The 572,083-nt window shown below is 33.0% G+C and overlaps 29 protein-coding genes and 2 long non-coding RNA genes across 45 annotated transcripts in view; 19 read left to right on the top strand and 12 right to left on the bottom strand.

Moving 5' to 3' along the window:
• The first annotated feature begins 17,457 nt into the window (after positions 1 to 17,457).
• GATAe (endoderm-specific GATA factor) lies at positions 17,458 to 85,331 on the top strand. 3 transcript variants are annotated; one of them, XM_075289254.1, is made up of 7 exons: positions 17,458 to 17,664; positions 44,426 to 44,760; positions 75,011 to 75,495; positions 77,648 to 78,437; positions 80,489 to 80,966; positions 81,033 to 81,306; positions 84,842 to 85,331. In XM_075289254.1, the coding sequence occupies exons 3-7, from the start codon at positions 75,011 to 75,013 to the stop codon at positions 84,939 to 84,941; spliced, it is 2,127 nt and encodes a 708-aa protein (XP_075145369.1). In that variant the 5' UTR covers positions 17,458 to 17,664; positions 44,426 to 44,760; the 3' UTR covers positions 84,942 to 85,331. The 3 variants fall into 3 exon arrangements, with proteins under 3 accessions (XP_075145369.1, XP_075145367.1, XP_075145368.1); XM_075289252.1 differs by lacking the exons at positions 17,458 to 17,664; positions 44,426 to 44,760 and adding an exon at positions 50,413 to 50,949; XM_075289253.1 differs by lacking the exons at positions 17,458 to 17,664; positions 44,426 to 44,760 and adding an exon at positions 50,415 to 50,949 and having other exon boundaries at positions 80,504 to 80,966.
• LOC142221412 (uncharacterized) lies at positions 42,213 to 42,680 on the top strand. The gene has a single exon (XM_075291133.1). The coding sequence runs from the start codon at positions 42,213 to 42,215 to the stop codon at positions 42,678 to 42,680; it is 468 nt and encodes a 155-aa protein (XP_075147248.1).
• Positions 85,332 to 134,658: 49,327 nt separating the features above from the next.
• Positions 134,659 to 217,245, top strand: pnr (pannier). Of its 4 annotated transcripts, none has more exons than XM_075289249.1 (5): positions 134,659 to 134,971; positions 188,753 to 188,997; positions 214,054 to 214,719; positions 215,174 to 215,405; positions 215,473 to 217,245. In XM_075289249.1, the coding sequence occupies exons 2-5, from the start codon at positions 188,866 to 188,868 to the stop codon at positions 216,294 to 216,296; spliced, it is 1,854 nt and encodes a 617-aa protein (XP_075145364.1). In that variant the 5' UTR covers positions 134,659 to 134,971; positions 188,753 to 188,865; the 3' UTR covers positions 216,297 to 217,245. The 4 variants fall into 4 exon arrangements, with proteins under 4 accessions (XP_075145364.1, XP_075145363.1, XP_075145366.1 ...); XM_075289248.1 differs by having other exon boundaries at positions 134,661 to 134,971; positions 214,054 to 214,728; XM_075289251.1 differs by lacking the exon at positions 188,753 to 188,997 and having other exon boundaries at positions 134,662 to 134,971; positions 214,054 to 214,728.
• Positions 210,794 to 211,290, top strand: LOC142237505 (uncharacterized). The gene is made up of 2 exons (XR_012722501.1): positions 210,794 to 211,019; positions 211,077 to 211,290. It is a non-coding gene; the product is annotated as an uncharacterized LOC142237505 (long non-coding RNA).
• Positions 217,246 to 230,436: 13,191 nt separating the features above from the next.
• LOC142220230 (putative divalent cation/proton antiporter TMEM165) lies at positions 230,437 to 247,861 on the top strand. 2 transcript variants are annotated; one of them, XM_075289246.1, is made up of 6 exons: positions 230,437 to 230,509; positions 235,859 to 236,200; positions 238,385 to 238,822; positions 242,616 to 243,242; positions 246,831 to 247,013; positions 247,080 to 247,861. In XM_075289246.1, exons 2-6 carry the CDS (start codon positions 236,021 to 236,023, stop codon positions 247,257 to 247,259), a joined length of 1,608 nt encoding a protein of 535 aa, XP_075145361.1. In that variant the 5' UTR covers positions 230,437 to 230,509; positions 235,859 to 236,020; the 3' UTR covers positions 247,260 to 247,861. The 2 variants fall into 2 exon arrangements, with proteins under 2 accessions (XP_075145361.1, XP_075145362.1); XM_075289247.1 differs by lacking the exon at positions 242,616 to 243,242 and having other exon boundaries at positions 247,080 to 247,808.
• A 3,703-nt stretch (positions 247,862 to 251,564) lies between these two features.
• Positions 251,565 to 272,686, bottom strand: Spn88Ea (Serpin 88Ea). 2 transcript variants are annotated; one of them, XM_075289242.1, is made up of 3 exons: positions 272,489 to 272,686; positions 253,922 to 254,898; positions 251,565 to 252,189 (listed from the first exon to the last, which is right to left on the bottom strand). In XM_075289242.1, the coding sequence occupies exons 2-3, from the start codon at positions 254,894 to 254,896 to the stop codon at positions 251,896 to 251,898; spliced, it is 1,269 nt and encodes a 422-aa protein (XP_075145357.1). In that variant the 5' UTR covers positions 254,897 to 254,898; positions 272,489 to 272,686; the 3' UTR covers positions 251,565 to 251,895. The 2 variants fall into 2 exon arrangements, with proteins under 2 accessions (XP_075145357.1, XP_075145358.1); XM_075289243.1 differs by lacking the exon at positions 272,489 to 272,686 and adding an exon at positions 272,442 to 272,464.
• Positions 272,687 to 279,075: 6,389 nt separating this feature from the next.
• On the bottom strand, positions 279,076 to 306,673 carry LOC142220228 (uncharacterized). Its single transcript, XM_075289241.1, has 5 exons — positions 306,545 to 306,673; positions 285,266 to 285,624; positions 285,032 to 285,208; positions 284,819 to 284,933; positions 279,076 to 281,636 (listed from the first exon to the last, which is right to left on the bottom strand). The coding sequence occupies exons 2-5, from the start codon at positions 285,381 to 285,383 to the stop codon at positions 281,483 to 281,485; spliced, it is 564 nt and encodes a 187-aa protein (XP_075145356.1). The 5' UTR covers positions 285,384 to 285,624; positions 306,545 to 306,673; the 3' UTR covers positions 279,076 to 281,482.
• Positions 287,719 to 292,980, bottom strand: LOC142221393 (uncharacterized). The gene has a single exon (XM_075291115.1). It carries the CDS (start codon positions 292,978 to 292,980, stop codon positions 287,719 to 287,721), a length of 5,262 nt encoding a protein of 1,753 aa, XP_075147230.1.
• Positions 306,674 to 316,221: 9,548 nt separating the features above from the next.
• Nf1 (neurofibromin 1) lies at positions 316,222 to 355,542 on the top strand. 3 transcript variants are annotated; one of them, XM_075289240.1, is made up of 25 exons: positions 316,222 to 316,371; positions 316,958 to 317,164; positions 318,748 to 318,894; positions 318,960 to 319,486; positions 319,548 to 319,653; positions 321,158 to 321,624; positions 321,693 to 322,014; positions 322,074 to 322,626; positions 322,784 to 322,931; positions 322,997 to 323,476; positions 323,541 to 324,092; positions 324,152 to 324,286; positions 324,350 to 325,018; positions 325,076 to 325,302; positions 325,421 to 325,835; positions 329,364 to 329,555; positions 329,619 to 329,880; positions 329,944 to 331,767; positions 331,829 to 332,095; positions 332,156 to 332,422; positions 332,481 to 332,579; positions 336,707 to 336,796; positions 340,628 to 340,830; positions 340,906 to 341,261; positions 351,516 to 355,542. In XM_075289240.1, the coding sequence occupies exons 2-25, from the start codon at positions 317,105 to 317,107 to the stop codon at positions 351,521 to 351,523; spliced, it is 8,376 nt and encodes a 2,791-aa protein (XP_075145355.1). In that variant the 5' UTR covers positions 316,222 to 316,371; positions 316,958 to 317,104; the 3' UTR covers positions 351,524 to 355,542. The 3 variants fall into 3 exon arrangements, with proteins under 3 accessions (XP_075145355.1, XP_075145353.1, XP_075145354.1); XM_075289238.1 differs by lacking the exon at positions 351,516 to 355,542 and adding an exon at positions 341,667 to 348,060; XM_075289239.1 differs by lacking the exons at positions 336,707 to 336,796; positions 351,516 to 355,542 and adding an exon at positions 341,667 to 348,060.
• A 4,880-nt stretch (positions 355,543 to 360,422) lies between these two features.
• LOC142237503 (uncharacterized) lies at positions 360,423 to 501,491 on the bottom strand. Its single transcript, XR_012722500.1, has 3 exons — positions 501,338 to 501,491; positions 436,833 to 436,978; positions 360,423 to 361,042 (listed from the first exon to the last, which is right to left on the bottom strand). It is a non-coding gene; the product is annotated as an uncharacterized LOC142237503 (long non-coding RNA).
• E(spl)mdelta-HLH (Enhancer of split mdelta, helix-loop-helix) lies at positions 364,474 to 365,502 on the top strand. Its single transcript, XM_075308841.1, has one exon. The coding sequence runs from the start codon at positions 364,672 to 364,674 to the stop codon at positions 365,176 to 365,178; it is 507 nt and encodes a 168-aa protein (XP_075164956.1). The 5' UTR covers positions 364,474 to 364,671; the 3' UTR covers positions 365,179 to 365,502.
• Positions 369,285 to 370,355, top strand: E(spl)mgamma-HLH (Enhancer of split mgamma, helix-loop-helix). Its single transcript, XM_075308829.1, has one exon. The coding sequence runs from the start codon at positions 369,341 to 369,343 to the stop codon at positions 369,992 to 369,994; it is 654 nt and encodes a 217-aa protein (XP_075164944.1). The 5' UTR covers positions 369,285 to 369,340; the 3' UTR covers positions 369,995 to 370,355.
• On the bottom strand, positions 379,998 to 381,342 carry E(spl)mbeta-HLH (Enhancer of split mbeta, helix-loop-helix). Its single transcript, XM_075289237.1, has one exon. It carries the CDS (start codon positions 380,890 to 380,892, stop codon positions 380,260 to 380,262), a length of 633 nt encoding a protein of 210 aa, XP_075145352.1. The 5' UTR covers positions 380,893 to 381,342; the 3' UTR covers positions 379,998 to 380,259.
• E(spl)malpha-BFM (Enhancer of split malpha, Bearded family member) lies at positions 403,833 to 404,683 on the top strand. Its single transcript, XM_075308818.1, has one exon. The coding sequence runs from the start codon at positions 403,902 to 403,904 to the stop codon at positions 404,379 to 404,381; it is 480 nt and encodes a 159-aa protein (XP_075164933.1). The 5' UTR covers positions 403,833 to 403,901; the 3' UTR covers positions 404,382 to 404,683.
• Kaz-m1 (Kazal-type protease inhibitor m1) lies at positions 418,062 to 421,905 on the top strand. The gene is made up of 3 exons (XM_075289236.1): positions 418,062 to 418,391; positions 418,448 to 418,666; positions 421,750 to 421,905. Exons 1-3 carry the CDS (start codon positions 418,187 to 418,189, stop codon positions 421,782 to 421,784), a joined length of 459 nt encoding a protein of 152 aa, XP_075145351.1. The 5' UTR covers positions 418,062 to 418,186; the 3' UTR covers positions 421,785 to 421,905.
• On the bottom strand, positions 424,689 to 426,081 carry E(spl)m2-BFM (Enhancer of split m2, Bearded family member). The gene has a single exon (XM_075308806.1). The coding sequence runs from the start codon at positions 425,527 to 425,529 to the stop codon at positions 424,873 to 424,875; it is 657 nt and encodes a 218-aa protein (XP_075164921.1). The 5' UTR covers positions 425,530 to 426,081; the 3' UTR covers positions 424,689 to 424,872.
• Positions 441,058 to 442,415, top strand: E(spl)m3-HLH (Enhancer of split m3, helix-loop-helix). The gene has a single exon (XM_075289235.1). The coding sequence runs from the start codon at positions 441,398 to 441,400 to the stop codon at positions 442,097 to 442,099; it is 702 nt and encodes a 233-aa protein (XP_075145350.1). The 5' UTR covers positions 441,058 to 441,397; the 3' UTR covers positions 442,100 to 442,415.
• On the top strand, positions 448,745 to 449,567 carry LOC142237464 (enhancer of split m4 protein-like). The gene has a single exon (XM_075308796.1). It carries the CDS (start codon positions 448,787 to 448,789, stop codon positions 449,315 to 449,317), a length of 531 nt encoding a protein of 176 aa, XP_075164911.1. The 5' UTR covers positions 448,745 to 448,786; the 3' UTR covers positions 449,318 to 449,567.
• E(spl)m4-BFM (Enhancer of split m4, Bearded family member) lies at positions 451,479 to 452,191 on the bottom strand. Its single transcript, XM_075308784.1, has one exon. The coding sequence runs from the start codon at positions 452,141 to 452,143 to the stop codon at positions 451,670 to 451,672; it is 474 nt and encodes a 157-aa protein (XP_075164899.1). The 5' UTR covers positions 452,144 to 452,191; the 3' UTR covers positions 451,479 to 451,669.
• On the bottom strand, positions 467,979 to 468,928 carry LOC142237450 (enhancer of split m5 protein-like). Its single transcript, XM_075308773.1, has one exon. It carries the CDS (start codon positions 468,851 to 468,853, stop codon positions 468,293 to 468,295), a length of 561 nt encoding a protein of 186 aa, XP_075164888.1. The 5' UTR covers positions 468,854 to 468,928; the 3' UTR covers positions 467,979 to 468,292.
• LOC142237446 (enhancer of split m5 protein-like) lies at positions 472,584 to 473,343 on the top strand. The gene has a single exon (XM_075308768.1). The coding sequence runs from the start codon at positions 472,617 to 472,619 to the stop codon at positions 473,145 to 473,147; it is 531 nt and encodes a 176-aa protein (XP_075164883.1). The 5' UTR covers positions 472,584 to 472,616; the 3' UTR covers positions 473,148 to 473,343.
• Positions 476,039 to 476,764, top strand: LOC142237441 (enhancer of split m5 protein-like). Its single transcript, XM_075308756.1, has one exon. The coding sequence runs from the start codon at positions 476,071 to 476,073 to the stop codon at positions 476,587 to 476,589; it is 519 nt and encodes a 172-aa protein (XP_075164871.1). The 5' UTR covers positions 476,039 to 476,070; the 3' UTR covers positions 476,590 to 476,764.
• Positions 478,592 to 479,326, bottom strand: LOC142237432 (enhancer of split m8 protein-like). Its single transcript, XM_075308745.1, has one exon. It carries the CDS (start codon positions 479,291 to 479,293, stop codon positions 478,775 to 478,777), a length of 519 nt encoding a protein of 172 aa, XP_075164860.1. The 5' UTR covers positions 479,294 to 479,326; the 3' UTR covers positions 478,592 to 478,774.
• E(spl)m7-HLH (Enhancer of split m7, helix-loop-helix) lies at positions 494,831 to 495,832 on the top strand. The gene has a single exon (XM_075308734.1). It carries the CDS (start codon positions 494,902 to 494,904, stop codon positions 495,496 to 495,498), a length of 597 nt encoding a protein of 198 aa, XP_075164849.1. The 5' UTR covers positions 494,831 to 494,901; the 3' UTR covers positions 495,499 to 495,832.
• LOC142237414 (enhancer of split m8 protein-like) lies at positions 500,382 to 501,117 on the top strand. Its single transcript, XM_075308726.1, has one exon. It carries the CDS (start codon positions 500,406 to 500,408, stop codon positions 500,973 to 500,975), a length of 570 nt encoding a protein of 189 aa, XP_075164841.1. The 5' UTR covers positions 500,382 to 500,405; the 3' UTR covers positions 500,976 to 501,117.
• Positions 501,492 to 502,378: 887 nt separating the features above from the next.
• ana1 (anastral spindle 1) lies at positions 502,379 to 512,283 on the top strand. 2 transcript variants are annotated; one of them, XM_075289229.1, is made up of 7 exons: positions 502,379 to 502,562; positions 502,620 to 503,983; positions 504,934 to 505,057; positions 505,122 to 507,756; positions 508,378 to 508,982; positions 509,088 to 509,516; positions 511,636 to 512,283. In XM_075289229.1, exons 1-6 carry the CDS (start codon positions 502,434 to 502,436, stop codon positions 509,508 to 509,510), a joined length of 5,280 nt encoding a protein of 1,759 aa, XP_075145344.1. In that variant the 5' UTR covers positions 502,379 to 502,433; the 3' UTR covers positions 509,511 to 509,516; positions 511,636 to 512,283. The 2 variants fall into 2 exon arrangements, with proteins under 2 accessions (XP_075145344.1, XP_075145343.1); XM_075289228.1 differs by lacking the exon at positions 511,636 to 512,283 and having other exon boundaries at positions 509,088 to 511,521.
• On the bottom strand, positions 512,136 to 540,803 carry Cftr (CF transmembrane conductance regulator). 3 transcript variants are annotated; one of them, XM_075289230.1, is made up of 13 exons: positions 540,744 to 540,803; positions 540,313 to 540,508; positions 524,657 to 524,852; positions 524,462 to 524,593; positions 524,093 to 524,277; positions 518,413 to 518,657; positions 517,505 to 518,344; positions 516,722 to 517,441; positions 516,355 to 516,645; positions 515,711 to 516,296; positions 515,109 to 515,641; positions 514,870 to 515,030; positions 512,136 to 514,025 (listed from the first exon to the last, which is right to left on the bottom strand). In XM_075289230.1, exons 3-13 carry the CDS (start codon positions 524,839 to 524,841, stop codon positions 513,773 to 513,775), a joined length of 4,131 nt encoding a protein of 1,376 aa, XP_075145345.1. In that variant the 5' UTR covers positions 524,842 to 524,852; positions 540,313 to 540,508; positions 540,744 to 540,803; the 3' UTR covers positions 512,136 to 513,772. The 3 variants fall into 3 exon arrangements, with proteins under 3 accessions (XP_075145345.1, XP_075145346.1, XP_075145348.1); XM_075289231.1 differs by having other exon boundaries at positions 540,667 to 540,799; XM_075289233.1 differs by having other exon boundaries at positions 540,653 to 540,774.
• A 5,907-nt stretch (positions 540,804 to 546,710) lies between these two features.
• sad (Cytochrome P450 family protein sad) lies at positions 546,711 to 563,458 on the top strand. Its single transcript, XM_075289234.1, has 7 exons — positions 546,711 to 547,699; positions 559,476 to 559,685; positions 559,828 to 560,039; positions 562,175 to 562,521; positions 562,591 to 562,806; positions 562,878 to 563,093; positions 563,170 to 563,458. The coding sequence occupies exons 1-7, from the start codon at positions 547,437 to 547,439 to the stop codon at positions 563,284 to 563,286; spliced, it is 1,581 nt and encodes a 526-aa protein (XP_075145349.1). The 5' UTR covers positions 546,711 to 547,436; the 3' UTR covers positions 563,287 to 563,458.
• Positions 563,459 to 565,464: 2,006 nt separating this feature from the next.
• Positions 565,465 to 570,156, bottom strand: LOC142220218 (sphingomyelin phosphodiesterase 4). 3 transcript variants are annotated; one of them, XM_075289226.1, is made up of 10 exons: positions 569,999 to 570,156; positions 569,623 to 569,922; positions 569,031 to 569,558; positions 567,153 to 567,415; positions 566,924 to 567,083; positions 566,750 to 566,862; positions 566,366 to 566,681; positions 566,046 to 566,297; positions 565,872 to 565,980; positions 565,465 to 565,810 (listed from the first exon to the last, which is right to left on the bottom strand). In XM_075289226.1, the coding sequence occupies exons 1-10, from the start codon at positions 570,023 to 570,025 to the stop codon at positions 565,599 to 565,601; spliced, it is 2,280 nt and encodes a 759-aa protein (XP_075145341.1). In that variant the 5' UTR covers positions 570,026 to 570,156; the 3' UTR covers positions 565,465 to 565,598. The 3 variants fall into 3 exon arrangements, with proteins under 3 accessions (XP_075145341.1, XP_075145342.1, XP_075145340.1); XM_075289227.1 differs by having other exon boundaries at positions 565,465 to 565,792; XM_075289225.1 differs by having other exon boundaries at positions 565,465 to 565,792; positions 566,924 to 567,415.
• Positions 570,157 to 570,437: 281 nt separating this feature from the next.
• Dnali1 (Putative inner dynein arm light chain, axonemal Dnali1) lies at positions 570,438 to 571,636 on the top strand. The gene is made up of 3 exons (XM_075289224.1): positions 570,438 to 570,814; positions 570,873 to 571,128; positions 571,187 to 571,636. Exons 1-3 carry the CDS (start codon positions 570,578 to 570,580, stop codon positions 571,564 to 571,566), a joined length of 873 nt encoding a protein of 290 aa, XP_075145339.1. The 5' UTR covers positions 570,438 to 570,577; the 3' UTR covers positions 571,567 to 571,636.
• LOC142220216 (RNA helicase aquarius) overlaps positions 571,581 to 572,083 on the bottom strand; it is a 13,119-nt gene continuing 12,616 nt past the window's right edge. Inside the window, exon 8 of the mRNA XM_075289223.1 lies at positions 571,581 to 572,083. This exon is cut by the window's right edge and continues 4 nt beyond it. Coding sequence (XP_075145338.1) covers positions 571,641 to 572,083 — 443 coding nt within the window. The 3' untranslated portion in view covers positions 571,581 to 571,640.

Here is a 572,083-nt window from a genome sequence, read left to right as displayed (position 1 = left end):
TCTTTTTAGAGTTGGGACAGTAAAATGAAATAAGGAGGAAATAGTGAAAAATTACACACTAAAATATATAAAAACAAAGTTTAGTTCCTCCTTATTAATAAGTAGTCCACGAGGAGTTGACGGACACCTTCAAATATAAAAGCGGGCATTAAGTTCGAGTTTTGCAACTAAAACAATTTAAAAAGTTTATTTTCTTTAAAATGAATTATTAAAGAAAAATAAAAGGCATTTTAGAACTATGGTGTTAAATGCTAGTAAAAAACTGTCCACGCCTAAATAAATTTATGTTTATATTATAAAATTATTTATGTATGTTTATACTCGACTCCACGATCTTCTTTTGTTAGAGTTTTTGAATTACTTCCAACAGTTTTTGTTACAAAATTGTTATTTTTGCAATAAAAAAATAATATTTTATCCAAAAATCAGTCAATTTCGTTTATATCAAGCACTGTTACTGACTATAAATCTTTAATAACCCACATTTCGAAGTTTCATTATAAAAATTTAATATAGTATAAATATAAATGTGTAAATTTAAAAAAAAAAGTGTTCGATCGGAGTAGGGATTGAACCCACGACCCTTTGCATGCAAGGCAGACATGCTAACCACTGCTCCACGTGGCAAACAAATGTATGTTTCTGTTAAATAATGTTATGTTTGCACGGGCTCGTGGGCGCTGCAAACTATGCTATATAAATGTAACTTACAACGACAATTATCTACTGGTGACTATAACAGCTACGTAGCCCAGTGGATAGTGTGTTGGCTTACAAACTGTATGGCCCTCGGTTCGATTCTCCGTGCAGGCGAAAGGTAAAATTTAAAAAATTTATTAAAGTGAATAATTTCTTCAACATTATTTGTATTACAGAAAAGGTGCCAAGAACTAAAATATTTCGTGGAAGTGAAAATTACGAGTATGTTAGGGAATGAGCACAATCGTCTTTGGGAAAAATTCTTCCAAGCATATAATATTTTTGGGCTCAAAATGCTTCCAAACATATAATATGTTCACATAAAACAAACATATTAATGTTTCGGCAGTATGCAATAATATATGTGCTTCCTGCAAAATATGTTTGGAACATATGTTAAAGAAGCGATTTTTTTTAGGGTGTAGCACCTTTTTCTGTAATACAAACATTGTAGAAGAAATTATTCAATTTTATGATTTTTTTATTTTAATTTTACCTTTTGCCGGACGGGGATTCGAACAGCGGACCACACAGTTTGTAAGGATCAAAGAAGTAGCTGATCAATTGCCCAAGGAAAAATAAAATGTTAATTTTGTAATAACAAGCAACAACCACCAACTTAATTCAATATCGCTCCCTGTTAAATAGCGCTCCAAGCTACTAAACACATATATGTTTATAAGCTATTTCTAAATTAATATATGTTTGCATCCAAGCATATTATATTTACAAACATTTTATGTCCCAAACATAATATGTTCTAACATATTAACATATATGTCCCAAACATGTTATGCTAGTTTATGAACATTATATGCTTGCACTCAAAAATATTGTGTTTAAAAATTTGTGTTCCAAACATATAATGTTTATAGCCAAACATATGAAAAACAGCCTTTTTCATCCGTGTACTAATTCAAACTATCTATTTTTTTGCTGTGAAAAAAATTTTATTGATGTGCGGAAATAATCTAAATTTCTTAATACATTCACTTTTGCTCGCCATGTCCACCTCATACACTGAAAAAAATATTTACGTGATATTAAAGATTACGCAACCTAAATTTTAGAATGCAAAATTTACAAAATATTAAGGACAAATTTCTTTAAAAAAAAATTTTCTTCATTAAATCTAGGACACAAAGTTTGTAAATTAAAGTCCCATGTCTTTGAACTAAGGCTAATTTTCCTTAAAGTAAAGAAACACATTTTTGATTTAAAGAAATTGTCCTTAAACTAACTGAAATATTGAAACTTTAGATTTAAGATAAAACGCTTCAAATATAGGCTAAGATTCATTTTGAGGATTTAGCGTCTTTGGTTTAAAGGTTTTTTAGAATAAAGAAAACATTTTGTACTTTGAAGTATCCGTTATAAATTGGATTTTTGTACGTGAGTACCTTTATTAATAAACCACGAAAAGAGAATGAAAATTTGATAAAGGAGATCAGTATCCTAATTTTAATTTTATTGGTCCTAGATTTAATGCTGGATAGGTCGCTAAAGAATTTCTTTATTTTAAAGAAGTATCGGAATCAATACCAAAATCCTTAAGGGAAGGTCAAAATGTTTGGATCCAAGAAAATTTTTTTTTAGGGTACCTTCAAAATGAGTTGTAACAGGTTGGCTGATAAGTCCCCGTTCTGACACATAGATGGCATCGCTAGTATTAAATGCATATTATTTTTATATAGTAAGTCAATTAGTTTGTGAGATAGAGCGTCTTTTGTGAAGCAACGTTTGTTATTGGGAAAAAATGTGTTTTTATAAAATACTGTTTTCTGAAGGGAAAAAAAGTGGAAGCAATAATTTGGCTTGATAATGAGTTTCCGGACTCTGCCCCAGGGAAATCAACAATAATTGATTGGTATGCAAAATTCAAGCTTGGTGAAATGAGCAGGGAGGACGGTGAATGCAGTGGACACCCGAAAGAGGTGGTTACCGACGAAAACATCAAAAAAAAAATCCACTAAATTATTTTGAATGACCGTAAAATGAAGTTGATCGGGATAGCAGAGGCCTTAAAGATATCAAAGGAGCGTGTTGGTCATATCATTCATCAATATTTGGATATGCGGAAGCTCTGTGCAAAATGGGTGCCGCGCGAGCTCACATTTGACCAAAAACAACAACGTGTTGATGATTATGAGCGGTGTTTGCAGCTGTTAACTCGCAATGGATGAAACATGGCTCCATCGCTACACTCCTGAGTCCAATCGACAGTCGGCTGAGTGGACAGCGACCGGTGAACCGTCTCCGAAGCGTGGAAAGACTCAAAAGTCCGCTGGCAAAGTAATGGCCTCTGTTTTTTGGGATGCGCATGGAATAATTTTTATCGATTATCTTGAGAACGGAAAAACCATCAACAGTGACTATTATATGGCGTTATTGGAGCGTTTGAAGGTCGAAATCGCGGCAAAACGGCCCCATATGAAGAAGAAAAAAGTGTTTTTCCACCAAGACAACGCACCGTGCCACAAGTCATTGAGAACGATGGCAAAAATTCATGAATTGGGCTTCAAATTGCTTCCCCCACCCACCGTATTCTCCAGATCTGGCCCCCAGGGACTTTTTCTTGTTCTCAGACCTCAAAAGGATGCTCGCAGGTAAACAACTTGGCTGCAATGAAGAGGTGATCTCCGAAACTGAGGCCTATTTTGAAGCAAAACCGAAGGAGTACTACCAAAATGGTATCAAAAAATGGAAGGTCGTTATAATCGTTGTATCGATAATAAATAAAATGGATAATAAAAATTTTTACAAAAAAAAAGTGTTTTTCTTTGTTAGACCGGGGACTTATCAGCCAACCTGTTAAGCTGCACGTGTGCAATCTGCAAGTATTTTTGTCCATTCCCGTGTAATGGCTTTCTTCAGGGATATTATTTAGTCATTTCAAAAAGAAAACTATGCTCCTCTTTATTTCACAGCATACGAAAGGGTGCAAATGGGGCATTTGAACTAAAAACCGCCACAGAATTTTATTTCGGAGGCCCAAGCTCTGTTTTTAATTTTACTCAGTTTGGCTAAGATATTTTTCTACAATTGCAAAATCATTTTAGACTCGTTGTCCCCGAATCACACTGATTTCGACAATATATCCGACAAATACAGAAATTATGAAGATAATTTTCCTTAATATTGATCTACCATCCAATTTTAATACTCGTACTAGAATATTTCGAAGTAAATTTTCGTTCATAAATAGATGGTGACCGTACTCCCATTTCCATAACTCAAGCATTTGGAAGACGATCACCGGTCTCTTGATGTTAGGGTTCGAAATCTTGATGTTATTGCAGCTTGCAAGCTAGTTTGACCACATTTTTATTTTATTTTTTAGAATTTTTAAATTATTACTGATTTTCTACAACAGAGCCATTTTCTTTGGGGATTTTTGCGGATGAAAGCATCATAATTTGGGGACAGCCAGAAAATACTGGCAACACTGGTCAGAAAGCAGCTCTACTTTGCCCTGCTGAAACGTCCGATAGACAAGTCGAAGTCATCTTGCCCCACGAAAACGCCGGGTCCAATGTTGTTCAAGTCACCAAAACAGAACCCCAAAGAGATCAAATGGGAAGCTCTTCAGCATCTACCGTGTTCACCGGATCTTGCACCTTTTCCGATGGTGTTGCATTAAGTTCCTATTCCGATTTTTAGGCATTTGATTGTCATTATGTTGTGGATTTCCTTGAAATCGATGATTTACTCATTTGTTATTGCAGTTTTTTATTAATCATTAACATTAACGTTTGCCAAAGCTACCAGTATCATTATAACGATTTATCTGTATATACAGTTTCTCACGCTATGATAATAGGATTTTCATATTCGCATTTTTAGTTTTTTGTTTTTGTTTTCATTTTTATTAATAACTCATTATTGTTGATAGTATTACCTTTTATCAACTCTTTTTGGCCATCTTATCATCCACTATCTCTCTTAATCATCCATATATTAGTGATAGCATTTTTGTATTGTATTCGTCAAAACTATCTATGATAATGATGACAATCACAGATAGATGCAGGGAATTCCTTTCGATTTTTGTTTTTAATTTGTTATAGTTAAGACGTGAGGAATGATACCGATGATGATGATAGCAACTTGCATAATTGATAAAATTTTTACGTTGTTTTTTAGATTTCTAATCGGTCAATTGTATACAGACTCTATGGCGAAGGTTTTGATATCAATGTTTTGAATAAGATAGTGCCCATATCACCCATGATATTAAGAAAATCAGAGAGGGACATTTGTAACGATAAGATAGAGGAGAAAGCATTGAACCAAAAGAAACTTCATCGTTTTTTTTAGGTTAGTGTAGGTTATGTTGTGTGGAATATAGCATCGCAAATCACTGGCAAAATATTAAAAATATTATATTCAATGCAGATGAATTAGTGAAACATCATACGAAACATGTTACGATGTTCACCTGATATATCTTTCAAACTACAAATGACAGTTATATTGGATATATCGACAAATATTACAAGCTACAAAAAAAAATCATCTTCTTATAGCCAGTTTCTCATTGTCCGATTACTATTTAACCGAAGGGTAGACCACCGGTTACTAAAATTTGTTTGTGGGATTCTTCTTGGGTCGAATTCCTCAATTCGATCGTTGATCGGCGAGAGCCTTAAAGAAAAAGGAGGCTACACAGAAAAAAAATTTTTCCAAATAAAGTCTTAATTGCGTTTTAAAAAAATATTCAATTAAAAATTTAATAGATTCAACAAATTTTCTAATTGAAACAAAAACCAATCACAAAATTAATTTTTTAATTGATGCTATCATTTCTGTGATTGAAGCAATTTTTAATTGACTTTCAACTAATTTTTTAATTGATGTTATCATTTCTGTGATTGAAGCAATTTCCATTAAAAAATTAATTGGATCAATTAATTTCGTGAATGAATCAGAAAAACATTTTTTTTGTGTGCAGTGTCTTGTTTCTTATAGATGAGAATCCCAGCAAAAAAAGCATCGCCAAAAAAGTAATGAAAATGTTCTTTTTGGATCCGGAAGTGGTGCAAAATTGACGCAGAAGCGATGAATTTAACATGGGCTTGTCATAGGGCGGAAGTCCTCCATTCCAACAGCCGTTGCACTGACTTTGCATCACTTCTATAGGTGTGATCCGAATTCATTGTTTTGGATGTCAATTAAAAAATTCTGTGATATTTTGTCAAATAAATAATTTTTATAATTTTTTAAAATTTTTAATGGATTCTAACGCTTGTCGGAAATGTTTGAACTCAAATATTTTCAAAAATTCACAATTTTTTCAGATTGGATTTAGCATTTTTTTCGACAAAATTTAAGTGATTTGTACCATTTTATGAATTCTTACTCTGTTTTTTACCTATTTGAAACAAAAAAAGTTAAAATTTTCCATTAAAAGTATGAAAAAAATCAAGTTAAAAAAATTTGAATTACGGCCATTTTCATTTATCTCCGTTAGACTTTAACTCCCAGTTAACAGAAATTAAAATCGAAATATCTTCTCTCCGGTTAACTTTAACTGAAATTTTTTTAGCAGTTAAGTTCCCAACTGGCATATGGAATATATAGACAAGATGACGGACATGTCCATAGTACGGTTTAAAAGTTCGTTAGCTAACGTAACACTAACGAAGCTTCCAGAAAATGGGGGTTAAAATAACTTCCTTGGTAGTTAAAATAAATAACATCATTGGGATTGCATCTTCTGGAAGTGCTTTTAAATTTGTGCCTTTGGAAGAACTTCCAATTTTTTTGCGGGATGTTGGACAATGACATATGAAGTGTTACGAGTCTCCGTAACTTCCGGGTACAGACTCCACCTGTTATTGTTTTAATCTTTGAGGCCTATTCTTATCATATGTTTCCCAGTTATAATTCTCAATTAAAGGACTCAACTCCAGTCTGTTTGTCGCCATCAGAATTTCGCAATTCCTATGGTTTGGTCCTATATCAACTTAGTTTGCTCGCCATCTTCCAAAGGGATCTAAACTCCTCGCTATAGCTCATCATATTTGACATGAATTCTATAAAGGTATGAAGACAGTTGGGTGACAACGGGGCTGCCATGCCCGTCTTGCATACATAGGATCATGCGTTTAAGCCCAGTTTCTACACACTCAAAAAAAATCGCTTCTGTAACATATGCCCCAATATGCTTGAAATATTTTCAGGATTGGTCCAAACAAAATATTTTTTGTATTGTTCTAACACATTATGTTTCACCTAAGGCATACACCGGTAGAAAAATATTTTAATGAAATTTTCTTTGTGTATATATTTTTTTAAGCCGCCAATTGGTTACATCAATTCTATTACTTGCAGGATACTCTCTAGGTCTATCTTTCTAAATACATATATGTTTATAGCTTATTTCTAAATTAATATATGTTTGCATCCAAGCATATTATATATACAAACATTTTATGTCCCAAACATAACATGTTCTAACATATTAACATATATGTCCCAAACATTTTACGCTAGTTTATGAACATTATATGCTTGCACTTAAAAATATTGTGTTAAAAAATTTGAGTTCCAAACATATAGTTTTTATACCCAAACATATGAAAAACAGACTTTTTCGTCCGTGTGGGTGAACAAAAATTTACTTCTAAATACTCAAGTCATAAAATTGGTTGGTAGATCAATATGAGCTTAAATGGATTCTCCTGGACGGAGAATCGAACCGCGGACCATGCACTTTGTTAGCCAACACACTAACCACTGAGCTATGTACCTGTTATGGTCATCAATAGATGAATATCCATATAAGTTATATTTATATAGCATAGCTTGCGGCGCTCACGAACCGATTAAACAAACTTTATTTAACAGAAACAAACATTTAGTTGAGCACCGTGGAGCAGTGGTTGCTACGTCCGCCTTGCATGCCAAGGGTCGTGGGTTCGAGCCCTGCTTCGACCGAACTACAAAATTTTTTGTTATTATATTCCAGATATGTTCGAAAGATTCCGAAAAGATGTTCAACATTACATACTACTATATTAAATTTTTACTATGAACTGTAAAATGTATCTTATTAAAGACTTAAAGTCAGAAAAGAACAGTGCTTGATATAAACAAAATGGTTCAAAAATATTTTTTTTATTGAAAAAATAAAAATTTTGTAACCAACGAATTTTTTTGGTGATAAAAGTTTAAAATTTTCGAGGTAATTCAAAAAACACTAACAAAAGAAAAATGTTTTCGATACACGTTTTCCAAACGTTTTTTTCTTTGCGTGTAGAAATCATAATATGCTATTTTTTTAACAAGAAAATCAGAAGATCTGATGTATTTAACACACTTTTTTCTATGAGTGCTGATGTCACTTGAATTGAAAATTCGTTTCATTTGAATTGAATTCATTTAACTTGAGTTGAAAAAAACTTACATTTGAAGTGGGAAAGGTTTTAATTTGAAGGGAATATTTTATGTATTTATGTAGATCCACTAAATACCCCTTTAGCCATTTCATACCATCTTTAATTATATTATCAAAACTTTATTCACATCATTTTGAAGATAACAAAATAATTGAGAGGTGTTATGCAGATAAAATGGTTCATAGAACAAAAAAAAAAAAAAAACATTTCTGGATTTATGACCAACTCTAGTTACTCCTCTACACAATAACAAAAAATACAACAATAATAAATAATGAAACAACAGTCAAATGACACCATTGTTTATAACAAAATGGCTTAATAGTAATAAAAACTACAACAATAAAATGCCAACCAGTCAAATGTGTTATAATGGCCACTGTTCAAAGTAAAAAAAATTATGATGGAATGGTTGGGTTCATTGGATGACTTTGAGTGGTTGAATTGAGAAAATATGAATTTCAAGACGTAGTATGTTTTTTATGACGGCAAGAGAAATGAAAAATCCAAGATGACAATAATCATAGAGAAAAAATTATTTATTGTTTTAAGAAATTTGACAAGTCTACAAAGTTAGAGACTATTGAAGAAAATATTATAGAATTCATGTTTTTTTCTCTAAATAAAGAAATATCAAGCAAAAGTCCCATTTCAATCGCAAATAGATCCTTATCAAAATTTTGCCCCAAGTCGAACTAACTCTCTGGGAAAATATTGATGTTTGTCTGAAGTCTCGAATGAGAAAGCCTTCAAACAACATTTTGACCTCGGCCCAAAAAAGCGGCTTTAATGTGATCACATATATAAGAAGGTTTTATAAGTGCATATACATACACTTATGACGCTTATAGTCAAGTGGAATATTCCCATTGTATTAATACCATGAGACACCTCTCTTGGGTAGGCTTCCTTCCTCAACACAATTTACAATAAATAATCAATAGAGTTGTATTTACATGGGATCCCCATATTGTATTGGGCTCGATCAAGGCTTGTCCACCTATTTGTAGTCATGTAGAGTTACTCAAAGCCGCTTGAGAAGAATATCCGCAGACATATTGCTTTTCTGATTGCTTATTAAACAGAGTCATGCGGAGAAAAGTTTTAAGCAAATATAACGTCAGGAATTCTTTACAGCACACAATTCTTATCACAGTTTTTTTTTTGAATTTTTTTTAGTATTTTTTTTTTGTTTCTCATGTCTTTATATACTACAAATATTCATTGGCCCAGACGGAATGAGGGTTGAGTTGAATGCAAAGAGACATCAGTAAAACCAACGGATGACAACAGCAATTCAAAGTGGAAAAAATGTTGATAAATTGATATCAAACGGCAACAGAAATGTGAAAACAACAATGACAATATGGGGACATTTTAACACAAAACGAATGAAAAAAACAAAAATACCCAAATACTTGAGATCATAGACCAGTGATAGTGGCGATAGAGGGATAGCCATTTGCGCTCAGTAAGTAGATGAGAGTTGATGCAATTAAATTGATTTTTATTATTTTTTAAATTTTAGTTATGAACTTTGTTTTCATGATTTTAAATAGTTACTGTTCAATTGCGAAGATAATAATATACTTCAAGGAAGCAAATTCCTTTTGCGTCAGTCGTTTAGTTAAGTACTTATGGAACCACACGAGTAAGCCGGTCGGCCTAGTGTTAGACTTGGGGAGTTCGTTAAGTACTAAGATTCATAAACTGACGCAAAAGAATTTGCTTGTTTTAGTTCCACTGTTCAAATTTAAGCCGATCCATTTGACCCATTTGTAGATTTCCTTTAATTCAAGCTTTAACTCCCATTTTTTGGACCAACACCACGATGTTCAATGGTTAGCATGCCTGCCTTATACGCAAACAGTTGTACCTTCAACCCCAGTTTTCAGTAGAAAAATCAAAAAGTTTTTCAACGGTGATTTATCCCCTCTCAGTAAAAAGGGTGATACGGTCAAAATTTGGTCAAGGGAAAACGCATGTAAATCGGTGAAATCGTTTATTTAAAAAATCAAATTAAATTTCTTTTTCAAGTTCAATTAGTATAAAATTCAGGAAAAATATTCAGTTAGGCTTTCGCTTTTCCAAATCCGAATTGCCGGGCCTCACGCTTGACACCTGCCATCAGATTTTGTACAGCCACCTTGTCCACCTTCTTCGCCGCAGAAAGCCAGTTTGCCTTGAACTGCTGCTCGTCCTTACCAGTTTTTTTGGTCTTCTTTAGGTTCCGCTTGACAATAGTCCAGTATTTCTCAATTGGGCGGAGCTCTGGCGTGTTGGGAGGGTTCTTGTCCTTGGGAACCACCTGCACTTTGTTGGCGGCGTACCACTCCATGGCCTTTTTACCGTAATGGCAAGATGCCAAATCCGGCCAAAACAGTACGGAACAACCGTGTTTCTTCAGGAAAGGCAGCAGACGTTTATTCAAACACTCTTTCACGTAAATTTCTTGGTTGACAGTCCCGGAAGCTATGAAAATGTTGCTTTTCAAGCCACAGGTACAGATGGCTTGCCAAACCAGATATTTCTTTGCGAATTTTGACAGTTTTATGTGCTTGAAAATATCTGCTACCTTTCCCCTTCCTTTTGCCGTATAAAACTCCTGTCCCGGAAGCTGCTTGTAGTCGGCTTTGACGTAGGTTTCGTCGTCCATTACCACGCAGTCAAACTTCGTCAGCATCGTCGGGGATCGCGCTTTGGCCGTCGTATTTTGTTTATCATCGTGATTTGGAGTCACTACCTTCTTGTAAGTCGATAGTCCGGCTCGTTTTTTGGCTTGATGCACGGTAGTAGACGATACACCCAGCTTATTTGCGGCATCTCGGAGAGAGAGGTTAGGGTTTCGCTTGAAACTACCGCCAACTCTCTTTGTCGTCTCAGCGGCTTCCGGTTTTCGATTTCCCCCCGATCCAGACTTCCTGGCTGTCGATAAACGTTCCCCAAACACTTTAATTACATTTGTAACGGTTGATTTGGCAACTTTTAGCGATTTTGCCAGCTTTGCGTGCGAGTAGCTCGGATTTTCGCGATGCGCGAGCAAAATTTTGATACGCTGCTCTTCTTGCTTGGACGGCATTTTGACAACTGAAGAGTGAATTCCAAAATCAAAATAGGAGCAACATTCTACACACACACCTTCAAAATGAGTGGTGTTCAGGTTTTTTAAATGCAAAATTGAAGGAAATACGTCAAGTTTATATTGACCAAATTTTGACCGTATCACCCTTTACTGTTAACGTCTCTCGGAGGTTCCTTGTCGTAGCATAGAAGTGGGCAATGCGCTTTGATTAGGGAGATGTTCTCCATCTATGGTATAACAATTGACTAAGAAAGTCCATAATACTTCACTTTACTCAACCCATGTATTGTGTTTGACAATGTTACCAGTATCGTTATAACAATTAACTGTGTGGTATAAACACACATTATGTTCACTTTGAGGTGTTTGAGTTGCCTACTCCACCTTACTCTTAAACTCAAACTTTCTTTTTTAAATAAATTCAGACGCAAAAAATGTTGATACTTTGTAAACATTACAATGTGATGACAATATTGTAAATATTCTCCAATCCTATAAACCCCTTAAACTGGTAAAACATATCAGACCAGTTTTAAGCTTAGCCCTCACAAAAACGGATTGAGCCTTCTTGTGTCTATTGAGGTCGCAATTTTCCCGCGAAAAATTATTCCATATCTGTGAATAATGATATAGAGCATCTATTTTAGTAGCAGCCCTTCATCACTCATCAAGATCACTCAGATTTGATTGCGGGACACTTCTTGATCTCATCCAATTCAAATTTGGTACGTGATTTCAGTGTAAGCCTTCTAACAACTATGTGAAAATTCGTCCATTTAGGGTCGCCAAAAAGTAGTGAAAATTTTATCTTTTGATCCGGAAATGATGTAAAATTAACACAGAACCGATGAATTTAACGTGGGATTGTCATAGGTCGGATGTCTACCATTTCACAGCCGTTGCACTGAATTTGCATCACTTTTTAAGTTGTGATCCGAATTCACTCTTTGGGATGTGAATTAAAAAATTTCGAGATATTTTGCCAAATAAATAATTTTTATATTTTTTTATGACTTTTAATGCATTGTAACACTTTTCTGAAACGTTTTACCTCAAAGATTTTCAAAAATTTGTATTTTTTCTAGGATTTTTCGACAAAATTTAAATAATTTGCACCATTTTATTTTAACCTATTTGAAACAAAAAAATAAAATTTCCTATTAAAATATGAAAAACGCGAGTTATAAAAAATTGAATTAAAAGAACTTCCTGCCACTAATAGAAAAAATAAAGTTCCATAGTCGTGAATGGACGGCGACAAACGGAAACGGAAACGTTCACAAAAAAATCAAAACGAAATGTTCACAATTTCGTCCACGAGCGTTCAAGATTTCATGAACGGCATTCGTTTTTCTTTGGCCATGAAAAGTCTTAAAATAATCGTTAGACGTTATTATGGCAACTCCCTCGGTGGTGTAATGTGCTAAGGCGATTGTTAACGCGTATGGTGCAGAAAACACAGGTTCGAGTCACGGTAGCGGAAATCTTTTTTTTTAATTTTTTTCATAAATTCGTAACCATTACGTTCTCAGATCATGAACGCTGGTTGTTATCTTGACAACGTAGGGTGTTATTTTTTCGTTGTCAGATTGACCCCATCTGTTCTCAGTTTGACAACACATGTGTGTTGATTCATTTTCATGAACGGATCGTTTCGAAATGACCACGCCTTTCATGATTATACCCTTCACCACTACTGTGGTACAGGGAATAATAAGTTTGTGCATTTGTATGTAACGCCAAGAAATAATTGTCATAGACCCATCTTTTAGTATACCGATCGGCTTAGAATTAAATTCTGAGTCGATTTAGCGATGTCCGTCTGTCTGTCTGTCTGTCCGTCCGTCCGTCTGTCTGTATATGTAATTTGTGCACAAAGTACAGGTCGCAGTTTAAGTCCGATCGTCCTCAAATTTGACATAACGTCTTTCTTCGGGTAGAAGACAATCGTTATTGATTTTGGAAAACATCGGTTCAGATTTAGATATAGCTGCCATATATAGTTATCACCGATTTGATCATAATTCACGTATTTATGAACCGATGTTCTTCAAATTTTTTACATCTGAATATTTTGTCAGTCCCGTCAAAACTGCCAAATATCAGCTAAATCGGTTCAGATTTATATATACCTCCCATATATATTTTTCGTCCGATTTGGACTTATATGGCCCCAAAAGCGAGAGTTTTGCCCTGATTTGCTTCAAATTTTGCACAACGAGTACGTTTAATAGTATCGTTAATTGTGCCAAATTTAGTTGAAATCGGTTAAGATTTAGATATAGCTCCCCTATATATCTTTCGTCCGATTTTGACTTATATGGCTTCAAAAGCCAGAGTTTTGCACTGATTTGATTAAAATTTTGTACAAGGAGTACGTTTAATAGTATCGTTAATTGTGCCAAATTTAGTTGAAATCGGTTCAGATTTAGATATAGCTCCCATATATATCTTTCGACCGATTTGGACTTATATGGCCCCAAAAGCCAGAGTTTTGCCCTGATTTGCTTCAAATTTTGCACAACAAGTACGTTTAATAGTATCGTTAAGTGTGCTTAATTTGGTTAAAATCGGTTCCGATTTAAATATAGCTCCCATATATATCTTTCGTCCGATTTGGATTTATATGACCTCAAAAGCAAGAGGTTTGCCCTGAGTTGCTTGAAATTTTGCACAAGGAGTACGTTTTATAGTATTGTTAATTGTGCAAAATTTAGTTGAAGTCGGTTCTGATTTAGATATAGCTCCCATATATATCATTCGCCCGATTTGGACTAATATGCCCACAGAGGCAAAAGTGCTACTCTGATTTACGTGAAATTTTGCAGAGGAAGTAGAATTGAACTTGAAACTTTGCACAGGCAGTAGAATTAAGGTTCTGCATATGCGTGTTTATTTTGGTTGAAATCGGTTCAGATTTTGATATAGCTCCCATATATATCTTTCGCCCAATTTTCCGTCATATGACCACAGACGTCAAAGTTGTTATCCGATTTACGTGAAATTTTGCACAGGGAGTAGATTCAACATAATAACTATGCATGTAAAATTTGATTGCAATCGGTTCACATTTCTATATAGATTCCATATATATATTTTTCCTATTTAGGCAAAACTGGCCGAAATGCCTACATTTTCCTTATCAAATCGCCACTGCTAAGTCGAAAACTTATCAAAATGACTCAAATTTTCCTACTACTCTATTACACATCTATCGACCGATAAATCATAAATACACTTTTGCGAAGTTGCCTCAAAATTGGTTCATATTTAAATGTTTCCTATATTTTTTTACTAACATTGTGATCCACCTCAGCGCATTAGCCGACTTAAATGTAAAATCTATAAGTATTGCAGAACTCTGTACAGATCTGCTCAGATATACAGAATATATGTGTGTGGATTCATATAGCATCCAACACATTGGACGGATTTGATATGGTATCGAAAATGTGGACTTACAAAGTGGTGAAGGGTATAAAATAGTCGGCCCAGCCTCGGGTTTTGTTAATTTAACTAACGTACGCAAAAAAATCTAAGAGTAAAGGAAACTTTCTCCAAACATAATAATTCCATGAACTAATATAAAGTTAAATTGGCTTTAGTGAAATAGAGAGTTCACTTTTTTTGAGTGTAGATTGTTTAAATAGTATTTAATATTCTCTGGAGAGATTATTTATAATACCTTATTGCTTTTAATTTTTTTCTTTTTGAATAAATTAATCACAATAAGTAACTATCGTAAATCGAGGAATTATCACTTTATAAAAATTTCAACCTGGCAATACCGACGAGATTTGCACTGATGTTCTGGATAAAATATCGGCGTGCTGATGTTCTTTAGAGCTCATACAATTGTTATATACAGTACTAAAAAGAAACAGACCTATTCAAAATATAATTAGCAATTCTCCATTAAATTTTCATTGCTATCAATATCAATATTCATCTAAAAATTGTCTGCCTTTACAATAATTTTGTGGTGAATAACATTGAATTTCTCATATCCAAAACGAATGCGATCGTTAGAGAATGATATCCAAAACAGCTGAATTTCTAAAGATAAATCAGCTGTTTTTTTCCATTCCAGTGGAAAGAAAGCGTTCGTTTTGTGTATGGGTAAGAATTCATCCATCGTAGCAGAATAAACCACAATGTATTTCAAATTGAAATCAATTATGAGCCCTGTGTTCCAAAGTTTTTTATATTGGAAAGTATGATGATGTACGTAACATCACCCACAACTTCGAAATAGTGATGAAGAATTTTTTACATTTTTTTTGTTCACACAATCTAGTATTACCATTTAAGTATATATGCAAGTAATTATTAATTTATGTGTTAATTAAATTTCTAATATTTATTTTTAATATTTCTAATATTTTATATTTCTGATTTAATTTCATTGAGGTATGAAGTAATATCCACATATTTTTAAAAAGAAACGAAAATAGTATATTCCATCGATGTGAACTGATCTATCTCTAGATCGTTTTATTCATATAATTCAATTAAAGATCCTTTTTTTTATATTTCGTAATATGACAAACTTGCAACACTTGAATACTGAATAATGCTCAAAACTCCAATTACAAATTCAAACTGCGTTGAACGATTAGATACCCAGAGTGAGACCAAAGTTAAAAGTGAAATGGGACAGAACAGAAAAAGATTGGAATTCAAATTATTATCGCTTATTATCTGAGTTGTGGAAACATTATCAGTTCAAATAAACTGATACAGTGCAGCAACGACAATGGCCAGAGCAGGCCAGGCTGAATGCCAAGAGATATTCAGACCAGCTCGAATCCTATATGGAAACATTCCTACCTCAATGCAAGGCATGGAGTAACTTACGATAGTGGGGTGGACTGGTAGCGTGTGAAAGTGACAACAGTAAAGGCGAAGGCGACGAAAACGAAAATTGATAGCAAATCTTCATTATCTTATAAATATTGCTAAAAAGCGAAGATTAGATATTTTTATCTAGCTGGGTCAGTGGGTACCCTCTCCACCACCATATTGTATTTACACATTTTTGCCCGCCAAGAATTATCAAATAACAAATGATTACTACAGGAAGTTATGAATGACTTTGGTGTGGTGTCTTTTACATGCATGAGAATCGGGAGTACGAAAAAAAAACGTCATTGCTAAAGTAAATATTCAAGATTATGGGGAGTAAGTACCATCATAACCAATAGGTATCAGGCCCTCTCACGATGTCTAGAGTATAAGAAAGATATCATCACCTGGGACCCTGTTATCAGGTGTTTTGTTTTCATATTAGCTGCCCTTTTGGTTTTTTTCGAATTTAATTTAACTTTGGCAGTTCAGATAAAATGGCTTAAGATACCATTCGCTGCCACCATCACCAACACAACCCCAAAGGCAATTGCATTAATGTACTTCTGGGAATATGGGAAAAGAAACGAGTCAATGCCTTAAGAACAACGACTAACAAAAGTCGAAAATTATCTTTGGTATCTTCCTTCCTTGGAGTAGGTTAAGGAAGTGATATCAATATCAGCCCTGTGGGGGGCCCGGTATTGTTGGGGGCGAAATCTCTGAAATGATACGTTAACTTATCTTGTGCCACTATCTATTCTCAGATATCGGATATGTTGATATTTCACCCGGTGCCATGGCCACTGAATATGGAACGCTATAACGTTATTGGAACGATAGGGAAAATTAGTGTTGTTGATAGGAAATATCAGTTGGTTGGTACACACAGTTCGAATAACAGAAAACTACTCGATTTTTTAGTGAGGAAAAAATTCCCACATAAAGAGAATAATCAAGAAATTTCATATTTTCAGTTTTGAAAATTACGGTTGTCCCATACAATGCTCGGAATCGTTTCGCATACATGTTATTGTGCAATTTAAATAAAAAAACAAATAATAAATTTCTATATAAAGATATTTAATAATTAATATATGTTTATTTTTTGCTATTATCAATTTCCCCAAATCTTAAATGAAACTTAAAGAATTATTTCTGAAGTGTTTTCTACGAAAAGTGATGATGTCCAATGTCCAGTGTTCAGCGTTAAATGTTATTTGCCCTCCACTTTACTTGGCATATTTATAATTTGTTTTTTTTTTTTTTTTAATACAGAGTTTTATTTTTTCATTAAAATTTATCAAGTATCGACGATCTGTTAAGTTTTTTTTCATTGGTGCTGCAATTAAGAAATATATTTTATTATTTCGTTTTTTTTTCGCTTCCACCATTTTGTTGTGTGTTAATAATATTAAAGAGTTAATGTTAACCCATTGGGCGAAGTAATAGAAAATAATGTAAGAAATCTTAAGAAAATGGTTTATACAATGAATCTATTGGGTCTGCTTTCTTTTGATACTGGATAGACAACCTAAAAGAAGATAAACCATGTACTTCCCTGCATAAAGAGATTTATGTTATGCAGGGGAAGTACACAAATGTGGGGCCTCTCATCAGCTGTTTAACACAATCTCAGTAAGTATATATTTTAATTTTTTTATTTTAATTTATAAAATATTCACATAGTATTAAATAGTCTTTGATGTTGTTAATTTAGGGTAATATCAACTAAATATTTAATTGTAATTGTTTTTGTCATCCCAATAAAAAAGAGAGTTTGAATCCCCAACTTGGAGTAAAGGGTGATACGGTCAAAATTTGGTCAAGGGAAAACGCGTGTAAGTCGGTGAAATCGTTTATTTAAAAAATCAAATTAAATTTCTTTTTCAAGTTCAATTAGTATAAAATTCAGGAAAAAATATTCAGTTAGGCTTTCGCTTTTCCCAATCCGAATTGCCGGGCCTCACGCTTGACACCTGCCATCAGATTTTGTACAGCCACCTTGTCCACCTTCTTCGCCGCAGAAAGCCAGTTTGCCTTGAACTGCTGCTCGTCCTTAGCAGTTTTTTGGTCTTCTTTAAGTTCCGCTTGACAATAGCCCAGTATTTCTCAATTGGGCGGAGCTCTGGCGTGTTGGGAGGGTTCTTGTCCTTGGGAACCACCTGCACGTTGTTGGCGGCGTACCACTCCATGGCCTTTTTACCGTAATGGCAAGATGCCAAATCCGGCCAAAACAGTACGGAACAACCGTGTTTCTTCAGGAAAGGCAGCAGACGTTTATTCAAACACTCTTTCACGTAAATTTCTTGGTTGACAGTCCCGGAAGCTATGAAAATGCTGCTTTTCAAGCCACAGGTACAGATGGCTTCCCAAATCAGATATTTCTTTGCGAACTTTGACAGTTTTATGTGCTTGAAAATATCTGCTACCTTTCCCCTTCATTTTGCCGTATAAAACTCCTGTCCCGGAAGCTGCTTTTAGTCGGCTTTGACGTAGGTTTCGTCGCCCATTACCACGCAGTCAAACTTCGTCAGCATCGTCGTGTACAGCCTCCGGGATTTGGAGTCACTACCTTCTTGTAAGTCGATAGTCCGGCTCGTTTTTTGGCTCGATGCACGGTTGTAGACGATACACCCAGCTTATTTGCGGCATCTCGGAGAGAGAGGTTAGGGTTTCGCTTGAAACTACCGGCAACTCTCTTTTTCGTCTCAGCGGCTTCCGGTTTTCGATTTCCCCCCGATATAGACTTCCTGGCTGTCGACAAACGTTCCCCAAACACTTTAATTACATTTGTAACGGTTGATTTGGCAACTTTTAGCGATTTTGACAGCTTTGCGTGCGAGTAGCTCGGATTTTCGCGATGCGCGAGCAAAATTTTGATACGCAGCTCTTCTTGCTTGGAGAGCATTTTGACAACTGAAGAGTGAATTCCAAAATCAAAATAGGAGCAACATTCTACACACACACAACGTCAAAATGAGGGGTGTTCAGGTTTTTTAAATGCAAAATTGAAAGAAATACGTCAAGTTTATATTGACAAAATTTTGACCGTATCACCCTTTAGGTAGTCATAATGACGAAGGATAACGTTAGTGTACACAAAAAAAGGATGACTTTCCAGGGTTATTTAAAACATTAATTGAGTTTTACACTCAACATCAATTAAATTTTTAATTGAACCAATTAAAAAAACTAATTTAAATTTGATAATGAAATCAATTAATTTTTTAATCTGGTATTTTTTATGTCCAATTACAACTAAAGTCGGCTGATAAGTCCCCGGTCTGACGCATAGATGGCGTCGCTAATATTAAATGCTTATTATTTTTATATAGTACCAACCTTCAAATGATTCGTGTCAAAATTTGACGTCTGTAAGTTAATTAGTTTGTGAGATAGAGCGTCTTTTGTGAAGCAACTTTTGTTATTGTGAAAAAAATGAAAAAAAAGGAATTTCGTGTTTTGATAAAATACTGTTTTCAGAAGGGGAAAAATACGGTGGAAGCAAAAACTTGGCTTGATAATGAGTTTCCGGACTCTGCCCCAGGGAAATCAACAATAATTGATTGGTATGCAAGATTCAAGCGTGGTGAAATGAGCACGGAAGACGGTGAATGCAGTGGACACCCGAAAGAGGTGGTTACCGACGAAAACATCAAAAAAAATCCAAAAAATGATTTTGAATGACCGTAAAATGAAGTTGATCGAGATAGCAGAGGCCTTAAAGATATCAAAGGAACCTATTGGTCATATCATTCTTCAATATTTGGATATGCGGAAGCTCTGTGCAAAATGGGTGCTGAGTGGACAGCGGCCGGTGAACCGTCTCCGAAGCGTGGAAAGACTCAAAAGTCCGCTAGCAGAGTAATGGCCTCTGTTTTTTGGGATGCGCATGGAATAAATTTTATCGATTATTTTGAGAAGGGAAAAACCATCAACAGTGACTATTATATGGCGTTATTGGAGCGTTTGAAGGTCGAAATCGCGGCAAAACGGCCCCATATGAAGAAGAAAAAAGTGTTATTCCACCAAGACAACGCACCGTGCCACAAGTCATTGAGAACGATGGCAAAAATTCATGAATTGGGCTTCGAATTGCTTCTCCATCCAGCGTATTCTCCAGATCTGGCTCCCAGCGACTTTTTCTTCTCAGACCAAATTTGGCTGCAATGAAGAGGAAACTGAGGCCTATTTTGAGGCAAAACCGAAGGAGTACTACCAAAATGGTATCAAACAATTGGAAGGTCGTTATAATGGTTGTATCGCTCTTGAAGGGAACTATGTTGAATAATAAAAACGAATTTTGACAAAAAAAAAATGTGTGTTTCTTTGTTAGACCGGGGACTTATCAGCCAACCTGTTATAGTATTAACCATCATTTTTGTGATTGAAGACATTTCAATTAAAAAATTTATTGCATCAATTTCGTGTGTGTAGTCACACTTTAGGTGGGCGTATATACCATGACTACATAAATATACTCTGAGACCCTAAAGGGTTAATATAAAGCGTCAGTCATACACATAAATTTATTTTGTTCTTACCATGGCTACTTTATTGTCATAACACCACCAAACAAAAAAAAAAAACACACACACACACACAAAACCTATGGCCACGAAACAAGGGAAGGCACGTACAGCTATCGACAGTGTAAATTGATTGAAAAAAAAAAAAAAAAACAAAAGAACTGCCAACGTTTGTCATATGATTGACAGTTGTGTCGAAACACTTCGATTGTTGTAGCTGCTGTTGGTGTTCCCATTTCATTTCTTCATTATTTTACCAATCATTACTGATTGGTTTAGGCCATTTCGTTGTACGTTTATTTGAAGGTTCGAAATAAGTGTACCCATGGAGGAGGTGTATATGTTGGTAATACTTTTGTGGTATATACGATGCCTGTCTCATATAAATGGCGCAAGTCGTCTGGCACAGAGTTGCCATTACTGATCGAAAATCAAAGCGAGATCTTTATAAATCGATATAGCATTGATTGGAAACAGCACTCTTGCAGTATTTTAAGTTTAACTGCCTGATTATGAATCTTAAAATCGACACGAGACACTAACTAAATTAAATTAAGTTAAGATACATTGGCCCAATAACCTGACATGTGGTCATGAAATAACCCTTTAGGCTTTACTATCGGATACAAATTGCGATTAAAGAGCTATTCTGATATAAATGAGATGAAATTATCAGATCAAAGCATATATAGTGAAACCTATCGGAAAACATACGCCTCTCAAAAGTAGATAACTTTTGTGAGACGTTTGCTATATTATCACATTAAATAAAGTCCATATAAGTGGACACCCCCTGTTCTTCTGAGAGGTTTCTCTATAATGTGGTCATGAAATAACCCTTTTGGCTTTACTATCGGATACAAATTGTGATTAAAGGGTTATTCTGATATAAATGAGATGAAATTATCAGATCAAAGTATATATAGTGAAACCTATCGGAAAACATACGCCTCTCAAAAGAAGATAATTTTTGTGAGACGTTTGAATTAAGTCCACATAAGTGGACACCCCCTGTTCTTCTGAGAGGTTTCTATATAATGTGTGCTTGTCTGTAGCTAGAGGTAACCCTCAGATTCCAATTCCCGCAGAATATGTTAAACAGTTCCTGGTCGTGCTAATTTGCGTAAGATAGATTTGTGGTAGTCTATGATCAACCGAAGGGCTGTCCGTCTGTCATTCTATTTACTATTCTTAATATAAAGACAACAATTCTTCAACAAATTTGATATTCTTCTCCATCTAAACAACTAATATTCTATTAACATTTTTATACCACCCACAAAATAAAACAAATAAAAAGAAGACGCTTCACATATACACTAATCACTAATCCTTTGTAATCCAACTACCATAGTTGACTATCCGGTTGGTATTACCTTTGGCATAGCTAAAGCCAACGATATATTAGCTTTATGCCTAATGCTGATTACATAAATGCAAGTCATTTATTAACTTCATCTGATATGTCAGCATTAAGACAGACACCAGAAGCAACTTGGTAAATATTCCTTTTTATTCACTTCGAGCTTGCTATGTAGTTTTGGATGTGTTGGTATATCTTAAATACCTATAAAAACGACGGATATGTATGAATAGAAATAAATTTTGAAAAAAAAAATTGAAAAAAAAAACTAAACAGTTGCAATGGATCTGAAATTATATTCTTCATAGGTTCTTCAAGTATGCTCATTAATTTTTATTATTAGGAAGTTTAAGAACTACACTTGGACAATAGCGACTATTTCTTTATTTAAGAAAAATGATTCAACTGTTTTGCATAGAAATCTTACTAAGGATAGTTGATACAAAAATTATTCGTGAATAACAGTTTTATGTATAAATCGTTATAATGATACTGGTAGCTTGGCCAAACGAAAGGATGGAAATCCTGCGAAAGGTTGCAATATGTATTGACAAAAAAACAGTAAATCCTTGCAATTACCTATAGGCACATGATTGTATAAGAAAGCTAAAAACTTAAACGCAAAACTTCCTGTATTCTCTGATGTATTTGTACCGTAACCCAGCAAAAAACAAGTATATACGGCCGTAAGTTCGGCCAGGCCGAATCTTATGTACCCTCCACCATGGATGGCGTAGAAACTTCTACGAAAGACTGTCATTCACAAATTTCAACTCATTCGGATGAAATTTGCTCCTCCAAGAGGCTCCAAAACCAAATCTCGGGATCGGTTTATATGGGGGCTATAAATGATTATGGACTGATATGGACCACTTTTGGCATGTTTGTTAAATATCATATACTACCACCACGTACCAAATTTCAACCAGATCGGATGAATTTTGCTTCTCCAAAAGGCACCGGAGGTCAAATCTGGCGATCGGTTTATATGGGAGCTATATATAATTATGGACTGATAGGAACCTTCCTGCATGGTTGTTGGATACCATATACTAACATCACGTACCAAATTTCAACCGAATGGGAAGAATTTTGCTCTTCCAAGATGCTCCGGAGGTCAAATCTGGTGATCGGTTTATATGGGGGCTATATATAATTATGGACCGATATGGACCAATTATTGCATGGTCATTAGAGACCATATACTAACATCATGTACCAAATTTCAGCCGGATCGGATGATATTTGTTTCTTTTAGAGGCTCTGCAAGCCAAATCGGGGGATCGGTTTATATGTGGGCTATATATAATTATGGACCGATGTGAACCAATTTTTGCATGGTTGTTAGAGACCATATACTAACACCATGTACCAAATTTCAGCCGGATCGGATAAAATTTGCTTCTCTTAGAGGCTCTGCAAGCCAAATCGGAGGATCGGTTTATATGGGGGCTATATATAATTATGGACCGATATGAAACAATTTTTGCATGGTTGTTAGAGACCATATACTAACACCATGTACCAAATTTCAGCCGGATCGGATGAAATTTGCTTCTCTTAGAGGCCTCGCAAGCCAAATTTGGGGGTCCGTTTATATGGGGGCTATACGTAAAAGTGGACCGATATGGCCCATTTGCAATACCATCCGACCTACATCAATAACAACTACTTGTGCCAAGTTTCAAGTCGATAGCTTGTTTCGTTCGGAAGTTAGCGTGATTTCAACAGACGGACGGACGGATGGACATGCTCAGATCGACTCAGAATTTCACCACGACCCAGAATATATATACTTTATGGGGTCTTAGATCAATATTTCGATGTGTTACAAACGGAATGACAAAGTTAATATACCCCCCATCCTATGGTGGAGGGTATAAAAATGTGTCGTCAAAAAAGCAGTGAAGATGTTCTTTTTGGATCCGGAAGTGGGGCCAAATTGACGCAGAAGCGATGAATTTAACATGGGCTTGTCATAGAACGGATATCCACCATTTCAACAGCCGCTGCACTGAATTTGCATCATTTCTTAAGGTGTGAGGCGAATTCAGTGTTTTGGATGTGAAGTAAGAAATTTTGTGATATTTTAACAAATAAATAATTTTTAAAATTTTTTATGATTTTGAATGCATTATAACGCTTATCTGGAACTTTTGTGATCAAATATTTTCAAAAATTCGAAATTTTTCTATAAAGGATTTGGCATTTTTTCCGCCTAAATTTAAATAATTTGTACCATTTTATTAATTCCTAATCTGTTTTTAACCTATTTGAAACACAAAAAAAAATTTCCCATTAAAAATATGAAAAAAGCGAGTTATAAAGAAATTGACTCAAATGAACCTCCTGTGCAGTTAAAATAAAAAACATCGTTGGGAGAGCATTTTTGGAAGTTATTTTAAAGTTGTACCTGAGAAGAACTTCAAATTTTTTTGCTGGGAATGTGAAAGGCTTTTCGGACCTACAAAAAGGAGGTTTCTTTGCCATTGAGCCACACAGTATTGGGTACAGTGTTGTTAGTATTGATATTTTTATGTTAGGAGATATTTTTTCGTGGATGGGGACGAATTTTGGAAAATTTGAGAAGTTTTGTGGGAAATCTGTTCAGTATAAAAAAATCACGTTTAGAGTACTGGTTTATATGAAATTCTTTTTTTTACATTCTTAAACAAGGACTTAAAGTGAGCAAAGTATATAAAAAAAAATTCTTCCTATTTATTCCTTGGGTAAGAAATTTTTCAACTATTGTGAAATTATTTCATGAGGACTCGGGTCGAAATGTTCCCCCTTCATCTGCGTACATTACTAATAGGGGACAATATAGCTCATACACATAAAATAGACTTCATATCGGCCCAACAACTTCATATTGATCGATAATCCAATTTTATTTCTTGACTATTTAGAAGTAAATTTTGAACCATAAATAAACATGTTGACAAAACTCCCATTTTTCTCGACCGATTAGCATAAGATATAAATTCGATGACTTTATATCTAAAATTCATTCTGATGAGTGCTTGTTTCGGATATTTTGTGTTTTGAGATCTTGATCTTTTTGGAACCCCCTTTGCCACAGTTGGTAGAATTCTACCAAAAAAATGGTAGATTTTTACTGTTTGTTAGATTGGTAGAATTTTTCATGTTTTGGTAGATTTTGCAAATTATTCCTCATAAATTTTCCATACAAATAAAATTTTGAGAAAATTCTCTATAGAAATAAAATTTTGACAAAAATTTCTATAGAAATAAAATTTTGACAACATTTTCTATAGAAATAAAATTTTGACAAAATTTTCTATAGAAATAAAATTGTGACAAAAATTTCTTTAGAAATAAAATTTTGACAAAATTTCCTATAGAAATAAAATTTTGACAAAATTTTCTATAGAAAAAAAATTTTGAGAATATTTTCTATTGAAATAAATTTTCTATATAAATACAATTTTAAGGAAATTTTCTAAAGAAATAAAATTTTGACAAAATTTTCTATAGAAATAAAATTGTGACAAAAATTTCTATAGAAATAAATTTTTGACAAAATTTTCTATAGAAATAAAATTTTGACAAAAAATTCTATAGAAATAAAATTCAGAGAACATTTTCTATTGAAATAAGTTTTCTATATAAATGAAATTTTGAGAAAATTTTCTATAGAAATAAAATTTTGTAAATTAGATTTTGTGGTTTGGTATTTTTGTGGTAAAATTTTCTACAAATTGTGGTATATTATTTTGGGCTCGAGTTGCAATCGTGATTGGAACTCACAAACTGGCGTAACAAATATTTTATATTTTTTTTTGCAATTTTTTATTACTACGGATTTTTTTACAGCAGAGCCTATTTTGTTTTTATTTTTTCAAAAAATTGTCAAACATTTTTTGAGGATATTTGGGGGATATTTTAATTTAAATATATATATATATATATATATATATATATATATATATATATATATATATATATATATATATATATATATATATATATATATATATATATATATATATATATATATATATATATATATATATATATATATATATATATATATATATATATATATATATATATATATATATATATATATATATATATATATATATTTGTGTAACACTTCGTGTCATATAATGTTTATGTTACAAACTCGTTTTTATTGTATTCGACCTGTATTTGATTTTTCCAATTAATAAATTATTGATAAAAACGAACTCAAGGCTAACCTCCCATCCATATGGGAATACCAGAAAATATATTTCAGCGACATACTTGACATGGCAGGGAATATATTCCAAGTGAACTAGAATCTGTTAGTACCCTACGGGAAATGGATCAATCCCAGGACCGGTACAAGGTTAGTCCATGGTGTGTATGGACCAGTCACAGTTCTGGTCCAAACGTATGGAATGGACCGGTCACTTTAATATGGGTTTGTCATTGGATGGGAAAATTTACACTTTAGGACACGACTTGGACTCATCCCATAGGACTCGTCCTGGAACAACTTAGTAGGACTACCCCATTGACAATTGCTCTTGAAACCGTCTGGGACAAACTATTAGGGCCCTGTTTCCATCCGTATCGCATCAGAAAGGAATATGTTGAACAATAAATAATTCTGATAGTTGTATGAGTATAAAAATCAATAAATTACATGACAATTAAAAATTTTGATAAACTGGTGCACTAGTACCTGTCCTGTAATGGGTCCATTAGTGGCAATTTGCACTAATTTCCCGTAGGGTAAGTTTTCAGCCCGTAACCTCATGGTTCTGACACCCCAAGTCTTCATAAGCAAATGCTTGCATATCATAAATATGCCAAATTACAAAAAGAAAATGGAAATGTATAGGCCACACACTCATAACAGGTGCTGAAAGTATAGCAAAATACTCCCTTGATTGGAATCCTCAAGGCTCCAGACGATCTGGTCGGCCTAGAAATACGTGGAAATAAATGGCGATTTCTGGTAAATGACCTATGTTTTCAAGTGGAATGAATATAGGAAATAATCTCATGACTGCATTCACTCAAAAAAAAGTTTACTTGGATCCAAAGATTTTGACCTTCCTTTAAGGATTTTGGTATTGATTCCGAGCCAAAGATGCGGCTTCTTTAAAATAAAGGCATGTTTTAGGGACCTCCTTGGATTTAAATCTAGTATCGATAAAATTAAAATTGGATACAGATCTCATTCATCGAATTTTTATTCTCTGTTTGCGAGATATTAATAAAGGTATTCATGTACAAACAAATTGAAGTTTCAAAATCCAAATTATGCCAAGTACTTAAAAGTAAAAACTGTTTTCTTAATGCTAAAAAAACTTTGAACCAAAGATGCAAATCCTTAAAATAAGTCTTAGCCTATATTTGAAGCGTTTTTATCTTAAATTTAAAAATTCAATATGTCAGTTGAGTTTAAGACGATTTCTTTAAATTAAAAATGTTTTTCTTTATTTTAAGGAACATTTGCCTTACTTCAAAGATCTACAACTTCAACAGAGGGACGCAAAATTTCAAGATTTGTGTCCTAAATTTAATGAAACAAATTTTTGAAGCAAGGATTATAAACTTTCTTTTAATTAAAATGTCATTATTTGAAAGAATTTTGTCCTTAGCATTGCGTAAATTTCGAGTCCTAAAATTGTAGTTGCATAATCTTCCATATTAGGTCAATATTTTTTTCAGTGTTAGGGAACCCAAGTCCAAAATCAATATTTTTTTTGTAAAAAAGTCGAAATCGTAGTTTGTAATCTTCAAAAATTACTAATAGACTTATTTTTTGAAAATCTAGTTAAAATGGCTAATAAGCTTTCAAATTTTTTTTTGAAAATTAAATCGACTGGCCTAAATCGAAATTAGAGTGTGATGTACTATAGATATTTTTTTTGCGGTCATCCCGTCGTAGGTCTCAAAGTCAAAAATCTCCATTTCAATAATCGCAAAAGTAGAATTTTTAAAAAGTGCATCTTCCACTCTAAACCAACCTAGGTTAGGTTATGTTATGTGGCAGCCCGATGTATCAGGCTCACTTAGACTATTCAGTACATTGTGATACCACAGTGGTGAACTTCTCTCTTATCACTGAGTACTGCCCGATTCCATGTTAAGCTCAATGAAAAGGGGCCTCCTTTTTATAGCCGAGTCCGAACGGCGTTCCACATTCCAGTGAAACCACTTAGAGAAGCTTTGAAACCCTCAGAAATGTCACCAGCATTACTGAGGTGAGATAATCCGCCGCTGAAAAACTTTTTGGTGTTCGGTCGTAGGAGGAATCGAACCCACGACCTTGTGTATGCAAAGCGGGCATGCTAACCATTGCACCACGGTGGCTCCCTAAACCAACCTATGTCACCTTTCATCCATACCAACTATTCTGTGATAGAGTATTTTTATTTGAAACCATCATTCCAATAAAATAAACCCAATATTTTAAAAATATCTATAATTTGTATTAGAAAAAAAAAACGATTGAACTAATCAAACGCATGTACATCAATCACATATATACATAGGCAAAGTATGGTTAACCATCTCATACTCATAACCTACTAAGTTTCTCTGAACATTTCCGCAATCTCAAAAGCCTTTCAAAGTCTTCAGTCTAGCTTAGTGTTGTACCTCCAAGTCTTGCCTTGTGTTAAAGTAACCAGCAAGAGAAATGATTTATTGAAGCTGATGCATGTTTGCAATTACCATTATCTCAAATTGTATTCACGTGCATCTTATGGTGGAACTGCTGGTGCTGCTTGTATCAGTGGGTTCTTGTGCGGGAAATTAATTTACATTTTTCAGATTGTTTTAATAAATTTAATTCTTATGCATTTATACTTAGTAGTATACGCTACAGCATTTAGGCTTTTGTAAACATTTACAGACAAAGACAAATTATGTCTTGCAAGAATGTGAATAGAAAAATCTATGACTTTAGGAGTTTAATCATTGCGACTAAGGGTATTTGTGGATTTATTTTGAACCCAAATTTTAATAGAAAATACAATAATATGCACAGAAAAAAGAAAAAACTATAGGAAGAGAAATTTTAAAAGACTTGTATTCTATTTTATTTAGATATCCTAAATGCGTTATTAAAGTAATCGGAATTCACAGAGATTTTTTTTAATTTTTTACTACCATTTACGAAATTCGTCCTTCTCAAAAAGTAAACATAAACTAAAAGCAAAGTTGACAGTCACACAGATCTTTTTTATTATGTTGGTAGAAATGTACAAAACTTTTCTTTTTCAAATTTATACCCAGGTTTAGCTTGGAACTTTTTTTAAAATTGATTGAAATAAAATATTTTTTTTTTTTGCAAAAAAAAACCTAAGTTAATTCTAGCATTAGCTTAACAACGTACTTTTTACTTTAGCATACGAATTTTAAGATTTCATGTCCGTAAAATACGAATGCAAATTTTGCTTACACTCAAAAAAAATTTACTTGGATCCAAAGATTTTGACCTTCCTTTAAGGACTTTGGTATTGATTCCGAGCCAAAGATGCGGCTTCTTTAAAATAAAGACATGTTTTAGGCCTCCCTGGCTTTAAATCTAGGATCGATAAAATTAAAATTGGATACAGATCTCATTCATCGAATTTTTATTCTCTGTTTGCGATATAACATATTAATAAAGGTATTCATGTACAAACAAATTCCAGTTTCAAAATCCAAATTATGCCAAGTACTTCAAAGTAAAAACTGTTTTCTTAATGCTAAAATAACTTTAAACCAAATATGCAAATCCTTAATAAAAGACTTAGCCTATATTTGAAGCATTTTTATCTTTATCAGTTTTTATCAGTTGAGTTAAAGACGATTTCTTTAAAATAAAAATGTTTTTCTTTATTTTAAGGAACATTTGCCTTACTTCAAAGATCTACAACTTCAACAGAGGGACGGAAAATTTCAAGATTTGTGTCCTAAATTTAATGAAAAAAATTTTTGAAGCAAGGATTATAAACTTTCTTTTAATTAAAATGTCATTATTTTAAAGAATTTTGTCCTTAGCATTATGTAAATTTCGAGTCCTAAAATTTTAGTTGCATAATCTTCCATATTAGGTCAATATTTTTTTCAGTGTAGCGTAGAATACGCATTTCTCTAATATAAAGTTTTTTTTTCTTCGCCCAAAAGTCGATAAACTTATCAATGAAGTCGTGTTGTCCTAATAATTAGGTGGTTGGACTTAAAAATGGGTAACATTACATGAAAGAAAATTTTTTTGGGCTAAGGTCAACTTGACTTTAATTTTAATAATTCAGAAACATTCTTTAAAATTAATGAAATTGTCTTTAAATTTGTTGTCTTTTTGCATTAGCAAAAACTCGTTCAAAAATAGGTCACGTTTTTCAACACTTTATTTTAAAGACGTTTTTTACTTGAATTATAGCATAATTTCTATTGGAAGTCGAGCCTTAATTTGGAAAATAAAGTTGTCGTTAACTCGTTTTTAAAGGACTTTGATAGCATATGAAGAAAAAAGCTGAAAAAGCGAAAACTTAAAATTTGTTTCCTAGAGTCAAGTACACAAAACCCAAATTTAAAAGAGAATTGTGTCTTAAAAGTATCCTTAGTTGAATTCTCTGCTTCTTTGGCTCGGAATCAATACCAAAATTATTAAAGTAAGGACAAAATCTTTGGAACCGGACATGCATTTTTTTCAGTGCACAGAAAAAAAAAGTGATCTCTTTATGGGAAGAACGAACTACTTGTGCGAAAATTGAAATAAATTGTTTTCGTTTTTTTGAGATTTTCTTAATGCGTTGTTAATTGACGAAAATTTACAAACATTATTGAATTTTTGACTACCATATATTTCATCCTCCTCGTTAAAGCAGGAATTTATTACCATTTTATTTAAACACTCTATAGCTCACTCTTACTAATTTTGTACTAAAATTGTACGAAAAACTTCTTCTGCTTTAGTTAGCAATGAACTTATTTGTATGGCCACGATAAGTTCAGAAAATTATTGAGACATACACAGAAAAAAATTTCATGAAAATTTTTCCAATTATAGCCTTGAGTTTTAAAAAATATTCAATTAAAAATTTAATTGATTCAAAAATTTTTTTAATTGAAACAAAAATCTATCACAAGAATAGAAAGTATCAATTAAGTTATTAATTGTATCAATTATTTTTTTTTAATTCACTTTCAAGTATTTTTTTTAATTGATACTATTATTTCTGTGATTGAAGACATTTCAATTAAAAAATTAATTGGATCAGAAAAAAAATTTTTGTGTGTACTTGGAATAAAGAAAATTTCTTAAAAAAAATTAACAATAACACAAACAAACTAATTTATTTGCATTGAACATAAGTTAATTTTAGCATCAATTTAACAATTGAGTTCTTTCTGTGTACTACTGTAAGATGCAAGGTGAAGTCTATTTTTGCAATTAAAACTTCGGCGGCTTTACTTATAGAGGTAGTAATTTTTTCTTTATTTAATGCCCTCTTTCTTCGTGACAGTGACATCAAAAATTCAGCACACATTGTCCAGCAACCTGATTTGATTCCATTAGATTTCTGGCTAATCATAAAAGTAAGGGTATTTTGTGGTTAATTTGAACTTAATAAAATTTATTTAGAAGAATAAATAAAGATATTTGACTTTATAAATAAATTCACCTAATTTTTTGGTCAAAAGCAAAAAAAACAAAAAAAAAAACATTTATTATATTTAAAATTTTTTGGATTAAAACTTTTTCTTTTTAGTTTTTTTTTATGTTATCCTAATATCAATGCAGGTTTTATGTCCAAATTAATTATTCTACATATTATGACGATTTTTATACAAGCTTGTTGGACAAGAAAATATAGGGATTTGCTACTATAAAATTATTGACAAGAAAATGCCAGATACCATTTCAGAAAAGTCTAGCTATACGTTTCATTGCAGGCTATAGATCTGGCTAGGGGAGATGTATCATTTCGAGTCTTATATGCTATTTCCATATGGAAATTACATACTCAAATTATTTACCTAAATAAGAATATATCTCCCCTTTGTCGGGATGCTCTAAATTAACTCCATATAGATATATTTCTCCTTGCCATATTTACATTTTAATTTTATGGCAATTATATAATTAATTTTTTTCTATTTACCAGTAATGCAATTCGATAATTAATAGAACCTCAATATTAAATTTCGTTTTAACATTACCACCTATTGCATATGGTTGCACTTTGTATTAACCCTTAAATGCACACTGTACTTTTTTAGGATATAACCAGAAAAACAAAATTCTTACATCTTTAAATTTTACGAAATAAAGTTAGTTGCATTTTAAACACCATAAAGCAGTAAAGTTTTAAAAATATGTTTTTTCCGGAAATTCTGTAGAACTTCTGTTTAATCTGAAACCAAAATTGGAAATCAAATTTTGCCCTAAAATTCTAAAACCTACAAATTGGAGAATAATTAAAATTTAGCAGAGATAAAAGCAATGTTGGTAAAAAATCTGTGTAGTGTAAAAATATCTCTATTATCCACTAAAAACAAATTTTTTATTTGTACAAAAAAAAAAAAAAAAAATAGTTTAATGCGCACTAGATACAACCACTATTTTTTACAAAAAAAAAAAAATGAAAAAATGTGTTATGCAGCTTTTTTACCATTTTGCATATTATATATTTTTTTCGGAGGAATCGGCGTTCTTGTGCATTTAAGGGTTAATGCATCCATTCAATTTGAATTTATTACCAAATTGAATTAATGTTTGTATTCTATCAACCCATCAATATGGCCGCTACTGTCTGTTAAATGGCATAGCCCAAAATAATGGAACTTTTATAATAATGGCCTCTATAACATAGTTTATAAAATGGGAAAACTCCTCCCTTAAAATAGTCTGCAGACAGATTGAAAGTTGTTTACTTTCTATCAATAATTGTGGCAAACTGTAGATATCCACCCTCAAATAAATAAATAGGTATAAATTACGAAACTATAATGAATTTAGGTGGTGGTTGGTTTTTTTAAGCAACCCCATATGAAATATAGGGTAAAAGATGTGTCTTTGGATGGATTACAAACGCAAAAAAACGAATCTTTTTGTTTTCTAAAAAAAGTCATTAGTCGATTTTATAAATGTATAATTCCATGGAAGATATTTAATATAGGAAAGAACAGTCGTTGAGCAGAAGGAACCATAAAAAATATAAGAAATATTAAGCATTTTGAAAATTAATAAATCGTACAATTAGGTACAAAAATTGTTACCCAAAGGTATTAAAAATCCATTTACTAACATACGTACCCAACAGAAAATTTCAAGTTAGTTTGAAGGTTTTAGTATTAAATTAAACATATACTGAAACAAGTAAGGAAAGTCTAAAGTCGGGCCGGGCCGACTATATTATACCCTGCACCACTTTGTAGATCTAAATTTTCGATACCATATCACATCCGTCAAATGTGTTGAGGGATATATATATATAAAGTTTGTCCCAAATACATACATTTAAATATCCGTCGATCTGGACAGAATTTGATAGACTTCTACAAAATCTATAGATTTAAAATTTAAGTCGGCTAATGCACTAGGGCGGAACACAATGTTAGTAAAAAAATATGGGAAACATTTAAATCTGAAGCAATTTTAAGGAAACTTCGCAAAATTTTTTTTTATGATTTATCGCTCGATATATATGTATTAGAAGTTTAGGAAAATTAGAGTCATTTTTACAACTTTTCGACTAAGTAGTGACGATTTTACAAATGTTACTATTTTGACCATTTATGTCGAAATCAGAAAAACATATATATAGGAGCTATATCTAAATCTGAACCGATTTCAACCAAATTTGGTACACATAGCAACAATGCTAATTCTACTCCCTGTGCAAAATTTCAACTAAATCGGAGTTAAAAATTGGCCTCTGTGGTCATATGAGTGTAAATCGGGCGAAAGCTATATATTGGAAATATATCTAAATCTGAACCGATTTCAACCAAATTTGGCACACATAACTATAATGCTATTTCTACTCCCTGTGCAAAATTTCAATTAAATCGGAGCAAAAATTGGACTCTGTGGTCATATGAGTGTAAATCGGCCGAAAGCTATGTATTGGAGCTATATCTAAATCTGAACCGATTTCAACCAAATTTGGCACGCATAGCAACAATGCTAATTCTACTCCCTGTGCAAAATTTCAACTAAATCGGACCAAAAAATTGACCTCTGTGGTCATATGAGTGTAAATCGGCCGAAAGCTATATATTGGAGCTATATCTAAATCTGAACCGATTTCAACCAAATTTGGTACACATAGCAACAATGCTAATTCTACACCCTGTGCAAAATTTCAACTAAATCGGAGTTAAAAATTGGCCTCTGTGGTCATATGAGTGTAAATCGGGCGAAAGCTATATATGGGAGATATATCTAAATCCGAACCGATTTCAACCAAATTTGGCACACATAACTACAATGCTAATTCTACTCCCTGTGCAAAATTTCAATTAAATCGGAGCAAAAATTGGCCTCTGTGGTCATATGAGTTTAAATCGGCCGAAAGCTATATATTGGAGCTATATCTAAATCTGTCCCGATTTCAACCAAATTTGGCACGCATAGCTACAATGCTAATTCTACTCCCCGTGCAAAATTTCAACTAAATCGGAGCAAAAAATTGGCCTCTGTGGTCATATGAGTATAAATCGGCCGAAAGCTATATATTGGAGCTATATCTAAATCTGAACCGATTTCAACCAAATTTGGCACACATAGCTACAATGCTAATTCTACTCCCTGTGCAAAATTTCAACCAAATTGGGGTAAAACTCTTGCTTCTGGGACCGTATTAGTCCATATCGGGGGAAAGATATATATGGGAGCTATATCTAAATCTGAACCGATTTCAATAAAATTTGGCAAACTTGACTATAGTACTAATTATTCTTCTTGTGCAAAATTTTAAGTAAATTAGGGTAAAACTCTGGCTTCTGGGGCCATATAACTCAATATCGGGCGAAATGTATATGGGAGCTATATCTAACTCTGAAGCGATTTCTTCCAAAATCAATAGGGATCTATTCTGAGCAAAAACACATACTTGTGCCAAATTTGAAGTCGATTGGACTAAAACTGCGACCTAGACTTTGATTACAAAAATGTGTTCACGGACAGACGGACATCGCTATATCGACTCAAGAGCCCACCCTGAGCATTTTTGCCAAAGACACCATGTGTCTATGTCGTCTCCTTCTGGGTGTTGCAAAATGCCAATGTTTTCATTATCCAGTTTCGGTAATTGAATCCGGTTAATCGGTTAACCGGTGTCGGTTCTGGACACCATAATACTGATACTGATAAATGGGATAATAGTTACGTGGGTAGCCAGTATGAGAGATTCTGGGTGGCGCGGGCACCTCTTCCACCTGTTTTGTCGAAACAGGGATTGAACCCATGACCTTTTGTATGCAGGGCGGGCTTGTTAACTATTGTACCACTTTCTAATTTCATCTTAACCATACCTTCTAACCATTTACTGAAATACATCCTTATCAATTTAAGAATTTGTACCTCACTTAACACGTGTGCTTCATTCCAAATACATTTTAGGTAGTGACAGCGGAGAATTAAAGCGATCACAAAAAATAATATTTTTCAATGCTTAGTGATGAATTTATAACGTCATCTGATGACCTTATTCAGTTTCTACACACACAGAAAAATATAATACTTTGATCCGAAATGAACTGTATGACTTATAAAATTTCATTTTTTGATAAGATTCAATTTTTCCTTAAGGTGCACATCACAATGGACTGAATAGTCTAATGGTGTTTTCTTTTCTGAAAAAAGTGCTTTGCCTTCATTTTGTCTGTACAGAATGCGCATTTTTAAAATGTTACCAGAAACCTAGAAAAATGCTATCATTACAGCGGGCAGAAAATAATTCAAAGAAGGAAACAGGGCAATCGCAGCACTCTCGTTTGTTGGCAGTGCTGAAAATGCCCGTAATTTGCCTCTATGCGTGGCGCTATTTTCACAACAGAATTCGAAGCCTTTTCGCACTTTTGCCTGTTTTTTTAGAAAAGAACCTAAAGAGTACATTTTCCGGGCAAAATCCAAAAAAAGTGTGCATTTTTTACAAGAAAAGAAAACGCCATAAGTGAGCCTGAAACTTAATCGGGCTGCCACTTTAATTTTAAGGTGGACGAAGGAAAGGAATATTCTCACCTTCAGTATGTTTCAAGAGCATAATGTTATTTTCATGAGGAACATGGAACATTTTGGCCGCAAAAATATTATTTTCTTTGCAAACATATAAATGATTGTCGAAATCAGATACATAAATTCGGAGAAAATGCAATGATTGCCAGAAATATGTACCCCATGAAAAATTAAGATTATGCTCTTGAAACATCTTCGAGATCATCATTCTTCTTCTGGGTATGGAGACTAAGTTCGAGTTTAGCTGCAAAAATTGGATAAATAATTTCGGAGAAAATAATATGGTTGTTAAAAGCTTGTATCCCGTGAAAAATTAACACTATGTTCTTAAAACATATTTAAGATGATCATATTCCGTTTACTTTTAGCCTTTAAAATCAAAAACAAATGTAAAAAATTAAAATAAAAGTGTAACTGTTTGACAACTTTTTTTACAACTGGAAGGGGAATAATACAAAGCAATAATTAAAAACGAAAACATTAATTTCTTTAAATTACTTACAAAAGAAAATCAATATTGCAAACTCAATACCGCCTTTTAAAGAAAGTTCTTTAAACGCAAAGAAGAAATTAATTTTGCCTAAATATTTCAGGACAAAGAAAAAATATTTTTTTATGTGTACCTTCTAAATGGCTAAAGCTGAAGTGATTATACCATTGCATTTTAAGAGTGGAGTTTTTTTTATTTAATTCCATTTTGGTGTTTTGAGTACAATGTTGCTTGGTTTACCTCAAGTACTGGGAATTCAATATTGAAACTGATAAGGTGACGATTTATACGATGAATTGATGTGAAGTCATATATAATTTTCTGTGCTTTTCAAAAGGGGTGTACTTAAAGCAAATATTGAAATGAAAAGTTTTCACATAAATGGTTAAACGAGATCAATATCTAAAGCACTTGTATCATAGTCAAAAAAAAAAATAATAATAATAATAATAATAATAATAATAATAATAATAACAAAAATAAGCAATTGTGGGCAAAGTTAAACAGTGTATCAAATTTTCGTGTCGTTGAGTAAATCAGTTCTGTAGATTTTTTAAGTGGCAATTTTTTATATCTACCCTTATTCTCATCTATCAAATGTTTCAAATATTTCTGAAGTTCAAGAGAATGTTCATATGTGGATAAGTTTTTGTATACCCCCCACCATAGGATGGGGATATTAACTTTGTCATTCCGTTTGTAACACATCGAAATATTGCTCTAAGACCCCATAAAGTATATATATTCTGGGTCGTGGTGAAATTCTGAGTCGATCTGAGCATGTCCGTCCGTCCGTCTGTTGAACTCACGCTAACTTCCGAACGAAACAAGCTATCGACTTGAAACTTGGCACAAGTAGTTGTTATTGATGTAGGTCGGATGGTATTGCCAATGGGCCATATCGGTCCACTTTTACGTATAGCCCCCATATAAACGGACCCCCAAATTTGGCTTGCCGATCCTCTAAGAGAAGCAAATTTCATCCGATCCGGCTGAAATTTTGTACATGGTGTTAGTATATGGTCTCTAACAACCATGCAAAAATTAATCCCCATCGGACCATAACTATATATAGTCCCCATATAAAGCGATCCACCGATTTGGCTTGCGGAGCCTCTAAGAGAAGCAAATTTCATCCGATCCGGTTGAAATTTGGTACATGGTGTCAGCATATGATCTCTCACAACCATGCTAAAATTGGTCCACATCGGTCCATAATTATGTATAGCCCCCATATAAATCGATCCCCCGATTTGGCATGCGAAGCCTCTAAGAGAAGCAAATTTCATCCGATCCGGCTGAAATTTAGTACATGGTGTCTAATGACCATGCAAAAATTGGTCCACATCTGTCCATAATTATATATAGCCTCCATATAAACCGATCATCAGATTTGACCTCCGGAGCCTCTTGGAAGACCAAAATTCATCTGATTCAGTTGAAATTTGGTACGTGGTGTTAATATATGGCCTCAAACACCAATGCAAAAATTGGTCGAAATCGGTCCATAATTATATATAGCCCCCATATAAATAGATCCACAGATTTGACCTCCGGAGCCCCTTGGAAGTGCAAAATTCATCCGATTCGGTTGAATTTTGTACGTCATGTTAGCATATGGTATCTAACAACCATGCAGGAATTGGTTCATGTCAGTCCATAATTATATATAGCCCCCATATAAACCGATCCCCAGATTTGACCTCCTCTGCCTTTTGGTGAAGCAAAATTCATCCGATGTAGTTGAAATTTGATACGTGGTGGTAGTATATGATATTTAACAACCATGCCAAAAGTGGTCCACATAAATCCATAATCATATATAGCCTCCATATAAACCGATCCCTAGATTTGGTTATGGAGCCACTTGGAGGAGCAAATTTCATCCGAGTCAGTTGAAATTTGATACATTGTGCTAGTAACATATATAGCGGTTAACAACCATGCCTCACTAGGTCCATATCGGTCTATAGTTATGTATGGGCCTCAGATAAATCGATCCCCGATCACACAAAAATTGGTCCATATCAAGTTCATAATTGTATATAGCCCCCATATAAGCGACCTCCGTATTTCAATTCTGGCTCTATACGTACCGTGCAAAAGTCCGTATCGATTCGTAATTATTTGAAGACTTACCTATACATACCTTTTTTGTCTAATATATACCACGTATGGACTAACTCACAATTTAGAAAACGATGTTAAGAAGTTTTAAGATACCGCAACCCAATTAATTCGATTGTGGATGACAGTCTTTCGTAGAAGTTTCTACGCAATCCATGGTGGAGGGTACATAAGATTCGGCCTGGCCGAACTTACGACCGTATATAATTGTTTTAATTTAAGTTCAAATTTCTCCTCATTTCTTCCCAATGTAATATTACTTAACCCAATCTCTTTCTCCATCCCAATCTACCAATTAGATACAAAAAAATAATTCTTTTCTTCGAAATGAAATTTTTGACCATATGTTTGGAATAATCTAAATATGTTTGGCGTAATCATATCCCTTCTATGGCTACAGATAATTTCTCTTTTATTAGTAAAGTTGTCTCTTCAAAGGCAAATACATATTTGTTAATGGTATCCGTTGTCACGTTTGTTCCCAACGAACTTTGTTTAGCAAGAAAGAAATAACTTTAATATAAAGCTTAATATAAAATAATAAATACAGATATTATGTTAATTAAATATTTATATAACTCTTTTCTATAAGAAACAGTTATCATAGGTCTAGTACTTCGTTGACAATTAATTGATGAAACATAGTATCTACACTGAAAGAAGAGTTTTCTTTTCTGAGGAACGAAATTTTAGACAAATGACGCTAAACAATAAAACAGATTGCAGACCATTTTTACATCGTTTGCCATGAATTCGGGTTTATTTGTTCTTAATGAAAATACAAAGGGAAATTTCGTTTGTCTAAAATTTCGTTCCTTAGGAAAGTATTTTTACTTTAGGTGTATGTCATGGGATGACATACATGAATACTTTTAAGGCGTTGAAAGAAACAAAATTTTTTGGAAAACCGGTATCACAAACGTTGTTAATTTTTTTTAATTCTTTGAATTCCTTCTAAAAATTTAAAACTTTTATCACTAAAAATTTTTTTGTTACAAACTATTTATTTTTGCAATAAAAAAAATACTACGCAGGCGTTCTTCTTTTATTATAATTTTTTTGAATTTTTTTCGAAAAGTTCAAACTTTTATAATTTAAAAAAAATTTAACAACATTTTTATTGTTGCAATAAAAAAAATACTTTTTAATCTAAAATCACAGTTCACTTCGTTTATCTCAAGCACTGCTCTTCTCTGACTATATGTCTTAAATAAGATACGTTTTGAAGTTTCGTAGTAAAAATGTAATAAACACAAAAAAAATTCACGAAAAATTTTCCAATTAAAATCTTAATTGAGTTTTAAAAATATTCAATTAAAAATTTAATCGATTCAACAAATTAATCACAAAAATTGATTGATTAATTCTGTGATTGGAGACATTGCAATTAAAAATTAATTGCATCAATAAATTTCGTGATTGAAGACAAAAAATATTTTTTTGTGTGTAGTAGTATGTAATGGTGAATAACCTCTCGAAAAATTCTCTAAATTGCATTAGTTTCGTTTACAAAAGTTGTAAACGAACAAAAAGTTTTACACATCGTTTGTAAGAAAGGTAGCGACTAAAGTAGCTTGTTTCCTTTAAATAAAGTTCCTTTACATCGTAATGTGTGTACTCGACAAAGCCTATATATATGGGTTGCTGTGCGTTGTCTGTTGACGAGCTTATATGGCCCGCGGTTCGATTCTCAGTCTGGACGAAGGGTAAAATTTGAAAAATTCATAAAATAAAATATAAAAATGCTGACTAAGTGGAAGTGGGAAATATATGAGAGAAGATGCCATTGCCAGAAACTTAAAAAAAAATCGTTTGTTTTCTCATCCTGTAAAAGAAAGAAAGTTTTCATAAAAAGTCTATACTTTTTCTTCCAAAATTTTCTTCCAAATTAAATGGTAAATGATATTTGTTTCCTAAAATTTCGTTTGGGAGGAAAGTATTATTTATTTTTTTGTGTTTTTTATTTATTTAAAATTAAAAGGGAACGCATTAAATATTACATGGTTTAAATTCTCTGTAACTTTAAATGAAACCACTTTAGCAATTAATGATGACATGGTCTTAGGATAAAATATAACTTTGTTTCTCCACGAAAAATAAAACAAAAACTTGTCATGCGATTATTTGTAAAAGTAGTATATGTATTTGTAGAAATATCAATGTGTATGTTCATGGATACATATAAATCCAAATATGTGTACATCTATAAAATAGAATTGTTTACTAATTCCACTTTTATTTATTGAAGCCATTATAAAATCTAAACCAAACTAAACTGTACAGTGTACACTATGGGGTAGATGGAATCGAGCACATACAAAACAAAAAAAAACCCTTAACTAAACTTTAGATGCCATCAAGAATGTATTTTATGATGATAATTAAGAGTTATTGCACAATGGTTAAATAAACTCTAATAAACCAACAAATGAACGTCGTCACGGTGCTTAATTCAAAGAAACCTGTGATGAGATGTAGTTGCGGCAATTGCCTACTTAAGGGTATTACTCATTTCAAAAAAGGCATATTTAGATATGTATGCCCTTGAGGAAATTATAAGCGCTACAAAATCTAGGTGCTAAAAATGAGTTTCACAAATTCAGTTTTTGTTTCGATTTTAATATTGACAATTTAAAAAATTTTGTATAATTTTACATTTGTGTTTTATTAAGAATATAAAAAAAAATTATTTTTTTATTTGCATATTTGTTAAAAATTACTATAAATAAAAAGGAAGGTATTATTACTTTGCTCCCAGAGAAAGGCGACCTATCTCTATGCAAGAACTGGAGGGGAATTAGGGATGCCAGATTTTCAAGAGGCAAAAAGGGCACATTCATTTTATAAAACGAGCACATACGAAAAAAAGAGCACACTTTTTAAAATAAAATAAAAACATTTAATTCCATAATAATTCATTTAAACATAAAAAAGGTTCATAACATATAAATAAAATAAACCACTTTCAACTCAAGCTAATTTTCTTACAATACCTTGTAAGTAATTTTTTTTGTTAAAAAATTTTATTGAAAGAAGTTTGTTTACACCTCATTCACATTATACTTCCAAAATCCACTTTAGCTAGATTTCAACTGTCAGTTGCCTTATAAAAAATGAATTTCAAATCTACTTTTAGTAGATTTCGAGACTAATGTGAATGAGGTATTACATTTGAACAGAGTACAAAGTGAAGAAGCAACATCGGCGTGCTCTTCTTCGACTTTGATATATAAGTAAAACACTATTTAATTAGAAAATAACGGCGTAGGAAAATCTCGTAGTGTGCCAGTTACGTATGTTCAGTTTACTTTTACTATTTATTGAATCGCGTTAGAGTAATATTTGTTGTGATGCATACAAAGAGCAACCCAAGAGTACTTAACTAAAAATAGAGGACTTTTGCGTGCTCTTTTGACCTATCTTGTTTTAAGAGCACATTTTGTAAAAAAGAGCACATGTGCTCTTTAAAAGAACATGGTCAACAAAGTAATATCACATATCCTAAATAAGCGGCTATCAGACTTTGTGAATCCAAGCTGGAGAAACGAACAAGCTGGCTTTAGAACGCGTCGATCTTGCGTCGACTCTGTCAATACTATACGAATAATAGTCGAACAATCCGTTGAGTGTAAGAGAGTTCAAAAAAATAATCCGATTAATATGTTAGCTAGCCTGTACGACGGGGCAACTTGCCGAATACGACACGAACAACAACTTAGTGACCAAATAAAAGTTGAGGAAGACGTACGCCAAGGATGTGTCCTCTTACCACTCCTCTTCAACATACTTCTCGATGTAATAATGTCACGAGTATCTCAGAGTCATAGAGGAATAACCTGGGGACTACAAGGAAACCTCTGCGATCCCGACTACGCCGACGAAATTTGCCTTATTGCGAATAAGGGCATCGGATTCCAAGGAATGCTGAACGATCTAAATTAATATGCGGCGACTGCTGGAATGTCCATAAATATCCAAAAAGCAAAAGTCATGCGAATTAATGCGAGCAGCAACGATATAATTGTAGTAGAGGTGAAGCCAATTGAAAATGTAAAAATATTCTGCAACCTGGGAAGAATTATAACATTTGAAGGTGGTACCTCCGAAGATATAAAAAGTCGTCTCAAGCGCCCGAGCCGTATATTTTGGCCAAACACTATCACTAACGAAGACCTATGGCGTATCACCAAGCAGCAACCTGTATTATTGGAAATTCGAAGAAGAAAATGGATGTGGATCGGGTATACCTTGAGGAAGCCGCATGATGACATAACAAGAACAGTACTTGACTGGAATCCACAGGGAAGCCGAAGAAGAGGAAGACCAGCGAACACGTGGAAAAGATTAGTAGATGCCGAAGTACACGATGCGGGATACACATGGCGAGAACTAAAATACTTAGCTAATGACAGAACACAATGGAATGCATTTGTTACGGCCCTAACATATGTTCCTCCTAGGAATTTCAGGAAAATATATATATAAATAAAAACAAGTATATACGGCCGTAAGTTCGGCCAGGCCGAATCTTATGTACCCTCCACCATGGATTGCGTAGAAACTTCTACGAAAGACTGTCATCCACAATCGAATTACTTGGGTTGTGGTATCTTAAAACTTCTTATCATCGTTTTCTAAATTGTGAGTTAATCCATACGTGGTATACATTAGACAAAAAAGGTATGTGTAGGTACGTCTACAAATAATTACGAATCGATATGGACTTTTGCACGGTACGTAGAGAGCCAGAATTAAATATGGGGGTCGCTTATATGGGGGCTATATAGTATTATGAACTTGATATAGACCAATTTTTGTGAGATTGGGGATCGATTTATCTGAGGGCTATATATAACTATAGACCGATATGGATTTAGTTGTTAACGGCCATATACTAGCACAATGTACCAAATTTCAACTGACTCGGATGAAATTTGCTCCTCCAAAAGGCTCCAAAACCAAATCTCGGGATCGGTTTATATGGGGGCTATATATGATTATGGACTGATATGGACCACTTTTGGCATGGCTGTTAAGTATCATACATATACTAGCACCACGTACCAAATTTCAACCAGATTGGATGAAATTTGCTTCTCTTAGAGGCTCCGCAAGCCAAATAAGGGGAATGGTTTATATGGGGGCTATATATAATTATGGACCGATGTGGACCAATTTTTCCATGGGTGTTTCAGGCCATATATTAACACCACGTACCAAATTTCAACTGAATCAGATGAATTTTGGTCTTCCAAGAGGCTTCGGAGTTCAAATCTGGTGATCGGTTTATATGGGTGATCGGTCTAATTGGATATGATTAGATTTGAGCGGATACGAAAAATTGTGTGATCTTTTCATATCTAATTAATATTAAATTATTCGTTATTAAGGAAAAATCTATTACAATAATGAACATTTTCATTGTATCTATGAAATTGTTTCGTTGGCTCATGTTTTATGACAAATTTCATTATATTTACAATGAAATTTGATTTGCTGATATGTTAAAGCTTTTTCTAATAGTGTATTTCAAGTCGTTCTTCAAATATAAAAGAAATAATTATATTAGATGTAGGATGGGTGAATGGTTTCTTGTAGTTGAAGTTATTTAAAATTTTGGCATTTTTACTGATTGAGTTCTTAGAAAAAAATTCTTAAGAATAATCACATTTTTTTGTTTTTTTTAGGCTACCAACTATTATGAATGAAATTGTTTTGGAAAAACAAGATACGGAGGAAAGCTTTCATCAGATGAAATTTATGAAAAAAGCCTTCGATCAGTAAGCGACTGTCATTTGCTTGCAAACTGCTAGCTATTCGAATGAAGATATCTTTTCAAAAAAGATGTTAAACCGCATATACTTGAAATTTGTAATGGAAGTTCCTCTTACAAACAATCAATATATTTTTCAAATTGATCCTGGCTAGATTTTTGACGTGTTTGTGGTATACCAAACACAGATGACAAGGTTTTTGATGATATGGCCCATAACAAAAAACGAATATCAAACATGATGTGCAGGTAATATATGTTATAAATTAAGCTATTGTGGTTTTATGAATTGTTCTTTTTTATTTTTATTTACTGTAGTTTTAGAATGACATGCCCGCACAAATAAACACAATTTTTTTTTGTTTTGTTTTTGGTTTATGCGTTTTGTTTTACGCACACAAATATCGAGTGGAAACAGTTTTATTTAATGAAGTGTACGTACACCCGAGTAAAAATCTCTGTAAAGTCTAATATGGCTCTCCGAAACAAAAGCATCAATGAAGAAATAAACCAAAGAAGAAATGAATGTAGAGGAAGCAACTTGAAAATGTAATCAGATAGTTTACTTTTTCATATTTGGCACCCAAAGATGAAATACTTTCATCCGGGACGAAATTTTAGACAAATGAAATTCCCCTTTGTATAAAAATTCACCTTGCAATTTTTTTTAAAGCAAATGAAGCCGAATTTATAAAAATCATTATAACGATTGTCTTCCGTCGTTTTATGTACCTTTAAAGAAAAGTGTTTACTTTATTCGTTTGTAAAAAATTCCGTATATCAGAACCGAAAACTGTTCTTTTCGCCTTTAGCAAATGACGTCTTCGTTTAATATCAAGCGTCGATTTGCATCAAACTAAAACGGATTTATCGATTCTAGTTAGACATTGCAATGAGAATCACAAAAACGACTTTTCGCATTTTCGAAAACGAAATTTTAGGCCAAACGAAATTTTAGGCCAACGTAGGTTTCTTTTCTTAGTAAAGTTGTCTCTTTAAAGACAAATAAATCTTTGTTGTCTTGTTTGTCCCAAACGAACTTTGTTTAGCTGGAAAGAAAAATCTTTATCAACAAATTAAATCTAAGTTGGTGTAAAATTTCTTTTTCCCGAAAAGAAATTAATTTTTTGCAAAGTCTACTTTAAATTTTTTCAAAATTTGACTATCGACTAGTCGGATTTTCGATTTTTGCGGCTATTGAAAAGTCAACTTTTTATAGAATTTTTTAAAGAACTACATCAAATCACCCTTCAATTCAAATTTGTCTTTTTGACTTTTTCGTTAAAGTTCCAATAGACGAGTTTAAACACTATAAATAGCCGATTTGGCTCGATTTTCAAAAATGTCAAAAGTCGATTAGTTGATTTTGAAGGTTACAAAAATCGACATTGACTTTTGTATCCCTTATGCGCTTTACAGACTCTCAGTTATTCCGGACGGAATGTCGATGTTTGTAAAGAATCTTACAGTGTGTCGGATCGATACGACTAGTCGGCGATGACTAAATAATCGGTAAATGTGTTATCGATCCCATAAACATGCAGCAGTATCGATTATGTCTTGAGACTTAACTTATAATGTGCACAATATATGGGATATGTTCGACACGAGCACTATCGTTCGGAATAACTGATAGTCTGTAAAGCGCATGATCTCAACGACACATAGCATTTGTGCGAAACCTTCAATCAAAACGAAAGGATGAAACCTACGATGACGATAAATAATAAATCAAAATACAATTTTCTATAAAAAGGAAATGTGTGCTTCTTCTAGAGATTGTAATGAGAATAAAAATTCGCCCATTGCTCATTTACAATCATTATTTATTATGGTTGTTAATTTTTAATAAAGCAAAATAAAAAATATCGATTTTATTCAAAATTTAAAAAGTAAATTTTTCTTTTTTTTTCAAAATTGAAAATTCGATTTTTCGAATTGTGAAAACTTCAAAAATGTATTTTTTATGTTTATGGTTATTGATTTACTAACTCTACAACCCATTCCTTCAATTCAGATTCGACTTTTCACTAATATTCGATTAGTCGATTTCGCTTACTATAAAAAATCGTTTTTTTTTTAAATTTGGAGTAGTTTCCCATTGTTCAAAAATGAAAAGTCCATTTTTTGAATGTTAGAAAATTTAAAGAAGTCGTTTTACGACTTTTGAAAAGTTTACTTTTGGCATCTCGACTTTCAACTTTTTGGTAAATTTTCTGAGCTACATTACATTCCTTTAATTCAATTCACTTTCTATAAAAAAAGACAACTAGTCGATTTTGAAGAAATTGTTTATTCGATGAGCATTAGCGTAGCTAGACAATTTTCCTAGGGGGGGCTATAGCCCCCCTAGCTAAAAATTTATAGACTGAACTTATAGGTTCAATTAATGTTTTATATCATAAAATAGAATAAAAAAATAAATAAAAAAAAAAATATCCTCAATTATTTTAACTACACAGGAAGTTTTTTACTTCATTTTTTTCATATTTTAATGTGTAATTTTTTGTTTTCTTTTTTTTTTCAAATAGTTTAAAAAAAGATTAAGAATAAATAAATTGGCACAAATTATTCAAATTTTGCCATAAAACTGCTAAATCCATTATAGAAAAATCGATAATTTTGGAAATTATTAGAGGAAAAACGTTTCAAACAAGCGTCAGAATGCATTAAAAATCATAAAAACAATAAAAAAATATTTATTTGGGAAAATATCACAAAATTTTTTAATTCACATTCAAAACACTGAATTCGGATCTCACCTTAAGAAGTGATGCAAATTCATTGCAACGGCTGTTGAAACGGTGGACATTTGTCCTATGACAAGCTCATATTACATTCATTGCTTCTCCGCCAATTTTGCACCATTTCTAGACCCAAAAAGAACATTTTCACTACTTTTTTGGCGACGCTTTTTCGCAGCATTATTAAGATATTAATTTATGAAAGAATAGTTTTAATATCAATTACTATTTTTTTAATTAAATTGACTAAACTAAATCAATCAAAAGGTCGACCACAGCTTTATTTCATAAATATCTGACTTCAAACATTGCCATGGGCAACTGCTACCACAACCCAAGTAATTCGATTGTTCATGAAAGTCTTTAGCGGAACTTTGTGCGATTGTATATATGTACTTGTTTAATTGTTAAAAAAATTAAAAAAACTATTGATATTTATTGAAAAATGGAAAATCATAAATAGAGTTTCAAATTCTGGGGGGGTCTAAGCCCCCTCCCCAGAGGCCTTCCTACGCTTATGTCGATGAGTAGATATGAATGACTACCAAGAGTAGACTATGACTTTTTTGAAAAAAAAAGTCGATTAGTCGAAACTTTAACAATTTAGTAGTATCGATTTTTCAAAAAATTTTAGAAAATTTCGTCATTCGGATCATCTTTTCGATTTTCAAAAAAATCAGAAGTCGATAAGTCGACATTGATGATTGAAAAAAGTCGAATTTCGGCGTATGTATCGATTAACAGGTTGGCTTAAAAGTCCCCGGTCTAACAAAAAAAATACATTTTTTTGTCAAAATTCGTTTTTATTATTCAACATAGCTCCCTTCAAGAGCGATACAACGATTATAACGACCTTCCAATTTGTTGATACCATTTTGGTAGTACTCCTTCGGTTTTGCCTCAAAATAGGCCTCAGTTTCGACGATCACCTCTTCATTGCAGCCAAATTTTTTTTCCCTGCGAGCATTCTTTTGAGGTCTGAGAACAAGAAAAAGTCGCAGGGGCCAGATCTGGAGAATACGGTGGGTGGGGAAGCAATTCGAAGCCCAATTCATGAATGACTTGTGGCACGGTGCGTTGTCTTGGTGGAACAACACTTTTTTCTTCTTCATATGGGGCCGTTTTGCCGCGATTTCGACCTTCAAACGCTCCAATAACGCCATATAATAGTCACTGTTGATGGTTTTTCCCTTCTCAAGATAATCGATAAAATTATTCCATGCGCATCCCAAAAAAACAGAGGCCATCACTTTGCCAGCGGACTTTTGAGTCTTTCCACGCTTCGGAGACGGTTCGCCGGTCGCTGTCCACTCAGACGACTGTCGATTGGACTCAGGAGTGTAGTGATGGAGCCATGTTTTTCAGTCACATATCGACTGAAAAACTCGGGTGTATTGCGAGTTAACAGCTGCAAATACTGCTCAGAATCATCAACACGTTGTTCTTTTTGGTCAAATGTGAGCTGGAGCGGCACCCATTTTGCACAGAACTTCCGCATATCCAAATATTGATGAATGATATAACCAACACGTTCCTTTGATATCTTTAAGGCCTCTGCTATCTCGATCAACTTCATTTTACGGTCATTCAAAATCATTTTATGGATTTTTTTGATGTTTTCGTCGGTAATCACCTCTTTCGGGCGTCCACTGCGTTCACCGTCCTCCGTGCTCATTTCACCACGCTTGAATTTTGCATACCAATCAATTATTGTTGATTTCCATGGGGCAGAGTCCGGAAACTCATTATCAAGCCAAGTTTTTGCTTCCACCGCAGTTTTTCCCTTCAGAAAACAGTATTTTATCAAAACACGAAATTCCTTTTCGCGTCCATTTTTTTCACAATAACAAAAGTTGCTTCACAAAAGACGCTCTATCTCACAAACTAATTGACTTACAAACAAAAAAGTCGATGGGGGCATTGACTTCGACTCTTCTACTTTTTTTTTTTTGGCAAAAGGTCGTTTAGTTGAAAAATCAATTTTCGACTTTTTCATTGTGGGAACTGTCGTCGTTCGTCGTCATTCGGAACATCTTTTTGATTTTCAAAATATCAGAAGTCGATTAGTCGATATTGACGACTGAAAAAAGTCGAATTTCAGCGTTTGTATCGCTTAAATCTTTATTTGGGTCTTTGGTCACGAATTTAGTCCATTTAAAAGAGCATTCGTTGATTTTGGCCAACATCAAAGTTCGCTTAATCATTTTGACTAAAATTTAAAAAAGTCGATGGAGGCATTGACTTAGACTCTTCTACTTTTTTTTGGCAAAACGTCGTTTGAAATAGTTGAAATTGACTTTTCGACTATTTCATTTTGGGAACTGTAGTTAGACTGGTTACCAGAAACGGATAGATCTTATGAAAGTGACGACAGAACGAGCAAGTACATGTGCTATATCATGCATGGTGTGATGGATATTATTACTAAACATAATATTCGAGTGTACTGCGGCTATTTGACTAAAGTTGACATATAAAACAAATACACCAGCCTAAGGAGTTTATGAAATCAAACTGAACACGCATGCGCAATTTGTAGCACTGCGATAGTTATCAGTAACAATCCCTATAATCATATAAAATTAGATGGTGATGGTTAAGTGAGTATGTGTGCGGGTGTAGACATGTGTGAATATATACAAGCTAAAGGACAGACATATCATTTGCTTTGGACGCAATGAATTCCCGCAATACAATTCCCAATCGTTCTGTACCTTATCTCTTCAAAACAAAAAAACCGATAAGATAACACCGATATCACCACCAATACCATCAAATCATGGCTAAATTCATACAGACAGACACATGCACACACACACACCTTGATTGGATTGGTAGGTTTGTTTCCCTGCTCGTCATCGGTAAAGAATATCGGTTTACGTTTTGCCATTGTGGTGTTGGTGGAACACAATGTGTTACACTTTTGCTTACCCAAGGTGTACAATTCCGGTGTTGTGGTGCGAGGGGCGATGGTGGTAACATGGGTCGTTTGTCCGTCCATCGGTCCGCACACAGCTCTATTGGTATTGGTACTAAGCAAATAAATCATAATTCACACACATATGCCGATTCCGATTCCGGAGCTATGAATGTTTTTCTTCTTTTTTCCCGCTTTTTCCACAAATTGTTCAGGTTAACCGCAGGTCTCAGAGACATCATTTAACCAACTTTGTTGTTGTCACAATTGCTATATATGAGACACTCATACACGAGTCGTAGTGGGACCAATTTCTATCCGTGTTCTAAAGCTGGGTGCCAAGGTGTCGGTGTTAGTACCACAATTACCATCGTCGTCGACACCACCGCGAACTAGTTAGTGGTTAATGAGATCCTCCTCAGATCCGTGGTTTTTCTACAAAACCAAAAGAAATAAAATTAATGAAATATAGGTATACAAAAATACCCAATACCGATCGCGTTTCAATGAACGTATTGACGCTAATTGAAGGAATACGGATTCAAGTTTTGTTTTGTATTGAAAGTGTAACGCCAACCAAAGTGCAGTGATAAAGCAAAAATACATCAAAAAAATTAAATTTTACTTAATGAGATTAAAACATTATCACCATTGAGATTTATTTAATTGTTATAAGGAAATCATCGTTTGCTTATTCCGTTGGTGTAAATACTGAAACCTATGGTTTGTGAGAGCAGCAGTAGCAGTCTTCTAAGTTCATCCAATATGCAACTTAAGGTATATTCCATAGAAATCATCAAGACAAAAAGAAAACATACATAAAAGCCATTGTGCATTATCTCTCTCTCTCTTCAAGAGATAACTACAAGAAAGTGATAAAATAAGCTGGTGACATAAACAATTACAAAATATTGATATGGATATTATGAAAGCGTGAAAAAAAAACGAAATAGGAAAATGCAATATCCACATGCAAGTCATATCTAATTTGGAAAATATCAAATTATTATTTATTTTTAAGTTTAGATGAAGTAGTTCGATACTACTTCATTACCTGTTTTAAAATATTAATTTTTACAAAAATTAAAAATAATTATTTCCAATGTCCGAATCGACATTCTCTTTTCTTTAAGATCTTTAATTTTTTTGATATTTCAACTCGCTCCAAAATATTTTATTATTATTATTACTGGAAAATAAGGATTGCAAATGGGAACAAGAAGTTATCTTGTGGATTTTGCCCAATTTTTGGATGAATTGACTTTTCAAGTACCCTTCTAAAACAAAGAAAATATATCACCAAAATATTTCGAATTAAAAAGCTGGTTGAAATTGAAAACATTGTCAATTAAAAAAAAAAAACTAATCTATGTAGTTAACATTTTAATAAAAAAAGACAATTTAGAGTAGGATCGATCATTTTTAAATTTTTTTTTGTTATTTTTAATAAGAGTTTCGGAAACTCCGGAAAGTGGTCATTCACTGCCTTGTCAGGTAAAAAACACTTTGCTTGAAAATCAGATTAAATTAACAATATCTTCGAATCAATTTCTATTCTGTAATAAAAAAATCATTTGTTTAAAATATTTTTTTAATTAAAGGAAAGCTAATAATTTTTGTGTATACTGCATACATTTTTGATTGATTGGTTTTTCAAAATTTAATTTTGTGAATAAATCAGAAAATTTTTCATTTAATATTGTAGTTAAAATTCCCTCAAATTTTTAGATGAATTGACTTTTCAAGAACTCTTCTAAAACATGGAAAATATATCACCAAAATATTTCGAATTAAAAAGTAAGGTTGAAATTTAAAATATTGTCAATTAAATAACTAATCTATGTAATTAACATATTAATAAAAAAGTCAGTTTAGAATAGGATCGATCATTTTTAGATTTTTTTGTTATTTTTAATAAGAGTTTCGGAAAACTCCGGAAAATGGTCATTCACTGCTTTGTCAGGTAAAAAACTTTTTGCTTGAAAATCAGATCAAATTAACAATATTTTAGAATCAATTTCTATTCTGTAATAAAAAAATCATTCTGTTTAAAAAATTTTTTTAATTAAAGGAAAGTTAATAATTTTTGTGTATGCTGCTTATATTTTTGATTGATTGGCTTTTCAAAATTTAATTTTGTGAATAAATCAGAATTTTTTTCATTTAATATTGTAGTTAAAATTCCCTCAAATTTTTTGATGAATTGACTTTTCAAGAATCCTTCTAAAACACAGAAAATATATCACCAAAATATTTCAAATTAAAAAGTAAGGTTGAAATTGAAAATATTGTCAATTAAATAACTAATCTATGTAGTTAAAATTTTAATAAAAAAATTCAATTTAGAGTAGGATCGATCATTTTTAGATTTTTTGTTATTTTTAATAAGAGTTTCGGAAAACTCCGAAAAGTGGTCATTCATTGCCTTCTCAGGTAAAAAACTTTTTCCTAGAAAATCAGATTATATTAACAATATTTTAGAATCAATTTCTATTCTGTAATAAAAAAATCATTTGTTTAAAATATTTTTTTAATTAAAGGAAAGCTAATAATTTTTGTGTATGCTGCTTACACGCAGAGAAGAAACATGATTGCCACAATCATATTCGAAGAGCAAAATAATATGATAGCAGCTATTTTTGCGGCGACCATGTAACATTTTAACCTGCAACCATGTTGGCTCAGTGAACATGGTTCTAAGAAAAATACAATTGTCCTCATCTAAAATGTTATTATATTGATAAAAAGAATTTTGTTTCCATTAAAAGACAATGGTCACGATCTAAAATGTTATGTTATTCGTCAAAAATGTTTTTCTTCTAGTTAAAAGAACATGGTCACAACCTAAAATGTTTTGATTTTTATGAAAAAACTTTTTTCGTCGTCGAAAAAAGGACGCCACTTGAGAAAAGAAAACACAAAATCAACTTTATTTATTTGTTTTTATTTATTTATAAACTAATTCATTGTTTATTTGTATTTATAATGTCGTGCAAGCAAACTTCACATATTTTTACACACTCTAGTTTGGTTCAATTTCAACAATAAGTAATCATTCCATATTTACTTCGTGCCCATCAAATGTACAAACGCAGACATCATGTAACTGCAAATAAAAATAAATTATACCATATATCAAAAATGCAGAACAAAAACCAGGTATATTTTTTTCAATTACACTTTCCTTTTTGGTATTCACATAAAACCACGTGCCATTTCTGAATAAATAAATTAACACAAAACACAATAATTCCGTATTCTCCGTCCATTCCAAGAAACAATCAACACACGACTGACGCGCAAAATGAAAATCGTGTGTACCTGCTCAATGTTTTTATAAAATTCTTGTCGCTGCAAAAAAATTAAAAAATTAAATGGTCACGAAAACAATGTACATGGTCTTTATGGCCATGTAATGGTTGTAGACATGTCTATACGTAAACTATAAAAATATTTTTTTCTCTGCAAAAAAGTAAAAAAATTGGATGGTCAGATACATGATTTTCCTGACCATATAATGGTCTCAAATTCTATCATTTAAATAATAGAACATGTTTGCGGCATTTGAGAACCATTTAAATGTTTATTGCCAACATATATTTTTCTCCGCTCGAAAATTATTTTTACAAAGACAAAATACATGGTTTTCGCGACAATTACATACTCTAAATAAGCATTAAATGGATGCGGCAACCATGTCCAAGCATGTTTTTTCTGTGCGTGTATATTTTTGATTGATTGGTTTTTCAAAATTTAATTTTGTGAATAAATCAGAAAATTTTTTCAATTAACATTGTAGTTAAAATTCCCTCAAAGTGAGATTATGTTTTTGCAGTTTTTGATTTTATTTATTTTTCTGCTGGTTCTATCGACTAACGAAGTACACTATTTTAATAATTTCGAATTTATTAACAAGTATATATAGCCGTAAGTTCGGCGAGGCCGAATCTTATGTACCCTCCACCATGGATTGCGTAGAAACTTCTACGAAAGACTGTTATCCACAAATTTCAACTCACTCGGATGAATTTTGCTCTTCCAAGATGCTCCGGAGGTCAATTCTGGGGATCGGTTTATATGGGGCATAGATATAATTATGGACCGATATCGACCACTTTTTGCATGGGTGTTTGAGGATATATATTAACATCACGTACCAAATTTCAACTGAATCAGATGAATATTGGTCTTCCAAGAGGCTCCGGAGGTCAAATCTGGTGATCGGTTTATATAGGGGCTATATATAATTATGGACCGATATGGACCAATTTTTGCATGGTCATTAGATACCATATATTAACACCATGTACCAAATTTCAGCCGGATCGGAAAAATTTGCTTCTCTTAGAGGCTCCGCAAGCCAAATGGGGGATCGGTTTATATGGGGGCTATATATAATTATGGACCGATATGAAACAGTTTTTGCATGGTTGTTAGAGACCATATACTAACACCATGTACCAAATTTCAGCCGGATCGGATGAAATTTGCTTCTCTTAGAGGCCTCGCAAGCCAAATTTGGGCGTCCGTTTATATGGGGGCTATACGTAAAAGTGGACCGATATGGCCCATATGCGATACCTTCCGACCTACATCGATAACAACTACTTGTGCCAAGCTTCAAGTCGATAGCTTGTTTCGTTCGGAAGTTAGCGTGATTTCAACAGACGGACGGACGGGCGGACATGCTCAGATCGACTCAGAATTTCACCACGACCCAGAATATATTTATGGGGTCTTAGATCAATATTTCGATGTGTTACAAACGGAATGACAAAGTTAATATACCCCCCATCCTATGGTGGAGGGTATAAAAAAGTAGTTAATATTGCTCTAAAAGGGCAACATTTTACCAAAATTATGCATCTCTTGGACACCAATTTTTAATAAAATTTAACACAGTTTCGAAATACGAAATTTTAAACATATTCAATGAAAAGAATACTAAGAATAAAAATACTAATTATGCTTATTAATTTCTCTTCAACTTGGTTGAAATCATTTATATCACATCGCCGCTGGGAATATATTGAAGTTACACGCGAAAACAAGTTAACTGAATGCAAGGATTTTGGCCTTGCTGTGATTCCCAGCTATAAGGGCTGCTTCTTAAAGCGCAAAATCCTCAAAATATTTCAATAAAATTTAAGATTACTTCTTCGAAAATGTTATTTTTTATTTTAAGAGAAATTTTCGTGCTTCAAAGACATACGACTTTAATGGAGGTATGCAAATTTCAAAGATTCATATCTAAAAATTTGAAGAAAACAAAGATTATGAACTTTTTAAATTAAAATTTCTTCGTATTTTTTTGTACTTTATATTGTGTAAATTGCGTATCCTAAAATTTAATTTGCATAATTTGTCATATTTGGTCACAATTTTTTTTAAATGTACAATTTTCTAAAGAGAAACTAAATTTTATTTTGTGGTGGGTTTAATTTATTTTAATAGTATGAAATGTTATAAAATTACAAAAATAATAGGTTGGCTGATAAGTCCCCGGTCTAACAAACAAAAACACATTTTTTTTTGTCAAAATTCGTTTTTATTATTCATCATATTATTATTTCACCAATTAGAAAATTTTATCTAACTGCATTACAAACGGCGATATCACAAAACTAAGTAAATATTTTTCGACAAATTCAAGGAAATGTATTAGACATAATTAATTTAGTTTGAAGGAAAAAACTATGAAAAAAAATTAGTTAATTTAATTAACGTATACAAACAATTATTATAACCAAGGAAACTTTCTACTAAAATATAATAATTTCCATAAATTAAAAAAAAAAATTAAATTGACTTTAGTGCTCTAGAGGCTTCACTCTTTTTTGAGTGTATTTTTAAGAACCTATTGGGGTTGCGCAATAAAATTTACTTATTCTTTTTCAATAAAAAAAAAAAATTAGAAAAAAATTGAACATTGGAAAGTTGATTTTAAATTTATCGAAATAATTAATTAATGGAGTTTGGTAAAAAAAATCAATCAATCTAATAGTTGTGTCTATCGAAAAATTGGTTGTGGAGTATAGAAGAAATCAATTAGGCAAACTTTGTCAAAGTTTGGTAATCTGCAAATTGATATTACAGACTTTATAAGGACGGCTGTAACTGCCCTACGGAAATGGATTAACCCCAGGTCCAGTAGAGGATTAACTCATTCCAAAGTACAGAAACTGAATGACCAGCCTGTAGAAAAGTCCCCCTGAGGTTAATAATATAAGCTATTTTAAAAATTCTGATAAAGTGGATCATCGCCACAAATTCTGTGATAGGCCCGTCAGTGGCAATTTAACCAATTTACCGTCGGTGGTTGGAAAAATTTCATAATTGTGGTAAAAGCGTAATCCTACTATTCGAGCTGAAGTTTTTCAAAGTTTTTCTCTTATTTCTTTTCAATTTTATATTTTCCATCAAATTAAATAATCACTGTCGAATGTGAATATTGCCCAAATTTTGAAAAAAAGTCAAAATATTGGCTCTTGAAAGCTTCATAAATTCCAAGATCAATTTTTGTAAAATTTTAGAAAATAGTTTTGTTTTCAAAATGCCGTATTCCATTTATGAAAAGTAAACATTTTTATTTATAAATTCTGATTACAAGCACTTAAATATTTAAAATAACAAAACATGTACACAATATAAAGTACAAACTTCTTTCATAGAAATAAATTTTAATTGAGAGATACGATACCCGTTTGTCTTAAAATAAAATTTTCTCATTAAAACTAGAAAACCTTTCATAGAAATTTGAAAATCAATTTTTCGAAAATTTCTTAAAATTACTTTTTTAAATTAAAAGAAGTAATACGTAAAATTTCCTCAAAGCTAAAAATGCGGCTAATGTTTGTTTTGGACTCATCTTATAAAAATTTTGAATAAAATCAATTTCTTCATAGGGAAGTATTTTCTTTTAGTTTTTAATATAGACATAACGACACTCACATACCTAGAAATATATATAAGGATTATGTTTTTTTTTAATTTTCAACTATCAAAATTATTAAATTAACACTTGTGATCGTGCTCATTATTATTATTATTATTCCCACATAAGTAGGAGAATTAAAGTAACTTTGGGGTGAATTGTAGGAAAAAATCTTAAGAAAACAAAAATAAAAAAATAACTGTCTTAAATGAGTTAATGAGACCTTAACACGTCATAAAACTAATAAATTATAAACAAAGGACAGACAAAACGAACACATAAACCATAAAGAGGACCTAAAATAAAAATAATGTAGAGCCAAACAACGATCAAGTGAATATGAAAAAAGAAAAAAAAAACGAAATAAAATAATAAATTTACAATAAAATATCAAACAGAGTGGGTTTATAGGTCTTTAAAATGAAATAAAAATGACTGGAAATTCCCCATCCCCCATGATGTGAGTGAGTGAGGTAATAATACATGAATGAAGGCGACAATAGTGCCGGCGGCAGCAGCAGCAATTAGACAAAAAGAGTAAAAAAGAAATGGAACACAATCGATAAGAAATTAATACGATTTTAAAGTCATATAGACAGTAAAGGAATGGTAAAGGGCCAACCATTTGGTGGGACAGACGATTTTCGAAAGATTCACCTTTTTTCACTCTCATTGTTTGTGAGATAAAAAAAGAAAATATTTTCAACTGCTATTTAATTGAAGCCATTACTGGGAAAAAGTGTCATTTAAGTGCCACTGCCTTAAAATTCCATGTGGTAGAGAGAAAATTACAGGCGCGTGTCTAATGCCACTATCGCCGGAAAATGACAAAGCCCCAGATAAGAAGAATTTCCTAAACCATTGGCCATTACTTCCTTTTTTCCTTCATTGGGCAAGAGAATTTTGATGGTATCTTGGGCTTGAGCGAATGTGTGAATATTGGAAGAAAGATCAGTATTGGGTAATTTTTATTGGTTTTATATTCTAACACGAAAGTACACTGAAAAACATAAATCTAATATTGGGCAACTCCTTCCTACAAAATTAAATTTAAAATTTTTAGCGATAGATCCAAATCAATTTAATTATGTCTGCTCTTCGTAGATCATTTTAGAAAATATGACAGAGCATGAGGCTACAGGTGTGTATTGATTCCAAACCAAAGATCCGGCTTCATCAAAATGAAGACCCTTTTTAGGGAGTTATCTCTCTTTAAATCTAGGCTCTATAAAATTAAAATTAGGATAAGAAGTTAATTCACCGAGTTTTCATTCTCACGTAAATATAATTGTCAGTTTAATATCTAAACTATAACAGATACTTCAAAATAAAAAACGTTTTCTTAATTAAAAAAAAAAACTGTAAACAAACTTTAAACCAAAAATTCAAAATTTTTTAGAATAAAACTTAGCTATATTTGAAGTATTTTCAATTTTAATCCAAATACTCAATATCTCAGTAAATTTTAAATCAATATAATTTTTCTTAGGAAAAAATGCAAATCACAAATATTTTTCTTAGGAAAACCACTCTTACTTTAAAGACATACGATTCTTATGGAGGGACGGAAAATTCAAATTCAAAATTTGTGTACCAAACTAAATGAAAAAAATCTAAAGCAAAGGTTGTGAACCGTCTTTTAATTATTTTTTTTATTTTAATGATGCTTGTCCTTAGAGTTGCATGTCCCAAAATTTAGATTGCATTATCCTTCTTATTGTCATTATTTTTTCAGTGTAGAATAGAAAAGAAATTCACGAATGTTTTCTTATATTAGTCCCTCGCACGCTTGCCACTCGGGCCATTTTACCAAATATGTACCAAATTTAAAAATTTTTATTTTAAAAATTTTGCCAAAATTTTGTCAACATTTTATTTCTCTAGAAACTTTTGTGAACATTTTATTTCTATAGAAAATTTTTTCAAAATTTACTTCTATAAAATATTTTGTCAAAATTTACCTCTATAGAAAATTTTGTCAAAATTGTATTTCTATAGAAAATTTTGTCAAAAAAATTTTTCCTATAGAAAATTTTATCAAAATTTTATTTCTCTAGACAATTTTGTCAAAATTTTATTTCTTCAGAAATTTTGTCAAAATTTTATTACATTAGAAAATGTTGTCAAAATTTTATTTCTATTGAAAACTTTGGCAATTTTTTTTCTATAGAAAATTTTATCAAAACTTTTTTCTATAGAAAATTTTGTCAATTTTTTTCAATTGTCGATTTTGTTTAATTTTTTTTATAGAAAAATTTGTCAACATTTTTTTCTGTAGAAAATATTGTAAACATTTTATTACTCTAGTAAATTTTGTCAAAATTTTATTTTTATAGAAAACTTTGATGAAATTTTATTCCTATAGAAATTTTTGTCAGGTTTTTCCTCTGTAGAAAATTTTGTCAAAATGTTTTGCTATAGAAAATGTCGTCAATTTTTTTTTTTGACAAATTATAGAAAATTTAGTCACAATTGTTTATATAGAAAATTTAGTCAATTTTTTTTTTATATAAAATTTTGCAAAACATTTCATTTCTCTAAAAATTGTTGGCAAAATTTCATTTCTCTAAAAATTTTGTCAATTTTTTTTATAGAAAATTTTGTCAATTTTTTTCAATTGTCAATTTTGTTTAATTTTTTTATAGAAAAATTTGTCAACATTTTTTTTATAGAAAATTTTGTCAAAATTTTAGTTCTCTAGACAATTTTGTCAAAATTTTATTTCTTCAGAAATTTTGTCAAAATTTTATTACATTAGAAAATGTTGTCAAAATTTTATTTCTGTTGAAAACTTTGTCAATTTTTTTTTCTATATAAAATTTTGTCAAATTTTTGTCTATAGAAAATTTTTTCAATTGTCAATTTTGTTTAATTTTTTTATAGAAAAATTTGTCAAAATTTTTTTCTATAGAAAATTTTGTAAAAATTTTTGTCTATAGAAAATTTTGTACAAATTTTATTACTCTAGTAAATTTTGTCAAAATTTTATTTTTATAGAAAACTTTGATGAAATTTTATTCCTATAGAAATTTTTGTCAGGTTTTTTCTCTGTAGAAAATTTTGTCAAAATGTTTTGCTATAGAATATGTCGTCGATTTTTTTTGATAAATTATAGAAAATTTAGTTACAATTGTTTATATAGAAAATTTAGTCAAAAATTTTTTATAGAAAATTTAGTCAAAATTTTTTTATATAAAATTTTGTCAACATTTCATTTCTCTAAAAATTTTTGGCAAAATTTCATTTCTCTAAAAATTTTGTCAATTTTTTTCAATTGTCAATTTTGTTTAATTTTTAATTTTTTACTCTAGTAAATTTTGTCAAAATTTTATTTTTATGGAAAACTTGGACGAAATCTTATTCATATAGAAAATTTTGTCAGGTTTTTTCTTTTTGGAAAATTTTGTCAAAAAGTTTTGCTATAGAAAATGTCAATTTTTTTGATAAAATGTAGAAAATTTAGTCACAATTATTACAATTACAATATAGAAAATCTAGTCAAAATTTGTTTATATAAAATTTTTTCAACATTTCATTTCTCTAAAAATTTTTAGCAAAATTTCATTTCTCTAGAAAATTTTGTCAAAATTTTTTTCTATAGAAAATTTTGTCAATTTTTTTTTATAGAAAATTTTGTCAACATTATTTTCTATTGAACATTTTTCTATAAAAAATTTTGTCAAAATTTACCTCTATAAAAGATTTTGACAAAATTGTATTTCTATAGAAAATTTTGTTAAAAATTCTTTTTCTATAGGATATTTTGTCAAATTTTTTCTCTATAGAAAATTTTGTCAAAATTTTATTTCTCTAAAAAATGTTTCTATAAAAAATTTTGTCAATTTTTTTTTTATAGAAAGTTTTGTCAAAATTTTATTTCTCTAACAATTTTTGACAAACATTTTTTTATAGGAAATTTTGCAAAATATTGTTTCTCTAGATTTTTTTTTTCAATTTTTTAAAGATTTTTGTTACTTTAGAAAACTTTGACAAAATCTGATTTCTATAGAAAATTTTGTCAACATTTTATTTCTATAGAAAATTTTGTCAAAATTTCATATCTCTAAAAATTTTTGAAAATATTTTATTTCTCTAGAAAATTTTTATAAATTTTACTTTTCTAGAAAATTTTGTCACATTTTTATTTCTATAGAAAACTTCGAAAAAAAACAAAAACTTATTTCATTGGGTTTTATACTTATTTCTGTAGAAAATTTTATTAAAATTGTATTTTTTTTTTAAATTGAAGTATACCTTAGTCTGAGAGGAATATTTTGGAAAATCTACCAAATGATCGTGACAACTATGATTTTTGTATTGATTCTGAGCCAGAGTAGCGAAGAATTGAACTAGAAATTCATTTAAGACCCAATTCTCTTGTAAATTTGAATCAATAAGTATAGATTCTAGGAAACAAATTATAATTGATATGTTTTTCAGCTTTTTTCTTCATGTGCTATCAAAGTCAAAACATGTTAACCAAAACCCAATTAATAAATTTCCAAATTCAAACTCGTCTTCGAGTAGAAACTACTTGTTTCAAGTTCAAAAAATGTCTTTAAAATATACATCTCTTATTTTTGAACCCTTTTTGCTTTATTCAAGCCAAGTTGACCTTAGTCAAACAAAATTTTCTTGCATGTAAAGATAACCATTTTTAAGTCGTATCACTTAACTATAAGAAAAAAAAACAACTTCATTGAAAAGTGTATAGACTTTTGGACAATAAAAAATTTATATCAGAAATATGCGTCTTCAATGCTAAGCAAAATTTGTATTCGTATTTTAAAGACATGAAATTATTGGCCTCACGACAATAATTTTTTAGTGCAGGACAACTTTTGCTAAGCAATGCCCTCGGTAGAATTTTCATCAATATTTGCTTATATTAATAAAAAAAAATAATGCAAAACAAAATATAATTCAAAATGCTATAATATAATATATTTTCCAATATCAGATGATACAATTTTTACGATTCCCAATCTTTGTATCATTTCACATATCGCCGCACATCGCTGACTCATTCTGAAATCCATTGAGAGCAAAATATAAATTCAAAAGTACCATTATAAAAGTATAAATCAACAATAAAATCTATACTTAGTGGATGTCGAAAAAAAAAAAACAAAAAGCAAAAAACGCCAAGCATATAAAAACGCAAATCAATTTTACCATCAAGCCGACAATCACACTGATGCCAACTGAAATGGATAAAAGGTGAATAACGAGGGACAAAAGATACAAACTGGAAATACGCTGGCTACAAAAAAAAAACCCTAAACTAAAATAAAAGCTGAAAGATCCATTATCTTTACGAGCAGTTAAATAAGATCCTCATTGGTAAAGTGGCGTCAAAATTCCTTACAATTCTTGCACGCAAATGTGTAGATCTCCTTTGTGTGAGAATATAGGCAAGTTATACTAAACACAAGAAAAAAATTCATAAAGAGCATAGTTGAATGTGATGGCACTCAATTAAAAATGTGTCACATACCAACAACAACAACAATAGCAACTCGCCAGGTAAAGGACAATATATGAAAAACTTATGGCATATGGCCTTAGTATTTTAACAAAACTAAACAAAAAAGGAAGGAAGATGATGAAGAGAAATGGTAATGTTTGTTAACAAAAAAAAAACAATGTGTCGTCTAATTCCATTAGGAATGTGACCCATAACCCAATTGGTATAGACTCAATTTTCCGTCATCTTACTCTTTTTCATTCATTCATAAAAATTCTTCTAAAGGATCATTTTTAGAAATAGACCTAAATTACTTATCAATTTGACAATATTATCACCTTAACTAAAATGCATGCAATGCACTCTGAGGAATAGAAAGGATCGCTCTTATTTGAAGATAAAATGAGGTGATATGAAAAATTCTAAAAGATGTCCAAATAACAGGCTACCAGTGTGTTATTATGAATGAAGCTACACCGGGAGAATATATAGGGTAGCAAAATTAAAATACAGTGAAACCTCCCACACTCTGAATACTGGGCACCTCTCAAATGTGAACAGTTGTCTGGGGACGTATATTAACACATTAAAATTAACCTCCCAAATGCGAACAAAATTTTGGCGACCGTGAATGTCCACCTTTCAGAGGTTTCACTGTAGTTTCTCTTAATTCAAATAGCTCTGAATTGATCATTCGCCGATATGTAAACTGCCCGTATGTAATTTTCAGGTTGTTTGGCCTATTCTGGTACAATGGCTGTCTTCAGTGTATCCATACTGGCACATTTTGGAGTCCTTGTTTTGCTCCCTCTTCTCACTTCCACACGATTGATTTAATTCTTACCACTTTCTCTCCTGTAATACAAACAATGTAGAAGTAAAAATTCACTTATAAAAATTTTCAAAATTTTATCTTTTATTCGGACGAAGAATCATAATCGTACCACGGACAATACGTTTCGAAGGCCACTGAGCCTTATAATGGCTACATGACATTGGCAATATCTTTTCACTCACAACACACAAGTATCCTATAGTCATGAACGCAAGCAACGCATACTAGTTATGGACCAGATGATATGGCACACACAAGCAGATTCAAAGAAACTCCATTTAAAGAAAACAAACCATTTTAAACGTCAAATCCTCTCTTTCTTACAATCTAATCTAAAATAATTTTGTGTAGTACAAAAGTGGATATTAAGTTATTTTTGGAGAAATTAAAAACAAAAACTGTACGCGCTTTTCTGATTGGTTGATACCAGATTGCCAGAATTTTAGCACCAAAAACCGGCAGATTTTTCACGAAAAAAGTAAAAAAAAAAACAGAAAAAATTCTAAATATTTTTTGCACCAAAAGTCAATGCGGGAATTATTGTTATACCCTGCGCCACACTGTGGAATAGGGTATTATAAGTTAGTGCATATGTTTGCAACATCCAGAAGGAGACGAGATAGACACATGGTGTCTTTGGCAAAAATGCTCAGGGTGGGCTCCTGAGTCGATATAGCCATGTCCGTCTGTCTGTAAACACATTTGTGTGATCAAAGTCTAGGTAGCAGTTTTAGTCCAATCGACTTCAAATTTGGCACAAGTATGTACTTTGGCTCAGAATAGAACCCTATTGGTTTTGAAAGAAATCGGTTCAGATTTAGATATAGCTCCCATATATATATCTTTCGCCCGATATGGACTTATATGGCCACAGAAGCCAGAGTTTTACCCTAATTTGCTTAAAATTTTGCACAAGAAGAACAATTAGTACTATAGTCAAGTGCGCCAAATTTTCTTGAAATTGGTTCAGATTTAGATATAGCTCCCATATATATCGTTCGCCCGATATGGACTAATATGGTCCCAGAAGCCAGAGTTTTACCCTAATTTGCTTAAAATTCTGCACTAGGAGTACAATTAGTAGTGTAGTCAAGTGTGCCAAATTTTTTTGAAATCGGTTCAGATTTAGATATAGCTCCCATATATATCTTTCGCCCGATTTACACTCATATGACCACAGAGGCAAATTTTTTACTCCGATTTAGTTGAAATTTTGCACAGGGAGTATATTTAGCATTGTAGCTATGCGTGCCAATTTCCGTTCAGAATTAGATAAAGCTGCCATATATATGTTTTTCTGATTTCGACAAAAATGGTCAAAATACCAACATTTTCCTTGTAAAATGGCCATTGCTTAGTCGTAGAGTTGTGAAAATGACTCTAATTTTCCTAAACTTATAATACATATATATCGAGTGATAAATCATAAATGAACTTTTGCGCAGTTTTCTTAAAATTGCTTCAGATTTAAATGTTTACCATATTTTTTTTACTAACATTGTGTTCCACCCTAGTGTATTAGCCGACTTAAATTTTGAGTCTATAGATTTTGTAGAAGTCTATCAAATTCTGTCCAGATCGAGTGATATTTAAATGTATGTATTTGGGACAAACCTTTATATATAGCACCCAACACATTTGACGGATGTGATAGGGTAACGAAAATTTAGATCTACAAAGTGATGCAGGATATAATATAGTCGGCCCCGCCCGACTTTAGACTTTCCTTACTTGTCAATGTTTGCCGACGATGGTTGGTTCACACATAATGTACGATGAGACTTTGTTTGATAAATGTTTTCCCGATAAAAAAACGCAATTATTCTGACGCCAGGTTCGATGAGAATGCTTGAGAATGGTTACCAAAATGTCACAGCTGGTGGGTTCAAGTTCTTGAACGTGTGCTCGATTAAGTTAAGAAGATTATTTTAGAAGCTTATAAATTGCTTACATCGGAAAATTGTCATGTCAAGACCATAATCATTGAATCATTAACCGCATTCGTAAAAAGGCTGAAACGTTTTTATTTTTGGAAACGATTCCGGCTCATTTCCAACTTTTAAGAATTTCTTCCCTTCATGAAAACTGTTGGGATCTTAACCCGGCGTTGAATTCGAGACTTCGCTCCTCGAAACATTTAAGGAACCATCACTTTAAAGTTTTGCAATATTGTCAATATCGTTATTACAATTTACGAGTCAATACTCCCAAATATTATTCATTTTGAATAATATAATTTGACTCTACTGAGTCTAACTCAGTAGATGATGACAGTGATGGAGTGCGGCGAGAAGGCTCAACTCTAGTTTGTGGACTGTATCTAAGCACCGAAAGCCAACCACACCAGATAAATGATTTCCGATTTGTGGAAGACAGTGGGCATATCTTTTGAGTATTGAATCTCTCGAGGTATGAGATCAATCGAAACAAGTACCCAAGTGGATTAGTTCAAGTTAGAATATATTATTGCTGACGAAGTTCCTTACCAATTATGTTGATCCGGTTATATTGGTTATCAAAGTGACATTTAAGGTTAAAAATCTACCAAGAAATTTCGTTGTATCGATTTAGGACAATTTTTATTGATTTTGTTTGAAATTTGCTTTTATGTTCTAAGGCTAGACTAGGCATATATTTTACCAAAATTAGTGTTAAACAATTTTCCAGAACCATTTTCTAAATATCTGAATACCATTTTTGGAAAATAATCCTACCATGATGTTATATATCCAATATAAGGTTAAAATGTTAGCTAGTTTGGTTGTGGCGACGGATTATTTTTTGATTTCTGTCAAATATAAATAACCCAGTGTGATCATAGCATAAGACTATAGAGTTCATATCAGATATTTTCAAACTGTAACTTAGAAAGTACTCAAAAAAGACGTTACATTTTGATTCAAATAGAAAATTTTAAATATTCAAATATTGTGATAAGTATAAAGCTTTTTCTTTATACAAAGGTATTTGAGCTCGCTAATTCTAATTTTCATACTATGGCATTTCAACATTACCACGAATCTAAAAAAAGTAAAAATTATTTTAAATATAAATCAAGGATGCAAGATCCTCAATCTGCTATAGTGAAACTGTTTTGAATCAACGTTAGCTACTGGAACACCTACTATTTAAAATGCACTATTTCCCTCTTGCACTGATTACAAAAAACAGAAATTGTAAAAATAGTAGTCGCACCATGACATGACAAAAAAAGTGTATATTGAAAAGGAAAGTTTCCATGGATAAGATATAGGTTGTTATTATTTTGAATATGTTCTCCCAGATATGAATGTGTAGAGGGGGTGGTAGAACATTCATATCTGGGAGTGAAAGAGGAGAGTATGACTCTACATATATGTAGATAAAACCTTAACTCACGTGAGATAAGTTGAAAAATATCAAATCAGTAAAACAGAAATGATACAATACCAACGAATTCCTGTGCACGTTTTGCACTTTTTTTTGTTTAGTCTGGAGGCCACATACGTTGTGTGGTGGTAGGTTGGTTAGTGGTTCTTAAAGATACCAACTCAACTAACCAAGCAGACATTGTTATTATTTACAGATCGATAACCCTAGAGAAGATAAAGGCAGATAGATAGACAGATAATGGTGATAAACAATCACTGATGTTTACACGTAACTTGAGCATATATTTACAAATTCATTGTGGACAGTGGCTGGTCATCAGTTTAGATGACTGGTTAGCTGGCTACCAAATGAGCCACCTGAATATTTGCTATGTAATATTGAGAAATTAGCAATTTTTTCTTTATCATTTTGAAAATATGATCATCATTAAACACCGCATAATTGCTATTTGATGATATATAATCGATAAATATTTTTTCCAATGAAATGAAGGAAAAAATACCAATTATAAATTTGTAATACATTATTATAGCTTTTAACATTTCAACTGTTTTATTATTTGGGAAATTCCATATTTTTTGAAATATTTAGAATTATATTTGCCAACCAATTAATCATCCTTAGCCTATACAAAGAGTTTTGAAGCTTTCATTTTTTATATTTCCTACAGGAAGTGAGTCATTTTTCTTGATATTTGGAAATTTTGTTGTCACTACAGGTAAACGTAAACCAAGGCATTTGACGTTTATAGACCTACGGTATGGTCACATTGGACAAATAATTGACAGTAATAAAACAAAACAAAACAAAAAAGCTCGTCGCCAAACCAACAATCATGTTGGTCTCATATTGGATATACTACATATAATGTCATGGTAGAAGTTTTTTCTGAGAAAGAAGAAAAGGTTTTTTTTCAGAAATGCTCCTGGTAAAAAGTTTGACACTCATTTCAATATATTCAAATATTTGTCCAGTATAACAGTATTCTTGGTTTGCAAGGAAATATACATAAAGTGAAATTTCTATAACAGGTAAACAAATACCTTTAAAAGTTTTTGACGAACTTATTTTGACAAAGTTAAGTAAGGTTAGACGATGGCGGATCCCTTGGGTTATTTAATTTTTTACAAGTATTGCATACACTAATATAAACAAGTATATACGGTCGTAAGTTCGGCCAGGCCGAATCTTATGGATTGTGTAGAAACTTCTACTAAAAACGGTAATCCACAATTAAATTACTTGGGTTGCGAACGATGGCAAGGCATCACAAAACTTCTTAACATCATCTTCTAAATTGTACGTTCGTCCATGCGGAATATATAGTAGACAAAATAAAGGTCGATTAAATACGTATGTATTCAGTTCTTGACCGGTATTTATTTGGGGAGAAATAATTACGAACCGATAAGAACTTTTGTACGGTAATTATAGAGCCAGAATTGAAATATGGGGGTTCCCAGCAAAAAATGAAGCACTATTTCAGCAGGATTGTAAGGGAGAGAGGCAGTACCAACTGCTTACAAAACAACCGAATCTTCGCTGATTTTTGTAGCCGATGTCCCGATTTAGAGCAGCTTCTACATAGCGCTGATATAATTGCTCATTTTAATAGAAATATTGCTCAGAAGTGATGTATAATCTTAAGTTAACATTGTTGGCGCGAAGGAAAACAGCACTACCTTTCATGCATCTATACTGCATGAATTGGTTGCAATAACGTAAACGAATGATCGCAAGTTTGATTATTCGTTTACGTTATTGCCACTGATACAGTGTGGATGCACTGCCTACTTTATTGTATATGAAAAAGCGTAATTAACCTCCTACTGCTGAAGTATTTTTTGCTGGGTTGCTTTATATGGGGGATATATACAATTATGAACACGAGTCTACCAAAAATGGCAGATTTTTTACTGTTTGATAGATTGGTAGAATTCTTGATGTTTTGGAAGATTTTGCAAACATTCCTCTCCAACTATGAAATGCCTCATAATTTTTCTATAGAAATAACATTTTGACAAAAGTTTCTACAGAAATAAAATTCTGACAAAATTTTCTATAGAAATAAAATTTTGACAAAATTTTCTATAGAAATATACAATTTTTGGGGCCTATATATAATATAGGTCGATACGGACCAATTTTGGCATGGTTGCTATCGGCCATACACTAGCAAAATGTACCAAATTTCAACCGGATCGGATGAATTTCGCTCCTCCAAGAGGCTCCGGAGGTCAAATCTGGGGATCGGTTCATACACACAAAAAATTGTTTTCTGATTTAATCACGAAATTAATTGATCCAATTAATTTTTAATTGAAATGTCTTCAATCACGGAAATGATAGCATCAATTAAAAAGTTAATTGAAGGTCAATTTAAAAGTTAATTGATTCAATTAAAAAAATAATTGATACCATTATTTTTGTGAGTGATTTTTGTTTCAATTAAAAAAATTGTTGAATCAATTAAATTTTTAATTGAATATTAATCAATCAAAATTTTAATTGGAAAAATTTTCGTGATTTTTTTTGTGTGTATGGAGGTTATATATAATTATGGACCGATATGGGTCAATTCTGGCATGGTTTGTTAGAGATCATATACTAACACCACGTAGCAAATTTCAACCGAATCGGATGAAATTTGCTTCTCTTAGAGGCTCCGCAAGCCAAATCTGGGGATCGGTTTATATGAGGGCTATATACAATTATGAACCGATGTGGACCAGTTTGTGCATGGTAGTTAGAGACTATAGCAAGTACTTTACCATGTAGTACATGGTATAGTCTCTAATGCGGCGGATGACAAATCATTCAATTGAGTGCTCAAAAATGCAGGCATTGTCGTGGAGAAGAATGATCCATCTTCGGTGGTCGATTTTCTTTATTTCTTGGAGGATAACTGGCAAACATATGGTTGTATATCATTCAGAATTGACTGTTATACGTTGTTCCAAAAAAAAAAATGGCGTTCATTTGCTTCGTAGTGCTTCGTTTGCAATCAACCCATTTTCGATTTGGTTCATCTTGAAACAATCATACAGTCGGCTGCTATCTACTTTCTGGCTTATACGCGTAAATCCACGATTCATCACCTGTTACGTCAAAGACGTGCTTCGATACACCGCAATCGTATTTTTGGAATATTTCTTTGGATGCATCGACACGAGTCTTTTTTAAGCGATGGGCAACCAACGCGAACAGATTTTTTTAACCTTCAAATGTTCTTGCAATATTGAATGTATGCTTGTTGCACTAACGCCTAAGCTTGTATCAATCCCACAATAGATCTCATGACGATCTTGGTATATCAGTTGGTTCATAGCATCAATGGTTTCCGGAACAACACATGAGTACCTAAAAAACATACAGAAGACTCCAGAAGTCTAATCTGAGGATAGCTTCGATATGGCCCATTTGCAATACCAGCTGGCCTATATCAATGAAAAACTATTTGCGCCAAGTTTCAAGTCGACGGCTGGTTTCGTTCGGAAGTTAGTGTGATTTCCACAGATGGACGGAAAAACCTAGATCGACATAGAATTTCGAGCGCGACCAAGAATATTTTTAATTTTCTGAATTTGAAAACAATATTCCGATGTGTTGCAAACGGAATGACAAAATTAGTATATATATATATATATATATATATATATATATATATATATATATATATATATATATATATATATATATATATATATATATATATATATATATATATATATATATATATATATATATATATATATATATATATATATATATATATATATATATATATATATATATATATATATATATATATATATATATATATATATATATATATATATATATATATATATATATATATATATATATATATATATATAGTATGTTTGAAGATATAACCAAAATTGCTTTCGTTGTTATCAACCCGCCCGCAGAGAAGGAATATGATCACCACAACCATGTTCCAAGAGCAAAATGTTACTTTTTCATGGAAAACATGTAGCATGTTTGTCGAAACCATTTTCTTTTCTCGAAAGTTATGTATATGATTTCCGAAAGCATGTTATGTTTGACAAGAAAAGAATATTTTTGCGACAAAAATGCTACATAGTGGCTGTTAAAAAGTAACATGGTGCTCTTGAAACATGTTTGAGGTGATCATACTTCTTATCTGGGTGCGGCAAAAAATTCTTCCACAAATGTCCTCCCAAAGATGTTCTTTGTTTTGACTACACACACTGAAAAAACAGTGAACCCACCAGGAAAGAAAATTTTAGTTAATTGTTGAAAAATTTGATTAATTGTAGAAAATTTTAACTAAACAGTATTATAAACGCAGATGTCGCTCCGATTTCGCAAAAACAAGTAAAAAATTTTCGACAAATTTGAGAAGATTTATCAGACAAAATTATTATTTTTCACTTATTAAAGAAAATTTCGTAGTTTGAAGGAAAAAAATTGGAGTTCAAAATTGCAAAAATGTCTTTAGTGCCATACGAAGTTCATGATGGACGCATTATTGATAAAATTTACAAATATTAAGGAATTCTGAACTATTTTGTGGGAGACACGAATTTAGTTCATCTTTATACTTCAATTGTGTATAATTTTTTCTTCTGCTTTAGTTAAGTTAACTTACGTACGCAAAAAATTGTTAATGGCATGGAAACTTTCTTAAAACGTAATAATTCCATGAACTAAAAGAGAATAAAATCAGCTTTAGTGAAATATAGGGTTCACTTTTTTTTGAGTGCAGGAAGTTCTTTTAATTAAATTTTTTTATAAATCGCTTTTTCATATTTTAAACAGTAAATAATTTCAAACAGTAACAATTTTGGTCCAAAAAGAACATTTTCACTATTTTTTTGCGACGCTTGTTTTGTTTTTGTTTTTTTTTTGCTGGGAATATGTATAGTGGCAACCCGATATTTCAGACTCACTGAGACTATTCAGGCCATTGTAATACCACAGTGGTGCATTTGTCTCTTATCACTGAGTGCTGCCCGATTCTATGCTAAGTTCAATGACAAGGACCTCCTTTTTATAGCCGAGTCCGAAGCTTTGAAACACTCAGAAATGTCACCATAATTGCTGAGGTGGGATAATCCACCGCTGAAAAACTTTTTGGTGTTTGGTCGAAACTGGGTTTGAAACCCAGTGTATGCAAGGTGGACATGCTAATCAATGCACCAGGGGCTTCGTTGTTATTGTCCAATGCTGCTGAGGGACGCTACGAAAATAAAATTTTCTATAGAAAATAAAAATTCAGTTGTGAAGTTTATTGTCCGACAAAGGCGTTGTTGGCATGAAACTCAGACAAAAAAATTAAAAAGTCTCAGTAATTTTCAGCGTCTGATATTCTTTATTAAAATTTCCTTTTTTCCTACCCTGTTATCACCTTTATTTAGCACAACACAATGTCAATAATTTTGACAAATTAAAAAGAAATGCATTATGCTTACATACCGTATGTCAGTCTTTGTTACAATAACAAAAAATCAGAACATTGTTTGAGTACATGGAGAATATTGTCCGGATGAAAGAATGACAAGAATGGCATTGGAAAAAGCCATATAAACAATTAAAGCAAGACATAAGGAAGGATAAAAAAATGTCTCAATATTTCCCATGACTAAATTTGTTGGATTTTTACAGTGAATATTGAATATACGCTATTTATGTTATACTTACAGTCCTCAAACTATGAATAATTTTTTTTAATACCATAGAAAATATAATGATCTTATACTTTTGAATATCAAGCTCACGGTTCAAACCACAAACTGATGATGCTTAAATTTTTGATTTTCTCAATTTTTTCAGTGTTGTTGACGTAGGCGTTCTGGAGATGTCAAATAATATGCCTTAAGACAACTTGACTGACATACCGCATTATGACAATTTCCTCTTGTTTTGGAATAGTTTTTATTTTTTTGGTGTTTAACATTTTTGTTGACACTCTTGTATCAGAATGTTGACGTTAGCTTCATATGTAAAGTTTTGCCTTGTGGCGGCGGCTCTTCTTGTTTTGTTTTTTGGGAGTAGGGGAGCCAACCATCCTAGCCATAAATGAAGAACAACTTATGACATTTTGATTTTTATGTTAGTATAGTAGGTGCTATTGTTGTAATGATTGTTTGTAATACATTTTTAATGGTTGGTGTTTTTGTAAAAAAAAAAAACAAAAAATAAAATTCTTTGATGTTTTTCGGTAAGAAAAATAAAAATCACGTTGTGGAATTTTGACACTCTACTTGTTGCTTATACCAATGAATGAGAGATATGCTTTCTAAATTTTAAACGAAAGATGCAAAGTCCTCAAAGAATGTCATAGCCTATATTTGAAGCTTTTTTATCTTTAATCTAAATATGCAATTGACTGAGATAATTTAAAGATTATCTATATAACCTACAAATGTTTTTTTTTTTACCTAAAAAATTCTTCAAAAATCTTAGGTTAGGTTGGGTATAGTGGCAGCCCGCTATTTCAGTCTCACTTAGATCATTCAGTCCATTGTGATACCACAGTGGTGAACATACGATTTTAATGGCGAATTGATTAAATTTGTCATTGAACGAATCCAAATGACTCCAATGAACATTACCAGTAACCTATTGTAGAACTAGTTAAGAATTTTTCAATCACGAAATCACCGATGTTAATTAAGATATTAATTGAAAATTTAGCTTTTGAACTCGCCACTAGTTTTAATGAAAAAATCTTCCGGATTTCTCAAGAGTTGTAAGTGGTGGAAGCCAATTCACTCCCTCGCTCTTTACCAGTAACCTATTGTTGTACCAGTTAAGCATTTTTCAATTGTTATAATTGATAGTTTTGTAAAAAAGTATAAAATTAAATCTCCGTAAGAAAAGTAAAAATCACGTTGAGTAATTTGACAGTCTTCTAGTTGCTTAGATCACTGAACGAGATATGTGTTTTCTTTAATTTTAAACCAAAATCTGAATATCCAATTAACTTAGATATAGCATATTGTTGGAGTGAAGCAAATTTCCGAGAATAGTGTCTTAAATTCAAAAATTTTTAAGGCAATTAATTATTTTAATTATTTTAAAGGAAATTTGCTCTTAATATTATGAAATAGGCCTACGTTTTTCAATGCATCAGGTTTGAGGTATAATATGTTTGTTATTCTGTTTGTTCTACACCGAAATACCAACTTCCGAGGGTGAAATTGTAAAACAATCTACACTGAAAAAAACAGTGAAGAAAATTTTTGGTAAATTTTACAAAATTTAGATTATTTTTAGAAAATTTTAACTAAGCAGTGCTAATAAGCCTGACGTCTCGCCGATGTCACAAAAATAAGTCAATATTTTTCAACAAATTCAAGAAAATTTATTAGGCATAATTAATTTTTTTCACTTGTTAACGAAAATTTTGTAGTGTGAAGGAAAAAATTGGAATTCAAAATGGCAAGAATGTCTTTAGTGCCATACGAAGTTCAAGATGCGCGCATTTGTAGTAAAATTTAAAAATTTTAAGTAAATCTTGTAAATCTTTGTGCTTCATTTGTGTATAATATTCACCGTTTTTTAGTTCATTTAACTAACGTGCGAAAAAAATTATTAGAATAAAGAAAACTTTCTCCAAACGTTATAATTCCATGGACTAAAATAAAGTTAAATTGACTTTAGTGAAATAGAGAGTTCAATTTTTTTGATTGTAGTAATGTCCGTCTTTCGGACAGTCTATTTGTTAAGAAAGGTACATTTCTTTGGATCCAAGTAAATTTTTTTGAGTGAATATTCTAGTTTCGTGTGTGAACATTCATCTTTGATATTAGATAAGTCCACCTGCATTATCACCTACCACCCAACCTATCCTAATATAGGGTCACAAGTAAAACGCCATTGCCACATTTTCTCATTCGCCTACGTTTTTAGCACGTTTTTTTGTCACAACAAACAACTTTGTTATGGCAAACATTATTTGCACAGAGAAGAAGGTTTTAACGGAAATTTGTAATAACGTCAACTTATTGCAAGATATAGTTAGGCATACGTCCCAACACACAATATAACATACATAAGAAAAAAACTCTAAATATCCGCCTGTTAGACCGGAACTTGGAAAATGTTCATATTTATGACATAATGAGAGAGAGAGGCAACTTACACTCCAAAGTAAATAAGAGAAATCGTTTTTTAGTCATACCTAAAAGAATAATGACTCCATGAACTTTAGTCATTTTCATTTCATATTCCATTGTAGATGGAGCAAGCGCAACAGCAACAACAAATGCAACATCATCAGCAACAGCAACAACAACAGCAACAGCAACAGCATCAACAACTCCTAAGCAAAATAAAAACTGAGTCAAATGGCCAGGAGAATTTAAATCAGAATTCTGCAACTACTTTGGAAAAACCAAATCAAGTTGAGGCTCCACAACAAACGCAACCCCAACAATTAAATACGAATTCAAATCACAATCCACACCCACAGCATCAGTCTTCGGCATCAGTACAGCAACAACAGCAGCAGCCATTAACACCAAACTCTCAACAGCAACAGAATACCCCAACAATTATTCACACTCAGCAAACGCAACCACTTAATGCCGTTATACAGAATCAGAATCAAAGTCAGAGTAACCCGCAGCAACAACAACAAACCGTAGGACATTCAGTACCCGAAAGTTTTGTGACAATTCAACGACCAACACAGCGAAGGATTCTAACAACAAGTGGAGAACTGTAAGTATAAAGTTAGTGGCTTAATTTAATTACGGAATGTGTAACATACATAGAAAAAAATATTTTTTGTTTTGAGACACTAAACTAAATAATTTTAATTGAAACTTCTTCAATCACTGAAATGATAGTATCAATCACTAACCCCAATTAAAAAATTATTTGATGCTATCATTTTATGTGACTACTTTGATTAAAAAAAATTTAAATACATTAAATATTTGTCAAAATTTTATTTCTATAGAAAACTTTGTCAACATTTTATTTCAAAAAAAAAATTGTCAATATTTTATTTCTATAGAAAATTTTGTCAAAATTTTATTGTTATAGAAAATTTTGTTACAATTTTATTTCTATAGAAAACTTTGTCAAAATTTTATATCTATAGAAAATTTAGTCAAAATTTTATTTCTATAGAAAATTTAGTCAAAATTTTATTTCTATAGAAAATTTTGTCAAAATTTTATTTCTATAGAAAATTTGGTCAACATTTATTGTTTTAAAAAAGTTTGTTACAATTTTATTTCTATAGAAAATGTTGTCAAAATTTTATTTTTATAGAAAATTTTGTCAACATTTTATTTTTATAGAAAATTATGTCAAATTTTATTTTTATAGAAAATTTTGTCAAAATTTTATTTTTATAGAAAATTTTGTGGAAATTTTATTTTTATAGAAAATTATGTCAACATTTATTGTTATAGAAAAGTTTGTTACAATTTTATTTCTATAGAAAATTTTTGTCAAAATTTTATTTTTATAGAAAATTTTGTCAAGATTTTATTTTTATAGAAAATTTTGTCAAAATTTATTTTTATAGAAAATTTTGTCAAAGTTTTATTTTTATAGAAAATTGTGACAAAATTTTATTTTTATAGAAAATTTTGTCAAAATTTTATTTTTATAGAAAATTATGTCAAAATTTTATATCTATAGAAAATTTTGTCAAAATTTTATATCTATAGAAAATTTTGTCAAAATTTTATTTCCAAAAAAAAATGTCAATATTTTATTTCTATAGAATTGGTCAACATTTTATTGTTATAGAAAATTTTGTGAAAATTTTATTTCTATAGAAAATTTTGTCAATATTTTATTTCTATAGAAAATTTTTGTCAAAATTTGATTTCTATAAAAAATTTTGTCAACATTTTATTTCTATAGAAAATTTTATCAAAATTTTATTTCAATAGAAAATTTTGTCAACATTTTATTTCTATAGAAAATTTTGTAAAAATTTTATTTTTATAGAAAATTTCGTCAACATTTAATTTTTATAGAAAAGTTTGTCAAAATTTTATTTTTATAGAAAATTTTGTCAAAATTTTGTTTCTATAGAAAATTTTATCAACATTATATTTCTATAGAAAATTTTGTCAAAATTTTATGTTTATAGAAAACTTTGTTAAAATTTTATTTTTAAAGAAAATTTTGTCAAAATTTTATTTTTATAGAAAATTATGTCAAAATTTTACTTTTATAGAAAATTTTGTCAAAATTTTATTTTTATAGAAAATTTTGTCAAAATTTTATTTTTATGGAAAATTATGTCAAAATTTTATATCTATAGAAAATTATGTCAAAATTTTATATCTATAGAAAATTTAGTCAAAATTTTATATCTGTAGAAAATTTTGTCAAACTTTTATTTTTATAAAAAATTTTGTCAAAATTTTATTTTTATAGAAAATTTTGTCAAAATTTTATTTTTATAGAAAATTTTGTCAAAATTTTATTTTTATAGAAAATTTTGTCAAAATTTTATTTTTATAGAAAATTTTGTCAAAATTTTATTTTTATAGAAAATTTTGTCAAACTTTTATTTTGGTAGAATATTTTGTCAATTTTTTATTTTTATAGAAAGTTTTATAAAAATTTTATTTGTTTAGAAAATTTTGTCAAAATTTTATTTCTATAGAAAATTTTGTCTACATTTTATTTCTATAAAAAATTTTGTCAAAATTTTATTTCTATAAAAAATATTGTCAAAATGTTATTTCTATAGAAAATTTTGTCAAAATTTTATTTCTATACCAATGAATTCAACTAAGATTTTTGTTTGAATTTTTTTTGATTTTTTTGTGTGTTTTTATCAGCTCATTTTGTCAGCATTTCCTTTTTAATGATCACTATTTTTTGTCATCTTTTTCTATAGGGTCAGTGAACATCGTGATCCCGACCAACCTGAACCTATTAACGAATATCAGCGTTTACATTCACCCAGTGATTATGTTCAAATGGCACCACGTAACGAAGATCATCAACATCCACCTGGTACAACTATCTACACTTATGCCACCAATGAAAATGGTCAACAGATAATATGTGCCACGGGTTCACCATCGGGAGCCATTAAATTGGAGTCGATAGAAAAAGAGCATGTGGGCAGCGAAGCTGGTCAACAACATATGCAACATCATACCCAATGTCCAACACCAAATAGTAGTTATACCGAACCTCTAGTGGTCTCAACATCTGCATTGCATCATCAAAATCCCCATAATTTATCAAGTTCTGGCACGCATACCCTACCACATCCGGCGCATATAGGTTCGACCTTACGCTTTGAGGATGATCCTCGTTATAGTACAAATGCCCTCAGTGATAATGGTAATGGTCCGCCACCTTTGTACTATGATCCAAATGTAGGTGATGCCGGAGCGCCTGCAACCCATGGCAATGAGAGTAAAACTTTTACCGATTTGGGTAATGCTCATTATTTGAATTTCTCTTCTACATCCTCGTATCAATTGACTCAGAATAATACTGTATATAGTGTGACAACGGCACCCAATCAACTTATTTCGAATAAGGATCCAAATTTTAGTTTGATCCGTCAACCAATACAATATCAGCCGATGGGATTATATGACACTGTCAATACGGGGGTGCCAGAGCAAGCCCTCTGGTCAACATCTGGAGTTGAATATCCCAATATGGGTTTCGTAAGTATAATTTTTGATTCAACTTATTTGTCATAATTTCACTTTTAAAAATTGCAAAATTGCCTAATTCGCCATCCAAAATTTATGTCATTTTATTTTAAAACCATAAGTATCGATTACTATAGCAGCAGTTAGAGTTTTATGAAATATGTTTTTTTAGAAATTCCATTTTAATGTAAAGTATTGCCTTTAAAAGGAAATTAACCTGGATTTATAACAAATAATCCAACGATTGTCCCTAATATTTTTTAAAGAATTTTTTGCCTCAAAAGAAAACTTCCCTTGCCTAAAATTTCGTTCCTCAGAATAGAAAACTCTTCTTTCAGTCTATGTTTGAACCTCAATATTACCAGTAAAGCAAAAATTTTGCGACTTTTTCAAGGATTGTCATTGGAAGAAAACAATGGGCTCCATCGTGCATAACCAGTAACCTCTTGTTATACCGGTAAAGACTATTCCCTTCATCAAAATGATATATCACCGATTTTAATTAAAATATTAATTTAAAATATAGTTGTTCCCCCCACGATAACTTTTAATGCAGAAAACTTTCGAAATTTGGAGAAAACCAATTGACTCCTTCATGCATTACCAGTAATCTATTGTTGAACCAGTTGATAATTTCAATCATAAAAATGACATTTTAATTAAAATATTAATGTCAAATATATTTTTTCCACTCACGATAACTTTTAGTGCAAAAAAAGTGACGAATTTATCAAGAGTTGAAATTGGAGGAAACGAATTGACTCCTTTGTACATTACCAGTAACCTATTGTTGTACCAGTTAAGTATTTTTGAATCACGACTATTTTAATTAAAATATTAATTTCAAATATATTTGTTCCACTCACGATAACTTTTAATTAAGGTTAGGTTAGGTGGCAGCCCGATGTATCAGTCTCACTTAGACTATTCAGTCCATTGTGATACCACATTGGTGAACTTATCACTTAGTGTTGACCGATTCCATGTTAAAGCGACCTCCTTTTTATAGCCGAGTCCGAACGGCGTTCCACATTGCACTGAAACCACTTAGAGAAGCTTTGAAACCCTCAGAAATGTCACCAGCATTACCGAGGTGGGATAATCCACCGCTGAAAAACTTTTTGGTGTTCGGTCGAAGCTGGAATCGAACCCACGACCTTGTTTATGAAAGGCGGGCATGCTAACCATTGCACCACGGTGGCTCCCAACTTTTGATTAAAAAAAAAAAACTTTCGAATTTAGTTCAAATTGGGGGAAACCAATTGACTCCTACATGCATTACCAGTAATATATTGATTTTAATTAATATAATAATTTTAAATATAGTTGTCCCACTCACGATAGCTTTTAATGCAAAAAACTGGCGAATTTATCAGGGGTTGAAATTAGAGGAAATGAATCGACTCCTTTGCACTGTACCTGTAACCTATTGTTGTACCAGTTAAGTATTTTACAATCACAAAAATGATATCAATCTCCGATTTTAATTAGAATATTAATTTATAATGTAATGTTGTTACTCACGATTGTTTTTCATGAAAAAACTGGCAAATTTTTTAAGGGTTGCTACTGGAGGAAACCAATTGATTTTCTGGTGTATTACCAGTATCCTGTTACTGCGCCAGTTAAACATTTAGAGTTTAATTAAAAAATTTGGTGATATTTCTGTGTAAACACTTTCCTCGAACATCACATGAGATATAATGGTCAATTTATCAATAAATGAAAAGCGTACTCCTTTTTGGGGCCGAGTTTAAACTTTGTGACCGTAATATTGGGTCCCGCTTGTATTCCAATTTTACATGGTTGAATTAATGAAAATAATGTCAACATTACTAAGTATTTTAACCAATGCCTGAGTTAGGTTCTCACATCATCACCATTCTATTAATTAAAAATCGTCCATCCCATAACACTTATCAGCCTCTTTTGATTTTTTATTTCCATTTTTTGGCCCCTGCCGTTCACAACATCTCCCCACACTCTCCAAAATCTAATAATACCACACACCCACACAAAACAAACATCGAAACATTATGAATGTTAACAATTCTAATATCTAGAATTATCATCACCAGGTGGTTGAGGAATATAATCCCAGTAATATACCATCAGCATCATGGTCACCAGCAACATCAATTGGATATGATTCGGGTTTGCATCCTCCTCCATTTACCGAGGCCAAATGTGAACAATGCGGATCCGTGCTAGTGCGTAAAGGGAACGATATATTTTGTCCAAGTTGTAGTACACCCAATTACCGTCCAATGCGTATGGGTCCAAGGCAAACGAAACCCAAAGCAGCGGCAACCAATAATGCAAATAATCGACGAACTGGTGTCACTTGTGCCAATTGTTCGACAAATTCGACAACTCTATGGCGACGAAACAATGAAGGCAATCCGGTGTGTAATGCTTGTGGTCTATACTACAAACTGCACAATATGAATCGTCCTTTGTCGATGAAAAAAGAGGGAATACAGAAGAGAAAACGTAAGCCAAAGAATAATGGTGTTGGCCAAATGAGGCCTCCTTTGCCAAGTAAGAAGAGAAATTCAAAAGACTACTTGAATTTTGATTGATTGTGATTTTGTTTTCATTTTTTAGGTCTACCTCCAGGCGGTGGCTCTCTAATGATACCCAATGGAACTTTATATCCATCGCAGGTTTCCCCTATGGGTTTACCCTTAAATGCTCAAACATCTAGCCATAATGATCTGCAGGATATGACAACAGGAAGTCCACGTAATATATCGATTGTTAATCCAGAAATGACTTTAAATATGTCACGACCGCATGTCACATCCGATAGTCAGTCACCGTATAGTAATCCGCCTTCTCAGAGTCAGTCACCTCAGTTGCCGAGTGCTCAGAATTTCAAGTAAGTAAAAGGAGATAAAAACTCTTGCAGGGCATGTAACAGTTAAAGGACATTTGTCATTGAAATAGAACCAACGACATAATTTCGTAAATACAATGTAACTTTTCATGGTTGTAATGAACTTTCTAACCTACTAATGAAAATGTTCATTGCCGGCATGAAAATGTTACATTTTCCCAATCAATGATGATTTTCGCTAAATCTTTACGAAATTTTGCTTGTAAAATTTTACATTTTTAAATTGTCATTGAAATTGAGCCAATGCAACGATTTCCTAAATACAATGTAACTTTTCGTGGTTGTAGTGAACTATGTGTATTATTAATGAAGATTTTCATTGTCGATATGAAAATGTTTCATTTGAAAGATGGTCGTTGCAAAATCTTTTTGAAATGTTTATTGGGTGTAAGACTTTTACACTGTAAGCTAAAGTTTAACGAAAATTGTCATTGAAATTGAACAAAGGCAACGATTTCCAAAATTCAATATATCTTTTCTTTCTTGTAATGAACATTGGGTAATATTTATGTATACTTTCATTGACGACATGAAAATGTTCCACTCTTCCCATTGAAAAATGCTCTTTGCTAAATCTATATCAAATTTTGTGAAATTTTTCACAGTTTTTAAGAAAAATTTTCATACTTTAACATGACATTTAACCCTTTCACTACCGAATTAAACCTAACGTTAAAAACTTTCATTTTTCCTCTGTTTCTACTCGTACTAACAATATGTAGAAAAAATATTGAAATTTGGAAGGTCTACCTCAATTATTTATAAAGTTATATGTTTTTGTTTCGAAAACTTTATTCTTGAATTGTGACCAAATGGTCATACGAAACTAAAAGCTATTTGGCCTGTAATATCTGCTGAAGTGTTGGGCCATAGTTTTTATATGAATATCCATTTACTAGAGACGTACAATAGAAAAATTGTCTCAAAGTTGTGTATTTTTCGTTTATGAAAATACATTTTAGTGCCCAGCAATATGGAAAATATTTATATTTTATTTAGATAAGACTCTCTAATTTAAAATATCATCGAGAAATAAATCCAAACTAAGTGGGGAGTTAGAGTTTGGAGCTGTTTTCGAATGTCCTCTGTAGTGGACATCGGTAGTGAAAGGGTTAATGATGAAAGTTAATGAAAAAGATGGGAGCCACTGTGGTGCAATGGTTAGCATGCCCGCCTTGCATACACAAGGTCGTTGGTTCGATTCCTGCTTCGGCCGAACACCAATAAGTTTTTCAGCGGTGGATTATCCCACCTCAGTAATGCTGGTGACATTTCTGAGGGTTTCTAAGCTTCTCCAAGTGGTTTCACTGCAATGTGGAACGCCGTTCGGACTCGTCTATAAAAAGGAGGTCCCTTGTCATTGAGCTTAACATGGAATCGGACAGCACTCAGTGATAAGAGAGAAGTGCACCAATGTGGTATCACAATGGACTGAATAGTCTAAGTGAGCCTGATACATCGGGCTGCCACCTAACCTAACCTGACCTAACCTAACCTAATGAAGAAGATTTCGTAAAATTAACGAAGATAATTCTTTCCTTGTAAATCAATGTTAATAATTAAACGGATATCTCCTTAATTGGAGGCATTACCAAATGGACCGATAAAAATTTAATCCGATACACGTTTTTGTGAGCCTAAAATACCAGAATATTTACAATTTCCGGCAAATCGAATAAAAACTACGGTTTCTCGAAACCCAAGGTGTTAAATCGGGAGATCGTTCTTATGGGGGCTATACTAAAATATGGACCGATACTCACCGTTGTCGGCACACCTCTTTATGGCTCGAAAATACCTCTAGATTTCCAATTTCAGGCAAATAGGATAAAAACTTCGGATTTTAGAAGCCCAAGGAGTAAAATCGGGAAATCGGTCTATATGGGGGCTATACCAAAATATGGACCGATACTCACCATTTTCGGCACACCTCTTTATGGTCCTACAATACCTCTAGATTTCCAAGTTCAGGTAAATTGAATAAAAACTGCGGTTTCTATAAGCCCAAGACCCCAAATCGGGAGGTCGGTCTATATGGGGGCTATACCAAAATTTGGACCGATGCTCACCATTTTCGGCACACCTCTTTATGGTCCTAAAATACCTCTAGATTTCCAATTTCAGACAAAGTGGATAAAAACTACGGTTTCTATAAGCCCAAGACCCCAAATCGGGAGGTCGTTTTATATGGGGACCATACAAAAACATGGACCGATACTCACAATTTTTGGCACACGTATTTGTGGTCCTACAATACCTCTAGATTTCCAATTTCAGGTAAATTGAATAAAAACTGCGGTTTCATAAGCCCAAGAAGTGAAATCGGGAGATCGGTCTATATGGGGGCTATACCAAAATATGGACCGATACTCACAATTTTTGGCACACGTGTTTGTGGTCCTACAATACCTCTAGATTTCCAAGTTCAGGTAAATTGAATAAAAACTGCGGTTTCTATAAGCCCAAGAAATAAAATCGGGAGATCGGTCTATATGGGGGCTATACCAAAACATGGACCGATACTCGCAATTTTTGGCACACGTATTTGTGGTCCTACAATACCTCTAGATTTCAAATTTCAGGCAATTGGATAAAAACTACGATTTCTATAAGCCCAAGACCCCAAATCGGGAGGTCAGTTTATATGGGGACTATATCAAAACCTGTACCGATATAGCCCATCTTCGAACTTGACCAGTCTGCAGACAAAAGACGAGTTTGTGCAAAACTTCAGCACGATTGCTCCATTATTGAAGACTGTAGCGTGATTACAACAGACAGACAGCCAGACAGACGGGCATGGTTATATCGTCTTAGAATTTCTCCCTGATCAAGAATATATATACTTTATATAGTCGGAAATCGATATTTCCATGTGTTACAAACGGCATGACAAACTTATTATACCCCCATCACCATTCTATGGTGGTGCGTATAAAAATCGTGTTATATTTTTGGAACAACATAAACCAGGACAGCGTGGAAACGTTTATTGTCTTTGTATAAATAGGAAGAATTCGAAACTATCACTGAAGCCAACTAAAAACTTTATTGATCCAATTAAATATTTAATTAATTCAATACATTTATGTGATTGATTGAGTTTTGATTAAACACTAAATTGAAATTAATTATTTCAATTAAAAAGTTCAAATTCAATTAAAATTTTAATTGAAAAAATATTGGTAATAATTTTTCTGGGTTATATACAGTGCAACCCCTCGAAATTGGATACTCACGGTCACCTGAATTTTTTCCACATTTGGGAGGGATTAAGTTATCAGAGGTTTATTTTAATATTTTAATATAGCAATCATGTCACGGCAAATATCCACTTTTGAGAGGTCTTCGGTTTTCTGAGTGTCCCAGTTTGAGAGGTTTTCACTGTATATATTTTTTTTTATATCAGAAATATTACAAAATTAAATTAAAAACGTCTTTGACATCTATATAGTATAAGAATTAATTTATTATTTATTTATATTTATTATTTTTTTTATATTTATTATATTTCCAGAGTACCCTCCATTGATGTACCCCGAACAACACCGACTAATGAAATTCCTACCAGTGTTATAACACGTACTGGTCTACCAGAGCGATCAACAAATAATTAGGGTCTTATTTATGCTAATGCGTCCCAAAGAAATTGTAAATTAAAAAAAAAAAAAAAAAAAAAAACAAATATGTAAAATTAATATCCGGAATATTAATAAAAATAGTTAAGGCAGCTAGGTAATCCAAAGTAATACGTTTAATAATGAATATACCAAAACGAATTATTATGAAGGCAATTAAATATAAGCATATATATCACATTTATTTCTTATATGGCTTTTAGTAGGTAGATTGTAGCCTTCATTATAAAAGACATTTTAAGAATATTGTATATATAAAGAAACTTAATTTGCATTGGGGAATACATCTTGGTAAAAATATTCGTTATATTTATAATCACTATTGCGAACTTCCTAAAATTTTAAATATTGCTCACAAGAAAAAAACAATAGTTTAATTATTTTTTTTATATTGTAATCAATATAAAGCTCTCGGTTACTGAATGCGGTAAAGATGTGAATATAAACATTTACTCGGCAATTGAATGGAATTTATGACAATCGTATCCATGATTGCATACAGAGAGTTTAAAGCGAATCCTTTAATAGCACCAGAAAAACTTAAAAATATTTCATTTTCATGTTCATTTGACAAACGCCGTAATAATATTGTTAAAAAAATTGAAGTTCTGATTTAATAAAAAAAAACGCTTTTGTTTTAATTAAATATATCTTTGACTATATGCTTATCTATCCCTAATAAATTATGCGACTAAATATTTATTCGGCATTGAGAGTTAAGATTCTTAATTAATATATTAATTAGTATTAATTTCAAGAGACTACTTTACTATAATTTTTATATTCCAAATCTTACAAAACAAAACAATTACTTACATTGCAATGTCAAATTATTTTAAATAATTTGTTATTTGTAAACTATAACTTATAAATTATATTTAGATAAAATTTATATAGACAATAGAGAAAAATATCTTAAAATTTATATTTGTAAAAATAAAAATAAAAATACGAAAAAATAACGAATAACCTTGTCGATATCATGTACTACATTTGCGTAAAATGGTACTCTAAAAACAAAACTGGACTTGTAACAGGTTGGCTGATAAGAACCCGGTCTAACAAAGAAAAACACATTTTTTGTCAAAATTCGTTTTTATTATTCAACATAACAAGTTGGCTGATAAGTCCCCGGTCTGACACATAGATGGCGTTGCTAGTATTAAATACATACTAGCCTTCCTGGCACTCGAAAATCGAGTGCATTGTAAGCCTTTAACTGGTGGTATAAAGGTCCTAGATGATATGGAACTCTAGCGAATTCTATATCCACATATCATACAATTTACACACTTCGCTTTAGTTAGTTTTTAAAACAGTCTTCTGTAACTGATATTTTACATTGTTCTTCTATAGTGTGTGCAAGTAAAGTTAAATCGGAGTAGTGGTACACTATTTATACAAATGTAACCACACATTTTTAGAAAGTTTTATAAAATGTAGTGTTCCTTTATGTTACTCATTTGAGGTTGGTTCAAAGGTCGAGTTCATCCGCTTAAATTGAGAATAAATCTGTAAGAAGAGAAAGAAATTACAACTTTTTTGAAAAACATTATTATAACTTGGTGAGGAATGGTCCAAAGCATAATTTTAAAAATCCAGCGTGCAATAATATTAGGCTAACATAAAAACATGTAAAAAGTTTTTTTCTTTAAAATTGATTATTAAAGAAAAGTAACAGAGAAAAAAAGACTACTTTAGTGTGATAATGTGAACTTAATACCCACCTTTATTGAAAAATTATAAAAACAAACTTTTCGCATACTCTAAATTTTTATAAAATGGAATTTTTAAAGCCACATATTATGGATTTCAATTAAAGCAAAATAATTTATTGTTTCAAAATTTCTCAAGCGAAATACATGTAATAATAGTATTGCTAACTCCTTTAAAAATATGTACGGCTAACTGATCATTTCAGTACTAAAACAAAAAGCCGTCCATCTCACTCCCCCACCCACCTTATCTATTACAATCGTTTGTCTATACAAAAAAAAAAAAAAAAAAACATTATGTTTCCCCCATTGCTAAAACTCCCTCTCTTCCCTCTATCACTGCTCTCTCAAAATATTATTTCTATAGAAAATTTTGTTAAAATTTTATTTCTATAGTAAATATTGTAAAAAATTTTAGCTAAACTAACGCTAAATTTAGCTTATTTTTATTGGAAAAAAATATGTTTGTATATAGTTCAATTTTATTATTATTTTTCGAAATTTTCCAAATCCCAATGAAATTTTATTAAGTATGTGTCAAACATTTCATGAACTAAACGTGGGTATTAAGTTCAATGATCGTACACGTAAATTCAATGTGATCTAACGCAAAAGAAAATTTTCATACGATGCCCAAATATACTAACAATGAACTACAGTATGGTTAAAATGGTTATGAATTGTCGCCAATGATGTTGTTCTTTACTTTTTTCTTCTATGAGAGGGCGTAATTTCGGGAGTTGTAGTTATAAAGTACACCAGAGTATTAAATTTCCCTGGTTTTAACAACGCTTAGTGAAAATCTCAAAACATAAATTATAATTTATTTCAATTTTCGAACGGTGTAATGTATTTAGTTCGTTCTTGCTATAAAACAGTTTACTTTTTCTGCGAATGTACATAAACATTTCATACGAACATTTTATTCTCTTTTACAATTTCGTATGAAATTTGTAGTTATCCAAAATATACCCCCATTGTAACAACCATATATCCATATATGGCATCCCTATAGAAACAGGCTTAAAATTAAAATTAAAATGGTGTAATTTATTGTTTAAATTTTCTTGAATAAAATTAGTATAATATAACTTTTCAAAATTACTATTTCTAACGCCTTTAGAAATATATACGGTGTAATTTATTTAGTTCATTCTTACATAAACATTTCATACGTACATTTTATTCTCCTTTATACTGTTGTATGAAGTTTTAGTTATCAAAAATATACCCCCATTGTAACAAACATATATCCGTATATGGCATCCCTATATCAGCAGGCTTAAATAAATTTAAATTAAAATAATGTAATTTATGTTTCTAAATTTTCTTTAACAAACTAAGTACAAAATATTACTTTTCAAAATTACTATTGCTAAATATCACAATGGACTGAATAGTCTAAGTGAGCCTGAATCTTTAGAAATATATACGGCTAACAGATCACGTAAAATATAAAACCACACTCCCACACCCACCCTATCTATTATCATCTTACAATTCTATTATTCCCATTGCTTTAGCTCCCAATCAACTCTCACATTATCATTCTCAAGCTTACTCTCCCCCATGCCAACATAACAAAAGCCAACACACAATGTACACACACCCATCCACACGCTACAACAAACCAAACAACAACTCTCTCGCTCTCACTCTCAAACTACAACACAACAACGACAACAACGTCAATAATTTTAGAAAAATGCAATTTTCTCCATGAAAAATGCATCAATTTAAAAAATTAAGGCGATTCGCCATATCTACAGAAAATTACCTTTCATTTGATACCACATTTATCGCATAATACCCCCGCACACGCCCACAATATGTACCCAAAAAAAAGTGTAGCGTATTAATATATATATATATTATTTTTATATAGTACCAACCTTCAAATGATTCGTGTCAAAATTTGACGTCTGTAAGTCCATTAGTTTGTGAGATAGAGCGACTTTTGTGAAGCAACTTTTGTTATTGTGAAAAAAAACTGGAAAAAAGGATCTAGAGAATACGGTGGGTGGGGAAGCAATTCGAAGCCCAATTCATGAATTTTTGCCATCGTTCTCAATGACTTGTGGCACGGTGCGTTGTGCTGTGGAACCACACTTTTTTCTTCTTCATATTCTCCAATAACGCCATATAATAGTCACTGTTGATGGTTTTTCCCTTCTCAAGATAATCGATAAAAATTATTCCATGCGCATCCAAAAAAACAGAGGCCATTACTTTGCCAGCGGGCTTTTGAGTCTTTCCACGCTTCGGAGACGGTTCACCGGTCGCTGCCCACTCAGCCGACTGTCGATTGGACTCAGGATTGTAGTGATGGAGCCATGTTTCATCCATTGTCACATATCGACGGAAAAACTCGGGTGTATTACGAGTTAACAGCTGCAAACACCGCTCACAATCATCAACACGCTATTGTTTTTGGTCAAATGTGAGCTCGCGCGGAACCCATTTTGCACAGAGCTTCCGCATATCCAAATATTGAAGAATGATATGACCAACAGGTTCCTTTGATATCTTTAAGGCCTCTGCTATCTCATTCAAAATCATTTTATGGATTTTTTTGATGTTTTCGTCGGTAACCACCTCTTTCGGGCGTCCACTGCTTTCACCGTTCTCCGTGCTCATTTCACCACGCTTGAATTTTGCATACCAATGAATGATATGACCAACACATTCATATGATATCTTTAAGGCCTCTGCTATCTCGATCAACTTCATTTTACGGTCATTCAAAATCATTTTTTGGATTTTTTGATGTTTTCGTCGGTAACCACCTCTTTCGGGCATCCACTGCGTTCACCGTCCTCCGTGCTCATTTCACCACGCTTGAATTTTGCATACCAATCAATTATTGTTGATTTCCCTGGGGCAGAGTCCGGAAACTCATTATCAAGCCAAGTTGTTGCTTCCACCGTATTTTTTCCCTTCAGAAAACAGTATTTTATCAAAACACGAAATTCCTTTTTTCCATTTTTTTAACAATAACAAAAGTTGCTTCAGAAAAGACGCTCTATCTCACAAACTAATTGACTTACAGACGTCAAATTTTGACACGAATCATTTGAAGGTTGGTACTATATAAAAGTAATATGCATTTAATACTAGCGACGCCATCTATGTGTCAGACCGTAGACTTATCAGCCAACCTGTTACACAGAAAAAAAAAATTGATAAAGTTTTGCATTGATAATTAGAATTTCTTTATAGATTTTGTATTTGATAAAAAAGTTGGGATATCAATGGCGAAATGTACAAGTATTTTATCAATAATATTTGAACATAATTTCTTATAATAATGTTGAGATATTAACGGCTAAATGTACGAGGATTTTATTAATATTTGTTTTAAATATTTCTGATAAAAACAAACTTCCTTCTTTTGTCAAAATGTTATTTCTATAGAAAATTTTTACCAAATTTTATTTCTATAGAAAATTTTTCCAATTTTGATTTCTATAGAACATTTTCTTTAAATTTTATTTTTAGAGAAATTTTTGTCAACATTTTATTTCTATATACAATTTTTTAAAAATTTTATTTCTATAGAAAATTTTCTCCAAATTGTATTTCTATAGAAAATTATCTTTAAATTTTATTCCTACAGAAAATTTTCTCAAAATCTTACTTGTATAGAAAATTTTCTCGAAATTTTATTTCTAAAGAAAATTGTCTCAAAATTTTATTTCTAAAGAAGAATTTCTCCAAATTTTATTTCCAAAGAAAATTTTCTCCAAATTTTCTTTCTATAAAAATTTGTAAAGTACCTCTAACTTGGAGAGGAATATCTTGAAAAATCTACCAAAACATGAAGAATTCTACCAATCTATCAAAAATTACAACATGTACCCTTTTTGGTAGAATTCTACCAATATTGGCAACCGTGCTTATTGCCTTATTATTGCAACTTTTATTCTAATTCATTCCTTTGATATTGTGGCACTTTTTTTGTAAAATTTGATTGAAATCTGTTTAAAGTTTAAACGGTATATCTTTCCATCTATTTCGGTTGCTTAATAATCTATTTTGGGTATCGAATTTCCCTTGTCAATCCTGGATAGGCGAACACTTGTTTTTGTGTATTTCTAATGGGAAGTCCATAATTCGCAACGAATTATGTGTTTGTTATGTATCGGTTAGTATTTTCAATTCCACAGTTGGTACATAGTATGAAGATACAAATGTGTAGCCTAAAATAGTCGAGAATGCAAAAATAATATAAGTCAATGACGGAGCACATTCCTGGCCGCTGGCGATATTTCATTGTCAAGAATTTGGCAGGTAACTAAATTGAGCCAAATTAATTTTAATGACCCTTTTCGCCTCTGCTTATATCAAGTCACCAAACAGTAAATTGATAAACCAAGAGAAAGGCCCAAAGCATGAAAATATTTCAACAAAAGAAGGCTTATGACGAATTTTGGGTACTCTAATAAATTAGTTTGAAAAAAAAAATAAATAATACAAAACTAAAATTTAAACTAAAAACTAATATAAAAATTAAACTATATTAAAATAAAAATAAAAATTATTATTATTAATTAAACTTAAAATTAAAAATAAATTAAATTTATATACAAAAAATTAATGTTAAAATGGAAATAAAAACTTAAATAAAAAATAAAATTAAAACTGATATTCAAATTAAAATTAAAACAATAAAATAAACTATAAAGTCAAAATTAATACTGAAATAAAATCAAAGTCAAATTAAAAATAAAATTTAAGTTAAAATTAATATTAAAATGAAAATGAAAACTAAAATTAATGTTAAAATGGAAATAAAAACTTAAATTAAAAATAAAATAAAACTGATATTCAAATTAAAATTAAAACAATAAAATAAACTATAAAGTCAAAATTAATACTGAAATAAAATCAAAGTCAAAACTGATATTAAATGCTCATATATTTTATTTGAAATTAAAAATAAATTAAAATTAAATATAAAAAATTAAATTCAGAATTAAAAATAAACTTAAAACTAAAAATAAATTAACTTTAAATGAAAAATTAAAATTGAAATACAAATTAAAAATAAAATTAAAGATTAAATTAATATTAATATTAAAATGAAAACTATAAAAACTAAAATTAAAACTAAAATTGATATTGATATAAAAATTAAATTTAAAATTAAAAACAAAAATATAAAATAAACTATAAGGCAAAATTAATACTGACATTAAAACAAAGTCAAAACTGAAATTAAATGCTCATATATTTTATTTAAAATTAAAAATAAATTAAAATTAAATATAAAGTTAAAAGTGAATTTCAGAATTAAAATTAAACTTAATCTAAAGTTAAAAATAAATTAGATATAAATACAAAATTCAAATTAAAAATAAAATTTAAATTAATATTTAAATGAAAATTAAAGTTAAAATTAAAATTAAAATTAAAACTAAAATTAAAATTAAATTTAAAACAATAAAATAAACTATAAAGTAAAAATTAATACTGAAATAAAAGCAAAGTCAAAACTGATATTCTCATATATTTTATTTGAAATTAAAAATAAATTAAAATTAAATATAAAAAAATTTAAATTCAGAATTAAAAATAAATTTAAAACTAAAAATAAATTAAATTTAAATGAAAAATTAAAATGCAAATTAAAAATAAAATTTAGGTTTAAATTAATATTAATATTAAAATGAAAACTAAAATTAAAACGAAAATAAAAATGAAAATTTAAATTAAATTTAAAAAGAAAATTAATATAAAAACTAAAAATTAAAACTAAAATTGATATTGATATCAAAATTAAATTTAAAATTAAAAAAAAAAAAAAAAAAAAAAATATATATATATATATATATATATATATATATATATATATATATATATATATATATATATATATATATATATATATATATATATATATATATATATATATATATATATATATATATATATATATATATATATAAAATATTAAAATTTAAACTAAAATTAAATCAAAGTAAAAATTGATATTAAATTCTCATATAGTTTATGAGGTCCTGGGTTGTTAGGTTAGGTTAGGTGGCTGCCCGATGTATCAGGCACACTTAGACTAGTCAGTCCATTGTGATACCACAGTGGTGAACTAATGGGTTGTTACTTTTGTATTTTTTTCCTGTGTTACAAAATCTTTGCTAAACCTAATGTATCCTCGGAAGAATCTTGTGAAAAAAGGATTTTAGTTTTGCATCTTGTGAACCCTCTAAAACCAGGCTAAATAGCAATTTGGTGTCATCGCTTAAAAGCCTTTTTTCCCTTCCATCCATGTTCTCACTGAGCGCAGACCTCCTAATATACGGTCGCTTAAATCCAGATGACTTAAGGTAGATCTCATAACGCCACTTAAGAGCCCATCAGGGTAAGTGGACGACGAATGCCACCACAGCCACCAAAAAAGCATATAAAGCCAATAACAACAAAAGCCTTAAGTGACTATCCAAACAATGCTCTCGTTTTTGTTGGCCATGTCAAATTGGCATTACCACCAAAGCTTTGGCTTTAATGATCCGCTAAACACCACCACAACAAGGCATGCCATGACACACATCCCACATATGTATCCACAACCTCTCAATTGTCGAACTAAAATTTTAAGCACCCGCAATGTTATGTGTGACCATCGCCTACATGTTCGGACTTGGCCCTCATGAGTTGATGACTGCTTATAGCCACACTCATCCTGTATGCATTTCTCTCTCTTTTTTTTGTTTTTGAGATTTAAAATTTGTTTGTTTGGCGTACGCTCGATCAATTAGGCAAACTTGTTTTACGATCGTTTTTATTACCACAGGCCGTCGTTCGATTTTCAGAGGTGACGTGAAGAAGCGTTGTTTGTTATTCTTTTTATGTTGAGCCGCCGCTTAAGTCCTCGTTTGTTATATGGTGGGCCTGTCCGGATATTCTGTGGCTATGCGACTTAACCAAGTCGTTGTTGGATTGTGATTGTGATGTCGGCATTGGACAGACCTAATACTGATGGAATGTCATCTAAGCAAATGAAACTTGGAATGATTTTTTGTTTTTAAATCTACCGTTGCTCTGTGTCATTTTGACATTAAACACTCATGGCACAATGATTTGATATTGTCAACAATAAGTCTGACATAAGGCCGTATATACGAGTATAAACAAAGTAATGCTGACAAATGGATTTAGTTGTAAGAAAGCAATACAATTTTCAACTATTAAGAACAGGTTTGTATTAGAGTAGGTGTAATCCATACTTGGTCAATGTGGTCTGAACTTAAAATAAGAAAGAGCATATCAGAAGGGCATTTGCTAACTTTATTAAAACATTATCGAAAATTTCTTCTGTGTACTTTGAGTTCGCTTAAACCGTCCAAACGAAACATTAATATGGGGAGCCACCGTGGTGCAATGGTTAGCAAGCGCCCCTTCCATACACAGGGTCGTGGGTTCAAACCCAGTTTCGACACAACACCAAAAAGTTTTTCATCGGTGGATTATCCCACCTCAGTAATGATGGTGATATTCCTGAGTTTCAAAGCTTCTCTAAATAGTTTCACTGCAATCTGGAACTCCCTTCGGACTCGGCTATAAATAGGAAGTCCCTTGTCATTGAGCTTACCATAAAGCGGGCAGATCTCATTGCGTGCGGTATCACGATGAGCAGAATAGTGTAAGTGAGCCTAAAACAACCACCACGTTTACTACAGTCAGTATTGCCAGTATTTTTCTGGGTCTTGTCCCCAAATTATGATGTTTTCGTCCCCAAAAATCCCCAATTTAAATATAAATTCCTCACAAAAAAATTTTTTTTTTTTGAAAAAAAAAAATATAATGCAAAAGGCTATGCTGTAGAAAATCAGTAATAACTTAAAAATTAAAATTTTGTCAAATCCAGCAAGCTGCAATAAAATCAAGAGATTTTGAACCACAACATCAATAGAATGGTAATCGTCTTCTAAATGCTGGAGCTATGAATTCGGCCACCTTGTATTTATGAACGAAAACTTGCTTCTAAATATTCAAGAATTAAATTTGGGTGGTAGACACGTTGCCAAAGTCGATAGAATTCTATCAGAATTGGTAGATTTTTTATTGTTTGGTAGATTGGTAGGATTTTTCATGTTTTGGTAGATTTTGCAGAGACACTCCAACATTTTCTATAGAAATAAACTTTTGAGATTTTTATAGTAATAAAATTTTGACAACATTTTCTAAAGAAACAAAAGTTTGACAAAATTTTCTATAGGAATAAAATTTTGACAAATATTTCTATAGAAATAAAATTTTGACAAATTTTTCTATAGAAATATAATTTTGACAAAATTTTCTATAGAAATAAAATTTTGACAAAATTTTCTATAGAAATAAAATTTTGACAAAATTTCTGTAGAACTAAAATTTTGATAAAATTTTTTATAGAAATAAAATTTTGAGAAAATTTTCTATTGAACTAAAATTTTGATAAAATTTTCTATAGAACCAAAATTTTGACAAAATTTCTATAGTAATAAAATTTTGACAAAATTTTCTATAGAAATAAAATTTTGAAAAAATTTTCTATAGAAATAAAATGTTGAAAAAATTTTCGATAGAAATAAATTTTTGACAAAATTTTCTACAGAAATGACATTTTGACAAAATTTTCTATAGAAATAAAATTTTTACAAAATTTTCTATACGAATGAAATTTTTACAAACTTTTCTATAGAAATAAAATTTTGACAAAATTTTCTACAGAAAACAAATTTTGACAATATTTTCTATAGAAAGAAAATTTTGACAAAATTTCTATAGTAATAAAATTTTGACGAAATTTTCTATAGAAATAACATTTTGACAAAATTTCCTAAAGAAATAAAATTTTGACACAATTTTCGATAGAAATAAAATTTTGACAAAATTTTCTATAGAAATTAAATTTTAACAACATTTTCTATAGAAATAAAATTTTGACAAAATTCCTATAGAAATACATTTTACAGATCTCATTGCGTGCGGTATCACGATGAGCAGAATAGTGTAAGTGAGCCTAAAACAACCACCACGTTTACTACAGTCAGTATTGCCAGTATTTTTCTGGGTCTTGTCCCCAAATTATGATGTTTTCGTCCCCAAAAATCCCCAATTTAAATATAAATTCCTCACAAAAAAATTTTTTTTTTTTGAAAAAAAAAAATATAATGCAAAAGGCTATGCTGTAGAAAATCAGTAATAACTTAAAAATTAAAATTTTGTCAAATCCAGCAAGCTGCAATAAAATCAAGAGATTTTGAACCACAACATCAATAGAATGGTAATCGTCTTCTAAATGCTGGAGCTATGAATTCGGCCACCTTGTATTTATGAACGAAAACTTGCTTCTAAATATTCAAGAATTAAATTTGGGTGGTAGACACGTTGCCAAAGTCGATAGAATTCTATCAGAATTGGTAAATTTTTTATTGTTTGGTAGATTGGTAGGATTTTTCATGTTTTGGTAGATTTTGCAGAGGCACTCCAACATTTTCTATAGAAATAAACTTTTGAGATTTTTATAGTAATAAAATTTTGACAACATTTTCTAAAGAAACAAAAGTTTGACAAAATTTTCTATAGGAATAAAATTTTGACAAATATTTCTATAGAAATAAAATTTTGACAAATTTTTCTATAGAAATATAATTTTGACAAAATTTTCTATAGAAATAAAATTTTGACAAAATTTTCTATAGAAATAAAATTTTGACAAAATTTCTGTAGAACTAAAATTTTGATAAAATTTTTTATAGAAATAAAATTTTGAGAAAATTTTCTATTGAACTAAAATTTTGATAAAATTTTCTATAGAAACAAAATTTTGACAAAATTTCTATAGTAATAAAATTTTGACAAAATTTTCTATAGAAATAAAATTTTGAAAAAATTTTCTATAGAAATAAAATGTTGAAAAAATTTTCGATAGAAATAAATTTTTGACAAAATTTTCTACAGAAATGACATTTTGACAAAATTTTCTATAGAAATAAAATTTTTACAAAATTTTCTATACGAATGAAATTTTTACAAACTTTTCTATAGAAATAAAATTTTGACAAAATTTTATACAGAAAACAAATTTTGACAATATTTTCTATAGAAAGAAAATTTTGACAAAATTTCTATAGTAATAAAATTTTGACGAAATTTTCTATAGAAATAACACTTTTGACAAAATTTCCTAAAGAAATAAAATTTTGACACAATTTTCGATAGAAATAAAATTTTGACAAAATTTTCTATAGAAATTAAATTTTAACAACATTTTCTATAGAAATAAAATTTTGACAAAATTCCTATAGAAATACATTTTTCACAAAATTTTCAATAGAAATAATATTTTGATAAAATTTTTTTAGAAATAAAATTTTGACAAATATTTCTATAGAAGTACAATTTTGACAAATTTTTCTATAGAAATATAATTTCGACAAAATTTTCTATAGAAATAAAATTTTGACAAAATTTTCTATAGAAATACAATTTTGACAAAATTTTCGATAGAACTAAAATTTTGACAAAATTTTCTATAAAATAAAATTTTGACAAAATTGTTTATAGAAATAGAATTTTGACAAAATATTCTATAAAAATAAAATTTTGACAAAATTTTCTATAGAAATAAAATGTAGGCAAAATTTTCTAAAGAAACAAAATTTTCTATAGTAATAAAATTGTGACAAAATCTTCCATAGAAATAAAATTTTGACAAACTTCTCTATAGAAATAAAATGTTGATAAAATTTTGTATAGAAATAAAATTTTGACAAAATTTCTATAGAAATAAAATTTTGACAAAATTTTCTATAGAAATAAAATTTTGACAAAATTTTCTATAGAAATAAAATTTTGACAAAATTTTCTATAAAAATAAAATTTTGACAAAATTTTCTATAAAAATAAAATTTTGACAAAATTTTCTATAGAAAAAAATTTTGACAAAATGTTTTATAGAAATAAAATTTTGAGAAAATTTTCTATAGAAACAAAATTTTGACAAAGATTTCTATAGGAATAAAATTGTGACAAAATCTTCCATAGAAATAAAATTTTTACAAACTTTTCCATAGAAATAAAATGTTGATAAAATTTTCTATAGAAATGAAATTTTGACAACATTTTCTATAGAAATATAATTTTGACAAAATTTTTTTTAAAAATAAAATTTTGACAAAATTTTCTATAGAAAAAAAATTGACAAAATGTTTTATAGAAATATAATTTTGAAAAAAATTTCTATAGAAACAAAATATTGACAAAAAATTTTTATAGAAATAAAATTTTGAGAAAATTTTCTATTGAACTAAAACATTGACAAAATTTTCTATAGAAAAAACAATTTGACAAAATTTTCTTTATTTCGAAATTTTATTTCTATAAAAATTTTTCTATAGAAATGAAATTTTAAAAAAATTTCTATAGAAACAAAATTTTGACAAAATTTTCTATAGAAAAAAATGTTTGATAAAACTTTCTATAGAAATAAAATGTTGAGAAAATTTTCTATTGAACTAAAATTTTGACAAAATTTTCTATAGAAAAAAATGAGAAATTTTTTTATTAAATAAAATTTCGGCAAATTTTCCTCTTAGACATATTTTAGGTAACATTAAAAACCTCATAACATAATTGTACAAATTGCTGTACGGTAGGCATTGATCGATCTTTGCAGACTTTTTCTATGAGTTTATTAGTGGTGGCATAATGGTAATAAATATTTAATCAAAGTTGTCGCTTCTCATATCCCAAAAAATGTCATAGTAGCAAATTCATTGCATAATAATCTGCACATTCATAAAATTTAATCAAACATTAACACCACTTCACAATCAGTTTTCTTCTAATGCTTAAGCAATTGCTCATATTTGTATATGAAAGCAATTACTAGTTTGAAGAGAATATCCTCGCTTGCCCTAACCAATAACAACTTTGCAGTTTCGTTTCGTGTGTAACACCTTATAAACGCCATTATGGTATTCTAATGTGGTCAATGCTTCGTGAAGTGTAAATGGCACATGACTAAAAGAAATTTATATAAGTTTACTTGTCATTTCAGGAATCTACAGCTATACTTGTTTGTAGCAACGTAGTAAAGAGGCATGAAATGAAATGTGTGTTGGAATAAAATCATAAAGTAATAACTTACTTACCTAGAGAATAGAAACACACATAAGTTTCCAGGGTAATTATGATAAGAAAAGCCATTTTTATTCCTTCAATTTTCATTTCACTATGGCAACGTTAACCATAAATTTTGTTGCGAACCGGGAATTCTTAATGTCCAGTCACAGTGTGGAGACGACTCAAGTTTTGTTCGCAAAAACCATTCATTCAAAAATAATGTATCAAAGAGTCTTGGTTAATTATTTTGAGTTGCTAAAAGCCATGCCTGCGATTAGAATAAAAAATCGAGTTTGCGACTTTTGACGTTTTGAAGAGTAATCAACATAAAAAGTTGGTTCTTTTTCTAATTCGACATTAATTAAAAGACGAATAGTCGATTTTGATCATTGGTATAGATTTTTTTTTTGTAATTCGACTTTCTAAAATTTGGGAATACTTTTAAAATTTTGCGATTGTTGAAAGGCCGATATAACAATTTGAGGTTTTTTGAAGAGTTCTCTGAATAAATATATGCAAATAAAATTTCTATTTCAAGTCAAAGTCGAAGTTTCGATCGATTAGTCAATTTTGGTCATATTTAAAAGTCCACAAGAAAGAAATCGATCAATTGGTTACAAAATGTCAAGTTTTACAATTTTTTGCAAAAAGTCATTTAGGCAAAAGGCAATTAAAAAATTATTGAAAGTACCAATTAAAAAATGGCTGAAAAGTCCATATAAATCAATTGATTTTTTAATCAAGTATATTTTTTATTCCAAGTTAAATCCCTGATTGTTACTATAATTTTCGTGATTGAAGAAGGCTCAATTAAAAAATTAATTAGATTATTTTTTTTGGGAATTGGTTAATACATGTTGATTTTATAGCAGAAAATTTCCCAAATTTATTTTAAAACTTTTTAATTATAAGCACAGTTGCTACAGTTGGTAGAATTCTATCAAAAATGATCAATTTTTTACTGTTTGGTATATTAATAGAATTCTTGACGTTTTGGTAGATCATGCAAAATATTCCTCTTCACAAATTTTGTATAAAACTAAAATGCTAACATACTAATAAAAAATATAAAAATAATAATAAAATAATAAAATCTTGTCAAAATGTTCTGTCGAAAAAAAATTTTCACAAAATATTCTTTAGAAATAAAATTTGGATTAAATATTCTATGGAAATAAAATTTTGACAAAATATTGTATACAAGAATGAACTACCACGCACGAAAATTGAACAAAATTTTACTCCACATTCTGAGATTTCCACAAAGCCTTGTTAAAACCAGGAAATTTTAATGCCCTGTTGTACATTTAACTGCAGTTCACGAAATTACATCATCTCATAGAAGCAAAAATTAACTAAAAGTAAAGAAAAAAAATCGTTGGCGCCAAATCATGATCGTTTTAACCATACAGTAGTTCATTCTTACTATTTTTGGGAATCGTACGAAAATTTTCATTTGTTTTAGTTCATATTGAACCTACGTGTACGGTCATTGAACTTTATACTCACGTTTAGTTCATAAAATTTTTGAGACATAAAAATAATAAAATTGAACTACAAGCAAATAATTTTTTCCAATAAAAAGAAGTTAAATTTAGCGTTAGTTTAACTACGGAAATTTTTTTCTGTGTAGAAATAGAATTTTGACAAAATTTTCTGTCGAAATAAAATTTTGACAAAATATTCTTTAGAAATAAAATTTTGACAAAATATTCCATGGAAATAAAATTTTCACAAAATATTGTATAGAAATAGAATTTTGACAAAATTTTCTATAGAAATAAAATTTTGACAAAATTTTCTAAAGAAATAAAATTTTGATAAAATATTCTATTGAAATAAAATTTTGACAAAATATTCTATAGAAATAGAAATTTGACAAAATTCTCTATAGAAATAAAATTGTGACAAAATTTTCTATAGAAATTAAATTTTGATAAAAGATTCTATGGAAATAAAATTTTGACAAAATTTTCAATAGAAATAAAATTTTGACAAAATTTTCTATAGAAATAAAATTTTGACAAAATTTTCTATAGAAATAAAATTTTGACAAAATTTTCAATAGAAATAAAATTTTGACAAAATTTTCTATAGAAATAAAATTTTGATAAAATATTCTATGGAAATAAAGTGTTGACAACATTTTTTAAAGAAATAAAATTTTGAGAAAATTTTCTATAGAAATAACATTTTGACAAAATTTTCTATAAATTATAAATTAAATTTTGCAAAATAAGATTTTTTTCTTTGGTAGTTTTTTTTGGTAAAATTAACTCTAAATGTTTGTAGATTATTTTTGGTTCGAGTGGCAACCGTGGTTATAAGACTTTTATAGGTTTTCATATAGATATTTGAAGTTAGGAGCAAGTTGTGCCACACACTGAGTATTTATTATAAAATCCCCATGTCATCCATTTGCCATACCAGCACATCTTAATTGAATTCGTTTTAATTGATTACCACAGAATTTAAACATTTTTCTTCCAATCGAAAGTATAAAACAAAAAAAAAAAAATAATCCGACATTTAAATTAGTTGGTATCATAGGGAATTTTCTTTTTTTTTGTCTGTGATAATTTTTCTGTTTTCCCCGTCTCAAGAGGTTCAATGATCTTTACTCAGGTTGACATGTCCACAGCGTCCATTGAATTTTTTTTGTCATATCTCTTGAGTAGGCGCCACTTAAGCGTCTTTACAAAGATTATAACTTGGCAATGGCGGTGGTGGCAAAGCATCTTTTCTTAGCGTTCTTGGCTTACCTTGGGCTTGGGTTAATGCAACCACAACCCAACCAAGATAAAAGAGCGGGGAAAAACACACATAACTAGCACGATTTTAAACAAATCGAAAATTGACAAGAAAATGCGCTTTATAATCGTACATTAAAATAAAGTAAAAAAATAGCTGATAACATTTACTTGATAGAATATCTAACTAGATGTCGACCTACCGCCAATAGATTTGATCGTGAAATAAACATTTGGTTGTAGTGATTGTGGTCATTTTTTTTTTCTTAATCCAAAATGTTACGGTAGACTATTGTATGATGTCGGAAAGATAGTATTCTGAATTTATGTTCCATATTTAATGGAATTAAAATAAGTAAAATAGGAGTATGTGCTTAGGGGGACCGAACTCTTGAAACCCTCCATCACATATTAGAAAGCAAAGCAAGGATATATTTGATATAGGCATATGTAGTCGAATTTGCCTCCTGACGTAAAATGTTCTAGAACTTAGGGATACAAAATTAAAAAAGCAACTTTTTGTGAAAAAAACCGATATGTCGATATTTTATAATCATCAATATCGTTTAATAGACTGTTTTTTTTTTTAATAGAGTCAAATGGACAAATCGGCTTTTGATGTTGGTCAAATTTTTAAATGACTAAAATCGACTAATCGAACTTTAATAAATAAATCAAAAAGTCGAATTTGAATTGAAAGGATAATGTGTGCAGGCGGATTATTCATAGAAAAGTTGAAAGTGACGACGTCAAAAATATACTTTTCTATAATTGGAAACGGCGAAGGTTTCCTTTAGATTTTTAAAAAGTCGACTATTCCAATTTTAGAAAATACTGCAAAAGTCGTAAGTCGCCGTTTTTAAAATTAGAAAAATAAATGAAAAAGGGGGAAAAGTCGACAATGTGATACTCATGTCAATCTCTACTAGAAATATGGGGTAAACGCCAAGCAAACATATTTGCAAGTAGTTTTAAAGCTGTTGCAAGACGTTTTTTATTCAACTACACAGGAAGTTTTTTTGATTAATTTTTTTTATATCTCGGTATTTTTACATTTGTAATGGGTAAATTTAATTTTTATACCCTCCACCATAGGATGGGGGGTATATTAACTTTGTCATTCCGTTTGTAACATATCGAAATATTGATCTAAGACCCCATAAAGTATATATATTCTGGGTCGTGGTGAAATTCTGAGTCGATCTGAGCATGTCCGTCCGTCCGTCTGTTGAAATCACGCTAACGAACGAAACAAGCTATCGACTTGAAACTTGGCACAAGTAGTTGTTATTGATGTAGGTCGGATGGTATTGCAAATGGGCCATATCGGTCCACTTTTACGTATAGCCCCCATATAAACGGACCCCCAAATTTGGTTTGCGAGGCCTAAAAGAGAAGCAAATTTCATCCGATCCGGCTGAAATTTGGTACATGGTGTTAGTATATGGTCTCTAACAACCATGCAAAAATTGGTCCACATCGGTCCATAATAATATATAGCCCCCATATAAACCGATCCCCCGATTTGGCTTGCGGAGCCTCTAAGAGAAGCAAATTTCATCCAATCCGGCTGAAATTTGGTACATGGTGTTACTATAGGGTCTCTAACAACCATGCAAAAATTGGTCCGTATCGGTCCATAATTATATATAGCCCTCATATAAACCGATCCCCCGATTTGGCTTGCAGAGCCTCTAAGAGAAACAAATTTCATCCGATCGGGCTGAAATTTGGTACATGATGTTAGTATATGCTCTCTAACGACCACGCAAAAATTGGTCCATATCGGACCATAATTATATATAGCCCCCATATAAACCGATCACCAGATTTGAACTCCGGAGCCCCGTGGAAGACCAAAATTCATCTGATTCAGTTGAAATTTGGTACGTGATGTTAATATATTGCCTCAACCACCCATGCAAAAATTGGTCGATATCGGTCCATAATTATATATAGGCCTCATATAAACCGATCCCCAGATTTCACCTCCGGAGCACCTTGGAAGAGAAAAATTCTTCCCATTCGGTTGAAATTTGATACGTGATGTTAGTATATGGTATCCAACAACCATGCAGGAATGGTTCCTATCAATCCATAATTAGATATAGCTCCCATATAAACCGATCGCTAGATTTGACCTCCGGTGCCTTTTGGAGAAGCAAAATTCATCCGATCTGGTTGAAATTTGGTACGTGGTGTTAGTATATGATATTTAACAACCATGCCAAAAGTGGTCCATATCAGTCCATAATCATTTATAGCCCCCATATAAACCGATCCCGAGATTTTGTTTTGGAGCCTCTTGGAGGAGCAAATTTCATCCGAGTGAGTTGAAATTTGTGGATGACAGTCTTTCGTAGAAGTTTCTACGCAATCCATGGTGGAGGGTACAAAAGATTCGGCCTGGCCGAACTTACGGCCGTATATACTTGTTTTTAGAATAAAATGGTATAAATTATTTAAATTTAATTATTTAAAATGGTATAAATTATTGAAATTTAATTATTTAAAATGGTATAAATTATTTAAATTTTGTCGAAAAATGCTAAATCCATTCTAGAAAAATTTATTTTTGAAAATCTCCTATATTTTCAAACGTTTCAGGTAAATGTTAGAATGCATTAAAAAAATTATAAAAGTCATTTATTTCGCAAAATATCTCAAAATTATTTATTTCACATCCAATGCACTGAATTACGATCACATCTTAAGAAGTGATGCATATTCATTGGAACGGCTGTTGAAATGATGACCATCCGTCCTATGACTGGGTTTGTCATAAATTCATCGTTTTGCTTTAGCATCACTTCCGGATCCAAAAATAACATTATCACCACTTTTTTGGCGACGATTTTTTAATTGGGCGGTTGCTGTATCACCTTGTGATTTGTCAAAGGTAATGCAGGTTTCCAGCCAACGATGCGGATCAGCTTTAATAGGACAAAGTCAAAGCCATCCATGGGGGGCTCTCATGTACATAAACTCCTTCCCCGCCTTGCATAGAAAGGGCCATGGATTCAATCCCAGTTTCGAGCTAACACCAACAAGTTTTTCAGAAGTGGATTAATGCTGGTGACATTTCCGAGTATTTCAAAGCTTCTTTAAGTGGTTTCACCGCAAAGTGAAATGCCGCTCGAATTCGACTATAAATCGCAGGTTCTTTGTCATTGAGCAAAACATGGAACTTGACAGCACTCAGTGACTAGAGATAACTTCACCGCTGTGGTATCATAATGGACTGAATAGTCTAAGTGAGCCTGAAATAACAGACAGCACGATACCTAACCTCACATAAACTTCTTCTTGCTGTCTCTTAGATCGCTATCGCTATCATCGCTGTCAGTACATATGAATTTATGATAAATGATGCAACGATTGTCTCTAAAATTTTCCACTCATCAAAAAATAAAACTCTTCTTTTAACGTAGGTTCCCGATCATGATTCGTATTCTTTCCTGTTTTTTTTTTTTTGTTTTGGACATTCCATAGTATTTTCGACCACCTTCTAACCGTTGCACAGATCTATATCGCATGGCTTCTATATTATCTAAGTCCTAGCATAGCCATTTAATTTGTTTTACGCCCACGGTTGCCAGAGTTGGTAGAATTCTACACAGTAGATTTTTTTACTGTGTGGTAGATTGGTAGAAGGGAGCCACCGTGGTGCAATGGTTAGCATGCCCGCCTTGCATACACAAGGTCGTGGGTTCGATTCCTGCTTCGACCGAACACCAAAAAGTTTTTCGGCGGTGGATTATCCCACCTCAGTAATGCTGGTGACATTTCTGAGGGTTTCAAAGCTTCTCTAAGTGGTTTCACTGTAATGTGGAACGCCGTTCGGACTCGTCTATAAAAAGGAGGTCCCTTGTTCACCAATGTGGTATCACAATGGACTGAATAGTCTAACCTAACCTACACGCAAAAAAATAATTCTTTCCTCCCAAACGAAATTTTAGACAAACAAAGTTCGTTTCTCATTTGCTTTTCGCTGTAAGGAAGTGTATTTGGAAGAAAAGTATATACTTTTTGTGATAAACGTTTATTCTTTTCCAGGATGTAAAAACAATTTCATAAAGACAAAGTCGTGGGTTCGATCCCTGCTTCGACCAAAGTTTTTTTTTGTTTTTACATATATTCCAGATAGGTTCGGAAGATTCCGAAAAAATGTTCAACATTACATTGTAGTATATTAAATTTTGAACTGTAAAATGTGTCTTATTAAAGACCTAAAGTCAGAAAAGAACAGTGTTTGATATAAACGAAATGGAATGTGTTGTTGTTTCAAAAATAACTTTTTTTATTGGAAAAATAAAAATTTTGTAACAAACGATTTTTTTTGGTGATAAAAGTTTAAAATTTTCGAAGCAATTCAAAAAACTCTAGCAAAAGAAAAACGTTTTCGGTACACGTTTTCCAAACGTTTTTTTTTTCTTTGCGTGTAGATTGGTAGAATTCTTGATGTTTTGGTAGATTTTGCAAAACATTCCTTTCCAACTTAGAGGTCTTTTTCTGTAGAAATAACATTTTGAGAAAATTTTCTATATAAATAAAATATTTGGTAAATTTTCTTTAGAAATAAAATTTTGAAAAAATTTTCTATAGAAAAAAAATTTGGAGAAAATGTTGGTAAAATTAGAATTAAAATTTTTAAAAAATTTTCTATAGAATAAAACATTTTTAAAAAATTTTCTATAGAAATAAAATTTTGAGAAAATTTTCTATAGAAATAAAATTTTGAGAAAATTTTCTATAGAAATAAAATTTTGCGAAAATTTTCTATAAATTCAATATATTTAAAAATTTCGGAAAAACTGGTTTTGTCACAGTCGTACCACTTGAATAACGCAGAATGGTTAATTCCGAGTGGTACACAATCATTTGTTTGCAAGTTGTCTTACAAGTCCACGACAGTCGAGCACTCACACATAACTTAATAACAGTGGCAAAAGTACTTCGAAAATTGAATTAAACGTGTGAAAAAATGTATAGATCCAAATGGCGAATATTTTGAAAAAAAAAACAATAAAGCGAGTTTCGATGGTTAATGTTTGTTTTTATTTCTTAAACCCAACATATAAAAGACAACCATCCCAATCGCGTCCAAAGTCAAAAATTTAAATTGAAAAATACAAAATTATAATTCGAAATTAAGTAAAAATTATGCAATATATAGTGTGAGAGTATACGAGAGTCATTAGTCGTAGTGAAGATATGTGTATATAACACACTGAGGTCAAAAATATTATTTTGCTCATAGCAATAATAATTTTTGTATCCATTGTAACAGTGAAACCTCTGAAAGGTGGACACTCACGGTCGCCTAAATTTTGTCCACCTTTGAGAGGTGTCCAGATATGAGAGGTTAATTTTTTATGTGTTAATATAGCAGACGTCCCCAGACAATTGTCCATGTTTGGGAGGTTTCCGGGGTTCAGAGTGTCCAAGTTTGAGAGGTTTCACTGTATATTTATCTCGAAATGAAATCCTTTGGAAAAATCTCTTTGTGAGCTGTTGCTCAAAAGGATCCTTATAAAATTAATCACTTTCCCACTCCCATATATTTTGTTTTAATCTGTCAACTCTAGACATTTTTTTTTTGGGTTTCAAAATAATAAAATCAAAAATATTTTTATTTAATTCCCCTTTCATGAAAAGAATCCCATCTCCACCGCCATGCCGACATCTACTAGAAGCGCATCGAAACACCAGCATAAGAATCACATCTTTCGACTTCATTAGATATTCAACAGCAACAATAACTAAGCGAACGACCCAATCCCTTAAAAGGGAATTCCACAATGACCGAAACGTGAAACATGTTTTACCATACAGATTCAAATATCCCAGAAGATGGAATCCCAAAACGACAACAACAAACAAAACAAAAAAAAAACACTTATCATTTGCTTTTAATTCGATACTGAGAAAACTTCATGAAATTCTAGGAAAAAACTATAAAATTCCAAGAATCGAAACGTATGCACCAGTAACAACAACAGCAACAACATGAAGAAGAGGAAGACTATTACCGTCCTGTTAAAGGGGTATTCCCTTGCTTTGCCTTTGTTATCTTGCGTCTTAAGTCAGACAGGCGCATAGCAAAGCATTGCTGTGCAGCAGCCGCACATAGTCACCAACACCGATAGAGGTTGGAGGAATGAAATAAAGGTTGGCCCCAAGATACGCGCCAAACCAAAGAGAGATACGAAATTGATCCGTGTGTTGCATCTGTGTGTCTTCACCAATTCCATTATCTTTTCACATTTCTTCATTGTGGAGCTCTTGGACTTTGCTTTTATTTTTTTTAAGCTATTGGTTGACCCATCCTTAGATGCTGGATTATATGTTTCAGCAATGGTTGAGTTAAACTGCACTGTAGTCTGGAATGAAAATGGGTTGGGGACAAATAAGGTTACAATTTAGCCAGAGTAAGGTATTTGCAAAATTTTCTATAGAAATAAAATTTGGACAAAATTTTCTGTAGAAATAAAATTTGGACAAAATTTTCTATAGAAATAAAATTTTGACAAAAATTCCTAAAGAAATAAAATTTTGTTAAAATTTTCTATAGAAATAAAATTTGGACAAAATTTTCTATAGAAATAAAATTTGGACAAAATTTTCTATAGAAATAAAATTTTGACAAAAATTGCTAAAGAAATAAAATTTTGTCAAAATTTTCTATAGAAATAAAATTTGGACAAAATTTTGGTAATTTTTTTTTTGTAAAATTTTCTTCAAATTTTGGTCGATTTTTTTGGGCAGCCTTGACAGCAGTTCATTTTTAGTATTTTTGGGAATCGTACGAAAATGTTCTTTTGCTTAAGTTTAGATAGAACTTATGTATGCGTTCATTGAACTTTATACCCACGTTTCATTCATAAAATGTTTCAGGCATACTTAAAAGAGTAATATATCATTAATCTGTGTAGAAAATTTCGAAAAAAATAGTAAAGTTTAACTACCAGCAAATAATTTTTTTTTTTGAAAAAAAAAAATAAGTTAAATTTAGCGTTAGTTTAATTATGGATTTTTTTCTGTGTACATACATAGGGAAATGAATTCTATCAAAGTTGAAAAAAGAGTAAGGATTATTTTTCAGAGTCAGACTATCCTCACTCGTAATATTTCCAATACCAATGTCTGTGGTTTTTCTCAACTCTCAAGTATGAATATGTGTATCTCAAATGAACCGACACACATCTCACCTCATCATCAAAAGTGCATAATAAGATTGCAGCTGCAGGAGATGCGCTCACGGTTTGGCTTATCTAAATGAAAGAGTTCATGAGACGAAATAAATGTGAATGGCAATAGCAGGAGCGTAGAGAATTTGGAAGGGTAATATTGACTTTTTGCGGTAGAGCTGAAACTGACAGACTGTAACACTAAAACCTGACAGACGTGTAACGTACCCATAACAGGGTACGTTCAACGATAACAATCTTATTACTTATAGGCGTAATAGGTAGATGATATCATAATGGACAGACTTTTAAGTCTCAAAATAGGCATTCGATTGCCAGCCGTGCCAAAAATTAACTACCAAAATTAAAAACAAAAAAAATACCATATATCAATAAAATTTAAAAAATCTCAAAATTGTATTTCTATAGAAAATTTTGTCAGTATTTTATTTCTATTGAAAATTTTGTCAGTATTTTATTTCTATTGAAAATTTTATCAAAATTTTATTTCTATAGACAATTTTGTCACAATTTTATTTCTATAGGAAATTTTGTCAAAATTTTATTTCTATAGAAAATTTTGTCAAAATTTTATTTCTATAGAAAATTTTGTCAAAATTTTATTTCTATAGAAAATTTTGTCAAAATTTTATTTCTATAGAAAATTTTGTCAAAATTTTATTTCTATAGAAAACTTTGTCAAAATTTTATTTCTATAGAAAACTTTGTCAAAATCTTATTTCTATAGAAAATTTTGTCAAAATTTTATTTCTATAGAAAACTTTGTCAAAATTTTATTTATATCTTCTCAACATTTTACTTCTATAGAAAATTTTGTGAACATTTTTTATAGAAAATTGTGGCAAAATTTTTTATAGAAAATTGTGGCAAAATTTTATTTTTATAGAAAATTTTGTCAAAAGTTTTTTTTTTACAGAAAATGTTGTCAAAATTTTATTTCATAGAAAATTTTTCAATTTTTTTTAAAGAAACATTTTGTCAAACTTTTATTTCTATAGAAAATTTGTCAATATTTTATTTCTATTGAAAATTTTGTCAACATTTTATTTCTATTGAATAGTTTGTCAAAATTTTATTTCTATGAAAAATTTTGTCAAACTTTCATTTCTATAGAAAATTTTGTCAAACTTTCATTTCTATAGAAAATTTTGTCAGCATTTTATTTCTATTGAAAATTTTGTCACAATTTTATATGTATAGGAAATTTTGTCAAAATTTTATTTCTATAGAAAATTTTGTCAAAATTTTATTTCTATAGAAAATTTTGTCAAAATTTTATTTCTATAGAAAATCTTGTCAACATTTTATTTCTATAGAAAATCTAGTCAACATTTTACTTCTATAGAAATGTTTGTGATTTTTTTTTGTAGAAAATTGTGGCAAATTTTTATTTTTATAGAAAATTTTGTCAATTTTTTTTATAGAAAGTTTTGTCAAAATTTTATTTCTATGAAACATTTTGTCAAACTTTTATTTCTATAGAAAATTTTGACAATATTTTATTTCTATTGAAAATTTTGTCAAAATTTTATTTCTATGAAACGTATTGTCAAATTTTCATTTCTATAGAAAATTTTGTCATAATTTTATTTCTATTGAAAATTGTGTCAAAATTTTATTTCGATTGAAAATTGTGTCAAATTTTTATCACTATAGGAAATTTTGTCAACATTTTATTTCTATAGAAAATTTTGTCAAAATTTTATTTCTATAGAAAATGTTGTCAAAATTTTATTTCTACATTTTAATTCTATAGAAATGTTTGTGAAATTTTTTTTATAGAAGATTGTGGCAAATTTTTATTTTTACTTTACGATTTACTTTTACGATTACTTTTCTTTAATAATCCATTTTAAAGAATACAAACTTTGTGAAAATTTGCTTTGGGCTTTTCCCCATCAAGTTATAATAAAATTTGGAACAAATATTAATAATTTCATGCATTTTTCCTACTGATTTAGTTTTCACTTTAGCGATTTTAGCGGCTAAACTCGAACTTAATACCCACCTTTATAGAAAATTTTGTCAAAATTTTATTTCATACTAGCGTAACCCGGCCCGCTTCGCTGCGCCTTCTGAAGCGTATTTGGAGGAACATTTTGCGTTAACTTAGTCAACTATATCCTTCGTGCTGTAAACAAATTCGAAAAGATTTGAATTCTTTTAAACAAATCGGACTACTTGATTTTTCGTTTATAGGTACAAATACGGCGGGAGAGGGTGTACCTTCTTCTATATTTCTTGTGAATTTTAAGTGTGGTTTGTCAAGGAAAGGTATCCTTTTCCTCAACATATCTGAAAATTAAGCATTATATTATAATAACATACAAAGAATTACTGTTTCCCATCCAATAAATCGGAAAAGGCAAAAGTAGTAAAAAATTTTACCACATTAACATTTGCTAAAATGTTGGAAAATAATGCACCCTCTACGTTGGCTGCCAATTTCATGTAAATTTAAGTTCTTTACTAAAAAGAAGTCTGGCAGAAGCCTGTGCAAAAATCATAAAATTATGTACCTAGTTCCCATTTACGGACAACCCTCTACTTTCAACTTAAGAAAAAAAAAACGGACAAAAGGGAACCCTCTCTTTACTAATAAGAAGTCTGGAAGAAAGAAGCCTGTGCAAAAATCATAAAATTATATACCGAGTTCCCATTTACGGACAACCCTCCACTTTCAATTTAAGAGAAAAAACCGACAAAAGGGAACTCTCTCCCCACCTTCGCTCCACTCTGACCTGATATCGGACTATCACGTACCCTATATTAATTTCACAACTACTCAATGGGCCCTATAAATTCAATCGAAGTAAATCGACAAAGTTTATTTCAATTTTCCCCTTCTCCAACCAGATATCGAAAAATCATATACTAATTTAAAAATCATGTATAAATTTCATCACCTCCTCCCACGTTCCCTGTAAATTTCAAGTAGATCGGAGATGTTTAATTTTTGCTCTATTGTTTTAAAGGGACGTCACTTTCCCCGATACAATATCGACAAACACCGTAGTGAATAGCACCCCTTACCTTCCCTGAACATTCTTGAAACTTTCCTTCAAGTGTGGGGCAATGAAGGTTGCCTCTTCATTTATAACATTTTCCCCCGCTTCCTTTGTAAATTTCAAGAAAACTTAAATTTTTTCATATTTCATGTTAGCCTGATACCGAAACAGGCAATTGACGTCCAAATGCATTATATCTAATTATACAATTATTTTTCGAGCTTTATGGACAGATATAGATTAAGGAACATGGTTAATAGAGCCATTTTTTTGCAGTTTTAGAGGAGGACCTCCTCCCCGACCAAATGTCGAAAAGCGTATCTTTTGTAAACGTCCCAGAAAATGTCAAGCAAATTAAAAGCCTAAGGGGCGGCCTCTCTTCCGTCCAAAAATCACAAAATCAGGTATCAACTATTACGGTTGACAGAGGTTACGATCTCTCCCCAGTCGTCTGTAAATTTCAAGTAACTCGGTAAAGTTTAATTGTTTCTCTGTATGTACTTAAGAGAAGCGGATGTCTCCCTATGTCCTTTTATTTTTATTAAAAAATCAGGAACCTGATATAAATTTCATAACCTCACCCATTTTTCCGTAAAATTTCAGTCGGGGGAGTTTAGTTTTGTTTTCACTGTACTTTAAAAAAAGTCGGGCAAAGGGGTGGCCCCCCTCCCCGACCAAATATCGAAAAATAATTTTGTCTAGATGCCAACCCCAACATTCAATGAAAATTTCATGCAAATCGCATAATTTTGTTCCAAGTTTCAAGAAGTAAGGCAAGGGGGAGGTCCCCCTCCCCGTCCGCATTTGAAATCATCAGGTACCCCATATTAATTCCATAACCTCACCGCATGTTCTCTTTAAATCTCAGATAATTTAGAGAATTTTAGTTTTTTCACTGTACTTTAAAAAAAGTCGAACAAAGGGGAGGTCCCCCTCCGCCGCCAAATATCGAAATATAAAGTAGCGGATCTTTGTCTAGTTGCCAACCCCAACCTTCAATGAAAATTTCAAGCAAATCGGTCAACTTTGGTCAAATTTTCAAAAGGTCCGACAAAGGGAAGGTCCCCCTCCGCGACCAGGTGTCAAAAAATGAGGTACCCTATTTTCACCACATGAACGTCCCCTATGATCTCTGAAAGTTTCAAGTAAATCGGTTCAGCCGTTTCGGAGCCAAGTCGGTTCATACAAACAAACAAACAAATAAACAAACATAGATTGAATTTTATATATATAGATAAAATTTTTCAAAATTTTATTTCATAGAAAATTTTTCAAAATTTTATTTCTATGAAACATTTTGTCAAACTTTTATTTCTATAGAAAATTTTGACAATATTTTATTTCTATTGAAAATGTTGTCAAAATTTTATTTCTATGAAACATTTTGTCAAATTTTCATTTCTATAGAAAATTTTGTCATAATTTTATTTCTATTGAAAATTGTGTCAAAATTTTATTTCGATTGAAAATTTTGTAAAAATTTTATTTTTATAGAAAATTTTGTCAAAATTTTATTTCATAGAAAATTTTTCAAATTTTTATTTCATAGAAAAAATTTAATTTTTATAGATTATTTTTCAAAATTTTATTTTTATAGAAAATTTTGCCACAATTGTATCCAGCGACTGATGTCTGGTAATAGGTACTTTTAGTTCATGTTTTATAATAATGGAACCTATTACTTGTAGTTGTAATAGGTAAATTTATTTACTGCCCCTATATCCAGCCTAGCTTAGAATGTATGAAGATGCTGATGTTTTGGTATATCTACGACTAAGTGCTTTAAACATAAAATTTGTAACGTGAAGTACCTATTACGCATAGGTGTAATAGGTACTTTCACCTGTTACCCCTATAACCTAGCTCAGAATGTATATAACTATTGAATCCTGTCTATAAGTCTATTTTTTAAACGATAACTCTGGCAAAGATTGCCTGTTACGTGCAGGCGAAATAGGTACCACAAGGGTCTGGCTTTTCTTAGTGAACCTGAAATAAAACAATTACAACCTAAACATCCAAAGAACGTGTGGAGCTACTGGTATCCTAGTATACCTACGCCTATTTTTTACGCATCGTCTGCACAATATTGGTGTTTGTGGTTGGTTGCTCTCCTGAAATTCGTGATGTTGCAAACCAGGGATGATTATGTTGGACTGCCAATATCGTTGTTTGGTCCTTTCTTAAACTGTTGCACGGTAATGGCATACAACAAAATGGATGATGGGATTTTGTTACTTGGTCATCCAACAAAAACAACTACTGAAGGGAATTTTCAGTGATCAAAACAAAAACAAAAACTTGACTTAACTACAAAAGCAGGGTAAAAAGAAAAAAAAAAACAAGCCTTGAGAAATAAATGTGGCGCCCATAAAAACTTGAAAACGGTCCGGTGGGTCGGAGGAGGAGAGGTGGTGGGACCTGCATTTATCCAGAACATAGAAGATGGGGTATGATGACGATGGCTTATGTCGATGATGGAGATGAAGGTGATAATATTGTTGAGAACCCAAGAACAGATAGATAGACAGACAGACAGACAAAAGAAGGGACAGACGCCCAGTGATATTTTAAAAGTGTGTGTGTGTGTATGCAAAGAAATTTTCGTAATATATTGAAACCCATTGAATTGAATATAGGATTTGCCAGAATGAGTGTTGAAACCTAAAGACTGTTGTGGTGATTTGGAAGACGGCGCCTCTTACCATGTTACTACGCACTCAAAACACCAATGCCGGCAACACAAGAAGACTGCCGGCCATAGTTGATGCATCATCACCGTCCATCCATCTCTCTAAAAGTTCAGGCTTACTTTAACAGTTCTTTGGCATTATTTCAAGCCTTTTTGCCTCTACCATTAAAATGATGTAGTCTTTCCATTGCATTTGTTTTGATGCCATTCGCGATGCTGCCAACGGCTGAAATTTCCCAAACGATTTGCAAACGATCTTTCCATTGCATTTGTCTTGATGCCATTCGCGATGCTGCCAACGGCTGAAATTTCCCAAACGATTTGCAGTCGCTTCGTTTTCTTATCGCTTCTTTTTGAGGAGCGCTTTTTGCCATCGAATTTCTTGTTGCTTTTCCGTAATCGTTGCATTGATCATCAATCAAAAATTTGTTGGCACAAAAATATTCAAATTTATTTTGTTTCTGACAAGCCGCTTTTTTCTGTTTTGCATTGAGGCAAATAAATTTTAAGAAAAGGATTGTTTTTGATATCGATTTTGTGAAGTTTCCTTTTTTATTTCTTTTACCCTATGCTTGATTACAAATGGCGCCATTTTAATTTACAGTTTTTTTGGGGATGTTGTATGTGTTGCAAATGTATGCTGGGAGATAACAAATGATTTGTTAATGGTTGACATCTAAGCCGCTGTTGATAAGTCGTTAACAAATGTTTCTTCGACCATAATATCAAGGATGTGATGTTTTTAAGCCCAAAACAGGTGCCATTGGTTGAATTTGTATTTGTTAGCTAAGGGAAATAATTAAAGAGGAAATTAACATATATTTAATTAGCTTTACGATATATTAAAAATACAATTCGGATTTTTCAAAATACCAAAAAATAAGTTGTTTGAAATGAAAAACACAATCAATTAAAAAATTAATTGACACAATTAACTATTTAATTAAATTAACTACACAACTTATTTTTCAAATACCTCCTCAACTTTTTCAATTTAGCTCTTGTTAATGATGCAGAGAAGTAGTTTCCTATAGGACATGCCCGGCCAAAAGTAAGTGAAACCCGTTTGCATTATAAAAATAAATCCGAATATTTAATTCCCTTTTGGGGTTAATTTTTGGGATTTGACAATGGTGGCAACTCTATACGGCGCTATGAATATGGGCTCCATGAAAATTAGCCCCAAAACCGAAATGAAGTAACATAGGACCCAAAAAAATTATATGGTAAACAATAATAATAATTATTTATATATTTTGTTTTTTTTTTTTTTTTTGAAAGTAACTTCATTTAATTTTTGGCACCCGTTTGTTTTAGGGAATTAAACCTCAATATCCAATTTAATTTTTGGGATTGGGCTCATGGGTGCCACAATTGGAAGAATTCTACCAAAAGTGGTAGATTTTTTTACTGTTTGTTAGATTGGTAGAATTCTTGATGTTTTGGTAGATTTTGCAAAATTTCCTCCCCATCTAAGAGGTTTGTTAAGTACTTCCATCGAAATAAAATTTTGAAAAAGTTTTCCATAGAAATAAAATTTTGTCAAAATTTTCTATAGAAATAACGTTTTGACAACATTTTATATAGAAATAAAATTTTGAAAAATTTTTCTATAGAAATAAAGTTTTGACAAAATTTTCTATAGAAATAAAAGTTTGACAAAACTTTCTTTAGAAATAAAATTTTGACAAAATTTTCTTTAGAAATAAACGTTTGACAAAAATTTCTATAGAAATAAAATTTTAACAAAAATTTTTTTAGAAATAAAATTTTGTCAACATTTTCTTTTGAAATAAAATCTTGTCAAAATTTTCTATAGATATAAAATTTTGACAAAATTTTCTAAGGAAATAAAATTTTTACAAAATTTTCTATAGAAATAAAATTTAGACAAAATTTTCTATAGAAATAAAATGTTGACACAATTTTCTGTAGAAATAAAATTTTGACAAAAGTTTCTTTTGAAATAAAATCTTGTCAAAATTTTCTATAGATATAAAATTTTGACAAAATTTTCTAAAGAAATAAAATTTTGACAAAATTGTCTATAGAAATAAAATTTAGACAAAATTTTCTATAGAAATAAAATGTTGACACAATTTTCTGAGAAATAAAATTTTGACAAATTTATTTGGGCAAAGCCCTATAGACTGCAAAATGGTTGGATGGACGCACGTTTCGGAATTACCACATTCCTCATCAGCTTCCTCTACTTGCAGCAAAACTATCAACCAATTATCAGAATAAATTCAGGCAGTTCACTAAACCAAAAAGAGAGCCACACTTGAACCTTCCGAAAAAAGGTTTAAACGATAGCCGGCTTATGCCGAAATAAATTCGTCCAAACCTATCTCGTCTTTTGGGAGCCACCGTGGTGCAATGGTTAGCATGCCCGCCTTGCATACACAAGGTCGTGGGTTCGATTCCTGCTACGACCGAACACCAAAAAGTTTTTCAGCGGTGGATTATCCCACCTCAGTAATGCTGGTGACATTTCTGAGGGTTTCAAAGCTTCTCTAAGTGGTTTCACTGGAATGTGGAACGCCGTTCGGACTCGGCTATAAAAAGGAGGTCCCTTGTCATTGAGCTTAACATTGAATCGGGCAGCACTCAGTGATAAGAGAGAAGTGCACCACTGTGGTATCACAATGGACTGAATAGTCTAAGTGAGCCTGATACATCGGGCTGCCACATAACCTAACATAACCTAACCTATCTCGTCTTTTCCTATGCCACTGTCAAATCATCGATTTGAGTGCAGTTGGCTGGGTTTATTATAATCGATGATTTGACGGTGGCAAAGGAAAAGAGATATGTTTGTACGAATTTATTTCGGCATATGGCGGCTATCGTTTAAACCTTTTTTCGGAAGGTTCAAGTGTGGCTCACTTTTGGATTTAGTGAACTGCCTGAATTTATTCTGATAATTGGTTGATAGTTTTGCTGCACATAGAGGATGCTGATGAGGAATGTGGTAATTCCGAAACGTGCGTCCATCCAACCATCTCACAGTCTATAGGGCTTTGCCCAAATAAATTTGACAAACATTCTTTTCTTCTGTTGGTTAAGCTATACTTGTAGTTTAGTCAATGCATGGTTTTAAGCATAAATCAAAAACAACAACAATGATTAAAAGAGAAAAAACAACAATAACAAAACAAAACAAATGAAATAAAATTTTGACATAAGTTTCTATAGAAAAAAAAATTTTGACAAAATTTTCTATAGAATAAAATTTTGATAAAAATTTTTGAAGGAATAAAACTTGGACAAAATTTTCTTTAGGAATAAAATTTTGACTAAATTTTCTATAGAAATAAAATTTTCAACAGAAATCAAATTTTGACACAAATTTTCTACAGAAATAAAATTTTGTATAAAATAAAATTTTGACAAAATTTTCCATTGAAATAAAAATTTGACAAAATTTTCTATAGAAATAAAATTTTGACAAAATTTTCTATAGAAATCAAATTTGAACAAAATTGTGTATAGAAGTAAAATTTTGCAATATAAATTTTTTTGGCAACTGTGATTGTGCTTCATTTTCAAGTGGGGTCTTTTTCACTTTTTGGGAGCTTACAATGGTGGCAATTATACACACGTTTTTATTCCGAATAGCAGTGAATCGTAAAAGATGTTTTTAAGACTTTATCCTATGTCAATTGCTATTTCTATGGGATACGTACTCCATAACACATATTTAATGTTAATATCAAAACTGCATATTTTATCCAAAACTTCATATTTAGTTAGCTCTAACATAATTGAAGTTTGGGTTCGAGTTTCATTCTTTAGTAACATTTTGTTGGAGCGCATTTTCATGGGGCTCGTATTCATTATGAATTATCGCCCCACATTTGTGGCCTGGTTTCATTTAGGTTTTGCAACTCATTTTCCTATCGCCACTCTAGGCGCTATGAAAATGGGTTCTATGAAAATTAGCTCCAAAACCTAAATAAAGTCGGACACTAAAATATAATATGGGCAGTAATTTCATTTTATTTTTGCGGCCCATTTGAAAATAAAGCCCAATATTTAAAATGAAAACAAAATTCAAATTTCCTTTGTGGGATTGAACTTCGTTTTCAAGTGGGGCCTATTTTCGGAGCTTGGGATTTGGCAATGTTTTTTTTTATTCTGATTAGAATTGTATCGCCCAAGATTTGGTCTTTGTCTGACCGGCATTTGGCCGTTGTTAAAGACTTCCGCCTATGAACCGAATCCAAAGTGGGCTAACGCATGTTTTTCCATCAGTTAGGATTAATTTTCACACGATATTTCAAATAAAAGGAGAAAATTAGCTCTAATTTAGTTTTGGGGCCGATTTTCCTGCTTCAGTTACATTTTGTTGGGTCTCATTTTCATGGGACTCATATTCGTTATGAGCGATGACCTCATTTTCCTTGGACCCATTTTTATATAAAAAAATAAATGATCGCCAATAAATCATAGCGAATACTATTTGTCAATTAGAAAAAATACAAAATTGATTTTTTTGAATAGTCTCCTATTTCCACAGTACATCATCGCAATAACTAAAATACTATCCTGGCGGCAACATCTTGTGTTTTTTAATCTATATCCATTGTCCTACCGCCTTTATATTTTAGTTAAGGTGATAATGTTGTCACATTGATAAGTAAGATATTTTCATTCTAGATAAGTTTCCCGTATCCTTTTTTCCAAAATATGAATGAAATATCTCCTTTAAGCGGAAGATCATAGGTCCTTAGAAATGGGGATGAAATAAGGTTTAATCATTTCACCACGTGTCTCTATGAATATCCTTTTTATGAATGGGAATGGGCGTGCAGAGAAAAATCCATTATTGATGCAATGAAAAGAGCTAAAACGTTAGATAGTTAGTGAAATCTATTACTGGGCACTTACCATCATAAATTTAGAATGAGAATATAGATTGAAATCAATTTACCAAAAGTTTCTTTGGAAGGTGTGTGTAAGATGTGAAAATGCGACGGAGAAAATTTAAGTATAAAATGTATGTAAAAATTTAAATTTTCCTACTGGAATAGGTTCTCCGAATCATTCATAAACCAAAAGAAAAAATCGCCGAAATTAAATTTTAAACAAAACGAAAGTCTATATTATAAAGTATTTTCGTTAAGATCGAATAAGCTTGAATTTATAAAAATCAGTGTAATAATTGTCACTAATAGTTTTTATTAATTTTAAAAGAATATTTTTTACGTCGAAAGAAAACTTTGTTGAACTAAAATTTTATTCCCCAGAAATGAAAACTCTTCTTTCATTGTAGGTCTTGACAATTCTTACTGCATCGAATGGCGCTACAATTAAACCACAAAATTATTTCTATTTCTCCTAACTGACTTTGACAAAACAAAGAAAAGCCGTAATGCTAAAGATGTATTATTGTAATAAGTATGCTTGTTGTAACCGCAAGAAAAACCTTCATTTTAACCGCTAAATTCAAATGGAATATTATAACTAATCTTTATCGTAATTTTTCTATTTCAAGTTTGGCGCCGTTTTTCAAAGAATTTTAAACGCAAAATCGTTTACTATTTTTTATAGATGACTACGGCAGTATTGCAGAAAATTCCTGGCATAGGTATAATATTAACATTGTTATAGAATGCAGGATGATAAGAAGAGTCGAAGTTTCTTCATATACCTTTGTCCGTGTTCGTCTTCTTCTATGCTCTAATACTTCACAGAAAAAAATATCACCAAAATATTTCCAATTAAAAAGTTACTTGAAGTTGAATGTTTTTTCAATTAATAAATTAATTGATAATTAACTTTTTAATCAAGATAGAAACATTAAGTTAATTAAGTCAATGATTGAAAATTTTAAAATTTTTAATTAAAAAATTAATTGATACAATTAACGTTTTAATCAAATTCGGAAGACTAAGTCAGTTAAAAAAAGTGATGAACATTTCAGAAAGTAATTGAAAATAGTTAACTTTTTAAATAAAAAATTAATTGGGGTTTGCATTCAAAATCAATTTAAGTTTTAATTGAATCAATTAAAAAATTAATTGAAAATTGCTAATAACATCAATTAATTTTTTAATCAAGAATTTTTTCTATGCCCAATTAAAACTGTGATTGATACGATCATTTTCGTGATTGAAGACATTTCAATTAAAAAATTCATTGGATCAATTAATTTCGTGATTGAATCAGAAAAATTTTTTTTTGTGTGTTGTTATCCCCTCCACTATGGGCCGTATACTAACTTTGTCATTCCATTTGTAACACACCGAAATATTGGTGTCAGACTCCATAAAGTATATATATTTTGGGTCATGGTGAAATTCTGTGCCATACACATAACAATGGAATTATTGCGAGGCGAGTTCGGTGAACATTTTATTTCACTTTCTGGACTGGTCAATTGGACGCCTAGATCGTGTGTACTTGGATCCAAAGATTTTGACCTTCCCTCAAGGATTTTGAGATTCAATCCGAGCCAAAGATGCTGCTTCTTTCAAATAAAGAAAATTGTTCTATTTTCGAAGCAAATTTAATTTCATATGCCCTCTAATAAACGTGCAAAAATTTCATTTTTCGATTTCATTCGATACGGTTGAAATTTTGTACCCGATGTTAGTATAACAGGTTGGCTGATAAGTCCCCGGTCTGACACATAGATAACGTCGCTAGTATTAAATTATTTTTATATAGTACCAACCTTCAAATGATTCGTGTCAAAATTTGACGTCTGTAATTCAATTAGTTTGTGAGATAGAGCGTCTTTTGTGAAGCAACTTTTGTTATTGTGATAAAAATGGAAAAAAAGGAATTGCGTGTTTTGATAAAATACTGTTTTCTGAAGGGGAAAAATACGGTGGAAGCAAAAACTTGGCTTGATAATGAGTTTCCGGACTCTGCCCCAGTGAAATCAACAATAATTGATTGGTAAGCAAAATTCAAGCGTGGTGAAATGAGCACGGAGGACGGTGAAAGAGGTGGTTACCGACGAAAACATCAAAAAAATCCACAAAATGATTTTGAATGACCGTAAAATGAAGTTGATCGAGATAGCAGAGGCCTTAAAGTTATCAAAGGAACGTGTTGGTCATATCATTCATCAATATTTGGATATGCGGAAGCTCTGTGCAAAATGGGAGCTCACATTTGACCAAAAACAACAACGTGTTGATGATTCTGAGCGGTGTTTGCAGCTGTTAACTCGTAATACACCCGAGTTTTTCCGTCGATATGTGACAATGGATGAAACATGGCTCCATCACTACACTCCTGAGTCCAATCGACAGTCGGCTGAGTGGACAGCGACCGGTGAACCGTCTCCGAAGCGTGGAAAGACTCAAAAGTCCGTTGGCAATGTAATGGTCTCTGTTTTTTGGGAGGCGCATGGAATAATTTTTATCGATTATTTTCAGAAGGGAAAAACCAACAACAGTGACTATTATATGGCGTTATTGGAGCGTTTGAAGGTCGAAATCGCGGCAAAACGGCCCCATATGAAGAAGAAAAAAGACAACGCACCGTGCCACAAGTCATTGAGAACGATGGCAAAAATTCATGAATTGGGCTTCGAATTGCTTCCCCACCCACCGTATTCTCCAGATCTGGCCCCAGCGACTTTTTCTTGTTCTCAGACCTCAAAATGATGTTCACAGGGAAAAAATTTGGCTGCAATGAAGAGGTGATCGCCGAAACTGAAATCTATTTTGAGGAGTACTACCAAAATGGTATCAAAAAATTGGAAGGTCGTTATAATCGTTGTATCGCTCTTGAAGTGAACTATGTTGAATAATGAAAACGAATTTTGAAAAAAAATGTGCTTTTCTTTGTTAGACCGGGGACTTATCAGCCAACCAGTTACGAATAGAGGTGTGCACGTGAGTAATAGTTTACTCACGCTCACGCACACTCACGACAGAAAAATCATACTCACGCACGATATTTTTTGGTAGGACTCACGCACACTCACGAAAAGAAAATTTGTATTCACGCACACTCACGCACGAAAACGTCGTGACTCACAAAAAATACTGTGACTCACGAAAAATACCGTGAATCACGAAAAATATCGCGACTCACGAATAATTTTATAATTAATTTACCTTACCAAAGTGTCTGAAAACATGAGCATTATTAACATCGAGAGTGTTATTAAACTCTTAACATCTCAGGTGTCACTAGAATTGTAATTGAATTTAACTCTTAAGCGTTTTAGGTTGGTGAGCAGGAATATTGTCGTGAGTGTAATTCGTTACTCACGCACACTCACGAAGATATTTTTTCGTAACTCACGCTCACGCACGACATTTTTGTTTGTTAATCACACTCACGCACACTCACGCTGTTGTCATGAGCGTGACTCACGACTCACGAACATTTTCGTGAGTCACGACAATTTCTTGTCACGTGCACACCTCTAGTTACGAATATCGATTATTATACGCATATCGATTAGTAAACGCATATCGATTCATAATTACATATATACACAGAAAATAATTTTCGTAGTTAAACTAACGCTAAATTAAACTTTTTTTATTGCAAAAAAAATTATTTGTTTGTAGTTAAATTTTATTATTTTTTGCGAAATTTTCCACAGCCCAATGAAAATTTCTTTTTTTTAAGTATGTGTCAAACATTTTAAGAACTAAACGTGAGTATAAAGTACAGTGGTCGTACACATAAGTTCAATGTGAACTAAAGCAAATGAAAATTTTCGTACGATTCCCAAAAATAGTAAGAATGAACTACTGTATGGTTAAAATGGTCATGATTTGGTGCCAATGATTTTCTTCTTTAATTTTAGTTAATTTCTTCTTCTATGAGAGGATGTAATTTCGAGAACTGCAGTTAAAAAGTACAACGGGGCATTACATTTTCCTGGTTTTAACAACGCTTTGTGGAAATCTCAAAATGTGGAGTAAAATTTAGTTCAATTTTCGTAGTTATTGAGTTAGTTTATTCTTCCTATAAAACAGTTTACTTTTTTTCGGTGTATAAACCAGATTTCACACGATCCGATTGAAAGTTGGCCCTCGAATTATCATGCGAAAATTATTTCATAATTATTTACAGAATCCTCTATATAAAATTATCAAGAACTAAAGAGGTATCTAATCTGCCTCTTTTAGATAGTAGATTTTTATAATATTTGGTAAAATTCTTGATGTTTTGGTAGATTTTGCAAAATATTCCTGCCCAACTAAGAGGTGTTTCACAAATCTTCTCTAAAAATTAAATTTTGACAAAATTTCCACTAGAAATAAAATTTTGACAAAATTTTCTACCGAAATAAAATTTTGACAAAATATTCTACAGAAATAAAATTTTGACAAAATATTCTACAGAAATAAAATTTTGACAACATTTCATATAGAAGAAATTTTCCATATAATACAATTTTGATAAAAATGTCTATAGAAATAAAATGTTGACAAAATTTTCTATAGAAATAAAATTTTGACAAAATTTTCTATAGAAATAAAATTTTGACAAAATTTTCTATAGAACTAAAATTGTGACAAAATTTTCTATAGAAATAAAATTTTGACAACAATTTCTAAGGAATAAAATTTTGAAAAATTTTTCTGTAGAATAAAATTTTGATAAAAATTTTTATAAAAATAAAGTTATGACAAAATTTTCTATAAAAATAAAATTTTAACAAAACTTTCTATAGAAATAAAGTTTTGACAAAATTTTCTATAGAAATAAAATTTTGACAAAATTTTCTAAGGAATACAATTTTGATAAAAATAACATTTTGACAAAATTTCTTATAGAATTAAAATTGTGACAAAATTTTTTATAGAAATAAAATTTAACAAAATTTTCTAAAATTTTGACAAAATTTTCAATAGAAATAAAATTTTGACAAAATTTTCTATAGAAATAAAATTTTGACAAAGCTTTTTAAGGCACAAAATTTTAACAAAATTTTCTATAGAAATAAAATTTAACAAAATTTTCTAAAGAAATAAAATTTTTAAAAAATTTTTCCAAGGAATAAAATTTTTACAAAAATAAAATTTTGACAAAATTTTCTTAGGACTAAAATTGTGACAAAATTTTCTGCGGAAATAAAATTTAACAAACTTTTCTATAGAACTAAAATTTTTACAAAATTTGCTATAGAAATAAAATGTTGACAAAATTTTCTATAGAAATAAAAGTTTGACAAAATATTCTACAGAAATAAAATTTTGACAACATTTTCTATAGAAATAAAATTTTGAAAAAATTTTATAAGGAATAAAATTTTGATGAAAATACAATTTTGACAAAATTTTCTATAGAATTAAAATTGTGACAAATTTTGTATAGAAATAAAATTTAACAATATTTTCTAAAATTTTGACAAAATTTTCTATAGAAATAAAATTTTGATAAAATTTTCTAAGGAATAAAATTTGGACAAATTTTTCTATAGAAATAAAATTTTGACAAAATTTTCTATAGAAATAAAATTTTGACAACATTTTCTATAAAATAAAATTTTGACAAAAGTTTCTATAGAATAACATTTTGATAAAAAATTTTATAGAAATAAAATTATGACAAAATTTTCTATAGAAATAAAATTGTGACAAACTTTTCTATAGAAATAAAATTTAACAAACTTTTCTATAGAACTAAAATTTTCACAAAATTTTCTATAGAAATAAAATTTTTAAAAAATTTTTCTAAGGAATAAAATTTTGACAAAATTTTCTTAGAACTAAAATTGTGACAAAATTTTTTATGGAAATAAAATTTAACAAACTTTTCTATAGAACTAAAATTTTTACAAAATTTGCTATAGAAATAAAATGTTGGAATAATTTTCTATGAAATAAAATTTTGACAAAATTTGCTATCGAAATAAAATTTTGACAAACTTTTCTATAGAAATAAAATTTTGACAACATAGAAATAAAATTTTGACAAAATTTTCTAAGGAATAAAATTTTGATGAAAATACAATTTTGACAAAATTTTCTATAGAACTAAAATTGTGACAAAATTTTTTATAGAAATAAAATTTAAAAAAAAAAATCTAAAATTTTGACAAAATTTTGACAAAATTTTCTATAGAAATAAAATTTTGAAAAAATTTCCTCTAGAAACAAAATTTTGAAAAAATTTTCTATAGAAATAAAATTTTGACAAAATTTTCTATAGAAATAAAATTTTGACAAAATTTTGTAGGGAATTAAATTTTGACAAAATTTTCTAAGGAATAAAATTTTGATAAAAATAAAATTGTGACAAAAATTTTTATACAAATAAGATTTAACAAAATTTTCTAAAATTTTGACAAAATTTTCTATAAAAATAAACTTTTGACAAAATTTTCTAAGGAATAAAATTTTGAAATTTTTTTCTATCGAAATAAAATTTTGACAAAATTTTCTATAGAAATACAATTTTGACAAAATTTTTTAAGGCATAAAATTTTGACAAAATTTTCTATTGAAATGAAATTTTGACAAAAGTTTCTTAGAACTAAAATTATGACAAAATTTTCTATGGAAATAAAATTTAACAAACTTTTCTATAGAACTTAAATTTTTACAAAATTTGCTATAGAAATAAAATGTTGACAAAATTTTCTAAGGAATAAAATTTTGACAAAAATTTCTATAGAAATAAATTAAAAGCATACCTTGTTATCGGCAACTTTTTTTATAGAGTGCCCGAGGTTATCAAAGCGTTAGCCATCTATGGTTTCAGGCCACAGCTTAGAATACTTTATATGTGCGTCTCTATTGTTACTTCGACACAGAAAGAAAATCATTGACATAACGAAAAGTGTTCTCTAAGAAAATGAAATTTTTATTTATAGTATGAAATGTTGCATTATTAAATAATGCATTAAAATAGCACAAAATTACGCAGCATTTACGAGGTTGTATCGTTAACTCAAATTAAATGAAAAATTTATCTCCAAGATAAATTTTTTTTAATTTTTTGTGTTTTCTCTCGTATTTGTATCAGAGTAGCTTTGTTGTTAGGTTAGACTACTGCTCCCCTTACATTGCGCGCCGATTTTTTATACTAATTGAAATTTCCAAAACTAGACTGGATGTTCTAACATCTCCCTCACACACAACTGAAGCATTCCTTACTAAATTCCCCTTTGTACAAGCTTAGCACTCTTTGTGCTTCTAACAAATTCCCACCTTAATATCAATGCGTTAAAACCACCTTCTATAAAGTTCAAAGACCATTTCATAGGGTTTTGTGACAACCACCGGGCAAAACGAAACCAATAAATTAAAAATATTTTATCTAATGTTAAATTAAATGCATGATAGATAGTTTTTCGGTTACAGCAACGACCAACGTCTGGTGTAGACTTTTGCTGTCCCCGGAAACTAAATAAATTCAGCAACAACTAGAACATGTCTTCCACGCGAAGCACATTTTTTGCTGCTTCACGTAAAAAGAAAAATATCCCATCAGACCATATGCAAAGGATGAATATATGCCTGGAATCCAAGGAAATCTCCATTTGGTCGCAATAGTAACATTAGTCACCAAATCAACCAATCAAAAAAGCGCAGTGAAACTCCACCCTACGAAGTCAAGAGACAAAGAAGAAGAAAAATGTAACCCCAACAATAAGACAAACACGCCAGCAGGAATTAACAAATGTTGGTAAAAGAAACAAAAATATAAAAATGTGCCAGTTAAAAAAATTTTATACACACGCTCACACATTAACCACCATCGAAATTGCCTTGCAACATGAAACCAGTTTTCTGACCATTTTTTAGTTTTAGTACGATTTACCACAAGGAATCAAAGGAACCCAGAGTAGTAACACGAATACACTTGAAGAAAAGAAGTATAAAATTTTAGTGGTATCTAAGCGTTAACAAGTAATGTTACCAATTGAAATTACCAATTTTTGTTTCGTGTGAAAATATTTTTGTTTATTGGAAATGACAAAAATTTTTGAAAAATCTGAATTCCACAATTCATTCACGTTTGCTCCTCAATCTTATGCCCAGTTTTGACCGAACACCCCAAAGTTTTTCACCGGTGATTTATCCTTTCTCAATAATGTTGGTTACATGTCTGAGTATATTACACTGGAAAAAAATCTTCATTATAATAACGAAATTTGTCATTTGAGCCATCGAATTTTTTCCTAAAGTCCATGAAATTTTTCATCATTATAATGGATTTTTCATTTAATAACGAAACATGGCATACTATTAATGAACATTTTCATTTTCTTAATGAAATAATTTCATAATGTTAATGAAAAAAATTTGTTTCAAACTTTTCTGTTGTGGTTTCACCATAATGTGAAACGCTGTTCGGATTCGACTATAAGAAGGATATCCTTTGGAATTGAGCTAAACATGGAATCCGGCAACACCCACTGAAATAAGAAAGAATTTCACCACTGTGATATTACAATAGACTGAATAGTCTAAGTGAGATTGAAATAACGGCCTGCCATTATATCTAAACTACCTTAACTTATGCTCTGAGTCGGTAAAGAAATAAACTGAGAGCTGCACGAATAAAATAAATCGATATTTCGGCCACGTTAATATAGTTCGTAGAATTCTACCAAAAATGGTAGATTTTTTACTATTCACAAAAAAAAAAATTACGAAAATTTTCTTAATTGAGTTTTAAAAAATATTCAATTAAATAAAAATCAATCACACAAAGTAATAGTAGAAATAAATTTTTTATTGGATCAATTAATTTTTTAATTGGATCAATTAATTTTTAATTGACTGTCAATTAATTTTTTAATTGACACTATCATTTCTGTGATTGAAGACATTTCAAATAAAAAAATAATTGGATCAATTAATTTCGTGATTGAATCAGAAAATTTTTTTTTGTGTTTGGTGGATTGGTAGAGTTCTTGATGTTTTGGAAGATTTTTCAAAGTTTTCCTCTCCAGCTAAGATGACTTCAATTTTCTATACATAGAAATACAACTTTGACAAAATTTTATATGGAAATAAAATGTTGAAAATTAGTTTCTATCGAAATAAAGCGTTGACAAATTTTTCTCTAGAAATAAAATTATGAGAACATTTTCTATAAAATTTTAATAAAATTTTGAGAAAATTTTCTATAGAAATAAAATTTTGAGAAAATTTGAAAAATTTTTCTCTAGATATAAAATTATGAGAACATTTTCTATAAAAACAAAATTTTGCGAAAATTATGTATAGAAATAAAATTTTGGGACAATTTTATATAGAAAAAAAATTTGAGAAAATTTTCTATAGAAATACAAAATTGATCAAATTTTCTATTGAAATAAAAATTTGACCAAATTTCCTATAAAAAATAAAATATGAGAAAATTTTCTCTAGAAATAAAATTTTGAGAAAATTTCCTATAAGAATAAAATATGAGAAAATATTCTATAGAAAGAAAATTTTGAAAAAATTTTTCTATAGAAATAAAATTTTTCGAAAATTTTCTATAGAAATCTAATTTTGAGAAAAATTTTTAATGAAATAAAATGTTGACAAAATTTTTTATAGAAATAGAATTTTGACAAAATTCTCTGTAGAAATAAAAATTTGAAAAAATTTTATAAATAAATTACATTTTGAGAAAATTTTCTACAGAAATAAAAGTTTGCGAAAATTTTCTATAGATATAAAATGTTGACAAAATTTTCTGTAGAAAAACATTTCGACAAAAGAAATAAAATTTGGAAAAAATTTTATATAGAATGTTTTTCTATATAAAATTTTTTTACAAATTTGGTAGAATTTTCTTCAAATTTTGGTAGATTGAATTTGAGAAAATTATCTATAGAAATAAAATTTTGCGAAAATTTTCTATAGAAATAAAATTTTGACAAAATTTTCTGTAGAAAAACATTTTGACAAAAGAAATAAAATTTGGAAAAAATTTTATATAGACAAAAATTTTACAAATTTGGTAGAATTTGGGCAATGGGCCATAAAAAGCGCTAAATGGGCAAAATGCAACTGCTGTATTGACTGCCAAATATTTTTTTTTTTTGCTCCTAAATGAGGTTTATGTGACGGTGGCGAAATATTTATGTGGCTTTAGCGCCATGGGCTTCCACAATTTTGTACCGACAGTAATTCGCATTTGCCATAAAATAATAAATAAAGTTGGAGAGGACCCAGTTCGGTCACCCATGCTATTACTCTTGATAAAATAAGAGAGGTGGTGTGAGTTCAACAAAAACAACATTTTTATTTTCTAAAGTCAGTAATTTTCACTTCCGGTTGCACCGGAAGCAACCATAATTTAGAATATTTTAATTGAAACTTATCATAAAATTTGCAGAATTTTGTTTAAGCATTATCATTATGCACTGCTAATTGTTTGACGTTTGGAGAATAATTACATAAAAGAACGTAGTCACCTGTTTCAGAGATATCACTTTCATATTACATCATGCTATCGCCTAAGATGGAAAATTACTTCGAGTTGTCGTTCACAGGCTCAAATTCGTGTGCATATTTAAACACGACAATTTTGGGAAGTTACGAATTATTCAATTGAGAAATTCTTCTCGTCAGAGAACACGATGTTTTGAAATGTACCATGCCGGCTCAGCAATCCCTCTTCTCTTTCGAGACTAACCATATTTTGCTTTTGGGTAAGGCTTGCATTTCCCAATGGCATTGCAATGCTACTTGTATTATTCTAACGACTTACGGTGCGATACCCAAAAATGTTGTGGGTTTTGAGGTATTTGAACCAGTCAACAATAACATTTTTCCCAAAGATAACGCAATCACACTATTACGCTTCAGTTTAATCAGTAATAACTTTCTATTTAAATAAACTCAGATGAAAATGTTTTCGGTGTATTCTATAAAAATAACTATTTGCCAAGAAAATAATTATCACGTTTCTGTCGTTTTTAGTTTGAAATGTATGCCTTTGTGTAATTGATAACACTTCGTAAAAGCTACTCTATATTTAGAGACTCTATACTGGCAGAAAATTTTATAACAATGAAGCAATTTCATAAATATAACGAAATTTTTCGTTGACATAAATATTATTCTTTAAAATAATGAAACATTTCTTACTATTATAGGTCGAAAACCTTAATTGTTAGTACCTTTATTTTGTATTTATTTTCATAATTTATTATGATTTAAAAAAAAACTAATAATAATCATTTCTTACTATTAATGAACATTTCCATTGCATTAATGACAAATGTTCGTTATATTAATGAACAAATTCATTGGCTTCATTTTAATGAAATTTTCTTTCTCTGTGGATGAAATGAACAATACCATATTTTTTGTGTGTAATGGGAAAATCATATGACTTTAACTCAACGACAGATACTCACCTTTATGTGTGACGATCGGTTGCAAGATAAAGAAGGCAAATAAAATTGATACATACACACACACAGCGAGCCACTAACGCATATACATATACGAAAAATAAGGAATGGCTGCTGATACGCATATCAACTAAATTGTTGGGCCAGATGATGAGGATGGTGATGACGATGAAAACACCTTTTTCGTTAGTTTCATTGGCATATTTGGTGTATAATATGGTGGCATGCCACTTCATATTGTACGAATTTAAGGGCAGTGTAAATTCGAAATGGTGTCCATAAAGGACATTTCGAGTTGCTTACCACTTTTTTGTGGTTGTAGCTGCTTTAAAATAATTGTTTAAATTCAGCGCTATTCCCTGAATAATGACTGTAGGATATAACATTGAATTAAACAAATTAAATTGGACTAAAAGTAGAATCGGGCTGAACTTATTGAAAGGAATAAATTGAATTTGGTTTAATTATTTTACTTTAATTTAATTTAAACATAATTTGATTTAATTTACATAATTTTCATCATTTTATTTATAAATACTTAACATAAATAATTACTTATATATTTTAGTTTTATTTAGAATGTACTTAATTTAGTTTAAACGAATTTAGTTTGTTATTACCTAATTTCATTAATTTAACATATTCGTTTATAGATTTCAAATGGAATGTTTGAACTAGAGGTGTGTGAGTGAATCACGTGAACCACGAACAAAATTCCAGGCAAAGTAAATGGGCCTTAAGCAAAATATGTTGTGGGTAAGACACACTAGGTCGTGAATGTGCGCGAATAAATTTTCGCCAAAATGTGAATGTGAATTTTTCATGAGCGAGTAAAATTCACGATGAAATTCACGCTCATCATGATTTTATTTTTTACTTTTGTTGCAATTATTGTCATGAGCCACGACTAACGAGAACATTCGTGTGTGAGATTGAGTATGAGAATTTAAAGATTGTTCGTGCGTGAGCTTGTGTTAGTTGGCTATTAACTTCCTGAGTGTGCTTGACGGTAAATTGCGTGAGTGAAATTTTACTCACGAGTGAAATTTTACTCAGTCCGAACTGAATCACTTCTACAGAGTAGAAAACACGAAAGGTTAGCAAGTTAATACTTGGTGGCATTGCCAAACGCTTCTGTGGTGGTAATCATCCGTAATGGTAAAGTGAAGTTTCGGTTAGTGAAGCATCACGAAATAAAACAGTGTTAATCTCGAAATAACGCAGGACTTGTCGAGATTGTACAATCATAGTAAATTTCCGACCATAATGTTTTCTGTGGACAAGAAATTTCTCAATTTAATTATTTCCTAACTCCCAAAACTATCATGTTTCGTTAACCAAACTCACTTTCGAGAATTTGAGCTAGGATCGGAAGAAGCAATGTCTGGGCTATATGGCGGGTGGGGTAGGACTTTCCATTTCAGTGTCTCTAGGGGTTCTATAGCCGCCTACCACGTAATGCTCGATTCAATCACATCGATACGTAGCTCCTGTGATCGTTTCTCTCGGTTGCAGCAGTTCATAGTAAACTACACCCAGCTGGTCCCACCAAAAACACAGCTTAAGCTCTTTTCCAGCTCTTTTCGATGTTGAGGCCTGACCGGGATAATCTTATGAGTTTTTCATTTTGGATTGTATTAGTGGATCCAATTTTCATCACCAATAACAATGCGATGCAAAAAATACCTTTAATTTTCTGTCTTTGGAGCAGCTTCCCGTAAATGCTGCTTCGTAGGCACGAGACTTGATACATTGAGAGCCATAAAAACTAAACTGAAGACTAATGCTATGGAATGAGGTTATAAAATTATTATAGTGTTATTACTGTCTGATGCATCTATCCCGAACTACTCCATCTGTTGTCAATTCCCCATTACTAATTTCCGATACCATTATTTTAAAAAAACGGGTACAATTTCATTACAAAAAGTACACTTTTTCGTTGTGTTTGGTCCAAATGAAACAAAAAAACACTTTTATAATATGGAGCTACTATTAAATTATGGAGCCAAACTTAAGGATGTTGAAATTAAGATTACTACCAAAAGTTTTTGCCATTTGAATCAATATTTTCACATAACAATTACTGTAGTTTAAGTAGGTAACACTCGTGTCAACTACCCAATGAATATTTTATTATCTTATTAAGTTCACCCAAAAAAAAAAATCAAAATTATTATCGGTCCTTTATGACGATCGATAAGTGATAGAGTAATATTTGCATAATCGTGGTACCCATATTATTCCCAAAAACCCTAAACGCCAAAAGCAACAACAAAAGATGCGCCAATGAAAATGCCCATATCATGTAAGGATACTAATACAACTAAAACACCCCCACATAGGTATGGCTGTATACTTTGTTATCGCTTTTCTTTTATATTGATTGCTATTGTTGTTCGTAATTGAACTAAAGTGGGCTGTCCCCAGAGATATGAAATACAAAGCACATACACACATAAACACATACAGCAATATGCGCCATGCTCAAATAAATTGGTTCTCCCGTTTTTTTTGGGGAGAACACAAACATATCTAAACAGAAAATCAAATATACACGAGAGCTCCCCCTTATGACTATTCGTGTGAGAAACTTATGAATGTGTATTGAGAGAAAATGAGAATTTCGTTATAGGGGAGATTAAAAACAAACGCAACCACCAGCAACAATAGCAACAACAAAGGGCTTACAATGGGGGAACTCTTGAAATAAGACAACACCCACTTTTGATAGCAAACTCTCTGTTATAGCAAAAGTAGATATGGAAGAGATATTGTACAGTGGTGCTAAGTTGGCGTTTGAAAAGAAAACAAAGCCAACAAAAACAGAGGGTAGACCATGGTAGTAAACGATTTCAACTAGTTGGTGACTCGTACGTAACAAAACAAAACAGAAGCACTTATTACTTCCAACAACTCTGCTTGGCCAGACTTGTTGTCCAACCGGAAGCTTAAGAATCATTGTCGTCGCCTGTGGTGTGTGTGTGTGTGTGCCTCCTTACCTTATTACCTCTGCAACGAGGTAGAGTATTTTCGCGTCGGAAAACCAAAAACATAAAATCGAAAACTAGTTTCGTTGCTAATGTTTGCGGCATCTTTTCTTAGCCAAAAACAAAATCCATTGGGTAGGGAGTTCTTCTTACATTCTTTGACTCCATCTTGATTTTAGGATTTTGGTTCTTTGTCACTACCACCAATACCAAGACAAAATTGAAATCAAATCTCTAACTAAGAGACAAGAGGACCAAACGAAAAAAAAACAAATTGTGAGATTGTGAAGTGTCTTAACCGAAACGTGTTTTGTGGTTTTATTTTTGCTGAGATGTTTTTGGTTTATTGAGTTGCTTTTTTTGCATTTGGCTTTTGTTGTTGTGGTTTTGATGGGGTTTCATTGGGAGCCCCTCTCTTTGGAGGCTGATGTAAAATAAAATTCGCCAACGCTATCTAGTGCATAATTGACGTTATGATTATAAAGCAGAATACGCGCGTACTTTTTAATTAAAATAAAAATTTGTTGATATGTCATACAATTGCTGATCATTAAAAATTTGAAGAGTACAGCCAAAATGCCGTCGTTAAGTGATATTGTGTTAAATAGTTTGTAATACAAGAAATTTAAAAAATATAAAAAAATAAAAAATGAATAATGAAGAATAGCGTAGAAGATTTAAATTTTTACTAAATTAACTTAAAAATTAAAAACAAGTTTTTAACAATAGTGAAATGGCAATATATCATTAGCTATAGAAAAATTTAATGAAGAGTTTTTATTTCATAAAAAGAAATAGATGGAAACATAAGTTTAAAAAATAAAAAAACATATAAAATACATTTTACCATAATTGAATGTATATATTTTAATTAAAATCTCATATCTGTTTGTAATATTAAAATATTTAATTCTAATTTATTTAAAAAAACAACAACAAACTAAAAAATCTAATTTGTCAAGGAAGGGAAAACAATCTAATAAATGTGCAAATATATCTGAAAAAAAAATTTTGAAAAAGTAAATCCAAAAAAAAAAATTAATCAATATGTGGTAAATAATAAAGCTGACAAAATCAACGATTATAAAAAATAATTCATATCAGTTATGATATGCGAAAATCACCTGGAAATAATATCTGAAAAATATTCCCTATATAATCATTTCATCCTGCTGTAGGCGTACATATATACCTGGAGTATTATGTATATGGGCTGGTCAAAAGTAAGTATATAGAGATTTATATAAAAAATAAACATTTCAAACAAATTAAACCAGAGCCGATAAACTTCCAAGAAATTTTCCCGAAGGAGATTAAAGAACTACACGAAAAAAATTCTCCAATTTTAAAACTTTCAAAACCTATTTTTAAGGCCAATTATTAATTGGATTTAATTGGATTTAACCCTATAATGCCCAAGACCGCCTTTAGGCGGGCTTCATTTAATAAGGAAGCTTTTAGTAAAACACACCTCAATACAACAAAAATGGGCAAAATAAAAAGAAAACTTATTTGAAACTATTCAAGAGGCTTTGCAGCATATGCTGAATTTTACGGTATCAATTTTTCTTGCTTAGTTCTCTTGCTTTTGTTTCGTTAACATTGAAAATTTAATCAACTGGAAAAAATTGGGGCATTAGAGGGTTAATTAATATTACTTACTATATTGACAATTTTTAATCTCCATCAAACCTTTAAAGCAGTTTTAATATTAACAAAAATCAATTACAAATTGCGTCAAATAGATATGTTACAAATTTGAAATTTAGTCTCTAAAATGAGAGTCCTTTGTTTCGTGTTTACTCACTCCGGACAACTATGCAAATTTGTGATCATTTGGGAGCAGTATTTGAGACTACTTTAAATGCAATCCGAGGAAGTTTCTGCTCCGTTTTGTTACAATCGACCAAGCATGGATCCACCACGAAGTCATGGAATAGACGAAAGTGTGGACGGGACCAGGCGAACGTGTTCCGATAACGTGATTTCAAGTGTGATTCAAATCAGACACAAAGAAAAATTAATTAACCCTTTCACTACCGAATTAAACCTAAAGTTAAAAGCTTTCATTTTTCCTCTGTTTTTACTTGTACTAACCATGTAGAAAAAATATTGCAATTTGGAAGGCCTACCTCAATTATTTTTTAAAGCTATATGTGTTTGGTCTGAAAATTTATTTCTGGAATTGTGACCAAATGATCATACGAAACTAAACGCTATTTGACCCTGTAATATCTGTGATCTGAATCTTTTTATAGAATATACATTTACTAGAGACGTACAGTAGAAAAATTGTCTCAAAATTGTGTTTATTGTCAAGAAATGTTATGAAAACACATTTTAATGCCCACACTGAAAAAAATATTTACGTGATATTAAAGATTTCGAAACCTAAATTTTAGGAAGCGAAATTTACAAAATATTAAGGACAAATTTCATTAAAATAATTGAATTTTTTTTTAAAATAAAGTTTATAATCTTTGCTTCAAAATTTTTTTCATTAAATTTAGGACACGAATTTTGTAAATTTGCGTTCCTCCGTTAAAGTCGCATGTCTTTGAAGTAAGGCTAATTTTCCTTAAAGTAAAGAAACACATTTTTGATTTAAAGAAATTGTCCTTAAATAACTGAAATATTGAAACTTTAGATTTAAGATAAAAACGCTTCAAATATAGGCTAAAACTTATTTTGAAGATTTAGCATCTTTGGTTTAAAGTTTTTTTTTTTTTTTTTTGAATTAAGAAAGCATTTTGTGCGTTGATGTATCCGTAATAAGTTGGATTTTTAATGTGTCATTTGTTTGTACATGAATAGCTTTATGAATATACCGCGAAATATGAATGGAAATTCGATAAATGGAATCTCTATCTTAATTTTAATTTTATTGATCCTAGATTTAAAGCCAGATAGGTCGCTAAAAAATGCCTTTATTTTAAATAAGCCGCATCTTTGGCTCGGAATCAATACCAAAATCCTTAAAAGGAGGTCAAAATCTTTGAATCCAAGTAAACTTTTTTTTGAGTGCAGCCATATGGAAAATATTTATAGCTTATTTAGATAAGAGCCTCTTCTATAAAAATATCATCGAGAAATAAGTCAGAGTTTGGAGTCGTTTTCGAATGACCTCTGTGGTGGACATCGGTAGTGAAAGGGTTAAAATATAGCCAACAACATTTACTTCATTGATATAATCAAATATGTTCATGCAGACAATAAAAACTTTCGAAAATAGTACGTTTTATTGAATATGTGTTACAACAACGAAAATTCTTATTATATTTACGAATTTGTTTAGTCGGCTCAATGTTAATGGCACATTTCGTCCATACTACCAAACATTTTCTGTGGATACTGAGAAAAATTTCGTTCTATTAATGAATATTGGTGTTGTATTAATTAAAAAAACAAGTATATACGGCCGTAAGTTCGGCCAGGCCGAAGCTTATGTACCCTCCATCATGGATTGCGTAGAAACTTCTTCTAAACACTGCCATCCACAATCGAATTACTTAATTTGCGGTAACGCTTGCCGATGGCAAGGCATCTACCATCTTCTAAACTGTATGACAAAATTTTCTATAGAAAGAAAATTTTGACAAAAATTTCTACAGAAAAAAATTTTAACAAAATTTTCTATAGAAATAAACTTTTGACAAAATTTTCTATAGAAATAAAATCTTGGTAGATTATTTTTGGCTCGAGTGGCAACCATGATTATGAACCGAATAAAATTTGAACAAAATTTTCTATAGAAATAAAATTTTGACAAAATTTTCTATAGAAATAAAATCTTGGTAGATTATTTTTGGCTCTAGTGGCAACCATGATTATGGACCGATATGGACCAATTTTTGTGTGATTGGACCAATTTTGGTATGGTTGTTGGCGATCATATACTAACACCACGTTCCTAATTTGAACCGGATCGGATGAATTTTGCTCCTCCAAGAGGCTCCGGAGGTCAAATCTGGATAACGTTTTATATGGGGGCTATATATAATTATGGACCGATATGGACCAATTCTGGCACGGTTGTTAAAGATCATATACTAACACCATGTTCCAAACTACAACCGGATTGAATAAAATTTGCTTCTCTTGGAGACTTCGCAAGCCAAATCTGGGGGTCGGTTTATATGGGGGCTATATATAATTATGGACCGATGTGGACCAATTTTTGCATGGTTGGTAGAGACCATATACCAACACCATATACCAAATTTCAGCCGGATCGGATGAAACATGCTTCTGTTAGAGGCTCCACAAGCCAAATCTGAGGGTCCCTTTATATGGGGGCTATACGTAAAAGTGGACCGATATGGCCCATTTTCAATACCATCCGACCTACATCGATAACAACTACTTGTGCCAAGTTTCAAGTCGATAGCTTGTTTCGTTCGGAAGTTAGCGTGATTTCAACAGACGGACGGACAGACGGACGGACATGCTTAGATCGACTCAGAATTTCACCACGACCCAGAATATATACTTTATGGGGTCTTAGAGCAATATTTCGATGTGTTACAAACGGAATGACAAAGTTAATATACCCCCATCCTATGATGGAGGGTCTAAAAATCATTGGTGCAATTTTAAGTAATTTTCTGTTTCACTACCTCTCACACCGATTTGGATGCTATTTTGCAAGTTTAGTTGGTACCATCGAAGATTATATTGTGCCAACTTTGAGCAAGACCGGTTTGTTATGAATTTTTTTAGTCGGCTCAATGTTAATGCCACAATTCGTTCATACTACCAAGGTCTGCTCCGGAAAAACTCCTCACAAATGTGACCCGTATCTTGCGAACCAAAAATATATCAACAGACGGGCGGATGGATTGCAAGGGGTAGGTACATTAGAAATAAAATTTTAACAAAATTTTCTATGGAAATAAAATGTTGGCAAAATTTTCTATGGAAATAAAATTTTGACAAAAATTTCTATGGAAATAACATTTTTTTATAGAAATCAATTTTTTTATAGAAATCAAATGTTGACAGAATTTTCTATGAAAATAAAATTTTGACAAAATTGTCTTTAGAAATAAAATTTTGACAGAATTTTCTATGAAAATAAAATTTTGACAGAATTTTCTATGAAAATAAAATTTTGACAGAATTTTCTATGAAAATAAAATGTTGACAAAATTTTCTTTAAAAATACAATTTTGACAAAATTTTCTATGGAAATAAAATTTTGACAAAATTGTCTTTAGAAATAAAATTTTGACAGAATTTTCTATGAAAATAAAATTTTGACAGAATTTTCTATGAAAATAAAATTTTGACAGAATTTTCTATGAAAATAAAATGTTGACAAAATTTTCTTTAGAAATACAATTTTGACAAAATTTTCTATGGAAATAAAATTTTGACAAAATTTTCTACAGAATAAAATTTTGACAAAATTTTGTATAGAAATAAAATTTTGCAAAACCAGACCTTTTGCTTTGGTAGATTTTTGGTAAAATTTTCTTCAAAATTTGGTAGATTTTTTTTTGACTCGAGTGACAACCCTGCTCGGGAGAGCGGAACATTTAACTTGTTTGTCGCAACCGTGTTATCTTCTCAAAAATTATATGTCTGACGTGAATAATACTTTTGAGACAAAAATAGGGTGATCATGTTCCAACTCCGGTCATTTTGCTTTTTACGGCACATTTTATACTATAGACATAACTTTGCTTATTTCGCAAGGTACTGATTATAGGATATATTTCTATAATGGTACATATGTCATTTTCTAGAGCCAATATGCTTTCGATATGCTTTCCAAGATACATGCTTCTTCTTCGGAATAAATTTTTTTGAAATTCGAAACTCCTCTAGTAATAAGTTCCCAATTTTCAATCCGGCTATTTTTCTTGCCTTTATGATAAATACCCAGCAAAAATACTTCAGCAGTAAGAGTTTAGTTGCGGTTTTTGGTATACAATAAAGTAGGCAGTGCATACACACTGCATGTATCGGTGGCAGTAACGTAAACGTGTAATCAAACTAGTTTATGATCATTCGTTTACGTACATGCATGAATGGTAGTGATGTTTTCCTTCATGCCAACAATGCTATACTCAAGATTAAAGGGTGGGTGATACGGTCAAAATTTGGTCAAGGGAAAACGCGTGTAAATCGGTGAAATCGTTTATTTAAAAAATCAAATTAAATTTCTTTTTCAAGTTCAATTAGTATAAAATTCAGGAAAAATATTCAGTTAGGATTTCGCTTTTCCGAAGCCCGAATTGCCGGGCCTCACGCTTGACACCTGCCATCAGATTTTGTACAGCCACCTTGTCCACCTTCTTCGCCGCAGAAAGCCAGTTTGCCTTGAACTGCTGCTCGTCCTTAGCAGTTTTTTTGGTCTTCTTTAGGTTCCGCTTGACAATAGCCCAGTATTTCTCAATTGGGCGGAGCTCTGGCGTGTTGGGAGGGTTCTTGTCCTTGGGAACCACCTGCACGTTGTTGGCGGCGTACCACTCCATGACCTTTTTACCGTAATGGCAAGATGCCAAATCCGGCCAAAACAGTACGGAACAACCGTGTTTCTTCAGGAAAGGCAGCAGGCGTTTATTCAAACACTCTTTCACGTAAATTTCTTGGTTGACAGTCCCGGAAGCTATGAAAATGCTGCTTTTCAAGCCACAGGTACAGATGGCTTGCCAAACCAGATATTTCTTTGCGAACTTTGACAGTTTTATGTGCTTGAAAATATCTGCTACCTTTCCCCTTCCTTCTGCCGTATAAAACTCCTGTAGGTTTCGTCGTCCACTATCACGCAGTCAAACTTCGTCAGCATCGTCGTGTACAGCCTCCGGGATAGCGCTTTGGCCGTCGTATTTTGTTTATCATTGCGATTTGCAGTCACTACCTTCTTGTAAGTGGATAGTCCGGCTCGTTTTTTGCCAGTTTTGCGTGCGAGTAGCTCGGATTTTCGCGATGCGCGAGCAAAATTTTGATACGCTGCTCTTCTTGCTTGGACGGCATTTTGACAACTGAAGAGTGAATTCCAAAATCAAAATAGGAGCAACATTCTACACACACACAACGTCAAAATGAGGGGTGTTCAGGTTTTTTAAATGCAAAATTGAAAGTTTATATTGACCAAATTTTGACCGTATCACCCTTTATATATCACTTATGAGCAATATTTCTATTAAAATGAGCAATTATATCAGCGCTATGTAGAAGCTGCTCTAAATCCGGACATCGTCCACAAAAATCAGCACTGATTCGGTTGTTTTGTAAGCAGTTGGTACTGCATCTCTCCCTTACAATCCTGCTGAAGTAGTGCTCTATTTTTTACTGGGTAATGTGTAACAGCTGGCTAATATGATGATACTTACAATCGGAAGACTAATTGCGTGTAGTTCTGCATGCCGGTCATTTGGCAAGCCTAAGTACTACATATATTTTCTGTCACGTATGAAACAGAACTGTGAGCCAGAACTCTTCGTTAAAAGGAGGTCCCTTGTCATTGAGCTAAATATAGAATCGGGCAGCAATCAATAATAAGAGAGAATTATTTTTTTATTTGTAATATTCATAACAATAATAAATTATGAATATAAATAATAACAGAAATGCTGGTACTAACTACAAAGGTTTTCAACCCCGACAAGAGAGAAATTCAGCACCTGTGGTACCACAATTGACTGAATTATCTAGGTGAGCTTAACATAACCTGCTGCCATAATATCTAAACTAATTTAAGGGCTGACAAAACAAGAAGGACTTTTCTCAAAGGTGTTGAGCCGAAAATTACGGAGTCATTTCGAACATTGAAGAGCAATAAAATTAGCTTAAAATCTTTGTGTAATGGGGTTTCAGTGCAGGTAATTCATATAGTTCAAGGAGAGAACATAAATTTGTATTTTACTATTTTGAGCGAGAACAAGAAATATAATATCATCGGAACATATATATAGAAAATTATAAGTTACCAAAAGGTCAGGCAAATAATAAAGATTTACCAATCACCAAAATGTTAAGGTCAAGAAAAAATTCGCAATGATATGCAAGTAAGTGCGAGAGAGAGACTGAAAAATATTTTATGTCACTTATTTAAATGTTTTGATTAATACACATATCACCCTCAGCTACCAAATACCATAAATTATTGTATTTCAAATTAGAGGTTTTGTTTTGGCATTTTGCTGAGATTTTTTAAAGGAAAAAAATAAACAGATTATCTGAAATTCACAATGAATTTGTTTTAAGTTATTTGCCAACTTTTCATCATGGAAATTACAAATGAAACATCATTCCCATGTGACATTGTGATCATATTCTATTCAAAATCTCACATAGCTAATTAAATTCTCATTAATAAATGTTTGAATAATATTTGTCAGCTTTAACAATAATTGTCTGAACAAAAGATAACCCAACATTTTAATCTACTACCAAATTTGGCTTTATTGTTTTGAGCGTTTAGCTTTGCCTGGATCATTTACATGTTTAAATTTTGTGATATATGTGTCTGCCTTTAAATATAAACAAACAAATAAATAGAAACCCATCAACCAACATTTGTCAAACTATTTGCGGGTTTGTGGTAAATATTACCACTTAAGTAATTAATTTATTATAAAAGCTTGCATCACATATTTTTATTTTTATTATTTTCAAACATATATTTGATTCATTGTTTGTTGATGGATGAGATAATAATTGTTTATAATTTATGGTAATTGTCCTTCCCTTGGCAGAAGATGATAGACCAGATATTCAAAATAGATATTTAGATATTGAGATATAGATATTTTCTGCTTCACTACCAAAACCACTAAATGTGGTAATGATATAATGTTATAGAAAATATATTCGAAGGTTCATGACCTCCATAGTAATTCAAGGACTACACCGAAAAAAAACCCGTAGTTAAACAATCGCTAAATTTAACTTATTTTTACTGCAAAAAAAATATTTGCCTGTACGAGGGCGGTTCGGAAACTTCTTAGCCTATCAATGAAAGAGAATAGTTAGTTTTTCAAAAATATTTTTATTTTTCAATATGATCTCCTGAAACTTCAATACACTTAGTCCACCGCTTTTCTAGCAATTCTATCCCTTGATTAAAATAGTTTTCCTCAAGGTCTTCAAAATAGTGGTTTACAACTGTAATTGCGTTTTCATTTGAGGTAAAACGCTTGCCAACAAGGATTTTTTAGATTTGGGAACAAGCAAGTCACTGGGAGCTAAATCAGGAGAATAATATGGGTGGTCAAGCAACTCGTTGATTTTAGCCATTGTTAAAACACTCTTGTGCGCTGGTGCGTTGTCTTGATGAAAAATTATTTTTTTTTGTTGTAAGCCAGGACGTTTTTCTCGAATTTGTACATTTAATTGATCCAAAAGGTTGCAATAGTACTCTGAATGTATTTTTTTACCCTTTTGCAGATAGTCAATCAATAAAATACCTTTGAAGTCTCAAAAAACCATTGCCATAACCTTACCAGCCGACTGAATTGCTTTTGCCTTTTTGGGGCACTCCCTCAGCTTCAGTCCATTGTTTGGATTGTTCTTTTGGCTCTGGAGGATAGTGGTGGATCCATGTCTCATCAACAGTTATGAAACGATGCATAAAATCCATTTTATTTCGCTTAAAACGATCCAAACAAGCTTGAGAAATCTTCATTCTTATGCGTTTTTGATCGACTGTTAACAAATGCGGCACCCATCTTGCAGAAAGCTTTTTCATCTGTAGTTCTTCATGCAAAATTAAATGGACTCGATCATTTGAGATGCCCATGATATTAGCAATTTTATTCGTCGATCTTTTAATACCATATCATGCAGTTTGGCTACAATTTCTATTTTGTTGCTGTTTTTGGAAGTCCACTACGTGGTTCATCTTCAATGCTTGTACGACCACGTTTAAATTCAGCACCCTAATTTTTTACTGTTGCATATGAAGGAGCACTTTCACCTAACACATTCACCATATCATTATGAATTTCTTGTCCCGATAAACCTTTTTTATGTAAATATTTAACGAAAGCACGCATTTCAAATTTTTCCATTGTAAAAAAATTGCGGATGCGTCGTTTTTGAACACCTGTTTCTATATGAAGGAGTTGCCAGATCGAAACAAAATTTAACATGTGTTCATAACAGAGAAAACACTTAATATTTTTCTGTTTATACCGCGCTTTTTGTGCTAGGCTAAAAAGTTTCCGAACTGCCCTCGTACGAGTAGTTAAATTTTATTATTATTATTTATTTATTTTTTTTTTAATTTTGCACAGCCTAATGAAATTTTCCTTGTGGTTCACTATAAAATAAAACAAAAGAAAATTTTCGTACGATTCCCAGAATAAGTAAGAATGAACTACAGTATGGTTAAAATGGTCATGATTTGGCCCCAATGATTTTTTTTACTTTGTTCAGTTTTTCTTTTATTAGTAAAGGTGAGTATTAAGTTCGAGTTTAGCTGCTGGATTTTTAAAGAAAAGTAATCGTGAAAAAAATGACGATTTTAGAGGCTAAACTCGAGCTTAATACCCACCTTAAGGCATTAAATTTTCCTGGTTTTAACAACGCTTTGTGAAAATCTCAAAATGTAGAGTACAACTTAGTTCAATTTTCGCACGAGGTAGTTCATTTCTCCTGTGAAACAGTTGGCTTTGTTTTCTGTATATACGAATTTTATTTTACTTTATTTTCTTTTTCTATTTCTATTTTATTGCAATATTTATTATAACTACAAATTATAAGGGTATGGGCTTATATAAAATCTAATTTAGAGTAAAAGACCTGTAAATATTGTAATTAAAATAAATAAAATGTTCTTCATATTTTATTGTGCAAAATCAATTGTTTGATACACTTGTAAATGTTGATAGTTTTATTAACACTTATTTGGTCGAAAACCTTTGTTGTTAGTACCTATCTCATTTAATATCATAATTTATTATGGTTTTAAATTCTTTAATAAATAAATAAATTAAAACTTATTTATTATTTTTTATTTTATTTTAATTTAATGTAATTTAATTTAGCTTTCTTATTTTTAATTTAATTGAATTCATATTTAATTTTCAATTCACTCAAACGAATTTAAAACAACTTCTATATGATACAATAATTCTATTTTTGTTATTTTATGTAGTTATTTTTCCTTTTCATATAGGTATGCCATCACTCAATTTTTTTATTTATGATCGATGTTTTTTATTTAAATTATTGGCTTCTGTTGTTTGATTATAAAATATGGTGTCATTGTCTACCAATGGCAAGACATTCAGTAGCATTCAGAGATTATTGAATGATTATCTTTTTTTAAATATGTAGCGATTGTTATTACTATGTAGTATGTTTATAATGCAATATTGAGGTGAGACAGACAGACATAGCAAAGATAACAGTGTAGTAGATTTCAATAAAATAAATAATAGATTAACAAAAAAAATATTGAATAATTCTTCTATCAACACACCTAGAAAAATTCATTAGGATATTTAAGGCTGAATTGCAAAAAAAAAAACATAAATAAAAACAAAAAGTTAAAGATCCGCAATCTTGCTCTCAAACGAAATTTGATGTTGTTTTATTATTTTTAATTGCAGCTTAACCAGAATTTATACCAAGCGTAGTCTCTAATTTGTTTGGCAGTCTAATAAAGACTGTCAACCCCCATCGAATTGCTTCGGTTGTGTTGATGGTAGCCGGGTAGGTTAAGAATGTTGGCAGGCCGATATTTCAGACTCACTTATATTATTCAGTCCATTGTGGCACCACAGTGGTGAACTTCTCTATTACCATGGAGTGCTGCCCTATTCAATGACAAGGAGATCCCCTTTTTATACCAAAGTCCGAATGGTGATCCACATTGTGGTGAAACCACTTAGAGAAGCTTGGAAATACTCAGAAATATCACAAGTAACATATTACTATAATAATAGTGGGCCTATAATAGTGGGTGGCCAGTATAGGAGGTACTGGCCGAATTGGCCATGTCGACAGGTATAGGTGTGTATTCGCCCACCCAATATCTCCCATACTGGCCACTAACGTTACTGATAATCCATCTCTGAAAAACTTGTTGGCGTTTGGTTGAAACTTGGATTGAACCCATTACCCTTTGTATGCAAAGCGGGTACGCTAACCTTTGCGCCACAGTGGCTCTGGTGAAAAAGTTTAGATTTATTTCTTAAGATTGCCTTCTAAATTGCAAGTTAGTCCACATGGAGTCTATATTAGATAAAAAGGACTAAATAAATACCTATGTACACCCACAGAATAAATCATGAACGGAGTGCATGTTTCAAAACGATCCGTTCATGAAAGTTAATCAAAACGCATATGGTGTCAAACGGAAAATAGACACCATGCGTTGCCGAATTTATAAAAAAAAGAACAAAAAAAATCCGCTCGCGGACTCGAACGTGTATTATCTGCTCCATTCGCGTTAACAGTCGCCTTAGCACATTGCACCACTAACGAATATTTTAAGACCTTTCATGACCAAAGAAAAATGTTTTGATTTTTCGTGAACGTTTCCGTCCCATTGTGTTACCATCCGTTCACGAATTTGGAACGATTTTTATACCATCCACCATATTAACTTTGCCATTCCGTTTTTAACACATTGAAATATTGCTCGTAGGCCCCATAAAGTATATATATTCTGGGTCGTGGTGAAATTCTGAGTCGATTTAGCCACGTCCGTCCATCTGTTGAATCACACTAAATTCCGATCGGAACAAGTTATCGTCTTGAAACTTGGCACAAGTAATTGTTATTGATGTAGGTCAGATGGTATTGCAAATGGGCCATATCGGACCACTTTTACGTATAGCCCCCATGATAGTATATGGTCTCTAATAACCACGCAAAATTTGGTACATATCGGTCCATAATTGTATAAAGCCCCGATATAAACCGATTCCCAGATGTGAACTTCGGAGCCTCTGGGAGGAGCAAAATTCATCCGATTCGGGTGAAATTTGTGTTAGTATATGGTCTCTAATAACCTTGCAAAATTTTGGTCCATATCGGTCCATAATTATATACAGCCCCCATATAAACCGATCCCCAGATTTGACCTCCTGAGCCTCTTGGAGGAGCAAAATTCATTCGATTCGGGTGAAATTTGGTACGTGGTGTTAGTATATGGTCTCTAATAACCTTGCAATAATTTATCCATTTCGGTCTATAATTATATATAGCCCCCATATAAACCGATCCCCAGATGTGAATTTCGGAGCCTCTTGGAGGAGCAAAATTCATCCGATTCGAGTGAAATTTGTGTTAGTATATGGTCTCTAATAACCTTGCAAAATTTTGGTCCATATCGGTCCATAATTATATCTAGCCCTCATACACACCGATCCCCCGATTTGACCTCCGGAACCTCTTGGAGGAGCAAAATTCATCCGATTCGGGTGAAATTTGGTACGTGGTATTAGTATATGGTCTTTGATAACCATGCAAAAATTGGTACATATCGGTCCATAATTATATATAGCCCCCATATAAACCGATCCCCAGATTTGACCTCCAGAGCCTCTTAGAGGAGCAAAATTCATTCGATTCGGGTGAAATTTGGTACGTGGTGTTAGTATATGGTCTCTAATAACCTTGCAAAAATTTATCCATTTCGGTCTATAATTATATATAGCCCCCATATAAACCGATCCACTGATGTGAACTTCGGTGCCTCTTGGAGGAGCAAAATTCATCGGATTCGGGTGAAATTTGGGTGAAATTTGTGTAAGTATATTGTCTCCAATAACCTTGCAAAATTTGGTCCATATCGGTCCATAATTATATCTAGCCCTCATACACACCGATCCCCAGATTTGATCTCCGGAACCTCTTGGAGGAGCAAAATTCATCCGATTCGGGTGAAATTTGGTACATTGTGCTGCTAACAACAAAGCCAAAATTGGTCAATATCAGCCTATTGATATATATAGCCCACAGATAAACCTATCCGCAATCACACAAAAAGTGGTCCATATCGGTTCATAATTGTTTATTACCCCCTAATTACCTAATTACCTCTCAAAACTTCATCTACGTTCGTAATTATGTGTAGACTTCCCCATATACCGTATACCGGTCAAGAACTGAATTATATACGTATTTAATCTGTTTTTTATTTTGTCTAATATATACCACGTATGGACTAACTTACAGTTTAGAAGACGATGTTAAGAAGATTAAAGATACCTATCCATCGGTAAGTATTACCACAACCAAAGTAATTCGATTGTGGATGACAGTCTTTAGTAGAAGTTTCTATGCAATCCATGGTGGAGGATACATAAAATTCAGCCTGGCCGAACTTACTGCCGTATATACTTGTTTCTATTAGTATAAGTCTCTTTTGTTCTTGATCTGTTTATATAGAGGAGTCTACAAATTATGAACCGATATGAATAAATTTTCCGATGGAGTCCATTTGCAATACTATCTGATTAACATCAATACCAACTACTTCTACCAAGTTTAAAGTCGATAGCTTGTTTCGTTGGAAAATTAGCGTGATTTCAATAGACGGATTTCGCTATTTCTGCTCACAAATTCACCCATGTGCTACAAACGGAATGCTAACGTTAGTATAACTTCCCTCATAACATACATTTTTTTATATAAAAAATTTTATTTTATTTTTATCTTCTATTAATAGTTGAATATGTTTGTCAAAACTGACAATTTTAATTTAAGATGAAAATTTAAGGAAAAAAAAACTATAATCGCTATTCGCTATTTTTGCTCACAAATTCACCCATGTGCTACAAACGGCATGATAACGTTAGTATAACTTCCCTCATATGGTAAAAACATAATTTTTTTTTATATAAAAAATTTTATTTTATTTTTATCTTCTATTAATAGTTTAATATTTTTGTCAAAAATGACAATTTTAATTTAAGATGAAAATTTAAGGGAAAAAAACTATAACATTTTTTCCATTTTCTTTTTTACAAACACCCAATTCTTTAAATAAGCCCATCTTTAATGTTTCCCTGTGTTATCTTCTGCTTTGTAATGCTTGTCTATGTTACCAATCCATAAATGAATGAATGAGAAACATCAAGAGAAATATCTTTCGTTTGCAAGATTCAAGGTGTTTTGCAATAAAGTGCAAGAACCCATGTTTATTTGCAACATTTTAACATTTTTTTTAATAATCTCCTTCTTTTGCGCGATGTTCTTCGTTTCATTAATTTTCCTAGGTGTATATGTACACTTAATTTTTATGATTTATTAGCAATTTAAATGAGGCTAAAAAAACTGTATACATTCGTAAAGTAGTCATAATTGTTCATTGGAGTACAACATTAAAATTCCATTGGCAACAAACATCCATCATTCCATTATTTATGAGATGGTTGTGTAAAGTTGTGAATGTTTTTAACCAAACAAAATATACAACTAAAACAGACCAAGTGTAATTATAAATACAAATAAATATCGTAATGAATTCATTTACTATGGACACGCACGCATATCAGGAAGGCATGAAAATTGCCTTTGAATGATGTGAATAGAGCAGTAAGAGTTGTAATATAAAACTTCAATGGTGGTAGTTTATTGCTAAGTGGATCAGTTTAGCTAATGTCATAGATCAAAAATATTTGAAATGAAGGATAATGGGAAATTTGATTTTTTATAGACATACCGAAGGTGCATAGCAGTACATCCATTAAAATTCAGTACCCAAGTTTATTTCAAAGATATACGTTTCAGAATTCTTTGTTGCTTCTTGTAGGTTACTTTGTATGATAGGTTTCAAAAGAGTGATTCAATTGAGAAAATTTTCTGTAGGAAAAAAAATTGACCACATTTTCTATAGAAAGAACATTTTGACAAAATTTTCTATAGAAATGAAATTTTGACGAATTTTTCTACAGAAATAAAATTTTGACAAAATTTTCTATAGAAATAACATTTTGACAACATTTTCTACAGAAATAAATTTTCGTCACCATTTGCTGCAGAAATACAATTTTGAAAAAATTTTCTATAGAAATAAAATTTTGCCAAATTTTCTATAGAAACAAAATTTTTACAAAATTTTCTATAGAAATAAAATTTTTACAAAATTTTCTGTAGCAATAAAATTTTGACAAAATTTTGTATAGAGATAAAATTTTGACAAAATTTTATATAGAAATATAATTTTGACACAATTTTTTATAGAAATAAAATTTTGACAAAATTTTCTATAACAATAAAATTTTTACAAAATTTTCTATAACAATAAAATTTTGAGAAAATTTTCTATGGAAATAAAATTTTGAGAAAATTTTCTATGGAAATAAAATTTTGACAAAATTTTCTATAGAAATAAAATTTTGACAAAATTTTCTATAGCAATAAAATTTTGACAAATTTTTCTATAGAAATTAAATGTTGACAACATTTTGTCACTCTTTGCTATAGAAATAAAATTTTGACAAAATTTTCTATAGAATAAAATTTTGACAAAATTTTCTATGGAAATGAAATTTTGACGAATTTTTCTACAGAAATAAAATTTTTAAAAATTTTCTACAGAAATAAATTTTTGTCGCCATTTGCTGCAGAAATAAAATGTTGACAAAATTTTCTATAGAAACAAAATTTTTACAAAATTTTGTATAGAAATAAAATTTTGACAAAATTTTCTGTAGCAATGAAATTTTGACAAATTTTTCTATTGAAATAAAATTTTGACAAAATTTTCTATTGAAATAAAATTTTGACAAAATTTTGACAAAATTTTCTATACAAACAAAATTTTTACAAAATTTTCTATAGAAATAAAATTTTGACAAAATTTTCTATAGCAATAAAATTTTGACAAAATTTTCTATAGAAATAAAGTTTTGAGAAAATTTATTATAGAAAAATTATGTTGACAAAATTTTCTATAGAAATATAATTTTGACACAATTTTCTATAGAAATAAAATTTTGACAAAATTTTCTATAAAAATAAAATTTTGAGAAAATTTTCTATGGAAATAAAATTTTGACAACATTTTCTATAGAAATAAAATTTTGACAAAATTTTCTATAGAAACAAAATTTTTACAAAATTTTCTATAGAAATAAAATTTTGACAAAATTTTCTATAAACATAAAATTTTGACAAAATTTTTTATAGCAATAAAATTTTGACAAATTTTTCTATAGAAATTAAATGTTGACAACATTTTGTCACTTTTTACTATAGAAATAAAATTTTGACAACATGTTCTATAGAAATAAAAATTTGACAAAATTGTCTATAAAAATAAAAATTTGACAAAATGTTGTATAGAAATAAAATTTTGACTAAATTTTCTATAGAGATAAAATTTTGACAAAATTTTCTATATAAATAAAATTTTGACAAAATTTCCGATAGAAATAAAATTTTGGCAAAATTTTCTATAGAAATAAAATTTTGTCACCATTTGCTATAGAAATAAAATTTTGACAAAATTTTCTATAGAAATAAGATTTTGACACAATTTTCTATAGAAATAAAATTTTGACAAAATTTTCTAGAGAAATAAAATTTTGATAAAATTTTCTATAGAAATATAATTTTGTCACCATTTGCTATAGAAATAAAATTTTGACAAAATTTTGTACAGAAATAATTTTTTGTCAGCATTTGCTACAGAAATATAATTTTGACAAAATTTTCTATAGAAATAAAATTTTGACAACATTTTCTATAGAAAAAAATTTTGACAAAACTGTCTATAGAAATAAAATTTTGACAAAATTTTCTATAGAAATAAAATGTTGACAACATTTTCTGTAGAAATAAAGTTTTGACAAAATTTTCTATAGAAATAAAAATTTCATAAAATGTTCTATAGAAATAACAATTTGACAAAATTTTCTATAGAAATAAAATTTTGAAAAAATCTTCTATAAAATAAAAATTTTACAAAATTTTCTATAGAAATAAAATTTTGACAACATTTTCTATAGAAATAAAATTTTGGCAAAATTTTAATAGAAATGACATTTTGACAAAACTTTGTATAGAAATAAAATTTTGACAAAATTTTCTATAGAAATAAAATTTTGACAATATAGAAATAAAATTGACAAAATTTTTTATAGAAATAAAATTTTGACACAATTTTCTATAGAATAAAAAATGTGACAAAATTTTCTATAGAAATAAAATGTTGACAACATTTTCTAAGGAAATAAAATTTTGACAAAATCTTCTATTGAAAAAAATTTGACAAAATTTTCTATAGAAATAAAATTTTGACAAAATTTTGTATAGAAATAAAATTTTGACAACATTTTCTATAGAGATAAAATTTTGGCAAAATTTTTTATAGAAATAAAATTTTGACAAAACTTTATATAGAAATAAAATTTTGACAAAATTTTCTATAGAAATAATATGTTGACAAAGTTTTCTATAGAAATAAAATGTTGACAAAATTTTGTATAGAAATAAAAAAATTGGTAAGTAAAATTGGCTCCATATTTTGGTAGCTTATTTTTGGCTCGAGTTGTAATCGTCTTCCCATCCTAATAGCTTTATCGATTTCATTGTGTCAAACTAGCAATTTTACGGAACACATTATGGAGTTAGAAAATTTGTTATTTTCTAAACTTTTACAATATTTGATTCATTTTAAACATTGTTAAAAGAAGATTTATATTAAACATTCTCTAATAAATTGTAAAGAAACTCAAATGTTTACATTACTATTAATCGCATGAATACATGTTATTAAGTAGTATTATTATGACTTTAATCACATTTTAGCTTGTAATCATAAATGTTGTAAATTTATGCTAATTTGAACAATACACAAACAACAACAAATAAACTTTACTAAACTCTTATGCCATACAAGTGACAGCATCTCGCTTAGCTTAGGTCGATGTGATTTGTGAGAATTTTGGTGTATCCCCAAACATGAACCAAAGACGACACAAACTTGAAATGCGCCGATACCAAAAACTAATCATTATCAGATTTGAAAAAAAAAAATACATTTCGAAGATAGTATCAAGCAATGATGACCGACATGCAAAATGTTAACTTTAATGTTTGGCGATTATCGCTACCATCTATCCAACCATTTTATGGTCTATTAAAAATTTGTTTTTTATTAGATTTGTATGAATAGGTAACTCTAGCAATATTTCAACAATAAAATATGGTTTCACATAAATTAGCAATTGGTGATTTTTTTTCAAAATAGACATGTGTTTTTCAAATCAGGGATTAATACATGGCGTTGTTTGATTCACAGCTATCGAATACAAGTCTATTTTTATACCCTGCTCCACACTGTGAAACAGGGAAATTTGCACAGGGAGAAGAATTAGCGTTGTAGCTATACGTGCCAAATTTGGTTGAAATCGGTTCAGATTTAGATATAGCTCCCATATATAGCTTTTGCTTATTTACACTCATATGACCACAGATGCCAATTTTTTGCTCCGATTTAGTTGAAATTTTGCACAGGGAGTAGAATTAGCATTGTAGCTATACGTGCCAAATTTGGTTGAAATCGGTTCAGATTTAGATATAGCTCCCATATATAGCTTTCGCCCGATTTACACTCATATGCCCACAGAGGCCAATTTTTAACTCCGATTTAGTTGAAATTTTGCACAGGGAGTAGAATTAGCATTGTTGCTATGCGTGCCAAATTTAGTTGAAATCGGTTCAGATTTAGATATAGCTCCCATATATATGTTTTTCTGATTTCGACAAAAATGGTCAAAATACCAACATTTTCCTTGTAAAATCGCCACTGCTTATTCGAAAAGTTGTAAAAATGGCTCTAATTTTCCTAAACTTCTAATACATATATATCGAGCGATAAATTGCTTCAGATTTAAACGTTTCCCATATTTTTTTACTAACATTGTGTTCCACCCTAGTGCATTAGCCGACTTAAATTTTGAGTCTATAGATTTTGTAGAAGTCTATCAAATTCTGTCCAGATCGATTGATATTTAAATGTATGTATTTGGGACAAACCTTTATATATAGCCCCCAACACATTTGACAAAGTGGTACAGGGTATAATATAGTCGGCTCCGCCCGACTTTAGACTTTCCTTACTTTTTTTTTTTTTTTTTAAGTTTTCCAATTTTGCGTTTTGTTTCAAATTCAATGTAGGCAACGTGTGACAATTTGAATGACTGAAACAATAAAAAGAACTGTTTGGTGTTCCTAATTTTAAGAATTTCGTAAGTTTTGCGAAGTAAATTACTTTGTAAACATTTAATTTCAATTACGCTTTTTATTTTTTATTTTAATTTTTATTTAGAAATTTTTTTAGATGAAATCCATACCATTAACCAATGAATTTCCTCTAAACATCCATAAGATGTCTTATCATTCTTTGATGGTATCACACATTTCGAGTGTATCAAGTGATTTGTACCCCCCACCATTGATTGCCAATTATTTTCTAAATATTCCATTCGTTTAATACTGGTTAGGGGGTAAAATGCACTTTATATCAAGGAAACATAGCATTCGGCAACCAATACACCTGCATAGAATAAACATTTAAATAATTACACTTCGTACTGGGCAACATATCATCATAGCCAATATGCTTAATTTGTCAAACTGTCCTTGTTGTCAGGGAAAACACCTTGGAGAATGTTGTCTAAACATAACATAAGTACAGCTGAAACAATTCTAACCCTTTTGTAGAGAGTCAGCATTCGAACCCTTTTCACTTTCACTCAACACTAAAAGGAGTAACCAAACCGAATGTGAGTATAGCCCATTAATTAGGACCATCTAACCTAGAGGACAACAACAATGATGATGGAGTGTGACAAATGACTGACCTTAAGCAAAAACATTTAAGAGAAGAACATAAATTAAATTTAGTTGCAAGGCCTAGAAGAGAAACCATAACAAGAGTACATAATCCTTAAAGGACCTTACTCTCAAATACTTCTTGTTGCTGTTGTTGTAGTTATGTGACTGAATAATATTTGTTGAGAAAAATTTTAGGTTTCTTCTTATTTGGCAATTAACTGGTGGCGCCTCCATTCAACAATGGCCTAACAATGGCGCAATTGTTATGCCATTGTTTGGCCCAGACGGTCAGCTAGTCTGAACCATAAATGACCTTCACGACAATAGCACCACATGACACCTACTCTAGCCAACAGTAACGAAATACCTCACTGTTCGAGACACAGGGAAATATAATGCTACACTTGTCCAATAAGTCAATGCTCTGCGTTAATATCCTTCTTGTCCTCTCGTATCCTTACAGGCCATGGTACACACGACAATAAAGTAATTAGCTTAAGTATTTTTTTTTTTTGGTCGTAAAAACAAAGTCCTAATGGCTAATTGTTGAAAAGAGACAACAAGAGTGTAGACAAGGAACACCATAGAGAGGTGGAAAAACTCATTGGAAATACTTAGAAATCTAGTTTGTAGAAATTTAGCAAGTTTTTATCGAACGAATCTATCAAAAACTCTGCGTGAGGCTATTTGGAGATTGAAAAAGGAACATGCATTTTACACTGATCGAAAAAAGTGTGATCTAATATCTTTAGATGCTCAAAGAACAAGCTTGAATCCAAAGGTTTTGGCATTCAGTTAAGGATTTTGGTGAAGAAAATTAACAAAATATTGTAATATATTATGTTCCACCTTAGGGCATACAAAGGTGGAAACAAATTGTAATGAAATTTTCTTTGTGTGGATATATTTTTAAGGCGCCAATTGGTTACTTCCACTATTTTACTTGCAGCATACTCTCAAAGTCTCTCTTTCTAAACACATATATGTTTATAGGCTATTTCTAAATGAATATATGTTTGCATCTAAGCATATTATATTTACAAACAGTTTGTGTCCCAAACATAATATGTTCTAACATATTAACATATATGTCCCAAACATGTTATGCTAGTTTATGAACATTATATGCTTGCACTTAAAAATATTGTGTTAAAAATTTGAGTTCTTTTTCGTCCCCGCTCAACAACATATATAGCAATACAACGAGAACAATGTGAATGAAGTTAAAAGAAATAGAGAATAAGAAGAAACAAATTAAAAAAAAAAAAAAACAACAATTTTTGGTGAAAAAAATTATTTCGAAATTGGTTCAAAAACCTTTAAACATAGGCTATGTTTACTTTGAAGTGTCTATCAAAATTTGGATTTCTCAAACTTTTTGATTTACCTATTCGTGAATAGGTTTGAAAATTCGATAAATTATATCTCTTGTATTCAAGTAAACATAGCCTATGTTTAAAGGTTTTTGAACCAATTTCGGAATAATTTTTTTCACCAAAAATTGTTTTTTTTTTTTAATTTGTTTCTTCTCATTCTCTATTTCTTTTCACTTCATTCACATTGTTCTCGTTGTATTGCTATATATGTTGTTGAGCGATACGGAACAAGTTTTTTTCCTAGATTTTGGTCATTTTATGACATGCCATTGTTAGAAGGGTAGTTCATTTAGTTGTGTGACTTTTAAGCGCCTTTAATTTATGACACATTTATGGCCTGAAATAAAAATAAATGTTTTCGTTGAAAATTTCCTTCAGCCTTCATTAATGAAATATTTACATATACACAAACACACTTTAAATGAACACGCGAAATGACCAATGCTAAAATAGAAACGAGCAAATTTCGTAGACATTAAATCATATGAGAAAACTTCAAGTGAATGAAATAACTTTAACATTTTTCGGAATTATTATTATTAAAAATGGAAGTTCTTCCACCAATTTTTCTTTTTAAGAGCATCCCGGCATCTCCCATCAATCTTTCTCACTTCCGATGAAGTCCTTTTAGACCAGTTTTCGAAAATACACTATTTGGAGGTTTAATTTTAAATTTTAATGGCCATTTTTATGTAGCTCCGTTAGGCTTTAACTGCCAGTTAACAGAAAGATAAATGGAAATATCTTTTCTCCAGTTAACTTTAACTGAAAAATTTTCAGCAGTTAAGTTTCAAACTGGCATGTGGAATATATACGCAAGATGACAGATACACTCAAAAAAAAGTGAACTCACTATTTCACTAAAGCCAATTTAACTATATTTTAGTTCATGAACTTATTATATTTGGTGAAAGTTTCATTTACTCTAATAATTTTTTGCGTACGTTAGTTAAATGAACTAAAAGACGGAAAAAAATTATACTCAAGTTAAGGATAGAGATTTACTAAATTCGTATTTGTCATAAAATAGTTCATTATTTCTTCAAATTTGTACATTTTACTACAAAATCGTCCATCATGAACTTCGTATGTCACTAAAGACATTCTTGCAATTTTGAACTCCAATTTTTCCTTCAAACTACAAAATTTTCTTTAAAAAGGGGAAAAAATTATCTATGTCTAACAAATTTTCTTGAATTTGTCGAAAAATATTTACTTATTTTTTTGATATCGGCGCGATGCCAGCGCTTGTAATACAGTTTAGTTAAAATTTTCTAAAAATATTCAAAATTTTCTAAAATTAATCAAAAGTTTTCTTCCTGGTGGGTTCACTGTTTTTTCAGTGTATGTAGATATCACGGTTTAAAATTTCATTAGCTAACGTAGCACTAACGGAGCTTCATGAAAATGGGGGTAAATTTCAAAAAAATTAAAAAAATTACACCCACCGGGATTTGAACTAGAGGTGTGCATGTGACACTAAATTGTCGTGAATCATGAAAAATTTCGTGACTCCCACGAGAGTTTAATCATGCTGATGTTTTCAAACACGTCTCCAAGGTAAATTATAGCTATACTGCATTGGCTATACACGGCAGTGGTTAGATCTATAATGCTATATGGTGTTGTAAATAGTCTGGTGGCCGGCACTTCACCAGCCGACAAGTTTAGACAAAGTTCAGCCTATGGCGTGCTTGTGTATCTCAGGCGCATTCAGCAAGACAGGAACAAATTTCCTTAATGTCATGCTGCATCTATTGCCTTTAGACATTTTGGTCAAACAGTCAGCTGCAACAACGGCTATGCGGTTGCGCGAGTTATCGCTGTGGTCGGAAAAAAGTTACGGTCACAGTTCGGTCCTCAAAATAATGCCAGATGTGCCTAACATAGTGGATTACACTTTGGCGAGTCCACTTTTCGACAAAAAGACCCCGGGGAATAAAGAATATATAGATTTCTACACTGATGGCTCCAAATTGGATGGACAATTGGGTTTCGGAGTATATTCTAATGATCTGGAACTTCGAATAGCGAAAAGATTACCTAATCACTGTAGTGTTTTTCAGGCTGAAATATTAGCAATAAGAGAGGTGGCGAATTGGCTGAGAAGTAATGTTCCAAAAAATGTGGGCATTAATATATACTCAGACAGTCAACCTGCAATAAAATCCTTGGACTCTGTGTTCATCAACTCGAAAACGGCCATCGACTGCCGCAAATCTCTCAATGAGATGGCTGAGCAGTACAATATTCACCTAATATGGGTTGCTGGCCATAGGAACATACCGGGGAACTGCGAAGTGGATGATTTGGCAAGGCTAGGGACTACCTTACATATTCCAGGGGAACTAGAATCTGTTGGTATGCCCCTGGCGATGGGAGAATTGCAAGGGCTGTAACGACACCAAGCAAATATGGCCCCATTTAAACTTAAACCGCACAGTAGATATGCTAGTGTTCTCGAGACGTCAGATATCACTCCTGATATCTGCTATAACGGGTCGCTGTCTGATACACGATTTTGCGCGAAGTATAATGACTATTGTATGAGCTGTCATGATGCGGAGGAAAAGGAATCAATTAAACGCCTCTTGTGTGAGTGTCCATTTTGTGTAAAGCGCAAGCAACTTTTAGGAGCATATAGCTTCAGATTACTGGCGGATCTGGAAAACGTTAACTTAAGCAGTCTGCTAATGTTTTTGGAACAATCTGGTTGGTTCAACAAAGAAAAATAATCAAGAAGGTTCAGCGGTTAAAACTAGGTACTTTTAGTTAATGTGGTATCACAATGGACTGAATAGTCTAAGTGAGCCTGAATCTTAAATAATCGGGCTGCCACTTTAACCTAACCTAACCTAAGGTAAATTGGTCATAAAATTGTTCGTGAGTCACGACATTTTTCGTGAGTTACGGTATTTTTCGTGAATCACGGTATTTTTTGTGAGTCACGACATTTCGTGCGTGAGTACAAATTTTCTTTTCGTGAGTGTACGTGAGTCCTACCAAACAATATAGTGCGTGAGTGTGTGTGAATAAAATTTTTTCGTCGTGAGTGTGCGTGAACGTGAGTAAAATATTACTCACGTGCCTAATTTGTCTAATTTGAGCCTGTGCCTGATGACTTTTTCATTTCCATGGAAATTCTTTTGAGAAAGTTTTCAAATTACAAAAATGGTCAAATGGAAAAAAATATTTCAAAAATATACGCCAAAAAATAACAAAATATAATCGATGTACAACATGAAAAACAGTCTTTTGAAAAAATATTTCAAAAAAAGATATTTGCCACTTGTGATATGTGATCCTGTCTTCTTAATTTTTTCCATTCAGACTAGTAAAGAACATCTTGAGAAGTAGTTAGAAGTGTTTTTTTAGTTTTTTTTTAATTTCTTCATTCAATGAACTTCCAAGGCACAATTTCTAAAACAATGCAAAGGATCCAAAAACGGAGGTCCATACAGTAATCCCTCGATTTACGTCGTCTCGGTTTACGTTGTTTCGATTTACGTCGTCAAATTGTTTGTTCCTTCAAACTTCGATTTACGTCGCCATTCGATTTACGTCGTCGACTTTTTTGCCCACATTATAAAAAACGCCTTCCATAAGTACAATAAGCATCAACGATGATGACATCGAAACATTTTTTTTCTGAAATTCTTACTGAATTGCCTTTATTTTTGAAGTTTTTTTATTATGTACACACACATACATACATAAATGGACTTAGGAATAAGTATGAGCAATTTTTAATTCGGTTTATGTCGTTTCGATTAACGTCGTCAAATTCCGGAACCAATCACGACGTAAATCGAGGGATTACTGTAATAATCAAGATTCCATTAGTCTTAAATATAGATTCTCTACAATTTTGAACATTTAACGTTAATTTTTAATTGCAATTTCTTCAATCACAGAAATGATAGTATCAATAACCAAAATCAATTAAAAAATATTTGATTCAATTAATTTTTAAAAATTTTAATTGATTTTTGTTTTAACCCTTTACCTACCGATGTCCACTATAGAGGACATTCGAAAATGACACCAAACTCTAATTTCCCACTTAGTTTGGTTTTATATCTTCGATATTATTTTAAAATAGAGGGTGCTCTGAAAAATATTAATTTTTAATTGATTTTTAATTAATTTTTAAATTAAATTTTTTCAATAACCAAAATCAATTAAAAAATATTTGATTCAATTAATTTTTAAAAATTTTAATTGATTTTTGTTTTAACCCTTTACCTACCGATGTCCACTATAGAGGACATTCGAAAATGACACCAAACTCTAATTTCCCACTTAGTTTGGTTTTATATCTTCGATATTATTTTAAAATAGAGGGTGCTCTGAAAAATATTAATTTTTAATTGATTTTTAATTAATTTTTAATTTTAATTAATTTTTAATTTCAATCACAGAAATGATAATATCAATTAAAAAATTGAATGTCAATTTAAAACACCAATTTATCCAATTAAAAAATTAATGTCTATAATGGATTTTTGTTTCAATTACAAAATTTGTTGAATCGATTAAAATTTTAATTGAATATTTCTTAAAACCCAATCAAGAATTTAATTGGAACATTTTTCGTGAATTTTTTTCTGTGTTACTTCAATTCTCCGCTTCTTTGGCTCGGAATCAATACCAAAATCATTAGCGTAAAGACAAAATCTTTGGATCAAAAAATTTTTAATTGAATATATTATATATAATTTAATTAAAATTTTGACTAGAAAAATTTTTGGCGATACTTTTCCTGAAGACAACCAATTTAATAAACATAATACTAAAGAATATTTTTATGGCTATAGTGAACATTTATCGTTACCTCGCTGGCTCAATTTCAATTTTCTTTCTGTGTAGCATCTGCAAATCGCCAATACTATTCTATAAATCTTCATTGGAATTTATGATTTCATTGAAGTGGTTAGCTTGGTTCCTCTTATATATCTTAAGGAAATGATTGTTTCACGTCAAATTATGGGGAGTAAGAATTTTAACATTTTCAAACAGGAAGTTTACCTGATAAGAAAACGATAAACCGATATGCTCCAAAGCTGATAATATTATTTGGGAAATTTATTTTAAAAATAAAAATGAATTGAAATTTCAAATCCATAAAAAATCATTATTATTGCCTCCTTCTGTTTTTTTCTTTGGGTTAGTGGTAGAATTCTAATCGGATGGTATATGAAAAAAAACTTGTTTACTTCAAGGAAAGTACTCTATTGGCATCGTTGACCCCATGCCGTGTATGTTGTTGCGTGGTAATTGCATGTTAAAGTGTCAAAAAGAAGTTAAGACCTAAAACACGTCATACTTTTCTCTGCCTGCGAATGCCTATGGGCCCATGTCACACTCAATGGTAGTTTTCTTAGCAACACACATTATTTTACATTGAGAGAAATTTGTTGCTTCTGTTTATAATAAAATTTATAATAAAATATTTGTGAAATATTTCGCCAAATATTTGAAACACATCGAAAAATTGATTGTGGATCACAGTTGTTGCAGTTGGTGGAATTCTATTACTTTTAGACTTTTTACTGTTTGGTAGATTTTTTGATGGTTTCGTAGATTTTGCAAAATATTCCTCTCCAGCTAAGAGGTACTTCACAAATTTTCTAAAGAAATAAAATTTTGACAAATTTTTCTATAGAAATAAAATTTTGACAAAATTTTATATAAAAATAAAATTTGGCAAAATTTTCTATAGAAATAAAATTTTGACAAAATTTTCTATAGAAATAAAATTTTAACAAAATTTTCTATAGAAATAAAATTTTGACAAAATATTCTATAGAAATAAAATTTTGACAAAATTTTCTATAGAAATAAAATTTTGACAAAATTTTCTATAGAAATAAAATATTGACAAAATTTTCTATAAAAATAAAATTTTGACAAAATTTTCTATAGAAATAAAATTTTGACAAAATTTTCTATAGAAATAAAATTTTAACAAAATTTTATACAGAATTTGTTGACAAAATTTCCTATTTTTTTACCACATTTTCTATAGAAATAAAATTTTGACAAAATTTTCTATAGAAATAAAATTGTGACAACATTTTTTATAGAAATAAAATTATGACAAAATTTTCTATAGAAATAAAATTTTAACAAAATTTTCTATAGAAATAAAATTTTGACAAAATTTTTTATAGAAATAAAATTTTGCCAAAATTTTCTATAGAAATACAATTTTGACAAAATTTTCTATAGAAATAAAATGTTGACCAAATTTTCTATAGAAATAAAATTTTAACAAAATTTTATACAGAAATAAAAATTCGAAACATTTTCTATAGAAATAAAATTTTGACAAAATTTTCTATAGAAATAAAATTTTGACAAAATTTTCTATAGAAATAAAATTTTCACAAAATTTTCTATAGAAATAAAATTTTGACAAAATTTTCTATTGAAATAAAATTTCGAAAAATTTTCTATAGAAATAAAATTTTGACAAAATTTTCTATAGAATTTAATTCTTTGACAAAATTTTTTATAGAAATAAATCTTGACAAAAATTTCTATAGAAATAAAATTTTGACAAAATTTTCTATAGAAATAAAATGTTGACCAAATTTTCTATAGAAATAAAATTTTAACAAAATTTTATACAGAAATAAAATTTCGAAACATTTTCTATAGAAATAAAATTTTGACAAAATTTTCTATAGAAATAAAATTTTGACATTTTCTATAGAAATAAAATTTTGACAACATTTTCTATAGAAATAAAATTTTGACAACATTTTCTATAGAAATAAAATTTTGACAACATTTTCTATAGAAATAAAATTTTGACAAAATTTTCTATAGAAATAAAATTGTGACAAAATTTTCTATAGAAATAAAATTTTGACAAAATTTTCTATTGAAATAATATTTCGAAAATTTTTCTATAGAAATAAAATTTTGCCAAAATTTTCTATAGAATTTAATTCTTTGACAAAATTTTTTTAGAAATAAATCTTGACAAAAATTTCTATAGAAATTAAATGTTGACAAAATTTTCTATAGAAATAAAATTTTGATAAAAATTTTCTATAGAAATAAAATTTTGACAAAATTTTCTATAGAAATAAAATTTTGACAAAATTTTCTATAGAAAAAAAAATTTCACAACATTTTATATATAAATAAAATTTTGACAAAATTTTCTATTGAAATAAAATTTCGAAAAATTTTCTATAGAAATAAAATTTTGACAAAATTTTTTTTAGAAACAAATCTTGACAAAAATTTCTATAGAAATTAAATGTCGACAAAATTTTCTATAGAAATAAAATTTTGATAAACATTTTCTATAGAAATAAAATTGTGACAAAATTTTCTATAGAAATAAAATTTTTACAAAATTTTCTATAGAAATAAAATTTTAACAAAATTTTCGATAGAAATAAAATTTTGACAAAATTTTCTATAGAATTTAATTCTTTGACAAAATTTTTTTTAGAAACAAATCTTGACAAAAATTTCTATAGAAATTAAATGTTGACAAAATTTTCTATAGAAATAAAATTTTGATAAACATTTTCTATAGAAATAAAATTTTTACAAAATTTTCTGTAGAAATAAAATTTTGACAAAATTTTCTATAGAAATAAAATTTTGACAAAATTTTTTATAGAAATAAAATTTTGACAAAATTTTCTATAGAAATAAAATTTTGACAAAATTTTCTATAGAAATAAAATGTTGACCAAATTTTCATAGAAATAAAATTTTAACAAAATTTTATACAGAAATAAAATTTTTACAAAATTTTCTGTAGAAATAAAATTTTAACAAAATTTTCTATAGAAATAAAATTTTGACAAAATTTTCTATTGAAATAAAATTTCGAAAATTTTTCTGTAGAAATAAAATTTTGACAAAATTTTCTATAGAATTAAAGCTTTGACAATTTTTTTTTAGAAAAAAAAACTTGACAAAAATTTCTATAGAAATTAAATGTTGCCAAGATTTTCTATAGAAATAAAATTTTGACAAACATTTTCTATAGAAATAAAATTTTGACAAAATTTTCTATAGAAATAAAATTTTGACAAAATTTTCTATAGAAAAAAAATTTTCACAACATTTTATATAGAAGTAACATTTTGACAAAATTTTCTATAGAAATAACATTTTGACAAAATTTTCTATACAAATAAAATTGTGAGAAAATTTTCTGTATAAAAAAAAGTTGTGACAAAATTTTCTAAAGCAATAAAATTTTGACAAAATTCTCTATAGAAATACAATTTTAAAAAAATTTTCTATAGAAATAAAATTTTGACAAGTTTTTCTATAGAAATAAAATTTTGACAAAATATTTGTTTTGTTACCAAATTTTGGTAGATTATTTTTGATTCGAGTGGCCAGTATTATTATTCCCTTAATACCGTAGCCATTATCTCGTCAAGAGATAAAAATTGTAGTTAACCGATTGTGAAAGTCATCCTGTATTCAAAATTTTAATAAAAATGTTAGCATGGATGTGGGATATTATTTATTATTTTATTCAAAAATTCTGTAATATAATATATTTTTCAACGTTAAATTCAATGCTAGTCGACCATTGGCCTTGTAAGATATTTTTCCAAGTGTATAGCTCGTGCTATAAGAATTTTGTGTGTGTGTGTGTAAAACCACACCGTCATATTTCCTTTAAAACATATTAAAGCGTATACAAAATTGGCGACAACATTTCGCTTCCTTGCTGTGTTGCCTCGGCAACATTTTCTGGGAATGGCTATATGTTCTCCATGTAGTCTCTCTCTCTCTCTTTCTCTCACTTACTTTCTCTTGAACTTTGAAACAGAGCCAGCAATATTATTTTTAATCGTAAATTATGAAAATAACAAAAATGCTGATTATTTTCTTATATTTTTCCATCCACATATTTAAAAATAAAGTTTACGTTAATTTATTTTTCATTTTTTAAGTCAAAGTAGTGATCTTCTGTACTAATATGCGATATATTCTTGTGATTTTATTTTATAAAATTAAAAAACAATAAAACAACACAAATACAAAAGGAATTTTATCGTTTTCTTTAGCTATAGAATTTTGCATCAACATTAAGGCATTGTGGCAGTTTCTTCTTGGGAATAGTAATCTTGACGAAGAGGAAGTGTTTCAAATCATTTTGCGATAACGGCCATGTAAATATTCAGTGCCTGGTTAATCGGTTACTTGATTTCATAAATTCTTTACATAAATTGCTTATCAGGCAAAGAAGGGTGACAGAAAGTTATAAAGCAATATGATGAAGAATAATAATATATTCATGCCTAAGAATTCTACTGAATTTATTTATCAGAATAATCGAGATTTTCCCTTAAAATATAAAAAAGTTAATGTTAATATTACAGCAAAGAAAATGGGATTCTAATCACGATTACCGCTCAAACCCAAAATAATCTACCAAAATTTGGAGAACAATTTACCAAAACAATATCAAACAAAAAAAAGTTATTTCCATAGAAAATTTTTTCAAAATTTATTTCTATGGACAATTTTGTAAAAATTTTATTTCCATAGAAAATTTTGTCAAAATTTTATTTCCATAGAAAATTTTGTCAAAATGTTATTCCTACAGAAAATTTTGTCAAAATTTTATTTCTATAAAAATGTTGTCAAAATTTTATTTCTATAGAAAATTTTGTTAAAATTCTATTTCTGTAGAAAATTTTATCAAAATTTTATTTCTATAAGAAATTTTGTCAAAATTTTATTTCTTGAAAATTTTGTCAAAAATTTATTTCTTTAAAATTTTGTCAAAATTTTATTTCTATAGAATATTTTGTCAAAATTTTATTTCCATAGAATATTTTGTTAAAATTTTATTTCTATAGAAAATAAAAATTTCCATAGAAAATTTTGTCAACATTTTATTTCCATAGAAAATTTTGTCGAAATTTATTTCTATGGAAAATTTTTGAAGTACCAGAGAGCAATAATTTGCAGAATCTACCAAAACATCAAGAACTCTACCAAACAGTAAAAAAAATCTACCATTTTTGGTAGAATTCTAGCAACTGTGGCAACCGTGATTGTAATGGGGTCCAAAGGGGTGTAAGGCAGTTTCATCTTGCATATATTGGGGTTCATTTACACACAAATTTTTTTTCTGATTCAATTACGAAAATAATTGATCTAATTACTTTTTTAATTAAAATGTCTTCAATCACGAAAATTATAGTATCTATTGGGCATAAAAAATACTTGATTACAAAATTAATTTATTTCATTGGCAAATTTCAACTAATTGTTTAATTGATTCAATTCAAAATTTAAGAAAATTGAAGTTGATTGCAAAATTGAATTTAATTTTTAATTAAAAACGTAAAGGAATTATTTTTTTTTAATTAATTAAAAATTTAAAAATATCCAATGATTGACTTAATTAACTTTATGCTTCTATCTTGATTAAAAAGTTAATAGAATCAATTAATTGATTAATTCAAACATGGCAAACCCAGCACTCCCGTTTGACGGCAATGCTGAAAATTCCCCCCATTTTGCCTCTATGGCGCTACTTTCACAACAGAATTCGAAGCCCTTTCTTTTACCTGTTTTTTTTTAGAATAAATCCTAAAAAGGTCATATTCCGAGCAAACTGCAAAATAGTGCGAATTTTATACAAAAAAAACACTATTAATTAATATTGGTGATGGCGATGAATTTGATTGGCACGCCCATTGCCTCGGGGTTCATTTACACACAATTTTTTTTTCTGATTCAATCACGAAAATAATTGATCTAATTACTTTTTTAATTAAAATGTCTTCAATCACGAAAATTGTAGTATCTATTGGGCATAAAAAATACTTGATTACAAAATTAATTTATTTCATTGGCAAATTTCAACTAATTGTTTAATTGATTCAATTCAAAATTTAAGAAAATTGAAGTTGATTGCAAAATTGAATTTATTTTTTAATTAAAAACGTAAAGGAATTAATTTTTTTTAATTAATTAAAAATTTAAAAATATCCAATGATTGACTTAATTAACTTTATGCTTCTATCTTGATTAAAAAGTTAATAGAATCAATTAATTGATTAATTCAAACAGGGCAAACCCAGCACTCCCGTTTGACGGCAATGCTGAAAATTCCCCCCATTTTGCCTCTATGGCACTACTTTCACAACAGAATTCGAAGCCCTTTCTTTTGCCATTTTTGCCTGTTTTTTTTTAGAATAAATCCTAAAAAGGTCATATTCCGAGCAAACTGCAAAATAGTGCGAATTTTATACAAAAAAACACTATTAATTAATATTGGTGATGGCGATGAATTTGATTAGCACGCCCATTGCCTATAAATAAAATGTTTGCATGAAAGAGGCTTCCAAATAGTTTTCCCCTATAATAGGTCATTTTCATTATTTTGGCAGGTTAGATGAAAATGATTGGAGAGCGTCCGTCTGCAGTCACAGTTGTTCTTACCATCACTTGCGATAAAAAAAAATTTGGTCCTTCGAGTTTAATTTTGTTCGGCTTTGATATTAAAACGTAGGCCTGTGAACTTGTGGCGACCTACTGAGCTCCGTTTCGTATGTTGTCTAAGTTTTCCATATCGAAGTCGTCTAAGTTTCATTATCTAAGTAAACATTTTAATTACTATCACTATTTAGACTTCTCATAGTCACGTATTAGTATCGAGAAAACTTGCATATTGGGATACTAAACCGACAAAAAAATTATAAAATTAGTTTCGCACTTCTTCAAGGTTATTTGATAGTTATACTGAATAATCTGTGTGTTTGAAGCAGAAAACGAAGCTGCGAAGACACCCCGCCGATTTTAGATTTCATCGACTATTTTTGGCCAGTCAAATTCACTTCCGATTATGTCGACTTATTCGAGTGAAATGTATTCTCCAACAGAAAATGAAGCCGCCGAGCAGCGCCGCCGACTATTTTTTTCCAGTCACATCACATGAAGAGGTCTGTATTTGGTGGAATCACCTTGCCATACAAAGTATAGGCCTCTACTGCCTAAATGACTATACCTTCATTTTGTTATAGATTTGGTTATGTTAAAATCTATCATAACCTTAATTTATATATTTCCAAAATCTATATTCTGGAATGGAATCGAAATTTCTCAAATAGACAATCAGTTTCTTTCAACTCCTTTCAATTTTCCACATTCCAAGCACTAGGGTCTTCTCCTTATGAATTTTTCCCATCAACCAATACTGGGTTTTTTGATCTCATGCCGCCTGTGTATTTGAATGTTTTGGTTTTTGTTTTACTCATCTGGTCTGAGAGTATCTTAACGTCAGGACAGTTGCATTCAAATGACCACCACCAATGTCGGTGACAACTTTTCGGCACGCGGTTTTACAAATTCCTCCATACCAAAAGGGAAACATTCATATAACTTCATACTTCAAGTGGCGTTTGGCGCATACCCGCACATGCAGCTCTTCACTATCACTAACACGGCTTGTGGAATAAATGACCCTTATGAAAGTCCAACAAAAATAAAAACCCACTTTGAAATGATACAGAACCAACAAGCAGGACGGATGGACGGACAAAGCAACGATAGACGATACAAGTTTCTTGGCTTTGTCTTTTTTTAAGTAAAAGCCGGTGTTGATGTTAATGTGCTGGTGTCAAAAGGAAAAGAAGGGCTTGTTTCTCTTAATATTGATGGTGCGGACGCGACTCTTAACCATTGGTTTGCTACGGTTAAAAATAACCACCAACGTCACACATTCACCGTTGTTTGATGGTGGCGTTGAGGAGGGCAATGAAAAAAAAACTAAAGCTTTTAAGTGAATTGGCGTCAGTGCGGCTTAAGCGGTATAAACATTTACTTCATGACAATCGCATATGCTGTACATTTATTTTATTGAATCCTCTCATGAAATATATATATACCTAACTATGTGGGAATTTAAATAAATCTAACTCAAGTGTGTGTTAATTAATTACAATCAATACAAATTGCATTACCATGAAAGAGATGATGCTGGGTGATCATTACATGATGCCAATAATCTGTAGCAGGAGAAAATATCTCCAATACTTTTCAAAATCTTAATATAATTTGTAAAAGAAAAGTTGTGAATTCAATTAAATTTTTTATGAAACTAGAACCCTCTTAAAATCAACTAAATCTAATTTTGATAAAATTTTCTATAGAAATAAAATTTTGACAAAATTCTCTATAGAAATAACATTTTGACAAAATTTTCTATAGAAATAAAATTTTGACAAAGTTTTCTATAGAAATAAAACTTTGATAAAATTTTCTAAAGAAATAAAATCTTGACACAAATTTCTATGGAAATAAAATTTTGACAAAATTTTCTTTTGAAATACAATTATGACAAAATTTTCTATAGAAAAAAAATTTGATAAAATTTTCTATAGAAATAAAATGTTGACAAAATTTTCTATAGAAATAAAATTTTGATAAAATATTTCTATAGAAATAAAATTTTTCTATAGAAATACAATTTCAACAAAATTTTCTATAGAAATAAAATGTTGACAACATTTTCTATATAAATAAAATTTTTACAAAAATTTCTACAGAAATAAAATTTTGACAAAATTTTATATAGCAAAACTTTTGACAAAATTTTGTATAGACATTTTGACAAAATTCTAAGAAATAACATTTTGACAAAATTTTCTATAGAAAAAAAAAATTTGACAAAATTTTATGAGACTAGAACCCTATTAAAATCAACTAAATCTAATTTTGATAAAGATAGAAATAAAATTTTGACAAATTCTCTATAGAAATAACATTTTGACAAAATTTTCTATAGAAATAAAACTTTGATAAAATTTTCTAAAGAAGAAAAATCTTGACAGAAATTTATATGGAAATAAAATTTTGACAAAATTTTCTTTTTAAATACAATTATGACAAAATTTTCTATAGAAAAAAATTTCACAAAATTTTCTATAGAAATAAAATTTTGACAAAAGTTTCTATAGAAATAAATTTTTGACACAATTTTCTATAGAAATAAAATTGTGACAAACATTTCTATAGAAATAAAATTTTGACAAAATTTTTGTATAGAAATGAAACTTTAACAAAATGTTCTATATAAATAAAATTCTGACAAATTTTTCTATAAAAATAGCATTTTGACAAAATTTTTTATAGAAATAAAATTTTGAAAAAAATTTCAATAGAAATAAAATGTTGACAAAATTTTCAATAGAAATCATATTTTGACAAAATTTTCTATAGAAATAAAATTTGTTTTTTTATTGTTGGTTTATTCTTCAATCATTATTTTTGTTTTTGATTTCAGCTTAAAACCATGAATTGACTAAACTACAAGTGTAGCTTAACCAATGGAGAAAAAGTATGCTTGTCAAATTTATTTGGGCAAAGCCCTATAGACTTCAAGATGGTTGGATATATAGCGGTTTCGGAATTACCACATTTAAATTCGGTTAATTCACTCAACCCAAAGTAAACTACACTTGAATCTCCCGACAAAATTTTCTAGAGAAATAAAATTTTGACAAAATTTTCTATAGAAAAAAAAAATTTACAGAAATAAAATTTTGACAAAATGTTATATAGAAAAACTTTTGAGAACATTTTGTATAGACATTTTGACAAAATTCTATAGAAATGACATTTTGACAAAATTTTCTATAGAAATAAAATTTTGACAAAATTTTCTCAAGAAATAAAATTTCGATCAAATTTTTCTTTAGAAATAAAATTTTGAAAAAGAATTTCTATAGAAATAAAATTTGGACAAATTTTTCTATAGAAAAAAATTTTGACAAAATTTTCTATAGAAATAAAATTTTGACAAAATTTTCTATAGAAATAAAATTTTGACAAAATTTTCTATGGAAATAAAATTTTGAAAATAAGATTTTGTTATTTGGTACAATTTTCTCCAAATTTTGGTAGATTATTTTTGGCTCGAGTGGCAACAAATTTTGACAAAATTTTCTATAGAAATAAAATTTTGACAAAATTTTCTATAGAAATAAAATTTTGAAAATAAGATTTTGTTTTTTGGTACAATTTTCTCCAAATTTTGGTAGATTATTTTTGGCTCGAGTGGCAACCGTGAAGTTGAAAATGTAATCAAATAAAAAGTTAACTGATAAAATTAAATTTGTAATCAAAATAAAATATTAATTAAGTTAAGAAAATGATTGAACGTTTTCATGTTTTTTAATTAAAATATTAATTGTACCAATTAAAACATCTATTAATTAAAAAATCAATTGATATAAATAATTTTTATTGTTAATTTTTTGTTTTGATTTAAAAAAATAGTTGAATCAATTAAATTTTTAATTGAATACTTTTTTAAATTCAATAAATATTTTAGTTGAAATATTTTGATGATATTTTTCTGAGTACTATTACCTTTGCTCACATTTGGCAGAAATATAATATAAATAGTGTGTTTGGCCACCCTTAATTTTAGTTAATAATGATGAAAAAGCTATATGTCTTCCAAACTTCTCCTCAAGTAAAAAAGCTATGGTCCTAAATTTGAAAGAAACTTCTTGCAGATTGCTTATATTTCAGACCAAGTCCATAACTAAATATTGGGGATTTTATTTTCCACAAAACTCTTAAAAAATTAAATAAAACTCGATTTCTTATAAATATGCATGTGATCAAGTTTCTTTCTTAAGTCTTTTGTTTAAAACTATCTACCACCTCCATTTGTTAGATAACAACAATACTTTTCCAATATTATCATAGTAATTCTTATCACTATGTGTACTTCTATAGCTATTCTTGCTTTCATCTCATCTTTTTTCGTTTCTTGAAAATGATTTAAACGTAATTTTCTTATCCATTTGCTAAGACTGTAGGTCACCCAAAGTGAAATATTTTCTCCGTTTTAATTTAAAAGAATGGTTGAATCAATTAATTTTTAATCGAATGTTTTTTTTTTAATTCAATTAAAATTTTTATTGTAAATATTTTGTTGATATTTTTTCTGTGAACATTTATCCTTGCTCGCATTTGGCTGATGATGATTTGATTAATATACTATGTTTCTTTCAAAATTCTCCTCAGGTCAGAATGCTATGAACCCAAAATTTGAATGAGATTCTATGCAGTTCTCTTCTATGTCATACCTAATTCATAACTAAGTATTCGACAATATTTTTTCCATTTAACACTAAAATATTTAAAGAAAACTCGATTTCCCATCAGCATGAAAGAGTGCAAGTTTCTCTCTTAAGTCTTTTGTTTAACTCTATCAACCACCCCCATTTTTTAGATACCACCACTACTTTCCCAATAATTATCATAGTAATTCTTATCACTATGAGTACTGTTGTGTCTTCTATACTTGAACAGTTTTTTTTCTTGAAAATTAATTAAACGTAATTTTCTTATCCATTTGCAAAGACTGTAACAATTGATAGCCATTCAAGTGGTAGTTCACCACAAGTGAAATACTTTTTCCGCTACCATTTCCATGCGTAAGTGAAGGCCTTCTAGATACTTCAAAAATTCCAACATATCGATAGGCAACAACACTTTCGGCCACATTTGGGGCCACTTTAAGATTCCCATGTGAATGTAACATAATGTTGTTAGGGGGTAAAAACAGGTATGCGTCACTATAGGTGATATCAATGGAAATTTTTTTTCTGGTAACAATCGCAAGCACCTAACTCAATGACAACGAAATTATCAGCTGCAAATTCGAATGACATTAAGTTGAGCTTTTGAAGTGGTAGCATGTTGTATTGTATGGTGTATTGGGACATTTTGCAACTACACGACTCGGCGTAAAGTCTATTTGGCTGTGTGTTTTCTGTTATCGCCTTATATATTTTTTCGATGGTAATTGCATTTGTACTTATCCCCATTGTTCTCATTAGTTATGAAGGTAATTTTTTTGTTTTATGATAATAGCCTTAGGCGAAATTCGTAACAGGTAAGGAATACATATAAAATACGATAACTTGTCATATAATGGGAACAATGCTCGATTATATTATTTGGCTACGCTTCAGTTGACACAAAACCCTATATGGGTTACGAATTTTTCTATAATAACATATATATTTGGAAGATAGCCTGAAGATATACACAGAAAAAACGAATAAGTTTTACTTTAAGAGAAAATCAACGCGGTGTAATGGTTAGCACTGATGATAATAAAACATTTAAATAAACCAATAATAAAATGAGAGCTAGGCTGAAACTATTTATGGCTAAAATTGTTTATATTTAAGACCATAAAATTAAAAACATTTAAAATAAATTCACTTAATATAATTTTTACTTAATTTAAATGAAGTTTATACCTTTTTGTATAAATAATTTGTTTTTTTCTTCCAATATTTTCGTTCAATTTTCGAGTGCCTTCCTTTCAATATCTCCCGAGAATATTACCAGCATAATCATTTTTGATTACCCAACTGTAACAGGAAATATCCCTCTATTCTCATATATATTCTCAATTCATACCACTCTTCCATTTTTATCTCGTCTAACAAATGCTATTAATCGTCACATTAATCTTAACAGCAGACTCTTACTAATTGTTTTGGCTCCAAATAAAATAAAAATAAAAAACAAAACAACAACCAAAAATCAAAGACAAAAGAAATCAATATCTAGCTCAATATTGATTACATTTAATTTTCCACATTATACATCGATGATGGTGGTAACAAATGGGGAAGCCGACTCCAACCCCACTCTATCGGCTACACCAACGCAACCGTCTCAATACAAAGTCAATTCAAGCACTTCATATGAAAATAGCGTCGGCGTTTTCTAGTGACATTTTTCTTTTTCTCCAGTCTTTCCCGTTGTCCCTCTTATCCTCTTATCCCCTATTCCTTTTTCTATAATTTTGTGCCTGAGTAAGTGTTTCATTGCATTAGCTACCCAATATTTTGGGATAATGCAATCAAGAAAATATGATCATTACAAGATTAACCACAATTTGATGGAATCACACATCATTGGCTTACGAATGTGTACAGGTAAACCTCGGAAACTGCGGTCACGTTTGTCTGATATTTGATGAACTGACTTTATTTTGATATACAAAAAATTATTAATATTATCGACTATATATTTAAGGATATACTTCTTAAAAAAAAAGATTTTTAAAGAGTTTTTAATTAAAATTTTAAGATATTTTAATTCAAATTTGCGTTTTTTTATTAAAGTATTTTGAATAAATGAAATTGTTCCTAGGTTAGGTTAGGTTAGGTGGCAGCCCGATGTATCAGGCTCACTTAGACTATTCAGTCCATTGTGATACCACATTGGTGAACTTCTCTCTTATCACTGAGTGCTGCCCGATTCCATGTTAAGCTCAATGACAAGGGACCTCCTTTTTATAGCCGAGTCCGAACGGCGTTCCACATTGCAGTGAAACCACTTAGAGAAGCTTTGAAACCCTCATTAATGTCACCAGCATTACTGAGGTGGGATAATCCACCGCTGAAAAACTTTTTGGTGTTCGGTCGAATCAGGAATCAAACCCACGACCTTGTGTATGCAAGGCGGGCATGCTAACCATTGCACCACGGTGGCTCACAAAAATTGTTCCTAACGTACTGAAAAATGTTTTTGTTTTAAAAAATCAACACTGCAATTTAATGGACTCGAGAACGTACGTTTACAATTTCATGAACAGTTATTGCTATTTTGCCTACACCTTGTGTACTTTCATAGTTGTCAATATTACGCGGATGGCGAAAATTCAAATAACGATTAATTGGATCAATTAATATTGTAGATTGAAAGCAACATTTTTCCTGTGTGGTGGTTTGAGGTTGGTAGGATTGACAGGGTCATATTGGATTCAGAAACAACAGGAGACACTTTATTGGCCTAGAAATACCATATGGAGCTGGGATAGCATAGATTTAGTCTCTGTAGGAAAGCTACTCTCTTCTTCATTTATAGCAGGAGCCCACGTTTTATTTCTATAGAAAATGTTATTTCTATAGAAAATTTTGTCAAAATGTTATTTCTATAGAAAATTTTGCCAACATTTTATTTCTATAGAAAATTGTGTCAACATTTTCTTTCTATAGAAAATATAATAGAAAATTTTGCAAAAAATTTATTTCAATAAAAATTTTTTGTAAATTTTTTTTCTATAAACAATTTTTGTCAAAATTTTTATTTCTATAGAAAATTTTGTCAAAATGTTATTTCTATAGAAAAATTTCTTAAAAATTTATTTCTATAGAAAAATTTGCCAAAATTTTATTTCTATTAATAATTTTGTCAAAATTTTATTTCTATAGAAAATTTGTTCAAAATTTTATTTCTATTAATAATTTTGTCAAAATTTTATTTCTATAAAAAATTTTAGTCAAAAATTTATTTCTGTATAATTTTTTTTTTAATTTTATTTTTCTATAGAAAAGTTCAAATTTTTTATAGAAAATTTTGTCTAAATTTTATTTCTATAGAAAATGTTTCAAAATTTTATTTCTATCGAAAATTTTGTTTCTATAGAAAATTTTGTCAACATTTTATTTCTATAGAAATTTTTGTCAAGATTTATTTCTAAAAAATTTTGTCAAAGCTTTAATTCTATAGAAAATTTTTGTCAAAATTTTATTTCTATAGAAAATTTTGTCGTAGATTTAAAAATTTCTCAAAATTTTATTTCTATAGAAAAATTTGCCAAAATTTTATTTCTATAAATAATTTTGTCAAAATTTTATTTCCATAGAAAATTTGGTCAAAATTTTATTTCTATAGAAAATTTTGTCAAAATTTTATTTCTATAAAAAATTTAGTCAAAAATTTATTTCTGTATAATTTTTTTTTTAATTTTATTTTTCTATAGAAAATTTTGTTAAAATTTTATTTTTACAGAAAATTTTGTTAAAATTTTATTTTTACAGAAAATTTTGCCAAAATTTTATTTCTATAGAAAATGTTCTCAAAATTTTATTTCTATAGAAAATTTTGTAAAAATTTTGCTTCTATAGAAAATTTTGTCAACATTTTATTTCTATAGAAATTTTTGTCAAGATTTATTTCTAAAAAAATTTTGTCAAAAAATTTTGTCAAAATTTTATTTCTATAGAAAATTTTGTCAAAATTTTATTTCTATAGAAAATGTTGTCAAAATTTTATTCCTATAAAAAATTTTGTCGTAGCTTCAATTCTAAAGAAAATCTTGTCAAAGCTTTAATTCTATAGAAAAATTTGTCAATGTTTTATTTCTCTATAAAATTTGTTAAGGACCTCTTAGTTGGAGAGGAATATTTGGCCAAAAAGTTGGAAATGAATATTTGGCAAATTCTACCAAACAGTAAAAGCTCTACCATCTTTGGTAGAATGCTATCAACTGTGGCAACCGTGTTGGAACTACCTTGGTGACATGGACAGCATGTCCGCCTTGCAAACACACAAAAAATTTTTTTTCTGATTCAATCACCAAATTAATTGATCCAATTAATTTTTTAATTGAAATGTCTTCAATCACGAAAATGATAGTATCAATCACAGTTTTAATTGGGCATAGAAAAAATTCTTGATCAAAAAATTAATTGATTTTTTCAGCAAATTTCAATTAATTTTTTAATTGATTCAATTAAAAGTTTAATTGATGTTGATTGCAAAACTCAATTAATTTATTAATTAAAAAAGGTAACTATTTTTAATTACTTTCTGAATTGGCTTAGAGTTTTTACTTGAATTAACAAATGATTGTTTGAAATACATTTTTAATTAAAAATTATAAAAAAGAATCAGCACTTTTTTTAAATGAATTAGTCTTCCGAATTTGATTAAAAACATAATTGTATCAATACATTTTTTAATTAAAAATTTTAAAATTTTCAATCATTGACTTAATTAACTTAATGTTTCTATCATGATTAAAAAAGTTAATTGTATCAATGAATTTATTAATTGAAAAAAATTTCAACTTCAATTAACTTTTTAATTGGAAATATTTTGGTGATATTTTTTCTGTGTATAAAGGGCTATGTGTTCAATTCCAGTTTACATCAAACGCCAAATAGTTTTTCATTCTTTATCAGTAATTCTGGTGATATTTCTGAGCGGTTTCACTGCAATGTGGAACGCCGTTCGGACTCGGCTATAAAAAGGAGGTCCCTTGTCATTGACCTAAAACATAGCATCGGGCAGTATTCAGTGATAAGAGATAAGTTCAACGCTGTGGTATCACAATGGACTGAATGGTTTTAGCGAGCTTGAAATAACGGGCTGCCACCCTACCTAACCTAACCTAAAAATAAAAGCCGAAAATAGAATTATCGATTTTTTGTCAAAAAAAATCGAAGTCGGCCAAATCGATAGTGACCAAAATCAACTAATCGGCTGTTAACGAAACACTCTAAGAGTCGACATTGAATTGAAAGAGGAATGGGTTTTTAATCTTTAACATCTCATAAAAATATCCGAAATTAGCAACGTCAAAAGTCACTTTCAGAGAACGAAAAAATCGAAAGTCGACTTATTGTAGAATTTTAAAAAACATACTTTTCCGAATTTAAAGAAAGTTCTCAAAAAAATTGTAACAAACACAAAAATCTAAAGTCGAATTTATTTTAATTTAAAGAAGACAATTTTTGAAAAATTGAATTTGTCGGAATTTAAAGAAAATTCTAAAAGTCGTCTTTTTTATTCTTATTACAACCCCTATTAGGATGGTCTTCCACCAAGGACAAAATAGTAATGATTTTTTTCAGAAAATTATTTTTTTTTTTTTCAAAAAAAAAAAAAAAACTTTAAATTTAAAGAAAATTCTCAAAAAAAATGTCAACACACACAAAATCCAAAGTCGATTATTTGCAAAATTTATAAAAGAAAAAAATGTCGACTTTTTCAACATTTTTAAAATAAAACTTTTCCGAATTTAAAGAAAATTCACAAAGTCGATTTATTGATTCTCATTACAATCCCTCCAATTAACGATTGCCTGTTTTCGCCGATTGGATGACATGTACCATTCAAAATGGAACTCAAAATTTTTTGATAAATTAGGCATGAAACATTTTCTCATTTATCACTTAATAGGTTCAATTACTTTTTATACCCTCCAACATAGGATGGGGGGTATATTAACTTTGTCATTCCGTTTGTAACACATCGAAATATTGATCTAAGACCCCATAAAGTATATATATTCTGGGTCGTGGTGAAATTCTGAGTTGATCTGAGCATGTCCGTCCGTCCGTCCGTCCGTCCGTCTGTTGAAATCACGCTAACTTCCGAACGAAACAAGCTATCGACTTGAAACTTGGCACAAGTAGTTGCTATTGATGTAGGTCGGATGGTATTGCAAATGGGCCATATCGGTGCACTTTTACGTATACCCCCCATATAAGAGAAGCAAATTTCATCCGATCCGGCTGAAATTTGGTACATGGTGTTAGTATATGGTCTCTAACAACCAAGCAAAAATTGGTCCATATCGGTCCATAATTATATATAGCCCCCATATAAACCGATCCCCCGATTTGGCTTGCAGAGCCTCTAAGAGAAGCAAATTTTGTCCGATCCGGCTGAAATTTGGTACATGGTTTTAGTGTATGGTCTCTAACAACCATGCAAAAATTGGTTCACATCGGTCCATTATTATATATAGCCCCCATATAAACCGATCCCCCGATTTGGCTTGCAGAGCCTCTAAGAGAAACAAATTTCATCCGATCCGGCTGAAATTTGGTACATGATGTTAGTATTTGGTCTCTAATGCCCATGCAAAAATTGGTCCATATCGGTCCATAATTATATATAGCCCCCCTATAAACCGATCACCAGATTTGACCTCCGGAGCCTCTAAGAGAAGCAAATTTTATCCGATCCGGCTGAAATTTGGTACATAGTGTTAGTATATGGTCTCTAACAACCATGCAAAAATTGGTCCACATCGGTCCATAATTATATATAGCCCCCATATAAACCGATCCCCCGATTTGGCTTGCAGAGCCTCTAAGAGAAGCAAATTTTATCCGATCCGGCTGAAATTTGGTACGTGGTGTTAGTATATGGTCTCTAACAACCATGCAAAAATTGGTCCACGTCGGTCCATAATTATATATAGCCCCCATATAAACCGATCACTAGATTTGGTTTGCAGAGCCTCTAAGAGAAACAAATTTCATCCGATCCGGCTAAAATTTGGTACATGATGTTAGTATATGCTCTCTAATGACCATGCAATAATTGGTCCATATCGGTCCATAATTATATATAGCCCCCATATAAACCGATCACCAGATTTGACTTCCGGAGCCCCTTGGAAGACCAAAATTCTGATTCAGTTGAAATTTGGTACGTGATGTTAATATATGTCCTCAAACACCCATGCAAAAATTAGTCGAAATCGGTTCATAATTATATGTAGGCCCCATATAAACCGATCCCCAGATTTGACCTCCGGAGCATCTTGGAAGAGCAAAATTCATCCGATAGGGTTGAAATTTGGTACGTGGTGGTAGTATATGATATTTAACAACCATGCCAAAAGTGGTACATATCAGTCCATAATCATTTATAGCCCCCATATAAACCGATCCCGAGATTTGGTTTTGGAGCCTCTTGGAGGAGCAAATTTCATCCGAGTGAGTTGAAATTTGTGGGTGACAGTCTTTCGTAGAAGTTTCTACGCCATCCATGGTGGAGGGTACATAAGATTCGGCCTGGCCGAACTTACGGCCGTATATACTTGTTTAAATATAATGTTTATAACAAAACTTCGTTATTTCGTTTGCGTTTCATTGAAAAAATCAATTGAGTTGAAGTTCAACCAAAAAATAATACAGATTTTTAATTGATTCAAATAAAACATTAATAGAAACTAAATAATTGTTAGGTCAAGTACAATTTTTACATTGAAGCTAATACAAAAAATATTTACCTTTGTTATAAAGTCAAAACAACCATTTTGTTTGTGTAAAATGTTTACATAAAAACTACGTATTCTAAAATGGTCAACTGTAAAAATATCCAAACATAAAATTTTCCGAATATTTATATTCGAAATATTTCCATATTCACAGATACAGGAATGAACTTCGTTTTGGTAAAGAATAAAAAAGACACCAAAACACTGTCGCCTAAGTGTTTCATCATCATTACCAAGATGATCACAAAGACATCATCTCAAGATCTCTTACCACAGTAACAACAACAACTACGACAAAATCACAAATCCACTTTGATCTTGATTTGTGAACAGAATGGAAAAGAGATCAATAAATGTCCGTATTCCCCTCCTTATCCCTAAACAATCAGGCGGATAGTCAAGCGCTCCACCACCGCTACGCTACACATTTGTCCCCGACTCAAGAGTCGGCAAACTTGAAAACCGATTTTTTTTTATTGATTTCAATCCATTTGCCTCAACTTGAAGTTCTCTGATGACGACAAATGCAGCCGGTTAGGGCAACTGGCTCTCCGTTGTTAAAGTCATGGATGCTGTTACTCTTAAGTGGATATTGTATTGGTTTCTTGTCATTTAGCTTTGGAATATGGATGCAATGAAGTGCAAGGGTAAGGTAAAATCAATTCTCATTTTGGGATATTTTGATGGTTACTCAGGCGGCTTACTAATGCAAAGTGCGCCAGCCAGACTACTTTATTTGTATTTTATTTAAATTAATATTAATTTGTTTTAAAGCAGAGCAGCGAGGGATTTTGTTCTTGGGTTTTATGTAGTTAATGTGGTCGTTGGAGGTTTTTGTTTTTGGGTATTTCAATTTTTGGGGGTAAGAAAGCAAAACCATAATCATCCATCTGTTAAGACCGTCGGAATTCCAGAACAAGCACCAGTCATAAGTGGTTGTGGTTGTTGTCGTCATTCCAAAAGTGTGCTGTTATTAATTTGCTGGTGTTCACCTACCCATTTTGTGATTTGTCTTTTTGTATTAATCCCCCAACCCTCTTGAAACGACATTATTTTAGTGCAATGTTCCACAATAACCATAACATTTTCATGGTGTTCAGTAATAAAAAATAAAATAACACGACAAAACAATTAGATAAAATACACATATCTTACAAATTATTATCATTTTCTTTTTCATTTATTAAAATGCAAACGGCGGCAAAATTATCTTTGATAATAATGCATTCAGCGGCGGCCAATTGATATGGCGTTTGCCCAAGTCCAATGAAGGCGTTTTGCTTTTATTGTCATGAATTATTAAAGATCGTGTTAGAACTACATGCATTTTCTACTTTTCTTTTATTCAAAAATCTCTGTTTATGATATTCTAAGAGCAAAATTGTATAATACTCCCTAAAATGATCGTGCAAAAGTTCGGCTAAGTAAAAACTTACAATTAGGTTAGGTTTCCAAAAATTAGTCCAAAATCATAAGCTTCATGTCTACCGCAATACACTTTAATTAATAGTCTGCGTTACCGTTGTGCCACGTAAGTTCCAAATTTGCCCTTTTTTCAAGCGACGACACTAAATGCCATATTTTTTCATTTTTGTGCCACCTTTTCGCCGTTTTACGCCACTTTATTATACCCTTCACCACTACTGTGGTACAGGGTATAATAAGTTTGTGCATTTGTATGTAACGCCAAGAAGGAAAAGTCTGAGACCCATCGTTTAGTATACCGATCGTCTTAGAATTAAATTCTGAGTCGATTTAGCGATGTCCGTCTGTCTGTCTGTCTGTCTGTTGATGTATTTTTGTGTGCAAAGTACAGCTCGCAGTTTTAGTCCGATTGTCCTAAAATTTGGTATAATGTCCTGTTTCGGCTCAAAGACGATCCCTATTGATTTTGGAAAAAATCGGTTCAGATTTAGATATAGCTGCCATATATATTTTTCACCGATCTGGTCATAATTGGCGTGTATATCAACCGATCTTCCTCAAATTCCGTACATCCGAATATTTTATGAGTCTCGAAAAACTTGCAAAATATCAGCCAAATCGGTTCAGATTTAGATATAGCTCCCATATATAGCTTTCGTCCGATTTACACTCATTTGCCCACAGAGGCCAATTTTTTGCTCCGATTTAGGTGAAATTTTGCACAGGGAGTAGAATTAGCATTGTAGCTATGCGTGTCAAATTTGGTTGAAATCGGTTCAGATTTACATATAGCTCCCATATATAGCTTTCGCCCGATTTACACTCAAATGACCACAGAGGCCAATTTTTTGCTCCGATTTAGTTGAAATTTTGCACAGGGAGTGTAATTAGCATTATAGCTATGCGTGCCAAATTTGGTTGAAATCGGTTCAGATTTACATATATAGCTTTCGCCCGATTTACACTCATATGACCACAGAGGCCAATTTTTTGCTCCGATTTAGTTGAAATTTTGCACAGGGAGTAGAATTAGCATTGTAGCTATGCGTGCCAAATTTGGTTGAAATCGGTTCAGATTTAGATATATCTCCCATATATAGCTTTCGCCCGATTTATTCTCATATGACCGTAGAGGCCAATTTTTAACTCCGATTTAGTTGAAATTTTACACAGGGAGTAGAATTAGCATTGTAGCTATGTGTGCCAAATTTGGTTGGAATCGGTTCAGATTTAGATATAGCTCCCATATATATGTTTTTCTGATTTCGACAAAAATGGTCAAAATACCAACATTTTCCTTGTAAAATCGCCACTGCTTAGTCGAAAAGTTGTAAAAATGACTCTAATTTTCCTAAACTTCTAATGCATATATATCGAGCGATAAATCATAAATAAACTTTTGCGAAGTTTTCTTAAAATTGCTCCAGATTTAAATGTTTCCCATATTTATACCCTTCACCACTACTGTGGTACAGGGTATAATAAGTTTGTGCATTTGTATGTAACGCCAAGAAGGAGTAATCATAGACCAACCTTTTAGTATACGGATCGGCTTAGAATTAAATTCTGAGTCGATTTAGCGATGTCCGTCTGTCTGTCTGTCTGTCTGTTGATGTATTTTTGTGTGCAAAGTACAGCTCGCAGTTTTAGTCCGATTGTCCTAAAATTTGGTATAGGGTCCTGTTTCGGCTCAAAGACGATCCCTATTGATTTTGGAAAAAATCGGTTCAGATTTAGATATAGCTGCCATATATATTTTTCACCGATCTGGTCATAATTGGCGTGTATAACAACCGATCTTCCTCAAATTCCGTACATCCGAATATTTTATGAGTCTCGCAAAACTTGCAAAATATCAGCAAAATCGGTTCAGATTTAGATATAGCTCCCATATATAGCTTTCGCCCGATTTACACTCATTTGACCACAGAGGCCAATTTTTAACTCCGATTTAGTTGAAATTTTGCACAGGGAGTAGAATTAGCATTGTAGCTATGCGTGCCAAATTTGGTTGAAATCGGTTCAGATTTAGATATAGCTCCCATATATATGTTTTTCTGATTTCGACAAAAATGGTCAAAATACCAACATTTTCCTTGTAAAATCGCCATTGCTTAGTCGAAAAGTTGTAAAAATGACTCTAATTTTCCTAAACTTCTAATACATATATATCGAGCGATAAATCATAAAAAAACTTTTTCGAAGTTTCCTTAAAATTGCTTCAGATTTAAACGTTTCCCATATTTTTTTTTTTTTTTACTAACATTGTGTTCCACCCTAGTGCATTAGCCGACTTAAATTTTGAGTCTATAGATTTTGTAGAAGTCTATCAAATTCTTCCAGATCGAGTGATATTTAAATGTATGTATTTGCGACAAACCTTTATATATAGCCCCCAACACATTTGACGGATGTGATATGGTATCGAAAATTTAGATCTACAAAGTGGTGCAGGGTATAATATAGTCGGCCCCGCCCGACTTTAGACTTTCCTTACTGGTTAATAATACCTTTGGGAGTATAATATTTATACCCTGCGCCACACTGTGAAACAAGGTATTATAAGTTAGTACATATGTTTGCAACACCCAGAACGAAGGAGACGAGATAGACACATGGTGTCTTTGGCAATAACACTCAGGGTCTGTGCGTCCCTCTGTCAGTGAACACATTTGTGTGATCAAAGTCTAGGTCGCAGTTTTAGTCCCATCAACTTCAAATTTGGCAAAAGTTTCTGTTTTGGGTCAAAACAGAACCCTATTGATTTTCGAAGAAATCGGTTCAGATTTAGATATATCTCCCATATATATCTTTCGCCCGATACAGACTTATACAGCCCCAGCAGCCAGATTTTTACCCTGATTTGCTTGAAATTTTGCACAAGGAGAACAATTAGTACTATAGTCAAGCGTGCCGAATTATATTGAAATCGGTTCAGATTTAGATATAGCTTCCATATATATCTTTTGCCCTATATGGACTTATATGGCCCCAGAAGCCAGAGTTTTAACCCGATTAGGTTGAAATTTTGCACTAGGAGTACAATTAGTAGTTTAGTCAAGTGTGATAAATTTTATTGAAATTGGTTCAGATTATAGCTCCCATTTATATCTTTCGTCCGATTTAGACTCATATAAACACAGAGACCAAAGTTTTACCCCGATTTACTTGAAACTTTGCACAGGGAGTAGAATTAAAGTTCTGGTTGAAATCGGTTCAGATCTAGATGTAGACTTTCCTTATTTGTTATACCCTCCACCATAGGATGGGGGGTATATTAACTTTGTCATTCCGTTTGTAACACATCGAAATATTGCTCTAAGACCCCATGAAGTATATATATTTTGGGTCGTGGTGAAATTCTGAGTCGATCTGAGCATGTCCGTCTGTTGAAATCAGGCTAACTTCCGAACGAAACAAGCTATCGACTTGAAACTGTGCACAAGTAGTTGTTATTGATGTAGGTCAGATGGTATTGCAAATGGGCCATATCGGTCCACTTTTACGTATAGCCCCCATATAAACGGACCCCCAAATTTGGTTTGCGAATCCTCTAAGAGAAGCAAATTTCATCCGATTCGGCTGAAATTTGGTACATGGTGTTAGTATATGGTCTCTAACAACCATGCAAAAATTAGTCCACATCGGTCCATAATTATATATAGCCCCCATATAAACCGATCACCAGATTTGACCTCCGGAGCCTCTTGGAAGACAAAAATTCATCTGATTCAGTTGAAATTTGGTACGTGGTGTTAATATATCTCCTCAAACACCCATGCAAAAATTGGTCGAAATCGGTCCATAATTATATATAGGCCCTATATAAACCGATCCCCAAATTTGACCTCTGGAGCCTCTTGGAAGAGCAAATTTCATCCGATTCGATTGAAATTTGGTACCTGAAGTTAGTATATGGTATGGTATATGGTTGGTATATGGTATCCAACAACAATGCAGGAATTGGTTCATATCAGTCCATAATTATATATAGCCCACATATAAACCGACCCCCAGATTTGACCTCCGGTGCCTTTTGGAGAAGCAAAATCCATCCGATCTGGTTGAAATTTGGTACGTGGTGGTAGTATATGATATTTAACAACTATGCCAAAAGTGGTCCATATCAGTCCATAATCATATATAGCCCCCATATAAACCGATCCCGAGATTTGGTTTTGGAGCCTCTTGGAGGAGCAAATTTCATACGAGTCAGTTGAAATTTGGTACATTGTGCTAGTATATGGCCGTTAACAACCATGCCTAACTAGGTCCATATCGGTTTATAGCTATATATAGCCATCAGATAAATCGATCCCCAATCACACAAAAATTGGTCCATATCAAGTTCATAATTGTATATAGCCCCCATATAAGCGACCCCCATATTTCAATTCTGGCTCTCTACGCATTATCTAATACATACCACGTATGGACTAACTCAAAATTTAGAAAACGATGTTAAGAAGTTTTAAGATACCACAACCCAAGTAATTCGATTGTCCATGACAGTCTTTCGTAGAAGTTTCTACGCAATCCATGGTGGAGGGTACATAAGATTCGGCCTGGCCGAACTTATGGCCGTATATACTTGTTTTTTCTTTTTAATTTTGACCCCGGATCTCATTAAAATTACGGAAGTGATTGGTGCTTTAACTAATATTACTGTTGTGCCACTTTAGTGGAAAATTTGCCACTTTTTGCAAGTGTTGATACTTTTGTGCCATCTTTTTTTCATTTTCACTTTTTTGTGCCACTTTTTAATTAGAAATATTTATACTGTGTTTTTTTTTTATAAATTTTGATTCCAAATACAAATAATCGAGTTACTACATTTGTGAGAAATTTCTCCTGTTGTGTCATTATGTTTTCAGTGGGCAAGCGATCCGCCTAAAAGTAGGCAAACAAATTTTTCTACTGCAGATATACTAGGTTAGTCATCTTACTTTTAAATTTCAAGAAATGGTTTTAGATGAAGTGAATATAAAATAATTCTTAGGTTTGAGATAAATTAAAAAGAGTTATTTCATTCGTTATTATAATGCGTTTAATTGTTAGTTTTTTAAGAAAAATTGTGCCACTTTTTTTTTAATGAGTGTTCCACTACGAGTGCCAATTTTTTGAGTCACTTTTCCGGAATTCTCTACGGTAACGCTGATTTTAACATAAAGTCGATATTATGCGTTCGATACATTTTCCAATCGGACCTTCTTACCTCCTGAAAGTATGCTAAGAAAATGTTTTATATTAGTTTAACAGGGTTACAAACATGCACTGCTAATTTCAAATATTGGTTTTGGTGAAATAATTTGAATAAAAGCCATAAAAACCCATCTAATTTGTATTTTTGTTTTTTTGCAACTAGTATGCAACCTTTTGTTGCGAACGACACTTTTTGTGCCACTTTTTAAAAAACCTCATCGGTAACATCAGTTATTGTGGCACCCCGTTTTTTCATATTCACTTATGCTATTCAGTCGATTTTTATACTACATGATTGGAACTTATCTCTTATCAATGAGTGTAGCCCTTCTAATTGGCTCAATTACAAAATATTTTTTACTACAGCCTGGCCGCATGGCCGCATTCTACAAGTCTTATTGAGAAGAGTAAACCATCGCTGAATAACATATTGGCAGAAACTAGAATTGAACCCATGACCCTTTGTATGCGAAACAAGCAGGCTGCTTATGGCGCCACCGTGCCCTCTACTCACAGATCCAGCATATACAGAAAAACTATCACCAACATATGTCCAATTAAAAAGTTGATTGAAGTTGAAAATTTTTTCAATTAATAAATTAATTGATACAATCAACATTTTAATCATGATCATAACATTAAGTTAATTAATTGAATGATTTAAAATTTTAAATAAAAAAATTAATCGATACAATTTTTAATCAAACTCGGAAGACTAAGTCAATTAAAAAATTGATGGAAATTTATTAAATTTATTTCAAATAATATTTTTTTTAACCAATCTACAAACACTAACGCCCATTTTCATGAATCCCCGTTTGCGCTCCGTTAGCTAACGAACTTTTAAACCGTACTACGGACATATTTGACATTTTGCTTATATATTCCATCTGTCAGTTAGGATCTTAACTGCTGAAAATTTCTCAGTTAAAGTTAACCGGAGAGAAGATATTTCAATTTTACTTTCTGTTAACTGGGAGTTAAAACCTAACAGAGCTACATGAAAATGACCGTAAGTCAGTTAAGAAAGTAATTGAAAATATTTACGTTTTTAACGGAAAAAATTACTTAAGTTTTGCAATCAACATCAAATAAATTTTTAATTGAATGAATTTTGCTAATAAAATCAATCAATATTTTAATCAATAATTTTTTTAATATCATTTTCGTGATTAAGGACATTTCAATTCAAAATTTAATTGGATCAATTAATTTCGTCATTGATTCGGAAAAAATTGTTTGTGTGTACGTTTTGTTGTGTACTCCATAGACAGAAGAAATATTGTTTAAAAGCCACCAAAAGCATTTGTATCCGAGTTGATATAAAAATAGATTTAGTCGTGATGGAGCTTAAGTGTAATAGTCATAAGTAGTCAAAAGAAAACTGCTGTTGAAAAATTGCTTACCAAAAATATTTAAGCCGTACCCATAACAATACCGTATGCTTGGGAATAATGACATACCATCCCGGTTACCACACATCAAAATTTCAGGAGTACTGTCATGAATAGTTTCTTGTTTATTTCTAGCAAACTTCACGGTTTCTCAAGTTTAAAATTTAGCTCTAGGTAATGTTGCAGGGAAGTACTTTCCCCAAAGGACATGGCTCTGCGAATGTAAACAAGATTTACATTTATTAGTAATTGGTTGACATTTTTCAACTGAGTTACCCCAATATTATTTGGTAATGAGTGTGTTTTTCTGGGATATTTTGATTGTCTTAATTTAGCAGGAAAAACGCCTATTGTTGGGTAGCTCTAAGAATTTAAAATTAACAAAATGTTTGTGTATCGCACCATAAATCGTTAAAAGGATACTAGTACCACTACCAACAAGACTCGACACGATCACGTAAACGATGTGTGCAACCAATTCGTACAATATAATTCTAATACTCTGGCCTATAAATAATTTTTTTCGTTTCTCTGAAACGGAATTGTTTAAAATTTTTGTAGTCTTCAAACAAATTTCTTTAATTACTAATTCAACGCATATAAAGATAATCATTGTATAAAATCTGTTTGTCAAAAATTTAATTTAACCATATCTAACTTGTACCTTTGAAGGACTCTCTAGCTTCCATTCCATTCAAACTCATAATGAACTCATAGTCCCACATTGAACAAATAATATACACCTCCTTCTTGCAAAGTAGAACAAATTAATTGTTGTGATATATAGAAATATCTCTGTGAGCCTTTCAACAAGATCCGCCTCCTCCATATTAAAACTTAATTAGTGCCATAATTCATGACATCCATTCATTCACCGAATTTAAGTTAACTCCAAAGTCAAAAATCATGAAAGAAGATATTATTTATATCCCGCAGAGTTAATGGACTTTTTATTTCATAATATTGCGGTCAATAATGGGATCTTCCACACTTGATCTTTTGTAGATGGTATCATCAGCATCATCACCATCACCATTGTCCGTATACCAGAGATACGATCAACATTGAAAAGAAAAAGAAAAACAGAAGCCTCCCAAAGACAATGGAATGAGTGGCGCATGAACGCGTGCTTTCCAGGAATATGTTCAATTAACTATAACGTCAGAGGGCGACAATATATGTATATCGGTGGATGGGCACTGCATTCACAAGTTCTTTTGTCGGCATTGCAAGCAACAAAAGAAAGAAAGGTGAGTGAGTAAGTGAGCATTGAGATGGAGTTGAATATGATATGGTGATCATAAGCGCCATTGGGGAAAAGATACGAATTGGTAGTCGTTGATTGATTGGCTTTCATATAATAATGTGTGAATTGGGTGGGTTATTTGATTACCAGTAATCAATATAGGTAGCATAGAAGGAGGTGTAGTGGTAAAAGGGGCTATCTCTTCATACCCAGCAACGCTACTGTGAGTAGTTGTATTTTTTAATATTCATACCCAATAAATAGTTGACTTGGATTCAGTGGTACGTTTTCAAGCGAATAGCTGCAGTGCCGGAAACTTCTAATTCGAAAATATTCATGAATGGTTCAGGTCGAAAATATTGAAAAATTCGCCACGTTCGTGCAAGCGCAACCACTCTTTTGCCTTTTAAGTTTAACTTGTTTGCTTTGGTGTAAGATCGAGTACATATTGAGGCTTGCAAGGCTTTATACCACGTTCGACACAAAAACTATTTAGCACCAAAACTATCATCTGCGACGCTTGAGTTCTGGAATGTGTAAATATTCAGCCGACATCTTTGGCAAGTAAACTAGATCATATTGTTTGTTCTTAAACTGATCAATTCGGTACGGCTTTACATTGGAGAAAACCAAATTGGCAAATCCTTGCATCTTTCGAGTCGATTTTTTTGCATCGGTGAGCTCTTCCCCTTTTTAGAACTTCAATGTCCTTTGTCCAAGCTTAGTTTTCCATGTCCGTTCTCGCGATATATTACCATTACGAGCAAGTTTTCTACGGCATGGATTTCGATCAAATCAGGCCTTTACCATTTTTGGTGTTGTTACCGTATAACAGGTTGGCTGATAAGTCCCCGGTCTAACAAAGAAAAACACATTTTTTTGTCAAAATTCATTTTTATTATTCAACATAGTTCCCTTCAAGAGCGATACAACGATTATACCGACCTTCCAATTTTTTGCCTCAAAATAGGCCTCAGTTTCGGCGATCATCTCTTCATTGCAGCCAAATTTTTTCCCTGCGAGCATCCTTTTGAGGTCTGAGAACAAGAAAAAGTCGCTGGGGCCAGATCTGGAGAATACGGTGGGTGGGGAAGCAATTCGAAGCCCAATTCATGCATTTTTGCCATCGTTCTCAATGACTTGTGGCACGGTGCGTTGTCTTGGTGGAACAACACTTTTTACTTCTTCGTATGGGGCCGTTTTGCCGCGATTTCGACCTTCAAACGCTCCATTAACTCCATATAATAGTCTGCTATCTCGATCAACTTCATTTTACGGTCATTCAAAATAATTTGTGGATTTTTTGATGTTTTCGTCGGTAACTCTTTCGGGCGTCCACTGCGTTCACCGTCCTCCGTGCTCATGTCACTACGCTTGAATTTTGCATACCAATCAATTATTGTTGATTTCCCTGGGGCATAGTCCGGAAACTCATTATCAAGCCAAGTTTTTGCTTCCAGCGTATTTTTTCCCTTCAGAAAACAGTATTTTATCAAAACACGAAATTCCTTTTTTCCATTTTTTTCACAATAACAAAAGTTGCTTCACAAAAAACGCTATATCTCACAAACTAATTGACTTACAGACGTCAAATTTTGGCACGAATCATTTGAAGGTTGGTACTATATAAAAATAATACTAGTGACGCCATCTATGTGTCAGACCGGGGACTTATCAGCCAACCTGTTATTTTCGTCCACTTTTTGGACGCAAAGCAAAACTGCCAGTATCGCAGTAACGAGCAATGATATGAAAAATAAATTTTTATTCGCGTTTAAATTATGGGGAACTCTTATAAAGAAAACAAATGATGAAATGAATTGGAGTTAGGCTCACTACGACTATTGAGTCCATTGTTTTAGAGTTAAGTAAATATAGATTTGCAATTCCGAATATCGGAACATACCCCTTTATATCAAAATGCTTTTATAAGCTTTTAAACAATAAAATGAATTGTCACTGTAATAAATTTATCAGCTGTCATACGAGCGGTTTAAAAATGATAGCAACCTGGAATTGCAATACGTATCAGCCACTCTATATATGCACACCCATACCCACATACATCTGAAATAAAATTATCCACATTATTGTAAAACGTAAGGAAGCGTAGTGACTATCAAATAGTCACTCAAATATCACTAATTTCAATTTTCAAAACCTCGATTTATGTCAGTTGGTCTCTCATAACCTTAAGTGAATTTCAACATCTTTGAATTCTGACAAAAAAGTTTCGACCACTAAAAAAAATTTAAACATCGACTTTTCGACTTTGTAAAAATTTTAAAAATTGACTTTTAGACTTTTTAAATTCTCGATTTTTGATTTTTTCGTTAAAAGTCGATTAGTCATTTTTTTTTTTTTTTTTTTTTGACAAAAAGACCAAAATTCGATTTCCATCTTTTGTATTTCTACTCTCTACTTCTAACATCACATAAAATTTTATATAAATCTTGAGATTTCTGCAAAGAATCCTTATATTAAACTTCCAGAATATTATTATATATTATATTTATATTTATTTACTAATTTTTTCTTAAATTATTTTTTTAGAAATTTACTACTTAAAACCTCGCTAAATATTTTATTGTTTTTTGTTGTTATTCTTTATTACTATTTTATATATAATGTTTCTACAACATTTATCTTTTATAATAACTTATTTAATATTTATTTTATTTACTTAATTAATTTAATTTAAATATCTATTTAAATTTATTTTCCTATAGTTATAAGTTTGTTTTTATTATAGCATATTCTTAACAATAGTGTAATTATAAGAATTTTATGTTCATATTGTATTGGTCTTATATTAATTTATTTAATATTTATTTTATTTATTTAATTAAATTAATTAATATAATTATTCATTTTTATTTTTATTAGTTATGTTTTTTTTAAATTATTGGATATTCTTATAATTATAAGAATTTTATGTTTTTATTGTGCGGGTATTATTCAAAAAAAAAAATATGTAAAAAATTAACCATATAGTTTTTCCCTTCACAAGTATTTTTTCGAATTGAGTCTTCTCCCGAAATCCATTCCTTAATCCTTTAAGACCACTTTATTACTTCCGCATATTGCAACAAACACACTAAACTTAACTAAACGCAACCATCAATCATCCACTTTGTTTCAATTTCGGTTAATTGACTTCTGCCAAGGAATAGGAAGGGAAGGGATTAACCAACCTACTTTTCATACCTTTACATTCTATTGTTTCCAGCGACAATTGTTGTGAGGATTCATTAAGATTTCAAATAAACATAGACAAACCCACATGTAAACAATGACTTGGCAACAACAAATTGGATTAGGGAAAACGGAGGATTAAGGAAAGACGACATCAAGTATGGCACTTGAGATATTAGAGTATGAGAAAAATTAGGATTACTAAGTGCATAAAGGAAAAGAGGACTTTCAAGTGCAGTATCAAGTTGTAAACAAAAATTATGTTGCTCAATTTTTCATCATTGCTAAGAGCATGGTCTGTCTATTGCCTTCAAAAGGAAGAAAATTGATCTTTTAGAATTTGACTTCCTTTAGGATTATTTCAGGTTCAAATGACCTCTTGTGGTTTGTTTTAGGTTGTTGGTGTTGTATGTAGTTCCGTTTACCTGTTTCACATACACACATCCACTTGAAATGGAACTGAGTTTTATTTACGCTTGTTGTCTCCTTTCAATACCTTGCTTTTGATTGGATGAAATGAGAGTATATTCATGCAACTTGCGCAATGATTCTTTCTTTCTCTCTCTCACGCTCTGTCTCTTGTTTGTAAGGCATACACTCATATGGCTTTGAGTATGGGAGGCGTGTGTATGTCGTAGTTGTGTATCTTTAACATTCGATCGATATGAGATTTCATTGATGAAAATCGATTTTATCTCCACAACAACAATAACAATGTTATTGGCTGCAGGTCCACCAAAAACAACAAACATTGAATATTTTCGAATTCTCTCATTTGTTAGAGATCAAGAGAGTAGCGTTGACGCACCTCTTTAGCCCATTAAAGTATACGATTGTTGTTGTTCTTCATATTGTAGTTGTTTTTTTTTTGTTTGTTTGTATGTAACACCAACTTTCTTACCTAAGAGCAGAATATGGTTGTTATTCTACTACAGTGGCCAAGAGTTATATTGGTATTGAGAGCGGGTTTGTGTTTTTTTGTCTTTATAAGTTTTTTTGTGTGTTTACTTTGGCAAGTTTTGGTGTTTGGTTTAGTATCTTGGCCGACCTCAAGGAAGTCACATTTATGATTACGGCCTTTTAAACGGAAATTGAGTAAATAAAAGCCAAGAAAAATGCGAGTTAAAGTGATACAATAATAGAAAAATCTTTTCGTCTGAAATTTATTAACGATCATAAATATATTATCTTAACATTGTTATATATCAATAAGAAGAAAATAAATTAGAAATAAAAAAAAAAAATATTTAATGATATTTCATTCGAATATGTGAATAGTGTTTATCAAAACGAAAATAACAAAACCACTCACAGTGTTTATAAATTTATCAAAACTAAACTATCAAATATTAATGTGCTTATCTGAATACAATAGCAGAAAACATCAGAAATTTACATAACGAACAATACAAATAAAATTAATAATCAACATTCAAGAATCAAAATGGGAATTTTATTAAGCGACGGAGAAGTAAGTGATTTAAGTTTTTTTTAATGTTTAATCAAAAAATGGTTTCTTTAATAAGCGATGAAAGTTTATTTTTTGTGGCATTTTCAAAGTTGATTTTGCCTTTTAAAGGATTAAAAAAAATACTGTGTGACAAAAGTTAATTCACTTTGTCTTAAACAAAAGAAAATCTTATTAAAAGCCCCGTAGGTTGTTAAAAAATGCTCCAGATTTTTATGTGATAGCTCACCACTGTGCTTCAGAAGTTTTCACCAATTAATGGGTATAAAAACTTTTTATTTATAAGAAAAATATTTTACTGCAATTCCGCAGTAATAGTTACAATGTAAGTAGTCTCTACGACCTATATGATAACTACGAGGGTGGTGTGAAAGGTACTAAGCCTACAAACAATGGCAAACATTTTGGAAAAGTGGCGGTTTATTTTTCAAAAGTAGTCTCTACGACCTATATGATAACTACGAGGGTGGTGTGAAAGGTACTAAGCCTAAAAACAATGGCCAACATTTTGGAAAAGTGGCGGTTTATTTTTCAAAAAACTCTTCTCTTAGCTCGATACCGAGGGCATCGATGCTACATTTTTGTTTTAACTTTCTGAAAAAAAATAACACTCTATTAACTATTTTTCTGCGAGACGAAATTTTGGACCAAAATTATTTTTCTTTAGGCTAACCAAGTTCGTTGGGATATGATATAACGCTGCAACAAATACGATGAAGCATGAGATCGGAATTCGGAAAACGAGTGTTCTATGAAATTTTACTACACCTTCCGCCACTCCTGCATCGAACGGCGAGGCAATATGCTTGTAGACTATCCTCGCAAACATTATCGTATGCCCACAAAATAATGTTTCTAAAAAAAGGGCAATGGAAAAACATTTTCCTCCGGGACGAAATTTTAGACAAACGAAATGCTCTTTGTTTGTAAAGTAATTTCTTAAAGAGCAAAAAATTTCGTTCACCAAAAAAGTATATAGCCATCATTTACCGAAAAAAAATATTGACCTAATATGAAAAATTGTGTAAACCTAAATTTTAGGACACGCAATTTCCACAACATTAAGGACAAATTACTTTAAAGCAACGAAATTCTAATGAAACGAAAGTTTAAATAGTTGTTTATTTTTTTTTTTTTTTTTCATTACATTTAGGACACGAATCTTTAAAATTTGAGTCCTTCCTTTAAAATAGTTGTCTTTCAACCAAGGCAAATTTTTCTTAAAGTAAATAACATATTTTTCTATTTAAAGAAATCGTCTTTAAACTAACTGATATATTGAATCTTTAGATTTTAGAAAAAAAACGCTTCAAATATATGCTAAGACTTATTCTAAAGATTTTTTTGTTTTTATTTTTATTTATTTTTTTTTTTGTTTTTGAATTTTGAGTTATCTGTTATAATATGGATTTTAAGCTGGCATTTGTTCGCACATGAATATGAATGAAAATTCGATAAATTAGGTCTGTATCCTACATTTATTATTTTCATAGATCGTAATTTAAAAGCTAGATAGGTCCCAAACAAATTCTTTATTTTGAAGAATATACGGCTGTTGCTCGAAATCAATACCAAAATCCTTAAGAGAAGATCAAAATCTTTGGATCCACGTAAACTCTGTTCTCTTTTTGTTTTGAGTGTATAAAAATATCCACAAATTTAACGTCTTGAGAGCTTCACTAGTATACACAGAAAAAAATTCACGTAAATGTTTCTTATTATAGCCTTAATTGAGTTTTAAAAAATATTCAATTAAAATTTTTATTGATTCAACAAATTTTTTAACTGAAACAAAAAATAATAGCACCAATAAATTTTTTAATTGGATGAATTAATTTTTTAATTTACTTCCAATTAATTGTTTAATTGATACTATCATTTCTGTGAATGAAGACATTTCAATTAAAAATTAATTGGATCAATAAATTTCGTGATGGAATCATAAGATTTTTGTGTGTGTAGATATTATTCGTATCAAATGTGGGCCATAATAAAATGCGCCCATCTAAAATATTAGCCCTAAACGTCATTGAGTCTATGGATGGTCATCATTCTTTGTTCCATCCATTACCACACGCACAGAAGGAATATGATCACCTCAAACATGTTTCAAGAGCAAAACATTATTTTTGTATGGTGACCATGTAACATGTTTGTCACTAAAATGTTATTTTCTCGTCAAATATAACCTGCTAGCCGAAATCAGATACATAATTTCCGAGAAAGTAACATGGTTGCGAAAACCATGTTACATGGCCACCACCCAAAAATAACATTTTGCTCTTAAAACATGTTTGAGGTGATCATATTCCTTCTCTGGGTACACGTTGGGCCTCAAATTTTATCCAAAATTGAATTTCCGTGAAAAAGACTCAAATTTTTTGCTTGTTCAAGGTATTCCATTTGCCTAAATATTTTTTTAGTCTGTCTTTAATGTTTCAGCAAATACTTTTTTTTAAACCCCCACCAATGAAAATACCTCCCTGTTTCCTCCTCGAAAAAAAAACAAGAGCCATATCGAAAAAAGGCAATGTGTTATTTTTCTTTGAAGCAAAATTATTCAAAACATAGATGTAATTTACGCTTTAATTTCATACATCATCGTTTTTATTACTAATGGATAAGATAATGTCTGGGTATATGAAAAATATTTCAAGAGCTTTTGTTTTTGCTGTTCAATTGTTTCTTTGCTGTTATTTTTTTTTATGAAATTTCTCAAATTTATAAACGATGATGGAAATGGATAACAATAATTTTAAGAGGAATTTTATTGCAATTTCAATCAATAAAACTGTTTCTCAATTCAAAAATATCGAATCCTATATTGAGAATATCAAGAGTCAAAAAGATATTTGCCTTTAAGAATAATTTACTTAATCTATAAATGGTGTTTAACAGATGAAATTGTAAAGGAAGTGTTGACGTTGGACTGTTGGAAGAGCATATATACGGCAAATTCAAGTAAAATTTTGTTGGATTAATTTATATCATGGTTTGCCTAACTTTCCAACATGTATTTGTTATTTTGTTTTTTGTACACCCAAAGAAGAAATACTGTCCTATGGAACGAAATTTTACACGAAACTCTCCTTTGTTATAAAATATTTTCTTTAAGAGAAAATAAACTATATAACAAGTGATGCAACTATTGTCTTTAGTATTTTTTATTTGTTTTTAAAGGACAAATTTTAGCGGCAAAAGGAAACTTGATTTGTCAAAAATTTCATTCCTCAGAAACAAAATCTTCTTTCAGAGTACTCATCGTACCACTCTCGTGCTTAGAATTCTCTTGACTATCATTTTTATACCCTCCACCATAGGATGGGGGTATATTAACTTTGTCATTCCGTTTGTAACACATCGAAATATTGCTCTAAGACCCCATAAAGTATATATATTCTGGGTCGTGGTGAAATTCTGAGTCGATCTAAGCATGTCCGTCCGTCCGTCTGTTGAAATCACGCTAACTTCCGAACGAAACAAGCTATCGACTTGAAACTTGGCACAAGTAGTTGTTATTGATGTAATTCGGATGGTATTGCAAATGGGCCATATCGGACCACTTTTACGTATAGCCCGCATATAAAGCGAAATTGAAATTTGGTACATGGTGTTAGTATATGGTCTCTAACAACCATGCAAAAATTGGTCCATATCGGTCCATAAGTATATATAGCCCCCATATAAACCGATCCCCAGATTTGGCTTGCGGAGCCTCTAAGAGAAGCAAATTTCATCCGATCCGGCTGACATTTGGTACATAGTGTTAGTGTATGGTCTCTAACAACTACAATTAACTTTTTAATCATGTTAGAAACATTAAGTTAATTAAGTCACTGATTGAAATTTTTAAAATTTTTAATTAACAAATTAATTGATACAATTAACATTTTAATCAAATTCGGAAGACTAATTCAGTTAAAAAAGTGTTGACTTTTTTTTTAATTTTTAATTAAAAATGTATTTCAAACAATCATTTATTAATCCAAATAAAAACTCTAAGCCAATTCAGAAAGTAATTAAAAATAGTTACCTTTTTTAATTAATAAATTAATTGAGTTTTGCAATCAACATCAATTAAATTTTTAATTGAATCAATTAAAAAATTAATTGAAATTTGTTGAAAAAATCAATTAATTTTTTAATCAAGAATTTTTTCTATGCCCAATTAAAACTGTGATTGATACTATCATTTTCGTGATTGAAGACATTTCAATTAAAAAATTAATTGGATCAATTAATTTGGTGATTGAAGCAGAAAAAAAATTTTTTGTGTGTACGTGGTTATGGTATCTAACAATTATGCAAAAATTGGTCCATATCGGTCTTAATTATATATATTTAATTATATAATATTGTATATAATTATATATTTCTATTGAAAATTTTGTCAAATTTTATTGCTATAGAAAATGTTGTCAAAATTGTATTTCTATTGAAAATTTTGTCAAAATTTTATTGCTATAGAAAATTTTGCCACAATTTTATTGCTATAGAAAATTTTGTCAAAATTTTGTTGCTATAGAAAATTTTGTCAAAATTTTATTGCTATAGAAGTTTTATTTCTATAGAAAATTTTGTAAAAATTTTATTGCTATAGAAAATTTTGTCAAAATTTTATTGCTATAGAAAATTTTGTCAAAATTTTATTGCTATGGAAAATTTTGTCAAAATTTTATTTCTATGGAAAATTTTGTCAAAATTTTATTTCTATAGAAAATTTTGTCAAAATTTTATTGCTATAGAAAATTTTGTCAAAATTTTATTTCTATAGAAAATTTTGTCAAAATTTTATTTCTATAGAAAATTTTGTGAAATTTTTTTTTCTATAGAAAATTTTGTCAAAGTTTTATTTCTATAGAAAATTTTGTAAAAATTTTATTGCTATAGAAAATTTTGTCAAAATTTTATTGCTATAGAAAATTTTGTCAAAATTTTATTGCTATAGAAAATTTTGTCAAAATTTTATTTCTATAGAAAATTTTGTCAAAATTTTATTTCTATAGAAAATTTTGTCAAAATTTTATTGCTATAGAAAATTTTGTCAAAATTTTATTTCTATAGAAAATTTTGTAAAAATTTTATTTCTATAGAAAATTTTGTCAAAATTTTATTTCTATAGAAAATTTTGTGAAAATTTTTTTTCTATAGAAAATTTTGTCAAAGCTTTATTTCTATAGAAAATTTTGTCAAAATTTTATGTCTATAGAAAATTTTGTCAAAATTTTATGTCTATAGAAAATTTTGTCAAAATTTTATTGCTATAGAACATTTTGTCAAAATTTTATTGCTATAGAACATTTTATCAAAATTTTATTGCTATAGAAAATTTTGTCAAAATTTTATTTCTATAGAAAATTTTGTCAAAATTTTATTGCTATAGAAAATTTTGTCAAAATTTTATTTCTATAGAAACTTTTGTCAAAATTTTATTTCTATAGAAACCTTTGTCAAAAATTTATATCTATAGAAAATTTTGTCAAACTGAATTATATACGTATTTAATCGGCCTTTTTGTTTAATATATACCCCATATCGACTAACTTACAATTGAGAAGGCGGTGTTAAGAAGTTTTGAGATATCTTGCCATCGGCAAGTGTTATCGCAACCCAAGTAATTCGATTGTGGATGAGAGTCTTTAGTACAAGTTTCTGTGCAATCCATGGTGGAGGATACATAAGATTCGGCCTGGCTTACGGCCGTATATACTTGTTTTAAGTAAAACTTCCTCCTACTTCTCGCAAAAAAACCCCAATCCGACGGCATTTGTCAAAATTTCCACCACCGAATTTTATTTTGATATTTGTAAATATGCGGTTAATTGCTTTTGATCTTATGTCAAACAAAATAAATCACATTTCAATCCTAAGGATCTCCTACATAGCCCTAACCCAATAAACCAAATTATCAACCACAAGAATATGCAAATATTCTTTAAAAAAAAAATACGTAACACTTTTTGACTTTTAAAAACCGCCACTACCATTAACTGAGAAAATCCTTTTTGGCCAAACACACTTAACCAACAACAACAACAAAAAACAAAGGAAGAGATCAACTCGCGGCAACTTGATCACACATTTATAAACGCCACTTGAGTTTCGATATCAAAGAAAATCTCCTTCAGATTACTTTGTTTTTTTTTTTTTTTAATTTTTTTTACCCCACATTTATCGAACCAGATGATACCCTAGTGAAACCCGTTTCAGCGTTTGCTTACGATGCGTTAAGCGGCAAACATCAATGACATTTTTCGGCAACATTAATTCAAAACAAAAATCTTGTCATTAACCCAATAAAGGTGATCGAGAATAATAAGTGGCAGGAGAAAAAAAACGAATAAAAACACTTTTAGAATAAGGTGATGGAGGGGTTCAATGGTATCCACCAAAAAGGAGAAAGATGAACATTAACCGAGCCTAGAGGTCTCAATAAAAAATATTCAATTTAAATTTCCATTCTAAGAACAAACAAATATAATTTGTCACTTAAAAGTGTTTAAAATAATTAGTAATGACGTCTCCCGATTAATTAATACTTGGAAATAGTTATTATAAATTTCAAAGACTTTTATATAAACTTAAATGTTTAAGAAGAACAACTAAATTATATGAAAAAAATTTTTTTTCAACAAATTCAGGAAATCTTTTTAAACATAATTATTCTTGTTAAAGATTTTTTTTCCTAGTTTGAAGGAAAAAAATTGGAGCTAAAATTATTTTTAGTGTTATAGGAAGTACATGATGGATGCATTTTTGTTTTTGATAAAATTTATAAATTTAGGAAAATTTTTAAGACATAATTATGTTTTTTTTTTTTACTTGTTAATAACAATTTTTTCGTATTTAAGCTGAGTACTATGTTCAGTTTTCAAGCTGAAAACCAGCTTGTTTTCACGGTTACATTTTTTAATTAATTCATTTAGAAATATAAAATTATTTGCAATCAATTTCTTGGATCTTTTCCATCCACTATTTGGCATATATATATTTGTACTTTTAATTTAGTGTTTTCGTGAAAAATCCGAACATAGTACTCACCTTTAGAAGCAAACAAAATTGGAGTTAATTGTAAAAATATCTTTAGTGTTATAGAAAGTACACACGGACGAAAAATACTGTTATATGTTTGGGTATAATATATGTTATATTTTTCATATGTTTGGGTGTAAAAGTTATATGTTTGGAACCCAAATTTTTTAATACAATATTTTTAAGTGCAAGCATACAATGTTCATAAACTAGCATAACATGTTTGGGAAATATATTTTAATATGTTAGAACATATTATGTTTGGCACATAAAATTTTTGTAAATATAATATGCTTGTTTGAATCAAACATATTTTAATTTAGAAATATTCTATAAATATATATGTGTTTAAAAAGAGAGACCTAGAGAGTAAGCTGCAAGTAAAAGAATGGAAGTAACCAATTGGCGCCTTAAAAATATATCCACACAAAGAAAATTTCATTAAAATTTTTACTAGCAGTGTATGCCCTAAGGTTAAATATGTTAAAACCATACAAACAATATTTGGTAGATGTTACAGAAGCGATTTTTCTTTTTTTTTTTAAGGGTGCATGATGGAGGCATAGTGTTTGGTAAAATTTTCAAAGTTTAGCGAATTCTGAAGTATTTTGTGGGAAATATGAATTTTGTAATTATTAACTAACGTACACAGAAAAAAAAGTAAAATATTTTGTAGGAAGAATTAACTACGTCGTGCGAAAATTGAACTAAATTGTACTCCACTTTTTAGGACATTTTTTGAGATATAATTATTCTTGTTTTCTTGTTGTTTTTTTTTTTTCCTAGTTTGGAGAATTTTTAACTAAAACATAATAATTTATATGAACTAAAATAAAGATAAATTGGGCTATAAAATTCGAGTTTATATTTAATTCGAATTTATATACAAATTTGTGCTAAACATGTAGCTACCATTTCTTAATTGATACAAATACCTGTGTGAATGTGGTAACACTTGAATTTGATAACACTTAGCTAGCCATTAGTTTGTGACCTTCAACTTTTGATCACAGTATTAAATTTACTTAGAGTGATTATTTTTGGGAAATTTTTCTTAAACCTTATACAATTGCTTAAATTGAAAGACCTTGAAAAATAATTAAATGCCGCAATTAACATTTTAATCAAATTAAAAAATAAAATCAGTTTAAAACAAGTATAAATGGCCGTAAGTTCGGTCAGGCCAAATCTTATGTACCCTCCACCATAGATAGCGTAGAAACTTCTACGAAAGACTGTCATCCACAATCGAATTACTTGGGTTGTGGTATCTTAAATCGTTTTCTAAATTGTGAGTTAGTCCATACGTGGTATATATTAGACAAAAAAGGTATGTGTAGGTAAGTCTACAAATAACTACGAATCGATATGGACTTTTGCACGGTACGTTGGGAGCCTGAATTGAAATATGGGGGTCGCTTATATAGGGGCTATATACAATTTTGAACTTGATATGGACCAATTTTTGTGTGATTGGGGATCGATTTATATGAGGGCTATATATAACTAAAGACCAATATGGACCTAGGTAGGCATGGTTATTAACGGCCATACACTAGCACAATGTACCAAATTGCAACTGACGCAGATGAAATTTGCTCCTCCAAGAGGCTCCAAAACCAAATCTCGGGATCGGTATATGGGGGCTATATATGATTATGAACTGAAATGGACCACTTTTGGCATGGTTGTAAAATATCATATACTACCACCACGTACCAAATTTCAGCCAGATCGGATGAATTTTGCTTCTCCAAAAGGCACTGGAGGTCAAGTCTGGGGATCGGTTTATATGGGGGTTATATATAATTATGGACTGATATAAACAAATTCCTGCATGGTTATTGGATACCATATACTAACATCACGTACCAAATTTCAATCGAATCGGATGAATTTTGCTCTTCCAAGGAGGTCAAATCTGGGGATCGGTTTATATGGGGGCTATATATAATTATGGACCGATTTCGACCAATTTTTGCATTGGTATTTGAGGCCACATATTAACACCACGTACCAAATATCAACTGAATCAGATGAATTTTGGTCTTCCAAGAGGCTCCGGAGGTCAAATCTGGTGATCGGTTTGTATGGGGGCTATATATAATTATGCACCGATGTGGACCAATTTTTGCATGGTCATTAGAGACCATATACTAACACCATATACCAAATTTCAGCCAGATCGGATGAAATTTGCTTCTCTTAGAGGGTCTGTAAGCCAAATTTGGGGGTCCGTTTATATGGGGGCTATACGTAAAAGTGGACCGATATGGCCCATTTGCAATACCATCCGACCTACATCAATAACAACTACTTGTGCCAAGTTTCAAGTCGATAGCTTGTTTCGTTCGGTTAGCGTGATTTCAACAGACGGACGGACGGACATGCTCAGATCGACTCAGAATTTCACCACGACCCAGAATATATATACATTATGGGGTCTTAGAGTAATATTTCGATGTGTTACAAACGGAATGACAAACTCCTATGGTGAAGGGTATAAAAATGATTGAACTCTTTTACATATTTCATTTAAATATTAATTATTAACTATTAATTAATAATTTAATTTAAAAAAAAAAATATTTCTAATTAAAATATAATTGAAAATTTTGTTCATAATGAGTTTCTATATATTTACTATTCGTTGGTTAATTAAAGAAAAAACAACTATAACTATAATCGAAAAATTCGTAAGAAAGTATAAACTCTTATAAAATTACGAGAAAAATTATTTCATTAAAGATAAAATAATCAACAATTAAATAAATATATAAATAATAATTCAATAAATAAGTGATTGCCTCATTTAAAACTTAATTGAGTTTTGCAACCAAAATCGATTATCGGCCATTTCCATGTAGCTCCGTTAGGCTTTAACTGTCAGTTAACAGAAAGAAAAATGTAAATATATTTTCTCCGGTTAACTTTAACTGAAAAATTTTTAGCAGTTAAGTTTCTAACTGGCATATGGAATATATACGCAAGATGACAGATATGTAGATATCACGGTTTACAAGTTCGTTAGCTAACGTAGCACTAACGGAGTTTCATGAAAATTGAGGTAAATGTGAAAATTGAACCAATTAATTGAAAATGCCGAAAAATTAATTAATTTTTTTAAATGTGTTTTATTTTTTTTGTGAATTTTCAACATTGTAAGAGCTACATTACTTTCCCCTTCAACGCAAATTCGCCTTTTGACTTTTTAATATTCGATTAGTCGATTATTTCGACTTTCGTGGGTGTCCACTTCTGAGAGATTTGGCTGTATTTAGCAGCCACTGTTGACTACTGTGTGCCAAATCAATCAATCGAACAAAATAAACTTATGTAGTATCTGCATGTAAAGTAAAAGAGGGGGCATAAGAAAATTGAATTTTTCAAGGCTTCAAAATCTACTGGTGGACTCAGGACGCGACAATAATCGAAAATGATATACTTGAGTTTAAAGTAGAATATTCCAAATGTGTTTCTAACTAGAGACAATTTGTTTTCAAAGCCATCTGTTACAATCCTCTTGAACGTCATAATATTTTAAAAGGATACGGATAAGTGCTTAAATAATACAATGTAAAAAATAAAAACAAATATTAAAGTGAGCCATTCCCAATATCGCGTATCATACAAAGGAGAAAAAAAATCGAAAATAAATATAAAACAGGTTTCTCTCATATAAGATTCCCTTTTTATAGACCCTCCATAGAGAAGACATATGCAGTTAATATGCACATCAATCATATAATGATTATTATAGCCATCAAAAGTATTTAGTAAACCACTCTCCAACCAGCTGTGGTTTCGTTAAAGCCGCCATTATCATATGGTTAAATAATGATGACCACTTATTTCGTTATTTCATTCATGTTTGCAATTTATGGGGAGTAGTCGTAATGTTTTTATAGCATGAACAGTAGTAGGAGGCATCAAAAATTACTTTGTTCTGTGAATATGTAGAGACCACTTTGCCACTGGTCAATAAGCTATGGAATGTTTTCAGGGTTCTTGTGATATTGTACAAAACATTTAAGGGGGGATAATAAAACTTCTAACGGCAAGTTCGATTCTAATAAAAAGTGTAAATTTTTTTAAATTGTCTGCAAAATATAAACAGCAATATCAAAACTTGTGAATTTTGTATCCCTTCAAATATTACATATTAACAATATGTGATAAATGATTTAACGAAACACAATCACTAAGGCAAAGGGAAAATAAGTGCAACACCAGGTCAACACATTTTCCCAGAAACGAATTCGCCCTATGTAATGCAATTTTAGTGCAATTATTTTTTATACTTTACTCGAAATCGTCTTACACTGAAAAAAAGCATACTCGGTTCCAAAGATTTTGTCTTTATTTTAAAAAATTTGGTATTGATTCCGAGCCAAAGAAGCGGAGAATACAAGTAAGGATACTTTTAAGACACAATTCTCTTTTAAATTTAGGTTTTGTGTACTTGCTTCTAGGAAGCAAATTTTAATTTTTCGCTTTCTCAGCTTTTTTTCTTCATATGCTATCAAAGTCCTTTAAAAACGAGTTAACGGCAACTTTATTTTCCAAATTAGGACTCGACTTTCAGTAGAAATTATGCTATGTTTGAAGTAAAAAACTTCTTTAAAATAAAGTTTTGAAAAACATGTCCTATATTGGAACGATTTTTTGCTTTGTAGTCAAGATGCAAAAAGATAACAAATTTAAAGGCAATTTCATTAAATTTAAAGAATTTTTCTGAATTATTAAAGTCAAGTTGACCTTAGCCTATAAATTTTTTCTTTCATGTTAAGATACCCATTTTTAAGACAAATCACTTAATTATAAGGACAATACGACTTCATTGAAAAGTTTATCGACTTTTGGACAAGGAAAATAACTTTATTTTAGAGAAATGCGTCTTCTATGCTAAGCAAAATTTGTATTCGTATTTTAAAGACATGAAATCTTTGACCTCACGACAATATTTTTTTTTTCAGTGTAGCTAAATTTAACGTTATTTAATTAAAAATCAATACAAGCGAGACTAAATTTAAACTAAATTATATTAAATTAAAAAATTACCTGACTTACATTTAAATAAAATTATTTTGTTTTATATATGATTACACTACCATCACTCTGCTTTTGTCTACTAGGCCATGGTTTAAAATCGAAGCAAGCCTCCTCCAAACAAAATAAAAGAACCCTCAAATAAACTCATATTAAATATAAAGCTAGCAGCTAGCAATATGCAACCTCCTCGCCACAACCGGACTGGTCTAAAGTGAAACGTTTGTATTTCGCCGCATTTGCTGGGTTGTTGGTTCGTAGCATTTGTGTTTTCTTTTCTTTTTCTCTGATCCTGTTGGCAAAAGCGCGTTGCGTTTTATTTAATGCATTTTCGAGTGGATCAATTTGTCTGTTGTTCAATTTTCACAGAGACTTTATTTATGGCAGCAGGAAGATGTGGCCAAAGCAAGCCGCCAAGAGATCACAGTAAAAGCAAATGTGTAGGAAGGGAAAAGAAACCGCACACTCACACACAAAAATTCATCTGGATTTCGACTTTATTGCCAATGATGATGGCAAGAGGGGAACTCGAATTAAAACCCAATATCCAGAAAAGACAAAATCAACAAAGACAAAGGAAGTAAAGTAATTTGTGTGATCACTTTTTGATCTTGACCACAGATCAAAAATCACAATAAAATACGAAAGAAAATCAATGGATGATGACTCACTTTTTATGGAAACCCACAGTGCAAAAATAATGTCGTCTCCAATGAAAAATTTATTGAGCTATTGACGATTGAAACTTAATATTTTCTTGTGAGTTGTTTGCTAGAGATTACTCTTTTAGTCTTTTGTTGTTGTCGTTGTTATTTAATTAGTATTCAAATTGTATTCAAATTTGATTTTGCATTCGCCATCTGCTGAAATGAGAATGGTAGTGTATGAAAGCCGTGTTAGATTCGCTGTAATTTATTTGTATAATTTGTCACATGCGATAAGATTAGATAAAAATGGAGGGGAAAAGTGTAGATTTATAGATTTTTAATTTATTTTTACTAAAACAAAAATTGTTTCACACATAATTCAAGTCAATAAATTGACACAAACAAGAGAGTTAGTTCAAATACATGTGATATTTTATTTGATTTAGAGTATTGCAAAGATTATGTCTTCAGTTAAGAAGAACTTCATTATATATCATAAGCAAATGCAATGAATAAAATTGTTTTTACTTTTATTTATTTATCGATTACACTCTAAAAAAAGTGAACCCTCTATTTCACTAAAGCCAATTTAACTTAATGTTAGTTCATGGGATTATTAAGTTTGGAGAAAGTTTCTTTCAAGCTTATTTAGTTTATCGACCTTTTTTTCCTAATTATTAGCATTTGTTTTTGGTATGTTTTTTTGTTTTTGGTATGTTTTTTTCCTGCTTCGACCGAACACCAAAAAGTTTTTCAGCGCTGGATTATCCCACCTCAGTAATGCTGGTGACATTTCTGAGGGTTTCAAAGCTTCTCTAAGTGGTTTCACTGCAATGTGGAACGCCGTTCGGACTCGGCTATAAAAAGGAGGTCCCTTGTCATTGAGCTTAACATGGAAACGGGCAGCACTCAGCAGTGCTGCCGCTAGTGACAAATTGAGTGAAGTAGATTTTGGAAAAAAGTGGAGTAGATTGAATAAAATTGAAGTAGCATACATTTTTGAAAACAAACAATAGAATTCATTTTATTATACCCTCCACCATAGGATGGGGGGTATATTAACTTTGTCATTCCGTTTGTAACACATCGAAACATTGCTCTAAGACCCCATAAAGTATATATATATTCTGGGTCGTGGTGAAATTCTGACTCGATCTGAGCATGTCCGTCTGTCCGTCCGTCTGTTGAAAAACGCTAACTTCCGAACGAAAGAAGCTATCGACTTGAAACTTGGCACAAGTAGTTGTTATTGATGTAGGTCGGATGGTATTGCCAATGCGCCATATCGGTCCACTTTTACGTATAGCCCACATATAAACGGATCCCCAAATTTGGCTTGCGGGGACTCTAAGAGAAGCAAATTTCATCCGATCCAGCTGAAATTTGGTACATGGCTTCAGCATATGATCTCTAACAACCATGCAAAAATTGGTCCACATCGGTCCATAATTATATATAGCCCCCATATTAACTGATCCCCCGATTTGGCTTGCGGAGCCTCTAAGAGAACCAAATTTCATCCGATCTGGCTGAAATTTGGTACATGGTGTAAGTATATGGTCTCTAACAACTATGCAAAAATTGGTCCACATCGGTTAATAATTCAATGATTAAAACCGCTATGTTCATCGTAATTAAAGGAATAGGAAAAACAATTAGGTAATATGGGGAAAAATTAAAAAATTTGAAGCAGAACAAAAAGTGAAGCAGATTTTTGAAAGAAGGAGTGACGAAGTAAATTTTGTGAAAATGAAGCAAAATACTTCGATTGAAGTAGTAGCGGCAGCACTGGCACTCAGTGATAAGAGAGAAGTTCACCAGTGTGGTATCACAATGGACTGAATAGTCTAAGTGAGCCTGATACATCAGGCTGCCACCTAACCTAACTTAACCTAAGGTCACTTTAAAATGCGAATAAAACAAGTATTGAATTGTTCCATTATTTCCATCCAACGTTTCGCTGGGATTATTTCCATCCTCACTCTTCACTCTAAAAATTTTTTTCCTACATTAGTTAAATGAACTAAAAAACGTGAAAAAATTGTACACATAAAGATTTACTAAATTCGTACTTATCACAAAATAGTTCATTATTTCTTTAAATTTATAAATTTTACTATAAATGCGCCCATCTTGAACTTGGTATGGCACTAATGACATTCTTACAATTTTGAACTCTAATTTTTTCCTTCAAGCTACAAAATTTTCTTTAACAATTCCCAGCAAAAAAATTTGGAAGTTCTTCCAAAGGCACAACTTTAAAAGCATTTCCAGAAGATGAACTCCCAATGATGTTCTTTATTTTAACTACCCAGGAAGTTCTTTTAATTCAATTTTTTATAACTTGGTTTTTGAATACTTTTAATGGATAATTTTAACTTTTTTTGTTTCAAATAGGTTAAAAACAGAGTAAGAATTCATAAAATGGTACAAAACATTTAAATTTTGTTGACAAGTGTTAGAATCCATTAAAAATTATAAAAATTATTTTACAAACACAAAATATCACAAAATTTTTTTATTTACATCCAAAACATTGAATTCGGTTCACACCTAAAGAAGTGATGCAAATTCAGTGCAACGACTGTTGAAATGGAGGACTTCCATCCTATGACAAGCCCATGTTAAATTCATCGCTTCTGGGTCAATTTTGCACCACTTCCGGATCCAAAAAGAACATTTTCATTACTTTTTTGGCGACGCTTTTTTGCTGGGAAGTGAAAAAAAATTATTTATGTGTAATAAATTTTCTTGAATTTGTCGGCGTGATGTCAGCATTTGTAAAACTGTTTATTTAAAATTTTCTAAAATTAACCAAAAATTTTTCTTTCTGGTTTTTTCAGTGTAATTACATTTACAATAAAATTATAAATATTATTGTAACCTTTGGCTGGTAGGGTCTTAAGCTTAATGAATAAAATATTGACCTAATATGGACCATCTTGCAACCTAATTTTTTGGACACGCAATTTACACAAAATTAAAGGCAAATGTATTTAAAATTAAGACATTTTAATTAATCAATCGCAATCAATGCCAAAATTCTTAAGGGAAGGTCAAAAAATCAATTTCTTTTCTTGGAAACGAAGTTTTAGACAAGTATTTCATTAAGACCAAGAGATTGTGACAGAAGATCCCAGCAAAAAAATTAGAAGTTCTTCTAAAGGCACAACTTTAAAACCACTTCCAAAAATGTCCTCCCAAAGGTGTTCTTCATTTTTACTACACAGGAAGTTCTTTTAATTCAAGTTTTTATGTTATAACTCGGTTTTTTCATATTTTTAATGGGTAATTTTAACATTTTTTGCTTCAAATACAGAGTAAGAATTTAAAAAAATGGTACCAATTATTTAAATTTTGTCGAAAAAAATGCTAAATCCATTCTAGAAAAAAATGTTTTTGAAAGTATTTGAGATCTAACGTTTCAGAAAAGCTTGAAGAAGTATTAAAAATGCATGAAATTGAATTGATTCAAGAATACTTATCCCTTGCGGTATTAAACATGACTAATCTGCACGCTTTTTTGGCCTAGAAATGGCATAAACTCAAGTCAATTCACAATGATTTTGCTTGTTTTACATCCGATTTTCCTGCATCATTAATCAAACATCGATTTTTCACAGAAAGTTTAAAACTACTAAAAATTGAATTTCAATAACTAATTATTTTATTTGTCCATCAAAAAATTAAATAATTTGCAACCCCATTATCTATAATGCAAAAAAAAAAGAAAACAAAAACTGCAACAATGGAACTACCAATTTACTCGGATAAAAACAACACAATAAAAACAAGTTAAATGAGTTTATAATTCGAACCATTCATCCAATTTTAAGGCTTATTATTGCATTTATTTTCATTTCTTTCCTTTTCATGAACAATAAAGCTTTTAAGCTGTTTTTTTCAACCATCGATCAAAACTAACAAGACTTAAATTTATACCGGCACTTGAAGTTATTAATATTTATGATCGTTTATTTGTTCAAATATGAATGTGGCCCATATATTATGACCATAATAAATAAAAACTGTATGAACAAATGAGAATATGGGCTACTAGTAGTTGTGTGTAGGATTGTAAGCTCAGCTGAGATGTAATAAATTTGCTAGTGTATTTGGTAAGGCAATGCATTCTATTGTGAATAATATAGAGAGAGCGGGAGAGAGAGTTCTGCATTGACTTTGTGCATTAATAAGAGTGAGAATGTATATGTGATAGCACATTGGGGTTATTGAAACAAATGCTTGGGTAAGTCTTAATTAAAAACGAAGTGGGAGCAAAAAGAAAAATTTTGTTTTTACAGGAAATTGAAGGCACTAATAACTATAGTTTCATAACGATTCGATTTAGGTTAAATACACGGATGAAAAAGACTGTTTTTCATATGTTTGGCTACCCTGCCAGCATTTCAAAGTTCCATTTCAACCTCATCGTTACCACAGACTCGTAAATGTCACTTCAACCATCATGAAAAGGTACATCAAAAAGTACATGCAAGTAATTTGCCATCCCTACTGTTAAAAAAGCCATTTTTTTTGTGAAACGCCAAGCGCAACCAGCTTGTTATATTTTAATTAAATAAAAACGAAAATAAAGTTCTGGAAACATAGATTATACGCTTAAAATTGTGAAAGGTATATTGGTGAACAATTTGGTGATTTTCCAAATGGAATAAAGTGATTGTTTTTCAGATATTTTACAGACACGCTGCCTCCATGGAATAAAAACACTGGTTGATAGACGCAGCAACATGTAACTCGCTACTTGTAACTCAACATCATCATTAATGCCAAAAATTATGTTAAATGTAATGTGATAGTGGTATAAATGTTATATTTTTAAGAATTTGTAAATGTTTAATCAAATTAATAAATATCTAAACAAACGTGTTTTACTCGACCACAATGATTCTTTTACAACTATCTTAAAATGCACTTTTTCTGATTGTTTGGAGGGTCCCTTATTGGCGTCGTTCTAAATTGATCTATAAAGGCACCTAATAATTGCACTCATGCGAAACCTTTTTGTAGTAACTTTTGCGTGGTACAACTTCTCAATAGTGACGGCGCTTTTCCGACGAGTTTTTGATATCGTATACGATTGTTTTCGACGTGGTGGAGATTCTCAGAAGTGTCGTCAAATTCCAAAAATGTTGGCAGGGTATAAACATTATATGTTTGGAACACAAATTTTTAAACACAATATTTTTGAGTGCAAGCATATAATGTTCATAAACTAGCATAACATGTTTGGCACATATATGTTAATATGTTAGAACATATTATGTTTGGGACATTAAATGTTTGTAAATATAATATGCTTGGATGCAAACATATATTAATTTAGAAATAGCCTATAAACATATATGTGTTTAGTAGCTTGGAGCGCTATTTAACAGGGAGCGATATTGAATTAAGTTGGTGGTTGTTGCTTGTTATTACAAAATGAACATTTTATTTTTCCTTGGGCAATTGATCAGCTACTTCTTTGATCCTTACAAACTGTGTGGTCCGCTGTTCGAATCCCCGTCCGGCAAAAGGAAAAATTAAAATAAAAAAAATCATAAAATTGAATAATTTCTTCTACAATGTTTGTATTACAGAAAAAGGTGCTAAGAACTAAAAAATCTCGTGGAAGTGAGAAAGATGTGAGGGAATATACAATTGGGCAGAAACAAAATTTTGAGCATTCAGGTCGAAAACCTATGTTGTTAGCACCTATATTACCTGTTTATTTTCATAATTCATTATGATTGTAAATATATAAATAAATAAATAAAATTTTGAGCACAATATTGTTTGGGAGAATTTTTTTAAGCATATAATATTTTTGGGTGCAAAATGCTTCCAAACATATTATATGTTCACATAATAACATATTGTTTTTTGGAAGACAACATTATTGAATTTGGATGAAAAAATACAAAATGTTTTGAACTTAGACTACCCAAACATATATTGTTTAGACTAATATGCTTTCAAACATATTATATATTGGAAGAGATCGAACATATAAATGTTTGGGCAATACCCAAAAATGTATATGCTTGAAGCAAAATATGTTTGGGAGTATATGTTACAGAAGCGATTTTTTGTGAGAGTGTATGTACCGTTTTGTTCAATAACTTAACAATTGTTGCCATTTTGAAGCAATTTCACTATGCCTCTCTCACAGAAGCCCTTTTTATTATGTCTCTCTCATAGATATTGATTTGATAACGCCTCTCTTAAAAAGAGTTTTTTAATCAAGAAAATTGTTCGAATAAGAAAATTAGAAAACTATTCTTTTGCTTTGATACTTGATACAAAATGACAATAACAAATGCGAAATTTAAAATCATCTCCCAGTGTGTTGTGTGGTCAAAATCTATGACATAAAATAAAATAAAACTCAAACAATACTTACTATCATGGAATTTTATTTTCCCCCTTGCATACGTATACTTGTGTATATATTTACAAACAAGCCAAAAAAGTTCAGAAAGCTAACTTGAAGAAAAATGTGGCCGTTCAAGTTACAAGGCACAAAGAAACAAAACAAAATTCAAAAAAAAATATTTAACGTGCAAAATCGCCATTAAATTTTGGTTTTTATGTGAAAGAATTTATGGAAGGCTTTCAAATTTACTTCTTCCTTCACTCCAAACACAACATGGCCTATGGGATTTTTTTGAATTAAATATAAAGAGGTGGAGACAGGCATTACAATTTACAATGGTATGGCATTACTGTGAGGATAAAAAGAAAGCATGCGTAGTTTAATGGGTAGGGCCAAATTTAACGTGGTCAGAAATCGTAAAACATTTTTGTATCGCATATTATGAACTCGTATATAAGGAAGATGTCTGCAATGAAATTAGAGCTGTGGCGACATTGACTTTTTGTTTAAAGCTGAGTACTATGTTCAGTTTTCAAGCTGAAAACCAGCTTTTTCACGGTTACTTTTCTTAATTAATTAATTTAGAAATATAAAATGATTATCAATCAATTCAAAGGATCTTTTCCATCCATTATTTGATAAGACTTGATAAAAATATAATAGTCTTCATAAATATTTTTGTACTTTTAATTTAGTGTTTTGGTGAAAAAACCGAACATAGCACTCACCTTAATGTTCAAATTTTTATTTAAAAAATATATATTATAATAAATAATTTTATTTTTGTCAAAAATTCATCTGAAGAAAACATTTACTCTTTAAGTGCTGCCTATTACGCCTTCGGACCTATAAGGACCTTCGATATTATTTAGATGAAAATATGATTTGTCTGCACTCATTGATATGTAAAATTAATATATCAAAGATCATTCAGAAGTAAATAAAATAACATAAAAATAGTTCCGCACAAAGTGGCAACTCTAGAAATGTTTAACAGCTATTTTTTTTTTTTTTTTGCTGTAATACTAAGCAACCATGATTTTTGACATTTAGATGTATTTATCAGTTGTGGTCAGCTGATTGTAATAGATTTCCGTTACGTGAACATTTTGTGCCAATCCCCTATAATAATATACACGCACAGAAAAACCATGCTTACCACAGCCATTTAGAGCGTTACAAAAAAAAACTTTTCTTTCGAATATGATCACGACATTCATGTTTCTTCTCTAATTGTAAGTTATTATTTATTTCAATAAAATAAACTCACCATTATTTTCTTTTTTTCAGTCAAATTCCGATCAATTATCTACCCGTGATCAATTGTTATTGCAACAAGACTTAAGAGCATCAAACACAACAGCAGGTGGACAATATCATCAATCTTTGGGTCAGAAGTATTCCTTGAGTTCCTCTTTGGATCAACAACAGGATTTCCCCTTACATACCGCTAAAATGTATCACTCAGGAGCTGGATATCCAGATCTCAGTGGCGCCACTGGAGGTGGTGGTGTTAGTTCTTATCACCAGCAGGCTGCTGCTGCTGCGGCCACTGTCAGTGCACCCGTCTATGTACCCTCGAATCGAGCTCTAACCAATAGCCAATATCAACATGTTGCCGCCCATTTTGGTACAGCAGCAGCACAAAATGCCTGGACATCGGATAGCTTTGGCACCGCGCATGCCCAATTGCCACCCCAGTTCTACACACAAAATGCCGTTATGATGGGTTCGTGGCGGGCAGCATATGATCCAACGGGTTTCCAACGTTCATCACCCTATGATAGTGCAATAGATTTTCAATTTGGCGAAGGACGCGAATGTGTAAATTGTGGTGCGATAAGCACGCCATTGTGGCGGCGTGATGGCACCGGCCATTATCTTTGTAACGCTTGCGGATTGTATCACAAAATGAACGGTATGAACCGACCGTTGATCAAGCCAAGCAAGCGATTGGTGAGTGCAGTGAGTGTTAATTCCAATCTATTTTTTGTAGTTTTCTTATCCTGGAAATTCATAGTGAATGAAATTTTAAACTTGGATTAGGATTTAAAAATGTTTACAGTTAAAGCATAACTTTAAAATTTACCTAAATAAACTTTTTAAAGTTAGAAACGGAGTTAAAATATTTTTTTTAATTGTAGCGGTTATTTTCCCGCTATTTTAGCTTGCCAACAGAACCCTAACGGCTGACGATATGCGAACACTTGTTTACGTATGGGAAATTAAAAATGCTAGACTGTCAGCGAGTAGTATAAGTGACATAGAGTTGCCATTGAGCCCAAATTTTAACGAGCGTCAATTATTTTATATATATCCGGATCGAAATCCAAACCAAGTTTAATAACATTACTATTTTCCAAATTATCTAGCTCAAACACTTTAACATGTACCCACTATCTTTTAACAGACTGCCACTAGACGTTTGGGCCTATGCTGTACGAATTGTGGAACACGTACCACAACTTTGTGGAGACGTAACAATGAAGGGGAACCTGTGTGCAATGCCTGTGGACTTTACTTCAAATTGCATGGGGTAAATCGCCCGCTAGCAATGCGCAAAGATGGTATACAAACCAGAAAAAGGAAGCCAAAGAAAACGGGAAATTCCAATGAAAATGGCAAGGAGATTAAGGATGATGGTAAATACATATAATATTTAATAATAAAATTTGAAAAAAGTTGTAATTAATCGAATTTTATATCTAGATCTCAAACCATCAATGGGTATGGAACGCCACAGCTTACCTGGTTCATTGGCTTCAAAATTACAAAGTGATTTGGCTGTTAAGAGTGCTAGTTCTAGCTCAGCTTTACATAATCTTAGCCTAGGATCGGCAGCGTCTAGTGCACTCCATAGTACCCTTAGCCATCATATGCATTTTTCAACCCCATCATCGCAACAAAGCAGACTGAGCGGAGTATCACACAACACCTCTTCAACATCGGTAAACTCCTCAACGGCAGGCACAACCACCAACACCTCCTCTAGTAATCTCAATTCGAGCCACAACAATAGTCTGTACTCGCCGTCAGCAGCTTTGGCTGCTCAAGCTAATTTAAATCATTCCCAACTTTCCGCTTCGCCCTTTGGAAGTCAAAAATATGAGCATTTACTAAGTGGAAGCAATTCTCTGAGCAATGGTTTAAGTTCATCATCGACACCAACATCAAATTATCATGCCCACCATTTGCATCATCACCACCATCATGCTGCTGCAGCTGCGGCCCACCATGCAGCATCAGCGGCTCATCATCATCACCACCATCATTCACCATCATCGTTGTCTCATCAGGTGGCAACATCGGCGAGCAGTGGGGGCAGCCTGGGAGGTTATAGTGTGAAATCCGAGACAAATTCGACCAACTATGACTATGTAAACAATTGCTATTTTGGTTCATCATTTGGAGCTTTGGGTGGGTCATCGTCATCGACGGCAGGTATGCATGGTGCCACAGCCTCTGATATGGCAGGTGTATATCATCATCAGCATAATGTCATACAAGCTGCAAAATTAATGGCCACATCGTAGGACAGCATAAAATGGGAAAATACAGTATTAAAAATATAAAGAAATGCGAGATGATGCAAGCGGATCCAAGAGATTCGGGTAATATCAGGCCAGCAGTTTCGGTTTCTAAATGCAACCGAAAATTTATATGATATATCCTTGAATTCGTACAACAAACCATGTGCGTCTGAACGGCCCGTAATACATTGTTGCCACATATATCAAATATTTACATCATGTAGCGCTCACACTATATTCGAAATCTTTGTAGCCGTTTTCTTACAAAAACGTGATTTCAAACGTCAACAGTCCCGATTTCGATTGTATGGAGATGTCTTCAATCGAAATGGGAGCTACTTTCACCGATTTGTCGTATTGTGTCATACACCCGAATTTTTCCAAATATTTTTTGGAAATAACATTACCAGTATTGTAAGTTTTTTCCAGAGTGCAGATAAATATGAAAATCTCAAAGTTATATAGATTTTAGTTAAATTAAAATATAGGTTGAATACTTCAATAAAACATGTACATTTATAATCATTAAAAATAAGCAAATGATATTTCACCATTCATATTGAGAATCATATACAAACTTGTAAATACTTTCCATAAAATCGGTTATTGCAAAAAAAATATTTTGATAGGATCATCAACTCTCGTGCATTTTTAGGTTACTAAACGATATATATTAAATTTTGTACAAAGTATTGTAGGTAATACATATATATAAAGTCTATCTATCGATCTATCTTAGTTTTTAAAACAGGCATATTTACATGACATCTGGCGAAATAGAGAGTGCCTATTTGGACGCGAAAATCCTCTTGCCTCTAAAAATCTCATTCTACTTTAATAAGAATTAGTTACTAGTTAGTTATCGTATACATATAAAAAAATATTGTAAAATCATATTAAATTTAAATACAAATTAAAAATATGTGTATTCAAATAAAATGAATTGAAAACAGTTTTAAAAGTTATCACTCAATATATTCAAAGAAGTTTATTATGCGCCGTCCAGACTATAAGAGTATCCGGACGACAGTGACTCAGGGATGCAAAATAAAATGTTTAAATTGTACTAACGAGAATAATGCATTTTGGTTTTAAATTGTACCAAATTTCAAAAATAGTAACCGAAAAAATTTTTTATTCTAAAAAAATACCATTTTTAATAGTTAAGGCCTAAGATCACGTCTGATCACGTCTGCGCGCGAAAAACTGTTATACTCCATACAAAAAAACGTTGGCGTGGAATAAATGCGAAATCTTTGTTTTGAGCATTTTCAAACACATATTTATACAACCCTGGATTTTTCGCACGAAAAAATAGGCAGGCATATTATTTCGCATAAATAAGTTAACATCCCTGGGTTTGAAACCCTATCTACGGAGATAGATGAAGATATTCGTTTTTCGCAGAAACGAACTTAGTACTAAGCATAAGTGCCAAAAGCAAACTGACCGAAACCAACAACCAGTCATAGAATTACCCTTAGTAATACTTACTGTCAATATTTTTGAATATTTAATTTGGAGAACTTTGCCGTCGGAATACCTCGCACTGGTTGGGACTTTGCTCAGGTTTGGATATAACATCCCTGCCAACATTTTTTGCATTTGGCGGCACTTCTGAGAATCTCCACCACGTCGAAAACAATCGTATACGACATCCAAAACTCGTTCGAAAAGCGCCGTCCCTATTGAGAAGTTGTACCACGCCAAGTTACTTCAAAAAAGTATCGCATGAGTGCAATTATTAGGTGACTTTTAAGATAAATTTAGAACCAACGCCAATAAGAGCCCCTTCAAACTGTTAGGAAAAGTGAATTTTAAGATAGTTGTGTAAGAATCATTGTGGTCAAGTAAAACACGATTGTTTAGATGTTTATTAATTTGATTAAACGTTTATAAATTCTTATAAATATAACATTTATACGACTAACACATCACATTTAACATAACTTTTTGTATTAATAAAAGAATGATGTTGAGTTACAAGTAGCAACTTACACGTTGCAGTGTCTATCAGCCAATGTGTTTAGTCTCAATGGAGGCAGCGTGTCTGGAAAAATATCTGAAAAACTATCACTTTACTCTATTTGGAAATTCGCAAGTTGTTCACCAATATACCTTTCACAATTGTAAGCATAGTAACAGTGTTTTCCGCACTTTATTTTCCTTTTTATTTAAATAAATTATAATAAGATAGTTGCGTTTGGCGTTTCACAAAATATAAAATGGCTCTTCAAAAAAAGTTGTCAACTTGAGTAGTTGAGTAAGAATTTATTGTACATGAGGTTTACTATAAAAAACACAATTTCATCAAAAATCGAAGTAAACGATACGGTCCTCCTTTGAGCAATGGGCTTATACGAAATGGAATTCGTGCCAAATAAAATAAAAGGCAATGATAAAAGGTCCATCGACAATATGAAAAGATCGAGTTTATCTAATAAAAATTTGGATGCCTTGATATTTTTAAGAAGTTAATTAAAACGATGAACAACAAAAGGATTAACACAAGTGTAAGAAAATATACCTAATGCAAAATCCTTAAAATGTTTTGCTGAGTAAGATATTGATATGAAATCGGGTTTTAATTTATTTTTGTCATAATGTTTTGTTTTTCTTTTGTTCATTTGTTGAGTTGGACTAATTTACTCTTATGTTCTTTTGTTAATAAAATTGAATTAAACTAAATTGATTTAATGTATAACTATTTTTAAAAATCCCGAAAATTTCGGGATCCCGAAAATTTCGGGATCCCGAAAAAAATATCGGAAAATCCCGGGATTCTATATTTTGAAATCCCGAATCCCGGGATTTATAAAAATCGATCCCGAATGGCAGCCCTAGTCATGACCAAGCAAAAACACTGCCTACCCAATAAACACACGATGAGCGTTTTTCAAATGCAACAACTTTTCAGTTTGAAGGGCGGTATGCACCTCTAGCGAAATTTTCGGTAGCAAAAATTTATTTAAGTCTACAACAAAAAAACAGGCATGTGTACACAAATTTTAAACAAGCTAATCGCTTTTAAAAATTGTTAATATACGCACACAATGATTGTAATAAATTAAATGTTTGCTGCCAATATATGCTTTTGACAACCCTGTTATTTTCATTAGAGGTGCGTACCAGCTTATGAAATTGAACGCTACCGAAAATTTCGTTAGCATAAATAGCAATGCATTTCTTATGGGAATGAAATTTTTCGCTAGAGGTGCATACCGGCCTTGAGGGTAAATATAATTTTCAAAATAAAGTCAACTTGACTTGAAACAGCTCATCTTCAATACATCTTCAAATTGTTTGCGAATTACTTCCAATTTTCCGAAATGTTGATGAAATCTTTGAAAAGGTGTTAAAGATAATATGAGAAAACTTTGACAAAACACTACCCTAAAATGCAACGAAAAAACTTATTTGTGCAACGAAGTTCGTGGTCAATTGGAAGAAATAAAAAAATTGGAAAATTTTAGAAATAACTGAATTTGCACCAAATAGTTTATAATAATAGGTAAGTGAAAATAAAAAATTAAATAAAATTTTAAGGAAGTCACTAAATGTATATGTCTTTGCAGAAAACTAAAATTATGGATTCTACGTTCTTGAAAACATTAAAAAATGACTGGAACTGCTTCAAATAGTTTATAATAATTGGTAAGTCAATATGAAAAATTACATCAACACTTTAGAGAAGTCACTAAATTTAAATCTCTTTGCAGAAAACTAAACTCTTTGGATGCTAGATTCTTGCAAACATTAAGAAGCTGACCAATGAAAAATGAGTGGCTTATCGACAAGAAAAAGTTTCCAGAAACATTTCAAAGTGCAACCAATTAAAATTGTTAAAAACAACAAATTGTTAAAATCAGCAACTTCCGGATGAAACTGTGCATCACATCGTCAGTTTAATTTACATCCAATTATCAGTTTAAAATGGATATTATATGAATTCCTTCTGCTTGAAATCTATTCTAACACTCGGTGCAGCACGTTCTACGAGGGCAGGTCGGAAACTTCTTAGCCTAGCACAAAAAGCGCGGTATAAACAGAAAAAAGTTAAGTGTTTTGGAAACTTCCATCTCTGTTATGAACACATGTTAACTTTCGTTTCGATCTGGCAACTCCTTCATAGAGAAACAGGTGTTCAGAAAAGATGCATCCGCAATTTTTTTACAATGGAATAATTAGAAATGCGTGCTGTCATTAAATATTTACATAAAAAAGGTTTATCGGGACAAGAAATTCATAATGATATGGTGAATGTATTAGGTGAAAATGCTCCTTCATACGTAAAAAAATTGAGTTGCTGAATTTAAACGTGGTCGTACAAGCATTGAAGATGAACCACGTAGTGGACGTCCAAAAACAGCAACAACAACAGAAATTGTAGCCAAAATGAATGATATGGTATTAAATGAATGACGAATAAAAGTGCGTGAAATTTGCTAATATCGTGGACATCTCAAATGATGGAGTCCATTTAATTTGGAAGTGCCCCAAAGAGAGCAAAAACAATTCAATCGGCTGGTAAGGTTATGGCAACGGTTTTTTGGGACTTTGTGAGATTGGTTGGCGGTTGTCGCTGTAATAACCACTGGGAAAAAATTTTCCATTTGTGTTTACTTTATAAATTAAAATGTTTTGTTTATCAAGTAGGCTAAAATTAATTTCATTGATAATTGACGTTTGAGAAAATTTTCATTAAATTCAAATTCTCAGAAAGAAAAGATTAAACTTTTGTTAGAGAAAAGAAAGGAAAACGTAAACCGACGTCTGAATTTTTATACAACCGCAAAGCTATTGCTGCGAAATAATTTTGTACGAATCATCGTTGTTTTTTTTTCATTATTTTATCAAACAAAATCGTTAATTGTAAAAGGTAGGTGAAATACTATTTGACGGTCTCGACCAGATTTTTATTTGTAGTTCTGTGATTTTCAGCACGCGGATACCATTTGGATCCGCGACCCCCAGAAGTATATTTTGCCCGAAATTGCATGATATTAACCAAAAGGAAAGAACTTGCTTACTGGGTTTTGAACGCTGTTATGGTCGGTTTAAAAACCGCATTATCTGTTGTTAAGGAGCTAAGTATCATGTAACCTACAAGGATATCTTTCGAAGCTCCAACAACGTATACCAACTGGAATCTGAAGGCATTTCATTCTTTGATCAATTTTTTCATATTAATTTGTCCTTTGAGACGTAATTTTGGAAACCATGGAAAAACCATATTAATTTATATGGAGAGCTCATCCTTATATATATATATATATAGTTAATAACTCCACACCTAGATACGTCATTACAACCAATGCAATAACTTCAATCAAACGAGCGATACAATTTGAACATTAAATTTTATTAATATATACAGCGATATCGAACAAACAACCTTTATCCTCAGGCCTGATGACATCGGTGGAGTTTTATTGGTAAGTCGCCTTTGTAATTATAAACGAACTCATATTGTATTTGCTCGTCAATCCAGACAAACGATTTATTACATTACTCATTTTGTTTTATTTACATTTGAGCCAAGATGCTCTAACAAAATCCAGTATTTTTAAGTTTTCACTCATACATTAATATATGTTTTATTATTTTCAATTCTAATCACATCATAATTTGAATTTCATAATCCTTATATATATCTCCACTATATTATCTACACGACCAACTAGTCTAGTTAATAGTATTACTAATTGTCTTTTGATGTTTTATTATTAAACTATTAATAATTATGAATAATAACTAGGTGTACTTTGCTTTGCACGAAATCTTCTTTCGTGTTATATGTAAAGGATTTCTAAAATGGGGCCAAAGAAGTTAGGAACTTCCTTGGGATGGTTGGGTGGTGGAACCGTTAGTGGCTGACTGTTATCTTAAGCCACGCCTTTTCTATTGTCACTCCTCTTCCTATTTTCATCCACTTTAATTTTTCTAGGGATCTCTTTCCCATTAAGAGCTACCTTAAGTATTTTTTTTCTTTATGTAGACGAACCCGATTACTATTATCCGAGGAAAACAACCCCCCCAAGACTCAGCACGGCCGGTACAAGAAGGTAGCCAATGCCTCCGGAAATAGGACCAGATAGGGTGGGTCGTCACATAATTAAATGGCGCCCAACGTGGGGCCTCAACTGAAATATCTTTGTTTTTCGAACATCTTCTAAAATTGCTGAGGCTCCACAAAATTTTATAGTTTATCTTTTCTTTCTAACTTTCCTTTCTCCTTTCACTTTCGATTATTCTATTTACTACCCCTTATCATCCTCTGATAACTTCGTGGACTTATGCAATCATTCGTAATCGAGTAGGCAGCCCAAAGTGTTTAGAGGATCCTCCAGTTCAATCTAAAACGAATCGGAATAGGATTTCTGTTGATTTGAGTTCTTATCGGATCTATACCATTCACGATTGTTTCTAGAAACTTTCTACCTCTATCTCTTACTAACCAATTTTCAAATACGAATAAGGATTTTTGATTTTGAGTCGATGTCGATTTCTTACCTTAGGGTTGAATATTGGGTTTTGTTTCTGGAAAATAGGGTTATTAGTCTAAGGAGAATTTGAATATTGAATCTAATTTCGATATTTTACTTCAGACATGATTTCTCTGTATTTCCCATAGGAGTGACGAACAGGAAATGAATTTGTAGAATCCTTTATTTATTTAACCTTTTTCGAGTAGTGCAAATTGTAGATTTGTTTATTTCCATCGTTTTATTATTACATTTTACATTTTTTGTTTTGTTTTACGATATTATTTTATTTAATCATGCCGGTAACGCGTAGTAGTGAGGATGTGTCCCGCCCTGATTCGGAGTCAATTGCTCCACAGAGTGCAGAAGAGTCACGTTTAAGGACGAGATCAGAATCTAGGAGAGTTCCGGATAGCAGGGAGGTGGCAAGAGAACAATTAGCAGACGAACATATTCGTCGAGTTGTAGCATCGTCATTAAATGAATTTCGAAATGAAATTCAATCTGAAATTCAATATGTAGGGTTGTGAGAAATCTGAGTTTGAATTCGGGAGCGCGAAATGTTGACGCACCTCCGGCAGAACCCGTGGTTCAAAGAAATGTTGTGGATTTCGGTTCGGAGAAAACTATTAATATTATACGGAATTGGCGGTTAACATTTTCAGGGGGGAGCCAGGACATTCCGGTGGAAGAATTTGTTTATAGGGTTGTTCATATGACCAATACGACACTGGGAGGGAATTTTGATGTGCTGGCAAGCCACGCCCATATGCTTTTCCACGGAAAAGCCTTGGAATGGTTTTGGCGTTTTCATCGAAATCATAATACCGTGGAATGGTCACTGCTGTCGAGCTCGTTAGTAAGGCAGTACAAGGATTGTTATAACGATTTTGACCTTAAGGACGATATCCGACGTAGGAAACAGAGGACGAATGAAGACTTCGACGACTTTTACGAGGCTGTCATGGCCTTAACGGACAGGTTACGGGTTCCTCTGTCTGATGAAGAACTTTGCGAAACCATGATGAGAAATTTACGGACAGAGATTCGGCATGAACTACTGCACATGCAAATTTCTCACGTTTCGGAATTAAGAAAGGCAGTCAAGCGACATGAGAAATTTATACGGGATATGAATCGGGGTAAAAGATTTAATACGGTTAAAGAAAAACCACAGATAGCGGAAGTGCAAGATAATGTGTCCGAGGACGACACCAGTAGTGTAGATGGTGATGTATGTGGCATCAAGGAAGCCATCGTTTGCTGGAATTGTGATGGGCTAGGTCACGGTTACAAGGAATGCATTAAGCCAAGGATTATATTTTGCTACGGCTGTGGTATGAAGGATGAATATAAACCTACATGTTCCAGATGTACCATGCAGGGAAACTCGACAAGGGATGTCCCTCAAAAGAAGAGAGGACATCCAAGTTTTTCGAAACTCCACTAACCAGTCATGTTCACTTAACTAAAGAACCGGACTCGACAAAGAAATATCATAGAGAATCAGAATGGCATGGACAATCAAGTTGCACTTATGTTCAACCAAAAGTAGAATCACGCAGCGTAATTAGAATAAGAAACTTTTGGAATCGTTTAAAAACGTTCAGGAAATATACTATTTCTTCCATTACTAATAATATTTCCGATAATAGGCCGTATGTACCCCTTAATTTTAATAACAAGTTGTATTTTGCTTTGTTGGACAGCGGAGCCAACAAAAGTGTAATTGGGGGATCACTAGCCAATGGCGTTCAGGAATTACCAGGGTTTTCGAAGTGTCGTGGCAGGGTTAAGACTGCTGACGGAAAAGAACAGCCTGTATCTGGTGTACTAATGGCCGAATTTAAATTTCAGAACCGGATGTGCAAATTTGAGTTTCTTGTGATTCCAACCATTAAGCAGGACATTATTTGTGGTATGGATTTCTGGAAAGAGTTTGGGATTTTCATTTCGACTGCTCCAGAAATCAGTGAGACAGTAGAGGACGGACGAAACATAGACCACATTGTTCTTTCTGTAGAGGACCAAAGGAAACTTGACGCAATAATAGAGTTGTTTCCTAATTCGGAAAGGGATGGTTTGGGATGTACATCGTTAGTGGAACATGTTATTGATACGGGTGATAGTAGACCCATAAAGCAACGGTACTATCCCATTTCACCAGCTAGGGAAAAACTTTTGTTTGGAGAAATAGATCGTATGCTATCGTTAGGGGTGATTGAGGAGTGTCCAAATTCAGCATGGTCGTCACCTGGAGTTTTGATAGTGAAACCGGAAAAAGTACGATTTTGTGTAGATAGTCGTAAATTAAACGCAGTGACCGTGAAGGACTCATATCCCATTCCGAATATCGAGGGTATCTTGTCGCGACTTCCGGCTGTGCATTACATTTCTAAAGTGGACTTAAAGGATGCATTCTGGCAAATTAAGTTGTCAGAGGATTCCAAGTCGAAAACAGCTTTCACTGTTCCGAATCGACCTCTCTATCAATTTGTCAGAATGCCCTTCGGATTATGCAATGCACCGCAAACCATGTGCCGTCTAATGGATATGGTAATCCCATATAATATGAAGACTCATGTCTTCGTATACTTGGACGACCTTTTAGTCGTTTCTACCACTTTCGCTGAGCACCTGGAACATCTACAAGATATCGCCTTGCGACTTCGCCAAGCTGGTCTAACCATTAATGTAAAGAAGAGCTCTTTTGTCATACGACAAGTGCGGTATTTAGGATATGTTGTAGGAGAAGGGTCGATAAAAGTGGACCCAGAAAAAGTCAGAGCAATCGGCGATTTTCCAGTACCAACCTCAGTAAGGCAGTTAAGACAATTCCTCGGTATGATCGGTTGGTATAGAAGGTTTATTGAGGATTTTTCGACGTGCACTTTTCCACTAACTGAACTCTTATCCAAGAAGAAAGCCTTTAAATGGTCCAAGGACGCTCAACAGTCATTTGATGTACTGAAACAAAAACTTTGTAGCGCTCCAATTCTCATGACTCCTAATTTTTCTAAACCTTTTATATTACAATGTGATGCCAGTTCGGTAGGTGTGGGAGCAGTGTTGGCTCAAGTTGATGACAATGGGACGGAACGACCTATAGCGTATATGTCTCAAAAACTAAATAAATCACAACGAAACTATACCGTGACCGAGTTAGAATGCCTGGCAGTGGTTCTTGCAGTAAAGAAATTTCGAGCATATATAGAGGGACAAGAATTCAAAGTTGTGACCGATCATGCTAGCTTAAAATGGTTAATGAAGCAGAATGATTTATCCGGACGACTTGCTAGATGGGCTCTGAAATTACAAGCTTTCGACTTTACCATAGAACATAGGCGTGGCAAAGATAACGTAGTTCCAGACACTTTGTCGAGGGCATTTGATGAAAGTAACATTATATCTGAGTTAGAAGTAGACGTTCAACCGAGTATTAATATCGAATCAGAGGCATTCGACAGTGTTGAGTATTCAACGTGGAGATTAGAATTTCAAAAATCAGAATTTCCCGATTATTGTGTGGTTGGAAAATACATATATAGACGTACTAGTGTCGAACCCGAATATGAAAGCAATACTAGTAGTTGGAAATTACTAGTTCCTACGGAATTACGGGAAAATGTAATATTTTCAGCTCACAATCAGGCTAACGCGGCCCATGGCGGAATAGCCAAAACTCTTGAAAGGATTCGAAGAAAATTCTACTGGCCCAGACTCGTATCTGATGTTAAGGACTATATTCAAAAATGTGACATATGTAAAACAACAAAATTTCCTACAAATACTTTGAGGCCTCCGATGGGACAGATATCTATTAGCGAAAGACCCTTTCAGCGCTTATATGTTGACCTGTTGGGGCTTTTCCTAGAACAAGTAAGGGTCATATAGGGATATTAATAGTTTTAGACCACTTCTCTAAGTTCACATTTCTAAGGCCCTTAAGGAAATTTGTGACATCACCGATAGTATCATTTCTTAGAGATGAAATTTTTAATTGCTATGGGGTTCCGGAAGTTGTCATATCAGATAATGGGACTCAGTTTAAAAGCAAAGAATTTGAATCTCTACTAAAAAAATTTGGAATTAAACACCAGTTTACGGCACTGCATAGCCCTCAAGCAAATGCCAGTGAAAGGGTAAACCGGTCAATCAATGCGGCTCTTCGTTCCTTTGTGAAGGATGATCAGAAGAAATGGGATAACTATTTGAGCTGTATCAATAGTGCCTTGAGAAATAGCCTACATCAAACATTAGATAAAACTCCATATGAGGTAATATTCGGACAAGTAATGATCACTCATGGTGATGATTATTCAATTTTGCGGAATTTGAAGATGTTGGAAGATACTGATATTCAGATCCAGAGGCATGATAAGTTTGCACTTCTGAGAGACTCGGTACGAGAAAAGATGAGGGTTGCTTACACAAAGAATGAAAAGAATTATAATTTGAGAAGTAGAGACCGGGAATTGACTGTCGGACAGCTAGTGATAAGAAGGAATATCCCGCAAAGTTCAATAATAAATAGATTTAGTGCAAAATTAGCACCCACAGGGATAAAAGCAGAAGTGCTCAGGAAAGTAGGTAAAGTATATTATGAACTTAAAGATGTTAAGACTGGTCGTAGTGGTATTTATCATCTAAAGGACATTTGGGAGTAAGCAATTTTTTTTTTTTTTTTTTTTTTTTTTTTTTTTTTTTTAAGCGTGGTGTGTTTGTGAGATTGGTTGGCGGTTGTCGCTGTAATAACCACTGGGAAAAAATTTTCCATTTGTGTTTACTTTATAAATTAAAATGTTTTGTTTATCAAGTAGGCTAAAATTAATTTCATTGATAATTGACGTTTGAGAAAATTTTCATTAAATTCAAATTCTCAGAAAGAAAAGATTAAACTTTTGTTAGAGAAAAGAAAGGAAAACGTAAACCGACGTCTGAATTTTTATACAACCGCAAAGCTATTGCTGCGAAATAATTTTGTACGAATCATCGTTGTTTTTTTTTCATTATTTTATCAAACAAAATCGTTAATTGTAAAAGGTAGGTGAAATACTATTTGACGGTCTCGACCAGATTTTTATTTGTAGTTCTGTGATTTTCAGCACGCGGATACCATTTGGATCCGCGACCCCCAGAAGTATATTTTGCTCGAAATTGCATGATATTAACCAAAAGGAAAGAACTTGCTTACTGGGTTTTGAACGCTGTTATGGTCGGTTTAAAAACCGCATTATCTGTTGTTAAGGAGCTAAGTATCATGTAACCTACAAGGATATCTTTCGAAGCTCCAACAACGTATACCAACTGGAATCTGAAGGCATTTCATTCTTTGATCAATTTTTTTCATATTAATTTGTCCTTTGAGACGTAATTTTGGAAACCATGGAAAAACCATATTAATTTATATGGAGAGCTCATCCTTATATATATATAGTTAATAACTCCACACCTAGATACGTCATTACAACCAATGCAATAACTTCAATCAAACGAGCGATACAATTTGAACATTAAATTTTATTAATATATACAGCGATATCGAACAAACAACCTTTATCCTCAGGCCTGATGACATCGGTGGAGTTTTATTGGTAAGTCGCCTTTGTAATTATAAACGAACTCATATTGTATTTGCTCGTCAATCCAGACAAACGATTTATTACATTACTCATTTTGTTTTATTTACATTTGAGCCAAGATGCTCTAACAAAATCCAGTATTTTTAAGTTTTCACTCATACATTAATATATGTTTTATTATTTTCAATTCTAATCACATCATTATTTGAATTTCATAATCCTTATATATATCTCCACTATATTATCTACACGACCAACTAGTCTAGTTAATAGTATTACTAATTGTCTTTTGATGTTTTATTATTAAACTATTAATAATTATGAATAATAACTAGGTGTACTTTGCTTTGCACGAAAGAAGAAGTGTTATATGTAAAGGATTTCTAAAATGGGGCCAAAGAAGTTAGGAACTTCCTTGGGATGGTTGGGTGGTGGAACCGTTAGTGGCTGACTGTTATCTTAAGCCACGCCTTTTCGATTGTCACTCCTCTTCCTATTTTCATCCACTTTAATTTTTCTAGGGATCTCTTTCCCATTAAGAGCTACCTTAAGTATTTTTTTTCTTTATGTAGACGAACCCGATTACTATTATCCGAGGAAAACAACCCCCCCAAGACTCAGCACGGCCGGTACAAGAAGGTAGCCAATGCCTCCGGAAATAGGACCAGATAGGGTGGGTCGTCACAACTTCAAAAGTATTTTATTGATTGACTAGAAAAAAGGAATAAACAAAGGCTTTTAAGAATGTGGACATGTGAAAATAACATAAAATTTTTTTTCCCTTTGCGCTCGCGGTAATTATTTGGACATAGGTTGCATATATGTGAATTTCGAGTAAATGTGAATTTATAGTTTCCATGGTAACTGCCAAACTAAAACATCTCAACCCGGTGTGAACGGTGAAATGTTTTGGAAAAACGAATGAGGAAAACGAGTCGGTGAGAACATAGCAATACATTCAGAGTACTATTGAACCTTTTGGGTCAATTAAATGTACAAATTCGAGAAAAACGTCCTGGCTTACACACCAAAAAAAAAATAATTTTTCATCAAGACAACGCACCAGCGCACAAGAGTGTTTTAACAATGGCTAAAATCAACGAATTAAAGTACGAGTTGCTTGACCACCCACCTTATCCTCCTGATTTAGCTCCCAGTGACTTCTACTTTCCAAATCTAAAAAATTCCTTGGTTTTTACCTCAAATGAAGATGCAATTAAAGTTGTAAACCACTATTTTGAAGACCTTGAGGGTGTAATTGCTAGAAAAGCGTTGGACTAAGTGTATTCAAGTTTCAGGAGATTATATTGAAAAATAAAAATATTTTTGAAAAACTAACTATTCTCTTTCATTGATAGGCTAAGAAGTTTCCGAACCGCCCTCGTAATTTCAAATTACCGTAAATGTTAATGCAGTTTTATGACACCAACAGAAAGGCAATCGAATTATCTATGCAAAAGTGTTTACAAATAATGTTTAAGATATTTAAAGTTTTCTTGTTTTGTTCATATTTGTTGATATGTTTAATAAGATATTTATTTTTCAATAAGTATTGTAGTGTATTATGTAGTGCATTGTATTATTATATATTTTATTTCAACAAACATGAATAAATTACACAAATATCATAGAATTTTGTCTTTGACTTTCAATTAGAAGTGAGGATACCAATTATACAAATTTTGGTTGAAAATTGTTTGCAACAATGTTAATTTTTAATTTGGCTCGCATCGAAAATTGTTTGAGAAATTATTGAGTAGCAATGCATTTCAATTTGAGGATAACACTTGAGAAATTATGGATAATGTGATGAATTTTACTGTTGAGGGTAACGTTTGTTTTTTGTTGAGAACTCGATTTTCTCAACAACTTGAATATTTCCCTAATCTCTTGGAAAAATGTTTGAAATATTGTTGAAATTTAGCATTTTTCAAACGTTTCTGTCTATTGGGTAGTTTTTGTAAGCAGAGGCAACACTATTCCATTTCCCGCCTATCGCTGTGGTTATGTTTATGCACAATGTTGTTGACGGCATTGCCAACCACACTTGTTTAGCGTTACCAATATAATTTCAGCATGGCGATGGCGACGTAAACTGTCAAATGGGCAAAAACAAAGAGGTTCATAATAAGGAAGGAGGCCGTTTTGTGTAAGTGCAAATAAAAATAGAGAAAAAAGTGAATTACAGAATAAGAAGGAGGAATAGAAAACAAGACCAATTAACATAAATTAAAATCTGGTTAAAAAATGTTCGTAGCCTATGGGCAAATGTAGATAAAAAGGTCTAGTGACACATGTGTTTATGTTGCGACAAAGAACTCGGGAACTCAGTTTTTGGCCAATTTTGATGGCCGGGAAAAAAATGCTAACGAAAATATTCTTTGACGTCAGCACCACGTCAACTAACAAACAAAATCATAAGATTTATGGCGAGCGGTATATTGGAAAGTGACCATCTCCCCAAATTGAAGAATGTAAATTAGTAAGATGCTGGAACATCCTAATATGACAAATGTAAATGTAGGGGCTCCAACAACAACAAAATTGGGGAGCATTGAAATTGCATCCCTCTGTTGTAGTAGAAAATAAGATAAGTCACTCATGGAAAAGAATAGCAAAAAACAACTACCGAACATTAACAATTAAGCTTGACCATGAACAGATCTATGGACATACATATTGATATTAAATAATTTGCGAGTATTCATTGTGTATATATAAGTGGTGGTATTGTTTATTAATAGAACTGTATGTTTGGGCAACTTTCATTGCTGTTACTGTTGTTGTGTTTTGAATGGATCCAAATGGTCATAGAATTCAATAGACACAAATACATTTAGGTACAAAATACACATATACATTTATGTACATAATTTTGTTTTCCATAAAACGAAATTGCGAGGGACAAGTGAAAGTGGGAAAGAATTGCTTGTTTACGCAGCAGTTCCTAATTTGCTGTCGCATTCAAGAACATTACACAAGTTCTTTACCCCTAAAAGTTATTCGCAACGAGAATCGCGTGTAAACAATTTTGCCCGCCCCGCTCAAACTCCCGACGATGAATAAAACAGAGAGCAATGTCTCCTCGGTAATGTACAGGCTATTGAACGTTATGATGACTAATGGAGACAATAACGAAATCGACATTCAAACACATCTGTTATCTTTTTTTAATACCTGTTTTGTTGACCTGGAAGAATTTTCCCCAAAATTCTTATCGTCTGGTCTACGTGGGTACTATTTGAATTATATAATCCCATGATAAGTTTTAAGTAAGGTACATATTTAATTCACTTTGCATGTTTTTTTGTATTTCATATTGGGGTTCTCGGTTCATTTGTTGGCAATTAATTCAATTTAACCCTGACTTGTTCCGTTAATGGCATTAGTACTTGACTCTAATCGCAGTTGTGTAAAAAAAACAATTGTTTCTGTTAAATAAGGCTATAGCTATAGTGCTGAATCTTGAATACATTTAATGGAAAGCTTATAAGAAGTTTTCTTGAAGTGGTGAGGATCATACGTATCATGCTTTTTCGGACGGCACAATGTGGCTTTATTGATTGATATCTATGTTCGTAAAATAAATGTAAATGTTGAAGCAAATGTTTTTACGTTTGCTTCACATTTGAAACTTATAAAGAGGTCTGACGAAATGTCTTCCTGGATACCGAAGTTAGCCTATAGTTGCGAAACATGTTTACTTTCCATGTGAAACCTAACTTTGCAACAGATATCCGAGCCCAAGAAATCGAAAATTCAGGGTTACTTTGAAGGATTGGCCTAGTCCTGTGTGGACTATTTATCTACACCAACTACGGAGAGTAGAAGTACGCGGCCAGTTGCATGTCAGAGTCGACGCCGAGAAATTTTCGACTACAAACTACAGATTCAAAGTCCTCATGTCGCTTGCTGGCAGCACTTGAGGTGCGAACAAAGAAACCTTGTTGACTACATTTAAGGCAATTTGCCAGTCAGTGACAAACTATGCAGCGCCAGTGTGGACACATCAGCCAAGTGACACGTGGGGGAATAACAAACATACCTGTCAGAACGATAGCCTTAGAACTGCGGCAGGATGTCTCCACAGTACACCTCTGGATAATCTTTATGTGGAAACCAAGATCATCCCTGTGCGTATTCACTAAAAGATTTCCATGAAAATCCACTTCCAAAAAGTCGACTTATTTCTTAAAAGTCGATTAGTCGGTTTGGTGACCATCAAATTTAGATTATTCGATTTTGTTGAACATCAGAAATTGATTAATCGATTTTCAAACTTTGGTAGCCCTATTGATCGATTTGCGATTTTAAAATTAGAAGGCTTGATATTGATCATAATGCTACCGTCCCAAATTAAAATCAAAAAATTCCAGGGCTGGAGTCTATTTTTCTACAATTATATATGTGCCTCGGGCGTTGTAACTCAAACCACATGAACTCGAATCAACCTTATGTCATCTAAATTTATCTCCAGTATCTTGAATCGTTTCGCCAGTCCATTTTGTGAACTCTAACATCAGTAAATATCTTGCTTTTGCTTTAAACCAAATAAATAGCTATCACAGAACTTTTCTCACGTATGCCATACTAAACTAAAAATAAAAAACAATTGCCAAACAACGAAGCAATACAAATAAACCGGCAAAACATTATTATTATTAGTCGAATCAATAAAATAATTTACTTTCGCTTTTGTTTCAGCCCCTAATGCAACTCCCCACCCTTCAAATTAAGTGGAGGGGGCAGAATCGAAATCATATAGATATAATAGAATCAATTTGCGATTTTTAAAGCCACAATAAATGGTAGAGGAAATGGAAACAAGTGATTGATAAAACGTTATTTATATGGAATGTGGGGGACTGTCCGCAAAAAGACAAAAACAAATCTCTGAATGAGTAGAACACATTTAAAATATATTCAAGACGAAATGTTATGAAATCACTTCTATACACATAAATAAAAGTAAAAGAAAATATCCATGATTTTTGTTATCTTGAAGCATGTGTTTTGGCTCTTAAATCACTCAATACATAATAGAAGTCTTGTCAATGGCGTCTTCAAGTAGTCACGTCCATTTGAAATCAAATCCGATAAGCTTTTTTCCAAAAATAGAATGAATAAAGTACACTGATTGATCCATGGGTTAACTTGTTAAGGTGGGACATAGAAATACACCGACTGGGAAGTAATCAAATAAAATAGTTTTCTATCACACCATCCAATTTGGCTAAGAGAAATGGTAACCATATAACATAGTCAGTTTTTTTTTTTTTTAATTTGCGAAATACCTAAGATTATTTGTTCAACTTTAGTGAGTGCCGTAACTTTAGGGTCATTTAGGCTATTCAGTCCTAATGTGCAGTGGAAACAGGATTTTTCATAGATTTTTGGTCATTCAAAATTTTTTATCGATTGTAACGATTGTGTGTGATCGAAAATCGCTTATTCTGAATTTTAAACTGTTTAACCAGATTTTTGATTTTTTGACAAAATTTTCTATAGAAATAAAATTTTGACAAAATTTTCTATAGAAATAAAATTTTGACAAAATTTTCTATAGAAATAAAATTTTAACAAAATTTTCTATAGAAATAAAATTTTGACAAAATTTTCTATAGAAATAAAATTTTGACAAAATTTTCTATAGAAATAAAATTTTGACAAAATTTCCTATAGAAATAAAATTTTGCCAAAATTTTTTATAGAAATAAAATTTTGACAAATTTTCTATTGAAATAAAATTTTGACAAAATTTTCTATAGAAATAAAATTCTGACAAAATTTTCTATAGAAATAAAATTTTGACAAACTTTTCTATATAAATAAAATTTTGACAAAATTTTCTATATAAATAAAATTTTGACAAAATTTTCTATATAAATAAAATTTTGACAAAATTTTCTATATAAATAAAATTTTGGCAAAATTTTCTATATAAATAAAATTTTGGCAAAATTTTCTATATAAATAAAATTTTGACAAAATTTTCTATAGAAATAAAATTTTGACAACCTTTTCTATAGAAATAAATTTTGACAAAATTTTCTATATAAATAAAATTTTGACAAAATTTTCTATATAAATAAAATTTTGACAACATTTTCGATAGAAATAAATTTTGACAAAATTTTCTATAGAAATAAAATTTTGACAAAATTTTCTATAGAAATAAAATTTTTACAAAATTTTCTATAGAAATAAAATTTTGACAAAATTTTCTACAGAAATAAAATTTTGACAAAATTTTCTATAGAAATAAAATTTTGACAAAGTTTTCTATAGAAATAAAATGTTGACAAAATTTTCTATAGAAATAAAATTTTGACAAAATTTTCTATAGAAATAAAATTTTGACAAAATTTTCTATAGAAATAAAATTTTGACAAAATTTTCTATATAAATAAAATTTTGACAAAATTTTCTATAGAAATAAAATTTTGACAAAATTTTCTATAGAAATAAAATTTTGACAAAATTTTTTATAGAAATAAAATTTTTACAAAATGTTCTATAGAAATAAAATTTTGACAAAATTTGCTATGGAAATAAAATTTTTGATAGAAAAAAAATGACAAAATTTTTAATAGGAAAACACTTTTGAAAAAAAAAGTTTTTTTTTTGGTTAAATTTTGGTAGATTTTTTTTTGGTATGAGTAGTATCGACCATTAAGTTAATGCGACTTATTTTTATTAACCGGAAACATATTGAAACCTCCCTTGGAGACTTGAAATATTTCCGTAGGGAAAATGGATCAATCCCAGGACTGATACAAGACTAGTTCATTTCATCCACACAGTGACTGCCTATTTCGTCAGATGGGTTTTTCGATTTAGGTTAGTCTGGCAAAATGACAATCAGCTTTCTTTCAGAACCTCGTACAGCTTCAAAACAGGATACGAAAATAAATAAGGACATTTGTGAAGATTTTTAAATTTAAATAAAAATTTTGGAAAAAATGTATGTATGTTAGTTTCAACGGTAAAACGTCATGTTATTTACCCTGTATGCCCACGTTGTCATATCAAGAATAACACTTCGGCTATATAGTAAAACGATTATATTTTGCTAGTCAATAAAACAAAATCTATAAAATTCATATCAATAGGTTTTATTTATCGGCCAATGACAAGAAAAAGTACATTCATATATGGCTCAAACTCGCTGATTATTGTTAATATTTCACCAAGCAAATCCATTGGCCTCTAACGTCATTTCCCCCCTCCATATACTACTACACTTTGCTACGTTCATTTACTTATCGTTCGCGGGAAGAAAAATTTTAAAATCATTACAATATAATGGCGCTGGGGTATTGTTGTGGGTGGGGGTTTATATAGGTAGATGTATCTTATCAAGCTACTCAAAATCAACATCTGAAGTATTATGATAATGTGCCATTTCAAAACTTGTCCCTTGTCTACAAGCAAATAGAACCAACAATTTGAATAAAACTCATATACTCATCAGATTTATTTTCTTTTCTACTTTCAGCACTCAAAGTGAAACAATCGTGTGTAATAGCGTAGAATTCAAAGGCTTCCCCCTTAGCAAAAAAAAAAACAAAAGAAAACAATAACAAATAGATAACCAGTTATATTTTTACTGTGATATTAAAAATACCACGGAAATATATTAATATACCTCCTCCTAAATATGTCGCAGAATCAGTCATATTTTTGGCAAACCACCAGACACAATGTCTACCTAAAGAGATCGGCCAAATTACACATGCTTTTGGCCCTAATGGCTGTCCTGACGTTCTCCACAATATGTATGGCAGAGATCGATGCAAAAAACAATGATGACACGGCCATGGAAATGGGTATACCATCAGTACGTATATAACAAAACAAAAGCAAAAAAGATAATAATATTATCGTTTATTATATTAATATAATTTTTAGTGGTGCGCTGTAAAAAGATAAAGAAAATGCAAACAGGTTTATTGAGACAGTGATATACAATGTGAATTGAGTAATTCGGTATACTGGCATTATTTGTGTTAAGACTTTAAGAGAAAAGTTTTAAATAGTGGGTGTTTGCATATTAACTCGAATTGTTTTGGACTTAAACGATTACTAATTTATTTCCTTCCTAACAACTTCCATCGAACTTCTGAATTACTTTAATAAAACGGTATCTATGGCAAATTAATTAACCAAATTAAATGTTGTTGAATGTCTGAGTATATGCTTATACAAGCATTTGTTGGAACATTGTTTCTCAGCCAATTTGCAACCTCTTTTATTGCTAATATTTTAGCCTGAAAAACACTACAGTGATTAGATTTTGCTATTTTAAGTTGCGGGTCTCTAGAATATACTCATCATCTCTGTGGTATCGCAATGGGTTTAATAAAAAAGTCTAAGTGAGCCTGATATATCGGGCTGCCACTATAGCTACTCTTGAATATACTCAGAAAAACACCCCTTTGTGCACCACGCCTCACTGTTGGGAATTAGATTTAGTCGAAAAGCGGTTTCGGTAATTCACTACGTTTGGCACATCAGGCATTATTTTGAAGTTCGAACTGTGACCGAGCCTTTTTCGACCACAGCGATCGCTCGCGCACCGTACAGCCGTTGTTGCAAGCATGCCATTCGCTTGTCGGCTGCTGAAGTATCGACTACCAGATCATATAGCCTTATACGTTTAAACACTGCCGTGAACAGCCAATGCACAGTTTTTGATCTTAGTCCCCATTTTTTCCCTATTGGGGTTTGAACTAGTTCAAGGCTGTAACGTATTTTTCTTCGTAGGCTGAAGTAGGCCAGTGGCCATCCATTGATTACATTCTGAAGGTCCATGAACCTTAAATAATAACACACTATTTTATTCCATTGCGGAGTTTTTCTTTACAATTTTTATTAAGTGTTCAATACAAATGTGGATGAGAGCAATGAGTGGACGGGTGAGCTGAAAAGGCAGCGACGACTGGTGGACTTTTAATGGTGGTGAGCTATGGGCTGTGCTGGTCTGGTGGCGATGATGAAAACGTGCGATGCTAACTGGTGACTATGATAAAACTGTGCAATGCTGATGGTCTCGGGCCGACTGTGCTCGTGTACGGTAATAGCGGTGGTGTCGGGCCGACTGGTGTTCGTGAACGGGGGTAGAGATGGTGTCGGGCCTACTGGTGCTCGTGAACGGGGATGGCGATGGTGTCGGGCGGCTGGTGCTCGTGGACGGAGATGGTGTCGGGCCGAATGGTGCTCGTGGAACGGGGATGGCGATGGTGTCGAACTGCGTAAGAGAACGAATCTCGTAAGCGAACGATGATCCGGTGCGATGCTGATGCAGCCGGGCCGACTGTGCTCGTATAAGGGGGTAGTGGTGGTGTCGGGCCGACTGGTGCTCGTGAACGAGAATGGCGATGGCGTCGGGCCAACTGGTGCTCGTGGACGGAGATGACGATGGTGTCGAACTGCGTAAGCGAACGAATCACGTAACCAGACGAACCGTGTAAGTTGCCGAACTGCGTAACGAACGAGCCGGGCAAGCGGACGAACCGTGTTAGATGTGTGCTAGTATAGCCTGTAGGGCAGTGGGGATCGGAGGATGTGGTGGCGAGTGGTAGTTTCCTATAATGGTAGGATACGAACGGATCGCGCTATGTATACAACGGATGATGCGAACGAATCGCGTTAAGATAAATCGGGTGCTGCTTTCGGACGTTCGGCCGGTGCCACTCGCTTTACAACTCGTCACTTCATAGTCACTATGGATTGAATTCGAGTCCTCACTCGTAGGTTTTATATTCGAAAGTAAAGATTTAGCCAAGTATGAAAAAGTCGATTTTTTGATTTTGCCTACAATCAGCGTCTAGCCTATGTTACCTCCATATAAGCAAACAAAGTTAAACCTAGTTCACCATACAAATTCTTTCGATAAAGTTTCAGTAAGTTGTTTTGAACATGGACATTGTTTTTTTTTTTTGGTTTTCAATTTTTAAACCATTATTCGTAGTTTTTTATACCTATTAATTTTTTAAATAAATTTTACTTTTATTAATTTCAGAAAATCTCCAATGATGAAGCGATCTATGTTAAAGATGAAAAATTCGATGTTGGAAATGATCTGCCTGCAATCGATACAACCAAAGAACCTAAAATTAAGGCGGGTTTTCTTGACGCTTTCACAGCGTCAATCTCTGTAATTCTATTTACAGAGTTAGGTGATAAGACTTTCTTTATAGCAGCCATAATGGCCATGCGCCATCCACGTTTAATTGTCTTTACCGGTGCCATAACTGCATTGGCTCTTATGACAGTCCTTTCGGTGGTGTTTGGAATGGCTGCTACAATTATTCCTAAGGTTTACACATATTACATTTCAACAGCATTGTTTGCGATATTCGGTCTGAAAATGATCTACGAGGGTTACTTCATGAAAGACTCCGATGCCCAAGAGGAAATGGAGGAGGTGCAAGCAGATTTGCGCAAACGTGAAGATGAGGTAAGTTTTTTTGTGGCACTCCAATTTTTGCAACAAAAGTTGAAATAGTCAATGAGTCACACAGTCAGTCAGTCCGTCGGTCACAGTAGACGGCAAACATATATTTTGTTTTGTGCATGTAGTGAAAAAAAATCTATCTCGCCTCTTTACTCTGCCTTATGAACACTCATTTCCTACAGTAGTACTTTAGTTTTAAATGCAAAAATGTATTATTTTTTGTTGTAATTGTAAATATTATTTTTTTTTGTTTAACTTTAGTTTATTTTTCCTTGGTTTGTTTTATTTTTTTAATTTCATAAGCTCGAATAATAATTGTATAATTTTTTAATTTCATATAATTTTTTTTTTGCTTTAGCCTTAAAAAAGAGACTAACATAACAAAATCACTGCTGTAAATTTGATTATTTTACAATTACCAAGATGATGATGATGATAATTACTAACAACATTTAACCGGGACATTTCTTTATAGCAAACGAATGACACTCTGCTAACTCTTGTTCCTTTCTATATGTAAATCCTATATTATCCATTTTCTTGTAACTTCCTAACTTATCCCGTTTCAAAATTAACTACCATTTGTAATCCATAAAATTTTTTACAGTATGCACGAACTGTTTGATATGATAACAATAATGCGTGTGCATTAACTGTTAATTTTTATGGCAGTGGCGTCACAATAATAATAATTAATAATACTAATATTTTATATATAAAAACAAAATCAAGGGAAAATAGGAAAACATTATGACAACTTAAAAAAGTTTAATTTGATCTCATAAGTGTACAAGGTAAATTTACAAAGTTTTTGTTATTTGGATTATTTGCATTTGGTATCTCACCGAAGTATATGATGTATAAAGGAACCCCAATTCTTTCGATCTAACTAGGTCTGTTCGTCTATCATCCAGTCGTTTGTTGGGTTATTTTCCTTATTCTTGTCTTTACAAGTAGGCGATCCTGGTAAAATAGGTCCCGTTATGAAGACCCTCGCTGTAGGTTGTCTTTTCTTTGCAGTTCCTCTTCGATGACCTTTAGTTTGGCTCCTTCCCACAATTGTAGCCCCTCTAAGGTTTCCTTCAGCCATGCAAGGTTTTCCGCTGACTATTTGAGGTATCGGCAATATACAGTCAAAACAAGGACATAAAGTCCTACACTGCAAGACTCCTGCCCACAGTTGAAGCCCCTCTAAGGTTTCCTTCAGCCAAGCCAGGATTTCCGCTATTTTGCAATGTAGGATTTTATGTCCCTGCTTTGACTGTATATTGCCAAAAAAAAGTGGCCGTACTCATTCCGATACCTCTAATAGCAACTTCTCCTGTCTCTACTTGAGTCGTCCTCTATAGCCACTTTTATACATCTCTCGTTGTATAAATTCTCCCTTGATCTTTCTGTGTTTTTTCTTTTCACCATGGTGACTTCCGTAGAAATCGCGTCTCTCGTTCTGTTTTTCTTGTGGCGTCTATATTCCTCGGATTCAGAGTTTGGTGACACATCATCTACCAGAATTTTACAACCATTAGATTCCTGGGCGGGATTTTGAGCTAGGCTCGGCATTCCTTTCTAGGCATCTAATGGACTGGACGCATACAATATCTCAGTACTGCCCATCTTTGCCCTAAACTAATGGTGAGGGAAGATGATTTTTTTTAATCCGTCATAAGCTATGGCTAAATCGGCGCAATTGCGCTAGTAAGGCGAAATTCCAATTGCAACTTATCCCAATAATTTTAGCTCATATTACCTTCTAGTAATTCTTTGTGATCTCCCACTTCTTTATCGTCTCATTCTTGAGTAGTCGCCTTTTATTATCCTCAGACAAATTCGCCTTCCCCGCTAACTTGCGCTTCAATCTTAAGGTCCCTTTACCCTTAGAAAGAAGAAGGAATCAGTATGGGAATCAGTATAGGAATCATTCTTGAGTAGTCGCCTTTTATTATCCTCAGACAAATTCGCCTTCCCCGCTAACTTGCGCTTCAATCTTAAGGTCCCTTTACCCTTAGAAAGAAGAAGGAATCAGTGGAAGATATGCCGTCAGACCGATCTTCAACGCCTACCTCTATATCTCGCATCCAGTTACACTGGTCATTGCTGGTACTCCTGAGTCCTCCTTGCGTGTCTGATGCTCTTCGACTAAGTTACTTGCGTTTGTAAGGCAGAAGGAGGGTTACCTTTCTTCGAAAATCTACGGATGCATAGCCCCGCATTCTTCAGAGATGCCTTCGAAGAAGTGGATGATTCTTTCGAGATCGTATCGTCACCCAAATATGTCTCATGGGACTTCGTGCTGAGATTGTCGCTCATTCTGATCTAAATTGTTTATAAAAAATTCTCTTAAAATTATAGAAAGAAACCTAACCCCCACTTTTTAAAAAATTAACCAACATCAAAAGTCGATTTGTCTCGATTTGGATCATTGCATGCGGTTGAAACTAAAAATCATAAAAAATGACTCTATCCATAATTAAATATTTTTCCATAATTAAATATTTTTTATCAATAATTGGCATTCGCATATAAATTTATCCATATCGGGCCATATCCCCAATAAAAATCGATCACCAAATTTTGCTTTTTCGTCGTTCTGAAGACTCATTTAAGTCAGTACACCTCGACACGTGACTTGCAACCTTTTTTGTGTTGTTTTCCATATCGGTCCATAGTTAAATATTGTTGACCCTATACAGTTTTATGTCTAACTTAGGCTCCGTATGAACGAACTTCCACTGAAGAAAATGCCATCAGTCCTTGGTGTGGTGGGTATACAAAATTCGACCCTATAATAGTTCTTATTTTTTTGTTGAGTTTTCGAAGCGTGATTTTAATATTTGATGAGGATGTGAAAATCGAAAACTAGATGAATGGAATAGTTAAGACGAAAAAACGTTATCTATTTGTCAATTCACCAACTCTTAAATATTATGGTTGGGGTTTTAATAAAAATTAGCCTTGCCATCGTATGTAATCTTGGACTGAAATCTTGTATCTTGTTTTTTAAATTTTATTTTCCTGAATTTTAGTTTTAGACCCCATTCTCACACTAAATCCACTTAACAAAAACCTTCCTTGTACACTAGGGGTTACATTTTCAATATCCTTTGCCCTCAGCCTTTGTGCCACAGCCATGCTTTCCTGTTTATATGCCACTATCCTTACTCCAGCTTCCTGCAGCACCTCTCTCTATCTCTCTCTATCAATCCAATCACCTATCCAATGCCCGCCTATACAACAACAACAACAACAATAATTGCATATTAATTTTTTTCTTGTGTTTGAGTAATGAGATCTCACCGGCGATATAAGAAAAAAAAAACAGAGTACAATCCAATCATCACTTTTAAAATACGCATACTAATGTGACCACCTTTTGGTTAATATCCTCCATGAGAGTAAATCGTTTTAATGCGATTGTTTATTTATTGTTTTCTTTTTTCATATATACTTTTTTGAACTATTCTTCAAAACCGAAAAAAAACCAAAATTGAAAATATGTGTGGTCGGTCGTCGGTTGTTTGGAATAAATCAACAAAACGATTCGTAAATATCCTGCATATTCCCTACTCCCCACTACAAACCACATCACCAATCAAATGTATTGCTATTGCTACCAACCACCTCCTGCCACCCCCGCAAACATCACAATCATCTCTTCTACAACCTCTGTCGAATGCAACTCTTGCCTCTTCAAAATTTTACTGTCAACCAAAATTATTCGTGTGTTTATGTGTGTACAAATTGGCTATCAAAACCTCCTAACTCTCCAAACGAAATCACCATATCCATTAATGTATAGCTGTTCCGCTCTAAACGTGGCAGTGATGATGCTAAACGCAAGAATAGCAATTCCGATAAAGAGGATGAAGATTCAGAACGTGGCGCTGGCGCCTCTACAACCACTGCTGCATTGTCCACTGCCAAAAATCATGAGGTGAAACATCGACAACGCAAACAACTATCATCGAATCATACCAATAGCATTAGTAGCATCAATGGCTGTGAACTGAACAAAGACGTTGATAATGACGACGTTGGTGTTGAGAGTGGAGAGGGTGATGCTTTCCTCAAAGGAACCGATGAGCACATCAAAATGGCCACTTTCCACAGCAGCCCCGCATTATCGGCGTCCGCCTTATCCAATCAAACAAATCAAACTAATTGTGATGATACTTCTAGTACTAATAAGCTTAGATTTAATGCAACGGGGAGCAATGGTGGTACACCTTCCAAAGGTCAAGGCGGCGATGTGCTGGTCCACTCGACATCCAATATCAACAACACTCCATCCTCGAACAAATTGAATGGCGGCAAAATGCTTAATAATACCAATACCACCATCAACAATAACAGTATCGATAGTTTAAATGGCACTGCTGGTCAGTCCAATGGCGATTTGAAACAATTTGGCGGAAGCAAAAAACGGGTTAGCGTCTTAGATCTTAAGGCGTCATTTATAATATGCTCTTTTCAGTTATTTTCCTATGTTTTCTTTTTTTTTGCATTTTGTAAATACGTCCATCCACCCACATTCAATCATCCATCATCTCTGTCCACCATCTGGCCCATCAACAATTGTTTACATATTCGTATTTGTTTTTCCATTCACTACCTTCATTCAATTATAAATCCGATAATCATTTGATTTTTAAATTAAGTCATTAAGTCATTCATACTATGTTGATCACTAATCTAAGGGATTATGTCTTTCATTACATTCAAAGTTCTGTTGAATGATTTGGTGGTTGAGGTTTAATTCATTGGGTTGTTCTATGTACGTTTGTTTTATGTGGTTAATACAATATAAGCGGGAAAACTTTAACTATTAGCATGAGGAAATGGTTTTAAATTTGACTGTGTGAAATTAAAATGGGTCTTGGGGTTGATCGTAGTTCAATTTCACAAAGAAAATATTTAACTTAGTAAAATTTAAATACAGATTTTTAGAGAATTGAAAAGACGATTAAAAATTAATAGAGCCCCAAGATTTATCAGTCGGTACATCTGGAATATTTTCGTCCTTTTTTTTCAAAATTTTCAAAATTGTAATGTTTAGCTTAGACTTCAACTTAAAAGCCAACTTTACTTTTAAATTTAATTTTGATACTACGGTTATAACTGATATTTTTAAACCAATAACAGATTGTCTCCATATTAATAGCCATTTTTTTACAATAAATTACATAGACGATTTATAATTTTTTGCTCAACGGCAACTTTCAAATATTTTGGATACCTAGTAGAAGCGAGTATCTTCTAGATAGCATAAAGATGCGAATCCGTGGTGTGCCTTAAATCTGAAATAGGTTTCCGTGGTTTCGTTTTTGTTTTTTATATGTCCTTCCAGCATACACATAGATTTTAATAATTTCTTGTATATATTCATACAAACTTCCCATCATATCCTCTTCCTAATGAAACAATATATTTTTTCAGTCAAATTAAATTTTATGCCCTGTTCTCCCCTATCTCATACGAAACCTTTCATTCGTATTTCAAAGTAAAGAACATTGATTTTGTTTCTTTTATTTCATAATTTGCTGCGGAGTGAGTCTAATACATATTCTTCGATCAAAAATTTAAAAACACACATTTTTGAAAATTAAAGTACTATACTCATAAAAACGATACGAAAATATATAATCTCAAATCGATTCGAATTCGAGTGAGTGCTTTTCTTTCTTTCAAATGGGGTTTCGTATGAGGCATGGTAAAAAAACGTTTATACCAAAAATATCACAATAAAATTAAAGTGCTATTTGTCGATAATTTAATGCCGGCATACATTTATGGATATTTTACAAATTTCGAAAATTTAAGATTTGTAGAATTAAAAAATATTTATTTTTCCCAATCTCCCATTAGTACTAAACCGAAGGATAATCCGAGGAATAGAGACATTTGTATATGCAATGAACTGTTTCAAACCATTTACGCGTCCAATATTATATTTTTGAGCATACCTCCTCATATCATATAATTTTGAAGCCAACACTTTTACGCCTAAAGATATGCAAAGAAAATTTTCTATATTAGTCAGACCAGGTTACCTCTCTGAAATGTCAGTCTTAAGGAGTGATTTTGTATGTAGTGGTTCTGTTAACAAAAAATGAGTAGAAGTTACTCATCTGAAATGTCCGTCTCAGTCAAGTTAGTTTAGATCTAATTTGAAAAAAAAAACAATGGTATCACACTTCTGTTAAAAAATTTGCTATTATTTATGCTTTCTTCATTAGATGTTAGTATAGAGGGCCCAAATTGAGGCATCTCCCCTTGCCTATTTGCTTTCTTCATTAGAAGTTTGCATATAGGGCCCAAATTGAGGCATCTCCCCTTGCCAGATCTGTACTAAAGACTATGAAAAAGTCCATTCGCTCGGACGGAAACATGTACACAGAATAAAATTGTCTGATTCAATCACCAAATTAATTGATTCAATGAATTTTTTAATTGAAATGTCATCAATCACGAAAATCGCAGTTTTAGGTGGACATAAAATATTAATAGATTTAATTACAAATTTCGATTAATTTTTTAACTGAATCAATTAAAAATTTAATTGATGTTGATTGCAAAGCTCTATTAAGTTTTTAAATATACAATGTAACTATTTCAATTACTTTCTTAACTGACTTTGTAGTTTTGGTTTAAAATTAAAATTGATTAATTAATTTTTTTTAGTAAAAATTACAATTTTTCAATTGACTTAGTCTTTGATTAAAAAATTAATTGTATCAATTAATTTTTTATTTAAAAATTTAAATATTTTCATTCATTGGCCTTATTGACTTGATGTTTCTCGCTTGATTAAAATATTTATTGTATCAACTAATTTTTTAATTGAAAAAGTTTTCAGAACAATAATGATTGAAGAATAAACCAACAGTAACAAAACAAAACGAAACGCTCAAAACAAACCCAGCCAAATGCACTCAAATCGATTATTTGACTTTGGCAAAGGAAAAGAAAAATGCTTGCAACTTTGGCACTGCCGACTATCAAACAATTCTTTTTTCGGGAGGTTCAAGTGTAGTTCACTTTGGGTTGAATGAATTACCCGAATTTATTCTGATAATTGGTTGATAGTTTTGCTGCAAGTAGAGCACACTCAAAACAAACCCAGCCAAATGCACTCAAATCGATGATTTGACTTTGGGGAAAAAAAGAAAAATGCTTGCAACTTTATTTAGGAACGACTATCAAAAAGTCCTTTTTTCGGGAGGTTCAAGTGTAGTTCACTTTGGGTGGAGTGAATTACCCGAATTTATTCTGATAATTGGATGATAGTTTTGAGGATGCTGATGTGGAATATGGTAATTCCAAAACAGCTGTCCATCCAACCATCTTGAAGTCTATAGGGCTTTGCCCAAATAAATTTGACAAGCGTACTGTTGGTTAAGCTACACTTGTAGTATAGTCAATGCATGTTTTTAAGCTGAAACTAAAAACAACAATAATGATTGAAGAATAAACCAACAATAACAAAACAAAAAGGGTTCTTGAAAGCATTAAAACACTCTACCATGACTAAGGAACTTGTGCAATTAGTAGGTTTGGTTTGATTGAAAAATTAAATTTAATTTAATACATATTAATTTTTATATCAAATCCTTAGAACAAATTTAAATATTCGATTGATTTTGGAATGACTCTTTACATCTATGTAAAACGGTACATTAATTCAATCATTTTGATATTTTTGGTAATTCCAAATCGTTTTGGCATAAAAAAAATATGAAATCTTCCAATTGTTTTGCTTACCACTGAAAATTTATTTTACAGCTCTGATTTCAAAAACATACATCCAAACAATCACCATCCGATCACATATACTTATTTATTTTCATTTTGTTTCGTTTTTATATAAATTTTCTACAACAGATTTTATGTTTTTCCTATTTTTGTTTTAAATTTTCCTTTTTTTATTTTTTCAGTAGTAAATCATATTAAAATCTAAAGAATTAATAAATCCTTATTTGTGTATACATTTCATTTTTTGTTGTTTGTTTTTTAGCTGGAACGTGATGTTTCTGCCACATTAATACAGGATCCTGAAAGTGGAGTAGTACGTAAGAATACCAAAAAAGGAGCTGCATATTTAACAACACGTGTTTTAATGCAAGCTTTTACAATGACTTTTCTGGCCGAATGGGGAGATCGTTCTCAATTAACCACAATTATTTTGGCAACAAGCAAGGTATGTGAATATGCTAAGAGATGGTATATGATTAATTAATTTTTGTGTTTTGTTTTTCATTTAAAGGATGTATATGGTGTCATTACTGGTGGTATAATCGGTCACTCCATTTGTACCGGTCTGGCTGTGATAGGTGGACGCATGGTTGCAGCCAAAATATCCGTGCGCACCGTTACGATTGTGGGTGGGATTGTGTTCCTTGGGTTCGCCCTATATGCTCTTATTGTACGACCGGATGATATATAATTTTCAACTACATGGCATCCTTAGGAGCAAAAATTCCAGCTCCTCATCACAAATAACAAAAAAAAAACACCACAAACCACCATTCAAATATGAACAGAAAAACATAAGGTCTCAATTTTCAATTTTTTATTTAATACGATAAAAAATAATTAATTTCAATTGAATTAATTATCTTTTATTACATTATTGATCATAATTGAAACCAAATATTTTCCTGTATATATGTATTTTGTAATGACGAATGCTAATCATCCATAGAAGTTATTACCTGCTTAGAAAATCAATTTACAGTAATTATTTTTTTGTTAAGAGATTTTTGTTTGTTTTATTTTTATAGAAAAATGAAATATTTTAAAACGCTAGTTAAGAAAGTGCTTCAAATGTATTGAACAAGAATTTAGCGTGTAAGAATGAAACACTAAATGGAGTTATTTATAAAAAAAGAATCGAAAAATTCTGTGTATATATTGAGAATTATGGAATTATTACAATTTATCTGGATAGAAGAGAAGAATATCAGAAGGGAAATAATCAATGGATATGAAAAATCTTTTTATGTGGTAAAATTGAAAAACAAATTAACAGAAAAACCTCAAGGTTAATTTGCTTCTTTTTTGTGCTTTCTTATTTTCAGCTTTAATATTTGGATAAATCAATATCAAGTAATGAAATGGTAAATGAGGTAACGACAATTGATGACACAAAAGGTAAAATAATATATGTTTGCCGCTAAAGGTAATACAAATATATACATTATTGTGTTTCACCTCTGATAGAACTAGAAATCATGACCACCTAACAGGCTCTATGGAGATACAAGATATTAGAAGAACAGAAACAAGATATTAGAAGCTGATCAAGTCAACATGACATCATATTGCTAATTATCTCAAGTCTCAATTTATAAGTGTTTTTGGTTCAGTGTAATGAGGAGTTATAAATTTTCAAGAGCTGAATAGGATAGGCAAAATTATTGTATTTCGAAAAGAAGGCGATGAAATATTTCGAAAAGAAGAACATAACAGCTGGTAAGTAGATAATAAATGATCAAATGTATCTAAATCAAGCTCTTAAACTATAACCCATCTTTTGAGACAATATTGCAAAAAAAATCTCCTGATGTTCTATTAAACCCATAAATATGTGGTTTACCATTTTTTCATAACTTCTATATAAATCCTAGGATTTGTGTGTATCATCAGGGGAAATTTAAAATTAAAGACATTTTTAAGCACCGACATCCAGCTCGAGGAGGCGGTATGCTTCTAGTGTGTCAAAGACAGTATTACCGTTGTGCCACTTTAGTGGCAAATTTGTCACTTTTTTCAAGCGGTGGTACTTTGTGCCACTAAATGTGATACTTTTTAAATTTCGTCTTATTGTGCCATTTTTTAATTGTACTCTTTTATACTGAAAAACTTTATATACATTTGGATCCCTAATATCGTTAAAATTGCGAATATGATCGGTGTCTTAACAATTAATCGAGTATACCAGTCGAATACCATTTTTGTGAACAATTTTTCCTTTTGTGTCATAATGTTATCAATGGATTAGTGTTTCGCCTAAAAGTATGCAAATTAAATTTTCTCTAGTAAATAATTTTTTGAATATGTATTAAATTTCAAGGAATGATTTTAAACAAAATGGAAGTGAAATAATTGTTATTTTAGTGAGAATCAGTGTGTAAATATAACCATAGCGATAGGCGGTAGGCGAACACTTATTTACGTGTATTTCTTATGGGAAGCCCAAAATCCGCGACGGAATACCGTGACGGCTAGCGGCGTGTCGCTAAGTTAAAACTTATTCTAACTCCTTGGCGAAAACTGGTATAGTGTTGCCATCGCTTATCAATTTGTTTAACTCACCACTAGGAATTGCTGTTGCCTGGACACGTGTAGATTATTTTTTCTTGAAATAACTCAACAAATAACAAGCCATTGTATGTTTTTATTCAACTTCATTGTTTAATATTGTCAAAGCATGCTGTATTGACAACAAAAACGCTAGGAAACGTGAAAAAGGGAGTTATTCGCCGTCAAGCTTATTGTATTTGCCGTTGCGGCAAAAATGTTTCGCCTACCGCCTATCGCTATGGTTATATTTACACACTCAAAAGAAAAGTTATTTCCCAATTGTATATAAAACAATGATATCAACCCTTTTTCATTATGAAAAAGTGTGTCACTATTTCAAAATGAAAAGGTACCAGTCTTATTAGTTTTGCTACTTTTTGTGGCATTTTTGTCGAACTCGAAGGACACGTGGTGGCTCGTAATATGAATTGAGTTGTCTACACATTGGGTAGTCCAAATGCATCTCGAATTGCTTGGTTAAGAATTGACGAGTAACTGTTTCGATACTTAGAGATAATAGATCGAAATTGGGCTAGCACCGATCTAGTCTCTCTAGACGACAATCTCGGATTATCTCTTATGATAGGTAATATTTTCCCTGTAAACACCTATACTAGTATTAGGATATTGCTTCCTGGAACGCTCCCGTATGAGCCGCGCCTTATGCCAGCCTTATTATCTCATCACAGTTTTCGGCCATCTGATTATTGTGGTAGGAGGTCGCATAAGCGTTCAAATTTGGTAGCTTGCTAAAACCGACACTGTCAAACCACTCTCCCAGAACCTCCCTCCAAATTTATATTACCAGATGGTTGTGAAACGGGTAGGAAAAATAGCTTCCAGAATGAATTGAATTTGGTTCAGGCAAGGAGTGCGTGGTAGATAAGAATTCCCAAGCTGCACCGGCTTTCCAAGTTTCTTTATCGGGACAACTTTCCTTGATTTCCAGATATCGGGGTTTACAGTATTCACATAACCAGACCATCTGGGCTATTGCTGCTGAGTTCTTGTTGATCTTTACTGCTTGGAAAACGTTCCTCTGATTGATGAGCATAGGAGGTCTGAGGACACAAACGATTTGCCGAGCTGCAATGAAATTCCTTTTAGCTTGGAATATGAGAGATACCGAATCGTCGGCGTTCTGCCGCTTAGTTCCTATATCATGCTCTTCCAGATGCTTGCGCCACATTTCGCGGCTATGAGCGGCTAGTCTATCTTCTTGGCGAGACTAAGGGTTCTAGGGTCGACATATGCTTTCGCGACGTTTGTCGCCTATGGGCGCTAAAAGCTGGTCGATCTCAGGATTCTAGGGTCGGTTGGGCTTTCTTTCGGGAATTAAACTTTCTTTTTGTACCACCTTAGGGAATTGAAAGATCCTGAATAGCCAGCTTACCGCCACGAAATCAAACTCTTCCAGATGATCGACATATTCTCTCCCGACATAAGTTCGACATATTCTCTCCCGTAGTTTCTCGCTTATGAGCGCTAAAAGCTGGTCAATCTCCTTGCAAGACTAAGGATCCTAGTTTCGGCGGGGATTACTATCCGGAATTCAACAATTTTTCTACCAACGAATTGTCGACTACAGCCACTTGGATCCTATATAAAACTCTTTTCAGACGCTTACGCCACATTTCTTGCTGATGAGAGGCGAGACTAAAGATTGTAAGGTCGACCAACGCTTTCGTGACGTTTATGGGCGCTAAAAACTGGGCGATCTCCTTGATGGGACTAAGGATTCTAGGGCGGTCAGGCCTTTTTCAGAAATTAAACCTTATTTTTTCTACCAACCTAGGGAATTTCTGTCCATGGTGATTTCTGGAGTGCTTCGACAGAACGTCGTTATGGCTATTTGGTGGTCTCCATTTACAACACAGAAATCTATGTCGTCCACATGATCTAAAACAGCATCCAGCAATTCTGAGAACCAACTGATGCGCATTCAGTTACAGAATTATATTGCCGTAGTTGTGGCTCGATTTGGTTCAATGGAGGCCTGTGTTTCGAAGAATCATGGCCAATGAAGACTATTCTCTCTCATCTGTCCATAACTGTTTTGAGAACACACAATTTTTATTACAAAGTGTGACTTACGTTCCGAATTTTTTTCTGAACTTTTGTGAGTTTAGCTCATATATTGAGAATTATAGGTCAAAAAACCATTTCTTTTGATTGTTTTCAATATGAATTAAGTCGTAAGCTTAGCATATTCTCTGATATATGCTAATTAAGAAATAGTTTTCATTGACCTATTACGAATATATGAACTATACGACATTTTTTAAAACAACTAAGATAACTTCCGCTCTAAATAATGCATGTGATCGAATCACCAGTTGCTAAATACATTTACTCTCTTTCTAATAACCCACGGCATGCAATAGCATACAATCATAGTTAATTTTACAAATTACGCTTCTTAACGCTAATGAATAAAACACGGAAATAGAATTTTCATTCACATTTGATTTTGGTTTGTTTGATTTTTGTTGTTGTATAAATTACCCTAATAATCATGGTTTTTATAATTTATTCAAAAAAAAAACTTATTAAATTATTAAATAAAATTAAATAAAAAAAAAACAAAATATTGTATAAAAAAAATTAATCACGTTTAAAATAAACAAGGTATAGGGTAACAAATAGTTTTAGCAGATGATTATAAAAAAATGTCATATGTCATAAGAGATTAGTAACCAAAGATAGATAATCTGTTCTCTGTGTGGTATACTGGTCATTTTCTCTTTGGTCATATTACAACAGCTTCTCTATGTGTCCTACTTTTGGGTTTTAGGATCACGATAAATGCCAGTGAATAGAATGGCATTGACTTTACTATCATAGATCAGGAACATGAATGGATGATTGCACTCGAATTTAGTTGGCTCCACAGGACGTGATGAACGGAAACTGAAGACTACGGTTGCTGCGGCAGCAGTGCTTCCTTCTTCATCGACCTTGATTTTGGCAACATGTTTGGCATCACCAAACATTAAATTGGTTTCGGTAGAGAATCCACGTAAATCGGCTGTGTGGTCAAACAAACTGTTGATGCCCAATTTGCGTAGGATCTGTAAGAGAGAAAAATGAAAATTTAATAAAATGTCATTAGCCACAATTAGCAGGATTTTCCCCGTCCATGCCAAGAAATCGCAAATCACATTTTTTTTTGCTTTATACTAAAAGCTATACCCAAAGAAATTTGTTAGTAGACACAGCAAAAAACGAAAAGGTCCTCTGAAAACCGGAAAGCAGCCACGATTACAAAACAAACAAAATTTTTAGTTTAACTGAAACAAACTTAAATGTTAAATTAACCACGGTTGTCACAGTTGGTAGAATTCTACCAAAAATGGTAGATTTTTTACTGTTTGGTAGAACTAGATTGGTAGAATTCTTGATGTTTTGGTAGATTTTGCGAAACATTCCTCACCAATTAAGAAGTACTTAAATTTTCTATATAAATAGAATGTTGACCAAATTTTCTATATAAAAACTTTTTGACAAAATTTTCTATAGAAATAAAATTTTTAGAAAATTTTATATAGAAATACAATTTTTAGAAAATTTTCTATAGACATACAATTTTGACAAAATTTTCTATATAAACAATTTTTGCGAAAATTTTCTATAGAAATAAAGTTTTGAGAAAATTTTCTATAGAAATAAAGTTTTGAGAAAGTTTTCTATAGAAATAAAATTTTCAGAAATTTTTCTATAGAAATAAAATTTTGCATAGAAATAAAATTTTGAGAAAATTTTCTATAGAAATAAAATTTTGACAAAATTTTCTATAAATTCAAAATCGTTATTGTTGTTTTTGACCTCAGCTTAAAGCCATGCATTGACTAAACTACAAGTGTAGCTTAACCAACAGAGGAAAAGTATGCTTGTCAAATTTATTTGGGCAATAAATTCGGGTAATTCACTCAACCCAAAGTGAACTATACTTGAACCTTCCGAAAAAGGGTTTGATAGTCGGCTACTGCCTAAACAAATTTGCAAGCATATCTCTTTTCCTTTGCCAAACTCAAATCATCGATTTGAATGTATTTGGCTGGGTTTGTTTTTGAGCGTGCTTCCTCTATTTTCAAATCTTTAAAATGTCTAATTTTCGTGATATTTCATGATATCAAAGTCCCTTGTGAGTAAGTTCCCTAAATTTTCCATAGAAATAAAAATTTCAAAAATTTTTCTATAGAAATAAAATTTTGAGAATTGTTTCTATTGAATTCAATTTTGAAAAAATTTTCAGAAATTTTTCTATATATCAATTTTTCTATATTGTCAATATTGTATGACAAAATTTTCTATAAAAATAATATGTTCACAAAATTTTCCATAGAAGTAAAATTTTGAAAAAAAATTCTATAGAAATAAAATTTTGAGAAAATTTTCTATAGAAATAAAATTTTGCCAAAATTTTCTATAAATTCAAAATCTTTAAAATGTTTAATTTTCGTGATATTTCATGATATCAAAAGCCATTTTGAGTAAGTTACCTTTTTATAGAAGTATGAACTTTCCCTTGTTCATACTTACCACAAAAAAGCAATTTTTTTTTAAGTTTGGTAGATATGTGGTAAAATTTTCTTCAAATTTTGGTAGATTATTAATAATGATGATTTTTTGGCCACTTTTTTATATATATAATTTTTGGATGATGTTCCTTTAGCTAATGGGGTAGATTTGGTAGATTATGTTTGGCACGAGTGGCAACCGTGTGATGATTGATTTTGATTTGGCTTGCTGTTTTTAACTGACTTTTTTTGTATGAGTGTAACATTTCATAGATTTACTTACCGGCACCAATTCCAAATTCTGTTCAAATTCAAATTTAGGTAATGATATATCGATTTCCTTAGCTGAAGCCTGTTTCAAGGCATTCTCCAAAGAATCAGGTTTCAATTTTGCCAAAACTTTTTCCAAGGCCCCCTCTACGAAGGGAGGCAAAATAATCACCATAGATATCTCAGACTCAGCCTCTTCATTGTCGGAAGTTAAATAGGGCATTTGCAAGACATAAGCTCCCAAATTATCATCGACAGCCATATTGAATGTACCACGTTTGTGCATCATGGGTACAAATGAATATTGACTGGGTGTAGTATAGAAAATCTCTTGTGTGGTATCATTGGCATCAAATTTATCCGACCATTGACCCTTAAAATAGGCAGCATTGGCTAAAACCATTTGACTATCACTGCTAACATCACCAGGATTTAACATTTCAGGGATTTCATTGCGTGTTACATTAGCAATCCAATTATTGATTTCCATGCGACCCTCTTCGGCCTTATTTCTAAAGTCCAATGATTCTAACTCATCGACAAAATTCTCCTTCATACATTCGGCCAAATTTATGCTTTTCTCAAAATAGATTCTATCGGCAGCACCAAATTCCAAAGGCATTTTTTTCGAGCGACTAAGACGCATTTGTTTCTCTAGACGATAGCCTCTGTTGACGTGCTTCTTATTCTTGGCCCATTTCAAACGTAGGCCTTCAATCAATTCTTCTTCTGTTTTGCCATCGGCACCAAAATAGGCCAACAATAGGGCATGGAATGTACTGTAGGGTGAGAAGAAAATGTTTTCATTGGGAGTTGCTTTTTGTATTGCTTCCAGCATGGCCAAGGTGAATTCTTGTTGGCCACGATATAAATCGGCACGTATGGTTTTGGGAATTTCGGCAGCATTATTTTCGATCAGACAAAGGTTTTCGGCCCAGCCCACGGCAGCCAAAATCGTCAATAGTAGGGAACATGTTAATATTCTCATTTCTGAAAAAAATAAAACGGTGAAAAAAAAATTAGATTTTTAATAAAAATATATTTAATGGAATTTTTGAAAAATACATTAGACAATTAATACAATGGTGAGAGTGAAGAAAAAAATTAAGCAGGTGTTTATTGTCATTAGAAATCCACATAAACCTGGACGTGGGAAAAAATTCAAAATCTGTCGTCCGGGCCATGCACACGGTTGCCACTGTCGGTAGGATTCTACCAAAAATGGTACATTTTTTACTGTTTGGTATATTCGTAGAATTTTTAATGCTTTTTTTGCAATGTTTTCCTCTCCAACTAAGAGGTAAATCATAAATAGAAATAAAGTTTTGAGAAAATTTCCTATAGAAATAAAATTTTGAGAAAGTTTTCTATAGAAGTAAAATTTTGACAAAATTTACTATAGAAATAAAATTTTTAGAAAATTTTATATAGAAATAAAATTTTGAAAAAAAATTTCTATAGAAATAAAATTTTTAGGAAATTTTATATAGAAATAAATTTTGAGAACATTTTCTGTAGAAATAAAATGTTGAGAAATAAATAATGTAGAAATAAAATGTTGAGAAAATTTTCTATAGAAATAAAGTTTTGTGAAATATTCTATAGAAATAAAATTTTGACAAAATATTCTATAGAAACAAAATTTTGACAAAATTTTCTATAGAAATAAAATTTTGTGCAAATTTTTTTTATAGAAATAAAATTTTAAGAACATTTTCTATAGAAATAAAGTTTTGAGAAAAATTTCTATAGAATCAAAATTTTGAGAAAATTTTCTATAAAAATGAAATTTTGTATAGAAATAAATTTTGAGAAAATTTTCTTTAGAAATAAAATGTTGAGAAAATTTTCTATAAAAATAAAATTTCGACAAAATCTTCTATAGAAATAAAATTTTGACAAAATATTCTATAAAAATAAAATTTTGACAAAATATTCTATAGAAATAAAATTTTGACAAAATTTTCTATAGAAATAAAATTTTGAGAAAATTGTAAAGTTTTGAGAAATTTTCCTATAGAAATAAAATTTTGAGAAAGTTTTCTATAGAAGTAAAATTTTGACAAAATTTTCTATAGAAATACAATTTTTAGAAAATTTTATATAGAAATAAAATTTTGAAAAAAAATTTCTATAGAAATAAAATTTTTAGGAAATTTTATATAGAAATAAATGTTGAGAACATTTTCTGTAGAAATAAAATGTTGACAAATAAATAATGTAGAAATAAAATGTTGAGAAAAGTTTCTATAGAAACAAAGTTTTGCGAAAATTTTATATAGAAATAAAATTTTGACAAAATGTTCTACAGAAATAAATTTTTGACAAAATATTTTATAGAAATAAAATTTTGACAAAATATTCTATAGAAATAAAATTTTGACAAAATTTTCTATAGAAATAAAAGTTTGAGAACATTTTCTATAGAAATAAAGTTTTGAGAAAAATTTCTATAGAATCAAAATTTTGAGAAAATTTTCTATAAAAATGAAATTTTGTATAGAAATAAATTTTGAGAAAATTTTCTATAGAAATAAAATATTGAGAAAATTTTCTATAAAAATAAAATTTTGACAAAATTTTCTATAGAAATAAAATTTTGACAAAATTTTTTATAGAAATAAAATTTTGAGAACATTTTCTATAGAAATAAAGTTTTGAGAAAATTTTCTATAGAATCAAAATTTTGAGAAATTTTTCTATAAAAATGAAATTTTGTATAGAAATAAATTTTGAGAAAATTTTCTATAGAAATAAAATGTTGAGAAAATTTTCTACAGAAATAAAATTTTGACAAAATGTTCTATAGAAATAAAATGTTGACAAAATATTCTATAGAAATAAATATTCTATAGAAATAAAATTTTGACCAAATTTTCTATAGAAATAAAATTTTGAGAAAATTTTTTATAGAAATAAAATTTTGAGAAAATTTTCTATAGAAATAAAATTTTGAGAAAATTTTCTATAAAAATAAAATTTTGACAAATTTTTTACAACATATTCTGTATCGATATTCTCATGGCCCTAATGATGGTCGTTCTATTCTCTCTATAAAGGCTCAGTTTCGACCGAATATTTTTCAGCGGTGATTTATCGCCTCTCAGCAAAATATCACCACATTTCTGAGTGTTTCAAAACTTCTGTAAGTGGTTTCAATGCAATGGTGAACCCCGTTCGACTGGGCTATAAAAAGGAGCTAAACATAGAATCGGGCTGCTTTCAGTGATAAGATAAAAGTTTACCACAAATGAGTCTGAAATATCGGGCTGTCTCTTTCACTTTTGCTGACAACATTCTCTGATGATTCTTCTTATTCTTTGCCTCAATCCCCTCTCCAATCGTTCTCTATTTAGTCGCCGATATGGTCTCCCTGTTTTGTTCAGTATCTCTCTAGGTCTAATCTTAAATAATGTCAATAACGTCCTGATTTCGAGAGAGATTTTGACCTGCAATAGGTTAGCTGTCACTATAGCCCACTTCGATTAGTCTAACTACACAGAAAAAAATATTAACAATACTTTATCAAATAAAAATCTTACTTAAATTTTAAAATAATTTTCAAAACAAAATCCAATCACAAAAATTACTTAAATCAATAAAATTCTTAAATGGATCAAATAATTTTTTAATTGATGCAATTGAAGCATCAATCTGTGTGGGTTTACGTATATCCGTATACAGGATATTACCAGTATCCACTGGTAATCTGTGTTCAATATTGGATGTAGGACGTCCAAGATCATTTCGATATATTCCAAACTTTATTCTTGTTTAATCATTGCTTCTGGTAATTTTTTCACTCACTCTGCTTCTTACCGACAAATATCTTTTTTCTTTGTTTTTTAAATTTTTCCATAAATTTTTTGATTTATATCAAATTTTGTGATATAAATCAAACGATCGATGATCAATCAATCAATCAATAATAACAAAAAAAATCCGAATCAATTTAAAGCTAACAAACAATTGGCTCACTATTGACCTTGTATGTAGTAGCGGTGGAGGTGGTGACTGTAGTGTACCCAGCGTTTTGATTTTGGAACGTGGTGGTAATTTTATGAGATCTGGTCTGCGACTGATTGAGACGGTGCATTTGGAATGATGATTGGTGGTGGTGGTAGGCTATGAAGTGAATAAACTCTAATGACGATACGAATAGCGATTTGTTGGTTGTATAAAAACCCAAACACAAACCCCAGTCATGGAAAGACAAAAAAATGAACAGCACAAACGAAACACGCATAAAATAAAATGTAAGACGTGATTTGAATTGACCTCATAGATACAAAACTTGGTATTATAGAGGCATCATAGATACGTATTTGTATTGTTTTTTGTCTAATTTAATCCATCTTTTTTTCCCCAAATAAAAATAATGTTGTTAGCAAGCAACAGTGTATTAACCTTCAATATGAACTCCATAAGAAATTGTGGAATTCCCTCTTTGGCTTATCAAAAAAGAAACAACTTCAATAAATAAATGAATACCGTCATTCGTAGAATCATGAATGACGATGAGCTCTTGTGAATGCCAATCAATCGATTCCATGCAATATTGGGTGGGAAATATTAATTGCACATCATTACATATTTTTTCACGTTTATCCCATACTTTGGTTTTAGCAATAGCTATGTCTATCAATAAATTCCCAGTATTAAAGTGAAAGCAAATAAGCAATTGTTCTGACATTAATTAATAATTCGTAAATATTAAATCTCATGCTATATTGTTTACATATCAAGCATTTCCAATGACTGGGAGATACCAAGATGGGAATTACCCCAATGATTCTAAGAAGTGCTCGATATAGTAACTCTAGAAGAGTTAATTATAAGATCATGTATACAATGATATTGAATATTCTACAATGTCAATGGGCATACAGTGGTTCCAAAATGAGATTAAGTACACCTTAACCCTGGACAGTCATCCTTCGTCAAAATGACGACGCGCAAAAAACAAATTGAATAAGGAAATAAACTCAATTTTGGTTCTTATTTTTGCTCACGACGCAAATTATAGCGTCGTGAAATAAGCCGTAGTCAAAATGACGAAGGATTACGTTAGTGTACAAAAAATAAGGATGACTTTCCAGGGTTAAAAAAAATACCATTAATATTTGTTAATAAAAATCTTAATTAAATTTGAGAAAAGTAATTGATTGATTCAGTAAAATGTTCTATCAAAATAGAAAAGGCACATAAATTAACTGTATCATTTAAAAGTTTAATTGAAGTCGCTGATTGATCGAGACATTTTAAATTAGTTGATCAATAGATTCGTGATAGAAGCAAACATATTGTGTATAGCATCATAACTCGTTATGATGATACTGGTAGCTTATATAAATATATATAAAATAAATTGTAACAACACCAACCAAAATAAATTTTAAAAATAAATTCCATGCTGTGAAAGTTCTACCCAGAAAAAAATATAATCAAAATATTTCCAACAAAAAAGATGATTGATGTAAAAAAAAGTATATATGGCCGTAAGTTCGGACAGGCCGAAGCTTATGTACCCACCACCATGGATTGCGTAGAAACTTCTAAACACTGCCATCCACAATCGAATTACTTGAGTGGCGGTAAAGCTTGCCGATGGCAAGGTATCTTGAAACCTCCTAACACCGTCTTCTAATTTGTAAGTAAGTCCATACGTGGTATATATTAAATTAAAAAAGACAGATTAAATACGTATATAATTCAGTTTGACAAAATTTTCTATAGAAATAAAATTTTAACAAAATTTTTTTATAGAAATTTTGACAAAATTTTCTATAGAAATTTTAACAAAATTTTCTATAGAAAAAAAAAAAAAAATGACAAAATTTTCTACAGAAAAAAATTGACAAAATTTTCTATAGAAATAAAATTTTGGTAGATTATTTTTGGCTCGAGTGGCAACCATGATTATGAACCGATTTGGATCAATTTTTGTGTGTTTGGGGATCGGCTATATAACTATAGACCGACATGGACCAATTTTGGTATGGTTGTTAACGGCCATATACTAACACCACGTTCCAAATTTGAACCGGATCGGATGAATTTTGCTCCTCCAAGAGGCTCCGCAAGCCAAATCTGGGGGTCCGTTTAAGTGGACCTATATGACCCATTTGCAATACCATCCGACCTACATTAATAACAACTACTTGTGCCAAGTTTCAAGACGATAGCTTGTTTCGTTGTTTCGGAAGTTAGCGTGATTTCAATAGAAGGACGGACATGCTTAGATCGACTCAGAATTTCACCACGACCCAGAATATATATACTTTATGGGGTCTTAGAGCAATATTTGGATGTGTTACAAACGGAATGACAAAGTTAATGTACCCCCCATCCTATGGTGGAGGGTATAAAAATATAAGATATAATGGGTGCACAAATTAATAATGCGGTATTGACAACACTTGACAGTTCGGGATATACGTCTCTGACAATACTGAACAGCTTGCGAACAGCTGCTCCAAAGACAATAATGGGGAGGTACTTTGCATTGCCACAAAATATATGCTTACCCCTATCATACGTCAACATTGACCTAAAAATCCATGGAAAGATGCTTATGCAGTGTATTTCATTCACGGGAACATATTCTCTTAATGTCATCTTGCATCTGCCTTTAGACATATTGTTGTGGTTGGTAAAAAGGCAAAGGCACAGTGCGGGCCTCAAAATAATGCCAGATGTGCCAAACGTAGCGCATTATACTCTGGCGAAGTTATAGAGATTTTTATAGCGGCAACTCCAAATTCGATGGACAAGTGGGTCTTGGAGTATATTCCGAAAACCTGAACTTAAAACGATTGTTATCAATATATACTGAAACAGTCAACCTGCATTAAAATCCCTGGACTATGCCTCAAAACTGCACCCAGAGAAGGAATATGATCACCTCAAACATGTTTTAAGAGCAAAATGTTATTTTTGGGTGGTGACCATGTAACATGGTTTTCGCAACCATGTTATTTTCTCGGAAATCATGTATCTGATTTCGGCAAGCAGGTTATATTTGACGATAAAATAACATTTTAGTGACAAACATGTTACATGGTCTCCATACAAAAATAACATTTTGCTCTTGAAACATGTTTGAGGTGATCATATTCCTTCTCTGCGTGTGTCAACGTGATGGCTGAGCAGTGGAATTTTCACCTAATATGGCTGTGAGGTCACAGGAATATACCACGAAACTGCGAAGCGGATGAGTTAGTAAGGCTAGGACCACCTTACATTCCAGGGAAATTAGAATCTGCTGGTATGCCTTTGGTTACCTGCAAGCTCATTCTGTGTGAAAAGGCTGTTATGATGGCGAATGTCTGATAGCAGACTAGCAAGGAAACTACAGAAAAAATGTTAACTGTATCAATCTGTTAATGTTTTTGGATTAATCTGGTCGGTTCAACAAAAAAAATAAAAATAATCGGATAGGTTCAACGTTACAAACTAGATATGCCCATAGGTATTTTTTTTTTTTTGAGGTATCACAATGGATAGTCAGTACATTTCTAAGTTAGATTGAAAAACAGGCGGGCTGCCCTTTTTGCCTAACCTAACTACACGCAAAAAAATAGTTCTTTCCTCCCAAACGAAATTTTAGACAAACAAAGTTCGTTTCTCATTTGCTTTTTGCTTTAATGAAGTTTATGTGGAAGAAAAGTATATACTTTTTGTGATAAACGTTTATTCTTTTCCAGGATGTAAAAACAATTTCATAAAGACTAACTCAAAAAACAATCTTTTCTGGCTAATTGAATTTCCCCCCACATCTTTCTTTCTCACTTTCACGAAGTTTTTTAGTTCTCAGCACCTTTTTCTGTAATACAAACAATGTAGAAGAAATTATTTGATTTTATATATATTTTTTAATTTTACCTTTCGGCTGGACAGAGAATCGAACCGCGGACCCTGCAATTTGTAGGCCAACATACTATCCACTGAGCTATGTAGCTGTTATTGTCATATAAGTTATATTTATATAGCATAGTTTGCGGCGCCCACGAGCCGATTAAACAAACTTTATTTAACCGAAACATACATTTAGTTGGGCACCGTGAAGCAGTGGCTGCTACGTCCGCCTTGCATACCAAGGGTCCTGGGTTCGATCCCCGGACTGTGTTGTTGGTTCAAAAATATTTTTTTTGTTGAAAAAATAAAAATTTTGTAATAAACGAATTTTTTTTGGGATAAAAGTTTAAAATTTTCGAAGAAATTCAAAAAAAAACTCTAACAAATGAAACCCGTTTTCGGTGCATGTTTTCCAAACGTTTTTTTTTTTCTTTGTGTATGCTGTGTATTTGTAGGGGACAGCTCAGTGTGGTGTACTAAGAGTTTCTGCAACACAGGAGCTTTGTATCGTGGCTGATCAACATGTTCGTCCTTACCAGGAATCCAAAAATTGGGTCGGTACGCGGATTCAGTCATAAGAGGAGCCGTCGTCGTTTGTCGCGGTATCCGTATGTTGGCAGAAAGATGAGAAAAAGTAGTGACTAGCGATGGCCAGTACTTCGATTGATCAGTCTGTTACAATTTCTTTCGTAATAAATTCTCAAAAACTCAATAAAAGTTAACCGCCCAGGACACTGAAGCCAATTTAACTCTATTTAAGTTCATGGAAATTGTTAAGTTTACTTGAGTTTAATATTTTTTTAGACACAAATAAAGCATAAAGATTTACTTAATTTGTGTTTCCCACAAAATAGCTCAGAATTTCTTAAAATTTGTAAAATGGAGAACAAATGCTTCCATCTTGAATTTGCAATTTAGAAATCCAATTTCTTCCTTCAAACTCCGACATTTTCTTTAACGAATGAAAAAAGTTAATTGTTGGTCGAAAAATATTTACTTATTTATTTTTTGATATTGGAGTTTGTAATGCAGTTTAGTTAGAATTTTCTAAAAATTCCATTTACAAAAATTCTGCTCCCACTAGAATTTCTTAAACAATTCCAAACTCAAAAAGTAAGTTCGCTTGAATTGTTAGATCTTCTTCGTCTCAGAATGTATTTTTTTACTTTGAATTAGAAATTTCTGTTAAAATACCCAATGACATATAGAATAAAGTCATTAAAAGTCTAATTCGAATTTCTCTCTACTAGAATTAAAATAATTTTATTTAATTGTAACATTTTATAATTGAATTATTTAACTTTCACTCACTTGTTCATAAAAACAAAAAAAAATGTGTGTTTAATTACAAATGCGAAAATTGCTGCGCAGAAGTATTGTTCTCATTGTTACACATATTAAACAATTACTCTATAAGTTTTCCGGTTAAAATGAATTATATAATTAATCATGCATGTATCCATGCTTTTTGTATGGGCTTCCTTTTATTTTGTGACCATGCATAAACTTTCTCATTTTCATCATAGGAATTTAAACCAGTTACGGTTGAATTTAATCTTCAAGCGAAGCGATCCAAATAATAAACATTTCCTACTAAATATAATACATATGATAGCTCCGGTGTACCTAGCAGGGACGTAGCCAATTTGTTTGAAAACAATTATTGAGATGTTACTCCAAACCAAAATCCTTGTCGCACCTCTGGTTCACACCATTTTTTTTTTTTTTTTTTTTTTTTTTATAGTACCGGCTTTTATTCATAGTCTGTGAGTCATAAATGAATCTCATAGACGATTTAAACCAAAATAAATTCAAGTATTTGTTCATGTTAACGCACACGAAAAAGTCAGTCAAGTTAGCCAACACCAACACCAACGAAATGTATGCAAATAAATTCCAACAATTAGACCTTAAAGTCAACAAACAATTGCGCAATCGCGATGCGTTGATATGACCAAAAGCAAATTGTAAGTCTGCTTGTCTTCACAGTTTGCGATCCCCTTTGTATGCGTAGTTAAATATCACATCTTGTCATCACAATTCCATTGAATTACGCAAAAGAAAATTAAGTTGACATTTGAAGTGTAGGGCGGAAAATACATAGATCCACATACATGGCCAATTCAGGTATCTGGCAAATGAAATATGTGTGAGTCATGATTATTGACAAGAAAATAGGGCCCTCAGCGACATCTCTTGATGAACATATTCATTCATTGAATGACACTAAATTGGATGATTGGCTTACAAAAACTATGAATAACAGGTTAATAAGCTGACATTTATAAATAAAAAAACTTCTCAGGTTTGTTTTGCTCAATTAAATATTGCAATATTTACCCTACACCACTACATGGTAGTAAAACATTGTAGGATAGGTTAGGTGGCAGCCCGATGTATCAGGCTCACTTAGACCATTCAATCCATTGGTGAACTTCTCTCTTATCACTGAGTGCTGCCCGATTCCATGTTAAGCTCAACGACAAGAGATCTCCTTTTTATAGCCGAGTCCGAACGGCGTTCCACATTGCAGTGAAACCACTTAGAGAAGCTTTGAAACCCTCTGAAATGTCACCAGCATTACAGAGGTGGGATATTCCACCGCTGAAAAACTTTTTGGTGTTCGATCGAAGCAGAAATCGAACCCACGACATTGTGTACGCAAGGCGGGCATGCTAACCATTGCACCACGGTGGCCCCTTGAAACATTGTAAGTTTACGAGTATACATAATACAGTAGTCCATGGGCGCTTTCTATTCTAATAAATTTGGTTGAATCCCTTACAATATTATGAATAAGCAATAATATTGGAATGTCACACTTTTTTGGTCGGAAGGACAATAAGGGAAGATGTAGTGTAACACTAGGGCAACATCTTTTAACAGAAACGAAAACGTCTTAAACTGCGGTGAACGCAGTGGACGCCCGAAAGAGATGGTTACCGACGAAAACATCAAAAAAATCTACAAAATGATTTTGAATGACCGTAAAATGAAGTTGATCGAGATAGCAGAGGCCTTAAAGATATCAAAGGAACCTGTTGGTTTATATCATTCATCAATATTTGGATATGCGGAAGCTCTGTGCAAAATGGGTGCCGCGCGAGCTCACATTTGACAAAAAACAACAACGTGTTGATGATTCTGAGCGGTGTTTGCAGTTGTTAACTCGTAATACACCCGAGTTTTTCCGTTGATATGTGACAATGGATGAAACATGGCTCCATCACTACACTCCTGAGTCCAATCGACAGTCGGCTGAGTGGACAGCTACCGGTGAACCGTCTCCGAAGCGTGGAAAGACTCAAAAGTCCGCTGGCAAAGTAATGGCCTCTGTTGGGATGCGCATAGAATAATTTTTATCGATTATCTTGAGAAGAGAAAAACCATCAACAGTGACTATTATATGGCGTTATTGGAGCGTTTGAAGGTCGAAATCGAAAAGTGTTGTTCCACCAAGACAACGCACCGTGCCACAATTCATTGAGAACGATGGCAAAAATTCCTGAATTTGGCTTCGAATTGCTTCCCCACCCACCGAATTCTCCAGATCTGGCCCCCAACGACTTTTTCTTGTTCTCAGACCTCAAAAGGATGCTCGCAGGGAAAAAATTTGGCTGCAATGAAGAGGTGATCGCCGAAACTGAGGCCTATTTTGAGGCCAAACCGAAGGAGTACTACTAAAATGGTATCAAAAAATTGGAAGGTCGTTATAATCGTTGTATCGCTCTTGAAGGGAACGATGTTGAATAATAAAAACGAATTTTGACAAAAAATGTGTTTTTCTTTGTTAGACCGGGGACTTATCAGCCAACCAGTTACTTCTTTCAATTTGCAAATTTTACTACAAATGCGTTCATCATGAACTTCGTATGTCATTAAAGACATTCTTGCAATTTTGGACTCCAATGTTTTCCTTGAAACTGCAAATTTTTCTTTAACAAGTAAAAAAACTTAATTATGTCTAATAAATTTTCTTTAAATTGTCGAAAAATATTTACTTATTTTAATGACATCGGCGTGATGCCAGCGTTTGTAATACTGTTTAGTTAAAATATAAATAAAATGTTGACAACATTGTCTATAAAAAAAAATTCTATCTCAGTAAAATTTTTAAAAATTTTAACTTTTAAATTATATTAATTTAATTTAGAAAAATGGTCCGCTGGTACGAATTTTGGTCCAATTTTTGACAAATGTTGGTCCAAAATAAAAATTCATTGTAGCAACGCTGTTCAGAAATTCACCATGTTCGAGCAAGATCATCTATTTTCTTTGCTCTTCGATTCTTATAGACAGTCTCTCTACACTGAAAAAAAATATTGTCGTGAGGTCAAAGATTTCATGTCTTTAAAATACGAATACAAATTTTGCTTAGCATAGAAAACGCATTTCTCTAAAATAAAGTTATTTTCCTTGTCCAAAAGTCGATAAACTTTTCAATGAAGTCGTATTGTCCTTATAATTAAGTGCTTTGACTTAAAAATGGGTATCTTAACATGAAAGAAAAAATTTATAGGCTAAGGTCAACTTGACTTTAATAATTCAGAAAAATTCTTTAAATTTAATGAAATTGTCTTTGAATTTGTTGTCTTTTTGCATCTTGACTACAAAGCAAAAAATCTTTCAAATATATGACATGTTTTTCAAAACTTTATTTTAAAGGAGATTTTTACTTCAAACATAGCATAATTTCTACTGGAAGTCGAGTCCTAATTTGGAAAATAAAGTTGCCGTTAACTCGCTTTTAAAGGACTTTGATAGCATATGAAGAAAAAAAGCTGAGTAAGCGAAAAATTAAAATTTGCTTCCTAGAAGCATGTACACAAAACCTTAATTTAATAGAGAATTGTGTCTTAATAGTATCCTTACTTGTATACTCTGCTTCTTTGGCTCGGAATCAATACCAAATTTTTTAAAGTAAAGACAAAATCTTTGGAACCGAGTATGCTTTTTTTTTCAGTGTATGCCAAATGAACTCTTATCGTTCGACTAAATGCAAAAAACACCTGCATTTTTAATAAAAAAAATCAGTTGTTTTTTGTATTTCTGTCGAACGAAAGCGTTTGTTTTTGGCACAGAAAATTTTACCATAACTCTTTTTAGTTTGATATAAGATCGTGAGTCTTTCAGAACATGGATTTACCTGGAGAGAAGTTTGCAATAAATATGGACACTTCACTCCCCGAATCATTTCAGGCGTTGTAATAGGCTTTTTTCACCACCCTAATGGCATTTGACACGAAATATCTTTATAACGATTTATGGAGCGATACCCTAGCATTTTGCCCTCATTGAGGTGTTTGAGTTGAGTTCGATGAGAAAAGTCGAGTTGACTTTTCTCATTACAATCCCTACTTTCCATAAGCAATAGCCATTTTGTCGTGTGCTGTTATAAAATTAAAAATACTTTTGGGCAACTATATGTAAACTTTGAGGTCTGTCAGCTTTAGGTATTCGGCTCGAACTTCTTCTTTCCATCGTATCATTTTTTATTCCCGAAACTCTGTGTCCCTAATGAATTCCCTAATTTGTTTCCAAGCTAGGTCAGCCTTAAAGTATGCAAATATTTTAATTAGAATTTCTTGAAGTAGGTAAACAGTATAGCTCTGTTTATAATTCTTATTGAATACGATAATAAAAATACGATTTCTGCAAAACAATATCATTTCAATCATCTACACTTATTCATATGACATGAAATTCTAGTGAAACAATGCTACTTTACAACTAACTTAGATTATATATGAGTATCTCTTAATTTGCCTTGGTATAATTTACCTATTCATATTTCTTTATTGTTAGACGTAATTATTATTAAATACTGGAATTTCCATTGCAACCATTAGCAAACACAGTTGAAAATCTCATTGACTATTGTAAATAGTCCATAAAATAAAGTCATAAAGTCAATGTAAAATTTAATGACATTTTGGAAAAACAGATGTTTAAAAAACAAATAAGGAAATTAACATATGCAGTTTTCAAAGTTGCCTATATCAAAACCAATATATGATTTATGAATGAATAGTTGGAAAATGGAATAATTTACAAGTACGAATTCTATTGACATGTATTGCTCATTGAATTACAAAGTAAACAATTGAAATATATGGGAATTTCCGGAATTCATTCAAGTAAACTGAAAAGTATAACTTTAATAGAGTATGATCACATGGGGGCAAAGTGCATTGCAAAAGGGCATTTGAGAGAGCAAAATATTATGCTAACATAATTAAAAGAATGCCTTCCATCTCCACAGTGTAATTAACATATTCGAATAGGGTTATAAATGAGTCCTCGAACGCCGAAAACAGCCAATTATTGCTGAACAGCAAATAATTGTAAGTTTAACATTTTTTCATTGTTCATTTTCCACCTTAATTCCAAAAAATATATATTAGAGTTGACACCACTGTTGAGAGATTATTTCAAGAGCGTAAAGTCAAACAAGTACTCAGTGCAAGAAAGCTTACTCAGTGCATAGTGGCGCTTCTTATCCATCGATCCATGGGTCTTGTATCGCATGAACATTCATATTCACATATCTTTGAAAAAATCTCATATTAACACAAAGCTTGCGTCATGAGGGGTTTTCCCATAAATATGTATGTTCGTATACTAGGGTGGCTCAACACCTGTCATGAGTAGATGTAATTGTCTGTAGAATTAGAGGTGATATATGCCCTATGTAGTGTTGCAAGGTGACCTCCTTTTGAAAACACATCCTACACTCAGAATTCAAAGATTTTGTTCTTCCCTTTAGGTGAGTACTATGTTCAGGTTTTCCATATATGAAGGCGATTATATTTTTATCATGTCTGGTCATGTTATGGATGGAAAAGATCCAAGGCATTGATTGCGAAACATATAATATTTCAAGCTGGTTTTCAGCTTCGAAACTGAACACAGTACTTACCTTTAAGGATTTTGTTACTGTTTCGTAGCCAAAGATGCTTTTTTAGGTAACTATCTAGCTTCAAATCTATAAACTTAAAAATTAACATCTCATTTATCGAATTTGGTTACTCTTTTTGCAATTTCTCAACAATGGCATTCATGTATAACATAAATAAATGTCAGTTGAAAAATCCAAAATATAACAGATACTTTCAAGCAAAAAGACATTTTCTTAATTAAAAAAAAAAAATAATCAAAGATGCAAAATCCTCAAAATAAGTATTAGGTTACTTTTTAAGATTTTTTTATCTTTTATCCAAAGAATATCTTCTTCAATTAAAAATGTTTTTCTTTACTTTAGGAAAAATTTGCTTTAATTCAAAGACATACGACTTTAAAGAAGGGACGCAGATTTCAATGAATCGTGTTCTAAATCTAAAGAAACAATATTAAATTTTAAAGAAAATAATGCTAATTTTTTTTCATTAAACTTTTTCAGAGTATGTGCAGTTTGAGCTCTTCATAGTTGCTAGATTTTGTTCTCCCTTTTGCTTTTGAATAATAAAACTAAAAAATATAAACACGATGCGTTATTTTGGAAATTGAAAGAGTTAATACCACTAATATAAAAGCGAACCTTCCCAAATTCCATGTAAATTGGTAGTTCCCTTGAATTAATACACAGTTTGGGGGTCACATTCCCCAATATATGTCGTTTCTTACATCTAGGCACGTGTAGCCTCTTTGGGCTTTGTCCAAGTTCCCTTCTCTTTCTATCATTGGTTAGGTATAGTGGCAGCCCGATATTTCATACTTACTTAGACTGTATGGACTGACCATTGTGATACCACATTGGGGAACTTCTCTCACTGAATGCTGCCCGATTCTCTGTTTAGCTCAATGACAAGGGACCTATTTTTTATAGACGAGTCCGAACGGCGTTCCACATTGCGGTGAAACCACTTAGAGAAGCTTTGAAAGACTCAGAAATGTCACAAGCATTACTGGGAGGGAATAATCTACAGCTGAAAAACTTTTTAGTGTTCGGTCGAAACGGTTTGAACCCATGGTTAGCGGGCAAGCTAACCATTGCACCACGGTGGCTCTATCCTATCTTTTATCGCCAATTCATTTACGTCTTCTTTTATTCCGGTATGTTCAGGAATAAGAGGTAATGTAATGATGTGGATCCTGCTGTATTCCGAGTAATTGATTATTTTTTTGCATTCCATTACGGTTCGTGATCGCTCCGTAATGTTTGCAGTTGCCTTCATTGCCCTCTTACTACCCGTGAAAATTTTCAAGTTCTTTAGACTCGTGTTATTTCATAGCCAATCCACACATTCCGATTTTTATGTAAATTTTTATACCAAAAAATGGACAAAATGATAATAAATTGTGTGTTCACGAAAAATGTCATTGGATTTTTCACCATTATTTTCTCTATAAAGGTGAGTATTAAGTTCGAGTTTAGCCGCTAAAGTGAAAACTAAATCAGTAAAAAAAGGCATAAAATTATACATATTTGTTGCAAATTTTATTATAACTTGATGGGGAATAGCCCAAAGCAAATTTTCACAAAGTTTGTATTCCTTAAAATGGATTATTAAAGGAAAGTAATCGTAAAAAATGACGATTTTAGCGGCTAAAATCCAAGGTAATACCCACCTTAATTCAGAAACAATATGAAATCACAAATTTTATATAGCAGATTTATTTTTTTTTTGCTTGTAAATAATCCCAAATACCTACTCAATGAATCGTCTATCTTCATCAAGTGATTAGTAATTAAATCAATACTGACAGACGAATGAACAGTGAGTCTCACCAAGAAAAAATTGAATCCAAAAATATTTTTGGCTCTTCGTATACAACTTACACTCAAAGAAATCAAAATCCTTCAGAATGAAGTTTTAGAAAATATTTTTAAATAATATAATAATTATTATAAAAGTATTTTCTTTAAGAGCAATATATATTAATATTTTTAAGACAATTTTTTAGCCTCACAAGAAAACTTCGCTTGTCTAAAAATTCAGTTCTCAAAAAAAAAAAATCTTCTTTCAGAGTAGTGGTGCCTACACTGACAAAAATCATGCCCGATTTCAAAGATTTTGTTTTTACACTAATGATTTTGGTAGTGATACCTACACTGAAAAAAATCATGTCCCGTTTCAAAGATTTTGCCTTTACAGTAATGATTTTGGTATTGATTCCGGGCCAAACAAGCCCGGAAAAGGTAAGGATACCTTTAGAACACAATTCTCCTTTAAATTTGAGTTGATTGTAGGAGAAAAAATTAATTTATTCGTTTTTTTCAGCTTTTTTTCTTCGTGTTCTATCCAAGTGCTTTAAGAATGTGTTAACGAAAACTTAAATTTCCAAATTCAGACTCGACTACAAGTAGAAATTATGCTATGTTTCAAGTAAAAACAGTTTTTAAAAAGAGTATTGAAAAACATCTATTTTTTTAACACTTTTTTGTTTTGTAGTCAAGATATAAAAAGTCAATAAATTTAAAGACAATTTCTTTATTATTATTAAAGCCATGTTGACCTACCCAGAAAGAAATATTTTTTGTCTTCAATCACGAAATTAATTGATCCAATTAATTTTTAATTGAAATTTGTTCAATCACAGAAATGATAGTATCAATCACCAACGTCAATTGAAAATTTAATTGATACTATTAATTTCTGTGATTGATTTTAGTTTGAACTAAAAAAAATGCTGAACCAATTAAATTTTTTAATATTTTTTTTTTTTAGAATTCAATTAAAATTTTAATTGGAAACATATTTTGAGTGTGTATAAGGACAAACCGATTTCATTGAAACGTTTATCGACTTGTAGTTAAAAAAAAAACTACACATCAGAGAAATTCGTCTTCTATGCTAAGCAAAATTTGCTTTCGTATTTTAAGGACATGAACCCTTTGGCCTCACGGCATTATTTTATTTATTGTATTTGGATCGTAGCAAATGAAATATAAAAAGTGAATCATAGCAAAATCAGACTTTGATATTACAAAGTTTTTGAGAAATCTTGATGTTTAGATTGCTTTATTTTTATTTTTTAATAAAATAATCTCACGCTATTGCATTTAAAATAGAACACCGTACCGCATATTTTTTGTTTTTCTTTTCATCCATCCAATGCAAATATTGTGCATGTATATGGGTACACACAATATATTTAATAATGCATGGATTTTAATAATGGTAATAATTGATTAACCACATTCATCTCACCATATTTTACGATAATGGGGGCCTAATTAATGCCTTTAAAATAAAACAAATTAAGAGTACCCTGGTAAGATTTTAATTAGTTGAAAAAAAAAAAAAACTAAAAAATCATTGTGGGTAAGATGGTGAGAAGGTCCCCGCCGACATCAATATTCACAGTACATAGGCAGGTTTATAGGTTCACCAAAAAGCCTTCGTTTTACCAATTTTTTAATAAAAAAATCAAACAAAAATATTGCGAAATTTATAGTTTTTTTACATCTTTGCTGGGGGTTTTTGAGCTTTGTCATTTAAATTTTCTTTGCAATCTATGTACTCCCGTTGGTTATTATTTTATTTTTTATTTATTTTTTTTTGAGGATTGTAGTGGGTATTTTTGTGATGATATAAGCACACGTTTGAGCTCCGTTAAACCGGTCCCCGTATAATGGTTTTTGTTTTTCTCTATGTCTCCTTTTTCTTGAGTAATGATTTCGATTGTTCAATTGCAAAAAAAATGGGTACGAAAATATAAAAATCAAAACGCACCAAGACAAGACAAAGGCAAAAATAATATAATATTGGCACACACTCACTTAAATACTTGAACAGACAAACAATGCTAGCGATTGATAATAATTTTGGTTGTGGTTACACTCAAATATGTTGACGAGATCACTGACAACAAAAAAACAGACAAACGCCAAACTGTTTTGGTTTAATAAACTATTTCGCTTTTAAACAAATACCGCCACAACAAATTCACTGGTTGACCAATCGCGCTTAACTGAAATCACTGCTAGGGTTTAATGTCCATGGTAAGCATTAAGCTTTGGTTGTGACAAAACGTTGCCAGATTGTGTGACCAAATTATAAACTTTAACATTAAGCGTATTTTTACATGTACATATTTAGTTTGCAAATTATTTATTATTTTTAACTGGGGGTATTTTTGTATTCTCCTCTTTGGTAGTCTTAGCATGAATTGTTTTTCTTATTAATATTCAAAAAACAAAAAAAAAACTTTAAATAACACTTTAAGTTCAAATTTTTAAAAATCATATTTATTCATAGCGAAATTGGATCTGGCTATACTATGATCAATCACAGTAACAAGCCGCTAATTGCAGATTTATGCAAAAGCTTTGTTTCTCTTGGCTTTGGTTTTACTAGAAGTGGTTCTCTTTTTTAAATATGACTCTCTTTATGGTAAACACTAACCTACAAAGACTCGTGAAAAAGTATTTGATAAATTGTTAAAATGATATGTGGAGTTGTGATATGTATGAGTTGATGAATTAAATGATTTGAACTAAATTAAATTATAGCGTAGCAGACACGAAGTTCTACCAATATGAAACGCTCTTTATTAGGAAAATACATTATATGTTAGTGCATATGTTTGCCAATCCAAGAAGTAATCGAGATGGGCACATGGTGTCTTTGGCAATAATACTCAGGGCCCGTCTGTCTCTGAACACATGTTTGTGATCAAAGCCTAGGTCGCAGTTTTAGCCCAATATATATCTCTCCCTTATATGGCCTGAAAAGCGTGGTTGCCACAGATGGTAGAATTCTACCAAAAATGATAAATTAGTAGAATCATTGAAGTTTTGGTAGATTTTGCAAATATTTCAATTTTTTATATAAATGTCACTTTTAGAAAATTTTAGAAAAATTAAAATAAATAAATTTCTGAGAAAATTTTCTAAAGAAATAAAATTTGTACAAAATTGTCTATAGGAATGAAATTTTGACAAAATTTTCTATAGAAATAAAATTTTGATGAAATTTTCTTTAGAATCAAAACATTGACAAAATTTTTCTACAGAAATAAAATTTTAACACAATCTTCTATAGGAATAAATTTTTGACAAAATAGAAAAAAAATTGTTGACAAAATTTTCTAAAGAAATGAAATTGTGACAAAATTTTCTATAAAAATAAAATTTTGGGAAAATGTTTTAATTGGCTACCTTTAGCCGAATTTGTGGCATACAAACGGTCTAAAAAGCCGTTACATTCTGTACTAGAGCGGCTGTGAGGTATTTTGATCCATTGCCGGCGAAACGACACCTTAATATTCGACACTTTGGTATTTTGTAGTGTCAACCGTACTCTCCAAATTGTCCAGGCGCAAATGTCCAATTGATTGAGATATGGAGATTTTGGTGGCCATTGTGGTGTATAAATGAACCGAATCTCCTTTTTAACTTCTCCTGGTTGACGTGTGCTGTGGTCGGTGCTGCTGAGTTCTGTTGAAATGTCCTAGTATTTGCCTGCTTAGGCCTTCAATACTGCCTTGAGGTCATTTCCCTAATCAACCGTCCTCTCCAAAATGCCCCAGGCTCAAATGTCCAACGGATTGAGGTCCCTAGATTTTGGTGGCCATTGTGTGGTAGAACTGAAGCGCGGAACCATCTTTTTAACCTATTCTTGGTTGACGCATGCTGAGTTCTGTTGAAATATCCATGGTCTGAGGCTTACATTTATATTTGAAGCTTTCGATCAAAATATTGTGGTTAGTATGATGTTGTTTCATCGAATGAATGAATGACCCCTCCTATCAGAGACAGTTTTTTTGGGAATATAAATATCCCTTGAATTGTAAATGTGTCAAATTTTAAATATTTTAACGATTTCAGCTTGCATCAACTAGGGACTACTACTACAAAAGGGGAGCATATAGTCCAATGGACATTGATAGTGTGAAATAATACGAAAAAATTTTAAAGAATTTTTTAAAGAATTTGAATTCTTACAAAATTTTGTCAAAATTTTATTTCTATAGAAAATTTTGTTAAAATTTTATTTGTATAGACAATTTTGTCAAAATTTCATTTCTATAGGAAATTTTGTCAAAATTTAATTTCTATAGGAAATTATGTCAAAATTTCATTTCTATAGGAAATTATGTCAAAATTTCATTTCTATAGGAAATTTTGTCAAAATTTCATTTCTATAGGAAATTTTGTCAAAATTTCATTTCTATAGGGAATTTTATCAAAATTTCATTTCTATAGGAAATTTTGTCAAAATTTCATTTCTATAGGAAATTTTGTCAAAATTTCATTTCTATAGGAAATTTTATCAAAATTTCATTTCTATAGGAAATTTTGTCAAAATTTCATTTCTATAGGAAATTTTGTCAAAATTTCATTTCTATAGGAAATTTTGTCAAAATTTCATTTCTATAGGAAATTTTGTCAAAATTTCATTTCTATAGGAAATTTTGTCAAAATTTCATTTCTATAGGAAATTTTATCAAAATTTCATTTCTATAGGAAATTTTGTCAAAATTTCATTTCTATAGGAAATTTTGTCAAAATTTCATTTCTATAGGAAATTTTGTCAAAATTTCATTTCTATAGGAAATTTTGTCAGAATTTCATTTCTAAATTTTATTATTTTAATTCTAAGTGGCGACTTATTACCATATATGGTTAGAAATATTATCATGTTTTACCATTCATTGTTACATGAACGCCTGTCTAATCTTGTCCAGTGAAAATCAAGCTTTATTTAATGAAATTTTTTGTTGTTTGTTTTTTTATTAATTAATAATCATGTTCATAAGCAAATGCTTTTAAATGCAAACAATAATATGTATGATGGTATACAATAATAATAACTTATGTTTATTAGATATATATATTTTATTAACTTATTGACTAGACGCAATTCAATAACAATGCTGATGGCTTGTTAGTAGAATTCTTAAAAGCTACGATTAGAAATATATAAGGGTTTTTGTTTTTAATTTCTGGTAGTTTTTTTGATTAACAGTACACCATTAGAAAGTTGCATTTGGTTTTTGGTCAATATCAAGAGTCAAGAATAATAATATGCAATGGATGGGTACAACGAAATCTTAAGGAAATAGGGCCAATGTAAGCTCTGTCCAAGTTCTGAGTGAGGAGATTTGACATTTGGCAAACAGCTGATGCAGTAATCACCTGATTTATATACAGTTAGAATATTTGACATTTGTGCAAACAGATGATGTGCATTCAGTAATCATCTGATTTACATATTTTTTATATCACACGCAATAATATCGATTCTAGTGTTTTCTTAAGAATTATTCTTGGACCTTGTCAAACCTACACCTTTCGTGTATAGACATAATATTCTTATAGGTTAGGGCATATAGCTAACTTAGGCAAAATTTATACGAATTTCTTGTATATCTTGACATTGTTTAAGTGCTTTTGATTTCCGTTATTTTATTACATTTTGATTTCATTTCAAGTATTGAAAACTAACTAACTTTTAAAGAATTCCATTTGTTCGGTTTCAATTGGGAAATAATTGCGTTTTACTATAATAGTATGCCAAATTGTTTTGATTTTGTTCTATAAATTTTTATAAAAGAAACCTTTCGAAGCTCATTTCGTTAATGTTTTTAGAATGAAGCCTCTGCTGTTGGTTTACGTAATGTTTGTTGTTTTTTTTTTGCTGATCTAAAAAGACTTCGTCTACATTTTAACAACATTGGCTTAATTTAATGAAACTTGGTCCTTTCATGTTTACCTTGTTTTTCGTTTACGTAGGCTTGTGTTTATTACATTTTACAATAAGGGAGTGTTTTCTTTTTGTTTTTATTCTAACAGATTATGTGATTTTGTTTTCAAGTGCAACTTACATTTACAGAAAAAACTATATAGAATATGTTAACTAAGATAACGTATCATAATGTTTATAAGATGGTCGAACAAATTGAAATGTCATCGTAGCCATTGTTAAATTTTTTATACAGCACAAAAGAAGGAATGTGACCTTATTAAACTTTACGAAATATTTTAAATATGATCGCGTGGATCAGATTCTATTTTAATTCCTTGTCGGAGAATGGTATAGTGTTGCCATCACTTATCAAATTGTTGAATTCATCACTAGGCATTGTTGTTGCCTGGCCACGTGGACATTCTTTTATCTTCAAATAACTCAGCAAATAACAAGATATTGTATGTTTTTATTCAACTCCTATATAAAGCATTGGTTTACATACACAGGGTCGTGGGTTTAAACCCAGTTTCGACCAAACACCAAAAGGTTTTTCAACGTTGGATTATCACCTCAGTAATGCTGGTGACATTTCTGTGTGTTTCAAAGCTTCTATAAGTGGTTTCACTGCAATGTTCGAACTCGGCTATAAAAAGGAGGGCCCTTGTCATTGAGCTTAACATAGAATCGGGCAGCACGCAGTGCTAAAAGAGAAGTTCACCACTGTGCTTTCACAATGGACTGATTAGTGTGAGTTTGAAATATTGGGATGTTACTATGCCTAACCTAACATAAGACAAATGGGATAGAGTTGCCATTGTTTTCAAACCCACCACTAGGAATTTTTGTTGCCCCACCACATATTAACTATTACACACATATCAGCAAATTATAAGATAGAATATTAAATTAAATTATGCCCCTGACATCATTTCAAAGTTCGATGTTATCCTCATCGCTATCACAGACTCTTAAGTGACACTATAACAATCGACAACTGTGATGGGAATATGTACCAAACAATTTTGAAACAATTTTTGCTATCATTATTGTTAGAAAATACCAGAGTAATTAGCAATTACCGAGTGTAAGAGTACCAGTAAAATTCAAAAAATGTTGGCAAGGACTCTAAAAAAAGAGTAAAATTTTTCCAACATTGTCTTTGTATTTATTCGTTGTGGAAAAAGGCTTCGTCTATCGTCACATTGTTGTGTTTATGTGCCGTTCATACTATAAGTTTATCCCAACTATGTTTTCGTGTTTGTAAACAATCTTATAGTGTGGCGGAACGCTACGTACTATTGGCGATAAGTAAAATATCGATAAATGTGTTATCGATTACATTAAAAAGCTTCAGTATCGATTATGTCTTCGAACATAAATAATCCTATGTTCAGAGAATTAATCCCACTCATTTTTTTCGGCGGGGGCAGATACAAAATTTTTGCCTCCGGCGGAGCTAAGCTAAGGCAACATAAATTTGTCTATTCGATGACGCACAATTATCTATTAAAAATCAATTTGAAGTTTTCCGAATTGTAATGAGATCAGTTGTACAACCAATCTAACAATCAAAATTACATTTCATTAAAATTTTCGGAGCAAAATTAAAAAAAAAAAAAACTGTATAGCAACTTGATTGTAGGAGGAAAGTTCAAAATTTTGGCAAAAAATATAACAATTATAAATTTTTTCTAATATAAATCAATATTTTTGATTAATTGGCGGCTAAATTTAAGTCGAGCAGAGTAGACATATTTGGAGGCGGCGTCGACTGCCGCGCAACTCGGTGGCTTTATTATCTGCCTATGTCTTGTATAAGTCTCGACTAGTTGGACACAATTATTATTGTACAAACTTATAGTATGAACGGCGCATTACACACTAAAGTTTCCATTAACGGATATGTCGTTGCTTGACATGCAAATACAATCGTCTTTTGATTTCAATCCCTTATACAACGTTTATATTTATTAGGGTACATCTGTCCATCCATCAATTCGCCGCTGCTGGAATAAGGTAGTGGCAACAACCGCTTATAAAAATTATTGACCATCTTGATCAGATGCTGCATAGACATAACGACCATCTTTATGATGCTATAATTATTTTTGTATTTGTGTAAAGGACCCATTGTCATAAGTAACAAATTAATAAAGATCATATATGGGTAATAAGATAAAAATACCAATTGGTATAAATTACGTAACAACACAAAAAATTGTCGTTTATACGATAATAACGTTAACTTCTTAAGACTACTTAGGCTATTTAAATAAATATGCATTTTCAGTTTTACACATAAGAATTCGAGCACATACATATGTATGCATATACATATACATATGTATGTTGGTAGTACATCATTAGTAAATTTTGCATTAAATTTAAATCACATTAAATTTTGTATTCTTTTGCTTTTAATCTAATTTTTTTCTTGGTATAAATACGAAAGTTTATATCTAAATGAAATTGATTGACATTTTGTGAATAAATTATATTATTTCCATATTGGTTGTAATAACATGGTAAAGACAAACTTTTGTGTAAGAGGGATTGCATTGGAGGATGTAAAAAATAATATTCATGTATCTGTTCTTTCTTCGTTTACATTAGATGGCCGATGATTTCGTTTCAGATGAAAGTATTTGTTTTTTTTTCGTGTAGAATTTGTAGACAGTTTCAATGTTGTTAATATGTGCAAACACCTGAGAGTGAACAAAATGTGTGTGTGTATAGCAAAATAAATCGTTATAAAGATACTGGTACGATTACCAAACATCATGTAGGTGGTGGTCCAACTCAACGAAATACTGGCCGTAGTCACAAACAAATGGCTGAAGTCTTGAAAATATCCCATGAAAGGCGCAAAATATATTGAAAAACGAATTGAAGATAAAACCTTTCATATTCCTAAAGTCACTCAATTATAAGTTAGACTAGACTGCACTTGCATGGATGGGGTGAATAACCGAAAATCGTATTCCCTGGCCGAAAATTGCGCAATTGAGCGCGAACGAGCATTTGAGCTTATTAACGATAACCCAAAGAAATTTCCCTTCTAAATCTTAATACTAATTTCATGTTTTCGCATGAAAAACTGTTATACTCCATATAAAACAAAAAAGTTTGCGCGGTATATCTGCCAAATTTTTATTTTTTTGAACATATAGTGATGCAACTCTGAAATTTGCGCATGAAAAATATGCGGCCATATTTTTTTCGCACAAACAACAACCCTGTGTTTTTCGCAGAAGCGAACTTAGTATTAAGCATAATGTGGAACAAACGACGACCGCCCTTGAATCGATTTCATTGAGCATGGCTTAAAAGTAAATGGAAATTATTTGGAGTCGTGTGCGCGCAAATATTTCGGTCATAGGCCATGGACGTATCAAAACGACTCGTCATCGTCACACGAAATACGTGTAAACCAAGAATGGCTAAAAAGTCATGTTTGCCACATCATTTTGTTCACGCGGTGGCTGCCAATTTCGCTAGTTACCAATCCGATTGACCTTTTTATTTGGAACAATGTAGAGAAAATGGTAAGGACTAAAAAATATGTCGATATGGATGCAACAATTAGTTCCACTCCCTTTTGACACGTGAATCTATAAAAATAGGGTCGTTTGAATTGGTAATTCTTCGTGTAATCTACCCTGTATATCGAATCAAGAACAACAGGGGGGGGGGGCAAGCCCCCCTGGACTATGGTAAAGGAACAACAATACATTTACCGGCTAGGAATTAGGATATAGTAGATTTAAATTTGGTGACACCCCGCTTGTTTATAATAAGCAATACACAAGTGTCCGCCTACCGACAGTCGCTATGTTTGTGTTTACACATTTAATATTGCCTCATATATCGCAATTCATTAAACTGGGTGTATAATATGATCGAATTAATGCTTAAACTATGAGAGTCATAAGTTCCACAGTGGGCAAGGATATGGTGGGGAATTTTCATAAATGTTGGATATTTTTTCGAAATAGGTTCAGTATAATTACATGAAATTCTGTTTATATCTTCATTATTAAAAAAAATTGTGACTCGTCAAAAATTTAAAAAGAGAACATTGTTTTCTTTTTAAAAGGGTGAAAATTTAGCATGTGGACTAGAAACGGACATACGATTTTATTTTGAGGGCGCAAGCGCTAATTTGAAATTTAACTCAAACAATTGTCTACAACTGTGAAATCATTTCGTGGCCCCCTCACAAGTGTACATCACTGATTAGGATAATATATATTTTATTTGTAAAATTTTTAAATTATTAAAAATTTTTTGGGGATTTTTGGGACGAATTTTAATTTATATTGTGGACGAAAGCACGAAAATAAGTGACAACATTGACTATGACAGTTGAGGTTCTACACTAAAAGATTTTTTACAATTCCTGTTTCAAGTATACTTTTTCGTGTGAAATTCAGGAATTCAAAATATAATTCCCCGAAATTCTGAATTATGATAAACCCCGGTGATATTGCGCTAGATCGCTATAGCCAGGTTAAAAATTTCATATTGTGAGTAATTTAGAATCATTTTGGTCTGAACAAAACGTAACAAAGAAAGAACCGAACAATAAAACAGAATATTTGAAAGAGTGAATTAGTAAATGTGTTCATTTGGGTGCTACAAGTGAAATGTAAACATTTTGTTTATCCAATACTAAAAGTTTTCGATGCGAATGACATCGTGTTAACCATTTTCTCAATTTTATCTCATTTTTTCTGTTTCTCCTAACATTCCTTTACGTTAGCCTACAAAATTTCTCCTGCATGTATATTCACTTGTATTACAAGCTACACATACACTTGTAGGTGTGAGAATGTAGGTGTAAGGATTTACATATGGTTATCTGTGTGTGTGTCTGTGTTTTTTTTTTGCATATATGGTTTAATACATAAATAAATTCTTATCGTGTTGTATCGCTTGCTATGTTATTTTGCTTTATATCGCTTTACCGTTTACTATTCCTACAAGAAAACTATGACTATGGGGTGTTGGTGATGATAATGATGGGCATTTGTTGTTGTTGTTTTTTTTGTCATCTAGAGCCCGACATGGTGATGGTGATGCTACCTTGTACTAAAGAGACAGTGATTTATTGCCAGTACAGCTAATGATATCAGCAAATTTTTCACTCCTAACGATATGTGCTGGTAATGATGTTGTGGGGCACTATTACAGGCATCAGCGTCGCTACAACTTTGAAGGCAGCCATGCACGTATCTGTAAATCATGTAACCATGAAAGAGAATTAGTATTATTTTCAAAGTGAAGTCTATATAAGGTAAAAATAAGAGAATTCGAATACTAAATAAGACTAAGAGTAGTTATCTCATAATAATGATAATAGCCCAGTTATAAAGAGTGATTTTTAAGAGCTAAATGAAAACTTTTCAAAAAAAAAAAAAACAAAAAAGGTATGAAGATGATTTAATGTGTGTAATATAATAATGTAATTATTTCATGCAAATGTTGCACCTCAAATGGTCCATCCCTTAGTCCAATTTTGGCGTACTCTTTCTAACATCTCTCACGGTAACTCTCGAGTAAATATTATCTTCCGATGCGAACTCTTCTATATAGGCATGACCCTTTAAAATAGCCCCACAAAACAAAGTCTAATGCAACCACCACCTAGGAATGTAAGGGTTGATATACATCATCTAGAGAGCGAGATCCAGCGCTACAAAAGAGGGCCTCTAGATAAGACAGCATACCAGGCAGGATTCATGAGTACACTGTAGGTTAGGTTAGGTTAGGTGGCAGCCCGATGTATCAGGCTCACTTAGACTATTTAGTCCATTGTGATACCACAGTGGTGAACTCCTCTCTTATCACTGAGTGCTGTCCGATTCCATGTTAAGCACAATGATCAAAGGTTCTCCTTTTTATAGCCGAGTCCGAACAGTGTTCCATATTGCAGTGAAACCACTTAGAGAAGCTTTGAAATACTCAGAAATGTCACCAGCAGTACTGAGGCGAGAAAATCCACCCTTCAAAAACTTTTTGGTGTTCGGTCGAAGGGGGAATCGAACCCACGACCTTGTATATACAAGGCGGGCATGCTAACCATTGCACCACGGTAGCTCCCATGAGTACACTGTAGCTGAAGATATGAAAAGCTACAAGATTAATCCTATTCTCGGCGTCCGACCACCGCCCATGGCAGACTAGGAAAGAGAGCTCCTATGGCAGACTATGGTAGTTTTGGCCCAATTAAGTTCAGACAATTGCAGCCGCCACAATTCCCATCTATCAGACATTAAATGAAAGCAGCGTAGCTGACTTGTGTCGTCCTATCTGCATGGGCCACAAGACAAGCGTCATCTTTTTTCTTGCCCAGCTAAACCTTAACGACTCACCACCAGAACACTTTGAAGACATTCCACCTTAGTCGCGGAATACGTTGATCTGAGTACAAGCTGACATAAAACGCATAACATGAAAATGGATGAAATCACAATAAACTGATACAACATCAATAACAAAGTCCAAAATCGCACGAACTAATATATGTTAGACTGTAATTTGGTCAGTCTCGAACGTAAAATAAAACATTAACTGGCCTCTAAAATATTACTCCATTGTTACTGCTTTTGGCTGATCTTCAGTCCAAAATTAAGAATTCTACTTATAGCCAAAAATTATGTTCGTCGCAGACCGAGAGAATCGCGCGATGAACTTTCTTAACAGAGCACGCATTTCAATAATTTGCAAGCGTTGTTAGTTTGTAAAGGCCGGTACTCTGTTCGGTTTTCGCGTTGAAACTCCATACAAAACCAAAAAATGCGAAAAATTTGCGAAATTTTTTCCATTTGTGATACTTTGTTTTTTTCGTGTTGAAAAACTGACGTTTATAGCACGGCGCCATTTGCAATGTGAATTAAGAAATAATTTATTTATTAAAAACTATTTGTGCGGGTTTATAAATCAAACACGGACCATATTTTTTTTCCGAAACTATACAAAGGATCAAAGGAATAGCAGATCAATTGCCCAAGGAAAAATAAAATGTTATTTTGTAAAAACAAAAAGCAACAACCACCAACTTAATCCAATATCGCTCCCTGTAAAATAGCGCTCCAAGCTACCTAAAAAAACGCCGCTTTCTATGTGCGAAATAATGGTTTCCATAAAATTTTTTCGCAAGAATGAACATAGTACCGGCCTTAAAGGTAAGTACTATGTTCACTTTTCGCGTTGAAATTTTCGTGGTTACTTTATTAAAACAGTTCAATATAAAGCAGACAAATTAACTCAATTGATGCGTAGTTTCTTGTTCCTCTAGATTTCGGCAAGACTTTACAGGAATAAGTTTGTTTTCATTTATAATTTTGGTTATTTAAGGAAAAGTAATCGCGAAAATAAAGTTGTTTTCAACTCGAAAACCGAACATAGTACCTACCCTAAGACGGTAAAAAAAATGACGAAACGTTCGTCAGCTGTTTCCACTGACTCGTTTTCGTCATTTGTTTTTCCAAAACATTCACCGTTCACACCGAGTTGAGATGTTTTAGTTTGCCACCTCTAAATTCAAATATACGCACCGTTTGTTCAAATAAATATCGCGATCACAAAAACATTTTTTTATGTTATTTTCATATTCCTACGTTCTTCAAAGCCTTTGTTTATTCGTGTTTTCTATGAAATTTATTTTAATAATTTGACATATATTTTGAAAAGAATATGTTCAGTCAGAGCATATTCCAAATTAGGGGCGTTCCTAAAAAGATAATAGCTAAAAAATCACCCTTTGTTTATATCTTAATGTCATATCTCAACAATGTGTCGCAAAGGTTGAACTAATGGATACTTTTTACAAATACTCAATATTAAGATTGGATACAATCATTGTTACTCTTGTCATAGATTCAGTTTTATTTGTTCTTAGTAAAATGTGATATGTTTTTGTGCAAATTTATTAAGGCAAAGTCGAATATCAAAGACCTTTTTTGAGAGGTTCAAGTGTAATTCACTTTGGGTTTAGTGAATTATCCGAAGATATTCTGATAATTGGTTGATAGTTTCGCTGGGAGAGATAGGAGAGGAAGCTGAGTGAGGAATGTGGGAGTTTCGAAACGGCCGTCCATCCAACCATCTTGCAGTCTAAGGACTTTGCCAAAATAAATTTAAACATACTTTTCCTGTGTTGGTTAAGCTACTCTTGTAGTCAACGAATGATTTTAATTTGAAATTAAATCAATAATAATCAAAATAATTCAAGACCAAATTGTTATACTTATTAAATAAACCACTTTGATACAATCTCAAAGTCGTCCATTTTTAAGTCTTTATCAACAAAATATTGACTCCATTCTTATATATCACTTTGGGAATACTTAACGTGAACTGCGCTACAGAAATTGAATGTGTATTTTTTTTTTTTTTTTGATCATTAATATTACCTGTCATCATAGTAGAATTTACCACAATGAGACATGCGTATAATTTCCGTGTCAGTGGTTAAGGTGCCACTGTCCAGGGCACAGCCTCTTACGGTGATAGTTTCACCTGTGTCATCTGTCAAACGGGAGAAAAAAAACCATTGAAGATAAATGTTATCGGAATGAATCATATGAAATTAATGACCATTCCCGCAACAAAGCACTACCACTCACCATAATATCCTGCAATTTTTATACATGCTGTTGCTGGAAATAGACCATCGCGGCCTTTTCGTCCTCCCATACATGGGGATTCTAATATGGCTGTTGAGTAATTATTATGAAATGGATCATCACAGGCTTTGTTGGCTCCATTTTTCGAAACACATTTGAAACAGTCAATGCTTTCAACTGAAATTAAAAATTCGTGAGACAGCACGAAGGAATTTCGGTATCTGAAATACTTACCATGTGTTATCAAAGACATTACTATAACAGAGAATAGTAGGCATGCTATAGCCAATGGCCATATTTTGAATGACATTGGTTTGCTATAGTAGGAGCTCCTCAACCTAGGAGCTATCATCGCAACGCAAGAGGCTAAGTACGATTTTTCTGTAAGGTGTCTAGCTCAGTATTTGGAAGATATGTATGCTCTATTGTAAAATGCTATAAATATATTGTATTGAATACGTATAGGATCCACTTATAAGCTCGAAACGTTTCAACTCTGTTCCATTTGCCAATGGTAACTCAAAAACCATTTTTTATCCATTCTATGTACGCTTCCTTTTCACCTCATAATGTCGTTTTTCATTAGATTCAGCCTGTTTGAAAGAGAGAGAGAGAGTTTATTATAAAAGAAATTACTGGAAATTCCAGACAAATCTAAATTATATGTAGCATTAGTTTCAGAGAGAGAGGACTTTCTCTCATGGAATATGTTTACAAGATATTCGCTCAAACAAATGTTCAATGTTATAAGAAATTGTAATGACTATACCAACATATGTTCTTAATTTGGTATTTCCTTTCATGTCTTTGGGTATGATTTGTATAGAATGTTCCTCATTAAGGGCTTCAAGACTGCTGCAGTTACTGCAATGATCAGAAAAAGAAATGGCTCTTGTTTCTACGAGAATTTCTTATATTATAATTACGGGATCATTTTTCAACATAAGGGATGCATTTCTCTGATATTAAGATTCTTATTTCCCACTAACACATCATGTGGGACAAGGAGTCCTAGGGGGCAATGAGAGTGTTTGGGTATAACAGAGTACGGTTGGAATCAGCGGGGGTGAGCGGGGATTATCTTTACCTGTGTGAGATGAACCGAGTGATCATGGATCTCTCATGAGCCGAAGATAAACCAAAAGCTTTATGACAAATCAATTGGTTTATCGCTCCCAGAAAAGATGACCAAAGATGACGATAAAACCATGGATAAAATTAAATGAAACAGCAATTAGGGAATGGACTGTATTTAGAGATTGTGTTTTATTTTCTTTGGTCGACTTCTTACCAGTAGGTGTTCGTAGTTACAGGGATGAAAAGCAAGTGACTTATAAAGGAAATACTATTTTAAAAATGGCTTAGTGATTTTATGGATAAAACTTAATTTAATTATCTGATTACTCATCTACCAATGCGACACTGTAGACAGAAATTCATTTGGGGATTTTTATACTAATCTAGGAATTCATGTATTAATTAGGGTTTTCGTTTCAACGTAAACATTCTGCCCACCTTGCAGTACTACTAAAATAAAATAGGAGAAAATAAATTGTTGATACAAATTCGTGTTGTACTCTTCTTCGGTTAGTACTGCTTATTTTCTATTAAATGATACTTAAATCTAAGATAATTTTTTTTGGTTGTTAATTCAATTTTAGGTTCATAATAAGATTTGATACAAATGATATATAAATGTTTATATTCAATTTTTGTCCATTAGATAGAAAAGTTTCCATATAAAATAATTCCAAAGCTGGTATTCTGTGCTGTTGGTAGACCTGTACGAACAAAAATTCCATCCCGGACTACTCGTGAAAAAACGTCGACTCCCAATATGATGTCAATTGTGGACGCTTTATAGAAATGTTTATCAGCCAGTTTCAGGTTGTTAAAGTTGGTGAGGATGGATTCTGGAAGTGATTTCTTGGGTGTTATGGTACCGATTCGGTTGTTTACTCGCAAAATAGTTTCAATTTGAAAATTAGAGTCGACATATGACCAGAGAGTGATTGGACATATTATTTCATTATCTAGCTCTAAAGTAGTCAACCCTAATTTATCCACAAATTGTTTGGAGATGCAGCTCATTTTTGAAGCTGTGTCAAACAAGCACCTGGCACTATGTTTGCCGTCCTTTGAACTTATTTTTACCAAAGCTGTAGGTAGAAGAGTGGCAGCATTTTGTTTGAGAATTGCGGTGAGGGATGTTGTGGTGGGTACTGTGTCAGTGACTGAAGATTGTTTTGTTTTTAAAGAACTGGTGGAGGATGATGGGTTTTGTTCTTTCGCCGATGATTGCTGCTTTAACTTATTGGATTTGTTGGATTCTAGCAATCTGGTATGTATGTGCAGCAATGAGTGGTGGCGCTTACGGCAATACCCGCAACCTGTCTTGGTAAAACAGGACCCATCCGAGTGCGAGTGTGCCAAACAATTGACACAGTATCCAAATTTTTCTACAGCTTTCATTCGTTCTGTAGAATTCATTCTACTAAATTTCCAGCAAGATTTTAAGGCATGAACTTTCCGACAAACTCTACAAATAAATGGACCTTTGTTCTTGATAAGCTGAGTTTTTGTGGTCGAATGCATTTTTCTGTAAAATAGAAGAAATTATATTTTGGATTGTGAGAAAAAATAAACGAGAAATTAGGGTAGGTGAAGTCATCGAAAATTTTAAAGGATTATACACTTTCGTGGGGCAGAACAACGAGTTTTGTTATTGGCCTTGTTATCGTGCCTCGTTCTGTTCTTACGTCGGCCACCCGAACTCTTCCGTCGCTTCCCATGTAGATTCGAGAGATTCTTCCCAGTCGCCAACTATTAGGAGGCAAATTTTCTTCCTTTACGACGACTAACATGTCCTCTTGGAGATTGGAGTCGGGTGTTTTCCACTTATGTCGTTTTTGAAGCTCCTTTAAGTATTCGTTCTTCCAACGGGTGCAAAATTGCTGGTAAAGTGCTTTGATTTTTTGCCATCGGTTTTGAATAGATATTGGAGATTGATTGGATTCAGGTTCCAGCGGAACCAAAATAGGACATCCAATTAAGAAGTGACCTGGAGTTAGAGCTGCAAGATCGGAAGGTTCTTGGGAACTTGGAGATATTGGTCTAGAGTTTAAACATGCTTCTATCTTGGATAATAAAGTTTGGAATTCCTCGAATGTATATTTATGGACACCCGCCACCTTTCTGAAATGTAACTTGAAACTTTTCACACCGGCCTCCCATAGACCACCCATATGTGGGGCACCGGGGGGTATGAAGTGCCAAGTAACATTCTGGTGAGCGTAATTTGAGGTCACTGCTTGTCGTGATGTTTGGATAAACTCTTTAGCCAAAACCTTGGAAGCTCCAATGAAAGTGGTTCCGTTGTCGGAATGTATATGAAGTGGACATCCTCGCCGTGATACAAATCGGCTAAATGCAGCAAGAAAAGCGGACGATGACAAATCAGTTGTAGCTTCGAGGTGTATCGCCCGAGTTGAAAAACAAATGAACACACACACATAGCCCTTTGAAATACGGCAGCATCTTCCCGCAAAGCTTTTCAGCTCAAAGGGACCAGCAAAGTCGATTCCGGTATGAGCAAATGGACGTGAAATTTCACATCTCTCAGGAGGTAAAGCGGCCATTAACTGTTTCTGACATCTTTTCTTATATAAAATACATGGCTTGCAATTATGGATAATAGCCTTGATTAGGTTCTGCACTTTTGGAATCCAGTATTGCGTACGGACAAGTCTAAGTACTAGTTGATTACCACCATGTAAACTAATTTGATGGGTGAAATGTACAAGCAACCTAGAATACTGACAATTGTACGGCAGAATAATCGGATGACGTTCTTGGTACGACAGGGTTGTTGATGATTCCAATCTCCCACAAATGCGCATTATGCCTTCTGAATCCATGAAAGGATTCAAACATAGTATGGGACTAGAAGACGATATGGATTTTTTGCTAGAAAGAGTCAGGTATTCGTTTGCATAATAGGCTTTTTGGGTCACGATAATAAGTTTCTTACGAACAAAAAGAATTTCGGCAGCAGTAATGGATGCTGAATCTCTTTTATAATTTGATCGATATTTTGGATGGGTACCCAGATAGAATCTGTAGACGTAAGAAATTACTCTCATAGCTCTTGGAAATGAAGAAAAACGATGTAGTATGTCGAGAAAATCCTTAAAATATGAAAAATGAACTTGCACAGATTTCCTTTCACAATCTGTATCGCCGACAACTTCCTTCGGGATTTTTGGCCATGTTCTTGAAGATTCAGAAAGCCAAGTTGGCCCTTCCCACCAAAGCTTACATCTCGAAAGCTCTTGGGGGCTAGTGCCTCGACTGGCTATATCAGCTGGATTTTCTTCCGAGTTAACATGAAACCATCGTGATGGATCCACTACGTGCGTTATTTTCGAGACTCGATTTGCCACGAAAGTTGTCCAAACACAAGGTGGTTTTGCCAACCATGACAGTACAATCGTTGAGTCTGTCCAACAGTATATTGTATATTTTTGGATATCAAAGTGTGGAATTAGATTATCGATCATTTCCGCCAAAAGTGAGGCTCCGCATAGCTCCAATCGAGGAATTGACAAAGTCTTTAATGGAGCAACCTTGGTCTTGGATGATATTAAACGTGTGGATATTGCATTGGGATAAGTCATGCGTATGTAAAGTGCAGCAGAATATGCCTTCTCTGAGGCATCCGAAAAACCGTGGAATTCAATGTCTGCCTCGGGTGAAAAGCTCACCCATCTCGGAATTCTAATCTTTTCTATAAGTGGATAGTCACCCTGAAAATTTTTCCACATTGTTTGGGTCTCTGTGGAAATTAAGGAATCCCAGTCTGTTCTTTCCATCCAGATTTTCTGCATTATTATTTTTGCCGTGATAACTATAGGAGATAACCATCCTGCAGGATCAAATATTTTGGATATTTGAGATAACACTTCTCGTTTCGTGTAAGGCAGATGTTCCGGAAGTGGTATAGCTGTGAAGTAGAATTCGTCAGATAGAGCGTTCCAACGGATTCCTAAGGTCTTTGCTGAACTGCGATCTTCGAATTCCAAAAAATCGCTGTACAAAAGGCTATCTTCAGGAAGCCCGTGAAGAATGGCTTTTCGATTCGAAATCCATTTGCGTATTGAAAATCCTGCAGAATTCAAAGCCTGAATGAGTTGATCCCTAGTAGCAATGGCTATTGGAATGGAATGAGCGCCAATTAACGCATCATCCACATACATACACGATTTTAAAATATGACTAGCTAAGGGATACTTATCCTGAACATCATTCGCCAACTGAATCATGGTACGAATGGCTAAATAAGGAGCACAATTCAAGCCAAACGTCACAGTCTTCAATTCAAAGTCCTGGATTGGATCATCCTGTGATTTACGAAATAAAATTCGTTGAAAGGGAGTATCGGACGAATCTATCAGGATTTGTCGGTACATTTGCTGTATGTCACCATTCAAAACAAATCGATAGAAACGCCATCGTAAGATTAAAATGGTCAGGTCATTCTGAAGTACTGGACCCGTGTGAAGAACGTCATTTAGGCTTACCCCAGTTGACGTTGGACATGATGCATTGAAGACGACTCGAATCTTAGTCGTTGCCCTTTCAGGCTTGACCACTGCATGATGGGGTAAGTAATAGTTGGGCTCAGCCATTAATGCATTCGGAGAAGTCACTGGGAACATATGTCCCAATATACGATATTCATCAAGAGCCTTATCATATTCGGATTTCAAATAAGCATCCTTAAGAAGACGCGTTTCATTACGGAGAAACTGCGCCATTGCACTCTTTCGTGAAACTCCGAGGCATGATTTGTCTGGATTGGATTCTTTGAATGGGAGAACAACAACATATCTGCCCTCGGGATTCCGTCTTGTCGTTTTCCTATACAAATCCTCGCAGTATTTATCATCCCGTGAGGGAAATCGTTTTCGTGGTATGTTCTCCACTTCCCAGAACCGGGAAATCTTTTGATCCAAAGAGATATCACAAAAGTATGAAACACAAGTATTGAAACAGGAGGAATTTCGATGAGCAATAGGTCCCGTAAGAATCCATCCAAAGACAGTTTCTTGAGCCATTAGAGTGCCACAAATCTGATGAAGGTTCCTGGGCAACAGGATTGAAGGAAGAACATCAGCGCCTAAGAGAATATCAATTTTGGCACTCTCATAAAATCTGGGATCGGCCAAATCTAGTCGAGGCAAATTCGAGAACGATTCAACATGGATAGTTTTGGACGGTAGATTATTGGAGAGGTGTGGTACTATTAAAGCCGACACTGTTAGTTCGAAATCGGGCACCACGTCCGAAACCAACATAAAAGAACATTCCTTGTGTACGGAAGCAGAAACCGAACTATTCAAACCGGAAATAATGGCGGAAGTTCGACGGACTGGAAGTTTCAATAAGTTAGCAAGATTCTCCGATATGAAAGAACCTTCGGAGCCTGTATCCAACAACGCCCGAACTTTATATACTTCCCCTTGATGTAAAAGATTTACCATCGCTGTCCCTAATAAAATCCCACTAGAACTGGCAGCAAAACAGGTCTGTATAACTTCACTGGAAGAGTTATTAGGCTGACCCTTGGATGTGGATGGTTGGTAGGACAACATGGAAGCATTTTCCGGCCTTGAGGTCGGGACAGGATTATCTAAACGGGTATCGTCCGAGACTCGCTTCACAGACCCCGATTCTCTATGCAACATAGTATTATGTTTTCCCTTACATTTGGCGCAGACGTTTTTACTCCTACAACTTTTAACTGAGTGAGAGCCCGAAAAACAGTTTAAACATAAATTGCTGCTCTTTATCTCAGTTAGCCTTTGATCATAATCCATCGCAATAAATCGGGGACACTTTCTAATAATGTGAAATTCCTTAGGACATAGCCGACATTTAATCCTATTGATCCCGGTTTGGAAGGCGTGAACTTTACTAGAAGAATGCTTTGGGTTCACATTACCTCTCTGTTTCACATGAGTCGGCTTCGCTTCGCTTAAACACTTCAGTGCAGTAACCGATTCAAGGGTCCTATGTCTATTTGTTAGAAACGCATTTAGCTCAGACCACTCTGGAATAGTCGTTTTGTCACTTAACGTTTGCTCCCATAGAGTGAGGGTCGTCTCGGGGAGACAATTCGAACAGAGGTAAATAAAAATAGCATTCCAACTATTAATATCGATTTTGTAGAGTTTCAATGTGTCTATACAGGAGTTTATGTCACCCTGTAACTTCTTCAAAGCAGTGGAAGACTCAGCATGAATAGCCGAAAGATTAAACAAAGTTTTAAGTTGAGCATTAATAAGAATTCGTTTGTTCTCATACCGAGAACACAAGTTGGACCAAGCTGACGTGAACCCTTCATTTGTCAGTGGGCTCTTGGACACGATATGGTGAGGCTCGCCCTTGGTCTTTTGAGATAAATAAAAAAGCTTTTCGACTGGACTTAATTTGGAATTATGAAGACATAAAGCGGTAAACATGTCCCGAAATGTTGGCCAGGACTTGTAATCACCATGGAAAATTCCCAATTCTATGGGGGGCAAGTTAATAGTATGGTCGCGTGACATAGAATTCGAGGCAACAGCGGGAGGTGACAGCCTTTGTAGAAACTCCGTAAGTTTCGAAATACATCTACAATACGTGGAGTACGTACTCTTATATTTCTCCCGTATCATGTCCATTGGACTTGCGACCTCGTCTTTGGCATTATTGTCGTCCTCCTCGTCGTCCGAAAGCTCAGCCAAACAGCTGTCATATACATCCTTAAAACGCGACCAATTAGATCTGACCTCATTTATGTGTGTCTCTAACAAGCAAGAAGAGTCAATAGGCAATTCATTTGAGTTCAATGCAGCCTCGAATTCAACGAGCCTGTCTGCCAGTCGGATAAACCTGTCAAGTGACATAATTGGTCGAGAGCTCCCAAATAAAATGACAATCAACGACAACGATAATATTGGAAACCCCGGATAATTTTATCTCTCACCCGATATCGCTACAATTGGTGAGAGTTCGACTCAAATATTTAATCAATGAAAACCCAGTAAATATATCCGCTCCGATATAACCAACAAAGACAAAACTATTTAAATTATTCGACAAAGATATTCGATCAAGATTGATGTGGTCAAAACTAATATATTATCAATTAATGCGATAAGGGGTAAACACAGATATTCCAAAGTTCAATACAATCGTGTATAAAATTCCCAAGATCTCGATTGTAAAACAAAACAAATATCTTTTGGATTTCATTCCCCCAATTCCTCCACTACTTCATAGATACGTATCTTTTACATATATCGCCATATCAATTATGTTGCTCCTTCCATGACAAGGACAAAGAAAATCATAAACAAAGGGAATTTACTAAATTGGCGTTTATCACATTTGTTTTGATCATGAATGCGAAATTCCCCCTTACACCACAATTATTGCGGCAAGAACCTCAGTGAGTCAGAAAAGAACAGACATATACTATTTTGAAGGGATAAAACAAATAAAGAAGAAATCTCGGGTAAAATGAAATAACACTTATCACTTTTGTTTTGATTTTCAACTTTATTTTCTATATTTGGATTCCCCTCCAGTTCTATTCCAGTAGAAAGGGACACTCCAATGATATCACGGTAAGAATCTTTAGGAGTCGGAAAAGGATAGAAATATATTCCCGAATGGATAAAAAATAAAGAAAACTCTTGTTCTGATAATGAATTTTATCTTACACTTCAATTAGCTCAGGGCAAGTGGTTTAATTAGTCGGAAAGGAACAGAAAAGGTTATTTTAAATAAATAAAAAGAAGGTTAAAATGAAATTATTCTGATAACTTTCGTTTTGACTCTCATGTTCATAATAGTAGAGTAGAAGAGGGACATTCAGCAATAAATTGTATGAGTCGGAATTCCAAATAAATAAGAGGTTACGTTAAAATGAAAGTACACTAATTACTTCTGTTTTGATCGTCAGGTTCATGATGTTTTTGTGGAAAGGGACACTCCAATATGCCTCCGCAAGAAATCTTATGAGTCGGAGAAGAATAGAAATATATTTTGTAATGGATAAAACAGAATGAAAAATCTACTCCGATTAGTCTAGGATCATTAATCGAAAGAGTGGCATAAGAATAGAAATATATTTTCGAATAAATAAGAAAAATAGGTTAACATGAAATAACATTTATAACCTTTATCTGGATCTTTAAAATCCCTCTTCTAATTTTACTCTAGTGAGAAGAGACATTCCACTTTTATTATGGCAAAAATATTAACAAGTGGGGAAAAACAGAAATATAATTTTCAAACGGTAAAAAATAAAGAAGAATTCCCGTATAAAGTGATCATAGTCCCGACTATGGACTCTAAAATATGTTTGTATTATCTTTTAATTGAATATTTTGTGAAATTTCATTGAATAAGTGGGAAAAGGTAAATATATCAAATTTTGAGTGCATAAGAAATAAAGGAGAACTCTGATCAAAAAAATGGAATTTCATTTATTGCTTTTTTCGTTGTCTTTAGAGTTATATTTTGTCGGTATACTTTTCCAATTTCTTTTCCTAGTAGAAAAGGACAGAGACTTGAATATTGGAAAGGGACAAATATTATTCTGTAGAAGGTAAAAAATATTAAAGACCAAAAAGCCAATATTGACGAAAGAGCGATCAATTACAAAAGCACGATATGTCTCTCCCACAGAGAGAAATGATAATCTCTGAGAATGTTCAAAAGCTTCTTTTGAGAGAAATATTTAGTACAGCGCATTGGCGCCAAAAATGTTGTCAAATGAAATCCGAGGAATGAAACGATGGTGAGTGTTTGTCATTTGCAAAGAGGTAGCACGAAATTATTACGTAACTATGACCTTAACGATTGCAATATTAAGGGGAAGGCATCCGCGTTGTCATGATACATCTTCCAAAGGCAGTTCTTTTTTTTTTTTTTTCCACTGACTTTTATAAGGAAGTATTGAAATGTCGCAGTTTATATACAAATATAGGATTCGAAAAAAGACTTACACGTTTTCCTCGAAAATCTGCTTTTCCTAAATGAAGATAAAATGTCTTTTACACGACCAGGTTAGGTACTTTCATAAACATTAGTAAATATTACACTTCTTTGAAATCGTCTACCGGCCACGTATAAGAAACTTGCGGCAAATATCGCAGGTTGATATATATTTCGATTTAATACATTTCATTAAATAATATCATCGATATTCTGTCGATATTTTTCCTTAAACAGATTTATATATTTTCACAAAATCCACGTGTTTAATATGGGATAATCGAAAATTAATTAAAGCACGGAGATCTGCTTGTATAACCCGTAGACGAATAAAACCACACTGAATAGTAGGAACAATTGAAATGCAAACATACCTGTACTGTAGAAAGAGCTGAAATCTCTGAGAGAACGCTGATAATCCGGCTCGATTGGGACCAAATGTTTGGGTATAACAGAGTACGGTTGGAATCAGCGGGGGTGAGCGGGGATTACCTTTACCTGTGTGAGATGAACCGAGTGATCATGGATCTCTCATGAGCCGAAGATAAACCAAAAGCTTTATGACAAATCAATTGGTTTATCGCTCCCAGAAAAGATGACCAAAGATGACGATAAAACCATGGATAAAATTAAATGAAACAGCAATTAGGGAATGGACTGTATTTAGAGATTGTGTTTTATTTTCTTTGGTCGACTTCTTACCAGTAGGTGTTCGTAGTTACAGGGATGAAAAGCAAGTGACTTATAAAGGAAATACTATTTTAAAAATGGCTTAGTGATTTTATGGATAAAACTTAATTTAATTATCTGATTACTCATCTACCAATGCGACACTGTAGACAGAAATTCATTTGGGGATTTTTATACTAATCTAGGAATTCATGTATTAATTAGGGTTTTCGTTTCAACGTAAACAGAGAGGCATGTTCGTTTGTATATAAATGGTAATGGGGTAATTTCAAGACTTTCATAAGAAAATTAAAGAGCCACCGTGGAGCAATGGTTAGCATGGCCGCCTTGTATTGTGGCAGCACGTTGTTTTATGCTCACTTAGACTATTCAGTCCATCGTGATACCACATTGGCGAACTTCTCTCTTATCACTGAGTGCTGCCCGACTCCATGTTAAGCTCAATGACAAGGGACCTCCTTTTTATAGCCGAGTCCGAGCGGCGTTCCACATTGCAGTGAAACCACTTAGAAAAGCTTTGAAACCCTCAGAAATGTCACCAGCATTACTGAGATGGGATAATCCACCGCTGAAAAAATTTTTGGTGTTCGGTCGAAGCAGGAATCGAACCCACGACCTTGTGTATGCAAGGCGGGCATGCTAACCATTGCACCACGTTGGCTAAAAGTTAACTTTTGACTTAGAGGTATTTTGAGAACAGAACATTTTTGTTTATTTTGATATAGCCCCGATCGGGCCAAAATGGCAACGCTGATCGTGTACTACACAAAATTGAAGTCAGATCGGCAGTACTGTGTACGGCACATTTCTCTTTGGATGGCTACCCTGGTTAAACAAAATTCTAGCAACGTTTAGTTGCCCCACGGTGTATAAAGTAATAAAATTTCGTATTATTGAGAGTATGCAGTCCAAAAAATCGCGTATTTCAGGTCCTTTTCTTAATTTTGGGAATATTAAAAATAAAAACTTTCGTTTTGGAGAAAAAATTAACTGAATCAAATATTTTTTGATAAATATTAGTGATATTTTTTCTATGATCGCAGCCGTGACACCATTTTAAAGTGGTTTTTGAGAGAGCTTCTTAGTAATTCTGTGTGCGGGCGAGGATACTTTGAATGACCCCATCGGCCCGTCGTATTATTTGGCCAATTCTATGCTGATTTGAAGGAGGAGGAAGCGAGCGTAGAAGAAAATACTCTTTCTCTATGATATCGCACGGAACGAGTTTTCTTTTTCGCCTCACCATGATCAAATTGGACTACGTGTTGATATCGTATCTACGATATTACTCTTATTTGACCCAGTGCGATTATTTTTTGTTTGGAAAATCACTTCATGGCACGAATATCTATTAAAAGAAGAGGTATTTTACAGTCCTCGAGAAAAATTACTTTTCACAGAGTGGTGCAAGGTAAGAGTTCATACAGTCGATTTTCACAAAAGGATAGGTCTTACTACCATACATATGGTCTGGGTTTATCCCGATGGAACACAAATCCTTCCCTATTGCCTAAATCTGGCCGTTTCTAGGCGATTGTTTCCTTCCGACATTTGTTGACAGTTACAAGTTTTGCTGCTTGGTACACGCAGAGAAGGAATATGGTCACCACAACCATGTTCCAAGAGCAAAATGTTACTGTTTCACGGAAAACATGTAGCATGTTTGTCGAAACCATGTCTTTTTCTCGTCTGTATCTGATTTCGGAAAGCATGTTATGTTTGACGAGAAGAGAATATTTTTGCGACAAAAATTCTACATGGTCGCTGTGAAAAAGTAACATGGTGCTCTTGAAACATGTTTGTAGTGATCATATTCCTTCTCGGCACGCAGAGAAGAAACATGATTGCCACAATCATATTCGAAGAGCAAAATAATATGATAGCAGCTATTTTTGCGGCGACCATGTAACATTTTAACCTGCAACCATGTTGGCTCAGTGAACATGGTTCTAAGAAAAATACAATTGTCCTCATCTAAAATGTTATTATATTGATAAAAAGAATTTTGTTTCCATTAAAAGACAATGGTCACGATCTAAAATGTTATGTTATTCGTCAAAAATGTTTTTCTTCTAGTTAAAAGAACATGGTCACAACCTAAAATGTTTTGATTTTTATGAAAAAACTTTTTTCGTCGTCGAAAAAAGGACGCCACTTGAGAAATGAAAACACAAAATCAACTTTATTTATTTGTTTTTATTTATTTATAAACTAATTCATTGTTTATTTGTATTTATAATGTCGTGCAAGCAAACTTCACATATTTTTACACACTCTAGTTTGGTTCAATTTCAACAATAAGTAATCATTCCATATTTACTTCGTGCCCATCAAATGTACAAACGCAGACATCATGTAACTGCAAATAAAAATAAATTATACCATATATCAAAATGCAGAACAAAAACCAGGTATATTTTTTTCAATTACACTTTCCTTTTTGGTATTCACATAAAACCACGTGCCATTTCTGAATAAATAAATTAACACAAAACACAATAATTCCGTATTCTCCGTCCATTCCAAGAAACAATCAACACACGACTGACGCGCAAAATGAAAATCGTGTGTACCTGCTCAATGTTTTTATAAAATTCTTGTCGCTGCAAAAAAATTAAATGGTCACGAAAACAATGTACATGGTCTTTATGGCCATGTAATGGTTGTAGACATGTCTATACGTAAACTATAAAAATATTTTTTTCTCTGCAAAAAAGTAAAAAAATTGAATGGTCAGATACATGATTTTCCTGACCATATAATGGTCTCAAATTCTATCATTTAAATAATAGAACATGTTTGCGGCATTTGAGAACCATTTAAATGCTTATTGCCAACATATATTTTTCTCCGCTCGAAAATTATTTTTACAAAGACAAAATACATGGTTTTCGCGACAATTACATACTCTAAATAAGCATTAAATGGATGCGGCAACCATGTCCAAACATGTTTTGTCTGTGCGTGTGGGTGTAGCAGCTCGTAGTAGATATTTCCTGTCAATCCCACCACAACACACACAAAACCTTCCTGGTCGCGAATCCTCACCGTGTTTCGACCAACTTTTCATGAGCAACTTTTCATAGCCAGTCAATAACACCTTCGTTCAAAGTTGGCTCAAAAGAAACGATATAATCATAATTGCGACTTTTACAAAAGGATTATACGTTAATGTGATTTACAATATTAATGGGAAGTCTGCATTTTAGTACCTAAAGTGAAGAAATCTGATTTATTTTTTGTCCTTCATGACGTCATTTATCCAGTACAAATACTCTTTATGTCTCATCTTTGTTAGCAGCACATATATAGACTCACGCATACCAGATAGCAATATAATTACAGTAGAAATCTTTGGTTTGGGTTTTCGGTAACCCTATCTTTTACTTTTCTAAGTAAAATAAAACTCACTTAAGTCTTCTTTGATGGCAAATTTCTCATACTAACTTTTTATGGAAGTACATGTAAAATGCCATTTAAATTTAATAGGAAAAGTTTTTAATATGATTGTTATAAGCGTACACACACTTCACTTTGTTACTGTCTTAAAATACCTTTTGGAATTAGATTAAAGGAGATGCCATCAATTACAGGCCACAACTTTACAGATATGCTCACGTAGCCTTACTCACATACACACAAACACTTTGTAAACACCTTCAAAATAAAATTTTCTAATTAAGCAAAATGGCGTAAGCAGTTAAGATGGAGAAGTAGAAGTTTATATGGAACCAATTAAGGCCACTTCACACTACCTGTCATTGGTATTTACGATTATGTATCATGAAATACAAAGCATACTAATTGGAAGAATATATAATATACACAACAAAAATGATAGGCAATTGCCTTGTAAATGTCTTTGGTAATTATAAAACCGTACAATTTGATCGTCATAAGGGTCATTTATGTGATTATTAATATGAAGTGTACAACCCCTCCATGAAGTACTTATTGAAGATGTTGGTTAATATCGAATGGGGCGGGACACATTTACAAAAAAAGTTTACCGTTAATGGAATAAGAATTAATTTGTTTGTCTTTAGTCACAAGGTATTTATTAACAGTGTAAATGGCACGAATTGTTGCCAATTCAAAATACACTATTTTTTATTGATTTAAATGACAGAATTTAGGAATACTCTCGCTTTTGCCTTGACTATTGTTCTGAATCGGTCAAATCCGCAAAATGCACGAATGTAATCGAACAGAATTGTGGATTATTTACGTACAATGGCTTCCTTCACTTCCTCTATATTGGCTTGTTTGTTCTTACCTATCCCTCTAACAGGTTGGCTGATAAGTCCCCGGTCTAACAAAATTCGTTTTTATTCAACATAGTTCCCTTCAAGAGCGATACAACGATTATAACGACCTTCCAATTTTTTGATACCATTTTGGTAGTACTCCTTCGGTTTTGCTTCAAAATAGGCCACAGTTTCGGCGATCACCTCTTTATTGCAGCCAAATTTTTTCCCTGCGAGCATCATTTTGAGGTCTGAGAACAAGAAAAAGTCGCTGGGGGCCAAATCTGGAGAATACAGTGTGTGGGGAAGCAATTCGAAGCCCAATTCATGAATTTTTGCCATCGTTCTCAATGACTTGTGGCACGGTGCGTTGTCTTGGTGGAACAACACTTTTTTCTTCTTCATATGGGCCGTTTTGCCGCGATTTCGACCTGCAAACGCTCCAATAACAATAAATATAATAGTCACTGTTGATGGTTTTTTCCCTTCTCAAGATAATCGATAAAAATTATTCCATGCGCCTCCCAAAAAACAGAGACCATTACTTTGCCAGCGGACTTTTGAGTCTTTCCACGCTTCGGAGACGGTTCACCGGTCGCTGTCCACTCAGCCGACTGTCGATTGGACTCAGGAGTGTAGTGATGGAGCCATGTTTCATCCATTGTCACATATCGACGGAAAAACTCGGCTGTATTACGAGTTAACAGCTGCAAACACCGCTCAGAATCATCAACACGTTGTTGTTTTTGGTCAAATGTGAGGTTGCGAGGCACCCATTTTGCACAGAGCTTCCGCATATCCAAATATTGATGAATGATATGACCAACACGTTCCTTTGATATCTTTAAGACCTCTGCTATCTCGATCAACTTCATTTTACGGTCATTCAAAATCATTTTTTGGATTTTTTTGATGTTTTCGTCGGTAACCACCTCTTTCAGGCGTCCGCTGCGTTCACCGTCCTCCGTGCTCATTTCACCACGCTTGAATTTTGCATACCAATCAATTATTGTTGATTTCCCTGGGGCAGAGTCCGGAAACTCATTATCAAGCCAAGTTTTTGTTTCCACCGTATTTTTTCCCTTCGGAAAACAGTATTTTATCAAAACACGAAATTCCTTTTTTTTTTCCATTTTTTTCACAATAACAAAAGTTGCTTCACAAAAGATGCTCTATCTCGCAATCTAATTGACTTACAGACGTCAAATTTTGACACGAATCATTTGAAGGTTGGTACTATATAAAAATAATATGCATTTAATACTAGCGACGCCATCTATGTGTCAGACCGGGGACTTATCAGCCAACCTGTTATGTTGTATCCTTTGACGGGATATATTCAGATCTTTAATCATTTGATTATCACGAAGGCGATTTTGATGTACATATTAGAATGATGGCGATTGGCAACGCTACCAGTATCATTATAACAAATTGTGTTCACTTTGGGGTGTTTGAGCGAAACATAACTCAATCACCACACCGAAAAAAGTAAACTGTTTTATGGGAACAATGAACTAACTTGTGCAAAAATTGAACCAAATTGTACTCAACATTTTGAGATTTCCACAAAGCATTATTAAAGTCAGGAAAATTTAATTCTTGCCGAACCTTTAATTTTTCATGCTTGTACCAATCACGCATCTAGTTTGGGTTGTCAACTATTAATAAATTCCATAAATAATAAAATACCCTTTAAGATTAGCCCACACATATACACAAATCCTCTTCACTTAGGTTCAAATAGGTTTCCCAAACTGCCAACGTTGTATATATGTATGTATGTACTTGACATCATTTTTCGAGGAAAACTTCAGCTTGAAGTACTATACATAGATGTAAGTAGCTAATTGGCACACCCAGCACTGTACCATGTCCGTTCATAGTAACTCTTATTGAATTGGGGAGCATTGACATGGTTTCATCACATATTTATTGCTACTACTCATAGACTTTCAAACAGTTAATATGTATCATACAAATAACTATTCGCCATCTGGCTGTATTTTGGTTTTCATCTTCGAGTGCGAATAAATTCTTGGAAAAAGTAAATATAAATAATTTGAAATCGATTTATTTTGTTTAAAAGAAATGCGGTAGCTCTCAATGAGTCTATAAAATTCAAAGAACGAGTACATTTTTACCACAAAAAAAAAAAAAAAACATCCCGCATATCCAAACAGAAAAAAACAAGCAGAAAAACTCAGCAAGAAGATCTCAGCCACCATCATTTTTTTGTGATCGAATCCTATTCTGTGTGTATATAAAGTTCAACACTAAACAGACTCGAATCGCCGATACAACCGATAAATTAAGAAAATAAACAAATAATAAATTTAGATCATGACCATACAAACAAATAAAACTGAATGGAAACCTAAGCAATTCGCATAAGAAATATTCGGTATCATGTCATTTATTGTTTATATCGGTTCCAACATCTGCAAGCAGTAAGGTTGATGGACAAGTTTACATTGAAATATTTGTTTAGGAAATTTTGTGCAATAAAAAATACAATATTATTTTAGTTTGCATTCTGTAAACTTTGTTCGAATTTATTTTCGAGCTTTTTTAAGTGCGTTGGTATAATTATCGTCATCATTACATTGAAGTATCTCGATCTTTTCAATTAGGTTAAGAGTACCTTACATGGTCGAATAAACCAGAGGTATGCATGCTTTGGCTCAAATATCATACAACAAGTGAGAAATAAAAAGAACTATACACAATCAAGATGGACGAAAAGGGTATACTAACTATTACTGGATCAGTTTGTTGAGTAAAAAAGAAGAACAAATGAAAAAGAGTGAAATAATAGTTCCTGAAGATATCATGCTATTCACGTATGCACCAATTGGAAACACCTACAAATTCCTACCAGATTGGCGATCCATCGTTAATTCCATTGTTGAAAAGCAGGGTTACTTCGACGGTGTCTTTAGGTTAAAAGAAGGCGTCATATCTTCTCCGACTCGTGTCAACATATGCCTGTGACTTCTTCGTCCCGTCTTCACCTTATTTCTCATACTCAAGAACGTTATATCCACTACTACAAAATAGGCAAGAATTTCGAATCATTTCTGTCTTCCTAATAATGCAGGCTAAAGGACCTCCTTCGGAATGGAGATGAATCAAAAATTGGGCTACACAGGTCTCGTCAACTTCACACTCGTATATTTATCAAACTAGAAATGACAGTCACATGATATTTGTTTTATTGACAGTTCATAATATTGTTTCGTGCCACCAAAAGCATTCGCATGTGAGTTCACTTAAATAGAAATATTTTTCTGGGAGCCACCGTGGTGCAATGGTTAGCATGTCCGCCTTGCATACACAAGGTCATTTGGTGTTCGACCGAACACCAAAAAGTTTTTCAGCGGTGGATTATCCACCTCAGTAATGCTGGTGACATTTCTGAGGGTTTCAAAGCTTCTCTAAGTGGTTTCACTGTAATGTGGAACGCCGTTCGGACTCGGCTATAAAAAGGAGGTCCCTTGTCATTGAGCTTAACATGGAATCGGGCAGTACTCAATGATAAGAGAGAAGTTTACCAATGTGGTATCACAATGGACTGAATAGTCTAAGTGAGCCTGATACATCGGGCTAACCTCACCTAAATAGAAATTTATTCGTAATGGAGTTATCGAGGACAATAATGTGATTGCGTTGTATTAGTTTGCTGTCGGGCTTGTAAATCTCAAAGTAAATAAAAAGTATATATTGCACCATAGACCTTTCTAATAGTATTAGAAGCGTTGCCAAACCCCAACACTTGAAATGGTGGACTTCGATCTGACAACATTCCGCAAAAGAATGCAGCATACGACAAAAGCCTTACAATTTCCAAAAGGCACACGATCTTAAACTAAAGCACAATAATGTAAGACTCCAAAGTGCACAGGAACGTGATGAATAGCTGTACATCGTGGTATCTGGCGTGAATTATTTTCCTATAGAGATAATCTTAAATTGCCCCCTTATTTGTCATACCCTTTACAAAAATTTGTACCAAGGAGGCGTCATCCGAAGGTGAGATGTGGCCGCTGTGGCTGTCCGATGGACTTCTCTATTTGACCCATTTTAGTAAGGACTACAAAATATACCAGTATGAATGGATTGAAAGAGAATGGTTTGAAATGCTGGCGTCTAAGTCTAAGGTCATATCGAGCAAACGTGAATGGATTATGGAATGGGAATTAAAACAATAAGGAAAGACTAAAGTCGTGCTGTGCGGACTTCACTATACCTTGCACCATGCATGCATACATAGCTAGAATGTTAATTCTACTCCCTGTGTCAAAAACGTCACATAAATCGGAGTAAAACTTTGGCCTCTGTGGTCATATGAATCGCCATATATGGGAGCTATCCTAAATCTGAACCGATTTTGACAAAATGCTAGTTCTACTCTCCGTGCAAAATTTCACGCAAATCGGAGTAAAACTTTTACCTCTGTGGTCATATGAGAGTAAATCTGGCGAAAAATATATATGGAAGTTATATCTAAATCTGAACCGATTTCAATCAAATTTAGCACACTTGACAATATTATTGATAGCACGCCTTGTGCAAAATTTGAAGTAAATCAAGGCAATACTCTGGCCTCTGGGGACAATAAAGTGCATATCGTGCGAAAGATATGGAAGCTACATATAAATCTGAACCGATTTCCAGCAAATTTGGTATGCATAGCTATAGTATTAGCTCTAATCCTCGGTGAAAAACTTTGACCTCTGTGATCATATGAGTGTAAATCGGGCGAAAAATATATATGGAAGCTATTTGAAGCAAATCTGTACAAAATTCTGGCTTCTGGGTGCATATCGGACGAAATATATATAAATGGGAGCTACATATTCCTAAGTATGAACCAATTTCAAAATCAATAGGGTTATATTATCATGCAAAACATATATCTGTGCCAAATTTGAAGTCGATTGAACAATAATCGACCTAGACTTCACCTAGACGTAGACATCACAAAAAATGTGTTCCCAGTCCTGAGCAATATTGCCAAAGACATCATTTGTCTGTCTCGTCTACTTCTGGGTGTTTGCATACATTGGCACTAACTTATATCAGCCTGTTCGACTTCACAGCATGGAGCTACAGACCAAAATTGACGAAATATCTGAATAAGTGAGGATAGTTGTGTTACGATGTCATTTTTTTCACAGAGTTAGTGTTGCATCACTCAGAAGTGGTAAATCAATGTTCCGATGTTGAACCATATTGCATCATGTCGAAGGCGGCATCTCAAAAATTCGCCTTAAATACAAAAAGTGGCCACTATACAAAAATAACATTTTGCTCTTGAAACATGTTTGAGGTGATCATATTCCTTCTCTGCGTGTATTTGTCTCAAATAAAGTTTCACTTTTCACTATCTCCCATACACATTTGCATATAGTACCTGTTTAGTTAGGTATGTTAGTACACTTTTATCTCGATTTTAACATGGGAGTGCATTGGTTTTCGGTTCCTTTCGCTCATGAATATTTGACATTTAATTGCAGGTGTTTGTTAATACTCCAAAGTCGATTCGTTCTTATTTCTCATAAACGAGTACTCACTCACACGCTGGCAAGTACAAAGGTGAAGCAAGGAGTCAAAGCTATAAAAACCTCTGCCGAAAAAGTAGGTTAAAATAATTTCAAACCGCGAACATGAACGACGACGCATCATTAAAAACACAACAGCTGAGACCAATACGAATGTGTTGGGTGTGTTGTCGTTGTATGGCTAACAGAACTTGCGGCAGTATTGCAGCAAAGTAGTACGTGCCATGACAGCATGGGGGTGGTGAGAATGTTTACACCAACATACATTCATATATATTGCTTGAATTTGCTTACAGCGGTAATTGTGAATCTAACACACTCACACACACATAAGCACAGTAGCACGCAATGTATGCTTATTTTCGTGAGGACTAAATGAAAACACATCTACATGTGTGCATATTAAATTGAGAAAAGGATATCCCTAAGGGCCTGCTGATATGGGAATATGAGTTTATATGCATATATAAGTGTGTGTAGGAATACATGCATATATTAACTAAGGCAACTTTCAACTGCCACCAAATACCGTCACGTCGAGATCAACAACTTCGGTTTGTTGTTACAGTCAATCTCCAATAACTTTTCCCACCCATTATTGTCCCCCATTAGTGTGTATTTTTGTGTAGCCATCCACTAGCAATATCCCCTTTTTCATATTATTTTCACATACACGCTCTCACAAACAGAACACATGAATAGCTCCAACATATTGAAATGAGTTGGAGCGGTAAGGAAGTAAGCAGAAATTTAAGAATAAAGAAACACCACAATAAACGAAAGGAAACACGTAAAATTCACAGTTAATACAATTACACTGATCACATATAGCAGTGAAAAAATATTTTCTTTATATCAACGCCTCTTTGTTACACAAAAAGGAGCAATTTTTTTGATTATTTGTTTATAGACAGGTGTTAGATTTCACATTTTTACTTAGATAAGAATACATCGGATTTATTTACATTGATTTCAGATCTCTAGAATATTTTTCACTTTTCTAAATAGAATTTCTTTTTGTTATGGTTAATATGTTTTTCTTTTCGTCCCAATCAATTCCGTCGCGCTGCGCTCGTTTCAAATGCCGAAAAATTACTAAATTTGTAAAATGAATGTATGCAAGAGATGCTAAAACACGTATTGAGAGTGAGAGTGAATTATGTGTGATAGAGATTAAGAGAGGGAGAGAGTGAAAGCTTTGTCTAATAAAAGTGTTGCCACTCAATTAAACGTAAAATGAGATAAATAATAGAAATTAAAATGGTGGAAATACGAAGAATTATAACAACCACATACGAAAAAAAGGAGGTTCCTTGTCATTGAGCTAAACATAGAATCGGACGCACTCATTGAAAACTTCACCTCTTGTGGTATCCCTATGCATTGAATAGTCTAAAGATATGGTCACATTGGCAAATGTCCGCCACATTATCTGAAATTGTTCGGCGAGTAACAATTAGAATTCGTCGGATTCCATACCGTAGTGACAATCAAATAGTTAAATATCTGAAGATATCCCGTGAAAGCATGCGCTATAGTTGTAAAAAAAACATTTTTGTAAAAACGTGGTTTGGACGTGGTGAATTTCCGAACATTGTGTTCTCTAACAGGGAAATTGTCCAATTGAGTAATTCGTAAACTCCAAAAATGATCATGTTTAGCGAGCCCACATACAGGAGTTTGAGCCGAAGTAATTTTCTATATCAAGTAATTCTATGAGCAGCTGTGGCCGCCAATGGCAGCTCTCCAATCGTTTTCATCATGCTTGGTATCAAGGTAAATGTGACTTAACTACTATACCAACAAGAATGACTTAAAGCTTATGTCACGATCTTTGCCCACATATTTGCTCAACATTTTAAAACGTCGACTTTATGATTTTAAAAAGGTCATCCTTTCGATTTTTTCCATATTGGGAAAGACGATTTTTTGATTTTTACGACGATGATTATTGCATAGTAGCCAAGCCAAGAGACTTTTTTGGGATATTTTTAGAGAAAGATAAGGACAAAAAAATTGTTAGTATGGATCAGGGAACTTTTATTATTTTGAGTGCCAGTATTTTTCGGGATCCCGAAAAATTAATCCCAATTTGATAAATTTGTGGCTTTTAAGCATTATTCATTAATAAATTCGAGTTTTCATTCAGTGCAAACGACCCTAAAATTTCATACCCGACAAATTGAGTTTATAAACATTTAATTTCAATTCAATGTTCTTTATTTATTTTTTCAATTCATTTCAATACATATTATACATTTACTATAATAATTAATATTTTTTGAATAAATAAAGATTTTACGACATGGTTTAATTATAAACCGTCAGTCGGAATATTGAGTGATTACTGTTGTTCTAGTACTCGAATTCGTTTACAATGAGTTTTCTGTAAGCCATTGCTTCCTTCATATATTTATATAAATTAAACCAACCTCCGCCACCATTTAAAACGTTTATTACTTCCAAATCGGATAGTACCATCTTGTTTAAATATGTTAGCCTTATTTTCTTTAGAAGTGGACATCGTCCAATAAAATGGTATAAAGTTTCTTTGTCTCTCAGGTTGCATAATGAGTATATTTCATCTTCTACGTCTCTGTAGTTATTCCCATTCAACCAAATTAAATCACCTCTGGCTCTTATTATATAAATTATCTGTTCTTGTGTGAAGTTATCATTACAATATGTGGGACCCAGGTTGAAATCCAAGTATTTGTATATACGATGCTCACTTGCTTTTGCTGATTCTGTATACTTATTTAGAGCGCCGCGAGAAATATCAGCCAGTAACTTTTTGGTTGCCTCGTATCAATATATCTTATCGTTAAGGACATTATGTCTCTCAATGTTGTGGTCTTCCAATTTTCCTATAAAGTCTTTGTACCACGCCAAATTTTTCTCTGCGAGTTTTGCCCCAAGAATTACCGCATATTCTAATCTCTGGTTGTTGAGTTCAAATAGTACCTTAGCTAAATATGATAAGTGAAGCGAATACGTGTAGATAAAGCCTGGTTCATAACCAGTTTCCAAGGCTATTACATAATTTGGAGTGCAATCGGGAAGTTTAAGCACTCGTTTTATGAAAACCCGATACAGCTTCTCTATCTCTTCAAAACAAGAGTTTCCCCAAATTTGGGCACCATAACTGTGAATGGATCTGCAAACGGCCAAGAACATGTTCCATTTTGCCTTTAGTGAAACTGTTGGCTTAGAAATAAACGACCTCCAAGTAGAATTGATACACGCTTTTGCGGCCACTTCTTTTTTCATTAGGTGCTTGGTAAATGATAGTCTGGGTGTCAATATTATTCCTAGGTATTTGTATTCATTTACTATTCTTATATATTCCCCCTTATACTTCCACATTTCGTTCGCAGCCGGTCTACCTCCTTTTCTGAAGATCATTACTTCGGATTTAGTAGGATTTACCTCCATCCCCCATTTCAGACAATAAGACTCCAGATTATTTATCATCTGCTGCAGTATCTTTGGTTCATCTGCTAATATGACTATATCATCCGCATACATAAGTAGACGAATATTTATCTCTTCTATATAAAGTCCGCCATCAAGATGTTTATGTAGATCGTTCAGATAAATTGCGAACAGAATCGGTGATAATAGGCATCCCTGCTTCACTCCAGCATTAGTACTGAAGTAATCTGATAGTCCAGTCTCTGTCCATATTGCCGATTCAGTATTTTTATATATATTTGCAATGAAGTGTACTACTTTCAAGGATAGACCAATTTCGTACAGTTTATATATTAATAAACATAAACATTTATGGTGCACCTTGAGTAAGAATTTATTATACATGAGGTGTACTATAAAGATCAGAATTTCATCAAAAACCGAAGAAAACGATAAGGTCCTCCTTTGAACAATGAGTTCATGCGAAATGGAATTGGTGCAACATAAAAAAACAACGATAAAAGGTCCGTCGACAATATGACGAGATCGCGTTTATCTGATAAAAATTTGGATGCCTTAATATTTTTAAGAAATTACTTAAAACGATGAAGCACAAAAGGATTAACACAAGTATACGACAATATACCTAATCTAATCAAAATCCTTCAAATGTTTTGTTGAGTAAGATAGCGATATGAAATTGCTTTTTAATTTACTCTTATGTTCTTTTTGTTTGCTTTTTTAAATTTAATTAATCTAAATTGGTTTAATGTGCAACAATTTTTTGGCGATATACTTAAAGAATCCCGAAAATTTCGGGATCCCGGGATTCTATATTTTGAAATCCCGGATCCCGGGATTTATAAAAATCGATCCCGAATGACAGCCTAGTATAGATGCGTTTTTTGACCGACTAGACTAATAATGTCATCTAAATGAGTCATCTCTGTAACTAGATTTATACTAAATGCTATATAAATTCGCTCTATGACAATGAAACATCTATACAGTGAAACCTCTTTAACTTGGACACTCTGAAAACCGGACATCTCTCGAAAGTGGACACTAGTCGTTAGACTTTTGTTATATTAACTTATTAGAATTATCCTCACATAACCGGACACCTTCCTAATGTGTACAAAATTTAGTCGGCCTTTTAAAGGTTTCACTGTAGATAGCTAGGCTTGTGCAGATTAGGATTTTCTTTTCAATAACTTAATAATGTCTAATCCTTAATTTTGCCTACACACAAAAAAGTAATTGATCCAATTAAAAAATTAATTGAACCAATTAAGAAATTAATTGAACCAATTAAAAAATTAATTGATACTACTAATTTTTGTGATTGATTTTTGTTTCAATTAAAAAATTTGTTGAATCTATTAAATTGTTAATTGAATATTTTATAAAACTCAATTAAGACTTTAATTGGAACAAATTTCGTGAAATTTTTTTCTGTCTATAAAAACTTCATGTCAGCTACATCGTATTTTGAACACATCACCCTAATTATCGGGTTCGGGATTTGAGAGCTATCTGTCCAATGTTATGATTTCTAACAGGAACCTATAATACAAATTTCCGGAAGAAATACCGATGTATCCGTTTTTTTTTTTATTTTTAAAATATGGCATCTCTTTTGTAAATAGCCATTTTAGAAGAGTACGGCAATAAGAACACTATTAGGTGAGGTTACCGTTATAAAATAGCTTACAACCAAAAATGTACTCTCACTTTCATATGCCCAAAACAAACAATGTCCCGATTTAAAACTCCAAGTATTTACACTAATACATACCAGCGTATACAAGAGCTAATAATTTACTTTGTCTGTAAACAAAATATTTCATGAGCTTTCGGTGGGAATTATATGTAAATCGACGCAGGCGCATTGCGAAAAATTTACATTAGTCATGTTTTAGTTATTCGAAAAACATGTACCAATTATTTATCTCCCATCATAACATGAACGACATGGACAACCAAAAATAAATGCAATATTGAACAAAAGAAAACCAGGAATTTAACATTGTGATACTAACGATATTTTGTATGTCATGTCGAAATAATTCTAGGGAAATCAATGGGTGTCTAGCCTTATCTACTCTATTGTTTCATAGATGTCGGCATGACGAAACAAATTTTCAAAGTAAAATGCTACAAAGATTTTACATTTAACAAAAACATCAAACAAGTAGCCATTTAGTGTCAATTGTTAATGGCTTCCAACATCATTTCGGATCACTGCGGTTATCCTTAAGCATGCTGGGCTTGTGTTATCATTGGAACAAACCTTAAAATGTTAATACATTAAATGTAAGGTTTGTCACATTTTTTAAGTTATATCCACGTAATCACATAATAAGAAGAGGTAGAACAAGTGTAGATGTGCCTTCTTATAAGTTTTACTCCCAATGATGAGCAATAAAGAATCAACAACGTAACATAATATACTACCGTTTACTTATATTTTCCAAGATTGCAATGATTCAAAAAACAAAATTATTTGCGAGTTAGTCAGAAATGTCACCGTTACCACTGAGGATTTTCAACGTTGGGATCATTCAGACTTGGCTAATCCGTATTGGATATTTCCTGGAATTCTGTAGGTGTAGATGCAGCGGATGGTTAACAAAAATGACTTTCACACTATAATAAGCCCGTGTAAAATGCATTGCTACTTAGTCAATTTTGAACCACTTTCTGATACGCAAAGAGCATTTTTATTCTTTTTTTTTTTTTTCTTTGCTCTCCATCCTTAACGTGTGTTCATTACTTTTTCGAAAACAGATTTCCGAAAAAAAATGCTAAAAAAACTCAAACCCAATGCATTTTCCCGCAAAAGTCTTAGAAAAAGCCAGATCTAGAGGGCAAAAAGCCCAATTTGCAACACTGATCAACAGTCATGATGAATGGATTGCACTATCGAGAGTTAAATTATGATCCAGAGTTGAATAGATATTAAGCTCTAGTCCATTGTGATACAACAATTGGTGAACTTCTCTCATAACAATGAGTGCCGCCCGATTGTATGTTAAGCTCACTAACAAGGGATATACTTCTCCGGGTCCAAACGGTGTTTAACATTATGGTGAAATCACTTTAGAGAAGCTTTGATACACGCCCACTACCCTTTGTATGCAAGACGGGCATGCTAACCATTACACCACGGTGGCGCGCAGTGGTCGAAGCAGAGAATGAAGGCCCCGAGACGCGCTGCCTATTCTAGCTGCAGCCGCCAATTTTTCGCCTGCCGACGCCGCCGCCGAATATGTCGATTCATCCCGACTTAAATGTTGCCGTCAATTAATCACAAATATTGATTTAAATCAGAAAAAAAGTGTGAGCCTATCGAGGACATAGGGCAACAATTTTGTGATTTGATTATAGAAAATTCGATAAAAAGAATTTGGTGATGTAAGCGTGGTCGTCGTGGCCATTTGGCTGATATAACTCTCCTATTATAGCAATTTTCACTTACTTTGACACCAGACTCGATGAAAACGATGGAAAAGCTACCTTCACCGGTCTCAGCTAGGTTAGGTATAGTGGTCCGATATTTCAGGCTCACTTAGTGAACTTCTCTCTTATCACTGAGTGCTGCACGATTCTATGTTAAGCTCAATGTCAAGGGACCTCGTTTTTATAGCTGAGTCCGAACGGCGTTTCAGATTGCAGTGAAACCACTTAGAGAAGCTTTGAACCACTCAGAAAAGTCACCAGCATTACTGAGGTGGGATAATCCCCCGCTGAAAAACTTTTTTGGTGTTTGGTCGAAGCTGGGTTCGAACCCAGCAAATCGGGTATGCTAACCATTGCACCACCGGTCTCAGCTATTGATATCATCACATGGGAAGTAAAATTTCCTCTGGTGGAATTTCATAGTATCAAATTCTCGTACGTGCGTTCGGTTAAGTAAAAACGATCATTTTGGGAGTTATCGAATTAGTGAATGGGGAATTTTTTACTTTTTAGAAAACATAAGACCGTGGATCTTTTGTAACTTGTAAGGTTTTACCTTGAGCTCGTTTTTAGCTATTGGATTGCCGCTACGGCGTAGATTTAATTAAAATTCGATTCTCCTCTCGCAGAACCATTTCTGGTGTTATTTCAGTTTTTATTTTGAACCATCGCCATGACGTTTCGCAACGCTACTGGTAGCCAACACTAGGTTATTGTGATTTTCCAACAAAATTATTTTATTTCCAATTTGACAGATATACAAATGTGGACAATACTTCCCCTGTAATTTTTGATAACACTTAAAAAATGTGTTTCCGTCTCCTCGGACTTAACGTAGTACAAGGAATCAATAAAACAAATAATTTTAAAAGTTTTATTATGTATTTATAATTTATTTATTTAATATTAAAATAGTATAACACATTAAAAAATTGTCCTTATCTAATGAAGTTGGTAATAGCGTTTCATTATAGTTTGGTCATATCGTACTATATGATAATCCCATTGGTAGATGGTATTGATAATTTTTTTCGGTGTATTTATATATAGATATATCACATATTTTTTTAAAAATGCCTTGGCATCGGTGGAATTTTCGTTTGGTAGTGTAGAAAACTATACGATACCAGAAGACATGTAGGAAGACTTGAATTTTTCGCATATTTCATACTTCAATTGCAATATGAAGTTAAAATAGGGAAATTCCAAATACAGGAAGTTTTAAGTAATTCCGTCTCTTAGTAAAAACCGGCCAAACTAAACTTGTGTCCAACGATCCTGTATTGAAGCCAATTGATTATAGGTGGAACATTCCAAGGGTTCTATTAAATCATTATCGGCAGGAATGTCAGCACTTGAAGTCCAGAAGAAAGTCCCTCTATCGGTACGAAGAAAATGAACAGGAATTGAGTTTAAAGAGTTGCTGACACTAAAGTCCAAATCATCCATTTCACCAGGCGAAGAATCGAGACTATAAACTTCTTTTGAGGATTTATAAAAATCTATATTACTGTTGTGACCAGGCTCCAAAGAATCGCTAAAATCCATTGTATAATTTTTGATAGGAATTTCGAAATCCTTGACTTTCGGGATTTTTTGATTTATACGATCCGATGAGGTATCCGATTTATTCTCTTTGACTTTCATTTTTTCTAGATTATCCAATTTCTTGTTTATAATTGTTCTATCTTTTAATTTTTGATGATTTATCAGTTGTTTCAATAATTTCCTTATGCTATAGGAAATCTTTTTCTTATTGACACTTAAATCTGTTTTTGGAATTTTATTTTCGCCAATATTGATTGTGAACATTGTAAATGACGTTTATTTGCTATACGAGATTTTTCACTTCACCCAATGAAGGTCTAAACGGGACTGGCACCCTGTCCTCGTAAGTTACAGGCATTTATATTTTGAATTCAAACACTGTCCAGGGTAGGAAAACATGCAGGTACTTGAGAAAACTCACCACCATTCATATCGATCGACAATTGTCATCCACATAGTCTTATGTTTTTGGCGTGGGAATGATCAGTGTGAAAATGATTTAAGGAAATGGACAATACCAATAAATGTCTGTTTATCAGTATAATTTTTGATTTGACCTTTTACTTTTGTATGTGAACAACAAATAAACAAACATTGGGTCAAAAGTATAATTGTTGGCAAAAATTTCCCACAGATTAGATAAATACTAAGCGTGTCCACTGCGATAAGTATACTTTGTTACATGAAAATTTTTTTAGAGATTAGACGTGGCAACATGCCGTTTTGTAGGATTTCAGCCTCTCAAATCGAGTGATTCCTAAAGGGGGTGTGATATATCACCCTTAGTAATTATTATTTATATTCATTTCGCATTAAAGTATTGGGATTAATTATGATTCCAACCCATGTTGGTGCAATGGTTAGCATACTCGCCTTGCATAGGGTCATGGGTTCAATCCCAGTTTCGATCGAACCTCAAAAAGTTGTTCAGCTCTGGTTTATGCCCTCTCAGTAGTGCTGGTGAGATTTCTAAGTGTCCCAGCAAAAAAAGCGTCGCAAAAAAGAAGTAATGAAAATGTTCTTTTTGGATCTGGAAGTGGTGCAAAATTGACGCAGAAGCGATGAATTTAACATGGGCTTGTCATAGAACGGAAGTCCTCCATTTCAACAGCCATTGCACTGAATTTGCATAACTTCTTTATGTGTGATCCGAATTCAATGTTTTGGATGTAAATTAAAAAATTCTGTGATATTTTGTCAAATAAGTAATTGTTATAATTTTTAATGGATTCTAACGCTTGTCGGAAACGTTTGACGGCTAAATTTTAGTCGAGATGAGTCGACACGTATTCGGCGGCGGCGTCGACTGGCAAAAAATGTTAGGCGGCGCGGCTCGGCGGCTTCATTCTCTGGTCTCACCATTTCGTACCAGAGAATGAAGCCGACCCATTTTTGTCGGCGGCGGCTGACATTAAATTTTTGCATCCGGCGGCGGCGGCTTGACGGCTAAGCCGATATAATTAAGTCTCTTCGGCGGCGGACAATTATCCATTATAAAATCAATTTGAAGTTTTTCGAATGGTTATGAGATTAGTTGTACAACCAATCTTACAATCAAATTTACATTTCATTCAAATTTTCTGAGGTAAATTTTTGCAAAATTATTATAACACTTTGAAATAGATTGATTGGGGGTGAAAGGCTCAAAATTTTGACTAAAATTACTACAATTATTAATAAAGTTTTTTGATTTAAACTAATATTTTTGATTAATTGGCGGCTAAATTTGAGTCGAGATGAGCCGACATATTCGGCGGCGGAGTCGACTGGCAAAAAATTGCCGGCGGCGACTGAAATCGGCGGCGCGACTCGGCGGCTTCATTCTCTGTTTCGTACCTGCTGCAACAATAATTCAACGATTGTACAATTAATCATATACTGCGAAAATATATCATGTGAATTACATATTTATCGTTCAACATATCACACTATTAATTTATTTGATAGTTCTCACTGATTTCATATAATGATTCTATTGCACCGAATAAAGTATCGTTTAGGTGCTATTCCTGACACAAACAATCAACGAAAAACGACAATATTTCGATATTTAAATACCTATTTAACTAGTCCCTCCTTATAAAATCTGTATACTACGACCCTGTTGTTATCAGCTGATCGATATTTTCAGAAGTTAGCTGCAGAATAATTCATATGAATGGAAGAATGTCAAAGAGAAGAAGACGAAAAAATTCATTAAATCGTCGAAGCTGCAACATATGTACGGTTGTTCGGGAATTTTGCAAAACAAACTGTTACAAAAAAGTGTAAAAAAAGTATAGATAATTAAATAATTTATGTGAAAATTATAAGTTCCTTTATTTTATGTTATGAATGTTGTATTTTAAAGTGTGAAATTTTATTTAAAGTAAGATCTTCAAGCAAATGAAAAAATGCAAATTCTTCGATGATGGAAAAAATCATATACATTAGTTAGTGTGTACCTATTTTCCGTTGTTGCTGACTACAAAGTATTCGCCCATATTTGTCCATTAAAAATTCTATAAAATGAAGAACTTTGGTAAAATTTCGATTTGGGAATAAATTATTAATTCTTTTATTAACTACAAAATTGTGATTGGGTTCTTAAGTGTATATTAAATTCCATTTCCTGTTTGATTATCCAACATTGGTTATAGATAAAATATGACAAGGACGTAAAAAAAATTTGCAGGTGCCTTAAAGGACAGTATTATAGTGACGAAGAAGAAGACATCTGTGAAAATACGCAGTAAATTTATTGAGATGTGGAAAAAGTTTACATTTAAAAAATAAAAGTATATTGTGTGGGTGTGTCTTAAATATGTGGTTAATTAATATTTATCCTAAGGGGCTCTATGTGAAAAAAAAAAATAATATTTACAACATACATTTAATTAAAGTAAACAAATATTATTAGAATATGGTTAATATATATTTAATAGTGAGAAAAAAATATTTATCTTTTTTCTAAGCAAAAATTCTTAAATTTATAAGTGATCAAACAATCAAATTCAATAAATATGCTGGATCATGGTATACATACTTAGTTAATTTGGACAAATCCTAGTTGACAAAATTTATTTTGAAAAATAAAAAAAAGAACAACAACAAGCTCAATCATGGGCACACAAAAACCAGGTGAATGGGCCAATTCATTATTGGCCCGTTTTGAAGATCAGGTAAATTATAGAAAAACAAAAATATATATACACATATATATTTTTCACACCACAGAAAAAACATCAAAATAAAACGAAAATAAAGGGAAAACAAAATAAAAACATTTTGACATTCCACCATCACCATTCATAAAGTAATCATTGTTTTGGTATGCCAGAATGAAAGCAAAAGCAAAAGAAGAAAAAAACAAACTATTTTTGTTTGGGGAAATTGTTTGTTTACATTTCGCATTGCTGAGGGAAATTTATGAATGAAATGTCCATGAATTTATGAATGAAATGGCACGTGGGCCTCTTGGGATATTTTTGTTCCCTCTTTTTTTCTCGTGATTCGTAAACAAAGCGAAATGGCCTTGCCACACATACAGCTATATCATATACAGTGTTGCCATAGGGTGCTTTTGAAAACATCAAATGGGGGTATATGGAGAAATTTCTTGAACTACGATACCCAGCAAAAAATTGGAAGTTCTTCTGAAGGCACAACTTTAGAAGAACTTCCACAAATGTCCTCCCAAAGATGTTATTTGTTTCAACTACGCAGGAAGTTCTTTAAGTTCAATTTTTTATAACTCGTTTTTGAAATGGTACAAATTATTTAAATTTGGACCAACAAAATCTAAATATACGAGGGCGGTTCGGAAACTTCTTAGCCTATCAATGAAAGAGAATAGTAAGTTTTTCAAAAAATATTTTTTTTTTCAATATAATCTCGTATACAAACACCATGTACCAAAATTTCGGCCGGATCCGATGAAATTTGCTTCTCTTAGAGGCTCCGCAAGCCAAATCTGGGGTCGGTTTATATGGGGGCTATATATAATTATGGATCGATGTGGAACAATTTTTGCGTGGTTGCTAGAGACCATATACTTCTACCATGTACCAAATTTCAGCCGGATCGGATGAAATTTGCTTCTCTTAGAGGCTCCGCAAGCCAAATCTGGGGATAGGATTATATGGGGGCTATATATAATTATGGACCGATATGGACCAATTTTTGCATGGTTGTTAGATACCATATACTAACACTATGTACCAAATTTAAGCCAGATCGGATGAAATATGCTTCTCTTAGAGGTTCCGCAAGCCAAATCTGGAGGTCCGTTTATATGGGGGCTATACGTAAAAGTGGACCGATATGGCCCATTTGCAATCCCATCCGACCTACATCGATAACAGCTACTTGTGCCAAGTTTCAAGTCGATAGCTTGCGTGATTTCAATAGACGGACGGACGGACATGCTTAGATCGACTCAGAATTTCACCACGACCCAGAATATATATACTTTATGGGGTCTTAGAGCAATATTTCGATGTGTTACAAACGGAATGACAAAGTTAATATACCCCCATCCTATGGTGGAGGGTATAAAAATATATTCATTTGAATTGGTACTACCCTGTACATGAAAAATATTTACGACAAAATGTTTAATTTGGGTATGACCATATAGTGATTACTTCACTAGTCGTCGTAGACAAGTAATAGAAATATTTTTTAGTTTTTCAAACAAAAAATTCTGCTGATATTTTCTTAATGAAATTTTATTTTAACTCGTTCCTTATACACCTAATTTCAGCTTCCCAATAAAACAAATGGACCACATGGAACCCAGGCCCGTATGAGCCAAGATCAATTGGTTGGGTGCCTTATACATATATCACGTTATCGTTTCTCCTTGGTTATATCCGGCTTAACGAAAATGTTGCAACGTGTAAATGAAGCGGTAAGATTAAATGTGCATTACAAATTTTCTCCAAACTAAAATTTGCATTTGTTCCATTTCTATAGGCAATTCAAAATCGTCACGAAACCGATCGTTGCTATTTCGAATCTCTTATTATTATCCTAACCACACTTGAAAGATGTTTAACGAATCAAACAAAAGATACCGCCCGCTTCGAAGAAGCCATGAATGTGAAACTATTACTTCGTGAAATAACACAATTTATAGATGTCCAAAGTGATAGCAATCCTAATGCAGCACAATTGAAAATTTTAGCTTCGAAAGTACTATTTGCTTTGTCACAAAATCACTTCTCAGCCGTATTCAATCGTATATCGGCCCGCATTCAAGAGCTAACAGCATGCTCTGATGAAAATCCAGATTATTCCGATATTGAATTAATACAACATATCGATATGGATATGATCAAATTGACCAAATTATTACAGGAAACTATAACAAAGTTTCGTTCGAAAAAAGCACCACCTTTGATACTTTTGAATTCTATTGAGAAGGCCATATGGAATTGGATAGAATATCATCCGCAAGAATTTCAGGATTTGCAAAGAGGCATGAATCGAGATATATCCACGTAAGTTGCAAACGATAAAGATTTTATTGGAAGATGTATGGTTAACACATTTTTGAATTAGATGCTGGGAACCTTTGCTGGATTTTGTTGAGGCTTACAAGGGTGAGAATAAGAAGAGTAAAACAACAGTTTGGCCTCTGCAAATGTTGCTGTTAATATTAAATCCTGTAAGTATATGAATTAAACAACAACTTTACATTCTTTAGTATAAACCTCCATTGGATTATGAAAAAGTGGTATCTTCGATGAAAAAAAGAGTATCTTCGAATAGGTTACTTGCAAATATACTGCTGCCAACGACAGCCTCTTCTTGAAGGACGTACAATAGATCTAGTTTATCATGTTGAATCTCTCACATTCGTCTGAATTTCGCCTTGGAGGCATAAGGTGTCAACCAGCTCCCTACCACACCCGGTAAATTGTGCAAGCACTTGGAAGAGTCCAATCTCCGGTCGAGATGGCTGAGGACGACGACTCGGGACTTAAGAAACTGTAGTGACATGATCCGAAGGGCCTTCTATAAACGATGCGTTGAGTGAAAGCTAAGACGAGTATGATGGTGTCAAATTCCTGGCTCACATTACAATTTCCGAATATGGGGAAAATGGAAGGTTATTCGTGTACTGAAACCTGAGAGGCTTGTACCAGTTGATTTTTCTTCTGTGTATTGTTAGGAATAATCTGGAGACAATTTTACTGCCCACTTAGTAAAACATCAGCAATTTTTCACTCAGGTACGACTGCTTCATGTGATTCAGCTACGAACATAGCAATAAATCTATTCCAGAAAGTTCCATAAATACGAAATATTAGGGAGCTTGACGTGAGCATGATTGCCTACATTCTGCACTTTGGGTCTTATTTGATGACAGAAATGTACAACTCTATGCATCCAAACAGTAATGTTCAGATATTGGAAAAATTGGCGAATGAAGAGCTCAATGTTTGCATTGGTGGTCAGGTCATACCCGGTCCAAGAACACAAAACTAGCGTTACGGTGACAGCTAGTTTTTCTTTAGTAAACATGCGGATAGAGTTATAAAAATTAAGGAAACGACCCCAAGGATGTGTCGCTCGGTCACCACCTGACGATGATTTAAAGCAAAATCGACTCATCGATCCCAAGGATGATTTGATTAGTCACCGCTTATGGACTATGTGGGGCCCAAACAACGCAAAATTTTGCGTAGCGTGTACTTTAGCTGTCAATACTGAGCAATACCTTCAGCATGGAATGCAAAACTACTGCTAATTGTGGAGTTTGAACTGCCCTAACGATAGTGGCAGCCCGGTATTTTAGGCTCACTTAGTCCAAGCGAAACGGAACTCAATGTTATGTCAAGGAAAAACCCATGCCATATATCCATACTCCAGGAAGATATAGCGATGCAGCAAACCCGTAATACAGCCCTCACTGTAGTCGGGTCTACGGTCCGTGGCGGATACAGGCTTTTCAACTCTGTTTATATCCTGAAAAACTCGAAAATACAAACAACAATAATCGACTACAACAACAAATGTTTATCTAAAATACCCAAAAATTTCTTTTGTCCAGATCCTATCGATATTTCCAGCGGACATTCGAGCGGACTTCAGACTTTTTATTTGTTCGATTATCTGCTCTATTGAAAACTAATATCTTACATATGTATGTATTTATTGTTCCTTAGGTATGTCTTGAAGCCACTGTCAATGAGCTGCAACAGGGGGAGAAGGAAAAAGAAAAACTTGCCTCCAAGGCACAATCACGTGACAAAGATTTTTCAGCGAAACAATTTATTGAGAGTGTCAAACGTGGATTGGGACCTCATTCACCTTCGAAATTGGTTACCGAATCTGCTGTTATAGCCAGCGTTAGATTATGCAAGGCAGCAACCTATGTTAATATTAACGATTCCAATAATGTTATATTCAAACTGGTACAATACATAATCAACGACATTAAAGCTTTACTCTTCAATCCAGTCAAGCCATTCTCCCGAGGACAGGGATATAATTTTGCCGATATAGAGTTAATGATAGATTGTTGGGTCTCTTGTTTTCGCATTAATCCGCATAATATTGAAGCACTGAAGGTGTGCTTAAATTTGAACTCACCACAGGCCTATCATTTTGTAATTGTATGCTCATTACTAAGGTAATTAAATGAATGACTATTGAAGTCAATTCCAAAAAAAAAAAACAAATCCATTTTATTTTTGGTAGGTTGGCCCATATCTATGTGGATTTTCGCCTACAGAGTAAGAATCCATTTCGCGTGGTCAATCAACCTCGTCTTCCATGGTGGCCTCAAACCGATGTTGTACATTATCGATCGGCCGAATTGAGAGCATTATTTACCGATACACTTAATAAAGCCACACAAGGATATATAGCCCATACACCGCTGAGAATGATAACCTCGCTTACTTTGAAAACCAAAGATACCCAAAAAGGTTTAACGCGATCTGAGGAAGGACCTGCCCATAAAATGTTATTGTTATTATTGGTCCGTTTAATACATGCCGATCCCACCTTGTTATTGAATGTGAGTACATGTGAAGTCATTGCTTTTTTCGGTTATCAAAAATTTTCTCTTTTTTATAGACCCAGGGCAAAGTAGCACATGAAGTACAAAGTTCCACACTTGAATTAATCAATGGTCTTGTTAGTTTGGTCCATCAACCCTCTATGCCAGATGTTGCACAAGAGGCCATGGAAGCTTTATTAGCTTTACATGCCCCCGAAAAGATTGAAGTGTGGAATCCCGAAGCACCCATCAATACCTTTTGGGATGTCAGTTCACAAGTTCTATTCTCGATATCACAAAAACTCATACAACATCAAATAGCTAATTATACGGATGTTTTGAAGTGGTTACGTGAAATCCTAGTATGTCGTAACACCTTCTTGCAAAGGCATAAAGATTATGCCCATGTTGGTAGCCAGATAGCTATATGCAAACAGGCTCACATCAAATTGGAAGTGGTATTTTTCATGTATCTATGGTCGGTAGACTTGGATGCTGTATTAACATCGTTATCGTGTTTTGGTTTATTGTGCGAGGAAGCTGAAATATGCTGTGGTTCGGATGAATTAACGGTGGCCATGTTGGTGCCGAACTATATGATATATCAGGAATTGGCTCAATTGTCATCAGGTAAGGGGTAGTGCCGTCAAGAATTGTATTCGATGGTGGGGACAATTTCCTTCAAGGAATTACTCTTTAATAAGGGATATTTCTTGAATATTTTTTAGTTCTGTTATCTGCCATTTTCTTGGGTATCTCATTTCCATTACTTTCTGTTCCCTTTCAGCTGCCACTGATTCTCGTATATGTTTTTATGACAACAGCCATGGAAATGTCTTGAATCGTCTGCATTTGCAGAAACGTATTATGCAATTACTGAGAAAAATTGAACACTGTGTCCATGGTGTTCAACCAGCTTGGGAGGAAACATTTAGGTTGGCTATCAATCCTCAAACACAGTTGATATATTTTAACAAGCTTGTTTTGTTTTTGCTTACAGAAATTGGGAAATTATGAGCAAAATGCTACAAACCTATCCAAAGTGTAAAACCGACGATGGTCAAGCAGAACTTTTCCATCGTGGTGTGGGTAAACGTAGAGCTAGCCACCAAAGTTCAGAACATGATATCGAAGAACAAATAACAGAATGGGCTAATATGACTTGGTTCCTTTTGGCCTTGGGTGGCGTTTGTTTGATTAAAAGACGGCAACAAGTTGTAGCAGCTCAGGCCTCACAACAAGCCTTATCCAATCAAACTGCTTTCCATCAATACTCCCAAAGTTTGGGATCTTTTCAACAGCCTTTACCATCCCATGTTTATTTTCATCAGGGCTCAATAAGTTCATTGGCTCAAAACTCTTTGCATTCACTATCGAGTTCTTCAAGTTCGGGCAGAGGATCTTTGAATCCCAATCCCATATCATTGGTGGCAGTACCACAAGGACCTCAACAAGAAGTCCAATATTGCCCAGTAACACAGTAAGTTTTCTTTTTCTGGAATTTTTGATTCACTCTATACCTCCGTATAAACCTTCGTTTTCAGATTTATTGGCCAATTATTACGTCTATTGGTCTGTAGCAATGAAAAAATTGGTTTGAATATTCAGAAAAATGTTAAAGAACTTGTCGGCGAGGAAATGTCCACCTATCTCTATCCCATATTATTCGATCAAATTCGTGCCATAGTAGAGACATTTTTCGATCAACATGGTCAAGTCAGTGTCACCGATATCAATACCCAATTCATAGAGCACATTATCTATATTATGAAGTCTATATTGGATCCAAAACCCAATAAAGACCCCAGCAACGAACAACCTTCCACATCGGAGAATTTGGGAGTTACAAGCATTGAAGGTATGATGTTGGGTATAGTACGTTATGTACGTCATTTGGATATGACCGTATATGCCATAAGAATTAAAACAAAATTGTGCCAATTGGTGGAGGTTATGATGAAACGGAGAGATGATTTGGCCTTTAGGCAAGAAATGAAATTCCGTAATAAATTGGTGGAATATTTATCGGATTGGGTAATGGGGACTTCACATCAAATAGCTCCACCTAGTTCAACAGATCCATCGATGATAACCAAGTGAGTATTATGGGGATGATAATTCGAGATTCGAGATTTAATGTCGCTTTCATTTCTAGTACTTCCCTAATATTTCGTGATCTTGATCAGGCATGTATGGAAGCAGTGGCTGCTTTACTTAGAGGTCTACCTTTGCAACCAGAAGAATCTGATCGTGGCGATCTAATGGATGCCAAAAGTGCTTTGTTCCTCAAGTAAAAACGATAAAAAAAATTGATTCTTTCTTGAGGATTTAATTTTATGAATTTTTTTTACAGATATTTCACATTATTTATGAATCTCCTTAACGATTGTATCGATAGCTCAGAAGCTGAAAAGGAACTAAATAATCCTCCTTTATTACCACCACGTCCTCGTTTAGCAGCCGGTAAACTTACCGCTTTACGCAATGCCACCATACAAGCCATGTCAAATTTATTGGGTGCCAATATCGATTCGGGTTTGATGCACTCTATCGATCTAGGTTATAATCCAGATTTACAAACGAGGGCCGCATTTATGGAAGTACTTACACAGATTTTACAACAGGGTACTGAATTTGATACCCTCGCTGAAACTGTATTGGCCGATCGTTTTGAGCAGTTGGTACAATTGGTAACAATGATAAGTGATAAGGGTGAATTACCCATTGCAATGGCCTTGGCAAATGTGACAAATGGTTCCCAAATGGATGAATTAGCCCGGGTACTGGTCACTCTATTCGATGCCAAACATTTACTTTCACCTCTTCTATGGAATATGTTCTATAGGGAAGTAGAGGTGTCGGATTGTATGCAAACTCTGTTTCGTGGTAACTCATTGGGTAGTAAAATAATGGCCTTTTGTTTTAAAATCTATGGATCGGCCTATTTACAATTGTTATTGGAACCTTTGATAAGACCATTATTGGATAATCCCAATACATGTTTCGAGGTGGATCCAGCAAGGTAAGATATTTTATTAACAAATCTCTATTAAATAATGCTAGTGAAATTTTATCTTAGACTTGATCCTGGGGATGATTTGGATGTCAATCGTCGTAATCTTATTGCTTTGACGAAAAAAGTTTTCGATGCCATAACCAATTCGGCAGATCGTTTTCCTCCTCAACTGAGATCCATGTGTCATTGTCTCTACCAAGTTCTAAGTAAACGATTTCCAAATTTATTACAAAATAATATTGGGGCTGTAGGAACGGTTATATTTTTACGCTTTATTAATCCAGCTATTGGTGAGTTACAATATGGTTTACTAACTTCGTTATTCTTGAAGTGAGACCTCCATTAAGTGTTCATTCTTGGTGAGATTCTTTATTAATTTAAATATTCTCCCTTTTATGTCTTTTTCAGTTTCCCCTCAAGAACTTGGTATAGTGGGTAAACAAGTACCTAGCTCTGTGAAAAGAGGTCTCATGTTAATGTCAAAAATCCTACAAAATATCGCAAATCATGTGGAGTTCTCCAAAGAGCAACATATGCTATGTTTCAATGATTTCCTGCGTGATCATTTTGAAAGTGGACGACGATTCTTTATACAAATTGCTTCCGATTGTGAGACAGTAGATCAAACATCACATAGTATGAGTTTTATATCGGATGCAAATGTTCTGGCTCTACATCGTTTACTATGGACACATCAGGAGAAAATTGGTGATTATTTATCGAGTAGTCGCGATCATAAGGCAGTGGGAAGAAGACCATTTGATAAAATGGCCACATTGTTGGCATATTTGGGACCACCGGAACACAAGCCTGTCGATTCACAGTAAGTTTTTGTTATAAGTAAATAGTTCAAAGAGGGGTGGGCGGCAATTATCTTCTTCTATCACTTTTTTTACAATATGGAATAAGTTATTTTCCGGAATATAAATGATTACAGACTTATATGGTAGTTGTTGATAGAAACAAGTATATGACGTGGGTCAAGTAGCCCTTGTAGCAGATGATCACCGTGGCCGTGAACACCAACAATATTTTCAAAAGCGGTTTATATCCTCTCAGTAACCCAGGTCACTTTTGTGAGTGTTTTTAGACTATTCCACACACAATTTGTGATGTCATCAAGAAAGGGTTCCCTTAACATTGAGTTACACATAGAATCGAGCAACACTCACATGTTTTGATGCATGTGAATCAGATTCTGCACTGTTAATCGCGGCCAATCGATTCATAAATCCTATGACCATCTATTTCCGGACCTGCTTTCAACTGCTTGGCAAACACTTTCTCATGCTTAGTAAACAAAAGCAGTAAAATGTAGCACCAATACTACGTACATAGCAAAAATCTGATAAAAAAGCAGTTGGTACCTGTTGTCATATTTTTGTACTTATAAGGTGGGTATTAAGTTCGAGTTTAGCAGCTAAAACCGTAATTTTTTCACGATTACTTTTCTTTAATAATCCATTTTAAGGAATACAAACTTTGTGAAAATTTGCTTTGGGCTTTTCCCCCATCAAGTTATAATAAAATTTGCAACAAATACCCGTGTAAAAGTTGGGGGATCTGATTTGATATGGTTAGATCTGAGCCAAGATATGGTCAGATCTGAGCAGATCCGAAAAATGGTTATATCTGGTCAGATCTAAATACTATGAAATTGGATCTGATCAGATCTCAAAAATGAGACACATCTAATCAGATCTAATTTGATATAATTGTATATTATTTGATACAATTGTATCTTTCGAGATCTTTCAACACATAAAAGCCCATAATTTGTATATAAAATGAGATCAATAGTTTTATTTAATAATACAGACAAAAAGTATGTGCATAATAAATATGTTTAATTTAAATTGATCCATCAAAGATATTTAAGAGTATTGACAGTTGAGTTAGAGTGTTGTCCAAGGGTTTTTTCGTTTGTTTCTTCTGCTTTGGACTTAGACACGCGACTAAAGTATTACAGCGTTAAGGCAATCTGCAATGAAATTAAGTAAAAAACAATTATTAAACAAATATAGGAATAAACAAATATGGGAATATATTGAACTATGTAAGCAAGTATTAGTATTGTTTTAGATCATTCTTCTTTAAGTTGCAATAAAAATTGCCATATAATTTTATGTTGCTTTTAATACTCACATTTAAAGTGTATTCGGGATTAGGTTAGGTATAGCGATAGGCTGTTATTTTAGGCTCATACATACTATTCAGACCATCATGACATCACAGTGATCAACATCTCACTTATCACTGACTGCTGCTCGATTCAATAATTAGCTCAATAACATGGGACCTCCTTGCTATAATCGAGTCCTATCGGCATTTCACGTTGCGCTGAAACAACTTAGAGAATCTTTGAAGCAGAAATGTCACCAACATTACTGCGAGGAGATAATCCACCGCCGAAATAATTTTTGGTGTTGGTCGGAACTGGGATTGAACCCGTGACATTTTGAATGCAAGGCGGGCATGTTAACCAGTACACCACTGAGGTTTCCTTTTTTTCCAAATCTAGAAAATAGTAAAACAATATGAAAATGACTACTAAGGAAATAACAAATACAATCTACTTACCTACATAATCTCCGCAATAAAGGAAACGATATACACTTTATCAAAGGAACACATAAACAATTATATTAAATTTCTTAATTTTCTCAGCTAGTCTGGCGTTAAATTTGTTTAGAAGTGATGCCCCTGACGGCGTTGACATTTGACATAATGACATTGAGGTGTAGACGTGTATTTCAAAAATCTTTTTAACTTGTTCATGATTTTTTTTATTATATTTTGGACCGTATTTAACCCCATATAGTCAGATATGATGTTATATCTACCATATCTTATTAGATATAGTGCAATATATGGTCCTATCCAAGCATATATTATTAGATATGCCAGATATAATTAGATATTATAATATATATGATGAGATCTGCAATTATATCTAACCAGATCTAGCACCATATATAGCATATCTGTGCATATCTAATTATGTCTGAACCAATATCTGAACAGATCCAATTAGATCCAATTTACATTTTTACACGGGTACGTATAATTTCATGCATTTTTCTTACTGATTTAGTTTTCACTTTAGCGATTTTAGCGGCTAAACTCGAACTTAATACTCACCTATAGCCTGGCGAACAACCAGTGTTGCTCCACTTTTGGCAACCACTTTCTCATGGTTAGTAAAACAAAAAGCAGTAAAATTTTGTGCCATTAACTACACTCAGACAAAACCTGGTAAAATAGAAGTTAGTACCTCCTGTTATATTTTTATGCTTCATTGTGTACAACCAGCGTTGCCAAAAAAAACGCTAAATATTTGTTGAACCAAAAGTCATGGCGCAATTATTAGCCTTGTTTTGTTTTAGTACTGCATACCGAAACCGTAACGGACTAAAAGAAAACAAAGTACTCCTTTATCCAGGAGTACTTGTCCACTGTCATCAGCTGTTTAAAAACAATCACAGAAGACAATTGAAATTTTAGATTTTTAATGTATGAAGTACTCAAATAGTAATTAATATTTACAGCTACTTATGATACTGTATCAATTTTAATTTTATGTTATTTGACAAATTATTCATCAAGTTATTTATTCAAATTGATTTTATCAATCGAAAAACGTCACTTTATCAAAATGTAGTCTGGCAACACTAACGCAATTTGCTCTGATGAGATGTTCTGGATAGAACACCAGTGCAAAAATGTTCTGGATAGCTCATACAAATGTTGCTTCGAGTACTAAAAACAGGTCTATTAATTTTTGAGCTTTGAAATATGTGGAAAACCTTATTGTGAAAGCAAGGGTTAGATAAAAACGCAGTTTTTCCCCATACAGAAACATGCTGAAAGTAACAAAGGCTAAAAACGCAATGAAATGAAGACTTTCAAAAAAGCCAGATCTAGGGGAGTAAAAGACAAATTGGCAACGCAGCAAACAACAATTCTTCTTCTCAATGCGAACAACAAAAAATCTTGTTTGATTTTTTCAGATTTTTGAGTAAAGTCAGTACATATTCTTAAAGTATTATTCTTATTGTATTACGATAGCCAAAAGTTCTATTTTTCCTGAATTAAAAAAGGCTTTAATGTTTAATGTTTGCTGTTTCAGCTAACAGTTGCTGCTTTCCTTTTCAGCAAACTTTTTCCCGTTTTAGTACATTTTACTATTGTGTTCACTAATAAATTTCTTTCTCTCGTAATTACCATAAAAATCATCACATTCGAATTTTTGTTGAAAGTCATTCGTCGATATCTGCCTGTTGGGGGTCTTATGTTTTTTTCTTACATACATTTTCTCCTATTAATTATTATAAATAATAAATATTTACAGCATGATGTTTTCTTCCTATCCACGTTGGAGCTCCATCGATATGTCATCAACTAATTTCGAAGAGATTATGGTCAAACATCAAATGCACGAAAAGGAAGAATTTAAAGCTCTAAAAGCCATGAATATTTTCTATCAAGCTGGTACAAGTAAATCCGGATACCCAGTATTCTATTACATAGCAAGAAGATACAAGTAAGTATTGGCCAATGTAAAACCATTGGAGAATACAAAGCCTTGTTTTTTATTTTATTTCAGAATTGGAGAAACTAATGGAGACCTATTGATTTATCATGTTATTCTGACATTGAAACCTTTTTGTCATTCAACATTCGAGGTGGTTATAGATTTTACCCATGTGAATTCGGATAATCGTTTTCGTACTGAATTTTTACAAAAATGGTTTTATGTTTTACCCGCTGTTGCATATGAAAATGTCCATGCTGTTTACATATACAATTGTAATTCATGGGTAAGAGAATATACGAAATTTCATGATCGTATATTGGCTCCTTTAAAGGTGAGTACGAAAACAATTCCTTGATTTTAAAGTGAGTTGTCATATTTTTATTTTCTGTTTTAGGGTAATCGAAAATTAATGTTTTTGGATTCGCCAAACAAATTAAACGACTACATTGACCCGGATCAACAAAAACTTCCTGGGGCCACTTTGTCGTTAGATGAAGATCTCAAAGTGTTTACCAATGCTTTAAAATTGAGTCACAAAGATACTAAAGTTGCCATTAAGGTGGGACCCACTGCCTTACAAATAACCTCAGCTGAAAAAACCAAAGTTCTAGCCCATTCTGTACTCTTGAATGATGTTTATTATGCCTCGGAGATTGAAGAGGTGTGCCTGGTCGATGACAACCAATTCACTTTGTCCATAGCCAATGAGAGTGGTCAATTAAGTTTTATACACAACGATTGCGATAACATTGTTCAAGCCATAATCCATATACGTAATCGCTGGGAATTAAGTCAACCAGATTCGGTAACAGTTCACCAGAAAATAAGACCTAAAGATGTGCCGGGTACATTGTTGAATATGGCATTGTTAAATTTGGGTTCAGCCGATCCTAATTTACGTACAGCTGCCTACAATTTACTATGTGCACTAACAGCAACATTCGATTTGAAGATTGAAGGTCAGTTGCTGGAAACCCAGGGTTTGTGTATACCCTCGAACAATACAATATTCATTAAATCGGTCAGTGAGAAATTGGCCACAAATGAACCCCATTTGACGTTGGAATTTTTGGAAGAGTGTATTCAAGGTTTCCAACGCAGTACCATTGAGTTGAAACATTTATGCTTGGAATACATGACACCGTGGTTAAAGAATTTAGTTAAGTTTTGTAAATCCAATGATGATGCCAAAAAGTTGAAAGTCTCTCAAATTCTTGAGAAATTGATCTTTCTTACCATCGAACAGAAAGAAATGTATCCTTCGGTGCAAGCCAAGATCTGGGGATCTGTGGGTCAAATCCCCGAACTCATAGATATGGTCCTAGACAATTTCCTACACAAATCTATAATATATGGCTTGGGATCACCACAAGTGGAAATTATGGCTGACACAGCTGTAGCCTTGGCTTCGGCCAATGTTCAACTTGTCTCGAAGAAGGTCATTACTCGCATGTGTCGGGTAATGGATAAGACTTGTACAAACCCTACACCGTACCTGGAGCAACATGTCATGTGGGATGACATAGCCATTTTGGGTCGTTACTTACTCATGTTGTCGTTTAATAATTGTCTAGACGTTGCCACCCACTTACCGTACCTTTTCCATACCATAACTTTCCTCGTCTGCTCCGGATCGCTATCGATGAGGGCTTCCACTCATGGTTTAGTTATAAATATTATACATTCATTATGTACCTGCACAAAGCCGATATTTTCCGAAGAGGCTCAGCGAGTTCTACGTCTATCGCTGGATGAATTCTCCTTGCCCAAATTCTATTTGCTCTTTGGCATTAGCAAGGTTAAGTCGGCCGCTGTAACAGCATTCCGTTCAAGTTGTCGTCATCCCCCCGATAAGTGGTTGGGAAATGAACGTGTAACCCAACCTTTGCCACCAGATAGAGAACGTTTGTCATTGCCGTCCCTAGAAGTGATAACCGATGCCCTTTTGGAAATAATGGAGTCTTGTATGCGGGATGTTCCAGATTGTCAGTGGTTGCAGACTTGGAACTCTTTGGCTCGTAGTTTTGCATTTTGTTATAATCCGGCCCTTCAACCTAGGGCTTTAATAGTGTTTGGTTGTATTAGTAAAAGCGTTACGGATCAAGAGGTGAAACAGTTATTGCGAATATTGGTAAAAGCTGTAGAGTCATTTAATGACATCACTTTAATAGAGGCCATAGTTATGTGTTTAACTCGAATTCAACCTCTACTACGACCGGTAAGGACAAAGTCCATAATAACAAAGTTGTCTTAATGAAAATTTCGAAACCCCTTTTCAGGAATCTCCCATACATCGTAATCTCTTTTGGGTGGCCATATCTGTACTTCAATTGGATGAGGGAAATCTTTATGGAGCTGGATTGGCTCTATTGGAACAGAATTTGCATACTCTGAAATCACAGGGATGTTTCGATAATGCCAATATAGCTGAGGTGATGATGTGTACACGTGAAAAGCTTGAATGGCATTTCAAACAGTTGGATCATGCTGTGGGTCTTTCATTCCGTAGTAACTTCCATTTTGCATTGGCTGGACATTTAATTAAGGTAAACGAAAATTCTATATAGATTTAATGGAGTAGTGAAACAAATGTATATATTTTACAGGGTTTTAGACATCCAACACCAACGACAGTTTCACGCACATCCCGAATTTTAACCATGCTTTTGGGTATTATTGCAAAACCTTTGAGGCGGGATAAATTTGAAGTGACTCCAGACAGTGTAGCCTATTTAACTGCTTTGGTTGCTGTTTCTGAAGAAGTTAGATCAAGATGTCATGTGAAACATGCTCTCCCCCGTTGGCCAGCCGAATTTTCTGCCGAAAATGGTGTAACAGGTGGTGAAGCTGCTACCAATGGCAGTACACAGAATGTAAGCTTTCTGTTATTCTTAAGCTTAATGATTATCTTATGTGTGCATAATATTATAGCAATTTGGTATGGCTTTATCGAGACGTCAGAAATCATGGGATATATTAGACCAATCGGCTTTGAATTATGCCCGTCATCATAAAGTACCTGCTCCCCCGGTAAGTAAGATTAACAAAGAGTGATGATAGAAAATCATTAATTTTCTCTTAACAATATGCTTACTTACATTTACTATATTCATTTGTATACAAAAAAATGACTATACTCGTGTAGCTTCTTTGGAGTTGACATTTGAATATTGTAATAATATATTTAAATATTGTAATATTTAACGATAAATGTTAAAACAAAATTATGGTCCATTTTCATTTTCATTCACATTCGACATTTTTATTGAGTGAGGGTGGAGTGTTCTATTTGATTTTGAACCAGATTTTAGATCTTAGTAGGACACAGCTTTTCGAATCAATGTCGTCTATTATTCTAAAAGAAATAAATGCATTAAATGACAAAACAGCGTTAAAACTCATGTACTCAGGTTTACTCATCACTCACTTAGGATAGGAAACACGATTTCTGGATACCTTAAAAATAAAATTGTCGGATTTTTTCCGAACGGTCCCATCGCTCACTTTCCCGCCCTTTCCGATCGTGAGGGCCTCGTCCCCATAACGTAGGGACAGCTTACACACCATGATCCGGACCATTGCGGGGTGGTGGCAGGGGGATGTAACCAGCTACAGAGAAGGACTCATCAGCCGGATATATTTATTATATTACAAGATTAAATACTAGCATATCCAACAAAAAAATGTATTAGTTATCCAAATATGCTAAAATTCTGCTAAATTTCTTTATCACATCAATGCACGTCCTACAAATACGCTCTATCGAGGCATAATTAGAACGTTGAAAATCAATGAAAAGGAACTGGTAATTCCCAGAAGCCCTGAAAGGAATATTAAAATTCTAGTCCTAGATATCAATTCCGTGAATGGAATATTACCACCAACTAACGTATACATCATCATAGAGCTCAACATCGTCCGACGGCTCCTAAGAATGGGTAAATGAATCAGCCTCAATCTGGAAGTGTAAAAAGGAAAAACAAAGTCACTGTTCCAATGGAGATGTCTCAAAGCGAACAACAAGAACTGCTTCTGCACCAATTCTATCCTATCAATGTAAATGTCATATTGAGCATTCCATACGATAGAGCCATACTGGTTCTAACAAAGGCAATAAAAAGCGTCCGAAAACTCCTTCGCCCAACGCTTTATGAATCCTAGAACCCCAGATGCCTTATTCACCATCGAATTAATATAATCATTAAAATTAAGCTTACCATCCATAACAATGCCAAGATCAACAAAAGAATCAATAAAATAACGAGCCCCGTATACTATACCGAATATAAATAGATCGCATAAACTTGCATTTCTTCAAAGTTCAAATCCATTAGATTCAACCTACACCAATCACCAAAGCTATCTAAATCATCCTGTGATAAATGCGCTCGATCCGAATCATCAAACGTGGAGAATAACTTGACATCCTCAGCATACATCAAAATTCTAGAGTTAACTGTCGACTGAGGTAAATCGTTTAAAAACAACAATAATAGGACAGGCCCCAAATGAATACCCTGAGGCACACCCGATGGGACATCAAAACACGTAGAATAGGTATCCCCAAAAGATACAATCTGCGTACGGCACTCAAGATACGACGAAATCCTAACCAAAACAGTACCGGTACAGATCCTATGGATTGGAGTGACCGGCACTAAAGTGTCTAAAACGATGGTACATGATACCATCGTATACCACAACAAAAATTCTACCACAGAAGCCACCGTGGTGCATTGGTTAGCATGCCCGCCTTGCATTCATAGGATCGTGAGTTCGATTCCTGCTTCGACCGAATCACCAAAAAGTTTTTCAGCGGTGGATTATCCCACCTCAGTAATGCTGGTGACATTTCTGAGGGTTTCAAAGCTTCTCTAAGTGGTTTCACTGCAATGTGGAACGCCGTTCGGACTCGGCTATAAAAAGGAGGTTCCTTGTCATTGAGCTTAACATGGAATCGGGCAGTGATAAGAGAGAAGTTCACCAATGTGGTATCACAATGGACTGAATAGTCTAAGTGAGTCTGATACATCGGGCTGCCACCTAACCTACCACAGAAAATTGTCCTCGTAAACAGAGAAACTGTATAACAACAGCACGGGGATATATGATGATGGTCCGCGAGTCAAAGACACATCCTCATAAATCGGCTAAGGAGAAAGTGAAAGTCAACCAACTATAGACACTATATATTGCCATTTGCGAAAGTCAAGACTATTCGAAAGAATTTCCCGGAAGAAGACTTTACTGTCGGGTCCAAACCGAAAACTTCGATTGGCGCTTGCTAAATAATATCGCCAGTGGACAACTGTGAAATGGAAAAGGATATTATTTTCAAATAAAGAAAATATAAACCGAGTCTCCCCTGATGGAAAATGTATGTTCGTCGTCCATAGTGCGCCGAGTATAATCCAAGGTACACTTGTGATGTCGGACCTTTGCATAAAATTGAAGGTGCTATGAACCAATTCCCGTACACAATGTCGCCATATTTCGACGAAAATATGGCGGTTACATGGACATTTCAGCAGGATAATGATCCAAAGCATACCGTTCGCAATGTAAACCAATGGTTTGTGGACAACTCGGTGAGAGTTGTGGAGTGGCCGTCATGCATTCCAGACCTAAAACCCACCTAGAACTCATGGGAAGTCGTAAAGTCTAAAGTTGGGCTCTTGAAAATCAAAATTTTGATGATTTGTACACCGAAATATAGAAAACCTGGGAATCTATTCCACAAAGTGTGTGTGAAAATATGGTGAACTTAATGCCTGGCAGAAGTATATGTGAAGCAGTTATCACTAATAATGGTTTAAAAACTTTTAATAATATTATTATATACTCGTTACGAAAAGTGACCGAAAATGAGTTAGTAGGGTTCACAAATACTTCAGTTGTAGTGAGGCGTGATATGGAAAACCAAAAAAAGAAATGGGCAAATAACGGAAGAATTGGCCAGGTTGAATATCTGTATTTGTCGCTGTCCCTAATTAGGTTCACGGAGCAAGTGATCAATTACCGCTTTCTAATTGTTTTCATCAAGCCTGGGTTAAAACTAAATAAAAAGAACATTTCGGTTACTGACCCTGTACGACCAATAAGATGGAAATGCAATGTTGCCGATCAGTCTTTGCCCATTTTTTTTTTTTTTTTTTTTTTTTTGTAATCTAGAAAACATCGGAAACAGAAAAATATAAATTCGGAAATATAAATAATTATTAAATTTAATATTTACTCGGTCACTGCAATATTCCTTTTTGTACTGCGCGATTTTTAGTATGTTTGCGAAACATATGTTTGAACGTTGCAATTACATGTAGAATAGTTTCAATTCTTAAAAAAGCCCTCTATCACCTACCCATATAAAAAGAAGCATTGTTCTAGACAGTACTGAATCAGACAGAACCAAAATTAATTTGTTTATGACTTACAGCGTTCAATTTTAAATCAAAATATATTTCTTAATTCTTGGGACGTTATTTCATATAACCTCGTGGTGTTGTTGCACTTTATGGGGATTTATTCGTTTACCTTAATTTTTTATCAAATCTTTGTCATATATTTTAATATGCAAATAGTATACAAGTTCTGGTTCATGAATCATTTCGAATATATCCATACACTCAATAGAATACATAAAAATTACTTCTCGGAAAAACTCTCACATTTGGTCATTCTTTAATATGTTGCTTTCAAATGAAACTTTAAGAATACATTTATAAAATAATATGAATATATATTCCATTTCTTTCTATTTTTTATTTCAAATCATAATACTATATTTTTTTATGATAAATCTAATTTAATACATACCTGTTTATTATGCCTGCTGAAATTGGTGTTTGACTTTTGCCACTTATTCTCCTTCTTATTATTTGATCTCATTTCCTATATCTCTTCCTCTATAATGCATATATTTATCCTCATATTATTATGGCCTCATAACAATATAAAATATCCTATATGTTTTTATTCTCTTTGAATTTTAATAATTTCTAAATTGAATATTATTATCATGATTATTTCATTATTTTTGTTTGATTTAATTGCATGGCAAAATATTCTATCCTCTCCCAAAATTGGCGTTTTATATTTTTGTTAAAAATATATATATGAACATAAAAACGAAATACCCGCAAATATTCCATGAATTGAAGAATGCGAGAGTTTTATTCAAAACTCAACGCTCCTTCTCGGTACCTACCACCAAAGATCCAAATAATGCGAGTGGAATCGAAGAACGTCAGGTATACAAAGCTATTTTTTTTTGGACTATTTCTTCCTTTCATTATATTATTTTTTAGATTATGTTTTTAGTTTATATTTATATGCTTGATTATTTTCATGACACTGAGTTTAGTGATAAAAAGTATTTTATGTGCACTTTAGCTGTCAGAAAATTTTTAAATTCTATATAAACTTTAGGGGGATAGATATACACGAAAAATTGTTTTGGCTTCAATCATGAAATTCATTGATCCAATGATCCTTGTTTCGTAAGCGCAACAATTTATTTTTCTTATATTACTCTGGGATATGGTTTCCATATGGATAATTTTCAAAAGAGAACTTTCGCTTTAAAAAAAGAGAACATTTTAACTAAAAACGAGTTTACAAGTTCTTTATAAAATAATCAATAATTTTATTGATGTTAAAATTAAAATAATAATAGTTTCTAATGATAGAAACAACGAAATAAATATATAATAAAACAATAAAAAAACAAAAAGAATCACATTTTCTTAAAAAAATAAACAAAATAAATTGACCGCGACAACGTATTGACGTATTTACGTCGTACGTTCAATTACATCTATTTCTATTTTTTACGCATTTACAATTGTGTTCCTCCTTTAATTTGTCAACAGATTTAACCCAGTAAACAATTAGTGGCGAACAATTGTGGCGAATTCCTACTAAATAAATAAAATTCCATCAATCTAGGATTTTTTTTTGAAATAGAGTACATAAAGAGCACTGTTGGACATAAAAATACGGCACCAAAAAAAGAGAGTGAACAAAAAGATACGAACACAAAAAGAGAACATGTTCTCTTTAAAAGAGATGTAATGGACAGCCTACTCTGGGAGTTCAATAACATTTTTATTTTAACTATCATTAAATGAAAAATTTGCGATTCCGATTACTGGAACATAGAGAATTATATCGCATACGATGATAGGTTATCTATGATATAAAACTATTTTCATCACCCTTTCATCATCACGATTGGATGATTGTGGCCAACATCAAAAGACAATTATTCGATTTGAGTTGATTTTCAAAAAGATCCTATCCTTTATCCTCAATATTGTTCTGTATTGCGCTAAGGATCTGTTAACCTCCATTCATAGCTATCTACTGATTATCTTTATGATCCATGACTAGCAGAACTCGGATCAGCTTGGGGTTCGACATTCGGCCACTCTAATTTGGTAATTTTTTGACGCTTGCTGAAAAAAAACTTGTCACGTATTTGCAGGATCTACTCAATGACCATTTTCCTTGCTCCATCATGCAGATGTCCTTCTGTGTGATATCTCTATGTGGCAATAGTCCCCCTTATTTGGTCCAGTGTTCTCATTGTGGCACTTAAGTGGCAAATTTGCAACATTTTTCAAGCGGTAATACTTTTGTGCCACTAAATGCCACTCTTTACTATTCTGTGCCACTTTTTAATTAAATTAATTTATACTGTAATATATTTTACTCATTTCGATCGCAACTAGCGTTAATATTTTAGATATGATTGAATTTTTAATAGATAATCGAGTTCACGAGTCGAATTTTATATTTGTGAACATTTTTTATTTTTTCGTCATATTATTAAAATTATGGTAAATTACTAAAATTTTCTAATACTCTGAATATTAAATTTCAAACTAAATGGACATAAAATTAATGTTAGACTAGTTAAGCAAAATAAAAAACTAAAGACTGGAAATTCGAATTATCCAGCGATGAAACATATGTATAGTCAGGCTTGTGTAGATTGGTATCTGGCATTTTCTGTTCAATAACTTAATAGTATCAATTCCCTTTATCTTCTTGTCCTGCATTCATATCAGGCTAAAGGGTGATACGGTCAAAATTTGGTCAATATAAACTTGACGTATTTCCTTCAATTTTGCATTTAAAAAACCTGAACACCACTCATTTTGAAGGTGTGTGTGTGTAGAATGTTGCTCCTATTTTGATTTTGGAATTCACCCTTCAGTTGTCAAAATGCCGTCCAAGCAAGAAGAGCAACGTATCAAAATTTTGCTCGCGCATCGCGAAAATCCGAGCTATTCGCACGCAAAGCTGGCAAAATCGCTAAAAGTTGCCAAATCAAACGTTACAAATGTAATTAAAGTGATTGGGGAACGTTTGTCGACAGCCAGGAAGTCTGGATCGGGGGGAAATCGAAAACCGGAAGCCGCTGAGACGACAAAGAGAGTTGCCGGTAGTTTCAAGCGAAACCCTAACTTCTCTCTCCGAGATGCCGCAAATAAGCTGGGTGTATCGTCTACAACCGTGCATCGAGCCAAAAAACGAGCCGGACTAACGACTTACGAGAAGGTAGTGACTCCAAATCGCGATGATAAACAAAATACGACGGCCAAAGCGGCATCCCGGAGGCTGAACACGACGATGTTGACGAAGTTTAACTGCGTGGTAATGGACGACGAAACCTACGTCAAAGCCGACTACAAGCAGCTTCCGGGACAGGAGTTTTATACGGCAAAAGGAAGGGGAAAGCTAGCAGATATTTTCAAGCACATAAAACTGTCAAAGTTCGCAAAGAAATATCTGGTTTGGCAAGCCATCTGTACATGTGGCTTGAAAAGCAGCATTTTCATAGCTTCCGGGACTGTCAACCAAGAAATTTACGTGAAAGAGTGTTTGAATAAACGTCTGCCGGCCGTACTGTTTTGGCCGGATTTGGCATCTTGCCATTACGTTAAAAAGGCCATGGAGTGGTACGCCGCCAACAACGTGCAGGTGGTTCCCAAGGACAAGAACCCTCCCAACACGCCAGAGCTCCACCCAATTGAGAAATACTGGGCTATTGTCAAGCGGAACCTAAAGAAGACCAAAAAACTGCTAAGGACGAGCAGCAGTTCAAGGCAAACTGGCTTTCTGCGGCGAAGAAGGTGGACAAGGTGGCTGTACAAAATCTGATGGCAGGGGTCAAGCGTGAGGCCCGGCAATTCGGATTTGGAAAAGCGAAAGCCTAACTGAATATTTTTCCTGAATTTTATACTAATTGAACTTGAAAAAGAAATTTAATTTGATTTTTTAAATAAACGATTTCACCGATTTACACGCGTTTTCCCTTGACCAAATTTTGACCGTATCACCCTTTAACATAAAAAAACGCATTTATATCAGTGTATTATATAAATACGTTTAATTTTTGATTTTTCTTTATGAAAAAGAATGACACTTTTCTTAAATGTTTGTGCCACCTTTTATGGCTTGTGACACTATTTGTACCACTTTCTACACATTCTAAACATTCACCTGACTGGAGAGTTAAATATTTTCGAGATGCCTTACTACTGTGAATGAAGTTTTTAATTAAAAAATTCTTTGGATCACTTAATTTAAAATGCAAATAAAAAGCGGCTTGGGTTCGGAAAGAAAAAATAAATAAATAATTTCAAATATATTATCGATCTATGCCCCAATAGCAATTACCTTATAGACTATATCATATTGACACATATTTAGAAAATGTATTTGATATTCAATAATGGAATTTTCGTAATCAAACTATTAGAATTATTAGGTTTGAAAACATCATTAATTGTACCTAAATATTTATGCTAAATCTGCCCAATATATATCTTCGCATACTTTCATACACACACATTAGTGACTAATGCCGCACAATGTTTTTATTGTTAAACAATATAAGAAGGCACTATATTGCATGAAAAACTGCTTTACTTATTGTATTTCAACTATATAGAGTTTATCCTGATTTATTTTCTTAATTTAATTTAATTTTTACTTTTTGAATTTTGCGTAGTGACCTTAAAGGATGAGATTGACAGCTTATATTAATTATTCGTTTTCTTTTTGTAATACAGGAACGTGGTTCTCGTACCTCTGTATCAAACGAATCGAATGTTTTACTGGATCCAGAGGTATTACCCGACTTATCGATACAAGCATTAGTGCTTACGGTATTGGCAACTTTAGTCAAATATACATCCGATGAAAATGAGACAAGGGTTCTCTATCAATACTTAGCCGAAGGATCGGTTGTTTTCCCCAAAGTTTTTCCAGTCATGTAAGTGTTGAGAGATTATTATCTATAGTATTGACGTTATATTTGTGTGTTTGTGTGTTTATTCTCTTTTTTCAGCCACTCCTTGCTAGACCAGAAAATTAATAATATATTGTCGGTGTCTCACGATCAGGTGGTTTTGAATTCAGTACAAAATATCATACAAAATATGTTGGCCAGTGAGGATCCTTCGCAACAACAATTACATTTTCTTCAGAGTTGTGGTTTTGGTGGTCTATGGCGTTTTGCTGGCCCATTCACCAAATACAATGTTATGGGTGAATCATCCGAATTGTTTGTAAATTGTTTAGAGGCTATGGTGGAGACTTGTTTGCCAGGCGATGAACAACAAACACCCATTGTTCCTCTTGTACGACCCTACAATCTTAGTTCCAGTCTAAGTAGTCTTACTCTGGGGTCACCGACAGATAAAGGTTAATACCGCTCTCACGTATACTAATCTCCCACATATAAATGTATAGAAAAGCCTTTAATTTATCCTTTGTTATTTCCTTGGATTGATTTTGCATTCGCTTTGGGTTATTTATGTAATTATTATTAGCATATTCTATTCATATTTTTAAGGACATTTTTTATATTGTAAATAGAGCACAAAATTTGCATTATCCTCCCCGAGGCAAAGCAAAAACAAAATATATATCGAATTAATCACATTTCGCATTTATCCTGCCGAAATCCACTAAACTCCCATCATCCATTATATTTGTTTTGTAATCTCCTCCTCGTCCTAATGGAAATCATCATAGTTTGTGTATATGGCGATTGTTGTAAAGTTTCTTTATCTTTTTTTTTCGTTTCTTGTATTTTTGTATCTGTAGCTTTCTCATCGGAATCATTAGATCATGAATTCGGCGGCAGTGTAAGCTCTCTCCGTCGAGCATCATACAGCAAAGCACGCGCCAAGCACCGTCTCACCGAAAGTCCATCACATAACAATTAACAAAGAACCTGGATAATAGACACACGCTATCTAAATACTTATCGAATATTAATTGTAACTAAACACAAAACGATCACATCACGCCCACCTCTACCACCACCAGCATTGCCATATACCATAAGAATTAACAACAACAACAACTAACTACTAACCTCCAGAATATAATTACAATCATATTGTGTGGGATTAATTGAATCGTAGTTGCTAGTTGAACGTATCAATCTTATTTGTTATTTACCATTTTAGTTAAATTGAATAGTTTTCCATTTTTTTGTTTAGTATTGAAATAGTTGGAGGACCATATAAAATTTAGAATGGTTTTCGATTTATTTACAGGTTTAAAAAGTCGAAATTGACTTTTCGTAATATCAAATCGATTTATGATGTTGAAAGACCCCCACTTTCATGAAACTCCGTTAGTGTTACGTTAGCTAACGAGCATTTAAACCGTTCTATGGAAATATCTTACCATTATATTCCATATGCCAGTTAAGAATTTAACTGTTGTTAAAGATAAGATATCTGCAATTTACTTTCTGTTAACTGGCAGTTAAACCCTAACGTAGCTACATGAAAATGGCGGTTAATCGCACTAAAATCATATCATAACAAAAAAATTAAAACAAATACCCAACGAAAAAGGGAACAAGATGGGAAACCTACATTACAATAATCATCATTTATATAATTTGAACCTATTCAACAAGGAAAATCGTCTTATATGCTTTTGAATATAATTAGATTGGATCGCTTCATGACCAAATACCCGATAGCGTTTTTTCATAAAAAAGAGCAAACATTGGCGTCCTTTGAATTGAATATGCCATAGATACACAGAAAAAAATTGTTTAAATTGTTTCTATCACGGAAATGTAATAGAGAAAATTTATTCAATAATTCCTAATTAAAATTCCATAAGAAGTTCCATACAAGACCCAAAATGAATCTTTCCTATACCAAAGTTATACTAAAGGTTGTGGAAATTCGAATTAACCAGCGATGAAACATGTGTATACTAAGGCTTGTATAGATTGGTATCTGGCATTTTCTTTTCAATAACTTGATAATATTAATTCCCTTTATTTTCTTGTCCAATAAACACGATTACATACTGTAATAATATGTGGTAAAAATTTACTGATTCATTATTTTGTTTTTAATTTTGCAAGAATTTAAACAATCTCAATATCCAATTTGGATAAACATATATGGCCTTTGTCTCTTCAGAAACCAAGATTTCCATTGATGGTTTTTCTCCTCCTAATAGTAAGACTTTAAATTTTTAATTGTGTCTAGAACAGGGTATTATTATTAAGAACATAAGTTTGCTTCCATAAGGAAAGAAATAAAGGGAAGGTATCGAGTTAATGAAACCCCATTTGTCTGTCCGCATAAATTTTTTGTAGGCGAAACTTCAAATTTGACTTTTTATATATTTGAAAATTGACTTAAAAAGACTAGTCGACTTTTGATGCTGGCCAAAATCGGCTAATCGATCTTAACACAAAAAGAAGCCGTCGCATTTTTGTCGGAGAAGGCAAAAATTGGTCGAAAACATTTAACATTTCCGGAGGTCTGTATCTAAAAAGAAGCCGATCTAGTTTTGTCGGCAGCGACTAAAATCGTTGCTAATTGAACATACTAAGCTTTGTATCAATTTTGACCAAACACCCAAAACGTTTTTCAGCGGTGAATTACCCGCTCCCTATAATGTTGGTGACATTAGTGAATATTTCAAAACTTCTCTAATGTTTTTTTTTTTTTTTTTTTCAAAAAAAAGGGTTTGGCTTCATACTGTTTGTACAGAGTAGTGTACATTTTTAAAATGCTGCCAGCAACTTTGAACAATGATATCTTCATAAGGGACAGAAAATAATTCAAAGGAGCAAACAGGGTGAAAGTGAAATGAACTCGAGAAAATTATTTACGTTTGTTCCTGATTACTGTACACCATAATTCTTTGGTCAGACAAAAGGCCAAAATAGGTAATATATTTTAAACACGACATATATAGATTCATTGCAATTGAAATGCCTTTCGGACTCGGCTATAAAAAAGAGGTTCCTTATTATTGTACTAAGCAGGGAATCGCACAATTTGTGGTATCTCAATGGACTGAATATGCTAAGTGAACCTGAAATATCGGGCTGCCATTATACCTAACCAAAATCATTAGTGTAAAGAGTGTAAAGAAAGAGAGCCTACAAATAATGTATATTGGCACCTAACTTACAATTTGTGTAAATTGGGCATGCTAATCTATTGCACCAGCGGTTCTGCGTTATTAAACGTCATTATTTTGTTTTTTGGAAATCAATTTTTACCAATGAAGTCGTATGATATAACCAATTGTTTCGTAATTCCAAAAACATTCCAGTCGAACGAAAACCTTCGCTTCAATTTACAAAAACATTCATCGTTCCACTATTTCAATACAAAATAAAAATGGATATTAGCAAAAACATATTTTTATATTTAATCATATTTAGATACTAACAAAATGCATTTATTTTTTCATTTAACTTATTTAATTAGTTAATAAGAGTATTGAACAGAAAAAAACTGACGAAAAACCTATATCTTTATTTATTATAGATTTCCTTTAAGGAAATTTTTATAATTAATAGCAAAAATTTTGTTCAGCAATTTTATCAAGAATAGTGCATGTTGAAAAAATACACACCGTTTTATATAAAAGTTTTTGTGTAACAAAAAAAAAAACACATTAAATTAAAAAACAATTATCAATATATGTAGTTATTATATATGAATGTTATTACAGTTTTTGGCTTTAGATGCAGCTTATAGCATATTCGCATATACACATACACCCGGTAGCAGAACATTTTTTTCAATTACTGTCCTAGTTTGAGATCAATGTTAAATTTTTTTTTTCATAGCCAAGCTTCACTGAAATGTTATCTTCCGTTTAAGTTTGCAATAAATGGTTCGAGTTGGGGAGAATTGTAAGATTAGTTTCACAACAAATATCATAATGGTTCGGACTCCATTGAGTTTTTATTGGATATTTGGGAGGCATCGACAAAATTTGTCTATATTTAGACATCAATAATGTTAAAAAAGAGCTCAAAAGAGCGATGTACATTTATCATATAAAGTATATGACAAAACATATGTACGAACTTCTACACCGAAAAAAACGTAGTTAAGCTAACGCCAATTTTAAGTTATTTTTATTGCAAAATTAAACCCTTTTTCACTTCTATTTCAATGTTAAGCCACCTTTAACAGCTCTTCTTTGAATTGATATTTTAGGAAGATCGTGCTGTAGTTGGGTTTTTATAGACCTTGCTGATATAAAGGGATCTTCTTTTATTAATCGATTTATTAAATTGTCGTCCCGTTCACTGAAGATTATATCCCATGCCTCAAATACGAAGATTGCTACTATAAACACGTGTAAAGTTTTCTATAGATATTCTTATGATGCTCAGAAGAGTTTTTTTGTTTAACGATATTTATTGTTTGTGACTGTATCAACCGATTACTTTGTGAAATTGTGTTGTCGCTACCAAACAATTACTCTGTTAAGTAACCAGGGGGCTAATCACGGAATTCGATATCGAATTCATAATCGTATCGAAAAAATTGTCGATACGATTAAAAGTTTGAATCACGGCATTCAATCGAAATGTTGATGCAATTTCTCTAGCATTGACAACAGTAAAAAAACGAAGCGGAACAAAATGAAATGACAAAATTAAATTAGCGGCACAAAATATAATGTAGAACAAATATTAGCCCTATTCTAAATATTCCCTGGGGAATGCGTTCTCTGGGAATTCATTTTCCCCGGGAATATTCTAAACAGTGGGGGAAGGGAATAACTAGGGAGAAATAATTTCGAGTATTCGAAGTCAGCTGTTTTGCTTCAGCTGTTTTATTTTGGCAAATATTTACACACACTTTAAATTGAAATTTAATTGACGTAGAAGTTGATTTAAAGGAGAAAATGTGAAAACATTGTTAAGTGCAGTGTTTATGATAGTAGCTGAGGAAAAGGGGCATATACGTAACAATGTCCAAAGATAGAAAGCTACGCGACGCCATTAACCCACTTGAGTTTCCCGAATCTTTGTAACTACATACTTGGACATGAAGAGGTTGTTACAGCGATTTCGATTGGGAAAAAAGGTGCAACATTCTTGAAATTGATAGAAAAATATGAAGGACACTGTGATAGATTCTGGATCCTGTATCTCTCAAAATATTAGGAATTAACAATAACTTTGGAATGACGCTATCATTTGGTCGAAAATGCAATGAGGAAAAAAGTAGGGTAAAACCAAGGCAACATATTTTTGGCGAATCGAAAACGCCATTACCCAGCAAAAAATTTGGAAGTTCTTCCAAAGGCACAACTTTAAAATCACTTCCGAAAGATGCACTCCCAATGATGTTCTTTATTTTAACTTCCCAGGAAGTTCTTTTAATTCAATTTTTTATAACTTGGTTTTTTCATACTTTTAGTGGGTAATTTTAACTTTTTCTGTTTCAAATAGGTTTAAAACAGAGCAAGAATTCATAAAATGGTACAAATCGTTTAAATGTTGTCCAAAAAAATGCTAAATCCATTTTGAAAAAATTGTAAATTTTTGAAAATATTTGAAGTCAAACGTTTCCGACAAGCGTTAGAATCCATTAAAAATTATAAAAAATTATAAAAATTATTTATTTGACAAAATATCACAGAATTTTCTAATTTACATCCAAAACATTGAATTCGGATCACACCAAAAGAAGTGATGCAAATTCAGTGCAACGGCTCTTGAAATGGAGGACTTCCGTCCTATGACAAGCCCATGTTAAATTCATCGCTTCTGCGTCAATTTTGCACCACTTCCGGATCCAAAAAGAACTTTTTCATTATTTTTTTGGCTACGATTTTTTTGCTGGGTAGTTAATACCTGTTGGACGTGTTAGCCGCCCATATTCCACCTCAACGCAAATCGTTTGGATTATCCCCACTAGTAAATTTAAGTTCCGCTCAACGCTTCTTTGCCGAACGTGGCTACTAAAGAGGGCGTGGGAATAAATGTAGCTGGAGCAATGTTCTTAAAGAAGTCAAATATATTTGAAGAACGCATATGGCCAAAATATGCAATAATTTTTAAAATATGTACAAATCTGTTACCATGAGATGAGGATTCGGTACTTGGAAGCATCCCATGGCACGACTCTTTCTTTTTTTGCTTTTTATTTGAAGTTTTTTACTTGATCACAGTCTCTTGCCTGCGTACTTTTTATATGGTTCTTTGCCAAGCTAGAATGCTCGCTCCCGAACTCAATTAGGACCAATTTTTGTTGAACTTTTATTGGAGTTGCATTAAGGTGGGCAGTAAGTTCGAATTTAGCCACTAAAATGTTCATTATATGTAAATTTACAATTAGCAACAATTCGAGCTAAAACTAACATACACTGTTAGAAAAATATGTTTTTCATATGTTCCGATATAAACAAAATGTGTTTCGGGCACGATTTTAAACCACAATATATTTAAGTGCGAACATGTAATGTTCCTAAACTAACACTAAATGTTTGGGACATGTATGTTAATATGTTAGAATATATTATGTTTGGGGCATCAATGTTTCATAAAAATCATATGTGTGAATACAAACATATATAAATTTACAAATTTCGACTAAACATACATATGTTGTGATATTTTATTCAAAGCGACAGAGAGAGTATAGAGAGAAATAGAGATGGAAACCGGGAGAGTTGTCGAAAGATATCAATATAACACAGCAAAAGAGTCAAAAGAGAACAATTTCTGTGAAACCGCTTGTATGTTGTTTCGGAAAACTGTTTTATGATAAGGCCAAAAATTTGATATGTTTAAGTCTAAATATTATTTAATTTGAATAAAGAGAATATACATTCTGAACCAAGAGAATAGACATTTGAAAAACAAACAGCTTATGTTTTCGCCTTGAGAGCAGCATTTTATGTATGTGTGGACATGTGTTTTGTTTATCATTTTGGCATTATGGGCACAATTTTTCTCTTGCTTCGTTAAAAGAAATCAGGGGTCTTCATAAAAATAACGAAAGGGCACTATACTCTTTTTAGAGTTGGGACAGTAAAATGAAATAAGGAGGAAATAGTGAAAAATTACACAGTAAAATGTAAAAAAACAAACTTTAGTTCCTCTTTATTAAAAAGTAGTCCACGAGGAGTTGACGGACACCATCAAATATAAAAGCGGGCATTAAGTTCGAGTTTTACAGCTAAAACAATTTAAAAAGTTTATTTTCTTTAAAATGAATTATTAAAAAAAAAAATAAAAGGAATTTTAGAGCGATGGTGTTAAATGCTAGTAAAAAACTGTTCACTCCTAAATAAATTTATGTTTATATTATAAAATTATGTATGTATGTTTATATTCGACTCCACGTTCTTCTTTTGTTAGTTTTTGAATTCCTTCCAAATTTTAAAGTTTTGTACAAAAACAGTTTTTTATTACAAGATTGTTATTTTTGCAATAAAAAATAATATTTTATCCAAAAATCAGTCAATTTCGTTTATATCAAGCACTGTTACTGACTATAAATCTTTAATAACACACATTTCGAAGTTTCATTTAAAAAAAATTAATATAGTATAAATATAAATGTGTAAATTAAAAAAAAAAAAAACAAAAAAAAATGTTCGGTCGGAGCGGGGATTGAACCCACGACCCTTTGCATGCAAGGCAGACATGCTAACCACTGCTCCACGTGGCAAACAAATGTATGTTTCTGTTAAATAATGTTATGTTTGCATGGGCTCGTGGGCGCTGCAAACTATGCTATATAAATGTAACTTAAAACGATAATTATCTACTGGTGACTATAACAGCTACGTAGCCCAGTGGATAGTGTGTTGGCTTACAAACTGTATGGTCCTCGGTTCGATTCTCCGTGCAGGCGAAAGGTAAAATTTAAAAAATTTATAAAAGTGAATAATTTCTTCAACATTATTTGTATTACAGAGAAAGGTTCCAATAACTAAAAAATTTCGTGGAAGTGAAAATTACGAGTATGAGCACAATCGTGTTTGGGAAAAATTCTTCCAAGCATATAATATTTTTGGCTCAAAATGCTTCCAAACATATAATATGTTCACATAAAACAAACATATTAATGTTTCGGCAGTATGCAATAATATATGTGCTTCCTGCAAAATATGTTTGGAACATATGTTAAAGAAGCGATTTTTTTTGAGGGTGTATTTATTATAGGAGTGGCGAAAAAAAAAACAAGTGAAAAATGTTTTACGATAGCAATTAACGAAAAAATTGTCGATCAATAAAACTCGATATCGACTCCCGTGATCCGAAAAAATCAGATTTCGATCAAAAATTCTCGATATCGAATGCCATGATTAGCCCCCTGAATACTTCCTTGTTTTCTTTTAATTTATATCTAGTGTTGGGGTAAGGAGTCTGTTATTATTTTAAATTAGTTACTATATTTTAAGAATATGTTAATTTTCCTGAGTTTATGGGATATATGATAGAATGAGCAATACAGGGCATGTATTTTGTCGCATACTGTATGTAGTCAAACCGAAGACAGCAGAAAACTAAAGCAAAGAACGGAGCGGTGTCATTGATCGTACGCGGCGCAATGACACTGTATTGCAAAACAATAAAAAAACTAGTTTTTTAATCAAATTTGATTTCTAGGGAAAATTATTATATGCCAGGGGATTGTAAAAAACGCTCTGCTTACTGGGATACACCTAATACATCCATCCATTTATGTACCACGAAACAATGAAAAGAAAAACCTATGAAATAATTTTTATCAGATGTTATACATGTATTTATGGAAAATCTTCAGGTCATTTTTTAACAGTTCTATATAAAAAAAAAACACTATATCTTTACAAAGCTTTTCGACACAGCCTAAAATCGAATATAAACCCACAAAAAATGTAGTAAATAATTTACATTTTTTCTTTTGCAAATAAATTAACCAAATTAAATAAATCTTGCATATTGCCTTGTTCTATTTTGAAAATAGGAAAATATATAGTTTATTGATGTAACACTTCATCGCTTAAATAATAACAAAATTAATTTAACCAATCACATTAATATATCCTAAATGCTAAAAATTTGTAGCTGTGCACTACTACAAAATAGTAAACCCGTTGTAGAATTAAATTAATTGCAGTTATATTTGACCCATCCCAATGGTAACGCTACCAGTATCATTATAAGGATTTATGGTGACACACACAAAAAGTTTGTTCACTTTGAGGTGTTTGCGCTCTCCAAAATTCCCTAGATATGATTTTGCATCAAGATATAACAATCACATTATTAGGCTTGAATTTTATGTGAAAACACCGGTCCACCGAAAATGGGTTTTCACGAAAACCGACAATCGGTGTAAGAAGATATACCGCCCCCGGTTTTGATCACTCTAATTATATACCAATATATTATTTTTCATGCCTGTTCCGGTTCTCACCGCACTGTACATACTGTACATACTTTGCATACAATAGCTTTACACTTGGCTCACGATGAAAAAAAATTCCGTGTACATTTTCCAGGTCCCTAATCCAGAACACATCTTAAGTGTGACACCTCACGAAATCTATTCATGTATGTACGAGAACAAGTGGGATTCTCAGTAGACTTTCTGCAGCTTCTACCAAATTTTTCTTCCAATGTACTTTAGCGGGAATAAGTATGTGAATCAAGATAAAAAATGTATGCCACTACTTTCGATTACCAATAGTTAGGAAAAATTGTATTTCTAGATAGTCTGTGGACCATTTGCATTAATGCATTGCTATTGACTGCAGTGTTTTTCTCAATGAATTCAGTAACCGCACAATACTGGTCTTTGCGTCTCTTTTTATGTAGTGAGCAATAGTTTTCTATTGATCTGAAATGTTATCGCCAGGGTCTAAAACGCACCTTATCTATTTAGAGTGTAGATATTCCAAGTAAAGATTTTCAAATCACAGTTCTTAAATCGTCGTCAGCCATTACTGGCTGTACCGTTCTTCGTTGTTTCATAGTATGTATGGAGATTTATCCGAAAGACTAAACGAATATGCAAAGTACTGTAACTCTCTAACGAAAGACATCTATGAAGCGGATACCAGGGCAAGGAATATGTTCAAAATCGATCTGTTAAAGTTCATAATAGAGATTCCTTCGTGCTCAATATTACTTTTGACTGTACTTCACGTAAGAATCGGATGACAACCATTTTTCCGGACGCTGATGAAGTTATATCAGGAGATCAAGATAATATGGTGCCGAACGAAAGTTTTCGTATTGTTATAAAAGTTCACTTGTGAAAAAATCAAATGTACCACCCCCGAGGTATAGCTACCATTAATGGTGATTTTAAAGAAGTTCTTCATATAAAAATTTTGATTTTTTCTGGATTTGGATGGAATTTTCAAATTTTTTGGTGGTTTTGCATTTTAGATGCCTTGCACTATTAAGAATCAACACTAACTTTAGAATTTACACCAGCGTTTGGGTGAAATGAGGGAAAATGTGGTGTAAAACATCTTTTCGAAAAGAACATTTTCCAATTTTTTTTAAAGTTTCCAAAATTATTTATATTTATTTTTTATTTTTAATTTCTGATTACAAGCTTGAAAATGTCTAATGGCACAAAAATCCTGAATTTTTTTATTTATATCCCATCATGTACTCTATCCAATTTGTTTGTTTCGTTTTTTCAGCTGCATGAATAACAACAAACCAGCCACGCACTAGACGTACAATGTTTAGAAATTTTCTACGTTTTCTGAATTTATTTAAAAAATGTTTCTAAATTTTGGAAAATCAATTAAAACCAAATGGGGCATATAGAGAATTATTGATTGTCACATGATATTGAAATTCAGAACTGAAGCGGAAAGATTTCAACCTTCACATATTACGCGATTGGCAGCCTATATAAAATGATTCCAATGGTCCACATTTTTGTTTTCCTTCCCTCACACAAAAAAGTTCGTCAAAATGCGTTGGTAGAAATGAACTCATCGAATTTGGTTCATTTATTTGGATGTTATAAAACCAAAGATTTACAGAAAATGGCACCAGTTATTCCTTACATATTCAGCATAAAATTGCAACATATGGTAGTTTTTATTCCAGCTGTGCCAATCGATTCATGGAATTTATATACATGTTAAATAGTTCTATTAAGCATAATTGTAATTTAAGTGATTTAAATGTATTTTCAATTGTTTTGTCACAAATTTTTAATTTTTTATATACACTACGAATTATTTATATATATGTTTTTTTTCTTAATTTTAAACATAAATTAACTTTAAAAATTGAATTCAACAACTTTTGCCACTCTACAAGATGTTAAACATTATTCTTTGAAAGCGAACTGAATTCAAGCATTTTTCAAATGTTTGTGTTTATTAGGACTTTTTTTTTAAATTATTCCCGGAAGTTTGAATATCATTTACACGTTCACACACATTGAGAATTTTTCGACGTCGAAAAGAACCTTCTATAGTTCCACAGTATTCTTGGGAATTGTAGTTCAATAAAATGGTCGCTCACTTCTATGATGAACTGACCGATCAGTCCGGTCAGTTCATCATAGATTACACTTAGACTATTCAGTCCATTGCGATTTGCTTGTTTGCCCTACACTGAAAAAAATATTTACGTGATATTAAAGATTACGCATTTTAGGATGCGCAATTTACAGATTATTAAGGACAAATTTCTTTAAAATATTGATATTGTAATTAAAAGATAGTTTATAATCTTTACTTCAAAATTTTTTTTCATTAAATTTAGGACACACATTTTGAAAATTTGCATCCCTTCGTTAAAGTTACATGTCTTTAAACTAAGGCAAATATTCCTTAAAGTAAAGAAACACATTTTTGGTTTAAAGAAATCGTCCTTAAATTAACTGAAATATTGAATCTTTAGATTTAAGATAAAAACGCTTCAAATATAGGTTAAGGCTTATTTTGAGGATTTAGCATCTTTGGTTAAAAGTTTTTTTTTTGGAATTAAGAAAATATTTTTTAATTTGAAGTATCCTTCATAATCTGGATTTTTAAACTGGCATTTGCTTGTACATGAATAGCTTTATTAATATACCGGAAAAATAGAATGAAAATTCGATAAATGGGATCTGTATCCTAATTTTGATTTTATAGATCCTAGATTTAAAGCCAGATAGGTCGCAAACAATTTCCTGATTTTAAAGAACCTTCATCTTTGGCTCGGAATCAATACCAAAATCCTTAAAGGAAGGTCAAAATCTTTGGATCCAAGTAAACTTTTTTTCGAGCGTAGTGTGGCTAAAATACGTCGTTATGATAGTGAACCTTCAATGAATCCAAATAGTTTATGCAAAACGAACTATTTATGGCATTAAAGATTCAAATGTTCCTAGTGCAAAGTGATTCTTGACAGTTCGAAAAATTCTTAGTATTTAACTTTTTATTTAAATATATGTCATTCACTTGCTTTTAACAAAATCAATGTGAATACAGTTCAGACTAGTTTGCATTGTTTTATTATTTATATGATTTTTGTATATTTTGTATATCTGTTAAAAATCAAATAATTCACAAAAAAAATCTAGAAGATGCGATTATATATTATAGTAAAAATTAACAAAAACAAACTATCGTACAAAGAAACAATGCACCAAAATTAAACGAACAAATAAAAACCAAAAATAATCAAATATTTTGTGAACTATATAAAAAACCTATATGTAAACTAATATGTTAAAAGAATCTATGTTTGTATGTAAAATTTGATGTGTCGGTAGACATCGACATGACTAACACACTCTCCTAATGGCTGGCGGATAAATTTAGTTTTTATTTTAATTACGAGGAAATTAAATTATAAAATATTTTGGCAGCTATTACTGAGAATATCTAAGACAATGGTTTAAAATCAAGGCAAAAATTAATGGGCGGCTATTAAATTATTCTACGAGGAAATTGGATTCTAACTTGTTTTTTTATTTTTTTGGTAAATAAAAAATTGTTTATTATTTTCGAATTTTTGAAGTGAAATTATTTTTTTTTTATACAAATACTTTATTTTCAGTGTATTAATATGCTAGCAAGCCTCTATAATGCCTATCGGCGCTGAGGCGTCAACATACCAATGAATTTTTATATGTATAAGTATTATGTTTTAATAAAAAAAAATTGGGAGAGTGTTTCGAACCAGCTTTATAAATAAATGTCACAAAAACAAAAAGTGAAATTAAAATTATATAATAAAATAAAAATTAACTACTTTATATGACAACTAAATATAAAATAAAATGTCAACAAACACCAATCAAACCATTCAATTAAGTTTTAAATTTTAGTAAATATTAGATAAAACAAACATTTCGAATAAATCAAATAGTTACTAATCTTAATCGTAATCAACATTGAGTTTGTCAAACAATTTATGAATGATACTTACATATTTATTATTTAGGTAAATTTGTGTGAATATCCAGTGATTTAGATTTTCTTGACCAAACGAAAAAAGAAAAATACAAAATGCTTTCGGCAAATCCGAATTTTAGATATCCACCATAACTGACATCGAAAAAAGACTAACAAGGAAATTACAAAACCATATATTTTTTCAAAAACTTGTAGCCGATTTTTTGGTATTTGTTAAAACAACGTAAAGACTTTTGATGATTTCCAAATTAAAATAAGTGAATCCATTAGGAAAAACAATGTATTTAGGTTAATTTTACAAAATTTTAACTAAACTGTATAACAAACGCCTAATGATAAAAATAAGCATACATTTTTCAAATAATTCAAGAAAATTTAGTACATATAATTATCTTGTTTTCGTTAAAGCAAATATCCTATTTTGAAGAACAAAACATGCGGTAAGAGTTTTTTTTTTGTTTTTGGTCCCATACAATGTTCAAAAAGGACAACATTTTTGTAAAATTTAGAAATTCTAGGAAATTTACAAAGTTCAAAATGGACAAAATATTGGTAAAATTTAGAAATTCTAAGAAATTTTTACGAATTTAGAAAAATTGTATGCTTCATCTGTGTGAAAGAAAAAACTAATTTCCATGAACGAAAATAAATCGGATTCTTTGAAAAAAAATCATTTTCTTCTTTTTTGAAAAAAAAATAAAAATGCATAAATATACTACGATTTTGAATAGTGCACAGTTTGATCATAGTTTGCTTTGAAAATTTAAAACTTTTATTTATAGATATAAATTAAAAAATAATAAATTTTCTTAAAATTGGCAATATCACTTCGGAGTAAAGTTTAACGTTTTTATTAACCCACTTTCAAAATTAGTTTACGAAAACTTTTGGTAATGAATTGCGAACACAATGAACAATTATTTATAATAAACTAAAAAATCCGGATTATTCTTTTATGGTGGATATATATAAAGGCATCCTTGAAAATAACTTATCCCATATAAACTATGTATGTATCTTTGTTATGAAAGCCATTATATGTGTATATACATGTGTATTTATGCATCTATGTACCTATGAATGAAAGTATGTGTGTATTCATCTTATGTATGTAATGTAATATAAGTGTTGAAACTATATCGGATCAAATGCGAATTATATGTTTATATAAAATGCCATAACGGACAACGAGCTTCTTATGTTTGTTAAACGTTTACGATTATTTGTGTTAACGAAAAGGGCGAAAGAATGAAATAAACAATGTTGGTTAAATAAAAATATCATAAGAAAAACTTTTAAATAATTCGATTTTTGTTATATTATATGAGAGAATATGTTTTTTTCACAGCGGCAAAAACAAATTTTTTATTGAAAATTAAATGTTAAACTAACGAAGTTTTTTTTTTAATGATGTTCCTTCATGTCAAACACAGTTGGGGTCAAACGTGACAATGGGTATTGTAACTAAAGTTTTATTTGCCTTAAAGGAGACAACTTTGAACCAGAAAAAACTTTCTTGGTCTAAAATTTAGTTTGGAGGAAAAAATTATGGTTTTGAGAGTATAAATAAGGAAATAATGCGTTCTTCTTATATTTGGGCATAAACACATAATTTTAAATTGGAGTAGTTGTTGTCATAGTTCAATCAAAAATATTTAGAGCACATAAATTGACGTTAACATTTTATAAAAATAAAATTCTTATATATATACCGCAGTGGTGAACTTCTTCTAGTGTTGCCCGATTCTATGTTCAGCTCAATGACAAGGGACCTCCCATTTATAGCCGAGACCGAAAGGTATTCCACATTGCAGTGAAACCTCAAACAAAATGTACGAAACACTCAGAAATGTCACCAGCATTACTGCACCCTAAAAAAAAATCGCTTCTTTAACATATGTTCCAAACATATTTTGCAGGAAGCACATATATTATTGCATACTGCCGAAACATTAATATGTTTGTTTTATGTGAACATATTATATGTTTGGAAGCATTTTAAGCCAAAAATATTATATGCTTGGAAGAATTTTTCCCAAACACGATTGTGCTCATTCCCTAACATACTCGTAATTTTCACTTCCACGAAATTTTTTAGTTATTGGCACCTTTCTCTGTAATACAAATAATGTTGAAGAAATTATTCACTTTTATAAATTTTTTAAATTTTACCTTTCGCCTGCACGGAGAATCGAACCGAGGACCATACAGTTTGTAAGCCAACACACTATCCACTGGGCTACGTAGCTGTTATAGTCACCAGTAGATAATTATCGTTTTAAGTTACATTTATATAGCATAGTTTGCAGCGCCCACGAGCCCATGCAAACATAACATTATTTAACAGAAACATACATTTGTTTGCCACGTGGAGCAGTGGTTAGCATGTCTGCCTTGCATGCAAAGGGTCGTGGGTTCAATCCCTGCTCCGACCGAACATTTTTTTTTTTTTTTTTTTTTTTAATTTACACATTTATATTTATACTATATTAATTTTTTTAAATGAAACATCGAAATGTGCGTTATTAAAGATTTATAGTCAGTAACAGTGCTTGATATAAACGAAATTGAATGATTTTTGGATAAAATATTATTTTTTATTGCAAAAATAGATTGTTATAAAAAAGATTGTAATAAAAACTGTTTTTGTACAAAACTTTAAAATTTGGAAGGAATTCAAAAACTAACAAAAGAAGAACGTGGAGTCGAGTATAAACATACATACATAATTTTATAATATAAACATAAATTTATTTAGGAGTGAACAGTTTTTTACTAGCATTTAACACCATCGCTCTAAAATTCCTTTTATTTTTCTTTAATAATTCATTTTAAAGAAAATAAACTTTTTAAATTGTTTTAGCTGTAAAAGTCGAACTTAATGCCCGCTTTTATCTTTGATGGTGTCCGTCAACTCCTCGTGGACTACTTTTTAATAAAGAGAAACTAAACTTTGTTTTTTTTACATTTTACTGTGTAATTTTTCACTATTTCCTCCTTATTTCATTTTACCGTCCCAACTCTAAAAAGAGTATAGTGTCCTTTCGTTATTTTTATGAAGACCCCTGATTTCTTTTAACGAACCAAGAAAAAAATAATGCCAAAATGATAAACAAAACACATGTCCACACATACATAAAATGCTGCTCTCAAGGCGAAAACATAAGCTGTTTGTTTTTCAAATGTCTATTCTCTTGGTTCAGAATGTATATTCTCTTTATTCAAATTAAATAATATTTAGACTTAAACATATCAAATTTTTGGCCTTATCATAAAACAGTTTTCCGAAACAACATACAAGCGGTTTCACAGAAATTGTTCTCTTTTGACTCTTTTGCTGTGTTATATTGATATCTTTCGTCAACTCTCCCGGTTTCCATCTCTATTTCTCTCTATACTCTCTCTGTCGCTTTGAATAAAATATCACAACATATGTATGTTTAGTTGAAATTTGTAAATTTATATATGTTTGTATTCACACATATGATTTTTATGAAACATTCATGCCCCAAACATAATATATTCTAACATATTAACATAGATGTCCCAAACATTTAGTGTTAGTTTAGGAAAATTACATGTTCGCACTTAAATATATTGTGGTTTAAAATCGTGCCCGAAACACATTTTGTTTATATCGGAACATATGAAAAACATATTTTTCTAACAGTGTGAGAGTGTTTTATCGAAACTGTAGTTGAACTCAAGACCAGTTGTATTCAAGGCGGACATGCTAACCATTGTACCACTGTGGTTTAGGTATAGTGGCATCCTTGTTTAAGGCTCACTTAGACCACAATAGTAATTTTTTTTTTATCGAACGGTCCCATCGCCCACTTTGCCGCCCCTTCCGACCGTGATGGTCTCGTCCCCATACAGCGTACACACCATGATCCGGACCATGGCGGGGAGGCGGCAGAGGGATCTGACCAGCTACAGAGGACTCATCAGCCGGGTATATTAAAACACAAAATCAAATATTAGGTTATTCAATAAAACTAATGTATTAGTTATCCAAATATGCTAAAATTCTAGACTTCATCATATCAATACTAAGGTTAGTGTCAACTAGATGATAGATTGAATTAAAAATAATGCACATCCTACGAATAGGCTCCAAGCATAATTCGAACGTTGAAAATCAATGTAAAGAAACTGGTAATTCCTAGATGCCCTAAAAGGAACATTTATCCTAATCTTATATATCAAATCCGAGCATGGAATATCTCCAACTAACTAACCTATACATCATCATGGAGCTCAACATCGTCCGTCGGCTCCTAAGAGTAGGCAAATTAATCAGCCTCAATCTAGAAGTATATGAAGGAAGAACAAAGTCACTGTTCCAATGAAGATGTCTCAAAGCGAACAACAAGAACTGCTTCTGAACCGATTCTATCCTATCAATATAAACTTCATACTGAGGATCCCACACGATAGAACCATACTCTAGAATGGGTCTAACAAGGGCAGTAAAAAGCCTCTTTGTAACATAAGGGTCCGAAAACTCCTTCGCCCAACGCTTTATGAATCCTAGGACCCCATACGCCTTACTCACCATCGAATGAATATGACCATTAAAATTAAGCCTACGATCCATAACAATGCCAAGATCAACAAAAGAATCAACCTCTTCCAATAACGAGCCCCGTATACTATACCGAACATCAATAGGTCTAGACCTAAAGAATCGCATAAACTTGCATTTCCTCAAGTTCAAATCCATCAGATTTACCCTACACCAATCATCAAAGCTATCCAAATCACCTTGTAATAAACGCACCTGATCAGAATTATCAAACGAGGAGAATAACTTAACTTCATCAGCATACATCAAAATCCTAGAGTTAACCACGGAATGAGGTAAATCGTTGATAAATAACAAAAATAAGACAGGCCCCAAATGACTACCCCGAGGCACACCTGATGGGACATCAAAGCACCTTGAATAGGAATCACCAAAAGACATTGAAAAACATTGAACTTTTTCAACAAACTAATCACTTATCTGAATGATTTAAAATACACCGGCACAAATTAAATTTTTCTTTACATGCAAAAAAACACAAAAATTATTCAAATTTTTATCACTGAGTGCTGTCCGATTCTATGTTTTGCTCAATGACAAGAGACTTTCTTTTTTATAGCCGAGTCCGAACGGCGTTCCACATTGCAGTAAAACCATTTAGAGAAACTTCGAAACAATCAGAAATGTCACCAGCATTACTGAGAGGGGATAAACCACATTTCGATGTTTGAACGAATCTGGGATTGCACCCATGACCCTTTTGTGTGTAAGGCGGGTAAGCATTGTACCACGATGTCTCCCCGTGCACCATAAGCAAAGGTCCTTAGGATGCTGAACAGATTCCTATCATCCAAATTTAGTGATCGAACGCCTATTTTGATGAGTCGTGTTCCGAAGGATAAATTTAAAAAATTGGGCGATCTCGTGAGACAGCTGCATAAGAAAACTTTCGGCGCAATTGGAGCAGGGTTTGCTCTTTCTGCACACCAAGAACATCTGTTAGACCATTCCAACACAGAGTTTGACGGGGTATAAGCACTTCCAAAAAGGAGTTTCGGCATCCTTTCGAGACAGTCGACAAATCATTGATGTACTGGTAGATATCGGAGATTGATGATCAGTCCATACAGTCAATTGTACCGAAGAAAGCGAAAACTATCCCGTAGGCCACAGATAATGACCACCCTATTCCGGCTTCAGAGCGAGCGCCACATTGATTTCCTAAATAAGGAGTTTATAGGGCCGATACGAGGATGAGTGAAAAGCATCCTTACGACTTCTTTAAAACGTTATTGACGTTTTAATCTTGAATCTTTTTGAAGAGTTATTTGCATTAAAAGACCTGTATCACATTTAAAAAATTATCTTGCTTTTTAGGTTAAACTCATATCGGGCAAACTTCGTATTATTGTTTTCCTCCCATATTTTCACCCTTATTTCGCAGTCTTTTCCAAAATACAAATATCGGATATTCTTTATCCCGATGATGTCATGTAAACTGATCAGACAATCTTTCCCATATTTCTCTGCATATCCACCTAAATATACGAATATGATTCTATTGAAACCCCATACAAAACAAAAGATAATCGAAGCAGGTGATTTAACCTTCGCAAATAGTAAAAATCATAACAACAACAAAAAATCTTTCGTATGTCACCCGGTCGATTCTTTCCAAATACAAAACCCAAAAAATTCAAAGTGTGGGAATTTGGGGTGCACACTTTCTCACGATCCATACTTACTTTGTTACGTTGTCGCCGGTGATGATGACGATCTCTTTGCAGAAAGAACGACAAGTGATTTCCTTTAGAAAATCGATCAGCCTGCTGCTGTGGCTGTTGTTGCTTTACGATATGCTATCACTGTTCTCATTGTATTACCAAACTTGTGCGTGTGTCTGTGAACAATATTCGGCTCTCCCATTCATGTATTCTTCGTTCATTCATAGCCCATTGTTGCCTTGCTTGATGCCGGTCGTTTTTATTTCTACGAGATCGAGCCATGCGTGTGTCGTTCGTATGTTGAATCAACAACGTTCGCTCGGGGTTATTCGCAATTTACAGTTTGGGGAGGAAGTAAGCCTTACACGCACATCCAATATTACGATGCATTGTGTGCACGAGTGTGGTGCATTCACTATGGGTAAGACATCCAGTTTAACACGGGCACCACCAAAAAATTGTACCAAAAACATCATCGACGACTTTATTGATCTTGAACACGAGAATGGCTCGGTTAGGTCATGTATATGGGGTGTGTATATAACAGTGGTCTAAAATATATAAAAAAATTAAAATGAGTGTAAATTTTGATTAATTGAAATTACTTTTTGGATACGATAGAATTTGATCAGTGTTTTAAAACCATACAGACTTTTTACGTTCTTTTAACGAGATTGAAAAAAGTTAAAAGAACGTAACATTTTGTACTTTAATGTATATATTTATTGTTTTAAATGAATAACATATTGATCTTTTTACGTGTAGAGGCAGTGTTATAGCTAAGATATAATACTGGACATCAGGCCTATATGAGAGAATTTCAAACACTTAGCGATTCCTAAAAATTGACATCTACAATGTTTGGGACATTGGCGGCTACCTTTTAATGAGGGCTACTTGAAAAAAGTCAACAGCCCCTTCTTTTTCTAACACATAGAGATTTTGACCAGAACTTTAATATTGACCAAAGTCGACATATCGATCTTTAACGAAATAATCGAAAAGTAGAATTGAAAGGGAATCGTGATGAAGAAAAACAAAAGTAGATTTTTAAATAAACGCAAACGTTTTTGTTTTGCAGGTATTTTATGGCAAATGCGTTCGCAAAATTTTTACGAATTGGCTTTTTTTTGACGTGTTCTGAAGTTGCTTGTGTTTGAGCTCTTGAATTCAATGTTGCACGACCATTTCGACAAAACATGTCCAAAATCAAAAGTTATATAGTAGAAAATAGGCTTAAGAATTGAGTTGTACCAATCAAGCCCACATCCGAAATTTGGACAAATTGATTCCACCCACGAGAGTAATTAAACGTTTAGAAATCCTGAAAACTACTTTCTTAGCAAAATAAATCTACTTTTTCAAATGTTGAACAAATTAAAAGCCAGCTTTCTCATTTCAATACCTAACCAGCAAAAAAAATTGGAAGTTCTGCCGAAGGCACAACTTTAAAAGCACTTCCAGAAGATGCACTTCCAATGATGTTCTTTATTTTAACTACCCAGGAAGTTCTTTTAATTCAATTTGTTATAACTTCGTTTTTTCATACCTTTAATCGGTAATTTTAACTTTATTTGTTTCAAATAGGTTAAAAACAGAGTAAGAATTCATAAAGTGGTACAAATCATTTAAATTTTGTCGAAAAAAATGCTAAATCCAATTTGAAAAAATTGTGAATTTTTGAAAATATTTGAGGTTAAACGTTTCCGACAAGCGTTCGAATCCATTAAAAGTTATAAAAAATTATAAAAATTATTTATTTGACAAAATATCACAAATTTTTTTAATTTACATCCAAAACATTGAATTCGGATCACACCTAAAGAAGTGATGCAAATTCAGTGCAACGGCTGTTGAAATGGAGGACTTCCGTCCTATGACAAGCCCATGTTAAATTCATCGCTTCTGCGCCAATTTTTCACCACTTCCGGATCCAAAAAGAACATTTTCATTACTTTTTTGGCGACGCTATTTTTGCTGGGTAGTGGTCTAAATTTTTTGTGTAATATTGTGTGCCTTTTAAACCTTGTAAAGTCCTTGTGATTTTTCAATATATATATATAGCATGCTTTCAATAGATGCTTACGTTTGAGTCCTGGATTTCTTTGAATTCAAGATATCACTCGCCGAAAAATTCCATATGTGAATGTAATTTTTTAGATTGTCACCATGTCAACGCTGACGGTATAATGATTTATGCTACGGTACCCAAACAAGTTCGTTTATAATTTTCCAGCCCAACATAATGTAATCACATTGTTACGCTTAAGCTCCATTGCCAAATAAATATATTTTTAAGCAAAATCCGACGCACATGCTAATGTTGGCTTGCAAACATTATAACGAGCTGCCTAATGCAAATGGTAATTGTTATTGTCAACTGCCCTGTATATTCAATAATAAGATAAAGTCTACAAGAATAAAACAATAACCGAACATACGATAGGGCCGTGTTGAAGTTCAAGAGGATGGGCACCAGTTATTCTGAGCGCCGTAAGATTCTCAAATCTGGCTATCATCTTCTAACGGAATAGGAGGAAGTCAAATAGCCATATGGCAGAATGAAACAGGATGTCACATGAACTAATATTAGAGAGTGCAAGTCCGGTAGAATTTAGGCGAGAAGTTTAAATTATGGTCACCAGGCACACACAGAAAGATCGACGGGCGGGATAAAATTCAGAGGACTTGTTAGGACTCATAGAAAAAAAAGCCTTAAATAAATCAAATCCTGGGAATAGCCTATTGCTTTTTTGTAGTTTTATACTAAAAACCAATATCATAATTTTTTTTGCAATTAAATTTTTACTTGAATTAAAAATACCAATTGAATTGATTCAACAATTTTTTATATAAAACAACAATTAATGAAAACACACAAAAATGCTGTGAAAAACACCAAATGTGGATTAGTCGAATCTAACCCATTCACTATTAAATTAGTTATACAGTCCTGTCCGGTTTACTATAGTTTTTCTTACATTTATTTCAAAAGGTATCATGCCTGTTCCGGTGCATGACAATTTTGCGAATTGACCTTTTTGCAAATTCTGTTTACACGAATTCGCAAACTTTGGCCGAATGGAAATCGCTCGTATTTGAGCCTGCGAATTCATATTTTTCACTACGACAAATTGCGAAAAAAAACTGGGAATAATTACTAGTACCAATCAAGCCCATATCGAAAATCTATTATTCCGCAAATCCAATCTGTTAAAGCTCTCAGCGTATCATGAGTTTTTCTATCCCGAAAGTAATGAAAGTTTGGAAACACCGAAAACTAATTTGTAAATATGTACATGTAACTCATCATCCTTTGCAGACAATTTGGAGCTGCCATATTGTGAACTTAAATTGCATTGTAAGCCTTCTGAATTTGCGAACACTAAAAAAAAATATCGCGAAAATATATAAAAGCAAGAAGATCAATATTTATAAAGGTTGCAATTTAAAAGAAGTTTGTGAAATTTGGTATACTGTGTCCTAATCATTGCTAAACACTTTTTTTAAGGCTAGATGCATAAAATTTTTTTTTTGTTTTTTGTTCTTTTGATAAATTTGAAATCGAAACACTGTGATTTAATTACCTCTTCATTAAATCTGATGTTGTTTCATAGGCACCCTAGACTTCGAGAATCAATCTCTATGTTATATTAACTCCATGTACAGTTTTATATTTTTGTATGTCCATTTAAACAGAGCAGACTAAACATAAAAGTACACCCTAAAGGCAAACGGAAGAGATTTCTCTGTTTATTCCATTATGCAGAGGGACGACTCTCAATATTCATACGAAAAGGACAGGTTGCATACCAGTTATTTTGACCAAATTAATAAGGGTGGATTGGAGATACCTGCTGCTGTTGTTTGTATCGAGGCATGCAACCGTACTCCAAGTAAAATACTTGTGCGCTTTGCCACAAATCAGAAACACACTCTCGCATGGCATAACTACTCTCTGTGATTTGCTACAATCCACCAGTGTAGCTGTCTCTCAGTCCAACCTGTGAGCATTCTGCGGCTAGTACATAAAGGATCGTTTAGCTTAGGGGCAACATCATTTACAACTCAGCTACCGTACAGTAAACAACACTTGCTAATATTTTATTATCCCTACACATTACCTTGGTTTTCGTGGTCGTTTCCATCATCAATATCACAATCTTTTCTCTGGACCATAATGGCTGTGGATGGACAAAAATTTATGACTAAAACCCAACACTATCGCAAAGTAACCAAACCATTATTGGAAAGAAAACGTAGAGCTCGTATGAATCTTTATTTGGAAGAATTGAAAGAATTAATTGTGGATACTATGGAAGAGCAAGGGGAACATGTTAACAAATTGGAAAAGGCCGATATACTCGAGATGACAGTATCCTATTTAAGGAATCATCAAAAGGATGGATATAATCAACCACCTACAAAAAAGCACTTGAATGTGGAGAAATTTCGTGAGGGTTATACTCAAGCAGCATTTGAAGTATCTAAGATATTCTCCTCAGTTCCGGGTATAGACCGAGGCTTTGGTACCCGACTAATGAAACATTTGGGATTTCAGTTAAAAGATTTGAAACAACAACTTTTTACTAATAGCTCCAGCTCACAACCCTTATTACGTGATGTGGAAGAAGAACATCAGCCAATGGTACCGTCGAAAGATGAGGATGTCTGGCGTCCTTGGTAAAAGAACAAAAACAATAACAAATGTTATCCTGGAATGAAACGAATTTATTGTGGCTATCTCATAATTAAGAAGCTTTATTAGTCTATAGGTTACACAAACAATTATTGTTTTATTTTTTTTTTTTCTGTATAGAACTTAACACATTTCTTCCCCATATTTTTGTGATATATTGTGATAGGATTAAGCTGCTATGGATGGTACAAGTACAACGATCTCCGTACAAATGAAAAGAAAGTATTTTATTTAAAAGTATATTAAAAAGCTTTAATTTATATTAATAAGTTAGATGTAAAAATATTTCATTCATTAATCAACGATCTTCCAAGTGACTATATAATAAAAAATATATATTTAATAAACTTATGAAAAACAAACAAAATTTTGTAGTAATTAATTAAAATATTAATTTGAATAATAGTTCAAATTTTAAAAAGATGCACGGGGTACATATTTGCCGTTAAAGACACGTCCTTAAACTAACAAGTTCACTGCAGTGAAAAAAAAGCATACTCGGTTTCAAAGATTTTGTCTTTACTTTAAAAAAATTGGTATTGATTCCGAGCCAAAGAAGCGGAGAATACAAGTAAGGATAATTTTAAGACACAATTCTCTTTTAAGTTTAGGTTTTGTGTAGTTGCTTCTAGGAAGCAAATTTTAATTTTTCGCTTTCTCAGCTTTTTTCTTCATATGCTATCAAAGTCCTTTAAAAACGAGTTAACGGCAACTTTATTTTCCAAATTAGGACTCGACTTCCAGTAGAAATTATGCTATGTTTGAAGTAAAAAACGTCTTTAAAATAAAGTGTCCTATATTTGAACGATTTTTTGCTTTGTAGTCAAGATGCAAAAAGACAATAAATTTAAAGACAATTTCATTAAATTTAAAGAATTTTTCTGAATTATTAAAGTCAAGTTGACTTTAGCCTATACATTTTTTCTTTCATGTTAAGATACCTATTTTTAAGTCAAATCACTTAATTATAAGGACAATACGACTTCATTGAAAAGTTTATCGACTTTTGGACAAGGAAAATAACTTTATTTTAGAGAAATGCGTCTTCTATGCTAAGCAAAATTTGTATTCGTATTTTAAAGACATGAAATCTTTGACCTCACGACAATATTTTTTTCAGTGTGTGTTACGACGTTTAGTGAACTTCGCCGAATGTAATTGCACACTATGTGAAAGCACTTAGAGAACTTAGAAGTTAATACACATGGATTAATGGAAAGAGAGGCATTGGTGGTCTAATAAGAAGAACATTTCCCGGAATACAAACGCTGTGTGTAGGCTCGCGGTCCGATACGACTGAAATTTAGACAGTATCGTTTAGAATGTATTATCCTTAGGCTAAAAATTTATCGGACCTCCAACGTAAAATACCGCTGGTATTTAAGCAAAACTGATGTGGAATTTTTGCATGCAAGGGGATGCACTAAAAAACGTTTGCTAGGTTCAAAGATTTTGATTTTCATTTAAGCATTTTGACATTGATTTCGAGCCAAATGACGTGACTTTTTTAAATAAATATATATGTGTAAGGAAAAAACCCATCCTAAACCTAGAAATTAGAAACCTGTTGGAAAATAAACTACAGCAACTGATCTCTTTCATTGAATTTTCCATTTTAAAATTTTTCAAAAACCTTAAATCAAGGATGCATTATCTTTGAAATGGAGGTGTGCGCATGGATAAAATTGCATTCACCCTCAATTAGATTTACGAGGGAAAATGTTTACTCGTTCACGATATGTATGGAAATAACTCACGCATATTCACGAAATGAAAATCCACATTAACAGAAGTTCGAAAGTAAAAAAAAATGCACTAATGATTTTGGTATTGATTCCGAGCCAAAGAAGTGGCGAATTGAAGAAAGGATACCTTTAAGATACAATTCTCTTCTAAATTTGAGTTTTGGGTACTTGATACAAGGAGACAAATTTCATATAATTCGTCTTTTTTCTTCATGCACTATCACAGTTCTGCAATATAAGACTGAAAAAAGGTGAACCCACAAGGAAAGAAATTTTTAAAATTTAATTTGTGAAAAAAGTCGATTAATTTTAGAAAATATTAGTGCCTCGCCGATTTCACAAAAAATAGTAAATAATTTTCGACAAATTCAAGAAAATTTATTAGACAAAATTATAGTTCACCTATTAAAAAAATTTCGTTGTTTGAAGAAAAAAATGGTATTCAATATTGCAAAAATGTTTTTAGTGCCATTTGTGTAAAGTTTTTCCTCTGTTTTAGTTAATTCACCTAACGTACGCTAAAAATTATGAAAGTCATAAAACTTTCTTAAATCGTAATAATTCCATGATCTAAAATAGAATTAAATAAGCTTTAGTGAAATATAAGCTTATATTTTTTTATTCACGCACACTATCGTGCCGATTTTATTTTTCAATTTATTTTGCACAATTCTACTTTTAAATATTTCTTTGGCTATATTTTAGGATTTTATATCATTAACTTTAATTAATACTTAAATATCTCTATTAATTTAAAGATTAACCAAAAGTGTTTTTATTTACTCCTTATAGCAAAGATATACTAATCGGATCATAAGTTGGAAGAAAAAAATAATAAAAAAGATTATAAAATTTCTTTTAATTAAAATTTCATAATATTAAATAAATTTGTTTCTAATTTTGTATAAAAATTGTGTCTTCTAAATTTCACTTTATTATTATTATATTAGGTCAATTTTTCGATATATACTTATATCGAACTTGGCACGGCGGTGGCTTTGAACTTTATGATAAGTCGTAAATTCAATAACATTTTGCAATGCTTATTTTGGCAGTCTAAAGCTTTTTTTTGGAAAAACAATGCCTACATTGATCCAAATGAATTAAGTTGCAGTGTGGAGTTAAGGTGTTTCTTATAAAATGTCAACGTCAACTTATAATACTATTCCTAATTTCATTTTTAGTGCTTTGAAAATCACTTGGGTACTACAACTTTCTAGTTGTGACAATGTAAACAAGGGTGCGATTTGGCTGTTTCCCTCATTGGGTTAATGTAAATTGATCGTTGTGTTCATATTTCAAAACTAAAACAAGGCCGAAGGTCGATAATGTGCCAAAAAAAATCCTCACATATCATTACACCCCATGGGTCAGACCAACACCAAACCATACATTAGATGCCACAAACTCCCATTCCAATATTGGATCAGAACACGGTCAGTCACACGTAAAACACGAGTTAAGCTCACCCAAATACAGAAACCCTGTAAGCAAAATAAACCCCTGTCAGGACTAAGGACGCGAAAGAAACAAGTGTATGACCACAGTAAAGCATCATCGCAACAAACAAGGACTCATTCAAAACACACGCTCTATCGTTCGCTAACCTCATATCATCTATCCGGCCATCACTTTGTTAAGGCCGTAAGTACCCAACGTCAAAAGTGCCGTTGCATTGCTGCACAATCAAGCAGGAAACAATTAGATTCCGATGCATATATGTCCAAGAAAATAAATAAGCGACAGCTGTCGATGATTCTTTACTCAAGGAACCGAGATTGTCGAGCAGCAGAAAAATATTCCCAGGCTTTGAGACAATAGGAAAAACTGAGGGTTGATAGGATTTCTCCTTACTCGTGGCCAGGTGAGCAAATGATCGAACGAAACTCGCGTGAGAATATTGAAAGGAAAGTGTTTCCCACGGTTGCTAGAGGTCCTGGCTGTCATGACATGCCTTTGCATTAATTTCCTTCCTTAAAGGTAAACAGCCCATATACACATACACACACGCAAACGCACAAGCCAGGACTAACAATAAGGGTGCATTTTGAGTCCCAAGAAACATTCACACAACACTGGTGTACAATAAGAAATGCCAAGACACAAGCGCTCAAATAGATGGACGGACATTCAATTATAAGGGTGGTTGCTTCGTTGTCTTGCACGATAGCACACTCTCCTTGTTCTAAGTGTGATGGGCTCTCTGGAGGAATTTCAAAGAGTTCGTGTATAAGATTCCATCAGAGAGAAACCCACGTTGATAAGGGTGATTTGAGTATGGCTCGTTTTCGTAGCCCAGTATAAAAGGCCAGCAACGAGGATTTGTACTCACACAACGCCTTACGCTCTTCAAGCGATAACAACTCAAGAGTTTTTTTTAAATTCCCTTACACATTTAATTCAAAATGTCTTTACAAATGTCGGAAATGTCAAAAACCTACCAATACCGCAAAGTAATGAAGCCTATGCTGGAACGTAAGCGCCGAGCTCGCATTAACAAGTGCCTGGATGAATTGAAAGATTTGATGGTGGCCACATTGGAATCGGAAGGCGAACATGTAACAAGATTGGAGAAAGCAGATATTTTGGAATTGACTGTTACCCATTTGCAAAAGATGAAACAACATCGCTTAGCCAAAGCTTCAAATGGTTCATCGAATACAATGTCTCAATCTGAGGGTTTCCGCTCTGGATATATACATGCTGTTAATGAAGTATCCCGATCCTTGTCCGAATTGCCTGGAGTAAATGTTAGCTTGGGCACACAACTGATGACACATTTGGGCCAAAGACTAAATCAATTGCAGCCACCAGTCAAACCATCATTGCCATTGAGTACTCCCTTATCTGTCCAGATAGCCGCTCCCACATTTAAGGGTCAACATTATACTGTACCCATTTCACCTGTTTCCAGCTACAGTAGCAGTCCCAATTCAAGTGTGGGCAGTGAGAAGCATGCCACATCTTTATTGACAACTTGCCAAAGTACACCCAGCATTGATGTCACCAGTATTGATGTAGACGAAGAGGATGAGGAGAATGTATGGCGCCCTTGGTAATTTCCAGCTAGCATCGTAATGAGCACCATTGAACACATAACAAGTCTTCCACAAATGTTTCCAATCTACTTGTTGAAAGATTGAAACAATAATTCCAAACAAACAAAAAGCTTTAAATAAATGAGAAATCGATGAGATGAGGAGAGCCAATAAGACAGCCAACCAGCCAGTCAGCCATCCAAAACTTTTTAAATCCACTCATTATTGATTTTTTTTAATATTAAGTCTAGTATAATTATTTTCATGTGATAGAATTTAGTAAACCCCTCGCCTCCCCAACTTTTTCCAAACATTGTTAATTTATTTAGTTTTTAAGATTGTTTTATTAACAACAAAATGATTAATAACAAGAAAAAATAATTAATATTTAAAAAGCAAACAAATTTAAAATATTTCTTTTAATCCATTATTAACAAGCTAAGGGATAACTTCCAGTGGAAGCCACAAAACGCAATGTATTTGAAAATTTACCTTAAAGTCCGACCGAAAGAAAAAGTCATGGCCAAACATTAGAGTTGCCAATAGAAGGCCTTGTTGTTGTTTCCTATTCCTTGTTGTGATAATGTCTCCCTTTAAAGTCATAGGCTATTGTTTATTCTGCCTTTTTCTTAGTTTTTCCTATTGAAGAAAAATCCTATTTTCATGGTGATTAATTTTGTGCCCCTGATTTTCTTTTTTGTTAGAACCACCATTCTTTTGCTTTCTTCCAATAACAAAAGGAAAACAAAATTGTCTACTCATTCTACTAGCCCTTGAGGGTCAAAAATACTAACAACTATAGGGGGCCGAGCATCATCAGTAAATCCTGTCCCTTGAACACGTGCACATACAATGCTCCTTTTTTCTCTCCATCCCTAGATAGTTGTGATCACAATGATTCTGACTCGACTAGGCTCGTAATTGTTGCAATCTCAGTCAACAAACAATGAACAATAATTTTCCTCTTATCCAAAAGAAAATGGGAGCGCTGCAGAGAAATATATCTGATATTAAAGAAACAAAACGATAATAACGACACGCATGCGTCCGTCCCATAGTTGTCTCATAAACTATCACAGACATTTTTAAGGGATTTGAATTTGAAGAAAGAAAAAAACAACAACAAAACAGTGATAAGATCAAGAACTGTTTCGTATCTAATCAGTGTTTATTGTGGCACTATACGCGTCTAGAAATTTTAGGGGATTTGATTTGACAAAGGAGCCATATAGGCAGACCTTTAATATTTATTGCTTTTTGAAAACTTATCGATCCCTTTGAAAATATCGTGGCGATGTAAAGATGTGTTTCAAATAATCTAGGTTTGATTTTACAGTATCTGTGGGATTTCATTAGAAATTTCCTAGAGCTATAAACTAATTGTCGAAAAATTGTAGCATAGGATCGCTGTAAATTGATATGGATGTTACTTCATGTTATCATCGACCAATTCTGGTGGTTAATACAAAGATAGTTTCTATAAGACTTTTGTACACTGTTGTGTTAAATACGAATCCAATTTTTAATTAACTTGAAAGAAGCATTTCTTGATACCAAAAATGTTGATAGACTTTCGATCTTAAAATGGGAATCTTTATATAAAAGAAAATTAGTTTGAACTGAGGTCAACTTGGCTTCAACTTCATTTTAAAGCTAAAAAGATTAAAAAATATGAGATGTCTTCCGAAACTTTATTTTAAAAACGCCTAATCGCAATTTTTAAATTTTCGTATAATCTATTGATTTTTATTTTTTCTGGATTTTAAAATCGTATGTGTAGATCTAACATTTACTAAAAAGCAATCCACAGTTTTTACGTTCTGGTGCGATCCGAATCGCTCAAAATGAAGCCATCCTAAGAGTTTGTCCCAGACTAGTTCAAGAGGGCCTGTCTTTGCGATAGTCCGACTAAGTTGTCTCAGGACTTTGCCTTTCAAATGAGTCCAAGTCATGATGGTCCATAACAAAAAAAAAAAAATAACACAACAATATTTCCAATTAAAAAGTTGACTGAAGTTGAAATATTTTCAATTAATAAATTAATCTATCAATTAATTAATTTTTTAATCAAAGTAGAAACATTTAGTTAATAAAGTCAATGAATGAAATTTTTAATTATAAAATTAATTAACATAATTAACTTTTTAATCAGACTCGAAAGTCTAAGTCAGTTAAAAAGGTGATGGATTATTCTTTTAATTTTTAATTAAAATTTTATTTCAAACAATCAAGCGGTTTATCGAACTAAAAACGCAAAGTCAGTTTAGAAAGTATTTGAAAATAGCTACGTTTTTAGTTAAAAAATTTATTGAGTTTCCAAATCAACATCGATTAAATTTTTAATTGAATTAATTGCAATTTGATCATGAAATCGTTTAATTTTTTAATCAAGTATTTCCTTTATGCCCAACTAAAACTGTGATTGATACCATCATTTTGTGATTGAAGACATTTCAATTAAAAAATTAATTGGATCAATTACTTTCGTGATTTAAACAGAAGAAAATTTTTTTGTGTGCAGAGACTAGTCTTGTACCGGTCCTGCAGTCAAAAAAAAAGTTTACTTGCATCCAAAGATTTTGACTTTCCTTTAAGGATTTTGGTATTGATTCCGAGCCAAAGATGCGCGTTCTTTTAAATAAGGATTATTTTTTGCGACGTATCTGGTTTTAAATCTGGGATCTATAAAATTTATCGAATTTTTCATTCATTTTTCCGGTATATTAATAAAGCTATTCAACTACAAACAAGTGCCAGTTTAAAAATCCGATTTATGACGGACACTTCGAAGTAAATAATATTTTCTTAAATCCAAAAAAACTTAAAACCTAAGATGCTAAATCCTCAAAATAAGTCATAGCCTATATTTGAAGCGTTAATATCTTAAATCTAAAGATTCAATATTACAGTTAATTTAAGGACAATTTCTTTAAATCAAAAATATGTTTCATTACTTTAAGGAAAATTTTCTTAGTTTAAAGACATGCAACTTTAACGAAATGATGCAAATTTTCAAAATGTGTGTCCTAAATTTAATGAAAAAATTTTTGAAGCAAAGATTATAATCTTCTTTTAATTAAAATTTCATTATTTTAAAGAAATTTGTCCTTAAAGTTTGTAAATTGTTGCGTAATCTTAATTATCACGTAAATATTTTTTTCAGTGTGGGATTGATTCATATCCCGTAGGGTAATTGTACATGAGGTCTAGTTTGAATTTTGAATTATCACGCCAATGAAAGACTATGATATTACGTGTCAAAATCAGACGGAAAGGTGAGACTATGTTCGATTTTTTCACCAAAACACTAAATTAAAAGTGCAAAAATATATATGAAGACGATTTCATTTTTATCAAGTGTTGTCAAATTGTGGATGGAAAAGATCCAATGAATTGATTGAAAAACATTTAATATTTCTAAATTACATGATTTAAAAAAGTAGCAGTGAAAATAAGCTGGTTTTCAGCTCGAAAAGGTAAATACTATGGCCTTAAAACGCAAAATCGTTGGAACTGGGTAATCTTTTACGCAAGAAAAATACTCTACTCCCTAATTAAACTAATGAACATTGTTTGGAATTTTCTTTTCGCGGTAAAAAAAAGTTTGTTTGAAAAAAAGTATATTAGGTCCAGACCGAGATAATTCCAAATCATTCAGTAAAAAATATGGAATGATATTAAATTAGAAAAATCTATGTAATTCAACATTCACAGGTAATCTCCGGGAAGAATCTCGCTCAACATCATCATCGAGTAATGGCTCAAATGCAGCATCTTCAAACTTCTTTAGCTGTCCTGCACGTTCTTAATCTTCCATTTCAAAATCACCACTTTAGATAAGCTTTGATAATTCAGAAATATCATCAGGGATAAACCACAGCTAAAAAACATTTTGGAGTTCGGTCGAAACTGCCATCCAAGGCAGGCATGCTTTCCATTGCACCACGGTGGCTTCTTCTCACGTTTGAACCGAAAGGATAAACTAACTATAGTAATAGATGCCATTTAGCTGAATTTTTCTTTAAATTAAAAAAGTTAATCAAAACTACGCGCTAATGCAGTTTTGTGGACACGAACCTTGAGCCACAAAGATTAACCTGTTTACAGTCGGATCAAATGACACATACTGAAAAAATATTTTTTTTGTCGATGGGTCTGTTATGTTCTAATTTGGATTTTTAAATTAATATTTAATGGAAAAAAAATAATATTAACTGGAAAATTGGATACGTTATATCTGTAATCTAAGTTTATTTTCATATAACCTAGATATCAGGCTGTATGGCATGGTAAAATATTTATGTAAAAAAATAGGTCGGAATCAATACCAAATTCCTTAAGATCAAAAACTTTGGATCTAAGCAAACTTGTTTTAATATTGGTTGAATTAAGAACAGTCAATTGAACCCACATGTAAACAAAGTCAAACATTAAGCCCTATAGGATATTTCTAAAATTTTCGGATTAATAGAAGTTGGGGAAAATTAAAATGAATTGAACATTACGACGAGACAAATCTCTTTGTGTCCTCAGATAATCGTAGATAGCAAACCGGGGTTTTTTATGGTAACCTACCATTAAAGTATGTTCTTTAAGGAAATCACCCTCCAAGCATGAACACGAGTAGTAAATAATATACAATCCAGGTCGTTCGACCTTACCTTTCCAATAAGATGGATAAAAGCGTTGTTGTAGTCATTCAAACAACAAGGAACGCCAGTTACAGCACATCCAAGAAAAAAAAACACAAGACGTCGTCACAGCACCACCACATAATGCATTTAAGACCGTAAGTATGGCAGCAGCAGCACAAAGGCAGCAACAATAACAACAACAAACACGTTGTGATATCAAAACGACGATCGTGAGAAAATGGTTTGGAACGTGGTTCTCACACGATCGACACACCTGCCCTTTTTTAATTTTAATTTCAAGACTCAAGACTACTTACGGCAAGATCACGACCGGCTATTGTTGTTGTTGACTGAGTGACTGACTGTTGGTTGGCTAGATGACTGGCTGGCTTGCTTGCTTACTCGTTTGTCGGTTTGTGGGCTTACAGCTATCATCATTGTAAGACAAACCGTGGCAGTGTTTGGTTTGTGCTTTGCCATTAAAGCGGCATGAAAGTACCCCACTAAAAGAAGTAACCCAACAAAAAACGTGCAGACGCAAGCTAAACCAACTACGAATGGAGCAATAATAACGCACAGACAAAGTTGGGCCGAGTCAACCCAGACTCTTCAAATGATGTTGTGAACACCACAATGGCCCAACGATCCCAAGAAATGGGGACCAACGTTGACTGTAAAAAATACAACAACCCGCTGCAAAACACAACGTCATTCCCCAATCCAGAAAACAGTGATTGCTAATGGTGAGAAGAACGTACTATGAGCTACAAAAAAAAACTGCGACGAACGGAAGAGTTGATGGGCTAACATTACAATGATTATGGACACGATCTATGTCGAGTTCCGCTCTCACTTAGTCCACTGGGTAGTGTAACAAAGGTAAATAGTCATATGCCAAAATCGTAATACAGTGGTTTTTTGGGAATTTTGGAGATTAAAGCTACACTGAAAGAAGAGTTATGAGGAACGAAATTTTGGACAAGCGAAGTTTTCTTTTTACACACAGTTTTTTCTTTATAAAAAGGGGAACTAAGTTTGTCTTAAATTTCATTCCCGTGGAAAGTATATTTTCTTTGTGCGAAGGTTATCTTGTGAAATATAGAAGCTCAGAATGGAGTAAAGTATAGAGAGAATCTTCAGAGGAAACAATATATAACACCACCATCTACACTGAAAAAACAGTGAACCCACCAGGAAGAAAACTTTCAGTTAATTTTAGAAAGTTTTGTATATTTGTAGAAAATTTTAACTAAACAGTATTACAAACGTTGGCATCACGCCGAGGTCATAAAAATAAGTAAATAGTTTTCGACAAATTCAAGAAAATTTATTAGACATAAAGAAAATTTTGTAGTTTGAAGGAAAAACTTGGAGTTCAAAATTGCAAGAATGTCTTTAGTGACATACGAAGTTCATGATTGACGCATTTTTGGTAAAATTTAAAAATTTACAGAAATTCTGAACTATTTTGTGAAAGGCACGAATTTAGTTAATTTTTATGCTTCATTTGAGTATAATTTTTTACTCGGTTTTGAGTTTATTTAACGAACGTACACAAAAAATTATTAGAGTAAAGGAAACTTTCTCCAAACATAATAATTCCATGAACTAAAATAAAGTTAAATTGGCTTTAGTGAAATAGAGAGTTCACTTTTTTTGAGGGTATTGATGATAGATGGTATACAGAAAAACATTGCTAAAATTTTGTCAATTAATTTAAATTGAACTTAAAAAATGATTTGATACAATTATTATTTAATTAAAAAACAAAACAAATACATACATTAATTGAATTAGTTAAGTTTTACTTAGATCGATAATTTTTTTTTAATTGGCATGCATGATGGGTGTTATCAATTACGATTAGATATTAATTTGATCAATTACTTTCGTAATTGAAGTAAACACTTTTTTCTGAGTACTCCTGAGTACCCTTCATTTGTCAAGCGATATGATTTTATTTTTAGACCACAAATTTACACCTCTTTTAAGTATTGAAAACAAAGATTTTTGCAATTTTGAGAATCAATATTATTCCACACTCAAAAAAAGTTTACTTGGATCCAAAGATTTTGACCTTGCTTTAAGGATTTTTGTATTGATTCCGAGCCAAAGATGCGAGATCTTTAAAATAAGAAAAAATTTTTGCGACATATCTGGCTTTAAATCTAGGATCTATAAAATTAAAATTAGGATACAGATCTCATTTATCGAATTTTCATTCTATTTTACCGGTATATTAATAAAGCTATTCACGTACAAACAAATGCCAGTTTAAAAATCCAAATTGTGACGGATACTTCGAAGTAAAACATATTTTCTTAATTCCAAAAACACTTTAAACCAAAGACGCTAAATCCTCAAAATAACACTTTAAATATAGATTTGAAGTGTTTTTATCTTAAATCTAAACAAAAAATATTTCAGTTAATTTAAGGACGATTTCTTTAAATCAAAAATGTGTTCCTTTACTTTAAGGAAAATTTGCCTCAGTTTAAAGACATGCAACTTCAACGAAGGGACGCAAATTTTCAAAACGTGTGTCCTAAATTTAATGAAAAAAATATTTGAAGTAAAGATTATAAACTTTCTTTTAATTAAAATTTCATTATTTTAAAGAAATTTGTCCTTAATAGTGTGTAAATTGCTCATCCTAAAATTGAGGTTGCGTAATCTTTAACATCACGAAAATTCAAAATTTCAGTGCAGGCTTCCAAAATAGACGACTTGAGCTCCTGGACACTGCTATACAACTTTTGATAAATTTTTGTCCAATTTCAGCCCAAATATGCTCGATGATTTTGACAATTGTATATTAACCAAGAGCGGGCAACCTGCGATTTGTACTTCGGATCATTATCTTGGTAAAATATGAAATTATTTTCTGTATCGCAATTTAGGTTTTTAAGTCGACATGTATCTGTTCTAGAAAAAATTTATCTCACAAATTAAATAGAAGATTCGATAATTCGCTATTCCAATTTCAATTTTATAGAGCCTAGAACACACTCTATATATTATTATTTTAAAGAAATCTTATCTCTACCTCGGATTCAATGTCAAAATCCTTAAGTATATACAAAATATCAAATCGGTACGTAAATAAATCCGATAAGAGGTTGGCACAACTTCGTGATCATAAAAATAATTCCTATCACAAAAATATTTTCAATTTACTGTCGTATTTATAGTACTGTAGATTTCGTCATATAACCACTGTGCCCGTTCGAAAGCAAAGCCATGGACAAATGGATGGTTGGCTGATCGATCTCTTTTATGGTCACACGGTCTTCCCAGGCCAATGGACGGACAAATAAAATGCCGATTGGTATGCTCAAAGTCTTTAGCTTTTTATTAAATCCGGTTTATTAGTGTTTTTGTTTTCTTCTTCATATGCATATGTTATTTCTACACCCTGCCTTCGTCCTATCTGCATCTTGTCTACTCTTCTTAAGCATGGCTTTAATGGAATACAAGATGACTTTGTTTCGAGGGTATGCCAGCTCTGTTTCGCTTGCTACGTTTTGTAAATATGGGATGCTGTTACATGACAATGAATGGCACACGCTCAATATGCCACTGGGATTGGATTGGGTTGGCTTAAAAGATGGGATGGATGGGATGCAACGGTTGGGCTTGCTTGCTCCTCTTATTGTTGTCTTAGTTTTATTGATATTGGTTGGTGGCAGTGTATGCTTTACCGATATGTTTTTCGAATGCTGCAGTTGCTTGAATTGTAGGTAAACTGAATTTCCATAGCGTCCATGTATATGTTTTGCTATTACTTTTGTTTTACTTGGTGAATACAATATGTCGTTGTTCACATTATTTAGAGACGTTAACACTAACGACCATAATTAAGATGATCAATGATCATGATCATCAACGGCACCGACAGAATAACAAACATGGGAATACCACCACTGTATTCAAATGGGCAATTGGACTAAGTCATGCTACTATAATACATCTTTTAGAAAAGTATATCCGGATTGTTTGACATCTTCGTTAATTAGGAAATAAATAAAATTAGACTGTGTGTAAACTCCTTCAAAAATATCGTGATTTTTCATACATTTTCCACAAATTGTCTTGCCCACAATCCCAGATGTATTTGGGTTAGGTTAGGTTTTAAAGGCAATCCCGATTTCCCTAGCTGAGATCGTATTTTTTAGCATTTGTTTCTAAATTGTGCTAAGTCTGGTATCTCCTCTTTCCCGTCCTTTAACTTGTCTTTCATCCTCCCGAAAAAATTACCTACATACACCATAATCCGCTACTCCTATTTAACACACGAGTGCCCTCAACTCTAGTTCTAGTTCCGCCCCATTCATCTAATCGTTCATTTGTCGCTCTTCCAATCGTTGCTTCATCCGCCATTTCATTAACTTTACGTTGCCTCTTATTACGCCATAATCCGGATTCTGCCGTATTCCGGCATAGCAATTTCATGAATACGGCAATCCGTCAAATGTTCACGTCCTTGTGATATTACTGAACTATTCCATACATTCCATTGCCGCCATAACTTCTGCTTGCAATACTAGGATTTCGGGATCCACAACGTATATGCCTACTACAGTATTCTTGCCTATATTCATCAGTCCATTGGTGTTATAGTTATTTCCCTTTTATAGCTGTTCTGGCTGACTTGCTTTTGAAATATATCTCTATAAGTGTAAAGTGCAGTATCGTTTCCAAATCTTTGGTTGCTCGAATGATATCAAGACAACATGAGAGTTCTAAAGCCTCTCTTTCATGAGGCACTCCCTATATAAGATTGTTATCCATTCTATTAGCTCAGATCGACCGGAGCCCCATTTGACTTTGGCTCCTTCTAGGACGTTCTAGTTAATTTTCTTTTATTCTAATTACCACGTTTTTGTGATCGTATCGTTACACATAGACACACGCTTTGGCCCAGTTTCGGTGTTATCCGCTAATAACTGGTACATTTGATATCAGTCCTAGAGTTACAATGAAAAGCCCCCGAGTTATTACATAATTCTGATGTAAGGTGATCGAATTAATCCCAACATCCTAAATTCAAGACAGTTATGTTTGCATTGCTCGTGATCTCTTTAGATCTAAGGTCGTTGGTTGTCCCTTTGGGCCCGCCTACGCCCATTATAAAGTGTCCGTTGGCAACTTTTGATGACTTTTTTCAGACCTTATTTTGATTTCACATCTATTCTGCAAAATACAATCATTTTCCGTTCTTCTTTGAAACTTTCAAATCAAATTTCTGTCTATGATTAGCCATAAATACCTCACCTAATCGGAAATAGAAAACTACTATTGTCCACCTTTGGATGTTAGTTCTAAGTACCCAACCACCTCAAAGAACTATCTGTGTTAAATACCAATAAAATATTAAGTAAAAAATAGGATTTAGTCTTATATATTCATTTTTTATTTCATTTCATGATTTTTTTTTCCAAAGAATATTTTACAAATTTAAAGATTTCTCCAAGCTCATTTATCTGGGTGATTTAAACCACTTTCCAGTTGCTCAATGTTTCAAAGAATGTGTCAAGCTGCCGAGGGTTCCATCCTCTAGCCTCCAAGTATAATAAACTCAGCGATTCTGCTGATGATTCAGTTCAATTTAAATCCGATGCATCAAAGGCACCTAGTTTACTACGCCTGCATTCACCAAGGTCGCCACATAGAACCTGTGTCACTTGGAGCAGGACTGCAACTACCACTATCGCTGCTGCCACATTCCGAAGGTGGAGGGGTGATGAGTACTGGTGGTTCGGGGCTGCCACACAATGAGGAGTTTGACATTTGAGTGTGAGCAGCACCCACTAAAGTGTTGAAATGGCTAGCCGCTGAATGAGGTGGTGCAACTCCCAATGGTGCCACTGTGGTGGGTACAATCACTTGCAAATAATTTAGACGATGACCCAAATGGCTCATTAGTTGGGTGCCTAGATCCACACTAACTCCTGGTACGGTGGCCAATGTCTTCGACACTTCATTGGCGGCATGTATATAGCCGGCACGAAAGCTTTCAGCTATTGTTAATTTGGCATCCTGACTTCCGCTGAGACGCAATTGCTTTTGAGCTCGCAATTTCTTCATATGTTCCACAGTCAATTCCAAAATATCGGCTTTCTCGAGGCGTGTAATATGTTCACCTTCCTGGGTCAAACACTCGACCATTATATCCTTCAATTCATCGAGGCACTTGTTGATTCTGGCACGTCGTTTACGCTCCAACATGGGTTTCATGACTTTGCGATATTGATAGGTTTTTGACATTTCCATTTCTAAGACCATTTTAATTGTTTTAAGTAATCCACAGAGAGAGAGTTTACAGTTCAGTTGATGTAGTTCAATTCTTGGTGTTGAGTTCTTGATTTATTCGCAATATTCACACAATCTCACAGAGTAGAGGAGTGCGATGTGTTCAGTACGATGGTTAAGTTAAAAATGATTCAGAAACTTTTCTCACCGGCCTTTTTATAACAAATGGCTGCAATGCTGAGCATGATCGAAACTGAGTGCAGGCGAGAACGAGACATCATGTGCGTATTTTGTATACAACAGCGACAACGATGTCAATACTCACACACAGAGAAGACCACCACCGTCCATACGTTCGTTTACGGGGCTCTCCTGTCCTTGCCTTGCGGCAGCTTGTGAATTTGCGTCATTCCCCTTGCGCCCGCACGCAGAGAATATTTTCGTTGTTACCACTACAGCACACTCTATACATCCGTCGTCATCGTCTCAGTCGCCGCTGCCGAGAAATTCAACATAAAGAAAAATCAACAATAACTGCCACCACCACCACCACTAACAACAACAACAAGCACTGAACATGCATTCATGCCATACATTCAATCCAGGCAGCCTAAGCTGCCCAAGCAACAAACAATACACACACTCGTGTATGCGCAACACAACAAACGATGAACGAGTCAAGACTTAAGTTGTGATTGTTATACCGTGGGAAACTATTCTGTAGTCGATTTCTCACGACTAGCTCGTTGGATGGTTGAATGGTTTAGATTGCGCGCTATGGGGTTGTGTTGTTGTTATTATTGCCTTTACTTGGCTGGATGGCTGCCTGTTTAACTGCCGTACTTGATTATTTCTTATAGTCGTCTTCGTTGTTGACTCTCATTGTTGTTGCTATTGTATGTCTGTCCGTCTTGTGGTCCGTCGGCCAGTCGATTTGTTTGGTTGGCTTGTGTTGTGGCTGTGAGTAGTGTCTTAATGCCGCCAGCATGACTGTACGATTGGGGGTTTTGTATTATTGTTGTTGCATCGGCAATACAGATACAGAATCTTGTCAAAATATTAGAATAAATATTGGTGACTTTGCCAATATGCTTTAAAAGGGTGATTATTTGAATCGATAGTTCATATAATTTATCGTTGGAAGATTATTTCATGGAAATGTTGACCGCGACTGCGACTCAAATAGTCCATCCGCTTAGTTCAATATTTCGCCCGGTATTACACGAGTAAATCTTTCAATGTTCTCTTCCAATCCGTCAATTGAAGCGGGCTTGCTTGTATAGTCTAAAGGCGAACGTGAAATAAAATGTTCATCGAACTCGCCTCTCAATAACTCCATTCTTACGAGCAAAGAATGAAGCCGACCCCTTTTTATCGGCGGCGGCTGACACTAAATGTTTGCCTCCGGCGGCGGTGGCTTGACAGCTAAGCTGAAATAAATATGTCTCTTCGGCGGCGGACAATTATCCATTATAAAATCAATTTGAAGTTATTCGAATGGTAATGAGATTAATGGTACAACAAATCTTACAATCAAATTTACATTTCATCCAAATTTTATATTTATTGATTGTGGGCGAAAGGTTCAAAATTTTGGCAAAATATACGACAATTAATAATCCATTTTTCTGATTGAAACCGATATTTTTGATTAATTGGCGACTAAATTTGAGTCGAGATGAGTCGACATGTTCGGCGGCGGCTGAAATCGGCGGCTTCATGCCCTGTTTACGACTGTTGTGGGGCACGGTCTTATTGATACCACATGCAAGTCAAGCTCTTGCAAGAAAAAAGTTGGTTATCATCTCATGGAAGCGCTACGATTCGCAATATCGTTGAAGAATGATTATGAGCCACCAGACAATAAACCGCAACGAACTGTCATGTTTTTCTAGATGCATTGTTAGTTTTTGCAATGCTTCTAACTGATCTTCACTCCAAAATCAATAATTCAGCAATATTTTTGATAAAAACCAAATCGAGAATAGATTAAAAATTACCCTTTGAGTACTTTAATGGGGTTCCTTTATAGGTGGTTTAATGGGTTTCCAAACCGAATGATCGGAATGTAACATCTATTGGAGAATTAGTTATTTACTCAGAAGTATTTCTAGTCTTACAAATGGAACAAACTACGTTAGAAATGGAAAATTAGCGAAATCAATTTGGAGAAAATGGCTTTACGAAATTTGGAGAAGTCAACATATTAAAGCTTTGAGAAAACAACATTCAAGGTTATTGAAAACCTGTCATTTCGAATTTGCCAGAATTGTTCGTTTGTGAACTGATGTTTGACGGTGAAATAAAACGCGAACATGCTTCAGCCGTTTCAACCGGTGTTGCCAATAAGGTGGTTAAATGGGTTTCCAAACAGAATCAACGGGATGTAACATTTATTGGAGAAATATTTTATTTACTCAGAAATATCTCCAAACCACAATTGGAGACCAGGAAAAATTGGGAGATTTGGAGAAGTCAAAATATTAAAGCGTTGGGAAATCAATATTTGAGGTTATTAAAAATCAACCATTCGAATTTTGAAAGTTTTTATCGAAATTTCCGTGTTATTATAACGATTTTCTAACGGATAATTTTCATTTTTTAATTTCATATTCCAAAAGATTCATCATAGAAGTAAGCGTTTTTAACTTCCAATAAACCCTTTTAACCCATCGTAATAAATTATATAACGGACGGGCACAAAGTACAACGATGTGTATTCAAAGCTTAAAGAAAACAGGCTTTAAAACAATATCAAAAATTGAACTTTGGTCTTACAAAAGAATAAATCAATATTTCGATTTTTTTTTTAGATGAAGCATAACTCATTTACAAAAGACTACTGATTCTGCAATTAATATTCAAGCTAAGAACAATGGGTTTCTAACAAGTGTAATGTCCCTTTGTATTAGAAGCAAACTTTTTCATGTCCTCCATACTTTTATAGCTTGTTACTGTTCGAAATTTTAGCATGAGGCAACAAAACAGACCGAGCCATCAACAACAGAGGCCGCGCACATGCCTTCCATCCGTACAGCGATAAATGGATCTCAATACATTGCTCAATGTTGTTGTTGTTGTTTTTTATTGCTCCGTTTTGGGCTGTTGTTGAGGCTATTAAGACAGGCTTTCTGGGTGACGATGACGATGTTTGCTGGGGCTGTTGCTATTGCCGGCACTCTGTTCTTCTTGTTGTCTTTTTTGTAATGCTGCCTATACTCAGTCAGCAAACACTGTTATCGCAAGCCATGGGGCCTTGTTCAATGCTCCAAGTGTTGTGAACCCCTTATTGTTGATTTGGTTCGACCGTATTTTTCGCTATTGCTTTAAAAAAAATTACTGCAGTAGCTTGAAGTCATTGTACGTAATTCTTCTGAAGAGTGTGTGTGTGTACTCTGTCCATCCATGTGCTTGTGTTGTATGGCACGATTATAATTGAGGAATCGTCATAGCATTTTAAAGGCTTATGGATCATTGGATCGTGCCTAAGTCGACAAATGTTATAACGATCAGAGGGACGTGTCCGTCATCTCTTATGGCGATGAGGGCCGCTGCTGTTGTATACACCCTTTGATCACACGCTCCTTTTGTATTTCCTGGGAACGGTCTACCTGAGGAATGTCTATTGGCCGCACCAAAGGTAACAAAAAAGTTGGTGTTTTTTTGTGGGATTGCTCTTCACTGGATGCTAAGTGTTCATTCTCTGCACGAGGTTACCATAGTCAATTTACCATGGGCATATATTGGTCTCCAAAATTGGCAGTTTAATTATTTGCCATATTAGGACATTGTTACATATTTAACCATTCATTGGATAGAGCAAAGAATACCTTTAAGCTTTTAATAGAAGAATACTCAACACGTAACACCTATACAGTTTTTAGTAGGGAACGCCAAATAAAGATGTAGATAGCCAAATTAAATAGACCGGTAATCTGAATAGATTCTCTGCATCTATATTAAGTATGCGCCCATTTCAGTACTCTACTCCATCGGTTCTGGAGTCTTAAATTTCAGGGTCAATCTTTGTGGCGTCGAGCATTCACACCATTCGCCAATCTCGGATTTACTATCATGGTTTGATGATGCATTCGCCGCTACTCTCGCCGTTTCCCATTTTATCCTTTGATAGTTCCTGACATTTTCAGTCGTTTCTCATAATGTCTTCACTGTTGTATCATTTCCACAAGACGACCCAGCATTGGTTATGCTAATACAAGATGGCCGTTGGATCCGTTGATGAATTCTTATGTAAACAAAACTCGTGGGGGGATAATCCTAGCTCCTCCAATGCATGTGTTTCTACGAAAACCCCATATCAGCATGTATCCCAATGCGAAATAATGATCTTCGTATTAGGCTTATACACACTTTTGAAGTTCTGAATAGAATTATATCGCATTAGATTTGATTTTTAAGTGAACCACTTAAAGAAACTTTGGATCAATTGGGATATTTAAGCAGTACTGACAGATGTTAAACCACGCAGAAAACCAAGTGTTCGGACGAAATTACATGACCCATTGCTTCTCAAACCATCAGAATTATCCTGCAATATAAATGGGAATTGTTTCGGACCTTCTTTAATCGGCATATGTGGTAAACTGATTTACATTGACACCAAATTCATGCGTCCGAAATCTAAGAACTTGTTCGGACGAAATTACATGATCCATTGCTTCTCAAACCATCAGAACTATCCTGCTATATAAATGGGAACTGTTTTGGACCTTCTGTAATCGGCATATGTGGTAAACTGATTTACATTGACACCAAATTCATACGTCCGAAATCTAGGAACTTACGGATTTAAATTTATTCATTGTAATAATTAGAATTCACAAAGATCTATTTGATTATATAAATATATCTTTTCTCCATATATGTTCCAAACCTTGAGCATTGCGAAACTAAAAAGCTAAGATTATTAGGGGAAATTGGAAGACGATATGTGATTATACAAGAGTTTGACATTTCATTTTTCTTCATAGAAATTTTATCGCCACAGTGTTTCGGTACTGCTGGAAACCCCGCTAAAGAAACTATGTAGATTCACCAATCAATAAATTCCTCTAATTTAAAAAAAAGATATATTTTTGGACCCTTTGAATTTCCTGTCGGTAGAAAAAATGTCTTAGCTCTCAACACTGCTTAGGCCTGCAGAATAAGCGCGTATTGAATTTCACCATAGCGCATGTCTGCACGTTCTTTTCATTATTATGAATCATCTGAAAACCCAAAGCCAATATGGGTATCCATCCATATTGGCAAATATAGCGCATACACTAACTGCAGGCTACATAGGCCAAAAAAATACAACAACCACAAGCAACTTATCATAACTGCCCATCAACGCCACTAGCACGCGCGGATGTCATTTCACTCTTTTCGCACGTTACACTCTCAGACAAGCGACCATCGAAAGAAGAAACAAGGCAGAAAAACCACATCCATGTCAATCCCAAGCCAAAGCAACGTTCATTCCAATGAACAAACAGTGCAACACAAACTAATAACAGCAGCAGCGCAGCATCGAAAATTTCCAAGCCCAACATCAACCGTCAATTTAACGACCAACACAAAATCGCACACTGTTGAACGGACAGACAAACATTCATTGGATCACGATGGCTCTTGTACCGTAGTTAAATGTTCACTACACAGTGGTAATTCTATTACTAACAGCCTGTTTCTTTATGTCGATCGAGCTCTATCAATCGACTGATATGGAAACAAACAGCTGAATTTATAACCAAAAATCAGCTGTTTCTATGCATTTCAGTCGATCGATAGAGATCGTTCGGCATACAGAAACAGGCTGTAAGACTATGTAAGGAATCAAAATGTTAAATGGCCTCATCAGTCTTGTTATGTGACATTCATTTTTTTAGAGCAAAATGTGATTTACGAGGAGGATTTCATACAAGATCAAAGCGTGATTAGAATAATTGGACCAATGTAACCCAGGTTTAAAGGTGAACATTTCGACCACTACACCGAAAAAAAAGTTTACTATTTTTTATGAAAAATGAACTAACCCATAGTAAGAATGACCATGATTTGGCGCCAAAGATTTTTTTCATCTAGATAAGTTCATGATTTTCTTATAAATTAGTTCATGTATTACATCGTATTTTAGTTCATTATTACTATGCTGTGGGAAGAATATAGTTAAACTCATTCAAAATATTCCTGCTATCCGGAAAAATTAACAATTGTTTGGGAAACCTGTATTAAGAAATTGGTTTGAAATAAACTGTTTGTCGGTATAATTTTCAAAAAAGTAGAGAAATTGAGGAATCAAAAGTACAAAAAGCCTGTATACAACTAAGAAATTTTTCGTACAAAACAAGTCAATTTTCTATAACCACCAGTATTTTATTTCAAAGAATTATTATTATATTACACAAAACTATGGCTTATGATATACAATAAAGGAAATAATTTTATTAGTACGTTGGACGCATTTACTTGTCGGTAGTTAGTAATTGCTTCTTCAAAAGAGTAATATTCTATGTTATTAGGACTAAACTAATTAATTTAAATTTCCATGTTTTCTATCCATATGAAAGATATATGTGGCATAAGTTGCTATATTCAATTGAATTGTCCAATTTCATCGATTTTGGCTAACTTTTGTTGGGTTTTGGATTTTGGATTTGGCTTATAAGCATCTGAAGTTATACAAAATATAAGAAAAATATTATTAATTAATTAATTCTATCGTTCATATTGATCTTTAACTTACGGTTTTCAAGAGTATTTCCTAGAGCCAATAAGGATATCAGCTTAATTAGTATTAAACAGTAAGAATATTCAAAAAATTACCAGTACGAGACCTGTATACTTGCAAGTGAAAAAAATAATTTTTAATAAATTGAAATTTTGGTTTTATTAAAAACGGACAAAATACCGTTTACAGAAAAACTTACCACATTGAAAAATCCATCCAGTAGGTACATTATTGGAATCATATCCATGGACAAATGGGACGTTATTGAAATTATTCTCAGAATATATTTGAAATAAAAAATATTATAAAATTAGACATAATTTCCACTTGTCAGTATAGCATTTAGTATTTAAGGTGGATATTAAGTTCGAGTTTAGCGGCTAAAATTGCAATTTCCATGATAAGTTTTCTTTAATAATCCATTATAAAAAATAATCTTTATAAAAAACTTGATTTGGGCTATTCTCCATCAAGTTATATTTAAATTTGTATCGAAGACGTATAATTTTATACTTTGCTTAGTGATTTATTTTTAATTTTAGCGGCTAAACTCGAACTTAGTACTCACCTGTAGGAATTGCTGTAACATAAAAAATATAGATTCAAAAAAAATGGTCGCTTCTCAACCTGTGATCCAGATGTAGAATAAATATAAATCATCCTATTACCACTCATGTTGTATATTTTTTATGTAAATCAATTTAAAATCCGCACTAATTTTAAACTAATATATTAACAGAAATATACAGTTCCTTAATCTGTTATTTGTTTTTTATCAATAAAAAGCGTTTTTGATTCCTCTAACATCACATCATTCACTTCTCAGTTTCTAAAATGTTTCGAAATAAATGTATTTTCATTAATAAACACCAATACCGCACGTACAATTTTGCAAAATTAAATCCACGTGTGCACTTCATAAATGCATCAACATAACTGAATGCAACAATAAAACTCAAAGACACAAATAGTCATAAGGGATACATACCTGCCGTAAAGAAAAACAACTCCACACACACACACGATCCCTTTCTGATCTTGCTATTGCAAAAAAACAACTCTCACCACAAAAGATACCAACAACACACAAGGAACATTCCATTGTCTCTAGAATCAAAACAACCAAGAACAGCATAGATGATGCAATAACAAACATAAACAATCATACGAGATATACACAAAATGTCTCTAAAAACTCCCTCGCATGATGCACTCACATTTTCCAGTAGCACGTTTATTGATTAGTAGGAATTCTATCTATAAGTTAAGGTAAAATATATACCAAATCTATGAGGAATCTATAAAAATTATATACACCTGTCAAGGATTATATTAACTAATTTTTATTCTATTTTAACTAAAATTTTCAATGTGAGTAAAAACACTCCAACATATAATAAAAAGGGAAATAATCTGTAGGTAGTCATCGTACGAATCGGTAATGTCGTTAAGTTAATTTTTACTACAAAAATTTTTTTCTATACAAAATTTTGTCTTAGTAAATTGTCCACATTTCGTAGTAAGATTTTTATATTGCCCATGTATTTTTATAATAGAATCAACGATGCATTAACTACTGTGTTGGAAATTTATTTAAGGAAAAATCCTTACCATTTCGTAGTTAGTGAACTAAAAAACATTTACTGATTTTTTATAAGTTTTGCTTTAGCTAAGTTAATTTTCGTTGTGGGTACGAAAAATGAACTATATTACAGTAAATTTGTTGAACTATGTGGAAGTCAAAATGGTCCTTAAATTTACAAGACACTTTTTTTTCTGTGTAGTAAATATATTAACAGGAGGCGGATATATTTAAGGTATATCGAGTGGTACCAAGTCATCCACGAAGTTGAGTTTCTACGGATTTTAAATGTTGATGATGAACACTTGGTTCAACCGAGAACTAATATTTGACCACTGTCACCTACTTCCCCAGGATAACTATTTTCTTCTACCGCTATCGAACAATTAGAGTAAAAGTACATCACCCAGATTGCCTGTAGCTTCGATATTTTTTCAAACAACGCGACATATACATATATTTCAATCAAGGTCTTAACTAACCCAAGTGATAGAGGGTCGATATAGCACTTTACCTATAGAAGATTTAAGTTTAGTCGTAATTGACTTATATCTTAAGATGATGTTTGGTTTTCGAATTGAAAATCACTTTAATTTCGCGATTACTTTTCCTGAAATAATCCAAATTATAAATGAAACCAATCATATTCCTATAAAGTCTTGTCGAAATCTAGAGGAACAAGAAACTGCGCATCAATTAAGTTATTTATCTGCTTTGTATTGGACTGTTCTAATAAAGTGACCGCGAAAATTTCATCGGGAAAAGTGAACATAGTACTGACCTTCATATGTCAGTGTCATCTCACTGCACGACACCAGTCACCTGTGTTGTAACATTGAAGTGATAAACGTATGTTGGCTGAGACCCCTCCGCCAATTTGGTTTAGTTTCAAGCGCAACAATATTACAAAGTCCAATAAAAACCCCGTCGTCGAATATCACGCAGAGAAGGAATATGATCACCTCAAACATGTTTTAAGCTCAAACTTTTATTTTTGGATGGGAAAAATGGAACATTTTTATCTCAAAATGTTTTTTTAGCCAAACCTATGCATAGTTGCCGAAATCAGATACATAATTTCCGAGAAAATAAGATGGTCGCGACTAACATGTTCCAAAAAAACATTTTGCTCTTGAGACATGTTTGAGGTGATCATATTCCTTTTTTGGGTGATCCAATGTTTAAACCAAAATTCGAATGAATGAACCACAGTGCAATGGTCAATTGGCACAACGTTTTCTACGTAAACATCACATAAAACGACCAAATTTAAACAAAAACAACAACGATAACAGAATATTGTGTTGTGCTGTTTATGACGTTGTAGTTGTTGTTTCTCTCTCTCTCTTTCTGCTTATAATGATCGCATTATAAATGAAGTAGTTGTGTTGTCGGTTTAATTCCAAGTACACGGGTTCGACCGACCGACTCAATGCTTTCATCATTCATGCAGGCACAGCCACAGCCAACCAGTCCATGAAACCGTGGGAAACAAACTCGTGCCAGTCGCCAGTTTATTGCTGTCAAATATTATCTTGATGCCAAACGCGGTGGGGCTACAGACAAAAGAACAAACAAACATACCTACATAAAATTTTACATACACACAACACAGCATAACAGAACGAATCGTATAACCAACTAAAAGGCTTAGTGGGGTACGACGGTAGCATGTTTTAACAAAAAAAGTACCCACGGATGGGGCCTAACGTTTAATGTGTGTCCTCTACTTGGCTTTGGTCTTTCTATGTATTCGCTATTCACGACTGCGAGTAGATGTTAGTGTGTTCGTATGAATGATCCTCATATCAGAAGGTACCTCCAAAACTAACACATCCATGCTCCAACATGAATATATCACACGACTAATCGTAGCTGTGGTACTTTATTTAAAAATGCCTCAATTGAGAGGAGTATAATTTCTTGTATGCTACCCCCCAAGATCGGCGTCACTGACCCCCCGCTTTCAACGCGATACACTGTATGGTAAGTGGTGGAACATAGTTATTTGAAAAGTTTCCCATGTGTTTGCAGTTTCATGTAGTGGAATACTAACTTGAGAATGAAATCGATACAAATGATTATGACCGTCACATAGTCTTAGCGCTTTGTTTGGCCTCGTGCCCTAGGAAAGTTTTGTTGGTGCTAGCCAAGTGCCGAAAACCTTGTAGTAGCAATATCATTATGTGCAGAATATCTAAATTTCAAAGGATTTACGACTATCAATATTCAAACTATAATGCCACGTCTTACTTGTTTCCTAAATCGGATCGAAGAAATTATATATATTCAAGCAATAAACCCCCTTATTTCACAGCAAAGTTTTTCGCAGTCTTCAATTCACCGTTGTTCAGAGAATGACGGGAGGAAAACTCGTAGATCAATGTCGGTCGGTAATCTTTTGATTTAGTTAAATTAAAAAAAATAAGTCGGTCTAATCAGTAGAGTACAATGGAAGGGGCTAAAATTTGTAACCCAATTTGAGTTGGGGAAGCGAGATGTGTGAGCCGGAGCGTAAAATACTACTTTTTTCTTCGTTAAGTGCAGCGGATTTTTTAATAATTGGCCTAGTAATCAATGTCGATCGTATTTCGTGAATCACGAAAAAGTTTGACATCATCTTACCGCTCGACGGGACAGCCTTCGCCTTCGATGGTTCCACGTGCAATTGATTGTCACGAAAGATTCAACAGCCGTTGCCGTGAATTTGCATCACTGCACTGTTAGAAAAATATGTTTTTCATATGATCCGATATAAACAAAATGTGTTTCGGGCACAATTTTTAAACACAATATATTTAAGTGCAAACATGTAATGTTCCTAAACTAACACTAAATGTTTGGGACATATATGTTAATATGTTAGAATATATTATGTTTGGGGCATGAATGTTTCATAAAAATAATATGTGTGAATGTAAACATATATAAATTAACAAATTTCGAGTAAACATATATATGTTGTGATATTTTATTCAGAGAGCGACAGAAAGAGAGTATAGAGAAAGAAATAGAGATGGAAGGTTAGGTTAGGTTAAATTGGCAGCCCGATTAAATTTCAGGCTCACTTAGACTATTCAGTCCATTGTGATACCACATTTAACTAAAAGTACCTATTACATATGGGCACTTCTAGTCTTAACCACTGAAACCTTCTCTATTATTTACTTTTGTGGAACCAACCAGATTGCTCCAAAAAAATTAACAAACTGCTTAAGTTAACGTTTTCCAGGTCAGCCAGTAATCTAAAGCTATATGCTCCTAAAATTCGCTTACGCCTTACACAAAAAGCAGGACACTCAAACAAGAGGTGTTTAATTGATTCCTTTTCCTCCACGTCATGACAGCTTATACAATAGTCATTATACTTCGCACCTATAGTTTTTGCAAATTCGCCTATCAGGCAGCGACCCGTTATAGCAGATATTAGGAGTGCTATCTGACGCCTTGAGAACACTAGCATATCTAGTGTGCGGTTTAAGTTTAAATGGGGTCATATTTGCTTGGTGTCCTTACAACCCTTGCAATTTTCCCATCGAATATTGACCATCATAACAGCCTTCTCATGCAGTAAGAGCTTGCAGGTGGCCAGAGGCATACCAACAGATTCTAGCTCCCCTGGAATATGTAAGGTAGTTCCTAGCCTTGCTAACACATCTGCTTCACAGTTCCCCGGTATGTTCCTATGACCAGGCACCCATATTAGGTGAATATTGTACTGCTCAGCCATCTCGTTGAGAGATTTGCGGCAGTCTATGGCCGTTTTTGAGTTAAGGAACACAGAGTCCAAGGATTTTATTGCAGGTTGACTGTCTGAGTATATATTAATGCCAATATTTGTTGGAACATTACTTCTCAGCCAATTCACCACCTCTCTTATTGCCAATATTTCAGCCTGAAAAACACTATAGAGATGGAAACCGGGAGGGTTGACAGATATAAACATAACAAAGCGAGAGAATGAAAAGAGAACAATTTCTGTGAAACCGCTTGTATGTTGTTTTGGAAAACTGTTTTATGATAAGGCCAAAAATTTGATATGTTTAAGTCTAAATATTATTTAATTTGAATATTAGAATGAGTATTGGGAGTAAAGAAAATAAACATTCGCAACCAAGAGAATAGACATTTGAAAAAAAACAGCATGTGTTTTCCCCGTGAGAGCAGAATTTAAAATTAAACAATATTTGATTAAAAAATTAATTGATTTAATTTGAAAATTTCAATTAATTTTTTCATTGATTCAATTAAACATTTAATTGATGTTGATTGCAAAACTCATTTAATTTTTTGAATTAAAATGGTAACTATTTTCAATTACTTTCTAATCTGACTTTGTGTTTTAGTTTGATAAAAAAATATATATTTTGAAATAATTGTCTGTTTAAAAACATCCATCGCTTTTTTTACTGACTTAGTCTTCCGAGTTTGATTAAAATGTTAATTGAATCAATTTCAATCATTTACTTAATTAACTTAAGGTTTCTATCTTGATTAAAAAGTTATTTGTATCAATTAAATTATTTTAACTTCAATCAACTTTTTAACTGGAAATATTTTGGTGATTTTTTTCTGTGTATGGGTATTCTTGGTTCGTTAAAAGAAATCGGAACGTACGAGGAGTAAGTCAAAATATTCAGGCAAAGGAAATTAAAAAAAACGGTAGAAAATATAAAAAATTAAAAAGGGATCTTCATAATAATAACGAAAGGGCACTATACTCTTTTTAGAGTTGGGACAGTAAAATGAAAAAAGAAGGAAATAGTGAAAAATTAAACAGTAAAATGTATAAAAACAAAGCTTAGTTCCTCTTTATTAATAAGTAGTCTAAGAGGAGTTGACGGGCACCTTCAAATATAAAAGCCGACATTAAGTTCGAGTTTCGCAGATAACACAATTGAAAAAGAATTATTAAAGAAAAGTTAAAGGCAAAATGGGGTAATTTTAGAGCGGTAATGCCAACTTAATACCGTCCTTAATGGTCAAAATGAAATTAAGTACAAACCCCGATATGTTTTAAATGCATTTAAAATGGTGTTAAATGCTGGTAAAAAAACTGTTCACGCCTAAATAAATGTATGTGTATATTATAAAATTATTTATGTATGTTTATACTCGACTCCACGTTCTTCTTTTGTTAGTACTTTTGAATTCCTTCCAAAATTTCATACTTTTATACCAAAAACAGTTTTTTGTTACAAAATTATTATTTTTGCAATAAAAAATAATATTTTATCCAAAAGCTCAGTCCATTTCGTTTATATCATGCCCTGTTTCTGACTATAAATCTTTAGTAACCCACATTTCGAAGTTTCATTACAAAAATTTTGTATAAATGTGTAAATAAAAAAAAAAAATAAATAAAAATAAAAAAATTGGTGTTCGGTCGGAGCAGGGATTGAACCCACGACCCTTTGCATGCAAGGCAGACATGCTAACCACTGCTCCACGTGGCCAAAAAATGTATGTTTCTGTTAAATAATGTTATGTTTGCATGGGCTCGTGGGCGCTGCAAACTAGGGTATATAAATGTAACTTATAACGATAATTGTCTACTGGTGACTATAACAGCTACGTAGCCCAGTAGATTACAAACTGTATGGTCCTCGGTTCGATTCTCCGTCCAGGCGAAAGGTAAAATTTATAAAATTGAATAATTTCTTCAACAATATTTGTATTACAGAAAAAGGTGCCAAGAACTAAAAAATTTCGTGGACGTGAAAATTATGTGAGGGAATGAGCACAATCTTCTTTGGGGTGAAAATTCTTCTAAGCATATGGTATTTTTGGGCTCCAAATGCTTCCAAACATATAATATGTTCACATAAAACAAACATAATAATGTTTCGGCAATATCCAATAATATATGTGCTTCCTGCAAAATATGTTTGGAACATATGTTAGAGAAGCGATTTTTTTTGAGGGTGTGTGATGCGAATTAAGTGTTTTGGATGTGAATTAAGAAATTTTTTGACATTTTGGAAATAAATAATTTTTATTTTTTTTAATGATTTTTAATGCATTCTAACGTTTGTCTGCAACGTTTGATATTTTCAAAAATTTTTTAAAATTCGCAATTTTTCGACAAAATTTTAATAATTCGTACCATTTTATTAATTCTTTATCTGTTTTTATGCTATTTGAAATAAAATAGGCAAAATTTGCCAGTAAAAAAATAAAAAAAAATTGACTTAAATGAACTTCATATGCACTTAAAATAAAGAACATCTTTGGGAAAACATTTTTGGAAGTGCCTTTAGAAGAACTCTCAAAGACAAACTCATAACTCTTCCCCAGAGACAAAAGCATTACAAATGTTCAATTTATCAAATCAAAGTAATTGACACTCATAAACCATGTTTTAGAGATTGTAGTTTGGAGGATATAAAACTCTTCAAATTAATTAATAATTGCTTAAATATTTTTTCTAACAATCCGTTGACTACTTAAAAATTGATCTAATTTATAGTTTCGTTATTCTTTGGATTTATTAAATATTTATACTACAATATCTTGTCTACTACAATAACCCTTAAATACTAATTTGTTTGACATACATCAGTATACATTAGGATCCGCTACCCTCTTCTACGAGTCAATTAAATCGGTATGATTATCGTTGTACTTGTTCATTGTTAAATTGATCGTTTTTATTATACCACGGGTACATCTACTCGTGGCTGAAATTCAATATGGTGATAGCCCGTGTAGAGTGACTTCCCACTACCCCTCCACTTGGATTGGACCATAAATGTTGACATGGATCGAAATACGTTCAGACGTGTTTAATATTGAATAGCCAGGGGGAGTGGTATAATGTATACGTTTGCCTGACTTGAAGTTAAGTGGCGTTGTTTTTTATTTGCTATAGTTGTGAGATCCCCGCATATGAATACAAAGCGAGGTCCAATGAACAAGAAAATAACCCAATAATAAACCGGATTCGCTTTGGAGTAAGCCAACACAACAAACGCTAAAAACCAAAATAGAAAAATATATTATTGGCACGTGCTATACAATGGCAGAGATTTTGAGACAGACTGAAAATATGAGCACACAGTTGAATTGAAGTGCTTGCTAGTTTAGTTGGATAATGCTGTTATTAATGCCACATTTTGTCATTGAGAAATTTCGATTGGGTTTCAATTAAACAAATGCTTAATTCAATTTAGTGTTTATTGTTGAATAAATTGAAAATTGTTCAGGTGTTTGTATCAATGAATGACAATGGCGATAGATGAATATCAATTTGGACGATTATTGAAATAATCTTAAATCATTAAACTTTTGATACAATTAATAGTGGTATAAATTTGAGATTATTGATCAATATAACATAATTTGGAGATCATCAAAAATATGTTGAATTGGACCACTTATTGGGCAACGTAAAATCTTCTTGACAATGATATCAATAACAAGATAAAGAAATTAAATTACCAATAATAAAAAAAGCCAAAAGCCAAGCGCCCTAAACAAAGGATCATAAGCGTAGGAAGGCCTCCGGGCAGGGGGCTTAGACCCCCAGAAAAATGTAAGCGCCCCCCCCACCCCCACAAGAATTTGAAAACCTATTTACAATTTCCATCGCTTTTATATAGTTTTTTTTTCTTAACATTGTCTTCCAAATTGTTAGTTAGTTTCTTTATTATAAGTGAATGCTTGAAGTCTGAAATTTATGAAATTAAGCTGTGGTTGAACTTATGATATAAGTTCCTAAATTTATGTTTAGTTTAATAACTAAAGCTGCATTATTATTTTGTTTAGTCTAATTTTTAGTCAATTTAATTAAAAAATAGTAATTGATATAAAATTATTCTTTCATAAATGTATATATTAATAATGCTGCAAAAAAGTGTCTCCAAAAGATTAGTGAAAATGTTCTTTGGGTCTGGGAGTTGTGCAAAATTGGCGGAGAAGCGATGACTGTAATATGAACTTGTCATATACAGAAAAAAATTTCCGTAGTTAAACTAACGCTAAATTTAACTTACTTTTATTGGAAAAAATGTATTTGCTTGTAGTTAAATTTTATTATTTGTATCGAAATTTTCCACAGCTTAATGAAATCTTACTTTCTTTAAGTATGTCTCAAAAATTTTATGAACTAAACGTGAGTATCAAGTTCAATGACCGTACACATAAGTTCAATATGAACTAAAGCAAAAGAAGATTTTCGTACGATTCCCAAAAATAGTAAGAATGAACTACTGTATGGTTAAAATGATCATGATTTGGCGCCAATGATTTTCTTCTTTACTTTTAGTTAATTTTTTTCTATGAGATGATGTAATTTCGTGAACTGTAGTTAAAAAGTACAACAGGGCATTAAAATTTCTTGGTTTTAACAACGCTTTGTGGAAATCTCAAAATGTGGAATAAAATTTGGTTCAATTTTCGTGCGAGGTAGTTCATTCTTCCTATAAAACAGTTCACTTTTTCTCGGTGTAGGACAGATGTGCACCATTTTTACAGCCGTTCCCCTGAATTTCCATCACTTCTTAAGGTGTCATCTGAATTCAGTGTTTTGAATGTGAATTAAAAAATTTTGTGAGATTCTCCCTATTAGATAATTTTTAATGCATTCTAACGCTTGCCTGAAACGTTTGCCCTGGAATATTTTCAAAAATTATCGATTTTTCTAGAATGGATTTAGCATTCTAGAATGAATAATTTGTACCATATTATTAATTCTTTTTAACCTACTTGAAAAAAAATAAAATAAAATACTGAATTAAAAAACTTGTGTTATAAAGGGTGATTCTTTTGAGGTTAGGATTTTCATGCATTAGTATTTGACAGATCACGTGGGATTTCAGACATGGTGTCAAAGAGAAAGATGCTCAGTATGCTTTGACATTTCATCATGAATAGACTTACGATCTACCACAACGTCGAATTTTCAGTGAATGGGCCCTAGAAAAGTTGGCAGAAAATCCGCTTTTTTATCGACAAATTTTGTTCAGCGATGAGGCTCATTTCTGGTTGAATGGCTACGTAAATAAGCAAAATTGCCGCATTTGGAGTGAAGAGCAACCAGAAGCCGTTCAAGAACTGCCCATGCATCCCGAAAAATGCACTGTTTGGTGTGGTTTGTACGCTGGTGGAATCATTGGACCGTATTTTTTCAAAGATGCTGTTGGACGCAACGTTACGGTGAATGGCGATCGCTATCGTTCGATGCTAACAAACTTTTTGTTGCCAAAAATGGAAGAACTGAACTTGGTTGACATGTGGTTTTAACAAGATGGCGCTACATGCCACACAGCTCGCGATTCTATGGCCATTTTGAGGGAAAACTTCGGAGAACAATTCATCTCAAGAAATGGACCGGTAAGTTGGCCACCAAGATCATGCGATTTGACGCCTTTAGACTATTTTTTGTGGGGCTACGTCAAGTCTAAAGTCTACAGAAATAAGCCAGCAACTATTCCAGCTTTGGAAGATAACATTTCCGAAGAAATTCGGGCTATTCCGGCCGAAATGCTCGAAAAAGTTGCCCAAAATTGGACTTTCCGAATGGACCACCTAAGACGCAGCCGCGGTCAACATTTAAATGAAATTATCTTCAAAAAGTAAATGTCATGGACCAATCTAACGTTTCAAATAAAGAACCGATGAGATTTTGCAAATTTTATGCGTTTTTTTTTAAAAAAAAGTTATCAAGCTCTTAACAAATCACCCTTTATAATTAACTTCTTTGTGATGACATTTTTGGAACTGCTTTTAAAGTTGTGCCTTTAGAACTCCCAACTTTTTTTGCTGGGAAAAAGTGTGCAACTACTTTTAGTTTCTTTATTCAATATTAATTGTCCAGATATCTTGATGTCTGATTTTTATTAATTTTTATAAAATAAAACATTAATTGAACCTATAAGTTTAGTCTATTAAATTTTAGCTAAATTGTCTAGCTACGCTAATGCAAAGGATCCTGCTTAAAAACTGCTCTAAGATTAATATAGGACTAATCTTAGTCGTATTACCTTAAAATGATCAGAGACATATTTTTGATAACCGAATGACATTCACATTACGTTTGAAACGGACAGGTCAACCGAATCAACACACATGTGGTTTCAAACGGAGAAAAGACGGTAGCAATCTGTCAACGATAAAATGACACAATGCGGTATCAAAAAAAAAACAATCAACCAACGCTCATGTCCTAAAAACGTGATGGTTACGAATTCGTAAAAAAAATCGCTACCGTGACTCGAACCTGGATTGTCCGCTCAATACACGTTAACAGTCGCATTAGCACATTGCACGACTAATGTAGTTGCAATAAGAAATCTACAGAATATTTTAATAAAACTTTTCAAGAAAAACGAAAGCCGTTCTTGAAATCGTAAACGGCCGTGAGCGAAACCGTTTTGAACGTGTCATTTTCATATTGTTGTCGTTCCCGTTTTTTCGAACGTAATTTTCAAACTTGTATAACTAATTATGGATCCAGGTCGCTACAAAATTCGTGACTGAAATCGGTTACATGAAGACTATTTCTACTCTATGACATTGACAGGATGCACACTAAAGTCAAATACTGAATTTCGAACAAGTCGGAAAGAACGTTCCAGATATTTAATTTAGAAATTCAAGGAAAGCTAATGTAAAATGCGCCACTGAACGCAAATGAAAATGGCAACAGTGGATGATCAATTTTCAAAGAAAATCATCTTCAGTGATGAGGCACATTTTCACCTCAGTGGATTCGTCAATAAACAGAATTGCCGCATTTGGGCGAATGAGAATCCAAGAGTGATTGTCGAAAAACCAATGCGCCCACAAAGAGTGACTGTTTGGTGCGGTTTATGGGCTGGCGGCATCATCGGGCCGTATTTTTTCCAACATGAGGCCGGTCAGGCAGTTACTGTGAATGGTGTTCGCTATCGTGAGATGATAACGAACTTTTTTGGCCCGAATTGGAAGGTATGGATGTGGACGATATGTGGTTTCAGCAGGACGGTGCCACTTGCCATACAGTTAACGAAACAATGGCTCTTTTGCGCAACAAATTCAATGGTCGTGTTATCTTACATAATGGGGATGTCAATTGGCCGCCAAGATCATGTGATTGGACACCGTTGTACTTTTTTCTTTGGGGTTATTTGAAAGAAAAGGTGTACGTCGATAAGCCAGCAACAAATCAAGAGGTAAAGGATGGGATAATTCGGCACATTAACGGCATAGAACCTCCATTATGCCTCAGCGTCATCGAAAATTTGCACCATCGGATGAAGGTATGCCAACGAGGTCGCGTCGCCCATTTGGCCGATATTTTGTTCCATACATAAGGGCTGTTTTCTTTTTGCACTGGATACCCTGAGCAGTCACGGACTAAAAGAAAACAGAGTACTCGTTTATCCAGGACATCTCCAAAAAATATGCAACACTGTCATCAGCTGTTTAAAAACAATCACAGAAAACAAGTGAAATCTTACATTTTTAATGTATGAAATGCTCAAATAGTTATAAATATGTACTGGTGCGATTATTCATGACACTGTATCACTTTGAATTTCATGATATTCGATAAATTAGTCACAATAAACTGCTATTGTGAATCTAAAAAGCGTCACTTTATCAAAATGCAATCTGGTAACACCGACTCGACTTGCACTAATGAGATGTTCTGGATAGAACACCAGTGCAACGATGTTCTGGATAGCCCATACAAATGCTGCATCCAGTGTTAAAAGAAAACAGCCCTATAATTGAGTAATACCAATATATCATAATAAAATAAAATTACAATAATTTCCAAAATAGTTTGTGTTTTATTCAAAATCAACATCGGCCCTTGATATTTTAACCACCCTTTACAGATACTTTGGGGATTAGTAAAGGAATACGTTCTACTGTCGATTCCTTGCATAGCTCCTATCTCAACAATTTGACATAACAAACTGTAATTGTTAACAAAAAACTGGTAATATTTAAAATTTGTTCCTCAATTTGACTAAATGTATTGACTTAATTGTATTTTTTATTTGTGGTTATAATAGCCTATCACAACAAGATATTAAATCTTATAAGTTATAACACTAAATTATATAGTTTTAATTACACGTATTTTTATGATTTGTGTGATCTATGTATTGACACATATAAAACATTTATTCTAGTCGTAGATTCCTAATCTTCATTTTCTTGAGTGGTTTTGTACAGTCTAGCATTTACATCACTTATTAGTCTCCAGCCTCAATTAATAGGTATAAATATCTTCACACATAACTTCAAAATTTTACTTGCTCTGTGGGAATTTTTAAAAATCTTTACAAAGTAGATCAACCTTACCCCACTTAGAGGATAACTTAAATAACCCTCACACACTCACGTACTTGTATTAAATAACAAGTGCAACATTTGTACCAAGTGCCAAAATATACAGTAGTCGGAGATGACGTGTGTTATATCCTTGCAAACAAATATTCACTATTCTGCCTTTTCTAAGATAATTAAAACAAAAAAAAACGGAATCCCCTCATATCTGATGTCTTCCCTTGCCCCCTTAACACTGACCAAACAGCAAGCAAATTTCTCTCACCTACTATGTTGTACTATACAACATAATTATATCAAAGTGTTATTGTATGCTTTAACTGCTGCACGACAAACATACGACAGCACCAGTAGCAGCAGAAAAGTACGCCAGAAAATATAATTACTTTACATACAGTCAGCCACAAGTCTCTTTCCCATTATGTTGTTAGTGCTGTTATAATCTCAATTCGATTGTGATAAAAATTTAAGTTGAATCCTACTCATACGCCTTTCTACCCCTCCTTCTGTCGTTATTATCCTATGCGATGGAATTGTAACAACATACTCCATTCATTCATGAGCACAAATTACATATCCATTCATCCTTCATCGATAAACAGTAGCAGCAGAGACAAAAAAGAGCCCAAACCAGCAACAGGATAATTTAGCTCCGGGAAGGACATGCAACGTACAAATGCGTGGGAATGTTGAGAAAAGTGTGTTTCCCACGAAACACTTGGGTTCTTTGATATGTGCTTATAAATGCATATCCTCTCAAGGGATCTCAAATTAACATTTAACAACCGTACCCAAAAAAAAAAAACGTAGCAACAACAACCTTCCATACAATCTTCCGTAATCCTTAAGGAGACAGATAGACAGCCAGCCAGCCAACCATCAACAACCGCAAGGGCAGCAGCAACTCAAAAGCAACAATCTCCCCTTGTTTTGGTTATTTAAGAGTTCGTTTCAAATCATGAGAAAATTTCTTCAACAACACCTGCCGATTTTTTCACAAAAAGACTTATTTTGTTTCTGCTGATATCCCCCTCATCTTGAATGACTTGAAAAGTTACTGGCTTACCCTTTGCAAGTAAAAGTAAACATTTAATTTCGTTCATAGCAGAACAGACATTAATGTGCATTTATCAATAAGGCAAACCCAGGGCACTATTGTAAAAAAAAAACAACCATTTCCAAAACATTTTCCCACACTTTTAAATTAGTTCTTGATGACGAAGTGCAGGAATAAACAGGGGTTCAAACCAAACAGCAACAATAAAACTACAGATCCCTTTTTGAATGAAATTGTATCTTAACCACCACCAGCAAAGTAACCACAAGGGAGGACCTGCTACCAATGCTCTCTCAATATTAAGTGCATCGAGAATTCCTCTCCCACTCTCTATTTTCGTATATGAAGACAACATAATATAGTGTAGCTAATTTAGTGATTTTTATTCCCTCCACTGTAGAATGGCGGTTTGTTATTCCTTAACACAATGGAATGTCGATTTCCGACCACACAAAAAAATATATAAATAATATCGGTAAAGATATACAACATATCGCCTATCTGTCCGATGCAATCAATCACACTATAGCCCTTAATAATGTCAATTTTTTGGTAAATCGACTTTTTGTAAACAACATTTTGAAAACTTAAAGGGAATGTTGGCGATTTTGAATTTCGACTAATCAATATTCACTATTTTGAGCAGCTTTCATAATTATAAGACTCAAATTAAAATGGAATTTTGGTAATAAAGAAACAGTAAATTTTTCCAGCAATTTTCAAAATGTCGACTTTTCCAAAAATATAAATGCCAAAAAGTCAGTGTCATATATTTTAAATTTACCTTTAAGTCCATGTAAAAACCTCTTCAACAAACAATAACAGCAATTATCCCAAAATACAATTAAAACTGGGACATAAATATAATTGTGCGCGGCAACTAAAGCGTTGTTTCACCTGATTTGGAAGTCTAATTTAATTACTTCCAAAATCGACCCATAACACAGTAGTTGGTAAAAAAATAACAAAAAGTTAACAACACTGAAAACAAGGAAATAAGTACGCAGGGTTTTTGAAGTGTGTGTCTCTCTCTCTGTTTGGGGTAAGGTCGACACACTTGCGTGCATTGTTGTTGTCTATCCGTTGAGCAACACATTTTTGTTGTTATTATTCCATCGGTTTACTTGTTGTCTGTTTCTCTTAATGTTTATTTCCCTGAAATATGAGTAGTAGGGCTACCATAGCTGGCTGTACAAGAAATTCTAATTCTCCCTTTCCGTTGCTGGAGTTCGGAGAGGAAATTTGTTTTTCGAAATATGTGCGTATACGTTCAGTCAAAGGAAATGCAGTCGTCACGAGTATAAAAGCGGCATGCATTTCCACTTCAATATCATTCACACAAAGTGTTCAAAACAAGCAACATCGACCAACTCGATAATATTCTAACAATGTGCCAACAAATGGAAACTACCACAACAACAAACAAAATGAAGAGCAACAGTTATAGCATCAAGAAAGTATTGAAGACTTTCTTTAAAAAGCATCAAAAACAACAAATGCCAATTTGTCACAATGATAATTGCTCCACATCTACCGGTTACTCAAGCTGCTCTAACACATCATATGAAAATTTGGAAAATTATCGTAACATGCAAGCCGAACATCAACAATACTTAACCGAAATCGATGACAATGCTGCAAATGAGAAATTAGCCGATATGTGCTGTGAAGATGATGAAGAGGATATTTATGTTCCAGTAAGATTTGCTCGCACTGAGGCAGGTACATTCTTCTGGACTACCAATTTGCAACCAGTAACCAGCACCATTATGCCAGCTGTTGATGAGGATTTAGTACAACCAGCATACTGTTACAGTAACTATCAATATCCCCTGATGCAATTCCAAGATCGTTGGGCTCAAGCCTAAGAGAATGCCGTTAAGGTCTACGCATATCCCCCCAATTCAAAAGCTTTAAAACAAGAAAAATCCATGTGATATTCAGCAGCAGGCAGCAGAATTTTAATTATACCATAGTTAATTCATATTATTCTAATAAGTAATAAGCAAACATATCGATGTCTTCCTTTAGTCCTAAGTAAATAATGAATGATATTAAATGAATAACATTAGTATTAAGAAAATGTCCTTGTGATAAAACTCAAGAAAAGCTTTAAAATACATTAAAAAAAAAAAAAAAAAAACAATTAACAAATCAAAAAACAAAACAATATCTACGTGTATTTTTAAAAATCCTGAGATTACATGGACTACTAAAGAAGTGCTAGGTAGTTGCGATTTCGGAAGATTGGTTCTTGTTGAAAAACTCAATGTCATTTGAAACAAAATGAGACTATAAATTGATTTTTATGAAGATGGTTTAGATCTTTGCGTCATATGTTAAACCACTGAAAATATAATAGAATTGGAGAAAAATAGTACATTTCACACTGAGGTAAAAACCAATAAAATAATTGGATCGAAGATAAATAATACATTTTGAAGCTGTTGCATCTTGAAGCCACAGTGGTGAAATGACTTGAAATAACAGACTGCCACTATACCTAACATATCCTCTTAAAATGGTTTTTATCTGTTGGTGAATAGCTTTGTTAACATATTCCAAAAGAAAATAGAAAATTCGTATGCCGACTTCAAATTTAAAAACTTGGATTTGAAGTTGAGATTTTTCCTCGATAAATGTCTTTATTTTGAAGATGTCATGACTTTTAAATAAAAAAAAACACTTGAGACAGTGATTCATTCTAGTGACATAGGCCACCATAAATAAATTTAGGAAATTCCAACATATTGACATAGTATGAATTGTTACATAAACACTAATTTATAACCCTGATAACTTAGACATTGGTGTTTATAGTATTAACATCAATGGCTAAACAACTAAACCTCTAAAATATACATCCACATGGTTTATAAACAAAAATAAACAAATTATCCTATGAAAATATGTATGTCAACCATTTTCAATTCCTCGTACATTTTAATCCTTGGATGATTGCGTGAACCCATCCCACCGTCTTCATATGTTCAATCTAAGACACATATATAAATAAGGTGTTTGGCAGAGATGGCAAATTGACATTTTTTGTACTTTTCTGGTACTTTCTTATTCATAATAGAAGAAAATATTAGAAATATTACTCCAAATTATAAAGCTGTTCTGACACGCAAAAAAAAAATAATTTATTTTCTTGGAAACGAAATTATAGATCAAAGAAATGTTCTTTGGTTGTTAAAGGTGTTTCTTTCGGGTCAAACAAAGTTCGAAAAATAATTTATTTTCCTGGAAACGAAATTATAGATCAAAGAAATGTTCTTTGGTTGTTAAAGGTGTTTCTTTCGGGTCGAAGGGTACAAACGTGACAACGGGTACCATAAATAAAGATTTATTTGCCTATGAAGAGACAAAGATTTATTTTTGTGTGTTTAAATTTCTCAAAATTATGAACATTTTACATTTCAAGTTTTTATAATTTTGCTTTATTGAAATTTTAAAATTATGACTGGGAGCCTCCACTTCCGTATTGACTATTATATTATATAATAATGTTTGATTATATTCAGTGAGCCCTAATACCGATATATTACCTCATTTATTAACGTGGGCTACATAAGGTAAAATGTCCCGTTGTTTATAAAGGTTTACTCAGTCTATCGACATGCCGTTTTACAGAAATATGACAATCATAAATTGGAAAGACCAACCTTCTTCTTAACAATTGGAAGCCCGTTAGAATCTGGGCTAGAACCGACGACTATGTATGTCGCACAAGGCAACTACTACTACTTGGTACCATAGTCGCCATAGTCACTACTCAGTCTATCGGAATGCCGTTTTGCAGAAATATGACAATCATAAATTGGGAAGACCAACCTTCTTCTTAACAATTGGAAGCCCGTTAGAATCTGGGCTAGAACGACGACTATGTATGTCGCAAAGGCAACTACTACTACTTGGTACCATAGTCACTCACATTATACTTCCAAAATCCACTTTAACTAGGTTTATACTGTCATTTGCCATATGAAAAAAGGGAAAATCCACTATTAGTCAATTTTGAGCTCAATGTGAAGGGGCTATAAACCCTATATTATATATAAAATATTGTAAAGAAAAATTCTCGGGAATTCACGCACTTAATTTCCGGAAAAGCGGAAGCGAAAATATAGAAAATTTACTGGGAAAACCCCCTACTCATCATTCATATCCATTACAAAAAGTACTTTTTAGAGTAGAACTTGGTACACCATCAATTCTACTTATCATCCCTAATATTTGCCTGTTGCAATTGTTATTTCGTGTCCATCACCTCAAGATTTCGTGGAAACGTTTACATGACTTGCCTAGCCCGTCCTTAAGAGCATGCAGGAATGTCCACAAGTGATTACCACATGTTACAAGAACTTTTAACCATAAAAATATTAACCAAACAACTATAGAACGAGTTGTTCCTTTATGTGGTTATAGAGCTGCAACGCACAACGACATTCTTGGAGAAACGAAGACTAACGTTATGGTGTTTTGCATATAAATTTCATGGCTCCTTCTACTCATCTGGACAAGGCCACTTGTATACAGCAAGTAAAATGAAATAACCAAATTCTTGTGAAATCCATAGCGGATATGGAAATATGATTCAAGAGGAATTTGCTTATGAAGGAAAAAACATATTAACATCACATAGGCGGTAACTTCGGGAGTGCGGAATATACAACAAGTGGCCTACAGAAAGAAAAACCTCTAGTATTACAATACATTTCCTGCCAGTGATGTTTCCTTCAATTTGTTTTTCATTTACATACCTTTTCTAGGAATTACAAATATCCTGCATTTAGATGGAGATAAATCGGTGACATTGTAGCGATAAGTAACTGTCATATAGCTACAATTTACTTTCTTAGAAGCTATAGAAATGAACATATATGCTGGTAGCATTAGATTCATTAAAAAAAACCAAAAATTGGGAATTACCACAAGAAAATTAGAAAACGAAAATGCTATATGAATACATAGTGCCATAAAATACATTTCATTTAAAATTAATTAAATTCCCTGCTAATAAATTGCTGACGACATAATATTAACATATGTATGTATGGATACATCCACGAAACTGAAAATTCTTATTCGTAATACAAAGCCTAGTACATTGATACGGTAACATATATAATAATCAAAAATAATAATCGAATAATCAATACATGTACAATATCTTCTTTTAAAACACACTTAAGACAATATCTTCTTCAAAATATTGAAATGCTTCCAATTTAATTTTACAATTAGAATGTTTAATACTTACACATTGCCAACTCGTCCCTAAAATGTCTATAAGGCGATGTGGCACTACCAAATTTGATATTATGTTCTGAAATAAAATGAATTAAATAATAAAAAAACCAAACATTTGTAATACTCAAATTCGACTAATAAATGTTTAATGTGTTTTCTAATCAACTAAATAACTTTTCAGGATCGGCGAAATGGACTAATGGAATTATGAACAAATAAATAATAATAGAGTTCTAATAATCTTCACGATATTAAGGATTGGAAAGAAATTTAAAAGACTGCTTACACTTTGGTTAAAGTATTTTGCTTAAATTCGCATCCTTCGGTTAAACTCGAATTTCTCTGAAATAACGAAAATTATTTAAAGACAAAATCTTTAACTAATATAAATATATAATCCTTGATGGAGGGGGTGTCCCAAGTGGAATCCAAGAGCGAGAGTTTATCAGCTGAGGATAGTAGAGCAACAGTGGTATATTGTAAACCGGTTGATTCCACGAGAATCTTCTCCGTTTCGTAGAGTGGACTGTAGGCAAATAATAGAATACACTTTCTAAAAAGAGGAAACAGTCTTCTAAGTTAAACTAAAATCGCATTCGAATTTTAAATCTTTGGCTTCACGACAAAATTATTTCAGTGTGTATACCAATTAGTGCAATATATTAATGAAAAATATCTAAATAAATATTTTAATTAAATTTTCATTAACCTGTGAAAACCGAATGTATTGAATGTTAAGTAATTTGTCCTTCTTTCATCGACCTTTACTGAAAGTTGTGCTAATTTTTTTAGATTTTTATTGTCATAATGCCATGGGTCTTTAATCCTATGTGGTGCTGACATTAAACAAATAATTTAAGTAATTCCGACAATTTAATTATCAGTCCCTATAATAACAAAAAGTTTAAAAATATTTAGTGATAAAGTGGGATAAATATTCTTAGCACATAAGAGAAAAACAATAAATTAATAATAGTCACTATTGCTTATTGTCTGTTATTTTCAACAAGAATCAATGCAGTAACAAAATGACATGAACGCATGCGTTTAAAATATTAGTACTCACTACTCCATCTCAAACACAATTATGAATATACACAGTTATTGGCCTCAAACATTCCAACTCGCACTATTATTGACGCATGCATTTCTGTCTTCCTGTTCGTAAAAATCAAGAGAAGATTTACGAGCGGAGATATTTTTCTATTCAAACCTACAATGACCCAAAGCAGGAGAAAAAAATATAGTAATAAAATTCTTTATTATTAAATTGCCGCATTGTCATGTCAATAGAATATCTTTCAATTTCGAGAATGTCGAAAGTTAAATTACTTGCAAATTAATATGCAATAGGCGCCACAAAATTTCTTCACTCATTTACCCATAATTCCAAAATAGCTACCGCCGAACTTGTTGTCCTCAAACATTCGGTGGTGAATTTCTGATAAGGTAGTTGAATAGCCTCGTACGGGATAAGTGTAGAACCAAAAAAATTACCAATTAGAAATCCAAGCGGACAACACGAACACTCATAAGCAAGAGAGAATGTGAAGGGAGTGCGGTATGGAAAGCAATGGAGTAGTGAAAACGTTTAGCTAGAACCAAATTTTCGACCAAAATTTCGACATCATATGTAAAATGGATTATTATATTTTTTTAACGAAATGAGTTTTAAATCTCCAATCTATTCCTAAACCCTGTTTTTTTTAATTAAAGAATGAAGAAAGGAACGTAGCAATCTGATTCGTCAATTTCATCCTTTGTCAGCATTTGAGCCGTCGCTTTGAGTTTTTTTAGTAAAACCATAAAGGTGGGGATAGATTGTTATTCCACTGGCATTAATTTATTCGGTTTGGTGGGACGATCTTATTTCAATAGTAACTTTAGGTGATCGTCGTCAAATTCTGCAGATTTAAGGTCAAAGTAGCTATTTGTGAAATTCGAGATTCATTTCGGTGCAGTATACATAATCCTTCTCCGCTGCTGCTTTTTGTCCTCGATGTCGAAAATGCAGATTGTGTCCTCCTGGATATTCCATATCTAAAAAAACTTCATACTTCTGCTCAGCCACAGAAACCAGTTCTTCGACCAGTCAGTGTATATAATGTGGTTCTGTTCCATCCCTACGGGAAATGGATCAAACACAGGACTGGTACAGGACTAGTCCCTGGTGTGCATGGACCAGTCCTATTTCTGGTGAAGAAGTATGGTCCTTCCTTCCGGTCACTTTAACAAGGGGTTGTCATTGGCGGGGTAAATTTACACCTTAGGACACGTCTTGGATTCGTTCCTAAGGACACATCCTGGGGCATTTCAGTAGTAGCACTCCATAGACAGGTCCTCATGAACCAGTCTCGGACAAACTCTTAGAAACAACAGAAATGAAAAACTTTTGAAAAATATTGAACAATAGGTTATTCTGGTAATTCTACTTCTCTAAATGTGTAGATCCAATAAGATTTTTATATTAAGCGAGTATGGAAATCATTAAATTATTACTATTTAAAAACTGCGACAAACTGGATCACCAGTCCTGTGATAGGTCCGTCAGTGACAATTTGCACCAATTTCCCGTAGGGATAGAGCAGAAGCTCTTCTGGAACTGTGAAGATGTTCTTCTGGAACGGGCTTAACCATATTTACCGTCCCAGTATATCGCTCCGTTCTGTATAAATAATTTCGCGTGTATCAGTCACATGAAATGTAGTATGCCCACAAGAAATGAGGGACCAAACTTCCGGTTTCAAAATATTCGTATATCAATTCGAATAGATAATAATAATAACATCCGATCAAGATTAAATATCTATGTACACTCAAAAAAAAGTTTACTTGGATCCAAAGATTTTGACCTTCCCTTAAGGATTTTGGTATTGATTCCGAGCTAAAGATGCGGCTTCTTTAAAATAAAGAAATTTTTTAGCGACTCGTCTGATTTTAAATCTATGATCAATAAAATTAAAATCTCCTACAAATCTCATTTGTCGAATTTTCAATCTTTTTTCGCGGTATAAAGGGTGATACGGTAAAAATTTGGTCAAGGGAAAACGCGTGAAATCGTTTATTTAAAAAATCAAATTAAATTTCTTTTTCAAGTAGTATACAATTCAGGAAAAATATTCAGTTAGGCTTTCGCTTTTCCAAATCCGAATTGCCGGGCCTCACGCTTGACACCTGCCATCAGATTTTGTACAGCCACCTTGTCCACCTTCTTCGCCGCAAAATGCCAGTTTGTCTTGAACTGCTGCTCGTCCTTAGCAGTTTTTTTGGTCTTCTTTAGGTTCCGCTTGACAATAGCCCAGTATTTCTCAATTGGGCGGAGCTCTGGCGTTTTGGGAGGGTTCTTGTCCTTGGGAACCACCTGCACGTTGTTGGCGGTGTACCACTCCATGGCCTTTTTACCGTAATGGCAAGATCCTTTTACCGTAATGGCCAAATCCGGCCAAAACAGTACGGAACAACCGTGTTGGAAAGGCAGCAGACGTTTATTCAAACACTCTTTCACGTAAATTTCTTGGTTGACAGTCCCGGAAGCCATGAAAATGCTGCTTTTCAAGCCACAAGTATAGATGGCTTGCCAAACCAGATATTTCTTTGCGAACAGTTTTATGTGCTTGAAAATATCTGCTACCTTTCCCCTTCATTTTGCCGTATAAAACTCCTGTCCCGGAAGCTGCTTGTAGTCGGCTTTGACGTAGGTTTCGTCGTCCATTACCACGCAGTCAAACTTCGTCAGCATCGTCGTGTACAGCCTCCGGGATCGCGCTTTGGCCGTCGTATTTTGTTTATCATCGCGATTTGGAGTCACTACCTTCTTGTAAGTCGATAGTCCGGCTCGTTTTTTGGCTCAATGCACGGTTGTAGACGATACACCCAGCTAATTTGCGGCATCTCGGAGAGAGAGGTTAGGGTTTCGCTTGAAACTACTGGCAACTCTCTTTGTCGTCTCAGCGGCTTCCGGTTTTCGATTTCCCCCCGATCCGGACTTCCTGGCTGTCGACAAACGTTCCCCAAACACTTTAATTACATTTGTAACGGTTGTTTTGGCAACGGATATGAAATCTAAGGGCCGTTTACACTGAATGAAGACTCCAATTTATTAATAAACGATCATAGAAAGCCACAATTTTACCAAATTTGATTTTTTTCTGGATCCCGAAAAATCCCGGTATTCAAAATAAAAAATCCCAGATGGGAGCCTTCTTCCACTTGAATGAACCAGAGTATCAACTTTAACAATCCTGACTTCGTAGGGCCTGTTCAAAGGGAGCCACCGTGGTGCAATGGTTAACATGCCCGCTTTGCATACACAGGGTCGAGGGTTCAAACTCAGTCTCGACAAAACACCAAAAGTTTTTCAGCGGTGGATTATCCCACCTCAGTAATGCCGGTGACATTTCTGAGAGTTTGAAAGCTTCTCTAAGAGTTTGAAAGCTTCTCGACTATAAAAAGGATGTACCTTGTCATTGAGCTTCACATAGAATCGGGCAGCACTTAGTGATAAGAGAGAAGTTCACCACTGTGATATCGCTTTTTTTATTACACGCAAACAAATAATTCTTTCCTCTCAAACGAAATTTTAGACAAACAAAGTTCGTTTCTAATTTGCTTTTCGCTGTAAGGAAGTGTATTTGGAAGAAAAGTATATACTTTTTGTGATAAACGTTTATTCTTTTCCAGGATGTAAAAACAATTTCATAAAGACTAACTCAAAAAATAATTTTTTCTGGCTAATTGCATTTTCCCTCACATCTTTTCTCACTTCCACGAAGTTTTTTAGTTTTTTTCACCTTTTTCTGTAATACAAACAATGTAGAAGAAATTATACGATTTTATAATTTTTTTTATATTTTTTTTATAATTTTTTTACCTTTTGTCCAGGATTGAACCGCGGACCATGCACTTTGTAAGCCAACGCACTAACCACTGAGCTATGTACCTGTTAGATATGTTCGAAGATTGCGCAAAATGTTCAACATTACATTGTAGTATATTAAATTTTGAACTGTAAAATGTGTCTTATTAAAGACCTAAAGTCAGAAAAGAACAGTGTTTGATATAAACGAAATGGACTGTGTTGTTATTTCAAAAATAACTTTTTTTTTATTTGGTGAAAAATTTTAAAATTTTCGAAGCAATTCAAAAAACTCTAATAAAAGAAAAACGTTTTCGGTATACGTTTTCCAAACGTTTTTTTTTTTCTTTGCGTGTAGCATTGGTAAAAATTTGACATGAAACGAGGTGAGTATAATTTCACTAGCCCAGGGGGCATCTAAGAAATTTGACATTTGCTGAGAATTATTGACATTTACGACATCACATGGCTGCGTATGCTTTAAATATCTCAAAACAAATAAAAAAATTGTTTTATTTGTTAAAGAAATGAGTACAGCAAACTAGCATTTTTTCTCACCATAGTAAAAGTTTCGGTTTCAAACAGTCCTTACTGTGTAAATATAACCATTGCGATAGGCGAGCACTTGTTTACGAGCATTTCTTATGAGAAGCCCAAAATCCGCGACGGAATACGTGACGGCTGGCGGCGAGTCGCCAAATTAAAATCCATTCTAATTCCTTGATGGAAAATAGGATAGTGTTGCCATTGCTTATCAAATATTTGAACTCACCACTAGACATTGTTGTTGCCTGACTACGTAGAAATTATTTTCCAATGTCGAATTTTATAGGGGAAAATGGTACCGAAAATGTACCAAAATGTACGACGGTATTGGAGGTTTTTCTATCAGTGCACTTACTGTTGATATAAAATCAAAGATTTGGCTTTGCGTGCGAGTAGCTCGGATTTTCGCGATGCGCGAGTAAAATATTGATACGCTGCTCTTCTTGCTTGGACGGCATTTTGACAACTGAAGAGTGAATTCCAAAATCAAAATAGGAGCAACATTCTACACACACACACACCTTCAAAATGAGGGGTCTATACGTCAACTTTATATTGACCAAATTTTGACCGTATCACCCTTTATTAATAAATCTATTTACGTACAAACAAATGCCAGTGTAAAAATCCAAATTATGACGGATACTTCAAAGTAAAACATGTTTTGTTAATTCCAAAAAACTTTAAACCAAAGATACCAAATCTTCAAGATAAGTTTTAGCCTATATTTGAAGTGTTTTTATCTTAAATCTAAAGATTCAATATTTCAGTTAATTTAAGGACTATTTCTTTAAATGAAAAATATGTTTCGTTACTCTAAGGAAAATTAGAGTTAGTTCAAAGACATGCGACTTTAACGGAGGGACGCAAATTTACAAAATGTGTGTCCTAAATTTAATGAAAAAATTTTTTGAAGCAAAGATTATAAACTTTATTTCAAATTTCATTATTTTAAAGAAATTTGTCCTTAATATTTTGTAAATTTCGCATTCTAAAATTTAGGTTGCGTAATCTTTAATATCACGTAAATATTTTTTCAGTGTATAATAAGTTCTTTCGGTTATTACATTACCAACACTATGTCACCAAATATCTATCTATCAATAAGTGATCATGCCAGGATAGTCAGGGCCGATCTGTACTATATACCAGATGCTTCTCAATAGAATTTATGAAGGCAGTATAGCTGCGTGTCTCGCAGTAATCCACTTTACCATCTTCATGTAGACATCAAGATCCTCCACCCACAACTAAATAGTGTAAGACCAAAACTTTCAAATTTTTTTCGCCATCCAAATTACAGTACTTTAAAACACCAAGTTATATGCCTAATGTTCTTGACCAAAAGTTAACGATCACAACGCAAATGGTTGCATTTTCCTACTTAACTAAACCAACCTCGACAAGCAAGTTCCAATTGGTAAAATAGATAATAGGTTTTTATTCTGATTTGAAGAAGAAGTATCCATATGCATGAACAAGTGTTATTACGATGACGGCCTTCGTTGATGTGCCCTGCATATGAAATGTTCGCCACAAAAGTAAACAAACGAACTCCATACTAAATTCACTAATTTCATATGACTTGTGCTGGATTTTGATTGACGGTAGTTACTTGGTCTGTGTGTTTAAGTAGTAATTTAAGAGTTAAATAATTTCTCCCCAGTCCTCGATGAAATGGTAAAAAATATAAACCACCTACAAGTATGTGCACAACTGATCTTATGTATTAAGCATGTAGGATAGTGAGTTAATCATCAACGATCAATCGTTCGCTTGCCACTGTCACACAAAGGAATTTATGGCCTTGCCATGGTTTAACATTTTCAGGTTCTTACTTTCCCACACTTTTACAAAGTATGTCGTCTATGGAACATCGCAGTAAGATATGACACACCCCAAGTTTAGAGGAGTAATGGAATATAATTTCCTCATTATTATTCCAAATTCGTTGAAGTAATGTTTTTGGTTGAACGCATGCTCATAGAACATCACCACAGCCTTTCTTCTTTGCCTTATGGCTGATGATTTTTAACGGATTTTTGATTTCACTTGGCCCCTTTTGACTATCGGTTGCGACTTCTATCATATTCAACCGTTTGTGTAAAGTGTAAAATAGAGTTCAACGATTGTTAAGAACTCAAAAAAATTCCAAAGTCTCAGAATATAATTAAAAAACAAATTTACAAATAATGTTCAAATGCCTGATATTTCCTTTGTTCAAAATAGACCTTATCATTAAAATTCATTATCAAATCAATGATCACCATCGATGGGGGGAATACCACAAATCAGGAAACGTCCCATCATAAAACTCTATGTGAGAAAATGTTAACATTTAACAATTAATCGATTAAATCGATTGTTTGGTACTTTGGCTTCCCTAATTTCATTCACTCTAGTACGAATAACATTGATGACTAAGTTAGAATACACATTACGTATTTGTAGGTGGCTATTAGACACAAGCACTACACTGTTAGAAAAAGCTTTGTAATATTAACTAAACTTGTTGCTATGTAATAAATTTGCTATTAATGAACACTTTCTTCCCTTAATGAAAACAGTTTTGACTAATATTATTTGTGTCTAATTCCATAATAAACATATAGGCTCTACTAAAGACTCCTGAGGTTCGTTGACCTGGCAGCACAGGTTTGTAATGAGATTGAACGGGTAAAGGCGGAAGATTTCATGAAAAGACGAATATTAACCATTCCCAAAAGTTTGCAAAAACGTTTGTATAGGAGAAATTTAAAAATGTATAGTCTCTGCTAATGCATGGTTCAACATGCAAAATGGTTCAACAATTTTTTAAATTCACTAATTCCATAAATTGTAATCATCTTGAGTCGACGATTGGTCATCGATCCTGGTTGGCCTTTGCTCCGGGAATTGCCAATTAACACTATGCCCAGATAACTGAATTTACATTATTTTGAGAAATTTTGATACGAGGCTTGCCTTTTATATTTCGGGATTAGAGAATAATATTAAATCATCGAAAATCGCTTTATTGTTTTTCAAAATGTTCCTAAGGTATCTCCAAACATACATTCTGAACGCATCAACCGCTTCTTCTGGTGTTGAAAAACATGGACCACTCATTTTATTTTTTACATACGGGAATAAAGTGAATTCATTTGGTGCTTCTCTCTTATCACCGAGTGCTGCCCGATTCCATGTTAAGCTCAATGACAAGGGACCTCCTTTTTATAGCAGAGTCCGAACGACGTTCCATATTGCAGTGAAACCACTTAGAGAAGCTTTGAAACCCTCAGAAATGTCACCAGCATTACTGAGGTGGGATAATCCACCGCTGAAAAACTTTTTGGTGTTCGGTCGAAGCAGGAATCGAACCCACGACCTTGTGTATGCAAGGCGGGCATGCTAACCATTGCACAACGGTGGCTCCCATCATATGCTTAGAAATGCGATTTTCGGGATCAATGCGACTTGCCTAGGTTAGGTTAGGTAAGGTTAGGTTAAAATGGCAGCACGATTAAATTTCAGGCTCACTTAGACTATTCAGTCCATTGTGATACCACATTTAACTAAAAGTACCTATTACATATGGGCACTTCTAGTCTTAACCACTGAACCAACCTTCTCTATTATTTACTTTTGTGGAACCAACCAGATTGCTCCAAAGACATTAACAAACTGCTTAAGTTAACGTTTTCCAGGTCAGCCAGTAATCTAAAGCTATATGCTCCTAAAATTCGCTTACGCCTTACACAAAAAGCAGGACACTCACACAAGAGGTGTTTAATTGATTCATTTTCCTCCGCATCATGACAGCTCATACAATAGTCATTATACTTCACACCTATAGTTTTTGGAAATTCGCCTATCAGGCAGCAACCCGTTATAGCAGATATCAGGAGTGCTATCTGACGCCTTGAGAACACTAGCATATCTAGTGTGCGGTTTAAATTTAAATGGGGCCATATTTGCGACTTGCCTAAGATTGTCTCAATGACGGTTACCGGAACAACAACTAATTTTGCACGATATTTACCAAATTCGTCTTGGTGTGAAGTACGATCTTGGTTGTATTGACCATACCATCGATAAACTCTGGTCTTCATTGCCAAAAATGAAATTATGTTCATCGGTGTTGTTGAGTTAATCCACGTCGAAAGTTGTAAAGAAAAATCGCAAGAAAATGTTCACAATTAAATTCCAAACTTTTTGGCCGATATGGATATTTTAAGTAAAAACACAAATAGATCTTGTATGTCAAAATGTTCTGCGTACGTATAGCATCAAAAAATGTCAAACTTGTCAGTTAGTAGATTGCAACGCTAGGGTTGTCCAATCCCGAAATATAAAATAGCTTTTTTGAACCATGCATAGTCGACTCTACTAGATATTAAAATTGTCTTACTCTTTTCTATAAGACAAACATTGGTAATAAAATCGAATCGAGAGGTTTACGACATTTTTGACGTATGATGAAATACGTCGTAAATTTATGTCAAATACATTACAGTTTACGACAGACCATCTCTGACTGGGGCTAAGAATGTGAACTAGATCTAAATTTATAAGCTGATTGTATATAGCAATAGCTCATAGTTAAGTATATTCGATATTCGTCTCTACAACTTTTTGTTCTAAAAACAAACTCATACTTTTCTACACAAGTGTACAATAACATGAAGTTGTCCGACAGTTTCATCTTGTTAGTAGGGTAACACAATATATAGATGATCAAACAAATCAATGGTTATTATTGCGGCCGAACACGTACAGCGCATCGACCATTCTTATCGAAAAAATAAAACAAAACAAGAAAAAAGCAACAACGACATCGGTACTGATAACACCTCTAAAATGATAACTTACACTAGGTCTTTTATGTGTGTTTTTCAATAGTAGCTAGCTAAAAAGGTATAAAATAAACTCCCGAATAGTAGTTATAAAAACAAAACAAGTGAAGTTCATAAATACAAATACTGAGCGCATATTAATAATTTTTATAAAGGACAAACTACTAGGACTATTATCAATATGTTCGGAAAAGCTATAATTACCATATTCGTGGTGTGTGCCATGGCTGTCACCTCAAGTGCCACCATGGAGGCTGATTGCCCACAAATTTGTCCAGCTTTATATGCTCCCATCTGTGCTACTGATGGTAAAATCTTCAAAGAGTTTAGCAATACATGTGAACTCAAGAGCAGCAATTGCCGTTTGAAGAAATCCTTATTAAAACGTAAGTTAAGGAATATTAAGAGATTTTGGTTCTCGTATATAATTTTTTTTATATAGCTTACGTGGCCACTGCTATGGACTGGTGCAGTACCGACTTGGTAGAAAATGTTGACGATTTATTGGTAAAATTGAACAATTTGGATATTACCACCCCCAAGTGTTTGAAACCCTGTGCCATGATTTACCAGCCTGTTTGCATTTCTAACGGAAAATATCGTGTTGTAGCAAGCAACAAGTGTCTTATGGAAAATATCAACTGTGCTTTGGGCAATGAGAGTAAGTATATATAAATTGAGGACAACAATTCTATTATCGTTCGTCGATAAAGAAAAACGAAGTTTTGTACGAAAACTATACTTCAGAGTAAGTCAATGAATTTTTCTCTAGCAAAATTTTCATTTGAACTGACTGAATAATGTCCACGAAAGGAAAATCTCCAAACGATTTCTCTATAAAAATATGGGAAACTTATAACTCAGCCTGGTTGAATTAAGTTTTTGCTTCAAAAATAATTTCGCCTAAATACAGTTTTCACAAGGAAAACTTCAATTCAGCCAAAGTAAATAAGCCTTTGCATTACACAATTAGAATTCAGTCTGACTTAAGAAAGTTTTTATGGAAAAGCTTTGATTCGGCATGATTGAATAAATTTTCTATAAAAAACAAAAAAAAAAACAAAATATATGAATAAATACATTTTTGGGTATTTTAAATGTTCAAGCCAGAAATGGTAGAATCATTGCACATCTAATAATAATACTACAAGCCATCGCAGCTATATTTTGATTTAGACATACCACTAATGTATTGCTCGATTTTAAGGGACATAACTCATTTCTCTAAATAGAAAGCAATGTACACTCAAAAAAAAAGTTATCTCGTCTATTTCACTAAAGCCAATTTAACTTTATTTTAGTTCATGGAAGTGTTATGTTTGGAGTTAGTTAAATGAACTAGGTTAGGTTAGGTTAGGTTATGTGGCAGCCCGATGTATCAGGCTCACTTAGACTATTCAGTCCATTGTGATACCACAGTGGTGAACTTCTCTCTTATCACTGAGTGCTGCCCGATTCCATGTTAAGCTCAATGACAAGGGACCTCCTTTTTATAGCCGAGTCCGAACGGCGTTCCACATTCCAGTGAAACCACTTAGAGAAGCTTTGAAACCCTCAGAAATGTCACCAGTATTACTGAGGTGGGATAATCCACCGCTGAAAAACTTTTTGGTGTTCGGTCGTAGCAGGAATCGAACCCACGACCTTGTGTATGCAAGGCGGGCATGCTAACCATTGCACCACGGTGGTTAAATGAACTAAAAAGCGGGAAAAAATTATGCAAACATTAATTTTACCTTCAAACTAAAAAATTTCTTTAACAAGTGAAAACAAAAATTAATTATGTCTAATAAATTTTCTTGAATTTGTAGAAAAATATTTACTTATTTTTGTGATATCGGCGGGAGCAAGCGCTTGTAATACTGTTTAGTTAAAATTTTCTAAAAATATTACAAATTTTCTAAAATTAACCAAAAGTTTTCTTCCGGTGCGTTCACTGTTTTTTCAGTGTACTCCTTCCCATTTTGTTTGCAGAATAATTTATGCAGTTTTTTAAGTTTTGTTATTCAATGTCCATATTTCGATGATCGTTATAAAATGATGAGTAATTTATTTAAAAGATCTAAAATGCATCATACACTGAAAAAATACGTAGTTAAAATAACGCTAAATTTAACTTATTTTTATTGCAAAACAATTATGTGTAATTAAATTTTACTACTTTTTTCAAAAATTTCCACAGCCTTGTCTCAAAATTTTATGAACTAAACGTGGGTATTAATTTCAATAATCGTACACATAAGTTCAACATGAACTAAAGGGTGATTTGTTAAGAGCTTGATAACTTTTTTTTTAAAAAAATGCATAAAATTTGCAAAATCTCATCGGTTCTTTATTTGAAACGTTAGATTGGTCCATGACATTTACTTTTTGAAGATAATTTCATTTAAATGTTGACCGCGGCTGCGTCTTAGGTGGTCCATTCGGAAAGTCCAATTTTGGGCAACTTTTTCGAGCATTTCGGCCGGAATAGCCCGAATTTCTTCGGAAATGTTGTCTTCCAAAGCTGGAATAGTTGCTGGCTTATTTCTGTAGACTTTAGACTTGACGTAGCCCCACAAAAAATAGTCTAAAGGCGTCAAATCGCATGATCTTGGTGGCCAACTTACCGGTCCATTTCTTGAGATGAATTGTTCTCCGAAGTTTTCCCTCAAAATGGCCATAGAATCGCGAGCTGTGTGGCATGTAGCGCCATCTTGTTGAAACCACATGTCAACCAAGTTCAGTTCTTCCATTTTTGGCAACAAAAAGTTTGTTAGCATCGAACGATAGCGATCGCCATTCACCGTAACGTTGCGTCCAACAGCATCTTTGAAAAAATACGGTCCAATGATTCCACCAGCGTACAAACCACACCAAACAGTGCATTTTTCGGGATGCATGGGCAGTTCTTGAACGGCTTCTGGTTGCTCTTCACTCCAAATGCGGCAATTTTGCTTATTTACGTAGCCATTCAACCAGAAATGAGCCTCATCGCTGAACAAAATTTGTCGATAAAAAAGCGGATTTTCTGCCAACTTTTCTAGGGCCCATTCACTGAAAATTCGACGTTGTGGCTCGTTAGTAAGTCTATTCATGATGAAATGTCAAAGCATACTGAGCATCTTTCTCTTTGACACCATGTCTGAAATCCCACGTGATCTGTCAAATACTAATGCATGAAAATCCTAACCTCAAAAGAATCACCCTTTAAAATCAAAAGAAAAATTTCGTTCGATTCCCAAAAATAGTAAGAATGAACTACAGTATGGTTAAGTTTGGTATAGTGACAGCCCGACTTTTCTGGACAAGGGACCTAATTTTTAACGCCGAATGGTTAAAACGGTCATGATTTGGCCCAAATGATTTTGTTCTTTACTTTAGTATACATTTTCTTCTTTGAAAAATCAATTTATTTGCTATGCAATAGTAAATCCAATTATTGAATGGGAAAAAAATAAATGTATAAAATTAGCCGAGAGTAGATATTTTTAAAACATGTAATACTAAAACAAGTAGTAATAGCAGCAGATTGTACCTGCAAGAGGGTGTAATTTCGTGAACTGTAGCTAAAAAGTACACCAGATTACATAGTACCCATTAAATGTTCCTCATTTTAAAAACGCTTTGAGGAAATATCAAAATGTGGAGAATAATTTAGTTTAATCTTGTCACGAGGGAATTCATTATTGCTACTAAACAGTTTAGTTTTTTCTATGTATTGAACTTTTCCGCTAATCCTTGATTAATATAATTTCTTTTCAGATGCCTTCAAAGTGCTTCAAGATGGAACCTGTTGAACCGTACCCGTAGCAGCAGTGAAGCCATATAAAATATATTACTTCAAATAAATCATATATACGAAAAATGAAACAAATCTGTGAATTTACAAAAAAATGTCAGTTGTTTTAAAAACAAAAATTTTCGTGAATATTATGAAATTACTGTCTGTTTTCAGAAGATGAGAAGATGAGAAGAAAATTGTTTTATCTTATTTTCATCCATAAATTTTTTTATCATAGTTCTTCATGGTTGTTATGAAAATTTTTCATAGCGAGTATTATTCGTTTTTATATGAGACAGTTTCATAGTTCGTATGAGAATATTGCGTACATTCTACGCAACAATTTTGGAAATTAAGTGTAACCTTTCTTATTTGAGGCAGAGCTAAAATCAGCTATTTTAATGGAATTTTAATATAAAATACCAAAATCTACGTTTTCAATAAGTTCGTTAAGTCTTTTATTGAAATACTAATGAAGTACACGAAAAATATCCTATTACATTCAAACTCTATTTCTTGAGCACCCAGACAATTACTGCTTACTTTTCCACCTGCTTATCCCGAAGAATTGTTTTGCAGCGTGGGAACAAACTAAAATCCATGATCACTAGCCCAGAATGTATTGTTTAAAGATCTCTAAGTGCACATTGGTAATGTGGATGAAGACAAGATCCCTAACACAAAACAAGCAACATAAATATTCACACGCTCTCAACATATCCTTTGCTGCTTTGTCTGCTGGCACGTGGGAACATTTCTTTCCTTACATTCAAAAGATGTTGTGATCATGACGGTAACTATTTATGTTTTCAATAGAGGACTTTCTAGATACACCTTTAAATTATATTAAAACCCTTCTGTGCAGTAATAACCTCGATATTTGTGACAATCGTACTTTGAAAGTGTGTCTGAAGTGATGGATAAAATCACAGAATGTTGACCTTTTACTTAAAATCAAATACTTTCAATAGGAAAACTATACAATTTTATATATTATATGTAAAATTGGACTTAAAAAGTAAACAATATAGCTGTATATACTGTATAGATGAAATATTCAATACAGACACAGAAAAAAACTATTCGATTAAGCATGGTTAGGTTAGGTTAGGTTAGGTATAGTGGCAGCCCGATATTTCAGGCTTACTTAGACTATTCAGTCCATTGAGATACTACAGTGGTGAACTTCTCTCTTATCACTGAGTGCTGTTCGACTTTATGTTAAGCTCAATGGCAAGGGACCTCCTTTTTATAGCCGAGTCCGAACGGCGTTCCACATTCCAGTGAAATCACTTAGAGAAGGGATAATCCACCGATGAAAAACTTTTTGGTGTTTGGTCGAAACTGGGTTCGAACCCACGATCCTGTGTATACAAGGAGGCATGTTAACCATTGAACTACGGTGGCTCTGATGCGATTAAGCATATTTACAGCAATATATAATTACGTTTCATTAAAAGACTTTTTATGTGAATAACAATATGTTATATTGAATTTGAAGTTGGAAGAAATCGGTTTAAAAGATATTCATATCGGATTGAATTCAAAGAAGTTCAAATTTACAATCCCGACTATGTATTAGATTAGGGAACATTTTAAATGTTATAATGCAGTGGTATCCACTCTATGAACCCTTGCAGACCATTCCTGTCTGGGTTATTAGAGAAAATGGATGAAACTTATGGCCACCCGAGAATGCATAAGTTCCATATTTGCAAAATTTTGAGAAAGATTCGGCACACTTCTTGGAGACGAAATTCCGGGATAATCCAGGCGAATCGCGGCCATCAGGCAAATCTATGTTTATGAAGAATTTTGATACTACATGAGGTAAGCACGCAAAAAAAAACCAAGATTTGTGTCCTAGTATAAAGTACGCTAAACATAAATATAAAAGGGAATTGCATCTTTAATCTATCTTTAGTGCACTTCTTCACGTCTTTGTCTCGTAAGCAATAGCAAATTCCTTAGTGTAAAGATAAAATCTTTGGTACCGGGAAAGATTTTTTCAGATCTGTAGATCTTAATATATCGGCACAAATATTCAGCACGATTAATAATACAGATATCCAGCAAACACGTTGGAAGTTTTTACTAAGTCATTATTTTTAATGTACATTCTTCACGTCTAGAGATGGACTTGATTTTCACTTCACAAGAAATTCTTTCGAAGCGATGTAAAACAAAACTATTTTATGCAGTTCTCGCAATATATTAAAAGATTCTGAACTTTACGGGACATAAATCACAGCAAGTTAAAATAAAAAATTATAATATATAATAAAAAATATACGTAAAGTTCACCGATCCATCTCTCACCTGACATGGAATTTGCCCTGAAATATGAGTAAAGAAATTCTTTTTTAAATTTTTTCATGTTTTGTTAAAATAATTTCCAAATTTCTTACCAAGAAAAAAATTTCTTCGAAAATTGTTACTTGAAAGCATTACTTTTTTGCACGTACTTTTTTGCTAATTTGAGCAAAATGAAGTTATTAGGGTTTTACAGAATAATTTCTACTGGAAAACTAAGCGAACAGACCTAATATGTAACTTTTGCGAAAATCTAGTGACATTGTTTCTAATCAAAGCAAAAACTTTTCAAAGAGAGCTTTCAAAGAACAAGACATTAAAAAACCCCTTATAGTAAATAAAAGTTTCATTGATGATTAAGAACTTAAAGGCTTAACCATCACAGCTGCGAGACTAATTAAATAAGAAATATATAAGCCATTGTGTTTGTGTGTTTTAAAAATTCTTTTATATTTCTTTTTATAATATTTTTTAATCATTTTTTTTTTTGCACTGGGTTATTGATTATTTCTCTTTTTTTTTTTGTTATAAATGCTCTCACTCTCAATAATAACATTATCACAAACATGAAATATTGCATAAATATGTAACAAATAAAAATCTAGCATTTAAATTTATATAACTAATCAATTTTTACTAATATAGTAAAGAAATAACAGTATGAGATCCTTAGGGGCATACAAATTCAATATTAACTAATTACGAATAAACTAAGTTTTGTTTTGGCAACACTGTTTAAGAGTTCAACACAAGATTGCATTTTACAAAACTAAAATGCAACTCTGTCGAAGTTAACACACGGTTGCATTTTCGGCAAACTGCCATGAATTTTGCCAATACCATTCACGCAGTAATTGCTCATCAATATCTCCATATGTGTCGGACCAAACAAAGTAACCATCTTCGGTGTTGAAGAAATTAAAATTGTCTTGTGGAGAGGGTCTGGTTTGGGAGAAAGTGGTTGTATCTTGGCTTCCATGATATTTAGAATGTTGACAGTTGCGACCATAAACACAATCGCTACAGGTATTCACAGGCGTCTTTTCCACGCAAACTCGGCTGATAAATTCCACGGGTTCTTTAGTGATGCTAGATGTACCCATTAGGTATTCTGCCTCTATTTCTTGTTGACATAATTGGGGAAGTTTGTGTGACTGCGGACTGAGTTGTTCTTCGTCGTGTGTGTCGACTTCGGTAGTGAATAGTAAATCCTTGGGTGTGTTGTGGGTGATATGGGCGTTATTAAGATTTATATTGTTCGGTATTGAACGATGTTTCCCCGTTGTGGTAGATTTCAGGGACATGAGGCGCAATAGTGGTTTCCAGACTTTCTTCAATTTGAATTTATCACTCTGTTGTTGTTGGTTTTGTTGAATGTTTGTCATTTTTAATGTAGAATTTGTGCTATTGACACAAAGATTTGCCAAATTTTTTGTGTCTGTATACATGGTGATTATGAGGTGATAGTGACGATATTATTCTAACTTTCTAATACGATTCTAGCCAGTAATGGCAGATAAATGAATGTAGTGTATTCCTTGGAAGCGATGTTTACGCTGTGAAAGTTTACGATGAACTGATGCTGTTTTGCTGAGCACACTTAATTTTATATGAACGACCTGTGTCGATCAAAAATACCAACTACACAAAGATGGTCTTAACTCTCCATGCTCATGGACATCAGGCGCACAAGAAGGCTGAAATATACACACACACGTAGTCTTGAGTTATTATGATTGTGTGGTGGTGGTGACCGAACGTACATATTGTGAGAAAGAAACTGCACTTCCCATTGCCAGACAGTAAACATGCACATTCTAACAGGAATCACTACTTGATGATGATGATGGTGTGTACATTTCCCATGGTTTTGCTATCCCATGCTATAGGCGAATCGCCTCAAATAACCTGTAAGGGCAACAACAACGTCATACTGCGCAGCCGTGGCAGCAACAGAATGCAGGTAGCAAACCATCGATGGCTGTCATCGTTCACAAGCAGATTAACAACCAACCAACAAAACGGTGAAAAAAGATCTTCCATACTTCCCCACTATAGTCTGCTGATAGTCCCGTCTTGTCTGTGTATGTGTAGTCCCAAAAAAGTGTGGGAAACAGTTTTAATTTTTTCTTTTGCTTGTTTCGTTTTTACTTCACTTCGTGTTCTGACAATGTTAAAATTATTTACCAATAATCAGTAGCGTAGTTAACCTAATGATTGCCTGGGAGGAATTTGAAGTGGAAGTAAACAAAATATTTCATTCCAAGGAAATTTTGTAGAAAGCTGAAATTTACATCTTTATAATAAATTTCTGATCCCTACTGTTATATGCATAAATACCAGGCATTATGTTTTGGAACACAGAACGATTTGATCTGGAATTTCCGTCGGCGGCGGCTGTTACCAAGATTTTTGCATCGGCGGCTTAACTGCTGAGAATTTTCTGTACTGGGCGGCGGAAAGTTTTCCACTGGAAATACTAAGAAATAATTTTTGGAAGAATCTTACGTTATTTGTAAAATTGAAACTGGAACTGGATATGGTTTGAGCAATATTTGGATTAGTTGAGCTTAGAATTATAGCATTAATATATTTAAATGGAAGCTTTTTCATTGGGCGCCAAATATTATGAATTCTAAAAAACACACTCATAAAAAAGTGAACTCTCTATTTCACCAAAGCCAATTTAATATTATTTTAGTTCAAGGAATTATTATGTTTGGAGAAAGTTTCCTTTACTCAAATAATTTTTTGCGTAAGTTAGTTGAGTGAACATAAAAACGGGGGGAAAATTATACAAAAATTATGCACAAAGATTTACTAAATTTCTCCCAAAATAGTTCATTATTTCTTTAAATTTGTAAATTTTACTACAAATGCGTTCATCATGAACTTCGTATGTCACTAAAGACATTCTTGCAATTTTGAACTCCAATTTTTTCCTTCAAACTACAAAATTTTCTTTAACAAGTGAAAACAATTATTTATGTCTAATAAATTTTCTTGAATTTGTCGAAAAATATTTACTTATTTTTGTGATATCGGCGTGATGCCAGCGCTTGTAATACTCACCCTTATTCTTGAAGTCGCCCTCGCCGTCGCTTTTTGTCGCTTTTCCTCTGTCGCCACTAATTGGTATTCCGTTCGTCGATATATTCTGCTATCGAAGAAAATTGGTATTCCTGGTGTCGCTTTTTGTCACCAATATCGTCACTTTTTGTCGCCTTTAAATTTACCTCGTCGCTGGTAAATTTAGTGTTTAATTTTTGAAGAAGTTTTTTAGACTTTATTAATCGAACAATTGAAAAATAAATTTAAAAAATAGAAATTGGTAAGAGGTAAAGTGACTAATCTTCAACAATTACAAAAAAATTGGAAAAAAAAATCAGTATATAGCAGTTATGGTCATCACATTCACATCATAGAAAAGAACACTGCACAATTAAAGTAAACGTGTTGATTTTCAATTCCATTTACTTTTAATAGAAACCCTTCAAGGCCAATGTATTTTATGTAGCACTAAACTTAGATAACAAATGTGTCCTTCACGAACTTTGAATGATCCTTGGGCACATAATGTCAACGTCGTTCCAATTGTATATGCCGGATGTTGTTATTGCCTAATGTAGATATCTAAATCATTTCCCCGAGTCAAATTTATCATTTATTTTGATTTTCCAAGTCAAAATTGGATTACAAACAAATAGCATTTTAAACGCAAATAATTAAAATTCTGTTTTGTATATCAGCTGATTGTTTTCTTTCATGATGATCCTTGTGCCATTGATCTAAGCGTCGTCTCCATTTTTATAGTTTTGGAAGCTTTTACTGTCCTTGAATATATATCCACATTTTTTCCCACGTCAAATTATTTTTCTTGATTTTCCGCCACTTCACAGGAATACCAATTGAATGACGAGACGACTAAAAAGCGACAGACGACAAAAAGCGACGGCGAGAGCGAGGGCGACTTCAGGAATAAGGGTGACTATTTAGTTAAAATTTTCTAAAAATATTCAAAATTTTCTAAACGTAACCAAAAGTTTTCTTCCTGGTGGGTTCACTGTTTTTTCAGTGCACTCTTCCATAAAAGTGTATTTCAAGTCATCTTCTGAAAATCTGCTGCTTCCTGCTTTCGTATCAAATGTGCATTTTTATTTGAAGCACAACACTACTCCCCCCAAAAATTACACCTACAGCACGGTCCTGATTGAATGACGTCACACCAAAACATTCGAATAACTGCAGGAAATGTATCGTGTCCCGTCTGAGGCTCATCAAAACAAACAAAGATAAACTCCAAACTAATAACTAAGGAGTTTTGTATTACCCTTTATATAAACTGAAGATGAAATTTGCCATCGCCTATCATAATGATGAAATAATTGAACGATGACCCTGTACTTCGAAAAACTAAACTTTCCCAGCTATTGAACTAAGAGGATGGAGCTGGACCTTTTGCAAAACAGTTTCATACTAAAATCTCATCTCTTGCTCTCTCTCTCCATCTCAATCTTGGCAATATAAAAAAACACTTGACGAAGGAACAAGTGCTGAGTAGTAGTAAACTTACTCTGTAATATGAGTAGCACATTCCCTTAAAGGAACAGGTGGGTGCACACACTAGCACATACAAGTAAGTGAACACTACATTTCATATCCTTATTCTTGGGACTTTTTCCGTTCTTGAAAATGCCATCATAAAGGATGAGGAGGATTTTATTAGGGATCGTAAAAACTGCCAAAAAGGAAGTTTATAACTGTGGGAACTCAATTCAGTCGTAAAGAATAATCATTGCCATTGTCCTGCAAACGGTGGAGTTAAGCAGCAAAATTTTTTGTTGAATATTCTACTACTACCGTCGTGACTGGGAGGCCAGTAGAAGAATTGAATACCTCTCGTTAACCGGATAATACTTGTTTTCTCCCTTCTCAAATGTTGACGAAATAAAAGGCAATATATTTAATGATTATTTTTGTTTTGATTTGAACGAAAACAACATGGCGTTTAACCTCATATTCCAAAAACAAGATTTTGGAGTGTCCTATACATAAGTCACATTGGGGCCGAAGTCAACAGTGTTTACATTAGGGAAAATGCCGAATATTCAGTGCTTTACTAATCTGTAAGGCCAACATTTTATAATATTGAAATACAAACGCTTATCGATTTCAAACTATGATTAAAAAGATTTTGGACGTTGACAAAAGTCGATTTTTGGCGTTGGCTGAATGAAGGACAGATAAAAATGTATAATATTATTTTTGATAGTTTATTTCATATTTTATCATTTGGAAGGCATTTCTACATCATATAAAATGGTGTTGGCTGAATAAAGTACAAAATTCAATTTTCCCGATCGGATTGTACAGATGAAAATATATATTAGTTATTAATTTCGATAATTTATTTATTCAGTTCAAAGGCAAATCTACATCATTCACAATAGATCTTCCATTCATATCCGCTTCGTGATAAAGGTTGAGTTACATATCATGCGTTAATCCGTGCGTTGATGGAAGGGTTGATATTTTTCAGTTTGTAGCACTCTAAAAATACTGTTGATTTCAAATAGAAATTTCAACTCTTCAATCAACGGACGCATTAACGCATAGTATGTAACTCAACCTTAATACCGTAACGTCTTCCTTTGATCCCATGTGTGAATACAGGATCTGAAGGTTCCCCTTGTTCATCTCTCCATATATTTTAAACTGCGCTATTATATCTCTCTGAATATAGGAGATTTGTTTGTATATCCAGAAAAGGAATATAATCACCCTAAACACGTTTCAAAAGCAAAATGTTATTTTTGGACGGTGAACATGGAAAATGTTAATTTTCTTGAAAATGATGTATATGATTTCAGCAACCATATATAGGTTTGCCGAGAAAACAAAATTTTTGAGACAAAAATGTTCCATGTTCCCCGTCCAAAAATAACATTTTCCACTTGAAATAGGATTGGAGTGATCATATTCCTTCTCTCCGTCTATATAGCTCTGATTTTGCAAGATATTAAAAGATATATATTTTTATGTGCACCTATAAATATTTATATTTGATATATTTTAATTGAATGTTTTGGTATAGACCGATTCTACTTTTACATGTCCATGTACAATTTTCAATTGGTTCTAAAAATCATATTATCTATTGTAAGCCACTGTGCAATATTAATCACGGCATTGCCACCAAACACCAATAACAATAAAATACCTATACACACAACAACGTACAAACACATATATAGAAATTGATGAAAGCAGGTTGTTCTGTGAATCCGTGGGAAGCAGGATTTTCAAATAGTTCCCACGCAAGGATGAATACATCGTAAATACAAACTGCACACACATACCAATGGGCCAGTTATTGATTCATTCATTACCATGCATGGCATGTTTTACGCATTTAACGCTCTTATCATCAGCTGTTTTTGAGTTTTTTGTTGTTTTACCCCTACTTTTACTGTTGATCGTGACATTGTATTACGATTTGTCTCCCATGTCAATTTATAAAACGAGCGAGGCATATATTTGTTTTCAAAAAGGGGAGAGCACTTTGTCTGTAGTACATAAACAGCTAACAAAAAAGACTTCTTGAAAGACATATATATATAACCAAATCATTGCTATTTCAGTAGAATAACACTAATTTTTTTCCTTTGGCAAATTTCTACACACTGCAAAAATACCAAGAGTCCAAAACTCTAAACTCCGCTTGATACTGCTTTGGAGCCAATCAATTCTTTTCAACTGATTGATTGTAAGTAAGGAAGCATCGCTTTAATACAACTAAAGCTTGACTACTGAATTTGACATCTTTGCCATATAATAATAAATACATAAGTAGTTTGTTATGATATTCAGGTTACCTCAAAAAAAACCTTACGAGTGAATCGGAAAACATAGATTTGGGATTTGTACAGGGTTCAGTTAATTGGGCTAAAGCTCATGTTAATTACGCACTTATTTCAGATTTTTTTTTTTAATTTCTCACAGAATGCCAAATATCATATTATTTATTTGTATTTTTTGAAAAGAAAAAAATATATATTCTAGTAGTTAGGTTAGGTAAGGTCAGCCCGTTATTTAAGTTTACCTTATACCATTCAGCCCATTGTGATAGTAGTGAACATATGCCGAGTTCGAACGGCGTTTCCCTTTGCGCTGAAACCACTTAGAAAATCTCACCATTATTAGTGAGAGGGGATAATCCACCGCTGGAAACCTTGTTGGTATTCTATTGAAACTGGGATTGAACCCATGACCCCTTGTATGCAAGACGGGCATTCTAAGCATTGCTCTTCTGTTGTTGGCTTTTTTTATTTTCACTTAAAAAAAACAAATATGAATATGTGTACTTTGTAAGGAATTGATTGCAAAATCATAAAAATTTTTGCGTTCTATAGATGATGTTCTTGAAACAAAAATATTGATTTCCTTCAAACAGAATAAGCATTAATGAAATGAGTTTAAATAAGCTTCAAAAAACTTCAATGATGGTTTTTGCAATTATACTACAACTTTCATTGTCTTTGTATATTTCTTAGCCATTTCCACAAACTCCTCTCTCAGTTAGCTCGTGCCAAAGATCCGCGTGTGCTAATGAACGTTATCCATTATTCTGTGTTTTTGCTCTAAAATATCTCCCAAAGGCAAGGCATAGTCGATGTATATACTTTGTCTTCGTACGTTTAGACTCACAGCCAAGCCATGTTAGCCAGTGAACAAAGCATTCAATTTGTTCATACGATTACATTTAGCACACAATAACTTGCGCAGTTTAAGGCATATCATAACCATATGAGCAGCACACGTTCCACAGAATAGCACTGGATGTGGCTATCTCACGCTGTGAGGTGTGTGTGTAGGAATAACATCATTGGAATTTTTGTATCCACCCAGCATTGCAAGCCTCATACCAGTTTCAATTAAAGCAACTATTGATATGCCAACGAGTATTTATTCACATACAATTATTCGAAGTTTTATTTAAGAACCATATATCCCTACACGCAAAAAAATAATTCTTTCCTCCCAAACGAAATTTTAGACAAACAAAGTTCGTTTCTCATTTGCTTTTCGCTGTAAGGATGTGTATTTGGGAGAAAAGTATATACTTTTTGTGATAAACGTTTATTCTTTTCCAGGATGTAAAAACAATTTCATAAGGACAAACTCAAAAAAAAATTGCATTTCCTTCTAATTGCATTTTCCCTCACATCTTTCTCACATCCATGATGTTTTTTTAGTTCTTAACACCTTTTCCTGTAATACCAACAATGTAGAAGAAATTATACGATTTTATAAATTTTTAAATTTTTTTACATTTCGCCTGGACGGAGAATCGAACCGCGGACCATGCACTTTGTAAGCCAACACACTAACCACTGACCTATGTACCTGTTATGGTCATTAATAGATAAATATCCATATAAGTTATATTTATATAGCATAGCTTGCGGCGCCCACGAACCGAATAAACAAAGTTTATTTAAGAGAAACAAACATTTAGTTTGGAACCGTGGTGCAGTGGTTGCTACGTCCGACTTGCATGCCAAGGGTCGTGGGTTCGATCCCTGCTTCGACCAAAGTTTTTTTTTTTTTTTTCTTTACATATATTCCAGATATGTTCGGAATATTCCGAACAAATGTTAAACATTTCATTGTAGTATATTAAATTTTGAACTGTAAAATGTGTCTTATTAAAGACCTAAAGTCAGAAAAGAACATTGTTTGATATAAACGAAATGGACTTTGTTGTTGTTTCAAAAATAACTTTTTTTATTGAAAAAATAAAAATTTTGTAACAAACGAATTTTTTTGGTGATAAAAGTTTAAAATTTTCGAAGCAATTCAAAAAACTCTAACAAAAGAAAAACGTTTTCGGTACACGTTTTCCAAACGTTTTTTTTCTTTGCGTGTACAAGTCATAGCTAAGTCGCATCGTCTTTGTTGTGACACAGTCATATAAAGATCACATAAAGCTGAGTCAGTATAGGGATCTAAAATGTCAGAATAGAACAATGATTTTTTATTGCACCTTAAACCTCTCTGGGGTATGTGTATAATGACTTTGATCTACATACTACTCGATTTCAATCAATTCCGGCCCTACGTAATCGTCCTTAATATGCGTTTCAGCAATATTTATTCGGATATAGACATACTTACAATTTTAATACGCAAATACCTGTCCAATTTTTAAATCTTGACTGTCAGAAATTCTATATTTTGATCAATTTATTTAATATTTTTAAAGAAAAATTAAGAAAAAACAAGGATTATAGTTTCATTTGTGTGATATTGCAACACATCCTTATAGCAAAGTTGGAAATATGTCGATAGATTTATTAAGCGGTTGAATCATCAGCGAAATAATTTATGAGAGATGGCTCGAAAATACCTTTTTTTATTAAGCAATATTTTGAAAAATTCGATAAAAAATTTAAAAACAAAAAATAAAAAATTAAAAATTAATTAAAGACTATTTTTAACACAAAAATATTACAATTTATTAAAAATTAAGCTTAAAAGTGCAACAATTGAATCGAAATGACAGCAGGCTAATTAATATATTGAGAAATATTTGTTTTACGCAATTATACAAATTTTAAGTTTATGTGTTTAAAATTCTTGTCCGAGTTTCAAATAACCCCTCATTTGAAATCAGCAATTCGAAGCATTTTATCTCTCCTCTGCTGACTACAATTTGATATGTGTAAATATAAAAATACAATTTTTCGTTTTTGCATTCAACAACTTATTTATGCGTATAGAGACATACTTTATGCAAGACTATTTTAAAATCCATTACTCATTCATATTTATGGTACAAACATGTGCTGGTCCAACCAATTTTATGCTATCATTATCATCTTCGTAGTCGTCATGATTGTCAAAAACATCAGCAGCGTTAAAAAAAAGTCGACACACATTGGAAAATATTTACCACTACCATTGCATGAATTTGTGTCCATTATAGCATGGAAAGACCTAAAGACAAATTCCGATTCTGTTACAAGAGAAACTATAATCGCAACCACAGCCCGTAAGCTTTAGTTGCAAAAATGAACAGTGGTTTAAATGAATGCGTTCAATTAAATGCATGTTTAGTTTTATCCTTTCTTGTTGGTATACGACATCGAGCAACATAAATAGGCAATTTTTCCCATTACTGAACATAAATTTGAATTGATTTTGAAAAACATAAAAATTTGATTGGACGAAATTAAAGATGAAGGCAGATTTCATGAAAAAACAAATAAACTTATAGAGAAAGTTGATTGAAAATTTTATTATACAAAAATGATTACAAAAAATCGTTTTTTTCTATTGTTACAGATAAGCAAAGGGCATCCCTAAAAATCGTAAGTTGGATGGATACGATTTTTAAAATAAAATTGAAGTTTTAAATATTTTTGTAATCTTCATTACATCAATGGCCGATTTTGAGCAGCATAAAAAACCAATTTGAGCTAATGCGAAAAAGACGCTATTAAAAAAACCAAAATATTGTTTAAGGGGAATTTTGACAAAAACTCAATTTTCCGGCTAGTCGATAAATTTTAAGGCTGAAAAACAAAAATCAAGTAGTCGATGTGTTGGCAAATAGCATAATCCGATTAGTATTTATAAAAAAATATATAAAACAAAGAAATAAGTTCTGGAAAACGGAATATATTAAAAATGAACCGATATGCTATATTTTCAATTTAACATACATTATCAAAAAGAAAACTTTATGTTAAACGCTGTGTGATCATAAAACACAGGCGGCCTTCGTTACGATCGGTGTTACAATCCGAAACTATGAATAATCCAAAGGCTTAGAATAGATATAGTGGCAGTCCGTTATTTCAGATACACTTAGACTATTCAGTCCATTATGATACTGCAGTTGTGAGTGCTGCCCGATTCCTTGTTTAGATCAATGACAAGGGTCCTCTTTTTTTTTGTAGCCGATTCACTTAGAGAAGCTTTGAAACACTCAATAATGTCATCAGCATTACTGAGAGCGGATAATCTACCACTGAAAACCTTTTTGGTGTTCGGTCGAAACTGGGATTGAATACACGATGCTTTGTATGCAAGGCGGGCATGCTAACCATAACCACCACGACGGCTCCCAGAGGCTTGTCCCATTCAAAGATTTAAGTGTGGGAACTTTCTGTGCTAATTCACAATTTCTAATACCGATATTATTTATGTAATGAAAACGTTTGAGGTGTCTATTCAAATCCTTGGATCTTTAAATTCTATATTGAAACTTCAGTGAAAACCTCTTAATCACACATCCACTATAACCGTTTCATACAGTGAAAATGATCTTCATGTGATATGTTTGATTCTTCCGTATTTAAGCCATCAATGTGCCTTGGGCATATGACTCACTCATTCACCCATATCATGACAAGCAATTGCATTCATTACTACTTCTGGGCCCCCCATCTGTTGTAAACAGTATTTTTTATTTGTTGCTGCTGCTGCTGTTGCCGTTACTGATGTTGTTGTTTTGAGTAATCCATTGGATCGCATCGCATCACATCGCAATTCATCCATCCGTCTATCGTGTGGGAAACACACGACAAATCTGTTTCCCACGGTCTTGTATATTGCGTACTTAGTTACGGAGAAATAACAAAAAACAACGACTAACAAAAAAAGACGAAAGAAAAAAAAAGAAACTAAAGCCAGCAATAACAACACACGATATCGGCCACAGGGAACTGTCATCATTGACAATAAACAAGACATGCCCAGGCAGGCGGGCAAGCAACTCTGATGAGCGGCCGAGACAGAGTAGCATACGAGACGAACGGGTAAGTCGTTTGTACGCGATCAATTGCCAACGACAACTGTAGCGACAGAAAACGTAGAGATGCCAGTGTTCAAATTTAGGCATAACGATTCTCTTAATTTATGAAATATTATGGATGATATTGAAACAAATTAAGGAAAGTTATATGGGCGAAAAAAACCGTAACGAAAATTATTATCTGTAACGACATCGATATTATATATAGTAAACATAATTAAATCATTGAATCCAACATTTAATTTTATCTTTTAAATAAAGGTTTTCTAGCAGAGCAGCTGATTCTACGAGCAACAATATTCTTATTATTATTAGATTTCATTTCGTTATTCAAATACAAAACTTTGAGTTCACAATCATCTCTATCTTGCATGTAATTCTCTTCATTATATATATTTAGGACCCACCGTGGTGCAATGGTTAGCATGCCCGCCTTGCATACACAAGGTCGTGGGTTCGATTCCTGCTTCGACCGAACACCAAAATGTTTTTCAGCGGTGGATTATCCCACGTCAGTAATCCTGGTGACATTTCTGAGGGTTTCAAAGCTTCTCTAAGTGGTTTCACTGCAATGTGGAACTCCGTTCGGACTCGGCTATAAAAGGAGGTCCCTTGTCATTGAACTTAATATGGAATCGGGCAGCACTCAGTGATAAGAGAGAAGAAGAAGTTCACCAATGTGGTATCACAATGGACTAAATAGTCTAAGTGAGCCTGATACATCGGGCTGCCACCTAACCTAACCTATATATATTTGTTCTCTTTTATGCGTAATTGACGGTAACGCAAAAATACTAACAGCAAACATATTTAGCACCGACCACTTTTGCTTTTGTTTTTATTGATATTTTGTTCTTATCTCACATTCGCCACATTCTCACATTTCGATAGTAAATAAAATAAAAATGTATAATAATATGTATCACTTACCTTGAAACTCTGCCATCTGGATTCGATGTCCGTCTACTAATTCCTATATAGTAGTAAAACTCTGCAACTTTATTATTGGTGATCAAAGGTGCTATAACTTTAAATGCAAACAAATCCATTCTTATGTATAATATTTCTGTGTATTTCTAAAAATAGAAAGGAGACACTTTTTAATACAAAATAATATTAGCAATAATAAAAATAATAATATGTGATGTTAAAAATGCTAACATCTCGGCTATAAAATGTGTCACATGTAGTAGTAGATTGCTTAAAATTAAAAAAATTTTGCAAATCCAGTCGCTTCAGTTTTGGGATTCAAAATGAAAATATTAAAATTACCCAAATAATAACATAATTCTAATTTGGCATCCCTTTATTGGCACAAGCGTAGCATTTGCCGAAGCCATGCACTGATGATCAGTAGCTATGGGACTTCAATAAAGTGGTTGCTTTATTACTGAGAAAGAGAAACAAGAATATCATCAAGGGTTGCCAACAACTATAAAAATTTTAAATGAATAATTTGCAACACAAAAATCTCAGATACATAGTAAAACAAGTGAGTAAAGTAGAAAGTTAGACGGCCGACAATATCATAAGCTAAACCAACTCTGCTGAATTAGTAAACCTAAGTATTTGTGGGGTATCATTGATATAGGTTTGGGAGATAAACCGCATTTCCATATTTAAGGAAATTAAGGGGTATATATTTGTGGGAGCTTTATCTCAATCTGAACAGAAAGCCCTGATATTAGGACTTGAGTTTACACCTACAGAGTCGATAGGTCAATAATTGAATAAAATCGGGTAATAAATAATGGGTTTATGGCCAAATTTGGGAAAATCAGGCGGAACTATACCTAAATCTGAACCGATTTCGATATATAGTTAGTACAATAGTTAGTACAATAGAAGACTAGATCTAGCCAACTTCGAGTAAGATAAGAAATAAGGGTTTTATGGCCAAATTTGGGAAAATCGTGCGATACGCATATATGGGAGCTATATATAAATCTGAACCGATTTCGACGAAATTATAACACACTTGAAGAGTAGTATGTTATATTTCTTTGTGCCAAATTTGATAACAATCGGTTAGCAATGTAACCCAATTTGTCAAAATCGGGCGATACATATAGTATATATGGAACAGAGAATGAAGCCGACCCATTTTTGTCGGCGGCGGCGGACACTAAATTTTTGCCTCCGGCGGCGGCGGCTTGACGGCTGAGCCGATATAAATTTGTTCACTCGGCGGCGGACAATTATCCATTACAAAATCAATTTGAAGTTAATCGAATGATAATGAGATTAGTTGTACAACCTATCTTACAAACAAATTTACTTTTCGTTCAAATTTTCTGAGCTAAATTTTTGCTAAATTATTATAGCAGCTTAAATATGATTGGTTGTGTTCAAAATTTTGGAAAAAATTCGTCAAATATATATAAATTTTTCTGATTTAAATCGACATTTTTGATTAATTGGCGGCTAAATTTGAGTCGAGATGAGTCGACATATTCGGCGGCGGCGTCGACTGGCAAAAAATGGTCGGCGGCGACTGAAATCGGCGGCGCGACTCGGCGGCTTCATTCTCTGATATGGAAGCTAATGTCTAAATTTGATCCGATTTTTCCAAATTCAATAGCGTTCGTCCTTGTGTCAAAAAAAAAAACAAGCACCGTGTACGAAATTTTGTCGAAATCGGTTACTTAATGGGACCGGAATCTTGCGAACACCGCATACATGGACGAACAGCAAGGTCTAGATCGACTCAGGAGGTGATTCTGAGTCGATCGGTATATATTTCATGGGGTCTAAAATCAATATTCCTGGTAGGCACATTTTTGGGCAGATTAAAAGTATTATACCATTATCAATATTATATTCAGGGTATAAATATAATGTATAGGAAAACTATAGTATATACAAATCGTAATCGAAAGAGATAAGGCCATTATGTAAAGGTGGCGAGTCTTATAGATACATACAGGGTATGCGTGATCAAATTGTTTCCCACTAAGTGAATAGGCTCCAATTCGGGTAAGGTAACGTTGGAGCAAATTGTGGACGTCCAATAATTGTTCAGTTGGGAATAAATACACGCAAAGAAAAAAACTTTTGGAAAAAATATACCGAAAATGTTTTTCTTTTCTTAGAGTTTTTTGAATTCCTTCGAAAATTTTAAACTTTGTTACAAAATTTTTATTTTTTCTAAAAAAAAAATTTTTTTAACCAACAAAATTTCGTTTATATCAAGCACTGTTTTTTTCTGACCTTAAGTCTTTAATAAGACACATTTTACAGTTTCATAGTAAAAATTTTAAATAGTAATATGTAATGTTGAAAAAAAAACTTTTTGGTGTTCGGTCGAAGCAGGGATCGAACCCACGGCTCTTGTTATGCAAGGCGGACGTACCATTGCTCTACGGTGCCCAATTAAATGTGTTTCTGTTAAATAAAAATTGTTTTATCGGCTCGTGGGCGCCGAAAACTATGCTATATAAATATAACTGACTTCCTTACAACGAAAGGCAAATGAGAAACGATCTTTGTTTGTCTAAAATTTCGTTTGAGAACAAAGAAATATTTTTTTTGCGTGTTTTTAGTCTGAGAGCAAGATGGTCGGGAGTTCAATATCTCCGTTACAGCGCAGAAACTCATTTGCATTTTCGAGTGTTAAGTTAGTTTGAAGTGGCAGCCCGATTTATTTTCAGGCTCACTTGGCTATTCAGGCCATTGCGATACTACTTTAACTAAAATACCTGTTATATACCGTTGAACCCACCCTTGATTATTTTCCTCTGTTGAACCATCCAGAGCTTCTAGGTTTTAGTTTAATTCGTGCTTTCTGTCTCCGAAAAATTTGAGGGTTTGTTGTTAATTTTCTACCAGTATAATAATGATTTATAGTGCAATTTTGAGGTATTTAAACTTCCAAACACTATAATGCAATTAAACTATTAGACATGAACTCCATCACGAATAACATTAAAAATTTAATAAGCTCTCAATAAAACATTTTTAGTTGGACAGATATTCCAGATGATGGTATCATTTCGAAAGATAAGGTATCTTCATTACCGTTATAGCGAAAAAAGATTGCCAACAATTTCTGAAGACAGTAGATCTAATAAAAACCATTTAAAATTTAGGGAGAGTCGACCGCACATTGCTCACAGCATTACCGTTGGGAATTTTCAAAACATGGCACATTCTTTTTATTAATTTATACCAAAAAAAACTTAAAACTCAAGAATTTTGTATTATTCCATTTTTTGTTATTTTGTCAATACAGAACAAAATTTGACAATTTTAGGGTAAAATTTTAATATATAAGTTTTTATTGTAGTAGTACGATTTTCAGGGATGCTTTCTGAAATAATTTCTGATTTGGCTTCATGGCCTATGTATATTTTTGTAATTTCTTTAATATAAAAAGAATTTTTATAGTCGATATCTGCTAAATCACTAACTGCAATATAACTCTTTAAAAAAATATGCATATTTCTAATAGAATAATTTTTGTTAAATATATGTTAACAGAATTATAGTCTGCCGAACTAGAACAATCAGTCAGTGATTGCAAACTTTTTTAACTGAGGTCTCATGGCATCCATCATCAATTATTCTTTGCGGTCGCACTACAAACCTTAAACATTTTCATAATTATCATATCAACGTAAAAAGTATCACATTTAGTGGCACAAAAAAAGGTGGCACAAAAGTGGCACCGGCCAAAAAATGGCAAATTTGTCACTAAAATGGCACAACGGTAACGGTGATTGCACACCAAGTTCCATATATCTATCGCATAATGCTAATAGTGGTTTCATTAAACATTACATTCCATATGTTTAATATGATATGATATGAAAAACTTCCCGTCTTTAATATTACAATAAATTAATGGAATAACTCTACAACAGGTTGATTGTCATTAGGACAATTTTCCCATGTCTGATGATCTGCACTAAGCTATTCCTTCACTCTTCTTACCCGCATGCAACAGGCTGAACCCAAGTAAACACCATCGATTGATGGGCTGCCTATATGGTTGCAAACACCCCTATATGCCATGGCAACTCTAGTGAGATCGTTACCAATGGGAACACATGAATCTTTTGTACGTTACGGTTCGCTTGATACGTTTAAAGGCAACCATACCCGACATCCCCGTGTAGAAGGGGGCCGACATAGCTTAGTGCAAACACAGCAGAACGAACCACCACACAATGAGTTAAGAGCTGCTGAGCATGTGAACCAATTCCACACAGAGGAGGGAGAACCACCAACGAATCGAAAGCATAAATAAGTATTCATGTATATAAACAAAACGCTCACCAAGATTAGGTCTCATTTCAAAAACTAAATTCGAGCTTGAGACATCTTCGCGCAGCTAAAAACCAAATAACAAAAAAAAACACAAGAATACGCAAAAGCCAAACAATCTTTCCGCCAAATATATAATACAACTTAATTTTTTTTATGACAACATACCTATACTACTTCCAAGGACTAATAGTTGAATAGTTTAATATCAATATCATAATATCAAGATTATGGTCATGGAAATGTCAAAAACTTATCAATATCGCAAGGTTATGAAGCCTTTGTTGGAGCGTAAACGAAGAGCCCGCATCAACAAGTGTTTGGATGATCTCAAGGATCTAATGGTCGAATGTTTAACACAGGAAGGAGAACATGTGACTCGTTTAGAGAAGGCCGATATCTTGGAATTGACTGTGGAACACATGCGAAAACTAAAACAACGAGGGAATTTGGCAGTTCGCTCATCAACTCTTAATGCCCACGTAGAATCATTTCGTTCAGGATATGTCCATGCTGCCGACCAAATATCCCAAGTATTATTACAACAATATTTTGATGATGATGTAAGGAGTAAGCTAATGAAATTTATGTCAACACGTCTCTTGGATATGCAACACAATTTGGGATTACAAAATACCATGGGGGGTCCCATAGTTCCAGAAGCAAGTGCATGTACATCGACACCTCCGACGGCAATGCAATCTGATCACACGAGAACACTTATGGACGAGACATATTTGGCCCATCTTCATCGGGCGAATAGTTCACACAATCGCATAATTGATAGCAAAGACTCGAATGATATGATTGATATTATAACAGTTGACAACTCAATGGATAGTTCTGCTTCCTCAGCACTATCTGTGAGTTCCAGTAACTCTGATAATTCAGTATGGAGGCCTTGGCAATTGGGCCCCAAACAAATGTGTTAAAGAAAACGATGAAAGCTTTCGTCAACATACAATGGCAACAAGATCCTCAGTCTTCCAAACCTAGAATCTACTAAGACATCCATAACTAATGGACAACAAAGAAAAATAATTTGTAAATAATTGAGAGTTTGACTGTGATATAGAAATACAACAATTTAATTTATTTGATTATTGCATGTTCCAATCAAGGATCAAAATAATTGTGAACAATTTCATGTCTATAAGAATAGAATATTCCAAAATGATTAAAAGATATTAGCTTTATTATTTCATTATTAAGAAAATAAAATAAAAGAGATTGAAAAGTAAACAACAACATGCTAAAAAGTTCTAAATATATTCGTAAAAATTGGTAAGTTTTGTAAAAGATTGGGTCTTAATTTTTTCTAAATCTTCAATCCGAATTTTAATTATACTTTTTTTCAAAGAAGACTTTTTCAAATCAATTTAAGCCTCTTTAAAAAATAAAAAAAAAAAATATACAAAACTAAATTTCCCCCACTGAATGGTTCCAAGTTCAATCGCATTGAAAAAGTATTCACGTGAATTAAAAAAACAACACTAATTTAAACTGGAAAACTTATATGAAAAAGCTAGTCAGGCCTAGGCGACTATAAAGTAATTCCATAAAGCAATTAGAAATTAGAATATCACCACATTTAAAGGGATTTTATTTTCAAGGAGACTTTGTGCTAAACAAGAAAATTTTTCACGTTGAGTAACGGGTTTACGGATTGAGTAACGATAGACGAAACTCCTTTCCGGGCAAACGAAATGATAACCTTATCCGGAAAATTTACTTGTTTGCGCTTAATGTTGATATCTATGTGCGTTTTTAATAACACACATTCTACTTCATTAAAAATGTAGCATGTGGCATAGCAAAAGCATTGTCAAGTGACCCATTTTCTTAAAATACTGACGATATCTTTATATGGTAGCTACACAGTCTCACACAAGTTTACATACCCCTGAGTTTTTTTACCTCTTAACTAAACATGTTTCTTGTTATTGTTTATAACCCACACCAAAAAATGTCTTGAAAATTAACAAATACTTTGTTTTTCAAATTAATTTACTAAAACTAAAGGATATAAAAACATATTTTTTAAAATTTGATAATTTAAAGAAAATATAAATTCTTTAAGTGTATGTAAACTTGTGTGAGACTGTGTATATATTCATGCTCTCAACTTATAGTTCCCTACTAAAGTTATTGCAAATTTATTACATTATGAGGAGTCCTTCGTTCATTCGCAATTTCGAAAATTTAGCTCTTTTCCTTTAAATTGATATGACCATAAATTTGATATGTTTTCCCAAATACAAAAACATTCATAATTCTGCCAGGGAAAACGTTTATCTCGCGAACTACTTACGGATAGTCAGCGATTAGGTGATTATTCTGGGTATATTTTTATAAAAAATAACCTAAAACCAATATTTACGGTAGGTAAATTTTTATGCAGATCTAGAATTTTTTGGCTCGAGTGAATGAGATGAAAAGTCGAGAGAATGAGATGGAAAGTCGCGCTACTAATTTTAGCCACCACAGACTAATTTTTACCAGTCGATGCCGCTGCCGATTTTATGAACTCCAACCGACTTGAAATCTACCCCAAAGCAAAATCACGACTACGAAAAAATGCACCAGTTAGCGTTATTTCGATTTCTCTCACTTTGGACTCTACCCATAAGAGAAACCCCAGGAGAAGGGCCGCCATTTATACCGCTTTAAAATCGCGTTAGCCCATTTTGGATTCTGTCCATAGGATAATCTTAAACCCCGGTCGAAGGCCGTCCGATTTTGTCACCTTGGAATTGTGATAGCCCACTTTGGACTCTCTTCATAGAAGAAAGTCTTAATCCCCAAGCAGGAACCAAAAATGTATTCGTTACAAAAAATGTGTGTAAGTTGTCACCATTGTCAAATCCCAGAAAGAGAAAACCGACCGACTTAAAAACGAAGAACAATCCCAAAAAGGAACTTTTGAAATATTGAGTTTTATTTTCGTAATACAAACGGACCACATTTAGCTTTTGAGGATCATAGAGCCGCTATGATTAATGGTCAACCAGAGAATAATTCCGACCCATTTTTGCCACCGGCAGCGGCGCGTTGAAGGAAGAACCGATACCAATCATACAACCAAATTTATATTTTATATTTTAATTGATTGGCGTCTAAATTTGGGCGACAGTTGGCAGCTTCATTCTCTGTGGCCAACTTAAATGTTACGATTAATTATCCAACTAATCCAAAAATTGTTTAAAAAAACCCCATTTCGTAGTATTCCGTATTTGAAAACTGCCCGACGCCGAAAGGACCGACTTCAATCGGCACAATCGTTAAGCCGCCGCGACCGAGGTTTAAAACTTTATATCCACAGACGCCGACAAAAATGGGCCCGACTTCGTTCTCTACTTGAGTATAACATCTTAAAGCCCCATGTCGAGGAAGGGAGTTTTTCCACTTTCCACCATCTAAAGAACAGGCAAAGACGATCATTACCAAATTATTTTGGAGGTAAATTATTTCAAAATTGATAAATACTAATGGGAATCATTTAGCTTGTGAGATCGATACATAATTCTCGCAAACTTTGGAGATACCGAAATTCTGTTTTTTCATTATTTTTCGAGTAGATTTTCGTCAAATTCTTAAAAGAATGTTGACCAATATAGTGTGAAAAATCGATTTGGTACTAAGTTAATTAATTAATTTTTTTGGCTTAGTAAAAAGTTTGAACATTTTATTGGTTTTGAGTCTAGCAACTGAACGGCATACAGTCACCAATCAGTTGACCTCATGTTAGACTCACTTTTACCACGCGATAACAGCATCAGCATCATTTTCATAAAAGATGTGTTTCTTTATGTAATCCTACCTTTTCAATATTTTTGTATTAAAAAATTCTTATTACACAGAACACAAAGTGTCCGTCCTAATCAATGTGAAGAAATTTGGATAATTTTCAATTCCTTTTTGGGATCATAAACCGTGGGAAACTACTTTCCCAAAAGAAAATTTTGTTTCCCAAGTCATGGAAGTCTTATTTGTTCTAGATAAAAAGGGAAACTCGCTTATCTATGCACAGGAACGTAACGTATATCTTTTAAAGAAACACAACACATTTTTGTCCTTAGATTTCAATGATAAGGTGACTTTTGTTTTCTGCACTCTCTGGTGTTCAGAGAAACATTCCCACGCTAAGGGTAAAAACGCACACATGACTTTACATTAATGAATGTTTATGGGCTGGTGATTATACAAATACCTGCACATTCTCTTTTTCTAGGAGAGCCCATACAAGGGAGATCAGAGAATATAAAATACCAAGGGATGCAAGGATGAGGAAGTATTCTCCGTTGAGCATTCGTTCAGTAAAGTCTAACAAACAAAGATATGCGTTGTTATAATAGAAGCAATATAATGGAAATCTCCAATAAGAAGACATCTTCGTACAAAATACGAAAGATTTTGAAGCAATTTTTTCATCAAAACAAATCGCAAACTAACATCGCAATGGTCGCCGAATCTCTTGAATCGATGGAAAATAGCATTAATACAAATATTGAAATTGATTTTTTTTCGATGGAGTCGCATGAAAACATTATCAATGAACATCTTCAATCAATTGAACAACAATCCTTCGGTATTGCCATGATCAATATGCCACTTCAATATGTCCGCACGAATGAGGGAACTTTTCTATGGACAAGGATAAATGATATTCCCGCCGATAATGATCTAATAGAATCAATGGCATGTCTTACTTATAACCAATTATCCTGTATACAAGATCGTTGGGCACAAGCCTAGATATCATCGAGCAATCTCTCTTCAATTGAAGGTCTTCCTCTATAGAACATAATTATTAGCTTTACTAAAACAATGTGATATTTTAATTCTTTATGTTTAGTTTGTAATTAAAATAAAAAAAAAATTAAATAGACAACAACATATGTTTTAAATTTTTTTATAATAAAGAGGGTTATAGGGTATAAATACTTTGGTTTATATGAAAATGTTCCTACCAGATATACACCTCACCGTAGATGGTATGACAAATAACAAAAATCTGTAGAACTTATCTTAATTTCGATATTACCATGATTTTACTCGTTAGGCCTTCGCACTTGGGCATACTATCACCTGATATTAAAAATTACGAGGGTGACCTTTTATTTAGTGGGATTGGGCAACTCTAGTGTTGCAATCTGACAACTGACAGCTCTATTGTAAAGTTTGTCATTTTTGAGGTTACACGTACTCAGAATATTTTGACATAAGAGTTCTATTTGTGTTATTTACAGCATCTTTCGGCATGGATTACATCAACAACAGTGCAACGATGAACTTAATTCAATTTTTGACGATGAAGCTCCTTCAAGGATTTCATTCACTCCAAGACGAATTTCGTGATGTACGTCCAAAATCAGTTTTTGTTCCGGACACCATTGATGCTGGGCACCAAATGATATTGCAAGACCGTCATGTGACCCATCGTGAGATAGAGGCAACCTTAGGCATTAGTTGGACCAGCATATATTCAATATTGAGCATGTGACCGTAAAAAAATTTGTTCGCATTGGATCCCACACAATTTGTCAATCGCTCAAAACAAGATAGGTAGCTGATAAAATGCTATAGGATCGCGGTGCTTGCAAACACGTCTATAACATCGTGACAGTAGACAAATAGTGGATTTACGCGTATGAGCCCGAAGGCAGACGACTGTATGGGTCTTTTAGGACCACTAATTTGAATTTGATAACACTTTGTGCCATCTACCCTGCATAAAATATATGTAAACGCGATTATCTAAAGATATTTATCAATATGTCTGTTGCAATCTCGTTACACATTTCACTAATGGAGCCAAAGAATACCAGAAATTTCTCAATGAGATGGCTGAGCAATTCCCACCTAATATAATTATATGAAACTAGGAACTACCATATTCCAGGGTATTCGCACTAGAGACCATTGGTATGTCTCAACCGCTTGTACGTTCATACTGCGTGAAAATGCTATTAGAATAGTGAATCGCAGATGAAAGTCCAGCAAGGGTTTCAAAGACAGTAATGTGGCTCCTCTAATATCAATAATTATTTTCTTACACTATGAAAAAATTTCTACATCACTATTGAATTTTCAACTCTACCTAGGGAATTATAGGGCTGGAATAAATTTGCCACATTGCGAAACGAGTGGCAAATGTATACCTGCTCTCCTATAGACAATTATTCATTTGATAATACCAAGCAATCTAATTGCTTCCTATAGCTTTGTGAAAATAAAACCTTAATTAGAAATGACAGCCAGTCTAGACGTAACACAATACGTTCAGTTAATAGGCGATCTTATCGTTACCAAATAATCTAGAAAGTTATTCTGATATGACTCATCCAAATAATGAAACTGTGTCTGCAAATTTTACGTCAATAATGAGTTTTTGTCGGAAATAAGTCAATCAGGTTTGTTACGTTAAGTTGGGTATAGAGGCAGCCCGTTATTCTAGTCTCACTTAGACTATTCAGTTCATTGTGATACTACAAGTGGTGAACTTCTCTCTTATCGCTGAGTGCTGGCCGATTTTATGTTTAGCTCAATAAGAAGGGTCCTCCTTTTTATAATCGAGTACGAACGACGTTCCACATTAAAGCTTTGAAACACTGAGAAATATCGCCAGCATTAGAGAGAGGGGAAAATGCACCATGATCCTTTGTATACAAGGCGGGCATGCTAACCATTGCATCACGTTGGCTTCTCGGGTCTGTTAACATCCGCGCATTAATGGAAGTCTCTAAAAGTTATTTTTTCCCTATCCGCTCATACAACCTCTTCAGCACATGATGTTGAATTTTTCAGAATTGCATTTGTCTAGTTACCTCTGGCTTATATTTTTTTAACTTAAAGTTATTCTCCCGACTTACTTTCATATGCTATATATAGCATTCCCAAGGGTAGTTGAACATCTCACGTCATGCCTTTATCCATCAATTTTACATCTTATTTAAATATTTCAAGTTGATATTGCGCCAGCAACTTTCTGTATAGTCAAAACATCAGAGGATCTCGGAACTGAAGATTTGATTCAAGTGAAAACGTAACCAATTAATATAATTGGTTACCAATAAATAATTTCAAACCAACAAAAAGCAAATCAAAGTAGACCACTTTCAAGGAAGCTAATTATCCAAAGAGGAAATTGTCATCTTCATTTGGATTTTGTTCGCGGTATAAGAATACAAATTTTCTCCGTAGGGAAACTCAGTTCCATAACAAAATATGTAAACTAAATTTACTGAATTTGAAATAAAATAAATCTCGGATATATTTTATATTTTATTTGTATGTATGTAAGTACAATAACAAATTTTTATGTGCGGTTTAACTGCAATTTTATGACTTAAATCTATTAGGATAGGAACACTTAAATCCATAGTTTAAATGATAATTGTGGAAACAAACATTAGTGACCTTTTCCATTCCATAAAAGGGAATCAATGTTATACCTATGAATGACAATGATTCGTTTACCTGCAAAAATACCTTTCTACACAAGGATCTCAAATGCCGTTGGGTATAAAAGGCCTTTGATGGCAAGGATAAGACATCATTCACATTTGAGCATTCGTTCAGTAAAGAACTCAAATAGAAGCAAAAATTCACTTTCTAAAATGTGTGTAGAAATTTCAAACGAGTCCTTCAATGTAACCAACGTTACCAATCTCTCCAATAAGAAGACCATGACCTACAGCATAAAAAGGTTATTTAAGCAGCTCTTTAAACATCAGAAATGCCAAAAATTAGAGATCATCGATAAAAATCAAACATCCGAATCCGTGGAGACCTTAGACAATAACAACAATGTCAACACTACACTTGAGAGCAAATTGTTTGACATTTCTCAGTCGACGAATATTCTAGAGAATAGTTGTGAAAAAGATTTCGGCTATTTATCCGATCAACAATCTTTTGAAATGGATCCTTTTGAAAGTTTAATTGAGGAGAAATCTTATGAATTGGAAGATTTTGACTTTAGCTATGTCAGTACTACAGTTCCTGTTCACTTTATGCGCACTGATAATGGAACATTTTTCTGGACTGCCAACACTGAAATACCAGCCGATAACGATCTGCCACAACCCATGAGCTGTTCGACCAACAACCAAATAGCCTGCCGACAAAACCGTTGGACCCAAGTCTAAGCAGCAGATGAAATGCAGTACAGAAGTAAATGGCTTTGCGAGCTTCCGTTGAAGTTCGTGAAATGCTATTCATTAAAGATGTCTTCCAATATAAGTTTCAATTAACTTCACTTTATTGTGAAGTTTAATTTGAGACCATTGTCATTCCAAAATGCCTTAGTATTTAAGTAATTGTGATATTTTTGTTGTTTTTAAGAATATTAATAATATTTAAAAATAAAAAAGTAGCAATAAATTATAAATAATTAAATGAATGTGTTTTAAATAGCAAGGATGATAAAGGAAGGATGGAAAATACAGACTTTCAAAACGAACTCTTTTTGGCAGTATTGCATATGAAACCTAGGTGGTTGTACCTTCTCCACAAGATAATAACAATTCGTGCCATCATTTTTTACAACTTTCAATGTGGATTAACTCAACAACAGTACATTGAGAGACTTAATTCAATTTTTAGCGATGAGTCTCTGTCAAGGACCAGTGTTTATCGATGGTGTAAACCGAGGTCGCAGTTCACTCCAAGACGAATTTCGTGAAGGTTGATGCTGTGCACCAACTGATATTGCAAAATCATCACGTGACCTTCGTGATATTGAAACAGGCATTAGAGTGACCAGCATATATTCAATATTGCATGAACATTTGACCGTCAAAAAATCGCTTCAAAAAAGGTTCGTGTCGATTGGTCGAAAGATATGCTCCAAAAATACGATCGTGGCGCTTCGATATACGTCTATGATTTACGTGTATGAACCCGAAAGTAAACAGCAGATGAGCCAAATCCAACAAAAGTTGCTCGAGCGCGAATCACTTCCATGCAAATGATCGCCGGTTTTTTTTTTTTTTTTGAAAAAGGTGGAACTGTGGTACTAGTGGCAGAACAGTCAATTCTGAGTGTAACACAGCCATTTTTTGCCAGTTGTCTTCCAAAAAATCAGGAAAACCAACCGTCTAAAACGGGTCACTCTTCACTCGTCGTGAGGCCAAAGATTTCATGTCCTTAAAATACGAATACAAATTTTGCTTAGCATAGAAGACACATTTCTCTAATATAAAGTTTTTTTCCTTGTCTAAAAGTCGATAAACTTTTCAATGAAGTCGTATTGTCCTAATAATTAAGTGATTTGACTTAAAAATGGGTATCATAACATGAAAGAAAAATTTTTTGGGGGTAAGGTCATCTTGACTTTAATAATTCAGGAAAATTCTTTAAAATGAATAAAATTGTGTTTTAATTTGTTGTCTTTTTGCATCTTGAATACAAAGCAAAAAATCGTTAAAAAATAGGACATGTTTTTCAACACTTTATTTTAAGGACGTTTTTTACTTGAAACATAGCATAATTTCTAGTGGAAGTCGAGTCTGAATTTGGAAAATAAAGTTGTCGTTAACTCTTTTTTAAAGGACTTTGATAGCATATGAAAACAAAACCAAAATTTAAAAGAGAATTGTGTCTTAAAAGTATCCTTACTTGTATTCTCCGCTTCTTTGGTTCGGAATCAATACCAAAATTGTTGAAGTAAAGACAAAATCTTTGGAACCGCTTTTTTCAGTGTACAATGCGAACTTAAACTGTCGTGTTAATTAACACCGTTAATGACAAACCTATGTCAAATTGAACAGTCCCTCGCATACGTTTCCACCAGAACTGGGACTGGACCAATCACACCAGGACTAGTCCCTTACACGCCCTGGGTTTAATTCATTTTACTCTTGTTAAATTTTACAAGGGTATCCTTTTTTTGACTCAATCAGTTTTTCCCTTAAGTTTTTTCTTAAAAGAAACAAAACTGGATTCTAACATGAATTTACGAGATTATATCTGAAATACTTATTGGAATTGGAAATGAGGTACCAATAGATATAGGTCATCCAGTAAAACGGGGTAACAATATTGAAAAAAAAAATGGAAAATAAAAAACCAGTATGTAGTCCAATAAGATTTCAACCATTAAGAAGATCTGAAATCTTAAGATTTTACAATCAGAATACTTCCTATTCCCTCTTCTAAATCCCCATTAGATTTTAAATAAAATCTCATAATTTTTAATAAATAAAAACAAAGGTGCAATTTTCTTTTATAATTTTGTTTGTATTGGTTTTTAATAAATATCTTTTTGTTAAAATTAAATATTCGTAAATAATATCACAACATTTTAAAGTTTTTGTTTTTTTTTAAGTAAAGCTATCGTTTATGTTTCATGTTAAATTTTCTTGTAAAGATTTGAAAATTAACAGAAACACTGGAAGACAATGAAGGCATCAATGATTAAGGCACAGATGGCAGGCTTCTTTAGGTTGATGAGATTGAAGCAGGAACTGTTGATTGGTTGCTGGTAATCTGCATGGCTTTTAGGCTTGGGCCCAACGATCTTGCATACAGGCCAATTGGTTGTAGGTGGAACAGCTCATTGGTTCAATAAGATCATTATCGGCGGCAATATCAGTACTGGTAGTCCAGAAGAATGTACCTTGATCGGTGCGAATGAAATGAACTGGAACTACGGTGTTGATTTCACTTAGATCGTAATCTTCGATTTCATATGATTGTTGTTTGGCTGAGAGACGTTCATTGATATCGTTTTCCTGGGATTCAACTGATGTGCTAACAAATTCAATGTCAGCATTGCGGTTGTTCTCCATTGATTCGAGCGATTCCAAAGATTCGGCTTTCTTGGCATTTTGGATATTTTGTAACTCAGCCAATTTCTGAGATTTCTGGTGTTTGAAGAGTTGTTTCAACAGTTTTTTAATGCTGTATGAAACCATTTTCTTGTTGGTGATTTCCATTTTGTTGAATTGTTGGTGAGCAATGTCTACGCACATTTTGTGATTTGTTTTGAGAAATATTCTGTGTGTCTTTACTGAACTGATGTTCGAATGCGAATGATGTCTTATCCTGGCCACCCCTGGCTTTTATACTCACACAGCTCTCTCAGTCGGCGATGGTTATGGCAAAGTCGACGTCGTCCTAGAGCAGGTCTTGGAAAAAATACCAGCACACCACAAGAAAGACAAAAGCCTGTGCATTAGGGTTCGTTCGTTATAAGTCCCTTCATCATTCTGCTCTCCTTTGTCTGTCTGTCCACCCGTCCGTCTTTGGTATACTGAGTGTGGGAATGTTTTAAGGATACATTTGCCCTCAACAAAAGTCCATACATAAAAAATGGCAGGTGTGTTTTGGAAATTTCATAACCTGCATGAGAGCAACAAGGAAGATCCATACTCCATACTACTCACTCCTGCAGGTACTTTACGGTTAAAAATGCCATAAGGGAAAAGTAAAGTAAAATAAATATAATTTTTATCCTTTGTAAGGATCGTGAGAAACATACATTTCTTCATGTTCCCACACTTTGGTTAGCGGACAGACAGATGGTTGATGGACGGACAACGTGGAAGAAGGATAACTGCTTGCTTTTTTTGACAAAACAAAAGGATTTCTTCAGCTCATTTTATTCCTTATTTCAAGTGTGTTGTATCCTTTAAATAATATAGTTCCTTTAATGATCACTTAGTTTTTTTCTTTATTGGTAACCTAGATTGTTTTGAGTTTGCTTTTGCTTCTACTGCTGCGTTTGGTGTATGGCTCTCATATTACTCTGGTGTTATCGATCGATAAGATCCTCCCATTCATTCTGGAACACGTGTGCAGTTTGTATTCCTTCAGGATCGTGGGAGAATTATTTTTTGGTTTTTGAAAATTTTACATTCGTTCACGCTTCAATCATAGACAATTAGGATGAAATGTTCAGAAATGCCTTTACACTCCCCAGCAAAGTAAATAGACACGTGTGCGTCTTGGAACCTTCTTGGGAAAACAACAAAAACAGTGCTTAGAATTTAAATGCCAATGTCTTTGAGGGGGGCGATAACAACGACGATTACGACTCAAGCATAGCTATTCTGTCCGTCCATCCATGGTTGAATTCTTTCAGAACGTGGGAACGTTTTTGGGTTTCTTTAAGAACGCTATTAGATTAAAGAGGGACAACTGACTAGGCGAACTATTGCTACATGACATGACTTAAAGGGAAACCAATAAAATAGTTTCTTTTCAAAGCAAAGAATAGCGACAAACAATGACAAATACCTTCAAATTATCATGGGTCGTTGGTGCTTGTGGCTATATGGTATTACCCTCAAACTATGAAAATCACATCAAAATAAGTGAGAGTAAGTAATTAGAAAAAAAATCCCATAGATTCCTTGGTATATGGTTAAATAACAGATATAAACCTAATGGTATCCTGACATTCCATTCCAATAGGATACTTAAGGTACTCTATGAGAAAGTATTTCTTGTCTGTCCATAGAACGTTTCAAAAGTGCGTTCAACTTGTGACCAATATAGGTTTTTTTTTTCTAGATTTTAGAGTTATCCCCATTCAATTAGCAAAGCACTTTCACTGAGAAAAAATAAAAAATATACTGATACCTTAAAGGTAAGGCAACCATCAGCACTAGCCTAGGATGAATCATCAGAGTCGTTCTCTTTTATTGTTGCTTGTTTTGGCAAGAGATAGACACGGATCATTTTTTTCTATGGCCTTTGGCGATAAGATTCCTCCCTCCATTAATGATTAATATCAATTAGTCTTGAAAATGTTAATTGACAAAACCTATACAGGAAGTGAAAATAAATCTCTTTCCAATGGATTTAAATGTAGATGTCAATTAGGACTAGACTAATGACATTTTAAGAATAAGTGACTTTTATGACCTAGATTTGACAGCCTAGTTTCTTGCGTCTATATTACACCTGAAATCAGGTCTGTACTTCGACTGACCGTTCGTTGGCTTAATATCGAATAAACACGATTAGCACGAGGTTTTACGAATTGGTCAGTTTTGAATTTTTTTCTTCTTTCTAGAACACGATGTTCTGAAATGTACCACATTCTAGCAGTAGCATTAAAGACTTTTGAATAAATATTTGTTTCACTTTGTGGGCGCCAATATTAGGCAGTTGTGAGTCAGCTAATTGTAAGGAGGATCACTCTATTACACTTGAAGTTCATTACGAATAATTTTCTTTTTCCTTACAAACGCATATACAAATGCTTTGTAAACAATATGATCGTCTACTTTAACCTTATATACCAATGTAAACTCCGTGAATGAAATCTATTAGCTTTCATGTCCATAGGGGGTCCGACCCTGGCCGATATGGATCTTAAGCCAATGAGTGAAAAACGTTATCGTCATTTTTCTCTGTACTCAGTACTTCGTACCAGGGCAGATCCAACCACTTCCAAGACTCACTTAGATTACGTACGTACATTTTCTACTCTCTTTCCCTTTTACACTACACCTTTTTCTTTCTCACCGGGTGGATTGTGAAGGCTTAGTTTTTGTGTTGACAGATTGGACAATCGGATTGTGGTCATGACAACATGACCACAAACCGGGTCCAAGAGATTTTATGTACCCGGTATTCACGTCAGAACTGCATTTCCGAACGCTTACTAAAGTAATGCCCTTCCCCACCACATTCCACTAGCCTATCGTCAACCACCATTGTCAATAGTCTGTCCGCAATAACATAATAGACAACGTTGACTCCCGGAACTGTTACTTTTCCGAAAGTTGCTTTTCCGAAAGTTGCTTTTCCGAACGTTGCTTTTCCGAGCGGTTACTACCGGAAGACACTTCCGTAATGCCTTCCCCACCACACCCCACTAGCCTATGGTTAAATATCTACAAAATAGTGGGAATGTGTGGTTACTTTAATTTCTATATGGTTTACAATGCCGCTCCAGGCTCAAGTGTCAGACTCACGCCAGTATTGCCTTCCCGGACGTTTACTACGACCCGTCCCATAACGCCTTCCCCACCACACCCCACTAACCTATCCTTAGCCACCAATCTGAATAGCCTGTCTGCAATAAAAGTTGATACACACATCTGTCGTACTTGTAGGTGGAGATTTAGCAGGCCTATGGAACTTATACGAAGATTCTTCTGTAGGACGTCAACGCAGCTTAATTTAGATATGGTTTGCAATTCCGCTCCTAAAAGAAGCACCCAGAGCATTAATATAAAAATAAAATTTGGGTGTACACTTTGCTATGAAAGAAATTATGAAAGTAAGCAAAAGAAAAGTTTCTCACCATTAATCGTTATAATGATACTGATAAATCTAACAAACGCCGTGATGGTGGTCCAAAATAAACTGAAAGCATGATCTAAAAAAAAAACGGAGTCCACGCTCTAAGGCATTTTATTGTATATAGAAAAAGAGCTCAAGGTAAAGCCGTACAAGTTCCAAAAGTCACCAGATCATACATCAAATCATGTAAGAAAGTCAGACTCGAACGAGCAATGTAGTGGCTCCGATTTCACGAACGTGGCGATGAGTCGAATATCGTATACTCTGACGAGACAAATGTTCACTTTCAGAATGAGTCTGACCACAAATCAAAAATTGTTGGTATAACAATACGGTCATACTAGGCTGATATTTAACCGAAATCAAAAAAGAATTTGTCAACACAGTTGAAACTTTAAGCTCAAATTGGATACATAACACCACGATAGGCGCGATTTCCAAAAACTGTAAAGCTCCTGTAAAAATGTTTGAAAGTTATTTTGGTCAAATATTTGCCTAATGTGACCATACCCCACACCTTACAGGAACCTGTATGCAGTGGTGCTGTTATGTGTGGAAGTTCTTAAGTTTTTTGTGACAAATATGCTAAAATTTTCAAAGAAATATTACAAGTTTCACATCCTTACAAATAAATTGTAATTAATTAAATTGACTACCTTCCTGTATTTGTAAATATTGAATACAACACATATTGAAATTTATATTTAACAAATCAAAAAAAAAAAATGAATAAAAACAATAAAACTAAAAATAAAAAATGCACACATACAACTTATAGATAGTACATCACAGCATCCATGCTGTGGCACAGCACAAGTCATTTGAGGCAAGCCACACAAGCGGTATCATGCCTACAAATGAAACTGACCTCCATGACATTAATAAAAGCATGGAGAAAAATTCCTAAGCATTGGTAACATGAATGGCACACGTCAAGTCACGTTCAGCCAAACACAGATTGGGACTCGGAAAGCCCAACTTGTTTCTTTTGTTAATTCCTGGTGAAGAAAAACCTGCATTTCCACGACTTGTCAACAACACGTGTTAAGAGAGGAAAAACTTAAGTCTACAGGCGATAAAGAAACTGAAAAAATAACTCGGTGGAACACGCAGAGAAGAAACATGATTGTCACAATCATATTCGAAGAGCAAAATAATATGATAGCAGCTATTTTTGCGGCGACCATGTAACATTTTAACCTGCAACCATGTTGGCTCAGTGAACATGGTTCTAAGAAAAATACTATTGTCCTCATCTAAAATGTTATTATATTGATAAAAAGAATTTTGTTTCCATTAAAAGACAATGGTCACGATCTAAAATGTTATGTTATTCGTCAAAAATGTTTTCTTCTAGTTAAAAGAACATGGTCACAACCTATAATATATGTTGATTTTTATGAAAAAACTTTTTTCGTCGTCGAAAAAAGGACGCCACTTGAGAAAAGAAAACACAAAATCAACTTTGTTTATTTGTTTTTATATATTTATAAACTAATTCATTGTTTATTTGTATTTATAATGTCGTGCACACAAACATCACATATTTTTTACACACTCTAGTTTGGTTCAATTTCAACAATAAGTAATCATTCCATATTTACTTCGTGCCCATCAAATGTACAAACTGCAAATAAAAATAAATTATACCATGTATCAAAATGCAGAACAAAAACCAGGTACATTTTTTTCAATTACACTTTCCGTGTAATGGCACGTGGTTTTATACCACGTGCCATTTCTGAATAAATAAATTAAAACAAAACACAATAATTCCGTATTCTCCGTCCATTCCAAGAAACAATCAGCACACGACTGACGCGCAAAATGAAAATCGTGTGTACCTGCTCAATGTTTTTATAAAATTCTTTTTGCTGAAAAAAATAAAAAAGTAAATGGTCACGAAAACTATGTACATGATCTTTATGGCCATGTAATGGTTCTAGACATGTCTATACGTAACCTATAAAAATACTTTTTTCCATGCAAAAAAGTAAAAAAATTGAATGGTCAGGTACATGATTTTCCTGACCATATAATGGTCTCAAATTCTATCATTTAAATAATAGAACATGTTTGCGGCATTTGAGAACCATTTAAATGCTTATTGCCAACATATATTTTTCTCCGCTCGAAAATTATTTTTACAAAGACAAAATACATGGTTTTCGGGACAATTACATACTCTAAATAAGCATTAAATGGATGCGGCAACCATGTCCAAACATGTTTTTTCTGTGCGTGAAGTCTTGATGATGCACAAGAAAAACAATAGAAAATCTAATAGTACGTTGGACCACATGTTGATAACCCACAAATCCTACTCTCTGCTGGAATTTTTGTACGTCATAGATAGGCAATTCCCTTTTGCACTTTGTACACATAGCAATTTCAAAACTTCCCATTTAAAATTATGCTAACGATTTCATATGCGGGCGTAAAATCCCAATAGCTCATATACAGTTGAGAGCACGTACCACACAATCTCATGTTCTCAAAACATTCCGAAAATGAACAAGTTAAAACACGTTGCCCTCTCTAGGATTCTGCTAGCATGTGTCCTGTAGTAACATTTTAACACCAATTTGTAAAATCTACTAAAATTAAATATCCTACACAACCTGCTTAAATCATTGAAGATTTCCATGCAGTGAAAATTTGAATTTTCCACACGTTTACTTTATGCCTCATACACACACACATGTTTGTTAAAAAAAGATTTCCCAATATAGCAAGTATAACTGACCATAGAAATTTTCCCAATTGATGAGTTGTAAATCAGAAGAATAATTGAGAATGTCACGTTCTTCTAAACGGAGACTGCCATCATATTCAAGATCATTTCAATCTGAGTACTAGAATAGCTATCACATATGTTTTACATCATCCTCCAATACAGACACTGACCAAAACGATATACAATAGAGATGAGCGGGTTTTTCTTTTCGCAATTGTGAGAAATGTCATGTTCAAAAGTGTCAGTTACACTTATCGGATTTCCCTTGGCCACCAAACTGCCGCAAATAAGGGAAACTTTGGCAAGAACACGTGTTTCAAGTTTACTCTGTGTTGGAATTGCTGTCACTTGAGAATACACCACGTAGAGCTCTAGATTGCGTATACAGTGGTTTATACCAAAAAGAATTGTGAATAGCTATATCTGAAAAAATGACATTTCGGAATTGGAAAATTTTTGTTTTCCGATATTTTCTTAACCCAAAAACATACCAACTTAAAATTAGGCAAAATAGTTCTCTTTAATGAGAAGTTTGAATTGAAATCGGATTGAAGTCCGAGAGTAGTATCAAGATTTTTTTGTTATAAGAAAAATAAACTCTTGCGATTTGTGATTCCGAACATCAGAATATGGGGGTATATCATTATTTTAGATTAACTTAGACTATTCATTGCGATACAAGTGGTGAACTTCTTAGTTATTAATGAGTTTAGTCCGATTGTATGTTTAGCTCAAGGGATATCTTTCTTATGACCGAGTCCTAACGGCATTTCACGTTACCGTGAGGCCACTTAAAGAAACGCTTAGAAAGGTTCACCACCATTACTGACAGGGGCTAGATTAGATTAGGTATAGTGGCAGCCCGCTATATCAACCTCACTTAGACTATTCAGTCCAGAAGAAGAGATAATCCACCGCAAAAAAATTAGGCAGTCATGCTAGCCATGCTAGTGGCACCAAATTAATGACAAGGGACATCCTTTTTACAGCGGAATCCGAACGGCGTTTCACTTTAGGGGGAAACCACTCAAGAAATGTTATGAAACTCACCAGAATTACTGAGAGGATATAAAAACTTGTTGGTGTTCGAATCAAGCTGGGGTTGAACACATGAGTCGTGACCCTTTGTATGCAAGGCTGGTATGGAAACCGTTACACGACACTTGCTTATATAGCTACCTTTATTATTACTCGATCAAGAAATGAGGTTCAAGCTGCACGAATGTAATCTGCTGATATTTTACCCATTGCCATGCAATGGCTTTCTTCGTCGCATCCATACTGGCAGATATTCTGTGATGACCTAAAAAGCAAATCCTATTGGATAGGCATCTTACGAATTGGGCACCCATAGTATGGAGGAAATGAACTTCAGACCATGAATTTTAGCCATTCTTGGCATACACGTGGTTCATGACCAAATTTGTGCATGTCCATGTCACCACGTTCCCCAATATTTTCCCCCCATTACCATTCAAATTAACTTGGACACTAGCCTCGAATATAACTATTGCAAAGCTGAAATCGGCTTTCATTGATGTCCGTACCATGATAAGGAGAATACCATCGGATGGGCGTTCCTACTTGCGCACTACCATCATTTTCATAGATTACAAATTGGTCAATTGGGTTCAATTTGGGAAAACACCACCCAAGCTAATACTTTGCTATTTCGAGTGTAACGTTTATACGTCTACCATTAGCTCGTTTTTCAATATAACATATATAGAATCCGTTCACGTGATATTTTCAGACCCTTAGTCATTTAATTGACACTACGGACACATCATTTCAGGTGTTGTTATAGCCATGGCGTTGCGCATCGCTAAAAGTATCATTACGATTTATAGTGAGATACAGACATTTTTTTCACTTTGAGGAGTTTGAGCTACATATGAGGTATCGATAACTCTTGCAGCCAATGTTTTTTAAAACAATAGATAAAATATGGCATTACGAGCGTACACGTATGTTTCACCAAATATTCTGAATTTTTACTATGGCATTTCTCGTCCTTTAATAATGAGTATAAATTCTAGCTCCTTGCTCACCGAAGCTAGAAGTCTCAGTGATGAATGAATTTCTGCGCAAAATTGAAATAAAATAGTCTAACTACCACCGTGGTGCAATGATTAAAATGCCCGTATTCGATGGGTTTAAACCTAGTTTCGACCAAACCGACAGAGGTGAATTACCCTCTCTCAGTAGTGCTGGTGTCATTTCTTAGTATTCCAAGGCTTATCTTAGTGGTTTGACTACAATATGAAACGCCGATCTGTCCCTGCACTAAAATGGTCCCTTGTCCTTGAGCCAAATATAAAATCATAGGTAAGAGTGAAGTTCAAGTTTGGACTGAATAGTACAAGTGAGCCTAAAACAATGAACTGTCACTATAACTAATCTAACAATTCTTTGCCCAAAATAGTAAAATTGTTTGATTATTCACACAAACTCTTATTTTATAGAGCTCGTATTTCTACCACTAGCTTAAAAAATTAACCAAAATTCAGAAAAAAAGTTCCAAACTGAGTCCCCTAAGTCACGGTTTGTATGTTTAGACTTCAAAAAATATGTCAAATTCCTTTTCAAAGATCTTTGTGGGATCTTTTAATAGGAAATATCGATTGGAAGCATATTTGGAGCGATGCCAGCGTATGCATGTGATTGATTCAATTTCAATTATTGGTCAGTCAAAATAATTTTGTGAATTTTTCGGTAACAACGACCTATTTTCGGCTTCCTCTGTGTTCTACATCGAACCATAACCAATCCATGATGTTTGATTTTCTGGACCAAAAAATATTGAAATTGTTTCTACGATCAAAGTCACTGTCTTTCAATGGAGTATCGCATAAAACATTATGCGATACTCCATGAAAAGCAGTTTTACAAGACCGTACATTTACCAAGTACACCCTCTAATTATGTTATTTACCGTCTGGAAACACTTGAACTCATCGGCCTCTTTTTTTTTATTAATTATTTTCGAAAATGTTTCGGACACCACATTGTGGATATATGATACCATGAATCTAAGGATAGAAAATCCAAAAAATTTAAGTGGAAAACTTTTCAAAGTGTGCCATAGTTAATTTTTCAAATATTATTGATTTTACTTAAATTTGTGAATTAGAGGTGGAAATAGGATAGTGATATATGATCGTTAACATGAGTAAGTCATTTGGAAATGTTACATCTCTTATATGAAATGACATGGTAAAGGACTTAACGATTAGAAAGGAAATGTTTTATGTTGTTAAACATTAGGAAGAAGACTAATATGTAAAGTTGGAAATTACTATGGGTAGATTCTCTCGCCTATAATTAATTCTACACCACAAATATCAATATCATAACCACGGTTGCCACATTTGGTAGATTTTACTAAAAATTTAAGCTTTTTTACTGTTTGGTGGATTGGTAGAAATTTTGATGTTTTGAAAAAATTTACATATGATGATTCAGTAACTTAATAATGTCAATTCCCCTTTGAAAAAATATTCTACAAGATTAAATTTTAAAAAAATGTCTATACGAATAAAAATTTGGGAAAATTTTATAAAGAAACAAAAATTTTGACAAATAGAAATAACATTTTGATACAATTTTGTATAGAAATCTTGATAAAATTCTCTATAGCCCTTTCCGACCGTGTACGCACAATTGTGCGGGTAAGTTTAAGTCTCTATAATTTCTTTAATATATGACGTACTGCGATAAGAGCGGCAAAAAAATAATTGTGTATGCTCTCTCTTTGTCTAAGATTATGAAGAACCGTTATAAATATTTGTTTTTCATATTAATTTTGTAGTTTCAGCAGTGTACTTTGCGCATTTGTAAAAATGAGTGGAAGAGGTAAGTTTGCAAATAAATTAAAATTATTTAAATTGTGGAATATTTCATCAAATAAGTGTTTTCAATAAGAAAACATATTAAATATTGAATGCAAACAGTAACTTCGTGATTATTTTGTGTTTTTTTTGATATTTTTACGTCCGGACTTTTACCGGAATTTACCGGACTGCAACAATTGTGCGTATCCTGAAAAAACAGGATACAGGAGCAAACTGAACAAACTTAACAATTTAAAATGTTCTATGTACACATAAATAACAGAATTCAAAAATTTAGGAAAATCTATCACGTGGATCGGCTATAGGTCGGAAAGGGATAGAAATAAAATTTTGGTATAATTTTCTATAGAAATACAATTTTGTGAATAACTTTTCTTCTATAGGAATAACATTTTGAGACAATTTTTGTGATTCAATATATTTAAACATTTTAATATTCGTGTTAATTCATACTATCAAAGACTATTGTGTGCTTGTCTAAGTAGCAATTTTCCCAAATGGTGCAAGCTAAAATCGTTAAAACCTATAAAATTCGACACATTTACTATTCAAAGGTATTTATACACCAAAAAAATTGTGGATAGGAGGGATCCTTCATTCATTCGAAGAAAAAACATGTTTTCCATACTAACCAAAATGATTTGATAAAAAAAAAAAACTTCAAATAGGATTTTTTTTATTGTGGTAAAATTTTCTTCAAAGTTTGGTAGATTATTTTTGACACGAGTGGCAAACGTGATCATAACTCGAATCAAGACAACTATTTCGAAGTCGTATCTTCTAATTATAAAGATGAACTATTTTCAATGAACATTTTATAGTAATTTGATAAAGCTAAAAATCTTAATATAAGAAAATGTGTCCATTTTAGAGGAGCAAACAATTTTTTTTAAATTACGACAGTATTTTTTTCTTGTAGAGATAACAGATCTTTATCACCATAGTAGGTTTTTGGAACTTCATAAAAAAATCAAAAAAATACCCAGATAAAAATCCTAATAATGTTATTAAAAGAAAACTCTTTCCCCAAATTTTGATTATCATCTCACTCCCATGAGAGAACCAAGAAATGAACCGTCATTGATATTGAATTTCATATCACATAACCTAATAAATTTTGTCACCCCATACCAAGATGGGGGAGAAAATATAGAAAATACAACCAAATCCATTCATTAAAGTGCATTTATGATCCCTTTATCGTTGGTATGTTTATCAACACAGAAACCTTAAGAACTCTAGACAGACCTTTTGATAAACACCAAACATCATTCTCACCTCCTTTGCCCTTGGCAAGGCATGCAAGTAAAGACAAGACATGTCTAAGTCTAAGGGGAATAAGGCGGCGTGACATTTTTCTAAAATAACAAACAATTAAATAGAGGAGACCCTAGTGCATACACTTGTCTCAATTTCCTAACCATGTTGGTCTTTTTTAGTATATTTTTCTATTTCTTCTTGACTTGCTGTAAATGAAATCTTTGCGTTGGTATTATTCACATCATTTTACACGTTTAAGGCTTATGTGTCATTTAATCCAAATGGCATTTATGAAGCCCTCATCATAATGGACTACCACACGTGATGTTACCATACAGTCCCAAGAATCCTTTAGTAAACCAAAATAAATATAAAAAAAATATCCAAACCAAACAAAGAGAATTTATACGATCTCCGTAAAAAAATATCAGCAATGATGTTGGTTTTAAATCTGGGTACCATAGGAATTTAATCTAAAATAAACAATCAATTTTACACTTGTACGATGGATCTGTCAATATGGCACAAGTAACACGTACAGAGGTACGATAATATTTTACTAAATTCCACAGGACTTCTATACAAAATCCACCACAATTTATTCTACATTGTTTCACTTGTTCGGCCGCCCATTGCTGCTGCCTTGCTTACTTTCTGATAAAAAGGGATCATCAAATCACACGTGCACCAGCACCAAAACTGATAGTAAACAATGACATGTTATACTCCCGATATTCAATGATATTAAAAAACTACCCCCTGGTCAATAGCCTTTTATTTGTGTGTTTTGCCGTTATCCGTTCAAAACTAGTTCTCCCAAGGATGGATGAACACGTGCAAACCACCCCTAATGAGGAGGACGATGCATTGTGATTTGATATCAAATCATGTGTAAAAGGACAAAGGAATAACGTTCAATAGGAGTTTCTTGTCAGTTTTTTTTTTTTGTGAAATAAATGCCATCACTTTGTTAAAGGACTGCACTTCGTTACGCTTGGTCAACAAAGGAACAAGTGTTTGCAAAGGATTTTAAGGGAAATTAGGTTGCAATATTGGTTGCTGGTGGTTGCACTTGCGCAAAGCAAAGGCTGAGTTGGGTGTGCACAACCTCATTTTTCTTAAGGGTGGTTCGAAAAAAAAAGTAACCGTCATTTCAATCTGAATTTTAAATGTTGTAAAATAAGGCCTTCTCCCTGAACGAAGTTATACTAAAAAGGAATTCCTCTTTTTTCTATCTTAAAGAAAGTTGGGGTTTTAATCATCATTTTGGATAAACCGACTTTGGAGAATATTGAAAAGTCGAAGTTGAAATATATGTGAACTAAGGATTTTTAGTTGTATGACAAATTTAATATCAAGTTGGAAAGTTCCCGATCTGACATATAGATATATACTATGATTTTTAATTAGGTGAAGTAGGAGCCCGATATTTCGGGCTCACTTAAGACTATTCACTTCATACAGTGGTGAACTTCCTAACACTAAACTTCAAAAGAGAAACTTCTGTGAAAGTCGGTGCTTTGATCTGTAACAAAGATGGAACATGGTCTTATTATTATACTCGAAAGTTCAAGTCATTCTCTTCAAAGCGCGGAAACCCCTAATGATAACATGGTCCTATTTTCATTGAATACCTTGAAAGAGGAAGGAAGGATTATTACGTAGCATTTGAAGAACGAAATAACGGCTGGCTTTAAAAGAAAAGAAAAAGAAAGTCACCAGAACTGAAAACAATGCTCATTAGGAAGAAATTGAATTGAAATTGTCCATTAAGATGGAGAGTATTAAAAGATTCAGAAAAAGGGTTGGATATATTTTGATTTTTCTACAAGCTAAAAACGTGCATTGAATTTTTTTAAGTCCAGTGAAGTATGGATAATATGTTTAAGACAAAATTATCTTTTACGTCTTCTATGTAAGAACAAGAAATAGTTGGCTTCACGACAATACTTTTTTCAGTGTGGATTACTATAATGTACTAAAAAATTAAGCCTCCCATTATCAAAGAATTTGTCTTTACACTAATGATGGTGGCATTTATTCCGAGTTAAGGAAGCGGCCTTGTATGAAGATATTTTACAATTAGTAATATCAATTAATTTTTTAATTGACTTTCAATAAATTTTTAATCGGTACTATCATTTCTGTGATTGAAGGCATTTCAATTAAAAATTTATTGGATCAATTGATTTCGTGATTGAATACAAAAAATATTTTTTTGTGTGTATATGCATCAGATGGTGTCAAAGTTCCTCACAAAAAGTGTTAACCACAATTTCAATTTCCAAATATAAATTATTCTAACTTTTTAGGTAAAAAGCGCCTTTAAAATAAAGTCTTGAAAGACATATGCCATTTTCCAATATACTTTAACTTTATAGTGAAATTACAAAAAATCAGCATATCTACGGGCGATTTTTATAATTTAGAAGTTATTTTCCCGACTTTTAGGACAAATTATGTAAGATACCCATTATAAAGTCGACAAAACGCCTAATTAACAAATGTATCGATTTGGTCAAAGAAATAATTTTGGTATCAATGCATTCCTATTCGAAATGTAAACAGATTCTTCATTATAATTCACGGATATTCTGCTAAAAAACAAAAATAATCAACTGCAAAATCTTCAAAATACTTTCAATCTTATATCACTTATAACTTGTCCTTTAAATACCCAGCAAAACAATTTGAAAGTTCTTCCAAAGGCACAACTTTAAAAGCACTCCCAATGATGTTCTTTATTTTAACTACCCACACCCTCACAAAAATCGCTTCTGTAACATATACTCCCAAACATATTTTGCTTCAAGCATATACATTTTTGGGTATTGCCCAAACATTTATATGTTTGATCTCTACCAATATATAATATGTTTGAAAGCATATTGGTCTAAACAATATATGTTTGGGTAGTCTATGTTCCAAACATTTTGTATTTTTGAACCAAATTCAATAATGTTGTCTTCCTAAAAACAATATGTTATTATGTGACCATATAATATGTTTGGAAGCATTTTGCACCCAAAAATATTATATGCTTAAAAAAAATTCTCCCAAACAATATTGTGCTCAAAATTTTATTTATTTATTTATATATTTACAATCATAATGAATTATGAAAATAAACAGGTAATATAGGTGCTAACAACATAGGTTTTCGACCTGAATGCTCAAAATTTTGTTTCTGACCAATTGTATATTCCCCGACATCTTTCTCACTTCCACGAGATTTTTTAGTTCTTAGCACCTTTTTTGTAATACAAACATTGTAGAAGAAATTATTCAATTTTATGATTTTTTATTTTATTTTAATTTTACCTTTTGCCGGACGGGGATTCGAACAGCGGACCACACAGTTTGTAAGGATCAAAGAAGTAGCTGATCAATTGCCCAAGGAAAAATAAAATGTTAATTTTGTAATAACAAGCAACAACCACCAACTTAATTCAATATCGCTCCCTGTTAAATAGCGCTCCAAGCTACTAAACACATATATGTTTATAGGCTATTTCTAAATTAATATATGTTTGCATTCAAGCATATTATATTTACAAACATTTTATGTCCCAAACATAATACGTTCTAACATATTAACATATATGTCCCAAACATGTTATGCTAGTTTATGAACATTATATGCTTGCACTCAAAAATATTGTGTTTAAAAATTTGTGTTCCAAACATATAATGTTTATAGCCAAACATATGAAAAACAGTCTTTTTCAACCGTGCAGGAAGTTCTTTTAATTCAATTTTTTATAACTTGGTATTTTCATACTTTTAATGGATAATTTTAACTTTTTTCTCAAATAAGTTAAAAACAGAGTAAGAATTCATAAAATGGTACAAATCATTTAAATTTTGCCACAAAAAAAGATTTTTTTAATTTTCATCCAAAACATTGAATTCGGATCACACCTAAAGAAGTGATGCAAATTCAGTGCAACGGCTGTTGAAATGGAGGACTTCCGTCCTATGACAAGCTCATGTTAAATTCATCGCTTCTGCGTCAACTTTGCACCACTTCCGGATCCAAAAAGAACATTTTCATTACTTTTTTGGCGACGCTTTTTTTGCTGGGTACGAAAGCTATTTGAGCTATTTGAGGCAACATTTCTCTCATAAACAATTTCCTTGACCAAAAGTCGATAAACTTCTCAATTAAGGCGTTTTGTCCTTAGTGATTCGACTTTCAAATAGATATCAATTTGTCCTAAAATATCTGAAACAAATGTTTCATATTATTAAAATCGACCGTAAATTCGATGATTTTCGTTTCTACTATAAATACTACTACAAACAATTTTAATTCAATATACTATTCTGACGATCGAAAATTTTAATTTACACTAGCATATTTGACAAAACAAAAAATTTGCGTTTTGCAAATTCTAAACCAGAACGGGGACTCAATACCAAGACATTAGAATGACTGCAAACAAACTCATTAGAACTAAGCATTTTTTTAATATTATTAAAAATAACCGCAGGTTTCTATAAATGATCTTCATCTCACGTTTACCTCGTCTCGAATTCGAGTTGTAATTTAAATTTTGAACTGAAGGTAACATTTTTTTTAGATCCGAGTCAACTTTTGTTTTGAATCTAATTTCTTTAAGAAACCCACTACCCAATTTGCTATAATCAATGAATTGAAGAATTTCCAATTTAAAACCAAAAATAAAAGAATTGATATTATGTTTAAAATGTGTTGTTTTTTTTAATTAATTTTGTTTCTTACACTAACAAGTCTTAAGAAAATATACTAACTTAAAACAATTAAAGCTTTCTTATAACATTACACAATTTATAAATATTTAAAAATGTTCTTAGATTACAGTTATTTCATAAAAATCTAATAAAGCCAATTTACATTACTTTTCTATCACAGAGTAAACTCAATAAAGGGAGTCATTTGTTTGTTATAAAATTACGAGTTTTAGGAAGACTGACATTTAGTTTAAAGCTGTCGTTGCTAAATTTAAAAACTAAGATTTCTTTGATGTGGATTACCAAGGACGCCACATAGATTGGTGGGAAGCAGGAGAACCTTGGGACGATTGGTGATCCTCCGAGTCACTGCAGTAGCCAGAGGAAGCAGGACTTAAGGGAGCCTTAATAGCTGCTGATGTGGAGGCGGATGTGGTGGCACTGTCATGAACAACTGGTACTGTTGTTTGCTGCAGTAAACGATTAAATTCTGCCCCCAAATGTGTCATAACGGCCTTGCCTGTGTTTATGTTAATGCCAGGGGTGGCTGCCATAACACGTGATACTTCATTTACGGCATTCATATAACCATTGCGGAAAGAGTCTATGGGAACCATTGCCGGTAATTTAACTGCAATTTGTTGATTCTTCACTTGAGTCTTCATGAATTCCAATGCAGATTCCAACATTTCAGCTTTGTCCATGCGTAAGATTTCATCACTACCTTGGAATTCGGCAACCAATTCTTTCAAAGCATCCAGACACTTGTTCATGCGAGCCCGGCGTTGACGCTCCAACAAAGGTTTCTTTACTTTAAGATAGTGTTGAGTTTTTGAAACGAATTCAGTTTGAGGAGCCATTTTTTGTGGACTGTACGTTTAAATTTTATTTTTGATTGAAATGAAAACTGAAGTAGTTGTGTTTTCTAAGGAAGACAAAATCGAAATGATGCTGTTGTCAGTGAGAGTGCAGGCTTTTATACTCAGCATCTCTTCGAGTTGGTCTGTCTCTGTGAGCCCATACAGTTGTTAAATAAGAGTTGCAAGAGAAACAGGATAAGAAAAATCAAAGGAAATTGTAAAGTGTGGGAATGTTTTTGGGACACAACATCCAAATGAGATGAGTCGAGACTATTGTCTCGGAGCAGGTAGCAGGTTTTTACGCTCCTTTAGAAAGACGACAGGCGAATAACTACAAGGACAGACAGACAGATGGACGGACGGCCACCTTCATTGTTAATAGAATTTTCTTAAAGGAAGAGAAATGATCCTTTTCTATGATAAATATTCGAGAACTATGCAATTCAGATCGATGAGAAAAAGATTTTTTCCCACAGACCAAAAATGTCTAAGAGCCCATTAATTTATTTTCTTAAGGATTATAGTTAGCATCCTGAAGGATATTTCGACAAACGAAGAAAATACCATCAGACCATAGGAAACAAGCAAATAGAAGGCTATATGATTACTCGGACAAATGCTTCATGTTTGGCTCTTTTGGTTTGGTATCAGTCTATTTGGATTATCGGCCAGCCACTATGATATGAAATGCTGCCAGAGCTAGTTGGACTCTGGCTTTTAGAAACGTGAGAAACAATTTTGTCGTGCGTTTCCCACGCGATGAGAACACCTGCCTTTATTTTTTCCTGCTTCTGCCACACATCAGGGCTGCGTACAACACGCCTAGCCCCTGGTTATGCTGTGTATGTGTGCTTATCTCCAATAAGAGCTAAGAGCAGCAAGCTCCTCATATTGCATGCCATGTGGTAGTTGATGCTTTGCAGTATACACTCCTCGGTGGCTGTGTATTGTTGACGTTGGTAATGATTATGATGGTGGTGTGGCTGACATGGCACAGCAACTTTATGCCTACTGAGCCACGAGCTTAACATGCATAACTTGTCATGGAATATTGTGTATGGTAGAACATTCATGGTGGTTGGTGTGGTACCTTTGCAGCACTTCGACAACTTACTGCTGTTACGCACTATATTAGCCGTGTTAACTTCTAAATATGTTTACTATTAGCGGAGAACAGATTTGCTAAAAACCTCTCGAAACTATATTCAATTCCATGGATTATTATATTTAAAGTCTATGGATTATTATATCTAAAGTCTTTCGCCGGCAGTGTCAAATAAGAATTAAGTTTCCAAAACACGTAATCATATTATTCTCTGCTGTATTATTTTTCACTTTGACTCACGCTCAATCTCTCTCATACACACGCTCTTTTATTGCCTTGGTATTATTTGTACTCACTTGCAGCACACTCTCAACACGCTACGTAATTGCATTCAGTGCGAGTGTCAGGACGTCTTGTATTGTATATTAGGGTGTATCTTTCTTGCATTTTACTTCTGGGTCGTAAATATGATTTAACGTAGCACGTCCAAGAGTAATAATTCCACGATTCGTCGATCAACGTTTGAGAAACTGTTCCCCTTTTGAACGCACGGAGAATTAACAGCTCGTGAACCTGCCGCACATTACAAAAATACTCTTAAAATATGCGCCCATTAGGACTTCTACTTGAAATGGAGAACGCCTTGTATTGTATATTATTAGTAAAAATGGATTTTAAGGAACACACGAAAATTTACCTTTTAAACACACAAAAATGGGAGTCTTTGAATAAAGAGGTGAACTAGAAGCTCCATGACCAGATTAAATCCACGAGAAAGAATTCCACAACTTGTCGAGCAACGTTTGAGCACCTGTTCTCCTTCGGAAAGCATATAGAATTGGCAGATCGGGAACCTGCCGCACATTCTAAGAATACTCTTAGAATGTACGGCCCGTTAGACTTCTACTTGCAACGGAGAACTTTACAAACATACATAAATAACATAGGATTATTTATGTATGTTTGTAAAGTTCCTATTCTATCCTATTGGCAGAGCAAATTGATGGATGAAGAACGAGGAGTCTACAAGAATTATGGGTGATTGCTGGAGCCTTCCAAATACCATCAGCGTTGCCGCTTTCCATAATTTTCAACTGCCGATTTCATAACTATTGAATGCTGGATATTTTTCAACCAGAGAGAAAGCCCACTATGGCAACTCTATCGTCACTTCAGTGAACTATAATGCTCTCCCCAGTAGTAGGCTCTCGCCTCATATATGATCGTCGAATTCCTCATTTAAATTCAATTTCCAAATAGCTGGCTTCCCAGGCGAACGTGATCAGATTCCCCGCAATAACCTTGATGATCCCAAAATCAGAAAAGAGAATCTTGGAAGCAATAAGGGAATCGATGAATACAAGATAAACGCATGGCCCGAGCAATTGAAGCAATGTAACATAGTAGCATGTACAGGTAAGTTGTCGAATACTATGAAGGAATTCTTGAGCGCAAGCAAAGGCGTGCGATACTTTTTAACCGGCAATTTATCGGGCATCCTGAAAATGAGAGAGCGATACAGAAAACTTTGGTGATCTCCGAGCTACAATTTATCTCAAAGCGCCCACAAGGTCATTTGAATGGTAATGTTGAAACATCCGAATTTAGCGGGGATACAATTCATTAACAATATCCTTAAATTTTCTTTGGATTCACTCAACTAACCAGCACTTCACCTCCCAAACATTACGGTGAAATTTCCAAAAACTATCCATCAACGTTGAATCTGCAAAACTGCAGAACAATATACATCTCATCTTAATCACTGTTCAGTGCACGAACGATAGAGCACCAACTTTGTGAGTCTGGAGAGCAATGCAGCAATGTAACATAGTCTCAGGTATGGTTAAGTTGGGGACAGCTGTATTCTGAAGGATCTCTAGAATCGTGGCAGGAGAGATGAAACAAGTTCAATCGCCTTTGGGGAAGTATGGCTGATTTATCCGAACAGGTTCTCGAAGGCTGCAAATTATCGTGTATCAGTAAGGTAAGCTATTCATCGCATTAGTAGTCATTCAACCAATGATATTTGGTAAACTCGGTGCGTACACTAGAGATACGCGGAGAAGTAGCATAGACCTGTCCTCAGAACATTAACAGTTTCTTCTGCAGTACTTCCTGGGAGCAGATAACAAGACAATTTTTCCCGTCAGCATTGAACTGAGCACTATCAGTGTGGACACGATACGCGGAGGAGTAGCGTAAACATGTTGAAATGTCGTCCTCACAACGGTAACAGATGCTTCTGCAGCACTCCCTGAAGAACTTGCGCCCGTAGAAATTGAACCCCCAGAAAAGTCAGGTTCAAACTGCATAATCTGGAGCCTATTGTATATCGTTATAAGAGGGAACCTCTATATTAGGCAGCATATCAGATAGGGTTCTTCTAAACGAACCACTCCCAAACGGCCCGCGTTCGCAGTAGTTATAGAATCATTTGGACACTTTTCTCTTTTTTTCAATTTATCAACAAGAGGCAATCCAAAAAATCTTCACTAAGCAAAAAAATCAAAAATCCGATTGAGCCTAATATACTATTCATTCTCTCTATTGAAAATACCAAAATACTTAGGGGTTGTTCATGCGTGTGCCTTAAGTCTGCTCGCTCTGTTTTGTGATACCAAATCAACTGTCTGGTATAAAAGACACTTTGGTATTCCAACGAGAAATCATTCTGACATCAACTTCGAAGAAAGAAACACCACAAAATAAACAGTAATGGCTCCTCAAATCGAATACGTTTCAAAAACCCAACATTATCTTAAAGTGAAAAAACCTCAGTTGGAACGTCAAAGGCGTGCTCGCATCAACAAGTGTTTGGATACTCTCAAAGAATTAGTAGCCGAATTCCAAGGCAATGACAATATATTGCGCCTGGACAAAGCCGAAATGCTGGAAGCTGCTGTAGTTTTTATGAAAAACGAAGTGAAGAAACCACAATTTAATGCCGCCCCCACTATGGTACCCATGGATTCGTTTCGTCATGGTTATATGAATGCTGTCAATGAAGTTTCACGTGTTATGGCTGCTACTCCTAGTATGAATGTCCAATTGGGAAAAGCTGTTATGGTTCATTTGGGCAGCGAATACAATCGTTTATTGCAAATGACAACACCAGTAAGCGAGAAAAACAACGAGGAATATTTAGCTCCTATGTCTCCAGCATCATCGGGTTATCACAGTGATGAATGTGAAGAAAATTTTTCAACATCTCCAGCTAAGACTACACCAATGTGGCGTCCATGGTGAATGGGAAATGTTAACATTTTGCCAACTTTGCAATCGAGAGCTTTAATATGAACTGGAGCACAACTGTGAGACTGATATATACATCTGTGATAACAAAAATTACTTATAAATTTATTCTAAGAGAAAAAAACAAAGCTTTAATATTTTTTAAGAGAAAAAACACAAATATAAACTAAGAAAAGACATTTTAAACAAATGCGTTATTTTTTCTAAATTAACATTCTTATTGGTATATCTTTAAAAAGTAACTAACATGAATGTCGGGAAAGAAACTCTTTTTTGGGAATGTGGCAGACAGTTGTAGCCGTGTACAATTCTTAAAATTGGCGGGGGCCAAACTGAATGGGGGAGTATATATGTATGTTTTTTACAGACCTATATACGTGGATTATCATCTAGAACGTACGTACGAGGTGTTGTGTGTACGGGGTAATGAAGCTTCAACATGTTATCCGACCGAGGAAGATAGACCCTTTGAATGAATCACAGATAGTTTTTAACTTGTTTCTACTAAATCTGATAAAGTTCTATAATATTATCCATTGCCGATGGTCATAAACGGAAGTTATGTACTCACTCAATAGAAATGTTCTGCTTTTAGACATTGTCAGATCGAAATTATGATGGACCACAATTTTATTTTTCCGTAACACAGACAATAACAAGTCGGAGCCGCGTCTAGGAAAACAAAGAATTTACCAGAAAGCAGAATACATTATTATCGAATCCTCTCTCTCCTGATGGTGTTAAGATTGTATAGCATACAATCTCAGAACTTTTGACATTTGTGTTGTTTACAGCAACTTAAAATATTCATCTCGCCCAAAAAATGGAATTAAATCTTGAACATTTTCGTGCGATTATTTTTTACAACTTTCGACGTGAATTAACTCAATAACACAGTGCATTGATGAACTAATTTAATTTTAAGCTATGAAGCTCCGTAAAGAACCAGTGTTTATCGATGGTATGTTGCATTCAACCGAGGTCGTAGTTCACTACAAGACGAATTTCGTGAAGATCGTCCAAAATCAATTGTTGATTGGCAAACCATTGATGATGTGCGCCAACTGATATTGCAAAATCGTCATGTGATCTATCGTGAAATTGAGAGTCAGCATAGACTCAATATTTCATTACCGTTAAAAGAATTTGTTCGCGTTGGATCCCACAATTTGTCAACAATTTGCTCAAACAAAAGAAGGCTCGTGTCGATTAGAAAGGAAAGCTCCAAAAATAAAATCGGGGTGCTTCGAAACATGTCTACGACATTGCGACAGTTATAAATCAAATCAAGAATTTACGCGTATGAGCCCCAAAGTAAACAGCAGTGGACCATGTTTCAAGACGAGCCAAGTCCAACAAAATTGCTCGCGTACGAAGCACTTCCAAACGCTCGCCTGTTTCTTTTCAGAAAAACTCGCAATCGTACTAATAGAACAAAGCTGGATAGTCAATTGTGGGCGGTACACAACCATTTGTTTGCCAGTTGTCTTCAAAGAAATCATTACCAATATTTTCGCTGCGATAAATTTGTGCCACACTGTTTCACTACATGGACTACAGAAGTATGCAGGCAACTGTCACAATACTCACAGCCAATTATTGGACAATTCTCGGTGTCGCGACAGGTTCTTTAAGTGACTATAATTTGATACACAGACATAAATTATGCAGCGAGCACTGCTCAGATCACTATCCACGCCACTGCCATTTATGATGCAGACAGGAATCATCCGATATCAATTGGCGATCACTCCTCAGAACTGAATCAATGTTATACCTCTGTACTCCCACGATCATCAAACCAGTAATTTCTGGCTTGTTTTCCCATCCAAACCATCATATCATAGATATACATCAATCCCTCAGGAAATTACAGGCCGGGCTTCACCACCCAAAGCGCTAGGTGTAGATGTAGCTTCTAAAGCAGATACCCTGCGGTTGAGACAAGTCTGAACGGGATTTATAAGGAAACTGACAGCTACAAAGTTGTTCTTTGAGTACAACAATCGTAAATATCACCGGTGGAAAATGACCTCCAATGGCAGGCCAGTATTGGTTAGCCAAACGAAGCGCAGCCGTCGCAACTCTTAATAACCTGGTGTTAAACCGTGGTCGGCGTGCGTGCAATCGGTAAATAACCTACGTTACACACGTCACCCTCTGGCAGATGTGAATACAGGTTAATAACTCTCTAGCGCATATAGGACTATAAAAGCAACAAGCTCTCGTCCATGAAAGTATATCCAAATATCGATAAGAACTTGCATATTATAAACATAAGTACGAAACATTATTACCTGATTTTATAAGAAAGTGGCCCACTACCTGGGAGGAAAAGTGTAGGAAGTCAATGGCTGTTTAGATTTTATATCAAAGAGAAAATAAAATTCCAACAGTTCAATTAAAAAGCCATCCAAACAACTAGATTTGCAAACTGTCGCCTTAAATATTGGTGCATAAAATCTTCCTCCTGTAACATTTAAACTCTTTCCAATACATTATCAAAAAGTTTTGAAATATTTTCCATAATACTACGATCATAGAAAATTAGTTTTTCAAGTGACTGAATTACACATAGTTACAATAGAAATGATTTAAATTTTATTGATAGAGTTCTTATAGTCAACAAAACCCCCTAAATTACACATAAGATTTTTTGATCTACGTTTTGATCCTTAACACACTCTCAACACGTTCTGTTGGAAAATTCTTATATTCCCACGCTCTAAGGTGGCTAGATAGAACACCTTTCCATTATCCACTTAACAGATACTTAAGGGTGGTTTGAACTCTATTAGAACATTTGTGCTCGTCCATCCACGACGGAGAGTATAAAAGCAGTATGCATCTAGAAGGCAGTTATCATTTGTAACATTAACGTCGTAGCAAACACATCAAACTACACAAGTTATACACTATGGCTCCTCAAATGGAATACGTCTCAAAGACTCAACACTACCTTAAAGTTAAGAAACCCCAATTGGAACGTGAAAGACGTGCTCGTATCAATAAGTGTCTGGATCAAATGAAAGAATTGGTTGCTGAATTACAAGGCAATGATTCAATCTTGCGTTTGGATAAAGCTGAAATGCTCGAAGCCGCTGTAACTTTCATGAAAAAAGAAGTAAAGAAACCCAAGATTTCTTCTCCCATTGTACCGATGGATTCATTCTGCCATGGTTATATGAATGCAGCTAATGAAGTCTCTCGTGTTATGGCCGCTATTCCAGGCATGAATATCCAATTGGGTAAATCTGTTATGATTCATTTGGGAAGTGAATATAATCGTTTAAGATCGGAATCATCCTCTCTCGATCGTAAAGAGATCATCTCATCAGCTCCTATGTCTCCGGCATCTTCTGGTTATCACAGTGATGATTGCGATGACAGCTCTTTAGCTTCTCCAGCAAAAACCTCAGTTTGGCGTCCATGGTGAATGTGAAAACCATGCATTACTAGAATTTAAACACCCCAACTGCGATAGACAATTCATCTGTGATAACCAAATTAATTTTAAGTTATGTTTAAGAAACAACAAAAGCTTTAATGATTGTTAACAATGAAGAATACTATTTTTTATTTTTACACCAATATATAAATTTAAAAAAAAATTATAATAATGTTTTACTTTGGCATGCAAGTTTAGAGGATTTTTACAATGATAGATAAATTGAAGCTTTCGGCCTAACACATATTGCTACTAGAATTAATAAGGGACAGGGAAAGCAATTGGAAGACCTATTCATAACTTGTAACACTATACATTGTCTTGATGAACCATCACTTTCTTCTTATTCGAATTTGGTCTTTTTTCGGGAATTTCGTCTTTCAAACACTCCATCAATGCTATCAAATAGTCTCTGTTGGAGGATCATCCTTCTTCAAGGTCTTCAATGAAAATGTATCCATACTGATACGAAAACAATGATGCCATTGCCTTTCGGCGCCTTTGATCTGGTTCATCGTGTAAAATTATCACCAACGGAATGAAATGTCGAATCAAATCGTTTTTGCTTTTGGTCAAAGTAAACTCGCGCGGCAACCATTGTGCAAATTGCTTTGGCTTATCCAAATATTCGTGAATGATTTAATGTATATGTTCAATATTTTTTTTTTCGAATGGACCCAAAGCCCACTTTCCCGCCCCTTCCGACTGTGGGGGGTCACTTCCCCATTACGTAGGGAACATGGCGTGGTTGAAGCCGACATCAAGATATATGTTATTATTATTATCTACGTTAAATTCAAATCAACACACATTCTTCGCAAAGGTTCAAACAACGCGTAATTGGAACGTTGAAACTTAATAAAGAGGAACCGATAATTCCTGGATGGCCTATAGGGGCCTTCAATCACAATTCTGGATATTAGTTCAAGACAGGAAAGTCTCCACTCAAAATCTTTGAGATTATCATATCATATCGCCCTTCGGCTCCTAAGAGTCGGAAACCTTAACAACATATTCAATCCTTTCAATATACACCTCGTACTGCGGATCACATATGGCAGTGCCATAGTCAAGAATTGGTCTAACAAGGGAGGTAAAAAGCCGCTTGGTAACGGCAGGATACGAGAATTCTTTCGCCCAACGCTTTATGAAACCTTCTATTTCATGTTCACTATATTTTTTTTTTTTTTCGAATGGACCCAAAGCCCACATTCCCGCCCCTTCCGAAACATGATCTACAAATGAATCTACATCCTCCAAAAGCTAGCCGCAAATACCAAATGTAAAATCAATACTCGTAGGTTTGGCTTGAAGAATCGCATATGTTTGCATTTCCTCAGATTCATATCCATTTAACTAATCCTCCACCAGTTCGATTCAGATCATCTTATAGGAACCAAGACTCCTCTGAGCTATCAGCCGAGAAGAAAATTTTCACATCATCCATATACTTAAAATCCTAGAATTAACTATGGATTGGGGTAAATCGTTCATAAACAATAAAAATAGGATTGGTCCAAATGACTACCCTGATGCACACCCGACGGGACGACTTCAATTTCATTAAATTTCATTGTTTGGTTATTCACAACTATTTGGTAAGGCTTCCCTGCCTTTATTTAGTCCTTGATGTCCTTAATACATATATCTAGAACCGCATTTCCCACACTCACTTGACATTAATAATCCGCTGCATCCATGGTCATTGTAAGTCATCTAGTTTAACTGTTCGGCCCAAATATGATGTATTATTTGCCAACATTCTATAAGTAGTACTTTTTTCTACAAATTCGTCTAAATCCGAATTTGAAAAGGCATTTACAGCTATATCTATAAGATTATATCTACTATATTTGACGGATATCATCTACTTAAATTTGTGCGCAATTCACAAAATATTCCTACACCCACATAAAATGTTGGCAAAGCCGCTTAGTAACTCAAAACCCCTTGAAATACAAATGTCCATATGTTTAATTTGTGTCCAGTTTTTTTTAATTAATAAATAACAAAATAATTTTTATAGAATTTAAAAACAATTTAAAATTAATTTGGTTATCACAGATCAAATGCATATCGCAGTATTTGGGATGATACATCCCTCAACTTAAAGCTCCGAATTTCTTTTCTCCACTAACACTAGAGGGAATTATCCTTTTTTTAGAATTTATGTTTACCAAGGACGCCAAATGGTCTCAGTTTTTTGAGGAGGTGTCAAAGAGCTTTCATCACAATCATCACTGTGATAACCCGAAGAAGCAGGCGACAGAGGAGCAGAATTGACTCTGTCATTCATTGACATTGGTGATTTTGATGACAAGCGATTATATTCAGAACCCAAATGAATCATAACAGATTTTCCTAACTCCACATTCATGCCAGGAACAGCAGCCATAACACGGGAGACTTCATTAGCGGCATTCATAAAGCCATGGCGGAATGAATCCAGAGGTACAATAGGAATCACATTTTTAGATTTCTTATGATCCCGTTTCAAGAAAGTTACAGCAGCTTCTAACATTTCAGCTTTATCCAAATGCAAAATGCTATCATCACCTTGTAATTCTGCTACCAATTCTTTAAGTTGATCCAGGCACTTGTTAATACGTGCACGCCTTTCACGTTCCAACTGAGGTTTCTTTACTTTAAGGTAATGTTGAGTTTTTGAAAGGTACTCCATTTGAGGTGTCATTATTTCTAGCTCTGCAAATGTTGTGTTGTGTTTCTTACGGAGTTTGCAATGAGAATGATAGTGTATGGCTAAATCTACCTCCTTTTATACTAAGGGTGTTAGTTGGATAGTAAATTGAACAACAATTCCAACTGTAATGCAACAACCCCTAAATGAATGGTGTTTGAAACACAACCAATTCCAATATGCGTGGGAATATAATTTCTTTTAGAACATGTTCGTAATGCGTTAAGGCCAACAATGAATGTAAGAACATTGATTTGATTTTGAGCAATTTGTCATAGTAAACTGAATCGTGTAGGAATTGGATTAATTATCAAAATTATCCTATGTACTTTCGCACGAAGCTGAAGTTTGAAAGTTGTTGGCGGAATGTCAAAAGATTATAGTTTTCCCAGATGTTGCAAATCTTACTTTATGGTTATTTTTAAAGTTCCTTAGATAAATTTCGTCTTATTGAATAAATGTCAAACTGCTCAGCAATCTCATTAATATCTTTATTCCACTCTAGCTAGGACGTTGAAGGGGCATACTTTGCTAGCTCAAACAGATCACGATCTGTAGATAAAACAGAATGGCGTATAAAAAATTTCTATAAAGCTCGAGTGCAAGTCAAATCCTTTTGCGGGAGTGCATACCATTACTTCGGTCGGGCTTCATTTCGAGCAACTTCATCCGTTCTGAAAAAATAAGTCATGTCCATTGTAATCTGTGCAATTGCATGTACTCATACTCCCTATACCCAACTTTTACGGTGGCTATTCGGCGCAGCCCAATATCTCAGGCTCACGTAGACCATTAAGTCCATTGTAGTACCATAATGTTGAGCTTCTCCCGTATCACTGAGCAGCACGATTCTATGTTTGACTCAATGAAAAGGGACTTCCTTTTAATAGCCGAGCCCGAACGGGGTTCCACATTGCAGTGAAACCACTTAGAGAAGCTTTGAATCACTCAGAAATGTGATCAGCATTACTGCGTGGGGATAATCCATCGCTAAAAAAACTATTTGGTGTTTGCTCGAAAAGGGACGGGAAAACCCTTATAGCTTGCGTTATCGATTCGTATAGTTTTTTTAGTGATACTAAAATCAAACAGACACCAGATCAATTATGGTTTCAACAGCTCACTGATTTTGGGTACCAGCAATATGGAAAAAGAGGATTTGCTATTTCTTCAGCACTCTGTATAATTCACTGGATTTCCATCTTCGTCTCTACAAAAGAAAGTTTTTCGTAATAGTCCGGATATTCCTTGTTTCGGTATATCTAGTCTCTCTTTTTTCTCTTTTTTTTTGTCATCAAGACTACTGTTCCATTTGACGCATTGTTTCGCACAGACATCGTTTGATCGCCCGATCAGTTATATTGGTACTCTCGGTTAGCGGATATCGGTGCTTTCGGTTACCAGCGGTTCGGAAAAATTGTCTCGCTAAAGGGTGATACGGTCAAAATTTGGTCAATATAAACTTGACGTATTTCTTTCAATTTTGCATTTAAAAAAACTGAACACCCCTCATTTTGAAGGTGTGTGTGTGTAGAATGTTGCTCCTATTTTGATTTTGGAATTCACTCTTCAGTTGCCAAAATGCCGTCCAAGCAAGAAGAGCAGCGTATCAAAATTTAGCTCGCGCATCGCGAAAATCCGAGCTACTCGCACGCAAAGCTGGCAAAATCGCTAAAAGTTGCCAAATGTTGGGGAACATTTGTCGACAGCCAGGAAGTCTGGATCGGGGGGAAATCGAAAACCGGAAGCCGCTGAGACGACAAAGAGAGTTGCCGGTAGTTTCAAGCGAAACCCTAACCTCTCTCTCCGAGATGCCGCAAATAAGCTGGGTGTATCGTCTACAACCGTGCATCGAGTCAAAAAACGAGCCGGACTATCGACTTACAAGTAGGTAGTGATTCCAAATCGCGATGATAAACAAAATACGACGGCCAAAGTGCGATCCCGGAGGCTGTACACGACGATGCTGCCGAAGTTTGACTGCGTGGTAATGGATGACGAAACCTACGTCAAAGCCGACTACAAGCAGCTTCCGGGACAGGAGTTTTATACGGCAAAAAGAAAGGGAAAGGTAGCAGATATTTTCAAGCACATAAAACTGTCAAAGTTCGCAAAGAAATATCTGGTTTGGCAAGCCATCTGTACCTGTGGCTTGAAAAGCAGCATTTTCATAGCTTCCGGGACTGTCAACCAAGAAATTTACGTGAAAGAGTGTTTGAATAAACGTCTGCTGCCTTTCCTGAAGAAACACGGTTGTTCCGTACTGTTTTGGCCGGAGTTGGCATCTTGACATTAGTGGTACGCCGCCAACAACGTGCAGGTGGTTCCCAAGGACAAGAACCCTCCCAGCACGCCAGAGCTCCGCCCAGTTGAGAAATACTGGGCTATTGTCAAGCGGAACCTAAAGAAGACCAAAAAACTGCTAAGGACGAGCAGCAGTTCAAAGCAAACTGGCTTTCTGCGGCGAAGAAGGTGGACAAGGTGGCTGTACAAAATCTGATGGCAGGTGTCACGCTTGAGGCCCGGCAATTCGGATTTGGAAAAGCGAAAGCCTAACTGAATATTTTTCCTAAATTTTATACTAATTGAACTTGAAAAAGAAATTTAATTTGATTTTTTAAATAAACGATTTCACCGATTTACACGCGTTTTCCCTTGACCAAATTTTGACCGTATCACCCTTTATATCCTCACCACCTGGTATCTTTCGAGTTCCATCTTCGTCTCTGCAAAAGAATGTTGTGAGCGATAACGAATTTGAACCGTTGTCAAGGGGTAATGATCCAAATCTATAGTAGTAATGTCAATTTGGTTCCTTCTCGTCATACGTACCCTATATCAAGACATCGAAATCGAATGTTACCAAGTTGTTAACTGAGAATAGGTTTCTATTTTTGGTAACTCCCCTGCAGTTTAGTTTCTTGACATTCTAGAAAAGCTTGTCATCCATATAAGTTTAATGTGAAACCGTGAATTTTTTCATAAATATTTTGGCGGTCCTTTATGACCTGATTGAGGATGGACTAACGGGAATTTAATCTAGAATCACGATACTTTTGTTAGGACTCACGTACACCTACGAAATAAGAATCCGTACTCACGAGTGGAACATTTTTATTCATACATACTCACGATCAGATGAATGTTCTAGCACACACAAATGGCGTGACTCACGAAACTCTGGAGACTCACATACATTTTCGTGACTCATGAAAAATAGCCTGCCTCCCTCAAGAAAATTGCCGTTACGCAAGCGATAATTTGGGTCCAATAAACCATTAACCAATCTCCATTCAGGATTATATGTCTACCTTTTCCTTTATATGGCAAGTGTCCACACTTTATTTTCTATTGCCTTTAGGCAAAAGTTTAAATCTGTATCTCTATCAAATATTATTTAAAACTAACGCAAATAACAATCAGCGAAATGCACGTGTCTTAGCGAAGTAACAGTAATTGAAAAAAAAAAAACAAGAAATAATAAATTTACGCTCCTGTGGGCCAACCAAATTCGACCTCACGTGTCTGCATCATCAGGCCTGAGTGTGGCACACACGTGACCAGACTGTGGGCGCATGCTAAAATTTTGACAATCCCCAAAAAGCTTCAATACACCTGATACAACACAACGGGAATTCAAATTATTTGATGGAGTGACCACAATTCGGAAATATTAATAAGGGAGGAGAAAATGGAATATGTTCTTCTTGTAAGTAACTTGCAATCAATTAGAGATTTTCTAGTGAGGCAATTCAAAAGAGACACAGAAACAATTTCCAGAATAACCTGAATGAACTCAGGAAGGAGAACTTTGAGTAGCAGCAGTCACAGCACAAGAACAACACACACCACACATTGAAGTTCGCAGCACACCAATCATACCACATCGTTGGTTTATTCGAACACCATAAATGCATGAACTGTGAACATCTGTCACCTCCACTTATGAGACCGTGGGATAAAAATTCTCTTGCTCGTCGTTGTGTACAATCTTTACGATGGGAACTGCAACTGCTCATTATGGAAGTTTCTTTCGTTGAATAATAACAGCAGGGTGGACAGACAAATGTATAGAGCAAACGCATACTTAATACATACGTCTGATCGTCTTGCTTTCGAAATGTTGTTATTGTTGTTGTAGTTTATGATGAATACGATACTAGTCACAAAGTGCCCTTTCTTCCCCCATCCTATTAGCAGAGTGAAAAACAACCACAACTATGAAGTTGATGATGGAACATAATAAGGGCCAATATGAAATGTATAAAACAAACAATTACACAATGGAGTGCACATAGTGCGGAGTTGCCACATAGTAGATAGTATGCCTAAAACATCTGGGAATATTCGTTGGCGCATAGCATCAACTTTTTCCGGAAAAACAACTGATTTTGCACAACCTTCACGAAATTCGTCTTGAATTGAACTACGAACACGATTGAATTCACCATACCATCGATAAACACTAGTCCTTGACAGAGCTTCATCGCCAAAAATGGAGTATTTTGGGGAGTGATGTCCCCGTAAGGGTAGTGATGTCCCCGTAAGGGGAGTGATGTCCCCGTAAGGGGAGTGATGTCCCCGTAAGGGGAGTGATGTCCCCGTAAGGGGAGTGATGTCCCCGTAAGGGGAGTGATGTCCCCGTAAGGGGAGTGATGTCCCCGTAAGGGGAGTGATGTCCCCGTAAGGGGAGTGATGTCCCCGTAAGGGGAGTGATGTCCCCGTAAGGGGAGTGATGTCCCCGTAAGGGGAGTGATGTCCCCGTAAGGGGAGTGATGTCCCCGTAAGGGGAGTGATGTCCCCGTAAGGGGAGTGATGTCCCCGTAAGGGGAGTGATGTCCCCGTAAGGGGAGTGATGTCCCCGTAAGGGGAGTGATGTCCCCGTAAGGGGAGTGATGTCCCCGTAAGGGGAGTGATGTCCCCGTAAGGGGAGTGATGTCCCCGTAAGGGGAGTGATGGAATAGAAGCAACGTGATATCTCAGGGAATGGGTTTCAGGATGTCACAACTGTCCCCGTCCCGTTAAACCACTGGCAGGGCTTCCGCTACTACTTCCAAAATCGTTTCCCCATACGTCGAATTGGGCTTGACATAGCTGTCCATACCATTCTTGTGAAGGAAAATTATTTCGCATTTAGTTGGACGCCAGCCTCGATGTTAAAGATTGAAGAGCCGCTATCGGCGGTGCATCACAGTCCATTAGGTTAAGTATAGTGGCTGTCCGATATTGTGATGCCACAGTGGTGGACTCCTCTCTTATCATTGAGTGCTGCCCGATTCTGTTTAGCTCAATGACAAGGGACCTCCCTTTTATAGTCGAATCGCAACGACGTTCCACATTGAGATGGAACCAGTTATGCGCCGTCCAGACTATAAGTTTATCCGGGCGGAATGTCTGTGTTTGAAAAGAATCTTACAGTGTGACCAATCGATACGAATTGTCGGCGATGAAATATTCGATAAATGTGTTATCGATCCCATTAACAACCAGCAATATCGATTATGCGGTCAAACTTCACTTATAGTGTGGGCACCATCTGGGATATGTTCGACACGTGCACTGTCGTCCGGATAAACTTATAGTCTGGACGGCGCATTAGAGAAGCTTTGAAACTCTCAGAAATGTCATCAGAATTACTGGGAGAGGATAATCCACCGTTGAAAAAAGTTTTGTGTTTGGTCGAATTTGGGATTGAACCCATAATCCCTTTGTATGCAAGGCGGACATGCTAACAATTGCACCACGGTGGCTCCCATCACAGTTCATACCCGAGATGGAAAATTACCTCGAGTGACCGTTCGTAGGCTCAAATTCTCGTACGTGTGATCGGTTATTTAAATACGGTTAGTTTTGGAGTTTACGCATCGCTCAATTTGACCGAACATCAGAGAACACGATGTTCGGAAACTTACTACCTGTGTACGAAAATCCTTAGCCGAAAATCCTTAGCCGTTTGATTGACGCTAATCACGAATTTCGTTGAATTCGAACTTTTGTATTTTATTAACACCGCTATAGAATCGGGTAGCACACATTAATCGAGAAAAGTTCGCGACTTGTGATACTAAATTGTCTAAGTGAGCCTAAAAATAATGGGCTGTCATTAACGTCCACCACGCTAGCAGTGATTTTCCAGCCAAATATAGCGTAATTGTATTTTTTAAATCAGTCCCGATACAAATGGTTTTGGCGACTTGTAAACAATATGCACAAATATCATGTGGCTCTCATTAATGGATATATATTTTCACTTGGAAAAATATAATTTTATATTTACTGGGTCTGGGTTGATACATTAAAAAAGATTTTAACAAAAAAACTCTCTTAAGGACTTTCCGTTTCAAGAAATGATATTCCATTAAAATAAAATGACTCCTTTAGTTTACTCTCTTTAATTGATTTTTTTTTGTGAATTTTAAATGTATCCCACTTCACACATGATTGTGTGGCAACACCATCTTTGTCTTCAAATCATACTCGTGGTAGGGGTGCGTTAATTGAAGTGTGTCTGGGATTGTGCACAACGATCGTCCAACGTTGGTTTTATAAATGAGGTCGGGTGGCTGAAGTGGTGCTAACACACGGATGGGATGGATGGGCGAAGGGAATATTTACAATATCTACTGGATATTTTCGGTTATGCCAAATATCCACAAGAGAAATGGAAAACAAGTGTATCAGTGGCAACTGCCACAAAAACGTGCAACATCAGCACGTGCAATTTGAAACAAGTGTCGCAATTACATAGGAAAATTCTACCAAAGGATTGCATGGAAGAAGGACAACGCATGCGTATTTTGAATGTCATAAAAACACTTGTCTTTGTGGTTAAGCGACTATAAAAACCGCAAACGCTTATTGAAATTCATCAGTTTTCTTTGAACTTCAATAGTGAAAGCATTGTTAAAACAAAAAAATAAAACTTCAGCAAAAATGTTAGCCACCGCATCGACAAAGAACATATCTTCACAATCTCCATTGACAAAACAAAAACGCTTTAATATTCTAATGGCATTTCAAAAACTTTGCAAACGCATAACTTGGAAATATAACAACAATAACAAGATAGTTGCAGAAAATTCTAAGTATTTTGATGAAATTGAACAAAACAAAGCCAATGAAATGTTGTTACAATTATGGAGTCGAACACATCAACAGCCTAAAAACCCACAAATATCCTATATTGTGACTGGAGATCCCTCTACCAGCTTTTTCTACTGGCAGTGCAGTTTGCAGTGAAACCCATACTCTTGTCTAGACTGGCAAAGAAATATACGATCAGAGGACAAATTACACTTAGCAGACTATTGCGAGTAAAACCTCCATTCAGTGGGGAGAACATCGTGAATGAATGAAAATAATCAGCAACCGGTTTTCACACATGATTTTATTGCCAACTCCCATTCAGAACTTTCATTCATGAATCTGACTAAAGGAGGCATAGCCGTGTATCCATTGATTCCAACAGAATTGTAACACACGAAACAAGTTTAATCATAATGAAAGGAAGTAGCAATACCCCCAACATTGTTGAGCTTAAGAAGGAAACTATTTTAAACAAAAAACTCCAATAATAATAAATGGGTAACTTTATTGCAATCATCATGGTGGTGGGGACACGAAACAAGCACTTGTTGGAACCAACCGAATCAAGTAGAAATATGGATAATGGACAGGTAGCCATATTTACAAGTATTCTAGTGCATCAATCAATATTTGCCTAGGGGGAAAATGTAAAATTGTGTTCCATTATAAGAGTAATTATTCCAATTACTTGGTAATTTTTTATATAACTATAAAGGGGAGGTCGAAATTGTATTTTCGTAATAAGAATTAAAATGCAACTAGTCACCTAAACAGATTATACTAAATTGATATATGTGAATTAAATATAATGTATATAAAATTTATTTTGTATGTATTAATAAAAATTTGTGTAGATGAAAATTTATTAAAATTTCAAATTACAAAAAAAAAATAATTTCTACATAATAACAAATTATAAAAAAATATTAGAAAATGTAATAAATCAATGTTTATCCTATTAAAAAAGGGGTTTTAATCTCTTCTGTAGCAATGAGTCAAAGTGTACTCCGATCTAAGTCAATGTAAAATTCTTTGGAGATGATCACTACATTCAAATCACAAATTGGGGAACCAGACTTTGACCTCGAGCATAAGATATTAAACAGAAAGGTCGAACAACAAAAACAGACTTCGTTTTTGCAAGTTTGTTTTTACTGGGATAGGTCAGGTGATAGGATCTCTCCAGCAGAAAAACAGCAGAGATGACTAGGATTTTCCCCCGATTTTCGACAATTTACAAAGATTGGGTTTCTCTACATAATACAAATCTTACCTTTTATATTTCGGGATTAGAGAACTAAAACAAATATTAATCATCAAAAATCGATTTGTTTTCAAAATATTCCCCCAATTGAACAAATTGTCATAGCACTTTTGCCACTCTGATTGAGGTATTTCAAAAACATGGATCTGAACGCATCAGGTGTCCAAAAACGTTGACCTCACATTTTTTAAGTACGAGAATAAAAAGAAATCATTCGCTACAAAGTCAGGTTATACGGCGGATGACCCATCAAATCGATGTTTTGAGTGCTCAAAAATGTAGTTGTTTGAGCCAATGTGTGAGAGCTCGCATTGTCGTGGTTAGATTAGGTTATGTTATGGAGGATGACACGAATCCGTGCAAAAGCTCCTGCAAAAACTCCTTTTTACTTGCTCTTCGCGACTATTCCATTCCGGTCAGGATAATCCCATCATATAGCATAACCCCCTTTAGATCTGCCTAGATCCTCAACCCAGAGACCTTGATGAAAGCGGGAATACTACTCATACTGCAGTGTCGCAAATCGGTAATAGTCTGAAAGAAACAAGAGCCCAGTATCTTGTTTCTTCACAATGATAATGCAGGAAACTGGCACAGAAAATGAATGTATGAATATTCCGTAGCATTACAGTCCATACAGCATCTACAAATATCACTATTAGATATTACCATGTGTTTTCAAAGAGTATTGTGTCTGGAGCTTTGTTTATCCTACATTCTGGAAAATGTGTATACTTTAGCATATCTATTCCTCCGGTGTTTCTGTCCGGCTGCCATTTGTCTTCTGAAAATGTCCGCTAAAATTTGGCTGTTTTGATAAAATTTTCCGTAGTCTTGCAGTATCATTTATAATAGAGAGTTCCTCTGTCACCCGCACAAAATTGCTCCCTTTTGCCGTTCTGGTTTCCCAATTGTACTCTTTCAGACAGCCTTATATCCATTTCATAACGACTCTGTGCCGTTTTTCTTGGCCGTGTTGTACAATTTCCTCGATTTCATAAGATCCTTGTTCCACCATACATGGTACTTGCTGTTTCGTGTGTGGCTGATTAGACAATTTGACAATAGAATGTGACAAGCAGTAGTCCATGTCATTTGCTTCCTTGTCAATGTCATGAATTCCGATAAGCCTTTTGTCTTCACTCAAAGTCGGCGCCTCAGTGGTTCAGAATGATCCGTCTTTGGCGGTTGGTTGGACTGTTTTGCGTTGTTTAAGTAGTACGATTGCGACATGTCCATTTTTTCCGAAAAAACCGACGATCATTTGAGCGAGCAACTTTTGTGGGATTTGACGCACCTTGAAACAACGACTGCTGTGTACTTTCGTCCTCATACGTGTAGATTCACGATTCATCGACTGTCACGAAGTACCGCTTTGGAGCATTTCTTTCGACCAATCGATTGACAAACTGTGTGGGATCCAAATTTGGCGGTCATATGCTCATGCAATATGGAAATGGATGCTTGTCCAACTAACGGCTAAGGTTGTCTCAATAGTCTCAAGATAGACCACATGACAATCGTGCCTTATCAGATGGCGCACAGCAGCAGTGGTTTCCGGAACCCCTGATTTTGGATTTAACTACAACCTCGGTTGAATTAACCATCGAGACGATTCTTCTTCAAAACCCACTTTTTATTATTTTTTGCCATAATTCTTTGACACTGTCCATTCGTAAGATCATTCCAAACAAAATACAATATGCAATTTAATTCAAAATATTACATATTTAGCAAAGGTAATGTGATTAAAAAAATTCCCAATTTCCCTATTTATTTAATAAAATCAAAATGATGCAATATATAGTGTGGAAATATTCTCTTCAAAGAATAATAGTATATGATAAATTCGACTAAAATACTCAAAGCTAAAATTGATAAAAAAAAACATCTTGTGGGAAAATTTCGTACACAATTAGAGGAAACACTCCATTGGGCTATTTAGACCAAAATACAAAGCCATTTGTGTTTTGGTTAGTTGTTTCCAGGTATTATGTTTGGACAATTTTAGTTTTGGTTCATCATAACAATTAACGAAGATTCCTTAGGGTTCTGTAGTAAACATTCATAGATCCCATTTAATCGTATTCTTCCTCTAATCAAGTGTTAAACAATCATTTCACTCTCATCTCGGATAAACCTCTCTACTTTGGTCCACTCTCTACTACTGTGGGCATGCCCTTATTAACTGGAAACATGTATAATTGCTGTTGTGTTATGATGTCTTTGCAACACGAGCATATCACACACATATCTATCTAGTCAGCAAGCCAACCATCAACCAGCCATTCATTCGTCTGTCTATCCCAACAAGAACACAAAACGATGAAATGACACCCAACAGCTGCAACCAAGAAAATTTTCTCACACTCGGAACTCTCAATGAAGCAGCAGCAATCGTCCACAAAGTTGCTGATCAAGTCAACTTAACTGACGTTCTGACGATCTGTTTAGTTTGTCGCAAAGACAGCTCCAGGGGTTTGTAATGCTCAACAGAAGCAAAGTTTCCCAAAAACCAAAAGAAAGGGCAGGTGGCAGTTATTACTACTTTGTGCTTAGTTGTTATTCTACTCTTCTCTCATTTTCCTGAAGCCTTGTAGAATGTTGTTGTTGGTGGATTTTTAATCTTCTCACTCATGATTTGACACTGAGTGTGCCATGGCACACACAAAAGTAGTCACACTGTACAGTGGGCTATAGCCAACAAAATAATAAAGAGAATGGCTTACTGAGAGACCCATGAAGATGTCTGTGCTATATTGCAGAAATAGACCCTCATTATTGGTAAAAAAAATGTAAATCGCAGTTAACGATGGCACACCGATATTTAAAAAAAAAAAAAGTGACACAAAATGTAGCACACGAAATAAATGTATTTATAGCATTTTTGCTAATAAAATAAATTAAATCTAAATTTAAATTAATCTAGATATTATTTTATCATTTCAAATCACTCTTTCAAATTGACCGTCCGTGAGAGTAACCCGGTTTACCTACTATAGTGAAATTCCTTTGCCTATTATCAGGAGGTACTCATATTCTAAATTGTATTAGGAGAAAAAAGTTCTCACAAAATTTATTTATTTAAATTCGATTATTTGTTAAGGCAACTACCGAAGTAATTTTAACTGAAATTAGGCCGCAACTATACAAGAAATATTTAAATATTAGGTTTAGTGAATCTATAATCCATTATTTTTCCAAAAGATGGCGTTATCTACATCTCACATTGTATAAATCTTATCCTTTGGACTTTATAGATTAGAATGTTAAAGTGGCAGCCCGATTTATTTTCAGTCTCCTTTAGACTATTCAGTCCATTGTGGGAAATATGACATTGCGATTGGTTGATGGAAACTAGCAAAGAGAAAAAAACGCTCTTTTAGTATTTCTTCGCTCACCCCGCCTCTGACGCGACCTTTTTTGGTTGACGTTGTCGTAAGTGGCCCACCTTGTATTGCCAGTCACCTACCGCTCCAGAAAAATTCGGTCCATTAGTTTTTTGTGTTAAATAGTCTCACACCCATACATCAAGCTCAGCGTGGGTCAAAAAAAAAATAATTTTTTTAATATGGTCCGATGGTCGGAGCAAGTGAAATATCAAGTGAATAACTGAAATTCGATTTCCTTATAGATTTTAATATAAAATATTTGAATTCCCATTGTATTATTTATCTTCGGCTTTTAAATTTTTACCATTTTAAAATGATTTCATACTTATGTTCCTCCGTATGTTCCGCCGGGTCGAACCTTAAATCTTAAACGCCACCGAAGGCATGTAATAATTTTTGAAATTTGAAATTTATGTATATTTGAGGCTTTGGAACATTCAGATTAAAGGTCCGATTATATATAATTTATTTTATATATAATCGGAAGATCGGGGTATATGGTGGCTATATCAGAACCGTGGGTATATGAGGGCTATGTCACTCAAGAATTAAAATCGGAAGCTTGGTTTACCCGTAGGCAAAAGACCGACCATCTAACACAAAGGGAAAATACTACCATCAATTTTTCTATTTTACTTTGGTTTTATAAATAAGTACAACAATTATTATATGGTTGGCCATCAACAATCAGAAAGTTTTTCATGTCTATAAAATATTGTTAGCATTGCGCATTTTTTGAAACAATGTTGAAAAATGTTGTTGTGGTTTCATATGCTATTCCGCCCAAATATCATGTAAGAAGGATTGTACTGGAAATGCACTTCAAGTCCAAAGTAGTAAATATAGGGAGCCACCGTGGTGCAATGGTCAGAATCAAAGACAATAAACTTGAGGAAGATAGGAAATTGGCTTGCCTCATACCAAATGTTGCATTTACCAAGTTAGTTCCATACATGTTTGTATTTTTTTATTTGTTTTTCGTTTTTATTTTTTATTTTTTAAATGAAAAACTTAATTATTATATGGTTGACCACCAACAATCAGAAAGTTTTTCATGTCTATAAAATATTGTTAGCATTGCGAATTTTTTCAAACAATGTTGAAAAATGCTGTTGTGGTTTGGTATGCTATTCCGCCCAAATATCATGTAAGAAGGATTGTACTGGAAATGCACTTCAAGTCCAAAATAGTAAATATAGGGAGCCACAGTGGTGCAATGGTCAGCATCAAAGACAATAAACTTGAGGAAGATAGGAAATTGGCTTGCCTCATACCAAATGTTGTATTTACCATGATAGTTCCATACATGTTTGTAATTTTTTATTTGTTTTTCGTTTTTATTTTTTAAATAAAAAACTCAATTTTCTTAACGAAAAAATGTTACATTTTAGGCAACAACAAAAACATTACATTTTCCCTTTTAAGGAAATTTATTTCGTGCCCTTAATTTCTGTTTATTTGCATTTTAATGCTATGTCAATACTTGTCGTATACGCGTTTGATTCGAGTATGAAACTAACACGGTAAATGGTTTGATCTTCTCAGTAGCCAATTTCCTATCTTCCTAGAGTTTATTGTCTTTGGTCAGCACTGCCGCCTTGCATACACAAGGTCGTGGGTTCGATTCCTGCTTTGACCGAACACCAAAAAGTTTTTCAGCGGTGGATTATCCCACGGTGGGATTCCCACCTCAGTAATACTGCTGACATTTCTGAGGGTTTCAAGCTTCTCTAAGTGGTTTCACTGCAATGTGGAACGCCGTTCGGACTCCCTTGTCATTGACCTTAACATGGAATCGGGCAGCACTCAGTGATAAGAGGGAATTTCACCAATGTGGTATCACAATGGACTGAATAGTCGAAGTGAGCCTGATACATCGGGCTAACCTAAGTTCATAATAGAATACAAGTATAATGCTTTGGAGCCACCGTGGTGCAATGGTTAGCATGCCCGCCTTGCATAAACAAGGTCGTGGGTTCGATTCCTGCTACGACCGAACACCAAAAAGTTTTTCAGCGGTGGATTATCCCACCTCAGTAATGCTGGTGACATTTCTGAGGGTTTCAAAGCTACTCTAAGTGGTTTCACTGGAATGTGGAACGCCGTTCGGACTCGGCTATAAAAAGGAGGTCCCTTGTCATTGAGCTTAACATGGAATCGGGCAGCACTCAGTGATAAGAGAGAAGTTCACCACTGTGGTATCACAATGGACTGAATAGTCTAAGTGAGCCTGATACATCGGGCGGCCACATAACCTAACCTAACATAATGCTTTGACAGACCCAAATGTGTGAGTGTACACCCAACAATGAAAAATATGTTTGGTTATATACCATAAATTGTTATAGTGATACTGGTAGAGATCACGGTTACCACACGAGACAAAAATAATCCACTGAAATTTGAAGAAAATTTTAGCAAATAAAAAAATCTTATTTTGCAGCGTTTGATCAAATGTTTGTGGTTATAATTAAAAAAAAAAACTAAATTTAGAAATAATTTTATCTATAACTATAAAATTTTTTTTGCAAAATTCTATTTCTATAAATTTTTTTAGAATTTAATTTTTAGAGAAAATTTTGTAGACATTTTATTTCTATAGAAAATTTTGTCAAAATTTTATTTCTATAGAAAATGTTCGCAAAGATTTATTTCTATAGAAAATTTTTGCAAAATTTTATTTGTGGAGAAATTTTACGAAGTTCCTCTTAGTTGGAAAGGAATACTTTGCAAAATCTACCAAAACATCAAGAATTTTATCAATCTACCAAACAGTAAAAAATCTACAATATTTGGTATAATCCTACTAAGTGAGGCAGCCGAGGTAGAGATGCCAACTGAAATGGTGGTGATCCAAACAACACCTGAAATTGTTCGTTGTTTTTCTTCATGCAAAATTTGCTACTTTTGGTGACACTTTTATTAGAAATACACAATTTTGATGTTATAAATTGCACTTTTTAAGATAATTTTTGGGAAATTCACAGAGTTAACCCTACCACAGAGGTTCGGTCTTCTAAATCATCTGTGTATTTCCGAATATACTTCCACTTGTAAAGATATTTCATATTTTCTTAACGCATTTAAATCCTTGTCAAAGGTCACGTTCCATACCAACCATTTTGCACAACGCACATTGAACATGCCAACACCACAATTGGACTTGTTGTTTTACAAATTTACCCACTGTACACTTTGTAATGTTCATACGCATATGCATCAACATAGGGGACTTTTTGCCATACACTGCTATCAGTAACACACAAAAGGATACGGACAGGGATTCACAAAACACAAGGATGAAAAACAACCCCATGTGCACGAGATAAATGAAATGGTGGGAAACTAACTAGCAAAGTGTTTCCCACGATATTCAACTTCATAGTTTTGCTACCTGTCTCCCAATTGTACGTTACAAAAAACAACCTAAACAACAACAATAATAAACCACCATCATCCGAGGACCGCCACCACCACCGCCACAAAATGCAACTGCCATCAGGAACAACCCCTAAAAATATCGAAGAAAACACCATCAGTCCATGAAGATTTGATCATACGATGAAGAGTAGAATGTGGCTCGGGTGGAAGTCTCCTTATCCTTATATTCAGTCATTTGCTCTTGCCATGCTCTCGCTCTCTTTCCCTCTCTCGTTCTGTTGAATGAATCGTTGTGACGGTGGTGCGTGTGTTGAGCACGAGTTGCAAGTTCATGTTCTGAGAGGAGATGGGACACGTGTGGGTATAAAAACCTGACACACTCTGATGCAATCATCATTCACTGTTCATACATCGTTGAGTTAACAACTCGTCTTGGTATTTATTTGAAATCTCTAAACTTTTTGACTTAAAAACGAAAAATGGCCAGCAAATACGAAATGTCCAAAACCTACCAATACCGCAAAGTGATGAAACCTCTGTTGGAACGTAAACGTCGTGCCCGCATCAACAAGTGCTTGGATGACTTAAAGGAAATCATGGCAGAGTGTTTCAAACAAGAAGGTGAAAATACACAGAAATTTGAAAAGGCTGATATCTTGGAAGTTACTGTTCAACATTTACGCAAATTGAAGGCACAAAAACAACAAATCTCACAAAATAATCTAAATGCCCAACAAAGTTTCCGTTCCGGCTACATTCAGGCTGCCAATGAAGTATCTCGCTGCATGGCTACTTTACCAAAAATTGATGTGGCCTTTGGAACTAAGCTAATGACACATTTGGGTTTGCGCCTAAGCCAATTGGAATCGCCTCGTGAAACACCCACTGCCATCAGCACTCCTTTGTCAGTGGCCTGCTCGAGCTCTCAATCAACTGCATCCTCCTCAATGTACAGTCCAGTATCTAGTGGTTATGCCAGTGATAATGACTCGTCCAGATCTTCTCCAGCCTTGTCACAAAAACAACATGGTCTTTTGCAAGTGACCACCTCCACACCCGTCTGGCGTCCATGGTAATCATACCTTATTGGATCTACAACATTAACAATTAAACTAGCAGTGCTTCTCATGATCTTCCACAATTAACGATCTCGTTTAGATTTAAGACCAATTTATTTAAAAATTGCTTTATTTTTTGTGTACGTTTTCTTTTATAATTGTTAAACTATTGATAAGAGTATATGATTATTTTTTAGTAGCTTTATATAATCGAACTGTGATAGGGTCTCATTTTGTAGTTAATACCGTACTCCAAAAAATACATTTGGTGTTGACATAATAATTAAAAAAAAAACAAAAGTAATTGCCCATAAAGAAATTTAGAAAAAATACAAATAATACAAAAATCAAAATCAAATTAATAAACTGTCTAGTTACTTGGGTTCATGGGGATATTGGAATGGATAAAAAATATACACGTATTTTGAAATTTGCACAGTTTAGGTTTCAATGGTTACCTGCGATTAACAGTCAAAACAAACTAGTGCCAAAAAATTTCATAATTTGGATTGATATTTTGTGTGACATTCTATCATTGCTCTTGGCCTGTTTCCTGTTGAAAAAAAATACATTTTTTAATAATGGAACTTTGTGCTGGCAATCTTCAAACAAGAAGGTGAAAACACCCAGAAATTTCACTTCTTTTTATTCTGGGACTATTCCATTGAGTATTTTTTTTTTTTAATAAAAATTTCCATAACACTTGCGTTGCGAATTAACTTCTTGAGGGTGTAGAAAACAGTTTACTCTAATTTTCTTTATATTTTTTAATTCGGGATTTACAATGATTTTCTAATATAGTCAACAATGGGTAGCTTGCTCGGTTAGCATACAAAGGGTACTGGGTTTTCATCAACGGGTGGTGGATTGGTAGAATTCTTAGTGTTTTTGTAAGTATTTGCAAAATATTCCCCAGCAACGCAGTCGTACTTCAATTACCCAACATCTATTTTTGAGGAATTTCAGTACATGATGACATACCTCTACCGGAAATGGATCAACCGTAGGACCGATACAAGACTACTCATCCCTGGTGTGAATGAACCAGTCTCTTTAAAATTAGTTTGTTATTGACGGGGTAAATTTCAACTTTTTACACACCACAAGAAATTCACAACTCCGCGTGGAACAATTCAGCCACAACATTTTTGAGAAATCTTTTGCAATTCGCATTACAAGTCTATGGAACCATTTGCCTGCTATTGCTAAGGATTTTTCAATTTCTTCTCATACATTTAAAGATAGATTGATTTTGCATTTTCATAATAATCGTTTGAACTAATCATGTTTCTCACTGACAATAAGTATGTCACCATTCATTTTATTCATAATTATTTCATTTTTTATAAAAGTGTGCGTCAGGTTTTTAGTTTTAGGATTTTAGTTTTCATTTCATAATGTTTATATTCATATTTTTTTTCAGTAGTGTATTTTTCCACTTAGTGTTATTCAAAATATGTATTAGTTAACATTTCAAGCAAATACCTGTACTCATTTGTATTATCTATCAACATATAGTCCGCATGGGCTCGATTTGATTAAATAAATATGAATATGAATTTACTTTTAAGGACACGACTTGGACTCATTCCAAAGGACAATTTAAAAATTGCGATAAACTGGAGTTCTGTGATAGGTCACTCGCTGACATTGCATTTGTATTTATTGTGTAATTTGCGCAATATGACTATGGATTAATAAATAAGTTCAGAACGACATTATCGGGGCCAATTTGCATACCCAAGCCGAACCATTGGGTAAGGAATTTGTCCGTTTACATATTGGACAAGTTTCAGGGCTGTCAAAACAGACAGTCCTTAAACATTGGATCCATAACGAAGTTCTCCCTTTCATAGAAGTATTAACTTCCCTTGTTGGTGCACGCTACAATCGCTCTGATTCGTTCGAAATTTGATTTTTGGAAGAATTTGCTTTTAATTTTCGTAATGACTTTTGACTCGAAAAGCAAACGCATTCCCATCCCATTTTCAACGGAACGCCAAAAAGTTTTTCAGCGGTAGTTTTTCCCCTCTTTATTTTCATTCTAATATGAAACGCCGTTCCGACCCAGCAATAAAAAGAAAGTCACTTCGATATACTTTACACAACAACAAATATCACGATTTGGTTTCCTTACATCCAATCCAAATGGTCCATTTTAGGGGTGTGCAAATTACTTAACGCTTAAGATTTAATTCTTACTCGTTTACTAATCTCGCCTATTATCTGAATTTATTTTTTGAATTTCGTTACCTTAGCTCAACCCGATTAGAAAATGCCGTGAGTCTCATGAATCGTACGTGAGCGAGAGTCTTTAAAATTAGTTGCTAAATGTGCATTATAGTGAATGAAATTTCACTCACGCGCACACCTCTAGTCCATTCCCAACAGAAAATTGATCGACTTAAAACAGGAAGTCAATATAAATGTGGAGATTATATTATCAAAAATTAAGTCTATATAGCAAGTCAAGGTGGACTTGGAATTTATGAGCCCAAACATCACATTCAAAATTGCATACAAATTGGATCAAATTGGCAGCCTATTTATGAATATAAAAAAAACTAGATCCAAGACTTCTGTTAATCTTTTTTTATTCAAAGATTGGACTAATCCTCAAGTCTATGTTGACTTTTGCCGGGTGTTATACTCGTACCATCATCGTTATGCAAGACTAATGGAGGATCAAGAGGATTCCAACAGTTGGCTACAAATAACCAAAACATTTCGTCAAGTGATTTATTCATGTATTTCGGTAATCTTCGTCGATTTCCTAATGTAGATCACATTTAAGCAGTTGGAGCCCCCAGTCTCTTGGTGGTTACATAGTGCTGCTGCATTTAATATCCCAGCAAAAAAAATTGGAAGTACTTCTAACTGCACAACTTTAAAAAGCACTTCCAATAATACCCTCCCAAATATGTTCTTTATTTTAACTACTCAGGAAGTTCTTTTAATTCAATTTTTTATAATTACTTTTTTCATATTTTTGAAAGGTAATTTTAACTTTTTTCATTTCAAATAGTTTAAAAACAGAGTAAGGATTAATAAAATGGTACAAATTATTTAAATTTTGTTTAAAAAAATGATAGATCCCTTCTTGAAAAATTGCGAATTTATGTAAATATTTGAAATCAATCGTTTCAGACAAGCGTTAGAATGAATAGAAACATTTAATTCGTTCATACCTTACGAAGTGATGCATATTCAGTGCAACGGTTGCTGAAATGGTGGACATCCATATTATGACAAGCCCATGTTAAATTCATCGCTTCTGTGCCAATTGTACACCGCTTCCGGATACAAAAAGAACATTTTCACAATTTTTTTCGACTTTTTTGCTGGGATCATGTGCGGGTTCATTAAAGTGGCGATTCCGATTTTGCAGTCATCTATATTGGCTTATATAGATATAGGACATTATATCCTTGCATTGATCTTAATTGCTCCTTCGCTTTTAATGTATTGTCAGATATTTCTGATTTGTAATCATTGGTTAAGCATAGACTCGTTGTGTCGATCCCGACTGCATAAAAGGTCACCATAAAAATGTCAACACTCTTATTTTCATTTTTTACGCCCATGTCCAACAAGAGGGATTTCTAGCCTTTTATATCGAGAGGTTCATAATCCAGTTTGTATCAGACAGAAAATATAATGATGACTCATAAAATCAAACACTATAAATAATTTTTTCATCTACTCGGGATGACTGCTAAATTGCTCCTCAAGCGCATAATTAATTAATGTAGACTATTGCCAGTGGACAAACACACAAAATTTTGAGGTTTTCATATAATTTTCTTTACGTATGTACCTACATTAAAATTAAGTAGTTCGCAATTACATCAACAACCAGGCTACATTGTTACACTCAAAGCGATTGATGACAAGAGGCAACTACAACACTTTGGACACACTTAAAACACACGATCATTTAATTTACATGATCTCTTTACAAACACCACACAAAAGTAGTGTCAACAGGACAATAGACAGTCTTATTGATTATCAAACCCAAACGCAACAACACAAGGCGAAAGGAACGAAAAGGACAAAGGGAGCATTCAATTAAATAAAAATTTTCCCACGACAAGCGAAGGACACTCAACATACCAGCTATAACATTCGATGATCAATGAATGCAAGGATTAGCTACAAGAAGGCTGTCCGTCTGAATGAATTGAATGAATGAAATTCTGAAACAAGAGCAAAAAAACCTGGCATACAATTTCCCCTCAAGTAAATTCCTATATGCAACAAGCAGCAGCTCTTAAAAGTGGTACGAAAACAATCTGATTAACCCAAAGACATGACATAGTGTAAGGTAATGCGGCAGACAGACATTGGCCAAAGAACAATTTTCACCAAGCGAATAACAATCAAGTTGGCAAAGAAGAAATTGCGACAGCTGCAAAACTCCAAACACACATAATCCTTGAGAAAGGAACAGAGAAATGGACGGACGGAGCATAAGAAACGCATATGTTTATTGAACAAATTAAAAACACCGTGTGAGAAACTCGGTCTCAACTATGTTCCCACGGCCACGAGCCATAAGTTTCATCAACATAAGGGAGAAAAAGATCCTAACGACTATGACGATGTTGAGTGAGTTTGCAGCTGCCATTTTTTCGTAAACTTTCAAAAGGGAAGAAATGAAATCCTGAAATCCTCTCCTACAAAGGAAATGCATACAACAACAAAGCCAGGTGAGGGTTGATTATTCGTCAGACAGTATAGAATGGCAAAAACAACTACGAACAAGACCATCTATTGAAAGGGAGAGAGAGCATGAAGTTAGTACTCATTTCATACAACGTCTTCGAACAGGAGAGCAATGGGTATATAAGGACTGTAGCCAGTTGAAATCTATATCATTTCTCAAACTACTCTACAAGAGTAAAGACAAAATTCGAAATAAAATGGAGTACGCTACAAAAACCGAAATCTATCAGAAAATCAAGAAGCCTCTATTGGAACGTCAAAGACGTGCTCGCATCAACAAGTGTCTGGATGGTCTCAAACAATTAATGATTGATCTAAATGGCGATAGTAAAATCTTGCGTATGGACAAGGCCGAGATGTTGGAGACTACCATAGGATTTTTGAGGACCTACAACAATAAAACAAAGTCACTACAACAAAATCAACAAATACCCATGGATGCCTTCCGCAATGGCTACATGAATGCCGTCAATGAAGTGTCACGTGTTTTGGCCTCAACACCCGGCATGACTGTCGAAATGGGTAAATCTGTTATGAGTCATTTGGGACGCTCCTATAAACGCCTCCAACAGCAATATGAAGTCAACTATCAACAAGGATATAATACTGCTACCACACAAAGACAAACTTCAATGCAACCACTTACGGTGGAATGTTGTCCGTTGAGTCCAGCTTCATCCGGTTACCACAGTGATGATAATTTAAGTCCTGCCAATTCACCCATTGCTGCCCAACAAGAACAACAAGGTTTATGGAGACCCTGGTAAGCCGTGCAGAGAAGTCATGCAACAATAATTTGGCCAATAGAGATACAAGTACCTCCCATAACCATTCCACAAATCTGTGATAGAAACTGTGATAACCCAAACCACCCTTAGCATTAAAAAAAAGTACAACAAATAAAGAATAAAAAAAGTAAATCTAACAAATGTTTATTATTATTTTAGTTATTAGGTAGTAGCTTCCGAAACAAACATAATTCTAATTGGAAACAGAAGAATTAAATAGGAGTAGAAAGAATAATTAAGCGTGAAAACAAAAGAAAAGGAACATTACTATGACGGAATATTATCGGTTTTTATAATCCGATGTATGATTTATATAAACATAAAATTATAAAACGACTTACCATATTTATCCATATTCTTATTAATAAATTTTCAACAAATTCACAAATGATGATACGAATAATTTAAGCGCTAATTTACATTTTAACTGAATGCGAATATGTCAATGATGCCAGATTTAAACGTCACATCAGTTTTGCCAATACACAAGGAACGAATAACAGCCAATTTCTCATATCCGAATCGAACGTTTTCTTTCGACTGAAATTTCAAGAACACCTGACTTTCCTTTAAGGGCACCTTATACGGTCGGATAAACCTTGCGACACAACACGTTGCGGTGACAAATTCGATAGTATAAGGTCATGTTCGCATGTTGCATGGACGTGTTAGTATAAAATCAAAACAACTTTAATTTTTTCTGGTTGGGTAGCACAAATCGTTAGGTGTAAGGGGATGTTCGCCAAACATTGTCAAAAACAAATCTATTTTTACGCTAAAAACAGGCATTTCTACAATGAAATTAATGATATATTGCCAATTCTTGTTGGAAATTATAGAAATATACATATCTAAACCAGAATTATGGCAAAAACGTAGAAAAATTCTACTTCCATTCAATGGAAAACCAGGCGAGATTACCAGGTGGATTACTTCAGGAATCATTGTTTTGCAACATATACCCGGATTATTATTATTTTCTTCCATTTTTTCAGTAAAAAATGGTTTCTCCTATAACTCTTCATACATCTTCGTTGCATGTTTATGCTTCTTCTTATTTTTTCATGTTGTCATATTTGTTCGCGCAGTGTAAGGACAAAACTTGAACGAACACACAACAAATAGACGAACCTCTCTCGTAGTGTTTATCCGACCGTCTACACGAGAATGTTGTTCTTTTTTATTATTCTCTAGCGTTACTGAAAGGAAGAAAACGTGGTGGTGGTGGTGGTGTTAACACCACTGTAAAACTTTGATTCGATCCCATTCAGTTACCTTGTGACGCCCTTAATTCGTGTTTAAGTAGGATGTTCATTTAAGGCAATTGGCAAAGATGTTCATTTTAGGCAATTGGCAATTCGGTCATTGATTGAAATTGGCAACCCCGAATGCCACTACATTCAAAATTTAGATTTAATTGCTCGGACACTTGAAATAATGTCCGTCAACATTACAGTCAATGGAAAATTTGTTTCCAAACATTGCTCAAAGAATCCATTATTGCTGGACCGCGAAAAGGCAAAAAAGGAATTGGAAGAAGAGAGGAGGAAAAAGCGCTTGTTACAGGTTTGTTTCGTTCAATCCAAAATATAGTACTGTCCTTACCAATTGTTTATTCGAAAGGTCCGCGAGCAATCGAAAAAAATTGCTGAGAAAATACGTAATGATGTTAAGGAAACAAGACGCAAAGACTTGGAAAAGTTTGAATCGAAAAAACAGGAAGAATTTGAAACGTGGAGGCGAAATGCAATGCAGAAAAATGAGATGGAATGTAGCCGGGCCATATTTCAAATAGGAGCAGCTCATGAAGCTGCAAAGCGGGAAAATCAAGCACAAGCCGAAAAACTGGAAAAGAAAGGTATGTACAAGGAATTTCGTAAGCAAATTTTGGAAAGAAAACACAACAAAGAAAATGCAAAACCATCGGAAACTATTTGCAAAAACATCCACATATGTCCAGCCAATAGCCGATGTCAATGGAAGTGCTATGGAAACTGCAGCGGGGAAAGAGTAGAAACTCCAAAAAGAAAACGATATGAATCGTGTTCCTCCAGTGATTCGGATTCTGAAAAAAATGATGAAGAAACAAGTAATGACGAAACTTTGAAGGATTCTTCCTCATTTTCCAGCATAACACCATCTAAAAGCATCAATAATATGGCCACTCAGACGTCATTGATTTGTCAGGACAACAATCTAAAAAAGACTCCAGCTGTGTACATGGATGTAGAGGTTGGAACTGATGATTCAGTGTTGATTTCAGCACCTTTGGAAATAAAGGACAAGCATGCTGAATATAATCGTCAATTTAGTCGTGTCATTCGCATTAGTCCAAGAAAGGGGAGTAAAAATCGTGAGGCTGAAATGGACAGCAATCAACCTACATCGGCTTCCACAATAACCACATCGAGAGATTATAAAGAAAGTGAAGAAACATCTAAGAAATGTTCTGCCAATGAAACATCTAAGGCAAAAGACAGCAAAGAAAAACGATTTACAATAATCTCCGATTTGGTTAACAAGCAAGGAAATGAATGTAATATTGTTAAGGACACAGAACCTAACAAGAGGCCAACGAATGGTGTAAACACACTGCGAAGCTCTCCGCGAAAGTTTGTTGCCCTACCATCAACATCAAGACCACCTATATCACGTCCAATTTCTCAAAACACCATAACCTCAACGTCACCTACAAAGGCCACAAGTATTTCTTCCAAATCCTCTAAACCCTTTGCCACAGGAAATAATCGGGCATCCTCAATCTCAGCAGCTTCAACTAATACTGTTGCCATGGGAAGCTCTAATGGCACTTCTTGTCGTGTGCAATTCTATGACTACAATAGCAAAATTGCCAAAGAGGGATCACAATCACAGACCAATGTTAGAGTAAATCGTCAAAGGGATACTATTCTGCCCACAGCAATGGAACAAGCAAGTGTGGAAAATCGTTTGCAATACGACAAGCAACAGGATATGGTATTAAAAAAGTAAGTTGAATCATACGAATGTACAAATATAATTTACACATGTGGTTGTCCTTTACCATAGCAACATATTCGGCAATGTCAATTTGAGGTGACCGCAATTCATAGCTAATGGTCATCAAGCGGACATTGTTTTACATGCTTTTACATAATTTGTACACACTTTCTAGCGACATGAAACCATGGAAATAGGCCTAATCCATGGATAAGTTGAATGTTTGTTGAAAATGCTTTTGAGCTTTTATGAGCACAATCATTGCAAAATTCCAAATCTCTGTATAATTAAAATTAATCTAAAAACCTGGAATTATAAATTGTAGTTAGCATAAAAATGCCAACTTTTAAAGACCTAACATATTTACTTATAAGTGGACTTTTTAAAATGTCTATATTGTTTAAATTCGGCTTCTTCGGATTTTTTTAAATTTTAGTTTAGTAGATTACGTTGGAGAGGTGGACCATATCCATTTTTTCTCTGGAACTTCGTGTTTTCGAGATTTTGGAGGGAAATCAAAAAAAATATATATTTTTAATTGTCTACTTTTCGACTTCTTCAAATTTTGGAAATGACTCCTTTAAATTTGGAAAAGTCTACTTAAAGGCTTTTTCACATTTACAAAATTCCCGGATCTATGTAAAAATCGATATTGCAATTTTTAAAAGTATATTTCGACTTTTGCGATAATTAAAACACTCGGTTTTTGACGTAGTGACTTTCATCGTTTGAGATAAACTATTAGAAGAAATTTATCAATATAAAAATCGATTAGTCGAACTCGAAATTTCAAAAAAATCATGAAGTCAATTTGTAGAAAAAAAAATCTTTCGAGTTTTGTATCCCTACTTTCGACTTTGTAAAGGTCGACGTTTAGAATGTTGGTGTTTTCCAAAATGTATACATTATATAGCATGAATTTAAATAAATTCGATTAATTTTTTCATTATTTAAATAGCAAGCAAATGGATGAACGTAGCCAAAAGGCTTTGGAGCGTGAAAAGATACGAAGAGACTGTAATGATCTAACTGAAAAACTGGATGCTCTCACTCGACAATATCCCCGTCAAGTACCTACCAATGTAATAAAACAAATCGATTTTTAGATACCTTTTACCTCATATTCAGCATTTATTATTGTTGCAGGAAAATCCCCATATATTCGTTGATAAACAATTACGTTTAGAAAGTAAAATGAATTCGGCTGTGGAGAAAATTCTCAGCAGACCCAATGTCATAACGTGCACTGAAACTGGGCATCAAGATAATAATAGAGCTGAGGCTGAAACTCAACTATTAAGAAATGATAAAAATCGGAATAATGACTTAAATGTGGGTGCCGCTACATCTGATAATACTACTCCAAATGATGATGCTGCAAGTGATAGTTGTTGTTCCATACTTCTTGGATATGTTGACGACCAAAGTCGCCAAGTTCGAAAAGATTTGGAGAAATCATCCGATAAAGATAATATTGAAAAACAGAGACGTCTTCGTAATTTACTTCAACGTTTAGATGAGCTAAGAAATTCACTTCTCGAAGAACTTAAAAATTCTCAGGTTAAGAAAATTCCATCATCTGGCAAGGAAAGTCATTATCAGCAATTAATCGAGGATATAACATCCTATCGCAGGGAACGGGAAAATATTATGATGGATAATATTGAACAACAACAAAAGGTTAAAGGAAAAGAGAATGATCATACGAAAAACCAAATGAAAACCAATAAGAAACTTCCTCTGGATGAAAGGGAAAAAGTATTGCAACAAAAAGAAGCAATATTGGAGGAAAAAGTTAGAGAATTTTATGAACTGCAAAAGCAAAAAACTAAAACTCCAAAAAGTTGTCAACGAACAGAAGATATCTCAGAGCCAACCTCTACAAATAGTGGTGGTCATGAAACGGATATGGAAAGTGATGAAAAAGAAAATTGCACCTCTATTGGAACACCTGTGGAAATTGTCATTACTGTGCAGGGAGATAAAAAATCTATCAAGTTTCCCGGAAAAAGTAAAAGAAAGCCACTACCTAAGAAACATCCAACACAATTGGCCTCTTTGATCAAAAGTCCACAGCCAAAAGCAATGCATAAGAAGAGCACTCCAAGAAAAAGAACTACTCCAATTGCCACTAATCTAGAAAAAACTACGAAAGCTGTATTGGGACGACAAAATTCTTATGACTCTAACTCTACCTCCTACATGAGTTTACCCCAACAAATAGCTACTCAATTGGGTACATTGGTTGATAAAAAACAAAATATGCATCATATTGATGACACTCAATCGTCCACGGATAATCAAAGTCAAGAAAGTCAATTTAGAAAGCCGGCGCCACATTTGAATCCACTAATTGCTCAATATGTTCAACGTCTTTTGGGTATGTCTCGTAAAGCTATCCAGAGATTGGGTGTAAGTTCATCGGACATTGATACTCCAAGTTCTAGCCTAATTAACACTTCGGCGAATAATACATCATGCGAGTCTTTAATTTCGGATGAGCGTTTGGCTTTTGTTGAGAGTTTTGTGAAAGAAAATCGTAGCTTTATAAAAGAGTTGGAGCAATCGTTGAAATCTCAAAATGATACCACATTAGAAAATAGTATGAGGGTATTTGATGAAATCTGGCGTAAACGACTAAAACAACAAAAGGTTGAAAAGGTGAGGCCACGAGAAGGGCAAAATGTTCAAGAAAAATTAAGGCAGGAGAAGATTGTAAACAAATCCAAAGAAACAACAAAGAAGCAAATAAGATCTGGGGGAAATGTAACACAAAGTAAAATAATATCCAATAAAATGCAGCATAGCTCCGACATCGATAGGCTAAATCAAACAAAATCAACCATTAGTCCAATCGCAAAGAACAAAGAAAAATTCTCCCGAATCGAAATTGATAGCAGCCCTGAAATATTAGGCACCATTAGAAACTCTCGTAAAATTGACAAAGCTGTAGAAACCCAAAAATCAAATGATTTGGATAAATCTGAGCAGGATTCGCAAATAGCACGCTATGCTCAGTTAACTGAAAACTGTACTCATCGTATAGCCGAACTAACCGAACTTATTAATCGTGTACGTCAAGAAAAGCAACGACTGTTGGAGGTTACCCTCAGTTCGGTGAGCGATAATGGAAGACAATCTACAGAGTATTTGGAATTACCAGAAGGCAAGAGCCGAATGACAAATGAAGGTGAATCAAGTTTGGCAAGCAGCACTGAAGATGCAATAACAGCAACTGTTGCTCCTCCAAAATCTATACCGTCTATGGACATCGTACATCAAATACCCAAATTATCAACATTGGAAAAGAATCGTCAAATTAATGCAAGCCAGGATAGTGGCATAGCTGAATCTCGTCCAATAACTGCTCAAGAGAATCGCTTGAATGATGTTGAACCCATTTCTCAGACATCCACAGAATCACAAGGCAATAGTTTACATCAGCGAAAACTGAAACCTCCGCCATCGCTAAGACGATTTAGTCCACAATTCCAAGAAGATGATTTGGTTCATGAGTTATCTACAATTTTGGAAGTTGATACACCAGCTAATTCTCGTATTAATACTGCTGTGGCCCAGTCAACTGAGGAGCGAACTAATGCCAATCCATCTGGGATGGAAACTACTACTCACCACCCCATCATATTTCCCAAATTCGAAGAATATTGTCAGCGTATGAATTTGGATATAACAAAGCTGGATAAAGAAAAAAGTTTACAATTGCAAGCAGAATTTTCAATTTTTATGGAGGATATGCAAAGAAGTCAAACGAAAGAGCCAAGTAAGTCAACAATTCAATTTGGTAGTTCCCTGAGTTACATTAGTCGTTAAAGGCGGGCATGTACTAGATTAAAAATTTAATTCATGAGCATTTGTACTGAAATGTTAATTATGAGACTATCTGGGGGTAGGGCAAGTGTGTGGAATTCAAGGTCTTTGGAAAAATATTAATTAGAACCACAAGGACCATGATAGGGAACAAATTCGGGGATAAAAGGTCAAGACCCCACCATAAAATTCAATTCAATTGTGAGTGTCCCCAATTGAAATTAGTTTTCGCCCCTCTGGACTAAGGTTGGCGGGTTGAAACCGCCTGTGGTTATACCATGCACTTTCGGAAGCCACTTTAGTGTCACTGTATGACTCGTAACAGGATCATCCACGCTTATATAAAATTCATCTAATATGGGTATCCAGTGAACGTCTAAACTTAGCCAAATTTACCCATTGGTGTCGAATTTTCCTAGGGCAGTGTCCAGAACCCCGTCATCAAACCAAGCTTTTGCTTCAAGTGTAATTTCTCCCTTGAAGCAGAATTTTATTGTCGACGAAAATATTTTAATTTAATAATAATAAAAAATTCTAAACTAAACTTCTTTCATGCATTCTCCCAAATTTTAAGAAACTTCGTTACAATATACAGAATTCCCCTCCATGAATGGTTACATGAATCATACCAAAAGCGAACATATATTGGAGCAAGCAGAACCTAAAGATGAATCATTAAATCAACTACGTCTGACAAATCTGAAAGCAAATAAATTTCCTGCTGTAAGAGAATATGTCCAACAGAATTATGCTAAAGAAACTGCAACAACGTTGACCAATGATGATGGCCAACAATTGCTATTGGATACAGAAAGTTTGGAAAATATAACAGAAAGCGAATCAGCATCATTGGATATAGAAAAAGAGTTGAAAGAGAGGAAAATTTTGAAAAATTCTTTTCGTTATTCGAATTCTAAACGTATATTTTCTTCTACGGCTCACCATGGTGAAGATAGTGAGTTCTATGTGGAAGCTTTGGAACGTGAAAGTGGTATAGAAAAACTCTCAACATCTGATAATACTATAGCTGTGCTAGAGGCGGATGTAAAAGGTATGATGCAGCAGTGGACAGCGGATGATGGCAAAAAGAGAAATTTTAAATATAAACAACTTTACCAATCTCTTAGTAGTACAACCACTTCAACAACAGATCAGTCTAAAGCAAAAAAATTACAAAAGGTAAATTATTTTAATTTATTTTTTTTATCTATTTTAATTTATTTTTTATCTATTTATGTGCTAAATTATATGTATTTAATTTGAGTATATATTTTTTTTTTTCAGTCCACTTCTTTAGATGACAGTTCTAATGAAATTGGACGACCATTGAACTTGCGGGACTTTCTTACACGAGAACTATTAAAACATGCGAATTTTTCAACATCAACCTCTACCTCAAGCACTGATGATTCTCTACGTAGCCAATTTTTATATTCTCTTATAGGTTCTCTAACGCCACATACTAATGCGGCGACTAGTAAATCTGGCCAACATACTTTAGATCGTCAAAAAACTTCAACTCCAGTTCCCATACAATCATCGCAAACACATTCAACACCCTCAAGCCGTGCTCCATCGAATGCATCATCTACACAATTATTTTCCGGAGAAAGTCGTATATCATCTGTTCATGGCAATGATCATTCAAAGGATCCTCGATGGCAGATTAGTGATGCGGGTGATAAAGGTGATCAAAGTTCGGAATAGTTTAATGTAAGTCCAATTTAGTAGTGTTGATTGTTATTTGTTAAGAACAAAAATTGGGTGGTAGGAAATGCCAATAAGTATACGATGGCAAATTAGTAAATTTAAAGACTGCCAGTAACAAAAAAAAAATAAACAAACATCATTAAAAATTACCTTTAGAGATATAAAAACGATATCGTTGGTGTTCAATTTTATAATGATCCAAGTAAAATGTGACATTTTGTTAACTATTATATTTGAATAGGTTATTTATTACTTTCTTTTTAATTTTATCATTTACCTCATACGGGGGATATATTTATTAAAAAAATAATAATTTATTTTTTTTGTCCTATACCAATAACCTTTTTAAGCCTATTCATTCAATACATTCCAAAACAATTTCATTCCTTTATATTCCATTCAAGCATTTTTATTTTCCGATCACAGTCATTGTCCTGGAAGATTCTATTAAAACATATTTAAAAATTTCTTACAGAAGAATAATAGTGCCAAAGATAACTTTTCAAAAAAAAAAAATGTACTTGGATTTTTTTATATTTTGAAACAGAAAAGTTACAGTGAGTGTCAAAATAAAGTGTATAAAATGTTTTAGTAGCGAGTTTTGACGAGTTGACCTTTTTAATTTTAAGTTTAAGTAGATAAATAATTACTTACATGTAAACCAAATAATGTTTAATAAAATCGTAGATATAAAGGCTGCAATAAAAAGTCAAATTCGTATGTACACTTTATTGTGATGCTCACTGTACATATCAGCCATGTGATCTTTAATGTACAAGCGAAAAACTTTTTCGAAGTTGCATTCCAATTCATGTTATTGAATGTCACAAAACGCTAGATGACGGTACATCCTCATCTGTTCCCTTTATTGGCGAAACTCCAAATCAACCTTTACAAAATCCTAAATAACCAAAAACAGGGACACGTTTTTATTTACCAAGTACACCACTCAAATTAATTGCCATAGAAATTTTTTCCACTTATTAGATACATTGGTAAAGTTAATCCATAACATCAAATAATAATGAGGTTAATATACAAATGGAGTTCTGATTTTCGTAAAAATCTTGATTTCAAGCACACCAAAAAAAGAAATAAAGGTCGACAAAATTAAAAAGCCGGTGGACGGCCAATGCAATAATTTGACAAAAAGCTGAGGGATTTTTTTTGTATGGATGTTTAAAAATAAAATTAAAATAATTATAAATCTCCAGTTAGACGTTTGGAGACTGGCATGAAGTGGAGTAATGAATTCTTAAAAAAAATATGTCTGCTATTTTTGGAAATTTTACTTTTTTAACATCGATGCCAATAGAGAAACTGACGAGGATGAGAAAATTGAAAATTCATATGTCTTCCTTTCGGAAAACACTGTGTAATTTCTACTAACTATACCTGCTAATTAATGCGAAATCTATTGGCAACATTTTTTTCCAAATTTGAATTTTTTAATTTTTCAAAATATGAAAATATTGAAATGGAATTGCAAAATTTTGAAAGATTGTTCAACCCTCCGATGGGCGGTAAGATACCTGTGGAATTTTTTGACTTGCATTATTTCTGCATTTTACCTGTCCTCAAACATGATAGTTTATGACTACCTCTAGTGTCCACTTTGAGAGGCATGAATAAACTACAAAAAAAAAATAAAAGTCCATCGTAGGGTAATTAGGATTTTGTCCTCTATTTACCAACATCATTAGTGGAAATATTAAAAATTAAATTGAAGTGCTAACGATTAGGAATTACAACAACAAATAGTTCTGTAATCATTTTATGTTGTATAGGCTATTTTATTTGGCATGTGATCTTTTAATAACTTCAACACTGGTAGGACGATTAAGAATTTTTTAGTTTTTGCGACAAAAATCTTAATTTTTAGTTAAAAATGGTAATAATGGGTCACCAGGAATTCCCTAAAGCCTGAATTTCAAATAGAAAAATGAAGAGAAATTCAAACTTGGAGGCCTACAGAACATTTTTACGCGGTTGGAAATTTTCTCCCTTTTATGTATATATATGTATATATATTTTTTTTACATTTTCCATTTTTTATATGTATACATACCCACCATTCTACTAACTGGCCAATCATATGAATTAATATCGTCTATATTTTCAGACTTTCAAAATTCATTAGCCTCGTCTAGATTTAATTTGTTCATGTATAGCGAACAATTTTGTTTCCACTTCATAAAAATTTGTTGATTTTTTCAATTATTGCTATTGCTTCCTAACCTAATTTAGTGTTGGGAATTCATTTTGATTAAAAATATTATTTTCTGTTCATTTTCAAATTAAAATTTAGGTAAAATTTCTAGCTTAAATTGAAATGTTAGCTTGAAATTAATATTAGCTATATTAAAATTTTTTGTACTATTTATTACTTTAGGATTACATTTCGTCCCACACAAATGCCACGGGTTTTACCATTTTTTTATATTAATAAAAATATTTATAAGTTGCAGTTACTGCCACAAAATGTTATTTGTTAGAAATTTTTTTAAGACATATGTGTCTAGAAAGCAGATACAAGTTTTATTTTTTTATGGAAAACAGTTTTATTTGTTGATTGTATTTTTTAAAATTTGTTTTTTTTTTTCTAGTAATAATATCTCTAACTAGTTTTTAGTCAAAAAATATATTTATTTTTGGTATCAAAATGCGACCATTAATTGTTTAACTAACCTAAAAGATGTATAATTTTCTTAATGATGTTAACATACAATTAAAGAAAAAACTCTAATATAAAATAAAGATAATATTCGTATTTGTTTTTTTTTTTTTTTTGTCTATTGATTTAGAATCTTAAATTTGTTTTTGTCTACATCAAGTAGATTCAGTTGTATATATTCGAAAAATATATATTTAAAGAAACACCAAAGGGGATAAATGAAATGTAATAAATTGATTGGCCATCAATTTTTGTGTAGTTAATATTTGCCTAAAGACAGCATTTAAAAAAATTGTGTCGCCCAGTGGTGTGAGAGTCGAATAAAATCTGTCATTTATGAATGAGTGCGCCTGATATTTATTAAAACCCAAAAAATTGAATTCTGTACAATCAAATCAAATATTGGAAAATTAATTTAAAAAGTACCAATTTCACAAAAAGATTGTTTCCAAAATGATTTTTATTTAGAAAAAATGTCCTTCGGGCATTTTTGTTTGGTGAAAAATTATTTTTTTAAACAGATTGGAAAACATGAAATAAAAACAAACAATAAATCAGATGTCTAGGTTTTGCGTTTTGAAAATGATCTTGTATTTTGAGGCTAACTACTTATTGGACCAATACAATATATGGTCCGGTTACTACTTAGCCTCTTCGCCTGTTACAGCAGCAATATACTCTCATATAGTACATTTTCACAAAAGGCTAAAAATTACTATTTTAGAAAAAACATGGTTTCCAACGATATTGTTTAGTGAAAAATATATTTTTTTTTTGAATGAGATATGGATATGAAAAAATAGCAATAAATGAGTGATCTAGCTTTTGGGTTTTGAAAACTCGAAAGTCTTCTAAATTTACAAAAAAAGTGTTCCATTTTGAGGCTTAATACTTATCGGACCAATGCAATATATGTTCCGGTTACTATTTAGCCTCTTCGCCTGTTCCAACAGTAACATTCTCTCGTACTAATTCTAAGACTACTGCGGCAATTTCGGGCTAATCGATTCGTATTTTTCTTTTAAACATGTTTGAAGATTCCTCGGAGTGTTATCCTTTTTGTAGTCTAAGTGCTCGGATGCAAAATTAAATAAACATTCTAAAAAAATTAAAGGGATTTTTAAATATAAGAATTAAAAAAAAAACGGTTTGCTCAAAAAATGGAAAAAAAATCTTTCATCTTTTTGATTGAAGCATTGGATCTGGACAAATAAGTACAAGTACTTAGCTTAAATTTAATTATCAAAAATGACAGACTTTATATGCCACTGGTAAAGCTACTGCAAACAAAAATCAAGACAATATGGTTGTGGTACTGGTATCGGATTCTAATAAAATTCGTCAAGTATTTCTTAAATATTTTACACTTATTATGAAGACGATTTTACATTTATATATGTTTTAAGTATTACATATAACATAAAAGTTTTACTTTTCTCATGTAAGTACTTAAATATAAAAATAACTTTATAAGTACTGGTGGATTAGTTTAGAAATTCATATATCTTTTAAGATTTAAGTTTTTGCTTTATATAACATTCTTAAGTATTTGTTTGAGCATACATTTAAATTTATATGTATGTATTTAAGCACTGTGATAAGATTTACTGGCTATTTTCTTAAGTGTATCTGCTTCTCCTGTTGCTTCGACCATTTGTCGTAAGGCACCATTAGGATTTCTTAATAGTATATAGGGTACATCGAATTCTTTGGCTTGTCCAGCATCCATAACTAATATGCGATCAGAATCCATAACAGTTTGTAGTCGATGAGCTACTGTGAGAACTGTACAATGTTTGAATTTAATACGAATTGCTCGTTGTATTAAGGCATCAGTTCTGTAAAGATGTTAATGAAATCAAATACAAGTTATTAGTTTTGTACATTAGCTGCGTACTACGAAAAGTCAAAAATCGAGTTTTTGTTGAAAATTCGAAGTCGACATTTTTCTTCAAAATCAAATTATGAATGTTTTTTTTTTTGACTCAAATCTAAAGAAAAATCCATCTATAATTACAACCGAAAAATTCATAACAAAGTATATAAGTATCTAAAGGAAAAATAACTATAAATAAATAAACAATATATTAAATAACTTATAACTTTAAATAATTGATCCACCAAAATAAATAAAAATTTTAATTGAAAAAATACATGAAAGTGCCGGAAGAAATCATTAAATTATTTATTCAAGTATATTTTTTATTTCTAATTAATTCTGTTATTGATACTATAATTTTCGTGATTAAAGAAATTCCAATTACAAATTAATTGGACCAAATAATTTCGTGATTGAATCACAAAACTTCTTTTTTTTTTGTGAGGAGAGAGTGGAATATGCTGTAGCTATTTGTAAGATGAAAACCCACCACAAAGTCCAAGGTCCGACATCAAAAGTCGACATTCTCAAATAAACTTTACAAAATTTGGAAAAAATTAAATCTCGATCTTTGCAATATTCAAATGCCGGCTTTTTCATATTTTGAAAAAATCTAAAAGTCGACTTTTAAAAATTTAAAAAAAGTTGAAAGGTCGAAAAGTATGTCTGATTAAAAAACGTCTCGCGATTTCGGCTGCTAGCCAATAGTGGAACATTTCTTGGAATTCCACTATTTGACTTTATTTAATTTTAAAAATTTACTCTAAGCACTACTACCATTTTCAAACTAAAAATTTACTTACTGTGGATCTACATTCGCTGTTGCTTCGTCCAAAACCAATATTTTATTGTTGCGCAATACGGCACGCGCCAAACAAATGAGTTGTCGTTGGCCCACACTGAAATTACTTCCACGTTCTGTAACGAAAAAATCTAAACCTGGTATAGCACCTTTTAATTCCACCTGAAAAAGAGAAAAATCATTTCTTTACTCTCTCTCTCTTTCATTGAAATAGAATTAGGCCACTAAAAAGAAACATACATCTTCTAAAGCTTTCCATATATCGGCATCGGAATATTTTTCAAAGGGATCCAGATTGTAACGTATTGTTGCTGAAAACAAAACTGGATCTTGTGGAATAATAGATATCTTAGAACGTAATGATTCCAGATTAATGGTCCCCGTGTCAATACCATCGATGATGACTCCACCCTCTATATTGGCCAATCGAAACAATACCCCAATCAGCGAAGATTTACCAGCCCCTGTTCGACCCACAATGCCCACTTTCCAGGCTGGTTCAATTATCAGATTTAGATTCTTTAGGACCGCCTCACCATGGGGATCGTAACGATAGGACATGTTACGGAATTCGATAAGACCATGTGTGGGCCAACTAATAGGAGGTTGTTTGATTTCATGACTCTCTGCCTCCAAATCTGTGTATTGCAATACACGTTCTACACTGGTCATTTGTTGCAAAGATTCAGCTACTTGACGCACACCATATTGGACCATGCCAGTCAAGATCATAGCTTGCGATATGGCTAAGCCAACGTTGCCACTATAGGTTTCTAGAGAATAGAGTGAAGAGAATAAAGTTTTTCATATTGTCTCAAAGCAGTCAATTGTTTTTTACTTACGACCACTGATGACGATAAAGCTAAAGGTGACACATGTTAGGAAACAACAACTTACACAATCTAACCACAGCCCCAGGGCGGTGTTAGAAGCCATGGTCAATTGCCAAACCCCACTGTGAACATCTTGAAGTTGATCGAATTCTTTGGCAACAGTATCCTGAAGATTACGTGATCTTATGGTGGCCAAACCAGAAAGTGTAGTAGATAGATGGGAAAATACAGGACTTCGACAAATTCCTTCCAAACGTTTCAGATCCTGTGATGGTCTTAGATACATTTTCAATATTAGACAATCAATAATGGCAACCGTAAGTATGGCCAACATTAGTATGGGATTGACCACGCAAATAACTACCAATATACCAAACATCACCAAAGCTATTTGTATGAAATCCATCATAGCCTTTGGTAGAAATTCATCTATAGCACCCATATCCTTGGAGAATCTATTAAGTATACGGCCAGAAGGATTTTGATCAAAGAAACGCATAGCAGCATTAAGAATGGCAGCAAACATTCGATCATGAAGCACCTTGGAAGCATGCATGCAAACTTTAAAGAAAAGGAAACCTCGAAACACGGTCATCTATGAGAGGAAAATGCAAATGGGCTTAGTTATTCAACTCTTGGAACGAATTACTAACCACTACAACTCCTATAATGAGAGCACCGTATATGTACAAACATTCGTATGTCGTCAAAACTGTGGTCTGATTGGTCGATCGTAGATACTCTTGTTGAGTCCAGATATTTACAAAGTAATCCGAACCGCTGCAAACCACTTGGGACAATAGCATAACAAAGACCATGAAACTAAAGCCCATTAGAGTACTGCCAGCTCGGAAATACTCCCACCAAACACGACCACTTACTCCGCCATCGGCCTGCTCTTCATCCAACATTTTGCTATCGGGTTCATCGCGCTCTGCACTTTCCTAAAAGTAATAAAAAAAGCAAATCCACTCCTTTGATTTTTCACTTCGTATGCATTTTCGTGAGATTATCACTTACCGATTTATTCCTTAAGGAACCATCAATTGCACTACTTTTTCTCCTAACGGCCTTATAGCCCTCCGGATCCTGTTGTCCATCAATATAAGGTATATCCTCATCATCATCATATAGACTGGGATCTTCGGAATTTGTTCCCCCATTCGGGGTGGAAGCTTTGGGTCTATCCAATAATTTGGCGAAATCCAATTCACTTGAGAGCAATTCATCATAGGTACCTTGGCGTGAAATTCGTCCATTTTCCACAATTACTATCCAATCGGCTTCGTTGAGAAAATGTATCTGATGGGTGATAAGAAGACGAGTGGCTTTCTCATTGGCCAAGCGTCCTTTGGGACCTATGACTTCATCGAATAAATGGCGACCGACATGGGCATCAACTGCACTCAGTGGATCATCAAGTAAATAAATATTGGCTGGTTTATAAATGGCTCTAGCCAAGCTGATGCGAGCCCTTTGGCCTCCTGACAATGATGCTCCCCGTTCTCCAACTACCGTCTTATCACCATTTTGCAATTGGGCAAAGTCCGTTGATAAGGCACAACATTTTGTGATTTCATCATAGCGTTTGCGATCGAAATCTTCGCCGAATAGAATATTATTGCGTACAGTTCCTGTGAAAAGCCATGGTTCTTGGGCAGCATATGAAATATCTCCTTGAACTTCGACATTGCCAGTCGTTACAGGCAATTCGCCGAGAATCAGTTGTGTAATGGAGCTCTGCACAGAAAAATATTAGAAATTTTTAATTTTAACGAAGTATGAAATAATGGATATAAATACCTTGCCTGCACCCACTGGCCCTATAATGGCACACAATTGTCCCTTAGGAATAACTATATTGATATCCTGCAACGTTTTCCTGGGATTCAACATATCCCAATTTGCCGATACATTCTTCAGAGTGACAGCCTGTTTATCACCCTCAATATTTGGTTTGTAAGTTAGGCCCTTTGTATGCTCCTCACACCCATCCATCAGCAGAAATGTTTGTACGCGTTTTAAAGAGACCAAAGCTTCGGCTCCAAAAGAAACCGCCAAGGGATACCAAATTGCTGCCACCAACTGAAATATATTGTAATAACCTGCCATTGCAAAGACAATATCAGCTGAAATGGCGCTGCCCATTAGGACAGCAGCAGCTATGGTTATATAGAGAGTCGATCGTTCTGTGAATACCATGGTGCTGAGATAAAATCCTCGCAAGTACGAGGCATAACGTATTTGCTTCACCTCACGGCGCCTAGCCTCCTTCACAACATTCTGAAATGGTTTCTCCCATGCATACATTTTAATCACCTGAATCCCTTGTACCAATTCATTCATAATTCCCACTCTGGCATCGGTTCTTTCGGCAATTTTCATGCGTAGCTTTGAGGCCAGTTTGCTGAGGCCCGTCTGTACCGGAATTGTTTTCAGCAATAAGCCCAGCACTCCCACCACTGCAGCCAAACCAATGCGAGTCCATATCAAATAGCAAATGAGAACAGATTGTAAGGGTAAAATCCATATCCAATGGACAAATATGAAACCATAATCCAATCGATTGACATCATTCGATAATAGATTAATGAGATAACCAGCAGGTGTCTGACCAGCAGATTTCATAGAGAGACTAATTGTCTGGAAGAGAGATTAAAGGGAATTTTTTATGGACGAGTAGGGTAGGAGTGTCATTCTAATTTACTTACCTTGCGATATATTAGTGAACAACAGGCAATCCGCATTCGAGCACCCATAAGCCGTTGGCGTAAATCAACATGATGGATAAGAAAACAACCGATAAGCGTAGAAAGGACAAGAATAGCACCCAACCAATGAACATCATTCAATATGCAGTCGATGAATTTTTCCGAGAGCGACTGATCATCAAGATTATCATATGCTTCAGTTGTATCTAGTTTTTCACTCGATGATGCTATTGAGTTGAATTTTGCTGTAATGCAGGAAGGTAAGTGATTGTTTTTACTTTACTTTGGAAGTTTACTTCTAATCTTTTTATGTTATTTAAATGAATATATGAAATATTTTCATATTTGAATTCGAAATATTTACATAAAACAAATATTGTTATATGATCGTTCGAATTGGTAATACTTAGTGTGAGCTAGCCTTTAGCACACTTTAAATAGACAAAACCAAAAAATAGAAGTTAAATTCTTTGTAAATAAAATTTTGATTTTTTACGTTCTTAAATTACACAAAGACACCATATTAGGCCCACCTATTTATGGACCTAAAAAGAGAATATAAATTACAGGCAAATCGTATAAGCACACTGGGTTTTGAATTTCAGGCAAATCGGATAAAAAGTGGGATGTAGGCCGATAGCCTCTAGTTGCTAGTGCCCGTATAAATTAAGTTTATTGTAATTTGTAATAATAAATTAAGTAATGAATAAAAATTGGGGTGTCTAGAGGCTCAAGAAGTAAAATCGGGAGATCGATATGTACCATGTACCGAATATACCTCTAGATTTCCTACTTCGGGCAAATCGGATAAAAGAAGTTGCTAAACAAGTCATCTCGGGAGATCGGTCTATATGGGGGCTATACCAAAATATGGACTGATATACATCATATTCGGCACACTTATGTGGGGACCTAAAATTCCTTTCGACTCCCAATTTCAGGCAAAACGAATAAAAATTGCGACGTCTAGAAGCCCAAGAAATCAAATCGGGAGATCTGCCTATATGGGAGCTATACTAAAACATGGACCATATTAGTCACACTTTATTTTTGGACCCAAAATGCTTCTATGCTTTTAATTTCAGGCAACTCGATAAAAATTGGGATGTCTAAACGCTTGAGAAGTAAAATCGGAAGATCTCTGTATCCGTTGGTATCCGTGTTCTGCACACCTATTGAAGGACTTAAGGTCCTCTAGATTTTGAATTTCAGGAAAATCGGATAAAAATCGCGGTGTCTAGATGCTCTAGACCTCAAATCGGGTTGTTGGCTTGTATGGGGGCTATATCAAAACCTGGACCTTTGTAGGCCACTTGACCTGCTTGCAGAAAAAAAAAATTGTGCCAAATTTCAGCACAACTGAAGGCTCTACCGTGATTATAACAAACAGACGGACATTGTTATATCATCTGAGAATTTCTTCCCGATCAAGAATTAATATAGTTTATTTAGTCGAAATTTCAATTTTCATAAAGAAAATTCAATACTTAAACGCATTTATATCAGTGAAATAATTTTGTTTTAAATTTAGATCTTAACTAGTCTTACATTGATTTTATCTCCATATAGTTGAAATTCAGTATTAAGAAGATAAACCCGGTTTATCTACTTTAGAAAAATCTTCACACATACGGGAAAAGTAACGATATTTGCGATTGAAATGTATAAAATATATTACAGTACAAATGAATGTAATTACAAATGAATTAATTTTCACAGTATGAAAAAAGTGGCGTAAAATAGTAAAAAGTATCACCGCTTGAAAAATTGCAAATTTGCCACTAAAGTGCACAACGGTAACACTGCATGGGACTCAACAAACAAATAAAATCGACCAATCACAAAACTTACAGAAAATATTTTTAATGCGAAATGCTATCCATGATACAATTCCCAGCAAAAGAAGCGTTGCCAAAAAAGTAATGAAACTGTCCTTTTTGGATCCGGAAGTGGTGCAAAATTGACGCAGAAGCGATGAATTTAACATGGGCTTGTCATAGGACGGAAGTCTTCCATTTCAACAGCCGGTTCACTGAATTTGCATCACTTCTTTAGGTGTGATCAGAATTCAATGTTTTGGGTGTAAATTAAAAAATTCTGTGATATTTTGTCAAATAAATAATTTTTATAAATTTTTATAATTTTTAATGGATTCTAACGCTTGTCTGAAACGTTTGGCCTCAAATATTTTCAAAAATTCACAATTTTTTCAGTTTGGATTTAGCATTTTTTTCGACAAAATTTAAACAATTTGTACCATTTTATGGATTCTTAAACTGTTTTTAACCAATTTGAAACAAAAAAAGTTAAAATTACCCATTAAAAATATGAAAAAAGCATGTTATAAAAAATTGAATGAAAAGAACTTCCTGTGTAGTTAAAATAAAGAACATCATTGGATGTACATCTTCTGGAAGTGCTTTTAAAGTTGTGACTGTGGAAGAACTTCCAATTTTTTTTGCTGGGTTATTAATTTCATCAGGTAACTTTGAACGGCTCATCAAAATGTCAAAAAATATTGTTGACATTTTTAAATTATGTTGTTGTAATTAACGTCTGCATCACAGTCATGTATATAAGGTAAAACAGAGATAACTCACAATGGTTTTCCTTCACAGGGATCATAAAATGAGGATCCAAATTTTTGCAATGACCGCACCGAGGGCGAGCAATTGAACCAACCAATCGTTTTCAGATTGCAAAATCGTCTGTCAATTCAATGACGTCATCTTTGCCACTATCTCCACCAGAAGAGATACCACCACTGCTGTCACCTCCAAAAGCCGCTTGAACTTTTTCGATTAGCTTCGGCCAAAGCCGGCTCCGCCATAGCTATTGCCGTACGTTGTCCATTGTAGTCCGTGGGCGAGCGTTAATTAGCACCAAATATCTTGATTGTAGGGAAACCACATACAAAGATTATAGATTTGAGGAAGAAAGGAAATTGGCTTGCGTCATACCAAATGTTGCATTTACCAGATTAGTTTAATACATGTTTGTAATCTTTTAGTTGTTTTTCGTTTTTATTTTTTAAATGAAAAATTTAATTTTCTTAATGAAGCAATATTAAATTTTGGGCAACAACAAAAAAAAATTACATTTTCCCCTTTATGGAAATTTATTTCGTGCACTTTTCTTTTTATTTGCATTTTAATGCTATGTCAATATTTGTCGTATACGCGTTTGGTTCGATTATTAAGCTAAAGGGTGATACGGTCAAAATTTGGTCAAGGGAAAACGCGTGTAAATCGGTGAACTCGTTTATTTAAAAAATCAAATTAAATTTCTTTTTCAAGTTCAATTAGTATAAAATTCAGGAAAAATATTCAGTTAGGCTTTCGCTTTTCCAAATCCGAATTGCTGGGCCTCACGCTTGACACCTGCCATCAGATTTTGTACAGCCACCTTGTCCACCTTCTTCGCCGCAGAAAGCCAGTTTGCCTTGAACTGCTCGTCCTTAGCAGTTTTTTGGTCTTCTTTAGGTTCCGCTTGACAATAGCCCAGTATTTCTCAATTGGGCGGAGCTCTGGCGTGTTGGGAGGGTTCGTGTCCTTGGGAACCACCTGCACGTTGTTGGCGGCGTACCATTCCATGGCCTTTTTACCGTAATGACAAGATGCCAAATCCGGCCAAAACAGTACGGAACAACCGTGTTTCTTCAGGAAAGGCAGCAGACGTTTATTCAAACACTCTTTCACGTAAATTTCTTGGTTGATAGTCCCGGAAGCTATGAAAATGCTGCTTTTCAAGCCACAGGTACAGATGGCCAAACCAGATATATCTTTGCGAACTTTGGCAGTTTTATGTGCTTCAAAATATCTGCTACCTTTCCCCTTCCTTTTGCCGTATAAAACTCCTGTCCCGGAAGCTGCTTGTAGTCGGCTTTGACGTAGGTTTCGTCGTCCATTACCACGCAGTCAAACTTCGCCAGCATCGTCGTGTACAGCCTCCGGGACCGCGCTTTGGCCGTCGTATTTTGTTTATCATCGCGATTTGGAGTCACTACCTTCTTGTAAATCGATAGCCCGGCTCGTTTTTTGGCTCGATGCACGGTTGTAGACACCCAGCTTATTTGCGGCATCTCGGAGAGAGAGGTTAGGGTTTCGCTTGAAACTACCGGCAACTCTCTTTGTCGTCTCAGCGGCTTCCGGGTTTCGATTTCCCCCCGATCCAGACTTCCTGGCTGTCGACAAACGTTCCCCAAACACTTTAATTACATTTGTAAAGGTTGATTTGGCAACTTTTAACGATTTTGCCAGCTTTGCGTGCGAGTAGCTCGGATTTTCGCAATGCGCGAGCAAAATTTTGATACGCTGCTCTTCTTGCTTGGTCGGCATTTTGACAACTGAAGAGTGAATTCCAAAATCAAAATAGGAGCAGCATTCTACACACACACACCTTTAAAATCAGGTTTTTTAAATGCAAAATTGAAAGAAATACGTCAAGTTTATATTGACCAAATTTTGACCGTATCACCCTTTAATGTGGTAAATGGTTTGATGTGCTCAGTAGCCAATCTCCCATCTTCTGTGATCTATAATCTTTGACCACGTACACCATATTGAGCACCCAAATATTTGTGCTCGTCAGCATCCACAGCTCCTACTTTGATGACACCCTTCAAAGCTTTGGCCAATTTTTTGTATTCTGAGTCTAGACTCTGACAATGGCCACACCATAAAATGCATAAAATTCGACAACCCAAATGGCATCATCTTGAACCACAAGCCGATCAAAATTGGACGGAGTTAGTTCAACAACATCCTCACTGGGGGAATACATGTCCCAAACAGTGGGCATCACTGTATACAGAAATTCCAAAAATATTGCACATAGTTGAATATTTTCTACTCACAATGTATTTCCATACCAATAAGAAAAATTTATCATGAGCAAAGACAATATACTTAGGAAGATGGGGAAATTGGCAGCTGAGAACATCAAACCATTGACGGCGCCAGTTCCCTACTTGTCGTTTACGCGTTTGGTTTGACACATTAAAATGCAAATAAAAAAAAATTAAGAATTTGGAAATATCTTGGAACAAACGGGAAAATATAATTTTTAATTTATTGCTCAAAATTTACCATTGTTCAATTTAAAAAATTTACTTTTTCATTAAAAAATGCAAATAAAAGAAATTACAAACATGTATGGACCTAGCGCCGTCGATGCAACATTTGGTATGACGCAAGCCAATTTCCCGTCTTCTAAAGTATATTGTCTTTGCTCATGAGTAACACAAAATCAAAACAAACATTTTTGTATTTGTTTATTTACTTTTTACTGACATTTAGTTTGACGTTATGATGAGCTGCTTTTATGTTTTTGTTGCTATTTTTGTCCTAGAGATGGTAACTTATAAATAATTGTATCATGATGCTATCTATCTACACCAATATAATAATACTTTCCTCCCGACCAAAAGTTTAGACAAACGAAATTTCCTTTAGGGGAAATAGATCCGAATTTATGGGAAGTGCTGCCACGATTTCCTCCATATTTCTTTAATTTCTTTTGCTTTTAAAACAATTGTTTTGCATCCAAACCAAAAACGTTTTGCTTAAAGTTTCATTCCTCAGAAAATAGAACTCTTCTTTCAGAAAACAAACTACTTCTTTCAAAAAAGACTTGACACTTCTACTCCATCAATAAACAACGGACTACTTTAATTACTTACAGCCTTTATTTGTGTCCGAGTTAATGTCTATGGAACGCACATTACGATCTCGAGTCTCACTTCCATTGTAGAGAGACAATGTAGTATCCAACAAGAATGTTGTGTTTTCTGCTGTAATAATGGCGTTTGTTGTAGGCTTTTGAAATTGTAGCAGTAATTGAGCTAATACGGCGGGAATAAGTGATCTATAATGAAAGTGCAATCAAAACAATTAACATGATATGGCATTGGATGTCTCATATTCACACATGTTTGAATTGAAATAAATGAAGACAAACCAAAACAAAGAACCCAATCAATTTCTAGAATTCGTTGTTATATGACGCCTGAGAGAGTCAACAATAGACGGCGTTGATCGATTCTACTTACTTGATAGTAATGTAAATTAAACATATTAAACCATCTAGAATGGCAGAACGCCAAAATGTCTTCAATATGGCAGTACGAAGTAATGGTTGTCGATTTTTTATGCGTGATTTTTCAACTTCTTTGTACCAGTTTCTGTAATTTATATTATAGTTGGATAATGTAAAAATGGTTACATTTATTATGTAGTTGAAATACCTTTCCAATTGATCGCCCAAGTCTTCGGAACAGTCTTCGATTAAACATTTTGTAAGATCATCTGTTGTTAGACCTTGTCGACATCCTTTGTACAGTAATGGTATGGACCAGCCAAATATTAATTGTGATAAGATATTTGCAAATCGTCGGGGATTTTCCTTTTGAGGTTTCTTTGAACTGTCCATGCCAATGTATTCTAGAAAAAAATTCAAAATGCATATTTAATAAAACCTTTCTATGGCAAAGAGTTATAACAATTTTCATGACACCTTTGAGACCAGTGTTACCGTTGGAAATTTTGAAAAAGTCACAAAAAAGTCGCATAATGAAAAAAAAAGTCGCTTACATTTGTAAGGTCTTTTTATTACAAAAAATGTTCTATAAATCAACACAAAAACAATAAAGGAACAGTCCCTTTAACATCAAAAGATATTTTACCAACTTATTGTAAAAAAAAATCCAGTAAAACTTAAACTTGCAAGAGAGTAAAAATAGATTTGTTATCTTTGCTAAAATTAGCAGAAATGTACGCGAACGCCATCCAGTACCGATTTAAAGCTTTTAAATCAATTAAAATAATCAATATATTTTTTATACTACACTTCTAATCGACTCTGTGAAATATATTGGACGTATGATTTGTTTATGACAAACTCTTGCAAGTTTTTCCGGAAACAAAATCCCTAGCAAAATTTTGCAACTTCTCTATTTCTCAAATGTCTCATTTGATCTCTCTCACTGGCTCTCTTTTGCTGGATTTTTGGAGTAAACGAACGGCTTCCAGTAAAAATTTGTGATAATTATCACAAATTATTTGGTACTATAACGGATCTACTGGTTGAAATGGTATGCAATAAAATAACGACTGAACAAACCAGAACACCGTGTAGGTTAGGTATCGTAGGTTAGGTGTCCATAGTGATACTATACATGATTTACTTCTTTCTTATTAATGCGTGCACACAGAGAAGAGATTGGTTGGAAATCGGTTGAAGTAATGAAAATTCTACATTTATAATTAAATATCAATTGCCCCAATCTATGTACTATATTTGCAATCATACGTGGGTCTCTACTACAATGTTTCGATTATTTCAATGGATTTACGTTTGTGATAGAAGACAGACAGTTGTAGGAGCCAAATGTCTCTACTTTAAAAAATTTTGCCCGTATTCGGATGACACAACCTGCCGTAAATAGTTGTCGTAACTGTCACTTTGTTATCACAACTTACGGATGGCTTTCACAACCGAATGCCATTTGAATTATTGTACAAATGTCATTTCTATTAAAATATTAATTCATGTCTAAGGAAGACGTATTTTTTTTAATTTTTAATCTTCTAAACATAATTTGTTACCTGGAGAACTCGGAATGTAATAGATCGGATGAGAAATGCACTTCCACAATGGTCAAGGAGTGCTCCGAGACACCACTTTAATGTACCAATCTTCACAGTTCCAACAGGTATTTAACCCTAGCATCCAGTCTGTGATTTGATCAATTAATCAAAACTTTTGTCTTTTAGTTTAGTCAAATACTGGCCAGAGAGTTTGACAACTTAATTCCGTGCTAAAGCAAATATAAACTCTCTCGATAGCTGGCAACGTCGGCAAAAAGTAAATACTTGTAATCTGCTATAATCTCAATAGTAACGATTTTCACCATTTTACGTACATGTCAGCTAAACAGGTGCAGATGTTCATGCAATATGTTACGAGATGAGTCTTCAAGTAAATTTCTTATGTGTCCTCCATTGAGTTGGGTATTATACCCTCCACCATATGATGGGGTGGAGGGTATCGAGATATGGCTCTGAGACCCCATAAAGTATATATTCTTAGTCGTGCTGAAATTCTGAGTCGATCTAGCCATGTCCGTCCGTCTATTGAAATCACGTTAACTTCCGAACGAAAAAAGCTATCAACTTCAAACTTGACACAAGTAGTTGTTATTGATGTAGGTCGGATGGTATTGCAAATGCATATTGCCCACATATAAACCGACCCCCCAGATTTGGCTTGCGGATCCTCTTAGAGAAGCAACATTCATCCGATTCGGTTGAAATTTGGTACGTGGTGTTAGTTCGATATCGGTCCGTAATTATATTTAGTCACCATATAAACCGATCCCCAGATTTGACCTCGGGAGTCTCTTGGAAGAGCAAAATTCATCCGATGCTATTGAACTTTGGTACGTGGTGTTAGTATATCGTCTTTAACAACCATGAAAAATTGGTCCATATCGGGCTATAATTATATATAGCCTCCATAGAAACCGATCCACAGATTTGACCTCCGGAGCCCCATAATTCATTCGACTCGTTTGAAATTTAGTACATTGTGCCAGTATATAGCCGATATCAATCATACAAATACTGGTACATATCGGTCTATAGTTATATAGCCCCCATATAAAACAAACCCCATATTTTAATTCTAGCTCTCTAATTAACGCGCAAAAGTTCATATCGGTTTGATCTTTCTGCGTATTTAGTTGTTTTCGATACGAACATATATTAATTAATTTATTAATGAATTTTTATTTTGTTTGTAGTAAAATTTTTTTGCAACATAGGATGATGCGCAAATTCATGGCGAAGGATATACGAGATGATTTACAACCAACATAATCGCTAAAAATTATAAATTGTAATTTTCATTATTTGATATGAAATACAATGAATTAAAATTTATTTTCATTTCATATTTTTAAATAAAATAAAATATAATATTTAATTGTGAAGGAATTGGTTTTTAATTTGGCCATGAGTATTATTAAGGTTGGGCAACACAACCGAATGATGAAGGTAGCTACAACCAATGTCGTCGGCAGACCCAACCAATATCACATTAGGCATTGGTTGTGTCGACCGAATCAGTCGGGTGACACAACTGCCAACTGATAGTTGCTACAACTGCCAAAAGGAGGTTGGCAATAAATTCGGTTGTCACAACCAATCTGTATTGTCTGTGTGCTTCTATAAGTAGCTCAATGACAAGTGAACTCCTTTTTATAGCCGAGTTCAAACGGCGTTTCACATTGCGGTGTAGTACTTAGAGAAGCTTTGAAACACTCAACATCCACCGCTGAAACACTGTTTGGTCAAAACTGGGGTTGAATCCATGACCAAGGAGGGCCATTGCACAACGGTGGCTACCACGTAAGGCGCACGACGATTAATTCCCATTTATAAAAATTGCTTTAAATTTAAGCACTTCCTTTTTGTGCTTTAAATTTAAGCACTTCTCTTTTGTGCGACTTTAGTCGCATGCGTGCGACTAGTTTGTCTTTAGTGCCATACCAAATTCAAGATGGCCGCATTATTGGTAAAATTTACAAATTTTAAGAAATTCTGAATTATTTTGTGGAAGACACGAATTTAGTTCAGTTATTTTAGTTAATTTAACTAACATACGAAAAAATTATTAAAGCCATGGAAACTTTCTTAAAACGTAATAATTCGATGAATTAAAATAGAATTAAATCGGCTTTAATGAAGTATAGGGTTCACTTTTTTTAGTGTATTTTTGAATATTGCCGAAACTTTATGATGTTTGTTGTATCACGACTTCTTACGTTCGTTCGTACGAAGTCGTGATAAAATAAAATAAAGGTCCTGCTTATAGAAGTGCGACTTGGTAAGCGAAGGTGAAGCACCCGCTTACTCTTGTTCAAGCACTTTCAGCACTTCCATAGTTTAACGCATTTTTGTCGGGCGTTCAATAAAAAATATTAAATAAGTCGCCCGCTATAAACGAAAAACTTACTCACACCTTTAGAAGAAGTAGTGCTGAATTCCGCACTTACAACTTTGCGCAGAATAGTAGTGTATGCAGTAATATTTAAATGCTTCCAATTTTATAATTATTTTTTAATTTTTTTCCATCGAATACTATATTTTTTTAAAGATAAATATTCAAAAGTATATTATTTTTAAAACCCAAACAATAATTTCTCAAAATTTATTTAGGAGTGAATTTTAAACTTGCGTGTTGGAAGATTTAATGCATATGTTTGCAACACACATAAGGAGACAAGATAGACACGAAGTTTATTTGGCAATATTGTTCAATGCCGGCCTCTGAACATATTTTTGTAATCAAATTTAGGTTGTAGTTTTAACAAGATCCTAAAGAGAAGGTAAACATTTTATTGAGTGTGATAATATGGATTATATTAGCGTAAACTAAATGTAATATAAACAAAGCATAGATATACCATAACTAAATGCGAAGTCCCTTTTGTAAAGCAATGTCTCAATACTGGTTACATTGAAATAGTACTATGATTAGATATCTTATCTTACAAACACCTAATTTTTGTCTTTTTCTCCATTTGATTTTTGTGCTTATTAATGTTTGTTGTTTAAACACAAAAAATGTATTTACATGCATTCAATTTGTTGGGTATTGACGTGCTTTCTTCCAATTGAGATATCGTTTTTAAGTATATGTCGTATATTTACAGCCAATTTCTTATATCCGAATCGAACGGACGAAATGTCAAAAGCATCTGATTGCTATACCCTACACCATAGAATGGGGGCCATTTCTAACTTCTTTATTCCTTTTGTAACGCATCGAAATATTGGTCTCAGACCCCATAAAGTATATATGTATATTCTTGGTCATGGTGAAATTCTGAGTTGATCTAGCGATATCCATTCATCAATGTGTTTGTTGAAATCATGCTAATTTCCGAACAAAATAAGCTATCGGATTCAAATTTGGCACAAATAGTTAGTTATTGATGTAGGTCGGATAATATGCAAATATGGTTCATATCGGTCCATAGTTATATATAGCCCCCATATCGACCGAAACCCACCGATTGAATTCCGAAGCCTCTTCACCCATAGAAAAAATCATGAACGACGTGGTCATTTCAAAACGATCCGTTCATAAAAGTGAATCAACACACAGGGGATCAATCTGACAACGTAAGAATGACACCATGCGTTGTCAAAACAACAACCAACGTTCATGATCTGAAAACGTAATGGTTACAAATTTATAAAAAATTAAAAAAAAATGGCCAAAGAAAAACGAATGCCATTCATGTATTCATAAACGCCAGTGGACAAAACAAAATTTTCGAAATATTACTTTATAACCAAAGTGAGAAAAAAAGCAGAACTTCCATGTAATGCAATAACCCAGGAAAAAAGAGTTTTCAAAAAAGTAGTTTGGATCCCTATTGTGATCCAAACGGAAGTAGCGCAAACTTGGATCATCTCCAATGAATTTTACATGGGCTTGTCATAGGACGGAAGTACTTCATTTTTGGATCCTTTGCATTGCTTTAGAAGTTGTGCCTTGGAAGTTCATTTGAATGAAGAAATTTAAAAAAAGTAAAAAAAAACACACATTTTTTCACCAATTTCAATTCATATTTTTAGCAATATTTTGTTTTTATACTTTTGTTTACTTAGTATCCAATTTTTACAATTTGAAAACTTTTTTTCCTCCACCGGTGGTTGAACCTGGATTTGTTGACACCATAACAGAACGCCTTAGCACCCACAATCACAAACGTCATTAAACACAATCAATTTAAATATTTATAATATGATCGAAATATGACATCAAGGCATAACATTCTAACTGCTTCTCGAGATGTTCTTTATTAGTATGAATGAAAAAATAAAGAACGCAAGTTCAAATCTCACCGGTGGTGAATTTTTTATCAAATATTTTTGTAAAATATTATTTTTTATTTTATACATTGTTTTTATTTTGTTATTTTCGGCATATATTTTTTCCATTAAAAATCAAAAAAAAAAAATAAAAATTCTCGTAATTTGCAAAACCTTCTGAAAGAACTTCCATATTTTTATTATTGTTAACTTTTCTATAGATTTTCGATTTTTTTTTTTTGAAATTTAATTGTCCAAAGCTTAAATTTTCACTTAAAACGGCTTAATTCCGTACTTTCTAAGACGTATCCAAAAGGACTGCACCGGAAGTGGAAAAAATCGATGGGGCATCCCGGGATGTGATTTAAGTGAAATGCTTGTGGAATAGCTTCCATTTTTTTTTTGCTGGGAATTCCTTGAAGGTTTTCCATTATTGGTCTCACTACCTTTGGCTAAAATATCGGAACTTGTGTCCAATTTTGTCTTCACACATTTTAAAATTTTTGATACAAATTTCATCAAAGCAAATTGGGTTGGGAAACTCTAACAAAAATATATTAAAATTAAAAAAACCGGAATTTTTTTAAATCTTGTAAAAAACCAAATAGAAAAACATCAAACCTTTTCAATATCAAATTTGCAGCTGTAAATAAATTATATGCATTCTATTTTTTTTTTTTTTGCTATCAAATGTTGAATTCTGTTATATGGGTCATTGTTCCGAATGTTGTTTACTTGCGTACTGTTATTATACGGTCTAGCCGTCATTGGAATGACGCTATCATATTGTAAAACATTGGTTTGCATCAAAATTTAAAACAAAGAAATTTTATATAAATTGTATACCCAAACCACGCAAAAAAATTTAACTCACTGTGAAAGAAAATGTAGGTTTGCTGGAGGAAATTTGAACTAATTGAACAAATTATGCAATAAGAAAATTAAAAAAAAATTGAAGGAAGTGCTAGGCAGACACAACTATGTAAAATTTACTCATTTTAGAAATTATTTAATTTAAATTCACTAACTTTAGAAAAGTGTGAACCACTATTAGTAAAATTGTGTACTTTATTTGAATAAATTTTTTTTTAGATTTTTTTTTATAGAAATATTCCTCGACTTTTTTCTGAGGACTGTACTTGATTTATGCTTTCATTAATTTTAATTGTCGTTATGATTTGTTTGCTTCTTCTCTCCATGAAAAATGATTATGCGATTAGTCTGATTTTAAAATATAACAAATCATTGAACTTTGCATTGTTAAATTTATTGTATTTCTTATATTACACATGGTCTATTATTGCAACTATGGTTGGTGCTCATTCTTTGTTGTCTGAAATTTTATCCAATAAAAGAAACAAATAAAATTTAAAAAATAAATAAAACACATTTGCAATGCAGTTATGGAAGAAATAATGGCGCAATCATTATCTATGTTAACTATTTTCTCGAATCGCAACAAAGGTATCATTTTTTATATAGTATCAAAAAATAGGCTAAATTTACTTTTAATCAAGGTGTTCTATACTTAAATCATTCATGCAGATAACTAACACGAAGTGTTACCAAATCAAACGACCCTACACTCAAAAAAAGTTTACTTGTATCCAAAGATTTTGACCTTCCCATAAGGTTTTCGGTATTGATCCCGAACCAAAGATTCGGCTTCTTTAAAATAAAGACAAATTTAGCAATCTATCTGGTTTTAAATCTACCATAGGATCAATAAAATTAAGATGCAAGTCTCATTTCGCTCTCGTTTTGCGATATATTAATAAAGGTATCCACATAGAAACAAATGACAATTTAAAAATCCAAATTATAACGGATACGTCAAAAAAAGAAAAATGTTTCTTAATTCCAAAAAACTTTAGACCAAAGATGTAAAATCCTCAAAATAAGTCAGCCTATATTTTTTTACTACATGTACGAGGGCAGTTCGGAAACTTCTTAGCCTAGCACAAAAAGCTATGTATAAACACAAAAAAGTGAAGTGTTTTGGAAACTTCCATCTCTGTTATGAACACATGTTAAATTTTGTTTCGATCTGGCAACTCCTTCATATAGAAACAGGTGTTCAAAAAAGGCATCCGTCATTAAATATTTACATAAAAAAAGGTTTATCGGGACAAGAAATTCATAATGAGATGGTGAATGTGTTAGGTGAAAGTGCTCCTTCATATGCAACAGTAAAAAATTTGGTTTGAATTTAAACGTGGTCGTACAAGCATTGAAGATGAACCACGTAGTGGACGTCCAAAAACAGCAACAACAACAGAAATTGTAGCCAAAGTACATGATATGGTATTAAATGATCGACGAATAAAAATACTTGAAATTGCTAATATCATGGGCATCTAAAATGATCGAGTCCATTTAATTTTGGATGAAGAACTACAGATGAAAAAGTTTTCTGCAAGATGGGTTCCGCATTTGTTAACAGTCGATCAAAAACGCATAAGAATGAACATTTCTCAAGCTTTTTTGGATCGTTTTAAGCGAAATAAAATGGATTTTAATGGATCATGGATCCACCACTATACTCCAGAGACAAAAGAACAATCCATACAATGAACTGAAGCTGGAGCAAGTGCCCCAAAGAAGGCAAAAACAATTCAATCGGCTGGTAAGGTTATGGCAACGGGTTTTTGGGACTTCAAAGGTATTTTATTGATTGACTATCTGCAAAAGGGTAAAACAATAAATTCAGAGTACTATTGCAACTTTTTGGATCAATTAAATGTACAAATTCGAGATAAACGTCCTGGCTTACAACACAAAAAATCATTTTTAAAATCAACGAATTAAAGTACGAGCTGCTTGACCACCCACCTTATTCTCCTGATTTAGCTCCCAGCGACTTTTACTTGTTGCCAAAACTAAAAAAAATCCTTGCTGCCAAGCGCTTGCATCAAATGAAGATGCAATTACCGTTGTAAACCACTATTTTTAAGACCTTGAGGAAAGCTACTTTAATCAAGGGATAAAATTGTTAGAAAAGCGTTGGACTAAGTGTATTGAGGTTTCAGGAGATTATGTTATATTGAAAAATAAAAACATTTTTGAAAAACTAACTATTCTCTTTCTTTGATAGGCTAAGAAGTTTCCGAACCGCCCTCGTATAATAGGTCTTTATTGGCTTCCTTTGTTCTGATGACTGAATAAATAAATAAATATTTGAAGAAGTTTTATATTTAATATAAAGATTCAATATATTATTTAATTTAAAAACGATTTTTTTAAACTTAAAAAGGTTTTTCATTACTTTGAGGAAAAATTGCCATACTTCAAAGACCTGCGACTTAAACGGAAAGATGCAAATTTCCAAGATTTGTGTCGTAAACCTAACAAAAAAAATTTTTGAAACAAAAATTATAACCTTTATTTAATTAAAATGTCATTGTTTTAAAGAAATTTGTCCATATTATTGTGCAATTTTAGGGTTTTTAAGGTATTTATGTTGAAAATATTTTTAATTGATTCAAATTACAAAAATACGTCGAAGTAATCTAAGTTTAATTTTGTTTGACATGACGACCTTTTTCATTTTCTTGATGAGTTCTCTGAGTCCGCCAAAAAAGTGTTGAACGGTTCACGAATGCTATCCGCCGGAATTTTAGGTTCAACCCCGTGCAGTGACTTTCTCTTCCGCATTCATACTTGTGGTAAACATTTCTTAGCGGATTATGATGCCTAAGAAGTCATTCTTGCTTTAGAACTTTCCTAGGTTAAGGTGGGTATTAAATTCGAGTTTAGCCGCTAAATTATAAAATGTATATTTATAATTTAGAACAACCGGTCACCGGTTTGATTGTTATTTGTGTAATTTTGTTGTAAAAATTAACATACATATCGTCTTATAATGTTCCTCCAATTACTTCAACAATTATGTTAGCAAATGCACATACATACTATATATTTTTTTGTGTAATTGATCTGCGATTTTACCACTCATGCGAGTGTAAAAGATAAGCTAGGTGAGGTTATTCAACTATGGGGTTCATAGATTTGTTTTTGCTATATTTACTGTGATTTTAAAAAGTGATAATAAATACAAGTAATGATTGTATAAATCGTCTCTTGCCATTTTAACCATATCCTGTAGGTATTAAAGTAATCTAGTAAAATTATATTCACATTAAGGTCTTTTGGCTTTACATCAATACATACACCCAGAGAAGTAATATGATCACCTCCTAGAGCAAAAAGTTGTTTTTGGACGGTAAACATGTAACATGTTTATCACAACCATTTTTTTCTCGGATAGTATGTATCTGATTTAGAGAACAATTTTTTTTGTCAAGAAAATAAAAAAAATTCAAAATATCATTTTGCTCTAGGAGGTGATCATATTCATTCTCTGGAAAATATGAAAAAGGGGTCAAATTCGACCATTCTACTCTTAGAAGCATAACTGATAAAATTTCTTTATAACAAAATGAAGCTTGTCATTGATATGGTAAAAACAAGTAAGTAAAGTCGGGCGGGGCCGACTATATTATACCCTTCACCATTATGTAGACCAAAATTTGTGTTACCATCTCAACTCCTTCAAATTTGTTGGGAGTTATTATCAAGGTTTATATTCCCATATACAAATATTTATATCTGAAACGATGTGGAGACAATTTTTTGTACTTCTACAAAATCGCTAGAATTAAAAATTAAATCGGCTAACACCCTGGGATGAAACACAATGTTAGTAAAAAACAAGTAAGTAAAGTCTAAAGTCGGGCGGAGCCGACTATATTATACCCTTCACCACTATGTAGACAAACATTTGTGTTACCATCTCAACTACTTAAAATTTGCTGGGTGCTATATAAAGGTTTGCATTTCCAGATACAAATACTTTTAATGGAACCAATTTTTTGCACTTCTACAAAAACTGTAGAATTAAAATTTAAATCGGCTAACGCCCTGGGATGAAACACAATGTTAGTAAAAAATATTGGAAATATGAAGCGATAGAAATTTTAATGCAATTGTACAAAAGAGATTTACGATTTTTCAGGCGATACATATGTATTCGAGATATAGGACAATTAGAGTAATATTTACATTTTTTGCTACTCAGCAGTGGCGATTTTCAAGGATATTGGTTAGATCTCGCCAAGATATGTGGTCAAGTGTGGGTTGTGATATATTATTTGGTCTAGTCGGGCGACTTGGAGCCTTATTTAAAACTCATTCGTTCTGTGGAAATTTTGGCATTGCAGTGTGTAGGATATGGCTAAGATATGGGGAAATCATCACATAATTTTGTGTAAAGTGTGAGAATTTTGGCCATATTTGTATTCTCTGTGGAAACTATCCAGTCAATTGGATGAAAATACCATTGAAAATGGATCTAAAATATGAAACAGTCCACCATATTTCTCCAACTCTGGTGTACGTATATATGGGAGCTATATACAATCTGAACCGATTTTGACTAAATTTGACATGTATAGTTAGAATAATAAGTCTGCTATCTATACGAAATTTCACGTAAATGGGATATTAACTTTGGCCCCCCTGGTCATATGAGTGCAAATCGGACGGGAGATATATATGGGAGCCATATCTAAATCTGAACCGATTTCAACCAAATTTGGTACAATTACCTGTACTACTAAACGTACTCCTTGTGCGAAATTTGAAGCAAATCACGGCAAAACCCTGGATTTTGTGTCCATATAAGTTCAAATCGGACGAAAGATATATATAGGAGCTATATCTAAATCTGAATCGATTTTGACCATATTTGGCACATACAATAGTATCGTAAAAAGTACCGCTTGTGCAAAATTTGAAGTAAGTCAGGGCAAAACTCTGGCTTTTGAGACCATATAAGTCCAAATCGGGCGAAAGATATATATGTGAGCTATACCTAAATCTGAACCGATTTTAACAAAATTTGACACACTTAACGATACTATTAAACGTACCCCTTTTGCAAAATTTGAAGCAAATCACGGCAAAACTCTGGCTTTTGTGGCCATATAAGTTCAAATCGGACGAAAGATATATATGGGAGCTATATCTAAATTTGCAGCGATTTCAATAAAATTTACCAAGCATTGGTAGAATGTCAATTTTACTCTCTGTGCAAAATTTCACGAAGATCGGTAGTAAACTTTGGCCTCTGTGGTCATATGAGTCTAAATCGGACGAAAGATATATATGGGAGCTATATCTAAATCTGAACCGATTTGGCTGATATTTTGCAAGATTTTCGAGATTCATAAAATATTTGGATGTACGGTATTTCAAGAAAATCGGTTGATAAACACGCTAACTATGACCACATCGGGGATAAATATATATGGCAGCTATATCTAAATCTGAACCGATTTTTTCCAAAACCAATAGCGATTGTTTCTGTCCCAAGAAACGGCCCTATGCCAAATTTGAGGACGATCGGACTTAAATTGCGAGCTGTACTTTGTGCACAAAATTACATATACAGACAGACGGACAGACAGACAGACGGACATCGCTAAATCGACTCAGAATTTAATTCTAAGCCGATCGGTATACTAAAAGATGAGTCTATGACCACTGTTTCTTGGCGTTACATACAAATGCACAAACTTATTATACCCTGTACCACAGTAGTGGTGAAGGGTATAATTATGTCCTACTACAATCTAGGTCGTCTGCTATTTTTAATGCACCCATTGGTATGTTTTTACTGCTTATTGTGAAAACTTTGTTAAAGAATTCAATATAAAATTTAATTTAAAAATGTCTTACTTAATATTTTTTGTCTTCGGATGATTACATCAAAGAAATTGGTTCGAAAAGACGTTCTTATTGACTGGATTCAAATGGCATGTTGTAAACATCAATGCATTCATTTAAAAAGTCATTTTCTTACATACATAGTTTACATTATATACTATATGATTACATTCTGCATTCTTATCGCCGACCGCTTTACTTGTACTGTGATGCGACACTTTCCTCCCCTCATCAAAGATTTAGCCTTGGAATTTTTAACCTAAATTGCAATGTGATGTTCCAATTAAAACGAGAAATAAAAACATGGAACAAACGATTCATTCATTTCCTCTAATGTTATACAATATAATTTGTTAGATTATAATAGATTTAACATTAGTCATCTCTCTGCTAAGATTTCGAAAAAGAGTTTGAAAACAGAAGAAACAAAGTTGCATTGATGTAATAAAATCTTCTTTTTTTAAATCAAAGAAAATCTTTGTCACATATGTTAAAACACTAGCCGAAGGCAAGGTATCTTAAATCTTCTTAACTTTATCTTCTAAATTGTAAGTTAGTCCATATTTCCAATTTAAAAGTTAATTGAAGTTGAAAATTTTTTCAATTAATAAATTAATTGTTACAATTAACTTTTTAATGAAGATAGAAACTTTAAGTTAATTAAGTCAATGATTGAAAATTTTAAAAATTTTAATGAAAAAATTAATCGACAATTAACTTTTTTATCGAATTCGGAAGGCTAAGTCAGTTAACAAAAGTGATGAACATTTTTTTAATTTTTAATTAAAAATTTATTTCAAGCAATCAATTGTTAATTAAACTAAAAACACTAAGCCAATTCAGAAAGTTAATTCCGGCCATTTTCATGTAGCTTCGTTAGGCTTTAACTGACAGTTAACAGAAAGTAAATTGCAAATTTCTTCTCTCCGGTTAACTTTAACTGAAAAATTTTCGTCAGTTAAGTTCCCAACTGGCCTATGGAATATAAAGGCATTTTAGTCGATTGGGAAAAGATAAATTTAAGTTATACTAATTCAACCATTTTATGAATTTTTGTTTTATACTAATTAAAAACAAATTGAATAAGAATATAAACTCAATTTTGGTTCTCATTTTTGCTTACGATGTAAATTATAGCGTCTTGAAATAAGCCGTAGTCAAATGACGAGGATGACGTTAGTGTACAAAAAATAACAATGACTTTCCAGGGTTAATTGTGGGTTCCCTTTTTTTGGGTGCAGCTACACCTGAAATGTTTCGGCGAGTGGGAGCTCGAACCCCGTAGGACTTTCCCATATTGTCACTTGAATTGCCAACATTTCGTGTCAACTACTCTGTAGTGCAGAGCTTCCCAAACCAATTTGCTTTACGCCCCCAAAAACTGTATCAATTTCGTTGATACAGTTTTTTTAAATAAATACTAACATCCATCTTTTAAAGTGTATTGTCTTTGAACAAAACCTAAAAATATGATTAATAATGATTAAAAATAACAATGTTAATGAATATTACTATTAAGGAGTTTATCAACTACCCAGCAAAAAAATTTGGAAGTTCTTCCAACGGCACAACTTTAAAAACACTTCCAGAGGATGTACTCCCAATGATGTTCTTTATTTTAACAACGCAGGAAGTTTTTTTAATTAACATTTTTAACATGCTTTTTTCATTTTTTTAATGGATAAATTTACTTTTTTTTTTGTTTCAAATAGGTTAAAAACACAGTAAGAATTCATAAAATGGTACAAGTTATTAAAATTTTGTCGAAAAGAATGCTAAATCCAATCTGAAAAAAATTGTGCATTTTTGAAAATATTTTAGGTCAAACGTTTCAGACAAGCGTTAGAATCCATCAAAAATTAAAAAAAAAATTTAAAAATTATTTATTTGACAAAATATCACAGAATTTTTTTAATTTACATCCAAAACATTAAATTCGGATCACACCTAAAGAAGTGATGCAAATTCAGTGCAACGGCTGTTGAAATGGAGGACTTCCGTCCTATGACAATCCCATGTTAAATTCATCGCTTCTGCGTCAATTTTGCACAACTTCCGGATCCAAAAAGAACATTTTCATTACTTTTGTTGACGACGCTTTTTTTGCTGGGTAGTGGGAAATTTGGCAATTGTTCTGTTCATTAGCTAGTTTTTAATACTTCGTACTACCACTGATAAAGTACGTTTGTATCAACATGAAGGCAAGACCGATATTTTGACTTTATGTCTAAAAGTGACGAATATTGTATCAACATTTTTAAAGTGTGTGATTCTGATATTTTAGCAAGAAATTTAGTCGTTGCAAATAAAGTGAACGACTAATATTGGAAAACCTACAACAAATTATATAATTGCATGTAACTTCTACTCTTTTTCTCAATGTAGTTATAAGTTAACATTTCAAAATGTACGAATGGTATGCTCTTTTGTAGTTTATTATTGATGTTTCGTTGAACTTAACAACTTGAGTTTTTTTTTTAACAAATTTAATGATACAAAACTTTCTCCACCAAAAATGACGCTGCTGTAGTGATACAAAGTCTAAAATCGCATATTTATAAAAAAATAATCGAAAACTCGAATTCGAACAATCGATTTTTTATATTTTTAATTTTACAATTTTTTGTAAGATCGAAATGTCTATTTTTGGTTCTTAATATAATCTCTACCACCCTTAACATTGCACTACTAAAATACAGAGAATGAAACAAAATTTTGCTGAAGATTTATTTGCCAATAAAAACAGTTAGCACATAATTATTGTTAAATTGGTACTGGATTACGTTCACGTAAATTTCTACTAATTTTGGCATAAAATCCATTTTTACTCGCTTACAAGTTTTAACTGAAAAAGTACACAAGTAACATGTTATGTTATTATTAAAAGTAAAACAAATTTTCTTTATTTTTTGTATATCTAACACCGTTCATCCAACTAATGTGTTCTTATATATTCTGTAAACAAAATAACAGCAAGTCAAAAGTAAATATTGTAAAAAAACAAATTTATTCTTCTGATGCATTTTTTTTATTTTCATATGAAAATCATCTGAAATTGGCCGCATTGCCAAACTAACAGATCTGCAGAAATTGCGCCAATTATCAACATTTGTGTTTGAGATGTAGATGTTTGCACGCTAGAATTCATGAAAAGGCGTCATGACAACATTTCGTATTCATTGAAAAAATAACAAAGCAGCAACAAAATAACACAAAGTTAAACAGCGGCAGATATTACACTCACACATAATGTGTTTTACTACAACATTTGTGAATATGTGGGGTTACTTACACTTATTGCATTTGGAGAGATATTTTTCTCTTTTTGATGTCAAGTTTGTTGTCTTATGTCTGATGACCGAATTGTTTTTCCTCTTTTTCACCACTCTCGCATTCAGTTGTTTTAATAATACTATTTCACATGTACTCGATGGGGTTTTCTTCTCTTTTTGTATAGAATTAAATTGTGTAATGTCGCCAATTTTAAACTATACGAAATAAAATTCAATTAAATATACATTTTAATCGAAACAAATTTGCAAATAATAACATTTTTAAATTGATGTGCTAGATATTTTTCTTAGAAAAAACTGTAATGTAATTAAAAAAATTTATGTATTGTAATAATTCACAATTATGGCCCAACAGGTTATTATTTTCTCTTTGCCATTTAAAATGTGTTTTCTGTTACGAATCTCAAAATTCACTGCAATCGAAACGTACCAAACGAACGCAAGACACACCGAGTACAAATACACTGACCACCACCACACTCGAACGCGTACCGACAACTAATTTACAATTGGCAAAAGCCAGAGATGATAGCTACAACCAATGATATAGTACCATCTCTGGTGTATAAAAAAGTACGTTTTTGGGGAGGGCACATATATCATTCGGTGAAGCGAAATACATTTACGGTAATAATCAAAGATATCCAGAAGAAATTTGAAAGTCTCGAAAAACTGTTAAAGCTACAATTTGCAAGTACACACAAAAAAGTTTACACCAACGAAGTTTTGTTCCTAAAGTCCGATATTATATTAGAACTTCCCGGGAAAATCGATCAAACTTTCATATCATACTCGATTATGAGCATGATTTTGATATAAATATGATAGGTTTATAATTCTAATTTAATTTCTCTATAAGTTTTTCGGAACGAATTTTTAGACAAACGAAATTGCGCTTTGCTTAGCATACAAGAGGCATTTCTCCTAGTTCAAAAGTCGAAAAAAAAAAACTTTTCAATGAAGTCGTTTTGTACTTATAGTTAAGTCAGGTGTGTTAAAAAAGGGTGTTTTAACATGAAAGAAAGTTTTGTTTGACAAAGATCAAATTGAATTTAGCAATTCTGAAAATTTCTTCAAAATTAATGAAATTGACTTTAAATTTGTTGTCTTTTTGTATCTTCACTACAAACCTTAAAAGCCTTAAAAAAATAGGAGATGTTTACAACACTTTTTTAAAGTAGTTTTATATTTGAAACTTAGCATAATTTCTACTTGAAGTCAAGTCTGAATTTGGAAATTTAAGTTTTCGTTAATACGTTTTTAAAGGATTTTGATAGAACATGAAGAAAAAATCTGAAAAAAAACGAATAAATTAAAATTTTTTCCCCAGAAACAACTTTAAAAGGCAATTATGTAGTATCCTTACTTCAATACCAAAATCATTTGTGTAAAGACTTTAGAACCGGACATGCTTTTTTCAGTGTTGTTAGTCATGAGCTCAACATTTTGAAAAATAAATTTAAATAAAAAATTTACTCACTTTTTTATATCGAATTCACTGAGGAAATCAAACTCAGTATTGACCCTTACTAATTGTTTTGCACACATTTTTGTACCAACAATACCATCACTTGCAACATTGTTTTTGATGATTACTCTATATCCAGATCCGACATCGAACATTTTGCATGATTGCAACATGAGTGTATCGAAGTTTTTATATGCCGGCTTTCCCTTTGGTATTGTGTGAGAGCGCCTTAAAAAGTATCTGAGCAAGTAGAAAGCAAAAACAATAGAAGAGGAAGATATGAAAGCAGCAGAAGAGAGTATCAAACCATTGACGGCGTTCGATACAGACTTGTCGTGTACATCAATTCTCTACTAATCTCAATATTGTTGAGTACTTTTATTCGTTTATTCCCATTACAGGCCAACCTCTGTTGACGCGATTTCTATGCAGCGTCGTTGCTCAAATATTGGTTTATTTGATTTTTTATATCAATATGGGCGCTACTTTAAGAACAATAGTTAATCAAATATTTTTTGTATATAAACCTACACTGGAGAATTAATCACAACTGGAGGACTTTTATTATGCAGATGACCTGGTACTTCTGGCCACAAACAGAAAACATATGAAGAGCAAAATTAAAGATTTAGCGGAGACAGCTTAGAAATATGGAATACAAACCATGACGATGTAAACTCTCGAATACAGAAAGCAAGAACCGCTTGGCACGAGCTCCGAAACATCTGAAAGTCAAATAACCTTACACTAAAAACCAAAATAAACATATGCGTCAAAACTGCCTGCCAGCATCAAACAGAAATTACAGGCTTTCAGCAATCTTCTGAATCTATCTTCGCAATATCCTAAAAATTTGGTGGCCACTTAATATTTCCAGCGAGTAACATCTTAAAATAGCCGATCAAGACAATATGAACACACAAATTAAAAGAAGAAAGTACAACTGGTTGGGGCACATCCATCGAAAGCCATATGATGAAATAGGCCATGAGACCCTCGAATGGAGTCTTCATGGGTCAAACAGTAGAGTCAGGCCACATACAATCTGGAGACATATTCTTCGTCTGGCAAATATTTTGCCCAACTATGTTACATCGCGGCGGCCAGAAACCAAGGGAGATTCTATGTACACAGCCCATGTTCCTCAAGGAATTTGTTGAATATACATATATTATACTTTAGGTAAAAACTTCTTCCCAAAGCATTTGGGCCAAACTTGGTGCGTAATACGGGGATAAAATGATTATCATATGTCAGTTTTTCATGAATACTACAACGTAGCAAAAAACTTATGGTCAATTTTAAGGGTCGATGTTTAATATAATAATAATAAGAGCAACGTGTTAAATTCTTTAACAGGGCATAAAAGAGCTAAAATTTACATATGTTATATGAATCAAACAATTTTCTAAAGACGAATTTGAAATTTAATCAAATGATTACCAAATATATAAATGTTACCTAACGTTCGTGTTTTACAGACGAAAGAAGATGGGCTTTTTGAATTGATGCTGTGGACCATTTTTTGATTAGTTCAGATTTCTCTGAGGAAAGCTCTACATTTTTAAATCTTAATCAAATCTAATTGAAAGTCATTGTGTATCAATTGAGTTAAATTGTCTGCTTTTAATCGCACTATATTAATAAATTAATCGCGGAAATTACAAAGCAAAAAGTGGGCATAGTACCGCCCTAAATTCCCAACTGTTTTTCTTCCAGTTAAAAGAACATGGTCACAACCTAAAATGTTTTGATCTTTATGAAAAAACTTTTTTCGTCGTCGAAAAAAGGACGCCACTTGAGAAAATAAAACACAAAATTAACTTTATTTATTTGTGTTTATTTATTTATAAACTAATTCATTGTTTATTTGTATTTATAATGTCGTGCAAGCAAACATGACATATTTTTACACACTCTATTTTGGTTCAATTTCAACAATAAGTAATCATTCCATCATTACTTCGTGCAAATGTACCAACGCAGACATCATGTAACTGCAAATAAAAATAAATTATACCATATATCAAAATAGGTACATTTTTTTCACTTACACTTTCCGTTTTTGTGTTCACATAAAACCACGTGCCACTTCTGAATAAATAAATTAACACAGTAATTCCGTATTCTCCGTCCATTCCAAGAAACAACCAACACACGACTGACGCGCAAAATGAAAATCGTGTTTACCTGCTCAATGTTTTTATAAAATTCTTTTCGCTGCAAAAATATTAAATGGTCACGAAAACAATGTACATGGTCTTTATGGCCATGTAATGGTTCTAGACATGTCCATACGTAACCTATAAAAATACTTTTTTTGTCTGCAAAAAAGTAAAAAATTGAATGGTCAGGTACATGATTTTCACGACCATGTAAAGGTTTCAAATTCTATCATTTAAATAATATAACATGTTTGCGACATTTGAGAACCATTTAAATGCTTATTGCCAACATATATTTTTCTCCACTCGCGACAATTACCTACTCTAGATAAGCATTAAATGGATGCGGCAACCATGTCCAAACCTGTTTTTTTCTGTGCGTGTACTTTATATAATACGGCATTGATAACCTTACTCAATATTGAATCTCGACTTATTGAGAATGAGAGACTTTGTGCTCTATTGTATACCACTGTTGTTTTTTAAATCATATTAACCCTCTAATGCCCAAGTCCGCCTTTAGGCGGCCTTCATTTAATAAGGAAGCTTTTAGTAAAACACACATTAAAACAACAAAAATGGGCAAAATAAAAACAAAACTTATTTGAAACTATTCAAGAGGCTTTGCAGCATATGCTGAATTTTAGGATATAAATTTTTCTTGCTTAATTCTCTTGCTTTTGTGTCGTTAACATTGAAAATTTAATCAGATGACAAAAAAATTGGGGCAATAGAGGGTTAATTGCTTGCAAATAATTTGCTTACAGAATTTTCTCTCACAAGTTTTTGGTGACGTTGAATTATACCAAAACGGTTCTTTTTCTATTCTCAATCCATTCGAATTTGTTTTCCACGAAAGTAATGACTAAAGTAGATTATATCCAACTAATTACTATTCACATATGTATATTTGTTTGATTAACACCTATGATATTAACTTTAATTTTTATTTTAGATTTAATTGTAGATACGTCTGAATAAGAAAATAAACTTAATTTTCGTACTCATTTTTGCACACGATGCCAATTATAGCGCCTTAAAATAGGCCGTAGTCAAAATGGCGAAGGATGTGGTTAGTGTCCAAAAAAAGGATGGCTTTCCAGGGTTAAGATAGCAATAGGTATAGGCGAACACTTGTTTCCGTGTATATCTTACGGGAAGCCCAAAATCCGGGACAGAATACCATGACGGCGTCAAAATGTAATTCCTTAGCAAAAAAACCATCGCTTATCAGACCAATAGATCTCAACAAAACGTTTACCTCAACAAAACAAACGTCGTAGACTGAAACTAAGTAGACTGAAAAATGTTGTTCTCGGATGGGCCCATGGTAAAATCAAAATATAAAGTCATTATTTAGAAAGCTACTGTTTGCATTAAAGACTTTTCAGATTAAAACAAAACTAAATCGCTTGCAGTCTTTACTAACATAAACCCCCATCGTGGTGCAATGGTTAGCATGCCCGTCTTGCGTACATAGGGTCGTCGGTTCAACCACCAAAATATTTTTCAGCAGTGGATTATCCCACGTCGCTAATGCTGGTGACATTTCGAGTGTAGAAAAGCTTCTCTAAGTGGTTTAACCGCAATGTGGAAAGCCGTTCGGAGTCGGCTATAAAAAGGAGATCCCTTGTCATTGAGCTTAACATAGAATCGGGCTGCATTCAGTGATAAGAGAGAAGTTCACCATTGTGGTATCATAATGGATTGGATAGTCTAAGTGAGCCTGAAATATCGGGCTGTCACAATACCTAATCTAACATAAACACCCATATTCCGATATTCTTAATCGCAAAAATTTAATTTTCTTATAAAGAAAAAATGAGATACATCGGACTTAAATTCAATTTGCATTTAAACTTCTTCTTACAGAGAAATATGTTGCAAAAATTTTAAATTTATATGTTTTAGTTTTAAGAAAATATCGCCAAACAAAAATTTTGCTATTCCGGTCATGAAGTTTCCGTTTGATAAATTTATAAATTAAAAACTACAAAAGAAATACAAATGGCAATAGAAAAATAAACTAAAAAGTGTGCACACAAAAATTTTTTTCTGATTCACAAAATTAATTGATCCAATTATTTTTTTAATTGAAATGTCTTCAATCACAGAAATGATAATAGTATCAATTAAAAAATTAATTGAAAGTCAATAAAAATATTAATTTATCCAATTAAAAAATTAGTTGATGCAATTAAAAAATTAATTGATACTATTAATGTTTGTGATTGTTTTTTGTTTCAATTAAAAAATTTGTTGAATCAATTAATTTTTAATTGGATATTTTTTAAAACTCAATTAAGAATTTAATTGGAAAAGAGTTCGTGAAATTTTTTGCAGTGTGTGTGTTAGACAGTGAATATTTATTGTTGCTTCGTTTTCCTGAACAGAGCTGCCTTGAACAGAAAATCAATTTCTTCTCATAGCCCTCTACACTTTGACATGTGTTCGCTCATTTTCAGAGCACAAGGCTGCCTTTATTAACTGAATGCTCTTTGTTATTGTACTGAAAATGATTGCCACAGATATGGATAATTAGGAAATATTTTTTGGACATTTTCTCTTGCATAGTATTTTGTGTTTAAAAATCTGGCAACTATACTCGCAATTAGTGATTCCCATCTCTGGCTCTCTAATTCGTTTAATAAACCATCGATGACCATACTCAATATTCAATCATCTCACAATTGTATTACTTGCTGAGAGAGAGAGCCTTTGCGTTATTGTACTGTAGACCATTGTTTTATTTTTCTTTTTTTTGTTTTAATATGAATTCAAACGCATTTTAACGAGCCTTAACAATATGTATAATAATTTTAGTGTATCTTCATCGTATTATTGATTGCCAGTTAATACGACTACCTAGAGAGTTCGCTCACACACAATTCAGTTGCGGTTCAATAATGTCAAACCCATTGCTAGTGTCATTATTCCCTTCCGTCGATTCAATGCAACAGATTACTTTAAGAAACGAACCTAACAACATCACAAGGATGGATAATGTCCGTGAATACATCGGTGTTCAGTGTATGTACTCTTGTACATTGTGATCGATTTATAGCAAGATCATCTACTCCCGTTGATTGTGTAAACCAAAAAAAAAATGAATCTTTAATTTGGATTGGAAATAAGCTTATTTGATTTTCGCTGCCTTATTTGTATGTGGTGTTTTTTGGGAACGGATTGTCTTTGTCGAATCGGTTTTTTTGATGAATTCGAATTTATTGTCAGTTCGAAATTTAAATACATAGTCGTCAACGGTCCGTTGGACAGTCGGTCTTTTGTATTGTCGCATATTTTTTTTTTTTGTTATGAAAATTTCGAATACGCGTAAAAAAGAAGGAAGAATTTAATTGGAAATTTTGCTGTATTAGCAATAATATTTTGAAATAAAATATAGTGCACACATAACATCAAAAAAAAAAATAATAATAATAATAAATAAAAACAAAAATTCAATGAAAGCAAAGAAATTAACACAATCAAAATGATTTCAAGTACGCATAAAATCGGTGTGACCACATTGGTATTAACTCAAGTGCGAGCGTTAATAAAATATTTGTGGTTGAAAATATTATTAGCATTGTCCCAACTACGCAAGTATCACAGTGCAATCGATAAAATTTGGTGTTCAAAAGATTCATACCAGCATCAGCATCATTCCGGTGGTCCTCGGAAAATACCAATAGTTAAAGGTCTACCAGTAGTGGGAACACTGTTCGATTTATTGGCAGCTGGAGCAGCCCCTAAGTAAGTACATTACAAATTTTAAAAGGGGGAAATATTTTGCAACTTTTTCCTAAAAAAATTTCGCTATTAAACAAATTTTTATTTTATTTATTAAAATTCGTTTTAATTGTTTATTCCTCAAAAATGTGTTAGGCTTCAAAGTGAAATACTGCTACATATTTTTCATAATAGCCAATCACACAAAAAGTTTACTAGTATTTTATTTAAAGTCGCGTTATCTTTAAAAGAAGGTGATTCAAGGAATCTAGAGTCAGCAATAACTTCAAGTCAAATAAAACCCGATAATTTACTTTCAATAAAGATGCAGAAAAACGCTATCATAATATTAACGATTGATGTTCGTTGGGTAATATACATTTATACAACAAACATTTACTTTAATACAATGAACATTGCGTTATATTTCTTTTATTGAGAACTTATTATTTTGTTTACAAATCGCCAAAAGAATTTGCGTCTGTGTTTATTTAGAATGAAAGTTATTCCTGATGGATTATAATAGGGCTAATTTCTTTTAGTACTGGATACCCAAGCCGCGGACGGACTAAAAGAAAACATAGTACTCGTTCATTCAGGATTTGCTCAAAAATGTCAATCAAGTACTGTTAGATTCGAAACATCTCAAAGTGAACAAAATGTTTTATTTGTATAACTCATTACCCTTGAAGCCTGACTAGAAATTCCAGAAATCAATACAAAACTAATATACAATAAGGTCGGTATTTTTTTAATAAAATGTTTTTTTGTATCGCACCATAAACTATTATAATGATACTGGTAACGCCAGGGTTTACTACAAAAAATTTTACCCGTATCGAGTATGTTCTGGGTTTCACATGAAAGACTTGTGGGGAATTGTTCCCGTCGGGGTTGTTCTGTAAGCTACATCTCCCCTCACAGACGAGAAAACTTTTCACGGTTATTTTAGTTGAATCTTTCTTATTTGCAAAAAGAAGGATTTGAAACCGAAGTAAATAATTTATTTTCAATCTTCTAATATGCCTCATAAATATTTGGGTATAAAATAGTATCCAAGACCTACAAAAACAAGATTTAAAAATATATCACAAATTGACAAAGATTTCACTTTAACTTGTTGATCAAAATTGTTGATTTTATGTAAGTTCGCAACGACAGTGTTGCAAGATGAGAAAGAATCTTTTGTAATTGAAATTATTATCGGGTATGTTCTAGATTTCACCTTCCACTTTGATTTCCCCCCAAACATTTTTGGTTGTCCTTGATTTCCCGTGAAACAAGATTTTTCGATATCGCTTGCCGTAAAATCAAAGTCTGCAAATCATATGATTTGCAGAGGAAAATGTAAACATATAATCAAATATGTGGCACAATTCTTTTATTTCTAAGTTTGTGGTAAAATGTTAAGGAAGGAAATACGAAGAAACTCACGTTCTGCAATCTAAAGAAAAACTACTGGATTGTAAAATACTTATAAAAATCATTAAATCGTTCTTACATTTTTGGTCAATTATCTTTTGTTTACTATTGTAAGTGTTCAGAGTCAAGCTCCGAATTTGAGGAACTAGGACTGCACGCAAAACATTTAACGCCTTTAGAAAAAATATTGATAACCGAACTAAAATCTATTGCAAATGTAATTTATGAATTTTCATCGTCTTTAAAATCCAAAAATGCGTATTATTTTTTTATGCTTCTATAAATAAATAAAACAAATAATTTTGTGAAGCGTACATTTTTTCTATCGACGGCGACAACTCTTAACGCAGTTTATTATAATTGACTGACTCTTGCGTGCGGCACTTGGCAGAAGTTAAGTTGTCTTATCTGGTTCAAAAATGTGTTTGTTTTTATTTAAAATTTAAGCATTATCATATTCATACACACTTAATTATAATCTAAAAAGCATTAACACACATATTTTCAATTACAAAAGTTTCAATGCGTTTTCTCAAAATCTTGCAACACTGTCGTTTCGAACATGCATAAAATCAGCTGCTTTTAAGCAACCGCCTTTTTTGCAACATGTGAAAGGGGATTATTGAACAATTTGTGGTATATTTTTAAAATTGGGTTTTAAATGGCTTTCATGTTATTTTATGACCCAATATTTATGAAGTGTATAGAAATCATATGAAAAATTGAAAATAAATGATTCACTTTGGTTTTAAATCCTTCGTTTTGCAAATATAAAAGATTCCACTAAAAAAATGTCCGTACAAAGTACTCCCATCTGTTAGGTGAAAAGTTGCATACAGAAGAATCCCTACGGGAACAATTCCCCGCAAGTCTTTCATGGGAAACCCAGAACATACCCGTATGTTATTACTTTTTAATTATCAACGACTTTTGTGTGAATACTATTATGCTTACATTTTAAATAAAAACAAGCAAGAAGACATTTTGTATTTTTTTTCCAAAAACTTTGGAAAATAGTAGTTTATGACACCAGTGTAATCAACTTGTTTATTTTTTCTTATGAAAACCACATAATTTGCAGATTTAAATTTTTCGGCGAATTTTGTTTCACGGGAAACCAAGAACAACCAAAAAGTTTTGGGGGGGAATCAAAATGAAAGGTGAAATCTATGTGAAGGAAAATCCAGAACATACCCGAATAATTTGAACTTCCCAATAAAGCAAACTATATTTAGGGTTAGGAAAATGTTGCTAAACGAATATTTTGCGATTCCGAATATCATAGCGTGGGGATTAAAAGGAAAATTTTTCAGTCGTAGACCATGAATATAATTTCAGGGTTCGACACCGTCCCATAAAGCACGTGTAAACAAATAATTGCTAAAAACATGTTAGGCACTTCATTTCATCCTCTCCTCTATAGCGGCTCTCCAATGCCTAGAAGGAAGCCATTGCACGGAAATAGTCGAATCTAATACATTAGGAGGTTCTTTATCTTACAATTCTTCTTTATCTTACAATTCTTCAGCCACTTGCGTGGGTGTTCCGACAGAAGAATGATCCTAAACATACGAGCAAAGTGATAAAATAATGTGTCCAGATAAATAACAATGATGTCAGATAAATACCAATGATGTCAAACTTATTTATTTTTAAGTTGTCGGAATCACATACCCGCTTTCCAGGCTGGTCCAACAGAAGAATTATCCTAAACATACCCGCAAAGTGATAAAAGAATGGCTCCAAACAAACCAGATAAATAATGTCAGGCTGATTAATTTTTAAGTTTTCGGAGTCACATGACCCGCTTTTCCACATTTTAGTATGAACATCACGCTGATTTCTTATCACGCATTTGCAGTATATGAGGTCTGTCTTAAATTGAAGGCAAAATGGAACACTAATTAGTTTCGGGAACATGGGGTACAGAGGTATTAAATAGTGCGAGTACATTATGTTCTCTAACACAACTATGTGAGGCAACGAAATTTCGCAACTTGTAGCTATACATATTCAAACTCACCACCTGGAAGATATTGTCGAATAAAACAACAAAATGTGTATTTATTTGAATAATACGTGTGTTATGTCGAAAATTAAAAGCTCATGCCATTTTGACACCACAAACACGTGAAGTAAAGAGAAAGAATGTAGAGCAGGTACATTTTTTTTCTTAACGGATAATGAGGCTGTGGGACTTAAGCTAATTAATAGTTAAGCAAATCTACTAAAATACAAATAACTTCAAATGAATCCCTTATTAATTAATACAATACTATTGTCTGTTTGTTTGTCGACCAACAACAACAGCTGAATTAACCCTTTCACTACCGAAATAAACCTAATGTTAAACACTTTAATTTTTCTTCTGTTTTTACTTGTACTAACAGCATGTAGAACAAAAATTGTCATTTCCAATTACTTCAAGAGCTATATGAGCTTGTTCTGAAAACTTGATTCTTGAATTGTGACCAAATGGCCTTACGAAAATAAGCGCTTTTTGGCCTATAGTATCCTTCAAAGTGTGAGAAATACAAAAAAGAACCCGAAAAAGTATCAGTATCAGTTTTTGTATGAATGTCCATTTACTAGAAACATATAATAGAAAAATTGTCTCAAATTTTCGTATTTTTAGTTTATTTCTAAAGAAGTTTATAAAAATGTATTTTAGACCTCACCAATGTGGAAAATATTTATAGCTTATTTATATTAAAGCCTCTACTTTAAAATAACATCGAGAAAAAAAACCGAAACTAAGTTGGAAAATAGAATTTGGTGTCTTTTTCGAATGTCCTTCTAAGTGGACATCGGTAGTGAAAGGGTTGATCAGCCTTAGCAACGATGTATTCGTTCCTACAAAGAAACCGGGCTTTATCTATAGTGAAGTGTTTACAGGCCTAAAGTACTACGAAAAGAGCATTAGTGGGGAAACATCATTGAAAAATGTCTTGGTGATTTGTCCAACTCCGAAACATAACCCATACCTTTCCGCTTGCAAAGAGGATAAATATCAAATTAGATAAATATCGTTAACGGACAAAAAACTTCGTCGGTTTCTTATCCTTCGATTAATAGCTGATCAGAGAATAAATCAATATCGTTTGCAATCAGATGAACGGCGCTATAAACATTAAAAATACATTGAGAACCAAACTCTTACACCCAGAAAAAAGTGTCTTCGAAACTAAAGGAACAAATGTTCATCAATTTAGTTTAGCCATTTTATTTTCATTCAGTTAAATTTCTGTGTGAAATAATAAAATTTACTTGTTTCAGTAAAAAAATCCCAAACTGAAAGCAGTTAGGAATAGTTCATTAACTAGAAAAAGGCATGGAATTTTACTAATACTGTTTTCGTCGCTGGGTATAAGAATTTACTACTGAACAAGAAAATTTTATTCACTGATAAAAAAACATTCGTAAAAATAAACAAAAACCGAACTAAAACCAAGTTTCCTCAAATTTAGTAAAATTTCTTATAAAATGATAATTCTGACTTCCTTTATTATAGAAAGCTTATCATACATACGAATAACACTTGGCATAGAAAAATATTTTAGTTCATTCGTACTAAGAAGTATTCAATCCTTTCAAAACTTAAGGAAACACACTTGTTAGAATATAGGAAAATTTCCTACATTTCTTTTATCTATCTGTAATCGATACCAGTCATCGATGTAATCGATATGTTTGCACGTGGGTTGTTTTTTTATTTGGAATCGCGTTGTTATACGGAGAGATTGTTAAAAAAAATAATATAGTAAAATAATATAATAAAAAACAAATAAAATATATAAAATATTTGTTATTTTAAATTAGTGAGAAAAATGTTCGTTTTTTGAAAATTGGTTTATAAAAAAGAAAACACCAGCAGAATAGCAACCCCTTCATTTTGGTAATATTCAGTGACGCTAACATTTTGTGAAAAAATTGGTTTAGGATTTTTTTGTTTATATTTGTTATATTTATAGTTTGAAATTGTATAAGGTGGACAAAATTGCTAGGCAGCAACTTATTCAAAGTGAAAGGTGCTAGAAGAAGAAAAAAATGTGTTTTAATATTTCAAGGCCAGTCGATGTTGTTGATTCTAAATAAATATATTTAATATATTAATAAAACATGTCTTTTATTGAAAAAAAAATTGCTTATATAAATACATAAAATTGTATTTAAAAACGAAGGTAAGTAGTTCTAATTTTGAAGTAAAAGGTTTACCACAAATATGTAAGATTTGTCCAAATGAATGAAAAAATAAATAAAATAATTCCATATATGAATTCAATTCAGTTAAATTTTTTCATTCTGTAGTATAGTGGTACATAAATATAGGAAAATGTTAACTAACATAATATATAGAATGCATTCTAACTAATTTCTACGAAAATCATATCGTTCAAACAAATAAAAATGTCTTTGGCGCTATACGAAGTTCAACTTTCTTCACAATAAGTTCATTTTACCTTAAAGAAGGGGTCACTTTTTTTCTGTGTGTATTGTTGGATAAGAAAGTCATTGATAAATCTACACCCAGAGAAGGAATATGATCACCTCAAACATATTTTTAAGAGCAAAATTTTATTTTTGGGTGGTGACCATGTAACATGGTTTTTGCAACCATGTTATTTTCCCGGAAATTATGTATCTGATTTCGGCAAGCAGGTTATATTTGACGAGAAAATAACATTTTAGTGACAAACATGTTACATGGTCACCATACAAAAATAACATTTTGCTTTTGAAACATGCTTGAGGTGATAACATTCCTTCTCTGCGTGTATGATGTTCTTCTATAAACACTTCTTTACTACCTATTTGAATATGACGGAGGCTGAAAATTAAATTTGATTCGTTGGACTCAATATGATTTTCATCAACTCCCATTACTAATAAGCATATAAAATTAAGTTCCCACTTATGGTCTTTTTTAAAGTATACGTCATAAATTCAAGAAAAATTCAATTCCGCCTATACATGGTACGAAAAAGAAACTCCTCAAAACGTCACTCTTCAAGACGGACGGACATTGCGAACAGTCATCATTAATGAAAGTGTGTCAGTTAATATGGCTAATATAACCTTCCTTCCGAGCGGAACAAATCGTTTAACAAATCCATATGTACTTACAATCAATGTGTCTTTTGTGTTGGTAATTTTACACTCACATACATATAATCAGAAGAAGAAATATTTATGTAGGCCTTCGAATAATGTAAAATATAAAGAAACAGCACGTAATTGCTATGACAACAACAACAATAAAACCCACTTATGACTTGACAAGCCCCCTTACGTAGCAGAACCAAAAGGGTCGAATTTCTTAAAGAAATGCATTTATTTGTAAAGCCTCGTTTGCACATTAGCGATGGTCGGTTTAAGCGAGGGATAGTTGTGTTTTTAAACGTTTGATTGTTTCGGTCTAAACTAGGATTGCATTTTCGCATGAAAAACTGTTACTACTCCATATAAAAAATTTCGCGTGAAATATCTACCAATGATTTTATTTAAAAAGAAAGTTATTCGTAAAGGAATTCCAGGGAGTTGTATTTATATAGGTTATATAGATTCAAAGACAATACACTTAGGAAGATGGGAAATTGGCTGCTGAAGACATCAAACCATTTACGGCGCTAGGTCACTACTTGTCGTTTAGGCGTTTGGTTCGACACATTAAAATGCAAATAAAAAGAAATTAAGAGTTGGAAATATCTTGGAACAAAAGGGAAAATATAATTTTTAATTTATTGATCAATATTTGACACTGTTCGATTTAAAAAATTAAGTTTTTCATTTAAAAAAATGCAAATAAAAGAAATTACAAACAAATATGGGACTAGCATGGTACATGCAACATTTGGTATGACGCAAGCCAATTTCCCATCTTCCTAAGTGTATTGTCTTTGTATAGATTTTGCTGGAAAATAAAAACCGGCTTTTATTGGGGAGCTCAAAGTAAACAAAAGGTTTGGGTTTTGCACCATAAAACGTTATAGGTTAGGTTAGGTTATGTGGCAGCCCGATGTATCAGGCTCACTTAGACTATTCAGTCCATTGTGATACCACAGTGGTGAACTTCTCTCTTTAACGTTATAATGATACTGGTGTAGCAATGTCAAGAGAAACGAATGAAGACGTTTCCAAACACATCATTGGATTAGAATCACAATAAAAAATCGATTACTACTCACTAATCTGATTTTTATTTCATAATAAAGGAGAAAGTATGCCATTAATAATAAAAACCCAGCAAAAATAATTTGGTAGTTGTTCTAAAGGCACAAGCACTTCCAATAATATCCTCCCAAATTTGTTCTTTATTTTAACTACACAAGTTCGCTTTTTTCATATTTTAATGGCTAATTTTAATATTTTTTGTTTCAAATAGGTTAAAAACAGAGTAAGAATTAGTATGGCAAAAAAAAATTCTAAATCCATTCTAGAAAAATTACGAATTTTTAAAAATATTTGAGGTTTCATATAAGCATTAGAATACATTATTGCACCACTTCCGGATCCAAAACCAACATCTGCACTACTTTTTTTTGCTGGGAAGCAATATCAATAGGTTTTTTTTTCCCGGGAACGGGATCCCGGGAAATTGCTATTTTTTCGCTACCGCTTTCCCGGGAATGAAGTGCGGGAATTCCCGGGAAATTTTCTTTACAATATTTTATGTGTAATAGAGGGGTTTATATGGCAAATGACACTTGAAATCTGGTTAACGTGGATTTTGGAAGTGTAATGTGAATAACTATGGTACCAAGTCGTAGTAGTTGCCTTGTGGAACATACATAGTCGTGGGTTCTAATCCAGAATCCAACGGGCTCCCAATTGTTAAAAAGAAGTTTGCACTTCCTAATTTATGATTGTCATATTTCTGTAAACCGACATTCCGATAGACTGGTAGACTGAGTAAACCTTTAAAACCAAGCGGACATTTTACTTTATGTAACCCACGTTGACAATTGCATAATTTCAAACTTTCATAATTATTTCAAGGATGTCTTTTATGAAATAAGAAAATGCCAACATTTTTTAATAACAGCTTGGGTGATAAGCCATTTTTTGTCAAAATTCATTTTTATTATTCAACATAGTTCCCTTCAAGAGCGATACAACGATTATAACGACCTTCCAATTTTTTGATACCATTTTGGTAGTACTCCTTCGGTTTTGCCTCAAAATAGGCCTCAGTTTCGGCGATCACCTCTTCATTGCGGCCAAATTTTTTCCCTGCGAGCATAGGTTAGGTTAGGTTATGCGGCAGCCCGATGTATCAAGCTCACTTAGACTATTCAGTCCATTGTGATACCACAGCGCTGAACTTCTCTCTTATCACTGAGTGCTGCCCGATTCCATGTTAAGCTCAATGACAAGGGACCTCCTTTTTATAGCCGAGTCCGAACGGCGTTCCACATTCCAGTGAAACCACTTAGAGAAGCTTTGAAACCCTCAGAAATGTCAACAGCATTACTGAGGTGGGATAATCCACCGCTGAAAAACTTTTTGGTGTTCGGTCGTAGCAGGAATCGAACCCACGACCTTGTGTATGCAAGGCGGGCATGCTAACCATTGCACCACGGTGGCTCCCATTCCCTGCGAGCATCCTTTTGAGGTCTGAGAACAAGAAAATGTCGCTGGGGGCCAGATCTGGAGTATACGGTGGGTGGGGAAGCAATTCGAAGCCCAATTCATGAATTTTGCCATCGTTCTCAATGACTTGTGGCACGGTGCGTTGTCTTGGTGGAACAACACTTTTTTCTTCTTCATATGGGGCCGTTTTGCCGCGATTTCGACCTTCAAACGCTCCAATCATGCCATATAATAGTCACTGTCGATAAAAATTATTCCATGCGCATCCCAAAAAACAGAGGCCATTACTTTGCCAGCGGACTTTTGAGTCTTTCCACGCTTCGGAGACGGTTCACCGGTCGCTGTCCACTTAGCCGACTTTCGATTGGACTCAGGAGTGTAGTGATGGAGCCATGTTTCATCCATTGTCACATATCGACGGAAAAACTCGGGCGTATTACGAGTTAACAGCTGCAAACACCGCTCAGAATCATCAACACGTTGTTGTTTTTGGTCAAATGTGAGCTCGCACCCATTTTGCACAGAGCTTCCGCATATCCAAATATTGATGAATGATATGACCAACACGTTCCTTTGAAATCTTTAAGGCCTCTGCTATCTCGATCAACTTCATTTTACGGTCATTCAAAATCATTTTGTGGATTTTTTAATGTTTTCGTCGGTAACCACCTCTTTCGGGCGTCCACTGCGTCCTCCGTGCTCACTTCACCACGCTTGAATTTTTCTTACCAATCAATTATTGTTCATTTCCCTGGGGCAGAGTCGGGAAACTTATTATCAAGCCAAGTTTTTGCTTCCACCGTATTTTTTCCCTTCAGAAAACAGTATTTTATCAAAACACGAAATTCCTTTTTCTCCATTTTTTTCACAATAACAAAAGTTGCTTCACAAAAGACGCTCTATCGCACAAACTAATTGACTTACAGACGTCAAATTTTGGCACGAATCATTTGAAAGTTGGTACTATATAAAAATAATATGCATTTAATGCTAGCGACGCCATCTATGTGTCAGACCGGGAACTTATCAGCCAACCTGTTATAGTAACTTTAATTTCAAATTTATACCTTATACACATTATGCTTGAAATCTAATAAAATTGGGGTTTAAATCCCTTATTTTTAGGGCATACGACAACCGAAATCTAGTTAAAGTGTACTTTGGAAGTGTAATGTGAATGTCGTATTACATGGTAATGTTTCCCTTTTGCGAATATTGACTGAACGTGTGCATTTATTGACCCCGTTTAACGATGGTGAAATCGAAATAAGTTTCTTTCATTTCCAAACAGTTTTTTAGTGTTACAAAAAATCCCACTATATTAATAGTGTTCTTCCGAAAACTATACCGAAAGAGACTGCCTTAACCATTGTCAAAATGTTTTGTATTACAAAATATTTCGTATTTTAGTATGATTTATGGCTGATGTAAGAGAACAACATAATATATATTGTTAGTTGTCCAGAGAGCGCCTTATAACCGTAGCTTTAGGCGATTTCTAATTTATTCAAATGTCCATATCAAAGCAGGTTTCCCTTTGAACGGGATTCCGGGATCCCGAGAAATTCGAAAAAAAATTCCCGCTTTCCCGGGAATGCAAAAAGTCCGGGAAAAAGAAAACCCTAAATATCAACCAAATGAACACTACAATTATGCTTACAGCACCATACAGTTTTCAAGAAATTTTGCATAACCAAATCCTAAACATAACTGGCTTGAGCCCTCGTTAATCTCAAGACTTCTATCTTTTAGACCTCCAATCAAAGCCGGGCTGTTGGCGTAGGTGTTAAATCCCAAGGTTTTTAAGACAAATTGTGATCACCTCTTCTAAAGAAAGCCCGGAAATTCCCCGTAAAAGAGTAATGGTTTATTTTTTTTTTTAAGTGCACCCAGAGAAGGAATATGATCATCCCCAAACATGTTTTAAGAGCAAAATGTTATGTTTTCTCGAAAATTACGTATGTATCTGATTTCTGCAGCCATGTATATTTTGTACCGAGTTGAGATGTTTTAGTTTGACAGTTGCTACGGAAACTCGATATTCCTTTTTTCTCTTAATTCAAATATATGCAATGTAAATATATAAATTCCGCGACCGCAAAGGGAAAACATTTTTTAAGTTATTTTCATATCCCTATGTTCTTCAAAGCCTTTGTATGTATATTCGTTTTTTCTATGAAATTTATTTCAAGGCATACACAGAAAAAAAATTCACGAAAATTTTTCCAATTAAAATTGTAATTGAGTTTTAAGAAATATTCAATTAAAAATTTAATTGATTCAACAAATTTTAATAGTACCAATTAATTTTTTAATTGGATCAATTAATTTTTTTTAATATCGTGATTGAATCAGAAAAAAATTTGTGTGTGTATTCCCAATTAGTGTGGTTCACATTCTAAAATTGACGTTGTTTTGAGGAAAACTTGTGTTTTGAACTTGATATTTTGTATGGAAAAACGACTCGTTTTGAAATGCTTATAAAGGGAAAACATTTCAATCCCCAAAACATGATTGGTGCTAACGGCGTGTTAGAAGAACATATCATAGATTACAAAAATTGTTTGTTCTCATCTCTTTTGTAGATATTTTCATAGCCGCTTTGTTGTACTATGGCTTACGTGACCAAAGTAAAATAAATCTTCTTTATGTCGAATCGATGAAAATATAAAGGGAATCGCCCTATGCGGACATAAAAATGCGTCTACATATGTATTTCAAATCTCTTTATAATATTCATGGATTTCAAAATTACCACAAGATTATACTATTTCGTTTTATCTTTCAGACTACACATCTACATCGACAAACGGCATGGACAATATGGAGCCATTTTTCGCGAACGTTTAGGTGGTACACAAGATGCTGTATTCGTATCATCAGCAAATCTAATGCGTTCGGTTTTTCAGCATGAAGGTTCCTATCCAAAACATCCACTGCCCGATGCTTGGATCCTATACAATCGAAAGCATAAATGCGAACGGGGTTTATTTTTTATGTAAGTCACAAATAAGACAGAGACAAAATAAAAATAAGATCAAGAATTTCATTCGAATACATTAGCGATATTCACCAATGGTAGAGGAGATACCAAAAACCAATCGCAACAAACAAACTGAACAGTATTTTTCCATTTACAGGGAGGGTGAGGAATGGTTTCACAATCGCCGTCTATTAAGCCGAATCTTATTGAGTGGTCATTTAAATTGGATGGATTGGCATGTACGGCAATGTACAAATCGATTGATCACAAAATGGAAAGACGATTTGATTAAAGTGAAACAAGACTCAGGATATGAATGTATGGTTATCGATGATTTGGAACAACAACTCTATAGATGGTCTATAGAAGGTAAGTTACCAAAACCGTGAGGTTTGGCCACGCAAGCAATATCATTAAAATATACAAACATTTTGTTAACTATTACTCTTCAATGTCATCTGGAATAATATTCTTTTTACATAAAATCACGCTGCTATCAATCACTGATAAGTAGGAATTGAGGCGGCTGCACTTGCCTGATCTCAATTGGGCCAAAACTACCCTTGTCTGCCGTGGGAGGTCTCTCTCCTCCGGTGCTATGGGCGGCGGTCGGACTCCGAGAACAGGATTAACCTTGTAGCTTGTCACCGCTTCAGCTACAGTATCTTCATGAATACTGTTCAGACCTGTCTGGTATGCCGCCTGATCTAGAGGCTCTTTTGTAACGCTGGATCTCGGGCTCTAGAAAGTTAAGATCAACCCTTACATTCCTGGGTGGAGGTTGTCTATCCACAAGATAGTGATTCGGATGACAACTTCGATGGCAACCCAAGAGGTGCTGCTTTGACAACATGTAGATATGTCGACGCACTGGGATGATCTTGGTCTCCGCATAAAGGTGATCCAGGGGTGTACTGCGGAGACATCCTGTTGCGGTTCTAAGGGCAGCGTTCTGACAGGTCTGTATGTATTCCACTGCGTATCGCTCTTTTGAGGTGTCCACACTGGCGCTGCATAGTTTACCACTGACCGGCCAATTGCCTTATAGGTAGTTAACAAGGTTTCTTTGTCCGCTGCCGGCAAGCGATTTGAGGACCTTGTTTCTACCGCGGAGCTTATCACAAATTGCAGTGGCATGGGAGGACGACTTACAAAGGCTGTCGAATGTGACCCCGAGAATCTTGGGGTAATTTGTTGTCGGAATTGTTTCGCCATCGACTCTGACATTCAACTGCCTGCGTACTTCCGCCGTCCATGTAGTGAATAGTGTGGATGAGGATTTGGTGGGAGATATCCTCAAATTTCTTGCAGTGAAATAACTGGTAAGATCAGCAAGGTAGACATTTAATCGATCGCAAATGTCATCAACAATGAGCCCGGATGCCATGATTGTGCAATCGTCCGCATAAGACACAATCTCGACGCCGTCAGGAGGGGGTGGAATCGAGGACAGGTAGAGGTTAAACAGTGTCGGAGATATCACCCGGCCCTGGGGAACTCCCTGTTTAACTCTACGGGGTTTTGACTTCATGTCCCTGAATTCCACGTACGACTGGCTTCCACACATAGAATTCAGAACCCAACGCTTCGTTCCTGCCGGTAGGGACGTGTTCTCGATGTCCTCGAATAATGTGGCATGGTTGACCGTATCGAACGCTTTCGATAGGTCAAGCGCCACGAGGACCGTCCTATGACACGGCTTGGGCTGATTTAGTTCCCTATTGATATGTGTCGAAACGGCATGTAAGGCTGTCGTCGTACTGTGTACCTTACGGAATCCATGTTGATGGTGGGCAGCTGGAAAATTCTCCACAAGGCTGGGGAGGAGTAGTGACTCAAGTGTCTTGGCTACTGGCGAGAGAAGGGATATCGGCCTGTACGATTCACCTTTACTCGAATCTTTGTCTGGCTTCAGTAGTGGAATCACTCTTCCCAGGTACTCAACTCCCAGTATTCCCAGATGTTTCAGCATTAGCATTGAAATTCCGTCGGGGGCCAGCTCCTTGGATGGTGTCGCGCTGGTGATGACATTGGTAACTTCGGCTGCGGTAAATTGTGGTGTGTCGTCGGCTCGGAGACCACGTATGCGACGAATGGCTCTCCTTTTCGCTCTATCACTCTCGGGATGCTCGACAAACTGTCGGTTGAAGTATTTGGCGCATCTCTTCGGATCAGTCACAGTCACGTCGCCAAAGGTGACTGAAATCCCATCATCCCTTGTAGCGGGGTTCGAGAGGGTTCTCACTGTTGACCACAATTTACCAGTTCCTGTGCCTATGTTACATTGCTTCAGGTGCTCTAACCAAGTGTTCCTCTTGTGCTCGTCGTCTATCTTAATAATCTTAATTTACTTTTAATTCTGTATAGAATATTTAGTCAAAATTTAATGTTTATAGAAATTTTTAGAAAATTTTATTTCTATAGAAAATTTTGTCAAAGATTTTGTTTCTATGGAAAATTTTTGCAAAACTATTACATATTAATTTGTTTTTTTATGTTCACAGTGGTTATCTCCGTAATGTTTGGCAGTATCACAACAGAAAAATCTAATAAAGCTCTTCATTTAGCTGTAACAGATTTCACACAAATTGTTCACAAAATATTCGAAAGTAGTTCGAGACTTATGAATTTTCCACCGAAATTGGCCGAATATTTCAACATGACCATATGGACAGACTTTGAGAACAGTGTACAGCAAGCTCTAAGCAAAGGATGTGAAATTATAGACATGTATTTAGAATTGAGTTGTGAGTATCCAGATGGACTCTATGCAAAACTAAAAGAATCAGATACACCTTTGGATACGATTAAGCGTTTATTTGTCGATTTGGTAATTGCTGCAGGTGATACCGTAAGTTTTGTAGTACACAAGCGCAAATTGGTTTAATAATTTTCATCCCTTTATCTCCCATTATTTTAGACAGCATATTCCTCAGCATGGGCCTTGTATTTGTTATCGAAAGATAGTAAATTACAAAAGAAAATCTATGAAGAACATAGCCATAGTCATAGTACAGATATGCCTATGGTACGAGGTCTAGTTAAAGAGACCTTAAGACTTTATCCAGTGGCACCTTTTATTGGTCGCTATTTACCGGAAGATGCCAAAATAGATCAATACCATTTAAAAAAAGATGTAGGTTCTTGTAGTACGGAAGACCATCTTTAGTACAATATATATTATATACATTTTTATATTTATTACAGACTTTGGTATTGTTATCATTATACACTGCGGGACGAGATCCCAAACATTTTCCGGAACCTTTAGAAGTAATCCCCGAAAGATGGTTGCGTGATGAACAAACAGGCGACTATAAAGGTGTTTACAAACCCCATGCCAGTCTTCCATTTGCTATAGGTAATCGTTCCTGTATAGGTCGTAAGTTGGCTATTTCTCAAATGCATCATTTAATAGCAGAGGTAAGATTGACTATCAAATTGTAATCTGTAAGTCAATAAAATCAAACTAACGATTGTTCTCGTTCTCCCTTTATAGATAACCAAAAACTTCAAAATGAGCTGCGAAAATACAAAACCCATCGAAAGTATATTACGAATGGTTACAGTACCTAATCAACCGCTAATATTGGGCTTATGTCCGCGTATCACATAATTTTAAGTACCTTCTAGATCTATATTAGATTTTTTCATATGTTTTGAGTTAAGATTATTTTTTTTAGTACTAAAGCCCATGGCTTGACGGTTTTTTCTTTTTTTTTTGTACAAAAAAATAATTTTAGTTCTAATAAAACTGTAGTTCAGTCTGGAGCAATGCATCATGGAAATGTTCTTATTTTTGTTGAAGGAAAATTAAAAATCGTTTTTGTCAAATTTCCGGTATAAATAAAATACAATTTTATATCAACTTACCTTGAGGATGCTTAAGCTTCACGTTGAGCGCCACTTTATCTGAGAACACCTATTCCACTCTTCTTCAAAAAGGCATCGTTAGCAGGGTTGATAAAGTTGACACATAAAAATCGATTCCGATATAAATCATATACAATTTAAATGAATTAAGCTTCAAGCTTTTAAGGCCTTATTTTGTCTGTGATAACAATTTTTCTCTTCTAGATCAGCCCATAGACGATACGAAGTATGTGGCGTCAAATTTTACAACCTATGTTGATGGCATTTCACTTTATGGGTAAGTACCAATGCATCCCCGCGAAACATTTGATACCTTTTTCTACCTTATTTAAGATGATAATTTAAAATATGAACGCTAGTCCAAATCAGTTTAACTTCACAGACAATTGGGCTATTTCTCTCAAAACGAATAGAGAACATACAATATAACGTTGATAAAAACGTCCGAATCCGAATGAGACAAATCCTATGTCACACTTTCCTAGGCAGCTGAGTTGGCCTATAACAGGTTGGTCTAACAAATAAAAACACATTTTTTTGTCAATATTCGTTTTTATTATTCAACATATTTCCCTTCAAGAGCGATACAACGATTATAACGACCTTCCAATTTTTTGATACCATTTTGGTAGTACTCCTTCGGTTTTGCCTCAAAATAGGCCTCAGTTTCGGCGATCACCTCTTCATTGCAGCCAAATTTTTTCCCTGCGAGCATCCTTTTGAGGTCTGAGAACAAGAAAAAGTCGCTGGGGGCCAGATCTGGAGAATACGGTGGGTGGGGAAGCAATTCGAAGCCCAATTCATGAATTTTTGCCATCGTTCTCAATGACTTGTGGTACGGTGCGTTGTCTTGGTGGAACAACACTTTTTTCTTCTTCGCGTTTTGCCGACCTTCAAACGCTCCAATAATGACATATAATAGTCACTGTTGATGGTTTTTCCCTTCTTAAGATAATCGATAAAAATTATTCCATGCGCATCCCAAAAAACAGAGGCCATTACTTTGCCAGCGGACTTTTGAGTCTTTCCACGCTTCGGAGACGGTTCACCGGTCGCTGTCCACTCAGCCGACTGTCGATTGGACTCAGGTGTGTAGTGATGGAGCCATGTTTCATCCATTGTCACATATCGACGGAAAAACTGCTGCAAACACCGCTCAGAATCATCAACACGTTGTTATTTTGGTCAAATGTGAGCTCGCGCGGCACCCATTTTGCACAGAGCTTCCGCATATCCAAATATTGATGAATGATATGACCAACACGTTCCTTTGATATCTTTAAGGCCTCTGCTATCTCGATCAACTTCATTTTACGGTCATTCAAAATCATTTTGTGGATTTTTTGATGTTTTCGTCGATAACCACCTCTTTCGGGCGTCCACTGCATTCACCGTTCTCCGTGCTCATTTCACCACGCTTGAATTTTGCATACCAATCAATTATTGTTGATTTCCCTGGGGCAGAGTCCGGAAACTCATTATCAAGCCAAGTTTTTGCTTCCACCGTATTTTCTCCCTTCAGAAAAAAGTATTTTATCAAAACACGAAATTCCTTTTTTCCATTTTTTTTTTCACAATAACAAAAGTTGCTTCACAAAAGACGCTCTATCTCACAAACTAATTGACTTACAGACGTCAAATTTTGACACGAATCATTTGAAGGTTGGTACTATATAAAAATACTAGCGACGCCATCTATGTGTCAGAACGGGGACATATCAGCCAACCTGTTAAAACCAAGACAATCGATTGTCTGTATCTGTATGGCAAGCGAGCATGCTAATCATTTTATTATGGCGAATTTATTTCGTAAGGACATGAAGAAAGGAACAGTTCATTACCAGATAGAAGATAAACACAATAGGAGCCGCTGAGGACAAGAACTTATAGGATAAGTATATAAGAAAACAAATACACAATCTTCTAAATTTAAAAACATTTCATTTCAATAATCATTTATTAACTTTTTGAATAAATTACAATAAAAAATGCTTGTTCATCTTACAAAAAAAAAAAACAAAACACAATTTTTATTAAACATCATCTTGCTAGTTACTATGATATGAGAGCCATTATCAACACATATATGATAGATATAAACAATAATCCAATAATTCCAGTAACAGATGAACCCCAAAACAAGTAGCCAATCAGCAAGGCCACTAATATAAGACCTAAGGTTCGATATGACCCAAGAAATCGTAGACATAAACGGGCCGGGAGTTCTTCCTCACATAATTCACTAACACCTGAAACGGGCAGGCAAACTTTTGTATTAGAAATAATAAAATGCTACAGCAAAAATATAGACATGTAATTGATACCAACCTCTTGGTTTATCAAACCACTGGGCAGTCATGGGGGGATATAATATTTGATGGAAAATTTTACCCACAAAATCCGGCCTACACCAGTATTTATGAAACTCTTCACCAAACTGAAAGTGCAAATGGTATGATATCTTACTCTTAAATTGGTCTACGATGTTACAACTTTTATTACCTTGGCATTTATAAAACATGAAATTTGATGTAATATCCTTACCAATACAATGCATTCATGAGATTGTATTGGTATTGTGGCTGGGTCAATTGTGTTTCTCATATGTGCCAGATTTTCCAACATTTGTGTAGGCGATACACGAGAAATGTCCATATAATCACTGTTGTCATATAAAGAAAAGTTTAAACTCCTTTGAAAGCTTTGTCCAACTAAAGGTTCCAATTGTTCCATGGATATATTTGGTAATTCAACCTAAATTTGAATTCATTTTCAATTATGTTGGGTGCCACTATTTGGGGAATAATGAAAGAAACACTTACATAGAACATATTACACAGGGAACGAACAGCCAAATCAAGTATGTCAGGTATTTTACTAATCTCTTGTAATTTCAATTCACTGGGACTCATATCCACAAAAACGTAGGCAAATAGTTTTCTAAAGAAGCCCAGTGAATTGCGACGATTCATTTGTTCGCGTTGTATTGCTTGAATTTCTTGGCCCACATACATACGTGAAATGTATACTGTTTTAATAAATTGTTCTATTTCGGATTTAATAGCAGCACCAAACATTGGTGTATATACGTCTTCATGATAGAAACTACCATCCCATTCCACAGATGAAGATGTTGAACTGTCATAAATATTAACAAAAAGTTTATTTTTCTCGGTATGGAATTTCAAAAAATGGGGTTTGTTTACCTTAGAAAAGAGCTATGATGCTTTCGTGGAGAGTCAATGAAATTTGTGGAATTACCTGCATATGCCTTTTCGGCTTGACATAACTTACTTGGCAGAGTGGATTGGCTGAATACCTGTATGGACAAAATATCAATATCACTTAGACGCTAAGCTATCGTATTTGATGACACTTACTTTAACCAACCGATGCAGCATTATTACATTACGTAATGACGTAAAATCTAATCTCTCAAATCGTGGTAAAATATGTACAAATATTTGTGTATATATTACAATATTTTCAGCAATAAATGAATCGAAACGGCTATTAATGGGAACTTCAATATTTGTCCCGCTAAAATTAGGATATGCGGGATTATATGAAAATTTATAAAGGTGTAAATGTTTCGAAAGTAATATATACCTATTATTTTGCCATTCGAAAGTATAACGCCATGGTTGAATATAGCTAAGCCATAATTCCAATACCACGGACATTGAACTATCCAAAGGCCATCTTCCAATTATACTCTTAATAAATGGATATATGCGTGGTTTCATCATTGGCTGGGCAATTTTACGCAGTGAAGTCATTACGGTTTGATCCAAATTTGCCGAGTTGGCAAATGAATGTGTTTGTTTAATTAGAATTCGAACGACACGGATGAATTCACTACTGGGAAGATCCTGAAAATAGGCAACGAAGATTGTCATTTGTATGATATATAATTAAATTATTGGAGGAAAGAAATACCATAAACCAAGACCATAAGTGAAAGTTTAAATAGTGAAGAAGTCAATTGCTTGAAGATCATGAAAGTTTGTGGTATCAAAATGAGAGTGGCTATATCAAAAGATATAAATTTTATATAAAATCGACCAAATTTACCTATCTATCAAAGAGTATAAGATATACAAATTTTTAAAAGATCCCAAAAGTCTGGCAATTTTTTTAAGAACAAATAACAGAGAGTATAAAAAAACAAGAGAACGAAACTGTCAAGCGAAACTGCGTCAATAGGTGGCAGGAATTTTGAGGAAAATTTCTCTAATATCATGCAGTTTTTGTCGACGCTTCTTTCAAATATCATACAGTTTGCATCGGCGTCACCCAGTTCATTTCTCTGCCGGCTTTATGAAACGTAAGAAAAATAGGATTTAGAACTTTGTAATAACAAATGTTCTTTTATATAAATTTTTTCATTCTATTAAATTGTTTGGCAGATAATTTGAAATTATAACTGCGGATGGCTTTATAAACAATTTATCAAAACAGCGCTTCGACCGCAACGTCGGTAATACCAACGTTGCGGTCGTTCGTTCTCTTGTATTTTTAACTCTCTGCAAATAATAAAAAATTACCACAATGTTTTTGATGTGTCGATATGTTACAAACATCCCCCTCCACTTACGAAAATGTTTATGGGCATAAACAATATTTAAATAAACTTCTCTGAAGCATTAGATCCACCTTTCAATCGTACATTATCTCATTACCGGCCTCTATCTCCATATGAGGACACCTGTTTAAAATCAAACAACTATGCGCTACCCGTTATTTTTGGAATTTTAAACAAGGATACTTGGTCGCATTTTATAAACAAGTGTCATATTCAGTGCGTTAAGTTTATTTCAATAAAAAGTTTAAAATTGTTCTACCAGGCAATGGAGATTTTTGGAGAATGTCATACTTAATCTGATCAATGTCCTCACATGGGGACGCCTTATTTTCTAAAAAGTGTCGGTTTTTTTTATATAACGTTACTGAGTTAACAAAAACCCATAAAATTAATTTTTGTCCGGCAGTTTCATTTTGAGCGTTTATGGGTTAAAAAATCCTTCAAAACTATCGCCTTTTTCCTGTAAATCGTAAGAAAACTCATACATAACAAAAGCGATCACATGAAATATAATCAATTTAGGTTTTTCAATTTTTAATTTTAAATCAATTATCTTTCATTTGCAATACTAAATATTCAAAAAATTCCATGTCTGTTTTACACCAATAATAATTGGTGTGACTGAGAATTTGACTCACATGCGATTTTTATTTGCAATTGAGCATAGTTCCTTCTCACAAATGCCGATCATCTGACAAATTTTACTCACGCTCTCATCCCCACAAACTTGTATTAATAGTTGTTGTAGCCACTGGGATGATTAGATTTTTTTGTTGGAATATAACACACTTATTCATTGCCGGGTATTTGGACGAGAAGGTCCTTATGAGGCTCGATTATGCGTATTAGTGGTCCATAATGATTTGATAATATACACAAAAAATAGAATGTCATTTACTTACTCTCGCTTCATCCACATCATATCGCAACCAAGTATCCACAAAAAAATGCAATACGGATTCTGTACGCCAAGCATGAGCTCGAGGAGAAATTTCTGAATTCCTCTGGTTAATCTGTGACATATTATTCGAACTGGATCCATAAAGACCTTGATTTGATTGGGGAATCTTTAAATATTTAGGTGACCTTTTTGGTTGCAATTGTTGAACCGGCATAGGTTGTGGAGCTTTCACGCTGGTGCAGACATTACTAGGCATTACCATTGCATCAGGTCGGCTGGGCAAAAAATTACATAAATATTCAGCAGTCAAGAAAAAATAACAAGTCTTCAGTCTCTCGTTGTGTACTTGCAAAGCAGCTGGATAGCTTTTGTGTAATGGACATGTGGCATGGATGACAAAATTCAATATATAATAATCGAAGGCATTTAAACTAAGGGAGGTAACTTGTCTCCGGAAGGGATCTATATTAATCAAATCAGCATAGAACATTGAATACTGTCCCGAATGTATTAATTCAACTAATTTGTGCTGTAAAAAGTTAATAATTTCATTCATGTTTTATTGGAAGCCATCTCTAACCTCTCTTACTTACCGGCAGATTTTCCAAAGATATTTCGAATTTAATGGCATCATTTAGTAATCGATAGCACAAACGGAACATTGGTCCCATTGGTGCAAAGAAGTTAAATAGCATGTCAAAGCATTGGGGAGAATTTTCTTTGGTGGTAGCCCTCAATCCCCATCCTAGACCACCGGTACCAACGCCAAATACAGAATTAACAATGGTGGGAAAGAGCTCTTGCAGTTCACGTAGATTACCCCTATCAAATAACACACTCAGCTCCGAACATCGATCCAAAATCGGGAAATTCAGGACTTCCACTATTCTCTTCTATAAACAAAAGGCCAACAAAATATATCCTCTTTTAAGAAATGCCGTGTAGATGAAAGTGTTCATATATACTTACACCAACATTATCATTATAAAAGGCCATAATTAATTGATTGTCAAGTTAAAGGTACTTATAATTTACATGAAATTGTGCATTAAATTGTTGATAAATTTTAATGTTATTGTAGAAGCGTCTATTTTTTGGTGGCCGCAAAACTTTCGATAGCACTATCGATAGTTTTATTTTTAAGATACTATCGATATCCGATAGTACCGATACTATCGATTGAAACCATCGAATGGCTTGACTGTTGCCAACTTACTATGGAACATCAATGAATTGCCAATCTGTTAAAATATTGTACAGCAAATTCAAAAGTGTGATACGAAGCATTATGTGCGCCGTTCGTATATAATAATGCGTTGTTCGTTTATCCGGACAAAAATACGTCGTTCGTAGTATATAAGTTTATCCGGAATATAATGCCCGTGTCCAATATGATCAATAAATGTGTTATCGATCACATTAACAAGATGCGGTATAGATTATATCTTCGAACATAACTTGTATTGTGAGATATGTCTACTTTAAGTTTATCGTCCGGATAAACTTATATATGAACGAGGCATTTCGGATTGCCTATCGTTAATCGACATGACTGTGTTTACACCTCTAGTAAATGTGTCGACGAATTATCATAAACGGTTGCTAGGCTCCAAAACTGTTTATTTTGAAATTGTATTTTTATCATTTATTAAAAAAATATATACCACAAAAATGGATGGTGATGGAGATCAACCTTCTGTTGGACAATTGCCAACATTGGTGCGATATAATAACCCAGTTTTGGTGGTAAAGCATGTTGAGAAGAAAGCTGGCCCTGCGGATTTGGTAATATCACTAACTCAAAGAAATCATCACTCATACTAAAATTGAACCTTTTTTTAAGGAATTGAAGAGACCCCAAACAGCCGGAGCTCTTTTGGACACCAAGAAAGAAACTGAGGAAATTTTAAATTCTATACTTCCGCCTCGTTGTTGGGAAGAGGAAGGACAATTGTGGCAACAAACAGTTTCCAGTACACCAGCCACGAGGCAAGATGTTATTAATTTACAGGAAATGCTTGATACCCGTTTACAGCAAACACAAGCTAGAGAAACTGGAATTTGTCCAATACGAAGAGAACTTTATTCCCAGTGTTTTGGTAAGTTTCCGATTTTTTTCATTTTTATTTATATATCAAGAAAATATATTCCATTTAGATGAAATTATTCGTCAAGTTACCATAAATTGTTCCGAACGTGGCCTGCTTCTTTTGCGTATACGAGACGAAATTGCCATGTCCATGGAAGCCTACGAAACTTTATATTGTAGTTCGGTAAGTTTTGGTATGAGAAAAGCTTTACAGGCCCATGAAGAAAAGGAAATATTAAGGGATCGAGTTAAAATGCTTGAAAGTGACAAGGAAACTTTGGAAGACATTATATCTGATATGAAGTTGAAAAACGAACAGGCCGAGAGAAGAAATGCTGAATTAAGAGCATCCGAAGAAAAGAAATATCAAGAAGAAGTTGCCTTCCTCAAGAAGACAAACACACAACTTAAGGCACAATTAGAAGGCATTACAGCTCCAAAGAAATAAATTCTTACAATAAATTTTTATAAAATGTAATCTTTTTACTATCATTAAATAAATTTTTCTTTACAACGAACTATTCATTCATTATTAGCATCGTTACTTTTAGATGCTTGGGCGTGCTCATCTTCTTCTTCTACCTCGATTTCGTTAATGATTAGTGTGGGCTTAAAAACTTCTGCTGTTTTTTCCTTTGATTGTGGTTCCTTTGCTGGCTTTTTAGCTGGTGGTTCATACACTTCCATCGATGCTAATTCATTTTGTTCTTCTTGTGTAGCATCGTCCTGCTTTTCTTCGTTGTCTTGTTCTGTTGGTATATTCGCATATATTTCGATGTCTGCAGATTCTTTGGGAAGTTTGTCTTTAACTTGCTCCAGCTTCTTCACATACATCCCATACACGTAGTGAGCCATTTGTGTCATATTCTCCATTATTTTAATATTTTCCTCAGGATCTGTAGCCGCTTTGCGATTTGTTGGATATATCTCATTTTCCACAAGTTGAAGTTTTTGAGGCCGTTTGG

Source organism: Haematobia irritans, chromosome 1, assembly GCF_050003625.1.
Source record: "Haematobia irritans isolate KBUSLIRL chromosome 1, ASM5000362v1, whole genome shotgun sequence".
NCBI classification, from domain to species: Eukaryota; Metazoa; Arthropoda; class Insecta; order Diptera; family Muscidae; genus Haematobia; species Haematobia irritans.
Note: the sequence above shows the minus strand (reverse complement) of the source record. Positions and strands in the feature narration are given on the sequence as shown.

Coding starts and splice junctions, on each gene's coding strand:
- LOC142221412 (XM_075291133.1), top strand. CDS start 42,213: ATGGTCAACAAAGTAATATCACATATCCTAAATAAGCGGCTATCAGAC.
- GATAe (XM_075289252.1), top strand. CDS start 50,893: ATGGTTTGTGAGAGCAGCAGTAGCAGTCTTCTAAGTTCATCCAATATG. Junction 50,950..75,010: donor CATCCAATATGCAACTTAAG/GTATATTCCATA, acceptor ATTCCATTGTAG/ATGGAGCAAGCGCAACAGCA. Junction 80,967..81,032: donor AATGAGGCCTCCTTTGCCAA/GTAAGAAGAGAA, acceptor TTCATTTTTTAG/GTCTACCTCCAGGCGGTGGC.
- pnr (XM_075289248.1), top strand. CDS start 188,866: ATGAACGCGTGCTTTCCAGGAATATGTTCAATTAACTATAACGTCAGA. Junction 188,998..214,053: donor AAGCAACAAAAGAAAGAAAG/GTGAGTGAGTAA, acceptor TCTTTTTTTCAG/TCAAATTCCGATCAATTATC. Junction 214,729..215,173: donor GCAAGCGATTGGTGAGTGCA/GTGAGTGTTAAT, acceptor ATCTTTTAACAG/ACTGCCACTAGACGTTTGGG.
- LOC142220230 (XM_075289246.1), top strand. CDS start 236,021: ATGTCGCAGAATCAGTCATATTTTTGGCAAACCACCAGACACAATGTC. Junction 236,201..238,384: donor TGGAAATGGGTATACCATCA/GTACGTATATAA, acceptor TATTAATTTCAG/AAAATCTCCAATGATGAAGC. Junction 238,823..242,615: donor TGCGCAAACGTGAAGATGAG/GTAAGTTTTTTT, acceptor ATTAATGTATAG/CTGTTCCGCTCTAAACGTGG.
- Spn88Ea (XM_075289242.1), bottom strand. CDS start 254,896: ATGAGAATATTAACATGTTCCCTACTATTGACGATTTTGGCTGCCGTG. Junction 252,190..253,921: donor AGAATTTGGAATTGGTGCCG/GTAAGTAAATCT, acceptor TCTCTCTTACAG/ATCCTACGCAAATTGGGCAT.
- LOC142220228 (XM_075289241.1), bottom strand. CDS start 285,383: ATGATAGCTCCTAGGTTGAGGAGCTCCTACTATAGCAAACCAATGTCA. Junction 285,209..285,265: donor AATGTCTTTGATAACACATG/GTAAGTATTTCA, acceptor TTTTAATTTCAG/TTGAAAGCATTGACTGTTTC. Junction 284,934..285,031: donor AAAAATTGCAGGATATTATG/GTGAGTGGTAGT, acceptor CCCGTTTGACAG/ATGACACAGGTGAAACTATC.
- LOC142221393 (XM_075291115.1), bottom strand. CDS start 292,980: ATGTCACTTGACAGGTTTATCCGACTGGCAGACAGGCTCGTTGAATTC.
- Nf1 (XM_075289238.1), top strand. CDS start 317,105: ATGGGCACACAAAAACCAGGTGAATGGGCCAATTCATTATTGGCCCGT. Junction 322,627..322,783: donor ATTGGCTCAATTGTCATCAG/GTAAGGGGTAGT, acceptor GTTCCCTTTCAG/CTGCCACTGATTCTCGTATA. Junction 340,831..340,905: donor CCCAAAGTTTTTCCAGTCAT/GTAAGTGTTGAG, acceptor CTCTTTTTTCAG/CCACTCCTTGCTAGACCAGA.
- Kaz-m1 (XM_075289236.1), top strand. CDS start 418,187: ATGTTCGGAAAAGCTATAATTACCATATTCGTGGTGTGTGCCATGGCT. Junction 418,392..418,447: donor GAAGAAATCCTTATTAAAAC/GTAAGTTAAGGA, acceptor TTTTTTATATAG/CTTACGTGGCCACTGCTATG. Junction 418,667..421,749: donor CTGTGCTTTGGGCAATGAGA/GTAAGTATATAT, acceptor ATTTCTTTTCAG/ATGCCTTCAAAGTGCTTCAA.
- LOC142237464 (XM_075308796.1), top strand. CDS start 448,787: ATGTGTGTAGAAATTTCAAACGAGTCCTTCAATGTAACCAACGTTACC.
- LOC142237450 (XM_075308773.1), bottom strand. CDS start 468,853: ATGGCTCCTCAAACTGAATTCGTTTCAAAAACTCAACACTATCTTAAA.
- LOC142237446 (XM_075308768.1), top strand. CDS start 472,617: ATGGCTCCTCAAATCGAATACGTTTCAAAAACCCAACATTATCTTAAA.
- LOC142237441 (XM_075308756.1), top strand. CDS start 476,071: ATGGCTCCTCAAATGGAATACGTCTCAAAGACTCAACACTACCTTAAA.
- LOC142237432 (XM_075308745.1), bottom strand. CDS start 479,293: ATGACACCTCAAATGGAGTACCTTTCAAAAACTCAACATTACCTTAAA.
- LOC142237414 (XM_075308726.1), top strand. CDS start 500,406: ATGGAGTACGCTACAAAAACCGAAATCTATCAGAAAATCAAGAAGCCT.
- ana1 (XM_075289229.1), top strand. CDS start 502,434: ATGTCCGTCAACATTACAGTCAATGGAAAATTTGTTTCCAAACATTGC. Junction 502,563..502,619: donor GGAAAAAGCGCTTGTTACAG/GTTTGTTTCGTT, acceptor TTTATTCGAAAG/GTCCGCGAGCAATCGAAAAA. Junction 507,757..508,377: donor AAGTCAAACGAAAGAGCCAA/GTAAGTCAACAA, acceptor CCAAATTTTAAG/AAACTTCGTTACAATATACA.
- Cftr (XM_075289230.1), bottom strand. CDS start 524,841: ATGGACAGTTCAAAGAAACCTCAAAAGGAAAATCCCCGACGATTTGCA. Junction 517,442..517,504: donor GGCCAGTGGGTGCAGGCAAG/GTATTTATATCC, acceptor TTTTCTGTGCAG/AGCTCCATTACACAACTGAT. Junction 514,026..514,869: donor ACAGCGAATGTAGATCCACA/GTAAGTAAATTT, acceptor ACATCTTTACAG/AACTGATGCCTTAATACAAC.
- sad (XM_075289234.1), top strand. CDS start 547,437: ATGATTTCAAGTACGCATAAAATCGGTGTGACCACATTGGTATTAACT. Junction 547,700..559,475: donor GCAGCTGGAGCAGCCCCTAA/GTAAGTACATTA, acceptor TTTATCTTTCAG/ACTACACATCTACATCGACA. Junction 562,522..562,590: donor TAATTGCTGCAGGTGATACC/GTAAGTTTTGTA, acceptor CCATTATTTTAG/ACAGCATATTCCTCAGCATG.
- LOC142220218 (XM_075289225.1), bottom strand. CDS start 570,025: ATGGCCTTTTATAATGATAATGTTGGT. Junction 567,416..569,030: donor ATGATGTGGATGAAGCGAGA/GTAAGTAAATGA, acceptor GCCTATTTTCAG/GATCTTCCCAGTAGTGAATT. Junction 565,793..565,871: donor GTGGTTTGATAAACCAAGAG/GTTGGTATCAAT, acceptor TGCCCGTTTCAG/GTGTTAGTGAATTATGTGAG.
- Dnali1 (XM_075289224.1), top strand. CDS start 570,578: ATGACTGTGTTTACACCTCTAGTAAATGTGTCGACGAATTATCATAAA. Junction 570,815..570,872: donor AAGCTGGCCCTGCGGATTTG/GTAATATCACTA, acceptor CCTTTTTTTAAG/GAATTGAAGAGACCCCAAAC. Junction 571,129..571,186: donor ACTTTATTCCCAGTGTTTTG/GTAAGTTTCCGA, acceptor TATTCCATTTAG/ATGAAATTATTCGTCAAGTT.